This window comes from Pleurodeles waltl, chromosome 3_1, assembly GCF_031143425.1.
Source record: "Pleurodeles waltl isolate 20211129_DDA chromosome 3_1, aPleWal1.hap1.20221129, whole genome shotgun sequence".
In the NCBI taxonomy this organism is placed as follows: domain Eukaryota; kingdom Metazoa; phylum Chordata; class Amphibia; order Caudata; family Salamandridae; genus Pleurodeles; species Pleurodeles waltl.
This window is the reverse complement of record NC_090440.1, coordinates 875,462,291-876,039,006: the sequence shown is the minus strand read 5'-3', so window position 1 is coordinate 876,039,006 and position 576,716 is coordinate 875,462,291. Positions and strand designations below refer to the sequence as shown.

The 576,716-nt window shown below is 46.3% G+C and overlaps 1 protein-coding gene and 1 long non-coding RNA gene across 2 annotated transcripts; one reads left to right on the top strand and one right to left on the bottom strand.

The window, feature by feature from the left end:
• Positions 1 to 120,352: 120,352 nt before the first annotated feature.
• Positions 120,353 to 282,223, bottom strand: LOC138284726 (angiopoietin-2-like). The gene is made up of 9 exons (XM_069223841.1): positions 281,481 to 282,223; positions 229,475 to 229,630; positions 226,435 to 226,556; positions 198,964 to 199,196; positions 198,064 to 198,188; positions 169,838 to 169,939; positions 149,902 to 150,068; positions 144,339 to 144,469; positions 120,353 to 122,229 (listed from the first exon to the last, which is right to left on the bottom strand). Exons 1-9 carry the CDS (start codon positions 281,877 to 281,879, stop codon positions 122,069 to 122,071), a joined length of 1,596 nt encoding a protein of 531 aa, XP_069079942.1. The 5' UTR covers positions 281,880 to 282,223; the 3' UTR covers positions 120,353 to 122,068.
• On the top strand, positions 202,865 to 340,063 carry LOC138284727 (uncharacterized). The gene is made up of 3 exons (XR_011201449.1): positions 202,865 to 202,899; positions 214,379 to 214,794; positions 339,847 to 340,063. It is a non-coding gene; the product is annotated as an uncharacterized lncRNA (long non-coding RNA).
• The last annotated feature ends 236,653 nt before the right edge of the window (positions 340,064 to 576,716 follow it).

Genomic DNA, 576,716 nt, shown 5'->3' with positions numbered 1-576,716 from the left:
GTCTTTTGACCGCGCAGCGGTATTCTGGCGATCCCAGCCAGGCCGGCGGCTTCTGCCGCCGGCCGGGGTCAGAATGACCCCCAAAGTCTTGTGATTTTACATGAGCATTGCATTTCACCACGGCAATTTCAAGAGGTAACTGAATCTCGTGCAACAACTCCTTAATTCTTTCACCATTTTTCACTGGAGAACCAGAAGAGGTCATGAGACCCCTCTGTGACCACAGCTGGCCAAAATCATGGACAATTCCAAATCCGTACCTGCTGTCAGTTTAGATTGTGACTTTCAAATTTTCAACGGCATGGCATGCCCTAGTAAGAGCAATCAGTTCAGCCACTTGAGCAGAGTACACTCTCTTGAGCCAAGATGCTTCTAGGATACCAGTGATTGTACACACAGTGTATCTCAGCACTCCCACTGAGTCTCTCAGACATGAGCCATCAACAAAGATAATGTAATCATTTTCCTCTAATTGAGTATCTTTAATGTCAGGTCTCGGTTTGGTGCATAGTTCTGTTACCTCAAGACAATCATGTTCAACTTCCTAAGCATCATCAACATCTGTATTCCCATTAGGAAGCAAAGTTGCCGGGTTCAACACAGTACATCTTTTCAGTGATACATTAGGTGACCCCAATATAATCGTTTCGTACTTTGTCAAACGGGCATTTGTCATATGCTGCGTCTTTGTTCTGGTGAGTAGTATTTCAACTGAGTGTTGGGCCATTACTGGTAAGGGATGTCCCATCACTATGCCTTCACACTGAGTAAGGCTTTGACCAACTGCTGCAACTGCACGCAGACAACCCGGTAAGGCTGCTGCGACTGGGTCCAAAGTAGCTGAAAAATATGCTACTGGGCGGTTTGCACCTCCATGGACCTGTGTCAAGTCAGACAAAGAACAAGCATCACGTTCATGACAAAACAGGACAAAAGACTTTGGGCCTGATTCTAACTTTGGAGGACGGTGTTAAACCGTCCCAAAAGTGGCGGATATACCACCTACCGTATTACGAGTTCCATAGGATATAATGGACTCGTAATACGGTAGGTGGTATATCCGCCACTTTTGGGACGGTTTAACACCGTCCTCCAAAGTTAGAATCAGGCCCTTTGTGTAGTCAGGCATACCTAAAGCTGGAGCCCTGCACATACACTCTCTCAGCTCCATGAAGGCTCTCATCTCTTTCTCGGACATAGTCAGGGTACCCGGACCATCCAGAATCTCCTTATTGGTCAACCTCACCAATGGCTTAGAGATAATTGAGAAGTTCGGAATCCACTGGCGACAGTAACCCACCATTCCCAAAAACATTCTAACGTCTCTCTTGGATGTCGGGGGATTCATCTGCAATATAGCTGTCACTCTTTCCTTAGATATTTTCCTCGACCCTTTCTCAATTAGATGACCTAAGTACTTCACCTCTTTCTGACAGTACTGCAGCTTTTTCGGGGACACTTTGGGGGTCATTATGACCTCAGCGGTCTTTTTGCAAGACCGCCGAGGGACCGCCGTGCGGAAGAACGCCTGTGCAGGCGGTTTGCCGCTCGGCGTATTATGACTGTTGGCTGCTCTCCGTTGTTATTCCGACGGAGAGCCGCCAACAGCCATACTTGCGGGCGGCGGGGAAGTGGAGGTTGCTCCACCTCCACAGCCATGCCAACAGAACACCGCCCAGCGAATCACGACCTGTGATTCGCCGTGGCGGTGTTCTGTTGGCGGTGTGGTGTCTGCGGAGCTGCCCCCATGGCTCCCGTCCCCTCCCGGAGGATCGACGGACCAGGTAAGTCGATCGTCCGTTAGGGGAGGGGGGTGGAGGGGTGTTGTGTGCGTGCATGGGGGTGTGCGTGTGTGTATGTAGAGGGGGTGTGTGAGTGCGTGTATGCTTGCGGGGTGTTGTGTGCATGGGAATAGTGCGTGTATGGCTGTGGGTATGTCTGTATGGATGTGTGTGTGTATGTTTGAATGTGGGTGTGCGTGTCTGACTGTGTGTGTGGATGTTGGCATGTATGTCGGGGTGTGTGCGTGTTGGTGGTGCCTGCATGCATGTCAGGTGTGTGTGAGTAATGTTATGTTGGGGAGGGGGGCCCTGCCACCTTTGGGGGGTGGCAGGGATGGTGGGGGGTGTAGGGGAAGGAGTCGGGGTGGGGGTGGGCGGTGGGGGAGACCCCTATCAGTGCCAGGGAAGCAATTCCCTGGCACTGATAGTGCTTACCGCCATGGATTTCATGGCGGTTGATACAGCTGGAAATCCACGGCAGTAAGCCGGGTCCAAATACCGCCGGCGGTATACTGACGGCCGCCGGGCTGGAGACCCAGGTCTCCAGTCCGGCGGTCATCTCCGCCCTGGCGGGCAGGACGGAGAACCGGCGGATGACCATGGCGGTAACCGCCATGGCCATAATTCACCAAGGTAAGACCGCCAGCCTGTTGGCGGTCTTACCGCCGGTTCTCCGCCATCCGCCAGGGTTGTAATGACCCCCTTTATGTCCGTTCTTTCCCAAGTGATTCAGTAAGGCAACAGTATCATACCTGCAGTCATCTTTAGTTTTGGACGCAATCAGCAAGTCATCAATGTACTCCACTAGAGTCGAATTAAAAGGCAGTTCCAAGGATTCCAAATCCTTCTTCAATATCTGATTTAAGATGGAAGGCGATTCTGAAAACCCTTGAGGAATTCAACAGCAACTTAAACCTTGTCCAGGAATTTGAAACTGAAGAGAAATTGGCTATCCTCATGAAGAGGCACCGAAAAGAACGCTTGAGACAAGTCCACGACTGTGAACCACTCTGTGTCACAGGGAACCTGAAACATGATCACGGCTGGATTTGGCACTATAGGACAACATTTTACCACTATCTCATTAATTTTTCTCAGATCCTTAACAATTCAAACTTTCCCACAAGGCTTTCTCAGACCCATTATTGGTGAATTACATGGGCTGCTCATCACTTCTTTCAGGACCTCTTGCTTCACGAAATCCGCAATTATCTGTGTCACCTGTATGAGAACATCTTGTGCCATGTGGTACTGTGGTACTTGTGGAAACACTGCATTTGGCTTTACCTCTACCTTGACTGGTTATACTCCTTTTATTAATCCTACTTCTTTTCCTGTCAAGTCCCACACCTTCTCTGTCACTGTTCCCTGTAATTCAGTTGGCAAATCTGTCACTGTGAACATCGGGAAGAAGCTTATCAACGGGTACTCTTCATCTGTGGTCTCCATTTCTGAGATCTGACCATCAGCCCCTTCATCATCACTGTTTGTCTGCACCTCTCTTCCCTCATTGGAACAGGAGATTGAACACGTCGTCTTACACATCAAGGCTCTTCCCAGTAGGGATACGGGACTTGAGTCACAGACTACAAACCTGTGCAATCCCTGAAAGGTACCAATCTCAACCTGAATCGGATCTGTAATCGGATTTGTCAAGAGCTGATTTGCTACTCCTACCACCTTTATAGTGCGTCCTGATAGGGGCAATTTCGGAACCTCTGCACTTCTGACTGTAGAGCGTGTAGCTCCTGTGTCAACCAGGAATGAAACCTTGTGACCCATCACCTTTCCCTGTACGTAGGGTCCCCTCTGATCTACTTCTAGGGACGCTGCAAGCCTGCACTCCTCACTATCTGAACAATCATCCGACCATTCATCGTTTATTCCATTCTCACCACATAATGGGAACTGTTGTACTGGGTCATTTTGAATCATTGTTTGACCTGTGACCTGTTGAGGAAGCATCACCTGTTGCTGTCCCATCGGAGCTAAAGGCAACTGCATTTGCTGTCTAGGTACCAAGGGAATCTGCTGTTGTACTTGCTGCACCTGTGCTTGTTGTACACGTGGCATTTGCATCTGTTGCATGGGCTGGAGACCTTGCATCTGAACCATGTTATTCTGGAAGTTCTGATTTTGACCCCTCATTCTTGGACCCCTCACATTTTGAAATGTACTGACATCATTGCTTTGTTGAACAACACCATCCTGCACCATCATCGGACAGTCCCGCTTCCAGTGTCCCAGGCCCCCACACGCATGGCATGGTAACACCTTCTTCATCCCTTGCACATCGTTTTGAAGCACAACCGTATTTAAGTCTGGACCACGATTCACAAAACCTCCTCGACCTCGGCCTCTTGGTTGTGTCTGAAACATCCCGTTCCCTTGCGGTTGCTGTATCATCTGCTGCACTCCGTTTCCCTGCATCCCTGCCTGAGCTGCCTTAATTTGCATCACCATCACTTTCTCTTTCAACTTTCTTTGCTTCAATTCAATCTCATCACTACAGTATTTTGCATACTGCAACACCTCATCAATCAGCTTCGCTTGCCAACAGATCAAATGATTTTTAATCATCTGGCTAATCTCCGGCCTCAATCCTTCAACAAACCTGAACACAAGGTGATTCATGTCTTTCGGCTCTATGACCTCTGTACCACTGTAATGTTTGAACGCCTTTAACAACCTCTCATAGTAAGCATGTATTGACTCTTTGCCTTCCTGTGCCGTTCGATCAATTTTCTGCCAATCAGTAACCTTCGGCGACACCTTCTGTTTTAGAAACTCAATCACCTTATGGTAATACCTCATTACGTCAGTAGACGGTGCTCCCTTAATCTTGTCCCTTGCCGGTTCCTCTGTCGGCCAATCCAAACCTATCTTGCACTCAAGCCACAAATCAGCTGGAACTATAATCTCAAACAGTGTGTTCAAGTCTTCCAGGAGACACTTCGCAAGCTTCACAAACCTGTCCATCTGCTGGTACCATTCTATCGGCTTCTCCCTCAACCTGGGATAGTCATTTGTGAACGACAAAATATCTCCCCTAGACCACGGTACATGAACTAGGACCCCTCCAGCTGTTTCTCTCATCGGTATCATCTTTATTGTTCCCGTGTCTGGCGCAGCCTTCGCCTGCTGCGGCTCCAGGCAGCACTTTTCCTCTTATCTCTCTTCTTCGCCCATCTGCCTTCCCACTTCTCTAATGCTCCCCAAACTTGAGCCCTCTGCAGTATCACCTTAAGGTGTTCCTTTATTCCAGTAGTTCTCATGTGATAAAAATCTTTAGACTCGAGGTCTAACCTGTTACTCCTTTTCAGATGCTTGGTATTGTCTAAGTCTGTGCCATATTTGTCTGCCAAGTTTGCTAACCTCTGATGCACCTTACTCACTTCTTTGGTTATTTTCGGGCACAGATACCTCAATTCTCCTTCAGTGTATGACTCCAATCTGTTCACCCTCATACTTCCTTCAACTAATTCAGCTGCTTCCACACCCAACCTCACAAAATTCAGCAATTCCTCTCTCTCCGACCGCTCTGCTGTTACAGGAGTAGTTTGCGGAGTGTTAAGCTTGTCTAACCATTCATTCAGTTGTTGCGCTGTTAACCCTTGCAACAAGATATTTCCAGCTTGCGCCATCAATGGTTGCGATGCATTTGCACCCAGTACCTGTGGTATCAATAGACCCAAACCTGCTTGTCTCATGGTCTCTAAAGGAACCCCAATCGGACTGAAGTCTAACAATGATCTAGACCTTTCTGCTGTATGTTCTCCCGGTGTCATTCCCTGGGAGCTTCCCGTGAACCCTCCTCTTATCACCTCCTGGGTCATTACTCCTTGATCGCATACACTAGGCTTCGCCTGCGCATATAGCGGTACTGGCGGACCAACTGTAATCGGCAAAGATATAGCAGCTGGTGTCTGTCCATTTCCCAATCCCGGTGGAGCGTTAGCTCCCACAGCTTGATTCATTATAGGTGCTGTAGCTGACTGCGGTCCTGCAACCGAAGTGTAACTCGGAACCATCTGTTGCTGCGGCTGGGGCAGCAATTGTGGAGTTGGCTCAATCTGCACTAACTTTGATCTCGTGTACACTGGATCAGGTGATACCATCAAATTTGTAGTTGTCTCTAATACTGGGACATCAGGGTAGAGCCTCTGAATTGGTGGTGGCTGTAACTGTATCTGCGTCTCTGGTGCAGTGGATACACTAACACCATTCTGTATCGGAACTGATGTGATAACATTATTCGCCTGTGCTGTACTTGTATTCCCCTGATTCTGTGTCAAATTTACAGGACCTGCACTAGTACTTGGTCTATTGTCACTTATGGCATATGGTGGAGGTCGATCATGCAACAACTGATTAAGGAACTCATCATCATCTGAAGCATCTGCATCTGTCCAAGACCTCTGTGTCTCTTTCTGCTCACTAGAGCCCTTGTCTGTTTTACAAGTGGCCTTTCTTTCCTGTGTCTCGGCTTCTTGAGTTATTGCCAGAAACATCCTAACTCCGTCTATTATTTCCCTTCTCCACATCCTAGTCTCACTATCCCATCTAGCCTCCGCTAGAGTCTTTTCAGCTTTCCTCATTCTCCTCTCAAATTTCTGTTGCTGTTTCTGAATTGCCGCCAGTTCCCAAATCGCTAATGCCTCAAACTGAGCTGGTCTCGGAGGCGGCTTCTGCTCATTTAACACCCTCTGCAAATTCTCTAAAATCCTTATTTTGAATGTTCCGTGTTCCGGAAACGCCAAACATCCTTCCTTCTCTGTCAATTTGCACCATTGCTTTAGCCAAAGGCATGGCGCTACTCCATTCTCCTCCATTACGGCATAAGCCGAAGTATCCTCTGGCAGTGTAGGCTCCCCCACACTCGCTGTAATGTATGTATCTCCCCTCAAAGCACACTTTAACGCCTTGAAAAACGTCATTTTTGTGTCTTTTATTTTGTTTAGAATCTAATCAGGAAGTGACTTTAATTCCCAGAACACTCTTCACCTACCTTCTCAACCAATTGCCTCTCACGGACGGCTGCCAATCCGTGCGCGACCCCTCTCGGCAACTGACCTATCCCAGCTCGGCTCCAATGACGTCACACTCACACACATTGCGGCTGACAAAGTCTTGCGGCTTGTCGTCGTCACACTAGATCCACACAAAACAAATGCAATATAGTGCGAGCACCTTTAACAACTAAAATCCAAATTTGCCGGTTTACTACAGGAAGGGTAACACAATCGCTTCAGAACTTTACAGAGATTTCACTTGAAGCCTCGGCCGCTACTCTCCCCTTCTCAGATCCCGCACTCGCAAGCAGAATTCGACCCGCAAATCCTACTCTCGACTTGTCAATGGCTCGTCCTAGTGCACTTTAGAACTTGCCAAATCTCTATCGAAGGTTTCACTCACACACTTTTGACTCAAACTCGACTCGTCAACCACGCCTGATTGACCTATTAAACCTCTCAAATTACAACATAAACCAAGTGTCTCATACAATTATCAATATACTCCGGAGTCTTAGACCACGCCGGGTCCGTACATCACCAACAACCACGTGGACAATTTTTGGAGCACAAAGCGTCACATTCACATGAAGTTCGCCGACTTCCCTACTCTCATACTGCGGAGTACGCCTACTCCTGCTAAAATATTACCTGGCCTAACTTCTCACAAGCCTCACAATTCACCTGCGATATGCATAAGCTGAGCAAGCGCAACTTCTACGTCACACATACTATCACTAGAACGCCGAGAACATTCCCAACTCACTTAGGCAAGCTCCGAGATTCCGGGAAAGTCATGTGGGACTTAGGGGCACATCATATCTCCAATTTGCATTATCTCAAAAAACAATTCTAAACAATGGTCCCTCGTCGTAGGGCCCCAAAGGCCCTAAACCGTCTACTGCTACCAGAACTGATAACGCGTCCCAATCTAGATAATTTACTCACTCTGGGACTTGTTTTAGGCCGAAGAATCTTTTGACCCTGATTGAAGTCTCCTTAGGACGAGATAGCTACTCAACATGTCTATCAATAGATCAATAACCTCCTCAATAATCACAATAGCAAGTCAAACAAGTTAATCAATGACATCAATAATGTTGCAACACACCATGACTTTTTAGTCATGAATAACCATACAAGATTTTATAAGATTTATGATATTTATTCCCTATTAGTTACAATTCTATCAATAAGTTTATTAGTCTCAATACCAGGAAACACATCAGCAATGTCATAATATGACAACTCAAATAAGACTCCATCAAAGCAAAGATCATAAACATTAGAACATAGCACGACGTCAACATAGATTAACTTTAGCAGAGTATCATTAGCGCATTATTCAACAAAGCATAGATTCAGTCATTTGTCTGTGTGCGTCATTCAGTGAACTCCTTAACTAACCTCGAATTAACATTAGCACGTTGGGCTTCATGCAAAACAATTTAGCAACACAAAGTTAGAAAACATCTTACTATGGAATCTGTCAAAAGATAGCAGTTGGTACCTAGAAGAAAAGGCAAACAGACAATTACATTTTCATCATTATATAGTTACCCTCTGTAATGGGTCAGCATACAGAGTCAGTCTTCGTCCTCAGGACATCAGTTGATTCGCCATCAGCCAGGAAACTCAGCAAAGTTCAGCAAGACGAGCAATAGGGACACTTCCATCATAAGGAGGAAAAGTATAGAACGGGCTGAGCAAAGTGAAGATAACAATGTTTCGAAGAATCAAACCACAAAGGCGGTGATTCCAACCGCGGCGGGCGGCGGTCGCCGCCCGCCATGCGGTTACCGCCGAATGACCGCACCGCGGTCAAAAGACCGCGGCGGCCATACTGGCTTTCCCGCTGGGCTGGCGGGCGATCGCCAAAAGCCCGCCCGCCGGCCCAGCGGGAAAGCCCCAGCAACGATGAAGCCGGCTCCGAATGGAGCCGGCGGAGTTGCTGGAGTGCGACGGGTGCAGTGGCCCCCGTCGCGATTTTCAGTGTCTGCTAGGCAGACACTGAAAATCTTGGTGGGGCCCTGTTACGGGGGCCCCTGCAGTGCCCATGCCATTGGCATGGGCACTGCAGGGCCCCCCAGGGGCCCCACGACACCCCTTACCGCCATCCTGTTCCTGGCGGCCACGACCGCCAGGAACAGGATGGCGGTAATGGGGGTCGGAATCCCCATGGCGGCGCAGCAAGCTGCGCCGCCATGGAGGATTCCCCAGGGCAGCGGGAAACCGGCGGTACACCGCCGGTTTTCCGTTTCTGACCGCGGATGTACCGCCGCGGTCAGAATGCCCATGGGAGCACCGCCAGCCTGTTGGCGGTGCACCCGCGGTCGTTGGCCCTGGCGGATTTTACCGCCAGGGTCAGAATGACCCCCAAAGTCTTTAAGACAGAGTAACAAAGTGTTTAGATAACAGCAACAATGGCTTCTCCTCTCTCCCTAGAATGCCGATTTCTCCTCGTGTCACACAGTTATATCAAATTTGTTGTACAGTCCCCTAATTTCCAATTGGACAAGTTTTGGTGTACCATTATCTCCATCCAATAATCCACTTGTCGCCTCATTAAGTTTGTCACCCCATAACAGTTCTCACGTAGTTTATTGGTTCCTGTGATTGACGTCTCCATCGGGTAGAATGCCAGGTGAAAACTTTTAGTCTCTCAGGCTCAGTCAGTAGTTCCATTGTCTAAACCAGTTTAGGCTACCTTGTACCTGTTGCAAATCTACACTGGTGCATTCGTCAAGAATGTCTCCTTGAGCAAGTCGAGTCTCATGAGAACGGATTTACTACGGTTACACACATCTTCTAGCTTTTGGAAAAGTACGGCTTCCTGTCCTTCAGCAAGTCAGCACATTTCACGTTAGAAAAACACATTTAATATGAAACCGGGCAGCTAGGCCCGGACTCATGCTAAGACCTAGTGATTAATTAGCAAAAACCTTAACATGTAATCCCTAACACTAGTACAAAATCATACATTAGTACATTAATATTTCATTATTAGTCAATTTAATTAATCATCGTATACATTGGTGACCACTCCCCGTGGGCACATTTTAAACATTTTAAACACACGTTTAGTAAAAGCACATTAATACATTTTCTATGCGGCATCATTACACATTAATTTGCAAACATTTCATGTTAATTTTGATTATAAAAGCTACACTCCAACAAACTTAAGCGTACAACCTCTTGTATACTTTTAAGTATGATTCTTCTGTGGGCTTCCAGCTAATTCATATGTTAGTTTAATTGTCATTTAAAAATCCTTGCTTCCTAGTGTGAGTGCGTCTGACCTTATTTGGTCTTTTATAAATTAATTTATAAGGGGAAGCATTAGAGGTTTGATGGACCTTTTTACTACGCTTGGAGTGATTACGTCCTTGCACTGGAGCATGGGGGGAGCGCTAGTGCTCCCCGTGGGCCTACAACCAACCCCCCAGGTCAGGAATGGAGGGGAGTCGCTTCCCCGTCCACCCCCAACCCCCATCTAATGACATCAGCGTGCAATCGCGTGCTGACATCATCAAAGGGTGGCAGTTGCGCTGGAAGCCATTTGCTTCCAGCGCGTCTAAGGAGAAACAGGTAAGTTTTTGCCACCGGCCTGGGGGGGGGTGCGATTGCTGGAATGCCCACAAGACACCAGGGATTTTCTTTTTTTGTTTATTTTACTATGGGGGAGCAGCCCCTTAGGCAAGGATCACTTCCCTTAGGGGGGCATATTATTTATGTCCATTTCTGCCCCCCTTGGGGGCAGATCGGCCTATTATTTTTAGGATGATCTGCCCCCAAAGGGGGCAGAAACTACTGGAATGCCAGGGATTTTTTTTCTCTGTGTTTTTCCTTTGGGGGGGATGGCCCCTTTGGGCAAAGGGGGCATAGCAGAAGCCACTTAGGCACCAAGGATAGTGTGTGTGTGTGTTTTTTGATTAGAGGGAGGCCCCTTGGGCAAGGTTCGCTCCCCATGGGGGCATATTACTAATGGCCCTTGGGGGCAGATCGGCCTATTTTTTAGGGCCATCTGCCCCCATGAAGACACCAGGGATTGTTTTAGTTTTGGTTTTTGTGTGGGGAGGGCCGCCCCTTGGGCAAGGGTTGCTCCTCAAAGAGGGAACATAATTGTTGGCCATTTCTGCCCCCTTTGGGGGTAGATTGGCCTATTATTTTTAGGCCCATCCGCACCCAAGGGGAGCAGAAGCCACTTAGGCACCAGCGTACATTTCTAAATGTTTGGTGGCAGGGTGTTTGTCAACTGTAAGACTGACGCACACCCCATCCCCGGAGCTGATGAGCTCATAGATCGGTTGAGAGCTGCCACCTACCTCAGCACGTTTGATTTAACGTCTGGGTATTGGCAGATTGCCTTGACTGAGGGGGCCAAGGAGAGGTCTGCATTTTCTACCCCAGATGGGCACTTTCAGTTTAAGGTGATGCCATTTGGGATGAAAAATGCCCCTGCCACCTTTCAGAGGTTGGTCAACCAGGCCTTGGCTCGGCTGGATGAGTTCAGTGCCACCTACCTGGATGACACTGCTGTGTCTAGTTCCACATGGGAGGAACATTTGCAACACCTCTGCAGAGTGTTGGAGGCCCTGTAAAAGGCAGGCCTCGCTATTAAGGCAAGCAAGTTCCAAATAGGGCAGGGTTCTGTGGTGTACTTGGGACACCAGGTAGGGAGTGGCCAGGTGGTACCCCTAGAGTCAAACATTGACACCGTTCTGGCTTGGGAGCCTTCCAAAACCCAGACTGAGGTGAGAGCCTTTTTAGGCCTCACTGGCTACTACAGGAGGTTTGTCAAGGGGTATGGTACTATTGTTACCCCCTTGACTGAGTTGACTTCTAAGAAGCAAGGAGTTTGTTGTGCAAACAGACGGCTCACGCATGGTATTGGAGCAGTACTCTCACAGCTTAATGAAGAGGGCCTAGATCAACCTGTACCCTTCATTAGCAGGAGGTTACTTCCCAGGGAACGTAGGTGGAGTGCCATAGAATGTGAAGCTTTTGCTGTGGGCTGGGTGCTGAAGAAGCTAAGGCCCTACTTGTTTGGGACTCACTTCAAGATTCAGACCAACCACAGGCCCCTCAGATGGTTAATGCAGATGAGTAGTGAGAATCCAAAACTGTTGAGGTGGTCCATTTCCCTACAGGGGATGGACTTTACAGTGGAACACCGCCCTGCTACAGAACACGCCAATGCTGATGGTCTGTCCAGATTCTTCCGCCTTAGTGATGAAAACTCCTATGAGGTTGGGTAGTTGCTCCCCACTTTCAGCTGAGGGGGACACGTGTTAGACTTGGCATCCTTGGCGTGGTCTCCTCTAACTTTTTGCCTCTGTTTCCCAGGTTGTTGATGTGTGCTGGACTCTGTTTTTGCTGTTTATGTTACTCTGGGCACTTTATCACAGCTATCCAGTGCTAAAGGGCAAGTGCTCCTATATAAATGTGTATGTAATTGGTGTATCCATGATTGGCATATTTGAGTTACTAGTAAGTCCCTAGTACAGTGCACTAGAGGTGCCCAGGGCCTGTAAATCAGATGCTACTAGCGGGCTTGCGGCACTGGTTGTGCCACCCACAGTAGTAGTTCTGTAAACATGGCTCAGACCTGCGACTGCAGTGTCTGTGTGTGCAGTTTTGAACTGCCAATGCGACTTGGCAAGTGTACCCACATACCAGGCCTAAACCTTCCTTTTTCTTACATGTAAGATACACCTAAGGTAGGCCCTAGGTAGCCCCATGGGCAGGGAACAATGTATGTTTAAGGTAGGACACATACTAATGTGTTTTATATGTCCTAACAGTGAAATACTGCCAAATTTGGTTTATACTGTTGCAAGGTCTATCCCTCTCATAGCTTAACATAGGGCCTGCCTTTAAATATGATTAAAGCATAGATTCCCGTTGGGAACGGATAGACATGTGGAGTTTGGGGTCTCTGAGCTCACAATTAAAAAATACATGTTTTAGCAAAGTTGATTTTAAGATTGTTTGTTTGAAAATGCCACTTTTGAGAAGTGAGCATTTCCTTGCTTAAACCATTCTGTGACTCTGCCTGTTTGTGGATTCCTTGCCTGGGTCAGTTTGACAGTCGGGCTGTGTGCACCTCTCTCTAGACAGTGACACAAAGGGAGCTGGGGTGTAGCCTGCATATCCTGATGAGCCATCTGTTCTAGGAGGGAGGGGAAGAGTGGTCACTTACACCTGCAAGGGCTGTGCCTGCCCTCACACAATGCAGCCTCCAACCCCCTGGTGTGTGTCTGGGGCCTGGTCTGGGCCAGGCAGGATTTCACAAACAAGGGAGACTTTCCTTTGAAGTAAGCATACTTCAAAGGCCAAAAGGGGTATAAGAAGGGCACCCAAAACCACAGACGTTAGATCACTTCTGGACATCAAGAGGAACCTCTGCCTGGAGAAGAGCTGAAGAGCTAAGGAGAATTGCCCCCCTGTCTGTGACTGTGCTTCGAGGAGCTATCCTGCAGTTGCTGATTCTGCCTGAGCAAGAGGACAAAGACTGGACTTTGTTGTGCATTCCTGCTTGTGAAGAAATCTCCAAGGGCTTGTCCTGAGCTTGCCTCCTGTTGTTGAAGTCTCAGGGCCATTAAAGACTCCCCCTGCCAGCCCCTGGACTCTCTGCTGAGACTCCTGCCCTGCCAAGTAGTGCCCTATTTAGTTCCTGGGGCCTTGACAGGTGAAGCTGGCAGACCAAGATTGAAAATCCACGCTCTGACCGTCGTGCGGGGAAACTTCCTACGCAACCTCTGAGGCGCGGCTGAAGAACGCCGCGCCGCCGGCTCTGTGGCTGAAATTGACGCACTGCTTGTAGCGCGGCTGGAAGATCGAGGCTCACGGCTGGAAAAACAATGCACTGCATCGCTAACGGAGGCTGGTAACATCGCAACCCACACAGCCTGGTAAATCTTGCTGGGCGCGGAAAAAGTGTTTTTTGTGCCAAATTTTGAGGTTTGCTAAGTTTTCTGGGTAACAGAACCTGGTGAGAGCCCCACAAGTCACCCCATTCTGAATTCCCCTAGGTGTCTAGTTTCCAGAAATGTCCAGGTTTGCTAGGTTTTCCTGGGTGCCGGCTGAGCTAGGCACTTTGCAAAAAACAGGCCAGTTTTCTTTGGGAAAATGTGATGTGTCCATGTTGTGTTTTGGGGCATTTCCTGTCGCGGGCACTTGGCCTACCCACGCAAGTGAGGTACCATTTTTATAGGGAGACCTGGGGGAACACTGGGTGGAAGGAAGTTTGTGGCTCCCCTCAGATGCTAGAACTTTCCATCACCGAAATTTGAGGAAAAAGTGTTTTTTTAAGTGCAGATTTTGAGGTTTGCAAAGGATTCTGGGTAACAGAACCTGGTGAGAGCCCCACAAGTCACTGCATTCTGAATTCCCTCAGGTGTCTAGTTTTCAGAAATGCCCAGGTTTGCTAGGTTTTCCTAGGTGCCGGCTGAGCTAGAGGCCAAACTCCACAGCTAGGCACGTTGCTAAAAACACCTCTGATTTCAATATAGAAATGTGATGTGTCCATGTTGAGTTTCATGTTGCGGGTATTAGGACTACCCACACAAGTGAGGTATCATTTTTATTGGGGGGACTTGGGGAAAAACAGAATAGAAGAACAATTGTTATTGCCCCTTGTTTTTCTCTATATTTTTTCCTTCCAAATGTAAGACAGTGTGTAAAAAATATGTCGGTTTATGAAATGCCCTGTAATTCACATCCTAGTATGGGGACACCGGAATTCAGAGATGTGCAGGTAAACACTGCTTCTCAAAACCTTATCCTGTGCCCATTGTGGAAAAACAAAGGTTTCCTTGATACCTATTTTTGACTCTCTATATTTTACCAAATAAATTGTTGTATACCCAGTATACAATGAAAACCCATTGCAAGGTGGACCTCATTTATGGGCTCTGGGTACCTAGGGTTTTTGATGAACCTACAAGCCCTATATGTCCCCGCAACTAGGAGATTCCAACAGACATAACGGTATATTGCTGTAAAAAATCTGAGACTGCAGGAAAAAGTTACAGAGTAAAATGTGGCGAGAAATGGCAGTTGTTTTCACCTCAATTTCAATATTCTTTTTATTTCAGCTGTTATTTTCTGTAGGAAAACCTTGTAGGATCTACACAAATGACCCTTTGCTGAAATCAGAATTGTGTCTGCTTTTCAGAAATGTTTAGCTGTCTGGAATCCAGCATTAGTTTCACACCCATTTCTGTCACTAACTGGAAGGAGGCCAAAAGCACAAAAAATAGTAAAAATGGGGTATGTCCCAGTAAAATGTCAAAATTATGTTGAAAATTTTTATTTTCTGATTCAAGTCTGGCTGATACTAATAGCTGTGAAGATGGTGATTTTAGCAATGCAAACCCTTTGTTGATGCCATTTTCAGGGGAAAAAACACAGCCCTTTTTAAAAAAAAATTTAAAACAATTTTTTTGCTGTATTTTGGCTAATCTGTTGGTCTCTTTCAGGGGAACCCACAAACTCTGGGTACCTATAAAATCCCTAGGATGTTGGAAAGAAAGGACTCAAATTTGGCGTGGGTAGCTTATATGGACCAAAAGTTATGAGGGCCTAAGCATGAACTGCCCCAAATAGCCAAAAAAAAGGTTTGGCACAGGAGGGGAAAAAGCCTGGCATCTAAGAGGTTAAACCTCAGTCCCCATTTGGCCACGAATAACCAGATCTTTAAGTAAAATTAGAAAGAAGGCATTTCCAATGACTCCAGGTTCTTCTTCAGGATCTGGTTGAAAATGGACGGTGACTCTGAAAACGCTTAGGGAATTCTACACCCACAATAGACTTGATGCAAAAATTAAAAACAGAAGAGAAATTGGCTATCCTCATGAAGAGGTATAGAGAAGAATGCTTGCGACAGGTCAACTACGGTCAACCATTCAGCATTGCATGGGATCTGAAACAATATCACTGCTGGATTTGGCACCACAGGACAACATTTAATCACAATGTCATTTACTTTCCTCAAATCCTGAACAATTCAAAATTTCTCACATGGCTTTCGCAATCCCATTATTGGTGAGTTACATGGGCTGCTCAATACTTCTTTAAAGACACCTTGGTTTACAAAGTCTGCAATTATAGGTGCAATCCATTCAATTGTATCCTGTGTCATGTTGTATTAGGGGATTTGGGGGAAAATTGCATTGGCTTGACTGGAACCTTAACTGGCTCAACTCCTGACTCGGGGTCTCTGGTGTCATTGTAATTATGTTAGGACCCAATTCCTGTCTTCCCAACTTATTTGGTGGGGTCCTTGGGCAGCTCAAATCAATTAACAGACCTGTTCCATCAAATGTCGGTCTCATGGTAGTCATCATTCTTGCATTCTCAGTAAATCTCTCCCTCTCTATGCTTGGATTCAGGATTTTATGTTCACTGCTCTTATTATTTCCCAGGGCAAATAATGGTATGGCTGAACCTATAGCAACCGGTACTGACACTGTATCTGGACTTGGTCGGACATTTGGATCTCCAGGGTGCATTACTCCTGTGTTCTGACTTGTCAAGGTGGACATCTTTGTCTGTGATCCTGTTATGGGGTGTATCTTGGGATCATCTGTGTCTGTATTGGGGACAACAAATTCAGGGTAGACTGTATCTGGATCAATGTCGACTTCTGATAGACCTGTCTCATGTGGGCAGCTTGTCCCGTCGGCACTACTAAGTTTGCTGTGGCATCTATAATAGGTATATCTGGATACATTCTGGTATATCAATCTACGGCATATGCCTTTGAATCGCAGAAGTAGCTAGAACATTATGACTAACCTGTATCTGGCTCTGTGTAGATTCAATTGGTATCAGAGCTGCATGGTTTACACTAGAACTTTAACCTGACGCATGTGGTGCATATGGTGGGGGACGATTTCTCAGTAACTGCAAAATGAACTCATCATCATCTGAGTCTTAATCGACTTCCTAGACTCTGCAGATTTCTGCTCTCTGTCCTCTGAAGGATAGGAATCCCTCTTCTTAGTACTCTTTTTATCCTCATTCCCGTTCTCTTGTGTAATTGCCAGAAACAACTTAGGGCCACATGAACGTACATTTTGCGACTCGCAAATCGGTCACAGCGCTATTTGTGACCGTGCAAAATGCAAAATGGTATGTACAAATGCAATTTCAGAGTCCCAAATAGCGATGCGACCAATTACCGAATCGCAAACATTTGCGACTGGATTTTGTGACTCGCAAATAAGAAATCGCAAATTGCGTTTAGTCGCAAATAGGCCATTTTGCATACCCAGATTAGCACTTATTCCAAACAGGTGGTAATCAGAACCAAAGTATAAAAGCAGACCCATAAGGCATCTGGGATTTTCAAAATGGCTGCACTCTATGTGATTGCACGGAAGAGGCAAGTCCAGGCTGCCCAGCAGAGGAGGAGGAGGTGGAGACAGGAGAGGATATACAGAACCAGGCAGACCAACAGACTGAGGAGGAAATATATGAGAAATATAGACTGAGCAGCACAGTCATCTTAGAGATCATTGAACTGCTGAAACCTCAGCTAGAAAGCTAAACCCTGTGCAGCTGCTCCATCCCCACACATGTGCAAGTGCTGTGCTAACTCCACCTCTTGGCCTTGGGTAGCTACCAGGGGGTGATTGGTGTTGCTGATGGGGTGTCCCAAAGTGCCCTATCACGATTCTTTAGACGGTTCTTAGATGCCATACTCGCACACTTGTCCAGATACATTTACCTTCCCAGGAATGTGGAGGACATACACAACACCAAATTGGACTTCTACAGAATTGCAAACTTTCCCCATGTAATAGGGTGTGTGGATGGGACACATATACCCATATTTCCTCCTGCAAATCTGGTATGTGTTCAGCAATAGGAATTGTACTCACTCACTCAACATCCAGGTAGTATGTGATGCCCATAATGTCATAACTGATATAGTGGCAAAATTTCCAGGAAGCACACATGATGCGTACATATTCAGGCACAGTGGGATACACCAACGCCTAGAACGTGGGGAGTTTGCTGATGGATATTTATTAGGTACTGTGTAGTACACACCAATGTAATAAATACGTGTCACTGCATAACCATGTGAAGCGATGCTCATATCTGCTGTTTTGTTACACAGGTGACAGTGCATATGCTCTTAGGCCATGGAACTTCACCCCATACCTAACACCTACCAATCAAACTGAGAGGCGCTACAACATTGGACATCGGCGCAACAGAACAGTCATTGAGAGGACCTTTGGCATGATGAAGTCACGTTTTAGATGCCTGCACAAAAAGTGGAGGTGCACTCCAGTATGCCCCAGAGACTGCATGCAAGATTGTGGCTACATGTGCCATCCTACACAACATAGTAACCAGACATAGGGTACATCTCACCCTAGATGACACAAATTCGGAGCAGGAGGAGCAGGAGCCACCACAACGACAGCCTGGGGATGGTAGCATCGCAATGGAGGGAAGACGGCAGGTAAGTGCCAACTGTAACAGCACTCACAAATGTAAGACACACATAGCCAGATTGTGCAAAACAAAAATATCCTTCAACGTCAGGTCAGGAGTGCAGAATGAAAATGGTGGCGTATAGCCAGCAGTAAACAACTCTTATGTAACAAAACCTAACACATTCCACTCATGTGCCATAGGCTAAACCTAGGGAGACAACATCACACCCTCCTATGGCTACGACCACCATGGCCTGTGCCTGGTTGGTCCACAGATGTTTGGTGGGCACCGCTACTACACAGGATGCGGGCATTTGAGGCAGAAACGCTGCTTACACTTGATAGGTCCTCATTGTCCTGAAGGGTGTCACCAGTACCTCTTGCTGCCTGGGAGGTATGAATGAGGTCAACAGCAGCAGTAAAGCGCCCTAGTCCCCTTGCCACATCTCTGGCAAAATGGCTTAGTTCCACCTGGAGCGTGACAGTGCGCCTTGACAGGCAGGTAGTTGTGGTGGCTAGGCGGCCAGTGGACTGACTGAGCTGGTCCAAACATGCAGCTGTGTTGCGCTCTTTGCGCTTTGCATAGGCCTGATCCGCCACCATTTCCCTACATAGGTAATTGATGGCAGTGGTGAGGTTGACCATGTTGGTATTCATGGTGGATAATTGAGTTTCAGCATTCCCAAATCCCTGTGTGAGGGTCTGTTGCATTCGGTGCAGGTTCTGGTTCATCATCCACATGTGTTTATTTTGCAGGCGGTGACTGCTGAGTGGGGGTGTCAGACGACTCCTTCTACGCCCAGACCCTGCTGTTCTCAGTTGCCGACTCTCACCCATCTGTGGCCCGGGTGTCAGGTTTACTGCCTCATTGTCTACATCTGTCTCCTCTGTTGTCTCATGTGCATGGGGCACAATTGGTGTGGTGCTACACTCCCCTGCGGAAAAGCTGACTGCCTCGTCTGCTGTCATGGTGGCATCGTCATCTCCCTCCACACTGGGGACATCAGTGGATACCTGAGGTAGCCCTGTGGGACACAGGGGATACACTGTCAGTGCCTCTCAGATGTGTGGCTTATCAAAATAAATATTCCTCAAATATTGGACTACTGTACTACATTACCCATAATGCACTGAACTTGAGATGGGCATTTAGGCATGGAACTATTTGGATGATGCATGCTTTTGTGAACTGTGGTTGTGTGCATGGTGCCTTGAATAGTGTAAATAATTGAAATTTGCTACTTACTTTTGGAGGTTCCAGGTGCTGAACTGTCCAGGTCCCCAATTCCAGCAACAGCCTCTGGCTCCAGTGTGGTCTCCACCATGCTCTCTATTGCTGTGGGTTGTGGTTATGTGGATGGTCCCCCACCTGTTCCATGCGCCTCCTTCAACCGCTCTGCAACCCTTTCCTTGGTTCTTGACCTGAGGTCATACCATCTTTTGCGCACCTCCTCGATGTAGCGGTGACTGACTCCAATGGCATTTATCTTGCTTTGTATGTCCAGCCATATCTTCTTTTTTTGTGAGTCAGGGACACTCATTGCTGCCTTCCCAAACAGGACCTCATGGTATAGGCAGCACTCCTCAGTGAGGACCTCTAACTGTTTGTCAGAGAATTTCAGCTTTCTCTTCCTCCCTGCAGAGTTTGCCTCCTCAGTTTGGCTTGCCACGGCTGCAGTTGCTCCTTTCAGCTGTCTGTCCAAGCTAGAACCCTCCCACTTCCATGGGAGATACTTCCTGGTTCTGAGGTCATCATCCAGCACCAGGAAGTATAATTTCTCTTTTCTTTTGCACCCGTTCGCTAATTGCGACTCACTCGAAATTTGTGATTCCGGGTCGCCGATTCCGATTCGGTTAAACCCCCATGTGCAATTTAGGAAAATCAGTTTGCATTTTCGCAAATTGCGATGCGACTCGGCACCGAAATCGCAAAATTGATTTGCAATTTTTTCGTATATTCCGTTTTGCAAGTCGGAAATTGCGATTCGCATGGAGTCGCTATTTCTGACTCTCAAATTTTTTGCTTCGTACATGTGGCCCTTAATTTCCTGTAAAGTCTCAGTTCTCCAGAATATTTGCTCACTATCCCATCTAACCTCTGCTAAAGATTTCTCAGCTTTTCGTATTCTTCTCTCAAATTTCAGTTGCTGTTGCTGTCTAGCCACTAGTTACTAAATAGCTAATGCTTCAAACTGTGTGGGTCTCGGAGGAGGTTTCAAATAATACAATACTCTCCTCAAATTCTCTAAAATCCTCAAATTAAATATTCCATGGGCAGGGAATGCTAAGCTCCCATCTCTCTCTGTTTGTTTGCACCACTGCTTCAGCCAAAGACATAGCACAGCACCTTGTTCTTAAAATACAATATAGGGGTGTACCGTTTGACAGTGTAGTTTCTCCTAATCTGGTTGGAATAAACGTATCTCCCCTTAGTGCGCTCTGTAAAGCTTTGAAAAATTTCATTTCTGTAATTTACACTACGTTCATATGAATCAGGAAGCAAATTTAAATCCCCAAATCCTTTTTGCCTACCTTCTTAACCAATTACGCTTCATGGTTGTCCACCAATCAGTTTGCAGCTTTTCACAGTAACCGACCTATCCCAGCGCGGCTCAAATTACTTCACACCAACACGTAAAGTGGCTGACAAAGCCTTTCAGCTTGCCTTCCTAAACTCAGTTCCTCGCAAAACTAAATGCAAATATTGCGAGCACTAAATAGAATTAACACCCAACTTGTCTGTTTACTATAGGTAGGGAACACTCTTGGTTCAGAAACCTTACTGATTTTTCACTGCGGCATTTCGCTCTGACAGATACTGCTTCTATCTCAGTTTCCCTTCAACTGATCATTAGAACCTCCTGGTGCACATATGACTCCCCAAATCTCCACTGAAAAAACGATCACTCACTTTAACACGCACTCTTGAGTTTGTCAAACAATCATTAAACACACCCGATTGACCTACTAAACAAACAAATTACACCATAAACCAAGTGTTTTATACACTTATTCAATACTCCGGAGTCTTCAACCATGCAGGGTCCGTATACCAACAACCACATGGGCAATTTTTGAGCACAAAGCACTACACACATGTGAAGTTCGACGACTTCCCTACTCTCACACTTTGGATTACGCAAACTCCCTAAACAATTTCATCTGGAGTACGCAAACTCCCGAAACAACTTCATCTGGAGTACACAAACTCCCTAAACACTCTCAAACATCACAGTTCACCTGCGATTTGCTTAAGCTGTGCAAGCGCAAAACCTATTTCCTTCACACTGTCACTATAAACGCTGAGACCATCTTCAAACAAGCATTGGCAAATTCCAAGGTTTTGGGGAAGTTATGGTAGGCTCTTAGGGAGGCATAGGCCCTCATTATGACATTGGCGGTCCGCCAACGCCAGCGATGGCGGTAGTACCATCACCAGGCTGGCAGTGAAGTCCGCCAAATTATGACCATGGCGGTGATCCCTCCCATAGACAGCCAATGTAACACCCCAACCGCCAGTGCAGTCTGTCCACTGACCATGGCAGTAGCCCTCTTCAGGCAGGCTGAAGACAACAACCCGCCCACCATAATATGACATAGCAGACCACCAGGATTTCCGGGGTGAGACCACCGCCACCAAAAGCCTGGCAGAAACACATCATATAAAAGGAGACACTCACCTCCAGGGACACAGAGGAGTCCTCGGCCGCCATGAAACCCAAACTGGGTGTCCTGCCGATGCTGTCACATGTGATGGCAGTCCAGGAGCAGCAACGCCGACAAAGAGGACGATGGTGAGTGCAGCCACCTAGCACACAAGGGAGGGAAGGAAGAGTGACACATCCACATGCACAACACACACCGCACACCGAGAGCAATCTGCAGAGAAATCCTACACTAACATAAGCCAGAAGTAAAGAAAGCCAGGACACATACCTTTGGTCTAATCTCTGTATTTTGGTGGACGTGCGCCCACAACAACTGAGGCAACTATATACAATGGGCCATTGGCTAGTCCAATGTTAGCTAAAAGCCACAGGGCAATGTAAAAGGCCCAACTTGACTCCTGATAGCCAAGTCACTCCACTAGGCAGAAGCATCATGTTGTAAATAGGTAGGCACCACAGGGGGAGGTGGGGTAGTGAGGGAGGGGTTTCTTCTTGGGATGGGGGTCCTTGAGCTAGGGTTTGGGAGGCGGCAGATCTTTACTCTCCATTTAGGGGCAGAGGAGTGGGCTTGAGGCAGGGGGCCAGAGTGCCACTCTTATGCCCCTTAGTGACAGGTGAAGTCCTAGGGGGTGGAACAGGAGTCGAATGAGAGGTGGAGGTATTGGGCTGGGGGGAGTGATCTTCCTCTTACGGGCAGGACTGGGGGGAGGGAACAGATCAAGGCGGGAAAGGAAAAGCTCCTTAGGACCAATGGGGTGGGTTGTGGGAGGAGGATAGGGAGTGGAGGTAGAGGGAGTGGTTGTAGGAGGAGTAGGTGTGCTGGACTTGGGTGCAGGTGCATGGACATTGTGCGTATGTGAGGTGGATGGCTGTGGGGTGTCTGAGTGGGAGCGTTTATGTGTAATTGGGGGGGCAGACAGGGTGGGAAAGGACAAACAAGATGTGTGTTTGTATGTTGTGGTGGTGTCTGCAAGTGAGGTGGGTGTGCTGCATGAAGTTGTGATGGTGGTAGTGGTGACTGCGCATGTGGTGTGTGGGGTGCATGTCAGCGTCTCTGCTGTTGTGGTGACTGTGGGCAAGGCTGTACAGATGGCAGGATCTGGGACTGATGAGGGGGAGACAGTGGAGGCAGTGACTGTTGTAGTATGTGCATGTGTGTGTTGCCTGTGTGTGTGCTTGTGGACTGAAGTGTAGTGCCTGTGTTTGTCTGTGCGAGTCCTGTCTATTGACTTGGGTGCATACTTGTCAGATTGTGTGCGTGGGATGAGTTGCGGGAGGAGGCTTTGGGACTGGGAGCAGGTAGTTGGAGGGCAGACGGAAGAACCAGGGACACTGGCTGCCATCAGAGAGGAGGCCAGAGCCTGAAATGATCTCTGTAGGGCAGCCAAGACACCGTGATGCCCTCCAGGTAGGCATTTTATTGCTTCATCTGGGATGCCAGCCCCTGGATGGCATTCACTACGGTTGACTGCCCAACAGAGATGGATCTCAGGAGGTCAATAGCCTTCTCACTGAGACCAGCAGGGCTGACGGGGACAGGGCCTTAGATGCCTGGGGTGAAGGAGATGCCCACCCTCCTGGGTGAGTGGGCATGGGCAACTCAGTGGTGGACTACTGGGAAGGCGGTGCTGGTACGAGGGGTGGCGTAGCTGGGGTGGTCACAGAGGGGTCCTCCACAACCAGGGAGCTTCAATCGGAGGAGGAATCAGAGTCTGTAGTCATGGCTCCTGTCTCCCCTGTGGTGCTCCCCTCGCCCTCCATCCCACTGATCCCCTTGGCGTCTGTGCTCTCCACCTCCTGTGTCCCGTGGGCTGCAGCTCCCCCACTCGCCGGTGCCCCTGTTCCTTCGCCAGATGATGCTAATGCACACAAGGACAGGATGAGAAAAGGAGAGAGGGTGGAGGAGGAAGAAAGGGAGCACAGATTCAATCACAGCAACAACAGCACATATGGCATACACATCACAATCACTCACTGGTACTAACACAGTGCAGTATGGACTAGAATGACAAACCACTACCTGGGAGCAACAGCAGTAAAGGACCCAAACACTACCATCTGCACAAACCTCTGGGACTCATTAAGCCCTGTCTGCCATGGTATGCTATCTACTTACCAAAACCAAATATACATACCACCCTACATAGCTAAGCAGGACAACACTGGAAAAGCTAAAGCGGCATATTGGGGCATGCGCTGAATAGAAACTTGCACCCAAACCCCATGCCAGGCAACAAAAAAGTAATACCACACACTCTGTACTCACCCACTTGTGGCTGCTGTGCTGCCCTCAAGCGCCCATCCAACTCAGGATTGGCCACCGCCAGTATGTGGGCAATCAGGGGGGTCAGGCTCCGACGGGCACCCCTCCCTCGTTGGGAGGCCGTCCCCTGCTGGGCCTCTGCGGTCTTCAGGGCCCAGCATCTCAGGTCCTCCCACCGTTTCCTGCAGTAGGTGCTCCGCCGGCTATGGACTCCCAGGGTCTGCACATTCTTGAAAATGGCATGCCACAATCCTTTCTTTTGATGGGCGCTGACCTGCAGAGGAGACACAGACAGAAGGACACCATGTGCTCAACAATCCATTCTGTAGCACAGATGCATACACTCTGCATATGACCCTCAAAAAGCACACATATTACCCCTACCTCTGCATACACATTGAATGCTACAAACCCCCCAAATGACACACTGCCAGCACACACATACATCTTTATGCAGCCATGTCACATCCAACTTACCCATGATGTACTCACCTGTATGTCTGGAGGCCCATACAACTGCCCATAAAGGGGTAGGACACCATCAACAAGCTTCTCCAGCTCCTCCGATGTGAAGGCTGGGGCTCTTTCCCCTGTAGCAAGGGCCATCGAGGGATCCAGACACAGGTCACAGCAGCACATTCAGTGGAGATGTTGATCTGGAGAGAGTTATGAATCAAGTGAAGTGGTATAGAGAAAATGGCGATCACGTCCTCGGCGGTGAACACCGTCACCGCCGGCGTTGATCATCATTGGTTCCTGTACTCCATAGAGCTCCATGTTAGCTAATGAGGAGTTGCACGGTGGTGCAGACCGCCTTCTGCCATGATGCCAAACGCCGGCGGAGTGAGGTCACTTCCACTTGTCCCTGCATACAGGACAGGCGGTTGCCATTTTCTAATGCTAGTACTCATGTTGGACTAATTTAGGTGTGTCAATGGTATAGATTGTACACAAATATACAATTTGTGTCTTCTACATACATACTTGCTCTGTGTAGTGTGATATTGTGCGTCCATACTTCCTGCAGTGACACACATTTTAATTTTGGCTCACTTAGGTACCAACCACTGTAGAGAATGAGGAGGAGGAGGCAAGCACCCATGTACAGACCCCTTGTGGACTTTGCTACACTTGAGGACCGGCACATCATACTCACCTATTGTCTGGCCAGGGCCACAATCACTGAGCTGTGTGCACAGTTGGAGCCTGATCTAATTCCTGCTACCTGTAGCACTACAGCAATTCCCCCTGTTGTACAGGTACTCTCAGTGCTCAATTTCCTGGCAAGTGGTTCTTTCCAGGTGACTATGGGCTTGGCTGCAGGAATCTCACAGCCAATGTTTTCGATTGTGCTTGGAAGGCTTTTGGCTGCCTTGCTCAAACACATGAGCAGCTACATCTCATTCCCCCAGGTTGAAGATTTGCCCCCTGTGAAGGCTGATTTCTACAAAATGGGACACATACCACATGTGATTGGGGCCATTGACGGAACCCATATTGTTTTGGTCCCTCCCAGGGCAAATGAGCAGGTCTACAGGAATAGGAAGATTAACCACTTGCTAAATGTCCAAATGTCGTGCCTTGCTGATCAATACATCTCCCACATCACTGCCAAGTTTCCTGGATCTGCACATGATGCCTATGTCTTGAGGAATGGCAGCATCCCACAGGTGATGGCATGACTACAGAGGCACAGAGTGTGGTTCGTAGGTGAGCTTGAGTCTCCACATATGTCAGTGTATGCCTACTGGAGTTGTACTCCATGCCATTGTACATGGGTACTGTGTGTCCCTCACTTCTTCCAGGTGACTTCGGCTACCCAAACCAGTCTTGGCTGTTGACCCCTGTTAGGAGTCCAAGAACTGGGGCTGGAAATCGGTACAGTGAGGGACATGGCTGACCCAGGAGGGTTGTAGAATGCACATTTGGTCTACTGAAAGCCAGGTCCAGGTGCCTCCATTTAACAGGTGGATTGTTATGGTACGCCCCTAAGAAGGTCTGCCAGATTGTGGTAGTCTGCTGCATGCTGCACAATTTGGGCCTCAGACGCCATGTGCCATACCTGCAGGAGGAGGGGGGAGACAATGCACCTGTGGCAGCAGTGGGGGAGGAGGAAGAGGGGGAGGATGTGGACAACAGGACACATATCATACAGCCGTACTTCCAATTACTCTCAGGTAAGACTGTTGATCTGTTCATATTTCTAGTTTAGTTAAGTTCTGTGTGCCAGCTTTGTTGCGCCAATCACTACCTTTGCATTACAATTGACTGTCACTTATGCCTTCCCTTTTTGCAGATGTTGGTGTGGTTACAACTGTATATTGATGTGATGACTACAGACTGCTGAAACACAGTTGTTGGATGGATTCACACATTACAGGACATTTGCACAAGATAATACAGTTCAATACATTGCACATTTCTGTCTGATAAAGCACTGTTACTCCAGTTGTGTTCAAGGGTGTTCATTGAAGTGACAATAATGAAGGGATAGTGCAATAGAGTGGGGTGATGGTTGAGGAAAAGTTCAGTGTAGTGGCCCACTTTGTTTGTAGCACAGGTCCAGTGTCCATGGGGCCATAGGAAGAGGAGCAATGGCAATCCAAAGTGAACAAGGTGAGTCAGTGGTACACAAGGGGGACATTCTGGAGAGGCTAATTTCCTGGCGGTGGTCCTGGTCTTGGCAACAGTCTCTGGCGTCTGTCTGGGCTGCAGGGAATGCTTGCAGGGTGGTTCACCTTCTGCAGGGGAAGGGGTGCTGGTGGCCTGTGGGTCTTGTGGTAGGCCCTCCTGTCCACTAGCTGCAGCAGATGTTGATGGCTGGTGAGGGGACTGGCTAGTGGCAGCGGGCTGCTGGTGTGCTCTGGTGTTGGCCATGTCACCCAGCACCCCTACAGTGGAGACCATGTTGGCATTTAAGCCCTGCAACTTCTGCATGACCTCCTGGTGGTGTACCCCCTGCAGCCACTGGTTCTCCTGCATGATGGTGATCACCTGGCCCATCCTGTCCTGGGATTTTTGGTATGCCCCTAGGACATGTGTGAGTGCCTCCTGGGTAGTCGGTTCCCTGGGCTTGGACTCCCCCTGGCACACAGCTGACCTCCCACTGTCCCTGCCCCCCTGTGCCTGTGTCCCCTGAATGGTGTGCCCACTCCCACTCCCACTTACACCAGGACCTTCATCGTCTTGCCTGTGTGGTGTCGACCCGGATCCCTGTACAGTTGAGCACACTATTGATCGACATGTCCTGGGGACAGGGGTCTGGGGACATTGAGTGGCTACTGTGGTGTTGGAGTCACAAGGGGGTGAGCCTATGGTGGACTGGCTGTGGGATGTGGAAGCTGATTGACCAGTGGTCCCAGATGGGCCAGGGATTTCATCCAGCTCAGAACATCCAGATTTGCTGTCATCACCGAAGGCATATTCTGGTGGAGCATTGGGTTGCCATGGCACCTGCTCGCTGCTGACATTGGCTGGGGCACCTGTGGGGATGTAAGTGTTTTGTCAGGGTCATTGTCTGTCACATATTCCACATTTCTACCTTTCCCTATGGGTTTGGTGTTGTCCTCCCACCTTTGGTAGTGTATGCTGATGGATTGTGGGATTGGTAGTTCTACATGCTGTCCGTGCATTGCTGGTGGGTGTGCATGCAGAGCTGGGAGGGATGTGCTTGCAGTGGGTAGGGCATGCAGGGGTACACATTTAGGTGTGGTCATAGGGGTGGTGCACTGTATGGGATGGAGTGGGGTATAGGGAGTCGGGGTGAGGGGGTGACATGCCATGCAGGCATCGTGGAGGTAGGTTAGTAATGGTGTCTTACCAGTGTCCAGCACTCCAGTGACTCCAGTTAGGCCCTCGGAATGCAGGATTGCCAAGACTTGTTCCTCCCATGCTGTCAACTGTGGGGGCGGAGGTGGAAGTCCACCACCAGCCCTCATGATGGCGAGCTGGTGCCTTGATGCAATGGAATGCACCTTCCCCCGTAGGTTATTCCAACTCTTTCGGATGTTGTCCCTTGTGCGTGGATAATGTTCCACAGAGGTCACCTTGTCCACGATCCTCTGCCGTAGCTCCATTTTCCTGGCAATGGAGATCTGCTGAACCTGTGCACCAAACAGCTGTGACTCTACCCTGACGATTTCCTCCACCATCATCCACAGCTCCTCATCAGTGAAACAGAGGTGTTTTTGTGGGGACATGCCTGTTGTGTGTGTTGTGCAGAGGGTGTTCAGTGTTGTGGTGGGGTGTGTGGTGTGTGATGCGTGACGGATGTATAGGTAGATGTGGTGTGTGTGTGTGTGTAACTCTTTATGGGATTGACCTGGCAAGGTGTAGCAGTCTTTTCATGTTTGCAAAGGATTGTGAGTTATGTGGGGGTGTGTGTTATAGTGCTGTTGGTGAGTGTGTAGGGTGTGTGTATATGTGTCAGTTGTGGGTTTTTTGTTCTGGCCAATGTTGGCTTGAAGTGGTGTTGGGTGCCCAATTCCGCCGTGGTGGTGGGCACCGTCAATAGTTGACCGCTGTTGAATGCCCACTGTGGTGATTTGTGGATCATAATTTGGAGGACTGTGGTTTGCTGGTGTAGCAGTGAGGGTGGTGGGTCTGACAGTTTTTCGACTTTGTTGGGTCTGGCAGACTTGTGGTTGGTTTCTGTTGCTTTTGTGTTTCTGTGTCATAATCTGGCAGGCAGATTACCGCCTCCGTGGCAGTCTGTTGGTGGCCGTCACCACAGCAATCTTCGGAAAAAAACACCAATGTCATAATGAGGGCCATAATATTTTGCTTGTACTACCAAATCTGCAAATTATAGCCTTTATATCTGGGGGATCATAGTGGTCTCTTAAGGAGATGCCCCATCCAACTTTTCTACCAAATCTATGAACTACAGTGATCTCTTAAGGAGACTAACCATTCAACTCTAGTGGGACTAACCAACCATCTCTAGTGGCCACACAAGGAGATTTTATAATTTAATTTAAAAAGGGATGCGTTAGAGGTTTGATAGACCTTTTGACGCTTATGTTTTTCCACTAAGAGTTTCACCTTTAAACCTCAATCTTTTCAACATAATCAATAAACAAACATTTCATCTGGAGCCAATAATCTTTACTCACCATGACCCATTTGACCACGAATAACCACAGCTTTAAGCAAAATTAGAAAGTTTATTTCCCTATATTAACAATGTTATTATCACATAAATTAATCTCAAAACCAAGTTATAAGCATACGTGAATAACACTGGCTGACCAAACCTTCTAAAAAATCTCAGTTTAACTAAAGCATTAACAATTAAGCATTTAAGAGTCACAGTACAAATTAATAGCAAGAATAACTGTGCAATAGAAATTGCATACATCTAGAGTCAACAGGTGAATAATATCAATTCTTCGTTAATTACAATTTGTTAACATCTCCAGGGCTCCCTAACTAAACTTCAGATTAGAATAGCATGTTTGGGCTCCTTGCAAAACAATTTAGTTATAGTTAATTTGGAAAACATCTAAACTATGGCTGTATAAAAATCGCAGTTGGTACCTAGAAAACAAAGAACAAATCTACGACAAAGACAATAGCATTTTGCTATACTTCTCCTCATATGACTTAGCAAGCTGCGATTCTCTCTTTGTCAGTTGGACATCTGTTCGGTCAGCTTCAGCAATGGGCAGTGAAAGGGAATGGTCCAGACACGTGGACTCTATACTATCTGAACCATTTGGGGAACAATATCTAAGGGATCAGCATTCAGCATTAAAAACTTAGGCTCTTATTATGACATTGGCGGTCATTTCCCAAGACCGGCAATGCCATGGGTGCCAGAAGATCGCCAGGTTATATCTTTTTTGATCGGGGCATGACGCCGGATCCTGCAAAAGTCCAAGCCTTGACTAATGCTGAATCACCACAGGATGTTTCAATGCTACATTCCTTTCTTGGAACTGCCAGCTATGGCTCACAATACATAAAGGATTTTGCCACTGTCAGTGCTCCGTTAAGAGAGCTAAGAAAGAATTTTTTTTCATTTAAGTGCTAAAGATAATGTGAAAAGAGTTTCAAGAGCATCAAACATATAAAATGCTAAAGAAATGGCGTTCTTCAATCCAAAACTACACACTGAGATTGTGGTTGATGTTAGTCCAGCTGGGTTAGGTGCTATACTTGCACAGCATAGTGGACAGCAAAATGCAAGATAACATATTGTTGCCTATGTTAGTAGAAGTTTGCCTCAAACAGAATATGCTTACTTAGCCTGAAAAGGAAGGTTTGGCTGTATTATGGGCTTGTGAACATTTCCATGTATTCCTTTATGGAAAACCTTTTATGCTGGTGACTGATAATCAAGCTTTTCTGCAATCCAAAAGCCAAGATGCTTCCTTGAATTGAACAATGGGGGCTACGATTGGAAGAATACAATTACATAATTGTTCATCAAACAGGAAAGGATCAAAATTGTGCTGACTACTTTTCAAGAGTGCCTGTTTAAGGTGATGGTACTCCATCCCAAACGACTGAGACCTACATCAATTTAATTGTCAAGTCAAGTACCTCAGCTGCTTATCGTTAGCCCAGGTTGTCACTGCTATGAGTCATGCTGGCGACTTGATAAAGTTAAAAGACATAATTACACATCAGTTGTGTAACAAACATTAATCCCGACCCCTTGACATACCCCCATAAAAAAAGGACTTCATCGTAAACTAGCTGCCATTGAGCAACATATTAACTTTTACGTGCCTTTTCTGTAATCTCTGAATCGTCTGTTCCAGTTTCATATCTGGAGTCACAGCATTGAACCTTCCCTCTCTGTCTTTCACCACAAAATGTTTTTGGATGAATTTTCTGTAGAGGCATGGGTGTTCTACCTCTAGCTCCTTCACTCTTTCCAAATACTAGGACCCATATCTCAGGTAGTTTATACAGTCGAATTCACAAAACACAGTAATCAGTGACTCCACAGTCTTCATGTTCAGCTCCCAATCACCTTCCCGATCAGCATGTACCAAGTTTTTTACTAAAGGTATCATGTGTAGATCATTTCCCAGGTTCTTGCAAAGTTCCGATTTTTCTTCACATTCTTTGACAAACTTTAAAAACTTGGTTTTCAGAGTTTTTTCTGATTTTGAACTGGGTATTTTGAACACTCCCTAGCTTTGCATTATGGCCCTCATTGCGTCATTGGTGGTAAATCCCGCTTACTGCCGTGGTGACGGCCGCCAACACAACGTAATGGTAGTGAACATCAGTTCGCCAGATTATGACACACACACACACAAAACTGACAGAATACTGCCACAAACACATATCCGCCAGACCAAGGGTTAGTATAAACGTGTTGGTGCGAACACCCATACTGTTACTCCAACAAAACAACACCCACCACATTATGACCCACAGATCACCACGGCGGACATTCAATGGCAGTAAACCATTGGCGGTACACACACCGGTGTGATCAAAATGGCCACCCAAATACAAAACAACACAACACTGGCCAAAACTAAAATTACACACCTGACACTGACACACACACCACACCCATCCACTCACAGCACTATAAAACACCCACCCACATTACACACAACCCTATACAAACACGAAAAATAGCCAAGAGATATTCACGCAAATTACAGCAACAACAACACACACCACAAACACCCACCCATCCATCCGTCACGCACCCCACACCCCACCACATTATTCAATACCCACTGCACAACACACACCACAGAACACCCATGTCCCTACAAAGGCACCCCCGTTTCACAGATGAGGAGCTGCAGGTCATGGTGGAGGAAATAGTCAGGGTAGAGCCACAGCTGTTTGGAGCACAGGTACAGCAAATCTCCATTGCCACGAAGATAGAGCTATGGCAGAAAATTGCGGACAGGGTGAATGCCTTGGGACAGCATCCAAGAACAAGAGACAACATCAGGAAGAGGTGGAATGACCTACGGGGGAAGGTACATTCCATGGCAACAAGGCACCAGCTTGCCATCCAGAGGACTGGTGCTGGACCCCTGCCTCCTCCCCCACAGCTGACAGCATGGGAGGAGCAAGTCTTGGCAATACTGCAACCTGAGGGACTCACTGGAGTAGCCAGAGGACTAGACACTGCTGAGGCAATATTTACTACCTATCAACCCCAATACCATCATGCCATCTCACCCCCTCACCCTGACTCCCATCACTCCACTCCATCCCACACAATGCAGCTACACATTTGACTGACCCCAATGCCAAGCCCTGAATAAAATACCAATGCATGTACAGCCCTCCCAGCCCTGCATGTACACCCACCACCAATGCATGCAAGCATGGAGAACTAACAATCCAACAATACATCCCCATACACAAACAAAGGTGGCAGGGCAACAGCAACTATACAGGGGAAGCTAGAGATGTACAATATGTCACAGACTTGAAGCATAATACATCACTTACATCCCCACAGGTGCCCCAGCCAATCCCAGTGGTGAGGAGGTGCAACGACTACCCAGTCCCCCAGCAGAAGATGCCACCAGTGATGACAGTAATTCTGGACTTCTGGATCTGGATGAACTACCTGGCCCATCTGGGACCACTGGTTAATCGGCCACCCCAGCTCAATCCCAGTCCACCACAAAGCCTCCCCCTCAGTATCCAACACCACAGCACCCACCCAATGTCCCCACACCTCTGTCCCCAGGACACGTCAATCAGCAGTGTGCCCACCTCTACAGGGACCCCAGTCCATACCGCACAGCCAAGACAATTGGGGTTCTGCGGTCAGTGGCAGTGGGCACACCGTTCAGGGGACAGAGGCACAGGAGGACAGGGACACTTGGAGGACAGCTGTGCGCCAGAGGGAAGACAGGCCCAGGGAACCGACTGTCCAGGAGGCACTCACTAATGTCCTTGGGGTTTACCAACAATCCCAGGACATGATGGGCCAGATTCTTAACAACATGCAGGAGAACCAGCGGCTGCAGGAGGCACACCATCAGGAGATCAGGAAAGATTTGCAGGCCCTCAACACCACCATGGTCTCCATAGCAGGGGTGCTGGCTGATATGGCCAACATCATGAGGGAATATACAGCACACCAGCGGGCCCCTTCCACTAGCCTGTCAAGTGAACAGCCCACCACATGTGCTGCAGCTAGTGGACAGGAGACCCTGCCACAGGACCCACAGGCCACCAGCACCCCTCCCCCTTAAGAAGGTGAACCACCCCGCAAACGTTCCTTGTGACCAAGACAGATGCCAGAGACACTTGCCAAGACCAAGACCACTGCCAAGAAATGAGACCCTCCTGAATGTCCCCCTAGTGTTCCACTGTCTCACCTTGTCCACTTTGTACTGCCATTGCTCTCCTTCCTATGGGCAGGCTCTTGGACACTGGACCTGTGCTACAAACAGACTGGACCAATACCCTGGACTTACCTCTACAATCACCCCATTCCGTTGCACTATTCCTTCTATAAATTGTACTACAATAAACACCCTTGGACACAACTTGAGTGATAGTGCTTTGTGTGATGAAAATGTGCAATTATGTTAACCGTTACATCTTCAATTGACATGAACTTTGGTATAGTATACAAATAATGAGCTGCAGCTTTCTGCAGTCGTCACATCAGTACACAGTAAGAACACCAACATCTGTAAATTGAGAAGGCATAGGTGACAGGCAGTTGAGATGCAAAGTAAGTGACTGCCATCATGCTACAGCCACACTGAAACATAAATAATTAGAGGAAAGGTCAGTTCCACTGTCTTACCTATGTGTCATTGGAAGTACTGCCGTATTACTGATGTTCTGTTGTCCACAACCTCATCCTCCTCATCCTCACTGTCCTCAGGGTCCACTGCTGCCACAGGGGCATGTCCAATCTCCTCCTCCTGCAGGTAAGGCACATGTCGTCTGAGGGCCAGGTTGTGCAACATGCAGCATACTACAACTATCTGGCATACCTTTTCAGGGGAGTAGCACAGGGATCCACCTCTCAGATGGAGGCATATGAACCTGGCCTTCAGGAGGCCGAAGGTACGTTCTATGATCCGCCTGGTTCGCCCATGTGCATCATTATACAGATTTTCAGCCCCTGTCCTGGCATTCGTCACAGGGGTCAGGAGCCACAACAGGTTTGGGGAGCTAGAGTCACCTGCAAGAATTGAGGGACAAACATAGGCCATACACAATGGTATGGGGGATGACTCCAGAAGGCATACACTGACATATCTTGGTTGGGGACTCAGGCTCACCTATTAGCCACACCCTGTGCCTCTGTAATTGTGCCATCACATTTGGGAAGCTGCTATTCCTCAGGACAAAGGCGTCATGCACCGACCCAGGATACTTGGCAGTGAATTGGGAGATGTACTGGTCCACCAGGCCCACCATTTGCACATTGAGTGAGTGGAAACTCTTCTGATTCCTGAACATCTGTTCATTGTGGCAGAGGGGAGGACAAATGCAATATGTGTTCCATCAATCGCCCCAATAATATTAGGAATACAGGGAGTGCAGAATTATTAGGCAAATGAGTATTTTGACCACATCATCCTCTTTATGCATGTTGTCTTACTCCAAGCTGTATAGGCTCGAAAGCCTACTACCAATTAAGCATATTAGGTGATGTGCATCTCTGTAATGAGAAGGGGTGTGGTCTAATGACATCAACACCCTATATCAGGTGTGCATAATTATTAGGCAACTTCCTTTCCTTTGGCAAAATGGGTCAAAAGAAGGACTTGACAGGCTCAGAAAAGTCAAAAATAGTGAGATATCTTGCAGAGGGATGCAGCCCTCTTAAAATTGCAAAGCTTATGAAGCGTGATCATCGAACAATCAAGCGTTTCATTCAAAATAGTCAACAGGGTCGCAAGAAGCGTGTGGAAAAACCAAGGCGCAAAATAACTGCCCATGAACTGAGAAAAGTCAAGCGTGCAGCTGCCACGATGCCACTTGCCACCAATTTGGCCGTATTTCAGAGCTGCAACATCACTGGAGTGCCCAAAAGCACAAGGTGTGCAATACTCAGAGACATGGCCAAGGTAAGAAAGGCTGAAAGACGACCACCACTGAACAAGACACACAAGCTGAAACGTCAAGACTGGGCCAAGAAATATCTCAAGACTGATTTTTCTAAGGTTTTATGGACTGATGAAATGAGAGTGAGTCTTGATGGGCCAGATGGATGGGCCCGTGGCTGGATTGGTAAAGGGCAGAGAGCTCCAGTCCGACTCAGACGCCAGCAAGGTGGAGGTGGAGTACTGGTTTGGGCTGGTATCATCAAAGATGAGCTTGTGGGGCCTTTTCGGGTTGAGGATGGAGTCAAGCTCAACTCCCAGTCCTACTGCCAGTTCCTGGAAGACACCTTCTTCAAGCAGTGGTACAGGAAGAAGTCTGCATCCTTCAAGAAAAACATGATTTTCATGCAGGACAATGCTCCATCACACGCGTCCAAGTACTCCACAGCGTGGCTGGCAAGAAAGGGTATAAAAGAAGGAAATCTAATGACATGGCCTCCTTGTTCACCTGATCTGAACCCCATTGAGAACCTGTGGTCCATCATCAAATGTGAGATTTACAAGGAGGGAAAACAGTACACCTCTCTGAACAGTGTCTGGGAGGCTGTGGTTGCTGCTGCACGCAATGTTGATGGTGAACAGATCAAAACACTGACAGAATCCATGGATGGCAGGCTTTTGAGTGTCCTTTCAAAGAAAGGTGGCTATATTGGTCACTGATTTGTTTTTGTTTTGTTTTTGAATGTCAGAAATGTATACTTGTGAATGTTGAGATGTTATATTGGTTTCACTGGTAATGATAAATAATTGAAATGGGTATATATTTTTTTTTGTTAAGTTGCCTAATATTTATGCACAGTGATAGTCACCTGCACAAACAGATATCCCCCTAACATAGCTAAAACTAAAAACAAACTAAAAACTACTTCCAAAAATATTCAGTTTTGATATTAATGAGTTTTTTGGGTTCATTGAGAACATGGTTGTTGTTCAATAATAAAATTAATCCTCAAAAATACAACTTGCCTAATAATTCTGCACTCCCTGTATGTCCCATTGCATAGAATCTAGCCATCACAGTAGCCAAATCTTCTACTTGGGGGAAAGCTATGTAGCTGCACATGTGTTTGAGCAAGGCAGACAAAACCCTTGCCAGCACTATTGAGAACATTGGCTGTGACATTCCTGCTGCCAAGCCCACTGTCACTTTGAAAGAACCATTTGCGAGGAACTGGAACATTGATAGAACTTGCACAAGAGAGGGGATCCCAGTGGGATGATGGATAGCTGATATCAGATCAGGCTCCAATTGAGTACACAGTTCTGTGATTGTGGCCCTGTTCAGTTTATAGGTCAGTATTATATGCCTGTCCTCCAGTGTAGCCAAGTCCACAAGGGGTCTGTACTCTGCCTCCTATTCCTCCACAGTGGTAAGTATCTAAGGGACACAAGAGTGAGAAGGGTGTCACAAACTGAACAATGGAACCACCACCCCAGTGCAAATGAGCATGTATGTAATCAGACAATGTGAATGGCAATGTATGTACAATTCACAGCAATGACGCAGTTTCCAATTTCAGATTGTTGTCGACCACCATTAAATGGTGAGCCCCTCTCCTGTAAGTATGGACATGTGGAAGTGATGTAACTCCACTGGTGATGGGAGTCATGGCGGAAGGCGGTCTTGCACTGCTGTGCTCATCCTCAAGGGCTAAAATGGGGCTCTATGGAGTACAGTGTCCAATAGGGTTTACCGGCAGTGGTGACGGTCTACACCGCCATGGACGTGACCGCCATTTTCTATCTATAACCTCACTTGATTCCTGACGTTCCGCAGGACAACACCTACACTGCGTGTGCTGCTGTGACCTGTGTCTGGATCCTGCCATGGCCCGTGTGACAGGGGAAAGTACCTTCACTTCACAGGAGTTAGAGCGCCTGGTGGATGGGGTCCTACCCCTGTATGAACAGCTGCATGGGCCTCCAGACCAACAAGTGAGTACACCATGGGGACGATGCATGCAACAAGGTGTGGGGTATGTCTGGTGGTAGTGTACATGCAGGGCTCCAGGTGATGTGTGTGCCAATGGAGATGGAAATTTAATTTGTGAGCCATATGTGTGACTGGCAGGATTGTATGGTTAATGGTGTCCTCCTGTCTGTATTAGCTCTGCAGGTCAGCGCCCATCAGAAGAAGGGATTGTGGCGTGCCATCACCAAGGTGGTGCGGACCCTGGGGGTCTATAGCAGGCGGAGCACCCACTGCAGGAAAAGGTGGGAGGATCTGAGACGCTGGACCCGGAAGACTGCGGAGGCCCAACTGGGGATGGCCTCCCAACGAGGGCAGGGTGCCCGTCAGAACCTGACCCCCCTAATGGTCCGCATACTGGTGGTTGCCTACCCAGAGCTGGATGAGTACGTGAGGGCAGCACAGCAGCCACAAGGGGTGAGTACAGTGAGTGTGACAACCATTTTTGCTGGCTGACATGGGATTGTGGTGGTGGGTTTCAGTTAGTGGGTGCCCCTTAATGCCAGCTCAGACATTGCTGCTTGGTCCAGCTCAAGGTAAATGGGTGTATAGCAAAATTTTGTAACCTAGCTAGGTGGCATTCCATGTCAGACAGGGCTTAGTGGGTCCCAGGAGGGTTTCAGTTGGCGGTGTTTGGCTCACATCTTGCTGTGGTACCTAGCCAATGGAATGCCACTGCGATGCTTTGTGCTCAATCCTGATCCCTTTGTGTGATGATAATGTGCATGCCATCTGTGGTGTTGGTGCTGTTATTTACCCAGTGCTCCTTTTCTCCCACCCCCATTTTCTTCTGTCATACTGTCCATGTGTGCATTAGCATCATCTGGCAGAGGAGCAGAGGCACCAGCGACTGAGGGAGCTGCATCCCACAGGACCCAGGAGGCAGTGTCCGAGGGCAGTGACCGAGGGCACCAGTGGGATGGAGGGCGAGGGAAGCACCACGGCGGAGACAGAAGGCGACAAGACTGACTCTGATTCCTCCTCCAATGGGAGCTCCCTGGTGGTGGCGGACACCTCTGGATCCACCCCAGCTACAGATACGGGTGCCACCCCAGTACAGCACGGTCCTCCCAGTAGCCCCCCACTGAGTTGCCTGTGCCTGCTCACCCAGGAGGGTGGGCGTCTCCTTTGCCCCAGGCACCTCATGCCCTGCCCCAGTGAGCCCTGCTGCCCTCAGTGAGGAGGCTATTGCTATTGGCCTCCTGAGATCCATCTCTGTAGGGCAGTCAACCATAGTGAATGCCATCCAGGGGCTGGCTTCCGAGAAGCAGCAATGCAATGCATACCTGGAGGGCATCCACGGTGGGTTGGCGGCCGTACAGAGATCGTTTCAGGCTCTGGCCTCCTCTCTGATGGCAGCTAGTGTCCCTGTTCCTACTGTCCCCCCTCCAACTACCACTTCCCAGTCCCAGTCTCTTCAACCCCAACCCATCCCATCCACACATACAGACAAGCATGCACAGAAAACATCACACAGTAGAACAGTCAAACACAGGCAGCACACTTCAAGCCACAAGCACTCACACAAACAACAGACAGTTGCACACACAACAACAACCACTGTCTCTACTGTCTCCCCCACCCCCTCCTCCCTCACAGTCACATCCGCACTCACACCTGCATGCTCTGCATCAACAGCCACCACCACCATCACCACATCAAGCAGCGCACACACCTCACTTGAAGACACCTCCATAACATCCATCCACGCGTCCCCTTTGTCCTCTCCCACCCTTTCTGCCCCCCTAAGAAAAAAAACCACACGCACTCAGACTCCCAACAGCCATCCAACTCACACACGCACACTGCCCATGCACCTGCACCTAAGTACAGCAGACATACACCTCTGACAAACACTCCCTCAACCTCCACTCCCATCCCTCCTCCCACATCCCACCCGAATGTCCCTAAGAAGCTTTTCCATGCACATCTTGACCTCTTCCCTCCCCTCCATCCCACTGTCCTACCCGTAAGTGCAGGGTCCCAATGACCCAGCACAGCACCTCAGCCAAACAGTCTGCCACTGCTCCCATGAAATCATCAGCTGCTGGCACAAAGGGGCCCGTAGTGTGATGGCTGTCACTCCTACTGTGAGCAAACCTCTGCCTCAGAAAGGGAGGAATAGGGTGGTGAAGACCAAGGGACATGAGATGGGGACAGTGGAGGCACCCCTAGTCCTGGAGGCAAGGACACAAGTGACATGTCAAAGGCCAAGGGCACCCGTCACAAGAGGGGACACATGGATCGCCCTCCACCACCAAAGAAAGGGAAGGTTCCCACCACAACACCACAGAAGAAAGGGAAGGTTCCCACTCCACCACCAAAGAAAGAGATGGTTCTGACTCCACCACCAAAGAGAGGCAAGAGGCCCCCTCCACCAGCAGAGGGCAATGAGTCCCCACCTCCAGCAGAGGCAGCCAGGGTTACATCTCCACCAGTAGTAGGAAAGGAGCTCTCACCTCCAGCAGAGGCAAAGCAGCCCTCACCTCTAGCAGAGGCACAGCAGCCTTCACCTCCAGCAGAGGCACAGCAGCCCTCACCTCCAGCAGAGGGCATGCAGGCCACCCTCCAGGGACTATTCTGCAAGGACCCCCATCCAGAACCAGTGACCATGTTCCCCACTTCAGAGACTGTGGCATTAGACTCCCCACCAGAGGCAAATGGGCAAGGAGCCTCCTCCAGAACCACTGGGCATGTTCCCCACTTTAGCGACTATGGCCTAGTCTCCCCACCTGAGACAATTGGGCAAGGAGCCCCCTCCAGAACCAGTGTGCAAGTTCCCCACTTTAGCTGAGGTGCCCCCCCACCCCATTCCCCCTGAGGTGCCTGTACATTTCCAACATGATGTCCCTGCACAGTGGATTCCGGATAGTGTCAGGAGTCAAGTTGGGCCTTGGACTGTGCCCTGTGGCCATGTGGGCCTTTTGTACTTTGGACTGGCCATTGGCCCTTTCTGGATATTGATGCCTGCATTTGGTTACAAATGGACAATATGGTGGCTGTTGGCATCAAATTACAGTGTTCGTTAAATCTCAGTGTTGTCCTTGTTTTAATTAGACGTGGGACCTGTGACATTAGTTTTACTCTGGAGCTGGTTCTGTGTATGTTGTGTGTGTGAATGGTGTGTGTTGTGCATGTGTGTGTCACTCTCCTTTTCCTCCCTCCCTCCCTTGTGTGCTAGGCGACTGTACTCACCGTCGTCATCTTCGTCAGCGTTGGTGTTCCAGGAGGGCCATGGCATTGAAGAGCATCGGGAAGACTTGAAGTTCCGGTTCCATAGCAGCGGCCATCTCCTCTGTGTCCCTGATGATGAGTCTTTCCTCTTGTGTGCAGTGTTTCCGCCAGGCTTTTGATACCGCCCCGGAAACCCTGGCAGTTTGCTATGTCATAATATGGTGGGCAGTACCTTGACTTCCCCCTCGCTGTTGATGGCTACTGCTGTGGTCAGTGGTGTTCACACCCTGGCGGTTGGTGTGGTACATTGCCTGTCTATGAAAGGTATCACCACCATGGTCATAGTTTGGCAGTAATTACTGCCTGGCTGTTGGCGGTAGTAACGCCAGTTTTACAGTCACCGCCAATGTTATAATGAGGGCCTAAGTCTTTTGAATGAAGTGCACCCTGTACCTTGTTCACTTCTGAGATAAGATATGCAAAACCCAATTTGTCATTCTTGTTCCAGAAAGCATTACAACGCAATGTTTCTATAACCTCGGTTACGATGAGCATACCTTGTTGATAGAAAACATAATGAGTACTGCTCAATACTGACTGGACAGTTTTGCTTCCAAAGCTTTCATCCTCAATAAGTGCATTGTCTGTGCCACAGCCACTGAGATAACTTCCTGCACTGCAACTTTTGTGATGTGGAAAACGCCCATCATTGGATAAAGATCATCAAGATCTACTGAATCACTCATAAAAATGTCAGCTATAATATGGAAAACACCTTCATTGCAGAAACTTGTCAGGATAGGCTGGTTTTCAAGCCAAGTATGTACATTTTATAAATTTTTAGAGCTCTGTATACTATTGCATAGTTTGTGACTGGAGGTGGTATTGCTGGTAAAAACCCAACCTTCCTCAGTGGGACGGTAGTCTGGGAGATCAGAGCACGAATTCCAGTCCACACCGAATAAGTGATACGATAAATTCAGTTAAGTCAGCTTTGCGGACTGCAGCATCAGGTAGAAGAAGATCCAAGTCCTCAGTCACTTTGAAACTTTCTGTTAGACTGGGACCTGCTGACAGCTTGTAGTGATGCTGACACACGTTGGCAAGGCAGTTGGGTTATAAGTTTGCAGCTTCGTTTGTTTATGCCTACAGCTGAACCAGCTTGTTTTCCAGTAGCTACTTCATTGGTACAGTCGTGAAAAAGTACAGTCGCAGTATCATGTGTACTGAATGTTCCTGACAAAGTAGAGCTGTCTTCAAAATGAAAACTATCAAGAGCAGCAATTGTAAATCCTGTCCTAGTAAAGTGATTTGGAAGTGATGTGCTGTCAGATTGACAGGGTTTTACAGTATGAGCTACTAATAAGTTCCTGCTCCATACTGTCATTGTAACTTGTTGATACATCAATACTTTTCATTGAAGTGATTAGCTCTCTACTTTTGCACTTGTCATAGATTGCGTGGGCAGTCATCATGTGTAGCAGAGTTTTCCTTTTGCCGTGACGTAATTCATAAAACATGATTTGGAAAAGCCAATACATTTGCACAGCAGTAGCCTGTTGGTTCATGGGATTGTCTTCCACTTCTTTGCTTATATCTTCAAAGCCATCATCAATGTTGTTGGCTTCTGTTCCAAACTCAAGAACTTTAGTTTGTAACAGTTTTGCTTTGCTGATATTAAACAATGATGTAAAACATGTTAAGACAACATCAGGCATTCTTGTTGACTCCCATGATTTGCAGAGCTCTGGGGCATCACAAAATTTGTCATAAAGTCTAAAATCGAAATCTTTCAAGATGTTTATTAAAATGGTTCCTTCTGATTTTACTGCATCTTGTGATCTTATTTTGTCAGCAAGAACTTCAGGAGTCAAAACAGCTAAGAACACCCTAAGCGGCTCAGTCTTTTACTTAGACTGACAAAAATGAATTCTGTCATTGTACATTCTCACTAGAAAAATCTTAATTTCATTATTATGGATCAATACAGTTTGACCATTATTTCTCGGATGTCACTGAGTGTGAACCTGTGGCCAGCACACAAGAGTGGCTTTAAAACTTAATTTGCTTTTTCAAACGGTGCAAACTTAACTGAAGGCAGTTACGTTGCTACTAGGAGCTCATTGTACCTTCATATTTTCAAATGCATGCATACATGCAGTTTGGGTGGACTTACAAATCCGCTGCAAATACATTCACCTCACTTTTTAGATCAGCTACTCGGCTGAAACCTTCATCTTGGAAGAAATTAGTTTGCCCTTTGAGACTCATATACTGTGCACTTTGTTCTTCCGTCAATCTCTTTAGACTTTGTTCTGGCTAAGCAACAGATAACACATTCAAAATACTCTACTTTCTGGTCGGTTTTTGGAAGTGGACGAGGGGTAGCCATTGATATTCTAAGTGGATGGGCTTTGGGTTTGATTGTTATCACTTTCTCAGAATAATTGGATTCTTGGTGTGATTCACTGGTTTCTGCTATTTTTGTACACGTTTCCAGGTATTTTTCCATTGTATATGACTTGTACCACTTGTTTTTACAATGATAAAATATTTTATCCCCTTCACCCATCAGTTTCAATCTTTTGTGAACTTCATCTTGACATATTTCTGCAGCATGTGGAACTCTCTTGTGCGCAGCCACAGCTGATGTTAGCTTTTCTTTTGGATTAGTTTGGCATATGACACATTTACCTTTGTTGAAGGAGTCCTCAGATTTTGTAGTTAGGCACACTCTGTCAGATTGTAAAGATCCTCTGCTATCACCTGCTTCGCTCATGTTTACAAATATGAATCAATGGAAAACCTGAAACAAAAACAATACGAAAATAAATTACCAATATGATTGCTAAAACACATCATTATAGTGCTGCAATTTTGAAAAAAGGCAGAAGGGTTGCTCTGAGGAGTTATTTTCTTATTTTCGGTCTCTACAAGAATACTTGACCCCAAAACCTATGTTTTGACACCAAAATCGGCCTGGATTAGCAATGTCTACCCAAGCTAAATTGCTTCTTTAATGATACAAAAACACAACTCAAAAATGAAAATCTCTGGTCAACATTTTTTGTATCTGTCTCATGATTTTCTAAATATTTGCAATGTTTCATTTAACTGAGGGGAAGGTGTAGTGTCTTGCATTATTCAGAATGGAACCTTTCTGGCTCCCCGAGGGCTCCATATCAGTGTGTAACATAATCGTTAGAATAGAATGTATGAACTCTTGGTTTAGAATGTTGGAGTTCACAGGTGCATACAGAGATATAAAGATGTGTGATTTACAACTCCATGTGTGGCCTAGTTATTGAGCGGGTACCAAGCTGGGGAAGACACTACAGTTCCTTTACTATACTCGAGGCAAGGCGGTGGAATGCAAGGGAAGTTATTGCGTTGTGTGGTGACATAACAACGGGAAGAAGCATGTTTTCCCCCTGTTATGTTATATCAGTTAATAGCTTGATTTAATTCTAGTTATTCAAGGTAGTGACTCTTTACAAATGACATATATAACACTATCGTTCATATCACATGCTTTAAAAAAGCTAAACATTTTAGTCCTTCTAAACCAAAGAAACATCATAATCGAGCAGTAGGCAGTATCAGATTAGAGTACGGGAATGCCCTATACAAGGAGATTATCAAAGATAAGACGTCAGTTCACCAAAATATGTGGGTGTGTATGGCAGCAAGTCTAAAGAGGATACCTATCTGCAAAAAAGAGGTCACCTTCGGCTTTCAATGGAGCCATGAGTAAAATTATAGTTGCCTCTGCAATGTCCAAATGAAAGAAATAGCTATTCCTTTGCTGCCTAACTAATATGACCAAATCACACAAACGCACCAGTACACTGAGACCATAGGGCGGCTGTTATAACCAAATCAAACAGCAGCTAAGCAGCATATGTGCACATACACTGAGAAAGTATATCTCAGGTCTACTGATGGAACAATCCGAGCCTGCATCAGAGAGGAAACATTTGAGACGATAAAGGCAAACAATGTAAGCACGACTCCTTTCAGACCCTTTCTGACAAGTTAATCAAAGACCGGCGCACAAAGGCAGCTGTTTGTGTGACTTACCCAAAATGCCCCGACGATAATAATCATCGTAATCATTATAAGATCAATTCAAGTTTTCCATTTCTTCAAATCATCTCGCGGCTCTATTTTGTTTCCGATATGGTAACTTAAAAGTGAGCACAGAATAAAAGTGGCCTACAATGGTTTTATATAGTAAAATGGCTTCTGAAGCTCTGCTTTCCTAGATCTTCAAAAGTTATTTCAAGAAACCAGAGGCACAAGCGAGCTAAATAAATGTGTTTGCCAGTAAACAAGTTCACACCAAACCCTCGGGAAACTAACTACTCCATTCGGCCACTAGATGGCAGTATTGCACTAGCGTTTGCTCCCCATGAGTAGTTTAGCCTCTAATCTAATTTTGAAATAGGTATGCCGTGTTGTATTGGTATTTATGTTGGTATTTATATAACACTTTCCATACCCCTCGTTTGGCCCAAAGCACCTTGGATAGTGCGCTCCTACAGCTCTTTACTGTGCCATTTGTCCAGAAGCAGAGAAAAGGAAGAGACAGAGAGGGGAGGAGAACGTCTCATGGACAGGGTCACTACAATAATGTCGCATGGGAGGGTCAGATTATGCAACAGGGTTCAGCAAACTATGCGACAAGAAAAGGCACACTATGCGGCATATGCTGCACATTTTGTGACAGTATTACTTAATTATTTAGTTATTTTTAAACTTGTCAACACTGTCTGGGCATTCGTTGTACCTCATTAGGACCAGTTTAACACCCAAATATAGCAATAAGCTACACAAAAGTGGCCAGTCAAACTTTGCAAAGGGCCTTCCACTGGGCTGCAACACGTGCCACTGCATTTTTACTAACTTTTGAACCTTTTGAGCTGGAAACAATTTTTTTTGTTCAAATCTGCAGATTATGCGGCAGGTGATGGATTATGCAGCGAGTGCAGCAATTCGACAGTTACGCGAAAATTGCCACGGCTGCACAGTCACATAATTCCAGTGGCCCTCCTCATAGAGCACATAGCATGTTAGCTATACTGGAAACTGACAATCAAAATATAATTATTTTGGAGGCCATCTATCTGTACAATATTTTCCATATTTTATTCTCATTTCCCTAGTAATGACTTTTAACTTCTTTATACCAAATATCACTTGCACCTTCCTTGATATACTGATGTTTTGTCATGTAGCAGGGATGTAACGCAGGTCCCTGCAGCCCTGCTAGGGTTGGTGGGGGGAAGAGGGGCAACTCTTCAACGGGCTCCTAAACCATTAGGATGGCCCTTTAGCTCAAGACCAATGAATATCTGTGAGATATGGGAGACTCAGGGGCCACTCATTGTATTCTGAATGGAGTGGGGCAACATTTTGAGTTATGTCACTTTCATGTAGAGGTGGCTGGTGGCCTGATGCAGCTCTAGCTCTTTAGCATCAACAAAGAAGACCAATGCAGAAACCTAAACGGGTAACATGAGTGACATCAATACTACGCTCTAAACCACAACAATGACCTTGACCAATACTACCTACTAGACAAATACTGCAACCTAGACCAATACTACACCTGGACCAATACAGCAACTATGACGAATACCATGACCTGCACCAATACCACAACCAACCCAGTATTGTGACCTACAGCAATCAAGTGACCTTCACCAATACAGTAAGTAGAGTGGGGGGGGGGGAGGGGAGTAGGATCTAACCTAAAATTGAGATTTTCCTAGCCTTGGTGTCAGAAAGGTTAGATTTTATTAAAGACACGGAGGTGAGTATTATGCTGTCTTTTATTGCTCTTGATTAACAGCGGCCAAGCAAGAGAAAAAAAACTACCTTTACCAGAAAACCTGGAAAAAGACCTACAACAGTCACATTACAATAACATAACTAATAAGACTTCCAATAACCAAATAATTATCTTGACTGAGAGCAACAAATCTTCTTTTCTTGTAGCGAGTCAATCAAAATGAGGTATATAAATATATAACAATACTGAATATAAAGTAATTAGCATAGTCAAAAAGTCTGCAAGGCAATCCAAAAGAAGGAGAGGAACTCTGATCCAGTGAAGAGGATATGATCCATGGAGTAGGTCAGTAGATTGCATAATAGAAGAGATTCCCACTGAATTACGTTGAGGCACCAGAAGTCGAAGAAGGTGCTTGAACTGTAGCAGGGAAAAGACCAGGGAGGGCTAATGAAACAGTGGCGAGGTAATACTTGCTTTGGTGTCTTAAATAAAATCTAGCCTTTCTGAAATCAAGGCTAGAAAAATCTCTATTTTATTACAAGACAGGAGGCTCATATTATGCTTTTTCAAAGCATTACAATAACAGAATCAGGGAAGATAGTTTTACAATAGAAAGTTCTGAAAGTAGTATCGTTTGACCAACCTGCAGATTTGAGAATGTCATGCAAACTAGCACCTGACCAGAAGGACCTAGAAGCCATATCCCCTCTGGCCGAATGAGCACCAAAAGAATCAATATTAAAATCAGCCAAGGACATGATCCACTTTACCCAGCGCGCTAAAGTGAGAGAAGAAATGGGCTTGTAGCGTTTCTGAAAAGAAATAAGCAGTTGGGAAGATGAGGATCTCAAATCTGCAGTTTGTGAAACATAAGTTTTTAGACAATTTCCTACACATAATTTAGGTTGAGAAGGGAAAAAAGGATATTGAATTGAGAATAGATTAGTTTTAGTATGTTTATGCACCAAGGGGAGAACAGTGGAAAGAAGACACGTCTAAAGCTTCAACATCAGACACACGTTTCAAGGAAATTAAAGCATTGTCAACTTTGCTGATAAGTGTTTTAGAGAAAGGTGTACGTTATCTTGCCATGAATGAAACAAATTGCATACCAAATTAATGTCCCACATTGTATTATATTTGGGAACCAGAGGGTTAACATATCTTACTCCCTTTAATAGGCGACAGACCAGAGGATGTTCTCCAACGGGTCTTCCATCCACTCTGAGATGTTCCGCTGAAATAGCGGATCTGTAAGTATAAATAAATAGAACGATAGGCATTACATATGAGATGCAAGCAATGCTAAGAAATTAATCACCATTGTTACATCTTTTGACATGAGATCTAGATCTCTGTCCATACACCAGCTACACCTGGTCACCCAAGCTCACCTGTAGAGTTTAGAAGTGCCGGGGGCCCATGATTGTTGAATGAGGTGGATAGCCTCCTCTGAAATTACTGGGGTTCTCCAGGAAGACCCAAAATGTTCCAAGGGATTAGGAAAAGAGAGCCTTCTAAAATCATGCTCTCTTGAAGACCCAGAGGATTGAGAAGTAAATCTGTTAAGTGAGAAATCCAAACCAGGAAGTCCAATGCCATTTCTAATAGGGTTGGATACCAAGGTTGAGCTTGCCAAAAGGGAGTGATTAGACCCAATGAAGAAGACTGTCTGCGTGCCTGCACCAGAACTGAGGCAATCGATAGAAAGGGGGGAAAAGTGCAAAGAAAAGTCTGAGGCCAGGCTTGAAGAAATGCACCAGTGGCCAGAGCTAGGGGATCTGGTTTCCAGCTGAAAAAGGAAAGAAGTTGGTAATTCACTTGAGAGGCAAAGAGTTTGATTGACATGTTGCCAAAGGTGGAAGAAAGATGATTGAAAGGATGCAGACGCCAATCGCTTGAGTCTCAAAGATGTCTGGAATACCAGTCTGCTGTGACATTCATATTGCCTGGGAGACAGACTGCCATGACTGAAAGATTCCGCTGAAGTTTGGTGAGATCTGCACGTATTCTTGTACCCCTGAGGTGATTTATATATCTGCCCGCTGTCAGGTTGTTCATCTGTAAAAGAATGGTGCACTTTACTTTGTCTTCTTTAAAGGATTGAATGGCAAGGAATCTTCAAGCATCTATAAACTGTTGATATGCAAGAATGACTCCTATTGAGACCATGTACCTCCAGTCGAGTATTGACCTCATCTTGTGTCCCAACCTGTCCGACTTACATTGCATTCTAAGAGAAGATGTGGGATGGCAGAGAAAATGATTCTCCTGTTCTAGGCATCTAAGTGAGTCGACCACCAAAGAAGTTCTTCCTTAGACTCTTGATCTAGAATAACAGGATATGCATGAGTAAGACCGCTCCATATAGGTCTTGCTTATGCATATCCCATTTTTGCAGCAATTTTTATAATTGTTAAAGGGCCTGATGATGAAGCGGGCCCGGAAATATGTCTTGAATTGGGGAAGCCCCACCTGATGGGCCAAAGATCTGAGAGAAAACTGAGAAAGGGTGAAAGAATGATGAATTTCCTTTTTTATATAAGCGACTTTGTGTTGAGGTAGTTGTAGAATAGCCCGGGATGTATCTATCAGAAATCCTACAAATTCCACTCGCTGAGAAGGAACTAGAGCTCACTTTTGAACATTGATAAGAAAACCTAAAGAAAGAAGAAGATCTTGGCAGACCTGTAAATGAGAAAGAAGAACATTCTTGTCTTGGGCCATAATCAGGAAATAGTCAAGATATACAATTAGTGTGATTCCTTGAGCCCTGAGAAATACTACCATTGACTTGAGGATCTTCGTGAAACACCAGTGAGCTGATGAAAGACCCAATGGAAGAGCTCTGAAGCAGAAAAAAGAAGTCCCCAATTGAAACGTAAGCTATTTTCTGTGAGAGGGATGTACCGGGATTGTAAGGTAAGTATATTGAATATCTAATCTGACTAGCCAGTTGTTTTGAAGCAGAATATCTCTGAGATGGAGTATAGTCTTCATCTTGAAGCGATGATAGACTACAAAATTGTTGAAGACTTTTAGATTGAAAACAAGGCGAAACGTTTTGATCTTTTTGCGTACTAAAAAGATGGTAGTGAGGAAACCCATGGGCTCCAACTGAGTCTGTTCCATAGCCTGTTTGGAAAGGAGGGATTTAATCATGGATGAGAACAGATTGATCTTGGGAAAAAAGAAGAGGGTGGGGAAGTTGAAACTGTATAGCGGTTGACAGAGTTCTATGCAATACCCTTGAACAGTCTGTAGTATCCAGGAATCGTGGTGAGAGAAAGCTATGTACTAATGCAAAGAGCTCATCTCATGCGAGAGAAAGACCAGAACTGAAAACTCTTACCTGAGAACATTTCTCCTTTGTTCCGGTATCCCCTGGACCGGTAACCTCTGGAATGACAGGGATAGAACTGGGGCTTGTAACTGTTGCAGGCATCAACTTCGGACTGCTGATCAAAGGGGCCTCTGTTAAGGTATTGTCTCCTTGAGGGATAATGGCTAGCAAAGTGACTCCTACCTTTGTCAGCCCTAGCAAATACCAGAGAAGAGAAAATTTTCTTCAGTGAGAGTTGGGCCTTGTCCATGGTGATGAATGTTGAAACATCTTTTCCAAGTTCTTTGATAAAGAATCTCCAAATAAAATGCCCCTTAGCAAGAGGACCCTCCTCCTTAGTAACCAGGCTTTTAAGTTTGGGTTCTATTTTCAATAGCAAACTTTTCTGCCTTTCCTGTGAAATATGTGCCTTGGCATTGCCCAGGATACAAATAGCCATTGGGTACAATTAGAAAGGGTATCTGGATCGACTTGTGTGCCTTCAATTCTTACCTTTTCAGCCAAGTCCAGTATTCTGGTGAAAGGACCAACCAAATCTAAAACTGTATCTTGATAGTTGGACAACGCCCTGTCCACTCCTTTCTTTGGGTCTTTCACATATTTTGTAAAAACATTAACATGTTTGGATCAATGACAGGTGTAGCCATAACATTATTGGGAAGAGAAGTGAGGGGACATTTTGACCTCATCTTATTTTTAGATGTTTTATAAACAGAATGGTGAAGGTAAAAATAAACAAATTCAGCCACATGCTCTGAAGGGAACCACTCAGTAGAGTTGGGTTGATGAATAAGGGAGGGATCAAACATGGGTTCCCCGAGATGATCAACTAATCCATGAGAAACACCACCATCAGTAGGAGAATGTTTTTGTACTTTCTCGGGAGGCTCATAATTATAAGGATAAGAAAATCCATCAAAATTGTGTATGTCATCCATGACATCCTCATCATTATCATCATCAGTGTCTTTTAAATGGGTAACCTGAAGAGGAGAAGAGGAAAGCCCCAAATAAGAAACCTCTCGGGTGAGAGGACCAATTTTAGGTGAAACGGATTTAAAAGACCCAGAAGGAGTAGCTGCACATTTCTTACCTTTATTTGAGGGGTCTTCATTAGGAGCAGAAAGCATTTTTGAGAGGGAAGCCTCTACGTTTTTTGACACGTTTGTGTCTTTAAAAACCTGTGTTTCTTCTTCTTTAGACATTTTGGATAAGGGAAATCATATATATTTATATATAAATGTATATACATAGATATATATATATAATTTAAAAATAATGAAATAAGTAAATCTCTCAGAAAAAACACTATTTGTTATAGTAAATAAATGTTCCCTAAGGGGGAAAAGAAAGGGTTAATAAAATCGGGACTAAAAGTTAAAAGAGCCTTTAATGGGCGGTTCTCAGGAAAAGATGGTGTGTAAATAGTGAGGGGTTATTCTACCAGCGAAAGGAATGTGAAGTTGGAAGAATAGGGCAAGGAAAGACGATACCGCTAGCGGCTGGCTTGAAAGTCTGTAAATAGCTGCAACGTGTTGCTGAGGCGACGCCACCTATGGAGCTCAAAGTCAGAGTGGCTCTGGCAGAAAAGCACACAAGTCAAAATCGAGTGAAACAGAGAACGCATATGCGTGCCAAGGCAAGTAAAATGGTATGAAATATACAGTAAAATACGATAAAATGAAGCAATATATGTAAATAGGAGCAATATAAGAATGTCAATTGAAATATAAACTTATCTTGAATGCGAGCAGATAATTACTGGGTTATTCAATGTCTTACTGGTTATCCTATTGTGCTGTCACCATTCTAGCCCCTTTTCCAGGTTTTCTGGGAAATGTAGTTTTTTCTCTTGCTTGGCTGCTGTTACTAAAAAGCAAGAAAGACAGCGTAATATGAGCCTCCAGTCTTGTGATAAAATCCCTATTGCATTTTAGTAAATGCAGTTCATGATAATCTGAGTAACTCATAAGAAAGGAACTGTTCACCATCCGTTGTACAACTAGTACTGGTAAGTCTGTGTAGTCATATACATGTTTCTAGGTGATTGGCCTTCTTCATCGGAAAGTAGCAGGTCTCTTGGGCTGTTCTTGAAATGCTACTTTTTATTTTATCCAGCGGTGGGCAACATAAATTATAAGTGGTGAAGCGGGTGGAGGGTGTGCGGGGGGAGCGTAGGGGGCAGCGCGAGTGGGGAGCACAGGAGGCGAGTTAATAAAAAACAACACTTACCGGGTGCTGCAGGCCATCTCACGCTCCCCTGCTTTCTGGTCCCCGCAGTCCCTGGGACACCATGAAAGACTCCCTCTACAATCCCCGTGTGGCTCTCATGCTATTATCTAGCATGGGAGCAGCGCGGGGATTGGCTTGAGTGGGCTGGTTATCCGCTTGCTTAGGCACAGGGAGTCTGTGCTGTTTCTCCAACCCAGCTGTCACATAAACCTTGATTGGAAGAAACCTAACTGTGCATGTCTGTTTAGCCGGCCTAGAACAGCCGGCCAAACAGATATGCGCAGTTAAGGGCACACTCCACTCCCACCTCCCATAGCCCAGCCCCACCCCTCCCTGCACTCATTGGCTCAGCTAGCAGCAGAAAAATAAAATGATATGAAATATTGTTTTATTTTTCTGCTGCTGGCTGTGAGCCCGCGGGACGATGCTCGTCTGCCATTGCGAAGGAGCCACCACTGATTTTATCACAACTACTTCTGTAAAGCACCCAGGTGCATCCCAAGGCTGGCCAGCCTAATCGCTACAGGAGCCATGTTGATTGTATTGTATTGGTATTTGTATAGAGCTTTCCATATACCTTATGTGGCCTAAGCGCTTCTATAGGTCGCTGGTATAGCGCTTTACAGCACCATTTTTCTGCTCGAAAGCTATTAGGGAAAGCAGAAAAAGGAAGAACCGGAGAGGGAAGGATGAGAGACCATGGAGCACATAGGTATGTTATCCATAACTGAAAACTCTTAATTAGAACATATATATTGGATGCCAATTATTTCCTATTCCTTGCTCTCTTCTCTCCAAAAATGAATTTTAACACCTCTACACAAACTCTTGTCTACAGAACCTTCCTGTCGCCCTGGTATTTCATCACGCAGAGGCGAATTGTGAGTTGATGCAACCCCATCTCTCATGCATCAAAGAAGAAGACGAAAGCAGAAACCTCGAACAATAATTTGAGCAACAATAATTCCACACTCGAGACCACCACAATGATCTTTACTAATACCACGACCTAGATCAACACCACAGTCTGGACCAACACAGAACCAAGACCATAACCTACATTAATACCACAAACTTGATCAGTCCTGTGACCTAGAAAAATACAGTAACCTAGACCAATACACTAACCTAGACCAAAACTGTGACCTTGACCAATACAGCAATCAAGGACTATACTGTCACCTAAACCAATACCATGACCTACACCAACACTCTGATATAGACCAGCCTTCTCCAATAGTATGTAAGTCACGGCCCCTGCCCTCACTCAAGAATGGTAATGAATAGCCTATTACACATTTGCCCGGCATACAAACAGCAGCCCTGGCTTTTGTGACCCTTGTGACACGAGTCCTGATGGCAGCCATACATTTATAGGCCCATATTTATACTTTTTGACGCAAAACTGCGCTAACGCAGTTTTGAGTCAAAAAAATTAGCGCCGGCTAACGCCATTCTGAAGCGCCATGCGGGCGCCGTATTTATTGAATGACGTTAGCCGGCGTTAGCCGCCGGCGCCGTCTGGTGTGCGTTAAAAAAAACGACATACACCAGGCAGCGCCGGCGTAGGGGGATATGGGGCTTGGGCGTCAAGAAATGGGGCAAGTCAGGTTGAGGCAATTTTTGCGCCTCAACCCGATTTGCGCCATTTTTTTTTCACTCCCAACCCCCATAGAAATGACTCCTGTCTTAGCAAAGACAGGAGTCATGCCCCCTTGCCCAATGGCCATGCCCAGGGGACTTCTGTCCCCTGGGCATGGTCATTGGGCATAGTGGCATGTAGGGGGGCACAAATCAGGCCCCCCTATGCCACAAAAAAAATTAAAATAAATACTTACCAGAACTTACTTTAATGTCCCTGGGATGGGTCCCTCCAGCCTTGGGTGTCCTCCTGGGGTGGGCAAGGGTGACAGGGGGGGTCCCTGGGGGCATGGGAGGGCACCTCTGGGCTCCTTCAGAGCCCACAGGTCCCTTAACGCCTGCCTTTTGCAGGCGCTAAAAAACGGCGCAAAAGCGTCCGTGCGTAATTTTTTTTGACCCGCCCACTCCCGGGCGTGATTTTTGCCCGGGAGTATAAATCTGACGCACATGCCTCGGAGTCGATTTTTTAGACGGGAACGCCTACCTTGCATCTCATTAACGCAAAGTAGGTGTCCACGCTAAAAAATGACGCTAACTCCATGGACTTTGGCGCTAGACGCGTCTAACGCCAAAGTATAAATATGGAGTTAGTTTTGCGTCGAAATTGCGTAAAAATAACCGACGCAATTCCGGCGCAAACGGAGTATAAATATGCCCCATAATGTTTTTAATCTGAGCAAAACGTGCTGAATACTGTGATGTCTCAAGTTAAAATGTTGGGATTGTACTAGCTAACTATGTAAATGATTTGTAATGAACCATGAAACATTGACTCACACGTTATTACGGTGACTAAATGACTGCATGCCACAAACGATGGAACACTCCAGTCCTGGACTTTTGTTTAAAAATAGTACAATGTGGTAGCCTGAGTCTGCAGTCTTACGATTGAGTACAATTAGAGTGTACCACTGGATTACAAGTGTTTGTAAAAGGAAAGCTCAGGACTAGACCACTATGTCCTCTGGTCTTATGATGGAAGCAATAATGTGTTTGGCTGAGAGAAGTGACATTTTAGGAAGAACTTGACTCCTTGACGTCAGACACAAAAGCATTACAAAATGTCAATTCCCCATTGTACAAAGCTCCCCAGCAGTTTGAACTATGGGGCTGCGATTACTTGTATGCTGCAGCCCTTGCCTCTCATCACTCAGTATCACTCTACAAACCCATCTTGTCTTCTCTACTTACTCTTTCCTAACTCCTGAATCTCTCCCCTTTCAGATTTTCATACAGTCTCAGCAACTCTTCATTGCCACTATGTCCTTTATCTATCACATTTCGCTACATCCTATTCACTGTCCCTTCTCTCCGCAGCTCCTCATCCCTTCACCACCCTTTTTCTCCACAGCCCCAGCATTGGACTGTCTATATAATTTGTAAACAGCCCCAGACTCCTGTCACTGTCACATTTCTCTATTATCTCTGCATCTCTTCACTCCACTCCACTGTCCCAGCATATATTTACTGCCCCGTCCATCCACAGTTTTACCATCTTAACAGCTCTTCACTGCCCCATCTTTCCACAGACCCTGCATCTCTTCACTATCTAAAGATCACATTTTATCAAATTAGTCTATAACTTTAGTGCCATAATACATTTTGGTGAATAACACATGAGACTAGATACTATCTCCTCATGCCAGATAATTGTAAGAACTGTTATATTTCTTTAAGCACACAGCTTATAGCATGGTTCTAAATACTCCTTGCCTTGCCAATAAGGAAGCAGAGGAATACATTCAAACTTTGATTCACCAAGTTTACATCATTTCCCCAAATGTAGCGTCCCAGGATTGAAAACCATGTCACCAGGTTTGATTGTTCTAACTAACTGAGTAGATCACAACTAGGGTGGCAGGTCTTCCAAGGGGATTGTCCCTTTACTATGGGCTGATGGTACCCCTCCCCCAGACACAGAAAGGGAGACATAATAAGAGTGATGGAGATCAATTCTGTCTCATGGTGGCCTGGTGTCTGTTCTATTCCATCACTAGAAGCCAGTGGCGACTGGCAGTCAAAATATTTGGGAGGGGGCAGCCACTGACCAGCAGTGCCTGGTCAACACCAAAGCTGTTGACCAGCATAGTTTATAATGAACCACGACTGAGAACTCTGGTGTTGAGGCTGAAGGCTATGCAAGTCTAACAGTGCATCCGTCGGTTAAAAAGAATAAGATAAAAATGTACTCACCCACTGCATGCACTGGCACACTTCCGGTGGTCCTGCTTCAGTCCCTCGGTGCTGGTCTGGTCTGAAGGCTTCAGCAGCTCTCCATACCAATCTGAATGCTACTGTCATGCTGCTGATAATGTTAGCAGCATAAGAGCAGCACCAGGATTATCCGGAGTGGGCTGCCCTAATGTTTCTGCAGGCAACGGGGGCCTGTGCCTCCTCTCCACAAAGCAGGGCCATAGCTTGATCAGTCAGATTGGCGGAGGGGGGTGTGAGCTTCAGATTTTCCAACAATCAGGCTGACGCATAGGGGCATATTTATACTCTGTTTGCGCCGGAATTGCGTCGTTTTTTTTAACGCAAATCCGACGCAAAGCTAACTCCATATTTATACTTTGGCGTTAGACCCGTCTAGCGCCAAAGATCTTGGAGTTTGCGTCATTTTTTAGCATGGACACCTACCTTGCATTATTGATATGCAAGGTAGGCTTTCCCGTCTAAAAAATGACTCCAAGGCATGTGCGCCTTATTTAAACTCCCGTGCAAAAATGGCGCACGGGAGTGGGCGGGTCAAAAAAAATGACGTCCAGCCGCTTTTGCGTCATTTCTTAACGCCTGGTCAGGGCAGGCGTTAAGGGACCTGTGGGCTCGGAAGGAGCCCAGAGGTGCCCTCCCATGCCCCCAGGGACACCCCCTGCCACCCTTGCCCACCCCAGGAGGACGCCCAAGTATGGAGGGACCCATCCCAGGGAACTTAAGGTAAGTTCAGGTAAGCATTTTTTAAAAATTTTTATTGTGGCATAGGGGGGCCTGATTTGTGCCCCCCTACATGCCACTATGCCCAATGACCATGCCCAGGGGACAGAAGTCCCCTGGGCATGGCCATTGGGCAAGGGGGCATGACTCCTGCCTTTGCTAAAACAGGAGTCATGTCAGTGGAGGGTGGGAGTAAAAGAAAATGGCGCAAATCGGGTTGAGGCAGATTTATTGCCTCAGACCGACTTGCCCCATTTTTTGACGCCCAAGCTCCATTTTCCCCTACACCGGCGCTGCCTGGTGTGGGTCATTTTTTTTGACGCACACCAGTCAGCTCCGCCGGCTAACGTCATTCCATAAATAAGGCGCCCGCATGGCGCTTTGGAATGGCGTTAGCCGGCGTTAACATTTTTGACGCACAACTGCGTTGGCGCAGTTGTGCGTCAAAAAGTATAAATATGGCCCATAATGTTTAAGTACTTTATATGACATGCAGAATGCATATGAGAGGCCTGTGGGACAGTGGAAAGGGAGAGTATGCTGATTGGTAGGAGCACTAAGAGGTAAAATAAAATATTTTGTGAAATAACTTACATTTTCGAAGACTTTCAAAACAGAGAGGGAGAGTTTGTGTTTGGAATCTTGTCTGTGTGCATGTAACTATTCCTGGAGAAACCTGACAGACATCTCACCATACCCAACTGAGAGCACCTGTACCCAACCATTTATCAGAAAATACATTTATTAGGGAGTGTAACACCCCATACAACCCCCTGATGCTATGCCCCTGGTGATCATGATCTGTGGGTTGCATGTCATAGGTACGTATCGAAACAGTATAGGAGTAGTCACCTGTGGCCTAATGGTCAGAGATGAGCGTTCTACTCCCAGGGTGTCTGTCATTTCTCTCCTTTAATTTAATTTCTTTTCAACTTCAAATGTTTTAGGTTGATACTGACAGCTGATTGCACTTGTTTTATTTGACAAATACATTTTTCTTTTCACTTATATCTCATTCTATGTATATCATTCTTCAAAGCCTAAAAAACCTCTCTCCCTTACTCTCCCTCTCTCTTAAGTTCTCTCTGTCAATCTCTTTCTCTCAATTTCTCTCCATCTCTCTCTTAATCTCTTACTTTCTGTCTCTCTCTCTCTGTCTCTTCCAGTTAGAGAAAAAGAGATTGTTATTGCAATGGTCTCTCCATACAAATACTTCAAAAAGTCAGACCAGCAAGATCGTTGGTTCAAATGTTATAGTTACGTTTTGAGTCACTTCTGCCCTACTTTTTTTTTAGTAATAATCCTTCCTAGTGATGGAACATTCACTTATCTGTGCGATCACAATCTGTGAGTTGCATGTCATAACAGGGGCGCAAAACCCATTGGGCTAAATGGGCTTTAGCCACCTCACCCCCCATCGTGGTCACAGCCCGGGCTACAGCTTGGTCGATGCTTTTCTCTGCCTGGACAGGGCACTGCTTCGGAAGCCTGCGTCTGACTCTGATAAATAATTTTCTGTGTTTTTCAAGAGACACATTTACCTTCTCCTGCGCTGGAAAGTGCCTTTAAAGGATGGGTGGAGGTCACCAGTGATAATAAAATACTAGTTCATAGACACCATGGTGGGGGCTTTCACTGTGAATGGCATGTGCTTTAGCATTCGTCTTTGAAACAATGATTGGCTATTATCACTGTGATTACGAAGGCAGCATTTGCACTTGAAATGTGATCCCTGCCAAGGCGGGACCTGGCCACACCAGACATAGGGCAAATTGGAGACTGGAATGGAGAGGGCCACTTTTGTTCCTGGAGGTGGGGGGGGTGCAGTTTTGTAGCAGGGCAGCAGTTTTAAAAGCACTTTCTAGTTCCTTGTATACCCAGCAGTTGTTAGGCAACAATAAAGGTGGCAAGATAACTGGTGATTAATGTCAGAGAGAGATTGGAGTTTTGTTTCGTGTCAGTTTTCACTCATTTAAGGTGGCACAGAGGGTTAATGTGCCTGCTGCAAAAAACATGCACTATGCAGATTACAGAACAGTATTTTATGTGCAGAAATTAGTGGGATGCTGCTATTGTCATAGAAATCCTTTTGTTACTGTGTAGTTCATAATTTACAATCATAATCTAGCACAGCGAGCTATGAACTGCCATCAAAGAGCTGCATGCAAACTGCGTGTTCCAGGTTAGGAAGCTATGTTTTTTCCCCAGTGTTTGGTTATCCAAATTTTGCTAAATAGGGTTTGTTTGGGTAGAAATACATTTTTAGTAAAGTGAACCCTAACCACTGTGTTACGTTGTGAATCCCGGGTTGATGCTTCCCTGGACCAAGAACTCTTAAAAAATGCCTACCAGTATGTGAATCCTACACCTTGTAGTGCTCCAACACATAAATACATGTGAGAGAGGGGCTACGGAGAGATGAGAAGCACTGTTAGAGGGTGATGGTGAGGGAATCACAGAATAGCCCCAATAAAGATTACTGTATCCTGGTGCTCTGTAAGGTCATCATTTACTACACTTTAAAAACTAAGACAATTGAATGTATGATAAAAAATGCATTGTAGAATGCACTATTTTTTACATTTTTCCCCAAATTGTCTTGGGCATCAGGGAGCAAGCCCAGTTTTAATGGTCAGGCTCACTCACTATGTACCCTATGCAGGCTAGTCTGACAAATTTTGCTTTGGGTTCCCAGTCCGGTCCTGACCCTGTTCCCACCCTGACTGTTAACCGGAATCCTTCCAGGCAAAGAAGGTACAAATGCCAAATGATAATGTATGCAGGGATACTAGAATTACGCGATTGTGCGTCTGCAGGCATTTTTAGCATAACCATAGATTTACTGCATTTGCCACATAATCCACCGTCTGCTGCAGAATCTGTAGATTTTAACAAAAATAACATTTGTTTCTAGCTCAAATGGTTCGTTAAACAATTACTAAATACTCAGCAACATGTGTTATTGGGCAGTGGAAGACTCCTTGCAAACCTTGATTGGCCACCTATCTGTTGGTTTATTTGGTTTTATAGTGATACTAATGAAGTGCAATTAATGCCCAGACAGTGCTAATAAGTGTACAAATGACAAAATAATGAAGTAATAGTGTTTCACATTACGCCATGTGATTTGCCTTTGCTTGCCACATAATTTAATCAATCATGTTGCATAAATTGGTCCTCACCTGTGGCCCTAATAGTATGTAATTTAATGTATATAGTGCTTACTACCCTTGGCAAGGGAGAGCAAGCGCTACATCCATGCAATAAAAAGTAAGAACATGTTTTTCTTTCTTTAATTGGTATTGCAATGATTCAGTGTCCATCAGGCAGTCCAGAATTTTTACCAACTGCTTCTTGCGTTCTGAGGCACTTGTGTTTTTGCATCTAAAAATTCCAAGCACTGGCTAAAAAAGTCAGAACATGCAAAATGATATTGTGATATATGGGTCTGGTCAGTAGTTACTTTGTTTCGGTGGTTGATGGTAGGTGGCACCAGCACTTATTAGTGGGGTGAGGGACTTTTAAAAGATGGCAGTATTGCTGGCAGGGTGATGGTCTGATAATAATGTCGTGTCACACCGTAACATTAATAGTCATGCAGTTACTCTAACTCTCCATACAAAGGCAGCAGAGGAGAGCAGCCCGTTACAGTGCTTCTCTACCTCATGATTGCAGTCTAGCTCAGTTTGGCTATGGCAGAACATGTGCACCACAATAGGGACAAACATGGCTTGCCATAAAGTGCGACTTATCAAGGGCTGCTGGGTGCTGACCTCAAACACTCCATCTCAAACAAAGCTGTGTGTGCCTCTTGCCCTAGGTCTTTCTTAGCTGAACATGTAATAGACTGACAAATGGAGCTACATGGCACTGTGCATGGACAGCACCTGGCTCTGTGCCCACCAAAGTGTTCTGCTGCAGCAGGTGTTGCCCACCCTGCCTTCTTCACCCTGTGCCAACATCAATCTGCCAAATTAGTCCTGTCTGTTAATGCACCTTTTACTGAGACACAGTACAGATACCCCCTATTGTTTGAATATCTGCCTGAAGAGTGTTTTTTTTAAAGTTCGTGCTTGGTTCCAGATACAACGGTTCACATTAGCACACGTGAGGGACTCTCTGATGTTGAGTAGAATGAGTAGAATGAGTAGAATGACATCTTGGTGAATACAGTAAACCAGCCCCATTCCCCATTGAAGCTATGAAGTAGCATGAGGACACAACACATAGGTGGTCATTACGACCCTGGCGGATTACGTCCGCCAGGGCCGCGGGACGCGGTGGCACCGCTGACAGGCCGGCGGTGCGCCGGCTTGGGGATTCCGACTCCCCCTCCCGCCATCCAGTTCCTGGCGGTTCTCCCGCCGGGAACCGGATGGCGGGAGGGGGAGTCGCGGGGCCCCTGGGGGCCCCTGCAGTGCCCATGCCAACGGCATGGGCACTGCAGGGGCCCCCGTAAGAGGGCCCCAAAATGTATTTCACTGTCTGCCTTGCAGACAGTGAAATAAGCGACGGGTGCAACAGCACCCGTCGCACCTTCCCACTCTGCCGGCTCTATTACGAGCCGGCATCCTCGTGGGAAGGGAGTTTTTCCCTGGGCTGGCGGGCGGTCTTTTGGAGACCGCCCGCCAGCCCAGGGGAAAACTCATAATACCCTCCGCGGTCTTCTGACCGCGGAGCGGTATTATGGAGGGCGGAATTCTGGCGGGCGGCCTCCGCCGCCCGCCGGAATCGTAATGAGGGCCATAGTTTGGAGAATTAAACTTTACCAGGCCATATTTATTTTCCTAAAGATGAGTAAATATAATTTCTTGATATTGACTCACTTCAAAATATTCATATCTTGTATATTTAATGTTCGTTTCAATGCAAGGCTAGATATCAAATGTTCTGTCTGAAATTCTCAAAATCATGGTTACCCATCAGGCTGGCACTTCAAGCTCCAGCTAAAAACAATGTGAATTTGTATCCCCAGATTTCCTTTATGACTCCTACTTAGTACTCAACAAGGTAAACTCTTTCACCTTCTAGTACCAGGGAAGCCCCCTGGGGTCAGTCAGTAAGTTGGGCCCTAAACCATTCCAGAGCAGCCCAAAATTGGATACCCCTGGCAATCTTTGAAGAAGTACCTCAGTAACTGGTCATATCTTGGTTCCCTGGGGCTAGACCATCTCTTAAATCACCCCTAGGCATTGTTAAAGAAGCACCTATTGGCAGCCAAAATATTGTTACTGTAGGATCCAAATTGCAGCTGACTGCAGACCGCTGACCCACTACTCCCCTATGGGGTAATAATTGGAGCCAAATCAAGAATTAATCTGACTTTCTAGGGCTCCCATTTTCACAGGCTTCATTGCTCGATCTCTGGCTTCTGCTGAAGTTTGCTGAAATTTTCACATACGATGGCAAGAACTGCCATTGGCTACCGCCTCCCCCTGACCCCTGCTTAAATGCTGGTGGCACATGGAGCCTCCTTTGTTCATATTAGTTCTTTGTCTTTTGCTTTTCTGCCCAGGTCCACTTTTTCCTACCCATTTACTGAAGTGTATTTTTGCTTTTACCACATCATCTATAGGCAGTCAGTTGGGCTTCAGCACTGTTTATACTTTCATACTACTCTCTGTCCCTTTAGTCATACTCTCCATATACCACTTCCTTTTTTCCTGCTCCCAGGATTGCAAAACTGAAGTTGGTTGCACTTCTAGAGATTCACCGGAATACCTGGAAGACATAGGTAAGTTCCTGCACAAATACAATTAGTTCCTGCACATTGCAGAAAGACTAGAGCTGTTGTAATCAGAACCCGTCCTATTGAAGAGTGGAGCACATTCACAGATAGAGTTGACCTCTTTTCCACAGTTTTATTTAACACAAACTCAGCTGGAAGGTAATGGGGCGCTTTACAGGAGCACCAGTGACATTACACAAGGTCACATTCATTTTTTTGGCATTGGCAGATTAAGGGACTTTCCCAGAATCAAGGGATGTTGAGCCTGCACTGAGACTCGATCGTGATTTCTCAATTCCAAAGGTGGCAGCTCTGGCCGTAACAATACAGCTGAGTCTCTGCATACATAGTCCTTAACCCCTGCACAGATACGTCAGAGTTTGTGCAAAGATGGAGCTGAGCTCCTCCAGATATGTTGAGTTTCTTTGCAGACAGTTTATTTCTTGCACTGAACCAGAGCAGAGTCCCGGTATAGAGAGAGCTGAGGCCCTACACACAGAGTTGTGTTGATTCATTCATTGTGTTGTTGAGTTCAGCTCTTTCAACATTCATTTCTGCATCGTAAAAGTTGAAGTTTTGTAGGGATTTAGATACCAGTCACCAGCTCCTAATCTGTGGGAGTCATTATTGCCTGGCATAGCCTGTCTCTGCAAGGGAGGCAAGAGAAGAAGGTAGGAGGGTTGATGAGAGTGAAAAGGAAGGGAGTGAGGAAAGAAATTGTGAAAAAAGAGGTGCAAAGACAAGCTAGAGAATAGTAACAGCGAAGAGAGAGAACATATAGGACAATAAAGATGGATGAAAGAGAGGAAAAATAAATGAGAGGAGAATGTGACTGAGATGGTAAGCAGAGAGAAAACATGCTTTTATTTTTTTGAAACTATGCACTGTGTGAGGGTGAAGCTGCTGCACGTAGAATATACTGTCCGTCCTGCTACTTTTACTCTGTGGTCTTCTGTCAATGAATATAACTTGTGCCACTGTCCTGCTTCTTCAGGATATCATGCACACTGCTGTCATTCATGGTCAGTGCTGCTGCTACCACCTCTCTGGACGTGATTGCAGTAGGCAACTCCCAAATTTAATGGATGGATGAGTGAAGCATAAAACCTGTGAGAGTAGGTCAACTTCAAGAATGGAGGAAAAGGGATTTCCTTCAGCAGCCTCAGGCTCCAATCATGGTTCCCTCTGCAGACAAAAGGTCTTAGCACTCCCCCAGACTGCTAGCTATTCATTTCATCTTCCTGTGAGAGATCATCGGCGTCGGTGCAGGTGGATGAACATGAGGTCCTTACTGGCTGGTAGTGCAGGTGGTGCCAGCTAGCTGGAGCTACAGCATTCCAGTTTGAAGGGGTAGCAGGTTCACGGGCATGCTCACACCTCCCCACATACATATGTCTATGCCCAGGTCTCCGTCTGGTTATCCACATGTCACTCATTCTAAGCCTGCAGCAGTGTGTCTCGTGCTGTTGATGCTGACCATAACAAGATTTAATCTAATTTTTACACAGTTTTGGCTCCTTCATAAACATGGCTGACAACATTATTTACCAAAATGAATTTTTAGTACAGCATATGCACATGTAAAGTTTGGCATCTTCAGCCAACCCTCTTTCATTCGGAGAAAAAGAAAATGTGACTGGGTGGAAATGTGGCCTTGGCAGGTACCTGTATTTTTTTGAAAGATATTTAACCTGCAACTCTCCATCAGAAACTGGCTTTGTAGTTGTAATTTGCAATATTGGTGCTTTCCCGTCAGAGCAGAGCATAGCTATTTCACAAAAGATTGAAATGCCAAAGACTGAAAAAAGATTCATCACCCCTCTGTATACTATTTTAAAAGATAGAAAATACCCCACTAAAAAAGGTACTCAACATCTGGAACATGATCTCTGATCCAGTTTGATTGGTACAAAGGGAATGAATCACTATTAATAAATCATTACATTTTTTAGAACTACGTAAACTTTTTTGTTATATATCACATTATACTTTGGCCTATAGTGCATATACACATTTATAAACCTGAGCCTTAAATAAGACACACGTAATCAAGGTGTAATCCATCTAACATACCAACACACCATAATAATTTCATTCTACTCACTAGACATTACAAGGAGCATAGCATAATGTCCATGGGAAAACATCAAAATAATCTAAGTGTTCACAAGGATTGGTGAAGGTAAACTTTGTGAGCATTTTCAACTCATGACCTTTTTTGAATATTTTATTACATCAACCAAGAAAGAAGATGTGAAGTAGTGACCAAGTCAACAAGGAGAACTAGTTTTGAATACAGCTTGGTAGTTGACCTAAAATTGTGCATTTCTGGGCAAATCACTTACTGTCTGATGATGCCTTAATTAAATGTAACTGTGTGTAATTCAAAGATTTAAGCTCTCACATTATGTATGTAATCTTGCTTCAGCTTCCATCGCTCATAATATACAGCGCTCTGTTGCTCCTCAGCTAAGTCTGTGCTATAACAATATAAACACATATGCTTATACATTGTGAAGTTATACCACTTATTCCGCTCTGTGAATGCGCCTTATTTTTTAACTCTTTGTGACCCCCCCATTTTGTGACATTCAGAGAGCAGTCCCATATAATGTTCTTTATCCTCATACACGTGTTACACTTTTATTAGGGTTCATGTAAGTCTTCTTCTTGATGTCTGTGGAAGCACTTTCTTGTGTTTATTGGGAGATACACATCTTCTTGTTCCATGGATGCTTTTGTTTATTATGTGTCTTTAGTTGTTTCTGGTAATAGAAGATACCTTTCCAACAAGGCTTCAGTGCTTTCTTTTCTAAGTGCTAGACATGCACACATGCATATGACTGAGTACCAACCATCTTGCAGATGTCCGATGCTCACAGGTGTGGTGATTAGTCTTAAAGCTCCAGCTGTGCTTAGTGTCTGAGTGGAAATTATTGGAAAACAATATACCTGGCTGTAATGTGCTGATGCATTAAAATACAGACAAGTAAAAATGTTTTTAGTGTGTGTTAGCACATTAAAGCCAGATTAATTGGCAACGTGTGCTCTCATGCTGATAGCTCCACCACTGCGGCTTTTAGTACTAGCCCCCCTCCCCCGAAGTTCAGGTCTATTTGTACCCCTGTGTCATAAGTACATCTCAACACATTATAGTGCTGATTCACCTCACCTGTGGCCTAATGGTCAAAGTCACAGACCCTCTCCCTCTCTCTCTTCCCCTCTCTCTCTCAAGCTCTTCCTGTCAACCCATTTCTCACAGTTTCGCTCCCTCTCTCTCAATCTCTCTCTCTCTCTCGCTCTCTCTCTCTCTCTCTCTCTCTTCCTCTCTCTATCTCTCTCTCTTCCATCCCACAATGGGATGGAAGAGAGGAAGAGAGAGATTGTTATTGCAATGGTCTCTCCATACAAATACTTCAAACGTCAGACTAACAAGATTTTTGGTTGGAATGTTATAGTTACATTTTGATGCAGGGCACACAGAGCGACTTCTGACCTACTGATAGTGGTGCTGGGCTGTTACTCAGAAGGTGGAAGGATTGAATCCTAGTATGTCATGACAGTGTGTCTCTTTGTTTACTTTTCTTTTGACTGTTAAACCTTTGTAGTGATGGAACATTCAGGACTCAGTGCTATGACGATCTGTGGGGTGCATGTCATAGGTATGACTCCACACAATACAATACGCAGTCTTTTATGGCTTAATGGTCACGATCACAAGCCCTCCCACTGAGAGGTGAGGGTTCTGTTCAGGGTGTGTCTGAAGACATTTACCTTTCTTATTTTCAATTCAACTTCAAATACTTAAGGTTCATACTGAAAGCTGACCTCACTCATTTTAATCCTCGTATTTTTCATCCATAACTCTAAGGCTTTCAGGAACCTTCCTTTTCATTCCTTGCCTCTCCTGGCGTGTCTCAGACTGAGATGGCATCCAAGTGGAGTCTTGATCATCAGAAGGGGGAATTGAAGAAGATGGCGGATATGTGGAAGAGAGAGGATCTTGTGAAAGAGGGGCTTCTTTGGCTTCCTCTGCATAAAGCTCATCATTCTGACGTGCTCCTTATTCAGAGGAGCTGCTATTGCTGGCTGCGGCTTTTGCTGTCCACTGGCCTGGGTTTCCGGCAACGATTGTGTACTACTTTGAAAAAGAGATAAGTCCAATTCAATGTCACTGCTTGTCAGCGTACCTGTGATTAGAGAGACTGCCTCTGTGCCAGACATGGCCTTGGGCCTAGTTTGGAATGGGCCACTTATGTGGGAGTGCTGCTCCCAGCTTTCTCCCCAAAGGCTTGTGCAGCAGGGACACGTTTTTGTCCCAAAAATGGCCTGGAGCGACATACCAGTGGTGGGAAGCTCCTTATCACTGACATATTGCAACTGTGCGCATATGGCAGACGTGGGGCTAGTAGGGAAAATTGGAAAAAATAAAGAAATTAACATTATTTTTTTTTTTAATCTGCAACCACGAAAGAAATTAAGAAAATATTTAAATAATATCACTATTATGCTGTTATTATAAAATTAAATTAAATAAAGTTTGTGAAACAAATTAGAAAAAAGGAATAACATTTATTTAAAATAGATTTCAATTGCTGATGTACTAGGGGAAGGGGACTACCATGAAAAACCGCAGGGATTTGAGAGGCAAGGAGTGGTGGAGGTGAAAAATGTTTTTTTTAAAGTATGTAATAAAATATAAAAAACTGCTCATACAATACATTCAGTAATAAGCATTGACCTACTAGGCCTGGATTACACACAAAATGGCCACCAGCCACATGGTCAAACAACAACCAGCAAGGAGGCATGGCCACCACAACAACAAAAAGCATCTGTAGGCCTTTAGCACACTGGCTACCTACACAAAATGGCCGCCAGCCACATGGTCAAGCAACAACCAGCAAGGAGGCATGTCCACCACAACAAAGAAGAACACACACAGGCCTAAAGCATACTGGCTGCCTACACAAAATGGCCGCCAGCCACATGGTCAGACAACAACCAGCAAGAAGGCATGGCCACCACAACAGAGAAGAACACATGCAGGCCTACAGCACACTGGCTGCCTACACAAAATGTTCGTCAGCCACAAGGTCAAACAACAACCATCAAGGAGGCATGGCCACCACAACAAAGAAGAACACATGCAGAACTACTGGCTGCCTACACAAAATTGCCACCAGCCACATGGTCAATCAACATGCAGGATAAATAGAAAACAAAAAGCACAGGTATAGGACCATAATTTTGATTATACAAAAAGGGCACCTGGCCACATAGCATGGGGAACAAAGACAAATGGTGGCCTATGACAAACACTCTCATGCACTGTTGGTTAGACAAAGATGGCATTGGTACAGGAGAGAAAAAAACATTAAGTCAATAATTCCAGAAACTAAAATGAAAGGGGCTAAACATTTCCCAACAACACACATCATACAAAGACATCAAGTACTATAGCCCCACCATATGCTGTTTGGAGAAAAAAACTTACTTTTTGTTATCTTTAATACAATTCCATCCATAGGGTTTCAGTTCCACACACACCACAAACAGTTGTTTCATCATGTACCCATGACTAGTACTGGGTCTACAGCTATAACACCTATTCCATTATCAGGCTAGGCCACTTAACATTAACATAGTGCATTTAATGAATATTGCAAAATTACAAAACAAAACATGGAGAAAATGTAGTGAACTGTAAAACAGTTTTCCTTTGTAGAACACAAATTACAAGTAACACTATAAATAGGCCCCAAATGCAGGCCACCCACCACAATAAATTTAAAAAAACGAATAAAGGTACAGATAACTCCTGGTGCATGCCCTCTATCGAACAAAAAAGTTCTACACCACCCTTATAAAAGTGTTTTTTAACTCATTTGTGAAACCTCAAATACAACAAAGTCCTTAAATCCAATGATATATCCAGGAGACAAAAAGGTGATCCTTCCAGCTCGAAATCCAAGAGGAAAGTGACCAGGAGATGAACAAAGCAGTGAGTGGAGCCTGCTGGACAGGAACAGGAAGTTTGAGTTTCTAGGGCACTTCCTGTTGGTGGGGGGAAAAAAGTACTCCTTGCACAACAATATCAATGCAAACAGTCAATTAAAGAAGATTTATTACTTGAAGTTGTAGATTTTAGCTGCTTCAGCTTCACCAGGTTGCAGCAGCAGTCGAGCGCACCCACTCGGGCTCGCCTACATCACAAAAGATGTGCCGGAAGCTGCTAGCATGGCGCTAACTCTCACAAGCGGATACAAATTCTTGTTTGTGCTTGTGAGAGACCAGAAGTCTCTTGTCTCACTTCTTGCGTGTGTGAAATGATAGCAAGCATGTGCCACCAGGGGAAAAACAGGAAAAAACTCTGCTACGTTGCTGAGTGCAAAGTCTATTGGCAACTCTGCATTCTCCGTGGAACGCAAAGTTACTGAATTCCGCAAACTCCACCAGCAGAGCAGAGTTTTTCACCCAGGCTTAGTTCCCACTCATGAGCTCATTCAGGACCTGAGTATCTTCGACTTGCAACTTTCTTTGTCTTTGATTTTCGACTTGCACTTATTTCTTCTTCACTCAGATCTGTTCCTTCTGTTGTTTCTGCTTCCTCATTTAGGCTTGAAAACACATCAAAAACCTTTTCAGTTGCATGCAAGGAAGGACATTTATCTTCTTTCACAGTTTTTCTAGACTGTGATGGCACAACTGGACTTATAATTCTTCTTAGTCTAGCAGGAATTTGACAAGCTCTTCTTTGACTTTGACTTGTTTCACCTGCACCATCAGCCACTTCAGGAGTCAAATCTGAATGACTTTGATTCAACTCCACTTTTGGCTAGTTCAGGAAATGAGAATTGCTTTATCTCCTTATCCCAATCGTCTGCTTCTGGAAGAGTCCTCGGTCAGACTTGACTATCCTGCTACCTCCACTTCTGTTTCTGCTGATAGAGGAATATCAGGATTGTCCTCAATTTCAGCTGTCAGAGGAGTACCTGGATTTGGATCTTCACCAGTTTGCACTGTCTTTACTTCTGCAGTCTCTTGTTCTGTCTTTGTCACTTGCTCCTCTTGAGACTGTACAGTTTCTGCTGGTGCTCTCGGGAACAGTGGATCTTCATCATCCAAAGAATATGGCACTTTACAAGTGTGACTTGCATGAATCCAGTTTGAAAATCCAGCACACTTCACAGCAGTCATCGTCACTAGAATGACCTGGCAAGGTCCTTTCCACCTAGGCTTCAAGCAAATCTTCAGCACATGCTTATTGATCATCATCCAATCACCATCCCAAGACAGTGACATCGTTCTTGGGATGGTGGTGCGGCACCAGCTTCCACCTTGTGAAACAAAGAGCGAACCACATCAGCTAGACCCTTGCAGTATCCAGCACCAAGTCATCTATTATGCTTACAATCGCATTTGCAGGAACAGCTGGTAAACTCACGGCTCTGCCCATTAGTATTTCATGAGGCGAGAGACCAGTCTTTCTGTCAGGTCTACTTTGCATGCTAATCAGAACCAAAAGTAAAGCATAAGGCCATTTCGGAGAAGTAGATGCACACATTTGTTCCAATCGAGCTTCCAAAGTGCCATTTATTTGTTCTACTAATTCAGAAGATTCAGGGAGGTAACTACAGTGCAGTTTCTGCCCAATGTTTAAGGCCGAACGTGGCATTTTTATCACCACATTATTGATGTGACTTCCTCTATCTGATTCTAAGGAGGCCTGAAAACTGAATCTTGGGATTAACTCCCTAAGTAACAGCTTTACTACTGTGAGGCTATCATTTCTATGTGTAGGGTAGGCTTCAATCCAATGGCTAAATATACAGACAATCACCAATATGTACCTCAGACCACCACACACGGGCATTTCAATGAAATCCATCTGCATTCTGTTAAATGGTCCACCTGATCTTCCAATGTGACTCAAATTAACAGCAGTTCTCGTTCCCGCGTTCAGTTGCTTGCATGTAATGCATCTGTGACAAATTGCTTTTGCAACCTGTCTTAATTTTGGATTGAGCCAAGATTGTTTAAATGTTCGAATCATTGCTTCTCTGCCAAATGTGAGTTTGACCATGATAGCACCTGGCCATTTGTGTCAGTATACAATTTGGCAAGACTACTTGCCCTTCATTTGAAACCCAAATTTCATCAATTTCTCTTTGATTACAATCCAATTTTTTCCAGCTTCTTTCTTCATCTTCTGGAACCTCATCTTTCAATCTTTTTATCTCTTCCCAAGTGTCAACCACTGTCAACAGAACGCTTTGATTTGTCTCATCAGTATTTATTACATTTTTTCCACACTTCATTGAAGGTGGCCCAATTAAGTGCAGAGTATCTGGTAATTTGATCAGCATGTGTATTACCCATAGAGGTATAATCATTTGCTTTGTGATGTGCAGTACATTTCACAACGGCGATTTTCTCTAGTAATTGTAAGGCTCCTAGCAAAGCAGGAATCCTGTCCCTGTTTCTTATAGGGATGCCAGAAGAGGTCATAAAACCTCTCTGGGACCACAACTGCCCAAAGTCGTGTACTACACCAAATCCATATTGGCTGTCTGTAAAAATCGTAATTTTCAGCTGTGATGAAATACAGCATGCTCTAAAAAGAGCAACCAATTCAGCCACTTGTGCAGAAAATACTCCTTGAAACCATGAAGCTTCGAGTACAACAGAGGTGGTGCACACAACATAATCAGATCTCAATGTTCCCGCATTGTCTCTTAAACAGGAACCATCAACAAAAATGATTTGGCCATTTTTCTCATACACACAGTTCAGTAACATCCAGGCAGTCATGTTCCGCTTCATTTACATTTTCAGATTCAGCAGTGTCTATAGGTGACAAGGTAGCAGGATTAAGTACTCTGCACCTTCTCAGGGTTACATTTAGTGATCCCAAAATCAGTAACTCATAGCGAGTCAACCGAGCATTTGTCAGATATTGAGTCCTGGTCCTGGTCACCAAGATTTCAACTGAGTGAGGGACCAGAACAGTTAAAGGATGTCTCATCACAATACTTTAACTTTGGGCAAGACTAGTACCAACTGCAGCCACCTGTTTCAGGCAGCCTGGAACAACCGGATACAATGTAGCTGAAAAATATGCTACAGGACGATTTATGCCACCACATACCTATGTTAAGACAGAAAGAGCACAACAATCACGTTCATGACAAAACAGTGAAAATGGTTTTGTGTAGTCAGGCATTCCCAGAGCTTATGTTCTACACAGACTCTCTCTCAGCTCAGTAAAAGCTTTCATACAAGTTTTAGCAAAGGGAACTACGTCAGTAATGTCTTTGTGTGTCAATCTTTGCAAAGGCTCAGAAATAACAGAAAACGTGGGAATCCATTGGTGACAGTAACTCAACATTCCCAAAAACATTGTGACATCTCTTTGAGTAACAAGAGGGTTTGTTTGCAATACAGCTGTGACCCTTTCCTTGGAAACGTTTCTTGCACCTTTCTCTGTTTGATGTCCGAAGTACTTCACCTCTTTCTGGCACTACTGTAATTTTGCTGGAAACACCATATGTTCATTTTCACCCAAATGATTCAATAAGTGAATAGTATCTTGCATACATGCATCTTGTGTCGTTGAAGCAACCATTAAGTCATCAACGTAGTGAACCAATGTAGATTGGAAAGGCATTGCCAATGATTCTAAATTCTTTTTCAACACTTGATTAAATATTGATGGGGATTCTGAAAATCCTTGTGGATTTCTACACCAGGAATACACACAAATATAGAATTTAAAACAAAAGAGAACATGGCTATCCTCATGTAGAGGCACTGAGAAAAATGCTTGAGATACGTCTGCTACTATGAACCATTCTGCATCGCACAGAATTTGGAACAAAATCACTGCTGGATTAGGTACCGCTGAACAACATTTGACCACTACGACCCTCATTATGACATTGGCAGTAAATCCCGGATACTGCAGCGGTGATTGCCGCCAACATATCGCTGTGGAGGCAAACATCCGGCCGCCAAATTATGACATACATACACAAAACCGACAGATTCAGTCACAACCACAAATCCGCCAGATCCAACAAACTCAATAAACTGTCGAAACTAGCACCCATGCTGTTACGCCACCAAAACAACGCCCTCCAAATAATGACCCACGAATCACCACAACAGACATTCAACGGAGGTAACTCATTGGCGGTGCACACCGCCATGGCTGAAATGGCCACCCAAAAACAAAACAAGACAACATTGGCCAGAACAAAAACCCACACCTGACACAAATACACACCCCACACACCCACCAACAGTGCTATAAAACACCCCCCTACATTACCCACAATCCTTTGCAAACACGAGAAGACCGCTACACCTTGCCACACCAATCCCAGAGCTAACTGCACACACACACCAAAACCACCCATTCATCCGTCATGCACCACACATCCCACCACATCACTCATGTCCCCACAAAGGCACTCCCGTTTCACTGATGAGGAGTTTGCGGGTCATGGTGGAGGAAATAGTCAGGGTAGAGCCACAGCTGTTTGGAGCACAGGTACAGCAGATCTCAATTGCCAGGAAGATGGAGCTATAGCGGAGGATTTAGGACAGAGTTAACTCCACAGGACAATATCCATGCACAAGGGACGACATTCGGAAGAGGTGGAACGACCTACGGGGGAAGGTGCATTCTACTGCAGCAAGGCACCAGCTTGCCATCAGGTGGACTGGTGGTGAATCCCCACCTCCTCCCCCACAGCTGACAGTATGGGAGGAGCAAGTCTTAGCAATACTGCATCCTGAGATACTCACTGGAGTAGCCGTAGGACACTGGTGAGTCAACATCAACAACCTACCACCACCCCATTCCTGCATGCCAACTCACCCCCTCACCCTGACTCCCTTTACCCCACTCCATCACACACAGTGCATCTCCCCAATTACCACACCTTAATGTCTACCCCTGCATGCCATACCCACTGCAAGCACATCCCTCCCAGCTCTGCATGCACACCCACCACTAATGCATGGGCAGAGAACTACCAATCCCACAATACATCACAATACACCACCAAAAGTGGGAGGACAGCACCAATAATAGTGAGAAAGCTGGAAATGCGGAATATGTCACAGACAATTACCCTAACACATCACTTTCATCCCCACAGGTACCCCAGCCAATGTCAGAGGAGGTGTCATGGCAACACAGTACCCCACCAGAAGATGCCCTCAGTGATGACAGCAACTCTGGAGGTCTTGATCTGGATGAACTCCCTGGCCCATCTGGGACCACTGGTCAGTCGGCTACCACATCTCACAGTCAGTCCACTACAGCCCCCCCTCAGACTCAAACATCACAGCAGCCAGCCAATGCAACCAAACCTCTGTCCCCAGGACACGTCAATCAGTAGTGTGCCCACCTGTGCAGGTACCCGAGTAGACACCACACAGGCAAGACGATGAAGGTCCTGGTGTCAGTGGGAGTCAGCACACCGTTCAGGGGACACAGGCACAGGGGGCCAGGGACATTCGGAGGGCAGCTGTGCACCAGGGGCAGGGCAGGCCCAGGGAACTGACTGCCCAGGAGGCACTCACAACTGTCCTGGGGGCGTACCAACATTCGCAGGACAGGATGGGTCAGGTGCTCAACATCATGCAGGAGAGCTAGGGGCTGCAGGGGGAACACCACCAGGAGGTCATGCAACAATTGCAGGCCTTGAATACCACCATGGCCTCCATTACAGGGGTGCTGAGTGACATGGCAAACATCATGCAGGAGTACACAGCACACCAGCGGGCCCCTACCACTAGCCAGTGGACTGACCAGCCATCCACATCTGCTGCAACTAGTGGACAGGAGGCCCTGCCACAGGACCAGCAGGACCCCAGCATTACTCCCCCTGCAGAAGGTGAGCCACCCCACAAACGTTCTCTCCTGCCCAGACAGACACCAGAGACTGTTGTTAAGACCGCCGCCAGGAAATGAGCCCTTCCAGAATGTTCTCCTTGTGTTCCACAGAGTCATCTTGTTTACTTTGAACTGCCATTGTTCCTCTTCCTTTGGCCCCTTGGATACTGGACCTGTGCTTCAAACAAACTGGGCCGCTACTGTGAACTTTTCCTCAACCATCACCCCACTCTATTAGACCATCCCTTCATTATTGTCACCTCAATAAACAACCTTGAACACAACTGGAGTACTAGTGCTTTATCATTTAGTACTGTGCAATGTATTGAACTGTATGATCCTGTGCAAATGTCCTGTAATGTCTGAATCCATCCAACAAATGTGTCTCAGCAGTCTATAATCATTACATCAATACACTGTTGTGACCATACCAACATCTGCAATAAGGGAAGCTATAGGTGACAGTCAATTGGGATGCAAAGGTAGTGACCGACATAATGCTACAGCCACACAGCACATCACTAAAGTGGAGATATGTATAGCTCAACAGTCTAACCTGAGTGCCATTGGAAGTACTGCTGAATGATTTGTGTCCTGTTGTCCATATCCTCCTTCTCTTCTCCCTCCTCACTGTCCTCAGTGTCCACTGCTGTCACAGGTGCATTGCCAGCCCCCTCCTCCTGCAGATAGGGCACCTGGCGTCTGAGGGCCAAATTGTGTTGCATGCAGCAGATCACCACAATCTGGCATACCCTCTCAGGGGAGTAGCATAGAGATCCACCTGTAAAATGGAGGCACCTGAACCTGGTTTCAGGAGACCGAAGGTTTGTTCCACAATCCTCCTGGTACGCCGATGAGCATCATTGTACCGATTTTCAGACCCTGTTCTTGGATTCTTGACAAGTGTCAACAGCCAGGACAGGTTTGGGTAGTCGGAGTCACCGGGAAGAAGAGAGGGACACACATTAACCATGCACAATGGCATGGGGAATGACTCCAGTAGGCATACACTGACATACATTGGGTGGAGACTCAAGCTCACCTATAAGCCACACTCTGTGCCTCTGTAGTTGTGCCATCCCCTGTGGACGCTGCTATTCTTCAAGACATAGGCATCATGCACAGATCCAGGGTACTTGGCAGTGACGTAGGAGATGTACTGATCAGCAAGGCACACCATATGGACATTGAGAGAGTGGAAACTCTTCTTATTCCTGTACACCTGTTCATTTGCCCTGGGAGGGACTAAGTCAATATGGGTCCCGTCAATGGCCACGATCACATGTGGGACGTGTCCCATTGCGTAGAATCCAGCCTTCACTGTGGGCAAATCATCAACCTGGAGGAATGCGATGTAGCTGCACATGTATTATAACAAGGCTGCCAAAACCCTTCCAAGCACAATCGAGAATATTGGCTGTGACATTCCTGCAGCCAAGCCCACAGTCACCTGAAAGGAACCAGTTGCCAGGAAATGGAGCACTGACAGGACCTGCACAACAAGGGGGGATTGCTGTAGTGCTACGGATAGCAGGAATTAGGTCAGGCTCCAATTGTGCACACAGCTCTGTGATTGTGGCCCTGTCCATACAATAGGTGAGTATGATGTGCCTGTCCTTCAGTGTAGCCAAGTCCACAAGGGGTCTGCACACGGGTGCTTGCCTCCTCCTCCTCCTATTCCTCTGCAGTGGTTGGTATCTAAGTGAGCCAAAAGTAAAATGGGTTTGACAACAGGACCAATGGACACACAACATCAGAGTACACAGAGCATGTATGTGTGTAGGTCATTAGAATTGTCTAGGTGTGTACAGTCGACACCAATGACGCACAGATAAATACCAAAAAAGAGTGCTAGCACTAGGAAATGGCAACTGCCTGTCCTCTATGCAGGGACAGGTGGAAGTCACCTCACTCCGCGGTCGTTAGGCACCATGGAGGAAGGCAGTCTGCACCGCCGTGCAATTCCTCATTGGCGAACATGGGGCTCTATGGAGTACAGAAACCAATGATGATCAACGTCGGCGGTGACGGTGTTGACAGCCGCGGACGTGACCGCCATTTTCTTTCGACCACTTCACTTGGATTCCTGACTTTCCACTGGACAACATCTCCACTGTGTCTGCTGCTGTGACCTGTGTCTGGAACCTGCCATAGCCCGTGCTACCGGGGAAAGGGCCCCAGCCTTCATGTCAGAGGAGTTGGAAAAGCTCGTGGATGGGGTCTTACCCCTGTACGGGCAGTTGTATGGGCCTCCAGACCAACAGTTGAGTACATCATGAGTACGTTGCATGCAACATGGATGCCTGGAGATACATGTGTGTCATAGCAGTGTGTAATTTGGGGGGGTATGGCTGCAGACAATGTGAATGCAGAGGTGTGTGATTGATGAGGGGCAAATGTAATATGTAGGCCATTTGTGTGACAGGCTGGATTGTATGGTTCATGGTGTCCTTCTGTCTGTTTCCTCTGCAAGTCAGCGCCCATCAGAAGAAGGGGTTGTGGAGTGCCATCACCAAGGACGTGCGGACCCTGGGGGGTCTATAGCCGGTGGAGCACCCACTGCAGGAAATGGTGAGAGGATCTGAAACGCTGGGCCCAGAAGACCGCGGAGGCCCAGCTGGGGATGGCCTCCCAATGAAGGAGGGGTGCCAGCAGGAGCTTGACCCCCCTAATGGCCCGCATACTGGCGGTGGCCAACCCTGAGTTGGATGGGCGCTTGAGGACAGCACAGCAGCCACAAGGGGGTGAGTACAGTGTGTGTGGCATTCATTATTTCTTGCCTGCCATGGGGTTTGGGCTCAAGGTTCTAGTTAGTGGATGCCCCAATATGCTGGTTTGGCCATTCCTGCGTGGTCCTGCTTAGCTATGTAGGGTGGTATGCATGTTTTGGTATTGCTAGGTAGCTAGCTTGCCATGGCTGACAGGGTTTAGTTGGTCCCAGTAGGTGTGCAGACGGTAGTGTTTGGGTTCCTTCCTGCTGTAGTACCTAGGTAATGGTTTGTCACTGTGGTCCCTACAGCCCAATCGTAGTCCCAGTGATTGATTGTGATGTGTATGCCATCTGTGCTGTTGGTGCAGTGATTGACCCTGTGCTCCCTTTCTCCCCCCCCTCTCCTTTTGTCATCCTGTCCGTGTGTGCATTGGCATCATCTGGCGAAGGAGCAGGGGCACCGGCGAGTGAGGGAGCTGCAGCCCACGGGACACAGGAGGCAGAGTCCACTGACGCCGAGGGGACCAGTGGGTTGGAGGACGAGGGGAGCACCACAGAGGAGACTGGAGCAACAACTACAGACTCTGATTCCTCCTCCACTGGAAGCTCCCTGGTGGTGGCGGACCCCTCTGGGACCACCCCAGCTACTTTATCTTCTGCCACTCCCGTACCAGCACCGCCTTCCCAGTAGCCCCCCACCCAATTGCCCATACCCGCTCACCAAGGAGGGTGGGCATCTCCTTCACCCTAGGCACCTGAGGCCCTGGCCCAGTCAGCCCTGCTGCCCTCAGTGAGGAGGCTATTGACTTCTTGAGATCCATCTCTGCAGGGCAGTCAACCATAGTGAATGCTATCAAGGGGCTGGCATCCCAGATGCAGCAATGCAATGCCTTCCTGGAGGGCATTCACGGTGGCTTGGTGGTCCTACAGAAAATTTTTTCAGGCTCTGGCCTTCTCTCTGACTGCAGCCAGTGTCCTTGTTTCTTCCGTCCCCCATCCAACTACTTCTTCCCAGTCCCTATCTCCTCTCCCCCAACCCATCCCACGCACACATTCTGACAAGCATGCACCCAAAACAAGACAGGACTCGCACAGACAAACACAGGCACCACACTTTAGTCCAGAAGCACACACACAGCCAACACACAGATGCACACACAACAACAGCCACTGCCTCCACTATCTCCCCCTCCTCCTCCACGCTCACAGTCACATCAGCACTCACACCTGCATTCACTGCATCAACAGTCCCAGATCCTGCCACCTGTACAGCCTTGCCAACAGTCACACAACAGCAGACCCGCAGACATGCAACCCACACACCACATGCGCAGTCACAACCACCACCATCACCTCATGCAGCACACCCACCTCACTTGCAGACACCACCACAACATCCATCCACATGTCATGTTTGTCCTATCTCCACCCTGTCTGCCCCCCTCCAAAATCACATAAACGCTCCCATTCAGACGCCCAACAGCCATCCACCTCACACACCCACACTGTCCATGCACCCAAGTCCAGCACATCTCCTCCTCCAACAACCATTCCCTGTACCTCCACTCCCATACCTCCTACCAAACCCTGCCCCATTGGTCCTAAAAAGCTTTTCCTTTCCTGCCTTGACCTCTTCCCTCCCACATCCCCCCATCCTGCCCATAAAAGAAAGGTCCCACCCCCTCAGCCCAGTACCGCCACCTCCCGTTATACTCCTGTTCCTCCCCCTAAGACTGCAACTGCCACTAAGGAGCACAAGAGGGGCACTATGGCCCCTCCCCAAGCCCACTCCGCCACCCTTAAATGGAAGGGTAAAGACCCGCCCCCTCCCAAACCCAAGCCCAAGCCCAAGCCCAAGGAACCCCCTACCAAACCACCCCGCCCCCTGCCCCCTGAGGTGCCTGCCTGCCATCTCGATGATGCCCCTGCCCAGTGGAGGGCCAATGTTGTCAGGAGTCAAGTTGGGACCTTGGACATATGTGGACTTTGGACTGGCCAATAGGCCTGCTTGTACATATGAACGTTATCATTATTCAAATTTACGCTCGTTATCCAAAATGATTACAGTGGTTGGACCAGAGGTATGTGTCCTAGCTTTCTTTGCTCCTGGGTTCTGTTGCTGTCGATTTGCACTTCAGAGTGTTCCGGGTGTTTGGTGTGTGTTGTGCGTGTGTGTGCCACTCTCTCCTCCCTCCTTTGTGTGCTAGGCTGCTGTACTCACGTCGTCGTCTTTGTTGGCATTGGTGCTCCTGGACTGCCATCGTGTGGTACAGCATCAGGGAGACTTCCAGTTCTGGTTCCTTGGCGGTCACGGACACCTTTGTGTACCTGGAGGTGAGTGTCTTGTTTTATGTGATGTGCTTTCGCCAGGCTTTTGGTGGCATTGCTAACGCCTCGGAAATCCTTGTGGTGTGCTATGTCATAATATGGTGGGTGGATCCTTGTCTTCCACCAGCCTGTAGGTGGCTACCGCCGTGGACAGTATTTGTACTGCACTGGCGGTTGGGGTTGTACATTGGCTGTCTATGGGAGGAATCATCACCATGGTCATTATTTGGCGGTCATTACCGCCAGCCTGGCGAAGATACTACCAACATTGCCGACATGGCGGTCAGCTGACCGCCAATGTAATAATGAGGGCCTATGTCATGAATTTTTCTTAAACCCTGAACTATGTGAAATTTCGCAAACCCATAATAGTTGAATTACAGGGGCTGCTCAGAGCTTCTTTCAAAACTCCTTGCTCAACAAAATCTGTAATTACAGGAGTAATTCTTCAATTACATCTGGTGCCATGTGATATTGGTGAGTTTTCGGGAAATCTGCATTAAGCTTAACTGTGACTTTGACTGGTTCCACTCCTTTAATTAGACCAATATCTTTTCTAGAAAGATCCCAAGCTTTTAGATTAACCGTATCTTTTAAGTCATTTGGCAGGTCCTATAATGTGAATGCAGGAAAAAGAGTAATCAATGGGAATTCTTCATTAATTAGAATACAGCCAACTGATATGCATGATTCCTCATTGCCACTATTTGTTTGATTGTCAATTCCATCATTTGTGTAAGTAATCGAACATTTTAATTTACACTACAAATCTCTTCCCAGTAGACATACTGGACTCGAGTCACAAAGTACACATTTATGCATGCCTTCAAAAGTACCAAGTTTTACAGGAATTGGCTCAGTAATTGGATTTGTCAGATGTTGATTTGCTACTTCTACAACCTGTACTGTTCTCCCAGAAAGCAGCACATTGGGAACTTCTGCAGTTCTGACAGTAGAGCATGTAGCTCCTGTGTCAACCAAGAATGAAACTTCACGACCCATAACTGTTCCATTTGCTTAGGGTCCACTCTGATCCACCTCTAATGAAGCTGCTAATACATATTCTTCTTCATCCGAACTCTCACTCACAATTTCATCACTCAGTTCATCCTCATGGTGTAATGGGTACTCTGTAATCAGTATTTGACTATTTTTGCTTAAGCTTTGACCCATGTTCTGCGGAGGAACCAGTACCCGCTTCTGTGCCATTGGAGTTTGAGGTATTTGCAGCTCCTCTGGCATCATTTGCATCTGCTGTTACATTTGCTTTTGTGGTACCTGAAAACGTGGCACTTGCTGTTGGGGAATGTGCATTTGTTGAATCTGCATTTGATTATTCATATTCTGAACATTTACATTAGGATTCCGATTTCTCGATTCTCTCAAATTTTTGAAACAGAATATGTTCATTCATCTGCACAACACCTTCCTCTACCATCAATGGACATTCCCACTTCCAGTGTCCAAGGCCCCCTACACGCAAGACAAGGTAACATTTTCATCATTGCCTGCATATCACCTGGATGAACATTAGTATTCAAATCAACATGATTTCCATTTCCATCACCACCACATCCTCTTCCTTTTGCCTTTCCATGACTGAATCACTTGCTTGTTTCCCTGTTGCTGTAGAATTCCCTGCACCCCTGATTGCGCTGCTCTAGTTTGCATCACCATTGCCTTCTCTTTCAATCTTTTCTGCTTCATGTTGATTTCGTTACTGCAATATTTAGCAAACTGCAATACTTTATAAACCAATTTTGCTTGCCAGCAAATCAAATGACTCTTAATCATGTTATTAATTTCAGGTTTCAATCCTTCAACAAACCTGAACATGAAAGGAATCATGTCTTTGGGCTCATTTGTCTCTGTTTTACTGTAATGCTTGAATGCCTGCAACAACCTGTCATAAAATGCATGTATTGACTCCTTTGCTTCCAAAGCCGTCCTATCACTTATCTGCCAAACAATATCTTTTGGAGGAATTCTCATTTTCAAAAATTCAATCAACATTGTAATAACTTTTCATTACTTCAGGAGACGGCGCACCTGTAACTGGATCTCGAGGAGGCTCTATTGTTGGCCAATCAACACTCCTTTTGCATTCAATCCATAAATCAGCTGGGAACACTATTTCTACATGAGTCTTAAATCCTCCCACAAACATTTTGCAAGCTTCACAAACCTGTCTGCCTGTTGATACCATTCCACTGGCTTCTCTCTCACTCTCAGGTACTCATTTGTGAATGGTAAAATATCACTCCTGCTCCAAGGGGCATGAACATAATTCCCTCCAGGAATTTCTCTAATTGGTAATATGTTTACTGGATTATCAGTCTGCTGAGTGTCAGTAGAGTTTGAAGTTCCAGACTCTCTATTCTTCTGCTCTCTTTTCTTTACCCATCAGCCTTCCCATTTATCTAATGCTCCCCATGTTTGAGTACTTTGGATTAATTCTCTAATATGAATTTCATTCCGGGTGATTTCATCTTTGCAATGTCTTTTGAATCAAATTCTAATCTGTAACTCCTCTTTAATGGCTTTGATTTCTCAATATCCACTTCACATTTTTCCTCAAATTCTGATAATTTCTGATGTGCCAATCCTGCTCTGTTTGTGACATCTTTACACAAGAAACATATTTCATCTTCATTGTATGAGTCAATTCTATTCAATTCAAGTGTTCCCTCAATCATTTCATTTAATTTGAATTTGAATTTTGCCAAATTCAGTGTTCTTTCCGCTTCAGCAACTGTTTTATTGCTGTGGCTCCGCTCACTTTCTCCAACCATTCTGCCAATTGCTGAGTTGTCAAGCCTTGTAAAAAACAGTATTATTCACATTAGGCACACATTGTGGAGTATTACATGGCCGACCTATCACTCTCTCAAGTGACACCAGAAGTGAATTTGGGGACACTAAAGTTAGTGAGATCACAGGACAAGTTACTTCTATAAGCGGACCTGTTTTGTCAAAAGTTTGGTTTATCTGAGACATAACTCCCACAGTAGCATTGAGATTCTCCATTTCTGCATTTAAATTGAAAGGTGAAAATATTGCAGCTTTAACTAAATTAGAATTCTGCATTTTACTCTCATTATTTCCCTGAGCATACAATGGAACAACTGGACCAACTGTGACAGTAACTGTTAATGCTTCTGGACTTGATGAAGTATTCTGATTACTTGAGTAAATCATTCCAGAATTTTGACCTGTTAATACAGAATAACTTGATTGTGGTGTTGTTACTGTGATATACATTGGCATTGTCTGAGCATGACTAACAACTTGCACAGGAGTTATTGTATTAGGTGTAGACCCCACCTGAACAATTGTTGGTTTCTGAATAATCTGTGGTGCCACCAGTACTGTAATACTCGGTGCAGAACTAACAACAGGAACTTTAGAATATATCACAGGCTGACCTACAGTTTGAATCACAGAAGTCAGAGTTTCTGCAAAAGTACAAAAGTAGGAATATTAGTTGCAACCTGTACTTGACTCTGTGTTACCACAACTGAAGGTGCACTTGGACTGGCAATAGCACCTTGATTTGCCTCTTCTGCTGCATATGGAGGAGGACGATTTCTCAATAATTGTGTTATAAATTCATCATCATCTGAATCACTATCATAATTCAGTGATCGTTTAGCTTCATTTGACCTCGACTCAGAATTCTTTTTCTTCGTCTTTGGTCTGACACTGTCCCCTTTTTCTTGTGAAATTGCAGGAAACATTCCAGTACTGTGCAAGTTTTCTGTTCTCCAAAACTTCTGCTCCTTATCCCATTTGGCTTCTAACAATGTTTTCTCAGCTTTTCACATTTGTCTCTCAAATTTTAATTTTGCGTGTTGTCTGGCTACTAACTCCCAAATAGGCTTTGAATTGTGCTGGTCTCCAAGGGGGCTTTAATTCATAAAGTACTCTTCTCAAATTATCTGAAATTTTCATATTAAAACTTCCATGAGCAGGAAATGCTAAACATCTTTCCTTTTCTGTTATTTTGCACCACTGCTTTAACCAAATACATGCTGATAGACCTCTCTCTTCGATTCCTATGTATACAGGGGTGCCTTCTGGTGGAGCAATTTCTCCTATTCTAACTGGAATGAAAGCATCTCTTTTTATCACACTTTTTTTAATGCTTTGAAAAATGACATTTTTTACCTTTAATAGGGCTTAAACTACAAATTAAATCCAAGACAGGAAGTATTTTAATCCCAAAATCATTTTCTCTTGCTACTCTCAAACAATAGCTGTTCACTGTTGACCACCAATCGGTGCACGATTCCTTTCACCAACCGACCAATCCCAGTGCCGATCCAGCAAGTCACATTTGCTCACACAGCAGCTGACAAAGCCTTGCGGCTCGTCCTTCAGAACTCCGTTCACACAGAAACCTGAAGGCAAAATATTGCAAGCACTAAAAAAATAAACAAAAACCAACTTGTCTGCTTACTACAGGTAGCGCTCAATCACTTTGGAAGCTTTACGGAAATTTCAAATGTGGTCTTTTGCTCAAACAGCTACTCATCCGGCTGTGGCTTTCTCTCATGCGCAAGTAAAATTCGACCTGCAAATTTCATCCCTGACTAATACCAGATCCTCCTTGTGCACTCAGGAATCACCTAGTACCTGGCAAACTAGCACTCACTTAACCTGCATACTAGGAATACAACTATACCAACTGCACACAAGTAAACAACAACAAACGAGTGTCTCATACACTTGTACAATACTTCAGTCCTAGACCTCACAGGGTCCGTCACAACAACAACCACATGGGCAATTTTTGAGCACCACACTCATTTGAAGTTCGAGAACTTCCCTACTCTCACCCTTTGGAGTAAGCAAACTCTCTACTCTATTACTTTGGAGAAAGCAAACCCCTACTTCTCTCATACATCAAAATTCTCCTGCGATTTGTCAAAGCATTGCAAGCGCAAACCCTACTTAAAACTCATACAACACTGGGAACAGTAGGAATATACCAATCTTATTTAAACAAGCATTGGCAAAACCAAGTCTTTAAAAAAATCAGGATGATCTCTGTCCTATTGAGACAAAACCATCAGAAGAAGCATTGGCAAAATCAAATAACCAAAAACCATAGATTATCTATTTTCTATTGAGATGAAACTATCTTGTATTGCCAAATTCTGCTGGCATATGACCTCCTAACATTAGGTTAAAGTGACATGTAATAGGCCAGTGACATCAACTACCCTCAGAGGTCGAGTCGAATCTCTTGACTCAGGCAGGAGAAATAAGATCATCAAATCAAACAATGAGCACTAATAGACATAAACAACAACAATATGCAATGAGGAGTCAGTAATTTAAATGCACCATGATCTATGTGGTCATGCATCACCACACTTATTTAGTAAAGGTTAAATATTTATTGCCCTTATATTAACAGTGCTAAGGTCACGTAAATAATGTGCAAAACCAACTTATAAAAATAGGAGAGGTCAAAACTATTTTCTGGGGACCTGGCGGCACTCCAGCAGTTTTGTTGGCAGAGTTCTGTTTATGTCTTATGAGGAGTAGAGTCAGAATTTGCCTACATTGTGAGTTTTTTGGTGTAATGTAAAGGTTGATGAAATCAAAGAGCTGTGTTACAAGTGTACAGTATGTGTTTTGAGTAGGGTTACCGCTTGCACTGCTTTGGCTAAATTGCGATAAAGTGTGATGTATGAAGGAAGTAGGGAGTTTGCATACTTCAAAGTAATTGAGTAGGGAGTATGTGTACTCCAAAGTAAGAGAGTGGGGAGTTGGCATTATCCAAGTGAATGCTGCCCTTTGTGCTAAACAAATGCTGACATGGTTGTTGTTGGTAGCGGGTCCTGCGAGGCCTAAGAATCCTGAGTATTGTACAAGTGTATGGAGACACTTGGTTAATTTATTGTCTGCAGGTAAGGTATTGGTCGATTGAGAGTTGTCGAAAACACCAGAAGTATTTCCCTTGAGAGTGTGTGTTGTTAGTTGGTATTAGGTGAATTCTGAGTGCACATGGAGCATCCGTTCTAATCGGAGTAGGGTTTGCGGGTCAAATCTTACTTGCGTTTGTAAGAAAAACACAGCTGGAAGTGTAGCTTTTTGAGCCAAAGGCCACATTAAAAAAATGTCCTCACAGCTTCCAAAGTGTTACTACCCGTAGTGAGCAGACAGGTTTTTGTTTTTTGTGCTCTCAATATTTTGAATTTAGTTTTTTCTTTGTTTTAATAACTCTTTTTATTGCAAACAAAGCTCAGCATACAAGTGGAACCCATATCAGTTACATAGTAATAGTAGCTCAGACAAGGCACACAATATTATCCGGCCACCAACCAGAATTACATGACCACTGTACCTAAACCATCTCTTATGCCTTGCCCTGTCACTCCTGCCTCCCCCCCGAGAGTCCAAATGATAAACCGCTCTTTCCAGGTTATTCTACTGTGTCTCTATATGCCATCCATTTTGACCATATGTTTTCATATTTCTGCACACACACCCTGCTTTTGTAGATCACATGTTCCGCTCCTTGGCACCAATCTAAGTCCCTCTCCCAGTCTGCAGTTCGCAGAGGGTCCCTCTCCCCCATCCTCGTGCAATATTACGTTTAGCCAAGGCAGCCACTAATTGTAGCCAAATCTTCGAGTCTGGGCCACCATTTGTCTCCCGTAATGTCCAGTAGCAGCCATTTCGCCTCTAATGTATTGTGCAGCCTGTACTCGTTATCTGTGCCACCCTTTTCCAGTACTCCTGAATCACTGGGCATCCCCCCAGGGTGTGGAAAAAGGATCCCACTGCATCACATCCCCTGGCACACAGGTCGGAGTCAGTATGACCCATCCTATGCAGTAATGTTCTGGAGTAATATGCTCTATGTAGAACCCTCAACTGTATGAGACGGAAGTGGGTCGTTATAGCTACCACCCTGGGGCTCTGAGCCACCTCCACCCAATCCTCATCCTTGTGCGTTCCCAAATCGTTTTCCCGGGTGGCCTGGGGAGTTGTTCATAATTTTCTTATAGATCATGGAGATAGCCTTGCTTGTCAAGGACTCCGTCAGCAATCTATCTTCCAGGGGCGATGACTCTGGTAGTTGCTCTCCCTCTACTATGTGCCTGTGTAGTGCCCTAGCTGCAACAGCCTATAGCGTTCCGACTGTCCCATCTCATATTCCCACTCAAGGCCCTCAAATTTCAATAATGCTCCCCCTCTCCACACATCTCCCAGGCACTCTATCCCAATGAGATCCCATTTCCTAAATCCCTGGGGTTTCCCCACCTCCTGCAACAGTGTACTTGACCATAGTGGAGTTCTATTTGTGAGTTTCCCTTCCCACACTAAAAATCTATTGGCTGCCCTCCAGGCTCTAACCACCATCTGTGTATGAAAAGGCAGTTGACCCAACCGCCCGCCCCAGTAAAGAGCGTATGGAAGCCCTGAGGTCCCATTGCCTCTCTGTCCACCCAAAATGCCAAGTCCTCTCTTTCTGCAAACACCCAGTAATATGTAAGCATGTCCGGGACTGCCAGTCCTCCCTCAAACACTCCCCTCTGGAGTCTAGTCAGGGAGATGCTCGAGCTACTCCTGTCCCACAGGAGCTTCTTCAGTTCACTATTGATATTATGAAACACTCCGGGTGGCGCCCCGTACGGGTATTCTGCAGACAATACAGCAGCCATGGCAGGGCCATTATCTTAAAGAGTACAGCATGTCCCATCAGAGAGACTGGGAGTCCCCTCCAGTGTGAGACAGCTGCCTGGAGGCGTCTCAGCTGCACTAGTGGTTTTTCTTCCAGGAACCTGGGAACGTTTCATGTGACATAAATACCTAGGTCCTTCCTTTTCTTTGGGATTACCACTATAGTGGCTATTCTCTGATCCCAGGGTAGGATCCCTTCTGCACTTGCTGTCCTGAACATTTGCAGCATGTGCTTTGCTGCCTCCTTGACTATACACTTTTACAGCTCGACTGGGATACCATTTGGCCCAGTGGCCTTTCCGGACTGTAACTCTCGGAGGGCTTGTCCAAACTCCTCCTATGACAGTTCCTCCTCCAATCCATCGTGGTCCTCAAGAGTGAGGGTCCGCACAGAAACATCCTCCAAGAGGTCTGCGCATTCCACTCCGGTGTACTCGACCCTGGACTCATACAGCCACTTGTAGTATTCCGCAAAGGCCTCAGTGATGTCCCCACTGGTTCTGCACTCCTGCCCCACCGCATCTCGCAGTGTCACTACCCAAATTCTCCCCCTGTCTCTCCTTTCAAGCCAGACTATTAATTTGTTGGCCTTATCCCCTACATCGTAAAGTCGACGCTGAGTTGCAAGCCCGTGCGCCCTCATCCTGCCATCTGCCGAACCCCTCAACTCTTGCTGGCGAAGCCTAAGTTGATGACATCGTTCAGGACACAGCCGACCGCTCTGCATGGCTGCCATCTCGAGCGCCCTGATTTCTGCTTCCAGACCCTCTACTTTGATCAGTTGCTCCTTTTTTATTCCTCCTATCAGCGCCTGCACCTGGCCTCGGATCACTGCTTTGTAGGCCTCCTATAGGATAACTGGCGATGCCAGGGACCCGTCGTTTTCTTGGAAGTACAAAGTGGTCTGTACTCTTACCCTATCCCTGAGTTCTGGATCGGTGAAGTGTGAAGGGGCTAACCTTGGAGGCAGCCCCGTTCCGCATTCGGACACTGAGTACCACCATCACTGGGGAGTGATCCGAGACTCCCCTCGCAAGATGAGTCGCACCATAGAACAGTCCCGCTGGGGATAGAGCACAAAGATGTAATCTATTCATAAAAAACTGTTGTTTGCTGTCGAGAAGTACGTATATTGGTTCCCCCCCTGGGTTGTGTTCCCTCCAGAGGTCTACCAGACTGAACGCTTCTACGAACATCCTGAGGGGACTCTCACTCCCCCCCTACCCCTTTGGGCCCTGAAACCCTGTCCCTCCTGACATCCATAATATCATTAATATCGCCACCCAGGATCAAGATACCCCTGGGCAGTCCCAGTAGCTCCCACCCAAGCTCTCGGAACATGCCCCCCTGCAATCTGGGAGGCACGTAGAGCAAACAAATGTTTATTGTTTGACCCTCCCAGTTACCTGTCTGCATTACGTATCTTCCCAAGGGGTCTGCGCATGTAACCTCAGGGGTATATGCCACCTTTGTGTTGACCATTATTACAACCCACCTCGAACTAGTTGTATAACCTGCATGTGCAATCAGGGATTAGCCCATTCGATCCAGTGCCTTATACCTGTTCCCTTTCTACTGAGTTTCTTGAAGCAAGATAATGTCTGGTGCGGCTCGCCGGATGTATTGTAAGACTACAGTGCACTTAATTATGTTTCCAAGGCCATTGACATTCTAGGTCATAATCCTGACCTCTGTTTTAGTCTGCTTTGACATGTCATGTTCATGTGTGCCACCCCCTCCTGAGTCGTAGCCGTGGCCCCACCCTGCATGCGTCGTGTTGCTGAGCTGAAGCAAAAGATTTCTAAAGGGACGGGAACTGTCCCTGGACAACCTTCCTCAAGACTCCACTCCACCCCACCCTGCTACCCTGCATTGTGGACCTGATCTTGCTCACCTCGCCAACTTGCAGAGTGCCTGTCGCCATAAAACAATCTAACTAGTGAAGGACTGGCTGGCGTCACCAACCAGCATTTGGAAAGTGGATGTACGAGCCCTATACCCCTTGTCTATCTCTAGTAACCAAACATTGGCTCTGCCTATCTGCCAAATAATCACTGTTTTGTTCATAGTAGGATGACTGCTGCCTGGCGATCCTCCATCGTTGCACACCAACACCCTGAGTCAAACATGTTTCTAAGCCATCTGCCATCCGTCTGTTATATTCACACTTTGGCCCCTGATTGTCGCGACTCAATGTCTGCCGGAACTGTCTCTGCTTCCCGGTGTCCATTTCGACGGTTCCACCAGTGCTCCGTGGAGTTTGTGTCCGATGTGGACGGTACCGATTGTACCTTTGTGACCCTAGATTGCTGGTCCGAGGTCCTTGCTAACTTCTCGCTTCTTGGGGCACGCTTACCCCCTGTGCCCCAGCCCTCGATCCAGCCCCATGCCTCTGCTGGCATAACGAAGAACCAAGATTTTACCACCGCCACAACCCTTAGTCTGGCCGGGAAGAGCATTACATATTTAGGGCCAGATTTATTGAAAAGTGGCATAGCGCGGTGCTGCGCCAAAATTGGCAGCGCTGTGCTGTGTCAATTTAGAAACATAGGGTTGCACCATATTTAACTGAATACGGTGCACCCCTATAATTCCCCCTGCACTGGCGCTAAATTTAGCTGCCAACGCAGGCATCCTTGCACAATCGTGCATAGAAAAAGCAAAAAACAAGGAGGAATAAAAGTATTCCTCCTTGTTGCGCCCTGCTAATGCCACCTCTGAGGGTGGCGTTAGATTTTGGCGCTGCCTCAGGTTTACGAAATTTCATAAATCTGAGGCAGCGTCAAAATGCAATGGGTGTTGCTGTGGCATGTGATGACGCAGAAAAAGAGGGTCCAACATATATTCATACATATCGCATAATCAAAACATATAATGAAGTGTGATTTTAGTAAAGAAAATAATGTACGAGGGAAAATGTGCCCTCGGGGTAGTTCGCCATCATTGTAAACGAGCTTTATTAATCATGAAGTATTGAAAATGTAGTAATCCGTCATAATTGCAAATGTATGCCATGATTTCTTGTTTGAAAACTGTTTTGCTTAGCTTAAATTTAGTACAGGCTTTGGCCTAGTTGCCTGGTTTCAAATTCTAACTGCGTGGTTTTTCCTTGAACTAATGAAACATATTTCTTGCTTGAAGTTGTATTTTTCAGTAGAGCTGACTGATACACTTATCTCCAAGGTTTCGTACTAGGCCGGTTTCATCCCCTTTGATACAAGGTCAGTCTGCAGGTGCGGATAATGAAGGTACAGATAGTAAAATAATTGGCAACCCATGTTACAATTTGTGTTCCAAGGCTCCAAGGACAGTGTATGCATAAATGAGCGCTAGTAAAAGACAATTTTTCATTGGACAATTTGAAGCCAACCTTTGAACCCTCCAATGGAAGACCCTGCAGAATTCGGATTGTTTCTTACTTAAACCCACCGGACAAAGAGAAGTTAGCCATTTTCCTCGATGCCAGTTTGAAGCCTGATGCCAGACTCCATTTTGGACGACACCCTGATGCCCTTTTCTCTATCCGAGAGAAAGAGACTTTAAGAATTCTCACCCTAGAGACTTTAACTTTGATTTGCCCCGTCTTGCCCATGCAGTAACTTTGCCCCATTCTCCTTGCCGCTGCAAGGAAGCTTGCCCTTAACTTTGCCCCTTTTGAAACTTGCCCCATGCTGATCAACCGGTACCTGAAGGACGAAGACTTTTCTTGAATGCTAATTGTATTTGGTAAATATGAAAGGATAAATGTATTATGCATTGTGTTTTTCCTTTTAGGTACCAACTGCTATTTTTACAGGGTCCTAGCTAGAAGTTTTCCAAATTTGTGTTGACTAAATTCGTTTTGCATGAAGCCCCACATGCCAATGCTAATTAGAGGTTAGTCGAGGTATTCATTCAATGAACCACTCTAAATTGAAATCTTGTTATGCTGACCAATGTATGAAATTAGTCAAATACAGTTAGTCATATTAGTGAATTGCATTGCCATAACTGAGAGTATCATCATCCAGATTTTGCGTAGATTGCGTTTCTTCCGCCGTTATGGACAGCCAGTAATTTTCATATACATATATCATTTGGTTTTGAGACTTATATACATCGTGTTAGCTTTGTTAATATAGGGAAATAAATTCACAAACTTTTAATAAACTGGTGTGGATATTCATGACTGAAAGGTCATGGTGCGCCGAAATACCAACTGTTATTGATTTCTGATGTGCTATATTGATCTATTAATTGAGTATTGATTACCAATTGCAATAGTTATTGATTATCGATCTGAGTGACTCGACTATTTTAGGATGAGGAGAGCCCGACTCGGTTAAAAGATTCACCGACCTCCAACGTGTCCAGGTACAGGTAATTTATAAGGGCTGGACGCGTTATCAGTAGATGGTAGCAGAGATTGATGGTTTCGCCCTTTGGGACCCCATCCGAACAATAGACACAGTCAAGTTAGAATTTTCTTTGATAAAACAAGTTGGAGAGATGATGATGCCCTAAGTCCCCAATGACTTTCCCGGAATCTCGGAGCTTGCGAATGGAGGACATGGAGGTGTGAGAATGGTCTCAGCGTTTCTAGTGACGGTATGAGTGAAGTTAGGGTTTTGCGCTTGCACAGCTTATCGCCGCAGATTAATTGAGAAGTTTGTGAGGATTTTAAGGGGGGTCAAAAGATATTAGAGGAGTGTTACTCCAAAAGTGTGAGAGTAGGGAAGTCGTCGAACTTCACGTGTGTGTAGCGCTTTGAGCAGAAAAAAAATTGTCCACGCGGTTGTTGATGTTGAGACGGGCCCTGCGAGGTCAAGAGACTCCGGAGTATGTTGAAAAGTGTATGTGACACTTGTTTGATGTTGTGATCTGGTCAGGTTTAATAGGTTGATCGGGCGTGGTCAACAAGTTGGTATGAACGTTGCGGAGTGAAAGAAAACTTCGACTTTGAGATCTGACGAATTCTAAAGTGCACTAGAATAGTTCATTGATCAGTTGAGAGTAAAGTTTGCGGGTCAAATTTTGCTTGCGAAAGTGGGAAACCGAGAAAGATGGAATAACTGCCGAGGCTAGTGAAAAATCCCTAAGGTTTCTGAAGCGATTGTATTACCTTTCCTGTAGTAAACCGACAGATCTGTTTTATTCTTTTGGTTAAGTGCTCGCGTTATATTGCAGAAATTAGTTTATGAGTGAAGCCGAATGAAAAGAGGGCAAGCCGCGGAACTTTGTCAGCCGCAGTGTGTGAGTGTGACGTCACTAGGAGCCGCGCTGGGATAGGTCGGTTGGTGAGAAGGGTCGCGCACGGATTGGACGCAGTCCGTGAAGCGCAATTGAAAGGGGAAAGGCAAGCGAAGAGTATTCCGGGAATTAAAGTCACTTATTGATTACATATTTTAGAAAAATAAAAGACGAAAAGATGAAATTTTATAAAGCATTTAAGAGTGCCATGAGGGGAGATGTCTATATTAAAGCAAATGTAGGAGAAGAAACACCGCCTGAGGGTACACCAGCTTACATTGTCATTGAAGAAAAGGGTGTAGCGCCATGTCTATGGTTAAAACAATGGTGCAAATTAACAGAGAAACATGGAAGTGTAGCGTTCCCTATCCATGGGTCGTTTAATCTAAGGGTTTTAGAAAATCTGAGATTTGCGCTATACGAAATGAAAGTACCTCCAAGACCAGCACAGTTTGAGGCACTAGCAATTTGGGAGCTAATAGCTAGAAACCAACAACAAAAGAAATTTGAGACAAGAATAAGAAAAGTAGAAAAGACACTAGCGGATGCTAGATGGGACAGCACACAAAAGGTTTGGAGATCAGACGTATTGCAGGAGATTAAATTGTTTCCAGCGATTACTGATGAAGCGGAGACGGAAGGAAGGAAAGCCACCTATAAGACAAACAGGAGTCAGTCCAGAGATAGAGAGAACAATAGAAACTCGAAAAGGGGAGACGAGTCAGATGATGAGGAGTTCATTATACAGTTGCTGAATGATCGCCCACCACCATACTTGGAAAGCGAAAAAGGCTCAAGCATTAGTACTGCCCCTCCAGAACCAATACAGGGTAATGTAACACCAAATTTGAGAATATCTCAGAGGCCGAGCACCTCCGACATGCCTTTCTCACCACAAATACCACAGATTCAGAGAATATACCCAGAAGTGCCTACATTGAAACCTGCTGATAACTATCAGCCACAGGTTCAAAGGCACTGCTGTGATGAGCATAACATGGGAATGACTTCCGATTTAATGGCGCAGGGAGGACGAAAATATCAGAGACCAACATTGATTCAAGCTGAATCAACACAGTTCTCGATGCCCCAAAAGCAGACATAAGAAGTGCGAGTAATAGAAAGCCAGTTAGGTATGCCAGCAATGATGAACCACAATGTGGGGATTAACATGCCACAGAATTCGGGGAACAGACAGAATCCAGACGCAATATCTCTACCTATCACTGTAGGTCCACCGGTACCACTGTACATACAGGCAAATTCAAGCACAAGCGACCAAGGGTTAATGATACAGAATGGGACAGGGAGAAGATGCATAGAAACCACTCCAGAGACAACTCCGATAGCGACACTGCCAAATGGATCTGGGTCCTTGTCGGAATTTAGCCCAATTCCGATTTGTGCTCTGTCAACCGTGGTAAGGTCACATCCACCACTATTAGTACTGTTAACCTCACAGAATGAAACATTACAGAAACCGTCAGTGGCAGTTGATGTAACTGCTACACTGATGGGACTGAACGCGCAACAGTTAACACAATGGTTCAACAGCCTGAACTCCCCACAGAGTGCATCTAGCGGGAAGCGAGAAGAATACCTGAATAAAATAAGGTTGGGAATGGAGGCAGATGAACTGGTAGAGGGAACAATGGGCCTGAACAGATTAGAATCCTACACAGAAGAAGAGCTGAGATACATGTGCCCTAGAATTACAAGAGAAGTAAGCAGCATACACAAGAAGTTACAAGAAATTGCAGACAGAAACGAGATCGATATAAGTAAGACTAAACACCTGAGCAGGAGTTACAGGTTAGACTTTGAGACAAAAGATTTTGAACACATGAGATCCGCAGGGATGAAAACACACCCTAAAGTGATACTGCAGAGTGCACAGGTCTGGAGATGTTTAGACAAGTGGGAAAGCAGATGGGTTAAGAAAAAGGACAAAAAGAAAGTAAATACTCCATAGCAGAATGAGAAAAAACAACAGAATGACGATCTGATAACCATGTTACCAATGAGAGAAACAGCAGGGGGAAAACTTGTACATGTACCGTGGCACAGGTGCGATATTCAATCCTTTACGGATGACTTTCCCAAATTGAGAGAGAAGCCGATTGAATGGTATCAACAAACAGATAGATTTGTGAAACTCGCAAAGTGTCTCTGGGAAGACTTGAATACTTTGTTTGAAATTGTGGTTCCGGCAGATTTGTGGGAAGATTGTGAAAGGGCTGTGGGTTGGCCGACGAGTGAACCAGAAAGAGACAGGGACACAGGTGCGCCATCACCCACGGTAATGAGCTTATACCACAAGGTGATCGAGCACTTGAAAACCAAGGTTGCGTCGAAAAATGTGGATTGGCAAAGGATTGACAGGACCACCCAAGAGGTTAAAGAATCTCTACATGCGTATTATGAGAGGTTGTTGAAAGCCTTTAAGAATTACAGTGGCACAGAAACGATTGAGGCAAAGGACATGCTCCATTTTGTGTTCAGGTTTGTGGAAGGGTTGAGACCCGAAATCAGCCAGATGATTAAAACGCATTTGATTTTTTGGCAGTCGAAGTCGATCGATGAAGTGTTGAATTATGCGAAATATTGCAGTGATGAGATTGAGACCAAACAGAAAAGATTGAAAGAGAAGGTGATGGTGATGCAGCTCAGAGCAGCTCAGACAGGTTTACAAGGTTTGCAAGGTTTTCAACAACAGATGCCGCAGCAGCAGGGAAATGCTATGTTTCAGCCGCAGATGAGAGGCAGAGGCCGAGGAGGTTTTGTGAATAATGGTCCTGATTTGAATACCGTTATGATTCCAAATGGTATACAGGCAATGAAGAAGGTGATGCCATGTCACACGTGCGGAATTGTCGGGAATTGGAAACAGGAGTGCCCAATGATGGTGCAGGATAGTGTAGGTCAGCAAAACAATGATGTCAATGCATTCCAGACTATGAGAGGACCGAAACTGAGAGGTCCAAACCCAAATTTCCAAAACAGTATGAACCAGCTGCAGGGTTTACAACCCATGCAACCGCAACAGGTGCAAATGCCTCGTGTGCAAATGACACAATTGCAGCCAATGCAACAGCAGTTTCCTATTGTACCTAATCAGCAAATGCAAATACCCTTAGCACCAATGAATCAGCAGCAAGCAATGCTTCCTCAACAGGTCACGGGTCAGGGAATGAGTCAAAATGACACAGTACACCAATTCCCACTACACAGCGAGAATGGAATAAATGATGTATGGGAGAATGAAAGTTCAGATGAGGAGGGAAATTGTGTTCTTGCAGCATCTTTGGAAGTTGATCAAAAGGGTCCGTATGTGGAGGGAAGAGTTATGGGTCATCGTGTTTCATTCTTGGTTGACACAGGAGCTACACGTTCCACTGTTAGGAGCATTGAAGTACCAAATTTGCCACTTTCAGGGAGAACAGTTCAAGTAGTGGGAGTAGCAAACAGGTACATGACGAACCCAATCACAGATCCAGTACAAGTCAGAATTGGTAACTATCAAGGGACACATAGGGCCTGATTATGACCCTGGCGGACGGCGGAGGCCGTCCGCCAAGGTACCGCCGCTGAATGACCGCACCGCGGTCAAAAGACCGCGGCGGCCATTTAGACATTTCCTCTGGCCCGGCGGGCGCTCTCCAAAAGAGCGCCCGCCGGCCCAGAGGAAATGCCCCTGCAACGAGGACGCCGGCTCAGAATTGAGCCGGCGGAGTTGCAGGGGTGCGACGGGTGCAGTTGCACCCGTCGCGTATTTCAGTGTCTGCTTAGCAGACACTGAAATACTTTGCGGGGCCCTCTTACGGGGGCCCCGCGGCACCCCCTACCGCCATCCTGTTCCTGGCGGGCGAACCGCCAGGAACAGGATGGCGGTAGGGGGTGTCAGAATCCCCCATGGTGGCGCAGCAAGCTGCGCCGCCATGGGGGATTCTAAGGGCAGCGGTAAACCGGCGGGAGACCGCCGGTTTGCCTCTTCTGACCGCGGCCGAACCGCCGCGGTCAGAATGCCCTGCGGGGCACCGCCGGCCTGTCGGCGGTGCTCCCGCCAACCCTGGCCCCGGCGGTCTTGTACCGCCGGGGTCAGAATCACCCCCATAATTTTGTGGTATGTGACTCAAGCCCAATATCACTGTTAGGGAGAGACTTATTGTGCAAGGTGGGATGTTCGATTATGTGTTCGAACGATGGAATTAGAATTCAGACGAGCAGTGATGGGGAAGAAGAGGACAGTGTAGAAGGGGACGAGATGGAGACTGTCGATGAAGAGTATCCTCTGATTACCCTTTATCCGATGATTACTGAAGCAGATATTCCTGCTGAGTTACAGGAAACAGTCGGAAAAGAAGTGTGGGATATGACAGGGAAAGAGGTGGGATTGGTGAAAGGAGTGGAACCAGTGAAAGTGACCGTAAAACCCAATGTAACCTTTCCCCAGACCCCACAGTACCATATGGCACAAGACACCCTCATGAAAGTCACCCAACTCATTGATGAGTTTGTAAAACAGGGAGTACTGAAAGAGGTGTTAAGCAGTCCATGTAATTCACCAATTATGGGACTAATAAAACCGAGTGGAAAGGTTCGAATTGTTCAGGATTTGAGGAAAATAAATGACATAATAATCAAATGTTGTCCCGTAGTACCAAATCCAGCTGTGATAATGTTTCAAGTCCCTTGTGATGCTGAGTGGTTCTCAGTCATCGACTTGTCACAAGCATTCTTTTCGGTGCCTCTTCATGAGGACAGCCAATTTCTCTTTTGTTTCAAATTCTTAGACAGGGTTTACAGTTGGTGTCGAATTCCTCAAGGGTTTTTGGAGTCACCGTCAATTTTCAACCAGATTCTAAAGAAAGATTTGGAAGCGTTGGAATTGCCATTCGAATCAACCCTAGTACAGTACATCGACGACTTACTGATTGCATCCAAGACAGAAAGTGACTGCACAGCCGACACCATTGTCCTATTGAACCATTTGGGAAGGAATGGACACAAGGTGTCTCCTTCAAAATTACAGTTCTGTCAGAAGAAAGTGAAATATTTGGGTCACCAAATAGAGAAAGGGTCACGAAGAATTTTGAAGGAGAGGATAACAAGTGTACTTCAAATGAGTCCCCCAAAGACGAGGAGGGAGGTGAGGAAGTTTTTGGGAATGGTGAGCTACTGTCGCCAATGGATTCACAACTTCTCAACTCTAGCAAAACCTTTACTGAAACTGACCCAGAAGGATGCATTGGATGAAATCGAGCTGAAAGGAGATGAGATGGATGCTTTTATTGAATTGAAAGAATGCATGTGCAGGGCTCCAGCTTTAGGTATGCCTGACTACACAAAGCCTTTCACATTGTTTTGTCATGAACGAGATGCATGTTCCTTGTCTGTCTTGACCCAAGCCCATGGTGGCGTAAACAGACCAGTAGCATATTTTTCAGCTACTTTGGATCCGGTCGCAGCAGCACTTCCAGGGTGTTTGCGCGCCGTAGCAGCAGTTGGTATCAGCCTCACTCAGAGTGAAGGAATAGTGATGGGACACCCTTTAACAGTCATGGTCCCTCACTCAGTCGAGATACTTTTGACACGTTCCCGAACACAGCACATGACTGGTGCTAGACTCACAAAGTATGAAACAATAATTCTGGGATCACCTAATGTGCAGCTGAAAAGGTGCACTACGTTGAACCCAGCAACCTTGTTTCCCAGTGAAAATGCCGAAATTGAGAACGCTGAAGACATCGAGCACGACTGTCTTCAGGTGACTGAATTTTGCACCAAACCAAGACCTGATATCAAAGATACCCGATTGGAAGAAAATTATCAAATTATTTTTGTTGACGGTTCATGCTTAAGAGATGCACTGAGAATATTGAAAGCAGGATATGCTGTATGTACTGTAACAGGTATTCTGGAAGCATCTTGGCTTCAAGGAGTTTACTCTGCACAGGTAGCAGAATTGGTGGCCCTTACTAGAGCTTGCCAACTCTCTGCATTGATGAAAGTTACCATTTACACTGACAGCCAGTACGGGTTTGGAATAGTGCATGATTTCGGACAATTGTGGTCACAGAGAGGCTTCATGACCTCTTCAGGATCACCAGTGAAAAATGGTGAAAGAATAAGAGAATTGTTACATGCCATCCAACTACCAGGAGAATTAGCAGTGGTAAAATGCAGTGCACACTCGAAGGGACAAGATTATGTTTCTCTGGGAAATGGATATGCGGATCAAGTCGCAAGGTTTTGTGCATTGAACTGTATATTGCTTAGGGATGAATGGAATTTGATAAGTGAACCAGAACTCGAACCAAGCGAAATCTTTGCTCTAAAAGTGGTAGATACGATGGACGAATTGAAATCCCTACAGAATGATGTCAGTGAGGATGAGAAACTCTCGTGGACCAAATCACAATGTGTAAAGAGACTAGGGGCCAGATGTAGCAAAATAACATTTTGCGACTTGCAAATTGCGAGTACTAGCGACTCGCAGTTTGCAACTCGCAAAATGTTATGCAGAAAGGTGTCTCAGACACCTTCTGCGAGTCGGTATGGGGTCGCAAAGACCCACCTCATTAATATTAATGAGGTGGGTCGCAAATTGCGGCCCCATACCGAGTCTAGGCACTCGCAAACATGGAGGCCTGCTGTCGTCAGCAGACCTCCATGTTCGTGACTGCTTTCAACAAAGCAGTTTTTTTTTTTTTAAGTGTAGCCCGTTTTCCTTCAAGGAAAACGAGCTGCACTTAAAAAAAAACCCGAAACCTTTAGTTTAGTTTTTTTTCAGAGTAGGCAGTGGTCCATAGGACCACTGCCTGCTCGGAAAAAATAAGTTTGTGAGCATTCACAAAGGGGAAGGGGTCCCTTGGGGACCCCTTCCCCTTTGCGAATGAGTTACCATCCACTTCAAGTGGATGGTAACTGCGAGTTGATTTGCGACCGCTTTCGCGGTCACAAATCAACTTAAATCGCGGTGCGAGTCGCAAATAGGAAGGGAACACCCCTTCCTATTTGCGAGTCGGAAACACATTTTGCGAGTCGTTCCGACTCGCAAAATGTGTTTCTGCATCGCTTGATGGCTTTTGCACTTCGCAAACGGCGTTTTTCGCCGTTTGCGAGGTGCAAAAGCCTACCTACATCTGGCCCTAGATGAATTGTGGGTTTCAAGTGAAGGGAAATTTGTTCTTCCAAACAGCTTTTTTACACAGATAGCCAGATTTTACCATGGACAAGCTCATCTTGGGAGGGATGCCATGATTAGATTGTTTAAAACTGATTGGTATAACCCCAAATTCCGTCAAGTTGCTGGAGCAGTTTGCCACCGTTGCGTCATTTGCCAACAGATGAACGCAGGGAAGGGAACCGTAGTAAATTTGAGCCACATAGGAAGAGCAGGGGGTCCATTCAGCAGGATGCAAATGGACTTCATTGAGATGCCTGTGCATGGAGGCTTGAAGTATGTGTTGGTGGTTGTGTGCATTTTTAGTCACTGGATTGAAGCATACCCTACACGCAGAAATGACAGTCTCACAGTTGCAAAACTACTCTTGAGAGAGCTAATACCACGTTTTGGATTCCCGATCTCTTTAGAATCAGATAGGGGAAGTCACTTCAATAACGAAGTAATAAAATTGCTTTGTGCAGCACTGAACATTGAGCAAAAGCTGCATTGTAGCTACCGCCCTGAAGCATCAGGTCTAGTGGAGCAAATGAATGGCACATTGAAATCAAGAATGGCGAAAATATGCGCATCAACAAACTTGAAATGGCCTGACGCATTGCCTTTGGTACTAATGTCAATGAGAAACACCCCTGACAGAAAGACTGGACTGTCCCCACACGAGATTCTCATGGGCAGAGCTATGAGACTTCCAGCAGTTCCTGCAAATGCTCTTTTGAATATTACAGATGATATGGTGTTAGACTACTGCAAAGGTCTAGCTGATGTGGTTCGCTCTTTCTCTCACCAGGTGGAGGCAACCACCTTGCCACCGATCCAAGGTCCAGGACACGCCCTGAAAGCAGATGACTGGGTCGTGATAAAGAAGCACGTGAGGAAGTCGTGTTTGGAACCCCGTTGGAAAGGACCTTTTCAAGTGATTCTGACGACTACCACCGCTGTGAAGTGTGCGGGAGTTCCCAACTGGATTCACGCCAGTCACACAAAGAGGGTATTGTGTCCCACAGACGAGGAAGTTGAAGCGCTGAAGTTACCAGTACCTGATAACAAAGTGCCAAGCGCTGAGACAGAGCGAAAAAGAACTAGAAGCGAACAGGCAGAAATAGAGGAGGGAGAAATATTCACTGAGGACGAAGCAACTGATTCACTTGGGGAAGACCAAGGAGGAGCCTCAGAAAGCGACGAAGCAGCTGAAGGTAACAAAGAGCCCGAAGCAGCTGAAAGTGACAAAGAGCCTGAAGAAAGTAACGGTGACAAAGGGCTCGAAACCGGTGAAGAAGCAGGAGAGCCTGATCAGAGGAGGGCTTTCCCAGAAGCAGACGATACAGGAAAAGAAAAGGAAAACCTGATTGACTCCCCAGAAGGAGGGGACAAGGCAGAACAGAACGAAATTGCTCAAACTCCTTCAGAAGAGATTGCAGGTCCATCAAGTGGACCCAGTGCGAAAAGGAGACCAAGAATATCGCCAGTAAAACTAAGAACTAGAGAAACGTTGAACGACAGTGAAGGGCCAAGAGTGAAAGAGAAAAGAAAGGAAGTGTCTGTTGTAGTACCAACGCCAAGTGAAGAAAAGGACTTGGCCAAAGAGGAAAGTACCAGTGAGAAAGAATCAAAGAGAGATGCAAAATTGAAAAGAAAAAGGATACCGAGCAGGAGGTATTCCGGTCCGGAGTGGGCATACTTAGCCAATAACGATTGGTCAGACGAATTCGTATCCCTCAGTCTCGAGAACGAAGAGGCAGAACTTCATTTTGGCACATGAGAAATAAAACTTCATGAACTTTACTGATTAAAGACATTGATCACCTGATTGACTTTTCAACCGGCTAAGACATTGCTAACTTGATTGACTTTGAAACCGATTTTGAGACAACGCTGCTAACCGATAAGAGACCAAAAGCTGCTAAAGAAAACTGTGTGAACATTGAACTCGTTCAGCTTTGTAAATACCTGCAAATACGCTTTGATAAAGTGCCTTCAACTTTCTGATTCTATACAGATCATGACTAGCTTCACTACACAGGGGCGTAAAATGAAGTGTTGTAAATATATGTGTATCGGTCTAATAACCGCATGCGTACTAATCATTGTAGCAATAGTTCTTGGAATGCATGGTAAAAATGAGAGTGAGACGAATGATGCTTCTACTTCTAAACATATTATTGTTACTGAACTAACAGCTCTGAAGAGACTTGAGAAAGACGAGAGACACTTGCATGATAAGAAGGAACTTTCATCTAACATTTTCTATCGCTTGCTGAGTGAGTATGTTGAGACCATGGATGCGAAAGATTGTTATGTGTGTACACAAATACCTACCTCAGTAGTGGAAGGGGTAACGTATCACAGCATGCCTCTTACGTATGGAATTACATGTAGTATAATAGCATCCAGATTTTATGGCCAAAAGGACATTCATTATTTCTACACTAATTATGATGTTACTTTTGCATATGTCCCCCTAATAGGGCACCTAAGTAAAATAGCTAGAGATTATTATGCCAAATTGATGAGGGAATTCTTCGAACCGATGTCACCTTTTCACACAGCTCACGCGCATAGAGAGAACCTTACATGTTTGCTTTCACCAGTAGAAATCAATTTTTTAGACCGCACTGATGATAGGAAGAATGAAATGAAGGAGAAATTAGAGATGAAATTACACAAAGAACATCTGTAAAAATTATGCTTTTGCCGCAATAAAGACACAAGGAAAAATAGCTTTAGATACATTGCTCGTAGGGAGATTTTGTATATATAGAGCTGAATCATATTATGACAGAGTTTTTGTGGGAACGAGTGAATGCAAACATACGTATGCATTTAAACCTAAGTGGACGTTCATGCCTAATGGACAAGACCCAGTTATTCCTGGAGTATATTATATTTGTGGACTCAACGCCTATTATCGTCTTCCTAAAGGATGGTATGGGAGGTGTTATTTGGGAATAGTGTTCCCAAAGATTTACCAACAAGACGACTTAAAGAAATTTCCAAGGCTGTCTGAATCACATCATGTTCAGAAAAGAGAGACAGCTTCTGGTGTGGTAGGAGATATATTTGGAGCATTGATTCCTTCAGTAGGAGTCATATTGAATTCAATCAAAATACGAAAGTTGTCTACTATTGTGGATAACATGCTGACAAAGTTTTCAGGAGCTATAATCCTGATGGATGCTGAACTTGCTGCAGAAAGAGCTATGACTCTTCAAAATCGGCTTGCCTTAGACATTCTTTTAGCAAAGGATTGCGGCGTTTGCAAAATGCTTGGTACACGTCACTGTTGTACATATATACCAGACAGCAGTGGAAAAATTAGAATGATGCTTACAAATTTAACTAAAGAAAGTGTAGATTTAAAGGAATTGAAAGAACCCGGAGTTTGGGAGAAAGTTGGAAAGGGATTTGCTTCTGTGGGAAATTGGCTCAGCAACGTTTGGAACGGATTGTTACTAAAAATAGTAAAGGGAATATTAATAATATTAATTTGTCTATTAGGTTCTTGGGGAACATGGAAAGCTTTCAAAATATTAAAAGCAAGGAACAAAAGAAGAAGAGAAGAGAAAATAGAGAACAAAATGGTGGAAATATATAGGGAAAAATCAAAAGGGACTAAAAGAAAAAGGGAATTGACTGAAGTACCAAATTACTATACAGAATTTTAATGGAATAACATTTGTGGGTAGATTTGATGTGATGACATAATTAGTCATCAGAGGAGGGATTGATGACGCAGAAAAAGAGGGTCCAACATATATTCATACATATCGCATAATCAAAACATATAATGAAGTGTGATTTCAGTAAAGAAAATAATGTACGAGGGAAAATGTGCCCTCGGGGTAGTTCGCCATCATTGTAAACGAGCTTTATTAATCATGAAGTATTGAAAATGTAGTAATCCGTCATAATTGCAAATGTATGCCATGATTTCTTGTTTGAAAACAGTTTTGCTTAGCTTAAATTTAGTACAGGCTTTGGCCTAGTTGCCTGGTTTCAAATTCTAACTGCGTGGTTTTTCCTTGAACTAATGAAACATATATTCTTGCTTGAAGTTGTATTTTTCCAGTAGAGCTGACTGATACACTTATCTCCAAGGTTTCGTACTAGGCCGGTTTCATCCCTTTTGATACAAGGTCAGTCTGCAGGTGCGGACAATGAAGGTACAGATAGTAAAATAATTGGCAACCCATGTTACAACTTGTGTTCCAAGGCTCCAAGGACAGTGTATGCATAAATGAGCGCTAGTAAAAGACAATTTTTCATTGGACAATTTGAAGCCAACCTATGAACCCTCCAATGGAAGACCCTGCAGAATTCGGAATGTTTCTTACTTAAACCCACCGGACAAAGAGAAGTCAGCCATTTTCCTCGATGCCAGTTTGAAGCCTGATGCCAGACTCCATTTTGGACGACACCCTGATGCCCTTTTCTCTATCCGAGAGAAAGAGACTTTAAGAATTCTCACCCTAGAGACTTTAACTTTGATTTGCCCCGTCTTGCCCATGCAGTAACTTTGCCCCATTCTCCTTGCCGCTGCAAGGAAGCTTGCCCTTAACTTTGCCCCTTTTGAAACTTGCCCCATGCTGATCAACCGGTACCTGAAGGACGAAGACTTTTCTTGAATGCTGATTATATTTGGTAAATATGAAAGGATAAATGTATTATGCATTGTGTTTTTCCTTTTAGGTACCAACTGCTATTTTTACAGGGTCCTAGCTAGAAGTTTTCCAAATTTGTGTTGACTAAATTCGTTTTGCATGAAGCCCCACATGCCAATGTTAATTAGAGGTTAGTCGAGGTATTCATTCAATGTACCACTCTAAATTGAAATCTTGTTATGCTGACCAATGTATGAAATTAGTCAAATACAGTTAGTCATATTAGTGATTTGCATTGCCATAACTGAGAGTATCATCATCCAGATTTTGCGTAGATTGCGTTTCTTCCGCCGTTATGGACAGCCAGTAATGTTCATATACATATATCATTTGGTTTTGAGACTTATATACATCGTGTTAGCTTTGTTAATATAGGGAAATAAATTCACTAACTTTTAATAAACTGGTGTGGTTATTCATGACTGAAAGGTCATGGTGCGCCGAAATACCAACTGTTATTGATTTCTGATGTGCTGTAATTGATCTATTAATTGAGTATTGATTACCGATTGCAATAGTTATTGATTATCGATCTGAGTGACTCGACTATTTTAGGATGAGGAGAGCCCGACTTGGTTAAAAGATTCACCGACCTCCAACGTGTCCAGGTACAGGTAATTTATAAGGGCTGGACGCGTTATCACATGCCCACAGCAAAACCCATTTCACGCCCCTTCCAAGCACAGTGCTGCGTGGGAAGAGGCCGTATTCACAAGGTGGCTTTAAGCCACAAAACGTGGCTTAATGCCACCTTGTAAATACGGTGCAGTGCTTAGCGCCACAGGAGCGTCACAAAAAGTGACGCTCCTGTGGTGCTAGGGGCCCATAAATACAGGCCTTAATGTCTTTTGCTCTCAGGGCTTTCTTGATCTCATCAAAACTCCTTCACTGACACTGAACTTGCAGTAAGTCGGGGAAGAACCTCACCATGGTGTTCTCATAAAGGAGGTCTACCTTTGACCGGGCTGCTTGCAGAATGGCATCTCGGTCTCTGTGGTTGAACACCCTAGCTATAATAGTCCTTGGCGGGGCACTGGTGTCCTATGCGTCCACTCGATAGAGAAGAATTTGGAGAGTCTTTTCAGAGGGAGGTGGTTGGTGATCAAGTCCTCCAGGAAGAGATCTACAGCAGCCCCCTTCGCCCCCACTGGAACCCCCACCACCCAGATATTGTTTCTCCTCGCCCTACCTTCTTGGTCTTCTAACCGGGCCGCCATCTGAGCATGTTGTTTCTTTAGGGATTCAACCTGGTCTTCCAGCTTTTTTATTGTAGATTGCAATAGGTGGATGTGTGATTCCACAGATTTAACTTTTTCAGACATCTCGTGAAACTCCGCTCGCTTAAAATTGACATCCAGCATCACTGTGTCTAATTCAGGTTCTAGTGAGCTCTTGACATCTCGAATGGCCTCCATTATGGCTTCCAAAGAGGGCTCCAAATCGCCCGGTGGCTCCCCATCTACCGCACTCGCTGCCGGTAGCTTCGCCATTGTGTACTTGTCCATTTTATTTAACTGTGCATTTGGGTGACTTTTTGGTTTCACCATTTTTCCTTCTTCCCCCACTCATCCTCTGGGGGGGGACTCCCCTCCGCCGCAACCTCTCCCAGGCTGCAGCTTCTTACCGTCACTCACTGTGCCCCACATGCACCTGCTTGCTGCCCCCACGGGCTGGATCAGGCCCCACCTGCCCCTACAATCAATCAATCAATCAGTGTATTTGTAGAGCGCACTACCCACCCGTAAGGGTCTCAAGGCCCCTACTGCTGTCACCTTTCCACCCCGGGGATCGCTGCTCCTCTATTGATCCTCTCCCTCAGTCTTCTGGCCCACCCACGCCCCTCCATTCCTTGCTGCATGTTCACTCTCTTTACTTTGGCAGCCTTCACCCTACGGGCCTGCAAGCCGGCCGAAGCGTGATTCCGGGAAGGCACCACCTGCCTCAGCGAGCCAGACCTCCCTCCTTTCCCAGCCCGCTCGCTCTCCCTTCTGTCTTCCTGGCTCCCGTAGGGTCTCAGCAGCCCGTGCTTAGGGGCTCGGCTAGGCCGGCCAGCCTATCCCGGCCACAGTTCTACACACTCTTCACCTCTTCCCCCCCTCCAACGTACTGCACTGGTGGGAGAAGGTCTGGGGTCCCCTCTTCCAACTCACACTGGGCAGGCCCCACTTCTCCCGCCAGCCGCCGAGCCCTTTTCCAGCTGTGGGGGTGCCCTCACTGGCCTTCATTGATACGACTCGCGGGCCGAGCTATGTCCTCCCAGGCCCCCACTCCTTACTTGCCAGCATGTAATGGGCCGTCGCCGATCAGCTGCCGACCAGTCCCTCTTCTGTGACTCCGTCAGCTCACCAGCACTCCTCTCCCTTGGGCGCCAGCGACCGCCCCTCTCCGGCGCACCACATGGCTTGCTCCTTCGCTGCAGCCGGTTAGCGGAATTCGGCACCCGTGCAGTTTAGCAGGGTGTCATTCCTTCTGCTATGAAGCAGTTTCTCCTGTGCCGATGTCGGATTCTGAACGGATATCGGGGTTAATTATGTGTGGTTATCGGAGCTCCTCTACAGTGCGGCCATCTTGGCTGCTGCAAAGCCCCGTCCCTGTATTTAGGTTTTATGCGAGAAGTGTGTGAGACAGCTCTGAAGTGAGTCGCAGCTGCTAACCAGAGGAAGTGTTACATCATTTGGTCTGCGCTGGGATAGGTCGGTTGGTAAGAAAGCAGCACATGGATTGATGGACAAGACTGTGCTGCTATAGGTCAAGAACAGCAAAGCAAAACACAAACGCTGTGGGATAGCGTAACTGGATGGACGGAATGCGGAACCAATCAAACATTCACCCCCAGTCACAGATCTGGGTTTAATCCATCCATTATTTTGCTCACCATGCCACCCCAGTTTGAACCCAGCCATATGCAAATCAGTCTTGACCCTGTTCCTCATGGGAACAGTCCAGCCCGAACTGCCAGGCCAGGTTCTCCCTGGACCGGAAACAAGCATCCTGGGACCGGTTTCGGGGTTTCACCCCTCATCAGCCAGGCTAGCTTGAATCCAGTGGCACAGTGAGCCCGGGACCCACGTCTGGGCATACCCGGCGCACTTAGGGCGGCAAAAGCAAAGCAAAACACAAACGCTGTGGGATAGCGTAACTGGATGGACGGAATGCGGAACCAATCAAACATTCACCCCCAGTCACAGATCTGGGTTTAATCCATCCATTATTTTGCTCACCATGCCACCCCAGTTTGAACCCAGCCATATGCAAATCAGTCTTGACCCTGTTCCTCATGGGAACAGTCCAGCCCGAACTGCCAGGCCAGGTTCTCCCTGGACCGGAAACAAGCATCCTGGGACCGGTTTCGGGGTTTCACCCCTCATCAGCCAGGCTAGCTTGAATCCAGTGGCACAGTGAGCCCGGGACCCACGTCTGGGCATACCCGGCGCACTTGTGGGATAGCGTAACTGGATGGACGGAATGCGGAACCAATCAAACATTCACCCCCAGTCACAGATCTGGGTTTAATCCATCCATTATTTTGCTCACCATGCCACCCCAGTTTGAACCCAGCCATATGCAAATCAGTCTTGACCCTGTTCCTCATGGGAACAGTCCAGCCCGAACTGCCAGGCCAGGTTCTCCCTGGACCGGAAACAAGCATCCTGGGACCGGTTTCGGGGTTTCACCCCTCATCAGCCAGGCTAGCTTGAATCCAGTGGCACAGTGAGCCCGGGACCCACGTCTGGGCATACCCGGTGCACTTAGGTCGGCAAAAGCAAAGCAAAACACAAACGCTGTGGGATAGCGTAACTGGATGGACGGAATGCGGAACCAATCAAACATTCACCCCCAGTCACAGATCTGGGTTTAATCCATCCATTATTTTGCTCACCATGCCACCCCAGTTTGAACCCAGCCATATGCAAATCAGTCTTGACCCTGTTCCTCATGGGAACAGTCCAGCCCGAACTGCCAGGCCAGGTTCTCCCTGGACCGGAAACAAGCATTCTGGGACCGGTTTCGGGGTTTCACCCCTCATCAGCCAGGCTAGCTTGAATCCAGTGGCACAGTGAGCCCGGGACCCACGTCTGGGCATACCCGGCGCACATGAAAAGGATTGTGGGGTTGAAAATTACTTCCTGGTTTCGTAGATTTTATGTTTGTGAATTAAATTTGTGTAAAAATGAAGTTTTTCAAAACTTCAAGGAGTGCATTAGGATGGGATATCTTTATTCCAGTTAGGGAGGGTGAGCCTACTGCACTTGAGGGTACCCCAGCATTCGAAGTAATGGAAGAGAGAGGAGTTTCAGCATGTCTTTGGGTAAATCACTGGTGCAAATTAACTGAGAAGGAGTGTACCTTAGCTTTTCCTGTATATGGGACCTTTAATTTGGGAATTTTGGAGAATCTGAGGAGGGTGATATATAAATCAAAGCCCCTTCCTAGACCTGCACAATTTGAAGCACTTGCTATTTATCAATTAGTTGCAAGACAAAAAGAGGTTCAGAAATTCGAAAGGAGAATGAGAAAAGCAGAAAAGACGCTAGCAGAAGCCAAGTGGGATGCAGAGCAGTGAATGTGGAGAGCAGATACATTAAATGCAGTGAAGTTATTTCCAGCGATTACACAGGAAAGTGATGGAAGTGTTAAGCTGAAAGCTAATAAGAAATCTGAGAAACATACAAAATTCGGATGAAAGTAAAAGATTAGTAGATGTCGAGACTGATTTGGATGATGAATTTATTACTCAGTTGTTGCATAATCGTCTCCCACCGTATAATGCAGTTGAATCAGTAAATCAGAAACATTGTCCCGAATGTTGTCTGAGCTCCAGTTCCTCAAAGCCAGATTCAGATAATTCCAAATGTGCCTACTGCAAATGGTGCACAGGTATCCGACAGTTCAAATTGTAAACACAGTTCAGAATGTTCCAGCCGAAGTTATGTCGCAGTCAATTCAGAATGCAGGGATGACTCAGTTTGAGTCCACACCTAATGTCCAGACACCTGCACAGTTTGTGAATCAGAGACAGACCATGCCAATGTATTCCCCAGTAATGACAACACAGAATGTTGCCCTGAATCAGTCAAATCAGACTTTTGGTTCAGTATTAACTAGTCAGAGTAAAAGATTAATGTTCCCACGAAATCAGATGGATTTGACAGGACCAGAAGCATTAACAGTTCCCATAACCATAGGTCCAGAAGTCCTATTGTGTGTTCAGAATAATAATGAGGGTGGTCTCCAGATTTCAAATCCAGTATCTGTAATGAATTCACCTTTCGGAACTAATGCAGAAATGGAGAGACCGAGCACTACTGTGCCAGCCATGACCCCTATGAATTTCTTCGATTTGAGCCAGACACATAATGGAGTTGGTCCACCAATTGATGTGACATGTCCCCCATGCTCAATGGGATCATCTGTGATTACCTAAGAGCAGGCTTTGAGAGCCCCAAGTAATATACTGCAGCGTGTGCCTTGAAATAATGGTAACAACATTAGCTTTCAAGGTTTGACAGCCCAACAATTGACAGAATAGCTGGACAATTTGAGCGGAACTTCAGCTTCAGGAAATATGCCAGAGGGAGAAAATACATTAAACATGGCTAGATTAAAACTGGAATTAAATAAAATGAATGAGGGAACACTTTAATTGAATAGATTAGATTATTATAATGAGAACGAATTGTGCTTCATGTACAGTGATGTTACTCTTAGAGCAGGACACGTTTATGAGAAATTAACTAATTTGGCAGAGAAATATTAAATCAAAATGGATAAATCTAAACAATTGATGAAGAGCTACAGATTAGAATTTGATTTGAGTGACATTGCAAACATGAGAACACCTGGGATGAAAATTCACATTAAGGAGTTGATTCAAAGAATTCAAACATGGGGAGCATTATATAAATGGGAAGGCAGATGGGCGAAAAAAAGAGATCAGAAGAAAAAGCTGACTGCACCTTCAAATGATGTACAGCAGGCTGAAGGAGCTGTAAAAATGATCCCAATGAGAGAAATTCCGGGGAGGGAAATATTTTTCATGTCCCTTGGAGTAGAAGTGACATATTGTCATTTACAAATTACAGATTACCCAAAGTTGAGGGAGAAACCAGTGGAATGGTACCAGCAAACAGAGAGGTTTGTCAAGCTTGTGGAGTGTTTGTGGGAAGATCTGAAAACTTTATTTGAGATTGTTGTTTCAGCAGATTTGTGGGTTGAGTTTAAGAGGAGTATTGATTGGGCAGCGTGTGAGCCACCGAAAGATGCAGTCACAGGTGCGCTGTCTGAAGACTTGATGAAAAATTATTACAAAGTGACCGAATTTCTGAAAACTAGAATTTCCCCTAAATACATTGATTTACAAAGACTTTACAGGACATTTTGGGAAGCAAAAGAATCTGTTCATGCTTATTATGAGAGACTGCTGAAAGCATTCAGACAACATAGTGGCACAGAAGTTGTTGAGCCAACAGACATAATTCATTTTGTGTTTAGATTCATTCAAGGATTGAAGCCTGAAGTTAGCAATATGATTAAGAATCATTTGATTTGCTGGCAAAGAAAGCCATTTGATGAAGTGTTGCAGTACACAAAATACTGTAGTGACAAGACTGATTTGAACAAGAAAAGGTTGCAGGAAAAGGTAATGATGATGCAGATTAAGTCTGCTCAAGTAGCAGGAATGCCGGGAGCACAACAGCAAGGCAATATTGTGTCTCAGTTCAGAGGTAGAGATTGTGGAATCCGAGTAGGTCAGAAGATGAATGTGGCTGATATTCAGAACATGAAGAAAATGCTTCCTTGTCATGCGTACGGCAACGTCAGACATTGGAAATTAGAGTGTCCCTTTAATGATGTAAATAATTTGGTGCAAGGTGGTGGTGTTGGACAGATGGTTGACAATAATCAATTTAAAAATGCAAAAGGCCAAAGATCCCGAAATCAAAGTATGAATGTCCCTAATGTAGCAGTCCAACTGCAGGTTCCTCAGCAACAAGAACAATTTCCACAACAGAAAATCCAAGTCCCACGGCAAATGTCGATACCACAAGCTCCGATGGCACAGCAACAAGGTGATGATTCCTCAGCAGAATGTGAACCAAAGAGTAAATGCAATTGCAAAACAGTTAATCACACAATGCCAATTGATTGATTTAATTGATGTTGACATGAGTGAAGAATGCATGAGTGAGAGTTCAGAAGAGGAGGAATGTGTGTTGGCTGTCTCATTGGTTGTCGATCAGCAAGGTCCTTATGTGAATGTAAGTGTTATGGGTCATGTTGTTTCATTCCTGGTTGACACTGGAGCAACCTGTTCCACTGTTGGAACTACAGAAGTCTCAAATGTGCCCCTACGAGGTAGGACAGTTCAGGTTGTAGGAGTAGCAAATCAGCACTTGGCAAACCCCATCACAGAGCCCATTCCAGTTAAAATTGGAACTTTTGAGGGTCTGCACCGATTTGTGGTTTGCGATTTAAGTCCTTTGAGTCTGTTAGGAAGAGACTTGCTATGCCAATTGAAATGTTCCATTACTTGTACACAGGTAGGAATAGAAATTCAAGCCAATAGCGATTATGAGACCTTCAGTAAAAATGATGAGATGTATCCTCTGATTACATTGTTTGCTGCCATGACAGTTAAAGATTTACCTGATGAATTACAAGAGACAGTAATGATGAGAGTTTGGGACCTCTCTGGAAAGGATATTGGACTTATTTGAGGTGTTGAGCCAGTCAAAGTAACTGTTACGCCAAACGCAGTTTTTCACAGAACACCGCAGTATCACATGACTCCAGAAGTGATCGAAGGTACTACCCCAGTAACTGCAGATTTTGTTGAGCAAGGTGCGCTTTAAGAAGTGATGGGCAGCCTATATAATTCACCAATTATGGGTTGCGAAAGCCAAGTGGGAAATATCACATAGTCTGCGGTTTGAGAAAGGTGAACGAAATTGAAGTATACTGTTGTCCCGTAGTGCGAAATCCAGCTGTGATTTTATCTCAGATTCCAAATGAAGTAGAATGGTTTACAGGCATTGATTTGTCACAAGCATTTTTCTCAGTGCCCTTGCACAAGGATAACCAGTTCCTCTTTTGTTTCCGATTCAGCAACCGTGTGTATTCATGGCATCGTACTACAAAGGATTTTTTGAAAATTCTGTCCATTCTTAATCAGATCCTGAAGAAGATCTTAGGGCCAGATGTATCAAAGTATCGCTTATCATTTCCTAAATAGCAAATTTTAAGAATGCACTATTTGAGAAATGCAAACTGGTATGTATGAAAATAGTGATTCCCTAATAGTGATTTCTTAAAATTTGCAATTGATATTAGGGAATCGCTATTAGGGAATGGGACTCCATTCATCCCTATGGGCCTGAAGGCCCACAGGTGTGAATGGTTTTGCATTTCCTAATTTGTGAATACCTTTTAGGAATTCACAACTTTGGTAATGCAAATCCAAGGGTGCTGGGGGCCTAAGGCCCACTTTGATGCACCCCTCCCCCCAAAAAAACTGTGCACATGTAAAACGCACACATGCCCTAGTGGCATGTGTGTGCGACATGGCACTTTAAAAAAATGCATTTTCAATGCATTTTTTAAAATTGCACATGGTTACCACCAACTTAGAGTTGGTGGTAAGTGCTTTTCCTAAATGCCCAGTTTGCATTTAGGAAATGCATGATACATGTGCATAGATAATCACAAATAGGTATTCTCTATTTGCGATTTCCTATTATTGGAATCACAAATTGTGATTCCCTATTTGGAGTCGCAATTTTACGGAATCGCTAAAAAAATTGCGATTCCCTAAAATTGCACTGCGATGCCTTTCATACATCGTGAAAGGTGACTTTGCATTCGCAAACAGTGAAATCTTGCGATTTGCAAATACAAAGGCCCTCATTTCAACCTCAGCGGTGTTTTTGTAAGACCGCTGAGGTTCCGCCAGGCCGAAGACCGCCATATTATGACTGGGGGCGACCCTCTGCCATTTTTTGGACGGAGAGCCGCCAGCAGCCATACTGACGGTCGGTGGTGTAGTGGAGGCTGCTCCTCCGTCACTGCCACATCATCAGAACACCGCCCACCGAATTACGTTCCAGTATTCGGCGTGGCGGTGTTCTGGTGACGGGGTGCTGGTGGCGGAGCAGCCCCCATGGAACCCGTTCCCTCCTGGAGGACCACCGAAGCAGGTAAGGTGATCGTCCTACAGGGGAGGGGGTGGGGAGGTGTTGTGTGGTGTGTGCGTGCATGGGGGTGTGAGTGTATGTATGCGGGAGGTGTGATGTGTGTAGGGGAAATGTCTTGTGTATGTATGTGTACATCTATGTGCGCGTGTATGTGTGTGAGTGGTATGTGCGTGCGTGAGTGGGGGGTGGTGGGTATGTCTGAGGGGGCCCATGGAGGTCGGGGGTGAGGAGGGGAGGGGGCCCTACGAGCTTTGGAGGGTGGTAGGGGGGTTGTGGTTGTTGGGGGGGACTCCTGGGAGGGGGTGGGGGAGGGGGAGACCCCTATCCGTGCCAGGGAATGAATTCCCTGGCACTGATAGTGCCTACCACCATGGATTTAGTGGCGGTTCAAAATCCACGAAATCCATGGCGGTATGCGGGGTCATGATCCCGCAGGCGGACTAGTGACAGCCACAGGGCTGGAGACCCTTGTCTCCAGCTTGGCGGTCGTTACCGCTGTGGCGGACGGTGTGGTACATTGGCGGTTTGACATGTGCCAAAACCGCCAATGTCATAATAGGGCGGTAATTAATGCCGGCCTGTTTGCCGTTATACCGCCATCATTGCACTGTCCGCCAGGGTTGTAATGAGGGCCAAAATGTCTTGATACATCTGGCCCTTAGAATCTTTGAACATGCCATTTCAGTCTGCTTTAGTGCAGTACATTGATGACCTGATGGTTGCGTCCAATACACTTGAAACTTGTGACAAGATACCATAGTGTTATTGAATCATTTAGGTGAAAACGGACACAAGGTTTACCCTGCTAAGTTACAGTATTGGCAGAAAGAAATGAAGTATTTGGGTCACCAAATTGAGAAAGGTGCAAGAAAAGTGTCCGGAGAAAGAGTTGCAGAGATTATGCAAATGAATCCCCCAGTTACACAGAGAGATGTCAGAATGTTTTTAGGCATGATGAGCTATTGCTGCCAATGGATCACAGATTTTTCAGTAATTTCCACGCATTGCAGAAGTTGACACAGAAAGAACTCACAGATCCAGAGTTAAGAGAGAGTTTGTGCACAGCTCCAGCTTTGGGAATGCCTGATTACACGAAAGGATTTGAAACTGTTTTATCATGACCGAACCCCCCGCAGTGCCTTGAGACCCTTACAGATGAGTGGTTGCGCTTTACAAAAGCGAATTAAATTGATTGAATTGGTGAACATGATGATTGTGCTCTTTCTGTTTTGATGCAGCCGCATGGAGGAACTAACAGGCCAGTGGCATATTTTTCTGCCACATTGTATCTTATAGCTGCTGCTTTGCCTGGCTGCTTGAAAACCATGGCTTCTGCTGGTTTGAGAATTAGTCAATGCTAAGGCATTGTGATGGAACATCCTTTAATTGTCTTTGTCCCACACTCGGTCGAGATACTCTTGACGAGATCAAAGACTCAATATTTGAACAGTGCCTGACTTACCCGTTATGAGTTATTAATTCTTGGATCCCATAAAGTTGTGATCAAGAGGTGTTCAAGTTTGAACCCTGCCACACTAAAGCTTGTAAATGTTGATGTTGATCACTCAACTGTGCACCAAACCCAGGCCTGATATTAAGGATACTCCTTTAGAGGAGAATGACCAAGTTGTTTTGTTGATGGCCCCTGTTTAAGAGACAGTGAAGGTACTCTGAGAGCAGGTTATGCAGTTTGCATCCTCTCGGGAGTCATCAAAGCCTCAAGGTTTCAAGGTGTTATTTCTGCTCAAGTAGCCAAATTGGTTGCTCTTACAAGAGCATGCTGCATATCAGAGCACCTCAAAGTGACAATCTTCACAGATAGTCAATACAGAGTTGGTGTTGTCCATGGTTTCGGGCAGTTATGGCACCAGGGGAGTTTCATGTCCTTGCCTGGACCACCCAATTGAAATGGTGAAAGAATTCATGGTTTGTTAAATGCTTTAAAGTTACTTGAGAAGGTTGCTATTATCAAGAGTGTGGCCCACCAGAGGTCAAATGACTATGTAACATTGGGTGATGCCTAGTCTGACCACATTGCCAGATATTGTGTACTTCATTGTGTCACCTTCTATGAAGAGTAGAGTAATGAAAGTGACACCAGTGAGACAAATCAAAATTTCTTGATGGCAGTGGTTGATACTTGGGATGAATTTAAGAGGTTTCAGGAAGAGGCAACAGAGGAAGAACATAGAGGTTGGAGAAAAGCAGGTTGTGCTCAAAGAGAGGGAGATGATGTCTGGATTTCAAAGGAAGGGAAAGTCATGTTGCCAGACTGCTTGCTGAACTCCTTGGCTAGATATTATAATGGTCAGGTTCCTCTCAGCAGAGATTCAATGATTTGTACATTTATGCAGGCATGGCAAAACCCCAGATTTAGATTGGTTGCAGAAGTGGTTTGTCACAGATGTGTTACATGCCAACAAATGAATGTAGAGAAATGCACAGTGGTAAATCTGAGCCACATAGGCAGATTGGGAGGTCCATTTAACACAATGGAACTTGATTTCATTGAGATGCCTGCCTGCAATGGATTGAAGTATGTGTTAGTCATGGTGTGTGTGTGTTTTCTAAGTGGGTGGAGGCTTATCCAACACGTAGGAATGATAATCTTACCGTGGATAAGCTACTGCTCAGGGAACTTATTCCATGCTATGGATTCCCGACTTCTTTGAAAACAGATCGAGGAACTCATTTTAATAATGAGATCATAAAGTAGTTTTGCGCAGCACTGAACTTTGAGCAAACATTGCACTGCAGTTACAGACCAGATGCATCTGGATTGGTGGAGCAAATGAATGGAACACTGAAAGCTCGAATGGCAAAGGTTTGTGCCTCAACAGCATTGAAATGGCCTGATGCATTGTCACTTGCCCTAATGAGTAGCACCCCTGACATGAAGACAGGACTGTCTCCTCATGAAGTCCTGATGGGTCATGCAATGAGACTGCCAGCAGTTCCTGCAAATGTACATGTGAACATAATCGATGACTTAGTGCTGGATTATTGCAAAGGTCTAGCTGATGTGGTTTGCTCTTTGTCTCATTGGGTGGAGGCAGCAACAGTTCCAATGGCCCAGGAACAGTGTCACAGCTTGAAAGCTGGTGACTAGGTCGTAGTGAGAAAGCACATAAGGAAGACTTGCCTGGAGCCAAGGTGGAAAGGTCCTTTTCAAATCATATTGGTGTTGACGACTGCTGTGAAGTGTGCTGGTCTTCCAAACTGGATACACACGAGCCGCAAGAGCAACGTTCTGTGTCCTCTTGAAAACACAGAGTCTGATCCTGCAAGAGCGAATGCAGATGAAGAAGGAATTCGACTTGACCAAGCTGTGAGGACGGAACCAGTGGCTGAGGCAGAAAACTTGCAAAGTGGTGAAGGCACAGGCAGTCTGCATGCAGATAAAGGTGCAGATAAAGGTACAGATAAAGGCTCAGACAAAAGAGCAAACAGCTTGCAAACAGACAAAAGTGCAAGACAGCCAAGTCAGAGTCAACATCAACTGATTCCTGCCAGTGCAGCAAACGTGAAAGCAGTTGCACCGGGAAAGAGAACTGTGAAAGGAGACAAATGGCTTGCAGTCACACATGAACTGGTAGCGGATAAACTCCCATCAGTAACAGAAGCAGTCGAAAAGTCAAATCAGAGCAAAGGTGAAGATGGTGCTGTAAGAAGAACAAAAACAAAAAGAGGGCCAAGTCGCAGATACTCTTCATCTGAATGGATCTATTTTGCCACAAATAAATGGGAGAACAAGTTTATGGCCTTTTGTTTTGATCGTGAGGATTCAGTTGAACATTTTGGACCTTGAAATTGCATTTGAACTGAGCTTTGAAATAACTTTGCCAATTGATCAACAAAGACATTACACGATAGAAATAACAATAGGTGATCAACAAACTGTGTTCTATTGAAATTAACATTTTAATAGATTTTTGATGATTGTTGCTGAGCTCAAGAACTTTTTTTGAAGATCGAGAACTGCTGTAAACAGTGCAAAGAGACTTTAAAAAGAGTTTTTGTATTATTTTTGCTTGCTTTTGCTCTTATATTGTTTTGTTTCTTTTCTTCTCTGAATCTACAGAAGCCATGACACACAGCAGGAGTAAAGATGCGTAAATTGGTTTGATCACAGTGTGCATGATTGCATATATTTTATTGATTGCAGGTATCTGAGCAATATAAGTTTTATAAAGACGAGGTATTGCTTCACTTAGATGACACAAAAGGAGATTTATTTTCAAATGTATGTAATAGCTTGCTCTATGAGTATTTGGACACAGTGAATATGTGTGATTGTTATTGTGTACACAAATTCCTTCATCAGTACAGAAAGGAATCACTAACCACAGTTTACCACTAACTTATGGGTTTAGATGCAGTCTGTTATTAACAAAAAAGCCGCAATTTATGTTTTTCTTAAAAATGTATATCTCTGGAACCCTCCAGTGGATTTTGCTCATCTTGATGTCTAAAAATTCATAAAAATATACTAAATTTTTATAAATTGGTGTTGGATGTAATTTGTGTTCTGTGAGTTTCTTATTTCATTGTTTCGTGTTTCTAAATGCTCTACACTATTTCCTTTGTTTAAGCATTGCTGCTTGATGCCACAGTACTGAAGATTGGCTAAAGATTTTTAAAACAAGCCTGACTGAACCCAAGACAGTTTTGTGATAAGCGTTCAAACATATTCTTTACCTGCTTGATAGCCTCTGAAACAGCTGGATGGACATTATCATCCATGGAAGCACTCATGACCCACTTAAAACTGCAGGTCAGGAGAGAACTATAATCACGGGATTGTCCTTCTAAAGAGACGGAAGGGGGGTCCTTTTCCTCAGGCCTGCTTTCCACCTGCTGTGCCATGCTACATGCTTGGCAGGCAGCAGTACCAGAAAGTGGATTGCGATGCATACAATTAGCTTAAAAAGGCAAAATGAACACAATACCAATGGAAATGGAAATAGAAAGCACCATCAACGAATTAAGATTGCACTGGGGGCCAAGCCGCTTCATCTTACAGACCAAATTTGATGAGGCCTGTTGGCTAGGGATCAGTGTGGCAGTAAACCTATGCCGTTGTAGGGCATTTGAGACTCGGCCTCGAGTGCTCATAGTGGCGGGCTGAGTGACAGCCCGCCACTGGACCTCAGAAACATGGCCCATAGTACTGTGCAACCTGCTGTATGACTATGTGGCTGCTGGCATAGCATGAGAGGCTCCGGTAGTCCACATCCTCTAGCGACTGGCTGGCTGGGTGACACATGGGTATATAAGCAGAGCCTGCTTCTCAGTCTGACTCACAGGAGCCGGATGTGATGCCATGCTCCATCGTCTTTCACACATCATGCCTCCCTGGAGGCTTGTGGTACTTGCCAGTCACAGAGAGGCCTTGCAGTCTAGCAGCAAGCCCTTGCAGTATCAAAAATGAACACCCCTCTTAGGCCCAGTATGACTCAGGTCTGGTTATAAATAGTGTAGGTCGCCTAAATTGATAACAAGGGCACTTGCAATAATGCACTATTCACTGCCTAATTTATAGTTTGACCCACAGTACTGGTCAGAGTCCACCCCCCCGATGGGCTACCTTCCATCAAATTAAGAAATAACTGCAGGTCCAGCAGGCATCTCTGTACATTGAAAGGAAACATTCTCACAGCGGATACCCCCAGTGCTACATAGAGTACGACATACTATTGTCCACTGAGAAAATTGTTTGTATTTATGTGGCTGTTCTAGAGTGTGAGTATATATATATATATATATATATATATATATATATATATATATATATATATATCACATGCTTAGGTGCTTTTATTGAACAGAATGCAGTGGCATGCAAACCTGTACTTTACAGGGAACCATGAAATGTGGAAATATTTCATGGAATCCTATGAACTATGAGTTTCATCATCATAAGGACAGCCCACAAACCAGCCCACAGAGCTTTACCATTGTCAGGGCCACTAGGATTATGTGGCAAGGTTATATAAATTTTGTGGCAGCATTACCTAAATTAGGTGGTAAAAAAGTCAAATTATGCTGCACATTCTCTAGATGTATTATTTTTATTCATTGTATTTGCAACAACCTTTTTGTGAAGTCTGCAAATTAAGTGGTTGCCAGGACTTGTTCGGCCTTAAGCCGTGGGTGCTGGGTTTGACTCCCCCGATGTCCCAGGGTGTGCCCTTCTGTGGCTCTTCAAACTGTCCAAGCACAGCTATTTCAGCACTTGACTCTCAGTGGTAGCGATGGCGAGCAGTCACAGTCTTCTCAAGAAGGTAGTATGGGAGTGCTTCAAGCTCAGGTCTCACCAATCACAAAGCAGGGAAATATCCATCCCAGTGTGTGTCTTTGTTAAAAAGAACGTACTTTAGTACACACAGAAAACATAATACTACACATTCCAACACACAGATATAAACACTTCACTGGCGTCAGCCACTGTACCCCAAGAATCAGTAATTCCTGCATGTCTCTCCTCTTCTCCCTCTTGCCTCTATTCCTGGGTTTGGGGCTGCCTATGGGCAAACATGGGTATCAGGCACAGATGCAGTGCTATACCCCGCCTAGAGTTTGTGTGCTTAATTACTCTTACTAGTCCCAACAATTCACGTATCTCCCCCCTGCAAAGAGTCATCAAAGTGCCGCCCACAACACTGACTCTCAGCAAGTGTCACCTCTCCCTCTTCTTCCGGGAATTGATGCCTCGGCATTGAGTGCTCTGGCACTTGTTTCTGGTTCACCAGAAGCAGTGCTTAATTTGTAAATAAAAAGGTGCAGGTGCCCAAAGCCCTCCTCTTAGATACACGGGTGGGCAATTAAATGGTGCCCAAAGCAGGCAATAAAAGGGGCATGCCATTGTTTTGAATAGGCCCCTATGTACTTTTTCCGGGTTAGCGCCAAAATTGTGGCGTGAGCCCTGAGCAGTACATCAATAGCGTCAGAAAGTTTTATGCTTTTGCACCATGGTGCGCCGTATTTTAAATACGGCGCACTCATGGTAGTGGTAGGGGGGCGCAAGGGACCGCAGGAAAAGCGGGACTACATGTAATGTAGCGCCGCTTTTCTTAAATCTGGCCCTATGTTTTTTGCTCCTGACTTATTCTCAGTTCCCTTTTGTGTGGGTGTCCCCCAGCTTCAACTACAGCATCTATGTATGCTGTGGTTCTAAGCACACACTGCCACCCAGAAAATCCTGCTTAATGTGGCCTTGCTTCAAAAGACTCACCTTTGTTTGCCTGTCATCCTGTCATCAAGAGGTGTGCATGTAAATCTATGTACATGTTATTAATAATTGTAAGTCAAAATGTTCTTCTTAAAAACAATGAGTATCGTCAGATATCCATAAAATAAAGCACAGAGACGAAGAGCAAACACTCTGTTTATTTCCAAATGCACTAATCAACACAATGCAGATTTCAATCGCACCCAGAACTTGATGAACAGCCAAGTAACGTACATGTGCAGCACATACCACAAAGTGTGATAGAAAACATGTCTGGTTGAGGTTTACAAAATTACTCAGCACTTTCCCGTGGTGTTTGAAATACAAGCGTCATATTAACTAAAGACTACACAGATATATGAAAGGGGATCAAAGTCTTTTTTTTCTTTCTTATATAAGTTATGATATCAGGATATGCATCTTGCACAAACACAGATGGGTACTGGAATAAAAAGTGCTAGTCTTTTATTCCACAACAAGACACTCATCTAGGAGGAAGCAAATCACCTGGAAGAGACAGCTTAGGGCATATGTGCAAGGGCGCCTCGATCTCCAGGGACACCGCTGCATCAAGGAGCATGGAAGACGCAGTATGCTAGATGAATGAATAACAGGAGGAAATGGAACCAAGGGATCTAGGAGTGATTCAGGCAGGGAAGGGGCTAAAGTACCTTTTGATTGAAACTTGTTAATCTACACATGTTGTTTGAAAAATACTCTTTACATTGCAAAACACTTTACTTTATTTTTATGAAATAAATCCGTTGAAATATGTATATACTAGACCTCCATACATTTCTATTTGATTCCAGTCGTCGAATATGTGGTGCAGGGTGCTCATCACAGACCCTAGATTTAATATGCTTCACCGGACCATAAGTATGATAAAGAAATGTAATGTTACTAATACTGTGACGGTTTTAATATATTTGTTTAATAAAAAGTGTTTCCTCTAAAAAAATGTTTTCAACTAAATGTTTTCAAACAGTTTGATTTTCTACTAATGGGTTCTATCTAAAAGTTTAATATTGAAAAAGAAGAAGCAACAGTAGTAACATGACAGCGATGTGTACCATTGTTTGGGCGTCCTACTGTCGAGGATGCAATAGTCTGGAGTGCTGCGCTTCGGACCTGGGAACCAGATTCCATTGTAAGAAATGGCCAGTCGACTGAAATAGACCCTCGTGTCCCTGAAACGTCCAAGTGATTTTTGAACCTCATCCCAATCTCCATTCCTGGTCTTGACATCTAACTGAAAGTAGAGTGGTGTTGGCTTGGCAAAGGTGTTTGAGCGGTTCTGGAGTCAGGAAACAGGTATTGCAATACAAGATCTTGGTGAGCAGTCGGCGACACTCTTTAAGAAGATTAGGCAGTCATTCTGGGTAGAAAATCAAGGCATTTAGGACCTCTTCTTTCCAAAATAAGTCAGGGTACGCGGCCAGCTTCCGAAGTGATGGTGTGATGCCTCTTTACATATCTGGTACCCCTGGAGAGTGTTTGTGGGTACAGTAATGTCTCTGGGCAGGAGGGGTTAGGCCTATAGAGTGCGGCTGTTACTCACTGTGCCCTCCATACCAAACATGTCAAAAGTGGCCCTGTTTACAGTACCGTGAACCAGCATGACAGTGCGAGAGACGCAGTATGAGCATGGACAGCCATACACGAGTTCTAGGTTTTCAAGCGCGAGGCTTCCTGACCTGGAATCACCAAAATGAGCAAAGGAGCAGGGCTTCCAGGATGGACCAATTGTTGTTGTGGGGCTTGGCCCTACAGTTCATCCTGCACGGATGAGTCCTCATTGGAAGTTTCTGACCTCCACACTGGGTTAATTGCCCTGCCCTTGTCCTGAGGACTCTTCAGAAGCCAGCCGGCCGGACCATCATGACTGTGCTCTTTAGACCATGGCTAGGACCCTTCCAGTAGTGCCACTTCATGCCATTGTACTTAACTGGGTTCTGGCCGCCGGGATAGTAAACACCATTCAGGTTGGAGGGGCCGCAGGCATCGAACCACCACCCTGTGGCACAAGAGAATATTGTGGTTACTAGAGGTGTCCTTAACCCCTGGGAGCAGGGTCAAGACACGCATACAACATACAGATAAGAGGCACTTGTATAAGAGCACATCTACAGCGAGATACAACATAGCCAAGAGGTATTCACTCCAGACCTCACCCTTAGTATGCCATGGGCGTCAATCCACCTACACATACACACATTACACACAGTATCACTCACATACACTCTCACCCGCAAGCACGCACACAGCATTTATTTAAAAGCATTTTTTACTTACACTAGTTGCCATACAGGGTCAGATTCCAGCTAATTGCACTTCACTTAATATTAAAGAGTGAATAATATGATTCACTATTAGTTTAATGAAAAATTGACACAAAACAAAGAGAGTGGAGCCCCAATTGATGTCCATTAGGACAAGATGCCGCTGTGTGCCAGGCACTGATGTTGCCCCCTCTGAGGCCAGGAGTCACAAAGGCAGTGCCAGGTGTCGCAAGGAGCAAGACAGGAGTGGCAGCTGCAACCCCTAGTGACCCCTGAATGATATCCTTGTAGTACACTAATACATAACTCAGAGAAGAGTCTCCAGACCTCACCTATGGGGGATTACCCCATAACTCAGAAATGCACATAAACTCATCAATTCTCAAATGCAATGTTTCACAAACTTTTTAGAACCATGACCCAATTTTTGGAAAGACAAGCGCTGGCGACCCACCTTGCTTTAATGGACATGAGGCAAGTAATGTAACTAAAGTGTCGTGGAGTAGCGCACTGTGACTAACAGACAGCACATGTTCCATTGAAATGCTCTGTTTGCACTGAATTAGAGTCATTTTTTACGCTAATTCAGCACAAACTTAACACCATATTTATATTTTTGACTCTAGACCTGTCTAGCGTCAAAATATTGGAGTTAACGTAATTTTTTTGGATGCGTGAAATCTCCTTGCGTCAATGAGATGCAAGGTAGGCGTTCCCGTCCCAAAAATGACTCTAAGCCCCTAGCGCCATATTTATCCACCCGGGCAAAACTGACGCAAGAGTGGGAGGTGGAGCCAAAAAAATTACATTAACTCCGATTAGCGTAAAATGTTAACACCTGGGTCAGACCAGGTGTTAAAATGAGGCAAAATCATCATTACCTAAGGAAAACACACAGAAGCAACATTACCAACCAACAGGAGAAGATGGAGGTGATACTGGTCCAGCTTGAGAGACGACGCAGAGGACAGCAACAACTACAGCAATCACCACCACTACAACGTGGCCCACAAAGGCAACGCGTAAGGCAGGAGAGGGTCTTCAGAACCAGGACAACCCTCCTTGGCCTCAGGACAAGGACATCATAAGGACCTATGGACTGAACCAGATGCCATATTACACCTGCTGCACCACATTGAGCCACCAATCACAGCCAGCCTGCAGACCCCACACAACATACCACCTATGACAAAGCTGCTAGCTGTCCTGCACATGCTGGCAAGTGGCTCATTCCAAACAACGGGTGCCCTGGTGTCTCACAACCGTCATTCTCTGTGTTCCTGCCAAAAGTGTTAGGCACTATAATCTCCCTGACTCCCTGCCACATCAGCTTCCCCAACACCCAGCAAAAGCAGCAGGAGACAAAACAGGGGTTCTACCAAATCCATGGCTTCCTGCATGTGCTTGGTGCAATTGACTGCACACATGTCCGGCTCGTCCCACCTGCAGCAACAGAGCACTTATACCGGAACCGCAAGCACACGCATTCCATTAATTTGCAGGGTATAGTGGACCACCGGGGACTATTCATAAACATTTTGGCAAAGTATCCTGGGAGTGTCTATGTTGCCTTCATATTCACAGCAGGATCAATGAACACTTACAGGATGGACAGTATGGAAATGGCCGACTTGTGGGTAAGTCAAGAAACCTAGCCATATACACACAACACACGAACCTTGTAGGACACACAAGACATGCACCACTACATGAACACATGGCCAGGGTAACACAGATGTGCAGGTAACAACACATATGCATCATGCTGCAGTACAGCACAATCAGTGCACACCACAAACACATACACCCACATGTACGTAACACACCCACAACTTGACAGGCACACCATGTGAAGGACAGGTACAGATATATACCTTTTGCTAACAGAAGAACTACAAAGACCACTAAAAGTGCCCACAGGTTTCCCAATACGTACACTTCATACACAGTACACCAAACAAAGAATAGCAAAGCCATGTCAATGGCATACACCATGCTCCTTTTATGTAAGTCTCAGTTGGGCACAGATCCCTCAAATCATGCCATGCAAGTCACTCCCAGAACAAACATCAAATGCCAGACAACTGGTGCCAATACCAACTACATCTCATCAACACATACCTGACTCACCTATATTGTACATAGACATCTGCCTGACGCATTGGGTCACACTCATAGGAATACAAAATCAGTGCCCATCACATACCATGTGCCAGATTTGTGAGAAGTGGCACCACACCTACTGTAGTGCCACCTCACATGCACCACTTACTGACCCACAACACCATCATGCCAGTACCATAAACAATAAATGGTCCACCATGGGGCAGAGTCACTGTTAGACAGAGCAGATCATGGATGCCATAGAGGGACCCTGTAGGGGAACACAGGACATCACTGACCTCACATGCACTGTACCACTGGACATCTTTGCTAAGTAGCTGAGCTTCATCCCATAGCCTGCACTGTGCGTGTGTTGACAGTAGAAATGCTGAATCATATGTTGTAAGATAGAAGAGACACTGGTAGTAATGTTGATCATCCTGAAACAATGACATACACACCCTTGGACACCTGATGGCTGCCACAAACATTAGCTGCCACTCAGGATCACCAAGGGACCTATGTAAAAGCCGCCAGTGCCATTGTCATGGTCTGCACTGTATGCACAACATGGCAGATGACCACTCCTTTGAGACTTGAAGCCACATTGTAAATCAGCCACCCTCCCTTGCAGTATGTAGCATGGAATGGGTGTGCAATGTGTGTTGCTGCAGGTCAGTCACCACAACATACATAGCATGATGATGCTGACTCAGATGTAGGTGTCACCTAAAACCTGAGGCAGTGCCAACATCAAACACCAACCCAGGGGTGTCATTTGTAGGTTGCAATAAGGAAGTAGACTGTGCTTTGAACTCATATGAATGTGCCACCAATGTATGCTGCATACTGCTGCACATACAGAAAGAGGCAGTTGTCCAACAAAACAGCATATGTATAGGGCAGTGTCCCTTCCTGCACAGGTACATCCACCTCCACAAGGCAGCTAGCCAAGCACCCTGGTGCAAGGTTGGTAGTGTAGGAGCAGGGCTGCATATTAGCCACTGGCGCAGGGGACAACAGAGGGTTGCCTAGTAACATGTCACACATGGGGCATTCTTGCATAGTCAAAATGTTGCAGGACAGTGCTGCCAATGTTGGAGATGTGTTGCGCATTGTCACTTACCCATTTCAATGGGCCTAAGTGTCGCACATCATCTGTAATGACACATGTCAAAATGGATGGGATGTCCAGGCTCCGTAGTGCTACCATGTTGCCACTACATCTGACCTCATTGTGTTGTGAGGATGTGTCATGTCCTCTCTAGTGATAGCACACTGATACAAAGGTACACTACACAATGCATGGTACATACATACTGACCATCAGTTAGGATCCCAAATCATATGTCCCAGGTCCATGAGCCAAACTCAAGATTGTCATGTCCAAAAGCACAGTGCTGAGAAACCCTTGCACAAGGCCAGGAACTCACACCATACCACAAACACCTATGAGTCACAACTAACTCAAAATATCAACTGCCATGCTATATCAGAAACCTGTTGCAAGCCTTAACAACCATATACACAGGAAGTATGGGGTATTTGTGTGGGACCCACTGACAACAAATTTTACCTTGGACCCTTGTATCTCAGATATTGAGATTTGTTTTGCGTGCTGCTTAAAGCTATGTGGTGGGGGACATTTCCTTTACCGACTAGGTGGTCTCAGACACTATATAGTGTCTTGCTTCACCATATGTCCACCTAGCCACATCCAAGTAGGACAATGCCACCTGGACGGACTCAACCTCACCGTTTAAAGAACTCGGAGGCAGCAGCATGCAAAACAAATCTCAAAATCTGAGATACAAGGGTCAAGGTAAAATTTGTTGCCAGTGGGTCCCACACAAATACCCCATACTTCCTGTGTATATGGTCTGTTTCTGGGGAGACAATATGGGTTGTTAGTCTTTCTTCTCTCCCCTACTCTCTGTTTGTGTTAAGCAAGCCTTAACAACAACTTACTTCTATTATATTTTGCAGTGGATCAGGATTATGGCATACAGCCATGGATTATGATCCCGTTTGCCAACCCAACCACAGCAGCAGAGCGTGCATATAATGAGGGACATTGGAAGCCATGGAATATCGTGGAGAGGACATTTGACATCCTGAAGTCAAGATTCAGGTGCCTAGACATCACAGGAGGCAGCCTCCTATATGCCCCACACATTGTCTGCAAGATCATAATGACATGTACTATCCTGCACAACATATGTGTTCAGATAAATGTCCCCTTGTGTGACAGGTTGATGACCTGCCTGAGGAGGAGGAGGAGGAGGATGGTGGTGAAGGAATGGAGAGGGAACAGCACAACACAGCTGCTGGGATATGCCACAGACAGCACATAGCTGATAACTTCTTCACTTAAAAATCACTTAACTCACCATGTACATTTTGTAAATAAACACCTCACTCATTCAAACAATCCTGCTTTGGTCTCTTCAATCTCCGCAAAACATACTTTAGGATTGTGAGTCTATCTTCAGGGAGCATGTTACAAATACTAATCAGAAAAGTACTGTTGCAACATCACTTGTGATGCATAAGATTGTACTGCCACCATCACACATATCACTAACAGCCCAATCACTGGTATGTGACAACTGAAGGACACAATCTATGGACCACACCATAAATATTACATCTACTTTTCCAACTTGTTCATCAATAGCTCTTGACACACATGTACAACATGTCCAAATAGGAGGTAAGCAAGGAAGCCACACATGAGGTAGTGGATGTCCAACATTAGAAGACAGTAACGTTGGAACAGAACACTGCCACACGTCAGTGTGAGAGTTGCAATGGCTGCATGGAATATGTGTGACAAGGGGGGCATCATTGGTAACAATGGTCATCATGATTAGCCCAGGTATGACATGCAATAGAAGAACTTGTACCTGTGCAGTACATCCATGGTAATCAGTCCTGCCACTGCCATGGGGCCAAATCCTGACACAGGGTACACATGACCTCACACTTTGCACGGACACATCTGTGAAATGCACATCAGTATTGATGAAAACATATGCAGCTAGGGCTGCAGGTCCATCACAAAAAAAAAAAAACATTGCTAAATATAATGAGTTTAACCAAACATGTGTGGTGCAAAAATATTCTGGGTGGAATGTTGTAGGAGGCTGGACTGGCTTGTAGTGAGTACCAAGGGGTACTTGCACCTTGCACCAGGCCCAGTTATCCCTTATTAGTGTATAGGGTGTCTAGCAGCTTAGGCTGATAGATAATGGTAGCTTAGCAGAGCAGCTTAGGCTGAACTAGGAGACGTGTGAAGCTACTACAGTACCACTTAGTGTCATATGCACAATATCATAAGAAAACACAATACACAGTTATACTAAAAATAAAGGTACTTTATTTTTATGACAATATGCCAAAGTATCTTAGAGTGTACCGTCAGTGAGAGGATAGGAAATATACACAAGATATATATACACAATAGCAAAAATATGCAGTATAGTCTTAGAAAACAGTGCAAACAATGTATAGTTACAATAGGATGCAATGGGGAAACATAGGGATAGGGGCAACACAAACCATATACTCCAAAAGTGGAATGCGAACCACGAATCTACCCCAAACCTATGTGACCTTGTAGAGGGTCGCTGGGACTATTAGAAAATAGTGAGAGTTAGAAAAATAACCCTCCCCAAGACCCTGAAAAGTGAGTGCAAAGTGCACTAAAGTTCCCCTAAGGACAAAGAAGTCGTGTTAGAGGAATAATGCAGGAAAGACACAAACCAACAATGCCACAACTGTGGATTTCCAATCTAGGGTACCTGTGGAACAAGGGGACCAGGTCCAAAAGTCACAAGCAAGTCGGAGATGGGCAAATGCCCAGGAAATGCCAGCTGCGGGTGCAAAGAAGCTTCTACTGGACAGAAGAAGCTGAGGTTTCTGCAAGAACGAAAAGGGCTAGAGACTTCCCCTTTGGTGGACGGATCCCTCTCGCCGTGGAGAGTCGTGCAGAAGTGTTTTCCCGCCGAAAGAATGCCAACAAGCCTTGCTAGCTGCAAATTGTGCGGTTAGCGTTTTTGGACGCTGCTGTGGCCCTGGAGGGACCAGGAGGTCGCAAATTGGACCAGGAGAGAGAGGGGATGTCGAGCAAGACAAGGAGCCCTCTCAGCAGCAGGTAGCACCCGGAGAAGTGCCAAAAACAGGCACTACAAGGATGCGTGAAACGGTGCTCACCTGAAGTCGCACAAAGGAGTCCCACGTCGCCGGAGACCAACTTAGAAAGTCGTGCAATGCAGGTTAGAGTGCCGTGGACCCAGGCTTGGCTGTGCACAAAGGATTTCTGCCGGAAGTGCACAGGGGCCGGAGTAGCTGCAAAAGTCGCGGTTCCCAGCAATGCAGCCCAGCGAGGTGAGGCAAGGACTTACCTCCACCAAACTTGGACTGAAGAGTCACTGGACTGTGGGGGTCACTTGGACAGAGTCGCTGGATTCGAGGGACCTCGCTCGTCGTGCTGAGAGGAGACCCAAGGGACCGGTAATGCAGCTTTTTGGTGCCTGCGGTTGCAGGGGGAAGATTCCATCGACCCACTAGAGATTTCTTCGGAGCTTCTGGTGCAGAGAGGAGGCAGACTACCCCCACAGCATGCACAAGCAGGAAAACAGTCGAGAAGGCGGCAGGATCAGCGTTACAGAGTTGCAGTAGTCGTCTTTGCTACTATGTTGCAGTTTTGCAGGCTTCCAGCGCGGTCAGCAGTCGATTCCTTATCAGAAGGTGAAGAGAGAGATGCAGAGGAACTCGGCTGAGCTCATGCATTCATTATCTAAAGTTTCCCCAGAGACAGAGACCCTAAATAGCCAGAAAAGAGGGTTTGGCTACCTAGGAGAGAGGATAGGCTACTAACACCTGAAGGAGCCTATCAGAAGGAGTCTCTGACGTCACCTGGTGGCACTGGCCACTCAGAGCAGTCCAGTGTGCCAGCAGCACCTCTGTTTCCAAGATGGCAGAGGTCTGGAGCACACTGGAGGAGCTCTGGACACCTCCCAGGGGAGGTGCAGGTCAGGGGAGTGGTCACTCCCCTTTCCTTTGTCCAGTTTCGCGCCAGAGCAGGGCTAAGGGGTCCCCTGAACCGGTGTAGACTGGCTTATGCAGAATTGGGCACCTCTGTGCCCAACAAAGCATTTCCAGAGGCTGGGGGAGGCTACTCCTCCCCTGCCTTCACACCATTTTCCAAAGGGAGAGGGTGTCACACCCTCTCTCAGAGGAAGTTCTTTGTTCTGCCATCCTGGGACAAGCCTGGCTTGACCCCAGGAGGGCAGATGCCTGTCTGAGGGGTTGGCAGCAGCAGCAGCTGCAGTGAAACCCCAGGAAGGGCAGGTTGGCAGTACCAGGGTCTGTGCTACAGACCACTGGGATCATCGAATTGTGCCAACAATGCCAGGATGGCATAGAGGGGGCAATTCCATGATCTTAGACATGTTACATGGCCATATTCGGAGTTACCATTGTGAAGCTACATATAGGTAGTGACCTATATGTAGTGCACACGTGTAATGGTGTCCCCGCACTCACAAAGTTCAGGGAATTGGCTCTGAACAATGTGGGGGCACCTTGGCTAGCGCCAGGGTGCCCTCACACTAAGTAACTTTGCACCTAACCTTTACCAGGTAAAGGTTAGACATATAGGTGACTTATAAGTTACTTAAGTGCAGTGTAAAATGGCTGTGAAATAACGTGGACGTTATTTCACTCAGGCTGCAGTGGCAGGCCTGTGTAAGAATTGTCAGAGCTCCCTATGGGTGGCAAAAGAAATGCTGCAGCCCATAGGGATCTCCTGGAACCCCAATACCCTGGGTACCTCAGTACCATATACTAGGGAATTATAAGGGTGTTCCAGTAAGCCAATGTAAATTGGTAAAAATGGTCACTAGCCTGTTAGTGACAATTTGGAAAGAAATGAGAGAGCATAACAACTGAGGTTCTGATTAGCAGAGCCTCAGTGAGACAGTTAGTCACTACACAGGTAACACATTCAGGCACACTTATGAGCACTGGGGCCCTGGGTTACCAGGGTCCCAGTGACACATACAACTAAAACAACATATATACAGTGAAAAAATGGGGGTAACATGCCAGGCAAGATGGTACTTTCCTACAAATGTAGGCAGAGTGTGTCATACACAATATGTACCAAAGATGTACACATGTCAGACATATGTGTAGGCCACACACAAGTCACCATAAACTCCAAATCTACATATGGAGACAGTTGTCGGGGAACGGGAACATTTCCTAAGTAGCATTGTTCAGCCATCATCAACAATGCCTGAGCTGTGTATGTCATCTTAAATATTATGCTCTGTAAGACTACTTCACACATCACATTCCAAAGCACAATTCACAATAACAAACCAGAACTATTGCATTGTACTGACTGCCATACATATGTGGATACACTGTTGTCACACATGCATACATATGCACAACATGCAACTATTTGCATGCTGTTGACTGTGTAACACACACATCGGTGTAACAGACCAATCACACCATCATCACATTGTTGCATGAACTACCACATGTGGCCATACACAATATGCCACACTGCAGCACAGTCCATGTCATTTGTATGTTGATACAGGGTGCATCTATAGACAATGGAACAAAAATCAAGCAATCAGGAATTGAGTCAAAAAATGGATGCAAATGCGTCTACAATAACCGCTAACGCAAAGTATATGACACATGGGCCCCCAGCGTGAATTCCACCTTCGCACTCTTCTCAATGCTGATTTCAAGTGAATTTGATGCATATAGGTAATGCGTCAATAAAAACGATGCACGTACGTCATGCGTGTAAAATACTCACGCAAATATTACATGCATCAAATAAATACACGCATAACAGAAAACGTGACGCACAGGGACAGGAAGTGATGTAATAGGAAATCCTGTTTACGAGCATGGTACAGTGGGTGTACTTTCACTTTCTCTTTACAGTCTGGGCCTATTTTGACTGTGTGGTTGTGTTGAGTTGGTGGTGTGATTTCCCTGCGTATTCTGTCTTGTGGTGTCTCTCCTGCCGTGTTTGGTTAATTATTGTCTGTACTATGTCCCACTGTTTGTAAATTTGTGTGTTTTTTTGTGTATAATTGTATTTGTACTGTGGGGTGTCTGTCCGGGATAGTTGTTAAGTTGGGATTAGTTAGTGAGCTTAAGTTTCTTTTATATTCATTTCATTTTTTTAAAAAGTAGTTGTGGTCAACCTTCACTGTCATAATATGTCTGGCAGGGGGAGGTTGAACAGGATGGGAGAGGAAGAGTTGTGTGGCGTTGTGTGGCTGGTAGCCAACTACCTGCCGCTGATGTTGGAGATGGGGGGGCTGGTCATACAGGGTTACTGGACCGAGGCGAGGCGGCTGCGGTGGGGCAAGATGCTCTACCACCTGAAGAGGGTATTTTGGAGCACCTGGAATAAGCACCAGCTGAAGCATCGCTGGGCAGATCTGGTGGCCAGGGAGCAAGATCTGCTCCATCATCTTGGTGTGGAGATCGATGGCCTTATTGGTGAGTCTCCCATTAGCATACTATTTCCTGTTCACCGCTCTTGAAGAACAGTAGCAGACATGTTGGAGTGCTGTATGCAATGCTTGTGGACAGGTTGCATGCAACCAGAATGAAGTGTAACTGCACCAGTCTAGACATGGAGTTCACAAATCCTACCATTATAACAATGCAGGTCAGATGTCTGGTGAGTCATGCACAACCATCACATAGGCACACATTTGAGGGGCCATGGTGGCACCGGTGCCCCGGCATAATGTCATTGATGGTACGCCAAGACACCGTCAGCCTACCATATTTACCTGGATTGTGTCAAAAAAGTAGGGCAATGCATGTATAGCACTACTTTGTCATCATTTCACACACATGAACCCTGCCGTTATGTTCGCAAAGGGGGTTTACCCGCCTTAGGGGCAATGTAAATGGGGCATTTGATCCCATCAGACAACGTTGCCACATTAGTCATGGATTGCTTAATGCATGATCATTGCAGACTTATAATTGAGCCGCATGTCCATCTCATATTGCCTCTGGGTGCCTTGCAGGACAAGCTTGAATACCTGGGTCAAATGTCTTATGAAGCACCAGGGTAGTGTCATGTATTTGTTACACAACTCCCCCTTATTCCACGGAGTTCCATCTTCGATAGATTGGCTACATATGGTTGTTGCAGGGTGTTGCGCTACATGAGTCTCAGGCCCAGTGTAAGTGTGCAGATGTGTGGCTCTCACTCACCTGAGTGTCAGTGTGTTTATAGTGGTGTGTCTGTTGCACTGTTTTACACCAGGACAACTAGCTCACTCCTCTAAAATAGTACACACTGTAATTTGTTGCACACTAGTAGTGACAGTGATATGACACTAAGCATGGTTTTCCATTTATATCTTACAGGTGGACCTGCCCCCTACACAATCGGTGAACTGGTGAGATTTGAGGACCCAGATATATCCAGTAAGTGTGATAATGCGTGTCCTGTGAAGTAATCCAGGGTTTGGTGTGAGTTAGTCATGTGTGTTACACACAATGCTAGATGTAATAAGCTGTCAAATGATCAGTTATCAAAGTAGGATGGATGGTGACATGGTGTCCCATTGAAAGGTTCTCCATGCACCACCAGAGCGTCATATCTTGTGAGGCTCGCGGTGCTCACAGGGCAGCATTGTGTAAACAAGGTGATGACAGGCTTCATGTAGGTCCACAAGTGACTAAGAAGTGCAACGCTGTGAAAATAGTGGCACTGGGGCACTCCGTCATTCTCACAACACAGGGATGCACCATTTTGAACCCAATTTGGTGCATCTCTGTATTGTAATGACTATGGAGGACTGGGCTGGCAATTGTCCCCCATAATGGCGCTCTGTATTTTGCCCTACATGTACGTACCACTTATGTGGAATGCAGGTCAAGGCCAAACGTGTGAAGGCATGGATATGGGTGTGTAAGGAATAGTATTGGCAGATCAGGTATTGATGGGTGTGTACACCTGGACACATGAATGTAGATATGATAGACCTCTGGATACCAGCTTCCTAGTTGTCAGCCCTCCTAACATATGGTCCACTCCCTGACTCTATGTATGAGTGGGCATGCTTTGGTGGATTACCAGGACACTTGAGATGATGGATTGCATGGCCATCACCCCTTAGGCACAGGGGGAGAAGAATACCAAATTTGTAGGTAGATGTGATGCTCACAGTGTAGGTGACAGTCATATTGATCAGACTTGCACGTGTACCTATCAGCACTGACCCCTTATGGTTACCAACTGCATCCCATCCTCCCAATAACATATTCAAGTTATTGGTGACATATGGTCAAAAATTACCACACCTGATGAGGAAATTTGGATCGGATCTATGTGAAGTTTACGCTGCCTTTGCATCATTACATTTTGCACAAAAGCAATGCACACCTCATTTGGTTTGGTCCCTAATCCTGTTGTGCGTCGCTATGGTGTTAATGAAATTATGCTAAGGCAGCATTGTCGTTGCATTTCTCAGGTCCATTGTCTTTTCCGGCATGTGAGTCGGAGTGCATGTATAATTAGATGTAGTGTGTAAGCCAATATTCTGGACATACTCTACACAATGCTGACACTGATGGTTGCCTGTCTCAATTTAACAGTTGCCAACATGAGCAATGAGGAACTGCGAGTATTCCAGAAGAGGCCAGTCTGCTACAGACAGATCCTGGCAGTGGAGTCTGGGTTCCAGAGGATGGCTCGTCGCTATAGCGCAGAGAGATCAACCGAGGAGTGGCGGGCATTCAGCCAAGGGGGGCCCACACTGGCAGAGGCCACACAGAGTAGACCAGGCTCCACAGCTGTGCAGGGTGGCACAGGTGCCACCACAACTACAGCCCAGTTGCAACACCTTCCAAATCTGTGCATCAACCCACACCACCTGCTGCCATGGACCAGAAAATGCTGAAAGATCTGCAGAAGGACGTGACACTAGTCTTGAAAAGGTTGGACAGTTTGGAGAAGGAGGTGGCAGGCAATACGAAGAGGTTAAAGTACATACAAAAAAAAAAACTTCAAGAAGGCATAACTGTGATTGGCTCTGGTACTCAGACCCCCAGTTCTGTCCCCCTCCTCCTCATATGTATTAATGTTTTATAGTGGATTTTAGGGGGTTAGTGTTACGTTAGAGTAGGTATGTGTTTTAGTTAGGATAAGTGGGTTTTGGGGTGGGTTTCTACTTTTTACATGTTACTTTGTGAGTAGGTGGGTGGGGGGTAATGTTGGGGTATATATGTGTTTTAGAAAAAAATATATATATAAAAAATTCAAAAAAATAAAACCAAAAAGAGATATATTTGTTTAGTTATAGTTAGTATATGTGTAGGTTACTACATGTTGTCCTGCATGTGTCTCGTAACATAAGGGGGGTGAGGGGCCAATGTTTAGAGTGTGTCGTTAAATGTGTCAGGTAAGTCTAGCATAGGGTAGTTTGGGTTAGTTGTTGGTTAAATATAGTTAGAATAGGTTAGGTTAGGTTAGGATAGGTTCTCTTGATTATTTTAGTTTAGTTTCATTGTTAATAAAAATGTTTGGGTACACCCTTACTTTATGTGTCATATGCTGGTGTCTCTGGGTATTCCCATGAGTGCACAGTGAAAATTGTGTGATGCCCTAGGGATTCCGTCCTGCTGCCAAATCCCTCTCTTGACATGTTTATCACCTGTTTACAACTGAGCTGTCACTTTGGCAGCAACAACACATCTACTTGTCTATGCATCTGCCATCCAGTGTACCCACCATTCAAGGTGACTATGTTTACTTTGTATTGGACAGGTAGGTGTGGTAATTCAGCTGTCAGTGCTAGGGTACTGTGTAGGAATGTTGGGTACTGTGGCACATCTGACAACAACCTACATTTCAAATCTATCCTGCAAAACTGACCAGTGGCAATTACAGATGAGGTTAAGTACCTCTGTTTCACAACAATGTGTTCTGCTGGTACTCCCAGCTGACGATACTGCCTGAGGACTGTTTCACAGCCATTCCTGCCGTATGTAGTGGGTGAAGCATACATGTGTTCTACTTTTTTGACATACTCAGTGAATTGGTTGTTGGGTATGAGTGCAGCATTGTCGTTTATCATGTAGGAACCCTGTGCGTAGATATGTGCCCCAATATTCCTGCACTCTTGTACTGACACTCTGTGACTAAAGACATGGTTACACACATCACAATTCCTAAGCATAGTAGATGTGTTACAATACACAAAAACATGATGGTTGTGTAGGAGGTGTTTATTTACAAGTGTCGTAGTGCAATATATACATTGTGCAGATCAATGACCCCACTGGTGAAATCCATACAGTTGTGACACAACATAAGTCCAGGGTTAGGGGACATGTCATGGGACATGCTTGGGTGAAGTGTTGTTCAGTGCAGAGGACCATGAATTGCCAATTGGAAAGTGAGAGACAATTGAGGTCCATAGTAGAAAGCTCAACAGTGTGTCGGTGAAGAGTACATATCTCCAACTTTGCTAACACTGCCATGATCTCAAGCACAGAACGAAGGAAAACACTGGCCATGTGGCATGGGATCGTGCTACCGGGAACTCTTACGGGTCAAGATGATCTGTTCCACATCTTCATCCTCTGAAGTGTGTGGTGTCTCCTCTGCCCTTGATGGTGGTGGCGGGGAGGTAGAGGGGGCCACACACACTTCAGTGGTTGGAGATGTGGACTCTCAATTCCCGGCAGCTGCCATCTGTGTAACTACATATGGCATCACTGCAGCAAGGAGGAGCTGCTGATTTTTAAGGATAGCAGCAACATCCCTGTGGTAGGCAGCCATTTCTGCCCTGAGAGAGGCCACTTCCCGCTGCATGGGGTCCAGCTTGTCTTCAATCATGCAGCTGCCAGTTTGAGAGGGCAGTTGTTGAGGTATCTCCATCATGGCAGCAGCTATGTCCCTCAGACACTGCTGGACTCCATGCATTGGGGAGTGTGTGCCTTGTTTGGCTGCAGTGTGTTCTTTGGCCGTAACAAGGCACATGCGTGTACCCTCTAGGCTGGCTGCCATAGTTTGCATTCCCACCCGCACCTCCTTAGCCAGCTCCCGCTGGACTCCTACCACTGTCTTCTCAAAGCTAGTCCATGGGTCCTTGGAGTCCTCAGCTGTGTCGGTGCTGGCAGGCCGTACTATTGGGGTGTTGGGTGGGGCCTCATGATGACTGCTACATTAATACTCCTCCTTGCGACTGGAGGTGGTGTTGTGAGGGATACAAAGACTTCTTGGAGGGCCTCTTGACTGATGGTTGTCAGCTGGTCAATCAGGTCATCGGGGTACTCCAGAACAGGCAGATCTGCAGGAGAGTCATCATCCTCTCCAATGAGATTGTGTAAAATAAATCTTTCTGTGTTGTGGCAGTTGATATGTCACGTCACTGACTTGCTATTGGAGGCTCATTGTCATCTTAGTTCCCGGACATTGTTCCTTTACATCATGGTTGCAGTCTATCAGCCCTTTTCCCCATCTGTGTGTCACATGAAGGGAAGCTCAGGTGGTGCAATTGGCTGCGTCATATCTAGAAGGTGTGATGTATATCTTTTTTGTGGCTTGACACCATCTTGTCGTTGTCAACCCTCCCTATGCATCCATTTGCATGGTGAGACCTTTGAATGGGTGTTGCAGTGCTCAAGCCACAGCACCACACAATGGAATTTGCCCCTGTCCCAGTCTTACATGTTTCACTTACACCCATGCGGTGCAGAGACCTTGCACAACCCCAGGGATGGCATTGCCAAGACACTATGCTTTTGTTACCATTGATGGCTCCTCATGTTGATGTATGTGTATGTGTGCTACATTGCACAGAACACTTGGACCTAGCAGAGTTCAATTTCATCTTCTGTCTGTGCAGGTAGGTTCGCCTTCATATACACATATGATATCCCCCTCAATGCAGCCATCCTTGCACTATGATACATGAGGTGCAGCATGGTGGCAGTGCAGCTAATTTGACACAGACCCAGGGATGACCGGCATGGGTATAATATTTCTGCTGCGTACATCATTATCTATGTGACAGTGCCTGATGGTAAATTAGTTTATGGACATAGCCAGTTAACTGGAGTTGAACTTAGATAAGGGTCTCAAGCTAGTTTGATGGTGATTCTGCAGGTAGTCATACTGGCCCCTCATTTCAAGTGCGGCAGTCCTATGACCACCTGACTGCCATTGTCTATATGACCATCCCCAACAGCAGAGGTAGTAGTGGCAACTTTTGTCAATGGGGAATGTCCCATGGGCCAGTGGCCTGGCACTAGCAGGTTTCCAGCAACTTACAGACTGGCAATGCCACCTGTCCTGTGACACCAGACCAGTATTACATTCAACACTACACTCCAGGGATGTTCCCACATTTCCACCAGCCTTTGCATGGGGGTAGATATGGTGTGGTGTGCCCCTGGATGTCTCTGCAAAGCCCATGCACCTGGCATGGGCAGTGCATGGGGTCCCATGCCCTGCCCCTTTGCAGGGTTAAGTGCAGCGTGTCCTGTCACACCTAATGCACCCTAAAACTGGCACTGACTTTATTTGATCCCTCAACAATGTGGTGCTAAGTGCCCCACAATGCTATCTATGAGCAGACAGATTTCCACCTGCCATCCGTATGTGTGACTCATCATGCCAACCGCAAAGGGTAAACTGCACTGGCAGTCTTACCAGGACCAGACTTGCCCATTCACCATCCCCCACCCGTCAATGTGGAATTATACACCATTATGTTCACAGTCATACACCATGTGCTGTATATGTGTGTGTTTATTTCCCCATTCCTGTGTGTCTCACATGGTTGTGTCAGAGTGACTGTTGTGACCTACAGTTGCGGTGTACATATTTTCTGTAGTGGCACATTTCTGTTCTGCATCAAGATGTGTGGTTCAACACTTCACCAGTTTAGTTGGTCTGGGTAGTGGCATGTTACCAATAATACAGGACCAGCCTGCTATCCCCCCAGTGCCTGCTCAGATTATTGTTCCCTGCACCCAGGGGGCATCCTGACTGCATGATGGAGTGGTGGCTGCCTTATGTGGATGTGTTATCAATGTGCGGGGTGGTGGTGCTACTGGTACATGTCTAGGCACTGTTGGGACAGTTGTAATGACTTGTGTGCTGTAAGATGCAGCACAGATGTGTTTGGGCAATGAGGCAAGACTGTTGCAAGGTGTTACTGCAAGGGACACCACCATGACGTAACCCTAGGAATGGTATTGACTGACTACCTAGTCTCTGAAGTCTTGGTCGTGTTGGTAGGGTTGATGTGACTATATGCAAGGGATGTTGTGGTGACACAACCAGAGGCAAAGCCATTATACATGCCATCCATCCTATGTGCTGCATATGTACATGTCGGTATTTAGGCCTGGTGATCACATATGTCCAGGTTGTGTATGTGTTATGGTGCATGGCACTACCAACGCATAAGTACTTGTGTGGCTTACGTCAGCATGGTCAACTTGCTTTATGTGCAATGTGTTCCTATGCGCTCCTTAAAATGCATTGTGTAAGTCCTACGTGCCTCCCCCTTCTGGCACTTGACATTGTAGCATTACTTTCTCCCATGCAACTTACCCTGCATTTGTGGTGTTTTCTGGTAGTCTGCTCTGTCCTGTCCTGTGATTCCTGTGACGAGTTCCTCCGGGATGACCGCTGCAACCATCTCCTCCATCTCATCCAAGTCCTCTTCTGGTGGTGGACTCCCACCTCCAGTTTGCAGGGCTGCCTTCCTGTTTCTTGCCATTTTTCCCTTTGTCCTTCACTTACAATCATGCCAGCGTTTCTTGCACTCAGTCACGGTTCTCCTTACCTCTGCCACACTGTTGATCTTCTTTACTATCTGCTGCCAAATTGCCTTTCTCCAGCAAATTGGCAGTGTTGAGGTAATGAGAGTTGATGTTGATGCTCCGTCACCTCTCTCACCAGTATTTCATGCTCCTCCACACTGAAACGACACTTTCTCTTTTTCTTCTCCCTCCCCTGGATCTTGTCTGTGTCCTCCTGGCTGGTTCCTGGTAGATTGCGGTCACCCTGGAGTCTCTCCTGGCTTTCTGGCTCCATTTTGCCTCTCCTTTGCACTGTCTTCTCCGTTAGCGTCTGTATTTGGCACTAATGCAGGCAAAAATGGTGCATTTCCATTTTGCAAATTGTTTACGTGTCTTAAAACGGGTTAGAGTCATTTTTCATGAGTTAATGTCATTTTTGCCTTATGACAAGGCGCAATGGTTTACGTCAAGAAAAATGACTCTAAACTATTTTAAGCGCCACTCAGTGTTATGGTATAAATATGACACCTGGGTGGCATTAAATAATGTGTGGAAATCAGGTTTCAGTGAATATTTATCATTTGTGCATCACCAAATAATGTGTCTTGATTTGCTTTGATCATATAAAAATCTTTGTTTTCATCAAACTTCACAATTACATAAAAATGTGCTTCTTTTTGTTTCCTAACTGCTAAATGTGTACTGTTCATTTACAGGTATTTACATTTTGTTGTGTGTTACAAAAAATGACGTCCTACAGCCTTTCCTTTCACTCTCCCTGTACCTCAGAAAGATTGTCAAATAACTCAATGTACTTTTATTACTCTGATTGCAAAGTGAGAGGAGTTTGTAAACACCAATCCCCATGCTAAAAAACAAACACCAATTTGTTAGAACACACAGCCTGAAATGTTACCCTTGTCCTTGAAGTACAGCAAATGTGACAAATAAATACAGAATTTAATGGCATCTTTAAAATCAGCCTGTGTTTGACATAGTTTGGGATACACTGCTCTAACTGGACATAACCTAACACACAAGAGACACTCATCTATCTGCACCTACAAATTAGCATATAACTTGGAGGACACACACACCAAACCTCACTGTGAGATCACTGGGTGACACTCCCAAGTAGCAAAACTAAGGTGCCTCAAGCACAGATACTGTCCACCTTCTCAGTAAGCATTTTACCTTTATTTTCCACTTCTCACGAAAATACACGTATTTACTTCAAAGGGGGCTGGCCCCTCACCATGTTAGCTCTTCAGCGTCCAGATCCCAAACCATGCTTGTTCCCTTCCTCTGCCTCACTTCAGTGATGACCAGTGTCCAGAAGGTCATCTGGGGTGCCCCGGAGCCAGGGCCGGACTGAGAACCCAAGCAGCCCTGCCAAATTTTGTCAGACCAGTACCCTTAGGGTGCATAGCGAGCGAGCATGGTCACTACGATTGGGCTTAGGGGGTTCTTCCCCACCCCAAGAATATTGATAAACAATGGCAAAAACAATGCATTCTACAACATATTTTTCATGATATATTCTATTGCATTAGTATTTAAAGCATAGTAAATGATGACCTTACAGTGCACCAGGACACAGCAATCTTTATTGGGATTCTTCAATGATTCCCTCACCACCACCCACTAACTATGCCTCTTATCTCTGCATTAGTCTCTCTCTCACATGTTTTAAAAAAACATTTAATAGCTCCTGGTTTACCAGCCTACAGTGTTGGAGCACTGTACACCACACACACGTGCAGAGACAATGAATCATACATGTGTAAATCAGTGTATAGAAAATGTTGATAAAGGAGACTACAAGGTGCAGGATTCACATGTCATCCATACTGGTAGGCATTTTTTAAGAGTGCTTGGCCTGGGGAAGCAAAAACTCAGGCTTCAGAAAGTAACACAGTGGTTAGGGTTGACTTTACTAATAACAATTTATTTCTACCTGTTAGACCTGACAAACTTAGGGTGGTCATCCCCCAACCTTTTGCCTGCCTTCCTCCACTTTTCTGGCAATGTTTCTGCTGGTTTTAGGACTCAGCGCACTTTACCACTGCTAGCCAGTGCTAAAGCGCATATGCTCTCTCCTTAAACATGGTACCATTGGTTCATCCCCAATTGCCATATTTGATTTACTTATAAGTTCCTAGTAAATTGCACTACATGTGCCCCAGGCCTGTCAATTAAATGCTACTAGTGGGCCTGTAGCACTGATTGTGCCACCCACATAAGTAGCCCGTTAACCATGTCTCAGGCCTGCCATTGCAAGGCCTTTGTGTGCAGTTTCACTGCCACTTTGACTTGGCATTTAAAAGTACTTGCTAAACCTTAAACACCCCTTTTTCTACTTATAAGTCACCCCTAAGGAAGACCCTAGGTTACCCATAGGGCTGGGTGCTATGTAGGTAAAAGGCAGGACATGTACCTATGTATTTTATATGTCCTGGTAGTGAAAACATCCTAAATTCATATCATACTTTTGTGAGGCCTGCTCCTTTCATAGACTAGCATTAGCCCTGCCCTCATATACTTTCTGAATGGCAGATTCTGATCTGAAAAAGTAACCCAGTCATATTTAGTATGGCCAGAATGGCAATAGAAAATCCAGCTTATTGGTGAGGTCGGATTTTATATTACTATTTTAGAAATGCCACTTTTAGAAAGTGAGCATTTCTCTGCACTTAAAACCATCTGTGCCTTTCAGCCTGTCTCCAGTCTGTCTGGTCTGTGTTGGTTGACAGCTTCCTTGTGCATTTCACCCAGACAACCCCAACACAGGACACTCAGTCACATCTGCATACTGAATGGGTCTTCCTGAGCTGGAAGGGTGGAGGGCCTGACATTTACACTTCAAAGGCCAGTGGCCTCATACAAAGAACTGATACCCCCCCCCCCCCATGCCCTTGCAGACAGGACTGGGCTGAACTGGGACAAAAGCATAACTTTCTAACCTGTACCATACAGTTTGCATGCAGCTCTTATATAGCTATATGGCAGTTCATAGCTCACTGTGCTAGATTTTGATTGTAACTTATGATCTGCACAGTAACAAAAGGAGTTCTGTGACAAAAGATGTATCCCACTAAGCCATGCACACAAAATACTGTTCTGTGATCTGCCTCGTACACCTTCCTTGCAGCAGGCATATTAGCCCGCTGCGCTGCCTTAGATGAGGTCAAACCTGCCACTAGACAAAACCCTGATCTCTCTCCAGCAGGTACATTATTCACCAGAGTTATGTTGGCACTTTTACTGTTACCTGAAAACTGCTGGCTATGCAAAGATCTCTGTAGTGCAGCGACCCCCCAGCCTCCTGAGGAAACGCCCGATGCCTGGTATGGCCAGTCCAGCCTTGCCCGGAGCCTGCTGTTTTTGTGTCTTTGTTTATCCCGTCGCCGACATGACACTCCCCTGTATCTCATAACTCAGAGGAGACACTCATTTCAGTCTTCACCTATTGTGGGATCAGAGGGATTCTAAATAAGGAGATACTCACTTAAGTTCAAACCTAGAATGGGGTACCCCACAAGTCAGAGAAGACAGTTCAGTCCTACCACCTAGAGGGATACCACGTAACTTGTGGAGACATTCGCCCCGGTCTTTACCTGAAGGGGGACACCACATAGCTCGAAGGACACGTTCACTCCAGACATCACTTATTGGTGTCAACATAACACTTGAAAGAGACGCTCAGTCTGGGCTTTAACCGTAGAGATACTTTGCACAACAGAAGACAAGCACACCCGTCGTGATCTGTAGAGGAATACCACATCACGCAAAGGGAGCACTCAGTCAAGTTGTCACCTAAAAGGACACACCGCGGAATCCCGAGGAGCCACGCGAGGACTTATTTATAATAAATACCCGATAAGGAGGCAGACACACTCAATCAAATCCTAAAGACGGATGTCACATAATTCGAAGGAGGCACCGACTTCAGCGCTCTCCTGCTGGTGAATACCAAATAGCTGAATGTGGATGACTATGGTGTATTCAACAGCTTGAGTTGCACATGACTCCATGCAGACCCCGCCTCAGTCACCCGTCTCCTGTCAATGATAAACATCTCACTCACTAAAAACTCCTCTTATTAAATACACTGCATAACTTTTCTTCATTTCCTAAGCCTTCTATGGTGTACATAGGCATGGCCCAGGCCCCGTTAACTTCAGTTGATATCACTGCTCATTTGTGTCCAACCCCTCAGACATAAACTCTCACTTCGTTTTCATTTCACGTGTACTTATATGTCTGCCATTAACTGGTGTCATGCAAAATAATGGAGCGCATTTAAGATGTGAGGGCTGCTGAATTCCCCTTACCTAACCACTTCTATTTAACTGTGAGTGTGCCCCCACAAAAAAGGTATCACTCCCTAACTATCTGCCAACAGCTCAGCTCAACATCCTGTGATACTGAGCAAATCACTCTTGGCCTGATTTAGAATTTGGCAGATGGGGTTACTCCGTCACAAACATGACGGATATCCCTTCCTCCATATTACGATCCCATCGTAATACAGTGGACGGGATATCTATCACATTTGTGAAGGGGTAACCCATCCACCAAACTCCAAATCAGACCCTTAGGGCCTAATTTAGATATCGGCAGACAGGCTACTCCATCACAACTGTGACAGATGTTCCGTCCGTTGAAATATAATTCCCATTATTTCCTATGGGATTTATATTTTGGCAGACAGGATATCCTACCCCGTTGTGATAGAGTAACCCGTCCACTGATATCTAAATCAGGCCCTTGATCTCCCTGTGCCTTAAGCAATATTAATGTGACCTTGTGTAACGTAACTGGTGCTAATGTAAAGCGCTCTAATACATTTGGGTCAAACATGTTCTGTATAAAATTGCAGAAAAGAATACACTGTCAGGTCTCCTTTTACCTCCAGATGCCATCAGAGCACACTTGCAGCTGCACCTGTCATGGTCCATGTCCTGGGTGCTGAAATCTGTACCCGTGGGACTAAAGCTGCTGGCCCGCCCGGCCGTGCCACTGTACCCCCGGATGTGAAGCCTGCAGGAAAAGAGAACTAGGTCAGGATTAATTGAAACACACCATCTTCAGCCTAGTACATGCCAAACACACAGCACCTGCGACAATGGCCCTCCTGCCACCTCATGTGTCTAACAGAATCAGGGGACTTGGGTAGGTCGCAACCGGAAGATATCCCACAATGCACTGCAGAGAGCTTTTATACTAAACCCTTCACCGTCGACACAGTAATTAACACTCAATAAACTCAATGTCCGATGGTTCTTCGAAGTGGCATCCACTGAACTTGGTGCATCCTACAGGCCCCAAGAATTCACCAGTTCCAGCTGCGAAGGTGATTTAGATTTAGGGTTTAATTGTGGCTACAAACTGTTATATTTCCTGACGAAGAGTGGTAAAAAGAGAATTCAAATGGTTCCAGAATTAAGGCAGCAAGTTCTAGCTACCCCTGATTCCATATTAGGGGAGTGAAAGTCTAAAATCTCCAGGCCAGTCGGGCGCGAGGCAGGGCACAGATAGGGATGGTGCGGGTATTGGGGAGTTTGGAAAGGTGCAGATGACCAGGGATAAAGCTCAGAAAGCACCCCTGAAGCTTTTTGACATATTGTCTGTTGTCCTTGCTCTTGATTTTGCTCCTACCTGCTGGACCGCAGGAATCCTTTGACTCCTCAACTGTCTTGGTTCTCTATGCACTCTTACCAGACTGCTGGACCCTGTGCCGATCCTGTATGAGTTGAGGGATCAACCTCTCTCCTCGCCACGCAGTACAACACTTCCTGTTATTTTCCGGGCACAACAAATCGGCTCTGCCCCAGCCTGAGGAGGATAGCTTTCAGCAGAGATTCTGCCCCTGGCAATGTGCCCATCACTGATGTTAAGGGTCTCCTTGATGACTCAGCAATGTGCAAATAGTGGGCCAAGGGAAGCAGTGGTTATCAAACTTTCAAGGCCCAGGCTAGAAGCCTCACTCAACCAAACTCTGGTTTATTCCTATTTTAGTGCATTCTCCCATTCAGAGAAAGTGCATCTTATCCCTTTGCCTTTAGTATTTGAGGGCAGATGGGCCAGGCAGTCACTGGGCACACCGGTTGGAAATGGAAATGGGCACCATATGATTGGCTCCAGGGTGAGCCATGAAGATGGACACCTTTTCTAGGTCACAGCAAGCAACATGGGAAAAGGGCAAAGGGTGAGTTCTGATGACTCAGATGCAAAATACTCTGAGCGATGGAAGGGGCGGGGAACACTCCTTCCACCCCACTCAAAGACCTCATGCCAGGGAGAGGGTCCTGAGACGGAATGTGTAGGCTGTCCAGCTCACCATAGCAAACGATTGGATTAACAGGAGAACACTGTCTTAAGCTTGTGTGGCCATGTTGTCCCAAATAGGCTCCTCCGGTCATTCTTATAGTGTAGCAAAGAGACAACATACAAACACTCCCCATACATGAGGACATGCAGGGGACCCCAGTTACAGAGGACTGAGTGGACTTTTATATGGGAAAGCCGGTAGGCAGTTTCCATACTAGAATGCACCTAAAAAGGCCCACACCTCTGCTACAGATTCGCTGGCACCACCACCTGTCATCTCGAAACCTTAGAGGAGGGGACGTAGACACTATTACTCAGACTGCAGGGGACACTATCCTAAGAGCGAAGTCCTGCGTATGAACAACAATTTTAAAGTGCAGACTACCTCTGATCAATTCACAAGTTGTCGGTTTCACAGAGGAAAGAACAGGGCAGAGCAGAAAGTCAAACAGGGCAGGTATGCACAGCTTTCCTAACCCTTAAGTAGGACTTTCGCCACACCAAAAATCTTTAAATGTCATCTACTAGAGATGCTGAGTTTAGAACCCGTCAGCTGGTTCCATACTTGACAATCACTAAAGAAAAATGGCTCACTGATGAGGAAGCTATCTATGCTTACCTGGAAATCTGAAGATTTTTAAATATATTTTACGTGACGCTCCAGTGGCGCTAACCACTGCTCCATATTTACAAAGAGGTGTAACACCACTTTTTGTAGCGTTACACCTCCTTGTAAATATGCCCCCCTCCGACGCAGTATTCTGCATCAGAGGGGCGTGCAATGGGTGTTGCTGTGGGCATGCCACAGCAACACCTATTGCATTTTGATGCTGCCTGAGAGTTACGAGATTTCGTAAACCTGAGGCAGTGTCAAAATCTAACGCCACCCTAAGGGTGGCATTAGCAAGGTGCAACGAGGAGGAATACTTTTATTCCTCCTCGTTTTTTGCTTTTTCTATGCGTGCTGAAAGCGCAAAATGCCAGAAATGATTGTTCATGTGCAGGAAGGTGTCCCTTCCTGCACATAAACAATCATTTCAAGATGACGCTTTGGCACTTCTGTGTGTGCTGCATTTTGCAGCACACACAGAAGTGCCAAAGCGCCATTAGTGATTGTTTATGTGCAGGAAGGGACACCTTCCCGCACATAAACAATCACACCCCTCAACGCAGACATCCTTGCAAGATGGTGCAAGGATGCCTGCGTTGGCGCTGGCAGCTAAATTTAGCATCAGTGCTGGGGACAACACAAGGGTGCGCTGTGTTCACTTAAATACGGCAGATCCTTGTGTTGTGAAAATGACACAGCGCATCACTGCCAATTTTGGCGAAGCATCACGCTCTGTAATTTTCCCATAAATATGGGCCTTAATTATTTGGGCAGCATGACTTTTGTCAAATAACTCCAAATCCCATCAACTGCTTTCATTTGGACGTGGGAGTAGTGTTTCTCCAGAGTTAGTGTTTGCGCTCTTTGGTTGCCATCAACCAGGGCTCTGTGTGGGTCAAAGCGTCGTTTTACTTGGCATTAGAGCTTGCTGGGTGCTGGATGGAGCGGGGGCAGTCCACTGTTCTGCATGTTGGTGCATTGTGGTCGCCGGTGCTGTGTCCATACAGTGGGATGAAAGATAATTTGTTCTTTCAAATACTGAAACAAATAATATTTCAGTAGACAGTGGTGGTGCAATATGGTGTAATGGTGAGATCACACTGGTGGACCTGCGCAGACAGTGTGAATACATAAACTAAACACAGTGAACCCACAAAGCATGAGATATGTGATGGTGTATTCATGAGGCAGGTTCTACAATGGTAGTCAGTGAGGAACAGCAAGTGCTTGGCCAAAAGCCTTCGTTAGGAGGAGTTATACCACTTTGTGAAGGTAGAAATGAACCAGTGAGGAAAGAGGCGCGTGTGGAAGCAGACTCTAGAGAAAAGAAGGATTAAAACATTCTCCCATTGCTTTCAGTGGCAAATAAATACAATCTCTACCACTACTCTAAGAATTCCAACACTGATTATAGGGGCAAGTTAACTTTGCACTGATCTTATAGCACCTTATGAACTCAGCTGGCGGGTAGAGTGCCATGTTAAGTGCCACTGATTATAGGGGCACGGTAACACTCTTCAGCTAATCACAGAAGGACTTTGGAATCTTTTCCACTGATCACAGGGGCAGGATCCACCCTAGGGTAGACATGTAGCATGCATCTTCGTGTCCAGGAAACACCACAGATCCATGCAAGTCGAGTTAGGGACAGCATTCAAAATGCTGGATTATGCTCCTCATTATCACCTCAGTTTTTGGAAGCTGAGGAAGCAGCACCTGCCAATCTGAATGGATGCTGTGCACAAGACTTTGGCACCAATACCTAAAGCTGGCTGCCTCTTTTCTGCTGGCGTTCTGGAAACCTAGGAGTTCAGATGCAGCCTTCAGCTAAATATCCTTTGTGTATTCTAGATCCAAGCCAGATGTGAGAAAAGCTACTCCGTGTAAAGTGTTTCCTTCTGCCATTGCTTATTCAAATGTTCTTCCCTCACTTTCTTTGGGAGGCTGCCTGGGCTGAAATTTTTGTGGATTGTCCCAGACAGTGAAGTGGAAACAAAGAATTCTGGATGGGCACATGTAGATTTACCAAAACAGCTACTCCATGAGCCTATTAATCATCATGACAACCTGGACCACAAAATAAATCCAAAAAAAGAAGAGGAAACTAGTATCCTTCCGTCACACATCCATCATCTTGTTACACAAATAGCTCTGAATGCTCATCCTAAGAAGTAATCACAGACCCGGAGAGTTTGAAGGGATGGTCTGGTACCCCATTACTGGGGGGGAAGGGGGGCGCTCTGGAACATTTACACGAGAGCGTGAGCTAGTCAATGGACCTCATCCCTGGGTACAGCCACGTTGCAACCACAAATTTCAGGATCACTGCCACCAGCCAGTAACATTCAACAAGGAGATGGCACTTTATCGTCAATGGCAAGTGAGCCCTTTTCGAGGTCCCTTATTTTCTCTGCAACATACCGATGCTCTGTAAAGGAGCACAGTTTAGTGCACTGAGGATGCTCTAGATTGAGGACTCCTGGGACACGCCAAAACTAAAATCAAACGAGACCATCAGGGGAAAAAATAAAAACATCACAATGGGACAACTGGAGACCCAAACTGTGGCTTTTGTCCTTTCATGGGTTGTTGACAAATTGTAGTACCACTTAAATCATTGTTCTATGTATCCTCTACAGAGAGGACGTTGTCACAGGAGAACTGTCTCTAGAGAAATCACGCAATGTCCATGGAGGCCGGTATCTCTGAATGTTTGGAGAGGGTGGGGCAGGCTCATTCTCAGATGAGTGTTCTGTCTCCTCACAGTCTGACGTCACATGGTTTCAATGCTGATACACAGCAGGGGCGCTGCGCAGAGTCCTCTAGGGCTGGCCAGACAGGACCCATGCCCACCTCTGGTGTCGTAGGGATGTGTGAAGCGGCTGCAGCACTCTGTGCAGGCACATGGAACCAGATCAACACCGGGGTAAAGCTGGTGACTAAGCAGGCCCCATTGATATTATAAGTGGAGGCAATAGGCAGACTCATTGACGCTTGTGGTTCATCACAGTCATTTTCGTTGTATGTATATTTGAATCAATATCCCATAACCAATAAAAGTCAAAGTTGTGAAATGAGCAGCAAACACCAAAAGACATGAAACTCTAGATGATTAAATATCTAGTAAGTCATTGACTCTCACTCAAGAAGACCCAAGAGTAAGGTTACCAGATGACTCCACTCCCCTGGACACCATACTTCGAGTTGTTCCCCCCTTTCATAAAACAGTGTAACCTGCAACTTGTAATCCAAATGTCATTGAAATCCCAGAATACCTTGGGGGATATTTCAAGAAAGACCAGGGCTGGAATCGTTGGTCCCCTGATGACATGGAGTCTTCTGGTAGCCCACCCCTGATATACCGCAACCACACCTCTCAACTCAACCACTTTTGGAGAGTCACACTTGCCTTGGGATCCTTCCCACTCTCCTAAAAGGTCAAATGTTTCCCAGTGAGTTAAGTTGGATCACTCTCCACACACACAGGACCACCCCACCTTGTGGACTCCAGAGGTAAGCGCAGGCCACTTACCTGTAGTGCTGCTCCTCGCTGCCCAGGGAAAAGTGGTCATACTGGGAAAAGGCTTCGTGCTGGTCCCAGTCCCTCAGCTGGATCCGCAGTGTGTGGGCGCTGTGTGCCGTGAGCTGGTGCACAAACTCATTGCCCAGCCAGTACTCCCCAGGTGGAGATCCGAACCCCTAGGAGAGAGGAACAGAGACTGAGACGTAGAACCGGAGACACAAGGCAACAGGGGAATCGATGCCTCATTTGCCGATACCTTTATCCCACTTTCAAATGTGAAAGATGGGCAGAAGTTTGAGGTAAAATCAGCTTGTTCCATTTCTTTTTCATGGTAGCAGTGCTCCATCAGTTTCTCCCTTTTTTTCTATACATAGTTTGCTCATTAATCTTTGCTATAAACCTTATCACGTGTAAAATGATTTACACGCAACTAGACCTGGTTTGCATTAATTTTGCTCCAGTGCAGTGCAATTTTGCATCCATATTTGCTTTGAAAAAATACATCAACATCAAATGACCAGTGTGAAAACTAATTTTGCATCGATTCAAAGATCGGCATTTTACTAGTGCAAATATATGCAACATAGGGGGTTATTCTAACTTTGGAGGAGGTGTTAATCCGTCCCAAAAGTGACGGAAAAGTGACGGATTTACCACCAGCCGTATTACGAGTCCATTATATCCTATGGAACTCGTAATACGGCTGGTGGTATATCCGTCACTTTACCGTCACGTTTGGGACGGATTAACACTCCTCCAAAGTTAGAATAACCCCCATAGTCCCAGATGTGTCATGTATTGCTATTGCTAAGCAAGCGTTAAGACATCTTTCAACCTTACATAACAATCACAGTGCACAATGGTAGGGGGAGTAACTGGCAAAACAGGGTGTAAATGTGTCACCCCCACGTTCCTCAGGGGTTACAGTGCTTAAAAAATATAAAAAGCATTGATACTAGCGGTTGGGAGCTACACTTTCTATCACTGACAAAGGATCCAATTGAAACAAGCCCGCTCAGCACCCAAAGTCAGGTATCAAGAGAACCCAATTTACCAGTGGAAAAGCGATTTAGACCTGAGGGGTGGGATGGGAGGGAAGATTGGGGAAGGGGGGTTCTATATTTTTCTTGTATGATTCAAAATTAATACAATGCTTTTTTTTAAATAAAAAGAAAGGAACTGTGATTTAGGCCGCCTCTCCTAATACGAAATCATGTATTTCCCCAAAGTCTGCCCCTGCTAAGGGTGCAAAACCTTTCTGCCGTCTCAGAACTTTAGCTTTTGAATAAATCCAGGCACGCAGCGGGGAGTGGTCTCTCCCCCTGCGAAGGAGGCTGCGAATATGACTACTGAGGCCCTGATTGTTAGCAGTGGACTGGGGAACCAAAAGCAGCCCTGGCAGAAATGTTCCCAACAGCCCCAGTCCCTTTGCCTCCTTGCACAAGCTCTCTGTTTCCATCAGCCAGCCTCTCTCTTTTCTCCCTCTATGATCTCCTTATCTCTATTTTACCCCTCTCCTTCACTTTGTCTGGACGCCTCCACCTGTGTGCTGGTATTAACGTCATGGAGCTGCGGAAGGTGACAGAGGTACCAGGAGTAGCCCCGAAGAGCTGCAGCCCACCAGGGGAATGACCGGTGCAATAAAAGGCCTGAGTGTTAACTCCGGACCAGATATTGCTCCGGGCATTACAGGTGGCCTAGTGCCTGGACCCAGTGATTCTGTGTCTCGAGACACGGTGCCCGCTTTCCCTGGGTGCGGATCTGGGACACACTGCTGCACAGGCAGGGGGCGCAGACAGGAGCACAGCTCGACCCCACGTCTATTGCACCCCTTTTTAGAAGTTCTGGCACTGCTCCACTAAAGGTGGAGCCCCCCTGCTAAGAGCAGCTCATCCTGTCCCTGCTGTCATCCTGAGAAGTGTGGGTACTTTCCAAATAAAAGCATAGCAGTCCCGCGAGAGCAGCTCTGATGGAAGGGACAGCCCCTGCCCCACTCGTAGCAACACCGCCTCTAGCAAAAGTGTGGAAGCCCAGGGGTAAAGTGTGGGTGCTGCTCAAAGAAACGCACAGCAGCCCACCAACTGCACAGGGGCCCTGTCTAGAAGTGCTGGCGTCATCCCATTAAATGTAGGACATCAAATGTGATGCTGCTGTGCCATTAAAACTATAGAACCCCGACTTGAAAGTGCTGGCACAGTACCTCAAAATATTTGCAAATGTACTGAGATTTCCCTGAAGTGGTCCAATAGTCGCTCAGCTGAGAAGTGCTGATTCTTTCCTATTTAAATCACAGAGGCCCTTTTGAGAAGCTCTGGTACTGTCCCATTAAATGTATATTATTTAATTACAATCATTGAAGCCATAGTAAGAAGTGGTTGTCCTGTCCCATTGAAAGTATAGCAGCCATGCTGAGAACTGACGCACTGTCCCATTGAAAGTAGGGCAAACTACTGAGACATTTCAGTACCGTCCCTTTAAATATATAGAAGTCTCGATGAGAAGTGTGTTTACTGCCTTTTTAAAATGATAGCAACTCTGCTTCGAAGAGGTGGCACTACTGGCTAAATGTCGAATGACCCTGCTGAGAAGTGCTTGCACTTTCCAGTAAAAAGTATAATAGAAATCCCAGGTAGTCATAGCACTTTCCAATTGCATGTATTGTATTGCAGCTTTGTGAAAAGTGTTGGCACTGCTCCTTTATGGGTACAGCAGTGGTACTAAGAAGTGGCGGTACTGTGCCTTTAATTGTACAAGACCCCTGCTGACAGTGTATGTGTGCCTACATACATGTCAGCCATAATGAGAAGTGACAATACCGCCATATTAAATACATACGGGCCCTGCTGAGACGCCACATTACATATTATCAGCCCTGCTGAGAAGTGACAATATTGCCATAAAACAAATTTAAATATATACGTACATATGTATGTGTGTGTGTGTGTGTATATATATATATATAAGTATATATATATATATATATATATATATATATATATATATATATATATATATGTATGTATGCATATATATATATATGTATGTATGTATACAGGTTTTTTCATTGCAGTGGGAAAAAGTATTTTGGGACCACCCCCCTTTTCCCAGCCCCTGCTTGACGAATCACCCTGAAACTTTCCACACAGCAGCTAAAGTGAATGAAAAACTAGTTTTGATTTTGTGAAAATTCATCAAACGATGCCAAAGTTATTAGTAAAAGAAAAAACGCTTTGGTTCGTCTATGGGAAAAGTTAATCCTAACTATAACTACCTACTGGCTATCACCAGTAAATATATATATATATATATATATATATATATATATATATATATATATATATATATATATATATATATATATAATTAATTATTCATTTCAGCTACAGCTGAAATGCATTGGTGTGGGAGCCTGTAATCCTGTAATTTTTTATTAAATAGGATTTCGGCAGTACCACGGAGTCCGGATCCTTCTTTACGTTAAGGAGTTTGTTTTCATATGGATGTGGTTACCGACCCTACTACAGCCTTTGTACTCCAGGTCATTGTGCTGGATACGTTACCTACTGGCGGTCGCCAGAAGGTAGTTATAGTTAGGACCATGGTTCCATTAAAAAAAACTTATTTTTACTGGCCTATATCTTTGGCAACGTTTGAGAAATCTTCACGAAATTTACCACAAAAAGTGTGCCCGTGATTCTTGTTTCACATGGAAAGTTTTGAGGTGATCCGTCAAGCAGGGACCGATTAAAAGGGGGTAAAAAAAACATGTGTTTCCCATGTTAATTCCCATAGGATTTTTTAGCAGGATTACAGCTCGAACTGCTGGGCGAAATTACACCACATTTGACAGAAAGGTAACTTTCAGTACACAGATTATGCTTTTTGTTATTTGGTGTAAATCAGTAGTTCTTGAGATATCAAAGAGAAAATACATTTGTATATCTAGGGCCATGCATCAGTCGCGATGTTTTTGCAGCGATCACTGTGTATTTGTGAATGCGCTTTTCAACAGGAATGATACGAGTGGCTAGGTGCAACCTGACTAGAAAGTTGCGGCTGCCATTTTAGGGTATAGGTCACAGTCCCTGGGGCTGAAAAATAAAATGAAAAGTGGCATAAGAGGTCATGTACCTTCACCCCTTAGGTAACTGTAACTCAAGCCCTCGCCATGCACTGCTTACTACCCCAGATATTACAAAACTCATGACAACTTTTATAGCATCAATAAAAACATAAATGAAACAGAAGTCAAATTAATGAAGAAAAAACTGTGTATGGCGGGGGCGCGAGCTATAGTTACCTTAGTGCGCGAGTTATAGTTACTTGAAATAACTCTATATCTGCTGAATTTCTATGGTTTTGTGCAAGTAATTCAGAACCTAACTATACTGTCCCCGTAATCTTTGTGTTTTTTTTTGAGTAATCATATATATATTCACTTAAAAAAACAAAGTTTACAGGGACGTTATAGTTAGGCTCACATTTTAAACATACAAAACCACAGAAATTCACCTGTTATAGTTAGAGTTATCTCAATTAACTATAACTCTGGTCCCGCCATGCACATTTAAAAAAAATTTTTTTTACTGCAAATATTACATTGATATTATTAATGTTGTTATCAAAGATGTCATGAGTGCTGTAATTTGTGGGGTAATTAGCAGTGCATGGCAAGGATGCAAGTTATAGTTACCTTAGGGCACAAGTTATAGTTGCCTGAGATAACTCTAACTATAACAGGTGAGTTTCTATGATTTTGTATGCTTAAAGTGTGAGCTTAACTATAAGGTCCCTGTACCCTTTGTATTTTTAAGTGAATTTCTATGTTTTTTCATTCTGTTTCCTAACTATAACATCCCTGTAACCTTTGGGTTTACAGTGAATTTCTATGGGTTTTTTTTAACGTAAAGAAATTTTCATTACTAAACGTTAATCCAACCATTGCTGTGCAAGGCCAAAGGCCCTGCACGGCTGGGGTTGGCTTCCGGGCCTGGCCTGTGGCCAGTCCCTGCGGCCAACCCCTATTACCACCCAATCCCATGCTACGCACAGCCTTCGGGCATGCTCAGCTGTGGTTCACTGCAGGGCCTGGTCTGGAGATCATGCTTTTTGGTGTCTGGTGTAAATCCATTAAGTAGTTTCAGAGTTATTAAAAGAAAAATACATTTGTATATCTAGAGGCACGGATCCTCCTCGGATCCGGAGGAAAAGCAAGGCCCTGATTGGCTGGTCGCAACCTAACAGAAAAGTTGCAGCCACCCTTTTGTTTCCTGCATTGGGTGGGGGGGGGATAAATAGTGTAAATCATATAAGGGGTCAGGATACAGGTATCTTGACCACATAGGACACATGGAGGGGTCCCTTAGGGACCTGTCATAGGCAAAATAAATTGCCCTTTTTTCTGATGATCAATGCATCCTCCAATCCAATGTGTTTACCAATGTGTCCATTTGCAGGTATGCTGACGTCCTCGGTGGGTACTATGGACCAGCTAGAGAAGTTCAGGCAGCTCCTGATTTTGGCAGGAGCAGCTGCAGAAAGTCATTGCAGCAGGTGCAAGGTCACTGCAGAGGACCACTTGGAAAAGCACTGCACAGGTGGACTTAAAGGTAAGTCTGGTAGATCTCCTTGGTGTGTCGAGGTCTCAAGGGGTGGAGGCCTCCTAGGGCACAGCTGGGTCTTTGGTGCAGTGCACAGGGCAGCCGGGTGCTGTGCGCAAAGGTGCCCTGGAAAGCAGGAGGTAGGTCACTTTGAGGGTCGCTTGCAGGTCAGCAGGGGCACTCTAGTGGGGGGTCCTGGTGGTTTCTGAAGTCCCTTGACTGAGGGATCCTCTTGGTCATTTTTCAGTCCAAAGTGGACTGTCCTTCTTGGTGTCCGGTGTGAGGTGACCAGTACCGAGGGCTATTGGACGGTTTGGTCACTGGAGGGTGCAGTGCCACCAAACTTGGCATACTTTCAGGGATTGTTCTCATGGTCCATTGGGTAGAGATTGGTCTGGCTGCCGCATCCAGTTCCTTGGTCAGCAGCTAGTCAGTGAGGTGGTCTTCACTGGGTCTTTGGTCTTGGGTTGCAGGAGAATGATGCCTTCACTCTGAAGGCAGATCTTTGGCAATTTTCATGGAGTGGAGGTCCTCTGGGAGTTTGGAGAGTCTGTCCAACGTCCAAGCAGCCCATCAGCAGCGATTGTCAAGTCCTGGGTTCAGCAGGCAGGGTTTGGCACCTTTTCTTGGTGCAGCAGGACTTCAGCTCTCGAGCTTGGGTCTTCTTTGTTGCTGGCCTTCTTTTGTCCTTGGAATATGAATTCTTGGCCTAGGGATACCCAGTAAATACTGTATTTAGTGGGCTTTTATGGGAATAACTAGTAGTGACCAATGGGTCATCTAACTTAGGAGGGCTACCCCCACTAAGTGACCATCTCCTGTGGGCAGAGGTCAATTCCCTTCACCTGACTGGCTATTTTCCTTCCATGCAAGATGAAGGGAAATGAAATGGAGGGCTCACCTCACATGCAGCACCTTAGGGGTGCTGCAAGCTGGGGATGATCACTCCTCCTGTTTTTTGTGTGATTTTCCCATTGCTGCTCCTGCCAAAAGTGGGGGTTTGCAACGGGGAAGGCCATCTGCTGCTAGCATCAGGCTTGGGGGTCGATTTTCAGGGGCGATAAGCTCCCTAGCAGGGCAATGCAAATTCCTGAGGGAGGGGGTGTTTGTACCTCCATCCTGGAAGGGCTTTGTTCTGGGACCCAGAGAGCAGGATTTCTCACCCTAGGGTTCCAGAATCTTCTCTGGTGGTGGCAGGTTGGTTGGAACTGGCCAGCAACCATACCTGGGTAGTTAGCTTTTGCAGGGGGCACCTCTAAGGTGGCCCCCCCGGGTACATTTTGTATTAAATCCAATACTGGTACCAGTTGGGATTTATCATTCTGAGTTGTTTGATACCAAACAACCCAGGGTTCAGAGTAGCCATCATGTAGCTGTGAAACTCGTACTGACCACTGTCCGGAACATGTGTTAAAATGGCTGCTCTGTTCACTTTCCATGTCCAGGGTTTGCCAAGGACACAGTAGGGCATATTGCTCATGCATCTATGCCCACACATACAATATAGTGCAAATTGCCTTAGAGCTGGAAGGCCTGCCAGAGGGGTGACTTACCTATAGTGCATACAGTGTGTATTGGACAGGGCGCACGGGCTATGTGCCATGTCGAGTTTGTCTTTCATGATTGCATCAGAACACTTAGGTGGTCATTCCGACCTAGGCGGGCGGCGGTTGCCGCCCGCCCGTCGGAAGCCGCCTGAATACCGCCCCGCGGTCAATAGACCGCGAGGGGTATTCTGACTTTCCCGCTGGGCCGGCGGGCGATCTGATTCAGATCGCCCGCCGGCCCAGCGGGAAAGCGCCTTCCACAAGGAAGCCGGCTCGGAATCGAGCCGGCGGAGTGGAAGGCGTGCGACGGGTGCAGCAGCACCCGTCGCGCTTTTCAGTGTCTGCATCGCAGACACTGAAAAGCCTAGTTGGGCCCTGTTAGGGGGCCCCTGCCGTGCCCATGCCATCGGCATGGGCACGGCAGGGGCCCCCAGGGGCCCCGCGACCCCCCCTACCGCCATCCTGTTCATGGCGGCTTTCCCGCCATGAACAGGATGGCGGTAGGGGGGGTCAGAATCCCCTGGGCGGCGCAGCGAGCTGCGCCGCCTTGGAGGATTCTAAGGGTCAGTGGAAAACCGGCGGGAGACCGCCGGTTTTCCCGTTCTGACCGCGGCCAAAGCGCCGCGGTCAGAATGACCAAGGGAGCACCGCCGGCCTGTCGGCGGTGCTCCCGCCCCCGTTGGCCCTGGCGGTAGAGAACCGCCAGGGTCAGAATGAGGGCCTTAGCGTGCAATGGCAGTGCTGGGGCTTCTGGATGCATGACCCAGGAGGGTGGCACAATATGTGCTGCTGTCCTCAGGGGCCTACCCTTAGCACCCCATTCCCTGGGTACCTAAGTACCAATTACTAGGGACTTACAGTGGCAGCTAAAGGTGTTGCCAATCAATACCTTTGCAATATTTAGGGAAAGAACACTGGCACTGGGGACCTGGCTAGCAGGATCCCTGTGCACCCCAGTCAAAGTTGCATCCAGAAACCAGGCAAAAAGTGGAAAGGTACTGTAACAGGGTACCAGTTTCCCACAATTTACCCATACAAAACCATAGAAATTCAGCAGTTATAGTTATACTTATATGAAGAAAATGTAACTTGTGCCGGAAAGTAACTTTGTGCAACAAGCTATAGTTTCTTAACATAAGTATGACTATAACTGCTGAATTTGAACTTCTATGGTTTTGTATGGGTAAAACGTCAACCCACCTGTAACGTCCCTGTAACCTTTAATATACATATATATATATCCAAACGAACAAACATTGTCCTAGTAAAACGCAGAGGAAGATTCTTAAGCCGTCCGGTGCGGGTCCCAGGAACCCAAAAATCTCAATTTAAAGCAGTTTCCTCAATCCAGGAAAAGGAAACCGGACACCATGGCAGTGCAATCTTATTGTGTTTATTTTATTGACGCATTTCGACCGTAGCCTTGTTCACAATATTTCAGACTTCCTGAGAGGCCACATTACATGTATGTCAGCCTTCACATTAGTTATATGTCAGCCCTATAGACAAGTGGCAGTATTGTCAAATTATATAGATGTCAGCCCTGCTGAACAGTGTCAACACCATCACAAATGTCAGCACTGCGGAAAGTAATGCCATCACATTGCATATATGTCAACCCTGCTGAAAGGTGTTAGCACTGTCACATATGTCAGCACTGTGGAAGGCAATGCCCTCACATTGCATACATGTCAGCCCTGCTGAGAAGTGTCAGCACCGTCACATATATCAGCATTGCGGAAGGCTACACCGTCACTTTGCCTATATGTCTGCCATACTCATAAGTGTCAGCACCATCATATGTCTGTCAGCCTTTCTGAAAAGTGGCAGCACCATCACATTACATATATGTCAGCCCAATAGGGAACTGGCAGTATTGTCACATTACAAATATGTAAATCCTGGTCAGAAGGCGCAGCACCATCACATTACATGCATGTCAGCCCAGTTCAGAAATGGCAGTATTGTCACATTACCTATATGTCAGCCTAGCACTGAAGTGACAGTATCATCACATTACATATATGTCAGCCCTGGTCAGAAGTGGAAGTATTGCCACATTACATGTATGCCAGCCAGCCCAAGAAGTAGCTGAATTGTCACATCATACCTATGTCAGCCCCTGTCAGAAATGGCAGTAACATCACATTACATGTATGTCAGACTTGCCAAGAAGTGGTAGTGTTGTCACACTACATATATGCCAACCCAGCTCAGAAGCTGCAGCATCATCACATTATATATATGGCAGACTGGCTCAGAAGTGACTGTTTCGTCACCTTACATATATGTCAGGACAAGTACTGCCCCATTAAAGTATAGCATATGTGGTTGAATGCGAGGCTTTTGTATTTGGCGGGACAACCTGAATTCAGATTACTACATGGGCCGACGTTGGGCCTTCAACATTCAACAGCCTAATGCATTCTGGGAGTTGCAGTCTTGGTTCAATTCTGTTGAACCAGTTGTAAAATGGTGTTAAACCAGGCCCCTAAACTGGAGTGAGGGCATGCGATAACTCTGCAGAAAATGTATCCCTTTAGGCATTACACCCTCTAAAATGTTGAAATATACCAATATCCGTTTATTCAGTGTATTTAGATCGAATCCGCGATCTGCCAATGAAGCTAGCTGAATGTACTCTGGACCAAAGCAAAGTCTGTCATCACTGGTGATAAATTGCCCTTTCAGCACAGGCTCATTCCGCTCTCAGTGCACAGCAGACATCCCTCCAGACATGGCGCCTGCGGAATGCTCTTCAGTGCCATTCCTCAGCACCCATCAGCGGTGCACACATCCACTTTCACAGCGGATAATGGGGCCAGCCGCCCATTACACAAGGGATTTTTCCGAAATCATACAAACAATTTATTTTCTCTGCAGAGCAGCGACATTCCGTTCATTTTCGCGAAATAATTGAAACAGTCCCTTGACCCCGACACTTGGAAAATCCGGTTCAGTCATGTTCCATTAGAAGGACGAGAACCGTCTGTCCAGGGGCCGATTTTCCTAGTCTCTATTAAGCAGGCACTCTATGAAAGCTTAGTGTCGCAGAGGTTACTGAGATGTGTCTAAATGATTATTCAAGATTTATATGAAAAACTAAAGTCAGTGGCAGTCAAGGGGTAGGGCGGGCTGGTGTTAAAAGAGCGCAAAAAAACATAAAAGGTGGCATGTTCATCGATTTAAGCTAATACTTTAAGGCGGCCAGCAAGCAAATTGGTTTGGCAGAATATCGAGTTGTAAATATCTGGCTACCAAAATCCTGTCGCAAAAATGTCAACGATAAAAATACCGGCAAGGTAAGTATGTAAAGGTAATTTGCAGATATTAACAAAATTGCTTGTAACTGAAAAGGAGAACAGTTTGCTAAAACGGTGCCACAAATGTTGCTGTGCAGTACCAGGCCAATTGTAAAGGTTAACTGGTCATCTTTCAGTTGCTGTTTAGTCTATTTAGGTATTAAATTTATACTAATGACGTAACACCTTTGCCCAGACATTATAAGCATGTGTAAAAATCAAAAAATCATAAGGTAATATTGCAGCAAAACATGCTGGGTAACTTGCCTTTTCTTGCCACATAATTTAATTGACGCATAATTCCATGACCCTGCCTATTTTGGCTGTTGATATTTTTGCTATAATATTTTTGTAAAACGATATTTAGCACTCGATAAGCTGGTGATGCCACAATTTATTTTACAACGCAACCAGACATCACATAAAGGGATGATGTGGAACCCTTATTGTTGGTGATTGTTGCCGATGTAAGACTGGGTACAAGCACAAACATTCTCTTTTCACTGGAAACAGTGCTTTAAATGGGCCGTTGCTCACCGGTACCGCGGACCGGCACTTCTGAATTTGCTGCCCTTGAGTACCGGGACTTCTCCGTCATCGAGGAGAGTACCGGCACTCATGAGGCACCAAGGCAAGATCAGTGAAATTGCTACACAGGTGCTACTGAACAGCTGCTGACAAGTCTGTCAGAGGAGCCTCTCACTTGTTTTAATTCAGAGCGACTCACTAGGTGTGTGACACAGGACTTGCTGACTGCCACGTTTGTGGACGTGTGGAAAGCATATATGTTAAAAAGAGAGGGGCTGTTATTAAACAGAATGAGATCATTGTGTTTAACTTTGAAGGTTTCTTTTTTATATAGTCCTCGCAATATCAATTACTTTGCATAATACTAATATGCAAAATGTCTTATGTGCCGCACGCAGAGGTAATCTACACACTTAAGAATATAATATCAAATGTACTCTTCTGTACACGTAAGGACAAAAAGTATTACTCTAGTGATACGAGAAATGTCTTTGTGTCATCAACCACATTTTGACGCCAAGAAAATCTCGATCCCATTAAATGTGCACACAATAGCCCCACCATTTAGTCCTACCCTAGCCCGCCTTAGTCCACCGGTCAATTTATGAGTTCCTGGACTTATTTATTCCCATTTAAAGCACTGACTGGACTCTTTAGGCTTAACTTCCACTATGCACTATTGTAACTGAGCACTTCAGTGAGTCTGTGAGAGATTGTACAATTACCTTTCTAAGGTGATGGCACGAGACCTGAACTAACACTGTAACTGCATCGTTTCTGTGTGTCGCTTGGTACTTCCCGGAATAGTTTGTTATACTCGTTACAGTCTATGTGACATTCGTAGTACTCCCTGCAGGACAGTCTATGATACTACTTTGGGGTCTCATGCCGTGACATTCTTCCTTTTTGACAGTTATGGGTAAATTTTCTTTATTTGAATTGTCAAACAAAAGTAAACCCACATATAGAGCAATGCAGCCTACAATCCAAAGGCCGATTTACAATACTGAATGTTAACGAAAGCTCCATCCCACCTGATCCCGTGAATCACGCTATATAGAGTTTGGAGAGGATGCAAAGTTCACTTAGAGTCTAGCTCCGATGCTGACACAGGTCACTCTGGTGCAAGACGTTCTATGGTGTCCACTGTCATCAGCAGTGGGTCACATTGTCGGCTAGTGGCTGATGCTAGAGGTTTATCACAGAATGAAGTTCTCTCAGTTTAGTGGGGAGAAACATGATTAAGGGAGTTAATACCTTTGACAATGCTTTTTCAGTTTGGGTCAACGACATTGACAGTATTTCCAGGCCCATCATTTGATCAGTGAGACTCTATCCAAACCCAATGTTTGACGTGCCGTGCATAGTGCTAATGCCATCTGCTTGCCTCTCAAAGAATGAAGCAGATATGTCAGTTTGTTGAGGAAGCCCCATATAGTGTGTGCTGGAAAACAGAGAATTTCTAGCCTTGTACTCTCTTGTAGGTCATCAAGTATCTCATGCCAGTATCTTGTCAGTGTGGGACAAGGCCAAAGCAGGTGGGGGGGGGGGTACCTGTGATCCTACAGTTCCTCCAACAAAGGTCCGACTTATTGTGGCCAGCGAGAAGTCTGGCAGGGTTGCAGTAGCAGTATGAGTCTATCGTAGTCATTGTTTTCCTGTTAGCCACAGAATGTGCTGTTGTGTGGACCCTGTGGAAGAAATACTTCCACTCATTGCCAGATAGTACAGTAGTACACGCCCCCAATTACTCTTCCAACCGCTGGGGCTCATGGCTTTAACCTTTGGGGGGAGAAGCAACTTCAGAAGAGAGTATAGTTAGTAAGGCATATGTTTCTAGTCAATAGCCACCTCTCGTACTGTGTTAAAGACCTACTTGCCGCCTTTGATAGCCAGTGTCTAAGTTGGGTGTAGAGTAGTGTTCTCCCTCTGAAAAGGACCCAATCTGTTTTGAGTTGCTTAAATGTACTCACCCTCTCCTTCTCTAACAGATCCTCAAAGTGTTTGCACCCTACCTGTTGCCAAGCTTGGAATTGGTTTCCTGACAGCACCTGCATTAAATTCTGGATTATTTATGATCAGTATGACTTGGGAGAGGAAGGTAGTGAGGCCTTTGTATTTATGGCACCGAATCCCCCACCAGCATAGTGGATCTCGTGACTAGGAAGGGATAAAAGCTCCAAAGTCTATGTCGTCTGTGTAGCCACTGGGGCTTCCACATATCATGGATCCATGCAATCCACCTGTCCATGAAACACCAGTATTTCTCCCATTGGTCTCTGGACCATTCTGCCATGGAGCAAAAGAGTGCTGATCTGTAATACAGTGCAGTAATTAGGATGCAGGCCTCCCCCTATTTGCTGTCGGCGAGATAATGCAAGTAAATGTGAGGGCTTTTATTTCCCCCCATAATCCCCTCACCCTATCCAAAAAAGGTGGTAGATTCCCTATGTACTTTTTGCAGCATATTAGGAGCACGCTGCGGAGGAAGGGGTTGAAACATAAGCAGCTTCCGGGGAAGGGCTGTCTTTTTAAGAGAAGCTATGTGGCCCAGTCATTAAAGAGCCTGTGTTGCCCATGGCAGTAGGTCGCAAGGTACCTACCTGCCTGAAGAGTTCTTGGCAGTTGATCTTTACTATAGCCATTTTGACATCTAAAAGTGGAATTCTGTCCAAATGTAATAATTGTTGATGTAATTAGCTATGGTATGTAATGTAGTTCTGCATGTGTGAGAAAATAAGTAACTTTGTAAAGAGTGTAAGGAATGGCTGGGAGTTAAGGCTAAGAAACAATCTTAACTGATTAATGTGCTGTCTTTTTAGGTCTTGTGTTGTACCGAGTAGTCACATCTCATCAAACTCAGTTTCACCTCACTCACCAAAATTATTTTTTCAGGAAAATTTCATTGGTTATCAATAATCATGCAGAGTGAAGTTTAAGTTTATTTTTTTATGTGGAGCCCCTGTGTTTGCCCAGGTCTGGGGACTCACAGAGGTTCATCCTGCCTGCCCCTACACCACACCTTGTACAAGCCCTGGGAATCCTGGGTTACTCCCATCATGCTCAAGGACCGAGAGATTTGCTGTAGCCTGGGCCCCTCTTGCCTTACCTTAGGGTGTGTGTGTCTGTGTTTATTTTTAACATCCCACCCCAAGCCTTGCCTAAAGGCATGGGGTACTTTGTTCTCCTACCATCACCTTTGCATACAGTGGAGGGTGTATTTTGCCCCCCTGGTTTCCTTTAGGATGGGGTATTTAGTGCTCTTCTCCTACCACCTTGCTCAACAGCAGGGGCTCTTTGTTTACACCAACCTTGCTTAAGGGGGGGGGGGTTACTTTGTTCTCCACACCTTGCCCAGCTGCTGGTTACTAGTTTCTGCCCTTTCCCACCTTGGTCTGAGGTGGAAGTGTCTTTGTTTGTCTCAGCCCTACCCCCACTGTGGCCATGCCCTTAGTGTAATGACCTGTTTCCTTGCCCAAATGCTGTTCCTTCACCCATTCATATTGTTGCCTTGTCAGGACCATTCCCTCCACCACCTGCGCTGTCTCTCCAAGGGATGTTGTATATACTTTGTGGGTTGACAGCACCCCCATTAACTTTTTATTTGCTCGTTCCATTGTCCTTTAAAATGATTTCTTGCTACTGGCGAATCATTCTTCTTTGTCCATCCTTTTTGTGTTTTGATCCTCCCATGGAGCACCACTCAAGTACTATATCTTCACGCTTTGGTTGTTTATGTGCTTGTTTCTGGCACTATTTTTTTCTTTCTCTCCCACACCCTCCCATGTCGCTGCACACCCGCTCCCACTTGCTTTCAGACCTTGTTTTGGAAATGTTTATTTAACCATTGTTGAATTATTTTATTTTGGAGGCCTCGCACCCTTCATTTGATCAGCACGGTGCCAGCTTCATGGCTGCCACGCTTCATGTTTCAGCATGGCGTCCACATGCCTAATTTTACTTTTATCTACACAGTGCATGCTTTCAGACCATGTTTTTGAAATATTTATTTAAACTTATTTTGGAGGCAGTGTTGTCTTTCCCCTACACTCCATTGCTCTTTGCCCTGTCATTTGCTTTCCACACGGGCTGGGTGCAGACAGATCACTGGGGCTGCAAAGTTCATCCTGGCCCTGTGCATTGACTGTGGCAGTCAGATCCACAACCTGATCATCACACGCGTGTCCCCGGACCTGGAGTGGCACGCAGCCTGCCTCAAGTGCACTGAGTGCAACTAGTTTCTGGACGAGACATGCACATGCTTTGTGCGGGATGGGAAGACCTACGGCAAGAGGGACTACATCAGGTGAAGTGCCACTCTCTGCCCACAAGGGTCTGCACCGCATGGGTCTTTCAAAGTAACCCCACAGCCCCTCTGCGCAGAGCCTGCACTGCGCGAGCCCCTCTGCGCACCCCTCTCACTTAGCCGCCTCTTGGCCTCTTTCTACAGTACTATGTTACTGCTCACCCCAAACTCCCAAATATTAGCTTTGAAGCAAAAGTTCACTTCAAATTAGTCACCCAATTGTCTTTGTTGTTAATAACAATATTTACTGATATAGCGCTTCATAATGCACTTTGAATGTTTTTTAGCGCTGTAAACAGCAGGTGTTAGTATTGCTCCCTTATAAAAAAGATATGCACCTATTATAATTTTTCACCATTATTTGTATCACTACTAATATCATTACTATTTTTGAATGTTTCATTTATAATTAAGTCAGTAAATCTTTGCAATTTAAACTTCAATCAGATTCTCTGTATGAATATGTCAGAAGGACAGTATTGTAAGAGGTGACACAATATTTATTTTCACATTTGCAGGCACACAAGTTTGGATTGTGTAAATCTGTTGCATTCTGGTGAGCCGATTACAGGTTGTGTATGTTGTGCCCCTCATCACAAACGCTAACCCCCCTCCTGTCTCCCTGATTAGTTTGCACATCTAACGCATATTTCAAGAAGTGTGGTATTCAATTTAAGCAAAGGCAGATTGGCTATTTTACACCACAGTGATGCGTGATATCTCACAAGAGATCAGTATCTCCATGGTGTATATTTAGAAGTACTGAATGACTCACCCTGATGGTCTGGAGTAGGGGTAGGAGGGAGAGTCAGACACTCACTTTAAAACTAGGGTCGTCGGAGAGCCAACTTGGTCAGCCAAAACAAACTAACATTCACCCAGTTTGAAACTTGTGAGACACCAACATAGGTAGTGTGAACACTGATGCTGAGGTCAGAGGAGCCGATCCTCACTGTGCGGCATTGCACTTTCAATGCCATTAAAATTGCATTTTTCTTATAAAGCATTATTGGATGTTTTTGTTTGCTAATGCACAGATTAAACCTCAGTTGGTTCAATAGATTTTTTTTTTGTAATAATAAAAATGAATGTTGCAGAACAACATTATATTTGTAAACTTAAATGTAAATTGTAGTGGTTTCTGTGCAGTGTGTACTTGTGTGTAGTGTTCAAATTAAGTGTATGTCGTATATGTACATATACGTGTGTTTGTCATTCCTCACCTCTAACACCACATTAAAATACTGCACTAAAGCATACATTTGTTGTGTTTCATAAAATAAAAAATGAGCAACTGTATAGGCTAGCCCATTGAAGGTTGAAATGCAGAGGTTTTGCACTACTGCATTACATATGCTTTGTTTGTATAATGATGAATGTGCTGCACTTGCCACATAATCCATCATCTGCTACACAAACTGTAAATGTTTACCAAAAGAAATGATTTCTAACTCAAATGGATCAAAAGTGTTTCGCTATTATCCTCTTGAGACTGGGTCAGAGTACCTTTCTCCGCTGAAGACTGTGACAGTACTTCAAAGCTCCTCTGCAATGGACATTATATCCCATCGCCTCATTCATTTCATGCGTGTACTATGATCTTTATTGACACACCTGCCGCGAAATTCAGTGGTAAATCGGACTATTTGCAGATGGCTACTGTTTCCTGTTTATAAAAGGTGCAAAGTGTGTAGCAATTGTATAGATCTTCAATCCCTGGCAGCACAGCACCCAGGATATTGTGCTGCATGGCTAGACACTTATAAGGTCCAAAAAGTGAGAACTCTTGGCTATGTCAATGCTTGTTTTTAGATAGCTGTGGCAGGTGGGCAGGGCACAGGAAGGGAAGTGTGCCACTCCTTGCACTGTGATGGGAGTGAAGGGAACTTCTGTGATGTGGCAGCGGCGAACACCTGGGATTGAAAGCCTGTATTTAGCTTATGTCTTTGAGGTCCAGTGCTTCATTTGTGCTTGTTGTTTCCGGTGCAGGGCACCGCCAGCCTATTCTTCTGCCTCAAGCATTTACTGCGAGCAAAAGACACATTTGGGAAAGGCGGAGGAAGAGAAAAACGAAAAAGCGTCACAATGGGAGAAAGCAGAAAGCTGCCAGAGTGAGCTGAAGGGGCCGGGAGTGGCTTTAACTGTATATAAGAGGCCCGACATGGCTTCAGGATTACGCTGCCTCAGTATTCCGTGTCCCCACATTTAATTGCAGCAGCCGCGTGTTCAAGAGGAGGGCTTTGGGCACCGGCACCTTTTTATTTACTAATTAAGCACTGTTGAGGCCCGTCTGTGTTTGAGACATGAAGTGGTTGTCGCTTAAGACGAAGAGCCCTCTTCACTTAACGTTGCCGTTATTGTCGCTCTGGAAGTTTGCACATTATCCGAAAATGTGAACGCTGGGTGATGGTCCTCTCTCAGAGACAGGTACACGCCGTTGTAGTTTCCATTGATTGGTTCCTTTGGTTGTGAGCATTGGCCTAAACCCGGGGTGGGGGTCATCAGTCACCACCCAGTGACCCTCACATTAAATTAAATTCTATATTCATCAAGCGCCTACAAAGCACCATCAAAAACGGAATTATATTTTGGAGCTAAACTCAGAAGTATTATTGTTACCTTTTTAAGTGACACGCCAACTATCCTTAAAATGATGTAATATGGATTCAGCTTTTTGGAGATCCACACCTGCGACCTGCACACAACACAGACATTTATGCAACACTTCCTCAACCTACTGAGATATATTCGTGATGCACCCGCATACATTAACATGTCTTGTCAGGTTTTTTTTTCATAAGAAAAACGCTATGTATTCGTGACACAAAATCATCACACTTACAAATGACAAACTGTCCTGACACGCCTGCTACTTTTGAAGAGAATACATACTCTACAGTATCCTTTAAACAGAAGCTTTGGGCCCAGCAGAGCTGCATTCTTGAAGCCCTGCTGCATTCTGGGAGATTGGAAGATCTGCCCAGCAGTGGCCTGACACGGGCCTGTGTCGAGAAACGCAGTACACAGCACACAACAAAGGCGTTTGTACTTTGATTACACGGCTAAGGGATGGAAAAGGTCTGGCCCTGCTTTGAGTGCCTACCAGAATGCTTTATGGTCTTACAAACCACGGCAGAGCCTGGGAGAAAGGAAGAATAGGAAGGAGAATTTGATATGGTAAATCCACATTGTGGTAACCAAAATGACACTGTCTCGTATTTCATTAACTAAACCCTTAAAAAGCCTCTGAATTAATACATGGTGTTCTCAAGTCATACCCGGTGCGTTCTGGGAACTGGATTCTTACTTTTCTCCAGGAATCCAGACACCTTGATATCACTCACAAATAAAATGCGTAATCTGAATTTCAATCCCACATAACGTACTGGGGAACATAGGAAGGTTGACCACCACAGACTTATTTTCAGGCACTATGAAGCATTATTGCTGTCACCTAACTTGTATTGATTTTTACCAAACTTGTAATAGAGGTATTTTCTGCAGGTGCATTACCCCACTGACCTGTTGTACCAGATTAAGAGCTGCAGGGGCATATTTACAAGAAAGTGACGCATGCTCTGATGCACCACTTTTCTTGCGTCACCATGTGTCCCTCTAATATCACCATGGTAGCACTGTATTTACTATTCAATGCACTATGGCACACGTTAGCATAATAGCGTCATAATTTATGACACTCTTGTGCTGCTTTGCTGGATTAGTGCCACAAATTATGGCGCTAATCCAGCGAGGCCCAGGGAGGCCCATAGGTTCTTATGGGAGCGTCACTTTAACACCTGCCCTGAGCAGGCATTAAAAATGACGGAAAAAATGGTGCAGTGAAACCTTGTAAAACACCTCCCTTGCATACTTTATTCGTGGTGCAGGTACAATATGGTGCAAGGGGTTACAAAGTGGTGCATTGGATGCTTTGCGCCACTTTGTAAATATGGCGCACGTGGGGGTACCCTGAACACCTCCTTAGCGTTAAAAAAAATGACAGATGCTAGGATGGCGCAAGGAGGTGCAAGGGGCTTGTAAATATGCCCCGAAGAGAGGTAGTCATTGGGAAACAAGTGAGACATGGCTATGGTAGTCAGTGTGCCTTTAAACATTCCCATGCCCTATCTGCATTAAAAAGTCACTATATTAAATGGAGCTCTCCCTATGCCCTTGTGTCTTAGTAGGCCTCTGTTCCATATCACCGTAAGCAAACCAAACTCTATTCGGTAATACTATAACCATAAAAGCACATCCAAACCATTAAAAAACATTTCAAACATACAAAACAGTTAAAAACATTTCAAAATAAAGGCCTCAGCTAGAATCCAGTAAAAGACAACCCTCAAATTACAAATGTTAAAAGAACGAGAGACACCAACATAGTTAATCAAGCATGAAATCCCTTACTCTTATTATAGCCTTTAAAAAGCAGTACACTTTTGAAATAATGTGATCCTCCGATCCCCCGAATATAGCTGGGCTGGCTGGCCGAACTTGCATAAAGTTTAGGGCCTTCAACAATGACATAAAAATATTTTTCCTAGGAGCAGTAAAATACTACATCCAAAAAGTCACTTTGCCTGTCCTGCTTATTTTCAGGCTTTGTAGCTGTCAGGAAATGTGTCCTTTCTCTTGAAACCATCTATGTGGCTGACTCACTTGTTTGTAGTCCTTCCACGTGCGGTGGAAGTCCACTGATCCATCCATCCGGTGCTGAATGACGGTCCAGCCACCCCCACTCGTCTCCATGTCACAAAGAGCCTGTAGCGAACAAATACAAATGGAAAACGTAATTTAAGACCTCGTAAGACAGGTGTCAGAGTGAACACAAAACAGAGCTCACCAATGAAATTCAACCACACTTCCTACAGTATCTATATGATTGAAGCTGTGCTAAATAGTGCTCAGCTCTCTTTTCTTTGAGGTTTTTATGCTTGTATTCATCAAAATGAAAGGGTATACAACGTTAAAATTTAGCATATAGGACTTTGTAATATTTACTTTGAGTTTAGAAGTATATTTGTGATGTTAGTTTCACCATTTACACCAGTGTTTTAGTCTCCTGTATAGCTTCAGTAGTACATTAACATGAACTATTCAGCCACAGTAAAAACTATGAAAATATCCACAATCAAAAGCTTGTCATTTATCTTTTTTATCTTTTTGAGTTTACGGTCTGCATATCCTATGTTATTTGTTTATCTGATGAGTTGCTCTTCAATAACATATTCATTGCACATTTTTGCTATCCATTTATGCTTTAGGAAACCAGTTATCAGGGATTTTTACAAGCTGCAGATTGCAAATATAAATTTAATGTCAAACTAACAAGTAGTTGGTGATCATCACAAGGGAATGCTGGTGAATGTTGGTGGACGGCCTCGGCAATAAACACATATTCTAAGGGATAGGTTTATTAACACATTGCAGTGGTGCAAATTCTCAAACATTGACACTAACACACACAAAATGGTGATAAAGTATTTACTTCCTAGTGCAGACATTTTTTACACTGGAAAATAGCCCTAACAAGTAACGCAAATAGTACCGTGTGCTACTTTGCAACAAGAGAGAGTTCTATGGGTGATATATGGGCATTCTCACGGTTGTATGATGGAACCACGCTGCCGGAACAACGCATTGTTTAACAACGCAGTCGGAACCACGACCGCGTTGTTTCCACTCATGCCTTCACCACACATGATGTTACAACGAATTTCGTTGTAAAAGCGTGCCAGGTAAAGGCATGCGTGGAAACAGCATGTGAAACGGTATGTGTGGTTCTTGCATACAACACTCCCACCTGCCCGGAGGCCCAAAACTAACCCCACCCCTAATACTTAAACTACTGGGACCCCACCACCCACCCTAAGCCCTAAAAGAAAACTATCCCAACCCCCCATCCCACCCCTAAAAACTAAAGTACCCCGAACCCCCACCCACCCACCCTTATCCTTAAATCCACCCCAGCTAAAAACTACCCACCAACCCTGCCCCCCTTACCTCATTGCCTCCTCTCCCGATCCTTCCTCCTCTTCTCTCCTCCCAGCCTTCAGTAAACCTTCCCCCCCCTTTAAAAATAAACTACCCCACCCCCACCATAAGCCCTAAATAAAAAAATAGTCAAACCCCCCGACTTCCGGCCCTGAAAAAAAAATAGTCCAATCGCCCTACTCTAAGCCCTAAAAAAATACCCAAACCCCTGCCCCTTTAAAAAAAATACCCCACCCACCCCAATCCGAATTCCAATCCCTTAATCTACCCCCCACCCATGTCCCAACCCCACCTACCTCACATTTCCTCCACGTCCTCTCCCATACAACGCATGGCTTTTTCTGTACCTTAACCATGCACATGCGTGGTTAAGGCACAGAAAAAACCATGCGCTACCACCATGGCTTCGACTCAAAACCCTATTTACTAACAATGGTAGTTTGGGCTTTGCCTCAAAATGTAAGACTTCCTCGAGGCAGATGCTAACAATGGGAAATGTTCTAATTTCCCCTAACTTTTTACAGATTGGATTTGTGCTGCTCTGTATGTCACACATACACTGTCGGAAAGGTCTTGAAGTATGTCTTTGCATTGTATTTTGTACAGCAAGGCTACCCACGCAGTACAAAACCTATGCTAGATATCACACACATTTGTTTCCTCTATGATGCGAAGGTGCATGTGTGGTGCTAGACAGCCTGTTTGTGTGCCTAGGGAAGACAGCAGAAGTGCCATATCTTAGTAGATGGAGCTCTGCCCATCTCTCTCCTCTTAGTGCAACGCAGCAACATAGGTTGTTGTGTTGCATTGTGCAGCAAATGAGTACATCTCCCCCTTTTTTCCAGTCTAAACTGAACCATGTTTCTCATAACATTACTCCTGTTTTGTGAATTATTTGATGTTGTAACATTAATTTTACTGTTTTATTTTGACTTATAATATTACAGTTTTTAATATGTGGGCAGTGTGGATCCTGGATTGAGAAGATGTGCTTTACAGCCTGGGGCAACATTGATACTACTGTGCCACTGTACTGTTTATACAGGATTTGGGCCAGTATGGTTAATAGCCACAGGTTAGTAAGGGACCTGCCCCTATACTAGTGCCAAGAGCTACAGTACTGAGCAACTGTACCTGGCTGCACAGTGAGTGGACCCTACACATAATGAGCAGCCCTGGTCTCTGTAACCACCTTTGACATGGTGGCACATTGAACACAGCACTGACATATATAACGAGCACCCTCAGCAGAGAGGTACACAGAGCGTCCTTTTTTTTAGCAGTACGTTCGAATTTTTAATTCAAACCCAGGGGTGGCTGGTAACCTTAAAAAGTGGTGGGTCGTGTGAAGTGCCCCACCACTTCCCCAAAAAAAAAAAAAAACACACCCTCCTTCAAAAGCCCCCCAAAAAATACCCTCTCCCACCAAAAGACCATAATAAAACAACCCCTCTCCTTAAAACCACGAAATAAAACTACTATTTTAAATAAAACTAAAATAAAAGGTACTTACCCACTGCACCACATCCTCCTCAGTGTTCTGCAAGCTGCAGTCTGCTGTAGAGGTCCGCTAACCAATTCAGACACTGCTCTCATGCTATTAACCAGCATGAGAGAAGTGCCTGGATTGGATGAAGCAGGCTGGCTGGACGCTCCTTCAAACCCTGGAGGTCTTTGCTTTCTCTCCACCCAGCTATCTAAGGCAACCCGGGATGGAGAGCTTTAAAGTGTGCATGTCAGGCTGGCCGTCACAAGACAGCTGTCCAAACTGACATGCGCACTTTGGAGCATCCAGGCAGCCACTGCACTTGTCCTGCTTGCTGTTAATCGGCGGCAGAAGACATGCACCACATGCCTTTTGGCTTTGGGGCACTTGGACGTGCACATCGGGAAAAACCATAAAATGGCAATTAAGTTTTTCACCCGTGGCTTGCAGTGGGCAGAACGGTGACGCTCTCTGCCCTCGTGGAGAAACCACCGCTGTTCAAACCCCTAAAATATAATTGTTACACCCTGTAGTATTTGAGCAACATCTAGTTTTGAATGCACCCCTCTGTTCGTGTCCCTTTTGTGCAACACGTCTGCCACACACCATCCTGCCCATCCCTCCCTGTTCCACCTCACATCCCCATGCCACATTGCCACACTGCAGCACCCTGACCCACTGCACCGCCTGGGCCTCCCCTTCCCTTGAGTGTTCCTGCTCACCGTCACTCCCTGCCCCTTCCCCTGAGTCTCCATCAATATGTCCTCACATGTACCCCAAGCCGCCACTCTACCTTTGGTCCCCACATGCACCCTTTCTGTCTCTTTGCCTGTGTATCATCTATGCAAGTCGAAGCATCAGCCATGCTGGGTCAGGAGGTACCCGCTTCTTTCAACATGAGATAAAACAGTTGTCTACTTAAGCCATTATGAGAGGTCCATTACAATTTCTTTAATTTCCCTTCTTGGAATTACCATTACTGTGGATCCCAGTAATTTTGAAGGGGGTGATATCATGAGGATTATAGGTGTTTTGGGGAGTAACATTCAGGGACTGGATTTACTGGGCTGATTCACGGATTCAGAGATTCACAGCTTTCCCACGTTTTTCCACCCGGAGACTTGCAGCAGGGGAAACCTTCAGGTGGACCACCACCCACCAGCGCCTTTCCCATTCATTTAAAATTTAGATGTGCCCGGTAACTCCATCACTACTAACGGGCCATTCATAAAGAGGGACTTCATAGATTAGCATAAGTGAAGCTCGCTCTGCTGCTTTTCATGCTGACTGGGGAGTAGTACTTCTCTGTGGGGTTGCGTCAAAGCGAGAGGGACACAACTTGCACTGCTGTTATCTACATAGTACCTGTTCCCATTGCCTTACTGAACCGAGAAAACCTTTTCACTATACAAAAAAACAGCACGATTGGCTTTGTCAGTGCTTGGCTCGACTGACGATGTTTGTACTAGTCTGAGGCATGAATCAATGCGCAAAAATGACAAGAATACAGAACTCAATAACAAAAACCATTCTGTTCCTTTGGCAGGAATTCCAGTGTTGGGCAACAAGAGAAGAGTGAGGAAAACATTGGGTTGACTGGGTCCAGCTGGACCAGTAGTAGCTTCTCCACCAAGTTCAGCCTTTCTGTCTGAATTAGAGATCATAAGATAAACATTTCGAAATGCAATGAGGGAGTTGTTGTCATGGTTTGAAGCGCCTAAGATAGCTCAGTGGGTTTATACACACATTATAATATACAGTATAGTATGTAAGTAGCAGGTTGTTTCCCTAAGTTTGGAGCACCAGCAGAAGTTGTCAACATCCCTATCCTACGGAAGACAGTTCTAGCCAGAGTTAAACAACGACTGGTGTGGCACAAGAAATATCTCCACCACTTCACTCTATTTTAAAATGGCCATCAGGCAGGTGGGACTTTTCCCACCCAAGGTGGCTTCAACTTTCATGCGGGAGTGGCCCTGCAGGGAAGAGTCTGTGGCGGCAATGACATCATGCTCACGAGGCATGGTGGAGTTGCCGCCAGCAAATGTGGGTGTTAGAAATGTATCCTCGAAATGGATCCACATTTCCAGTCTCCACATTACAAGTGTCCTTGGTGTGGTAGTAGTTCTACGAGCATTTCAGGGACGTGTGCAGAACTTCCATGGAAAAGCAACACGGTGGTCTTCAACCGCAATGGAGCCACTGAAAATGGTGACAGACCAGCCAGCCTTATATGGGTGGCAAGTCTGGTGCCATTTTGCTTGGTGACACTACCGCCTGATGGTGGTCATAAATGCACAGCCGAAAACAGCCCCATATGGTCTATAAACTAAAACACAGAGAATGGAAGATGGAATTACTGCCATTTGCATTTTTTTGCATTTTTTAAAATATATCTCGAGTGTGGCCTAAGGGCATGTGAACACTTTACATGAGAACCGAACATTTTAAATAAGAGCCAATTTCCATACACTTTTTAACTGCAACATAACAAGGTGGTGGATGTGATGCTTGAATTAATCTCAACCACCACAAATCACTTAGAGCTGCATTCCGGCTCACCTTACTGCTTTTTGCAGTAAAAGCCCCAAGAGCGACCGGTATACCAAGATGCGGGTCCCGTGCTCACTGTGCCCTAAAACATATGTATACCTCACTGATGAGATCTAAGTAGGACAAAAACTGACTGGGATTGCTTATATTTGGTGGTTCGGCCTGAACTGTTCCTTCTAGAGCTTGGCCAAGACTGACGTACATAAGGCAGGCCTCGGTCTAGAATAGCAGAGGGGACAAAAAATGATGGCATGGAATGCGGTCCAAGTGATTGCCAGAGGCTGAGATGAATTCAAGCATTCCTTCCATCACCTTGTTGTTTTTTGCAGTAGATGGCCTAAGTGCTCACTGTGCCATAGGACTCAAGCTATAACTCACTGATGCAACCGAAGTAGGTCAAAACCGGTCTGAGGGCGCTTCTGTTCCCATCTGGAGGGGACCTATCCTGATGGTTTGACCTGGACTGTTCCTGTTGGAGCGGTGCCAAGGCTAATCTTCATAAGACAGGTCTCTGTCTAGAATATCATAATGTGTGAAAACGATGGCTTGGAATACAGCCTGCGTGGGTATGCCCAGACCCAGATGTGGGTCCAATGCTCACTGCACCATCGCACTCAAGTATTCCCTTGTGTTACTTTATATTTTAATCTATCACTTTTATGTCTCTGTCCATATATGCAAATGTTTAATATTTAGACTATTTAAAATCCTCTCTTTCTGTATATTTCTGAGATTTGAGGCACACATGTTTATAATTCCGAAGCAACAGTGTAAGTGTTTTCGGCGATTAAAGGATTTTGGAGAAACAAACATTTAAGAAAATACCCTCTGACCCAGTTTACAGCCGAGGAACCCTACTTAGCTGGTGATTAAGATGCCTGAAAAGCTCCTGTTGCACATAAACATAGATGATGTGAATTTAGCATAATGTATCCTTCCGCATGTAATACGAACGAAAAATGAAGTCCATTTTATAATTTCATGCGAATTGTCTCTTCAGTGAGGCAGTTTTAAGAGATTGCTGAAGCTCTGAGGGGTTAGCTGTCTGAAAAAGAAGGTATTATTTTTGGCTCAGATTTAAGAGGTGCTTTGTGAGATGCAGGGGGGTTTAAAGATAAGTGACGTATTAGTAGGCAATGTGTGTTTTCATCTCATCCTCTTCTCTATCTCTCTTTTCTATATTCTCTCTATTTTAATCTTTCCTTCCCACTTTCCCTCAACAATACTTTAATCAATGCGGTTACCTATACAATGGAGTTATTTGTTTTTCCAATGTTAGCATGAGTTTAATAATTCGTTTTTTATATTCTACTCATTGTTCCCTATATATTGGTTTGCCAGAATACATTTATAACTTCCTTGTTTTTAATTAATATGCTAATCTTTAAAAAAAAGGCAATGAGTGGATGCGGAAGTATATGGCAGGAATGCCCGTGACAGCGGGATCTCTACCCTATATTTTCAGGACCACCAGCGACTATGTCAATTGTTTACATTACAGTTATTATATGTAAATGTATCTAACGCTGATATCTTAAAACTCCAGCCAGTATCCAGCCCTTCTGGACTTACATCGGATGCTGCCAGTGCGTCAGTATCTCCCACGTTTTTGTTACAGAGAGAATTCTGAAGCTAGCAGGGGTGTAACCCAAAACGCCTCCTCCTTGCAAAATATCACTAAGGTCCACTGGAAATGTAACATCTCACACATATCTATAGGCCCTAGGACCATACAGGTAGCTGGGCCCCCTGACCAACAGAGGGCTATGTCCCCTGTAAATGTTTTTTTTCTTCTTTTTTTAACTTTTTGTAGCTGTTAGTCATTTGATCCCATTGAATATAGATTTGCCCATATACATATGGGCCATCTTTCAGAACCACGGCAGGAGAAAGCAAAGGCAGACACAGGTTTCAACATTCTGGATTAAATCCCCTCTGGAGACTCAAAATGCCGCCTACTGGGGACATCGCTGAAGCTACCAACTATCCAGAATGCCACAAATAACTCTAGGCCAGCGCAATTGTCAGAAGTGCAAACCACAGATGAACACACAAGCAAACTACAGACTGAAGGATCAAAGGCTGGAATGTGGGACGAATAAACAAACATGAGTCCACAAACCCAGAGAGACCAGCATCTGCATGCTGGAAGAAGTAGCCACCAAGAGACCTTTTGGCCGGCACGCCCCTCCATAACAAACTGTACACCTTCCTACCTTCAGCGAGGAAAAAGAAGGTATTGTTTGTAGAAAAGAAAGAATGAAATATCTTGGTAATCCCTGCAGAACTACAGGAAAGGGCACAGAGTGCTGCCAAAAATGTCCCCAAAGGTCACGGTTCTTAAAAAGATCACATGGTGGAAAACAGCACCAGAACTGCAATATCCACAATTACAATGTCTGCAGTACTTTGTAAAAGAGGCGAGTTTACATTGGTATTACCTGCCTGACCTGTCACGCCATCATAGAATGTTCTAGCAGTACAATGCCATGTGCAACGCTTCAAGGAACAGCAGCAATACAAACCACAGAGAGTGCACCACGGAGCTCCAGTGCTGAGAGCCCTTTTAAATGGAGAAGCACTTTATGTACTTGGGGAATACGGGCTTTTACTCAATTTAACGTAATCATCATCTTTGGGATAATTGAGGCCCATCTCTGTAATTAGAGGAAAGTAGCCTCGGCAGTAAAATAGGCCAGAGCATGAAAAGGACTCTTGTTGGTGGGAACGGGTTGTCTTCCTTTAGCATAAAATGAGTCACTTTTCATCTACATCAAATGCAAGTCGATTCCCACTACACATATGTGCGTACTCACTATTAAAGCTTTGCATTACTGTGCTACCCAGCCCTACTACTCCCCTTTTACGTCTTCATTGGGGTTGTCAAACAAACAAGACATACCACCCTACTCTGAAATATATGATAACTTCACTGGGAAAGGGTAGGATTTAGACAACTGATTTATTTTGAGTCAGCAAATGCACCTTGTAGGAAGCTGGCTCTATATATACTACATCAAAGTAAGGTATAGTGTGCACAGAGTCCAGTGGATCCCCAGAGGCTTTACAGAGGCTAAAGTAGATAATATAATGTTCTCTGTTGTGGTAATGTGGTCGAGCAGTTAAGCTTATCAGAGGGCAGTGCTAAGCATTTGTTGTACACCCACAGGGTCAAGAAATGAGGCACACTCTCAATGACTAACTCCAGTATCAAAAACATACTTTATTACTTTATTTCTAGAACCAAAAGGATCTTTGTTGAAGGTAAGTACAGTTTCAAGAATGTCTCACTTTCATGTATCAACTGTACTTTGTTTAGAATTTACAGGTAAAACAGTTTACAGGTAAGTAATACTTTTCAATTTCAAAATTAGACAGTGCCATTTCTCATAGGAAGCAATGCAATCCTAGGGTAGGAAAAGTAACAACACAATTTACAGGGAAGTATTCGACTTACGATCCCAGTCTTCAGAGGCTAAGGTGTCCACAGGGCAAAGTTTGGTAAGACACCAAGGATGCACCACCAGCAACAGGGGGCCGGCTGGGTGCAGAGGTCCGGATCCGGAGGCCAATGGAATCCTATGGAGACAGGGGACACATAGAAAGAAACAGCTTGCAGGTAAGTGCCCACTAATTCAGGGCACAGATCTGGGGGGTTTAGATCAGCACTGGAGTAGCCACAGGTCAGAACCAAACACACACCCTCAGCAGCACAGGGGCTGCCGGGTGTGGGGTTCAAACACAGCATCGGGCGCCCAATGGTTTTTAACGGAGGATCCCTGGGGTTCACAAAGATGCTGCAAGCTTGGTCCAGGGAGTCGATGGAGGAAAACCAACTGCTGGACAGGTAAGTAGAGAGCCCACTGGATGTTGATGGACTGTTGGTTGAGTTCCCCAAGGCCAGGGGCCTGCGGGTGCAGTGGTACCTTAAGGCGTCAGGAAATCTTCACTGGAGTCTGTCGCAGTCAGGGGGGGTCCTCTAGATTTAGGCTGCAGGTGTTGTCGTGTTGGCCAGGGGAGTCAACCTAGGGTAGGCTCGAGGTTGGAATCACCTGGGAACCTTCTCTAGACCACTGGGCCACCTGGACATGGGCCTTGGTCATCAGGTGCAGAGTGGTCAGGACTTGCAGATCTAGGGCAGCTCTGGAGTCCTTTTTGGAGGTTTCTTTGTGGACAGGGACGCTGACCTCAGGAGATCTTCGTCCTTGGGAAGGCAAGCAGTCCTCTTGGGGTTTGTAGCGGTCACTGGTCCTGCAGGACACATCATCTTATTGTAGCAGGATTCCTGAAGTTGCAGACAGGCCGGTAACGCTCGGGCCAAGTCAGTTGTCATCTGAGTCTTCTCTGCTGGTGCGGCTCTTCAGCCCTTCTTCTTTTCAGGGTGCCAGAAACCTGAAAAACAAGGTTCAGGGGTACCCCTAAATACTAGATTTAGGGGCGTTACAGGGGTCAGAGGGCAGTAGCCCATGTCTACTGTCCCTAAGGGTGGCTACACCCTTCTTGTGTTCACTCCCTTTGGGAGGGGGGAACATTCCTAACCCTATTGGCTAACACTCTATAAATCAAGATGGAGGATTCTGCCAGGAGGGGCTCACCTCAGCTCTGGGCACCCTAGGGTTGGTCCCAGGTGAGGTGGACACTCGTCCTGGTGCTTACTAATTTTACCGTCTGACCTGCCACCAAAAGTGGGGCCTGGTCCGGGGGCGGGCATCTGCGCTAGCTGGAGTGCCTTGGGGCAATGTAACAGGAGGCAGGAGCCTTTGATGCTCACAGTCATGTGTTGCAGTTACTGCAGGGGAGGTGTGAAGTACGTCCACCTAGAGCAAGCTTTGTTCCTGACCCCAGTGAGCACAAAGGCTCACCCTCCATGGGGTCAGAAACTTGTCTGTTAATGGTAGGCTGGCACAGATTGGTCAGACCTATACTAGAGGTTTGGGTGAAATGCATGGGTTCATCTCTAAGATGCCCTCTGTGTGCATTGTTCAGTAAATCCAACACTGGCATCAGTGTGGGTTTATTGAGCTGAAAAGTTTGATACCAAACTTCCCTGTCTTCAATAAAGCCATCATGGAGCTGTGGAGTCCGTAATGACAGACTCCCAGTTCATGCACTCATTATGGCCACACTGCACTTACAATATCTAAGAATGGACTTAGACTGTAGAGGTATATTGCTCATGCAGCAATGCCCTCACCTGTGGTATAGTGCACCTTGCCTTAGGGCTGTGAGACCTGCTCGAGGGGTGACTTACCTATGCACCAGGTAGTGGTTTGAGGGCATGGCATCCAGAGAGGGATGCCATGTCAACTTTACCTTTTTTCTCCCCACAAAATTGCATGTTTTGGTGAGGGGTCCCTTAGGGTGGCATAGTATATGCTGCAGCCCTTAGGGACCCTTTCTGGAGATTGGGCCCTTGGTACCACTGGTACCTTTTACAAGTGACTTATCTGTGTGCCAGAGGTGTTCCAATTGTGGAAACAATGGTACAGTTTTAGGTGAAGAACACAGGTGCTGGGGCCTGGTTAGCAGTATCCCAGCACACACTCAATCAAGTTAGCATCCAATATCAGGCAAAAAGTGTGCATGTGGGGGTGGGGGGGTACTGCAAAAAGGGGCCAGTTTCCTACACAAGCCCACAGGCCAGGAGACCCAGCCAAAACTGGGACAGTCTTCCTAGTCTGTCAGATGAGGAAGAGTAGGGAAACAGGCTGGTTTGTTGCAAGGCCAGCTCTACCCTACATCCTCATATCCAGGTCATTCTCTCTGGGGAACTGACCTACCTCAACAGTTATAGGACACAATCTGAATTGCCTCCTGTCTGTGTTTTTTATGTCTTCACACATTCTTTTTATCCTGGGGCTGGAAGCATCCACCCCTGCTAATTCTATCTTAGCAAGGGCCACCCTAGCTTACCCAAAGAGGTTTCCCACAGCTTGAGTAACCCCACCATGACCAGCAAGGTCAGGGGACCTATCTTGCTTTTTGGTATGGGGTCAGACCACAATGCCAAGGACCGTGTAGGCATAAAGGTTAACACCCAGCAGAGGACACTGACAGCTGTCAGTGCCCAGACCCATACCTTTAGATCTTCACCAACAAGGGAAGGTGCTAAGTTACAGGCTTCTTTGTGTTCAGGGTGTCCATCTGCTGTGTTAGAGTGGGGTTGTTTTATCTTGTATTAAACACCCTCCTTCCTCTCTCTCTTATGCCAGCTGAGGAGCCACAAACGCATGCCTAACAGTTGCCTGACTGGTCCGGACTTATTGTGGGTCAAGTTGAACTTCACCAGTGCCAACTTTGGAGTTCTCCCCTATTGGGGCAGAATCTCCTTGGCTTACTGGAACCTTGGCTAAAGGCTTCTCACCTTTCCTGCACTTCTGTTTCCCATTTTTCTTCTGGGGGCTACCTGCAGACACTGCAGGGGCAGCACCTTCAGAATCCTTAGAAGAGGGCTGGCAGTGGACCAGCTCCTCTTCTGGGCTCTGACCAACCTATGGGTGGTCATTTCCAATAAGATAATCAAGGGGAAGATCTGTACTGACTATCACCCTTCTCCAGCTAAAGGACCCGGCTATCTCCAGGGGTGCTATGGCTACAGGCCTATCAGTTACCTCCCCTGGGCTAACCCTTACCTTGGCAGTCTCACCTGGGATGTACTGGTTTGAGAGCACCAGCCAGTCATGCACAATTGTGTGACTGACACAGGTATCTCTCAGGGCAATGGCTTGGATTCCATTCATCAGTAGGTGGTGGAAGTGTCTACTTCCCTCTTGAATCTCCATCTCACCTCTGGGAACACTTTCCAGTTAAAGGCTATAAGGAGCTCCTCCTCTGAGGAGTAAATACCCCTGGGGGTTTGCTAGTGTCTTTGTTTTTGGGACAAGTAGTGTCCTTGGTTTGGTGCTCTGTTTGTCTAAAGTTGTGGCACCATGCCTTAGTAGCATCCCAATTTTTACCCTGTTGCCCACCTTTGTTTTGTGAGATGTCTTGGGGCTTACCAACCTAGACAGGTTTCTGGGGGCCTACAGAGGACTCTTTTTCTTTATTTCTAGGAATGTCACCCACTTTCACCTGGGGAGATTTTGTAACCCATTTCTTTTGGTCACACCCAGTGGAACTCTTGGTCACCCTAGTCTTGACCCAGTGGTCTGCCTTCTTTCCCAATGCTTGGGGAGAACTTGGAGCTAAGTCTACCAGATATTGATGCCACTTTTCACTAGTACAATTGCTTAAGATGTGTTCTTTCATAAATAGATTATAAAGTGCATCATAATCATGCACTTCATTTCCAGTTAACCAACTATCTTTTGTTTTCACTGAGTAGTCTATGAAGTCAACCCAGGACTGGCTCAAGGTTTTGTGAGCCCATGAACCTAAATCTATACTCCCCCGTGGTGGATGCAAAGCCCTCAATCAGGGTAGCCTTTGTGAGGTCATAGAATTCAACATCTGCTTCAGTGAGTGTGAGGAGTCTATTCTTACACTTACCAGTGAACAGTTCCCAAAGGAGAGCTCCCCAGTGATACTTCTTCACTTTTCTTATTCCACAGGTGTCTCAAAGGCTGTGAACCACGTGGTGATATCATCACTATCCTCATGCTTGGGGATAATCCCTTTGGGGATTTTAGGGGAATCAGATTGCTCTCTGTCCCTAGATTTTATGTTAGTGCCACTATTAATGGGTTCTAAGCCCATTTCTGCTCTCTCTCCCTCTCTATAGCCAGGAGCTGTCTCTCCAAAGCTAGTCTTTTGTCCATCCTTGCTAAAAGGAGGTCCTCTTCACTGAGGCTGCCCTCAGTGTTCCCAGAGGGCCAGACTCCCCTGTGGGAGATCCAGATCCTGTGAGTACCATCCTTGGAACCAGGGGCACTGGGACCTTTTCTTCCCTAGTTAGGTGAGGAGGGCGGAGGTCATTATCCTCTTCCCTATCTTCTTCCTCATCAGAGGGGAGGTCATCTTACTCAGCAGGGTGTTCCTTTGCATATTCTGCCAAGAGCTCCTGGAGCTGGATCTTGGTAGGGTTAGAACCAGTTTTAATATTTTTGAGACTGCAGCAACTGAGACCTTAACTCTCTAATCTTGAGATGGAGGTAAGGGGTCAGGTCAAGATCTACAGCCATGTCTGTTGAGCTGCTGATTATGTTACTAAGGTTGGAGATTTGTCTTAGGAACTAAAACTACTTCTAGCGACTTACCCCTAACTTTGATAGCTTTTTTAACTTTTTAAGAAATGCTAAAAGGGACTTAACCATGGCCCTAGCAGGACTCTTAAAAATGTGGAAAAATTGTCAATTCAAAAATCAATTTAATTTTTTAACGTAGTCATGTGATCAAATATTGGCTGAGTAGTCCAGCAAATGCAAAGTCGTAGACCCCACCGCTGATCTACCACTGTTGGAAGCTTGCTCTGAATATACAATAAAGTATACTGTGCAAAGTGTCCAGTGGATAGCCAGAGGCTTTGCAAAGGCTAAAGTAGATAATATTAATACTCTCTTTTGGTGGTAGTATGGTCGACCAGTTAGGCTTATCAGAGGGCCGAGCCAAGCATTTGTTGTACACACACAGTCAAGAAAAGAGGCACACTCTCAATGATTAACTCCATGCCAATGTTTTATTTATCAAAAATATACTTTGTTACTTTATTTCAAGAACCAAAAGGATCTTTGTTGCAGGTAGGTACAGTTTCAAGAATGTATCACTTTCATGTAACAAATGCACTTTGCTTAGAATTCACAGGGTCAAAGTTGGTGTTGGATACCCAGTTGAATCCTACGGAGACGGGGGCAGTGAGAAAGAAACAGCTTACAGGTAAGTACCTGCAGCTTCAGGGCACCGACCTGGGGGGTTTAGATCAGCACTGGGGGGACACTGGTCAGCACTAAACACACACCCTTAGCAGCACAGGGGCAGCTGGGTGCGAAGTGAAAACACAGCATTGGGCACCCAATGCTTATCAGTGGGGAAACCCCAGGGGTCACAAAGATGCTGTAGACTTGGTCCAGGTAGTCAAGTGAAGAAAACCAACTGCTGGACAGGTAAGTAGAGAACCCACTGGACATTGCTGGACCATCAGTTGAGTTCCCCAAGGCCAGGGGCTGCAGGAGTAGGGGTACCTTTAGGGGTCGAGTAATCTTCACCAGTGCCGGTCTCGGTCAGGGGTTCCTCTGGATTTAGGCTACTGGCATGATCATGTTGGCCAGTAGGGGTCAACCCAGGGTGGACTCGAGGTTGGAATCTCCTGGGGATCTTCTTTGAACAAGTGGGCCACCGGACACTGGCTGTGGGCATTGGGTGTAGAGTGGGCAGGACTCACAGATCCAGGGTGGCTCTTGAGTCCTTCTTGGAGGTTTCTTTGTGGAAAGGGCCACTGTCCTCAGGAGATCTTAGTCCTGGAGGAGGCAGGCAGTCCTCTGGGGGTTTGTAGAGGTGGCTGGTCCTGCAGGATGAGTCGTCTTTTTGTAGCAGGATTCTTGAAGCTGCAGACTCACCGGTAGGGCTGGGACAAAGTCAGCTGTTGTTTGGAGTCTTCTCTGCTGGGGTGGCTCTTAAGCCCTTCTTCTTTTCAGGAATCTGAAGAGCAAGGTTCAGGAGTGCCCCTAAATACTTGATTTAGGGGCGTTACAGGGGTCAGAGGGTAGTAGCCAATGGATACTGTCCCTGAGGGAGGCTACACCCTTCCTGTGCCTCCTCCCTTTGGGGAGAGGACACATTCCTAACTGTATTGGCTAGCACCCTCCAAAGCAAGATGGAGGCTTCTGCCAGGAGGTGTTCACCTCAACTCTAGACACCCTAGAGGCGGACCCAGCTGGGTTGGACACTCCTCTTGGTGTTTACTAATGTTTCCGCTAGACCTGCTGCCAAACGTGGGGCCTGGTCAGGGGGTGTGGGCATCTCCACTAGCTAGAGTGCCCTGGGGCAGTATCAGAGGAGGCAGGACCCTTTGAGGCTCACCAACAAGTGTTGCAGCTCTTGCAAGGGGGAGGTGTGAAGCGCCACCACCCAGAGCAGGCTTTGTTCCTCACCCCAGGGGGTCAGAAACTTGTCTGTTAGTGGTAGGCTGGCACAGATCGGTTAGCTCTACACTAGAGGATTGGGTGAAATCCAGGGGGCATCTCTAAGATGCCCTCTGTGTACATTTTTCAATAAACCAAACATCTGCAATGGCAGTGTGCATGTGTTTGGTGAGGGGTCCCTTAGGGTGGCATAATATATGCTGCGGCCCTTAGGGACCCCTTGTGCCCACAGGGCCCTTGGTACCACTGGTACCTCTTACAAGGGACTTATCTGTGTTTCAGAGGTGTGCCAATTGTGGGAACAATGGTACAGTTTTAGGGAAAGAACACAGGTGCTGGAGCCTGGTTAGCTGTATCCCAGCACACATTCAGTCAAGGTAGCATCAAATATCAGGCAAAAAGTGGGGGGGTACTGCAACAAGTGGCCAGTTTCCTACACACCTGATAACAGGTAAGACTCCCAAGCTCTTGGAATCCATGACAATTTTATATAGTAAGGATAAGATATAAATAACTGATTTCGTTTGAGTCTTAACAAATGCACCGGATAGTAGTTGAGAATTCCAAGCTCTCAAATGCCTTTACATTTTCATATAGTAAGGTTTAGATATAAAGAACGGAATCTTTTGGGCCTTAACAAATGCACCTGATAATAGATCAGAGTTCCAAGCTCTTTGGCTGTAGAGAGTGTATTTGTTTCCTACCACTCTAGGGGGTCTACCCAAGCCTTTGCCTGAACCATGTGTTTATATTTGGACTGATATATAAGACTGCTGTACTGCTCCAGAGGTTTATTTACTGATGGGCTTGTGAATCTCTGCCTATGTTCTTGCAGTGTTCCAGAGCTCGTGTAGTCCACTCTCTGTGCCCATATCTGGATGGCTTGTAGTAACACAGGAGCAGAGATAAGTGATCCCAGAAGAGGTAAAGAAAACATCCCTGCCAGCACCTTCTTTTATTCTCATTGTCGGATGCTCTGGAAGAAGATTCTGAATCTGTATATGTCTTGAAGTCCAAGAGGGACGATGATTGTGTTGAGGTGAGAACTAATTTCTTCTAGTTGATGAGGAATCCTACATATTCTCGGAGATGTGTTTTGAAGCTAAACTTCTTCACATTATTTCCTTGAGACACATTCACAAAAAGTGTCTAAATAAGGCATCAGACTAATGCTCTATTCCTGGTCCTCGCAATGAATGGTTTCTGCACTTTGGTGAAGCACCATGTGACAGACTGGATGGAAGGTATGAGAGCTATAAAATCAGGGTTTCAAATCAAACACGATAATTGTCTGGTGAAAGCAGAGCAAACAGTAAACATGCTTAAATCCATATTTATTTGCAAGTGTACCCTTCACACGTTTTCTCTGAGAAGGTAAGTCTCCAGTACTCTGCGCAAGAAATACATTAAAATATAGTCTGTGTAAGTACAAAAGTCTGCAGCTTTTCATATCAGATATCCTATTCAGCTGCATTTCACTTTTTCCTCAGAATAGCACCTGTTGTTATGGTGCCTAACTAGGTGCTAAAACCATGAGTCATCCAAGACCATGTCCAGTGCTATCCATCAGCACCTTGTTGCGGGGAGGATCCCACAGCGAGCCTCACTTATGTTTATTATGATCCTCTACGCTCTCTTTCCTGCATGTTTTTTGGGCTATGGCTGTTTACCAGTTTTTTTGGGGGGGCTGTTTCACAGGGTGGAGACCAATTGGCCTGTCAATGTAAAGTCCAGAGACCCTCAACACTAGAAACTACTTACATCGCTCACTTGAAGCTGGTGAGAACACGTAAGGGCACGTGTGTATACGTGTGTGTCTGCACGCGCACATGGCTGTGTCGATCCAAGTCGTGGGATGGCTGTTCATGTTTGGCTGGGATACACAAATGTCCTATGCTGCACGTAGCCATTGTAACTCATGTCTTCACTGCCCATCAGCATCACCTTAACTCTCCACAATGTTCCACAGCCCGTTTAAAACACATATGTTTCCCCAGCATTGGAGAGTCCACAAAGCTGGACTCGACTAATTATCGCCTAACCCTGAGCAGTGCATCTGAATTTCATTGGCACTGGGCTTCTAAGGACAACTGGCACAGTTAACATAAAAACCTAAGACTAAGCCCGGCACTCTGCCAGGCATCACTGCTCTACATGCTTGCTGTCTGGTAACCAGCTTCCCAGACAGGGGACAAGAGGAGCTCAAAAGTAGAAATACTGCTGAGCCAAAGTGATATCAGTCTAAAGTATAGGTGAGCTACACATAGGATCGGTGAATCTGATGGGTAAATTTGCTCCCCTTTACCACTGTTTGCATTGTGATCTCATGTGGACCCCCCCCTGCAGCACTCCCAGTATGCACTAGCCTGTGCCCAACATGAGATGACCACAAGCTCATCACCAGCCTCTGCCCTGCTGCAAACTGGGTGCTAGTAGAAGTGTCCCCTGCACCACACTTGGGGGTGCCCTCATCTTGCATGCTTGTGTGGTGGTCAAGCACCCACCAGCTCCCATGCCCACTCTCTCCAGAGATCGCGGACCATGCACATCCTTTAGGTGCGCCGTTGCTCCTCAGAGCACTGGCCTGCAAACTATCTTTGATGCAGGAGGAATTGTTTCCTCCATTTTCCCAAACTAGAGAAATTCTCCAGAGTCTGACATCTTCTGCTCCCGTACTTTTGTCATAAATGGAACAAAAGCTTCCACTTTCCACTAATGTGATTATTATGCATTGCATTTACCACAATTTACTACAGTGCATTTAAGCGATTGTATGCTGATATGCTAGACAGTGTGCTCCCTCCCCAGTTTTGTGATTGGCTCCTTTGAATTACTGGTCTTACATGCTCATGGCTAATGCTCCTGCGCTCTGAGAGTGGTACAGAAAGCTGAGAAGGCTGTCAGCAGCACTATCAACGCTCCCAAATTTACGTTGTTACTGTCTACTGGAGATGGACAATATACCCTAAAATAGTGTCTAGAGATACCCAGCACTGGCCGAGCCAACAATGGTGAATACTAAAGACTTTCGACTAAAGTGAGTGCTATTATAGCCTGCATGTACTAGAGTGCATCTGGGCTAATTGTGTTCTGGTATGCTGGGCAGTGCGCTTCCTCCCTCCTTTTGTGATTGAAGTTTGTTTTGCAGAGGACCTTTTTTTATTTTTTAGCTGCCACGGCTGGTCATTTGGTTATCCCCCCTTTGTGCACCAGAAACATCATTTTTTGATCAGTCTATTAAGCTACTTCAGTTCTAGTAATCCTGATATCCTGAGGACAACACAAAAACAACCATGACCAACAGAGAAGAACATTGATTTTATGGCTATGAAAAATAAATGTGTTTTGGCTTACGTCTTTAAACAACCCCATAAGAAGAGGGTTTGCATTGAGTTCCCAAGGTGGACTATTTATCTGTCAAAGTATCCCAAAGGCACCTTCTCAGACTTCAGTGGTAAAATATTTCTGTATACTGGACAGCTCCAGAGCTCTCTGTCGTGCTGACATCCCATTGGATAGCATTAGACGTCATACCATTGATGAGCCAGCCCATGAACCTCAGAAAAGGGATCCTGCCCAAAGTTTTAGTTGACTATATCTTGAGCGGTTATTGTTTGGAACATCAGGCTACATCCATTGTTTCTAGTGTTTACTTAAATTGTTTAATTACGTGTTTCTCAAAGAGATATCCCTTTCCCGATAATAACTCTCACTAGTCATTCATCTTTATTTTGATTGCAATACTTACGTCACACAATAGTTAACTCAACCTTCATACACCTCCACAGACTCAGGCCCAGATTTACTAGGATTTCGCACAGAGCAACACAGCAAGAAAACTGGAGAGACTAGGAATGTTCCATATCTACTAAGATTTGGCACATTCCAACTCTCTCTCTCTACACTGGCGCACTTGTGGCTGCCAAGCACCAACGCAGGTACCCTTGTGCCATGGTGCATGGGTTCCTACATTACAAGCAGGATTGTTTTTGTGCAGTAAAACAGTAAAATCAATTCCCAGAGACATTTTCCTCTTTCTAGGTATGTCTCACCTGGGAAGGCATTGCTTTCTGAGGCATTCCCAGGTTTACTAGTCTTACTAAATCTGGGAATGTGCCAAAAATCATGGGTGGATGCATGGGAACACACATGCCCCACCCATGAAACGCCTTTCCACACAGAGTAACCCAAGGCAGTTGCACTACTTTGCATTACTCTGGATTTACTAAGCCACACGGAGCTGCATAGGGTGGCTTAGTAAATCTCACAAAAAGGCTTGTGTTGCAAGAGCAATGCAAACCCTTTGCAAATCTTATCCCCAATCTCTGATCGCTGTACCAAGCTACCTAAGTAAGTCAAGAAGGCTTTGGAGGTGTTGCTCACCACCACAGTCCCAAGATCACCCATCCTGGTAAGCAACAAATATAAGTGGTTTCATTGTTAAAAACATCCCAGTGATCCTCTATCAGAGAAGCGACATATTTCCTTAATGCTGACTGCACACTAGCAACACCAAAGCAACACACTCTGGTACCTAGGACTACAGGTACTCACCTGGCTCTTTCAAAAAGCAGGTTAGACCTCCGGAGCCTGCAGTGGTGTGTGAGTTACTGCTTGCAATGTTAATAATTGTTCCCAATGAATCAATAACAGATGACCTGTTTACCACCAATAACACTTCAGTGCTGGATACTGCCTCACAGTACTTACAGAAACAAAGTGCTGTCTTAAACCACTTACCATCTGTCTGTGACTTGTACAAGTGCATTCCTCTGTCTCTAGGACAACATGGAAGAACCAATACTACCATGGAGCGTTTCATCGGAGTATTGTATGGTTTGCGCCCCTCTCCCCCCTCCAGAGCTTACGGCACTCCTGTCGTAGCTGAATATGAAGGATGTCACTTGAACTGGGGTGGTATTAACTCGTTTGTTTGTAGCTCTGTCAGGCTCACTGCCTTCAGGTGGACTCATCAGATTGACCACAGTTCATTGGTGGATTATACTCGATAAGTTGGGAGGTTGTAATGTAAGTTAACCATTCGTTTGTAGGCCTGGGGACCCAGAAGGTGCCCCAATAGATAAACCAGTAGTTTGTGGGCAGTATCAGGAGCGTAATAGAGCCCCCGTAGCCCATGTGGGGGCCCACAGGCTTAGCAATACTGGAGGGGGCCACCTCTGCCCTGACTAATGTGAATGTCGGGGGGGCTTTAGCATATCTTGCAGTGGGACCCCTCACGTTTTGTTACACCACTGTACAATATATAATGGTTAAGCAACATTAGTCTATTTAATCGTATATAAATAACATAGTAAAGTGGTGCAGTTGCATCTCTCTAGTTAAAGTTGCTACCTCATTACATAGCAATCATTTTATCACAACATTAATAATTCTCACCAACCTTCAGTCCCCTCTTGGTCGAATTTGAGTCAAACTTGGGGAAAAAAGGCTTCCAAATTCAGCATTCCAGCTGCCAAATTTAGTGCATATTGATAAAAAGGGTCAAAAGTGTATAAATAAGTGACTTTTTGCAAATAACATTGAAACCACCATATATTCAAAGAAACCAAAAGACGCTGAACAAAACTTTACCCAATTGGCCAGGCACATGGTGCTTGGTTCCATTTGATGCCTTTCCTTACTATGGTGTATTCATTCAGCTGTTTTCAATTCGTTAAGCAACAAGCATTGACAACGCCAATAGTTCTTGCCTATGTGAGAACTATTGGCTTTGTCAATGTTTTGTTAGACATGTCGCACAGCAGCCCGAGCTTCTGGGCAACATGCAGAAAAAAACAGTGCGATGAAGTGGCCAGTGTGTACCGCAACATAGTGCATTTTCAGCACAATGGATTGCTGTGCAATATATTAGAAGTAGCGGGTGGGATGCAACATGAGGCAGGTGTGAGAGAGGAGGGCGGGAGCAGCAACAACGGGAGAGGTGAAAAGTAATGTGAGGGAGGTGTGAGGGAGCACTAGACGGGGACAGCAGAACTGAGAAAGGTTGAGTGGGAGGGGAAAGAAGAAATAGTATCTCAATCACCATGTGAGCAGCGGACGGGTACTAATTAAGTTGAATCAATCTGTCCTTGGTCCATGCTCCGCAGGAAGGAACAGAAATGATGCTTGGCCTGCACAGGGCAATTAGGCAGTAGAAAATAATAATGACACTGAAGCTAACAAATAGTAACCAATGGGCCCTTTCCTATAAATAATACAGCTCTCAAGCTAAAAACCAAGGCCATTATTAAGGATTGCCTTTTAATTCCGAAGAGACTGGAAAGAGCAAATGTCCTTGGTAATTCCTAATTTCTAAAGGGAACATCAGGGTCCCATTTGTGATTGCCTATTGGTCATTTTTCGGGCCACTGGTAATGAGGGCCCAGGAGTCCATTGCACACACTCTACTGCTGTATAGCTCTGGATAATTGTTTGAACAGTACAGAATTTTAGCAAAGAGTACAAGTGCGCACCACCTGCACACTTCACACTTATAGTATAGAAACAATAAAAGTAACATAGATGGAGAGCTGACGATGTAATATGCATAAGGTCCACACATATATTTAGTTTTTTTCTGTCATATAGGCTGGGAGAGGTAAAATAATATCCAAAGGGCATTCGTACTCACCCACACTGGCCTGGCCAGGACCAGGTACTGTTACAAAGACACAGCCCGTGCCTTTCCCAATGGCAGGAGGATATTATTTTTACACAACAGTGTCATGTGGTTGCCTGGTCTTGCCTAAGGGCTGAAATGGTTGGTATTCCAGGGAGGTATCTGCCACCTTGCTTAAGTGTGGATGGATTCTCGTTGCCTGTTTTTTCTGGGTTGCAAAAGTGAAGGGTTGGTACTTAGTGACCCTTGAGTTCACCAAGGCTGGGATTATTTCTTGCCAATACCAATTTACCCAAGGGAAGATCGGGAATTTGTTGCCACTTCCCTCCCTTGCCCAAGTGTGTCGGAACTCTCTATGCAAGGACAGATATGTATTTTGAGGTTTGCCCCACCCTAGCCCTAGATCGGGGTGCTGCATAATGCCTTGTCCACTTTGTCCCCATGGCTGATTGGTAAGTATTCCCCCTTGCCTGGAGAAAGGGACAAGTGGAGTATGTCATCATGATAAAACAAGCACTGGCAATGCCAATAGGTCTGGATTTAAATATGCCAACACATGTAATGTTTGCAGCAGGAGCAGATTGAGAGGGTCATAGCTGTAAAGTAGTCTGCACCTCATGCAGTTCACTGTAAGCAGTGGCGAGGAGGCAGAAGGATGCACACAGTCAGTAGCCTTAGGGGAGAGATGAATACTTGACTCTGCTATTGTAAGGCATGACTGGCAGTCTTCAGGCAATGGATAAAAGACAATTACTGAATAAAGCCAATGGTCGAAAAAGTGTGGACCCAAAGCTCCCTCTATCTGAATATTTAAAAGCAGATCAGTTTGACAGCTGTGCTGCAAAATCAAGACCTAAAAACGACCATAGTCTCCTTCTCTCTTGCAAAAATGAGTATGAAGGAAGCCTAGGGCAGATGTCAGCTGTCACAGGTGCCAGTCTTTTTTTGCTGTAGGAAAGTATACTTTGCCCTAGGCTTAGCCAAGGGGAAGAAAGCATAACTACCCTCACTTTTGGGCAAGATGGGGGGGTGTTATTGTAGTCCACACCCTGTGGCAAGGAGAGGGAGGCAATAAGAATAGTTGTGCCTTTGGGGACGGGTGGTGGAAATAGTCCTCATCTGGCTGACAAAGAACCCCCGGCCTTATGGCAAGGCGTGGATGGAAAGAAACAACTCCTCATTGGACAAGCTAGGGCACACCAGGCGTGAGGGGGAGGGCAGAAAGTATTACTCTCAACTTCTCCAAGAGTGGATTGGAAAAGTAGAAGGACTCTATCTACTGGAAGGTTTGAGGCAGGGGCAAGAGAGAGTTTTCAGCCCTTGGGCCAACCTGGGGGGTAAACAAAGATCCCCATTCTTGGGCAAGGCAGGGTGACGGAAAATACCTACCTGCACGTGGGCAAGGGTATGGACACACAAAATAGACCTTGCACTTGATCAAACTTGGGGGCCAAACAAAGACCTACCTGCCCTATATGTCTGGGTAAACAGATATATTCCCAATTCTTGGGCGAGGTGAAAGGCAAATAAAGACCCCTTAAACTTGAGCAATGGGGGGAAGGGCACTAAAGAGACTGACTCTTGGGAAAGGTGGGGTACCTAACACATACCAACAATGCACCCATTGATCTAAGCAGGCGGAAGGACACAGTGTTTCCCCCGACATTGGGCTGCAAAGGGGGTGAACAAAGACAACCGCTTTCACTTGGTCAGTGGTCAGAAAATGCTCCCTTCACCCTTGGATAATGCGCATGGTACAGCGTTGAATGTTCGCTTGCTTTGGGCACGATGGTGGTATAAATACACCTCTCGGGACGTGGGAAAGGTATGAGGAACCGCACATACACACCCTAGCAACAGGGCAAGGCAGGGGCTGTAAATAAATCCCTCGCACCCCGGGGCAGATGGGGGAAGGGTTTCACATACCCTTCCCTTGATCAACACAGAGGGGCGGGCGTGGCATGCCACCCACAAACGCAGGTAGGGCTGAGGGGACCAAGTGACATTTTGTTTTTTTAACCGCTCCGAGTGATTGCGAACATCAGGCGCGATGAAAGAGATCAGGTCAGGGGACACCAGTCTGCAGTGGGTCTGTCAACATGGCACAGGGCGGCAGGTTTTTTCTGACCCAGATCTCTTTAACTTGAATTTTTTCAATGATGAATGAAGTTATGAGACAGAAGACAGCTGATCCGGCGCGAAGAGGGCGCGGAAGCGATAGCAGACTGTGAATAAGGCACAGCCCTGAGTCCGTGACGGGGCAGGGCTGGGCCGGGAGGGAAGGTTTCTCCTCACCCCGGGTATATCTGACCCAGCAGGTTCCAATTACAGGCGCTGCAGCCATCTCCACATGACCACCCCATGGACTTTCTGGAACAGCCATTAAAATGCCTTCAGCTCTGCAGTTTATGACCTCCTGTATGCCAATATACCTTCTTACATTTTTCGAAAATTGTTCTAGTCAGAGGGGTGCACACAGGGGGCTGTGGTGATCTCATTATGTGTTTCTTACATGAGAGTATTTCTTGCTGGTTTATTGGGAAGGGGTTCCTTCTTCCCATTGTCAATGTCAGCATGGTGTAGATGCTCATGCGGGGTACGGACATACTGTGACCCCTCAAGTCGCTGGTGAGATTCGCTGCGTCTGCATGGTGTTGTATTTTTAACTATTATTTCTAATGCACAAGTGCCAGAGGTCCAGCTACCAGCGCAGCATACAATAATCAAGGACAGACACAGAAAACAAGCAGAGATTATGATAAATGAACAGTAAAATAAGCTTGGTGATATAAAATAGACATTTATGGCAGACAGTAATAAGAGCAAGGGTCAAGATAAAGGGAAGTGAACAGTCTTGACGTGCGGTGGGTGAAAAGGGGTTGAAATACAGCAGGATGAAGTAGGAGAGAGGGAAAAGAAAATAGAGGTTTATGGAAGAATTACATCATAGTGCATCAAGTTGTTTTTCTTTACCAATTAAGGATGAATTGGTTTACGTTACACTTAAAACTGGAGCGGTAATTGATTTAACTAAAGTCTGGGGACTGTACATATTGTAACTTCTGCCACATTTAATGCTCTGCCCCCAATTTTGGAAAAGCCTTTCAGAGCTATTTAGTTTGCGCTCAGTGTTGGAGGTAGCAATGTGGATAGCTGGTGGGTTTGGAAGAGGCCTGATTAATATTTAGCTATTTTTGTATAGGTTGCTTTATAATATAAAAATACAAAAGTGATGGGTGGAATGCTTGAAATAATCTGAACCAGTGGTAAATACTTGGGGCTGCACCAAAGTCCATCATTTATTTGCTTAACGTGCCACCTCGAAATAGACCCAGCCATATTCAAATCAGCCCTGGCCCTGCTTCAGCAGGAACATTCCGGCTGAACTGCCGAGACAGATTCTCTCCAAAAAGGAGCACATACAACTCAAGACGGGCTCTTGTCTTTGGGCATCTTCAGTGGGGTGCTGCTTGGTTCCAGTGGCTGAGATTAACATAAACATTCCATCCATTTATTTTTTGTAATCCTATGTGTGATGTGTTAACTGTAAGGTAATGGCCCAGACATGTATCCAACGCTCAGTGTCTCACTGGAACCAAGCTAACTGAAGAGGCCCAATTAGGCCTAAACCAGTCTTGGGTTACTAATATTCCGGTTCAGAGTGGGGCCTGGCTTGGCTATTCAGCTTGGAGTGTTGCTATTGGAGCAGAAACAAGACTGTTTTGCATATGGCTGAGTCGAATCTGAGGACTCCTTGTGGGCAAAAGGATGACAGACTGGGATATGGCTCAGGTAATTACCAATGACAATCATTCCAGTCATCACTATTTTGTATTTGTATTTGCAAACTGTCTGACGTATCAACTTCACACACCTCACGACAAATATGTGTTGGTGGACATGAACCATCAACTGCAATGTCTTTCCTCCCAAAACATAATAACAATAATAAATGATTATACACAGTTCTCTTTCTGGTTCGTTGCATCTTTCTGCACACATACACCATGCTATTTCAGACATACTGCATGCACACACACAAATGTTTTGAGTGTGCCATTACAGATTTTACCCTTTTGTAGGACTATGCAGCAGATGCCACCGTTCTTGGACCCTCATCGGGGCCAACCTTACTGTGGTGCAGCACCAAGAAACAAAAGGAAAAGTGGCAGGGGAGTAACTCACAGTGTTACAACGCCTTCATCTCATGTGGTCCCTTTCTTACAGGAGCCGCCAATCAGCAGTCCTGCTTCGGGTCCACAGGCACTGGCAAAATCCACTGCCTTAAAGCTCATTCTGTGGCTGGACGCAAGACAGAACTGCACTGTCGCTGAAACTGACAGTCCAGAAGTCAGGCAGCAGGGCACAATTAAACTGCTACGGAAGCTGATGGATTTTAGAGGGTAGGTGATGTGAGTCTCCTGGGTAGGGTGACCAAACGTCCTGGATTTCCTCGGACGGTCCCGTTTTTTGAGAAGTGTCCCAGTGTCCCGACAATTTCGTCAAAAATAAAGAAATGTCCTGGTTTTTGGAAACTAGCTAGATTTTTATAGAAATGTCCCGGTTTTCCAGTAGTGTTTGAGTTCACTGCTTGAGATGTTGCGGCGTGACGTCACTTAAGGGAAATCCAGAGAGAAAAGAGACATTTTCTCTGTGGATTTCCCTTCTCTTTATAAAAAGCAGCAACAGTGGTGGTGTGCCAGCCATCGGGACAAAAGCTCCTTCGAACCATCTGTGACCAGCATGACCCTGCCCTGCTCACAGGAGTCAGCAGCAAGATCCAGCCACCCACCTTCGTGACCCTGCTCTGCCCTTTTACGCAGCTCAGAATCAAGCAGCTGCTAAAGGCAAAAGGGGCCTGGAGTGAAACCATCCATACTGGTAGGCGGTATAGTTTAAGTGCTTGGTATGGAAAAGCACAAACTCAGAATTTTAAATGTCACACTACATTTGGGGGTTCTCTTTAATAAAAATAATTGATTTTTACCAAAATGAGCCCTTTTTGCAACAATAGGATAAGGAAAAACTGGGAAAAAATCATAGCGCTCTAATCTATACTTTGCAGTTTGCATGCAGCTCTTTTTAGACAGGTAGCAGCTCACTGTTCTAGATTAGCACTCTAACTTAACAAAAGGATCTTTCTGACAAAAGTAGTAAGCCACTGACCTATTTGCATTATATGCATCTAACTTGCATGGCACATGTTCTTTGCAGCAGCCATATTAACCCTCTGCGCTACCTTAAAATGTCCACTAGAGAATCCTATCTCTCACCAGGCAGAAAATTAATCACCAGAGTTATCTTGACATATTTATTGTTGCCTAAAAGCTGCTGGAAGCAAGAGTTAAAACTATAATATACCTGCAAATCCGTTGCCCTACCTGAAGTCAGCACTCGGTGTGACAGCACCAGTCGTACCGCCCTAGAGCCGGCCCTGGGTGTGAGTGACTGCTAACCAGGAGGTAAGGTTGACAGAGGGACTGGATTTGTGTGTGACTGAGGGGAGAAGGTAAATATTACTGCTGTAGAGGTGACAGAATGAATTTAAGGAGTGCCACTGGAGCGGAAACGAAACTGATAGAAACTCCTTAGATGGACTCTTGAGGTGTTGAAGGGCTTGCTTGGTAGTGGAGGGCTGGTCCCTCATCCAAAACATTCTTAAGGAACTTGTTACATCCTGAAGGTTTTGCACCTTCATCATACTTTGGCACTGAGAACAGAAAATATACCATGCAGCTTGGGCTAGTTTTTCCCATCTGGTTTTCAATCATTCTCTATAAACTCGCTTTCCAAGTCTTGAAATGCTTAACCCAAAGCCCCATCTCTTCACCATCAGATACTACATCTCCCATTGACTCACAAGTTTAAATATGTACAAGGCAAGGGTGGTCACAAGCTATAACAAGTGTGGAAGCAAAGACTGTGAAAATGGAACTAAGTTTACAGTCAATATAAGACCTCTGATTTGTTGTCTGCAATTTCTTCATATGTACCTGTGGTAGAGGCTGTCATTGAAGTCCTTTTTCTATGTCTACAAAAGCTGTTAAGTAGTCCTTCTATTATGTTAATGGTTGCTGCAAACTGTAGTCCTACTTCTATGTCTATGACCTGTCCCGTTTTTTTTGTTTTGAGAATCTGGTCACCCTACTCCTGGACCCCCAGACAGAGACTTTGCTGACACAAATTTACATGCACTTTGTAACCTCCTGCAACTTACTTTGACTGTAGCTGAAGAGTTGGGGAAACGGAGGGTGTAGACACCACTTGTAGTCAACCCTGACCTGTAGACATCTGCACAGTCCTTGAAGTCCTTCTGTGCCTCCTTGGGGACCATAGAAATTTCTGAAATAGAGCAAACAAACAACTGCTTACTCCCCGGGCTGTGTGTTTGAGGTCGGAAATGAATAACATCCAGTACCCAACTAAATACCAGGACAACCAGAGCTTCAGAGCTCCAGGGTTCTACATTCCGTGAATATGAGTTTACTGGTGAGTTATGAGGTTTCTTTCGAAACTATGACAATATTGTCTTTTTCTTACATATTTAATAATTCATTGACTGCACTGTGCACGGAAGAAACAGATAGGGTGATTTCTTGTGTTTCTTGTAAGAGGTGTGAGACTGTGTATTAGTGACTCAGACAGTGCCCACATGGCATGAGTACATGAGTCTTAAAGGATTTCTTAAACGCGTGAGCACACACACCCACACACACGCACACACACATACTGCTCTTTTGGCAGCAAGGTGCTCTCACACACACACACACACACACACACAAACATACTGGTCTGTTGGCAGAGACGTGCAGTGTAAAATGTTTCTACTTGATTGTGCGCCTGGCACAATCAATCAGACAACAGTGCACAAAGGGGAATTTTGAAGTTGAAAGACTCAATGAAAGCCTGGTGCCTCTGATAGGCTGGAAAAGTGAAAGGTCAAATTTCAGACAAACCTCTGCTACACTTTCAGAGCAAGGCCCTGTAGTGAAATCTCCCATTTTCTCATGAGTAAGTTGGACGCCATTTTTGTTTAGACAACAATGGTGCGACATGGCCAATCCACCAATGGGAGATTAGAAGCATTTCTAAAGGTACAGAGTTTGTCAATACTCACGGTTGCATTGTGACACCAGGTTAATAAGTTGATTCATGGTCTCCATAAGCGAGGACTGCTGCTTCTGTAACAGGCTGTTGTTGAGTGTGGCAACATTTAGCTGCTGACTGAGCTCCCCAATCACCTCGCTTTGCTTGAAGAGGAGGTCCTGTGTTTGCAACTTTTCAGCTTTGACGATTTGGAGTTCAGCCTCGTGTTTGTCTTCGATCTCCAGAACTTTCTTCTCGAGGAAGCTGAAGGAACAATTTTAGGAATCCATTTGTTAACTCGGAAATGGAAGGCATGATTGTGGTTGAGCAAAGAATCAATTTTTTTCAGTGGGTACAACACTTAGGCGCCCCTCCCTTCCATATATCACACGTGTAACTCCGTGAAATCCTACTTTCTGCAAGAATTATTTCATGTTCTTATTTTTTAACCTTTTATAACAGTGACATCGAGAATAGCAGCCTGAAGTTCTACAAAGTCTACTTCGCACCGCAGAACAATCCCATACTCAAAAGACCAACTCACTCATCAGTCCAAACAATCAAACATCCCATGCTTAAAACGCTTGTCTAGAAAATAACTACAAAACTTCATACCCTCGCTCCCTGACTTCTTAACATTTCCTCCTTCCACTCTGCACATCTCTATGGTTGTAAAGCCGATGGCTCGAATTTTGGCACCAGAGAGTTATCTGATCGCTACAGCAGCAGCACAACCCTTCCCCACTTATCTTTTACTTGATACTTGATCACGTTTGCTAACTCTGTAAGAAGTTTAATTCTTCTTCTGGACTCCATCCCAGTCCAGGCTAGCTCAAGGATGAAATATGGATTCCTTCTACTCAGGGGTGGCTTCTTCGCAATGGCAAAGGAGTGTCGCCCCACTAGCTGAGCCAGAAGCTGAAAAATAAAACGATATTTTAATATCATTGTATTTTTCAGCTGGTGGCTCAACCAACAGGTGCAGGAAGAGGTAGGGCCAGTCCATGGGAGGGGGGATGAGGGGGAGTGGAGTCATCTGCACTAAGTGCGCATGTCAGTTTGGCCCGCCGTCTTCTGCCGGCCAAAACGACATGCACACTTAGGTTTCTCCAACCTGGCTGTGTTGCACAGATCCCAGGGCACCGTCTGAGCAGCAGAAGAAGCAGCTCAGACCAATCCTTATGCTGCTCTCATGCTATGCATAGCATGAGAGCAGTGCCAGGATTGCTAGGGAGCCTGTGCCGGTGTCTCAGGGACTGCTGGGGCACCAGCACAATCACAAGAAGAGGATTGAGGAGGGCAGCAGTGGCAGCACATACTTTTAAAAAAAGTAATATTTTATCTCCCCCACCACTCCACCCCTCCCCTTGAGATTTGCGTCTGCCACCGCTGCTTCTACTTCAACAGCTGAAATGCATGCTCCCTGTTATTACTAAAAAGACATACCATTATGTAGTTGGCTAACTGGTCAACTGCATGCTGGAATATCTCTAGGGGTGTGCAAACTTCACATACTTTCCTTTTGGGTAATTGTGTGAAATTTCAGAAAAACAATGCACATTTACACAAAAGGCAAACCTGACACTTAGCGCTATATTTTAGTGCAAAATGCATCCGTCTATCCACTTTGGTCATGAGGATGCATTTTGCACACAAAAAATAGCACCAAAAAAGACAAGTGCTGTGAACACCAGCCACTCCTCATGTTCTGTTTGTTTACATTGTTCCTGTGCACACGAAATACAATTTTTACCCAAATGGATTTAAAATTATGTGATAGGATATAATAGCACAATTTCAGAAATTTTCTGCAACAAGTGTAACGCAAAATGCTGGAAATGATGTAAGATTATGAAAACCTAACAAACATTTTCACTCGTGCCTATTTTTGTCACCTATCTCTTTGTCAGCATACCATGGGCCGTATTATACATTGTGCCCCGGGGGCACAACAGGGCCCTGGCACAACATGCCTGGTTTGTGCCCCGAGCACAACGGTATTACAGAAGGGCCCCTTCTGTAACACTAATAGGGCAGGCTCACATGTAGTGCCAGTGCTATGATGAGAGGGCATTCCTTCATGGGCCCATGCAAATGAGGGAATCTCTTCCGCTGCACCTTCACCATATTACGGATATGAGTGTGGACGCAAACATGCCTTGAGGAGGTGCACTGAAAGTGTGCTCCAAAAAGGTGGTGCACTTCCAGTGCTCCTCCTCGAGGCAGGAGAAAGGGGGTCCCATGACCCCCCACCAGACATCCTCCTGCAGGTGGGTGTAGTCACTCATTGTACCAACCCGCAAGCGGATCTTTTTCCCTTTTTCAAAGTGGAGGTGAGCAGAGTTGAGGCAGCCCCTCCATATTTCACTTGAATGCCCTGCTCCGAGGGCAGCGGGAGTTCATGACCGCCCTCGGACAGGGCATTCTTAGTAATAGGGTGCACTGTCCCTGTTTGCACCCAGCGCACCTTTTGAAAGGTCGGCCATGGAGCAAACAGGAAGAGTGCACCATATGCATAACACAGACCCGGAAGGTCAATGCAGATGCTTTGGAAATCGCTGGAGGAAACTTCTTAAAGAAGGTGGCTTCTTTGCCCCCTGGAGTCTTCATTATTTCATAGACCCCTGAGCTGTTCCGTAGTTTTTTTAGGACTGGATTCACAGCACAGTTGTATGTCTTACTTATTCTTAATAATTTTTTTAATGTACACAGAAAGGTATTATGCCCTCATGCCATTGACTATTTGGTTTTATTACAATGCCCTGAATGAATGCTTCCTTTGGAATGTATCAGGAACTATTTCATATATGAAATCACGCTTAAACATTGCACTATTTGTCACCACAGCCAACATTTCTGGCTTTAATGTGCAAAACAACATTTTTGCATGGCTGTGTTAGTACGTTAAAGCCGGACGTATTGGTGCTCAGATGCTTGTTAATATTGTCGGTGTCACAAATGTTGTGTCCAAACGCCCACTTCATTCTTCAAGTGCATTCTTGAAACTCCAGAGCTGTCACATTTACTTGCAGCAAGCGCGTTTGGTGGTCTGGGGAATAGATCCAACTCTTGCACAACAGAATTTGGCAGCCTTCTCGTCGCCAGCCATGCACACATGCCTCAGGAATCCCGTTATTAACATGATTAAAAAGGGCTGAATGAGATCATAGATTATAGTTTGGTAAACTTACACCCGTCCTTCCTCCCTATAATTTCCCAAGCTTTTGAGTTGAATTTTTAGAGTAGTCTGACACCCTGGAAAGTTACTGACAAAAGGAATTTATAGAGTCACACTCCTGGATTTACCTTGGAAACTCACTACATTTTCACCTTTGAGAACATCTACGTTCATGATAGTCAAACTCACAGCTAGCAGAGATCCTCCAAGAGATTTAGAAAGGCCTGTTGGCGTGTTCTTGCCAAAGGTGATGCTTGTCATGTAATTTGTGAATGTGTAGTCAGCAGTAGTCGAAGTGCATTAAAAAAGTTTGGGAACTGTGATCCTGAGTACAGTGGGAGTGGGAACAGTGAGCGTGGGGGAAGGGTCAAAGGTGTGGCTAAAAAGACAAAAATATTCTGTACCTATTTTGTTGGCCTTACACCTTATGTTAACTGCATGTAAAAATAAATGCAATTTAAACCAATCAGTGGGAAATGCACTATTTTAAGTTATGAAACCACTATTGGTTAGTGGGATCACTGCAGATGTTTGTGTGTAGCCACACAGCCACAGAACTATATCCTGTTTAGTACATTGCATTACTAAAACTTGCATTACTTCCTCATCCGTCTTCCTCTCACTGTCCTTATGTATAAATTTATCTCCATTCATGCAGAACATAATTACAAAACTTGACTTTTCCATCCCAATCCAAGATGGCCCCCATTCAAAGGAATATATAGACATCACTTCCTGGGAAGACTTCCTGTTTCTTTTTTCGGCAGCCGATTACCATCTTGAGTACAGGTATGTGTGTTTTTCTTTTTTGTTAAAACTGTTTTAGCGTTTTTTCTTTTATTTAGGTGGATCACAAGGGGTGTCTGTGGCTTGCTAGGCAGCCTGTGACAGAATAATTGTTGCTTTGTGATTGATTCGAGCCCGGCTGGAGTTTACGTATCTGTGGTGAAATTGCATTGTCCTTTCTTTATACTGGAGTAACCGACTCGCGTTGGATGTGCTGGACGAAAATGATTAGGCAGTGCTTTTCCAGCAAGTTGATGTTGAAAACAACAATTATTGTGATGTAATCCACTTTGACACATTGTCCTGAGGATGGCCTCATGGATGGTTTGACCCTTGGGAGACCGAAATATTGACCTTACACACTCCATGACGCAATTCATCGCATGAGCTGCTGGAGTCCAGGAGGGTTGGTGTTCTCCTTCTGTCACTTGGATGTAAAGAGATTGGGGAATTGAGGGGTCACCAGTTTGTTTGTATAAAAACAAAAAAATATATCTTTGTTACTTTGCTATTTGATGAATATATTATTAGTGAATATATTAAAATTCTTATTTTTTTTAGAAACAAATTACATGCTGTTTGAATATTTATTCATTTATGAAATTTGATTTATAGCTAATTATGACATTAATAGTGTTTAATATCGCTGAAATATTTGTATACAAATGATTCCTCCATGAAAGTTGTGTTCTTTACAGCATGTAAATGTTAAAGCAACATAATTTTAAATCTATATCGGGCCTATATATTCCATGTCCAGCAACTCCCGGCCCCTTCAGCTCACGGTGCAGAGAAAATTTACTTTCGTCTAGTGGAAGCCTGGACAGGATGTGCCTGCTGCAAAGAACTAGGCAAATCAAATTGTCGAAAATGACGGGCGATTTATGTTTTTTTCTGGTGACAGAATGTACTTTTGTCTAGTGGAAGCTTGAAGTTATCATAAGTTAGTGCAGAGGGATAATGTGCCTGCTGCAAAAAACATGTACTAGGCAAATCACAAAGTGCATGTAATGTAAAAATGTCAAAATATCTCTGGCGATTTATGTTCTTTCTGGAGAGAGAACATACTTTTGTCTAGTGGAAGCTTGGAGTCATCATAAAGTAGCGTACAGGCAAATATATCCCTACTGCAATGAATGTGTACTAAGCAGATCATAGTGCATATAATGTAAAAATGTAAACATAACCCTGGCGATTAATGTTCTTTCTGGGGGAAAGAGAGCGTACTTTTGTCTAGTGGAAGCCTGGAGTCATCATAAGGTAGTGCAGAGGGTCAATGTGCCTGCTGTAAGGAATGTGTGCAAGCCAAATCACCAAGTGCATATAATGTAAAAATGTAAAAATAACTCTGGTGATTTATGTTCTTTCTGGAGAGAGAATGTACTTTTGTCTGGTGGAAGTTTGGAGTCATCATAATGTAGTGCAGAGGGCTAATGTGCCTGCTGCAAAGAACATTTACTAGGCAAATCACAAAGTGCATATAATGTCAAAATGTCAAAAAACTCCGATGATCAATGTTTTTTCTGGAGAGAGAACATACTTTTGTCTAATGGAAGCTTGTAGGTACCATAAGGTAGCACAGAGGGTTAATGTGCCTGCTGCAAAGAACGTCTACAAGGAAGATCACAAAGTGATTATAATATAAAAATGTCACAATAACTCTGGCAATCAATGTTCTTTCTGGAGAGAGAACACACTTTTGTCTAGTGTAAGCTTGGAGTCATTATAAGGTAGCGGATAGGGTTAATATACCTGCTGCAAAGAACATGTACTAAGCGGATCAGAGTGCATATAATGTCAAAATGTCAAAATAACTCTGGACATTAATGTTCTTTCTGGAGAGAGTACAGATTTGTATTTCCACCTTTGGGTCAAATCTCGACTATGAAGTCACGCGAGGTCTCTGCTATGTGTCCTGGTGACCCTTTGTTTTGTCCACGTTCCCTACACCTTGCTTCTGACTCCTCAGAGACCTCATTTCCCACACTGGACACAGTGACACTGACCTACAGCTTTGCTGGGAATGACAGGTGACGGTGCTTTCAACACACCTCAGGACCTGGAAAGAAAATGCTTTTCGATGTGCCTGGAAGCGCTAGTGCCCATAAAAAAACAAACACATAAATATTTACCATGCATTTTCCAAGAAGATTATCCAGTAACCTACAGATCACGCAAATAAAAGCCAAAAGCAAAAATTAAATGACTCTTATTAGGTAACAGTGTAAACACGTTCGTGCTCTGAGCGCTGTAAGCACCAAGGGAGCCACAGATTGTAGACAAAAGAAACAAGTAGTTCGCCCACGCTGAAGTATATCGGTTGTTGTGCAATTACCCCTGTAACAGGGACGGTGTCCAAGGTGGTAGCCAAACCGTCCCAAGGCGGGACAAATGTAAAGCATTTATCAATTACATCAAGTGATGTTTGAAGGGCAAGCCCACAAACAAATGAAAGTGGAAGGCGTGAGGTGGAGTGGTTAAAAGCCCACAAAGCTTCCAATAGGTCAAAGTGCTTGTGCACTCAACCTGAAGAGTAGAGTCTCACTTTTCTAAGGTGCCCGAACAATGGCTCTGTGTGCTTTGTTAACAGAAATAACTTGTTTTTATATATTGCTTCATACCACACTTCTGCCATTTCTAAACACTGAAAATAACAGATACTATTGTTACCCGAGTTAGGGCACTCAATTTACTAACCTTGGAAGGATGGAAGGCTGAGTCTGCTTGTCGGGATTCTAACACATGACCTACAGAACACATTTGTCAGCACTCTAAACAATCAAGCTGCATTAATGTCAAAGAAGCTTGCAATGGCTTGTCTCTATCTCACACTGGTGAAGTACAAGAAGAGAGATGTAGGGAAAAACTTGTGTATGGTGTTTGCTAGTGGGTGCCACCAGCAACACTTTTGTGGACTTATTTTTCCTCATTGGACATTTACAGAGAGCAAAAGAGGCAAGACTCACAAAGGGGAAAGAAGGAGGAAAAGAAAGTTTGAAAACCTGTTGCAAAAGGATAAACGGGAACCAACCAGAGTGAGATAATACAGAGAAGCGTAACTTGTAGAGGATTAAAGAGGCCTAAGGTGAATTCAAGACTAGGCAGCCTTGGTATTCGATGTGCTGACATTTAATAGCACACCGGCCATGGGATTCTGAGCAAAGCTTCGGGCACCAGCACTCATTCTATTACAAATTAAGCACTGATCGGAAAGTGTCATACTATGGATCTCTAGGATTTGTACCTTTGAAGTGGAGAGCGATGCCAATGCTGCGACGCAAAGCTCTTTAAATACCTCCACAGGGATCATCAAATCCAGCATTCATAGAGCCAAAAACACAAGCTATTGGTTCACCTGGCAGATTGAGCATGCAAGTATCTGGATTGGAAGAGCTGAACCAGACTTGGACCACAATTCACAGATGTAGAAAGTGATAGTCTTTTCTTCACAGTTCTTGCACATCGCATTTTGTTGAGTACTCACCCATCCTTTCTTTCCTGTTTTATGTTACCATTCCGTTATTGTAGGATGACACAAGTGTATCAGAGTGAAATGGTATGTGAGCTGAAAGTTTGGTGCTGACAAATGTGTCAGATGCTTGGCTTTAGAAAGCTGCAAGCAAACCTGCCATTTCAGGAAATGTTTAATTAGATTATGTTATCTTGTGTTTTCTCAACTATTTTCTGTTGATCTGGTGTAGATGAGCAGAGTGGCCAAGTCTGAGATTACATAATTCTTTTAAACTTCTCAGGCTAAGTTATATTATGTCATTTCTATTTGTAGAGCATGCATGTCACCCAGGAGGGTAGCCTTTGAGTTTTGTCAAAGCTTGTCTGTCACAGTTTTTGCAAAAAAATATTTTTGGGGAAGCTGTTGTAAACTCATCAATCTAAACGGGACAATGGCAAAAGCAAAATTAGAGCAAAATTATTATTTGGTATCAAAACACATAAGTTACCACCATAGTCCTTGGCACTTAGGACAACTACTTTGTGTGTGGATGTGCTCTTGTGAAAGAGGAGAATGTCATCACTGACACTGCAGTTAGCCAATGGTAAATGTAGGGTGGCCCTATGCTGCATTCTGTAGTGGGCGGAGACAAAATGTGAGTGACACAATAGCAGCCCAATGGAAGAAGATGCAGGCTGAAGGCCTGCATATCCTCTATAAGTAACTATATTATTATAGATATAATTTGAGTAAAATGAAGGGCCCTAGTTAACACCGGTTTATCAAGCTTTGTAGTAGTAAGAAACCTTTCCTGCTGCTGCTACATTCCACAAAAGGCAACATTTGTGAACCACAGCTGACTGGCAGCATTACTGATGCTTCCCCGCCACTCTCAAATTCTCAAAGAGACACAGGTGTCTGCGTCTTCTGAACGACAACTATTTACCTGCCGCTGTTTAGCGCTACGGAGAGCCCTGAGTGTTAGTGTGTAACCCCTTCTTTTTGGGGTTCCGTTACTTGAAGCGATGTGTGAGTGGGACACCTATCAAAATTGTCACCTACATCAAACTGACTAAACCTTGCCTTGGGCGGTCAGGAAATTTCGCTTGCTTTCCTGAGGGGTGAAGTTTTTCAAATTTAGGGCCTACTTAGAGTTGGCCGGGCATGGTATACTGACATAAAAAATGGCAGAGCACCTTGTGAACCAAACTCGCGGCTTCCCGCCCCACGGAGGAAACCTTTGACTGACAGCCCAGTGGTGAGTGGACTTCAGGCTGTCTGCCCAGTTGACTGCTGATGTTCCAACGTCACTGTTTCTGCTCTGGGACCGCAAGGAAAAGCCTTGCATTCCTGTGAAGGAATAATGACATCCCCATCCAAGCGCTGGGAAAACATCCCCACTGGATTAGGGCGATTCCTTCAACAATAAACGTCAGGATTTTATTGCTTTTAAAATAAAAAGGTTGTTTCGTCCGAGAACTGAACATGGCGTTTTCACAGCAAAACGTCAGTGCCTGTAGCAGAACCACTGTAGCGGTGGCTCTTCTGAAGGGACAGGCATCTCCGCCTTCTTGGAGGAGATCTGTAGTTGTCTCGGGGTGGGCGCCATCAGGGCAACAGAGTACATCCCTCCGGTCATATGCCCGAATGACTGAAGAAACCCCTTTGTGCTTCATCTTTGTCTTATCTGTTAATCAACTAACCAGCACTTTTTAAGACAATGTCCAATGTATCCAAATGTTCTACTTCTCCAACATCTCACAGTTCTTTCCATTGACTTCATACTATTCTCGAACATCTCAAAAGTTGGTAAGCTAGCTCAGTGAGTTAATGCACTTGCTGCAGTTATGTTTTTTGTCACCCTGCACATCAAACATCAGTCAAAGGGGTGCCATAGAGGATGGTAATAGCAACAACTCTTATTTACACAAAGTACTGTATGAAAATAAAATTATTATAAGTTGTACAGGTTTTCCAGCAACTCACAAGGTTACAACACGCAGTTGTACAAATGAAAAGCGTTAGGACGGAATGCAAGCCTTGTAAGAGCTCTTGTGGTGAAATTCTCTAGTGTTCAAACTTGTCTGTTGCTGTTCCTCTCAAAGCTCCTTCTATTAACTTTCTTGGCACGGTGGTATCCCCACTAAGGTTTGATTTGGCAGCCTGAAGCCCCCTTGCCTGCTGAAGATTAGGTGGTGTTACCTGAAGGATTTGCTGAAAGCTGAAGGCTTTGTGACTCTGTTTGAGCGGGTTTTTGAAGATACTTGTGCCAAGTCTTTTGAGCTGGGTTCAAGATCCCAGGGTTATGGATTCTCTCCTAACGAGTGGTCTAGCCCTCATGGCGCCAGTTGTTCACTGGCCTACAGATAGAATTCAGTGACTTCCTCAACATGCCAGTGCTATTATCTCTAGGGCTCAATAGTCCAGTCAGAATCGGCAAGTAGGGCACTCTTTATACTGTAAATATCAATCAGGAAAGTCACTGATAAAAGAAACTGCTGTCATCTATAAGAAAAATCCTTCCTAGGCTGGTGTAAGCAGAGGCCTTCTGTGGATTATTGGAACTTTATGGCACCAAGAGGCCAAGAAGGAGATCTTGCAAACATCATCTAATACATCTAGGCCCATATTTATACTTTTTTAGCGCCCCATTTGCGTCATTTTTTTATGCAAAAGCGACGCAAACTTGCAAAATCCAATTGTATTTTGTAAATTTGCGCCGTTTTTGCGTCAATAAGCGGCGCAAATGCGGCGCAAAACAAGTATAAATATGGGCCCAATCCCATGTCTTCACATCACAAATCCGCAACCCCTATATACACCAAACCATCAGTCTAGACAACCTTCTCCACCATCTCATACCAGGCCTCCAAGTGACCCAAAACCTTCATGCCTCCACTTCCCCACACACCATCTTCCCCAAACTTACTTCTGGTCAATGTTCAATGATTGTTGAACAAACATACAAAACATCTTTGAACTAATAATCAGTGCTTAACTTGAGGTGGCTGTTGTCAGTAGTGGGGCACTGACATATAATTTTGGGGACGGCACATATTTTTCCTCTCTCAGATATCTACTGAGTGCAAGAGAGGGAAAAATCCACTGATCCGAAAGACTAGGGAAGGAAAACATGGCAAAGCTATCATAAAAAGAAAGCAAGTGCGAGGAAAAGGGTCAGGGAGTGTCCGGTAGTGGATTAAAAACTACTGGCTTTTACATTCCACACACCAACGTTTAATTGTGCTGGATGTCCCCGTGCAAAGGAAGGCTTTCTCTCACAAATTAAGCACTGCCAAAAACAAACTCAAACCTCGACCTGCTCTTTACCATTGAAACACAGCTCAGAGATGACATTACACCAGTAATTCACAGCACAATTTCACTAGGATATTGAAGCCACATATATAAACAGCCAAGGCAAAACCTGAGGAGGCTTAGCAATAATGTTCAAAGAATTGATTAAATAATGAAAATTTGAAGGGAAAATGCTACCGGCATGTGAATCAATAATAAGATATAGTTCTAGCCCTACTTTTTCCTGCGTTATTCTACTACAGTACACACTAACCCCAAGTAATGGGACGATCACAGACTGACCTTGACGTCATATCTGGTATCTCCACCAAATCCATCCTTTGAAACATGAACCTTTGGTTAGACAAATAAAAAATGCCTTATCCAAAAAGCATCACAACCTGACTGGAAGCCTAGCATGAACTCCTCTTGGAACTGACTCACTCACCAGGATGTACAATGTACATTGTTTGCAGGAACCCGGAATCAATTGGAGGCAAAAAATTGAACCCTTATCCTGGAAGACCATCACCTCATCTCATTCACTCATCTTGTTTCGCCAAATCCAGCTAGCAGTGCTCCTTCACACGCTAGAGCATCTAGACAGTGGTGGGAAGTGAAAACTGACGAATTTGATACTCACCTGTTTGTAATATTAGTCCCGGAAAAAAGTATCTCAGTAAGTGATTTGATTTGAGATTTATAAAGTGCAGACACTACCCTGAAGGGTGCGTAGGTGTGGGAGAGGCACACAAAAGCAACCCTGAAAGAGAGAAATACCCTCAAAAGACTCACAAACAGGCATGATTGCAACAACTACTTAAATGTAAAGTGGTGTGCTTCCTTTTTAGTGTTGATTGAACTTTCTGGGTTTTTGTAAGAGCAATTTTATTTTGAATCTTAGATTTTGTCAAGGAATGCATTTGGTGAATCTGTTCCATTGGTAAGGCCCAGATCCAGAGAATCCACAATGAGCAATACAAAGATATTTGAAGATCACTCATTTTGGGAGAGGAAGCCAGAGCAATTTAGAATGAAGAGGCCTAATTTTGTACCTATTCAGTCCTAGAATCAGTCTGGCTGTCATATTCCATTGGATTCTCGCTAATAGATTTTTTGGTAGACCCAAATTGGATGAATTGTTATAGACCAGCTGAAACATAATTGAGGCCTGCACTTCAATTTTCCTTCAATTGGATGATGAGAGGATTTTTTTCTAAGAGATTCTAGAATCCTAAAACAAGTAACAGTGAGTTTAGTAATTTTGGGAGCTAACATGGGTTTGGTATAAAAAAAAAATCTCAGATTCGTCACTCTTTTTAAATGGAAACAGTGGTAATCCTAGGCTATCTTGCCACCAATTGTTAGCCCAGATATCTGGCTTATTACCCAACAAAAACACACTAACATTGTCTGTGTTAAGTTGGAGGTCATTACGTTTCATCCACGTCTGCTGCCAGTTTTATGCATTTATGAAATTTGCAGTGGGTTTGGTGACCTTTCCTAGACTTACAGTGAGTTGAGTGTCATCTGCTTAGCCATAATGTGTGATGTATAAGAAAGAATCAATGAAGCATGAGGTCTCACATATAAATTAAACAAAGCTGGACTGATTGCACTATTCGATGATGAAAATGTTCAGTGGGATAATTCCCTTCAAGGCTTGTATACATCAGTGGCAGCTCTTCCATGGGGTTGCAAGGGTGGCGACCTACCAAACGATCACTCTTCACCCTGCTTATCTTTGCTTACAGATAGCAGCATTTACGTGGAAGCAAGCAATCTCACTGCTCGGTTGTTTGCTTGTAAATACTGTGAAGGAGGGCTCTGCTGGCTGTAATGTGTATGTGTCAGGCAGGGGATGTTACTAGGGGTGGACGTAACTGGTGTAATTTTATTTTGCTTAATTACTCATAATTACAGCAACATTACTCATAATTGTGTGGAATTGTATGAGCAGCGTAGTCCAGCATTTAGTGTTATTGTTTTAGCACAAAATACACCCTCATGTCGAAAAAACGCCTGAAGATGCATTTTGCACTAAGAAAATAGCACTAAATGCTACAGGACACAAACAGCAGTAGCCTTCAGCCACCCATTCTCTCTTAGTTCATTGTTTCTGTGTTCCTGCGGTAGGGTTTGTACCCCAAATTACTCTTAATTACTCAAACTGGTGTAACTACATAATTTCAGTAATTTCACATTGCAAGGGTAATGCATGAATACTGAAATTACTTTGATTACTCCAGCGTAATTGGAATTTATCCCAGACTTAGCTGCTATGGTCTGTCCTCATATAGATGCATTGCATATCTGGCATGCTGCACTAGCATCAGGCCGTACACCTTGTCAGACAGTGGTGACTGGGGGCCCATTGTCCCAACAGAAGCCCTTATAAAATAAACTTCTGATTGTGCACAAGGTTATGAGCCTCGCTCTGGCACTCCGTTTATTGGATCCGGAAGTTGGTATTCTGGTTGCCGTTTGATGTGCACAGCAAAGTGTGCATCGACTGCCCCAGCTGAGTTTCCACCGGATGTGTATGCGTGAGAGCATTATTACGTTGCTTATGTATCCGTCAGCGAGGGTGTGTTTGTGTGCGGGGAGGGATGTGTTTGAGTGTCTGTGTGAGTGAGGTTGTTTGGAGTATTGTTGCGGGGTGAGTGGCGGACAGTGGAGGAGGGGTGACTATACAAAGGGGGGAGTTGAACTGGAGCGTTAAAAGTAATGACGCATCAACTTGGCCTTACATGGGCGGACAATTATCACGGTTTGTGTAAATATTTCACAGTCTCTGACACTTTTGGTGGTTACCACCTCTGCTGGGTATGCCCACACGAAGCATCACATATTTAGAGTGGGAGCTGCTGCCATCAGAGGGAGTCTACCGGAAGCACCGGAGCCAGCTTCCCGGGACTGCGCCACGGCTCGTGCAGCACTGAGAGGCGTCAGGAGAGACCTGGGCACCCGCTTCCCTCACACATCCTTCCGGTGCTGGGGGCGGGATTTGGGTCGGAGTGCAGGGGGAGGAAGGTAAGAGAGATGCCCACGCTCACTGCGCATGAAGCCAGCCTCAGACGATGCAGCACGTGTTAGCGAGGGTGTGGTAGCTTGTAGTGCCACCGTGGCGTTTCAGGGTTATAGTGGGGGTTATGCCCATCAGGCATTAGAAGGGCACAGGATTCTCCGGGTAGGTGAGGTGGCAACGGGTCGAGCATCTTGACGGGGGTCGTTGCATACACTCATCTTGCAGAGCACGGGAGACAGCATTAAAGGGGTATGAGAATACCGTGCTGCGGCCACTCTGCACGAGAAGAGAGCCATTTGTGGCTAATCTATTGTAAAACTAAATCCGTTTCTTTCAACCAGCACCAATGAGTAAGCTGGGTAATGCGCCTGCAGCGGAGATCTGTGTTAGACGTGGAAGTCAGATCTGTGTTAGACATGGAAGTCGCTGGTTTCAACCTCCCAGAGGCAGCTCGTTGTGTTAAGGTACCAGGGCCCATACTTATACATTTTTAACGCCGCATTTGCGTAATTTTCTGACGCAAAAGTGGCGCAAAGTTACAAAATACAATTGTATTTTGTAAGCTTGCGCCACTTTTGCGTCAAAAAGTGGCGCAAATGCGGCGCTAAAAAAGTATAAATATGGGCCCTGATTCGGCGAGAGAGAAGTGTGTGTAACCTGCAAGCTCCTGGTTTCAATCTCAGCAAGTTATGTCACTGGTATTAATGTGCTTGCCTCGGAGAAGCCCACAGCAGCAACTGTGGCCCATATTTATACTTTTTTAGCACCGCATTTGTGTCGTTTTTTGATTGTAATTGTATTTTGTAAGTTTGAGCTGCTTTTGCGTCAAAAAACGACGCAAATGCGGTGCTAAAAAAGTATAAATATGGGCCTGTGTGCGTAACCCACCGCTCACAGGTCAGTTTGAATCCCAGCCTCACAAAGTTAAGAGCCTTCTGCAGACATTTAGCATAATCTGTAGGTCACAAGCTCAAATCTCTAGGAGATATACTGGCGCAGCTTCATGTGTAAAACTAGCAGCACTTAGGCCCATATTTATACTTTTTATACAAAATACAATTGTATTTTGTAAGTTTGTGTCGTTTTTTTGCATCAAAACCGGCGTAAATGCGGCGTAAAACAACGATAAATATGGGCCATAGTTTCCAATTTCACTTTTTTAAGGTGAATTTATGCGCGTTGCAGACATCGGTGTGTAAGATGAAAGTAACCTCTTCCAGTACCAGGCATGGGCTGACCCACTTCTAAAACCTTCGTAGGTTAATAAAATAAGTATGATTTCCTTTTAAACGCATATTGGTCCCCTTAAAGTTCCGGTGAACAACTGTCCGAAGAATGGTGGTGTCTTGCACCATACGTTAGTGCTTTGTGTTTCATTCTTGGCGCATGGGGTTGGAAGGTTGATGGCAGGCAGAGCCCACAAGGGGGTTTGGTTTGGTTTGTGATGGAAAGTCAAGGAGAACCTCAGAACCACACAGGCATTTGGCTTGGGCCTGCAGTGACTCACTCATCATCCTGATTTTTAGGTCAAAGTGTGGGATGATGGAGGTGTGGAATGCTCCGTTTGGCTTTGTTTTTTTCAAGCTATTTTGTTTGGACAGAGAGCCCTTTAGACACTGTGCCCACCAGTAGAGTTTTGCCTTGTTCTCTTCTCTATCTTGTTCGGTCAAGGTCGATGACTTTGTTTGCGCTCTTCCACTTTCTAGATTCACCAGCCACCACCGCTGTACACCCAATTGGGAAATGAAGAACGCCATGGGTGAATGCTGAAACAAAGAAGATAACACCCCAACTTTCTACTTTGCGGCACCTGACTGAATAGGATTTTGAAATCCACCATCAAACAAAAAAGGAAAGGAGTTCACTATTCAACCAGGTTCTCAGATGTCCAGTGCCCCACAAAAGCACCACAAAGTATTACCAGAATTCGGCAGTTCTGCATGCAGATCTGTAACAACACCCAAGACTTCAGATTTCAGCTATCATATGACAGATCACCTCATTAACAACGCTTAGCCACTAGAACTTGACTTATCAATCAACAGCACTGCAAATCTGAACACAAACCTAGACAAATCACTCGAATAAACTGTCACTTCATGAATTTCTGGACTTGATGAAGGTAATTTTCTACTTGACAATTTCACATGCATTCAATAATGATACCACTGTGTATCAATTGTGTTTACTGCAGGTATACATTCATTTGGAGCTTATTTGTCATCAATACAATGTAAGCTGGACAACTTGGTTTTGCCAATACTTTTTGAGACTTACAATCATCGGACTGCTGTCCACCTTTCAGCTGTCTCCAGTTATATATCCATATATTGAACCCACCTGGTGTGCTAGAGAGAAAGAAAAGTAGCTGCGTGTTGTGATTGCATGAGTGTCAGTGGCTGCAGCAATGCGTGCCAATGTTTAGTAGTGGTATTTTTTGGTAAATGTTTATTGTTTCAGTTGGTTAAAACCATAACAATTTTGCCACAGTACATGTTAAAAATATTCTAAGGAAAAGAAAGAAGATTAGGATTGGGATACAAGATCTGTGATAAAAAAAACATTAAATGAACGTTTAAGGTTTTAAAGTTAAAATTAATAAATCATTAAAAAATAACTCAGTTAAGGTGGGGGATAGAAGATATGCAGACCGGGGGTCCAGAATGTCGTTAGAGATAGGTTTAACTACTGTCCCAGTTTTGAGGACTGTCATTAGTACTTGTAGACCTTCCAAGGTGTGCGAGTGGATTTGAAGATCTAAGCATTGGTTTTTTACTTGGCGCATTTCGGGAGCTTAAAAAGCTTACAGTTTAACTGGGGGGGACAGTTTGCATAACGTGTTTCAAAAACTTGATGAGCTTGCAGTTTAGCTGGGGGGTCATGTGAATTAAAGCAGGCTACAATGGCTCCCCTGCAAGTCCTGATAGCTCTGTCAATGAACAGCCTCTTGAGAAATCTCTTTCGAAGATCTAGCAGGCCCGGACAAATGCAGATTATGTGTATTAGGTCTTCCTTTTTGGAAAGTACAGTGCCGGCACTGCTGTGAGGTAATATTCTTCCAGGACAGGGTATTGTCCAGGGTTGGCAGGTTTCCTAGTAGCATTGTCATGAGATTATGTTTTATGTGTGGTGCAAACGTTGCAAAGAGGTAGGCTGCTGGTTCAAGTTTGGCGTAGTGTTTTATGGTCATCCGTGCGTGTGCCCCGGCACTAAATTTGTCTTTGTCCTCTATGAACGAAAGGATTTTGGTGGCCTTGGTAGCCCCTCTGGAAAAAGAGTTCTATTTTGGAGCAGCCTCCCACAGATCCTTGAGTTGTAACTCGACAATTGAGGATTGGACCTACTTATGGTAGGCTGAGTGCTGGTCATGTTCTAAGGCCTGCCAGAGGGCCTCGTTCAGACTGTCTACAGAGTGACTGATTTTATACCAGGTTTTGACTGCTTCTGCTCTTGCGGCCAGGTCTTGCCGAACAAGTCCGAATTCCAGGTGGAGCTGTGCCGGAGAGGTAATGTTTGGTAGTTTGAGGACTCGCTTGAATACTTTGAGCTGTGCTTTATCTATAAGGGGCTCATCTTGACCGTGCAGAGCCACTCTTGCATAGGTTAGGGTAGGAAGCAGTTTGGATGAAATGACTGTTAGCAGTGGACGAAGTGACGGTCTGTGTAGTTGTTTAGCCAGTAAGGAGAAAGCGTAGATTAGTGCTGGGACTTTTTGCGCAATATATTTCTTCTGTTGACGAAAGCAGCCCATGGCATCTAAAATTACTGCAAGATACTTGTAATATGCCACTAACTCTAATGAAACATTGCTTAAGGCCATCCTAGATTTGAGGGTGAGCTTACAGCCAACACACATTATTTTTGATTTTGAGACGTTGATTTCCTGCTGGTTGGATTGGATATAGTCTGCAAGAATGTTTAGAGATCTTTGTAGCCCAACTTTGGTGCAGCTGAACAATACGAAATCATCCACATAAAGTAGATGTGTCAGTGAGAGACCTCCCGGGTGGGGGGAGGGCGGGGGAATGTTACCGGCATTCAGAGCTGGAGTCAGATCTGCCATGAATATATTGAACAGATGTTGGGCGAGTACGCAGCCTTGTTTCAGGCCAAGGGTTGTGGATATTTTTCTTGAGAGCCTTGTGCCATCCCCGATCTTTATGTGTACTCATGTGTCTGAGTGTAAAGCAATTATTGCGTTGAGGAGGGGGCTGGGAGGCCCCATTGCTTTAGCTTACTCCAGACCAAGTGTCTGTTCACTCGGTCCAAGGGGGCCTTAAAGTTAATGAAAAATGAAACCAAGATGTAGTTTCCTATGCCGCCGTTTGCTCTGCTCTCTCAGGAGAGAAGTAATTAGGATGTTCGTCGTAGTACCCACTCCTTTTCTGAAACCTGTTTGGTTGATTGGGATGATTTTATGTTTTTCAGACCATGTCATTAATTCAGCTAGGAGCAGGGAGGCATAGTTCTTTGCCTCTACATCAATAAGGGCAATTAACCTATAGTCGGCCAGATTGTCTCTGTTACCACCCTTGCAAATTGGGTCGATTATAGAGCCTTGCCAGCTCTCAGGAATTCCTCCTCCTAAGCTTGCTTCCTGGTATAAGGAGGTTAACACTTCTGACCAGAAGATTACTTCCTCCGTAAAGATAGCTTGTGGAAGGCCATTTGGCCCGGGTACTCCTTCCTGTCAGAGGGGTGGTTGATGTGTCTTATCGATTGACTGAGTGAGTTTCATCGTTTCCCCATCGTCCAGCAAGATGTTTTCTGTGATGGGGGTCCATGCTGGCATTTGTGGGGTGTTTCCACGGGGGTTGGGCTTTGCTGTGAATATTGTATTAAGGTGGCTCACCCAGGTATTTTCCGGGATGTTGGAGTTGTCGATTGGATACCCTTGCATGTTTAGATCATTGATAATACCCCAGAATTCCCTGGGATTTTTTCCTTTTGCGACATGTGTTATTTTTAGCCAGAGGGAGCTCGTTTGTTCGGCCTTCTCTTTACGTAGTTGCTCTTGTACTCTTTCTTTGAGTTCTTTATTTGTTCCCAGAGTGGCCAGTAGCCTGGGCTGGCCTTCAGTAGTCTCGCAAGCTTTCTTTAAGATTTTTTCAAGAGTTGGGCTTGTTTTGAGAGGCAGGCCAGGGGAATTAGACGAATTGGCACTGATGGTTTGTGATGAGAGTGTTGGTCTAGTATTTTCATTCGAAAGTCCTCTCAAGCATCCATTATGTATTTGTGGATTTTGAGGCTCTCCAACGTCTGCAGTTTTGCAGCTGAAGGCTCCTATTGTGGCAGATAACCAACATAGGCGGTCATTCTGACCGCGGCTGGCGGCGGTAGGCGCCCGCCATGAGGTCACCTCCATTTGGCCGCTCCGCGGTCAAAAGACCGCAGAGGCCATTCTGGCTTTCCCGCTGGGCCGGCAGGCGCCCGCCAAAGGAGCACCTGCCGGCCCAGCAGGAAAGGCCCTGCAACACAGAGGCCGGCTCCGAATGGAGCCGGCGGTGTTGCAGGGGTGCGACGGGTGCAGTTGCACCCGTCGCGATTTTCACTGTCTGCTATGCAGACAGTGAAAATCATGCTGGGGCCCTGTTAGGGGGCCCCTACACTGCCCATGCCAGTGGCATGGGCAGTGCAGGGGCCCCCAGGGGCCCCACGACACCCGTTCCCGCCATCCTGTTTCTGGCGGTCAAAACCGCCAGAAACAGGATGGCGGGAAGGGGGTCGGAATCCCCATGGCGGCGCTGCTTGCAGCGCCGCCATGGAGGTTCAGCCCTGCCAGGGGTAATCCGGCGGGAAACCGCCGGATCCCCTTTTCTGACCGCAGCTTTACCGCCGCGGTCAGAATGGGCAATGAAGCACCGCCAGCCTGTTGGCGGTGCTTCCGTTGCCCGCGGGTCAAAATGAGGGCCATAGTCTCTTCAAGCTTGTTGACTCTGTTTTCCCTATTTGTACCAGGGCAGGGTCATGGACAGGTAAAGAGAACCTGACGGTCAATATTTGGTACGAGTGATCACTGGAAGTTGTGTATTTTATTTGAAATTGCTGTACCAAATGGATCAGGGGTAATGTGACTAGGGTGTAGTCTAGGATGGACCGTGCAGAGGGGCTGTGAAAGACGTGACTTGGTGGAAAGTCACCAGTGAACCTCCCGTTTAGTACCCGAAGTTTGAGGTATTCTAGTGATGTCGCCAATTGAGCTCTCTGCTGGTCACGACGAGTAAAGGTTGATGACACCTGTGTTGGGACGTTCCGGTAGGAGTTATCAGTGCTTAGTATTTTGTCTGCCTCTTGAGCCTTAAATAAGTTCAAGTTGAAGTCTCCTGTCAGGATTATGTCCTAGTCAGGGTGGGTCTGGCGATAATACCTGATGATGGCAGTTAAGCTGTTTATTGCAGCTCGTTTGCGAGCGGAGGTGGGGTGAACGTAGGTGTTGATCAATAACACCGGAGGTCTACTGTAGGAGTTCCAGTTGCAGAGCTTAAGCACTTGGCAGTCTTTCCATTCATGTTTAGTAGTGATTTTAGAGAACCATTAAGAAGAGAAAGAGTTAGTGGTGAACCTTTCAAGACTCGGTAGCCAAGTAACCTGTCATATTAGGTCTGGAGCAGACTAAGGGACTAGATACCTGGGAGGGAGGCTTTTTGCAAACTGTTATAAAGCTTTTAACATTTTAGTAATTTATCAGAGGGTTGATTGTAGTGCACACGACTTTAAAATGCAAGAATCTCAATGGCTACCACTTGTGCTGGTAGTGGCTGTCATCTGTCCAAAAAACCTGAAACAAAGAATCATTGCACTGTCCTGTCTTAGGCTAGTCCAGGGTTTGCATCCCATTGCACTATCATGCAAACAGTGAGTGTGGAATATCAGATGCTGAGTAAAGCTTGTACCCATGTGAGCTTCATCTCACATGGCAATTGAGCAAATGATTCAGCCTGGCCTCTGGGCTAGTGCCTTTTTTCTTACCGGCGATATCCAGCAGCCGTTTTTTTCTGTCCTAGTTTTCTTGTATTTGCTGCTTCTGTGCCATATTTGCTCAGCCTTACTTATCCCTCCCATCATTCTAGTTTTACCTCCTCAACATTTTGCCTCATAACCAGTGCATAATTTGAGCCAATGGTGTCCTGTGTGGGGCAGAAGCACCTAATTGTTAACACTGATGCTGACTTATCACGGTTCACCACATGGTGGAGCCCTCTGTTTACCTCTGTATAGAGCACATCAGTTTACCAATGAAAAGCACATTAAAAAAAATTATTTTCGAATGTCCAGTCCATTTTTAGGTCTCTGCTCTTCTCAACATGTTGTAATCTATTCTGTGGGCTTTAACCACGCTCATCTCACGCCCATCACTTTAATTGGTTCCTGGGCCTGCCTTTCAAAAATCCCTTGATGTAATTGCTAAATGATTTACGTTTGACCCACCTTGAGGCTGGTTTGTTACCACCTTGGGGACTGACCTTGTTACATGGATTATTTCATGATCAGCCATGCAACTTAGTGTAGCGAGGTCTTTTTTATTTTTTTATTTTGTAAATTTTATAGAGCGCAAACTCAACACAAAGGTATTGGAGTGCTTTATTTTTAATTTGTTTTGCCAGTTTTATGTAGCACAAACTCTACACATAGGTATTGGAGTGCTTTATTCATTTATTTATTTATTTTGCAGTTTTATATGGCGCAAACTCGATACAAAGGTATTACAGCGCTTTACATCAGCATCAGTTACATTACAGAAAAGCACATTTATTTTTGGTAGGAAGGAGAGATTAAGTGATTTGCCCAGACTCACAGGATGTTGAGCCAGCACTGAGACTTGAATTGCGTTCACCAGCTCCAAAGTCAGCAGCCCTGGCCCTTACGCCACATCCTCTCCCCTAGGGTTCTTTGTCTTGTGCAAGTTGGGGCAGTCTGGAATAACTCATTTTTTAATATAGTGCTTGATAATACAGGATTTGCCTTTTCATAGCGCTACAAAGCAGGTGCCATTCTTAACAAAATTGCTATAATTCATTTGCATCTACCTTGCAGAGATGAAGAGGTGAAAAAGCTATGTCAGGATTGTAAACTGTGACATTCTCGTTTTGTCAAGACCTCTGTAGTGGGGTCATTAACCAACTGACTTGAGTAGAGCGTAACACCAGGCAATAGTACGTGCTCTTGCCAAACTCCGGAGGGTCACCAACCAAGCACATAGGTTAGTTATAAGTAAGAAAATGGCGAAAGGTGTTGTCTCCAAAATGGTGTAAAAGGAGTCATGATTCCAGACCCAAGCACTTCACAGCCTCAAGCTTGATAGCAAAAAATATCTAGCCTTTGGATGTAAATATGGCCTCTTCCAATAGAGGTCAGTTATCCCAAATTCAATACCAAGGTATTACAGCGCTTTACAGGAGCACCGGTTACATTACGCAAGAACACATTCATTTTTGGTAGAAAGGGGAGATTTAGCGATTTGCCTGGAATCACAGGATATTGAGCCCGCACCAAGGCTCAAACCGTTTTCCCCAGCTCCAAAGTTGGCAGCAAGGTCCCTTACACCACATTCTCTCCCCTATGATTCTTTGTCTGGTGCATGTTGGGGCAGTCTGTGAATAACTTGTTTTCTTTTTATATAGCGCTTGGTAATACAGCTTTCGTCATTTCATAGCACTGCAAAGCAGTTGACATTCTTAACCGCTTCTGTGCCGCGGACGTAATGGTTACGTCCTGCGGCACAGTGCTCGTGTGCCCAGGACGTAACCATTACGTCCCGGGCACAGAGCTCAGAGGGAGCGCTAGCGCTCCCTCTGTGGTCTTCCCTCCCACCCCCCAAAGGCAGGGATGGAAGGGGAAGCCCTTCCACTTCCACCCCTGAGCCCCCTGCCCCCCTGTGACATCAGCACGCGATCGCGTGCTGACCTCACAGAGGCCCCCTCCCATCGCGATGGAAGCTCAGCTTCCAGCACGATCGGAAGAGAAATGCTTTTGCATTTCTCTTCTGATCATGTGATGGGGGCCCAGAGAGGCTTTCCTTCCCTTTGAAGTCTCTCAGAGCATTTTAGCAGCGGGATCGTGAAGCGATCCGGCTGCTAAAATGCCCACTAGACACCAGGTATTATTTTCATTTAGGAAATTGGCATAAGGGGAGCGACCCCTTGGGCAAGGGTCGCTCCCGAAGGGGGCATTTTTTTTCAAGGACTTTTCTAGGTGCCAGGGATCATTTTTTTTCGTTTCGTTTTTTGTTTTTTAGAGGTGGGGAGCGACCCCTTAGGCAAGGGTCGCTCCCCTAGGGGCAAATTATATTTAGGCCATTTCTGGGGGCAGATTGGCCTATTTTTATGAGGCCAATAAACCACTAGACACCAGGGAGTTTTTTTTAACGCGAATTTCACGCAAGGGGAGCGACCCCTTAGGCAAGGCAAGGGTTGCTCCCCTGGGGTCAAATTATATTTAGGCCATTTTTATGAGGCCAATCTGTCCCCAAGGGGGGCAGAAACCACTAGGCACCAGGGATTTTTTGTTGTTGTTTTACAGAAAGGGAGCGACAACTTAGGCAAGGGTCACTCCCCTGGGGGGGGGGGGGGGGGGGGGGGATTGTATTTAGGCCATTTCTGCCCCCTGGGGGCAGATCGGCTGATTTTTGCTATGCCAATCTGCCCCCAAGAGGGGCAGAAACCACTAGACACCAGAGATCTTTATTTTTTTGCGTCAATTTCATTCAAGGGGAGCGACCCCTTAGGCAAGGGTCGTTCCCCTGGGGGGGGGATTTATTTTAGGCCATTTCTCCTTCCCTTGGGGGCAGAAACCACTTAGGCACCAGGGATTGGTGTGTGTGTATGTGTGTATTTTGTTTGGGGGGGCAGCCCCTTGGGCAAGGGTCGCTCCCCATGGAGGCACATTACTGTTGGCCATATCTGCCCCTTTATTTTTGGAAGGCCCTTCTGCCCCCAAGGGAGGCAGAAAGCCCACCAGAGACCAGGGAAGATTTTTTTTCAAAATAAAAGGGTGGGGGTATGGCCATACCCCCATCCCAAATAAATGGGGACAAAGTTGTTCCGCCCACCAGTGGGCAGATGGGACAATTACCCCGATCCACACCCTTGGGGGGGGCAGAAAGTCTACTAGATGCCAGGGAATAAAAAATACAAAAAATTGTGGGGTGATGGCTACCAACCAGTATGGGCCTGGTTATGCCCCCACCCCATCTGAAGGGGGTAACAGTCTTTCAGCTCTCCCCCGCACACTAAAACATCTTATACCCCGGCAAGCAAGAGGACATTTGATTATTTTGGGTTTTTGTTTTACATTTGGGCCATGAGAGCTTGGCTAACTCTCAAAATCGTCCCACTTGGAATGGTGAGGGCTGCACTTTATGGACTTTGGGACTCTGCCATGTAGAATAATCCACGAGAACTAGACACATCTGTAAACTAAACATCTGGGTGATTCCAGGGTGGTGTGCTTCACAGGCACCCGCACCATTTTCTTACCCACAATGCCCTGCAAACCTCCAACTTTGCTGGAAATCACACATTTTCCCCACATTTGTGTGATGGAACCTTCCAGAATCTGCAGGAATCCACAAAATTCCTACCACCCAGCATTGTCTCATCTATACTGATAAAAATTCTGCTGCACTTGTTAGCCTAAAAATGTTTTTTTTTAAACTGCCCTTTTGGACCCGCTTTGGTTCCCCCTCAATTTCGACATGTTTTTAGCTCTTCCCTGTCACAAGCACTTGGCCCACCTACACAAGTGAGGTACCATTTTTATCGGGAGACTTGGGGGAACGGTGGGTGGAAGGAAATTTGTGGCTCCTCTCAGATTCCAGAACTTTCTGTCACCGAAATGTGAGGAAAAAGTGTTTTTTTGGCCAAATTTTGAGGTTTGCAAAGGATTCTGGGAAACAGAACCTGGGGAGAGCCCCACATGTGACCCCATCTTGGATTCCCCTAGGTGTCTAGTTTTCAAAAATACACAGGTTTGGTAGGTTTTCCTAGGTGCCGGCAGAGATAGAGGCCAAAATCCACAGCTAGGCACTTTGCAAAAACAGGTCTGTTTTCTTTGGGAAAATGTGATGTGTCCACGTTTTGTTTTGGGGCATATCCTGTCACGGGTGCAAGGCCTACCCACACAAGTGAGGTACAATTTTTATCGGGAGACTTGGGGGAACGCTGGGTGGAAGGAAATTTGTGGCTCCTCTCAGATTCCAGAACTTTCTGTCACTGAAATATGAGGAAAAAGCGTTTTTTTGGCCACATTTTGAGGTTTGCAAAGAATTCTGGGTAACAGAACCTGGTGAGAGCCCCACAAGTCACCCTATCTTGGATTCCCGTAGGTGTCTAGTTTTCAAAAATACACAGGTTTGGTAGATTTTCCCAGGTGTCGGCTGAGCTAGAGGCCAAAATCCACAGCTAGGCACTTTGCAAAAAACACATCAGATTTCAGTGTAAAAATGTGGTGTGTCCATGTTGCGTTTCCTGTCGCGAGCATTAGGCCTACCCACGCAAGTGAGGTACCATTTTTATCGGGAGACTTGGGGGAACGCAGAATAGCAAAACTAGTGTTATTGCCCCTTGTCTTTCTCTACATTTTTTCCTTCCAAATGTAAGACAGTGTGTAAAAAAGACGTCTATTTGAGAAATGCCCTGTAATTCACATGCTAGTATGGGCACCCCTGTATCAGAGATGTGCAAATAACCACTGCTTCTCAACACAAGCCTTGGAAATGCAAAGGTTTTCTTGATACCTATTTCTCACTTTTTATATTTCACCAAATGAATTGCTGTGTGCCCGGTATACAATGAAAACCCGTTGCAAGGTGCAACTCCTTTATTGGCTCTGGGTACCTAGAGTTCTTGATGAACCTACAAGCCCTATATATCCCGCAACCAGAAGAGTCCAGCAGACGTAACGGTATATAGCTTTTGAAAATCTGACATCGCAGGAAAAAGTTACAGAGTAAAACGTGGAGAAAAATTGCTGTTTTTTACCTCAATTTCAATATTATTTTATTTCAGCTGTTATTTTCTGTAGGAAACCCTTGTAGGATCTACACAAATGACCCCTTGCTGAATTCAGAATTTTGTCTACTTTTCAGAAATGTTTAGATTTCTGGGATCCAGCATTGGTTTCACACCCATTTCTGTCACTAACTGGAAGGAGGCTGAAAGCAGAATTTTTTTTTAAAAAAGGGATATGTCCCAGTAAAATGCCAAAATTGTGTTGGAAAATGGGGTTTTGTGATTCAAGTCTGCCAGTTCCTGAAAGCTTCGAAGATTGTGATTTTAGCACCGCAAACCCTTTCATGATGCCATTTTCAGGGAAAAACCCACAAGCCTTCTTCTGCAGCCCTTTTTTCCCATTTGTTTGAAAAAAACTAAATTTTCGCTGTATTTTGGCTAATTTCTTGGTCTCCTTCAGGGGAACCCACAAAGTCTGGGTACCTCTAGAATCCCTAGGATGTTGGAAAAAAAGGACGCAAATTTGGCATGGGTAGCTTATGTGGAGAAAAAGTAATGAGGGCCTAAGCACGAACTGCCCCAAATAGCCAAAAAAAGGCTCGGCCCAGGAGGGGAAAAGGCCTGGCAGCAAAGGGGTTAACAAAATCACTATAATTCATTTGCATCAACCTTGCAGAGATGAAGTGGTAAAAAAGCTATGTCAGGATTGTAATCTGCGACATTCAGGTTCTGTCAAGACCACTGCAGTGGGTACATTAACCAACTGACTTGAGTAGAGCTTAACACTAGGCGATAGCATATGCTCTTGTTAATCTCTGGAGGGTCGCCAACCAAGCACATAGGTTAGTTCGAGGCAAGAAGATGGCAAAATTTGCTGCCTCAAAAATGGTGGAAAAGGAGTCGTGACTCCAGAGCCAAGCACTTCGCAATCTCAAGCGTGATAGCAGAAAGAAATCTAGCCTTTGGATGTAAATTGGGCCTCTTCAAATATAGTTCAGTTAGTAGAGGCAGCCATTTTCCTCGCCCTGTGGCGCAAAGAAGCTAATACAAGGGTGTCACAGTGAGAGTAGCCGCGTATCATAGGGCACAAAAGTGGAGCAAACTCCATCACTTCCCCCTCTCAGAATTCACTTGTGTCATGGCTTTGACAGTCCCCTCACAGCTACTGCAACCTTGCAGATGCCACTTCCGGAAGCGCTGTCTAAAACAGCGCTCGAATAGCACTGCTTTCTGTTTAAAGAGACCCCACCTCAAATACCCTCCACATTCGCTATCACAGGTGCAGAGCGCTTCCCCATCACCCTCTGGACTCCTGTGTATAATATCCCAGCCAGTGTGTAGGAACGAGGCAAAAACACTCCCAAGATGGCGGCCTTGTCATGTCCTCTCTCCTTCAGTGACAGGCCTGGGAGAGTTGCTGTTGCACCTGGCATACATCCACTACACTCCAAACCAAATGTAATTGTCATTTACAACTGCAATAGTTTTAACTCTCACAAATGAGAGACCTATTGCATGGCAAATGCTTGTTTCTGTTTTGGGTTACCTGGACCAGCTCAAACTGTCATGTTTACAGGAGGCTTATGTTTAGTAGGGAGCATTTATAGTGACATGTGGAAGCAATGGCAGTTCCAATCAGAGGTGCAACTTGCAGTAGCCTCCTCAGCAATACCTTTGGTCACAGCACTTGTATATTTATCAATTAACCACTGTTCATAACCCACCCTTTCTTTTTGGCTGTTACACCAGTTTCAGTGATTTCTTGTCAATAACCGATCTGGTCGCACTGACAGGTACAGAGGATGGGACGTTACCTGTTCTTGTCCTGCAGTTTGCTGATCTCCTGGGTCTGCATCAGTAGCTGTTTCTCCAGCTTGTTGGTGGAAAGGGAGTTTTCCAGAAGCTGGATCTCCAGTCTGGAGGTCTGGTTCAATACCTGGAGAAAAAAGTAGATGAGACATATCAACATAGTGTCAAGCACTCCCAGAACCTGGAAAATACTGAGTCTACCTTATAAGGTTTGAAACTATGGCCCTCATTATGACATTGGCGGTCTTTTCCCAAGACCGCCGATGCCACGGGCGCCAGATGACCACCAGTGCTGGCAGTCTTCCGCCCGCCATAATATGGACACTGCCAGATTTCCGCCACAATTAGGGTGGAAATCAGGCAGTAGCCATGCTGGTGGGTGAGGCGCCTGGGCGGTGCTACCACCTGCACCGCCCTGCCAGAAGGACACGCCAGCTGTATTATGGCCATTAATATGGCCTGGTGGTGTCCTGCTGGCAGGGAGCTGCCGGCAGCAGCAGCGCCCCTTCCCGTTCCCTGCCAGACGACCTCCTCTCCGGACAAGGTAAGTCGGGCGTCCAACAGGTGCGGGGGTGTTATGTGTGGTGTCTGCCTGTGTGTTTGAATGTGTGTGTGCATGTGTGAATGTGTCTGTGAGTGTTGTGGTGTATGCATGCCTGTATGCATGTGAGTGAATGGGTGTACGGAAGTGGAGTTGAATGGGTACATGCATGCTGCGTGTGTGTATGCATGTATGTGGGAATGGAGAGTGGGGGATGCAGTGACTTTAGGGAGGGTGGTGGGTGCTATGTGTGTGGGAGGATCAAGTGATTGCTGGAGGTGTGGGGGAGCAGTCTATCGGTGACAGGGAAGGAGTTCCCTGTCACAGGTAGCCCTACCGCCATAGTTTTCATGGTGGTGCTACTGATGCGGTAACCATGGCGGTAGGCCTGCTCATAATGCCGCAGGCGATCTCCTGTGGAACGCTGGGTCGGAGATGAACATCTCCGGCTCGGCGGTTCATACCGCCATGGTGATATGAGTGGAGATGTGGGGGGTTGGCAGAGGCCAACCTGCCACACACATACTGTAGTGGTATTCACTGCCAGCCTGTTGGCGGTGATAACGCCACATTTATCCTGGCGGTCAAAAGACCACCAGGGTAATAATGAGGGCCTATGTCTGGCTTTGTAATGGAATTTGGATGAAGTACTGATAGGGAGAAGAATATGATTGACAATAACTGTGTGACTGGTACAGATGTCTAAAAGAACAAAAACATAGATTGGGCGGATCAACTTGGTGTTCTTGAAAAAGGTTACATAACTTCAGGGCCAAACTCATCAGTATGGGTGAACTATAGAATGGATACAGGTTAAATGCTACTGGGTAGGGAAACTTAATTTAACATCAGTCCTCTCGCTTCCCCTATTTTCAGACAAAATGGCAGCAGCTTCTCTAACAAATTCCAAGTAGTTAAACTTGAGAGCATTGGCACCAGTAATATTTGTGGATTTACATAGACAAATGAGATCTGTTCTCTTGTCTCTTTCCTGTATGCCAGAGACAAACTGTCCAGAACCTCTATAAGTACTTGAGTGACATATTCCCCAATCCCACCTCAATGTACAATTATTTTTCTTCCAAGGGCACCCCAGTAAGAATTGCAGCTGACTAGTTACAGATGGCTCCTGCTTCATACATTTGGCATCTCATATGTTTCTTGACAATTACCAAACTACTGTGAAGAAAGTTTTATTTGAGTTGGCTACTGGTTTCTTGTGGGTCTTTTTGGGTTTCATTGGTATACTTTCAAATAGGAGAGTTTCCTTTGATTTTAGGTCTCACCTACCAGGGACCTTTTAGCTGTCTGTAGGTGAAAGCCTCTTTTGAAACGTACCAAAAACCCAGGATAGGCTTAAAGCATTATAGTCACTCCCATTTGCTTGCTTCTTGTTCAGTGTCTTACCTTCCCCTTCTTCTGTTTATCCCTTCTCTGGAGAATAACTACTTTACCATTTTTTTGATTGGCTGATTTGTATGCTTCCACTGCTTGCATTTAGATAACTATTTGTTTTCTTTTTCTTTTAGCACTCCATGAGAGAACATGTGTTTTTTAGCTCTCTTAATGTTTGCTGCTTGCTCCCCACCCCCAAATACCGGCAACAGCGTTCACTCCGTGTTGCTCCCTCATCCCTACGCCCAAGCTCGTCCTTTGCTTTCCATTCCCACCCCTGACTTTGCTATTTTTTGGGCTTTCTCCTCCTAAGAATTAAGCACTTCCTTTGCTCCCTTGCACCTGCCCACCCACTTCTGATTGCTTCCTTCCATCTTCTTCTCCCCGCTACTCCTCCATTTCTCAGACTTCATGCAATCTGCAACATTTTTTTAATAATTTAATTTTTTGGAGGGCCCATCAGTTGGCCTTTGCGTACTTTCACACTAGAAAAATTACCAATCCAAATGGCATCAACCATCTTGGATAGATAAATAAACAATGCGCTCACGTCATTAGCTGAGGACTTCTGTATGTGGAGGTACATGCCTGAGCATATGTCATCTCCCACATGCGAGCAAACATCATCTTGCATGCGGAAGCATATGTCATCTCGCATATGCGTGCATATTTTAAGCCTTTTTTCCTATTTTTGTGCTGATGCTATTCAGCATCAGCAAAATCTATTGGCAAAGCCAATAGGTTACATAAACTTATTGTAGTTACAAATGCTTGAGACATTTTGTACAGCTTAGTGTCTAAAAACACGTGTCCCAGCTGGATTCATTGCAAATGTTCAAACGACATATCGACCACAGTCACTAAATAAAAAGATGACACAGGGCCTGTGGCAGCAAGCTTTAATGGCTCTAGGGAAAGATGGTAGGGTGTTCCAGAAGATACACTTAATGATGCATGGCTCCCATTGAATACCAGGCCAGCATCAGTTGTCTTTCTATGTGGACCTACGGTGGATAATAAGGGAAATAAGACTGGCTGAGGTGAGGTGAATGAATGCTTGGTTGGGTTGACACAGTGGCATGACTGGTAAGGTGAGCATGGTGGCTAACCTGTGTCTCCACATCAGTGAGCTTGCGTGTTTGCTCTGCAGTCTGACTCAAAAGGTTACTGCCGATTTCCAACATGGCTGCTGTCTGATTTTGCACGGCTGTGAGCTGGATTTCCGCCATCTCAGTCTTCACACTGTCCTGGATATAGTTTTCCAGCTAAAACGGCAAGGGAAACATCAAAGATGAAACGTAACACAAGAACCAAAATGTCATTTATTTGTTCCTCAAGCAATTATGTGCACTGTCTACTGAGACATATGTGGCTATTTTGCAACCCATACAATTTGTAAAAAAAATCTGTGATTTCAGGATAAAAATCCAATTGAGATCCTTTATGCAAACTGATTATAGAAACATTTTCTAGAACAGTAAATCCATATCAAATCTGAGTGAATGTAGCATTACCCCAAAATTTCACAAATTTCTCAAGTGCAAAAATGTCCACAATTTTGTCTTGTTGATGAGTCATTCGACCAGAAATCTGTCAAGTTTCTTTTGAAAGGTTTGCAGTACATTTGTCTTTGCAAAGGTACCTACCTTGCCCCAGTCTCAAGCTCTTGAGTTTAAACACCTGACCTCATGGGATTTAACTTTAGAAATGGCATCCCAGCTCCATCTACCGTGCCCAAACCTATGATAATGCCCCACTTTTACTACCTGGTCAACAATTGCCTCTTGGATGCAAACAGGTAAATATGAATGGGAGCTATTAGATGCACACACACAAATACACACATTGTGGGGCCTATTCACAAACTGCATGTTTTAGTATGTTTATTGAACTCCAGTCACGCTACTCACTTACTACAAAACACTTTTCACTACTCTACATGCAGAGGTCTATGGCCCCACCTTTCCTGTCTTTAACACGTGTAAATCTCTGGCCCAACTGTGCACGTCTCTGCAAAAATGTGCTTATGGTTTAGTAGTAAATGTGAGAGGAAGAGGAGAGAGTGGCTAGAAAAAGAGGGATACTTACTACAAATGGAAGGGGTTTAGGGAGGGGTAAGGAGGTGTTAAGGGATGGCTTGAGAGAGGTTTAGATAGAGACGTGTGCTCCCTCACAAAAGACTAAGGCCATTCTGTAGGAAGCTGGCCTGGTGTGTGATGAGCACCTATGGTGTTATCGCCTTATTCCAGGTCCAGGTAACCCCTATTAGTGAGGTTTAGACAGTGTCTAGGAAGCCAGGGCTCTCTAGCGTTAGCTGTGGATGAGCAACCAAGACTTATCTAGGAGACATTCAAAGCTTAGGCATATACCACTGTAGTCACACAGCACTTACATACATGAAAGAGCCACACAGTGTTACAAAAATAAAGGTATTTTATTATAGTAACCCAAATACTATAATAATGAATAGGCAATGCTTCAATAGGAGGTAAGTAAACACACTATTATGTACACATTAGAAGTCAGTGATCAGCATAGAAAGCAATAGCAAATAGTGAAAACAATGGTAAATAGTGAAAGTCCTAGGGGGAGTTCAAACCATATACTAAGTAAATTGATTGTGAAAGGCAGTCCCTCACCCAAGGAAGTGGAGGGGAGCTGGAGGACTGGGAACCCTAAAAAGTAAATACCAAAGAACCCCCCCCAGCGACCAGGAGAAAAGAGGTAAGTACCTGGTATTTCCCCAACCCACAGGAGAACTTTGGAAAAGGATTGTGCAAGACCCAGGTAAGACTGGAAGAAACCAAAAGTGGATCCTGATAGAAGAGGACTTGCAAAAAAAGGGGACCAAGTCCAGTTCAAGTTGGAGTGTCCGGCTGTGGCCGGAGCCACTACCCACCCTTCTGTGGATGCAGGACTGGGTCAACGGTGGATGAAGAAAGTCAACAGTGCAGCACAGGAGCAGAAGAGGAGTTCCAGAAGTGATGCAAGAGATCTCCCACGTCAGCGGTCGTGATGCAATCAATGGTGCTGGAAAACCCACAACAAACCCTGGCAAATGCAAGAGCCGGAGACAAGGGTTTTGCAAGGCTGAAGAGGACCAGCAAGGCCCAAAGGACTCGACCCAAGGAGGGGAGTCCAAGGTGACCCTCAGCAGCTATTAGAGTCACAAGAAGAAGAGGCAGCCCCCCTCAGGCAAACCACAGACGGGTTTCAGTGAGGCCCACTCTGCACACCTGGAGAGGAGTCCCACATTGCAGGAGCAGCAGGCAGGAGACTGTGCTTTGCAGGGAAGAGTGCTGGAGGCGGGGGCTACACGGAGTCTGAAGACCCCTTTGAGGATGAACAAACAAGCCTTGGTAGCTGCAAGAGTCGCAGTGTACAGGGGAACTCTCCTGCAGGGAGAGGCAAGGGCTTACTGTCTCCCAAGTTGGACAGCTGGCAGAGAGGACCAAGAGGACCTCTCCAGACCACTACCTGTGATGCAGGATTCATGCAGTTTTGGAGGAGGTAGGATCCGCACAGCCAGTCGTTGTTGCAGTTGGTGACTGCAGATGCAGGGGAGTGACTCCTTCACTCCAAGGGACATTCCTTCTTACTTTTTGTCCAGGCTGAAGACGCGTCACCCTCAGAGGATGCACAGACAGAGAAATGTTGCAGATGTTGGAAAGAGCCCGAGAAACAATGTTGCAGAGCTGAATTATCGCTGGAGTTGCAGAATGTCGGTTCCTGGAGAGTCCAGTTACAATCCTGGTGCCCAGAAGATGAAGTAAATGATGCAGAGGAGTCCTGCTGGAATCATGCACGTCAAATCTGGGGACCCACCTAAGAGGGAGACCCTAAATAGCCCAGGAAGTGGGATTGGTCACCTAGCAGGGTGACCACCTATCAGTAGGGGGCTGTGACGTCACCTGCCTGACCTTGCCACTCAGATGCTCAAAGGGGCCTCTGCCCACCTTGGATTTAAGATGGCAGAATCAAGTGGCCACCTGGAGGAGCTCTGGGCACCACCCCTGGGGTTGTGTTGGACAGGGGAGTAGTCACTCCCCTTTCAATTGTCAAGTTCCATGCCAAAGCACAGACTGGGGGGTCCCTAGCCTGTTGTAACCCAGTTCATGCAAGGAGGGCACCAAATGTGACTTTCAAAGCATACCGGTGGCTTGGGGAGGGTACCCCTCTCAAGCCATGTAACACCTATTTCCAAAGGGAGAGGGTTGCCTCCCTCTCCCAAAGGAAATCCTTTGTTCCGCCTTCATCTGCTTGAGCTGGTCAAGCAGCAGAAGGGCAGAAATCTGTCTGAGGGGCGGCAGCAGCGCGGGCTACCTGGAAACCCCAGGAGACTGGTAGGAGCAATGCTGGCAGTCATCTAAGGAGCCCCTAGAGTGCATGGAATCATTCAACCAATACTGGCAACAGTATTGGGGTATGATTCTGACATGTTTGATACCAAATATGCCCAGGCTCGGAGTTACGATAATGTAGCTGGACACAGTTAGTGTCCTGTGTCCAGTACACATGTAAAATGGCTTCCCCGCACTTTCGAAGTCTAGTGAAATGGAGCTGGAATTTATAGGAGAACCTCTGCTCATGCAGGGGTGCCCTCACACACGGGTACCTGCACCTTGCCCTCTGGGCTAGGATGGCTCACCATAGGGGTGACTTACAGTGACCTGGTGCAGTGACTTGTAGTGAAATGGTGCTTCCACCTTTTCACGCAGTCTGCAATGGCAAGCATGCAGACACATTTTGCATGGGCTCTCATGGTTGGCATAATACATGCTGCAGCCCATGAGGAACCCCTGGTGCCCCAATGCCCTGAGTACCTAAGTACCATATACTAGGGACTTATATGGGGGCACCAGTATGCCAATTGTGGGGTGTGCTAAGTCCTAGGTAACCAAATTTAGGGGGAGAGCGCACAGTAACTGGGGCCCTGGTTAGCAGGATCCCAATGAACACAGTCAAAACACACTGACAGCAGGCAAAAAGTGGGGTTAACCTTGCCAAAAGATGGTACTTTTCTACACATTCCTATTCACAAACTGCACTTTTAAAGTTACTATAGCCAAAAAAATACTGAGACAGTTGTAAATGTATTTCATCTCAGACCTGGAGAAAGTCCAGCAACACACATAGGCCCTCATTCTGACCTTGGCGGGCGGTGTTAAACCGTCCCAAAAGTGACGGATATACCACCTACCGTATTACGAGTTCCATAGGATATAATGGACTCGTAATACGGTAGGTGGTATATCCGCCACTTTTGGGACGGTTTAACACCGTCCTCCAAAGTTAGAATCAGGCCCATAGTCTACCACTGGTCCTGCAATACCTTCCCCTATAGACAAGGCAGGGAAATAAAATAACACCCCAGAAAATTAACGTAAAAATAATAGAGTTTATACACACACACATTAATTGCAATTAATTAACTTACAGTTTGTAAACCATGCTAAGATGGCGGCAGGATGATAAGGGACTTAGGGCCAGATGTTTGAAGCCTTTTTTCATTCGCAAACGGTGCGACTGGCGGTTTGCAAATGCAAAAAGGCCTTTTAGAATGTATGAAAGGCATTCTGAACGCAATTTAAAGGAATCGCTAAAATAGCGATTCCTTAAAATTGTGACCCCATTTAGAGAATCGCAATTTGCGATTCTCTAAATGTGGCATCACAAATAAGGAATCCTTATTTGCGATTCCTTAAGCATGTGTATGAAGCAATTCCTTAATGCGAATTGGGCATTAAGGAATCGCTATTACCACCAAGTTGACCTTGGTGGTAACCATGTGCAAATTTTAAAAATGCATTAAAATGCATTTTAAAAATTGACATGTAACCCACACATGCCCTTTTGGCATGTGTACACCTTACATGTCTTCCAAAATAGTTTTGGGGTGCAGCAGAGGGGGCCTTAGGCCCTCAGCACCCTGGAGTTTGCATTTCCCAAATGTGCATATTCCAGTTAGGAATTTGCAATTTGGGAAATGCAAAAAATGTGCACGTATGGGCCGACAGGCCCATAGGTGCGAATAGGGACTGTAGCGCAGTTTGCGATTCGGTAATAGCATTTGCGATTTTAAAGAAATCGCTATTACCGAATCGCAAATATGATACATAGCATTTTGCGGCTCAGAAATGGCGATTTCTTAAAAATCGCTATTTCCGTATCGCAAAAGGCTTTTTAAAAGTGCAAGTCTGAGAGAAGACCTTTTCATGTGAATACCGACATTGAGAAAGACAGCTTTTTGCCGAAACGCGTCTGCCTGGGTGTAAATAAATTGAAGTTTTAAACACCGTGAGTGCCAATTGAAGTTCCTGTGGGAGCTTCGTTGTTTTGATATATATATTTATCCATTAAATGAAGATTTGAATAATCCTGTGAGTGCTGCATCGTTGACAGAAGTGTCAAGCTGGTGTGAAGATATATATATATATATATATATATATATATATATATATATATATATATATACATGTTTAAAAAACTTTTTTTACTTTTTCATACCCTTTACCATAGGGAGATCTTCACCCCCAGCATGCGAAAAAGTATTTGTATTCACTTTACTTTTGGCTCCACCCCATACATATTTACACTTTGTATTAAATTTACCTTGCAAATGGTGAACAGATCATATTCAATACAAAGTGTAGGAGTAAATTTACATGTGTAGTTTTGCTCAAGTGTAAATATAGCTTGGTGAATAGACCCTGAAGTAGTTACTACCCAAAAGTACAATAACGTGTAGTTTAGATACAAGTTGGGTATACCTAATACATATTGCTTGTGACGGAAGACATCAACATGCCATCAATGTAATTTCCCTAATTGTTGACTAATGTTTCTTCTTTTTATTGAATTGATTGAGTGTTCAGCAACTTCTTCGCATATTTGTAAAAACCAACACTGTCACTTTTTTCAAGGATGTAACATAACCAAGACATACACAATAAAGTAACTTATGAACATGTTGTATAGTCCAACACATCCAACAGAATACCCATCATCACAATATTAAAACTTTGTAGATGAGAACACAAACAAAAGATTGTGATAAATAAAACAAATCAATGTATATAAAGGTCAGCCATTGTGTTGGCCAATATATATTGGTAGCAATGTTGGGAATAATACAGAGCATGTATTCCTCAAATCACTTTTACACAAGAACATATTATTGATCACACCTAAAACCACTAAGCAACGCCAATGACTAACAGTGAATGTGCTATGATATCTTTACATGGTATTCGATTTAATGTGCAAAGGCCACGATTTCTGACTAATTATTTGGTAGACATGACTTTATCTCTATGATGGTTTCAAATCAAAATACTAGGGTGGATCTCCTTACAAACCCAGGTGTCCTCTCACGTCACAGTTTGGTGTGACCTTAGGCTAGGGTTGTGAAAGAGAAGTTTGAAAGGAAGTGATGGTATGTTGTAAAGATTGTGCTAAGAGAATACCATAGCAAAAATATTGCGAATGTGGGTACATATAGGTAAGCATAGGTTACTATACTTAACTCCACATATATGTACTGTGCAAATATATAACTTCAAGTTACAAAGAAGTAGAGGTAAGAACAGTAAATCTATAGTTACCAACATGTGCTTACTTTCACAATAGTGTGGTTGGTGTTATTTTTGCTGCAATATTGTTGTAGCACAAGATTTCTTTAGTAAATATTCTGTCTGGTTTTTTTTTATTGATTAAAATATTTAAATTCCATGCTCACACCAACCACCTAGATTCTATAGTGAAATCCACCTTTGAATTCCCTTTATCAATTTTAAATTCACCTTTACAGGTGATATCACAGGTTTACAAGTACAGGACTGTAGAACCTTCTCATGTAGTTTATATGTTTGAAAATAATTACCTTACCCTTACCCTCTTCCCATACACTAGCCCTTAATCTTACCCTTACCACGCCCAGACTTTAACTCTTATCCTAACCTCTAACCCAATCCTAACCATAAACCTAACTACAACTCTAAATCTAACCCATACTCTTACCTTTGCCTTCAATCTAACCTTTACCCTTACCCCTGTTCATACACTAGCTCTTACTCTTAGTCGTACATGGCCATGACTTTAACTCTTATCCTAACCCTTATCCCAATCCTAACCAGAACCAGATGCCTAACTCCGACACAAACTCTAACCCGTACTTTGCCTTCACTCCAACCTTTACCCTTATGGTTCTACTGACACTAATCCTAAAGCTACCCTTAACCCTTAGACTGGATAATTGAAATGAATGTAATGGCAACCAAGATGAAGGTATGGGCAGAGTCCTAACAGGTGAGATTATGGTATGAGGTAAACTAAAAGAGAGAAAAACAGGGCAGCACCTGCCCATCCCTATACCTACTGCTCCAAAAGACATGTGGTATGCAACAGAGCCCTCTGAGGGCCTTGTCACACTACAGCACCTCTAAAATGTCTCTATGCTGTTCTCCATGCCAAAGCCCTCAAACCCCTCACTTCACTAACAAACTGAGCACGCCAATGTGTTCCTGCCCCAGATGCTGCAAGGTACTGGGTATCACACAGTGTTTTTCAAAATGTATCAGTTTTGTGTTGAACCACATGTCACCTTTGACAGGTGTTGACTTCTTTTATACATTGTAGGCAACGTACAATCACAGAAATAAAGTATTAACCAGCATTCACAAAACCAACAGGTGTCACATTTTGTGGGGAAAGTGTTTGGTAATAGTTGGGTGACTTCTGTTGAGTGGACCCTGGCTGTCCATGAAAATAAATCTAATAATGAAGCATTTTTACTACTTGCATGCAATGCTTAATTTATAATAGATTGAGTGTGATGCCTGAAGCTCCGCTCAGAAGCCCACGGCCGGTGCAATTAAAAGGTGGCATGCTGAATATCAAGGCAGCTTAGTCTTGAATCCATTGCATGCCTCTGCAAACCACTATCAAACACTCCCTGTCAATTTATCCCATTCTTAGAGGTTCCTGCTTTCTCCCTTTATGATGTTTTTGGGGTTTTCTATATTACTCTTCCACTTTGTTTGATTTTCTCTCTCTTACTCTCTCTAAATGTCTGGTGCATAAAAATAAGTGCCAGTTCCCAAAAATTAGTGCTTGTCCACCCTACAGGCAACACTCGCCTCAAATTAAGCACTGCTTGTATGGCAGCGTCTGCGGAGTCTAAGTCATGAAAGACATGATGGATTACTGGAGCAGGATTCAGCATTCCTGAGAACACCATGTCCAGGTGCCAAATAAGGGCTGGCAAGGCAGGATGGGCTTCACTGAGAAAACAGATTACCTGTCATTTCCTTTCACCAAACAAAACACAGTAGGTCTTGTTTTTAAGTCTTTAATAAGAAGTTTGTATGAGGAAGACTGAGCCCCGTATTTGGTACGTATTGCATGATTGATGATTTATTTCTTTATTTTTTATATATCTTGTATGACTAATCTTTGGGTGACTGAAACATTATGCGAGTCATTTAACCATCCTTTCCCCTGATCCTCTGAATATCCGACTCTTGTCTTTAAACAGGGAGTCTTTTTTTTATTTCACCTCTCAGGAAGATATAGTTTTTTTCCTATTAGAGTTGTAGAATATTAGTCCCATTGGAGTTGTGGGCTATGCATCCATTTTAGGTCAGCAAAGTAAGTCCTTTTAGCAATATGTCATTTTAATTCAGGAGTGTTGGCCTATTGGAGATATGGACTCTTAGAATTTGGAACTTCTGCATCATTGGCCCGTTGAAACCTTGAAATGTTGTCACAGTGGAGCTCTCGAAGGTTGGCCCATTAAAAGCCTGCAGTAATTGAGGATTGGTGAGCCATTAGAGTTCTGGAAAGGTGGCCCATTGGAGCGCAAAAATTGTAATCTACAGTATTGGCGCCCTGGAATGTTGGCCTGTTGGAGTTCTCAAATGGTAGTCCACATGAGATTTCAAATTGTCCCCCTTTTGAAGCGTAGGATGTTGAGCTGCTGAGAACAGGAATGCTAGCTCATCTGAACTCACGAATGTTGACATATTGAAGTTCTAGGTGGTTGTGGAATACTGGAATTGTGATCTACTTGAAATTCTGAAATGCCCGGCTATGCCACCTTCAACCCATTTGTAAACATTAGACCCTTCACTTTAAGTCTTAGTAGACAAAGGAAGGACTGACTCAGCTTGGATGTACACTTGCCAGCGGTGTGAGGGGAGAGGGCTAGATCAGAAGGAAAAGAGCCAAAATATGCACTGTTGTGTTTTCAGGGTCCATCAACTTTCAAAAGCACCAGGTCTGCACACTGAAGTAAACGTTTGCAGTGTGTGCTATACAAAACATTCATTTCCAAGCGTAAATGTTATTTCCCCTGTACATTACTTTGTGTGTCCATTTTTCTATTTGTCTGAAAACAGAAAATGTAACGAGGTGTATTGGTTTAATTTTCTTCTTGTATTGAGAGGTCATTCTACCTGCATCTAGCATCCCTGCTTGAGCCATAACTATCAATGAAGACGTCTGACAGCTCAATGACTGATTTTTGGAATATTATTCAATTGCCAGCACTCTTTAAACCAAATTTCAGTAGAATCTACGTCAATTGTACTCTTTTAGTCAACTGCCTTAGGATAAAATACCCTATTGGGATCAAATCTGTGACTTGTAGATTGCAACTAGATTTCTACAGTGACGGGAGTAACACATGGACTTATTCTACTGATGTAATGGCTGAACCAGATAAACCAGGACAGAGCTATTGCACCTTCGTTCGAAGCCAGTGTGAGGTCAGACCAGCAACAAATTTCACTTATGCTTCTGGATGTCAACCACGAGACTCAAATAGACAAATATTTAGGTGGTGCATGACTGTCATTAGAGGATTTAAGCACCATTTTGCAACATAATATACAAGCTTTGGCAGCTTACATGCAAGAGATGTATCCTTGGATGAGCAAGAACAAGTCAAATGGTGAGTTCAATAAATGTTTAAGTATTAGTACTCTCTTACCCTCCTCCAGCCACCCATTGAATCTCCTACCTTGGCAGTTTTAATGTTCATCCCATCTTTAACAATCAATTCATGACATCAATTATATAAATGGTAGCATCATTATCAAGTCATAGGTTAGCTTATTATTGAGGCGGTCACTGAAGACATAACTGATGATGCCATCTTTGCTGTCCTGCAAGACGTCATCAGTAAAATGTTGTGATGATACTTAACTGTAAGGTTTCCTGGTTTATATAGTCTACAGTTTTTTCCATTCAATATGTATTAATAGTATGGAATCACTTGCTGACGGATATTTCACCGCCTACACTGCTGCACCTAATTAAATAGTGTACAGTTGTAGGTGGTGAAATGTCTGTCAGTAGTTTGGGAAGGGAATCTGGGGTACAGTGCTTATTCCCATGAAAAAAAAAAGAAGCAATCACTGTGGGGCAAACACTGGCGTTGAGAGTGAGGTGGTGTTTGCCACGCAGTGAAATATCCACAGATCCTATTAAATAGTTGAGTTGCCATGGTTACTACATCATCAGACACCAACATTCCAACTCAGCTTGCTCTTGAGTCAAATGGTTGGCACTCACAGAATCTTGTCACCAGAAAAGCCTTTGGCAAGTACAATTATATAATGATTAACTTTTTCTAGAGGTTTATTTTAGGGACAACGGAAGCAAAGAGGATGCACTATGCTACGATGTTCAGGGTTGCAATGTCTATAGTTTCTATGTGAGAGCTTTAGCAATGCCACATTCTCAGGATATCCACATGAGAATCTGGCCCTTTTGTAAATACTTTTAACACCTTTGGTTTTGAGTGTGAACTCTCTTTCTCTCTCTCTCTCACTCACTCTTTGACTTTTTCCATGCTCTCACCCTTTACTATCTCACCTGAGTCAAAAATGCAAATGATGATCACCATGTACGTCAATTCACCGAAATGCCAGGGTTAGCGGAAGTGACATTACATGCCTTTTGACCTCCACATTTCATTCATACACATATACTTACACAAACATATAAATTCACACTTACATACACTCTCTCTCACATAAACACACTCTCACCCACAAGCACTCACACAATATAAACTTGAAGGCAGTTTTAGTTATCTGCCATGGAAGGGAATACTCCAGCTAAATGTACTCCATTTTTATTACACTTATAGTAAATAATATAGTATTATTCACTATTAGCGAAATAAAACTTGACAGAAAACAAAGAGTGTGGAGTCAAAACTGATGTCCATAAGGACGAGCTATCACTGCGACCCCTGGCGACCCATAAATGACATCCATGATGATCACGCTCTACTGCCTAAGATATCAAATAAACATAAGGACCATTATAAAAAGACTTTAAAGAATAAGTTATGAATTACTGACTACAATGTATATAAAGTAAAATCCAAGCTGCTTATTTTTACTGATAATTAATTTATAGAGTTTCTGAAAATAAATATAAACTGTTTAATTTTACTGAAATTTGAATGCATTAAATATATAATTTACAAAGGTAGAATTGCATGTAACTCTTTATCCAAGCCTGCAAGTTTGTTTTGAAAATGCTCCAGAGAAGAGTGAGTGGGATCGCATCTGTATTTCAAAACATGATGAAATAGCGATTATGGCAATCTCTACCATAAATTTGTGAAAATTAGATCTTTCCAGCTATTCCTTTAAAATGATCCGAAATTTCATTCCACTTCAATGAAAACACCATGATAACTTATGATACTCCTGTCTGAAAAATTGGTGCACATTAGAGCGGTTGTTTGTTCTATATCTGGACAGAATTAACAGGCTAAACCTTTTTTCAAAGCCTTGAAGATATTTCCATCAAGTTTGGTATGCAGTAATGATTTGTGTCAATTCACCTTGGCTTGCATTTCTCAAAGGTTGCTTTATATTTGGTAAAGTTACACATAACTCAAAAAGTGGATTAAACACAAACTGTTTTTGTTCAAGGTGAGTATGGGTAGCTCCGCAGAGCAAAATAATTTAAACAACATGCCAAACCTCTAATTTTAGACGGAAGAGAACACGTCATCAGCTCTGGAAACCCCAAATCTAAGTTGCGTCACGCATTCCCTGTTTGCTTATTATCGCCTAAATGGACCAGGAGGGCTTCACCTTGGGACCCCGGGAGGAAGCAGATGGCCGCTAACAGGATTTGACCTCCCCTGGGGTGGTTTCTGCTTGAGGATCCGTTTGATGGATCAATGTTAAGGTTGCATCGTGGCTCTACGCCGCACTGCGCACATTGCAACAATCTGCTCTTGCGAACAAACATGGCTTTTGATTAATGCCTCTTGGAAGCTGTTCTAAAGCCTGATCGCTGGCACCGCAGCAGCGCGAGGGTCCCTCAGAGAGCGGACGGCGCGCGGTGGGGCCTGCGCCGATGGATGAATATTTTACGCGCGCTGTAGATGAGGTGATATTGGCGCAGCTTTCCGGGGGTGTAAGCAGCGATGATGACTTGTGGGTCGAGGTCAGTCATACTGCAGGGAAGTTTACAAGAGAACCAAAGTCTGTTATTATAACTTAATGGCGTACTGACGGATGCTGTGGCTGGAACTCATCTATTATGGTGTTTTAATTATGTTAAGAACTTACAAGGTTCTATTAACTACACTCAGATAATGCAACTATTTTATATGCAAACCACATCACAGAGTAAACTGTACTCTGGCCAAATGGACCTGTAAATTGCTCTCAGACCGCATGACGCAATGAACGAACCTTCAGCCTTGCGTTAAATCTAGGTTCAGTCCTTGGTAACCCCTGTGATTTACTCTTTAACAAGGTCAATATTGCTTATCCTCAGGGCACCTGACACTAAATTAGACAGGAGCAAACAGCGGCATAATTCAATCTCAGATCACGTGATATAATAAATTACACCCTGTATACTACTTTTAGACCATGCGACCTTGTAAATTACACCCTTCAAATTACTTTCAGGCCGTGTGACCTTGAAAATTACGCCCCGTAAATTACTTTCCGACCACGTGTTCTTGTAAATGGTTCTTGCAACATGTAACCCTGTGAATCACTCTCAAGCCACGTGACTCGGTGAATTAAACTTCAGTCATTTCACCCTTAATTTGAGTTGCATCTTTATCACTGTCTATTAGTCTTAAACTAGGCGTCAATTAAGATTATATTCAGACCATGTGACTCTGTAAATTAGGGTCAGAGCATATGAGGTTGTAAATTACTCTCAGACCACGTAACTGTGTAACCTGCAAATTACTTTCACACCATATGACTCTGTAATGTAGACCCGTGCCATGCAACCCGTGGCTAGGACTCAACCCATTAGCCCATAGGCCGTTATGTGATTTAGGGTCTGATTGCCATAGGTGGCCTGTTTAACTGTGATCCCTGAGCAAATACCTGTTTGCTCAGGGATAGCACCCAGTAATTACCAGGTGCACTAATGATCTCACCCTGTAATAAATTCCAGGTGCTCAAAACTGCTGCAAATTAATGAGGGGAAAAGACTCAGGGCCTGATTTAGAGATTGGCAAAGGGGTTACTCGGTCACAACCGTGACGGATATCCCATCAGCCGAAATATAAATCCCATTTTACCCTAATGGATTTATATTTTGGCGGACGAGATATCCGTCATCACTGTGACAGAGTAACCTGTCTGCCGAGACCCTCAGTAGTTACATGGACAGACACATTTTGGTGCAGTAAGCTCCAAAATCCATGTTACTCTTCAAGACTCTCAAGAAGTGGAATTTATTGCATCCGATGTGTTTGAAACACCTAAGTGTATCTAATGCAATAAAAATCAAATCCAACCAGGTCTAATCCTAGCAAGGCCATCATCTCAGACCAAGTGACAGAGTAGAATTTAGCAAAACAAATCATATTTAGTAAATTAAACTCAGACTAATGAATGCTGTAAATCACGCTTCGTCCATGTGACCCTGTAAATTACTTTCAGTCTCCATAACCCGGTAAAGTAGGCTCAGACCAATTGAGTTCTAAATTACACTTAGAGTCCTCTATCATGTGTGTGCAACTTGTAGGCTGTTTTGCTTCAATGTATACGGAACTCTGTGGTCAAAGGCCTCCCCTCTCATACTCACTTGGCGTGTAACTCTTTTTGTTACATTCCTGCCATTCCTCTTTTTTAAAAGGTATTGTGTTAACACCGATGGATGGTGCTATTCATCACCACCTACTCTTGTCATCTGGTTTGATGCTCCTTGATGCTGCCTCATGATGTGACACATAACCCTAGTGTGTCATCGAAAAAATGGTTAAAAGAGCACAATCCTGGGATATGCAGAACTTCAGTAATGTCACACAGCAACAGAACTAGAGGTTGCTATTCTGCTGCATACCTTCCACAGCTAAACTCAAGCACACAATAAATGCTGCAGTTTATCTATTCCTTTACCTTAATGGAATAAAAGGACTGTGCCTTTGGGAAACAAAAGGCAAAGGAGATTTGGACGGAAAACCAGCACCCACTTTTTCGTGGCATGCTTCATCATTGGCTAGTCTACTCCACCATGTTAAGATAATACCAATAAGGTGGTCTCAACCTCTATGAGAGGGAGAACTGAATAAACGCTTTCTGGTCACATGAGGAGTCCAGATAATTTTTATAAAGCAGTCTCTGTGTAAACCCAGGTTCTACTGTTATTCAGTGAGCACACAGGGCAAGATTAAAAGCATAACAGGATGCTAATGTGAGTTTATGTCTCAGCATCTTCTCTGTTTGCAGTCTGCCAACATGTTTCGGCCACACTAAGATCCCTCAGGAAAGGATCGAGGGCCTTTGTCAGGACAATTAAGATACCCCTAAAATCCATCCTACATTCTCATCTGTACATGCAGGTAAGAGTAAGTCTTACCTCTCCCCGCCCAATAGTTTTTCCACCTACAAACAATGAAAATAAATTATAATTATTGTCATGTTTGTCCTATCTTTTTCTTTGATATATTATATCTATTATTTTTTTGTTACCCAAGAATATTTCCAACTCATTCAGGAAATCTCATACTGTAAAACTCAAGGTATACTCGTGGAATCACTGCACACTTATCACTCATAAGAAAACAATAGTGAGCGTGCACAACTGGTGTACGTATTAACGCAAATTTTACATAGTTCAAGCATAGCAATCACAGCGGGGAAGAACTACCTCTGTACTCATATACTTATTCAAAAACAAAGTAAATATTTATTTGACTGTCATAAAGGGATCTTCTTACATATACGTCAGTTGTTCTTAGTTCAGACACTCAAGGAAAAAGTGTCTTTCCATCAGTCTAAATACCAGTCGCAGTGCGTATGAATAAGGTGAGAAAGTATTCCGAATGTATATAACCCTACGAAGGCTGCCCTTTTGGCTAACAAATGATAACATACCACCCAGTGCTGTTGATTACTATGTTTCAGTACTCCTGTCTTCCACTGGTACATATACCCCTAAATGGAGAAACCAAGTTACTGCCTGTTGAGGTGTGCCACTTTTACATATGTGTACCACATACTATGTAATGTACTTGTTGTCACAAATACCTGCACATATGTTTCCACTTGATTCTCAGTTTTTTTTCTTTCCTCTTCCCCATCTCCTGCTTCTTCCTAAAAAAGGCAGCTGTGCTTGAGTTTGCAGAGTAAGAATGGTGGGTTCACAGGCTGTGGATACCCATATGAGCCAAACTAATCCCAATACGGATCCTGAAACACACTGGGGGCCGTACGGTTTTGGTGCTGGTACGTCCCTTCTCTTTGCCTTGTCTTCCTTTTGTCCTGTATAACCCTAACCCAGTGCTTTCTGGATCAGATGACCCACTGCTACTCAATTAAGTCTCCAAAAGGTTCCTCTCTTTCCACTCAAAATACTTTCTTGACTAAGCGTAAATCTTTTCTAGGGAGTACTTTTTAAGATCCTTTTGGAATTTTTGTATGTTAGAGTTGGTTAACAATTCCTTAAAATCTGAGACTGTCTTTTTTGCTTCTTCAAGTTTCTTCTTGAAAGCAGTGATGGTAATCTGTGTCTTTAATGTGTTCTCATTTCTCACTTTTCTCTATTTAAATTAAGAGGTTGTCAGAGAGTTTTTTCACTTTTTTCATTATCAGCACTAGCCAATCATGGATACACTTCCGTGCGATCAGGGACCAATCCTTCTGGAACTCCTTATCCTCAAAAAAGATTATTGGTTCACTTACTATGATTAGAGATCAGGGTGCTACATTAACTCTCAGGTCATAATGGCTCCATATAAGAGTTTTCACCTGCGTCTTCTTCAATTTCACCAGGGAGTCCCAGTCGCAATGCTGTGGTGAGTTCTGATTAAATGACATGTCTCCCAGGAGTGGAACAGCTGTCAAGATTGATGCGACTAATTCATCATCAAAGGGTAGACATTAAGCCATTTTCTTTCCTTGCTGTAGTGGCTTAAAATTATCGAGCCCAATGCTTCTTGTAGCTGATTCCCTGCGCAACACAGTATCTCACACAAGAGAGCTAGAGGTTTCCATCCTGCAGAAATTCATAAATGTCAATCAAACTGGAGAACACTCATAGCACCATTCAGAAGTATAGTCACCTTGAGATTCTAGACCACTGAGAAGTCCAGGGTTCCAGTCCTGAGCTTTCAATGAAAAAGCAAATATATACTTGGATTTGTAGTCTTGACTTCCTTCAATGGAACTAACGTGCCAGATGACAATGGTTCATATAAGGAAGACACTGGACTGTAGACCTGCTTCCCTGGAGCCACCTTGTCAACCTTCCAGAAGTATTCCCAGACCTTTAGTGATTCAGCCAAGTTAGGTCTCACCTAGGCAGTGCATGTGCTGTCTCTTCAAAACATGCTGAATTCACTTTATGGGCTATGGGCACACCCAGCGCTTTCCATTGGTTGTTTCATCTGCCTTTCGAAGTTCCTTTGGTTTCTCTGGTAAATAGTTAATATTTGTCCCTCCTTTTGGCTGTTTTGTTATGCCCTGGAGGCTGCCCCTGCTACATGGATCCTTTTACTATTGGCCATATGTTTAATTTTGGTGCACTACTTTTTTCTTTCCTCTCTCTCCTTGTCTCTTGATTGGCCTTTTGTTCCTGTACGTGTTCACTCGATAGGCGTTCACCTAAAGGGAGTTCAACCATTGCTGTAGTCCGATCGGCATTTGAAAGGCATTTGTAATTTTGTTTGGTTTTGCCATTGTTTAATTGTATTTGTTCAGATCGGCATGTTCTTAGTAGGCAGGGGACAGCTGATAGCGAGACTCGCACCCGGTGTTCCAGTCCCAAAGTCAACAGCTCTATATGTTACACCACAACCTCTCACTTGAAAAGCAAACTAGACAAGATAACCACAAGCTTGTTTTTAAACTGTAAATAAAAATGCTTTCTACAAATGCCTGAAACGTGCTTTCAAACGTATAGTACTCAGATCACAGTGTACATTAGCTGCATGGTCTGTGTAATCCTGTCTTGGCTGAGAGGATCTCGGACGTATACCTCAGCACCATGGTGGAAGGAGAGATCACCATGTACATTAGTTGTCCCTTGGCTCTAAGACAGCATTTTTTGTATTGCAGCCAGACACTATGAGGGTCATTCTGACCCTGGCGGCCGGTGGCCGCCAGGGCCACCGACCACGGGAGCACCGCCAACAGGCTGGCGGTGCTCCAACGAGCATTCTGACCGCGGCGGTTCAGCCGCGGTCAGAAGCGGAAAGTCAGCGGTCTCCCGCCGACTTTCCGCTGCTCGTGTGAATCCTCCATGGCTGCGGAGCGTGCTCCGCAGCCATGAGGATTCCGACCCCCCCTACCGCCATCCTGTTCATGGCGGGAAAGCCGCCATGAACAGGATGGCGGTAGGGGGGGTCGCGGGGCCGCTGGGGGCCCCTGCCGTGCCCATGCCAATGCATGGGCACGGCAGGGGCCCCTGTAAGAGGGCCCCGCAAAGTATTTCAGTGTCTGCCTTGCAGACACTGAAATACGCGATGGGTGCCACTGCACCCGTCGCACCTTCCCACTCTGCCGGCTCGATTACGAGCCGGCATCCTCGTGGGAAGGTCGTTTTCCCCTGGGCTGGCGGGCGGTTTTTCAGCAACCGCTCGCCAGCCCAGGGGAAAACTTGTAATACCCGCCGCGGTCTTTTGACCGCGGCGCGGTATTTCGGATGGGGGAATTCTGGCGGGCGGCCTCCGCCGCCCGCCAACATTGGAATGACCCCCTATATCTAATTCTGCTCTTATGTGCATGCATTATTATATTTTGCATTGCCGCATAATAGCTGGCATTGCACAGAAAATAGACATTTTGAGCCGTAATTCCAACTTGTTTTTAATGCACTTCGACCACTGTGCACATGAAGATAATATTGAAAATAAAAGACTTTAAGGTTACTCACCACCACAGCACTATGTTGTGTGTGTGAGATTACAGGGGCTATCATTATCTGCATACGTGAGTACTGACTCGGATCAACCCTGAGGCACTATTAACAAGCACATGGCAAAGCCAATAGGTCTCGCCTATATGAGATTCACTGGCCTGGTCAATGTTTGTTTCGACATGTTGCACAGGAGCGCGGCCACAGTCGAACATGGCAGAAAGTAAAATAAAAAGCGTTATGATGCGGCCAGTGCAGACCTCGTCATAGCGCCTTTATTTTTTTTACTTCTGACCATGTTGGTCTTCAGCGGCTGTGCAGCTGTGGAACATTGCTAAAACCATTAACAAACCAAATACATCTCCTACAGGTGCGACCTGTTGGCTTTGCCAATGCTTGCTAGGTCAGTCTTGACAGTGCAGGATTCTACATGATCTGCTGTTATTAGTTCCTTTGAAATATAAATAGAATTGACTTTTGCTATACTCAGAGCACCATTACTCTCTCACCTCATGCTACTGGCTGCATGTTGAATCATTCTGTTTCCTATGAATAAAACCCTTGCATTGTTGTGCTCGAAGAATTATTTCACACCTAAAAAGTACACTGAATAATCACATTAAAATATGCGGCTTATTTGCAAGCCCGTCGCGCCACCATTGCATCATTTTTTTAATGCAGTGGTGGCGCAAAGCAGTCCCCCACAGTGCACCACACTTACAATCTGGTGCAATGGGACCATTGCGGCAGTTTGTAAAGCCTTGCGCCATATTATACCTGAGCCAGGTACAGTGTATGCAAGATAGGCGTTCGCCCGTTAAAAGCCATGCAGAACGGGTGCAGTGAAATTTACAAGAGTTCACTGCATCGTTCTGTGCGTTCACTACGTCAAAAATTTAACACCTGCTCAGAGAAGGCGTTAAACTGATGCAAGGTTTTGGTCTATGGGCGCCTCCTCGCATTGCTGGAGTAGCATAATTTTTCACGCTAGAGTTTAGCATCACAGATGCGTCAGAATTTCTGACGCATCTGTGGAAAAGTGTGCCATGGAGCTCTGTATTGTAAATACAGTTAATCCACGGCATCATTAGGGGGACACAGGGCAGCACAAGAAATCTGATGCAGTAAAGCTGATGCGTCAGATTCTTGTAAATGAGGCCCTCTGATTTTCATTTATGCATTGTATACAGAAAGCAATGTTTTTTTGTTTTGTGTTTTTTCACTGCAGCAAGCTTTATTAGTTTAGTAATGACTCAAAAAGTCAAACCTGTTGGCTTTACCAATGCTTGATGTACTTGTATGTGCACAAACCAAACTGTAGAAGGTATTACAAGCACACGAGAAAAGATTGCATCAAAGATATAGGAGTTTTTTCTGCGTCTCCACCCCTTAAGCGTTTTAAAGGGCTAAGCGATCTATGTTATGGGACAATTTTCTAAACTGGTTAAAAAGCCACAAGTTTTACAGACAGTTCTCAATTGAAACTGAAACGATTCAAGAACTGCAATGCCGGACTCAATACACAGATGCATAATTTCCCAGCCTCAGAAAAGTATGTGTGCGTCTGGGGGAAACTATGTGCCACTCCAACAGGCCCGTTTTATCGTCTAATGAACTGTGGATCCTTTAACCAAGCCGGCTCTGAAACCAGCACTAACACACCCAGTCTACAAAGGGTTTCCGAATATGTCGTGAATGAACAATGCACCCCCGGTTGTGATTTTCAATTAATAAAATATTGCATTCTGGGATATGTAGTCTTGCTTCAATTCCAATTACACAAAATAACTTGTTTACACGTGGTTGTGAAATAAACGGCGAGCCCAGTGGCAGTCATCTGCTAACCTCATGCCAGGGGAAGGGGGTCTAGTTATTAGTGCTTAGAAGCAGATTTACCGTTCTCGCTCTCTTTTGTGTAGGGCGCTCCTGGTGTATGCAGACGTGCGTTTCACAGCAGGGCTGTAGGCAGCACCCTTGACTGATGCTCGACAGGAGGGTGCAACGTGCACATTGGTCCCCGCCTTGTTGACTCCAAAGTTCACTAGGGCCAGAGCAAACATGCCCGGGGGTCTCTGCGAGGGCTCTGCCTGGAGGTCACTGGGCGAGCGAGCAGTGGGCGCTATTCAGAGGGGCTGTGGAGCACTCTTGAGTGGGGCTCCTGGGCTACAAGTCACCCTCCCGCCCTGTCCTGCCAGTGACTATTTGACCGTGATAAAGAATACGGGGCACAAGCTGCAAAGAAGCGTTAAACGCAAAAAAACCCCTCATTTTAACACTCACGACACAGTCCATTTGTAGAGCAGCCACAAAGGGGTCTCTGTACTGGTCCAAAACGCATAACTACGAAGGACGGATGCTCGGATATTAGGTCTTTACATATCTTTTGCCCAGTGCTTAATTTGTAAATAAAAACGTGCGGGTGCCCAAAGCCCTCCTAAACATGCGGCTGCCGCAATAAAATGTGGTAACACGGAATACTGAGGCGGCTTAATCCTGAAGCCATCTCGGGCCTCTTCAATCCATATAAAGACACTCCCTGCCCTTCGGCTCACTCTTGCAGCTTTCTACTTTCTCCCTTTGTGACGCTTTTTCGTTTTTCTCTTCCTCCGTCTTTCCCTTATGAGCCTTTTGCTCGCAGCAAATGCTTGAGGCAGAAGAATAAGCCCCGGCCCTCAAAAACAAATGCCGGTGCTCAGCACCGGAAACAACAAGCACAAATTAAGCACTGCTTTTGCCATGGGTAGGCGAGGTTATAACAGATTCCCGGAGCACATTACCTCTTTGTCTGACTCTTTCATTTAATTTATACTTTAAAGCAGGAGGTTCAATGGCCAGCCAGGAGGGTCAGGACCAGGGCAGATTTTCAGAATATCTGTAAAAGGTAAATTTCAAGTGAATTTGGATGCGCTCATTTACAGAGTCAGAGGCTGTTGTGAAAACATTTCTTAGATTCAGCATTCCTGTATCTTCAATGGACACTCAGGGTGGGGCTGGCCTATAGCTATAGGGCAGCGATGGAGTGCCCGAGGAGTTGGTCAGAAAGGTCAGTGTGTGGGCCATTTTATGGATGTTTATGGCCGGCTTGTACTGTAGATTTTCTTGATATTACCACAAACATTGCATGTAGTAAGCACAAATGTATGCAGTCTCTCAGACCTTGCAGAACATCTATACCACGTGTCTTTACAACCTCAAAAACTGCCCTATTTGCAAATGTGGACCACTTTTTTAGCTGTGCGATTCGCTAATGAAGGCCACTTATTTTGGTGCCCGGGCCCATTTTCTGTCCCAGTCTGACTCTGTGGACACTCCGATTCACAAAGGTACTTATGCAGTAAAGTTACATGCAGAGAGTGCGTTGTGTGGAGAATCCGTCCTCACTGTGGAGATTCTGACGCTAGTGCACAGACTCCGCACTCGTAACTTTACTACTCGTAAGTACCTTTGTGAATCGAGCCCTCCGTACCCATCTTTGGAGGGATGGTCTGAGCTTCACGGTTTTTTACACCAAACTGGTACTTAAGGGAGTTTTTGTGTACTCCCATCTAATTGTGATTGCAAATATGTCTTCACGTCTAGGTCGTACATTAGTGTTTTGTCTAAACCTGTCCTTTTTACCACAAGAGCCCTCCTGCATGAGTTTCTTGTCTAATTGCAGCAATTAATTTGTAAAAATAATTAAATTAGTGGTGGGGCCCAAAGCTTCTCTTAAGAGCTGTGCCCAGAGGTGTTTACTGCTGGCTTATCAAATACTATGGCGGCCTAATACCAAGGCTGTCTAGGGTTCATTCCACCATATTACTCTTTCTTCCTCCAGCTTACCCTCCCCGCCTCTTTATCTCACTCTCGGAGGTTCTTTTCATCCCTTCTTTCTCCCTTTGTGACTGCTTTCCTATCTTCTTCTCATTATTCCTCCCTTTTCTGCCTTTCTCTCTATTGGTCTGGGTTAAAATCTGATAACGAAAAACAATAAAAAATAATGTGTTTCGTGTATTGCTGGTGCTTGGTTTACCTGTGCCATGAAACACAGCTTCTAAAAGAAAAAGAAAAAACATCTTCAATGGTATTTAAGAGAAAAAATAACCATACTACAACAGGAGGGAAGGGGAGTGAGGAGGAGGAGCACCGCATGGAAGCAAGTAAGGGTACAAGCAAGGCATCATATTAACCCACCAGCCAGAGGTTACATTCACCACAAATGCAATAAGACATTGCCCACGTATGTGCAGACCGTGGCCCAGCAGGCGAGGAGTGGGCAGGGGGCCATGATGTCTGCAGATTTCGGACATTTCAACATCAGGGGGAGAGGAAAGCAGGTGGAGACAGGGCAGCAGGGACAAGCATGTGCGTTGCTAGGGATGGGGAAGAGGCGGCATCCAGGGGGGACTTACCCGCCTTCTGCTAGTGGGACGAGTCTCTCTGCCTTAAATAGGTTCCCAGATGTTTTTTGGTTGGGAGCGAGGAGGCATAAGCTCCGAAAACGTGGAGAGTTGCTCCTGACAGTAGCTTGCGTCCTGCAGCCAATCCTACACCATGGGAGCAGGAAGTCTCCCCCAATGAATGGCCACCAGGAGTTTGGCCCGGAGAAGGAGTATGGCAGAGAGACTGCGGACCCCAGGTGGGACATCTTTGACATAATCCAAGAGGCCAACCAGAGGAGATTGAGGAGTGTGGTGGCCAGTGACAAGGAGCAGAGCTGAAAAAGCCCTGGACCAGTATGTAGCTACTTGAGGACATTTCCAGGCAAGGTGAAGGAAGGAAGCCTGAGGAGCAGCGCAGCCCAGACAGCAATATGACCACTGGGCATCAGTATTTGGGGGGTTGTTGTCTTCTTCCCAGGTGGTTCGGGTGGTCGGGCTGCCACAGGGGGCGAGTGGCCAAATGGCGGGGCAATGGGTTGGTTAGTATGTGTTCAAGGGCATGCTGTGCAGGAAGAGGAGCTGGGAATGTACCATGAGGAGCACAACATGTGGCTCGAAGCTGTGGTAAAGAAGGATCTCAAGTGCTGTAGGTGGAGTGGATTCGGAGGGCACGAATGGAGGTGAGAAATGGTCATTAGGCTATAGATCCACACAGGTATGGCGGCTGCGACCATGTGCCCTGCCCTCGCCACCTCATCCTGCAGTGGTGGTAGTAGAGGGTTGCAAGCGAGGGGGATGGAGGGCGCGTAGGAATGAGAATCAGGCACGATGGCTCAAACCTTCCCATGCCCATCACACACATTCCACTGTACCAATCCCAGTCCACAGTGGTTTATATGGTTCATAAAATTCCACAGCAAAGGGCACGGATCTGCGTGATCAGCCTCAACAGCCGTACGTAATTGGAATTGCCTTGGGTAGAGCCAGAAGTGAACGTATTGCACCTGTGTAATCATGCACGCCCAGTCCCCCCTGTTGGAAGGGTATGGCAAGTGTCTCCCATGCTATCTTCGGTTGTTTGCCAGCTCAGATCAGGGTAACGAGGTTGGAGCACAGCCACCATAAAAAATGCATAGTGAGTGCGATCTGCATGTTTATAAATAAGTATAGAAACTTAGGTAGGACAACTATTTTCACAATAGCTATCTGACCAGTCACTGATAAGGGCACTCAGGTCCACACCGGGATCCTCTCTTCCAGCCACTCTATGGTGCGGCCATAATTGACTTTCCAGAGTTCATCAAGGTCGGTGCTGAGCCAAATAGCCAGATAGTGCACTGGCTCAGAGACCCATTGCAATGGGTAATCTGAGGGAAACGGAAGTGTGCACTCCCTGAGTGGAAGTGTGGACTTGGCCCAGTTGACTTGGATACAGAAGTAGCCACCAAACTGAATGACTTCACAGATAACTGGACCTAAGTTCTCTTGGGGTTTCCGAATGTATAGTGTCACATTGTTTGCGTAGATGGAGACCACCAGACTCCTGGCCATGAAACAGAGACCTCTGCGGGCATGATGTTGCCGCAATCGGGCTGCAACAGGCTCCATTGCCACAGCAAATAGGATCGGAGACAGTGGGCACCCTTGGCGGGTCCTGCGGGTAATCAGAAATGGCTCTGACAGCATGCCGTTGAGTCAATGTCGGGCTGTAAGGGGGTATACAGAAAAGAAATCGAGTGAATGAGGCATGGGCCAAGACTGAGCTGTGATAGCAAATGGAATAAATATGGCCACTTTAGGGAGTCAAATGCGTTTGTGGCAGCTAGTAGTACGGCAGCAGCAGCAAGCTCAGGATCAGTGGAATGCATGAGGGCAAACATTGTGCACAGGTTATGTGATGTGGATCTACCAGGCACAAACCTGGATTGGTCCAGGTGTATGATGTCTGGCAACAAGGGGAGGAGGCGGTTTGTGAGACATTTTGATAGTATTGTATTATCAACATTTAGCATAGAGAGCAGCCAGTAGGAGTCACAAAGATCCGCTGGCATGCTAGGTAACTATAATTGCCTCACGCAGAGGCACTGGCAGCATCCCGAACGCCAAGGAGTCCTCATACATCAACAAGTAAGCAGCAAGCAAGTCTGCTTACTCCTTATACAAAGAGGTGGTAAAGCCATCTAGTCTCTGCATGGGCATAGTCCAAATGGCTTGAATGACCTCCTCCACTGAGAAATGGGTGTCCAAGTATGAATGATGCACATGGTCCAGTAAGACCAGCTGCATTGAGTCCAGGTATGTGGTTAATTCCTCTGAACCGTTGCCTCGTAAAGCTTGGAGTAAAAGGAGGTCAGGGTTTGGAGAATACCTCTGGGAGCAGACTAGGGTGCCTGCAGCTCATTCAGTGGCTCCATGTCATGGTCCGAGGCACAAGACCTGCGTAGCACACAGGCTAGCGTCTGGCCAGGGCAATCCACCTCGCCGTTTCAGCATGTCGTCGCCTCCCGGCATAGATGTTTGGTTTCACGCAGGGCCTTTTCTTCATAATCGGAGAGTTTTGCATGGATGGCTGCCATGGTAGTAGCTTGTTTAGTGGTGTAATATTCCAGCTCTAGGGCTCTAATGTCTTCTTCCAGTGTTGTGAGCTGCCAACGTATTGCTCTGCGAATGCCAGATTGTTTGGCAATACAGGCGCCCCAAATGACTGCTTTAAATCCTCCCATAAGGTCATGGGGAAGCTACCAAACCAACTTTAGTACTAAAATAATCTATGATTGCGGTGCAGATCTCATCCTGGACCACTCCATACCGGAATGCTCCAGGGGGCAGTCGCCAAGAAAAGGCATGTGGAATCGACTGCAGTGAGGAAAGCCCTAGCAAAACAGGGGCATGGTCCAAGCGGGTGCGAGGTAATTGTGTCACTGAGGTAGACCAACTAAGGGCATCAAGAGAGAGTAGTTAGTAATCAATACATGGCCACGCATTGTCTGAAGTGGTAACACGCGTGCCCTCCACGTGGATTGCATTTGTGGGCTGCCAGACGTTGTTCAGGTAGTTGTCATGCTTAAGTGTGTGGAGCTGTACTGCTGCATTTGTGCTGAGACATCTAGGGGCACCTTAGCGATTAACCGCACTGTCAGGGACCACATTAAAGTCCCACCCCGCAGAGAATGTCTCCCAGGCTGATGATCAGATGCACAACTCAGAAAAAAAATTGGGGCTATCTGTGTTGGGGCGTATATGTATGCCAGTATGACAGGGTGTCTATGCAGTGTGCCAGTCAGAGGGACATATCTCCCCTTGTTGTCACATATGGAGCATTGCAGCTGCCAGAGAAGGCCTTTTCGGGAGCAGTATTGCTACTCCTCTGACAGAATAGAGCGAGGAGTAAGTTTCAGCACACCAGCCCGGGCGAAGTCGGGATGCAGTGGATGGGGTTAAGTGTAGTTCCTGAAGTTGGCAAATATCTATGCAGTGCCTGTTGAGACATGTGTCTACTAATCTGGCCTTTCTGTGGTCATTTAGTCCGTGAATATTCTATGTTAGGCGTCTAGTGGTGGTTATTGTGCTCAGGGAGGCATGGGCAATGATGTGGAAGGTGGGGCCAAGCGCAACATGTGTCTGAAGGAAGTAAGGAGATAATGCATAACCATGCGTGGGATGCCTTTTGACACAACCCACCTCCCACCCACTCCAACCCCCAAACATGGGTGAAATCTTTGAACCCACTCCCCACCCCAGCAGCCACCCCAAACACAATCATTCAACATTAACCACACTTAATTCACACATACTCCACCCATCCTTTCCATAATCCTAAACTCAGGAGAATAGAGGGAAAGGAAAAGAAGGTAGAAGAAAAGGCAAACACACTCCAAAGTTGGGCACAAACCTCATCTTTTATGTGGATGCAGGCCATAACCCCTCAAGCTAGTATGGTCCTCCAACACCTCCATAATACAATAACGCTAGGCCAGCGCTGAGCACCAGGCCTGGAAAAAAATAATAAGGCAGAGTCCGCAGATGGAGACGCAGCAGGGAGACTGTCGCAGACAGACATAAAAGCACGACTTGAGGGAGGTGGATAACTGGTCCTCAGGCGCTAGACAGAGCAGACTCCCCACCAGTGAGGACCCAGGACGTGTGTCTTCTGAGGGGGGCAGCGGCGCGCTAGCCAGGGAGCTGCATACACCTCGTCTTAGTAAGGACTGGAAGGAGGAATTGGATACAAGTTGGCCTATTCGCCTCTAGCCTTACAGAGGGTGCATAGCATGCGTTCCTTCAGTGGTACCGTCCCGTTACTTCTGATCCCATCATTAGACTGAGCACAACAGTAGCTGCAACACGATCGCCGATAGCTCTTTGTCGATCACACTTATTGTACATGCAATAACTTTAGTGGCAGAAAAAAACATAATTATTGCAAGAAAGTCGAAGCTCGAACATTTGGGTAAAGAGTGAGCAAGCCATCATCAAGCATCCAAAAGAGAATAGTTGGGAGACCAATTTACCTTGCATCCTAGCCATGAGACAGTTAGCCTCCTGCCTCCCAGGCAGTCTCTTTCCGAAAGTCAGTGTGCACAGATCTTACAATGAGTTCACCACATCATTCCTTGTGTGGTGCAAACTCACCCAAGCTCAGTCCCTAGGATATCAGCCCCTCACATCTGCCGTGTTGGGGGCCCCAGGCCCTCATGCTACAGACACAGTAGCATGGTTCTAGGAACTGGCTTTGGGCACATGCGCCCGGCCCTTTTTATTGTCAGGGTCACCTGACCGGTGACGCCTGTGTTGGATGGGTGTGGGGTGTGTGTCTAAAGCCAGCACTAAGCCGAGTGGCTGGTGAAACACTAGAACGTGTCCAGCAGGACACTACAACATCCTTCTCTGTTTCAGGCTCAATGTCATCAGACTGCGTCTGGGATGTTTGGACACAAAAAGGGCCATATCTTGACTGCAGTGATGCAGAAACGTAATCTCTTGCAATTTAGCTAGAGCAGAAAAGTCAGATGCACTAATGACATAACTTTCTTCTTCCTCCTGTTTTGGAGCATCTTCATAAGGGGGATAAGTGTGCTTCCACTTGGCGCTGCACTTTCCGGCATACATTATCTCAACAAACACAACTCTCCGAATAGGTCAAGGGCTTCCTGTTTGAGGCTGATTCTATAGCAACCAAATCGCCTCACCCCTATGATCCTGTGAGAAAGAATCCCACCGTGGAAAGTTCATCGGAAGCCTGCAGGCAGTGATCTTGGGACACCAGAGTCTGAATTGAAGCCTTTCACATGTATGCTTTGTGAGGTAAACGACGAGGAGCAGGCAGTCAGCAAGAAAAACAAGCATTTGCAATGCAATTGGTCTCGCATTACTTCGGGTTAGAGCTATTAGCGTTGTAAACTCCTAACTGGACTTTTCTTGCCGTATTAAATGAAAAAAAACCGAATGTGATGGCGTTGTGTAAAACACAGTGTGATCGCGCTGCGAAATAAAGAGAAAAAGTAGTCCAGAAACCATACGGAAAACTTGGAGCCTCGTATTTTTCCAGTAGTTTACCAGTGCTCTCGAGGAGGGCTAAACACCGGAAAAGGCATGACGTATGCATGCCTTTCACAAATGAAAACAAGCAGATTTTAAAAGGCAAGCCCACGAACCAATGAAAGTGACTGATGTAACATGGGCATGGTTAAAATCCCCCTAAAGAGAGATTAAAAGAGGGATGGAGCGCTTTGCGCTCTCCCCTAAAAGGGCATTGATAGGACTCAGGACCACTCTAAGGACCTGCTGACTGCTTTTAGCATAAAGTTCAGTATAGGGAGCCGGCTCAGGCGCGGCCGCTCTGACAAGGCTGAAAGTGAAAACCACTGTAGCAGGCCTAAAATGTAAACACGGATACTATAAATTCATACTTACAGTAAATAAACTCAAGAGTAAGTAGGTGAACCCATCAATGATAGATAAAACAGGACGAGATTTGTGGTGACATCACTTTTAACTCTGGCATAAGGGGCGGAGATAATGGTAAGCATGCTGGGTAGGCTACGATTCTGGCTTGGATTAAAAGCTCACTCAGGTAGGTAAAGTGTTGTCTATGACCAGAGGATGGGCCTTAGTATGCAAGGACTGGGACAAGGAAGCCCGACGAGGAGATACTGGTACAAACAGCTGGGCGTGCTTTCCCCACCCACCCTGAGCTCATAATGGAACAGACTAGTCATGTTAACCGAGCAGCTCATGCCTTTCAGAAAGTTACTGAAAACATACCTGGTCTGGTTGATAAGAGCTGTTCCTGTTCTGGCTTTCTGCTTTAAGCGCTTAATAGCACCTCTGGGACATAAGCTCTACATCGATTCCATGATGATAACGATTCACGCCATGACACCACTTTCCCAATAGCCCAGCTTGCCCTCTGTGCATGTTTATTTCTCTTAAACACAGCTTGCCCACAGTTGGCAACCAAAGCCCAAGCCCTGTGATCTTGGGAGACATTTACTGATGACGTGATGGCTGCAGCTGGGAAACGCATGAGAAATTCTCCCTAAACCCCTGCCCTCGCTGTTTAATAGCTCCAGTTCCTAGCTGAAGTTGACATAGTTCCCCACAGGCTGCCCAGGCCAGCCCTTTCCTAACTAGCAATGTATAGAGAGATGCCAGTGTGGTCACAGCCAGAGGGTCACTGGCACAGCATATCAAAAAGCTGGCCAAGATGAACTCCAAACAAAACTTTGCTCTCCGTGATGAAATGTTGTGTAAAGGGAAGACGGGTTTAGCTGTGTTTTAAGGTTTGTAACCTCAAACGTGATACATTTGATACAAAATAAATCTCCTATAAAGAAAGAACTCACTATTTTGAAGCCTATAATGGATTAAGCTGTAGTGTCCCGGCTTCCATCTGACCTGGGTGTCGCTTTCTGGGCACCCCTGCACTCAGGAAGTAGGTACAGGCCAGAGAAAGCCAGGGCGGGTAAAAAGTGCACCAAAGCGAAAACAGAGAGGATGCTGGGACAAGCAATACCACTGCTCAGCCATGAACGGGCTTTGCATTCTTTGAAAAGGCTTACACAATTGTCGTTTGTGTGTCATAACTATTTAATGCCGGTAGCGATGAATCAAAGGTATATCTCAAGTGAACTTTTCTGTCTAGTATCACTATCAGTGGCGGTTGGTGACATTTGAAAGTGGTGGGGTGTAAACATTGGGTATGACTTCTATTTAGGGAGTAAAGGGAGCAAGCTTAATGGACCATCGTGAGCCGGGGGAGTCCCAAAAAAAACTGAAAAAAGATTGGCAAATGGTGCATTTTAATACAAATGAATTCAGCAAGAAAGCTAGGTTTATAAAGCAGTGGTAATGTATAGTCTTGAAATATTAAACACATTAAAAACTGCCTTATATCTTACTTCATTAATATGCTCAAGCGTAACATTAATGTACAAATTGTACAACTTGACAACTTCAGGTTGTTTAAAGTGTGTGCTTGCCCAGTGTCTTGAACTGTATGTGGCATTGACTTTGGAAAAAAAAATGCTCCAACCAGGCTTCGGGAAGCACCCACAGCTGCTGGCCGCAATCAGTCTTATAGAAATATGTGCAACCAGGTCTTTAAATGGGATGGAAAAAGTGGGGAGCTTTCTAAAACAGAGCATGTAAAATACATTTCTGTGATTCCCATAGTCTACCACCCGACAGGTATTTTGGTTTCTCTCAGATGTTATGCATCCAGATATATAGCACAACTACTGACACATACCTAAAGCCTGCCAGTGTCATTGGCTTCGTCAATGATTGTTTCGATTCTGATATTGTGAGACTGTGAATTAAATACTATTGAGGCCTGTGGAAGGAGTATAGGCCTTCAGTTATGTGCTCTTCATGTTACCTTTGTAGGCCTTTTTTCTCTCCATATGCCATCCACCTGCACATATTCAACCTCATCCCTTTCATTTTCAGGACCCTCTTTTGACTCTCTCGTTAATGCATTTCCTTGCATCTCCCACACTTCACCACCCCCAAACATACACTCAGCTCACTCATATTCAGGTACTTTATTTTCATCAATTTTTGCCTTGTAAATATTTTGACATCTATGTATCCCCTTCTCACACATGTATACGGAATTTCAATTGCCACTAGAATACATGACCCCTGTTCTGTGTGCTCTGCAAAGTCTACCCATTGACAGACACTTTGCTTTGGCTTCAGCCTCAGCGTCAGAGCTTTTCAATCAAAGCCCCTCATAAACACCTGGCATGGCTTAAAGTATGCACTATGCAAGAGAAATAAGATGCACGAAAAAATACTGATCAGAACATGATGAAATAGCTAACAATCTTCGGGGAAGCAAGATTAAGTAATACATATGAAATAAAAGAGGAACTAAATGCATTACCTTAGTGTTTTTAACATTCATTATTCAAAAGTCAAACCATGTTTTCAGCATTAATGGCAAGGGTGTGAAGACAGGGCCACTTTTAACGCCATACAGCATGGAACTCTCTTCACTATGAGTTCATATTTCTCCTTTTGTGCTTGACTTGGATATTTGGAACAATTTCGCAAGGGAACAAAAACCCCACTTCTCTTTTGTATCAGTTTTGCAGGGGAACTTGCTCCAGTTCTAAAGGGGCCTGCAGCCATGGCCTGGGGTGTCACAGTGGAGAAGGTTAGCATGACCAGGTGTCTCAGCACAATATACATAACACATGATTAGCTTTGTAATACTTACCATTACTGAGGACAAGGCTCCAAATCACAAATGCTTGCATCCTGTCCTAACGTGTGACGAATGGGCGGGATCTATGTCTGTGTATGACGGACATCGGACTGCACGCAGGGAGGCAGACTTCAACGCTGACAGTGTCACTATCCTGCAGCGGATGCCACCATAGGCTACAATAGCAATGAAGGGCTTTAGAAAGGTATGCCCTGCATCATGCGTCACATTTCAGAAAGTTGATTTACTGCCTGGCTTCCATCTACTGCTTCAGAATGAGATGGGACAGGAAGCTTGGGACAGATAGCCCAGAATTAAATACACTAATTTGTTTAGCGATACACTCATATCTCTAAATAAATTGATCTAATGAATATTTTTGTAGATAAACGTGTAGGAATTTTAGAGGGGCTGCGTCCCAGAACCCTAATGGAGGACCCTGATCACTACACTACTATTATCACGCATTGATTCCTGCCACTGTGGGCATTTTGCTGCCCCAGTGTAGCTGTTAGTGAGTCTGAAAATTAGTGAAGAGAGCCGAGCCAGAGCAGAGCCAAGGGTTTGAATTGTCTCCAAGAACCTAAGCACGAGCCATGCCTAAAAAAAATGTTTCCTCACTATGTGCCATTTATCGCTAGTAATGGTCTAAGGCTGCTGCCTTTTTGCCTTTTTCTCACGTCAGCACACGATACTTCTATTTCCTTTCTCAAACATACTTTAACTTTTTTGTCCTATACACCTTTTTCTCTCATTTTCTCTTCACAAACCCCACACTCTCCCTTTTTGGTTCGGCCTTACAAGATCTCTTTGTTTCACTTTCTCTTCCTCTCTCTGCTCTCTTTATACTCTGTCCCTTACCAGAGTCATGCGATGTTAGAAAGAAAGAAAAAAACATTCCTGTATGTTGCAAAATGTTAGCACCGCAACCTTTGGAAGGTCTTATCTTGCACAGAAGCAGCAGAGGCTGAGCATGTCTCCTTGACCTGCATCCTCGGGCAAATCCCACGTGAAGTGTGGAGGATGACTCATTTTAAAATTCCAGAGCGCAGTATGGCCTTCTCCTGGAAAGCAGTGATGCAGGTGTCGATGATCACGATTAAAAGAAATTGGCATCGTGATGTAAAGCCTGTGGCAGTACCCTTTGTAAAATCATTAAGTGCATGTACCTTGGTGCTAGGTTTGGTTGCATCCTTTCCAATAGGAAACCAAGAACAAAACTTTTGTGACTATGACCATGTTATCTGCTTCCTTTCTCCAAACTCTTTCTCACCAGACTTCCTTTCATCTTCTCTTTTTCTTTAATATGTTGCGTTGTTTTTGTGTTCTTCTTTACCCTCTCATGTGCTACTTTCACCCTCCAATTTCCTCTTTCTTTTGCTCTTCTCCTTCCATGCCTGGAAAACAGGGCCATTCCAGTTTTACACAAGGTGCACAGTGCTGGAGCGATCCCTCTGGGTGTGCAGCAGAAGAGCTGGTCAGTGCCTTTGACCTTTTGTATATTGATTATCCCCACTATCAACATGCTGAAGGCTCACTGGTGCTACCTACCCCTGGGCGGAGCAGAAGAGCGTCTGATAAGTGCTGCAGGACTTTTTACATTTTTACGTTTTGCCTGCACAGAGCTTGCACTATGCTTGGAAATCTCTTGTAATGAAAAGAAAAAAATCTTAGAAGGGTCTTAGAGCCTGCCAATTACTCACCTTTTCTTACCATTGGTTGCCTCCCACGTCACTCTTGTTTCCTTGCTTACTATTGGTCAAAGGCTCCTACTGGACTCTGGCTTCTTCAAGAGCTTTGGAGTCTTTGTCCATGCCATGAAGCATGGACCAAGTACTGCTTCCTGTGGCCAGAGTGCTTCCACTGACTGAAGATACTCTTTTTTAGTCTTCCACATTGTGCCTGCAGTTCCTCTCCTTCACCCCTCCCTCTGCTGTTGGTTTTAACCCATCCCACTGTTGTTTTTAAGTCACAACACCCTCCTTCTGCTCTCCTTTTCTAATCCACCCTCCTGCATTCCTTGTTTCTAAATACCCCTGCCTTCCTCCCATTTTCTCATTGTTTCAGTCCGAACCCCCTGTTTTACCCACCCTCTCTACCACTCTCCATTGTGTTTCCCACCCTCCTCCCTGATTTTGCTTGAACCCCTTTGCTTTTTTGTTCGTGTGTCCTATAAAACAGCCACAATTGTTATGTTAATTTTTTTCCTTAGAAACAACACCTCACAAAGACAACAAGCACATCTTGTCCACCATCAATACATACAGTATATTCAGCCTTCCAAAAGAACAAATAACATATTCCTTAATTTAGGTTAAAATGCATTTTAATAAATATTTTCAACATCCACCTTACAATCATCTTTGGACTCCGTTTGGGCTCCAGCATTCTGGGCCACCATGTTAGACAGTGGGACATTTGTGGAGTAATGGGAAAAGACCCCAACAATTCCCCGCATCCCCCAACTCGGAGATAAACTGGCCTGTAAGCTTCACTTAGTCTTAGAAGCAGCAAGTATTTACCCAATGTTTTATTTATTTGGGTGCTATGTAAAGCGTTGATAGTTATAACAAAAAAGCACCGACTGACATTTGTAACTTCGAAGCACTACCATATACGAAAAATAAAAATAAAATATACCGTCTAATACCATAAAACTGTAAGAACCTTTATATTCGTATCACGTAACTCAATGGGTTAATTGCCTTACTGTTGAAAACTGCCTTTGACTTGTTAATTGCAAATTCCCTGACTTTTTCATTATAAGGGAAATAAATCTGCTGTGCAACATGTAAAAAAAATGACAAAGCCATTAGATTTTGCATAGGCGAACCCTAATGGATTTGCCAATGCTTGTTATAATGGGTAATCAAAATACAAGTAGAGGAGGAATGACCTCTGCTGCACTGAGGAAACTTGCAGAGTAACATAGTAACCTGCAAGGAAGATGAACCAAAGCCTAGCTCGTTGGTAAAGAGCTCAGACATTGCTCAAGAGCTCTTTTCAGCATATACAGAGACAAGATGTTGAACCTCGGCTGGGATTACGAACCTGGGCCCCCATGGTGCATGATAGGGAGCTGTAACCACTAGGCCAGGTCACCTTCCTGAAGGCTCGGGTCATTTTAGGTTCAAGGTTACAAGAGAACCCAGCGGTGAGACAGAGTCACGCTTCTAGCTCGAGCCTGGCTCGAGCTTTCAGTGTCTCTCATCTCTACTCCAGTGTTTGTTCTCAACAAGTCACCTGTTGCCCGTAGCTGTCCCAACAAATGTTGAGGGCACAGGCAGGAGCCTAACACCGGCCCATATAGCCCCACGGGGTGCAGTGGGACACCAACTCTTTAGGGGACCTTTAGGCCCCACAATTCAGCCCATGTGCGAGTCTAAGGAGACACCCTTCACACGCTGCAGGGGGCACCACCATTATGTTGCCTCTGGGCACGGGCAGGCCACCTGAGTATGCAAAAACCCTGGAGGGGAGGAACCTGGATGGCAGTGATTTTTAACCAATAATTGGTAATCTTATTCAGTGTTTCTATTTTTCCTGGTTTATCTATTTCAGTTCACTGAGGTTGATGGGGGAGTCACAGGACTTTACAGGTTCTTAGAGAAATTTGAAATGTGAAAAATGGGTTAGCGCTGAGTAATTGAAAGGTTATGCTGATTCACCTTGGAAATGTCAGTCCAGCCAGACGGGGTCAGTCGAATGTCAAGCTCAGCTGTTAATAGCTGTTGGAGCAAACACGGCTTGCATCTGAATGGCTGGTAGAGCAGGACATGTCAGTCACATGTCATTCTTCCCTTTACCATCTAAGTCACTAGTGGCTTGATGAGAGGGTGGTATTGAGGGAGGATTGCTGGGAGTTGTGTTTTGGTGACTTTGTGAATAGTTTTGGTTTGACTGTGTTTTGTACTGGAAACGACTTTAATAATAACTTTTGAAAAGCAAAGGGGCGGGAGTGTTAAGCTCAGTCAGTCCCTTATCGGGCTTGCTTAGGGCTAGCAAGTAGAGCTCCAAAGAGTCAGTCACAGTTACCTCTGCATGCTCAGCTTGAAGGAACGCACCCAATCTGCAAGAACAGGCGGTCTGTCCTCTATGCGTGGCTCGCGACCTGGTTCTCTCAAAGTGCCGAGGAGCTGTCAGTTCTGAAATAGAAAGTGAGGAGTCTGTGGGGCTTCAGAGGCCTCGCTATCTGTGACAGCAGGGTTGCGAGTTGTCACCGGCACGCTAGGCTCGTTCAGTTGTGACACTGGCTCCTGTCACCTCAACATCTAAACATTGGAATAGAATCAAGTCTCCAGAGCCAGCGGCCTACCGCAGGACGCCCAATAGAAGGCCACGAACCAACCTGGCCTGGTCTTAGGATGTAACGGGGCAGGTTACTGGTTCGAGCCAAGAGCCGCGAGGGTGCGCTGCCTGAGGGATGTTAGTGCATCTGTACAACACAGAGGCTGCTTCTTGGAGAAACAAACAACATCTGTGCAGTTTAAAGTCGGCAACGTGCTCTGCAATTATACCGGATACTCCATTCTATAAGGCCATGCTGTATTAAGTAGGGCCACTGGAATCCTGCGGCAGGGACCGACCAAATTATGCGGCAGGGTTGACTAAATTATGCTGCAAAAAAGGCAAAAATATGCGGCGCACTGCGCCACATTTTGCGATAGTGTTGCTTCCTTAACTTGTCATTTTTACAGAGGTTAACACTCCCTGGGCAAAATGTTCACTTAATTAGTACCTGCTTAAACCACAAATACTGCAGTAGGTAACAGAAAGGGGACCAGTCAACCTTTGTTAAGGGCGTACAGCTAACCAGCAATACACATTCCAGCGTTTTCAGTAACCTTTGATCTGTTTACGATACAAACAATTATTTTTGTTAAAACCTGCAGATGATGCAACAGATAATAGATTATGTGGCAAATGCGGCATCTACGCGGAAAAATGTCATCACCACAAATTCATAAATATTTGTCCTGCCTTTAAGTACCCAGGGCCCACAGTTTCATAGCACGAAACACAGAAACCCCAGTGCACCCGTACTTAGTATGAACAGATGACTTCATGTCACTAAAATGTCATGTTTTCAATCTCGAAAATCATACATCTAGGATGGGGTATTTTACAGACATCACATATGCTTATTTATTTCCTGGATAAAGCTCCAGCTTGAGAAAGGTTGCAACTTCATAGCACTGCCTAAAAAAGTAAGCAGGAGCATTTGTTGATTCCATATCCCACCTGGCGTGGAATGTCGATCGAAGTTGTAGGTAGCCATGATGTCAGCTACTTTTACTCTGACATTTGGTGGAGTCAAACTCTGTGAGGGGTTTTATCTAGTTCTAATATTTAATAAACCTGCAAAATGCATCAAAAGCCTACGCCTCCCCAGGGGAGGCAAAAGGAAGGAGCAACGAGGAGAAATCCCATTACTTGGCATTATTTCTTCTCGTCCTTTCTTTTTCTATGTGTGCTTTCCATGCAGCACACAAAGAAAGAGAGAATCACCTCTCATGATTGTTTTTGTGCAGAAAACAAGAGGCTTGTTTTTAGACTTTTTAATTTGCCAGTTAGGGTAATTTACAAGAATTAGGCACTGAGGGGCATATTTACAAGTTTTTGGCGAGGGCAAATGATAATGTTCCTCCTAGTCATTGTCCACAAAACCCGGTATAGTGACACAGCGTAAGATAGTTATGCTAATAGTGATTTTTTTATACATTTATATGAATTAAATCAAGATATTTAGGTGTATTTATGTTTATCTTTCATGAATTCTCATTCCCCTTTCAAGGCATAGAGAATTGGTTAGACAGAGATAATTCAAGTGTATATTATTTCACAGGCACAGTTATGTTTAGTGTTCCAATGACAAGCAGTTTAAGGCAGTGGTTCCCAACCTGTGGTCCGGGGACCCCTGGGGGCCCGCGAAGCCTCCTGAGATGGTCTGCGACTGTCTAGAAAATTATATAATATTAACAAATCAGGTGCCCAGCTTTCAATAATGACTCAGTGGGGGTCCCCAGATTCGAATGATGATTCAGTGGAAGTCCCCGGGTTCCAGTAATGATAAAGTGGGGGTCCACAGAAGTCAAAAGGTTGGGAACCACTGGCTTAAGGTGTCCCTATGTAGAGATTCACTATCACCTGCAGCTTTCCTTGACCCCAGAAATGGCAAGCCACAGTGTAGAGCTCAGTGTCTGTTTTGTCTCTTATTCCGTTCCGTTTGCCCAGCTTCTACCACTGGCCTGCACTGGCCTGCATGTTTTCACACACGTAATCAGTGGCGGGGGCAGTGAAAAATGGAAACGAGCATTGATTCCATTGGATCTTGCGCATAGGGTTTTGTTTTAAGCGGCTGCCTATGCGCTCTCGATTGCGCCATCCACCATGCACATGTAAACCCATGTATGTTTTTGATTGGTCTTGTAAAGTCTAATGGATTATGGGGGGGAGGGGTGCTGACAAAGCATCTGGATGAACTAAAGCTTGGCTCTCTTCACATTTTTTTAAAGGAACCATTTGTCAATAACGATCAAATTTATGATGTGAGGTTGGATTTGCTGAGAACTTGCCACAGTTGTTTTCACTAAATCAGAGGCCCCACTAAAATTACTTTAAAACATGCGAAGTAAAAAATGTAGGTCTAACGCTGAAGGCCTAATTTTAAAGTCTGTGATAGTTTGAAGTTTCATACCGGTTTTGGAGTTTTGGCTAGTTTTCTGTTACCAGAATTGACAGGTGATTTTGTTGTTGTACGGATTTCGGTTGAAAAGTCTGGTTCGGTATCACCATAGTGTCTTAACTTCCATGTCTGTTTTCATCTTGTTTTCTAATAAGTCGTCCTTGTAAACTGTTATTAGTATTAATAATGGATGGTCTGTCTTACACTTCTATTTTGAAGTGACATATCCTGTAAGGTTCCTCCGCGTGCAAGGCATAGATAACTGTTTCTCTGCAGAGCATAGGCCCAGTAGTCCCTTCTGTGTACACAATCCACACTGCAGTTCGTGGTGTTGTAAAGGTGTCATAAAACTGCACTTTGACAACATTTTTGCAATGGCGGCCAGTTTCAAGGTTTGCACTATCGCACAAGCAATATCCAAAAAAGCATTTCAATATGTAATCAAAATTCCCTTGGAGACAGAACGTCACCAAGTCCTGGAACACATCAACAGGCAAATTATGACAATAGGCGCCCCTTCCCCCCCGCCCCCCCCAATAGAAGCAAAGTTGTAGATTTACCTTGGGTCAGTGAGACAGTAAAAGCACAAGGCCCGTTCATGCACTTTAAGCATCTGTGTGTAAACACTTAACTGTGAGCAGCATTTAAGTGGGAATTCTTAAGCAGGCGTGTAAAGAGATTTGCATGCAGGCCTTTCTATGCAAGTTTGTATAAGGAGGTTTGATAGCAGGTATGTGTAAGCAGATGTGTGAATACGTTTGAAAGCAGGAGTGGAAACAGGCAGGTCTATAAGCAAGTATCTGTAAGAAGTGTGTAAGCTGGTTGGTAGGCATGTCTGTAAGCAGGTATGTGTAAGCAGGTGTGTATAGGAAGGTCTGATAGCAGGTATACGTAAAGAGGTATGTATACCGCAGGTTTGATAGCAGGTATGTGTAACCATTTGTCTGAGCAGGTCTCCCAGCAGGAGCGAGCAAGTTGGTTTGTAAGAAGGTATGTATAGGCAGGTTTATATGAGTTTCGTTTGGGCACATTTGGAAGCAGGTTTATATGGAGGTGTTTGCAAACAGGTACCTATAGGCAGATTTGATAGCAGGCACATGAAAGCAGTTGTGTAAAGAGGTTTGTGAGCAGGTGTGTGTAAGCAGATGTGTCTAAGCAGCTATGTGTGAGCAGGTTTATATAATCAGGTATGCAGGCTTCTCAGCAGTTATTTGTTTTCATGTCTGAAGAGAACAATACACTGAAAGTGGAGTAAATACCGAATGTGGAGACACATTTTGATAAGCAACTAATGAATAATGTGGGTTGAAGACGCACAAACACTGCAATAACTGCATAAATATGTGGCACATTCCACGCCATTGCAGCTTGAGTAAAAAAATATTTACCCTTCGAGAAAGCCAGCCCAGCTAGAACTATAGGCCTGATTTATACTTTTGTAACGTCACATTTGTGTCATTTTGTGTCATTTTTTGACGCAAAAGCAGCACTAATTTACAAAACTTTGCGCACCCTCTGCGTAAAAAAATTACGCATATGCGGCACTATAAAAGTATAAATCAGGCCCCATATGTGGGCCCTGCGCTGCATTGTCCAGAGTACTACGGCTCAGGACTGAGCTGCATTGGAATTGGGGTGTGATTGCTCTGGTACTGGGTAGTTAGGGCGAAGGGTGGGACAAACTTTGCGTCATGATGTGAAATTGTCATTTATGTAGTTCACTTCTACTACTAGTGTGGTCTCTAAGACCTGTTAACTTGTTCTCTGAAATCATGATAAGTAGTTTTAAAATATAAAAAAGTGGGCACCACTCATTAGTGCCTCTCCCAGGCTATCATATCTCGGTAACTAAGTGCAAGGTTAAACAAACATATGTCAGAGTAGGCGATGTTATTGTCAGACCTCTTTTCAGAGGGCCACAGGGCAAGTAGGAGCTACTGGGCCGAAAGGTGGGTGTTGAGGCCTCTTACTTTTGATGTCCCGGGGCCCAACCTACTATGGATCCTGAGCAACTCAGCCAAGTGCCCCTTCAGCACTTGACTTTCAGTGGTAGCACTTATCAAGCAGCCCAAGAAAACTCGAGAGAAGTTGGGGGGAAGTAGACACAGGGGGGTGAACACAGGCCTGCAACTCAAAATACAATCATCAGCAGTAATAAAGGATTGGCCAGTCAAATGCTTGTTTTTGTGAAAAAAAGGAGTATTTATATATGAACACAGAGTAAAACACAACATTCATAAACAATATACACAGTCCTCTCAGGTCCGGGCTCTAGTGTTTCATAGAAGTGTCCCTGAGTCCCATTCCCTTCTCACTAGCGGTTATTTCCCATTCACTATAGGCGACTTTCAGGTTAAGCCCCACTAGTAGTCTAAGTCTCAGGAGTCCCAATCCAACTGTTTATTAAATTAAAAAATGTTCCAGCGCTGAAATACTATATGGCAGGCAAGTTCCCCCCGGAGGCCGACTGGCCCGTTAATCAGTCTTAACAGCACCAGCAGGACTGGAGAGACCAGAGCCTCTTAGCTCTCCCATTTCATGGACACTGAACCTGCAGTGGCGGTCTCCGGTAAGTTCTGCACACATGGCCCGGGAAGGGCAGTGGTTGGGTGTCCTCGAATTCCTTGCCTGTGGTCCTGCAGAGGCAGTGGCCCAGTAAGGGTGGAGGAGGTTCCTTGATGCTCCTTCAATACTTGTTAAGTCTCTTGGGATTCTCCTCAAAGGAGAAAGGTGGGGAGGTTGTGACTCTCCTGGTATTGGCCCACAGTCTGAGCCTCTTTCTCACAACAATGGTCTTGATGAGACCAGGGTCCTCGCCTTGTCTTGGTTGACCCCTCAGGCATATGGGGTCCCCTATACCACTCTGTACATGGGCTAAAGCCCGATTGACACAGCAGCAATCCACAGGGTGGTCACTCCTGGCATATGGAGTCGTCAACTTGGATGTGCATGGGCTACGGCCCGATCGGCACGGCAGTACTCTTCACTGCAGCCCTACCTGGCCTACGGGGTCTCCGACTTATCTCTTCACATGGGCTATAGACCTATCAGCATGGCAACACTCTTCATAGCGACCGCACCTGGCATATGAGGTCACCCGCTTACAACCTGCACACAGGTGATGGTTCGATCTGTGCAGTAAGAGTCACCACTCTCTTCAGGGTGGACCACCTCTGGTATTTGGGGGTCGCTGACTTTTGATCTGTGCAGCAACTCTCTTCTCACATCTCACTACTGTGACCGAATCATCAGGATGCCCCACTGGACCTTGCTCCCTCCAGTGCTCTCCTCTACCTGACATGGCACACTAGTCTTGGCAAGGAGGCATGCACTGGTGCTCCAGGCTCTCGAGGAAGATGGTCTTGGAGTCCCTGGGTGATATTCTATCACCTAGCTAGAAGATTGGCAGACCTTTGTCCTGGTCACAGGCAGAGGTCTTCAGAGCTTCTCCTCCTCACTCAGCCCAACTTGCTGCTTGACTGTTGGCAGTTTTTGGGGGCTTGAGGTCCCCTTCTTATAGCACACTTTAAGACACCACATGTGATATAGAGTCTGAATCTGTCAAGTTTATGTTGGGGGTCTGCTTCCTTTTGAAATGACTTCTTCTCTTTCCTGCCCTTCCTCCTGAAAGCAATTGGTCAAAGCAGAGCAACTCCAAATCTGATAGCACCACAACAGAGGTTATGGGTGTGACTAAACGTTCACATCTGGACGTCAGCCACAGTAATATGTATATCAAAAGGTTACCCCAGGGCCTCAGCCCTGCTCCCTATGATTCTCTTATCAGCCCCATGTCTTCTTCCTGAGATGTGCTGAGGCCCCTTGCCAGGTACCCCTCTCTGTATCAGAGGACCCTTCGAAGTGTACTGAAGAGCCTGGCTCTCCTTTGCTCCAGTGTGTTCCAAAAAGCTCACAGGAAGCAGCAATCCACAAACTGGGTCCAAACTGGAATGGCATGGTGAGAAAAGCAACTGATGGACTAAACCCAGATCTGTGACTGGGGGTGAATGTTTGATTTGTTCTACATTCTGTCCATCAACTGTTCTTTCTGCATTTGTCGCCCCAAGTGGGAAGGGTATGCCCAGACGTGGGTCCTGTGCTCACTATGCCACCAGATTCAAACTAGCCTGGCTGTAGAGGGGTGATACCCGAAACCAGTCCCAGGATGCTTGTTTCTGGTCCAGGGAGGACTTGGTCCGGTAGTTCGGGCTGGACTGTTCCCATGGGGAACAGGGTCAAGACTGATTTGCATATGGCTGGTTCCAAACAGGAATGGCACGGTGAGCAAAAAAACTGATGGATTAAACCCAGATCTGGGGGTGAATGTTTGATTTGTTCTACATACTGTCCATCAACTTTTCTTTTTGCATTTGACTCCTGGTAATGGCAGTAGCCTTTCACCACTTTGAGGTTAATGCCTTAGGTGCCCCTCCCGGTCTAAATAGAACACATTCCGTGAGACAGGCCTAAGTCACAGCACACACACATGGTCCTTGTTTGCTGGTGACAACAAAAATAAGCATAAATGAGCATCAGGGATCCAGAAATCATTACAGATGGGGTACTCAGTGTACGAGTGCACGTACGTCCCCATGTGAGGCACGTTTCTGTCCCAACAGTAATAAAACATATACTCTCATTGAGAAACAGAAATAGGGTCAGAGTAGCAATTACTTACAGCTCTTAGAAATCACAAAAACTGCAATTTCCCACTCTAGATATAAATGTTACTATGACTAGTATTGAATGGAAGGCATTGCACAGACTACTCATGACCACATAAACGGGGAGCAACATCTATTGCACTGAATAGTGAAACCCCGAATTACTACACTGGTGACTAGTGCACGAATGCTGATTATCAGCTACCAACATATAAAGCATGATCTAATCAGAAGGGCTATTACCAGGCAGTGTTTGTTTACTATTGCTCAAAGGATTTTCGTCTTAGTGTATTCTCACTGTGAAAGTGTCAAGAGCTCTTGGTCAACAATCTCTGTTAGGAGTGCTGCCATGTGCCACTGATGCTGTATTGTGTTCTTGTGCTTCCACTGTTGGTGACAGCACTTGCTTATTGTGTGTAATGTGAGGTTTGAGAGTTGTTCATTGTGCAAGTAAGCTAGCCTACCTCTCCCTAGTAAGGTTTGCATCCTTGAATCAGACCCCCTAATTACTTCACCCCCCACACATACACAACGAGGTATTATAGGGCAATTTCTAAGCTCGATTTGCAAGTTTGTCCAAAAACCAACAAATATTCCAGGAAATTCGGTGCTGGTACTCATAAAATAATTTAAAATATTTCAGACTTTCTACGAAACTCACCGCCCTGAGACTTTGGCAGAGTAACGTCTGCTCATAAAATGTTTCAAAAATGTACGCCACATTGCATACTTTACAGCGCAATTTTCAAATTCATTTTCTAGGAAGCCACAGGTTTCACAGTCAATGCTAAAGTGAAAACATGAAATATTTCAATATTTTTATGATGTGCCAGACCCGTTTTACCACCCCCCGAGTATTTGTGCACTTACTTCGTTAGCCTACCCCAATAAAATATGGCAACAATCGATAATCACAGGAAGCATGTTTCATTCCAGGTTCCCTGAAAAATGTCTAACGACTCTTTGGTTTTACAGGAGGTTCAAATAATCTGAAATGCAATTTGACATGCCCTGTAGCCTTTTTTCAGATTGGGACTGTCACCATGCAGGTATACCGCATCATAGGTATATGATATCCCCATAGCACAAACCTAGTCAAAAGGCAGTGTAGCACTATGCGTGGACAAAGGCGAGCTTAAAGTCAACGAGCAATAGGTGAAGAACCTAAGTAGTGGATGAATAATGCATTGTGATGTAGTGCTCTTTAAAGAGGACAGTCTTCAAGTCTTTCTTGAAATGGAAAATATTGGGGAGGTCCTAGTGTGTATGGGGATGTTATTCCAGATCCTGGGTGCATAGATGGAAAAGGCCATGTTTTTTATTTTGTACTATTCTTAGTCAGCAGTCTGATGGCATCCTGGCTGCAGGAGTGCCGAGAACCACCATAGATGCTGAGCTTGTCTGCAAGATAAGCAGAGACGCTGGTCAGGATGGCTTTGTAAATGATACAGTAGGTGAGGGCCGGTAAGGGGGGCCAATCGATTGGGTGATTTGACCATATTTCTTCAGGCCCTGGATTAGATGTTCTACGGCGTGTAGGGTGCCGATTAGGGGTGCGAGTGTAGAGCCTGGGAGACTATAGAGTAGGGCTATACCACTACTATATGTGAGATTTGAACAACAGTTCTAAAGTTACTTTGAGGAAGAAAACGTTTGACTTTCTTTAGAAGAGAGAGCTGGTACCACGCTGTCCTTTTTTTTGGTTGGCAATATGCTTCTTGAGTGAAAGGTTTGTGTCCAGGGTGAATCCAAATGATTTGGCATTTTGTGAAAGTTGAGGTTCGAAGCAGTCAAGGTCCATCTTATTGAGCTAGGTTTGTACTGTATCTTATTTTTTGACCTTGGCAAATAATTGGAATTCAGTCTTGGTTGGGTTGAGGTTCAACCATACCTGGATGAAGTGCAAGCAGTGTTTGAGGTGTTGGATGTCTGAAACAGTGGAGACTTTCAAATAGAGTTGTGTATTATCAGCATAGTGGGGAATTGTGATGCTGTTATCAGTGAGTAGAGCACCAAGCTGCCCCATGCAAAGGTTGAAGATGACTGGAGATGACAGGATATGACATGGAGCCCTGGGGGACTCCAAACCCGATAGGGCTCTTTTGTGACCTGAAGGTACCCATGTGAACAAACGTGTTGGTTGGACAGGTGGGAGAAGAACCAGTGAATCCCATTTGTGGCTCAATGGTGCCAATGAAGGTGGGCTGGTCAGCTGTGTAATAGGCAGCTGAGAGGACTAGCAGTATAAGGGTGCAGGGGTCATCTTCATCTATGGTCAAGAGATCAGTGTCTAGGATGTATAAGGTTGCAGGCTCTGTGCTGCAGCATGATCTGATGCCAGACTGGTAGTTGTACAGGAGAGACTTACCGTTGATGTAATCTCAGAGCTCAGCATAGACTGCTTTTCAGTGATCTTGCTGATGAATGGTAGGTGAGTGATAGGTTGGTAGTTGACTAAGGTCATCAGGTTCTCATGTAGATTTCTATAGGAAATACAGTATCTGGACAGTCTTGAGAGCTTCTGAGAATATGCCCTGGGTGAGAGAGGAACTGGAATTTATGGAATATTCAGTTGGGATATGAAAATATCCACATAGAGAGCTTTGATGAAGGACAGTGGTAAGACATCATCTTCATAAGAAATGGCTTGGAGGAAGTTGGGTATGTCAGTCAGATGGGGCTTTGAAGGCAGACCATTGCAGGATCCTAGGGGAATGGGTAGGTGTAGGTGTAAGCGATGAAGCAGTCTTTGTCCCGTCAACATGCTGTTGAATCTTCTGTATTTTTTCACTGAATAAAAGGTTGGTGGCATTTCACTTTTCTGTGGAGTGATGAATAACTGGGTCCAGCAGGGAGTTGATACACTGCCTGATGTCTTGAACGGCGTTCTGTGCCTATTAGTGGCTTGATTTATGCTGAGTATTCAGTTCCCTTCATTTCTATCTCCCATCTCATTTAGGGCCAGATGTAGGTAGTGTTTTGCATGGCGCAAACTGCAAAAATCGCAGTTTGTGCCATGCAAAACGCTCATTGCGATGCTCATTCCCATTTTGCGAGTCGGTACCGACTCGCAAAATGGGAATGCGACTCGCAAATAGGAAGGGGTGTCCCCTTCCTATTTGCGACTCGCACTGCGATGCTAAATTGCTTTGTGACCGCGGTCGCAAAGCAATTCGCAGTAACCACCAGTGTCACACTGGTGGTAACCCATTCGCAAAAGGGAAGGGGTCCCTATGGGACCCCTTCCCTTTTGTGAATGTTGCCATAAATGTTTTCTCAGAGCAGGCAGTGGTCCAAAGGACCACTGCCTGCTCTGAGAAAACGATACCAAATGGTTTCATTATTTTTTTGTATTACAACTCGTTTTCCTTTAAGGAAAACGGGCTGCAATACAAAAAAAAAACATGCTTTATTTAAAAAGCAGTCACAGACATGGAGGTCTGCTGTATCCAGAAGGGCTACCATCCCTGTGAGTGCAGGGAATCGCAATGGGGTCGCAAAATGCGACCCACCTCATTAATATTAATGAGGTGGGTCTTTGCGACCCCATTGCGATCCGCAGACGATGTCTCAGACACCGTTCTGCATCTGATTTTGCGATTCGGAAATTGCGAGTCGCACCGACTCGCAATTTGTGATTAGCAAAATTGGAAATTGCTACATCTGGCCCTTAATTTCCAAATCCACCCTTTCCAAAAAGATTTGCAGACATATAGTATCATATGTAGATGGAAGGGTGAAAAATGGAAAGTTATGCCAAAGAAGTGGACAGCAGGACTACTTATTTGGTTAAACAGATAACACAGGCAAATGCAAGAGCTACCACTCGGGCTACAGAAACATTGCAGTTTCAGATACCTGAAATATCTTTAGGGTTGCAGTAATCTTGCAGATGCTAGCCTTACCCAGCAGTTCCTATGATAAGTGGCTTTTGTGAATTGTGAACTAAAGGCCAATGTAGTAGATGCCATCCAGCATGAAGAAAACAGCAGCAGCAATATATACCCAAACTCAACATTATTTATTACATAAAAAATATGTTTTAAATGTATTATGGAAATACAAGAAATTTCAGAAACACCAGCTTGATTTTGTATGGAAAAACAACGTTTTCTTCACAAATGCTATTTTTTTTATGTTGGCAAAATAACTTCAATGCTTCTAAGGTAAAGCCTGTAAGTTAAAAAAAATAACATCTGTACATCTACACATTTGGTCCTCAAATACCAGCTTATCATTTTCACGAACTACTCACATGGTACACAATGAAAGAATCTGCATCAGATGCAAATGTATCACAGTCACATGCCAGAGATGTTTATCTTTTGCTAGTGGTGGATACCAATTAACACAAATGCTTGTATTTTTCCATAATGCCTAACAGAAGTCCTGGATGTTCAAATTTGCCAGAGTTGCCCATCACTGTGCCTGCAATGTTCATAATAATGCAAAGGATTCTAACAGTATGCTAAGGATAGCATTTTTATTCCAGTGCCACCATTATGAGAGGGGAGGCCAATATGATGCCTAAGATGCTCACAATAGGTCAAGGAGGGCTAGCTTAAGGTAAATCTACAAAAATGCCTAGAAAGCACACAACATGCTATAGTGGTCTCATGGATGTCCATGCTTCCAAGCTGGTCTCTCACTCGAATATTAAAATCTCTTTCTCTTATTTCTATCTCAGTTTCTGTCCCATGAAACCCAAACGTCTGTTCCTGCCCACATATACGGCCTCTTCTTGTTTCTCATTGCACTCCTATCTCAGGCTTTCCATTTCCATTTTATTTCTAATATGGTCACCTCCTGTCTTCTTATCACCTGTTTCCTCCCTCTCTCACCAGACCTCTAGCGCCCTCTGTGTTGTGTCAAACCACCCTTTTCAGTCTCTTTACTTCCTTTATGTCTATCTTAATTTGTTTTACTGATCACAGCACTCTTTAGGGTCAAACATGCCTGCGCTCTGGCCCCTGTTGTAATCTCTGTGTGGGCATTTAACCACACCCATGTCATGCCCATCAGTTTCCTTGGCTCGTGGGCTTTCCTTTTAAAAATCGCTTGATTTGATTTGTGATAGGCATGCATAAGTCATGCCTTTTCCGGTGTTTAGCCCTTCTTGAGCACACCAGTAAACTACTGAAAACTTATGTGGCTCCATGTTTTCTGCATGGCTTATGGACTACTTTTTCATTTTATTTCCTACGCAGCGCAATCTCGCTGGGCAGTAGTCGGGCGCTTTGATTGACATCGACCCTGATACATGGATAATTGCACTTTTGCCGGTTATATGGATAATTGCACTTTTGCCGATACGTTTCACTGGGTGCAAACTTCTGTTTCCTTTTGTGTGTTTCGTTCATGCTCATGTCTGCCGTCGGCTCGCTTATGTGAAACTGTATTACTTTTCATTTTCAGTTTATGTGGCAAGAAAATTCCGGTTAGGAGTTTACAATTCTAATAGCCCTAATTAGAGCAAATGCGAGACCCATTGCATTGTAAATGCTTGTTTTTATTATGTTCACATTTCTCCTGTTTTCCATCTTTCGTTCTCTACTTGATTCACACATTTTTTCTTATTTCTCCTGCTTTCCATCATGCTTTCTCTTTCATTCCTCATTTTACTTGTTCCTTAGTTCTTCTTCCCTTTTCTGCTCTTTTTCTGTTTTTCTATAAGTATCTGGGATCAAAACGAGGCACTGCTTGATGGCTTTAATGAAGCCTTGAAGGCTTTGAAGATACAGCTTACTGGTTAACTTGTTATAGATGTCTTTGGGTGCAAATGAGGTTTCTGTATTATTAGCGGGAAGATTTTAGTCTCAGAAGTGGGGCTTATGCTGTTTTTTTCTTTTAAGCTGATAGCTTATTTGGTATGAGTGTGTTCTTGCATGCACTGTGTTGTGGAGAGCTTTGATTTTATACAGTACACCATTAAGAGGTGTGAGTTTCATTATTGGTTTTCAGGATGAGGTTGAATAAGTGCAAAAGGGTGCTGGAATCGGCTTTGGAGTCAGTTCTGACGGCCAAGGTGATGAGTTTTTGCTTGAGGGGCTTTTATATGCTGATCTATGAATATGTAATAATTTGGCTTGGTTGGTTTTAAATCAAAGTGGTGTGTGGTTGGTGTTGGCAGTTGCGACCACGATCTGATCGATCAATTGCAGTTTGGAAGACAGGATGGCACAACACTTGCTCAAACCACTGAAGGTTGGAAGACTGCATGTTTGTGAAGGCCAGATTCAATGTTGACTTGGTCTACGTTGGTTCAATAGGTTGTTTGGTGTAAATGGTTTAGAGTCTGTACAAGGAGAATGTGTTCGTACATATGGCCCTGAGTTCAGGTTGGAAGTCCAAGTGAAAGAAACTAGTGAATTAAATGCAGTTAAGTTCTCTGATTTCCTTTATGGAGATTTCGCTTAGGATCAGGTATGTAGATAGGGCACAAAGTGGTGGTCTAACAGGCTGAGAGGGGGAAGTAGATGGTGAATGGATATATTAAATTGGCAAATGTGGTGACTGAGAAAGTCTATGTATATAATGACATGTGGATTACGACAAAGTCAAGTGGATACATTATCCCTAACACTAAATATGTTTAATTGTTCAAACAAATGGCCCCAAAATGTGTCTTGGCCCCGGGCCCACAAAACTCCTTACGAGGGCTCTGCAGAAACTCAGGCTCCCTGAATTAGCTGTGTCAGAAATGTACAATCTCTGACGCCCTCTTGTCCTTACGGGGCTCCGAAGAACGCTTTGGCACTCATTCTGCTGAACCAGCTCCAGGATCTGTCCCCCAGAGGGACTTCTCACAGAGGGACAGAGAATTCCTGGAGCAACCACTGATCCATCGACGTGCCAGAAGTAACTTGCTTCCCACTTCCCCTACACATGAGATTGTCGTCATTTCCAGGACGCATTGATGAACCTCACCTTGTTGTATGCTTGGCCTTTCCCTTAGCTGCATATGCTATAGACAGCCTGCACTTCCATCACACTAGTTTACAACATATGTGCACCTGGGTACATATGCATTGCCTTTACTGCTTCTGTGAAATTCGCTGAGCTTGGGTTGTACTGTAGAAAACTGCAAATACATAAATAAATGAAACAACCCTAGATCGACAGGTCACACAGCAGGCGCTCAAGAAGCAGCGCTTGGCCTCAAGTCTGCACAGGAGGAGCTACGGTGGATATGTGAGGTAGAAGCAGAGCAGCTGCAGCCAGCACTTCTCCATCACAGTTCACTCAGATTGGTTCCTCTCTGTAGTCTCAGCAGAGAGGCCATGCATGGAATGATCATGGATTGACCTACCCTGCCCCATGTACCCAGTGGAGTTTGATGCACAGCCCAGGGGAGCTTCTGTTCCTGGCACTTCAACTTAACCCCCATGTTCAGTGCCCATTGCCATATACCACTAAAGCAAGCACGTAGGTGCCGATCAGGTGGCAGTGGGCACTACATATGCTCACTCATGTCAATATGCTTGGCAACATATGAATCTTTTAAAATTCCCTTTGTGGGAGATTTTCCCTATCGGGCTCTATATTCACGCCCTTGACCTCACAGGTGAAAACAGTGATCGATTTCTGAACAGTGAATGTGAAAAAATAGTAAGGCAACCCTTGTCAGAGATTTAGTTCCTCTTCATACATCATATTTCCAGGATGCTGTGCCTTGTATTTTATTCTTGTAGTAAATTACTTTTGCTTAATGCATACTTTGAACCGAGTCACCCCAGGTGTTTATAGCAGGCCAAGATTGGGGTCTCTGGAATTGAGGCTGAAGACCAGTGTCTGTCAGTGGGTCAAAAAGGTGTTCAGCATAAAGGGCCATTCAATCCTTGGCCTCTCTGTGGAGCGCACAGAGCGGTGGTCATGTGTTCCAGTTGCTATTCTGCACAAATATGTAGAAAAAGAGGGACAAGCTGTCAAAATATTAACAAGGTGAAAGTGAAAGAAAATGTAGCGCTTACCGGTGAGGGCGTGCATTGCGTGTTTGAAGGAGGGGAGTGAAAGAGTGAAATTAGGATGCTGAAGAGGAAAGAAACGAGGTTAAAAATATGCAGGTGGGGGAGATGTGCAGAGAAAAAAAGACAAACATGTCTCACATGGAGTGACCATAACAGAAGTGATTGAGACACTGAAGACCACTTCCCCTTCCACAGGCCGCAGTAATGTTTAATTCACGGGCTCACAATTTCAGAACTGAAACAATTTCAGTATTATTTTTCAAAATCATTGCTGTTGCTCATTTATATTAAACAGCTAACAACCCTTGCCAAAGCCAATAGTCCTGGATGGTTTTAGGTGCATTTCAGTTATTGTGTTATATATCTGTATTTAGATGCTTGCCAGTCATTGTGTTATATATCTGGATGCAGTAACAGAAAGCTCAGACAGGCACCAAAATACCTGTCGGGTGACACGCTTTGGGAATCACAGAAATGTAATTTACATGGTCAAGCCATACCCTTAAAACAAGCCACACCACTTTTAGAGAACTCCTCTCCCACCCCACACACACACACTTTTTTCAATCTATTTAATAGCCCTTCCTAACATATCGAAGTGTGGAATATTCTAGCACAAACCAGCCTGACACATAGTTTCTTGGCCTAACAAACATCAGTACATCTGAGCATACACCAGCCTAACTTAGGGCCAGATGTAGCAAAGGGTTCTTCCCATTCTGTGTCAATGGGAAAATGTGTTCGTACATTTGGCCCGTAATTCGAACTAACAGAACCTTGCCCTGCACTCTCTAATACCAGACAATGCAATGTAGTATGGCCTGAAGCGGTGATCTTAAAAATGTGACTTTAGCTCCTGTCGTGGGGGTGTCAATCAACACTTGTGTCCATTGCAAACGATAAGATAGACAATATTGAACATTTTCTGTACTAACAGTAAAAACCTACATTTAGTCAGCAGTGGAGCCAAACATTTTTGTTCTTTTTTTGCGGACAGCTCAGCATAAAAAGTTTAAAGACCTTTGACCTACGGTAAATTCACACAGTACAGAGAACTGCTAGTGATGCAACCTGCTCAAACCAATTTAACCCAGTAGAACAGGTGTATTCGTAGCACCAGCTCGCCTTTCGGGGTGTCTTGGCGCTAATGACAGATGATGGGTGTATATTGTTACCGACAGACCCCTTATTGGTGATTTAAAAAAAGTGCAGTATTATCGCATATGCTATTTTGGCGGACAATGGCCACTCGTACTGGAGCCCTACTGGGTCAAACACAGACCCTTTCGGTGTGTTCAATGGTCCGCTAAACCTCCAGACCCAACCCACGCACGGAGTGGAGCGCACAGAAGCCGCCTCTTACCTTCTGCAGCCACTGCGTGTTGTTCTCCATGATGTCCTCCAGCTGCTGCAGCCTCTGGCTGGGCCAGGTGGGCCCTGCGCCCCCTGGTGGCGGCGGGGCGTCCCGCTGCAGAGAGTTAGAGACCTGGAAGTCTGCAGGCGAGGCGCCCCCAGCGGGGGCCCGGCAGTCCTCCATTTCGGGCAGGAGGAAGGTGTAGCTACAGGGCCCGTGCTGTACCCGGTGCCGGTGCTTCTCGGGGGCGCTCGCGGCTTGGAGGTACGCGCCGGAACCCCCTGGAACAAGGCAGGAGCCCAGCCACCCCATCAGCATCACTTCGAGGAGCGGGGCCATACTTCCAAGGCAGAATTCAGAAATGAGTGGTTTGGGCTCTTTGAAATGGCCTAGTCTTTGCCTTAGCATCCACTAGTAACCAAAACACGGCTCACTGAGTGAATGAATGTTTAGTGAAGCTCAGCAAAGTGAATAGCCTCCAGGCGCTTTGTGACTTGAAAGGCAGCAAAAAGTGTGGTGCACGGTGGCATGCGCCACTGAAAGAGTCACAATTCCTTTACGGCTGCCCAGGATCAAACAGCTCGTCTACAGCGCCGACATAGCTTTACAGTGTCGATAAAGCTTGCGTCGTCCTGTCGGTGCTACAGGCACTGCCACCTAAAATCCGAGGAGTTTCGATCTCTCGCCTCACTTATAAGAGATGCACCAGCTCGGACTCCTCCAGCCACATGGGTATGACAGCAGCGGGTGTTGTAGTTGTTCTTTTTAAAGAGGCCCGCCCCCCTCCCTGGGCCTTGGACCTGTTCCAATCCCTATCTGCGGATGCTTTGTTTCGCGGAAATCTTGCGCCCGATCCCGTCCACGATGAGTTGAGAGACCGCAGGAATGCGGGGAGGGCTGAGTGGGGGTCTTCCAGGTTTATCGAAGGTGCTCATTCTTTCCTGTTCCCGCACTTCAAATACTTGAGAATATTAATGCAGGCTCAAGTTTTATTTCAGCAGCTGGGAATGTCACCACTAAACTCAATTTCCCAACCACCTCCCTTTCTCTCTCATCCCTTCTATGCAGTGTCTCTCTCCCTCTTTCTCTCTCTCCTATTCGACCTGTTTCTCACATACCTATAGCTTCTCTCCTCTCAATATTCTCTTTTTTCTCATGTACTATCTTCTCCCCGTTTTATATCTATTCATTTTTCCCCTTCTTCTCCCACTTCTTCTCTTCCATTTGCTCTCTCTTCTCCCTCTACTCTTCTATTTTGCTCTTTTATTTTCTCTCTCGACTACCATTCCTCTTTCTCGCTGCCTCTCTTTTCTCTCGCTTTATCTTTTCCCCGTCTTTATTTCCTTCCAATTATCCCACCCACTGTCTCTCTATCCTCTCTGCCTCTCTTCTTCTTCTTTCTTTTACTCTTTCCTTTCCATTCTTCATTGTCTTTCGCTCTTTCCTTTTTCACTCTTTTCTTTCTTTTTGGCCGCTTTCTCTCTTCTACCTTCTGTTGCTTATCCTCTTTTTTTACCACCATTTCATTTTTACACTTTCCATTCTTTCGTCTATCTGCCTTTTATCTCTCTTCCACCTCCTCTACTCTCGGGCCCCCTTTCTTTCCTCTGTTCTACTCCCTCCACTCTCACTTCTTATGTTCTTGGATATACTTAAATACCTTGTAGTGTTTCACAAAGAATGCTTCTCTGATAGGTGCGCTTGCTGGGCGGTTCTGGAGACAACGCTCGTGGTTCTTGAGTTCCTGCTGTAACACTTGGCACATAGCCTGACTTCTCTTTGTTTGGGGTTCCTTAGCATTGACCCGTTTCGGTCTCCAGTCTGAGGTCATTAAGCCTGCAGCTGGACAGTGTCAGTGTGTGTCCCAGACAGATGTCAGCTATTCTTCTGGCCTGTAGTTTCTGTGCAGGGACCTCTCGTAGTTCAGCTGAGAGTTCAGCTCTAGCCGCCCCCACAGTGGGTACTGCATTCGGTTTCTAGACAGGACTCTGGTTACCAAGATGAACTTCATAGACACCTTGGTACTCCTGCAATAGACCTGCCTGAGGATGCTCTCCTTGCCTGTCAGGTTGTATAGCGCTATAGACTGGATTTGTTCTTTAGGTGATGGAATTAAAATGGACTGTGTGTTTCTGGATACATAACCACTGCTGCTGTCTGAGCTAGCTCTGCAACCTTTGATTGAGGTTTCTTAAATACAAACCATTGGAACATTTATACAGCTCTTATTACCCCTACCTGGGCCGCTCAAGCACTTGCGTCCATGGGTAGCGTGCTACACAACGTAGGCTGTGAGGTTGGAATGGTGTTGTCTTTGTTTTGCTTTAGACGCCTACTCATCATCCTTGCACTTAAGGTACGGAGGCAGACATCAAGACAAATTGTTGATGATAAAAGCTTGCATTGTTTTCAAGATTATTGTTCTAACCCTGTTCCATCTGTCTGTTTCAAATTAACTTTCTTTTTCTCTTGTAAATCACTCTGACATTAACTGATGATTATACACAATTCACAAACAAACTATTTGGATGGTCTGACCCTTATTTGCAGTCAGAACACTGTTAAGGAAAGCTCAAACGGTACCTGTGTTTATGTGTTAGATAACCCTCACTGTCAGTTTGCTGAGCTGGTGTTTGCGCAGGCCCGATTACATTCTCCTCACCATTCAGGCACAGATGTTGCAGAAATGAAGGTGAAGGATTGCTACAGACTTTCTATCAATCAATCAATCAATCAGTAGATTTGTAGAGTACTACTTGTCTCCCGTGAGGGTATCCAGGTGCTGGCAGGGTCCATTTGACTAGCCAATTAGCCAGGTCTTCAGGGACTTTCCAAACTCTATAAGAGATGGGGGGTCCGGAGATATAAGGGATGCTCGTTCCATGTCTTCACTGGTAGGTAGGAGAAGGAGTGACCTCTGCATTTGTTATGTCAGATGTCGAGGAGAAAGCGAAGGGGAGCAGATAGGGTTGGTGGGCTGATGGAAGTTCAGGCAGGTTCAAGAATGCAGGTCTGCAGCTCTGTATGGCCTTGTAGGTGTGGTTCAGGAGCTTGAACTGACATCTTTTCTGTAAAGGGAGCCAGTGGACTTCCCTGAGGCAGGAGGTGATATGAGTTCATCAAGGGAGATCTAGGATGAACCTGACTGTGGCGTTCTGTATGGTCTGTAGTCATCAGAGGAGGTGAGCTGCGATCCTTGCGTAGAGAGTGTTGCCGTGTAGCAGTTGGCTGAGGTGAGGGCCTGAGTGATGGTGCATGTCTACCTTTGGGGTAGACATTTGAATATCTTACAAACCATAAGGAGGATGGAGAAGCAGAAGGAGGAGACAGAGTTGACCTGAGTAATCATGGTCAGCTTCTTGTCCAGAATGATGCCTAGGTTCCTAGTGCGGTCAGTGGGGACAGAAGTTGGTCCAAGTTCTAAGGGCCACTAGGATACGTCCCATGGGGAGCTTTCGTTTCCAGATATCTTCCTTGTAAATGGTGAGCTTCAGTCAGTTGTCCTTCATCCAGTTGGTGACATCTGTCATGCAGTTGTGGAAGTTGGCCTTGGTGTTGTCTTCGGAGAGGGAGAGGATGAGTTGCGTATCATCAGCGTGGGATATGATGTTGAGTCAGTAGGTTTTGACGATGCTAGCCAGAGGTGTCATATAAGTGCTGAAGAGGGTGGGGCTCAGCGAGGATCCTTGGGATACTCCACAGATGATTTCCTTCAGTTCAGAAGTGAAAGGGGTAAGGCAGACTTTTTGCTTTCTCCCAGTGAGGAAAGAGGTTATCTATCTGAGAGCTGCCTCTTGAATGCCTATGTTGTGCAGTTTTGTGATAAGTGTGTGATGGGAGACTGTATCAAAAGCTGCAGAGAGGCATAGGAGGATCAGAGCCACAGTCTTTACTCTGTTGAGTAGGGTTCGGATGTCATCAGCAGCCGCATTGACGGCCTTCTCAGTTCTGTGGAAGCTGTGGAATCCAAATTGAGAGGCGTCGACTAGGAGGTACTGTTCCAGCTGTGATGAGAGTTGTTGGTGGATGGCTTTTTCTAATACTTTTGCCTGGAACAGTTTGTGGGGGTCTGCCGATGGTTTCTTTAGTAGGGCATTGACTTCTACGTGTTTCCAGTCCTCAGGGAAGGTGGCCGGAACAGTTGAGGTATTGAACAAGGACGTGAGTTTTGTCCCAACGTAATGCATTTTGGTTATTGCTGCTTCTCAGAAAATTGAAAGAATTGGCAATACTATATGATAAAATAGTTTTTGTAATAGTTCTTCTGGTCTTTTCTAGATCTAATGTTAGCCAAGACTATTTGATTTTACTAAAATTCCGTATATAATACTTACCTAGAAGAGATTTCAGCCAGCCTTCTTAATCAATCAGTCGTTGCTGTGTCCTTCACATTTTTATTACGCTTTACGCAGCATGGGGCAGCAGGTGACCATGTTCAGCCACTGGCTAAGTTCACTTTGAGTGACAATATTCTTCTTTTTCACATGAAGACCTTTGCACACAATGTAGTTTCTTTCAATGTCAGGTACTACTATGACAGCGTGTGCTTTTAGACCAAAAGATTTTAACTTTTTCCAATTGTTATATTGGTGAAGGCCTGGCATCTTCAATAAGAATTACGTTTTACTGAAACCATGGCAAAAGAGTCAAGGATTGAGAAATCAAAAAACAGCTAGCAGCCAACGCCAGACTTGTTTTCTTTGCCAATGTTTGTTGTATATGGACTTCAAACATTTTACATTATTTTCATGACATTATTCTAAAAATGTGAATGTTTTTACACCAGTTCTTGGTTCATGCTGGAAACCATAATTTTGTACTTTTTCTGGACAGCCTGCAAGGCATGTTTGGGAGGGGCCTTCAGCAGGTCTAGGTTCTCCATCATCTTTGGGATGTAAAATAGGAGAGACTATGGGCCAATTGACATAGCCATGAATGGCTTTAAAACATATCTTTATGGCCGAAAGTGGCTCTGTTTACTCCTGTCAAATGTTCACAAAAGGACAGCTATCAGCTGTAAGTGTAAATAGTTTTGCTACTGTGTAATTAAACACCGCAACTACAAACATTTCTGCAATCACAACTCCAATGCAAATCATGCATCAATGTTTGATTTCGCTTGAGTTTGTGGCCATTGTTGTGTGATATGTATTTTTAAAGCACACCACCACCCACAAGGGTTTACTGATGTTTAGGTGTTCGTGCCTAGCCCTGCCTGTGGCAAGTTGGTTAATTGAAAAGCAAGGTCTTCAGCTTCTTAAATAGATCAAGAAGAGAGGAGACTTTTATGTGTAGTGGGAGGTCGTTCTACACTTTTGGAGCGATGCAAGTGAATGCTCGTCCTCCTGATTGTGTTGTGTAGAGGCGTGGATGTGTGCAACTAGGAGTTCTGTGGAGTGGAGGTGTCTGGGTAGTTGGTGGAAGGAGAGGCGACTGTATAGGTAGGTTGGGCCAGAGCTGTGTATTGCCTTGAATGTGGGAAGAGTTTGAATAGAGCACCTTTGTGTATCGTGAACTAGTGTAGCTCCCTGAGGTGTGGTGTGAGTTCTGTGTGGGAGGTTGAGGATGAGTCAGGCTGGCGAGTTCTGCTTGCTTTTTAGTTTACTAGTGAGTTGTTTGCTGATTTCAGTGTGGAGGGTGTTCCCGTAGTTCAACTTGCTGGTGACTTGGGCATAAGTGACAGTTTTTTTTAGTGTTGCATGGGAGCCATTTGAAGAATTTCCTCAGCACCTTCAGGGTGTGGAAGGAGGATGCTGTGATAACACTGACTTGTGTAGTCATGTCCAGTTTGCAGTTGATGATTTTGAGATTCCCGGCATGGGTTCTGTGTATGGGTACGAGTTCCACCTCCACAAGTTGGAGTCCAGTGGTGTCGGTGTTCTTGCTGAAGATCACAGCATCTGCCTTGGTAGTGTTCAGACTGAGACAGGTGGCTGCCATCCAGTTAGCATCTTCAGTCATGCAGGCAGTGAAATTGTTTCTTGTGTTGCAGGTCTTGTCATTCACAAACTCTTTTCCAATCCTTTCTTTTCCTGGAAATGGTTGGGGATTTACTACAACAAAAGGGTGAAGTAACTCACTTTGAAGGGTTGTAAAGGAAACCGAACATCTCAAAACAATGTGGGGGTGTTTGGAAAGGGGCATCTCCATGTAAAAAGATGGTTTATCTGTCAAAGTAAAAAAGGGAAGTTGCATCTGCAGAACATGCTGCCTTTCCCTGTTGTGGAGATAAACCCTATGTACAACTCCTCTTTTACGAAATAGAGGATGTCACACATGATATTCCCAGAAATAAGACTGGAAAGTAGCATCTAGTGCAGGCGTACTACTAGGAATGTCTGTGAATCCCCAAAAGTCGTACACTTACACCTTGCATTTGAACATATCTTCCAGTTCCAGTACAAATGTACAACTTTTTTTTTAAGTGGCGCGCTTGTCTCTGTGTCAATCAGCGGTAGCTATAAAGCGGAGTAAGTATGTTGGCAAAAAATTAATCACTACGTTAAATGGTGTTTTCCTGAAAACGATCTGGCAAAACCTATGTTCTGAACGTTTTTTATCTAGCTTTATTTCTGGGATTTCAACTACCTTTTAAAATAAACTTCTCCAGTCTTGTCGTGTTGAGTTGGCGTAGTTGACGAAAAAAACTTCATCAAGTTGCCTAAACCCAACTTCACCTGCATTATGCACCCCAGCTTACTCATCACTTTTGTTCAGAGCACCTGTTTGCATGTTTTGCAGCTGGCGGACAAATACATTGATTTCATGATGTCGTATGTTTTCTCCCTATGCTTGTCAGCAGTAGTTGGTGTTTCAGACATAGGTGTCAACAAAGTGGCAAACACTTAAAAAAAAAAAAAACTACACTGCAGGCAAGCATGATGTAGTGCTTAAGCTCATGGTGAAGTGGAACAATCTCTCTGTCTCTGTCTCCAGTCTCTCCCTCTTCTCTCACTAAAGTGGTGCGTTCTTATAAATGTGTGGGTAAGCCTTAACTGCCCGTGGGCGACTTCCACTGGGGTAGCCATACTATGGGACCCAGTCCCGGAACAAATGTGCTTAGACCAAAAGTGCTGGAAATGGCCCTTCTGCAGGGTTATCCCTAGACTTTTTGCCTTCCTCCTTCTCTTTTTCTGACCTCATTTTTGCTGGCTTTCAGACTCTGCGCATTTTACCACTGCTAACCAGTACTAAAGTGCATATGCTCTCTCCCTTTAAGCATGGTAACATTGGGTCATACCCAATTGGACTATTTGATTTACCTATAAGTCCCTAGTAGAGTGCACTATATGTGCCCAGGGCATGTAAATTAAATGCTACTAGTGGGCCTGCAGCACTGGTTGTGCCACCCACTTTAGTAGCCCCTTTACCTTGTCTCAGGCCTGCCATTGCAAGGCCTGTGTGTGCAGTTTCACTGTCACTTCGACTTGGCATTTAAAAGTACTTGCCAAGCCTAAAACTCCCCTTTTTCTACATATAAGTCATCCCTAATGTGTGCCCTAGGTAACCCCTAGAGCAGGGTGCTGTGTGGGTAAAAGGCAGGACATGTACATGTGTAGTTTACATGTCCTGGTAGTGTAAAACTCCTAAATTCGTTTTTACACTACTGTGCGGCCTGCTCCCTTCTTAGGCTAACATTGGGGCTGCCCTCATATATTATTGAAGTGGTAGCTGCTGATCTGAAAGGAGTAGGAAGGTCATAATTAGTATGGCCAGAATGGTAATACAAAATCCTGCTGACTGGTGAAGTTGGATTTAATATTACTATTCTAGAAATGCCACTTTTAGAAAGTGAGCATTTCTTTGCACTTAAATCTTTCTGTGCCTTACAATCCACATCTGGCTAGGTTTAGTTGACAGCTTCTTGTGCATTCACTCAGACACGCCCCAAACACAGGGTACTCAGCCTCACTTGCATACACCTCATTTTGAATGGGTCTTACTGGGCTGGGAGGGTGGAGGGCCTGCTCTCACACAAAGGACTGCCACACCCCCTACTGGGACCCTGGCAGACAGGATTGAACTGAAAGGGGACCTGGTGCACTTCTAGGCCACTCTTTGAAGTCTCCCCCACTTCAAAGGCACATTTTAGTATAAAACAGGGCCTCTGCCCTACCACCTCCGACACTTGCAGGAGAAGAAACCTGAACCAGAACCTGCATCCTGCCAAGAAGAACTGCCTGGCTGCTCAAAGGACTCACCTGACTGCTTTCTACAAAGGACTGCTGCCTTGCTGTTGGCCTGCTGCCTTGCTGAACTCTTGCCTTGCTGCAGGAGTGCTCTCCAAGGGCTTGGATAGAGCTTGCTTCCTGTTCCCTGAAGTCTCAGGACCAAAAAGACTTCTTTCTTTCAACTGGATTCCTTGTGCATCGAAAAATTAGACGCACAGCTTGCTCCGTGGTGAAAAATTCACTGCGCGCCGATCCGGAAAGACGCCGCTCGACACCGCAAGGAAAAGATCGACGCAACGCCTGCGGTGCGACCGGAACTTCGACGCACGCCCCGCCTGGACAACGCCGCCCGGCTTCCAGAGAGGAAATCGACGCAGCGCCTGCCGTGAGGAAGAAAATTCCACGCACAGCCCACCGGAACGACGCGCAGCCGGACAACAAGCCCAGGATTCCACGCACAGATCCCGGGGCATCTGAAAACCCCACCACCCACAAAGGAGACCTGTTCACGCGCCGAAAATCGACGCACGTCTTCCCTGCGTGAAAAATAACGACGCAAGTCCGTGTGTGAAGGGGCAAAACCGACGCACACACCATTTTTCCACACATCTCCTCCTCTGCGGCCCTTTGTGGAGATTTTTCACTCCAAACCAGGTACTTTGTGCTTGAAAGAGACTTTGTTTGCTTAAGACTTAAGACACTTCATATCACTTTTCAGTGATATCTCTACAATTTCTTATTGCATCTTTTATCGTTTTGACCTGCAAATACCCAGATAAATATTATATATTTTTCTAAACACTGTGTGGTGTATTTTTGTGGTGCTATATTGTGTTATTGTATGATTTATTGCACAAATACTTTACACATTGCCTTCTAAGTTAAGCCTGACTGCTCAGTGCCAAGCTACCAGAGGGTGGGCACAGGATAATTTGGATTGTGTGTGACTTACCCTGACTAGAGCGAGGGTCCTTGCTTGCACAGGGGGTAACCTGACTGCCAACCAAAGACCCTATTTCTAACAAAAAGGTCATCATTTTATTTGAGCACCTGTAGATGTGTTGTTGGCAAAGGCAGGAGAGCTGCATTATTCAAGGGCTTGACTGAATGGCTCCATGCCGTCAGTGCATAACATATCCATCCCTGTGATTTCCTTTTACAAATGCCTTTGGTACTCTAGATCATTTGATATCACCCCAGACTACAAGTCCCAGAATTCACTTGATTATTACATGAAATCCTAAGGATGCTGACATGAGGTCTAAACTTGACCTAAAAAGTGAAATGCTAAAATACCCAAATGATGCCATTGTACCACTTTGCTTAATTATACACTTTCGTGGTAAAAATTTACAGAGAACACAAGAGACTAACCAAAAAGGGCAGCTGTTTTTTTCGACACTTTTTTAAATGTGTCCTTCGGCAAAAAATTGATGTGAGGATGCATTTCACGCTAAAATGCAGCCCAAAATGTATTCACATTTTGCATAATTACATATAATTTTACATTATTTCGTATTAATTCAGTATATGAATGCAGAAACAAATTACTGAAATTTCGCACATCCCTTGTCTAAACTTCTTTCTCTTCTGTTGTAGAAAGGCTGTGAAGGGGTAAGCGTAACTTTCAGGTTTTGTAAGCCATCCTTCCTATTCACCGTGTTTATGTGCCACAATGCAGTATGAACCTCAGTGCACACTTTTAAGGGTCTTATTCATCCATTCATCCCCACCACCACTACCTTCCGCCAGCCACCCCCACGCTCTCCAACCTCTCTTGCACCGTCGACTCACCCACCCCTCCACGCATCTATTTACATATACCCAGCCCACATCTCCCTTCCTCTACCCACCCGTGTGTCCGTGTATATTGACATTTCTAAAACAAACAAGGCTGGTGTGGTGGTAGCTTGGAGGATCTGAGCCACCGCTGAGCGCAACGAAAACGTCACCTGATTAACTGATTATTTTTTATTTATTCCGTTTTTTTTATGAAGGGCTGACAAGGTCCAAGAGAATTAGAGCGCTTTACAAACCCAGGAGCTGTAGCGATATATGAAACGTAGATAAATTAGGTAAGATGACTATTACGCACAAGTTCCATAAAAGTGTAATGACTTAACAGCAATTAGCAAAAGTTCATGGGTGAGGAGGGTGATGGGTTCTGGAGCCAGAGTAGTTCGAACAGGTCAGGAATCGAAAGGGACTTGGGCTGTGTATAGAGACAGAGAGAGACTTAACTGGTATCATAATTGGACGGTAAGAGAATGGCAGTACAGACTGAGAGGAGATTATTTTAGTTTCTGTTTTAAGAGGTCAGAGGGGCGGTGTGCAAATAGCGACATAGAGCGAGTTTTGAGGGCCAGGGGCCAGATGTAGCAAACCATTTGCGAGTCGCAAACGGCGAAAATCGCCGTTTGCGAGTCGCAAACGTGGGTTTGCCATGCAGAAATGCATATTGCGAGTCGTTACCGACTCGCTATATGCATTTCCGACTCGCAAATAGGAAGGGGTGTTCCCTTCCTATTTGCGAGTCGCAGTGGGATGCAATACCATTGTGGTAACCCACTCGCAAATTGGAAGGGGTCCCCATGGGACCCCTTCCAGTTTGTGACTGGACCCAAAAATATTTTTTCAGGGCAGGGAGTGGTCCAATGGACCACTCCCTGCCCTGAAAAAATACCGAAACAAAAGGTTTCGTTTTTTTTTTAAGTGCAGCTCGTTTTCCTGTAAGGAAAACGGGCTACACTTAAAAAAAAAAAACTGCTTTATTTAAAAGCAGGTCACGAACATGGAGGTCTGCTGACGTCAGCAGGCCTCCATGTTAGCGAGTGCCTATACTCGCTATGGGGCCGCAATTTGCGACCCACCTCATGAATATTCATGAGGTGGGTCATTGCGACCCCATAGCGAGTCGCAGTTGGTGTCTGAGACACCGTACTGCATAGCAATTTGCGACTTGCAAATTGCGAGTCGCAGGGACTCGCAATTTGCAAGTCGCAAATTGCCGATTTGCTACATCTGGCCCCAGATGTAGCAAAAATCCAATTTGCGAGTTGCAAATTGCGAGTCCTTCCGACTCGCAATTTGCAACTCGCAAATTGGTATGCAGAACGGTGTCTCAGACACCGTCTGCAAGTCGGTATGGGGTCGCAAATTGCGACCCCATAGCGACTATGGGCACTCGCAAACATGGAGGCTTGCTGTAGTCAGCAGACCTCCATGTTCGTGACTGCTTTTAAATAAAGCAGTTTTTTTTTTTTTAAGTGTAGCCCGTTTTCCTTAAAGGAAAACGAGCTGCACTTAAAAAAAAAAACGAAACCTTTAGTTTCGGTATTTTTTCAGGGCAGGGAGTGGTCCCTTGGACCACTCCCTGCCCTGAAAAAATATTTGTGGGTCTATTCACAAAGTGGAAGGGGTCCCATGGGGATCCCTTCCAATTTGCGAGTGGGTTACCATCCACTTCAAGTGGATGGTAACTGCGACTCCATTTGCGACCCCATATGCGGTCGCAAATGGAATTGCATTCCACTCCGAATCGCAAATAGGAAGGGAACACCCCTTCCTATTTGCGATTCTGAAATGCATATTGCGAGTCGGTCCCGACTCGCAATATGCATTTCTGAATATCAAAGAGGCTTTTGCGCCTCGCAAACGGCGATTTTCGCCGTTTGCGAGGCGCAAACCCATTGCTACATCTGGCCCTAAATCTTGGACGCACACCCAGAGAAGGACTGGCTTACAATCCTTTTTTGTTGAACAGTGATATTTCCAATGTTAGAGTCAGAGTCGGGAGCCACCATCTTTAATTTCTTGGCAAGAATGTGAGGGTTTTTCGCATGAAGGAGTTTGTGCAAACAACGGGCTTGTTCTTCAAAGATAAACACATGTTTGCGTAAGTTTACAATTTTTTGGTATTCACACTTGGGGTGGGGAACTCCGCACATGAAAAGATAGACCTGTCCTCATTTCACAACTGAGGAGACTCCACGGTCAGGTCAGAGAACTCCACACATAAAAAGATAGGTCTGTCCTCATTTCACAACTGAGGAGACTCCACAGTCAGGTCGGAGAACTCCACACATAAAAAGATTCGCCTGCCCTATCTTTTTATGTGCGAAATTCTCCGCCCGACTGAGGAGTCTCCGCAGCCATAAAATTACTATTAACTCCTAGATTGTGAATACCAAAAAAACGTAATTTACTCATATGTGTAAGTTTACCTTTGTGAATCAGGTCTTGAATGTTATTATATATGTGCATTTACCTTTCACCGTAAACCAACTCAACAAGCAAAGAGCTGGGTTAATGTGCTTAAAATCTACAACTACTCAGATTAGATGGCTAGTTGCACATAGGGAGGCTTTGTGTTGCACAAGATGTGTTTTGGGAATGCCAGATAAGGCAGCATTTCCGTATACTAGTCTGGATAGTACCAAGGGTTGTTTACTTCTTTTACACCTTATTCCGGTTAGAAAGGTTTAATGCCTTTGATTCATCTAAATTGATAATCTGCATGCTTAGCAATGGTGTTAATGTGGCTGTGTAGACTGAGCCTGTTGTCACAAATGAAACCAAGTGATTTGGCATTTTCGACCATGGTCGGAGAACATCCTACAATATTCATACAATCCAGTAAATATTTGACCCAGATTGAGGAAGTACATGGTGAGATCAGAAGTAACCCAGTTTTATCAGAGTTGAATTTGAAGCAATGGTAGGTCATCTAGATTTGCATTTTGCTTATAGTTGACACCAGTAAAGATATGTCATTTCAAGGAGGAGACTTTCAAGTATAGGTGCATATCATTGGCATATATTAAGTACATAATGCTGGTTCTTTTTCTCATACCACTTAGGCTTTCAGGAAAGAAATTCAAAAGACCCAGGGCTAATGTAGAGCCTTGTAGGATGCCTTGAGAGACATCAAATAGCTGTTAATCTTGATCTGTTGCAATTAGTTTGCAAGATAAGATGTAGACCAATCCAGCGGAGTACTTGCAAAACACATATTGGCCCTCATTCGGACCTTGGCGGGCGGCGGATGCCGCCCGCCAAAGTCCCGCCGTCAAAATACCATACCGCGGTCGCAAGGCCGCCCGCCAGCCCAGGGGAAAACGACCTTCCCACCATGAAGCCGGCTCGTAATCGAGCCGGCGGAGTGGGAAGGTGCGACGGGTGCTACTGCACCCGTCGCGTATTTCACTGTCTGCTATGCAGTCAGTGAAATACTAGCGGGGCCCTCTTACGGGGGCCCCTGCAGTGCCCATGCCATTGGCATGGGCACTGCAGGGGCCCCCAGGGGCCCCGCGACACCCCCTACCGCCATCCTGTTCCTGGCGGGCGAACCGCCAGGAACAGGATGGTGGTAGGGGGTGTCAGAATCCCCCATGGCGGCGCAGCGAGCTGCGCCGCCATGGGGGATTCAAATGGGCAACGGAAAACCGGCGGGAGACCGCCGGTTTTCCATTTCTGACCGCGGCCAAAGCGCCGCGGTCAGAATGCCCAAGGGAGCACCGCCGGCCTGTTGGCGGTGCTCCCGCCCCCGTTGGCCCTGGCGGTGCAACACCGCCAGGGTCATAATGAGGGCCATAATCTTTCAACATGTGGATGAGCGTGCTATGCTTGACTGTATCAAAAGCCGCTGAGAGATCAAGTTGGATCAGCAGACAAGAATCAACAAGGATAAGGTCACATTCAGCATCATCAATGAGTTGCACAATAGTGATTTTTAGTGCTGTAGCCATCCCTGAAATCAGACAGGAAGTTATTAAGAATATTCTAGTCATGTATAAACTGCTTGAGTTGAATGTTTATACAGCTTTGCAGTATTTTTTCCAAAAAAGGCAGACCAGGGTCTGGGCAGAAGTTGGTAAAGTCATCACAGTTGGGCTGTGGGCTTTTTAAGAAAATAATACACTTGTACAACCTTGAGGTAGTCTTGGAAGGCATCTTGAGAAAGAGAGAGGCAAGGATTTTGGTCCATTGCGGAGCTAAGTAGCACTGGGTTTCTCTGGCCAGTTTAGTAGGTAGAGAATCCTCAAAGGGATTTGAGGAATTTAGTTTGCCAAAAATATTGGGCAGCTCAGGCTATGAAATAACTTGATGACAGAGAAGTTACAGGGAATTTTCCTCTTTAAAGTGGGCAAAGTAGCATTTGGTTGAAGAGAGGAGGACTTCAGTAACTTTGACCTTGATGTCAAAGAAACTGGCAAAATTCGCACTTTTCTTTTCTGGGTCCACAATATTTAGTCAAAGTTTGGAGTTTGTGGTGGCACTGACAAAAATGAAAAGCTTCTCAGATATTTTTTTTTTAGCAAGGTTGATTTGAGTTTGTGTGGGATTTCAGGTCAACAAAGTGTTTTCTGTACTCTCTTCTTGCTTTATGGAAGGTTTCTCACACTTCAGTTCAGTGAGGTGTTATTAGGTCGAGCATAGCAGTGCATAAGCACTGCTTTTCCAACTTGTTGGTATCTATTTGGGCTTTTAACCATGCCCACTTCACACCCATCACTATCACGCGTTCATGGGCCTGCCTTTAAAAAATCCTTTGATGACATTGATAAATGCTTTACGTTTGTCCCTCCTTGAGGTGGTTTTGTAACCGCCTTGGGGACCGACCCTGTTGCACGGATAATTGCACTTTTGCCAATACGTTTGACTACGAATGAACTTTTTTCCCCTTTTTTGTCTCTATTTTGTGCTCATGGCGACTGTGGCGCTTTGAATCGGCTTGCTTTTGTCAACTGTTTTACTTTTTATTTTCAATTTATGTGGCGAGAAAAGTCCAGTTAGGAATTTACAATGCGAATAGCTCTAACAAGAGCAAATGCCAGACCCATTGCATTGCAAATGCTTGTTTTTCATCATTAGGATGAATACAGTACAAAGGACAGATCTTTTGGTCTGTATTCTTTCTCTTTCAGTGAGATAAGAATATTCGGATTACTCGTTGGAGAGTTGTTGAAAGTGTTGGTAGCTTGGTTCATGTCTTGATCTTTCATGGGTGAGTTTAGGCAGGAAGTATGGCTTGTGGAGAAATCAAAGTGGTGTATGTTATTTGTGACATTGCTAACAATTTTAGTCCTACTGAGTTTGCCAGTGACTGTTGTTCTGGTCCAAGACAACTGGAATGATCAGAAGGATTAAGTGATTTGAAAACTTTATTCGGCCATGAAAAGACCATAAAAGAACACACATAAATCATGATATACATATTCTACAATATAAAATAGCCATAAATACAAATCACTAGGTGAGTCACATCCTAGCTCTAGGAAATATATTGATATATTTGACACAATTTGAGTCTATCCGTTAGAAATTAAAGTGCATGTAATCCACCTCTTTAACAACAAATAGTACCAAGTTGTTGTTTCTGACTAATTGCACGCTGAGTAATATTAGGCACTGTCAATCAGATATTGATAGAAGACAGGGAGTGTACATAAAGCAAGGCTACATTGTCTTAGACTGGCCTCCCTTAAAAATGGTAGTGATAAACCTTTCCTAAAACCAGTATAATATTTACATAATAGCATTAAGTGCAAAGTAGAGTGCATGGAAAAGCCATTGCACAAGCACTTTACCAAACTTGTAGCATAAGAAACTGGTACTGGAAAAGCAACCATAAAGTGCAATGTGCTTAATCTCAACCTAGTAAGTAAAATCCTTTCATAATTACTAACAACCCAAATAATATACAATATCATGCTTGGGGTGCATTTAAAAAAACTATGCTGTGATGCTGTGCCATCGCAAGACCTCTGCAACTCCCTCGCCACCTTCTTCCACCACAAGATCACAAATATCCATGACAGCTTCTACAGTCAGACCTCCCCTCCACTCACCGACTCCGCTGACTCTCCACCGACCATCAAGCACCACCCCCTGCTCGTCTGGGCCAACGTAAACGACGACGACACAATCAAAACCATGAGCACTATCCACTCTGGATCTCCGTCAGACGCATGCCCGCACCATATCTTTAACAAAGCAAGCGCCACCATCGCATCCCACCTCTGCAAAATCATCAACATCTCCTTCGAGACCGGGACCTACCCCGAGAGCTGGAAGCATGCTGAAATCAAACCCCTACTCAAGAAACCCATGGCGGACCCAAGAGACCTCAAGAATTTCCGTCCCATCTCCCTGCTCCCATTCCCGGCCAATGTCATCGAGAAGATCGTCAACAGACAACTGACCCACTTCCTCGAAGAAAACAACATCCTGGACCCTTCCCAGTCAGGGTTCCGCAGAAACCACAGTACCGAAACCGCCCTCATCGCTGCCACCGACGACATCAGCGTCCTGTTTGACAATGGCAAAACCGCGGCCCTCATCCTCCTGGACCTCTCGTCCGCCTTCGATATCGTCTGCCACCGCATCCTACGCACACGCCTCCACAACGCAGGGATCTGGGACAGAGCTCTGGAGTGGACCACCTCATTCTTCTCCGGCAGAACCCAGAGCGTCCGCCTCCCTCCTTTCTGCTCCGAAGCATCCAAGATCATCTGCAGCGTTCCCCAAGGATCGTCCCTCAGCCCTACACTATTCAACATCTACATCGCTCCTCTCGCCCACGTCGCCCGGCTACACAACCTCAACATCATCTCCTACGCCGACGACACCCAACTGATCCTTTCTCTCACCAAGGACCCCCTCACCACCAAATTCAACCTCCACAAAGGAATGAAGGCCGTCGCAGAATGGATGAGAAACAGCAGACTGAAGTTGAACTCAGACAAGACGGAGGTCCTCATCCTCAGTGCCAACCCCACAGCCTGGGACGACTCCTGGTGGCCGACCTCTCTGGGAGCAGCCCCAACACCCACCAACCACGCACGCAACCTGGGCGTCATCCTCGACTCAACACTCTCCATGTCCAAGCAAGTCAGCGCCGTCTCCTCATCCTGCTTCAACACCCTCTGCATGCTCCGCAAGATCTACAGATGGATCCCCACAGATACAACAAAAACAGTCACCCAAGCCCTCGTCAGCAGCAGACTTGACTACGGAAACGCCCTCTACGCAGGAGCCCCGGCCAAACTCCTCAAACGACTGCAACGCATACAAAACGCCTCCGCACGCCTGATCTTCGATGCCCACCGCCACAGCCACATCACCCCCCTCCTGAGAGACCTACACTGGCCCCCGTCAGCAAAAGGATAACCTTCAAACTCCTCACCCACGCACACAAGGTGCTCCACAACACCGGTCCAGCCTACCTCAACAAACGAATCACCTTCTACACCCCATCCCGCCAACTCCGCTCCTCCGACCTCGCTCTCGCCACCGTCTCCCGTATCCTAAGAGCGACAACCGGAGGCAGATCCTTCTCCCACCTCGCCGCCAAGACCTGTAAACACCCTTCCTCTGCCCCTACATTAGACCGAAGACCTGCTGACCTTCAGGAAGTGGCTCAAAACCTGGCTATTCGAGCAGTAGTAGCACCCCCCTCACCCCCCCCAGCGCCTTGAGACCCTCACAGGCTCTACAAATACTTGATTGATTGATTGATTGATTTAGAACTCTGAATGTGATCCTCATTGTGCTTGCTCCATGCCTAATATTGCTCCTTCAGTGTATGTTTAAATGAAGGTAAAAAGGCTTCTGGTTTAGTGTTTAATTCTGGAATGTCCAAGCTATTGCTGACGTATTTTATAAAAGCAAGCCAAAGAATTGTCATTGCCTTATCCAAATTCATGTAGTCCGGCAATATCCCCAATATCCCACGATTAAAACTCGTTTCAGATTTAGGGCCCTAGGGCCTGAATAAAAGTTTGGTGGTCAGACCACCAGACCGCCATGTTGGTGGTCCTAATAAGACCGTTACACAGGCGGTCCCTAGCCCGCCATATTATGATGGAAACAGGCAGCACCCTGCCTGCCAAATAAAAAGGCAGTCCGCCAGCGGCGCAGCAATCTTGTATCTATGCGGTCCGACCTCCAACCAACGAGCCTATTACAAAACACAGTTGTGGTGGTTGTCTCCTTGTGGCGGTTAGCCAGTGGTGGTCGACCACTGCGGTATGCATCCAGCAAAGTAACAGACAAGTGCACATTGGATTAATTTAAAAACAACACAGCTGACACAGATCGGTATAGTGGACACACCTGCAAATCACACTATAAAACACACCCCTTCGCAGACCAGAATCCTTTCCATTTCCACTGGAAGCCAAAGAACCCCGAACACCGTTTTTTGTACTTTTCATAGAGTAGGCACCAACATGTAGTCCCATTTCTATGTCAATGGCTGTCCCTATTTTTGTTCTCAAAATCTGGTCACCCTGGTGTAAGAGAGTGCTGTATCATGTCGCTCTCGTGAAGGAGGAGAAAAACTAGTAACAGGAATATTTTAAGTTACCCCATTGAAATTAAAATCCCCATCACTGATGTATTTTTTGTGGAGTAGAAAAGGCTGATAGGTGATGTGTTCCATGCACTGGTGAACAAAGATGTTGGGAATAAATAAAACTAGATTAAAAAATTGTTTATTTGGCCCGATAGTTTACACTGGATTGGAAACCATCCTGACTGCTTACAGGCCAGCCGAGCTGGGAATGAATTAGTCATATGTACATCTGACACTGCTCTGGCCCAATCGCCCCCCCCCCTCCCACCGGGAGCAGTCTGGACTGTAACATTCAGATTTCACCATAGACATGCCTGCTAACCTTAACCCGGCCCAGGCCCCATGCTCTCTTCGCCTGAGAGTTAGTGGGCACTCACCCTTTGACTGGAGTCTGAGCGCGCTACAGGCTTCCCACAGCTACCCTCTCTAATGTGTAGCGGCAGACTGGGTTCAGGGACCTCAGACACCACTGGAGGGAAGACACCGAGACCATCATTCGAATAAAGAGATAAAGACCCACTTAGGGACGAGGCAGGGCACGCGGAGCCTCCTGCAGACATGGCGGAAAGTGCTCGTCCTCTGGAGGCGAGACATTTACAGACAGCCGCCAGCACCCGCACACGCACACACTGCCTGCAAGCAGAGGTCTGCATGGCAACCATCGTTCTGAAATCTCTATCTTATGTTTAGTCATTGGTTTGTGCTATGTTATAAGTCAGACTATGTAATGACATCGGTTGTGGTGTGTTACATTGTGTTGTGCTATGTAAAATGTGTTTGCTGTGTTGTTTCAGCCTGGCCTTGGCTTGTGGCTTTTGTATAGTGCAACATTCGCCGATCACGTTTTAGTTGCTTCTTGGCGCTGTTGAGGCGCCGGTTGGTGGTGTGGCTGTAGCCGAAGCTCTTGTTTATGGGCAGGCTGCCAGGTTCAAGGTGTTTACGTGTCCAGACCGGACTGTCCATGGTCTCAGTATTTACAAGCGCGTCGCAACCACAGGTTCGGACTTTGGCATTAGGGAAGGCTGACTGAACGTGCTGTTGTCGCATTTTACTGCAAAAAAACTTCCCAGTCAATGAAGGGTGACAAACGGGGCAACTTTTAAGAGCTATGATAGCTCAGCGAGCTCCGTCTCCGCTGCAGAGATAATATAAATATTCTTTCCTTGCTTTCACCTTCTGACTGCTCCAATATGCCGCTCCCAGGCCTCTGCGAGCCACCTTTCACCGCCAACATTTCCACCTTATTTAAGGCGTTGGGATTGCCAGCTGTCGGTATTGGCACAAATAGCGCCTTCACTCGGTGTTATTTGCAATGCCTATTTTGTTATCATGACTGCTTTTGTGTGTCCCTCATGTGCGCTCCTTTTGGCGCTTTCTAGCTCAGTTATTTACATTTTTTCAGTATATATATATATATATATATATATATATATATATATATATATATATATATATATATATATATATATATATATTTTAAAGCGCCAGAAGGAGCACATGAGTTATAGTTAGAGTTATCTAAACTAACTATAACTCATGCCATAAGGTAACGTTAACTCACCCGCCGTCATGCAGAGTTTTTTCATCAAAAACGTTACTGCAAATATTACATTGAAATTATCAATGATGCTATCAAAGATGTCATGAATGCCATAATTTGTGGGTAATTAGCAATGCATGGCGAAGGAATGAGTTATAGTTACCTTTGGGCACGAGTTATATACAATTGTAAATGTAAATGTACAATTTAGATAACTCTACCTATAACTGGCGAATTTCTAAGGTTTTGTACGTTTAAAATGTGAGCCTAACTATAGCGTCCCTGTACCTTTGTTTTTTCAGTGAACTTCTATGTTTTTGTAAAATTCTATTTCCTAACTATAACGTTCCTATAACATTTGTTTTTTTCAGTGAATTTCTATGTTTTTTAAACGTATAATAATTTTCATTACTATACGTTAATCCAACCACCGCCGTGCACGGCCTCCACAAGTGGGGGGGCCACACGGCCCCCCTCCAACATCGGCCCGGGGAGGTGGTGGTACCTGGGTTGAGGGGGACTGTGGCCCCCGCTCACATGTGCACAATCACCTCAGGGAGGTGGGGTCCCGAGGCTTAATAAAGCCCAAGGAGGGGGGAGCATATTACCCCAAATGCCCTCAGGACCTGGCCCACCCAGAGGCAAATAAAAAAAGCATGGTGCACCATGTTTAAAAAAAAAAAATCTCAGAAAAATCCACTGCTCAATCCGCAGATTTTTCCAATTTAAAAAAAAAAAAAGTAAATCCTTTTTAGCCCTGGCTGGGTCCCTCAGGGACCCCAGCTCCATGGCTAAGGGGTCAGGGTGGCTCTACCCTGGTCCCTTTCCTTTTTTTTGTCTTTTTTTTCTGGCACTCGGCTGAAGCCGAGTCCCAAGATGGCTGCCATCACTTCATTGTTGAAGTGTTGGCAGTGAATCAGATGTCAGCACAGGGACAGTTGGATCCGCGGAGGATCCGCATCCCTATTTATCTATATTTTTTGTCCTTCAATCACTTTGAAACTACTGAACAGATTCGCCTAAACCACAAAAAGCGTGATCTGTGGAACAGAATCTAGCTTCATGCCAAATTTGGTGCAATTCCGTTCAGTGGTTTGGGCTGTAGGCGTGTCTAAAGGACCTAAGGAAAAATGAATGGGGAAAACTCGTTTTCACCCCCCCCCCTTTTTCTTGGCCCCTGTTTGATGGATCGTCCCGAAACTTTCAAGACAGAAGCTGAACTTAGCAAAGTATACGTTTAAAAATTTCGTGAAGATTTGTCAAGCAGCGCCAAAGTTTAGGTCAAACAAAAAACGCTCTTTCTATGAAACTAGGTCCTAACTATAACTACCTAGTGGCAACTGCATGTGACCCAATGTGCGGGGGTCCCCAGGCTCACCTCTACTGGAAAAGGCCCCTCAGCCCCTACTGATGTGAGTGTGGGAGGCCCCTTCAGCATATCTTGCAGGAGGACCCTCTCACATTCAGATTGGCCCAGGTAGCTTTTTTTCCCTCGGGCCATCTCACTCCTACAGGAGTCAGAGACCAGCAGGAGTGAGCACTCTGATTGGTTGCCACCAACATGAGAAAAATGTTGCTGGCAGCCATTACAGGTCTTGGAGTCTTAGGGCCTGATTTAGATATTGGCTGACAAGTCACCAAGGTGATGGATGTCCCGTCCGCCAAAATCGAAATTCATTAGGATATAGTGCCTTTCGCTTTTGACTTTTAGCACCATTTTGGGAGGCTGGGGATAACTTTCAATATTTTATGCATTTTGTATGGTCATTCTGTTGATTGTAGGAGTAATTTAGGTCAATGCATTAATGTTTCAAAACATTTTGGAGTGATTGGTCTCCATTCAAGGTAGAGTTTAGATTGATATTAGAAATAAAAAGGTGTAGATGGGCAACGTAAGATACGCAGACATCTGATTGCCTTTGAAAGAGCCTCAGGGCTGGGATGGAGTTAGCTGCTAGGATCCAAGTTCTTCGCAAGTCTGTAGAGCAGCACCCACCAAAATATGATTCCAAGCTAGAGTGGGGGATGAGGACCAGGTGGGATGCCTTCTGTTTACCAGAGAAGATGGGATATATATTATATCTATATATGTAATAATATATATGTATATATTATATGTATGTGTATACATATACATTGTATATATAGTATATGTATATATTTTATATATACATATATATATATATGTAAATGTACAAACCAAAAACAAAATATACAAAAAAAACAAAAGTTACTGAGACGTTATAATTAGGAAATTCACTAAAAAACGAAGGTTAGAGGGATGCTATAGTTAGATTCCGATTTTACACACACAAAACCATAGAAATTCACCAGTTATACTCCCCTCAACACACTGTAACTTGTGCTCTAAGGTAACTATAACTCACACCCGCAATGCACAGGTTTACCCTCAATAATTTTATTGCAAATGTTGGAGTTATATTATAAATTATGTCATAGAAGATGTCATTAGAGATGTAATATGTGGGGTAAGTAGCAGTTCATGGTGAGGACACAAGTTATATTCACCTTAGAGCTCGAATTATAGTGTATAGTGGCCACAGGGTCCCCATCTCCGATCACCACTGTTTAGTAATACTAATAGGAAGTGCCTTTTTTGTTTTGCTAAGACTTTGGCCTTGTTTGACAAATCTCCACGAAACATTTAAAAAAGGTGCTACTTTTTGTCTAGTTTGTGTATGGAAAGCTTCCGGGCGATCTGTCAAGCGGGGGCAGAGAAAAAAAGGGGGATCCCAAAATATGAAATCCCTATGCATTTTCTTAGACTTCTTTAGGCAGGACAACATCAAAAATTGCTGAAGAAAATTAATCCAAATTTGGCAGGATGCTAGATCTTGGGCTGCAGATTGTTCTTTTTGTGATTTGGTGGAATCCTGTTCAGTAGTTTTTGAGAAATAAAGGTACAAACATGTTTGTAAATCTGGACTGTTGAGTCCAAGGGACTCCCACGCTGGTCTTGCGGGAGTGCCAGGGGCATAACAGCAGAGGCCCCCAGCCCCAATGTGTGGGGGTCCCCAGGGTCACCTATACTGGAGAAGGCACCTCAGCCTCTACTGAGTGTGGGAGGCCCTTTCAGCATATCTTGCAGGAGGACACTCTCACATTCTGAATGGCCCAGGTAGCTTTTTTTCCCTTGGCCCATCTCACTCCTGCAGGAGTCAGAGACCAGCAGGAGGGAGCGCTCTGATTGGTTGCCACCAACCTGAGAAAAATTTTGCTGGCGGCCATTGTAGTGAATCCTAGTTTGTTTTAGCGGGATAACAGGAGTTAGCTTAGCCGTAGGCTTGTAAACTCGTGCTCCCGTCACCCAGTGACTTTTAACCTACTTAGCTTGCTCTGTCATAGTCCATTTAATTATTTATTTCCTTTAAAATGGCGGCCTTGTTTATAGTTAGGCCACTTGTTATGGGTTCTATTATCAGTGTCACTGCGCCAAGATCAAGCACGAAAGACAAACATACAGTAGGCATTCACACCTAGGGATTTTCCCTCTCTATACTTTCGAGGGATTGTTGATATTAATTGCCGTCCCAAGCATGCCTGTTATCTATTGTTATGAATAACACTTATGTCAGGGGACCTTGTAGATCTGTATAAATACAACACACTTTCAGACAGATAATCAGAGGGATTCCGACCAGAGGGCATCGCCACCATCGCTGATACCGATGCTGCAGTCATCTTGACACTGATCCAGTCTTCGTGTCCCTGCGGAGTCTGAGATAGAGACCTCATTCCAAGGTAACGAGGGTTGGGGGCTCCTCTCATGGACACGGTTTTGGCAGATTAGGTTTAACGAACCCAGCACTTCCTTTTTAGGTAGGAGGTTAGACCTACTCTCATTAGGGTATTAGGGCTTATTCCATCTTTTACATATACATATATTTTTATCTTATATTGCATAATGGTGGGGGTCTTTATAACAATGACTCTCCTCTTTACAATACTGTTGCTTGGTATATTCATTATCCTAATCATTGCAGTTCATGCAACTTATCACAAATTGCAGTTATGTTGAATAAAAACTATTATAACTTTACTGCATCTGTGTTATTGCCTTTTGTTTGTATGAGACATTATAAATCTGTGAGAAAAGGGTAATTTCCGTTTAACCACAACAACCCTGAGATATTGTATTTTGAGTCCATGCGTAAGCGACTGCTACAAATCACCTTTTACTATTGTGTTTTCGGTGAGGTACTGCTAGTAAGCCGGTAAGGTTTGGACAACAGTTACAAATAGTTGTAGGAAGAGACTTAGGCCCTCATTCTGACCTTGGCGGGCGGCGGAGGCCGCCCGCCAAAGTCCCGCCGTCAGGTTACCGTTCCGCGGTCGAAAGACCGCGGCGGTAATTCTGACTTTCCCGCTGGGCTGGCGGGCGGTCTCCTTCAGACCGCCAGCCAGCCCAGCGGGAAAGAGGCTTCCACGATGAAGCCGGCTCGGAATCGAGCCGGCGGAGTGGAAGCTGTGCGACGGGTGCAGTTGCACCCGTCGCGTATTTCACTGTCTGCGCAGCAGACAGTGAAATACATGTAGGGGCCCTCTTACGGGGGCCCCTGCAATGCCCATGCCAGTGGCATGGGCACTGCAGGGGCCCCCAGGGGCCCCGCGACCCCCCCTACCGCCATCCGGATCTCGGCGGTCCGACCGCCGGGATCTGGATGGCGGTAGGGGGGGTCAGAATCCCCGCGGCGGTGCAGCAAGCTGCGCCGCCGCGGAGGATTCAATGGGGCCGCGGTACACTGGCGGGACCCCGCCAGTGGTGCCGGTCCGACCGCGGCTTTACCGCCGCGGTCGGAATCCCCATTGAAGCACCGCCGGCTTGTCGGCGGTGCTCCCGCGGTCCTCCGCCCTGGCGGTCAAAGACCGCCAGGGTCAGAATGAGGGCCTTAGTCACCTACGAACGAAAGTACTGTGATCCTGAGACCAGCAGTCTTGCTCAGAGCAAGAGTCCGAACTACGACATGGCGCCACCAACAATGGTGTTTAGGCACTAATTTACGGATACCCTGACTATCACTGTCTCACAGACAACAGGTACCCTCAGTACCATTATACGGAGACGTCCGTGGTCTTTGGGAGAATCCTCCTCAGCCAAACAGGTAACACCTGCTTAGGCTGTAGGTTGTTCGAGCTCGAACTCACAAAAGGAAAAACTTCCCCTATTTTGGTGTTCCGTTTCTCTAAACAACTATGGCTAATACCATAGACATTCCTGCAAATGCTAGACATGCACTTACACAACATTTATTAGCACATGGCCTTACAGAAGAGGGCGGGGAAGTTACTTTGATTATAGAAGCAACAGAAGCCTACCAAACAGAAACATTTTACTGTTGGGTTGCTTTTCCTGAGGCTGACCAACGGACGCACACATTTCACACTTATGACATTGCGGACGTACCCGTAAGGTATGAAGCATACCAGTATTATGAATTATCGCTCACATATCAGGAGCATCAAAACTGGTTTGAATGCGCCCTACCACATATACTGCGGCGGGTGAGGCTAGGTCCTTTAAGTAATGAAGGGCCTACGTGGCCCATGTTTGCCACATATACACCTCACCCAGGCATACAGACTATGCCGCTTGTAGATTTAAGGATATTATATAATGAATTAGTGGCATTATATAGACGATTGGTCCAGTTCGTAATGCGAACATTGAACACTACACCAGCGCGTCCAGCACCGCCAGTGGCTGGTGGATATCAATTGGCTACTGGGATGAATCCACAAACGGTACATACCATTATGGGTAAAGTGCCCTCGGATCGAGAAAAAATACCGTTCTGGATTGCTCAGAAAACAAATCAGCTGGAAGCTGTGTTCCCCCATACAGGGCCACAGGAGAAACATAGATTGCTCACTATGTGCTTGCCATTCGGGATGGTTCCCTCGGTTGATGAATGTGCCACTTGGGGTACAGTCTTCGCTGCCGTTTATACTACCACGCATGGTACCCCTACACTGGCCAATTTGCCGGAAGTATTGAAACAAATACAAAATGAGCATGGGGCTGCACCAGCCCTAGATCTGGGGATGAAATTGATGCGTAATTTCGACGCCGTCTCCTCGATAATATTGAGTAATATTAAAGGGGAAGCAGTAGCACTGGCGATACACCAGCGTCTCCGGGAAACTCCACACCAGGAACAAGAGAGACAGCTACCCAAAATAATCTCTGATACCTATACTAATATAGGACGGGATGGGCTGGGAGCCAAACCTAAAAAATTGGACATACCAAGTACCACCCATAAGGAAGGTACGAAGCAGGCACAAGAGGGCTCTAAGAAGCGCTGGGACAAACAAAAAGATTTCAAGGATAGGAGAAACAAAAGAGCTGATTCTCCTCATCCGGAGTACTCCGAAAGGAGATATAATCTCAGAAATAGGGATAACATTAGAACTCCAGACAGATATACTGATTCACTTCCTTCTCGTTCCTTTCAGGACGCACCGGATAGACGTAGCGAGAGAGGGGGCCGTCAAGATCGACATCCGGAATACGTGAAAGAAAAGAAAGACTCGCCACAGTCTACTGTTAAAAAAGAAGAAAAGACTCCTCAACAAAAGCCACAATTTAAAAAGAAAAAAGTGGCTGCACTGACCATTAAAAATGCCAGTAGTATTGAGAACACTGTTGAGGAACAAGAAGTGGGCAGTGACTCTGTTGGACAGCGCGGCAGAGGTCACGATATGTCGCCAGAATCTGAAAGATCATCTGGATGCGACAGCAACTAGCGATTACATCGCAGTTGAAACGGCGGATGGCCGCGTACTTCCACCCGATCGGGTTTTTGATTTAACAATTCAGATAGAGGGAGACGTGGAACGCATTATTAGTGTAATATTCTGGGATGAACTTACTAGTGATATCCTGTTGGCCGAGAGAGACTGGCCACCTGAACATGTCCGCATGCTCCCACATGGGGAAGATGTCATTTTGCCTTCTTTCTCCGATCTTGTTCCGGAGACAGACAAACGAGCATTAGCTGCTGAATGGGCTTTAGCGCAGGCACCTGCATTATACCGTAATCATGTAGGATGGGACAAGGATTCTCCTTGCCATGTTATTCCCGTTCGGTCTACACCACACCCGCAGCCACAATACCCTGTCAAACATGAAGCAAAAGCTCCAGTGACGGAGATACTGTCACAACTTGAATACCAGGGAGTAATTGAGCCCTGTACATCGGCAATGAATAATCCGCTATTTCCCGTTGCGAAACCTGATCATTCATATAGAATAGTGGTTGATTATAGGCACTTGAATAGTCATGCACGCACTTATGCTATACAAAATTCACACAGCACAGCGCTAATTAATAATATAGTGCATAAAAAATACAAAACTACATTGGATATATCTAATGGTTTTTTCTGCCAGAATTTAGCACATGAAAGTAGAGACCTAAGTGCATTTTCCTATGGTTCTCAGAAACGCTTTTGTCGTTTACCCCAAGGCTATAAAAACAGCCCAGGACTGTTTTCGGCCCGTGTCACATCAATCTTACAGGAGCTTGATTCCGAGGCATTATCATATGTGGATGATATCTATCTCACTGAAGACACCCTGGACATTCATCTTGCCAGGGTCGATCGGATAATTTTGGGATTTGCCACCTTCGGATATAAATTTAATTTTAAGAAAAGCAAGATAGCCTTTCTTAGTGTATTGTTCCTAGGATATGAACTGTCAAACGAGGGGAAGAGCCTGGCCCCACACTTCCTGGAGAAGTGTGCTCAGCTACAGCCTCCGAACACGCTTAAGAAATTACAGTCATTACTGGGTTTCTTTAATTTTGGCAGAACATATATTTCAGATTATGCTGAAAGCGTAAAACCACTATATGACTTAATTCAGCCCAATTATTCTGGCAGGCGATGGACAATTGAACATACACACATCCTAAGGGACATACAACGAGACGTGCTAGAAGCTAGACACTTGTACACATGTTACAATAAAACAAATTTGGTCATCAGAATAATAGCTGGTGCCCTAGGATTTACCTATGTCACCTTTAATGAGGGTGACACTGTGCCAATAGCATACAAATCACATTTGTACTCCAATGCAGAAAAACGTTTTGCTCCTACTGAGAAAATTCTGACGGCAGTACAGATTGCCGTCATAAAGGAGAGACCGCTTGCCCAGGGAAAACGCATTGTTGTTGTCTCCCCGGTTCCGGCCTTAGAGGCTGTCACTAAAGCGAGCGTTCCTAACGCTAAGGCATTGCATCCACGCTGGATTCAATGGGCAACATCTCTGACCGCCACTGATGTTGATTATGTGTTTGACCCAAGACTTCAGACACAAGAATTTCTCCAGTATGAACAGGAGTACCCTGCTCCCTTACACATATTGCCAATAGACAGTTATGATACCATCATTTACACTGACGGATCGGCACAACCGGCTGTGGGTACTAAACATCAATACTCGGCAGCTTGCGCAGCCGTGTGCGGGGTAATGGAAGATGGAGTTTTTCATCCTCATAACACGTACACTCAGACCTTAGGGGACTGCACAGCCCAGTTGGCCGAGCTTAAGGCTCTTCTTCTAGCGCTCGAACATTCAGAGCCAGGAACGCAGACTTTGATCGTCTGTGATTCGTATTACTGCGTCCAGTCATACAATGAATACCTCAATCATTGGATACTGAACGGGTTTAGAGATTCTAAAGGGAACACCATTAAACACAAAATATTGTGGGGAAGGGTGGCTGATCTTAAGGATAAGCTGCCATGTGTCCATGTAGTTCATACATTGGGGCACCAACGTGTAGGAATACATGTTGCCGGTAATACGTTGGCTGACGAAGCAGCCAAAGCATCAGTAGCTACGGCTTCTGTGGCTGCAGTGACTCGTTCTCGGACGAGGTTGGATAATGAAATACTGCTTGCTGTTAAAGCCTCGGCTGCAGGCAAGCCCCTTCCGAAAGGATACCCTACGAACTATACATATCATATCAGTGCACAGAATGTTGCTTTTGCAACAATTCCAGATGTTGGTGATCGAGTGATCCCAAATGAAGATCACAGATTGAAATTGATTACAGATGCACATGAGGGTGTCGCTTCTGCACATGCTGGTATACAGGCCACTATCACCATTCTACAACAATGGTACTGGTGGCCTGGTCTATGCAGACGGACTAAACAGTATGTCCTTTGCTGTGACATTTGTCAGCAGATTAAGGGCTCGACTATCAGACGCCCTCCGCAGACATCTCTCTTAGTGTCAGACAAACCACTCCATTGTGTGTACCTGGACCATTGTGGTCCTTTGCAACCTGATGGTGCATACAAATACATTTTAGTGGCTGTAGATTCCTGTTCTAGATTCCTGAGGGTATGGCCACAGCGGTCGGCTGACGCCCGGACTGTTATAAAAGATTTGCTGATCTTTATCGGTACATATGCGGTTGCAGCATTCAATTCGGACCAGGGCCCTGCATTTGCCTCTAAGGCTTTCAGGGACACCATGAGGACGATGGGTGTTGAACTCCATTACTCCTCACCATACCATCCCGAGGGAAATTTGGTCGTGGAGAGGCGGAATCGTGATCTAAACCAGTCCTTAACAGCTCGAGTATTAGGTTCAGGCCGTAGTTGGTTACATCACCTATATGGGGTCCAGAGAGCACTGAATAATCTGCCAAGACGGTCCTTGAGGGGCAAGTCTCCATATGAGGTTCTCTTTGGGACAACTGTGTATGTTCCCGATCTTGATGCCCCTGGTATGGTGGCAGCAGAAACACCATTTGACATAAAAGAACGTCTCGCTGTTTTACAGGAGCTTCAACAATTCCGTGATGATAAATCATCTGCAAGCGCTGCCACCTTGGGAATAAGGGATTTGGTGAAAACTTCAACTGGCTGGATTCCTAACGTTGGGGATCTGGTTCGTGAGAAGATCGCTGTGAGAAAAGAGTTTGGTCCCGCATACAGAGCACCTGTACCGGTCTTGGGGATAAAAGGCACCAGGACTGTCATCCTTCCGCCATTGTCTGGTTCCAAATCAAACAGATTCATCTCCATTGATGACATCAAATTACACCATGTGGCCGATTCTTCACAGTAGACCAGGAGGTCCCTTGGGTAGTTCCCGATCCCCTCTCACTACCCAACAGGACATCCCTCTACATAGTAGGATGACAATCGCTACTACTGACTATGCAACTATGTCAGCTGCTGTTCCAGACACTTCCTCGACCATGGGGAGGGCGGAAAATGAACTTTTGTTGGTTCCTGTAACAACTTCGGAGAACACACCGCTACAGGATTTGGCTGTATTTTACACAAATACTTCCACGACTGGTAACGTCATCTATCATGAACCTACAAGAACAGTGGATGGGAATTCGATGAGTCCTGTGTTTGCGGAGACTTCCTCTGGCTATTTTGTGGACATTGATGATTTTTCTTCAGATTCATCCTCAACTGAGACTGACAAACTTTCCAGAGGTAGCAAGTTCTATCAATGGCTTAAAAAGAACTATTTGATATATCCATGGAACTATCTCTGGTTCTGTTTGACATTTATTGCATTGTTTTTATGGATTGGTTTTGTGACTGTTTTCTTTTTACTAATTAATGGTCACTATATTGCTGATCGCTCCTCAGTGGAGCCTGTTGATGTAATTTTAACACCGCATCATTCATCACATAAGGTCCGACGTGATTTGTCCCCTGTCAATATTACAGCTATTCCAATTTCTGATGGGATTGTTTGGGACAAAGTGCTGTTCGATATATACGGGCCTACAGAGATAATTCAAATACCATACGTGTTCAAAATTTCTATGTCTGATGTTATTACACCTAATGTTGTCTCTGATGATTGGGATGTCCAAACAGTGGATTCCATGCTAACTGAAATGAGGGACTACTCCGCTTTTGGAAGTGATGATGTATATGATTTTACAATGAATTATGGTGAAATGTTCTGCTATAATAATTGGGGACATCACTACCTGCACCGTGCAACTAGATATAGGCCTCTTTTTAACTACACACAATGGGAACATTGTTCAATACCACGGGTGGGGAGTCCACAGTATTACAGTGACAAATTCACATACTTTTCTGGGCATGATACAACGAAAGCTGAATCATATTATTTTAAATTACCTGAGACACACATTAGAAAACTGTTGCTAACAGATACCAAACTGATTTATTCAGATCCCTTTGTTTCCCGACTTTCAATTGAGGGTTATGAATATTGGAAGAACACTATCGATTTGAAGAGTGTATGGGGGACGCAAGATTGGCAGATACAGGGTAGGGAGGCTTTGTTTCGAGCTTGCTTAATTCCTGTGCAAATGATTTTTTTAAATGACACTGTTGAGCAGACATCATGTCTGGGATTAGCTAAAATAAAGGATCTAAACACGCCCAGTATCCCTACACCGACAACATTTAACGATTGGCAACACTTTCTAAATGTTTCTGAGGTAGGCTAGATGCATTGGTTAAGGGTGGTGACTATAATTCTTCACTTTCCAGTCCTGGGGGATGGTTGGTATGGCCCACCGATACTGATGAGTGTCAAAGGCGTTTTTTGAACTCTTCAGGGGGTTTTTCCATTCATAGACCAGACCCTCGCTTTTTGTCAGGTCAGCATGCTGGTATAATTACAACTTACAGTGTGGGCAAGCTGTGCCAACAATGGGTACAAACGAACACCTTAACAGCGGTGAAACAACACCTGAATACTCTTTCTGACAGTATAGACCTACAAGATTTCCTATTAGGTCCTAGAAAGCAACGCTCGAAACGGTTTTTATATGCCATGTATAATGAAATTTGGAAACTTTCTCAAATTGAGGCTGCTGCACGTTTACGGCAACTTGATAAAGAGAATTTGGAAAATACATTAGCTGTTGTCGACAATGGCATGAAGACGCTTTCCAACAGGATTTATTCCCTGTCGAATATAGTGTCATCTGCTATTGATATCACTCAGACTGATTTGTCTCGGTTATATCATGGGCAAACACAGCTGCGTTCCATCATGCAGCTGAGTTGGGCATTACAGACGCTGAAAAGTGGCCACATTCCATGGAAATACCTTAATGGGAGTGAACTATTCGCTACTTTTAATTTTTCCGGGGAACAAGTGACAATGGCTAAAAGAGAGGCTCGTTTCACCTTGCTTCAAGTAGAAAAATTAGATAAGTTGCCCTTCACGGTAGCAGAGAGTCCTTCAACTATCTGGCTCTTACACAGCATTATTATTTACCGTTTTCAACATTTCGTTTCTCAAGCTGCCTGAAACATCTTGCAGTGGGACGATATGAACGGCTAGGAGATAGCTTTATTAAGGAAGAGTGGGAGTTGCCCTTTGAGTATCGATGTCTGAACGGCGAACAAGAGGTCTTTCTTGGCGGAAGTGAATGTGAGACTAATGTTCGTCATTCCATGATATGCAAACAGGTGTCTCTTCACGGTCTTTGCAATGCGGGGGTCGCAAATTTGGCCTGTTTTCTGAAGGGTACTCCCGTCCCCTTGATTCGTTCAGTGTTTCATGTTCTTTCTAATGGGAGTTATGTTCTTCTGAGCGATGACAGCTGTTGCGGCTTGCGACCTGGAATTGCCTACGCAATCTCAGTCACGAAGGTCGTTACGTGTTGTGGCCATGTTTTGTTTCCCCCCACACGAGAGATACAAGTATCTGAAATGTGGCCCCACATTGATACTATTAATGTGAACTATGACAAGTTGAGTAGACTGAAGGCGCTATTGTTTCAAAAACAGGTCGCCTTGACATCCGCAAAAGAGACGTATGCTCTCCAGGTTGCGAGATCATCAGCCGAGATACAATCCCTTTTAAATACTGATTTCCCCATACACTTTGGAGAGTTGGTATCGAGAATATTCAATGCTTCAAGCACCACTGGGATTGTTCATTTCTTTAAGGCTGTCGGGTCTGGTTTCGTGTCCATCTTCCAGACTGTCTTCGGAGTCATCCCATCAGCCATCCATTCACTCTTTTCCAGTGTGTTTGGTGGCTTTCCAATTATTTTGGCTTTAATTGGTGGACTGCTACTGCTATATTTTCTGATTCGCGGTGGTTGTTTTTTTCCTGCGACGCAGAGCAATGGAGCCGCTCCCGTCAACACCGCTGTGCCGTGAACGCATGGTTCGGATTCGGTACACCTTTGCTGGTGGAACTAGAGTTTGACTGGTCATTGTCATTCCGGCCTCTACTATGGTGTGTACAACCAGTGTTCCGCTGCATATGGTGTCTCTTTGAACATCTGCCTATGGTCTTTCTTGCTGTTGCACCAACATCTCCTGTGGACCACGAACTGCTGATGTCCCCGATGAGGGTTCATACACGGTCATGCCCCTTGAGACTGAGGTTGCTCCACGAGGCCACCTATGAGCCTTCTGTTATACAAACTAACATGGATGAGGACGCTGCAGCGAGTGTCGATACACCGATGAATATGGCTCACTTCTGCTCTGTGGATCCGTTTGTCCGTCCAGCTCTGAATTTCACTTCAGACGATGTTGACTCATTTTTAAGATCCTTAAATGGTGACTTCGATGACATTCTTCAAGATCCTGCATATAGCACATAATTTGGTGAATTAGCTTGCCAGTTCCCGGTTCTAAAGACTAGCAATTTAACTGAAAGTTTGCTATACTTGTCATGGTTGATATTAACATCTCTGATTGTTTTAAAAAAAAAAAAAAGAAAAAAAACATATTTTAACACACAGCATTTATTTTTGTCATTACGTAAATGTTTTGGGCTTGAGTTTTTATTAGCGTTTTTTTGCTTTTTGGTTTAGTAGCAGCTTTTTTAGCGCTTGGATTTCCTTACCTTCATCATACCTGTTACGGCAATGGGGAGGGTGTAGTGAATCCTAATTTGTTTTAGCGGGATAACAGGAGTTAGCTTAGCCGTAGGCTTGTAAACTCGTGCTCCCGTCACCCAGTGACTTTTAACCTACTTAGCTTGCTCTGTCATAGTCCATTTAATTATTTATTTCCTTTAAAATGGCAGCCTTGTTTATAGTTAGGCTACTTGTTATGGGTTCTATTATCAGTGTCACTGCGCCAAGGCATCAAGATCAAGCACGAAAGACAAACATACAGTAGGCATTCACACCTAGGGATTTTCCCTCTATAAACTTTCGAGGGATTGTTGATATTAATTGCCGTCCCAAGCATGCCTGTTATCTATTGTTATGAATAACCCTTATGTCAGGGGACCTTGTAGATCTGTATAAATACAACACACTTTCAGACAGATAATCAGAGGGATTCCGACCAGAGGGCATCGCCACCATCGCTGATACCGATGCTGCAGTCATCTTGACACTGATCCAGTCTTCGTGTCCCTGCGGAGTCTGAGATAGAGACCTCATTCCAAGGTAACGAGGGTTGGGGACTCCTCTCATGGACACGGTTTTGGCAGATTAGGTTTAACGAACCCAGCTCTTCCTTTTTAGGTAGGAGGTTAGACCTACTCTCATTAGGGTATTAGGGCTTATTCCATCTTTTACATATACATATATTTTTATCTTATATAGCATAATGGTGGGGGTCTTTATAACAATGACTCTCCTCTTTACAATACTGTTGCTTGGTATATTCATTATCCTAATCATTGCAGTTCATGCAACTTATCATAAATTGCAGTTATGTTGAATAAAAACTATTATAACTTTACTGCATCTGTGTTATTGCCTTTTGTTTGTATGAGACATTATAAATCTGTGAGAAAAGGGTAATTTCCGTTTAACCACGACAACCCTGAGATATTGTATTTTGAGTCCATGCGTAAGCGACTGCTACAAATCACCTTTTACTATTGTGTTTTCGGTGAGGTACTGCTAGTAAGCCGGTAAGGTTTGGACAACAGTTACAAATAGTTGTAGGAAGAGACTTAGTCACCTACGAACGAAAGTACTGTGATCCTAAGACCAGCAGTCTTGCTCAGAGCAAGAGTCCGAACTACGACACCATTACGGGTCTTGGAGTCTTAGGGCCTTATTTAGATATTGGCTGACGAGTCACCAAAGTGAAGGATGTCCTGTCCGCCGAAATCTAAATTTCATTTCCATAGGATATAATGGGATTTAGATTTTGATGGATGTTATATCCGTCACCGTTGTGACAGAGTAACTCATCCGTCAATTTCTAAATCAGCCCCTTAGTCCTCTGTTCTGAACTTTAAAAAAAATATAAGGCAGCAGGGTAAGGATACCCTTCCCTCCTAGGCCCCAGGGGATGGGCCCATAGAAACCCCACCTAGGCAAAAATAAAAGTGGTACGTATTGGCGTGATTCCATGGGACTCCTGCGAGATCGCTGCAAAAAATAAATAAAAATAGAGGCCATCATTTTTTTAACTATATGGAAGGGGGAGCATGAGTATGGTCCCCCTCCCATTACATGCCCTAGGAGACCCCATCCCTTGAGGCCAGGTTTATTTAACCCCTTCGCTGCCAGGCCTATTCCCACTCCTGTGCCAGGCCTTTTTTTGCCTATTTGGAATAGTTCTCACTTAGGCCCTCATAACTTTTTGTCCCCATAAGCTACCCACGCCACATTTGCGTCCTTATTTTCCAACATCCTAGGGATTCTAGAGGTACCCAGACTTTGTGGGTTCTTCTGAAGGAGGCCAAGAAATTAGCCAAAATACAGTGAAAAATTCGTTTTTTCCAAACAAATGGGAAAAAGGGGCTGCAGAAGAAGGCTTGTGGTTTTTTCCTCTGAAAATGGCATCAACAAAGGGTTTGCGGTGCTGAAATCACCAGCTTCCCAGCTTTCAGGAAAAGGCAGACTTAAATCAGAAAACGCAATTTTTCAAAAACATTTTGGCATTTTACAGGGACATACTCCATTTTTACGATTTTTTGTGCTTTCAGCCTCCTTCCAGTCAGTGACAGAAATGGGCGTGAAACCAATGCTGGATCCCAGAAACCCAAACATTTCTGAAAAGTAGACAAAATTCTCAATTCAGCAAGGGGTCATTTGTGTAGATCATACAAGGGTTTCCTACAGAAAATAACAACTGAAATAAAAAAATATTGAAATTGAGGTGAAAAAAAATGCAATTTTTCTCTACGTTTTACTCTGTAACTTTTTCCTGCAATGTCAGATTTTTGAAAGCAATATACCGTTACGTCTGCTGGACTCTTCTGGTTGCGGGGATATATAGGGCTTGTAGGTTCATCAAGAACCCTAGGTACCCAGAGCCAATAAATGAGCTGCACCCTGCAGTGGGTTTTCATTCTATACCGGGTATACAGCAATTAATTTGCTGAAATATAAAGAGTGAAAAATGGCTATCAAGAAAACCTCTGTATTTCCAAAATGGGCACAAGATAAGGTGTTGAGGAGCAGTGGTTATTTGCACCTCTCTGAATTCCGGGGTGAGGGAGGAGCCAAGATGGCGGCCGGGACGGTCGCTTGATCCGAGCGCTCCGTTCCCGGCTACCTTGAAACATCCTGGAAGGCGCCCCCCCGCGGCCTGGTAGTGGCGGCCGGGACGGCGGCTTGACCGGGGGAGACCGGGGCACCCAACTTGTGTCGCGGGCGCCCCTCGGTACGCGGGCAAGGCAGGGCTGGGACTCGCGAGTCCGCGCCGGGTGTGGCGCGGAGCGGGAGGAGCTGTGGCAGCGGCCCCGGTCGCGCTCTCGCCGGGCGCGGCCACCTCCCGCTTACACGCCTGCTCGTGGCCGGGAGGGCTGAAGAGACGTGTCCAAAAGCGGACCGCACGGTTGATTTCACTGGGCGCCCCGGGACGCGTGAAGCCGGCTCGAGGAACTGGGGCGCCATCTTGAATTTTTGCTGCGGCAGCAGCAGTGTAAGCTGCTGAGGGACAAAGAAGAGGCCCAGCAGCAGCCGCGTGTGTAAGCTGCTGAGGGACAAAGAAGAGGCCCAGCAAAGAAGACGCGCAGCGGCGGCGGGCCAGCAGGCTGCGGCGGTCCCCAGTGCAGAATTTAAAAAACAAAAAAACGAGGTGAGGAGGGCACCTGCGAGGGGGGGAACACCAAAACTAAGCCGAGGGGAAAACCCTTGGAACGACAAGCACCCGCCCCCCCCCCCACCCCACCTCTCCATTTACGCAAAAGGACAAGATGGATGTGGATCGCGTGCTCCTGGGAGCTCGGACTACTCAACCAACGCAGAGTGGACGGCTGGGTTGGACCGCGGGCGGGTGGCCTGCCCTGGACTCCCCTGCAATGGGTCCCTGCCACGACTGTCCTTAGCTGCACAAAGTTAATTTGCGGCGCCCTGTGATCGCCCTGACCCGCGATTTCTCCCGCGTGTCGACGCCTCTCCCGGCTGCCCAGCACTTCTCCCCTCTATCTGAGGGAGCCTCTGGCACCAAGCCTTCCCGCCACACAAGAAAAAACGAGGGTACTCCCCCAGCGTTTACACCCTCCGCATATTCCGGTGGGCCCGGAGGACAGCCCCACAAGAATTCATAGCTGGAACATTGAATCCATTAATGACTGCAGCATTTGTCATTGAATATCCAGGCCATAATAAGTCAGAATAAGACTAAATGTCCCTTTGCTTTGCCGCCTAAATCTCACGCCCTCAACACCGGATGTGCGCTCCATGCCCAGGCAACTCAGTAAAAGTTTATAACATCGAATCAGGAAGATTAAAAGTGCGTAATCTCTGCAGATTGGGAGGTAATCTCAGAACAGCCAAAATGGCCGGCAGAGCCAAGTCAACCAAGAACCCAGACCGGACTACCCAAGCGATAACACCTACTGACCAACAATCTGGCCCATCCCTACAGTCACTGGAAGGCACACTTCTAGCACATTCTGCTCAGTTCGAGAAAGTATTGCAGGCAATATTGGACACTAAGTCATCCTTGGAAGGCAGAATTGATGCAGTCGTGCAAGACTTGAATCTTTTACGAGTGGATCATCGAAGCCTAGCTGAAAAAGTGAAAACAACTGAAGCTGAAATAGCTGATCTAACTCCAATAGCGCAAGGGAACCAAAAACAGATTCAACGCATGGACGAGGAGCTGAAGATACTTTGGAGAAGATCGGAGGAAATGGAGAGTAGGGCGCGCCAAAATAACGTGAGATTCCTGGGATTTCCGGAAAGTATGCGTCAACCGGAATCGGAAATCTCCCTAGAGCAGTGGCTAATCAAGGAGGTGTTAAATGGGGCTCCATCCAAGTTCTTCTCAGTTGAAAGGGCTTACAGAATCCCGGGCAGACCTCCGGCCCCCGGCCAGTCTCCCAGGCCATTGATTGCCAGGTTCTTGAACTATAGAGACCGAGACGCAGTATTGCAACAATTCCGCAATAAGGGCCCGTTCAAGTATGAAGACTCGAATATTAACGCTTACCCAGACTTTACGCAAGAGGTGCAGAACCAACGCAATTCTTTTGTTAAAATCAAGCAACGCTTACGAGAACAGAATATAAAATATGCCCTGCTCTTCCCAGCCAAGCTAAGGGTAGTGATGGAGGACCGTACCCATATATTCACCAACCCCGAGGATGCCTGGACATGGCTCCACGCCAAGGGCCTTGCACACCCCCGGGAGGACGAAGAGGGGGACGAGAAATGGCAAAAACCTGCTGCAAGGAAGAGATCCAAACGGCGCACCAGAGGCCAGCCCAATGTCTGGCAAGCAGCAGAGGAAAGAGCAAAAGTGCTAAAAGAGACGCCGTTACACATGCAAAGCCGCAATACAATTGCCAGTGGTCTTGAGGAGCTGGGATCGGACTCAGACACAGCCAGCTCCGCATCCACGGTAACAGGGGAACTAGGTGGGCCGAAGGTCACCCCAAGAACTGCAGACGATCTATAAATTATTCGTTCAGGCCCAGAGAGACTACCAGGGACGATGCTTGAAACTTGAAAATCTACAGAGACTCTGCGACACTGCCGAGACGTGGGGATAAAGTGCCTTCAATAATATGCATCTTTGATATAAACACTAAGCTAAGTGATTGGGGGCATAAGTAGGTGGTACATGGCGGATGGGCGGGGCCAGAGGGAACGGATTTATGCCAAGGGGGGGCGCCTGTCGATATTGGCATACTAAGTCTGCGGCACGATGTGAGCCCCTTACAAGAGCCACATCTGCACGATATGAGAATCCCACTATGCAAATCCAACCGGATAAGAGTTATTTCACACACTTTAAAGTTTTGTAGTTTCATTGTAGTTGTAAGTAGTATAGGGGGTTTAATTAGGGGGGTGGGGACTAACAGTTTAGCAGCAATGCAAGAATCGGAATTACTCAATGCACAAAACATAGACCTGCACCCGCTATATTTAAATATCAGCAACAGAAAGGCAGAGACCAGGCGGGCCAACACCAAAGCCCAGATCCACAACACAGCAACACATCCCCAGTACCCCATATGATGTCTTCCCGAAATAATACGAAAAATCAGTATATTATATTAACATGGAATATCAGGGGCCTTGGGATGCTGAGCAAACGGGCTAGAGTGCACGCTCGACTTAAAAGACTAGGAGTGCATATCGCTATTCTGCAAGAGACACATATGCTAGAGGGGGACCTACGCGCCATACGCACAAAGTGGGGAGGCCAGTTGATAGGCACAACGTACTCGGCTTTCGCGAGAGGGGTGTTGATCTGGATAGCGGCGGGAGTTCCATTTCTCATGTCAGCACACAAGATAGACCAGGGAGGGAGGTACGTAGTAGTAGAGGGCAGACTAGACGGCAGACAAATGGCTGTGATCGGGGTATACGCCCCCAACAGTGGCATCTCGGGCTTTCTTACCACTCTCACCCCAACGTTGCTGTCCCACCCCATGCCCCTAGCCATCTGGGGCGGTGATTTTAACAGTACCCCATCAGCAGCATTGGACAGAACCAGTGCCCACTCGAGCACACCAACTAGTAGGAAGCCCGTAAGTCCTCTGCAAGAATGGGCAAATGTTATGGGTCTTTATGATGTATGGCGATTAGGCCATCCAGAGCAAAAAGAATATTCATTTTACTCGGTCCCACATAACACCCACACAAGAATAGACATAGTATGGGGCACCCACGAAATAGGGGCGCTGATCACTGAATCTGAATACTTGGCAAAGACAGTCTCGGACCATGCGCCTCTGAGAGTAACACTGAACTGGGGCAGGGCACGTCAGGCAATTCCCACTTGGATATTCCAGGCGGAAGCTCTACAAGATCAAGCATTCGCCGCAACATTGGGGGAATCTATAGGCCAATATTGGGAAACAAACGCTATGTCTGCAACAACCCGGGCGATAGAATGGGATGCCCACAAGGTAGTAGCACGCGGAGTATGCATGTCCACTACGTGGGGAGTGAGACGTTCTTTACAGGTGGAAATTAGTAAACTAGAGAAGGAGCTAAGGATTGCGGAAAAAGCGGTAGCACGGGGGGAAATCGCTAGCACTGTCCTCAAAGAAAAGCGCTCAAAATATAATGAGGCAGATAGCAGGCTCCGATGCCACGACTACAACTATTACTTAACCAGGTTGCAAACGGAAGGAGACAGATCAAGCAGAATGTTAGCATGGCTACTCCGCGAGGATAGACAGCAAGCTCCGATAGGTGCCATCCGGGTGGGCGCGCATGAGATGGCTACTACACAAGTAGAAATAAACGAGACGTTTAGGAACTATTATTCAAACTTATATACTAAACGTACCTCGTGCACAGCTACACAACTTGAGGCTTTCCTGGCGGACTCCTTCCTACCCCAACTACCACAAACAGATAGAGATGGAATTGAAATCCCCATAACAACAGAAGAGATAGAACTAGCCCTTGCACAACTGCCTAGGAACAAAGCCCCGGGTGCAGACGGCCTCCCCTCGGAGTACTATAAAGCCTATTTACCCAGCCTAAAATCCCATCTGCTAGGAGTGTTCCAGGAGGCGTGGACTAAAGAAAGCTTACCTATATCTCAAAGGGAAGCTATGATAGTGGTACTCCCTAAACAGGGTCGAGACCACACAGATGTTAAATCTTATAGACCACTATCGCTGTTAAACACAGACTGCAAAATATTAGGCAAAATATTGGCTAATAGGTTAGCCCCCCTCATGCAATTATTGATTCATGCAGATCAAAATGGCTTCATCCCAAAGCGTAACGCCTTCCTAAATATTCGCAGATTGCTGAGTATAATAGGAGACACCCCCAAGACTGCACAGGAGGAAATGGTGCTCTCACTAGACATAGAAAAGGCCTTTGATACGCTGGAATGGGACTTCCTGATGGCTACGATGGCCCGTATGGGAATAGGCCCTAATTACATTCGTTGGGTCCGTACATTATATTCTAATCCAAGCGCGAGGGTGAAGTCAGGCGGGGTGATTTCTGATAGCTTCCCGATTTCCAGGGGGACATGGCAGGGATGTCCCTTATCCCCGCTACTGTTTGCCATAGCAATGGAGCCGTTAGCGGCAAAAGTACGCCTTATGGAGCACGAATGGGGAATTATTAGGAATGGGTTACATCACACGATTTAATTATATGCAGATGATGCTTTGATATATATCAGGAACGGTTGTGCAGCTATCCCACCTGTAATGTCTTTATTGGTTGAATTTGGAGGCCTGTCTGTCCTTGTGGTAAACTGGGAGAAGTCCTGTGTGTTCCCCCTGGCAAAAAGGGCCCCCAACAACCAAGACCCCTCAGAGGTAGGGCACCTAAAGTGGTGCCCGACAACATTTAAATATCTTGGGATAAACATATATCATGCCACAGAAGACTTAAGAGACGGGAACCTGGGGAAGGCGCTAACTTCCATAAAAGGCTCCCTACAATTTTGGAACAAGCTTCCGCTCTCGCCACCCGGTAAGGTGGCGATTGCTAACATGTTGATTCTACCTAGGCTCCTATATTATTTTGCGGCCCTGCCGATAACCATTCCCAAAAGTTTCTTCAGCAATTTAAACACAGCATTACTGCAGCTCATTTGGGGAGGTGGTAGAGCGCGAGTGGCGCTATCCACATTGCAATGCCCGTTGGATAACGGTGGCCTGGGAACTCCGAATTTTGAAAGATACTATGCTGCCGCACAACTTCAGTGGGTCCAATATTGGATCCACAGACCAGAGCAAGCGGAACCCATGAGCCTAGAGCCTCGGCGGAACGGGACCCCCCTTTTAAATTGGCTGACGTCAAAGCCCCCCAAAGTGGTACTGGTTAACCCTTTGCTTGCAGCCGCGCATGCGTGCTGGGTTAAATATGTGCAAAGAGGAGCGGATAAGCTTCCTTACTCCCCACACATACCGCTAAATTATCTATTGGCGGGGACTGCAGCTGGAATGCGAGCCGTACAGCTGTGGAATGAAGCAGGAATACAGACGGTAGGGGATTGCTTTGAAGACGGCAAATTAATGACGTTCGAGGCTCTCCAGGCCCTCACAGAGATAAATTTGGGTCAGTTCCTGACATATCATGCCGTATGTCATGAAATCAGAAGAATATGGGGAATAGGCACTTCGGAACCAGAGACCTCCCCAGTGCTCCACCAGCTTCTACAACACAGTGATCAAACAAAAATAATATCCAATCTGTATAGAATCCTCAACAAGACTCCTGAAGCACAGGCAGGGAAAGCATGGAGTAGATGGAATGCAGTACTCCCCACTCCGATCCCATTGGGAGACTGGCCCAAGGCCTTGTCTCACATCAGAGGCGTGTCAAGGAATCCCAGATTTAGATATAGCCAATTCAATTACACGCATCAAACATATCTTTCCCCAGCAAGAATAAAGCGCATGTTCCCTGATTCAGTACCAACATGCCCCAGATGCAAAATACCGTCAGCACCCTTCTACCACATGGTATGGGATTGCCCTAATATACAAACGGCCTGGGCGGAGGTGGTAGGGGAGGTATCTGGGCTAACGGGACTTGCACTGTTAGCAGACCCTGGGTCCTGCCTGCTGGGACTGAGGAAGAGACCAAAAAAACAAAGACACCTGCACAAATTTATAGACTTGGCCTTTTTAATGTACAAAAGATTAATAGCAATGCATTGGAAAGCCCCTAAGGCACCCGATCTGAAATCCTGGTACTCTCTAATAATACGCTGGGCTCGCACTGAATACCAGGTACTAAAAAGAATGGTGCGCGAAGGGCGACAACACACAGGATGCTCCACTTGGGAGGATTTGGTAACAAAATTGGAGGCTAAAAACGATGAGAAGCCTCCTTGAATTGGGGCACATACAATCGCGATAATCACGTCATAAATTCTTCTGCATCCCCCATTACGGAAACAAATTCATAGGGCACCCAGGTATCATAGCGCACACACATAATTTCCTCCCATCTCTCTAGTACTAATTGTTCATCAAATTTTCGTCACCACAGTCCCAGAGACACGTGAGGAGCAGAAAACCAGGGTAGCCATCTGCATACACTAATCCAGATGGTGCCCTCCTCAGGCAGCCAGGGAACTCATGCATGCAAAACAAGGCCCACACTGGTCACGAGCGAATGCCTATAGAAAATAAACAATAAAGGATAAACCTATGGAGGGTGCAGCCAGAAATGATACTGTAAAACTTGAAGTGTTCCGTGAAGTGCATATTGGGGGGGTGTGTGATTGTTAAATGACCTAGATATTAGTTATTGTATTGGTTTATCCTGTGGTTGCAAATTGAATAATTTGTATTATATTTTGAAATATAAAATCAATAAAAATATTTAAAAAAATAAATTAAAAAAATCTCTGAATTCCGGGGTGCGCATACTAGCATGTGAATTACAGGGTATTTCTCAAATAGACGTCTTTTTTACACACTCTCTTATATTTGGAAGGAAAAAATGTAGAGAAAGACAAGGGGCAATAACACTTGTTTTGCTATTCTGTGTTCCCCCAAGGCTCCCGATAAAAATGGCACCTCACTTGTATGGGTAGGCCTCGCGCCTGCAACAGGAAATGCCCCAAAACACAACGTGGACACATCACATTTTTCTACAGAAAACAGAGGTATTTTTTGCAAAGTACCTCCCTGTAGATTTTGGCCTCTAGCTCAGCCGGTACCTAGGGAAACCTACAAAACCTGTGCATTTTTGAAAACTAAAGACCTAGGGGAATCCAAGATAGGGTGACTTGTGGGGCTCTCACCAGGTTCTGTTACCCAGAATCCTCAAAATTTGGCTAAAAAAACACTTTTTCCTCACATTTCGGTGACAGAAAGTTCTGGAATCTGAGAGGAGCCACAAATTTCCTTCCACCCAGCATTCCCCCAAGTCTCCTGATAAAAATGATACCTCACTTGTGTGGGTAGGCCTTGCGCCCACGACAGGAAATGCCCCAAAACACAACGTGGACACATCACATTTTTCTACAGAAAACAGAGGTGTTTTTTGCAAAGTGCCCACCTGTAGATTTTGGCCTCTAGCTCAGCCGGCCCTTAGGGAAACCTACCAAACCTGTGCATTTTTGAAAACTAGAGACCTAGGGAAATCAAAGATGGGGTGACTTGTGGGGCTCTCACCAGGTTCTGTTACCCAGAATCTTTGCAAACCTCACAATTTGGCTAAAAAAACACTTTTTCCTCACATTTCGGTGACAGAAAGTTCTGGAAACTGAGAGGAGCCACAAATTTCCTTCCAGCCAGCGTTCCCCAAAGTCTCCCGATAAAAATGATACCTCACTTGTGTGGGTGGGCCAGGTGCCTGCAACAGAAAAAGGCCACAAACTTGTAGAGATTATGGGGGTAGCACAGCGAGTTGATAAGCACGTATTCTTCTTTTATACATCTTTAGGCTGACTCTGCTTTGGGGACCCACAAAAGTGAGGTGTCATTTTACTTGGGAGACTGAGGGGAACTCTGGGGAGTAGGAATTTTGTGCTGGGGTGGTGATCGTACAAAGAAAAGTCAGGAAAATATGCTTTTTTAAGCAAACTTTGAGGTTTGCAGAGGAGTCTGGGTAAGAAAAAGTTGGGGGATCCACGCAAGCCACACCTCACTGGACTCCTTGGGGTGTCTAGTTTTAAAAAATGTCTGGGTTTGGTAGGGTTCCCTAGAGGAAGGCTGCACCCAGGACCAAAAACATAGGTGCCCCCTCCCCCCAAACACAGGTAGTTTTGTAATATATCATTTTGATGTGTCCACATACGTCTGTGATGTGGCAAACACTAAAATTGTGAAACGAAACACACTTAGGTGATGTGAAAAAGACCCCTCACCCACCAACCAAGTTGGTGGCATGCTTCATCATCGGGATCCCAACTGAGACACCTAGTGTGTCACAAGTGTGCTGCGATGCCTGATTACAGCGGAGCAGGTTTTTTAATTTTGACCACACATACTGGTTGGATTTGGCACGAGGGTGAGTGATGGTTTAGTAGATCAAATTTTATTAACAAGAGATTTCACAAAAGTGAAATGCTCTGTTAATAACTTAAAGGCCAAAAAACGGAACCAATGACTCACAGCTCGTGAGCTGTAAAGCCACGGCAAGGCACCAACCGCTTTACAGTCCATTCATACACCTTTCATACATGACATGCACAAGACCATTCACGCCACCAGCCATGGGCCCAGCACATTACAACACTCGCATCGACAGACAGCGGCACTCAAGGGCCCATTATTTTCATACGCCCACATGCCTGATACAGCAATCACACCAGCTGATGAGTGTGTGGACTGGCGTTTGGCTGGCACTGCCAGCCAAGCGCCACCCCACGCACACCGCCAGCCAAGCGCCACCCCACCCATACCACCAGCCAAGCGCCACCCCATGCACACCGCCAGCCAAGCGCCACTCCACGCACACCGCCAGCCAAGCGCCACCCCAAGCACACTGCCAGCCAAGCGCCACCCCATGCACACCGCCAGCCAAGCGCCACCCCACCCATACCGCCAGCCAAGCACCACCCTACGCACACCGCCAGCCAAGCGCCTCCCCATGCACACAGCCAGCCAAGCGCCACCCCACGCACACCACCAGCCAAGCGCCACCCCAAGCACACCGCCAGCCAAGCGCTACTCCACCCATACCGCCAGCCAAGCGCCACCCCACGCACACCGCCAGCCAAGCGCCACCACATGCACACCGCCTGCCAAGCGCCACCCCACGCACACCGCCATCACTTTTTTTTTGTTTATAAACAACAAAGAAACCACTAACTAATTATAAAATAAGTACAAAACTACAAACACAAAAGCTCTAACTAAATACATGACAGTAATGCCAACCGTGAAACTGAACATATGAAAATATAAAATAGCCAGTTTACGCTCACGGTATTTCCCAAAAGTTATTCTTGGTGTGGTAACTTCTAAAACAGCCAGGCACACACAGCCCAGGCTTTGAAGGGCAATCGGGGCAGTACATCCGGCTCTCCCTCCGGATTGCTCTCCAGGCACATACTCTACATTTCTTTGTGGGCAAGTCTTTTTTGGGAGAGGGAGGAATGTGATCTGGAAAGTGCAGATCTTTCAATCTAGCCGCATCCTCCACCACTTCTACGCTAGGAACTCTTGCCTGTTCCACCACAATAAGGCTCTCTATCACTGACTCCTGAAATTTAACAAATGTGATCCTTGACTCAGGTGAACAATCCTTGAACACAATAAAAGCATTAAAAGTTGCCAAATGAAATAAATGTAAGGCCAACTTTTTATACCACACGTAAGACTTACGAAGAGCAGTGTAAGGTTCCAACCTCTGATCTACTCTATCAACACCACCCATGTGCCTATTGTAGTCCAAAATGCACGCAGGTTTGCGCACTTCCGCAACCTGACCCCAAACAGTCACATGGGAAGTACTCTCATCATGGATGGTAGATAGCATGTACACATCCCTCCTGTCTGAAAATTTCAGAGCTAGCAGCTCATTATTCCGCAAGGCACTGCACTGTCCCTTCTCAAGTTTTTTACAGACAAGTTCCCTTGGATAGCCTTTTTGGTTAGAACGGATTGTGCCACAAGCAACAGTGTCCACTCTAAACAACTCTCTGAACAACTGCACTCCAGTGTAGAATGTATCTACGTACAAATGGTGACCTTTGTTAAACAGTCGTCTACCAAGTTCCCACACAATGTTTTCGCTAACTTCAAAAGTGGCCAGACAACCAGGAGGGTCAGTACTGGAATCCCTACCAGTGTAGACCCGGAAATTATGCACATATCCTGTACTGCTTTCTGACAGCATTTACAATTGAATCCCATACAGTGCCCTCTTACTAGGAATGTACTGCTTAAAAACCAAAAGCCCCTTGAAAAGGGCCAAAGACTCGTCCACACTTATCTCTTTGCCTGGAACATAGACCTCTGAAAAACGATTTTAAAAATGATCAAGGACAGGCCTAATCTTAAAAAGTCAGTCACAATCAGGGTGATCTCGTGGCGAGGCTAAAGCATTGTCTACAAAATGCAGCATACGAAGAAGAAGCAAATTAGCGATTACGTGTCATAGTTGCAGGAAATATTGCCGTTGCCATCAAGGGATTAGGAGACCAATAAGAAGCCAGTGACGGCTTCCTGATCAAACCCATCAAAAAAGTCAAACCTAAAAACTTTTTCATCTCTTCCAGATATGTGGGAACCCACTGAGTAGCTCTAGACTGAGGCCTAAGTCTGGCAGCATTGTCCCTCAAATATTGCTCTGCATATAAATTAGTCTGCTCCACAATCTCTTCAAAAAATACATCGTCCATAAACATGTGAAAAAAATGGACTGGCAAAAAGTTTTCCGTATTGACTCTACACCCTGGGAGACCAGTAAATGCAGGTAACTGTGGCTGCTCCATGTTTGGGGCAATCCAGGTGTCAGGTCTTCTAATGGGAAACCCTTCAGCCCCAGGCTGCTGCACTCTTGGCACATCAATGTCCTCCTCTAAAACAGGCCCTTCATCTGCACTGAGAGTAGCTTCCTCATCAGAAGAACCCTCTCGGACAGAAAACTCACTTCCAGAATCTCTCACTTCCTCCTCTGCCTCAGATGCAGAGTCAGTCTCGTAATCATGGTCTGAAGATGACTCAAAGAGCATGCCAACAACCTGCTGAGCTGTCACTCTACGGCTAGCTATGATCCTCACTAACAACAAATGGATTGCCAACAACAACTAGCACTAAAATAAGTAATAAACAAAGTGTAGCTTTATCACAAAGAGTTATGTACTAAAAAACTATACCACTCACTTGCCTGAAAAAGCTACTCACTAGCAACTACTCTGTACAGACACAGCAATCACCAATGATATCCCACTAAAAAGAAAAAAGGAAAAAGAAAATTCGACATATGACAACACAAATATCATTGTGCTCAAATCTAAGGACATTTTCACACACAATAATGCATTTAGTACACCACGTACAAACATGTCATTCATACATGTCAGCAATACTCCTTTGGAGTAAATTGCTTTCACTTCCCTAAAACATGCAACTATGCAAACCGCAGGACAACTACTGCCAAAACTGCAAGGATCCACAGCAAAGGAAGCAAAAGCTTTGAACTAGAACAAAAGAAGAAATAAACTGTTATAATCACAAATACAAATACTTCGCCAGTTGACAAACACCCCGCCACCAACAACTTAGAAATTGTCCCTGGTGCCTACGTGGCTTCTGCCCCACTAGGAGGCAGATGGGCCTACAAAAAAATAGGCCGATCTGCCCCCAAGTGGGGCAGAAATGGCCAACAGCACTGTACCCTGTTTGGGGGGCGGGGGGGCGACCCTTGCCAAAGGGGGTAAATGAGGGTGCCCCCAGCACACAAAAAAACCAAAGGGAACCAAAAAAAGAAAATCTCTGACATCTTGGTGCCTTCTGCCCCCCTTGGGGGCAGATGGGCCTAAAAAAAATAGGCCGATCTGCCTCCAAGGTGGGCAGAAATGGCCATCACTAACGTGCCCCCTTTGGGGTGCGACCCTTGCCAAAGGTGCCTCCCCCCCACACAAAACACACACACACAGGATCCCTGGTGCCTAAGTGAATTCTGCCCTCCTTGGGGGCAGATGGGCGTAAAAATAATTGGCCGATCTGCCCCGAAGGGGGGCAGAAATGGCCAACAGCTCTGTGCCCCCTTTAGGGGCGACCCTTGCCAAAGGGGGCAAAAGGGGGCACCCCCAGCACAAAACAAAAAAAGGGGAACAAAAAACAAATCCCTGGCGTATTGGTGGTTTCTGCCCTCCTTGGGGGCAGATGGGCCTACAAAAATAGGGCCCTCTGCCCCCAAGGGGGACAGAGATGGTCAATACGAAATTTCCCCCCTTTGGGGGGGCGACCCTTGCCCAAGGGGTGCCCCCAAACACACAAAACACACACACCACACAATCCCTGGCGCCTAGTGGGTTTCAACCCCCCCCGGGGGCCAGATCGGCCAAAAACATGGCCGATCTAGCCTCAGGGGGGGGCCGAAACATATAAAAAATTATTCCCCCCTTGCCTAAGGGGTCGCTGCCCAAAAACATAAGGAAATTAAATTCCCTGGTGTCTAGTGGTTTTCGGACCCCCCTGGGGGCAGATCGGACGAAAAATCGGGTGATCTGCCCCCAGGGGGGTCCGAAATAGGATAAAAAATAGCCCCCAATGGGAGCGACCCTTGCCCAAGGGGTCGCTCCCAAAAAACATAACAAAAATGAATTTCCTGGTGTCTAGTGGTTTTTGGACCCCCCTTGGGGGCAGATCAGCTGAAAAATCGGCTGATCTGCCCCTGGGGGGGGGGCGAAATAGGATTAATTATGCCCCCCAAGGGGAGCGACCCTTGCCCAAGGGGTCGCTCCCAAAACTAAGCCTACAAACAAATCCCTGGTGCCTAGTGGGGATTCCTGCTCCCGCGATCGTGGAGCAGGAATCCACTGAAAACAGGATCAGGGGGAAAGGAAAAACCCTTTCCTTTCCCCCTGTGTCTGTTTTCCCCCCCAAATCCCCCAAAAAGGGAAGGACTCACCTCTTTGTGGTCCTCTCCCTCGACGCGCTAGAGTCCTCAGCAACAATTGATGACGTTGGCACGATGTGAGCGCGCTGTCATCAGATAGCTGAGGGGGGGGTCGGGGTGGAAGGGGAAGGGATTCCCCTTCCATCCCCGACCAGGGAGTGTGGGTGGGGGACCCACGGGGGGAGCGCTAGCGCTCCCCCCGTGGGCCGGGTGCAGGACGAGGTGATCTCATCCAAGGCACAGAACGGGTTAAGGAAAGGGGTGCGCTGCCTCCCTCCCTTAGCCATATTTGGCCTCAGGGACCCCATCCCCCAAGACCTATTGTATTTTATGAGGAGGGCTGCGTGGACCCCTTCCGAGCCGATTTCAGCCCCCAATGACCCTATCCCCAGGGGATCAATTTAACTGTTTACGGGAGGGGGCATTTGGGCCCCCTCCCCAAGCATTTAAAAGGCCCTAGGGACCTCATCCTCCAGAACGGTAATTTAACTTTAAAGGGAGTGGGTGGCCATGCGGCCCTCCTCCCTGAGCCCTTAATGACCCTGGGGAAAGTATCCCCCGGTGCCGGCTCACTTGCTGTGTCCCTGGCGACCCACCCTTCGGATACAGCAGCTTCCCTGCCTACAACTGCACAGGCAAGGAAACTTGTGTTTGCTCCCGCTTGGCGGGAGCATTTTTAAATCTCCTGGCAAATGGGATCAAACACAAAGGGGGTTATTCTAACTTTGGAGGAGGTGTTAATCCGTCCCAAAAGTGACGGAAAAGTGACGGATTTACCACCAGCCGTATTACGAGTCCATTATATCCTATGGAACTCGTAATACGGCTGGTGGTATATCCGTCACTTTACCGTCACTTTTGGGACGGATTAACACTCCTCCAAAGTTAGAATAACCCCCAAAGTCTGCTCCCAGCAGGTGGGAGATTTAAAATGGCTGGGAGCAGACTTATATTCGGTTTTCCTGCCTACGCTGATGCAAAGGGAGCAGCATAAATAGCTGTTCCCTGTGGACGGGAGCAATTCTGGCTCCTGCAGCATGGGGGTAGCCAGGTGGGGCCGTAGGGAGTGGCTGGGGATCCCCCGTGACCCCAAACAAGTATTTGTGGGAGCCCTAGGTGGGCACCGGGGCACCTACCTATATTAAAGTGAGCCCCCTGAGGCTGGGGTTCCCAAGTCCATAATAGGCTCCGGGATGGGGGCTGCGCAGCATCCCTGCCCTTTAAAATAAATATGACCCTGGGGGATGGGTCCCCAGGGCCTAATGAGGCTCAGAGAAGGGGACCACGAACCTCCCCCACCTTAAAATAAAAAATGGCCCTGGGGGATGGGGTCCCCAAGCCCAATTCATTTCAGGGAGGGGGCCACATGGCCCCCCTTCTCTTTTATTTAAATTTTGACCCCAGGATGGGGTCCCTGGACTCTAATTAGTCTCTGGGTTGATGGTCTGAGTCCCCCCTCCTTTTATTGATTACTTGGTTCTGGGGGAAAGGTCCCCCAGGCATAATAGGCCCTGAGGGGGGTGTCCCCCTTTCCCTTTAAAAAGTGGACAGCCCTGGGGGATGGGTTAACTGGGGCCAAAAGAGAGTCAGGGAGGGCCCTTCTTCCCTTTTAAAAAATGGACAGCCCCAGGGAATAGGCTTCCTGGGGCCTGAAAAGGTTTCTTGAGGAGGGGCTTGTGGTCTCCTTCCCTTGTAAAAAAAACTGAGTGGCCCTAAGGCATGGGGCCCAAGGGTACAAATTAGGCTTGGGGAGGGGGACCACTTGCCCCTTCCATTTAAAAAACATCAGGCTCTGGGCGATGGGCAGCAAAGTCCTCTCCCCTTTTTGTATTATATTTTGTCCTGGGGAATGGGGTCCCCAGGGCCTAGTAGGGCTTGCGGAGGGGGCCATGTTGCTTCCTCCCGTTTTTTACAGTATCTGGCCTGGTGGATGGAGCTCAAAGAGGGGGGCTACACACCCCCAACCCCTTAGATTTTGGCCCCCGGGGTGGGTGTACAAGCTTGGATGATGTCATCAGGGATTTAATCAGTGATATCATGAATTATGTCATTTGAGCTGTCATCAGTGATGTCATAAATTATGTAACATGTACTGAGTGATGTAATATATGAGGTCATAAGGAGCCCAAGGGGGGTGAACTGAAGAATTTCTGTGTTTTTTTTAGTTCAAAACATTAATATTCACCGAACTATACCCTTAATTTTACCTTTGTTTTTTCAGTAAATTTCTAATGCTTCCACTCCATCCTGTTTTTAAATGAAATTATAATGATAGTACTTAGATGTCAGGAAGATACTCAGCTTGAACTCTCAAAACAGGCCCGATGTCTTCCTTCAAACTCCTTTTCAGGGCATCAACGTTCAGCAGAATTATACCTGCCCGTGGCGTTTATCATACTTCAGATCTGATTGTGCATCCCTCAAGTGCCTAGAAAACATGGAAGGCCCTGCAAGGTGTCAAAGGCCAGGGATATTTGGGCAGTTTGATGAAAGTTACAATATACTCCTCTTTTGTTTCCCATGGACCTAATGTGGAGGAAACTCAAAAGCAAAGATGCCTTCAAGATGAACAGGACACAGGTCCCTCGGGGTATAGAGACGTCATAATTCCCGAGCCTCCACGTTAATTGAGTACACCACGCTCCTGTTACAACATCTTTTTATAGATTTTTAACCAAAGTCAACCCCACATTAATGACGAGGCTGCGAGCATGCCTAATGTTTAGATAGTGCCAGATGCCAGATCTACCTTGTTTTCAAGACATGCTTTCAACTTTGAAACAGGTACTTGCCCTATGAAGGGCCCTGCTTCAGTTTGTTGACCTAGGCCCCACAAACAGTCCTGACATGGTTCGCAGGAGGCACGTTGCTTCCATCTTGGGGGGAGAGTATACATCTAAGGGGACTTTGTGGTGGAAGTGGAGGTAGTGGCAAGTTTTAGATTTGTTCTCTGGGTTACATATGAATACTTGATAATATTGGTGAGAGTATTGTTGCTCTTTTCACTTCAGATGGTCCAGGTCCAAAGGTACCACTCAAAAGTATCACAGCTCCTGTTTTTGTTTTTCACTCACTAGGAATAGCAAGGTCAGGCAGCCAAGGCATACTCCACGTAATGTGGGGTAGGAACTCAAGGCCTTATTTACTAGGAAATGACGCAGAGTGGCGCTGCAAGCCAGCTGCCTGCGCTGCATCATTTCAAAAGGGCGGGGATGCATCGTATTTACAGAAATACGACACATCCCTGTACTTTCCTCTGCGCTGGTGCACAAATTGCTTCCTAGCACCAATGCAGGCACCCTTGCTGCATGGTGCAAGGGTGCATGCATTGCAGGGATGATTATTTATGTGCAGGAAGAGAAAGTGGCTTTGCGTGGCCTTGTAAATATGGATCGGCACACTGCTCCACTGGAGAGTAAAACAAATGACGCCCCAGTGGCGCAATGTGCCGCTAGGGCCTTTTAAATGAAGCCCTCAGAGTCACCCTATCATATAAAATACAGCACATGTGTTTGTCTATCAACTTCTAGCCTTTAGAAAAATTGCATTTTATTTTCAAAGGACATTAATAGAGGAGTAAAATCAAACACACAAACCATAAGTGCCCATCACCTTCGGAGACAAAGTCACGTCCAGAAATGTAATAAAGCTGTTAACCAGCCCTTTATTCGCTTAAGCACCCCTTGTTTCAACAAAAACAATTGTGTTAAGCCAGAGGATACCAGGCACAAAGGCACGTCAGTGATAGCAATGATCGGACAGGTCACCAAAGGACATTTGTACTTTTTGGTCTTTCAAACATAATAACACATATTTACTGGAGGTATGAACTTTCCCAGGTACAGTCAATAAATCAAAGGGCAGACCGAAACCTTGCAACAGTCCTCGTCCCTCCACAGCTTATCCTGACATGACCCTTGATGTTTTATGGGTCACTCGAAGGTGTCCCCAACCTCCATCAAACTTCTTCCCACAGGAAAAAAGACTCTGCAGTCCACAGTTAGGCCCTGGGACAGGTCAGGATGTGGGCCCAAGCCTCTTCACCTGTATGGATGATGTTAAGCATGATGAAGGAGAGGTTCATCACTCCGGAGACCACACACTTGGTGGTGGTTGTGAAATGCCTCTCATGGAAGCCATCTATTTGCCTGCCCTCAACTAGTCGAAGTTCAACTTAATTTTTGTGCGGTGGAACGCCAGCATGCAATGGGGGTGGGATCCGTGAGTGCAGGGCCGGGGACGAAGGTGTGGTTAGAAAACCAAAATATTCTGTACGTTTTTTGGTCTTTCACCCTCAGGTAGCTCCATCTAAAATAGCGCACAGCTTAAATGGGAAATAAATATAAAAGTTAAGTTAATGAGTGTCAACTGCACTATAGTACATACATTATGAAACCTCTATTAGTTAGTGCTCTGCAGAGTTCTGGGTATAACCAGAGAGCCACATACATGAATCTTGGTTGGTGCAGTGGAGAATAATGACAGTCTGTGACAGAAAGCACTGTGAATATGTAAGTCAATATGTTAAACTTGCATTATGCATAATGTAATATAGACTGCCACAAAATAAATAATAAAAAAAGCTTTAGATAAAATGCTGCTTCTAAAATATAGATTTTAGTAACACCCAGACTGTATGCTTTTTTTGTTTAAAAACAAGCACTTAACAGCTGAGATGGTAACTCCCTTGCATTACCACTCAAAGAATGTAAATCTTTGTCATCACAAAGCTTCAAGTGATTCCATCAGTTAAAGCCAGTACCAACTCTCAAGCACCCTTTACATTTGCAGGTTTTCTTTCAAGCAGCAGACATTCTTGGCAGGAAGGCATGTTTATTGTTTAGCTGTTTGCCTGCCTTAAGTTTCACAGCGCAGGAGGCTCCCTGAATGATACTTCAGCTGAAGCATTTAAACTATCGGAATTAATCATCCCCGGATGGGTGTCTCTTCAAAAAAAGTAGGGGAACGTTTTTTCATAAATTAAAAAACTACGGGCATGTCATGCCCTTCTGATCACTCGAACTTTGACCACTAAACTTGACAGTAAAAAAATAATAATAATAAGGCTATATGATGCTACCTTTGCTGACCGTACCACTCCGTTTTTCATTTATTGCTGGAGGAAGGCAACAGAGAGAGAGGAGGTTGGCGTGTGGGGTTCATCACAGACAGTGCAGGACATGGCGGAAAAAGCACTATGATGAGAGCAGCAACACGGACAACGGAGCGTGGGTAGGTGAGGACAACACAGTCCACAGAGGGAGGGCACGTGTGGGGCAACATAGATATCAGTGGGTTGGAGGGAAGTGCTTGGTTCAAGCAAACAGGCAGCAGAGGGTTGGATGAAGGATCACAGAGATGGGGAAAAGTATGCAAGGGAGACAGGTGAAAAACAAACTCTCGTAGTGTGCATATTTATTTATTTATTTATTTATATATAACGTATTTGTAAAGTGCTACCATAATCCCCAAGGCAATAACCCATTGCTGGGATCGAAGATTACCTGTCATCTGCTCAAACCATTATTAGGGGAATGGCCAAGTCTTCAAGCTCTTTCGAAACATGAAGAGGTCAGAGATAAGACAGAGATCAAGAGGCAAAGAATTCCAATGGATTGCTGCTAAATGGCTGGAAGGTCTTCTCCCATTCTCGCTTTTTTAATGTACTTGGCCCTCACCATGACTAGATTAGCGGAGCGAAGTGCCCATGTGGGTTTGTGGAAAGTGACTCGCTACCGTAAAATGATTGCCCTAGTTTCATAGAGTACTCTACAAGCATAACATAGTAACTTGAATTTGGACCTTTTATGTTCAGGGAATCAATACAGTGAGTTCAAACAAGCAGAACTATTTTGTGTACTGTTACAAATAAGTCTAGCTGCTGTGTTCTGCCCTGATTGTAAGGGAATAAATAGGAAACCAGACATTCCTAGGTATAAGGCATTCCTATAATCCTGCCTACTGCTGGGATCCAGTGAAAGAACTTACACAGCAAGCGGTGATGACTGACACATTTATCACAAGTTGCATTAACCTGGTCTTGCTTAGATAGAGTATCATCTATTAAGAAGCCAAGGTTCTTGGCTATTCTCATTGGTCTGAGCCCAGGACCCAGAGGCGATGGCCACCAAAAGTAATTCCAGATTTTGCTTGCCCTACCAAACAGCAGTATTTCTGTGTTTTCTGCATTACGCTTCAAACAGTGATACTCATCCATGTGGCAACTTCAGAGAGACAGCCAATAAGATTGTCCCGTGTTGCTCCATGTTTCTCTCCTATGGAAACAACAAGCTGAGCATCATTACCTTTGGAGAGGATCTCAAAGTACCAAACCTTGACAATACCCTCTAAAGAAGACATATAGATAACAAACAAGAAGGGGCTGAGTGAGGAGCCCTGCGGGATCCCACATTTGGAAATTAGGTGATTGAACCTGAAAAGGAGCAGCTGAACTGATTGGATTCTGTAGCTCAAAAATGATCCAAACCACTGCAAAGCTTTCAAATGTACTTCGAATTTGTGCAGTCTCTGCATCAAAAGGTTATGTGAGACTGTCGAAAGCTGCAGACAAATCTAACAGGATCGGGGCGGCAGCCGTGCCTTCATCAACCTCCAATCTAATACTATCCAATACTGCCAAGGGTAGACTCTGCGCTATTTCTGGATTTTGTGGTTCTAAATCCTGTTTGGGTAGGGTCCAACAAGTTATTACTTTTTAAAAAATGTATTTGCTGGGCATTTACTAGTCTTTGTAGCACTTTGGACATATATGGCAGTAAAGAGATTGGGTGATAATGGGACAAGATGGAAGCATTGAGCCCCGCTTTCTTTCCCAAAAGCAAGATTAGGGCCTGCCTCCACATGGCAGGATATTCAGCCCTATTAAGAGAGAGAGGTCAAAAATCTGAGTAAGTAAATGAATTTAACATAGTGGCCAACCAAGAAAAGATAAAGGGCCATATTTATACTCCGTTTGCGCCGAAATTGCGTCGTTTTTTTTGACGCAATTTCGACGCAAAACTAACGCCAACTAACGCCATATTTATACTATGGCGTTAGAGGCGAATAGCGCCAAAGTTCCCGGAATGTGCGTCATTTTTTAGCGTGAACCCCTTCCTTGCGTTAATGATATGCAAGGGAGGCGTTCCCGTCTAAAAAATGACTCCCAGGACTTTACGTGGTATTTATACTCCCGGGCAAAAGAGACGCCCGGGAGTTGGCGTGGCTAAAAACGGCGCTTTTGCGCCACTTTTTAACGCCTGCTCAGGGCAGGCGTTAAGGGGCCTGTGGGCTCAAAATGAGCCCTCAGGTGCCCTCCCATGCCCCCAGGGACCCCCCCTGCCACCCTTGCCCACCCCAGGAGGACCCCCAAGGATGGAGGGACCCACCCCAGGGACATTCAGGTAAGTTCAGGTAAGTATAATTTTTTATTTTTTATATTTTTTTTTGGTGGCATAGGGGGGCCTTATTTGTGCCCCCCTACATGCCACTATGCCCAATGACCATGCCCAGGGGACAGAAGTCCCCTGGGCATGGCCATTGGGCAAGGGGGCATGACTCCTATCTTTACAATGATAGGAGTCATGTTGATGGGGGATGGGCGTCGTTAAAAAATGGCGCAAGTCGGGTTAAGACGATTTTTTCGACGTAACCTGACTTGCCCCATTTTAAGACGCCCATGCGCCATTTTCCCCCTACGCCGGCGCTGTCTGGTCTACGTGGTTTTTTCCCACGCAAACCAGGCAGCGCCGGTCTGATTGCGCCGTCTAACGCCATTCCATAAATACGGCGCCCGCTTGGCGCTTCAGAATGGCGTTAGACGGCGCAAAACTTTTTGACGCTAAACTGCGTTAGCGCAGTTTAGCGTCGAAAAGTATAAATATGGGCCAAAGTGAGGACATGGGTCCAAAGGTGAACTACATTTCACCTCTAACATGGCCTTTTCTACCACTTCAGATTTGAAAAGTGCTGTGAGAGAAGAAATTCAGTGCTAGTAATAACATTTGCTTTAATCATATAAGATGTATTAACATGAAAATGTCTAATAACCTACAATTGTGATTTTCTGTTTGTCCACCATCGAAAGCAAGGCCTGCACATGATTTTATAAAAATGTACTAACTTTGTAATGAAAAACATGTCAAGACCATGTTCTCTGCTAAATTAAATGCTGAAATAATGTGAGTATTTCTTCTTTTCTGCTGGGCCTCAAGCAGATGAGATTACAGCGACTGTTTATCTAACAAATTTGCCCACGGAAGAAACAGTTAGTTCTGCACATGTCCGTTGTGTAACAAACTTCTTTTGTTTTAGTCACAAGTTTATTCTGTGTCTGTACCAATTAAATGTATTTCTCTCAAGGAAATGAAACTGATATGAAATGTTTCCACATCTTTGTAACTAGTGTCCGGTAGCAGTGTATGCTAGAATGGTTGAACAAAAGGCTCCACTGACACAAGTTGGAAGCAGGTCTAAGAAGCTACAATTAGTATCGTTTGGAATTACGTCAATGGGAGAAGCGACAAATCAACGTCTTGCAAACCAATAATGTGTCTCTTCGAATGTATTTCCTATAGCAGATGATTTTTTGATTGGATCTTCTTTCTTTCCTGATGCTTTTAACCAATGAAAATTACGTATGTGTTTTAATTAAAAGAACATCTCACGGAGAGCTTTAGGTCACTCATTCAGTCATTCTATCATTCTTTGTTCTGGAGCATATTTTGCTCTTGAGCCTTTCATAGTAATCTGTCACTTTGACATTTCATGCTTTACCAATCAGTCTACTGACAACTTGGTATTTTATTATGCCTGTTCTAATGCTGAACTAATACTTTGATGCTTTAGTGATCTTAAAGTCCAAATCCTAAACTGTCCCCCTCACCCTGCCCTATCTTGATGCTGATGCTGCTGTCCCCCTGATGAAGTCGTAACCGCTTTGTTGGCTTTCCTAGGTATTAGGTAATTATGATTGGTCTGCGCATTGTTATTTGTCTTTTGTTGTTCAGGTACCAACTGCTAAAGCTGCTAAGTTGGTCTAATACTGCTGTTTATTTTGATATTGCCATAGTTAGATGTTTTCCAAATTAGTGTTACTAAAACATTTGCATGAAGCCCAGCATGCTAATGCTAATCTGAGGTTACTGAGGGGTTTCATCATGCCAATGAACTGATGTTAATTTTGCTTGCTGAACAAATGTGTTACATATCTTTTTCTCAAATATTGCTGCTATTAATGAGTGTTTTCGCTGTTGAGATTATCGTTCTTGTTGCTTTATTCAAGTTAAGATACTTTAGGGGATATAGACAGCCTGTGATGTTTCTTTATCTTTATCATTTGACGTTGAAACTAATCTTCATGATTTTAGCATTGTTAATATAGGGAAAGAAGCCTTTTAATTGATACCAATTGGTGTGGTTATTTGAGGACAAATTGGTCATGGTGTGTTCTTTACTGACTCTCTATTATTGTTGAACTGCTTATTATTAATGTGCGTTAAAATACCTAACAGTATCAATTTAAACGAGTCAAAAGATTAATCGACCTTAAGCAAGGCCGAATGCTCGCTATTTTTTACACAAAATAAATAGGCCAAAGCCGCGCTAACAGTTTCAAGCTGCGTAAATGGGCCAAAGCTCTCCCGTGAGAGTCAAAATTCTAAAATTCTTAAAAGAGCTCTCCACTAGAGGAGGTTAGTCTTCAAAAGTTGCATAAATCTTCTGTATTTTCTCATTGAAAAATTCAGTCAGCTCTTCACAGCGCTGAGCTGAAGTATCGATTGTGTGATTTAGACCAGTGGTCCACAACCTGTAGTCTGGAGACCCCTCGGGGTCCGCGGAGTCTCCTCAGGGGGTCCGTGACTGCTGAGAAAATTAAATAATATTAGCAGATTAGGTTCCCAGCGTTTAGTAATGACTCAGTTGGGGGGGTCCCTGGATTCCAATAATGATTTAGTGGGGGTCCCTGGGTTCCAGTATTGACCAAATGTAGGGGGCCACAGAAGTCAAAAGGTTGGGAACCACTGAGTTAGACATTCAGCATGAGTCGGTTCCTTCATTGTTTTAAACATCTCCCTCGATGAGCCGCTGTTCCCCTTTTATCCTTTCAGAAAGTACTGTGTTTTTGCATTTCTGACTGCCTTATGATAAGCTTTCAGGGTGGTTTTATATGCCAGCTGATCTTTGAGGTCCTTTGATAGCTGCCACCGGCACTCAAGGCTTTGCAATTCCTCTTTCCTAATCTAAGTTGGTTAGAACACCACTTTTCTGATGAGGATGTTGTAGAGGACTCGCATGACTTCCAAGGAGCGCATGCATCCAATGCCTTAATTATGGCTGTATTAAAATCCCATAAAATATTTTCTAGTGGGCGTCATCTCTGATCCCAGGAGGGCTAAAGGTATTGGGTAAAGGACTCAGGACAGATTTTTCTCCAAGCTCTCTTCTGGGCAGAGGTAGTGCTGGAATTCGCTGATACACCACTACACAACATGAATGAAAAAATAATAAAAAATTGTCAGACCAGAGGATAGGGTCAAGACTATGGGGGTCATTCCAACCCTGGCAGTCGGTGTTAAAGCGGCGGCCAACCCGCCAACAGGCAGGCGGTAAAAAAAATGGAATTCTGACCCTGGCGGAAACCGCCAACAGAGACCGCCACTTTAACACTCCGACCGCCACGGCGGGACAAACAAACAGCGGTCACCGCAAACAGACAGACGGGAGACAATTTACCGCCCACCCTATCACAACCCACCAATCCGCCACCTTTTCCGGGGCGGTAGCCCCGCCAATAAAAACACGGCGGAAACAGCCATTACGAACGGAAAACGCTCACCTCTACACACTCCACGAGGAATCTGGACAGCATGGAACCCGAACTACACATCCTACCAGCTATTCTCTTCCTGCTCCTCTACCAGGAGCACGAACGCCGGCGCAGAAGACAACGGTGAGTACTGCACCTACGACACAGGGGAGGGGGGAGGCAAAAAATTACGGGGACACACATACGCGACACACCCACCCTCACCCTCACCCACAACTACATACACATCAATGCAGAGCAACAACTCAGAGTGACACCCCCAAACCCCCCGGAAGAATGCAAAGACAAAATAAAATGATCATGAAATTAGAAGTATATTGTACGGCTAAGTAAAAAAATATATCAAACATCTATAACTATATATACATATGTAAATTGTCCAGTCCAAATTGGGTATCAGCCATTGTTCGTGGGCCAATGGGCCTAAACACATGGGCAAAGCCCCCACAGGATACCCGACTCCAATGGAGAGAACACTGCAGGGGCATCAGATAGCAAAACTACAGGCACCTCAGGGGGAAGAGAAGGGGGGCACCTCAGCCAGATGAGTCCACGACGCCAGATCCATGAGGGGCCTCCATGGCCACTGTTCAATCCTGGGGAGTGCAAAGCCACAGTCTCACAAGTCTCTACGTTGGGTGGATTGCCCACTGTGCCATCCTGGGGAGTGCAAAGCCACAGTCTCACAAGTCTCTACAGTGGGTGGATTGCCCACTGTGCCATCCTGGGGAGTGCAAAGCCACAGTCTCACAAGTCTCTACAGTGGGTGGATTGCCCACTGTGCCATCCTGGGGAGTGCAAAGCCACAGTCTCACAAGTGGATTACAGACTCCACTGGTTCTGGAGGAGGCATGGTGCCCAGAGTGCTCCGTGCAGCCCTGCCCGACACAGATGCGGGCCTGCCCCTTCTGCCAATGGGCCAGCGGTGCTTGAGACGGCGGTGCCCAGCGGAGCGGTGCAGAGACGGCGGTGCCCAGCCGAGCGGTGCTTGAGTTGAAGGGCCCAGCGGAGCGGTGCTTGAGATGAAGGGCCCAGCGGAGCGGTGCTTGAGATGAAGGGCCCAGCGGTGCAGAGACGGCGGTGCCCAGCGGAGCGGTGCTTGAGTTGAAGGGCCCAGCGGAGCGGTGCTTGAGATGAAGGGCCCTGTTCAGCGGTTCTTGAGACGGCGGTGCCCTGTTCAGCGGTGCTTGACCTGAAGGGCCCTGTTCAGCGGTTCTTGACTTGAAGGGCCCTGTTCAGCGGTGCTTGACTTGAAGGGCCCTGTTCAGCGGTTCTTGACTTGAAGGGCCCTGTTCAGCGGTCCTTGACTTGAAGGGCCCTGTTCAGCGGTTCTTGAGACGGCGGTGCCCTGTTCAGCGGTGCTTGACCTGAAGGGCCCTGTTCAGCGGTTCTTGACTTGAAGGGCCCTGTTCAGCGGTGCTTGACTTGAAGGGCCCTGATCAGCGGTGCTTGACTTGAAGGGCCCTGTTCAGCGGTGCTTGACTTGAAGGGCCCTGTTCAGCGGTCCTTGACTTGAAGGGCCCTGTTCAGCGGTTCTTGAGACGGCGGTGCCCTGTTCAGCGGTGCTTCACTTGAAGGGCCCTGTTCAGCGGTTCTTGAGACGGCGGTGCCCTGTTCAGCGGTGCTTGACCTGAAGGGCCCTGTTCAGCGGTTCTTGACTTGAAGGGCCCTGTTCAGCGGTGCTTGACTTGAAGGGCCCTGTTCAGCGGTGCTTGACTTGAAGGGCCCTGTTCAGCGGTCCTTGACTTGAAGGGCCCTGTTCAGCAGTTCTTGAGACGGCAGTGCCCTGTTCAGTGGTGCTTGACTTGAAGGGCCCTGTTCAGCGGTTCTTGACTTGAAGGGCCCTGTTCAGCGGTGCTTGACTTGAAGGGCCCTGTTCAGAGGTTCTTGAGACGGCGGTGCCCTGTTCAGCAGTGCTTGACTTGAAGGGCCCTGTTCAGCGGTGCTTGACATGTGTGTCCAGGTCACCAGATCCGGCCATTACATGGATTTCACTCGCCACCTGACATGTGGCTGCCGGGCCCTTCGTGCACATCTGTCTTGTCGCTTGCGGGGCCCTCCTGTGCTGCCGTCCCGGGCCCGTGGGTGTCCTCCTGCACACCTGGAATGGGGCTGGTGGGGCCCTCCTGGGCAGCTCGCCTGCTGCCGGACTTGTCGGGCGTGCTGCCCTTGCCGCCCTTCCCTGCTCGTCTGTGGCCCTTTCCTCCCTTTGGCGGTGTGCCAGGTGGCACCCCACTCCCTGACGGTGCCAGGGTAGTGCTTTTGGAGCCTGCTGTCTTTGGCCTGTCGCGCCGGGCACTGGCTTTCTTGGCTTTTTTTTTCAGGGGGTGGGCTGGCCCTTTACTCCTGGCAGAAGTAGCTGGCCTTGAAGGTGGTGGACTCCAAAATCCTTGGACTATTGTCTTTGTAGGTCCAGGTTTTGTGGTGGCTGAGGTGCTGATTGGAGTCTTAAGAGATGGAGGGGGTGGGTCAGTTGTTGGAAAGAGGTCAAGGTTGGAAAGGAAAATCAATTTAGAAAGACAGGGACGGGTAGTTGTAGTGGGTATGGGAGTGGAGGAAGAGGATGTGGTTGTAGGAGAGTGAAGTCTGGTGTCTTTGGGTGCAGGTGCTTGTGCTGGAGGCTGTCGTGAGGTGGATGGCTGTTGGGTGGGTGGCTGACTGCGTTTGTGTGGTTTGGAAGAGGGGGTGACAGACACACTGGGAGAGGACACAGGGGATGTGTAAATGGTAGTGGGGGTGGTGACTGCACGTGTGCGGAGTGTTCTGGTGGGTGTGCTGGTGATGGACGTAGTGGCTGAAGATGTGGTGCATGCAAGTGTGAGTGGAGACGTCACAGGGAGGGAGGAGGGAGACGAGGAGGAGGGGGACACAGAGGAGGCAGTGGCTGTTGGCATGTCTGCATGTGGATGTTGCTTGGGTGAATGCTTGTGGGATGTGTGGTGCTTATGTCTGGATGAACTTCCCTTGGGTGTTGAGGTGTGTGCAGGCAGGTCTGTAGGTGTGTCTGGGATAGGCAGAGGTACAGGGGAGTGGGACTGGGTTGAGGAAGTTGGAGGAGGAAGGCAGGAGACAGGGACAATGGCTGCCATCAGTGCTGAGGCCAGAGCGTTGAACGATCGCTGATGGGCAGCCTGACCCGAATGAATGCCCTCCAGGTATGCATTACTCCGGTGCACCTCCCTTTCTACACCCTGGATGGCATTCAAAAGGGTAGACTGCCCAACAATGAGCGTCCTCAGGAGGTCAATGACCTCCTCACTGAGGGCAGCAGGGGTAACTGGGTCAGGGCCTGAGGTGCCTGGGGCGAAGGAGATGCCCACCTTCCTGGGTGAGCGGGCACGGGGCGAAGGCTGAGGGGCTGCTGGGAGGGCGGAGCTGGTGCGCTGGGTGGCGGCTGTACCTCTTGTTGCGGTGGGCACGGATGTTGCCGCCACCACAAGGGAGCTCCCTTCCGAGGACGTGTCTGTGTCGCTGGTGTCACCACGTGTCCCCGCTGTGGAGCTCCCCTCGCCCTCCGTCTCACTGGTGAATTCTGAGTCAGTTGCATGGCCCTCCATGGCCATGTGAGATGCAGCTCCCTCGTGCTCCGATGCCACTTCTCCTCCGCCTGATGATGCTAATGCACACATGAACAGGAAGACCACCAAAAAGGGGGGGGGGGAGAAACAAAGACATGTTGAGTGCATGCATTGGCGACACCGTTGGCGGAGAGGACAGACACAGAAGCCCCCTGCACTACGCCGCGCACTTGGGGTACACTACTCAATCCGTAGGACATGGCCTACAAGCCTATGGACGACAACTACACACATAGGTGACTCAGGGCCATGAATAGCTGTACTAGGCAACCTACAGAGGTGGGGGGCGGGGGCACAGGGCCATGCCTAACGGAGGGGCCTAGCCTACAGAAATTGCCCTGGCCTAGGGATACCCACAGCCCTCCTCCCCCACCCAGACACCTCCAATGTGCGCAAAATCAGCAGAATGTGCTTGTACTCACCCCCTTGTGTCTGCTGTGATGTCCTCACGCGCCCATCCAAATCGGGGTAGGCCACCGCCAGGATCCGGGATATCAGGGGGGTCAAGGTACGACTGGCACCCCTCCTACGTTGGGAGGCCATCCCCAGCAGAGCCTCAGCAGTCTTCCTGCTCCCGCGGCGGATGTCCTCCCACCTCTTCCGGCAGTGGGTGCCCTGTCTGTTGTGGACCCCCAGGGTCCGGACGTCCTTGGCGATGGCACGCCAAATGTTGATTTTCTGATGGACGCTGACCTATGTGACATGTACAGGGGGAGAAAATAAAAAATCATCACCTTCTGCATGCTCGATGTGAGTGGCCCCCCATCCCCACCCTTGCCATGTGGCACATGCTCTCATCTGTCGTTTGATGCATGCCTCATTCGCACCCCTCCCCACCATCTTTCATTCACCCCACTCAACCCAGGCATTGGCCACAAAGCATGGTCCCAGTGTACTTACCTGTTGGTCTGGAGGACCGGAGAGTAGCGCACACTGGGGGAGGACCCCATCCACGAGTTTCTCCAATTCTTCAGAAGTGAAGGCAGGGGCCCTTTCCCCAGTCGCAGCAGCCATTGTCTCTTCCAGACCGAGGTCACAGCAGCACTTGCAGTATAGGTCCTCTCCTGTGGATGATCAGGTATCGAGTGATTAAGCAGATAGAAAATGGCGGTCACGCCAGCGGCGGTGCGTACCGCGGCGGGGCGTACCGCCGGCGCACATCGTCATTGGCTCCTGAAACCCATAGGGTTCAATGTTAACCAATGCGGCTTTGCGCCGCGGTCTTCGACCGCCTACCGCCACGGTGTGCCACGCCAGCGCATTGACCTCACATCCCACTGTCGCACTTCACAGGTCAGGCAGCCGCCATTTCAAGGGCCCCCATATCTTAATTTCTACTGCGTCACACATGCCTAGGCCTTGCATCAACACTCATACAAGCCATTCAATGCATTGAGAATCGTGTACTGTGCAAGCTGTGGGAACGTACCTGTGGGTCGATTGACTCTGTGCTCCATGTTGTCCTTCCTAGGCACCGTCCGCTGGGACTTGCGAGGAGATGGAGGAATCTTCCCGTGTACAGACCGCTGGTGGACCTGTCGACAATGGAAGAAAGACATGTCATACTGACATACAGGCTTGACAGAGCCACTATACAGGAACTGTGTGCCCAGCTGGAGCCAGACCTGATGTCACCCATCCGCCAACCCACAGGGATCCCCCCTCTAGTGCAGGTGCTGTCAGTACTCCATTTTTTGGCAAGTGGGTCATTTCAAACAACAGTGGCCATTTCATCAGGGATGTCTCAGCCTATGTTTTCCAAGGTGTTGTCTAGAGTGTTGTCTGCCCTGCTGAAATACATGCGGAGCTACATTGTTTTCCCTGAGGTGGGCGATTTGGCTACAGTGAAGGGTGATTTCTATGCGCTTGGACATATTCCCAACATCATTGGTGCAATTGATGGGACACATGTTGCTTTGTTCCCCCCCAGCACGAGTGAACAGGTGTACAGGAACAGAAAAAGTTATCATTCCATGAATGTCCAGGTGGTCTGTTTGGCTGACCAGTACATCTCCCATGTAAATGCCAAGTTCCCTGGGTCAGTGCATGACGCGTACATCATGCGAAATAGCAGCATCCCTTACGTGATGGAACTACTTCAGAGACACCGTGTGTGGCTAATTGGTGACTCTGGTTACCCCAACCTGTCATGGCTACTGACCCCAGTGAGGAATCCCAGGACAAGGGCAGAGGAACGGTACAATGAGGCCCATGGGCGTACTAGGAGGGTGATCGAGCGGACCTTCGGCCTCCTGAAGGCCAGGTTTAGGTGCCTCCATATGACAGGTGGATCCCTAATGTACTCACCAAAGAAGGTGTGCCATATCATCGTGGCCTGCTGTATGCTTCACAACCTGGCTTTGCGACGCCAGGTGCCTTTCCTGCAGGAGGATGGTCCAGATGGTGGTGTTGTGGCAACTGTGGAGCCTGCGGAGAGTGAAGAGGAGGAAGACGAAGAGGACGACACAGACAACAGGGACACAGTAATACTGCAGTATTTTCAATGACATACAGGTAAGAATCAACACCGGCATTTTACATTTTCTTAAAGTCTCCTGCCTCTCTACTGTCTGAGTTCCCCCAGTGTATGTTAACTGAGTTGTGACTTTCCCTTCCAATTTCAGAGATGTGGGCCCCACTCCGTGACCGCTGCTTTGTTTCCCCATGGACTACAGCTGTGTGACAGTGGTATGTTGTCATCACAATGTAACTGGACATTTTGGCACGGTTCTGTGTAATACATTTGTTCAAAAATACAGGCAGACTCCAGATTATTTTTGTGCAACAAGTGTGTTTATTAAAGTGCTCAATTTTGTGAAATGGTTGCAATTCGGTGATGGGTGATGGTGGAGGAATGTCCATGGCAGAGTCCAGATTTTCAGTCTCACAGTTGCATTGTCCATATGTCTGTGGAAGGTGGAGCAGGGGCAGGACCGTCGCCATCGTCTCCTGGGAGTGGTGGTATGCTCCCATGATGGAGGATATGTCCTCGTGGAGAGTGAGTTCCCTGGGCCTGTCCCCCCCATGTCGCACAGCAGCCCTCCCGGTTCCCCTGTTTCCCTGGGCCTCTGTCCCCTGGACCGTGTGCCCACTACCACTGCCCCCAGGTCCCTGTTGTTGTTGGGGTGGTGGGTTAACCTGGGTGCCCTGTAGTGGTGGACACACCGCTGACATGACGTGTCCTGGAGACAGAGGCATGGGCCCGCTGGGTGGGTGCTGTGCTGGTGTTCCCAGAGGGGGGTAGGTCTGCTGTGGCCTGTGGCTGTGTGAGGGGAACCGACTGTCCCGAGGTCCCCGATGGGCCGGGCTGGTCATCTGGGTCCAGGGAGACAGAGCTGCTATCATCACTGTGGGCCTCTTCTGGGGGTGGAATGGACATTTCTGGACCCTCCTGGGCGGTGTCGTGGCGTTCGGGTCCTGCAGGGGTATAAGAGTATGGTTATTGCTTCTGTGTGTGCCATAGCATGCAATGGGTGGGTGCCCGTGTCCCCCAGTGCTGGCATTCCCTTGTGGGGGCTGTTGTGACGGTGGTTTGGGGGGGGTTGGGTATGTGCAGTGGGCATGCTTAGGTGATGGGTGTCCATGGTTTGTGGTCGCATGCAGGGCTTGGTGTTGGGATGGGTGGGTTGTGATGGTGAGACATTAGCAAGGAGGATGTGTGATGGGGGTGGGCGGGGAGGGTGGGGGTATGATTTGGCATGCCCGTGGGTGGGGGGGGATGAAGTAGTTGAGATTAGACTTACCAGAGTCCATTCCTCCGCCTACTCCTGCGAGGCCTCCAGGATGCAGGATCGCCAAGACCTGTTCCTCCCATGTTGTAAATTCTGGGGGTTGAGGTGGGGGTCCGCCGCCAGTCTTCTGCACCGCGATGTTGTGTCTGGATACCATGGAACGCACCTTCCCCCGTAGGTCATTCCACCGCTTCCTGATGTCGTCCCGATTTCGTGGATGCTGACCCACATCGTTGACCCTGTCCACTATTCTTTGCCATAGCTCCATCTTCCTGGCAATGGTGGTGTGCTGCACCTGTGTCCCGAAGAGCTGGGGCTCTACCCGAACTATTTCCTCCACCATGACCCTGAGTTCAGCGTCTGAAAACCTGGGGTGTCTTTGGGGTGCCATTGGGTGGTGTGGATGAGGTGTGGGGTGGTGTTTCTGGTGATGAGTGTGGTGGTGTGTGGTGTTCTGTGCGTGGATGTTGTGTGAGTGATGGTGTAACGTGCCTGTGAATGCTCTGTACTAGCTGGTGGTGTCTCTCTCTGGCCTTAGTCAATAAATGGTGGTCGTAGGGGTTTGTGGGTGATGTGGGTGTGTGTTTTATATTGTGTTGGGTGTGTGGGAGGGGTGTTTGTATGTGTATCAGGTGTGTGTATTTCAAAATGTCCAATGTGGCAGTGTTTTGGAGCTGTGTGTGTATTTTGACTGCGGCGGTGTGTACCGCCAATGGAATACCGCGGTTGAAAGACCGCCGCGTGGATTCGTGGGTCGGAATGGAATGGGCGTATTTCTGTTGGCGTGACGATGGAGGTTTGGTCATCGCCAGTTTTTCGCTGGCCGTTGGTGTGGCGGACTTTTGTGGATGTCGGGTTTTTGGCGGTTTGCCTGTTGCGGGTCAGAATGACCGTGGCGGTTTCCCGCGGCCGTGGCGGTGTTATGGCGGTCTTCTGACCGGCGGTAAGCGCCTTTTACCGCCGAGGTCAGAATGACCCCCTATGGGTCTTAATCATTCCAGTGTTGGAAAATAGCAGGTCCAGAGTGGGTCCTGCCTTATGAGTCGGGCCTTCTATCCATTGTTTAAGATGTAAAATTTGCATCTCATTTTCCAGCGTGCTGTCGATGGAGGCCGTCTTGTTCTCAAAGTGAATATTTAAATTGCCAATTAGCAAGAAGCGGTTATACTTTAGGACCAATGGGGACAGTGGAGCAAATCGGTTAGTTTGCGGCTGTGAGTTATAACTGGGGGGGGGGCTTTAGAGAATGACTTCACCCAGTACAACTGCACTGGAAGAATAATATCTCACAGTCTCCATTTGGAGAATTGCTCACTGCCGTACATTTGCAGGAATCCTTACAAATAACTGCAATAGCGCTACCATGTCTGCCCTCCGATCACGTTTTAAAATGCTGTACCCAGCTAGCACTGCAAGTGTTAAATCGGACAGGAAATGGCTATTGACCCAAGTTTCTTTAATAAATATCAAGTCATGTTTAGCATTATTGATAGTGCCCATATATTTCCATGCAGTGTTCGGGCATGGATCTAGCACTGAAGTACACACATTTGAAATTCAAAGCATGTAAATTGTGCTCAATTCCAAGCCCTGTGGTATTTGGACCGGGGTTGAAAAGTTGCCAGACTCTCTAAACTCTTGTAGTTCCCCCCGATTTTAGATGACTCTTCTACATTCTGATATTCCCATTTGCAACTGGCTCAGGAAAATGGTCCAGGAGTAGTCCCAGACCCCATCCCACATTTAGCCCTATTCTTATTATTATCTATTATCTATTGCTATCTATTAAGGCTTCTTGTCACCTCTGTTGAAACGGGCAGGAGTCATGGCACCTGGCGAAAGTTGTGCACGTACAGGTGCGCTTGCCTTTGGCACGCCCGCTGCATCCACCAATGTTTAAATCAATGTTTCCAGTCTCTCAGATAGACCCTGACTCACCCTCAATCCGTCCCTCCTCCAGAAATGGTGGGTGTCAAAAATACTGCAGCGGAGCTAATGCAGAACCCATGTGGTCTAACACATCACAGGTCTGCTGCCATCATCTGCCGACATCGCTTCAAAAGTATAAAAATACCCCCGTCGTCTCAATAGCAGCAGAAAGTCAAATCAGACTGCCCCAGTTAAAACAGCTAAATGAAGTTAAACAATGTGGAAGTGAAATGCAAAAGGCAATATCCCTTAAAATCTCAATAAAAACTTATTTCACATATATCTCAATGTATGAGTAAAGCAAAAACAACCATCGATCCAACTAGGGACACGTCGTGCCCTCGGGACATAGACGTCGACACCCATTGACTAGTGTAAAGGGCCATTTATTAGGACAGGCTTGCTCATCATAATATAACATCAACATAACTGGAACTTTAAATTAACAACTTTTCATCTTTAACCTTTGGAACTCCCCCGTCTTCCATTCTCACTTCATTCCCCCACTTTTCCTCCATTCACCCAGCCTCCTCTTCCGTTCTCCTACACACACCCCTTTTCCTTTCGTCTCCTGTCTGAATCGGGCATCTCTCACTCTGTCATCCTTCACCTGCTTCTTTTTCCCCACTGGAAGGGTGGCAAGGCCTGCCTCTGACTCTCCACCCTCCTTCATCTACTGCCCGGACTGAGCAACATGCCCTAACACTGGCATACTAATCCCCCCCACAGTACCCCCATACACATACTCCCATACCCAAGCACCCCCCCTTTTTCTAATGTAGGGCGGGTGGCCAACCTCGTTGCAGCACGACAGGCTGGCACAGAAGAGGCTGATCCAACCCCAAGCCCCTCCCTATATACCACACACCCTAGACCCTCCCTTTCTAACCCCCAGCCTATCCTGACCTTGGCCGTCTCCTTCCGGCTCGAATGCTCCCATGGAGAGACAGACTGTGTCCTACTCTTCACGGGGCCCTACATAGGGACATAGACTTCGACACATTGACTAGTGTAAAAGGCCATTTATTAGGATTGCTCATCATATCATAACATCAACATAACTGGAAATTTAAATAAACAACTTTTCATCTTTAACCTTTGGAACTCCCCCATCTTCCATTCTCACTTCATTCCTCCACTTTTCCTCCGTTCACCCAGCCTCCACTTCCATTCTCCCACACACACCCCTTTTCATTTTGTCTCCTGTCTGAATCGGGCATCCCCCACTCTGTCATCCTTCACATTCTTCTTTTTCCCCCTGGAAGGGTGGCCAGGCTCACATCTGGCTCCCACCCAGCACAAACCCTTTGGGCATTTTGCTGCTCCACCAGCGAACCCACTGCAACACCTTGTAACCTTTAAACAGGCTCACTCTGCCATAGTTTCTCCAACATTTCCAACATGAAATGCGCATTCCACATTTCCGACAGATGCACTCCATCATCCTGAAAAGCACCTGTTTGTCCTCCTTAATCCCTTTGTGCGTCAGCGCCTTAATGGCATGCGCCCAACAGAAAACCCACATAGCCCGATTGAGCTTCCTCCGAGCCCTTTCAATAGCCCCATGTTTCAGTGCTCCACTCCATTTTCTCCTGGGCACAAATTCCATCCACACTAAACAGGTCCCATGCATGTTTTGCCTCAGCAATGCCAGATCCTGCTGCATGTGTTGCAGTAGGGTGAGCCCAGATAGGCGGATAAGATTGTTTTCCCCAAGGTGTAATACCAATACAGCAGGACATCCCCATGTCGGCATGATCGTTGTTATAAAAGGAAGCAAATTGCCCCACCTCATTCTGCTCTTTCCCCACCACAACACCTCATGCCTGCTACTTGGAAGTCCCAGTGATCATCCATAAACTTGCTTTTCCACACATTTCGCCGCCCAATTGAATGAAGGAGTTTCCGACCAGCCATGTGACCACTTTTGCTTTCTCTGGGCCACTTACGCAACCTGGAAGGAGAAACAAACGTCAGTGTGCAACAATATCCCGCGCCCCTCTCTCCTTAACCCAACACATGAAAAAGACCCCCCACCCCAATGTGGCACAACCTACTATGTCCCCTGAAAAGACTCCAAATAAAGCCCTCACATATCTCTTGCAACATTTAGACCGCCACCTCCCAATATGCCTGATTTGGTCCCAGCCCCAACCCAACCAGCTCCACAGTTGCCGCACCAATCCTAAAGGAGTGAGTACCAAAATTACCCGCCTGCCTCCCCAGGCATGGAAAGCCGTAAGTTTCTTACTATTCACATGACAAAACACACTCCCCCTGCTCCTTGAAACTGTCTGGACATGCACTGGACATGCTTCCACCACGCCCCCTCTGTCCAACCCATATCCATTTCCCCTGGCCTAGTTGATCCGTTTTTGACCACCTCAACCAGATACCCAAGTGCTAACCCTGCTGTTTCACATCCCCCACCCTCACTCCACAAGCTTTCCCCCACCCAACAATTCTGACACACAAAAAGCCCCCAAAAACATCCATATCATACACAAATGAAAAAAAGAGCCACCTCATGGGCATTCACACAACAAACTGGCAGCACATGCAACATTTCCAAGAGCAACTCAAATGTCATAGCTTTGCGCACTACACTACCTGACCCCGATCTTGCCCTCCTTCAACCTTTCAGCATTTTTCACAAAATGTCGTCCTTCGCCGGATCCCAGCCAAAGTACAACTTCCCATAGAAGGACACTCCTGACAACTTGCCCCCGATTGTGGCTGGCTATAAGCCCCTCTGTATCAGAAATATTACAAAACGCAACACTCGAGCCTCAAGTGCTCCCCGCTCCTGCCTCCAGAACTGCCCTTCAAAAACCTAAAAGTCCTGAAATTCCAACCATGCTAGGCGATAACTCCTCACAGTGGATTCCGCTAGCGACATCTCCACTAGTCTCATGACCATCATGCCCCCCACTCCCAAATGTCTGCCGGGACCGCTGTCTTGTGCTCCTCTGAGCCAGGTGCCAATGTGCGGAAACGCTGCCACTGCAAACAAGACAGGGAATCTACGATAGAATTGTTGATCGCAGGAATATGTGCAGCCTTAAATATGATATTCAAAAACAAGCAACGCAGCATAAACCTCCTCAACAGCTGCATTACCCTGAGATCCCTGGCCCTCTGTCTGTTCACCAAGTCAACCACTGTCAAATTGTCTACATGGAACATTACAGTTCTGTTGGCCAGTTTGTCACCCTACACTGACAAAGCCACCAGCAGTGGAAAGAATTCCAAGAAGGCAATGCTCCTGACCTGATTCAACCATTGTGCATGCCATGCCTCCACGCATCACTGCCCATCCCAGAAAAGGCTAAAACCAGAGGCTCCCACTGCGTCCGAAAAAATCTGCACCTGCCAGACAGTGTCTTCCTCCCGAAAGGACATGGAGACCCCGTTGAACTGTGGCAGGAAAAGTTCCCATGCCTTGATGTCCTCTTTCAAACCCACAGTCAGCTGAATCCTGTGATAAGGGAGGGATGCCCCTGACATCGCCAGCCAAATGCACCTGCATAAAGGCCTACCACCCAGCACCACCCTACATGCAAAGTTGAGGAAATCCAGGAGTTGTTGTGCCACACACAGTTCGATCTTCTGTCTCAACCTGATCTGACGCAGAAATTGTAAAATCTTATCAACTTTCTCAGCAGGCAGGCGCGCCATGAAGGCCACTGTGTCCAATTCAATGCCCAAAAAAGTCAACACGCAACTAGGGCCCTCCGTTTTCTCTGGAGCCAAGGGCACTCCAAAGTCCAGCGCCAATTGCTCAATACACTGCAACGCCCTACCACATGAGTCAGAGAGTGGAGTCCCCACAAAAAGGAAATCCTCCAAGTAGTGTGACACCGTCCGATGTCCACTCACTTCAATAAAAACCCACTGCAAGAAGGTGCTGAATACCTCGAACAATGCACAAGAAATCGCATACCCCATGGGCAGCACTCTATCCACGTAAATTGCCCCTCCCAATTGCATTCCCAGCAAAGAGAAATCCTCGGGGTGAATGGGGAGCAGCTGAAAAGCTGCCTTGATGTCGCACTTAGCTAGCTCAGCACCCCTGCCACCCCCCTGTTTGAGCCGAATGGCATCGTCCACTGAGGCGTACACTACCTATGTATCCTCCAGCACGATGCAATCAGTCACAGATGCCCCTTCTGGCCATGACAAGTAATGTATCAGTTGAAAATCCCCCTCGCTCAGATCATCCATGCGCCACCTGTAAAAGGGGCCCACGATTCTGCCCTCTGCCACTTCCTTACTCAATTTAGTCGCCACCACATCAGGCATGTCTTTAGCTGACTGCAAATTGTCTGCCCATCTCCTTGCACGCAGCCCTTGGTATCCCACCCAGAACCCCTCTATGAAACCCCATTCCAATTTAAGGGCCATGTCCGTTTCTGGGTACAGGTGCAACCAGTACAGTAACCTAGCCAACTTAATTGGAGTAGTCGCCTTTTGGCCCAGGAGCGCCTAGCCCACCTCTGCCTCTGGTAGATCTTGACTGTTCCGCCGGACTGTCAAGGGAAAAACATTGCATAACTGGGTGTCTCCCCTCACATTTGGAACACTCATGTTTAAATTTGCAGGGGTGTCTAAACCCCTTGTTGAAGTTCCAACATGCTCCTGAGCTAGGCACTGAGACCCTTTGCGCCGTACCTGCCCCTCCTTGAACGGGGCGCTGCTGAAAAGGCTTATAGACCACTGGCAGACCACAAGCTGTGTGGGTGGATGTCGCAGAATGTGAATAGGCCATCCACTGCATCCATAACTCCGAGTCCACATCACCCCTTGGCTTTTCAAGATTAACACTCACTCTGGCCCTAAACTCCTCATTGTAGCTCAGCCATGCAAACCCCCAAAATGCATTTGGGCCTAACAAATAATGTCCATGTACTTAAATATGGCAATGGCCCTGCCCGAATGTTTTTCACAGTAGATACTAGCATAAATAAAAAATGCGGAGGTCCAACTGTCCAGAGTTATGAGGACCCTAGGCCTACGCGCCAGTCCCCGCTCCTCCTCCTTAGAGCCTTCCTTCTCCTGAATGTCTCTATGAAGGAGCTTGAAAACGTCAACATACTTGTATCTCCAGATCCTTGCTTTTGCCTTGTCTGCTGCATGAGACCCCAATGACATAGCCAGTACCATATGTGGGAGTCGCTTCTTATGGCCGTCCCTGTCCTTGGCGTGGCCCTCCTTGTCCCCGCTTGCCGCTGTCTCCCCTTCCCCACTCTGTGGCAGCAGCACTTTGTCCCCAACCTGGTCCTTGCTGCCTGCTGGTACTGCACCTGTACTGGGCATGCTGTGTATCGAGTCCTGCCCCACTCCCATAGACTTATATTGAGCCGTGCTGGCCTTACCCTTCCGATCACCCCATGGGGACCACCATTCCCCCTTAACTTGGACACCTTGGACAATGGTACCAGCTTCCAACAGCGACTTACACCCGCAACAATCTTTGCGTGAACCCTCGTGCCCACACATGCCAGATGTCGATGCCTGCAAAACATTAAGAGAAGAGGGGGTTGCGCCGCTCTTGCGCCCCTTGACCTCCTTGCTCCCAGCTCACCTCTTTTTCGCGAATCTCCCCATCTTCCCATTCGTCCAAGTCTTTCTCATAATCCAGCTCAACCACATCCTCTTCGTCTACACCCCACTCCTCATCAGCACCCGCTGAATCCACAATGTCACGCTCTTCTTCCATCGCTTGTCCCCCAGGGGATATGCCAGGCGTGTGCTCAATGCACTCCTGCGGTGTAGAGAAGGCCGCCGAAGACCCCTCTGTGGCTTCTGGCCAACATCCTGGGGCCATGTTGCGCCCCGCTGGCTTCACCACCTGTAAGGAAATGCCTCCTTGGCATGGTTACCCCCTATATTTTTGCCTTTGCTGATAGTAAGTTATGATTTGAAAGTGTGCTGGGACCCTGCTAACCAGGCCCCAGCACCACTGTTCTTTCCCTAAACTGTACCTTTGTCTCCACAATTGGCACAACCCTGGCACTCAGGTAAGTCCCTTGTAACTGGTACCCCTGGTACCAAGGGCCCTGATGCCAGGGAAGGTCTCTAAGGTCTGCAGCATGTCTTATGCCACCCTGGGGACCCCTCACTCAGCACATGCACACTGCTTCACAGCTTGTGTGCTGGTGGGGAGAAAATGACTAAGTCGACATGGCACTTCCCTTAGAGTGCCATGCCAACCTCACACTGCCTGTGGCATAGGTAAGTCACCCCTCTAGCAGGCCTTACAGTCCTAAGGCAGGGTGCACTACACCACAGGTGAAGGCATATGTGCAGGAGCACTAGCCCTAGAGTGCTAAGCTAAACCTTAGACATTGTAAGTGCAGGGTAGCCATAAGAGTATATGATCTGGGAGTTTGTCAAACACAAACTCCACAGTTCCATAATGGCTACACTGAAAACTGGGAAGTTTGGTGTGAGAAAGTAGCCTCTTTCTAGCCTTGTTACCCCCACTTTTGGCCTGTTGGTGAGTGTGTGTCAGGGTGTTTTCACTGTCTCACTGGTATCCTGCTAGCCAGGGCCCAGTGCTCATAGTGAAAACCCTATGTTTTCAGTATGTTTGTTATGTGTCACTGGGACCCTGCTAGTCAGGACCCCAGTGCTCATAAGTTTGTGGCCTATATGTATGTGTTCCCTGTGTGGTGCCTAACTGTCTCACTGAGGCTCTGCTAACCAGAACCTCAGTGGTTATGCTCTCTCATTTCTTTCCAAATTGTCACTAACAGGCTAGTGACCAATTTTACCAATTTACATTGGCTTACTGGAACACCCTTATAATTCCCTAGTATATGGTACTGAGGTACCCAGGGTATTGGGGTTCCAGGAGATCCCTATGGGCTGCAGCATTTCTTTTGCCACCCATAGGGAGCTCTGACAATTCTTACACAGGCCTGCCACTGCAGCCTGAGTGAAATAACGTCCACGTTATTTCACAGCCATTTTACACTGCACTTAAGTAACTTATAAGTCACCTATATGTCTAACCTTTACCTTGTAAAGGTTAGGTGCAAAGTTACTTAGTGTGAGGGCACCCTGGCACTAGCCAAGGTGCCCCCACATTGTTCAGGGCCAATTCCCCGGACTTTGTGAGTGCGGGGACACCATTACACGTGTGCACTACATATAGGTCACTACCTATATGTAGCTTCACAATGGTAACTCCGAATATGGCCATGTAACATGTCTATGATCATGGATTTGCCCCCTCTATGCCATCCTGGCATAGTTGGCACAATCCCATGATCCCAGTGGTCTGTAGCACAGACCCTGGTACTGCCAAACTGCCTTTTCTGGGGTTTCACTGCAGCTGCTGCTGCCAACCCCTCAGACAGGCTTCTGCCCTCCTTGGGTCCAGCCAGGCCTGGCCCAGGATGGCAGAACAAAGGACTTCCTCTGAGAGAGGGTGTTACACCCTCTCCCTTTGGAAAATGGTGTGAAGGCAGGGGAGGAGTAGCCTCCCCCAGCCTCTGGAAATGCTTTCTTGGGCACAGATGTGCCCAATTCTGCATAAGCCAGTCTACACCGGTTCAGGGGACCCCTTAGCCCTGCTCTGGCGCGAAACTGGACAAAGGAAAGGGGAGTGACCACTCCCCTGACCTGCACCTCCCCTGGGAGGTGTCCAGAGCTCCTCCAGTGTGCTCCAGACCTCTGCCATCTTGGAAACAGAGGTGCTGCTGGCACACTGGACTGCTCTGAGAGGCCAGTGCCACCAGGTGACGTCAGAGACTCCTTCTGATAGGCTCCTTCAGGTGTTGCTAGCCTATCCTCTCTCCTAGGTAGCCAAACCCTCTTTTCTGGCTATTTAGGGTCTCTGTCTCTGGGGAAACTTTAGATAACAAATGCAAGAGCTCATCCGAGTTCCTCTGCATCTCTCTCTTCACCTTCTGCCAAGGAATCGACTGCTGACCGCGCTGGAAGCCTGCAAAACTGCAACATAGTAGCTAAGACGACTACTGCAACTCTGTAACGCTGATCCTGCCGCCTTCTCAACTGTTTTCCTGGTGGTGCATGCTGTGGGGGTAGTCTGCCTCCTCTCTGCACTAGAAGCTCCGAAGAAATCTCCCGTGGGTCGACGGAATCTTCCCCCTGCAACCGCAGGCACCAAAAAGCTGCATTACCGGTCCCTTGGGTCCCCTCTCAGCACGACGAGCGAGGTCCCTCGAATCCAGCAACTCTGTCCAAGTGACTCCTACAGTCCAGTGACTCTTCAGTCCAAGTTTGGTGGAGGTAAGTCCTTGCCTTCCCACGCCAGACTGCATTGCTGGGAACCGCGACTTTTGCAGCTTCTCCGGCCCCTGTGCACTTCCGGCGGAAATCCTTTGTGCACAGCCAAGCCTGGGTCCACGGCACTCTAACCTGCATTGCACGACTTTCTAAGTTGGTCTCCGGTGACGTGGGACTCCTTTGTGTAACTTCGGGTGAGCTTCATTTCACGCATCCTCGTAGTGCCTGTTTCTGGCACTTCTCCGGGTGGTACCTGCTGCTAAGAGGGCTCCTTGTCTTGCTCGACGTCCCCTCTACCTCCTGGCACAATTTGCGACATCCTGGTCCTTCCTGGGCCACAGCAGCACCCAAAAACGATAACCGCACGATTTGCAGCTAGCAAGGCTTGTTGGTGTTCTTTGAGCGGGAAAACAATTCTGCACGACTCTCCACGGCGCGAGGGATCCGTCCTCCAAAGGGGAAGTCTCTAGCCCTTGTCGTTCCTGCAGAAACCTCAGCTTCTTCTGTCCAGTAGAAGCTTCTTTGCACCCACAGCTGGCATTTCCTGGGCATCTGCCCATCTCCGACTTGCTTGTGACTTTTGGACTTGGTCCCCTTGTTCCACAGGTACCCTCGACTGGAAATCCATCGTTGTTGCATTGCTGGTTTGTGTCTTTCCTGCAGAATTCCCCTTTCACGACTTCTATGTCCTTTGGGGAACTTTAGTGCACTTTGCACTCACTTTTCAGGGTCTTGGGGTGGGCTATTTTTCTAACCCTCACTATTTTCTAATAGTCCCAGCGACCCTCTACAAGGTCACATAGGTTTGGGGTCCATTTGTGGTTCGCATTCCACTTTTGGAGTATATGGTTTGTGTTGCCCCTATCCCTATGTGTCCCCATTGCATTCTATTGTAACTATACATTGTTTGCACTGTTTTCTAAGACTATACTGCATATTTTTGGTATTGTGTATATATATATTGTGTATATTTCCTATCCTCTCACTGAGGGTACACTCTGAGATACTTTGGCATATTGTCATAAAAATAAAGTACCTTTATTTTTAGTATAACTGTGTATTGTGTTTTCTTATGATATTGTGCATATGACACTAAGTGGTACTGTAGGAGCTTCACTCCTCTCCTAGTTCAGCCTAAGCTGCTCTGTTAAGCTACCATTATCTATCAGACTATGCTGCTAGACACCCTATACACTAATAAGGGATAACTGGGCCTGGTGCAAGGTGCAAGTACCCCTTGGTACTCACTACAAGCCAGTCCAGCCTCCTACATTGGTTGTGCAGCGGTGGGATAAGTGCTTTGAGACTACTTACCACTCTTGTCATTGTACTTTTCATAAGAGAAAAATATACAAAACAAGTTCAGTGTATATACACATAACCAAAAAGTTTTGCATTTCCTCTTTTCACTCTTTTCTAAGTGCTGAAAAGTACTTCTAAACTTTCTAAAAAGTTTTTAAAGTTTTTTTTCTGTCTTTCTAAAAAGTTCTGAAAACTTTTTTTTCTCTTTTTCTATCACTTTAACTCTCTCTAAAAATGTCTGGCACAGGCCAAAATGTTGATTTGTCCAAACTTGCATATGATCACCTTAGCTGGAAAGGAGCAAGGAGTCTCTGCATAGAGAGAGGTTTGAGTGTAGGGAAGAATCCTTCCTTGGAATTGTTACTTAACATGCTTAGAGAACAAGATAAGGCTAAAAGTGCCCCATCTGTTGAAAAAGTAGCTAATGGTTCCCAATCTGATCCAGGGACTCCCCCAGGAAAAGATTCAGGAAAGAAACTTCTGAGCCTGCCCATTACTAGACAGTCTAGCATAGTTGTTACTGAGGTGGAGTCACATCATACAGATGATGTGCTCTCACATTACACTGTCAGCCAAGCTGTTAGGGTGCCCTCTGTAAGGGACAGGTCTCCTTCTGTTCATTTCCATCATACCTCTGTATCTAGAAATGTCCCTCCCACCAACCCTGATGACAGATTGTTAGAAAGGGAACTCAATAAGTTGAGAGTGGAACAAACCAGACTGAAGCTTAAAAAGCAACAGCTGGATTTGGATAGACAGTCTTTAGAATTAGAGAAGGAAAGACAGAAGTTGGGTTTTGAAACCCATGGTGGCAGCAGCAGTATTCCCCATAGTCATCCTGCAAAAGAGCATGATTCCAGGAATCTGCATAAGATAGTTCCCCCTTATAAGGAGGGGGATGACATTAACAAGTGGTTTTCTGCACTTGAGAGGGCCTGTGTTGTACAGGATGTCCCTCAAAGGCAGTGGGCTGCTATCCTATGGCTATCATTTAGTGGAAAAGGTAGGGATAGGCTCCTTACTGTGAAAGAAAGTGATGCCAATAATTTTACAGTTCTTAAGAATACACTCCTGGATGGTTATGGCTTAACCACTGAACAATACAGGATAAAGTTCAGAGAGACCAAAAAGGAGTCTTCACAAGACTGGGTTGATTTCATTGACCATTCAGTGAAGGCCTTGGAGGGGTGGTTACATGGCAGTAAAGTTACTGATTATGACAGCCTGTATAACTTGATCCTGAGAGAGCATATTCTTAATAATTGTGTGTCTGATTTGTTGCACCAGTACTTGGTGGACTCTGATCTGACCTCTCCCCAAGAATTGGGAAAGAAGGCAGACAAATGGGTCAGAACAAGGGTGAACAGAAAAGTTCATACAGGGGGTGACAAAGAGAACAGTAAGAAGAAAGATGGTGAAAAATCTCAAGATAAGCATGGGGATAAGGGTAAAACCAAAGATCCCACTTCAAATCTTAAACACTCTTCAGGAGGTGGGGATAAAACAAATTCTTCCTCTTCTTCTCAACCTACACAATTTAAAAAGCCTTGGTGCTTTGTGTGTAAAAATAGAGGCCATAGGCCAGGGGATAAGTCCTGTCCAGGTAAACCCCCTGAGCCTACCACCACTAATACATCAATCTCTAGTGCCCCTAGCAGCAGTGGTACTAGTGGTGGGACTGCTGGCAACAGTCAAGTTAAGGGTGTAGTTGGGTTCACTTATGGGTCCATAGTAGAAACTGGGGTAGTCAGTCCCAAGACAGTTTCTGTCACACCTAGTGGCATTGGCCTTGCCACACTGGCTGCTTGTCCCCTTACAATGGATAAGTACAGGCAGACAGTTTCAATAAATGGTGTTGAGGCCTTGGCCTACAGGGACACAGGTGCCAGTATCACTTTGGTGACTGAAAACCTAGTGCATCCTGATCAACACATCATTGGACAACAGTATAAGATTATTGATGTCCATAACTCCACTAAGTTTCTTCCCTTAGCTATAATTCAGTTTAGTTGGGGTGGAGTTACTGGCCCTAAGCAGGTGGTGGTATCACCTAGCTTACCTGTAGACTGTCTCTTAGGTAATTACCTAGAGGCCTCAGGTTGGGCTGATGTAGAGTTTTATGCCCATGCAGCCATGCTGGGCATCCCAGAGGAATTGTTCCCTCTCATTTCTACTGAAATGAAAAAGCAAAGGAGAGAAGGCCTGAAAACTCAGGATCCCTCTCCATCAACAGGTAAAAAGGGTATCACAGTATCCCCTAACCACCCTACCATTCAGGATGCCATTCCTGTGGTGGGAGAAACCTCTCCTGGGGTGGCACCTGTTCCAAGGGAATCATCAGTTGGCAAAACTGTACTCCCTGAGGTAAAAGTACCTCTCTGTGGGATAACTAACATTGGTGAGAAAAAGAGCACCATTTTAGTTAACATGGAGCATCCCTCCAACCCTCCCAGAGAAACTTTAGTGCAGAAAACCTGCACTGCCTCACAACACTTAGGACAGCATCCCTGCCCTAGTGTGGAGCTCATAGGACAGCATCCCTGCCCTGCTCCAACCCAAGAGAAACAGCATCCCTGTTCTCTCTTCCAGCCATATGGACAAAGTTTTTGCCCAGCTATGACTTTTCTGAGACAGCATCCCTGTCTGGCATTTCCATCACTACAAATAGGTTCAGTGGACAATTCCCACTGCTCTAAACTAAAACTTACTGATAGAAACTCTGAAAATACATCTTCACATTGTTGCTTAGCTAAAAAACTTCAAATAGGGTGGTTCACATCCCCACAGGGAAGAAACCATATAGTGGATGATAAAGGGAGTAACCAGTCTATTACAGAGCTACTCTCTACTTATCACCACTTACACAATAAAGTCTCAACTGGCCAAGGTTAGCCTTATTGTCCTTCGTTTGGGGGGGGGGGTTGTGTGAGAAAGTAGCCTCTTTCTAGCCTTGTTACCCCCACTTTTGGCCTGTTTGTGAGTGTGTGTCAGGGTGTTTTCACTGTCTCACTGGTATCCTGCTAGCCAGGGCCCAGTGCTCATAGTGAAAACCCTATGTTTTCAGTATGTTTGTTATGTGTCACTGGGACCCTGCTAGTCAGGACCCCAGTGCTCACAAGTTTGTGGCCTATATGTATGTGTTCCCTGTGTGGTGCCTAACTGTCTCACTGAGGCTCTGCTAACCAGAACCTCAGTGGTTATGCTCTCTCATTTCTTTCCAAATTGTCACTAACAGGCTAGTGACCAATTTTACCAATTTACATTGGCTTACTGGAACACCCTTATAATTCCCTAGTATATGGTACTGAGGTACCCAGGGTATTGGGGTTCCAGGAGATCCCTATGGGCTGCAGCATTTCTTTTGCCACCCATAGGGAGCTCTGACAATTCTTACACAGGCCTGCCACTGCAGCCTGAGTGAAATAACGTCCACGTTATTTCACAGCCATTTTACACTGCACTTAAGTAACTTATAAGTCACCTATATGTCTAACCTTTACCTGGTAAAGGTTAGGTGCAAAGTTACTTAGTGTGAGGGCACCCTGGAACTAGCCAAGGTGCCCCCACATTGTTCAGGGCCAATTCCCCGGACTTTGTGAGTGCGGGGACACCATTACACGTGTGCACTACATATAGGTGACTACCTATATGTAGCTTCACAATGGTAACTCCGAATATGGCCATGTAACATGTCTATGATCATGGAATTGCCCCCTCTATGCCATCCTGGCATAGTTGGCACAATCCCATGATCCCAGTGGTCTGTAGCACAGATCCTGGTACTGCCAAACTGCCTTTTCTGGGGTTTCACTGCAGCTGCTGCCAACCCCTCAGACAGGCTTCTGCCCTCCTGGGGTCCAGCCAGGCCTGGCCCAGGATGGCAGAACAAAGGACTTCCTCTGAGAGAGGGTGTTACACCCTCTCCCTTTGGAAAATGGTGTGAAGGCAGGGGAGGAGTAGCCTCCCCCAGCCTCTGGAAATGCTTTCTTGGGCACAGATGTGCCCAATTCTGCATAAGCCAGTCTACACCGGTTCAGGGGACCCCTTAGCCCTGCTCTGGCGCGAAACTGGACAAAGGAAAGGGGAGTGACCACTCCCCTGACCTGCACCTCCCCTGGGAGGTGTCCAGAGCTCCTCCAGTGTGCTCCAGACCTCTGCCATCTTGGAAACAGAGGTGCTGCTGGCACACTGGACTGCTCTGAGTGGCCAGTGCCACCAGGTGACGTCAGAGACTCCTTCTGATAGGCTTCTTCAGGTGTTGTTAGCCTATCCTCTCTCCTAGGTAGCCAAACCCTCTTTTCTGGCTATTTAGGGTCTCTGTCTCTGGGGAAACTTTAGATAACGAATGCAAGAGCTCATCCGAGTTCCTCTGCATCTCTCTCTTCACCTTCTGCCAAGGAATCGACTGCTGACCGCGCTGGAAGCCTGCAAAACTGCAACATAGTAGCTAAGACGACTACTGCAACTCTGTAACGCTGATCCTGCCGCATTCTCGACTGTTTTCCTGGCGGTGCATGCTGTGGGGGTAGTCTGCCTCCTCTCTGCACTAGAAGCTCCGAAAAAATCTCCCGTGGGTCGACGGAATCTTCCCCCTGCAACCGCAGGCACCAAAAAGCTGCATTACCGGTCCCTTGGGTCCCCTCTCAGCACGACGAGCGAGGTCCCTCGAATCCAGCAACTCTGTCCAAGTGACTCCCACAGTCCAGTGACTCTTCAGTCCAAGTTTGGTGGAGATAAGTCCTTGCCTCCCCACGCCAGACTGCATTGCTGGGAACTACGACTTTTGCAGCTACTCCGGCCCCTGTGCACTTCCGGCAGAAATCCTTTGTGCACAGCCAAGCCTGGGTCCACGGCACTCTAACCTGCATTGCACGACTTTCTAAGTTGGTCTCCGGCGACGTGGGACTCCTTTGTGTAACTTATGGTGAGCACCGTTTCATGCATCCTCGTAGTGCCTGTTTCTGGCACTTCTTTGGGTGCTACCTGCTACTAAGAGGGCTGCTTGTCTTGCTCTATGTCCCCTCTACCTCCTGGCGCAATTTGCGACATCCTGATCCTTCCTGAGCCACAGCAGCACCCAAAAACGGTAACCGCACGATTTACAGCTAGCAAGGCTTGTTGGCGTTCTTTCGGCGGGAAAACACTTCTGCACGACTCTCCACGGCGTGAGGGATCCGTACTCCAAAGGGGAAGTCTCTAGCTCTTGTCGTTCCTGCAGAAACCTCAGCTTCTTCTGTCCAGTAGAAGCTTCTTTGCACCCACAGCTGGCATTTCCTGGGCATCTGCCCATCTCCGACTTGCTTGTGACTTTTGGACTTGGTCCCCTTGTTCCACAGGTACCCTCGACTGGAAATCCATCATTGTTGCATTGCTGGTTTGTGTCTTTCCTGCAGAATTCCCCTTTCACGACTTCTATGTCCTTTGGGGAACTTTAGTGCACTTTGCACTCACTTTTCAGGGTCTTGGGGTGGGCTATTTTTCTAACCCTCACTATTTTCTAATAGTCCCAGCGACCCTCTACAAGGTCACATAGGTTTGGGGTCCATTTGTGGTTCGCATTCCACTTTTGGAGTATATGGTTTGTGTTGCCCCTATCCCTATGTGTCCCCATTGCATCCTATTGTAACTACACATTGTTTGCACTGTTTTCTAAGACTATACTGCATATTTTTGGTATTGTGTATATATATATCTTGTGTATATTTCCTATCCTCTCACTGAGGGTACACTCTGAGATACTTTGGCATATTGTCATAAAAATAAAGTACCTTTATTTTTAGTATAACTGTGTATTGTGTTTTCTTATGATATTGTGCATATGACACTAAGTGGTACTGTAGGAGCTTCACTCGTCTCCTAGTTCAGCCTAAGCTGCTCTGCTAAGCTACCATTATCTATCAGCCTATGCTGCTAGACACCCTATACACTAATAAGGGATAACTGGGCCTGGTGCAAGGTGCAAGTACCCCTTGGTACTCACTACAAGCCAGTCCAGCCTCCTACATTTGGTATCAAACTTCTCAGCACAATAAATGCACACTGATGCCAGTGTTCAATTTATTGTAACATACACCCAGAGGGCATCTTAGAGATGCCCTCTGAATACCTACCCAACTTCTAGCGTAGGCTGACCAGTTTCTGCCAGCCTGCCACACAACAGACATGTTGCTGGCCACATGGGGAGAGTGCCTTTGTCACTCTGTGGCCAGGAACAAAGCCTGTACTGGGTGAAGGTGCTTCTCACCTCCCCCTGCAGGAACTGTAACACCTGGCGGTGAGCCTCAAAGGATCACCCCTTTTGTTACAGCGCCCCAGCTAGTGGAGTGGCCGGACTGCCCCCACTTTTGGAGGCAGAGCTGGAGGAGATCATGAGAAAAACAAGGAGGAGTCACCCACCAGTCAGGACAGCCCCTAAGGTGTCCTGAGCTAAGGTGACCCCTGCCTTGAGAAATCCTCCATCTTGAGTTTGGAGGATTCCACCAATAGGATTAGGAATGTGCCCCCCTTCCCACAGGGAGGAGGCACAAAGAGGGTGTAGTCACCCTCAAGGACAGTAGCCATTGGCTACTGCCCTCCCGGACCTAAACACCCCCCTAAATTCAGTATTTAAGGGCTCCCCAGATCCCAGGAAATCAGATTCCTGCAACCTGAAGAAAGTAGAAGGACTGCTGACCTACAAGCCTGCAGAGAAGGAGGAAGACGACAACTGCTTTGGCCCCAGCCCTACCGGTCTGTCTCCAACTTCGAAAACCTGCTCCAGCGATGCATCTGACAGGGACCAGTGACCTCTGAAGCCTCAGAGGACTGCCCTGGACTACAGGACCAAGAAACGCCCATGAACAGCGGCCCTGTTCAAAACCAGCTACTTCTTTGCAACAAAGAAGCAACTTCTAAAGACTTCACGTTTCCCGCCGGAAGCGTGAGACTCTACACTCTGCACCCGATGCCCCCGGCTCGACCTGCAGAAAACCAATACCTCAGGGAAGACTCCCCGGCGACAGCGAACCCATGAGTAACCAGAGATGAACCCCCTGAGCCCCCACAGCAACGCCTGCAGAGAGAATCCAGAGGCTCCCCCTGACCGCGACTGCCTGTAACAAGGGACCCGACGCCTGGAACCAACACTGCACCCGCAGACCCCCGGACCTGAAGGAACCGAACTTCAATGCAGGAGTGACCCCCAGGCAAGCCCCTGCCTAGCCCAGGTGGTGGCTGTCCCGAAAAGCCCCCCCTGTGTCTGCCTGCACCGCTAGAGTGGCCCCTGGTTCCCTCCATTATTTTCTATCTGAAACCCGATGCCTGCTTTGCACACTGCACCCGGCCACCCCTGTGCCGCTGAGGGTGTGTTTTGTGTGCCTCCTTGTTTCCCCTCAGTGCTCTACAAAGCCCCCCTGGTCTGTCCCGCAAGTACTTACCTGCTGCCAAACTGGAACCTGAGCACCCCTGTTCTCCATAGGCGCCTATGTGTTTTGAGCACCTCTTTGACCTCTGCACGTGACCGGTCCTGAGCTGCTGGTGTGGTATCTTTGGGGTTGCCTTGAACCCCCAACGGTGGGCTGCCTATGCCCCAGAACTGAGACTTGTAAGTGTTTTACTTACCTCCTAATCTAACCTTTACTTACCTCCCCCAGGAACTGTTGATTTTTGCACTGTGTCCACTTTGAAAATAGCTTATTGCCATTTTTACAAAGACTGTACATTATATTGTTTTCATTCAAAGTTCCTAAAGTATCTAAGTGAAGTACCTTACATTTAAAGTGTTTGATGTAAATCTTGAACCTGTGGATCTTAAAATAAACTAAGAAAATATATTTTTCAGTATAAAAACCTATTGGCCTAGAGTAAGTCTTTGAGTGTGTGTTCCTCATTTATTGCCTGTGTGTGTACAACAAATGCTTAACACTACCCTCTGATAAGCCTACTGCTCGACCACACTACCACAAAATAGAGCATGAGAATTATCTAATTTTGTCACTATCTTACCTCTAAGGGGAACCCTTGGACTCTGTGCACACTATTTCTTACTTTGAAATAGTATATACAGAGCCAACTTCCTACATTGGTGGATCAGCGGTGGGGTCTAAGACTTTGCAGTTGCTGGACTACTCAGCAAATACCTGATCACTCGACTAAATTAAAAAAATTGTCATTAGAAACTGATTTTTGAAATTTGAGCTATTTTTCTAAATTCTTAAAAGTCCTGCTTGGTGCCTCGAGTAAGTCCCTGTTAGCATTTCTTTTAGAGTTTAAATGTTTTGTAAAAGTTTGGATTAAGTTCTAGAAATAGTTTTAGATTCTTAAAAAGTATCCCAACTTTTAGAAAAATAATGTCTAGCATAGAAGAGATGGTGGTGGAACTCAACCTCACCCCTTACCTGCATCTAAGGATGTCAGAGTTAAGGACTCTCTGTAAGATACAAAATATAAAAACTGGTTCAAACCCTATCAAAGTACAGCTCAAGGAGCTTTTGACAGAGTTTGCAAGAGACCACCTCTCTGAAGATAACCTTACAGTGGGGGAACTAGTGACCTGGAGGATAATTCCCTCCCTCCTGTCCTAGTTAGGGAGGCCAGGGTCTTTCAAGCCCTGACTCCAAAAGTGATAGTCAGAGATGCTGGTTCTCCCACAGGGGAGTCCAGTATCTCTGGAAGCCTTAAGGGAAGCCTCAATGAAGATGACCTCCTGTTAGCCAGGATGGCCAAAAGATTGGCTTTGGAGAGACAGCTCCTAGCCATAGAGAGGGAAAGACAAGAGATGGGGTTAGCTCCTATCAATGGTGGCAGCAACTTAAATAGGGTCAGAGAAAATCCTGACATGCTAAAAATCCCCAAAGGGATTGTAACAAAATATGAAGATGGCGATGACATCACCAAATGGTTCACAGCTTTTGAGAGGGCTTGTGCAACCAGAAAAGTAAAGAGATCTCACTGGGGTGCTATCCTTTGGGAAATGTTCACTGGAAAGTGTAGGGATAGACTCCTCACACTCTCTGGCAAAGATGCAGCATCCTATGACCTCATGAAGGCTACCCTGATTGAGGGCTTTGGATTCTCAACTGAGGAGTACAGGATTAGGTTCAGGGGGTCTCAAAAATCCTCGAGCCAGACCTGGGTGGATTTTGTTGACTTCTCAGTCAAAACACTAGATGGTTGGATTAATGGCAGTGGTGTAAATAATTATGAAGGACTGTATAATTTGTTTATGAAGGAACACCTTTTAAGTCATTGTTTCAATGATAAACTGCATCAGCATCTGGTAGACCTAGGTCCAATTTCTCCCCAAGAATTAGGAAAGAAGGCAGACCACTGGGTCAAGACAAGGGTGACCAAGACTTCCACAGGGGGTGACCAAAAGAAAGGGGTCACAAAGCCTCCCGAGGGGAAGAGTGTTGAGACATCCAAGGGAAAAAGTAAATAGTCTCCTACAGAGCCCCAAAAATCTGCACGGGAGGGTGGGTCCAAAGCCTCTTCACAATCCTCATTTGGGTACAAGGGTAAAAACTTTGATCCCAAAAAGGCCTGGTGTTGCAGCTGTAGTCAGCATGGACACCAAACTGGAGACAAGGCCTGTCCCAAGAAAGGTTCCACTTCAACTACTACTCCAGTTAGCACTGGAATAGCCAGTCTCCAGGTGGGATCAACAGTGTGCCCAGAGCAAATCAGGGTACACACTGAAGCTACATTAGTCTCTGAGGGTGGGGTGGACTTAGCCACACAAGCTGCCTGGCCGCCTAACATGCACAAATACAGGCAGCAGCTCTTTATTAATGGGACTAGAGTAGAGGCCCTGAGGGATACAGGTGCCAGTGTCACCATGGTGACAGACAAACTGGTTTCCCCAGGACAATTACCTGACTGGACAAACTTATCCAGTCACCAATGCTGACAATTAGAATAAAGTATTTCCCATGGGTATGGTAATTTTATGAATGGGGAGGGGTCAGTGGCTTGAAACAGGTGGTAGTTTCTTCTGCTATATCAGTTGAATGTCTGCTTGGAAATTATCTGGGGTCCTCTGCATGGGCTGAGGTAGAACTCAAAACCCATGCAGCCATGCTGGGTATCCCTGAACTGGTGTGTGTCAAGACTAGGGCACAGTGCAGAGCTTAGGGTGAACAAAAGGTGTTGGAGTCTGGACTAATGGCCCAACCCTGCAAGAGGAAAGGAAAGAAGACTGGGGAACCAGCTTCAGCACAGAAAAAGAAACAGAACCTCTCCTCTCTGGAAGAAGTTCTATCCCCCGAGGGAACTGAGCCTATGGAGTTAGAACCTTACCAGGTTGAGCTCTTGGGCCCAGGGGGACCCTCAAGGGAACAGCTGTGCAAGGGGAAAGAAATGTGTCCCTCTCTTGAAGGCCTAAGGCAGCAAGCTGCTGAACAAGAAAAAGGAATTGTCAGTGGAACACACAAGGTCTATTGGGAAGATGGACTCCTTTACACTGAGGCAAGAGCTCCTAAACCTGGTGCCACTGGGAGAGTGGTAGTGCCTCAGGAGTTTAGGGAGTTCATTTTGACCTTAGCCCATGACATTCCCCTTTCTGGGCATTTGGGACAAACCAAGACATGGGAGAGGTTAGTCAACCATTTCTATTGTCCCAATATGTCCCAGAAGGTAAAGGAGTTTTGTGCCTCCTGTGCCACCTGTCAAGCCAGTGGTAAGACAGGTGGCCATCCAAAGGCCCCCCTCATTCCACTTCCAGTGGTGGGGGTCCCCTTTGAAAGAGTGGGAGTGGATATAGTGAGTCCACTTGAACCTCCCACAGCATCAGGGAATCAGTATATCCTAGTAGTAGTGGATCATGCTACTAGGTACCCTGAGGCAATTCCCCTTAGGTCCACTATTGTCCCTGCAGTAGCCAAAGCACTCAGTGGTATTTTTACCAGGGTGGGATTTCCTAAGGAGGTGGTTTCTGACAGAGGTACCAACTTCATGTCAGCTTACCTGAAACATATGTGGAATGAGTGTGTGGTAACTTACAAATTCACCACACCATACCATCCACAAACCAATGGTCTTGTTGAGAGATTTAACAAGACATTGAAGGGCATGAACATGGGGCTCCCTGAAAAACTTAAAAGGAGATGGGATGTCCTCTTGCCATGCCTGCTTTTCGCCTATAGAGAGGTGCCTCAGAAGGGAGTAGGGTTTCCCTCTTTGAACTTCTGTTTGGCCATCCTGTTAGGAGACCACTAGCTCTTGTGAAAGAAGGCTGGGAGAGACCTCTCCATGAGCCTAAGCAGGATATAGTGGACTATGTACTAGACCTACGTTTGTTCAAGGATGGCAGAGTACATGGAAAAGGCAAGTAAAAACCTTGAGGTCAGCCAATAACTCCAGAAGACGTGGTATGACCAAAAGGCTGCTATGGTTGAGTTTCAGTCAGGGCAGAAAGTCTGGGTTCTGGAGCCAGTGGCATCCAGGGCACTTCAGGATAAGTGGAACGGCCCTTACCCAGTGCTAGAGAAAAAGAGTCAGGTCACCTACCTGGTGGACCTAGGCACTAGCAGGACCCCCAAGAGGGTGATCCATGTTAACCGCCTAAAACTCTTCCATGACAGTGCAGATGTAAACATGTTGATGGTTACAGATGAGGACCAGGAAGCAGAGAGTGAACTTCTCCCTGATCTCCTCTCCAATGACCCTAAAGATGGCACAGTAGATGGAGTGATTTACTCAGACACCCTCTCTGGCCAACAGCAAGTTGACTGCAGGCAAATCCTCCAGCAGTTTGCTGAGCTCTTTTCCCTAACCTCTGGTCAGACACACCTGTGTACCCATGATGTGAACACAGGAGACAACATGCCTGTCAAAAACAACATATTCAGACAGTCTGACCAAGTTAAGGAAAGCATCAAAGTGGAAGTCCACAAGATGCTGGAGTTGGGAGTGATTGAGCACTTTGATAGTCCCTGGGCTAACCCAGTGGTCTTGGTCCCCAAACCTCACACAAAAGATGGCAAGAGAGAGATGAGGTTCTGTGTGGGCTACAGAGGGCTTAATTTTGTCACCAAGACAGATGCTCACCCCATTCCAAGGGCAGATGAGCTGATTGATAAATTGGGTGCTGCCAAATACCTGAGTACCTTTGATTTGACAGCAAGGTACTGGCAAATAAGAATGGCACCAGGAGAAAAAGAGAAAACAGCATTCTCTACACCTGATGGGCACTACCAGTTTACTGTGATGCCCTTTGGCTTAAAGATACCCCTGCCACCTTCCAAAGGTTGGTGAATCAAGTCGTTGCTGGCTTGGAGTCCTTTATTGCAGCTTATCTTAATGATATTGCTGTCTTTAGGTCCAGCTGGCAGGATCACCTGGTCCACCTGAAGAAGGTTTTGCAGGCCCTGCAAGCAGCAGGCCTCTCTATCAAGGCATCTAAATGTCAGATAGGGCAGGGTACTGTGGTTTACTTGGGACACCTTGTAGGTGGAGGCCAGGTTCAGCCACTCCAACCCAAGATCCAGACTATTCTGGACTGGGTAGCTCCAAAAAACCAGACTCAAGTCAGGGCATTCCTTAGCTTGACTGGTTACTATAGGAGGTTTACGAAGGATTATGGATAAATAGTGATCCCCCTCACAGAACATACCTCCAAGAAAATGCCCAAGAAAGTTAACTGGACCTTGGACTGTCAAAAGGCCTTTGACATCCTGAAGCAAGGAAAGTGCACAGTACCAGTTTTGAAACTCCAGATTACTCTAAGCAGTTCATTGTGCAGACAGATGCCTCTGAACATGGAATAGGAGCAGTCCTGTCCCAGACAAATGATGATGGCCTTGACCAGCCTGTTGCTTTTATTAGCAGGAGGTTACTCCCCAGGTAGCAGCGTTGGAGTGCCATTGAGATGGAGGCCTTTGCTGTTGTCTGGTCTCTGAAGAAGTTGAGACCATACCTTTTTGGTACTCACTTCATATTTCAAACTGACCACAGACCTCTCAGATGGCTCATGTAAATGAAAGGAGAAAACCCTAAACTGTTGAGGTGGTCCATATCCCTACAGGGAATGGACTTTATAGTGGAACACAGACCTGGGACTGCCCATTCCAATGCAGATTGCCTTTCCAGGTTCTTCCACTTAGAAAATGAAGACTCTCTTGGGAAAGGTTAGTTCATCCTCTTTCGTTGGGGGGGGGGGCTTGTGTAAGGAAATGCCTCCTTGGCATGGTTACCCCCTAACTTTCTGCCTTTGCTGATGCTAAGTTATGATTTGAAAGTGTGCTGGGACCCTGCTAACCAGGCCCCAGCACCAGTGTTCTTTCCCTAAACTGTACCTTTGTCTCCAAAATTGGCACAACCCTGGCACTCAGGTAAGTCCCTTGTAACTGGTAACCCTGGTACCAAGGGTCCTGATGCCAGGGAAGGTCTCTCAGGGCTGCAGCATGTCTTATGCCACTGTGGGGACCCCTCACTCAGCACATGCACACTGCCTCACAGCTTGTGTGTGCTGGTGGGGAGAAAATGACTAAGTCAACATGGCACTCCCCTCAGAGTGCCATGCCAACCTCACACTGCCTGTGGCATAGGTAAGTCACCCCTCTAGGAGGCCTTTCAGCCCTAAGGCAGGGTGCACTATACCACAAGTGAGGGCATATGTGCATGAGCACTATGCCCCTACAGCGTCTAAGCAAAACCTTAGACATTGTAAGTGCAGGGTAGCCATAAGAGTATATGGTCTGAAAGTTTGTCAAACACAAACTCCACAGTTCCATAATGGCTACACTGAAAACTGTGAAGTTTGGTATCAAACTTCTCAGCACAATAAATGCACACTGATGCCAGTGTGCAATTTATTGTAACATACACCCAGAGGGCATCTTAGAGATGCCCCCTTAATACCTACACGACTTCTAGCGCAGGCTGATCGGTTTATGCCAGCCTGCCACACAACAGACATGTTGCTGGCCACATGGGGAGAGTACCTTTGTCACTCTGTGGCCAGGAACAAAGCCTGTACTGGGTGGAGGTGCTTCTCACCTCCCCCTGCAGGAACTGTAACACCTGGCGGTGAGCCTCAAAGGCTCACCCTTTTGTTATAGCGCCCCAGGGCATCCCAGCTAGTGGAGATGCCCGCCCCTCTGGCCACTGCCCCCACTTTTGGCGGCAAGGCTGGAGGAGATAATGAGAAAAACAAGGAGGAGTCACCCACTAGTCAGGACAGCCCCTAAGGTGTCCTGAGCTGAGGTGACCCCTGCCTTGAGAAATCCTCCATCTTGAGTTTGGAGGATTCCCCCAATCGGATTAGGGAAGTGCCCCCCTCACCACAGGGAGGAGGCACAAAGAGGGTGTAGCCACCCTCAAGGACAGTAGCCATTGGCTATTGCTCTCCCAGACCTAACCACACCCCTAAATTCAGTATTTAGGGGCTCCCCAGATCCCAGGAAATCAGATTCCTGCAACCTGAAGAAAGAAGAAGGACTGCTGACCTACAAGCCTGCAGAGAAGGAGGAAGACGACAACTGCTTTGGCCCCAGCCCTACCGGCCTGTCTCCAACTTCGAAAACCTGCTCCAGCGACGCATCCGACAGGGACCAGTGACCTCTGAAGCCTCAGAGGACTGCCCTGGACTACAGGACCAAGAAACTCCAGTGAACAGCGGCCCTATTCAAAACCAGCTACTTCTTTGCAACAAAGAAGCAACTTCTAAAGACTTTACGTTTCCCGCTCGAAGCGTGAGACTCTACACTCTGCACCAACTCCCCCGGCTCGACCTGCAGAAAACCAAATCCTCAGGGAGGACTCCCCAGCGACTGCGAGCCCGTGGGTAACCAGAGACCCCCCCCCCTGAGCCCCCACAGCGACGCCTGCAGAGAGAATCCAGAGGCTCCCCCTGACCGCGACTGCCTGTAACAAGGGACCCGACGCCTGGAACCAACACTGCACCCGCAGCCTCCAGAACCTGAAGGAACCAAACTTCAATGCAGGAGTGACCCCCATGTGACCCCCTGCCTAGCCCAGGTGGTGGCTGTCCCGAGAATCCCTCCTGTGCCTGCCTGCACAGCTAGAGTGACCCCTGGGTCCCTCCATTGTTTTCTATCTGAAACCCGACGCCTGCTTTGCACACTGCACCTGGCCACCCCTGTGCCGCTGAGGGTGTGTTTTGTGTACCTCCTTGTGTCCCCCCCAGTGCTCTACAAAACCCCCCTGGTCTGCCCCCGAGGATGCAAGTACTTACCTGCTGCCAGACTAGAACCGGAGCACCCCTGTTCTCCATAGGCGCCTATGTGTTATGGGCACCTCTTTGACCTCTGCACCTGACTGGCCCTGAGCTGCTTGTGTGGTAACTTTGGGGTTGCCTTGAACCCCCAACGGTGGGCTGCCTATGCCCCAGAACTGAGACTTGTAAGTGTTTTACTTACCTCCTAATCTAACATTTAGTTACCTCCCCCAGGAACTGTTCATTTTTGCACTGTGTCCACTTTGAAAATAGCTTATTGCCATTTTTACAAAGACTGTACATTATATTGTTTTCATTCAAAGTTCCTAAAGTATCTAAGTGAAGTACCTAACATTTAAAGTGTTTGATGTAAATCTTGAACCTGTGGTTCTTAAAATAAACTAAGAAAATATATTTTTCAGTATAAAAACCTATTGGCCTAGAGTAAGTCTTTGAGTGTGTGTTCCTCATTTATTGCCTGTGTGTGTACAACAAATGCTTAACACTACCCTCTGATAAGCCTACTGCTCGACCACACTACCACAAAATAGAGCATTAGAATTATCTAATTTTGCCACTATCTTACCTCTAAGGGGAACCCTTGGACTCTGTGCACACTATTTCTTACTTTGAAATAGTATATACAGAGCCAACTTCCTACATTGGTGGATCAGCGGTGGGGTCTAAGACTTTGCAGTTGCTGGACTACTCAGCAAATACCTGATCACACGACTAAATTAAAAAAATTGTCATTAGAAACTGATTTTTGAAATTTGAGCTATTTTTCTAAATTCTTAAAAGTCCTGCTAGGGCCTCGAGTAAGTCCCTGTTAGCATTTCTTTTAGAGTTTAAATGTTTTGTAAAAGTTTGGATTAAGTTCTAGAAATAGTTTTAGATTCTTAAAAAGTATCCCAACTTTTAGAAAAATAATGTATAGCATAGAAGAGATGGTGGTGGAACTCAACCTCACCCCTTACCTGCATCTAAGGATGTCAGAGTTAAGGACTCTCTGTAAGATACAAAATATAAAAACTGGTTCAAACCCTATCAAAGTACAGCTCAAGGAGCTTTTGGCAGAGTTTGCAAGAGACCACCTCTCTGAAGATAACCTTACAGTGGGGGAAACTAGTGACCTGGAGGAAAATTCCCTCCCTCCTGTCCTAGTTAGGGAGGCCAGGGTACTTCAAGCCCTGACTCCACAAGTGATAGTCAGAGATGCTGGTTCTCCCACAGGGGAGTCCAGTATCTCTGGAAGCATTAAGGGCAGCCTCAATGAAGATGACCTCCTGTTAGCCAGGATGGCCAAAAGATTGGCTTTGGAGAGACAGCTCCTAGCCATAGAGAGGGAAAGACAAGAGATGGGGTTAGCTCCCATCAATGGTGGCAGCAACTTAAATAGGGTCAGAGAAAATCCTGACATGCTAAAAATCCCCAAAGGGATTGTAACAAAATATGAAGATGGCGATGACTTCACCAAATGGTTCACAGCTTTTGAGAGGGCTTGTGCAACCAGAAAAGTAAAGAGATCTCACTGGGGTGCTCTCCTTTGTGAAATGTTCACTGGAAAGTGTAGGGATAGACTCCTCACACTGTCTGGCAAAGATGCAGCATCCTATGACCTCTTGAAGCCTGCCCTGATTGAGGGCTTTGGATTCTCAACTGAGGAGTACAGGATTAGGTTCAGGGGGGGCTCAAAAATCCTCGAGCCAGACCTGGGTGGATTTTGTTGACTTCTCAGTCAAAACACTAGATGGTTGGATTAATGGCAGTGGTGTAAATAATTATGAAGGACTGTATAGTTTGTTTATGAAGGAACACATTTTAAGTAATTGTTTCAATGATAAACTGCATCAGCATCTGGTAGACCTAGGTCCAATTTCTCCCCAAGAATTAGGAAAGAAGGCAGACCACTGGGTCAAGACAAGGGTGACCAAGACTTCCACAGGGGGTGACCAAAAGAACGGGGTCACAAAGCCTCCCCAGGGGAAGAGTGATGAGACATCCAAGGGAAAAAGTAAATAGTCTCCTACAGGGCCCCAAAAACCTACACAGTAGGATGGGTCCAAAGCCTCTTCACAATCCTCATTTGGGTACAAGGGTAAAAACGTTGATCCCAAAAAGGCCTGGTGTTGCAGCTGTAGTCAGCATGGACACCAAACTGGAGACAAGGCCTGTCCCAAGAAAGGTTCTACTTCAACTACTACTCCAGTTAGCACTGGAATAGCCAGTCTCCAGGTGGGATCAACAGTGTGGCCAGAGCAAATCAGGGTCCACACTGAAGCTACATTAGTCTCTGAGGGTGGGGTGGACTTAGCCACACAAGCTGCCTGGCCGCCTAACATGCACAAATACAGGCAGCAGCTCTTTATTAATGGGACTAGAGTAGAGGCCCTGAGGGATACAGGTGCCAGTGTCACCATAGTGACAGACAAACTGGTTTCCCTAGGACAATACCTGACTGGACAAACGTATCCAGTCACCAATGCTGACAATCAGAATAAAGTATATCCCATGGGTATGGTAATTTTATGAATGGGGAGGGGTCACTGGCCTGAAACAGGTGGTAGTCTCTTCTGCTATATCAGTTGAATGTCTGCTTGGAAATTATCTGGAGTCCTCTGCATGGGCTGAGGTAGAACTCAAAACCCATGCAGCCATGCTGGGTATCCCTGAACTGGTGTGTGTCAAGACTAGGGCACAGTGCAGAGCTCAGGGTGAACAAAAGGTATTGGAGTCTGGACTAATGGCCCAACCCTCCAAGAGGAAAGGAAAGAAGACTGGGGAACCAGCTTCAGCACAGAAAAAGAAACAGAACCTCTCTTCTCTGGAAGAAGTTCTATCCCCTGAGGGAACTGAGCCTATGGAGTTAGAACCTTACCAGGTTGAGCTCTTGGGCCCAGGGGGACCCTCAACGGAACAGCTGTGCAAGGGGAAAGAAATGTGTCCCCCTCTTGAAGGCCTAAGGCAGCAAGCTGCTGAACAAGAAAAAGGAATTGTCAGTGGAACACACAGGGTCTATTGGGAAGATGGACTCCTTTACACTGAGGCAAGATATCCTAAACCTGGTGCCACTAGGAGAGTGGTAGTGCCTCAGAAGTTTAGGGAGTTCATTCTGATCTTAGCCCATGACATTCCCCTTTCTGGGCATTTGGGACAAACCAAGACATGGGAGAGGTTAGTCAACCATTTCTATTGGCCCAATATGTCCCAGAAGGTAAAGGAGTTTTGTGCCTCCTGTGCCACCTGTCAAGCCAGTGGTAAGACAGGTGGCCATCCAAAGGCCCCCCTCATTCTACTTCCAGTGGTGGGGGTCCCCTTTGAAAGAGTGGGAGTGGATATAGTGAGTCCACTTGAACCTCCCACAGCATCAGGGAATCAGTATATCCTAGTAGTAGTGGATCATGCTACTAGGTACCCTGAGCCAATTCCCCTTAGGTCCACTACTGTCCCTGCAGTAGCCAAAGCACTCAGTGGGATTTTTACCAGAGTGGGATTTCCTAAGGAGGTGGTTTCTGACAGAGATACCAACTTCATGTCAGCTTACCTGAAACATATGTGGAATGAGTGTGTGGTAACTTACAAATTCACCACACCATACCATCCACAAACCAATGGTCTTGTTGAGAGATTTAACAAGACATTGAAGGGCATGAACATGGGGCTCCCTGAAAAACTTAAAAGGAGATGGGATGTCCTCTTGCCATGCCTGCATTTCGCCTATAGAGAGGTGCCTCAGAAGGCAGTAGGGTTTCCCCTCTTTGAACTTCTGTTTGGCAATCCTGTTAGGAGACCACTAGCTCTTGTGAAAGAAGGCTGGGAGAGACCTCTACATGAGCCTAAGCAGGATATAGTGGACTATGTACTAGACCTACGTTTGTTCAAGGATGGCAGAGTACATGGAAAAGGCAAGTAAAAACCTTGAGGCCAGCCAATAACTCCAGAAGATGTGGTATGACCAAAAGGCTACTGTGGTTGAGTTTCAGTCAGGGAAGAAAAGTCTGGGTTCTGGAGACTGTGGCTTCCAGGGCACTTCAGGATAAGTGGAACGGCCCTTACCCAGTGCTAGAGAAAAAGAGTCAGGTCACCTACCTGGTGGACCTAGGCACTAGCAGGACCCCCAAGAGGGTGATCCATGTTAACCGCCTAAAACTCTTCCATGACAGTGCAGATGTAAACATGTTGATGGTTACAGATGAGGACCAGGAAGCAGAGAGTGAACTTCTCCCTATCTCCTCTCCACTGACCCTAAAGATGGCACAGTAGATGGAGTGATCTACTCAGACACCCTCTCTGGCCAACAGCAAGTTGACTGCAGGCAAATCCTCCAGCAGTTTGCTGAGCTCTTTTCCCTAACCTCTGGTCAGACACACCTGTGTACCCATGATGTGGACACAGGAGACAACATGCCTGTCAAAAACAAAATATTCAGACAGTCTGACCAAGTTAAGGAAAGCATCAAAGTGGAAGTCCACAAGATGCTGGAGTTGGGAGTGATTGAGCACTTTGATAGTCCCTGGGCTAACCCAGTGGTCTTGGTCCCCAAACCTCACACAAAAGATGGCAAGAGAGAGATGAGGTTCTGTGTGGGCTACAGAGGGCTTAATTTTGTCACCAAGACAGATGCTCACCCCATTCCAAGGGCAGATGAGCTGATTGATAAATTGGGTGCTGCCAAATACCTGAGTACCTTTGATTTGACAGCAAGGTACTGGCAAATAAGAATGGCACCAGGAGAAAAAGAGAAAACAGCATTCTCGACACCTGATGGGCACTACCAGTTTACTGTGATGCCCTTTGGCTTCAAGAATGCCCCTGCCACCTTCCAAAGGTTGGTGAATCAAGTCGTTGCTGGCTTGGAGTCCTTCTTTATTGCAGCTTATCTTAATGATATTGCTGTCTTTAGGTCCAGCTGGCAGGATCACCTGGTCCACCTGAAGAAGGTTTTGCAGGCCCTGCAAGCAGCAGGCCTCTCTATCAAGGCATCTAAATGTCAGATAGGGCAGGGTACTGTGGTTTACTTGGGACACCTTGTAGGTGGAGGCCAGGTTCAGCCACTCCAACCCAAGATCCAGACTATTCTGGACTGGGTAGCTCCAAAAAACCAGACTCAAGTCAGGGCATTCCTTAGCTTGACTGGTTACTATAGGAGGTTTACGAAGGATTATGGATCAATAGTGACCCCCCTCACAGAACGTACCTCCAAGAAAATGCCCAAGAAAGTGAACTGGACCTTGGACTGTCAAAAGGCCTTTGACATCCTGAAGCAAGGAAAGTGCACAGCACCAGTTTTGAAACTCCAGATTACTCTAAGCAGTTCATTATGCAAACAGATGCCTCTGAACATGGAATAGGAGCAGTCCTGTCCCAGACATATGATGATGGCCTTGACCGCCTGTTGCTTTTATTAGCAGGATGTTACTCCCCAGGTAGCAGCGTTGGAGTGCCATTGAGAGGGAGGCCTTTGCTGTTGTCTGGTCTCTGAAGAAGTTGAGACCATACCTTTTTGGTACTCACTTCATAGTTCAAACTGACCACAGACCTCTCAGATGGCTCATGTAAATGAAAGGAGAAAACCCTAAACTGTTGAGGTGGTCCATATCCCTACAGGGAATGGACTTTATAGTGGAACACAGACCTGGGACTGCCCATTCCAATGCAGTTTGCCTTTCCAGGTTCTTCCACTTAGCAAATGAAGCCTCTCTTGGGAAAGGTTAGTCTCATCCTCTTTGTTTGGGGGGGGGGGGTGGCTTGTGTAAGGAAATGCCTCCTTGGCATGGTTACCCCCTAACTTTCTGCCTTTGCTGATGCTAAGTTATGATTTGAAAGTGTGCTGGGACCCTGCTAACCAGGCCCATATCACCAGTGTTTTTTCCCTAAATTGTACCTTTGTCTCCACAATTGGCACAACCCTGGCACTCAGGTAAGTCCCTTGTAACTGGTACCCCTGGTACCAAGGGTCCTGATGCCAGGGAAGGTCTCTCAGGGCTGCAGCATGTCTTATGCCACTGTGGGGACCCCTCACTCAGCACATGCACACTGCCTCACAGCTTGTGTGTGCTGGTGGGGAGAAAATGACTAAGTCAACATGGCACTCCCCTCAGAGTGCCATGCCAACCTCACACTGCCTGTGGTATCTAGGAGGCCTTTCAGCCCTAAGGCAGGGTGCACTATACCACAAGTGAGGGCATATGTGCATGAGCACTATGCCCCTACAGCGTCTAAGCAAAACCTTAGACATTGTAAGTGCAGGGTAGCCATAAGAGTATATGGTCTGAGAGTTTGTCAAACACGAACTCCACAGTTCCATAATGGCTACACTGAAAACTGTGAAGTTTGGTATCAAACTTCTCAGCACAATAAATACACACTGATGCCAGTGTGCAATTTATTGTAACATACACCCAGAGGGCATCTTAGAGATGCCCCCTTAATACCTACCCAACTTCTAGCGTAGGCTGATCGGTTTCTGCCAGCCTGCCACACAACAGACATGTTGCTGGCCTCCGGGGAGAGTACCTTTGTCACTCTGTGGCCAGGAACAAAGCCTGTACTGGGTGGAGGTGCTTCTCACCTCCCCCTGCAGGAACTGTAACACCTGGCGGTGAGCCTCAAAGGCTCACCCTTTTGTTATAGCGCCCCAGGGCATCCCAGCTAGTGGAGATGCCCGCCCCTCTGGCCACTGCCCCCACTTTTGGCGGCAAGGCTGGAGGAGATAATGAGAAAAACAAGGAGGAGTCACCCACTAGTCAGGACAGCCCCTAAGGTGTCCTGAGCTGAGGTGACCCCTGCCTTGAGAAATCCTCCATCTTGAGTTTGGAGGATTCCCCCAATCGGATTAGGGATGTGCCCCCCTCACCACAGGGAGTAGGCACAAAGAGGGTGTAGCCACCCTCAAGGACAGTAGCCATTGGCTATTGCCCTCCCAGACCTAACCACACCCCTAAATTCAGTATTTAGGGGCTCCCCAGATCCCAGGAAATCAGATTCCTGCAACCTGAAGAAAGAAGAAGGACTGCTGACCTACAAGCCTGCAGAGAAGGAGGAAGACGACAACTGCTTTGGCCCCAGCCCTACCGGCCTGTCTCCAACTTCGAAAACCTGCTCCAGCGACGCATCCGACAGGGACCAGTGACCTCTGAAGCCTCAGAGGACTGCCCTGGACTACAGGACCAAGAGACTCCAGTGAACAGCGGCCCTGTTCAAAACCAGCTACTTCTTTGCAACAAAGAAGCAACTTCTAAAGACTTTACGTTTCCCGCTCAAAGCGTGAGACTTTACACTCTGCACCAACGCCCCCGGCTCGACCTGCAGAAAACCAACTCCTCAGGGAGGACTCCCCAGCGACTGCGAGCCCGTGGGTAACCAGAGACGCCCCCTGGAGCCCCCACAGCGATGCCTGCAGAGAGAATCCAGAGGCTCCCCCTGACCGTGACTGCCTGTAACAAGGTACCCAACGCCTGGAACCAACACTGCTCCCGGAGCCCCCAGGACCTGAAGGAACCAAACTTCAATGCAGGAGTGACCCCCTGCCTAGCCCAGGTGGTGGCTGTCCCGAGAAGCCCTCCTGTGCCTGCCTGCACCGCTAGAGTGACCCCTGAGTCCCTCCATTGTTTTCTATCTGAAACCCGACGCCTGCTTTGCACAATGCACCCGGCCACCCCTGTGCCGCTGAGGGTGTGTTTTGTGTGCCTCCTTGTGTCCCCCCCAGTGCTCTACAAAACCCCCCTGGTCTGCCCCCCGAGGATGCAAGTACTTACCTGCTGCCAGACTGGAACCGGAGCACCCCTGTTCTCCATAGGCGCCTATGTGTTTTGGGCACCTCTTTGACCTCTGCACCTGACTGGCCTTGAGCTGCTGGTGTGGTAACTTTGGGGTTGCCTTGAACCCCCAACGGTGGGCTGCCTATGCCCCAGAACTGAGACTTGTAAGTGTTTTACTTACCTCCTAATCTAACCTTTACTTACCTCCCCCAGAAACTGTTGATTTTTGCACTGTGTCCACTTTGAAAAGAGCTTATTGCCATTTTTACAAAGACTGTACAGGATATTGTTTTCATTCAAAGTTCCTAAAGTATCTAAGTGAAGTACCTTACATTTAAAGTGTTTGATGTAAATCTTGAACCTATGGTTCTTAAAATAAACTAAGAAAATATATTTTTCAGTACAAAAAACGATTGGCCTGGAGTAAGTCTTTGAGTGTGTGTTCCTCATTTATTGCCTGTGTGTGTACAACAAATGCTTAACACTACCCTCTGATAAGCCTACTGCTCGACCACACTACCACAAAATAGAGCATTAGAATTATCTAATTTTGCCACTATCTTACCTCTAAGGGGAACCCTTGGACTCTGTGCACAGTATTTCTTACTTTGAAATAGTATATACAGAGCCAACTTCCTACACCACCTTTCTGGCAACCTCTAACGCTGACATTGACTCCCCGCGCCACACCTGGCCGTGTGCGCCCTTTGCACCCATCACACTGCCTGGCCTACCAGCTGCACCAGCCTCTGGGCCATTACCCCTCTCCTCATAAGGAACCCACACCTAACTGCCCTTCCCCAACCTACGCCCCTCCTTGTGGCCGTCACTGACCCCCCCTGACTTCCGCTTCGCCATTCGGGACCTCCCTTCCGCCTCCCCCCTCTTTGTGCATAACAGGGCCCACCTTTCCTCTGTCTCTGCCACCGGCCTCCTCTGTTCCTGAATGCTGGCTTCACTATCCACTGCTGACCAGTCAGTGGAGGGTTTCTGCTGGGTCTTCTCCCCAACCTGTCCATGGCCACATGTCTCTAACTGCTCCCCAGCATGACCCAAACCTTCCCCCCCCCCACTGCCAACCTGTGTTCCCCCAGGGCTCCCCTGCTGTTGCAATTGCCTTCTTCCTCTTACCCTTGCTACCAACCTGCCCATGCACCTTGCCTTTCTTGCCAACTGTGGCTGTCTGCCCAGCCACAGAGAGGTCAAGGTGCTGATCCAGCCCCCAGGTCCCCTGGGCTGCTGCCCTGCCTGCTGCTCTGCTTGCCCAGGTTGCAGGCCCTGCACAAAGGGCCCTGCCCTGCTATCAGCCAGTTCCTCCCTATCAGGCCCGCCCCGCACTGTTTCTTTTTGAGTCTCCCCCCACCCATTCTCTTGCGCTCTGTGCGGATGGGGGGGTGGACGTGCTGTGCCCCGCTCCCCTTTTGGCTTCTTCTTTGCCCCCTTAGATGGAGAGCAGCAGGTGGTGACCGCCGCCGTTACCCCATGAGCTGCCACGCGCATTGTGCGCATCATCGCTACCCAGGCCTGGTCAAGCACGCCAGGCTTGAGCAGGTCGCTGCACCCGGCTTCGACTAGGACACAAAGCGCGCCCCTCACCACCTCCACATCGTGGCCCACAGCCATAATGCAACATAAAACTAACCTCACCGTAAAACCTCCCTAACCGGATCGGCAACCTCAGCGCAGCACGACAGGCTGGCGCAGAAGAGGCCGTTCCAACCACAAGCCCCTCCCTATTTACCCTACCCCAAGACCCTCCCTTTCTAACCCCCAGCCTATCCTGACCTTGGCTGTCTTCTTCGGGCCCGAATGCTCCCATGGAGAGACTGGACTGCGTCCTGCTCTCCACAGGGCCCTACATTGTTTAAATCAGGGTTCCTGGTCTCCCAGCTAGACTACTGACTCACCTTTGGTCTGTCCTTATCCAAAAAATGATGGGTGTTGAAAGCACAGCAGTAGATCTAATGCAGAATGCACGTGGTCTAAGACACCACTGGTCTGTTGCCCACGTCTGCTGACACTGCCGCCAAAGGTATAAAATTCCCCCAGTCATCCCCAATAGCAGCAGAAAGTCGAATAAGACTGCCCTAGTTAAATCAGCTAAATGAAGTTAAACAACGAGCAAGTGTGAAATTGAGTAGAATGGAGTGGCTTTGAGTGGAGTGGAGTGGTGTAGAGTGGAGTTGAGTGGCATAGAGTACAGTAGACTGGAGTAGAGTGTCATAGAGTTGAGTGTCAAAGAAGTGGATTAGAGTTGAGTGGAGTAAAGTGTCATAGAATGGAGTGGCGTAGAGTGGAGTGGCATAGAGTGGAGCTGTGTAGAAAGGACTAGTGTTGTAAAGCGGAGTGGCATAGAGTGGAGTGGTGTAGAGTGGAGTAAGGTGGTGTGGAGTGTTGTATATTGGAGTGACACAGAGTGAAGAAGTGTAGCGTGGAGTAGCGTACAGTAGAGTAGAGTGTTGTAAAGTGGAGAGGCACAGAGTGGCATAGGCTGGAGTAGAGTGACATAGAGTGGCGCTGAGTGAATTAGAGAATGGTAGAGTGCAGTGGAGTAGAGTGGAGTATGCATAGTGTGGTAGCGCACTACCATTACAGACAACATGTTTTCAATTGAAATTACCATTACGTTTGCACAGACATACTATTTTAGTGCTAAAACGATATAGTGCAAATCAGCATCACATGGTGTATTTGATTTGTTTTGATCATATTGAAATATTTTTTCCACCACACTTCAGAATTACAAAAAAAGAGTTTCATTTGTGCTTTTCTAATTCTGATATAGTCTGAAAAATGTTGTACAGTTAATTGACTGGCATTTAAATGTTGCTGTGTGCTAGAAAAATAGCCTTTCCTTTTAGCCCCCAGTGCCCAACAAGATTGTCATATATTTCCTCTCACTTTGCAGTCAAAGAAAAAAAGTAAACACCAAGCTCCATGGAAAGACAGAGCCTAACATTTTACCTTTGTCTTGGAATGCGTAGCAAAGGTGACAAGATAAAAACCAAATTTAAAGGCATGTTTATTGCTCATTCACTTTTAAACTCCATCATGGTATTTTATTTCTGCACCCCCTACTCAGCTACTTCCAGTGCCTATGGCATGGGTGGCAGAGATAAGTAGAATCAGTCAAGCAGAAAGATAAGAGGTAGGAAACCTTTTCAAAGAAATATAGCATGCTTACTGTTACTGCTAACATACGAGGGAGACGACTGAAAAACACATGTACTCCCCTGGATTGCCTCATGAAAAAGATCTAAAGAGTTCCTAAAAATCAAGCACTTGTGGAAGAATGCAAAGAACCAGTCAAAGAGGTGGGAAAAAAGACTATGGGCCTGATTACAACTTTGGAGGAGGTGTTAATCCGTCCCAAATGTGACGGATATACCACCAGCCGTATTACGAGTTCCATAGGATATATTGGACTCGTAATACGGCTGGTGGTATATCCGTCTCTTTTGGGACGGATTAACACCTTCCTCCAAAGTTGTAATCAGGCCCTATGTTCCACAGGAGGGACAAAGATATGCTGGACAGCCTAAAACAAATAAAGCCAGCAAATAAAAAGCAAGCAAATGTGGAGTTAAAAAACACAAAGCCAATGATAAGCATTTGGTGGAATGCGTTCCCAGGAAAGCTTTCAGCATATACACACTATGGCCCTCATTATGACCCTGGCGGTTGGCGGTAATTCGGGGAAAGGTACTGCCAACAGGCTGGTGGTACCTTTTCCCAAATTATGACATTGGCGGTTTGGCTCAAGCCAAACCACCAATGTACCACTCCGGCTGCCAGGGTGGTAACGGTCTCCAGTCCGGCAGCCGTCACAATCCCACCCTCAGTATTATGACCCTACCTACCGCCATGGTTTTCGTGGCAAGCATACCACCACGAAAACCATGGCGGTAGGCACTATCAGTGCCAGGGAATTCCTTCCCTGGCACTGATAGGGGTCTCACCCGCCCCCTCCCCAGAGCCTTGCCCCACCTTCTCCCTCCCTCTCCTGCCCCCCCACATTTACACACCCACACACGCACACATACACAATCATACACACACGCATACCCACATCCACCCACGCATGCACTCATACACACCCATTCACAACATAAACCAACATACATTGTCGCATACACGCATTCACAACACACAACATACACGTACACTCACATTCAGTCATTCACGCATGCATTCAACGCGACTCACACCCGCATGCATGCATACAAAAACAGACACCCCACACACACACACCACACATGCACACACCAGCCCCATCCCCCTCTCCTCTCAGAGAACCTGACTTACCTGCTTGCAGGGGGTCCTCCGGCAGGAGACGGGACGCGGCGCTGCTGTCAGCAGCAGCGTCTGCCAGCAAAACACCGCCAGGCAATATCAGCAGCAGCGCCACCTTACCGCCGTCCGCCGCCATGACCATCGACAGTATTCTGCCAGCCTTCTGGCGGAATTCCGTCGAGGGTCATAATGCGGGTGGGAGGCTTTTAGCCATGGCGACGGTATGTTGGTGGCCGTCGCCGTGGGGGTAGGCGGCATTTGCCGCCAATGTCATAATGAGGGCCTATGTCCTTCCAACCAGTTAGCTGTGTGGTCTGGTAGGATTTGACCGAATGAGCAGTAGAAGGACACAAGTAAAGCATACTTACTCCATGAGCAGAACCAACACAAGAAGACCAAGAAAGCCTACGGAAGCTGACCAATAAGAAGTAAGAAAATGAGAGTGACAATGAAGCCAACCAATGGTAAACAGTCAGCAGTCTCTTAGACTATTATTAAAAAAACAAAATATTTGGCAAGAGATAGTGCATGCAATATTTTAGTTGAGACCTAAAAATTATGCAACGTTACTAAACATTGTGCTTCACAGCTTCACACCCATTGCTCATTGTTACAGTCATATTGATTTCACTATTCTGAATGAGATTACCAGTGAAGACAGTAATGTATTTTGGTAGCTCTCCCCCAGGATTTGGTGTACTGTTGCAGGTGTGGCCTCTCAAACGAGACATTACTCATGGTGTGACCTCCGCAAATGGGTGTAATACTCCAGGTGTAGCTCCCATAATCTAGCTCAGTTCTCCAGATGTGGCCTTCAAAAATAGACCCAATATTCAGGAGAATAAAACAGAATGCACCAGATGTAGCCCCCGAACCGGAAACAATGTTCCAAATGTGCCTTATGAAAAGAGAACAGAATACCACAGAATTAGTCTCTAGAATTGGACATTATACATGAGATGAAGCAGAGACCTGAACACAGTATTCTAGACGAGGCCTCCAGATCTGGAAAGAATATGCCAATGTGATCTTTAGAACTGCCCACGATAATTCAGGCGTGGACTCCAAAACTGGACACCATAGTACAGTGAAGGCCTGCGGTACTGGGCACGGTACCGTAGTTGTGATCTTCAGAACTGATCACATTAATTCAGGTGAGGCCTCCAGAACAGGACACAATACTTCAGAAGTGACCCTCCTTTTTTACTCCGATACCTAGTATGAACTAGAGGCAGCGCACCTCTGGATTTCTTGCGAGCACCTATTGCAGTTGAGGCCTCACCGGCGGTTCCCACAGCAGGAACCCCGCTTCCTCTCCTGCTGGTCATACTGCACTCTTCCACTCCAGCTCTGTGGCTTCGTGCCTGGCCTGTTGGCCCTGGAATTACCAGCTAACTTGGCTGAATCGGATACCTCGTTAACAGGACGTGGCTCATTTTCAAGGTCAGCTCCATCTTAAACATGCTTCTGCAGTTGTAGTGGTAACAGCTGAAGTCATCCTGGCAATTAAAGCAGAATATCTGTTTCACGAAGCCAGAAATGATTGAGTGATACTTGGGAAGTGGCAGCACACACAACACAACTTTACGACTTCCTAGGGAATTGGAAATTAAAAGCAGGCATATCTGCGGGCTGTATTTTGAGGAGCTGCCAGGTGCACTGGCCTGTTGTTATTTTTCATTCAATGTGCTTCAGCCTCAACACATGATGAAGTCGGTCTCCTGTGCATAAAGCTGGCCTAACTACCAGCGGGTTGACGTGAGAACGGAGACTGCGTGACAGTGATATTTGTTTCCCTTCAGCTAGAATGCCCCTCCCATCAAGTCTTCTCTGGCTTCTCCTAGTGATTGAAGTACATTGACAAGTGACCTGCCTACGAAAACAAGGGTGTCATTGGGTAGAGGGCATGTACTGACTCCAGAGGCGCCTAATCAAAAGTACTGACCACTTCTGGCTCTGGCTTATGTGATCTTGAAGAGGGCAAACACTTTTTTTTTTGCAGAAATCATGCATATTGTGCTTTCCTATTATGTGTTGCCTTTTAACAGATTTGTCTGTCAAAAATTCAAGGAATGTTTTAGCTTCTCAAGACTAACAAAGAGTGCATCATGAAACCTAGTTCAGAATATGACACAATATACATGTGATAGTTCTCCTATATGGGCAGGTGTTGAATTATGGGTCTAGATAGTCCTTGACTCACCCCTAGAGTTGGCAACTGAGACTCTACTCCTCTCACCCCCTTGCCCCAGCCCCCATACACTCATCCCTTCCCTCCTCCCCCCTCCTCCCCCCTAAAACCTGAATTTAGGCATTTCGTAGCACTTTAACTACCGCTCAGTTTGAAATAATGAACCCCTATGTTTATTTGTTTGTTTTCAAAGTCTCTTTGTAAGGTATCCTAAACATTGCTTACTTGCTGTGTCTTCCATTTTGGAATTTTTTTTTAACACAGGAAATGACATCAGAGGAGGCCATGAGAAGGTGATAGAGCGAACCGTGGTAACAATTTACCTGTATTCGGACGCTCTTTAGGCCGATGAATCTTTTGACTAAGTGGGAACTCTCTGTACTCTTAATCGATCAATCGCATCAGATCAATAATCAATAACGTACATAAGCAATACCTTGATCAACATAACACTTAACAATTAATCCAGAATACATTTTCGGCGAACCCTGACCTTTCAGTCAGGAATAACCACACCAGTTTATTGCAAAGTTAGTGAATTTATTTCCCTATATTAACAAAGCTAGCACAATATAGATGTGTCTCAACACCAAATGATAAACATAAATGAACATTAATAGCTGTCCATATCGTCGAAACAAGTGTAATCTATGTAGCATTTGAATCACAAGGCATTCGATAATAGCAATGCAAAGCACTAATACGATAATCTGTAATGAACTAATTGCGTACATTTAGTCAGCATAACAAGATTTCAAATTGCATCGTGCAACATATGGAATCCTCATCTAACCTTGAATTAGCATCGGCATGTGGGACTTCATGCAAAAACAATTTAGCAACATAAATTTAGAAAACTCTTAGCTAGGGATCTTATCAAAATCAGCAGTTGGTTACCTAAAAGGATCACAATGCAATTTTACAATTTCCTTTCATATTTACCAATTACGATCAGCATACAAGGAAGTCTTCGTCTCACAGGTACCGTTTCTCGATCAGCATAGGACGGGACAAAGGGGGCAGGGGTGAACGGGGCAATCGCCTCACGGTGGCAAGTTAAGACTACTACTTCATGCAAAGGGACAAATCAAAGTTAAAGTCTCTAGGGCAAGAATCGTTAAAGTCTCTTTCTCTCGACTAGAGAAAGCATCAAAGTCTCTCAAAATGGCGTCGCAGCAAAGTGGGCCATAATAGGTACGAAGTCTGCGAAATGGCGGGTATCGAGCTGGTAATGGCTACCTTCTTCTCGTGCACCTGGTTTTTATAGACAACAGTTCGAATCCAGTAGGGTCTCCATTGGAGGGTTCATAGGTTAGCTTCAAATTGTCCAATCAAAAACGACAGTTCTCAAGCTTTTACTTAAGCATACATTATCCTTGGAGATGGGTACGCAAATCGCAACATTGTCTACCAATTAGCTCACTTTCAGAGCCTCCATTGTCCGCACCTGCAAGTCGACCTTGAATTAAAGAGAAAATATGCCATGCTGGCACGAAACTTTAAGATAAGCATGTGAACAGTTTCTGTGGAAAAGTACAGCTTCAAGCAGAAATACACGTTTAATAGCACATTGTAAAAATATGAACATCTAAACCGTGAGACCAGGCCACTAGGCCAAAGCCTCCTCTAAAGTAATGCTAAGCTAACGTAGTTCAAGCAAGCAAATCGTAGCATACGTTTATGATTATGTCGGATTAGTGCAATTTTAATACACCACGTTATATATAAAGCACGCGTATAATGTCGGCAAACTACTCTGAGGGCACGTTTGTCCCCGTACAATCTTTATTAGTTCGGTTAATGTCACACATGATTATTTCACACTACGTTTTATGCGTAAATAAATCAAAACCTTCATTTTCTGCTTCATCAATCCCTCCTCTGATGACTACTTGTCATCACACAAATTTAGCCCACAAATTTTATCCCATTAAAATTCTGTCAGTTCCCTTTTCCTTTTAATTCCCCTAGTTTGCGCTTTGTATTCTTCTGCCATTCTTTTCATAATTTTCTCCTCCTTTCTTCTTTTAATTCTTTCCATAATCATTATTATTCCCCTTTTTATTCCCCAAATTCCAAATACACAAATTATCACTATTAATATTCCTTCTATTATTTTCAATAATATTGCATTCCAAATTCCCCCAATCCAATGTCCCACTGAAGCAAGTCCCTTTCCAACCTTCTCCCACACTCCTGGTTCTTTCAATTCCTTTAAATCTGCACTTTCTTTTGTTAGATTAGCAAGCATAGTTTTAATTTTCACACTATTGTCAGGTATATAGGTACAACAGTGTCTGGCACCAATCATTTTGCAAACGCCTCCATCCTTTGCTAAAAGAATGTCTAAAGCAAGCCTATTTTGAAGAGTCATAGCTCTTTCCGCTGCAAGTTCAGCATCTATCAGGATTATAGCACCTGAAAACTTTGTCAACATGTTATCCACTATAGTAGACAACTTTCTTATTTTGATGGAATTCAGCACAACTCCCAATGAAGGAATCATTGCTCCAAATATATCACCTACCACAGCAGCTGCGGTCCCTCTTTTCTGGATACGATGGGATCCAGATGTCTTTTGAATCATCGATACGTCATCCAGTTGATAAACCTTTGGGAACACTATACCCAAATAACATCTCCCCCACCATCCCTTTGGAAGACGATAATAGGCATTATGCCCACAAATGTAATATACCCCTGGAATAACAGGGTCAAGTCCGTTCATCATGAATGTCCATTTGGCCTTAAAGATAAACGTGTGCTTACACTCACTCGCCCCTACAAAAATGTTGTCATAATAAGATTCACCTCGATATATACAAAACTTCCCTACATGCCAAGCATCTAAAGCAATTTTCCCTTGTGTCTTTATTGCAGCAAAATCATAATTATCTACTGAAGTCCTCTTATGCAGTTCTTTTTCTAATTTCGCCTTCATTTGTGCCCTTCTATCATCTGTGCGATCTAAAAAGCTTATTTCTACAGCAGAGACTGAGCAAGTAAGATTCTCCCTATGAGCATGAGCCGTTTCAAAAGGTAGCATTGGCTCGAAAAATTCCCTCATAATTTTAGCATCCCAATCTTTAGCAGTCTGGCTTAGCTGCGCTATTATAGGAACATAAGCAAAGGTAACATCATAATTTGAGTAAAAATACTGTATGTTAGTTTGACCATAAAACCTAGACATTACTATACTACATGTAATCCCGTATGTAAGAGGCATGTGGTGGTATGTCACCCCTTCCTTTACTGATGTCGGTATCTGTGTACACACATAACAATCCTTCGCATCCATAGTCTTGACATACTCTGTTAGTAAGCGATAGAAAACGTTATACGAAAGCTCTTTCTTATCGTGCAAGAGCCTCTCATCCAATGCTAGTCTTTTCAATGGTGTTAATTCAGTGACAGTAACAGGAGCAATAGTAGAAGCCTCGATATTCTCACTTTCACCCTTTCCATGCATTCCAAACACAATCACCATTATTATTATCACACATGTGATTACCAAGCCTATACACACATATTTACAATATCTTTTTCTATTATTTTGCGTAGCGTACCTAGTCATGATCTATATAGAATCAGAGAGCTAGAAGCACTTATAAATGAAACTATTTAGCTATTCAGTTACAAAGCTGAACGAGCGCAATGTTCACATCGTCTTCTTCAAAAGGCCAGTCACTTATCGGTTAGCAGCATTTGTCTCAATTCGGCAATAACTCAGTCTTTATCAGTTTAGCAAATGTCTCACCCGGTTTAGCAATGTCTCAGCTGGTTGTTTATTTCACGTTAGATTGTAGCAAGCAATGTCATTTATCACCCTTTCAATCAACACTGTCCATAAAACTTTTCTTTTCTATTGGTATCTCTTCTTCTTCTTCGTTCTCGATGCTTAGAGATACAAACTCGTCAGTCCAATCGTCATTGACTGCATATGCCCATTCAGGACCGGAATACCTTCTGTTCGGTATCCTTTTCCTTTTCAATTTTGCTTCTCTTTTCGATTCTGCCTCGCTGGTACTTTCCTCTTTTGTCAAGTCTTTTTCTTCACTCGAGGTTGGTACCACGACAGACACTTCTTTTCTTTTCTCTTTTACTTTTGGCCTTTCTCCGTCGTTCAAACCTTCTCCAGACCTTTGTTTTACTGGTGATATACTTAGTCTCCTCTTTGCACCATGTCCATTTGATGGACCTGCGACCTTTTCTGTAGAAGTTTGAACTTTTTTGTTCTGCTCTGCCTTGTCCCCTCCTTCAGGGGAATCGATCACGTTCGCTTTTTCCTTTTCTGTATCATCTGTTTCTGGGAAAGCCCTCCTCTGATCAGGCTCTCCTGCTTTTTCACCTTTTTCGAGCCCTTCCTCACCGTTACCTTCGTCAGGCTCTGTATCACTTTCGGCTGCTTCAGGTTCTTTGTCACCTTCAGCTGCTTCAGGCTTTTTGCTACCCTCAGCTGCTTCAGGCTCTTTGTCACCTGCAGCTTCTTCGTCGCTGTCTGAACTTTCTCCTTGGTCTTCCCCAAGTGAGTCGGACTCTTCGTTCTCCAATAATATCTCCTTTTCTCCTGCTGCTGCTTGTTCGCTTTCAGTTCGCTTTTGTTCTGTCTCAGCACTCGGCACTGTTTTATCAGGCACTGGCAATTTCAGCGCTTCAACTTCCTCATCTGTGGGACACAGCACCTTCTTTGTGTGACTGGCGTGAATCCAGTTGGGAACCCCCGCACACTTCACAGCGGTAGTTGTCGTCAGGATCACTTGGAAAGGGCCTTTCCAACGGGGTTCCAGGCACGACTTCCTCACGTGCTTCTTCACCACGACCCAGTCACCTGCTTTCAGTGCGTGTCCTGGACCTTGGATCGGTGGCAAGGTGGTCGCTTCCACCTGGTGAGAGAAAGAGCGAACCACGTCAGCCAGTCCTTTGCAGTAGTCTAACACCATATCATCTGTAATATTCAAAAGCATGTTTGCGGGAACTGCAGGAAGTCTCATAGCCCTGCCCATGAGAATTTCGTGCGGAGACAATCCAGTTTTTCTATCAGGAGTGTTTCTCATTGACATTAGCACTAAGGGCAATGCGTCAGGCCATTTCAAATTTGTTGATGCACATATTTTCGCCATTCTTGATTTCAGTGTACCATTCATCTGCTCCACCAGTCCTGATGCTTCAGGGCGATAGCTACAGTGCAGCTTTTGCTCAATGTTCAGCGCTTCGCAAAGTAACTTTATCACCTCGTTGTTGAAGTGACTTCCCCTATCTGATTCTAAAGAGATCGGGAATCCGAAACGTGGTATCAATTCTCTCAACAATAGCTTTGCAACTGTAAGGCTGTAATTTCTACGTGTGGGGTATGCCTCAATCCAGTGACTAAAAATGCACACAATCACCAACACATATTTCAGACCTCCATGCACAGGCATCTCAATGAAGTCCATCTGCATACGACTAAAAGGACCGCTTGCCCTACCAATGTGGCTCGCGTTCACAACCGTTCCCTTTCCTGGGTTCATCTGCTGGCAAGTGACACATCGATGGCAAACTGCTTCTGCAGCTTGACGAAATCTGGGGTTAAACCAATCAGTTTTGAATAATCTTATCATGGCATCTCTCCCTAGGTGAGCTTGCCCATGATAGAACCGCGCAAGCTGTGATAAGAGACTATTTGGCAAAACAAATTTTCCCTCATGTGAAACCCACAACTCGTCTTGTCTCTTTATACATTGTGATTTAATCCAGGAATCTCTTTCATCCTCTCTGACATTATTTTGTAATGCTTTTAGTTCCTCTATTGTATCCACGACCTTCAAGGCAAATGCTTCAGCTGGTTCGAGTTCTGGCTCACTTATTGAGTTCCATTCATCTCTCAGTAATATACAGTTCAAGGCACAAAATCTTGCGACTTGATCTGCATATGCCTTTCCCAGAGAAACATAATCCTGTCCTTTCGTGTGAGCACTGCACTTTACCACTGCAACTTCAGCTGGCACTTGAATGGCATGTAACAATTCCCTTATTCTCTCCCCGTTTTTCACTGGGGATCCTGAAGAAGTCAGGAAACCTCTCTGTGACCATAGTTGTCCAAAGTCATGCACAATCCCAAACCCATATTGGCTATCAGTGTAAATGGTGACTTTCATCAATGCAGACAGTTGACATGCTCTGGTAAGGGCTACAAGTTCTGCTACTTGTGCAGAATAGACTCCTTGAAGCCATCCCGCTTCCAAGACCCCTGTTACAGTGCATACAGCGTATCCTGCTTTCAAAATCCCCATCCCATCTCTTAGACATGAACCATCAACAAAATTAATTTGGTCATTTTCATCAAGCTTAGTATCTTTAATGTCCGGTCGGGGTTTTGTGCAAAATTCAGTCACCTGAAGGCAGTCATGCTCGACGTCTTCAGCGTTCTCTATTTCAGCATTTTCTCCAGGAAGCAAGGTAGCTGGATTCAACGTAGTGCACCTTTTCAGCTGCACATTCGGTGAGCCCAGAATTATCGTTTCAAACCTTGTGAGTCTTGCTCCAGTCATGTGTTGCGTTCGGGAGCGGGTCAAAAGTATCTCAACTGAGTGAGGGACCATGACTGTTACTGGGTGTCCCATCACTATTCCTTCACTCTGAGTGAGGCTGATACCAACTGCTGCTACGGCGCGCAAACACCCTGGGAGTGCTGCTGCAACCGGATCCAAAGTAGCTGAAAAATACGCTACTGGTCTGTTTACGCCACCATGGGCTTGAGTCAAGACAGACAAAGAACATGCATCACGTTCATGACAAAACAATGTGAAAGGCTTTGTGTAATCAGGCATACCTAAAGCTGGAGCCCTACACATGCATTCTTTCAATTCAACAAAAGCATCCATCTCATCTCCTTTCAGCTCAATTTGATCCAAAGCATCCTTCTGGGTCAGTTTCAGTAAAGGCTTCGCTAGAGTCGAGAAGTTGGGAATCCACTGGCGACAGTAGCCCACCATTCCCAAGAATTTCCTCACCTCCTTTCTCGTCCTGGGCGGACTCATCTGAAGTACACTTGTAATTCTTTCCTTCATTATTCTCCGTGACCCTTTCTCTATTTGGTGACCCAAGTATTTCACTTTCTTCTGACAGAACTGTAATTTGGAAGGAGACACCTTGTGTCCGTTTCTTCCCAAATGGTTCAACAGGGCAATGGTATCGGCTGTGCAGCCACTTTCTGTCTTTGATGCAACCAGTAAGTCGTCAATGTACTGTACTAGGGTTGACTCGAATAGCAACTCTAACTCTTCCAAGTCTTTCTTTAGAACCTGATTGAATATCGACGGTGACTCAGAAAACCCTTGAGGAATTCGACACCAACTGTACACTCTGTCTAGGAATTTGAAACAAAAGAGAAATTGGCTGTCCTCATGAAGAGGCACAGAAAAGAATGCTTGCGACAAATCGATGACTGAGAACCATTCGGCATCGCAAGGAATTTGAAACATTATCACAGCTGGATTCGGTACAACAGGGCAGCATTTGACTATAATGTCATTTATTTTCCTCAAGTCCTGCACGAGTCGGACCTTTCCACTTGGCTTTATTAGTCCCATTATCGGTGAGTTACAGGGACTGCTTAACACTTCTTTCATTCCCCCCTGTTTCACAAATTCGTCAATGAGTTGGGCAACTTTCATGAGGGTATCTTGTGGCATGTGGTATTGTGGGGTCTGGGGAAAGATTGCATTGGGCTTTACAGTCACTTTCACTGGTTCCACTCCTTTCATCAATCCCACCTCTTTCCCTGTCATGTCCCACACTTCTTTTCCGACTGTTTCCCGTAATTCGGCTGGAATATCTTCTTCAGTTATCATTGGAAAAAGGCAAATCAGAGGATACTCTTCGTCTACCGTTTCCATTTCATTCCCCTCTACACTGTCCTCTTCTTCCCCATCACTGTTTGTCTGGATTGTTATTCCTTCGTTCGAACACATGATCGAACATCCCAGCTTGCACAATAGGTCTCTCCCTAACAGTGCTATTGGGCTTGAATCACATATCACAAACTGATGCACCCCTTGATAGTTACCGATGCTGACTGGTACCGGATCCGTTATTGGGTTCGTCAGGTGCCTGTTTGCTACTCCCACCACTTGAACTGTCCTCCCTGAGAGTGGCAAATTTGGTACTTCACTACTCTTAACAGTTGAACGTGTGGCCCCCGTGTCCACCAAGAATGAAACACGATGACCCATTACTCTTCCCTCCACGTACGGACCCTTTTGATCAACTTCTAAGGATGCTGCAAGCACCCAATCTCCTTCCTCTTCTGAGCTCTCACTCTCCCATACATTGTTTATTCCACTCTCACTGTGTAATGGGAACTGTTGTACGGTGCCATTTGTACTCATTACCTGACCCGAGACCTGTGGAGGAACCATCACTTGCTGCTGACTCATTGGTGCCAAAGGTATTTGCATTTGCTGATTAGGTACCATGGGTAACTGCTGTTGCATCGGCTGCATTTGCGTCATCTGCATACGAGGCATCTGCATCTGCTGCGGCTGCATAGGTTGTAATCCCTGCAATTGATTTACGGTCTGAAAATTTGGGCTTGGACCTCTCATTTTCGGTCCCCTCATTGTCTGAAATGCATTGACATCATTGTTTTGCTGACCAACACCTGCACCTGCACCTGCACCTTCCTGCACCACCATCGGGCACTCGCGTTTCCAATGACCTACAATTCCGCACGCGTGACACGGCATCACTTTCTTCATTGCCTGCACACCCGTCACAACAGTGTTCAAATCCGGACCATTATTCACAAAACCTCCTCTGCCTCTCGCCTGTGGCTGAAACGCCATGTTTCCCTGCAACTGCGGCTGCGGTTGCGGTACCTGCTGTTGGAACCCTTGCATCCCTTGCAAACCTTGCAGACCTGTCTGAGCTGCTTTAAGTTGCATCATCATCACCTTCTCTTTCAGCCTTTTCTGTTTCACTTCAATCTCGTCGCTACAATATTTCGCATAAGTCAAGACCTCATCAATCGGTTTCGACTGCCAGCAAATCAAATGCGACTTTATCATCTGACTTATCTCTGGTCTCAACCCTTCCACAAATCTAAACACAAAATGAAGCATATCCTTTGCCTCAATTGTTTCCGTGCCACTGTAATTCTTGAACGCCTTCAACAACCTCTCATAGTAACTATGAATCGATTCTTTAGCCTCTTGGGCAGTTCGATCAATCTTCTGCCAATCCACATTTTTCGCGGCAACCTTCGTCTTCAAATGCTCAATCACCTTATAGTACAAACTCATCACCATAGGTGATGGTGCACCCGTCTCCCTGTCTCTCTCTGGTTCGCTTGTCGGCCAACCTACAGCTCTTTTGCAATCCTCCCACAAGTCTGCCGGAACCACAATCTCAAATAGAGTATTCAGGTCTTCCCAGAGACATTTTGCAAGCTTGACAAACCTATCAGTCTGTTGATACCATTCAATCGGCTTCTCTCTCAGCTTGGGAAAATCATCCGTAAATGACTGAATGTCGCTTCTGTGCTACGGTACCTGTATTAACTTTCCCCCTGCTGTCTCCCTCATTGGTAACATGGTTACTGTCTCGCTGCTCTGCGGTCTTTTCTCGTTGTGCTCTGTAGCACTGTCCCTCCTCTTATCCTTCCTTTTTACCCACCTGCTTTCCCACTTGTCTAAGCACCTCCACACTTGGGCACTCTGCAACAATTCTCTAAGGTGTGCCTTCATGCCTGCTGACCTCATGTGTTCAAAATCTGTGGTCCCAAAATCCAACCTATAGCTCCTGCTCAAGTGTTTCGTCTTGCCTATGTCAATCCTGTTTCTGTCCGCCACTTCCTGCAAACTTTTATGTACCTTGTTCACTTCTTTCGTGATCTTTGGACATAGATACCTCAGCTCCTCTTCCGTGTAGGACTCTAACCTGTTCACACCCATATTCCCTTCCACCAATTCTTGTGCTTCCATGTTCAGCCTCATCCTATTCAGGTACTCTTCTCCTTTCCCGCTGTCTGAACTTTGTGTGGAATTCAAGCTGTTGAACCACTGTGTCAGCTGTTGCGCATTCACCCCCATCAGCGTGGCATTCACGTCGACTGCCATTGATGGTTGAGGCAGCTTTTCAGTATTCGATGTTAGGGGTATTATCAGTGGGGGGCTTGACCTCACCAGCGTAGACTGAGCACATATGGGACTAAACTCCATCAAGGATCCAGATCCACTTGGCTGAGCCGCTATCGGAGTTATCCCTGGAGTGTTCTCTATGCACCTTCTCTCTGTCCCAATCTGCAGTATTGATCCCTGACCGCTCATACCTAAGTTAGGCTGACTGTACAGAGGTACCGGTGGACCTACAGTAATGGGTAGTGATATCGCGTCTGGGTTCTGTCCATTTCCCATGTTCTGAGGCATGTTCATCCCCATACTATGGGTCATTATTGCCGGCATGCCCATCTGACTCCCCGTCATCTGAGCATGAGCGTTTCCTCCCTGCATCTGCTTTTGAGGCATCATAAACTGAGTTGATTCAGCCTGTGTCATTGTTGGATTGTGACCATTCTGTACTCCCCTTACTGTTTGTTCTAGAACCATTCCTCCACTATTGTCACCGCTGTAGTACCCTGGCATCTGCGGTTGATAATTTTCTGCTGGTTTCATTATGGGCACATCTGGATATATTCTCCTAACCTGCGGTATTTGCGGGGTGAACAGTAAACTCGGGTCCTTAGATCCCGATGGCGCTCCTGAACTCCGGGTTTCACTGTTCTGTACCGATGCCGGAGGGGCAGAACTGGTACTTGGACCTTGTCCATTCTCCGCATAAGGTGGTGGACGGTCGTTCAGCAATTGCATTATTAACTCCTCATCCTCTAACTCCTCTTCTCTTCTCAATTTTTCCTCGTCCTCTCTATCCTTGGAACACTTCCTGTCTGTCTTACAGGTAGCTTTCTTACCTGTCTCCTCTTCCTCCTTAGTAATTGCTGGAAACAATTTTATTCCCTGCAATACATCTGACCTCCACACCTTCTGCGCATTATCCCACCTAGCATCCGCTAATGTCTTTTCTACCTTCCTCATCCTTGTTTCAAACTTGTTCTTCTGTTGCTGTCTAGCCATTAATTCCCAGATTGCTAGAGCCTCAAACTGGGCTGGCCTTGGAGGCACCTTCATGTCATACATCGTGAATCTCAGATTCTCTAGGATCCTTATATTGAATGTCCCATGTATCGGGAATGCTACGCTCCCATGTTTCTCTGTCAGTTTGTGCCATTGCTTTAGCCAAAGACACGGAGCTACCCCTTTTTCCTCCATTACAATGTAAGCTGGTGTGCCCTCGGGCGGCGTCTCCTCTCCTACGCTCGCTTTGATGTAAGACTCCCCTTTCATCGCGCTCCTAAATGCTTTAAGGAATTTCATTTTCTCGTCTTTTAATTCACAAAGTTTATAATCAATAGATCACTTTTATTCCACAAATTTTTAATCAATGGGTGACTTTAATTCCCGGAATACTCTTCGCTTGCCTTTCCCCTTCCAATCGAGTCCCACGGACTGCGTCCAGTCCGTGCGCGACCCTTCTTTGCAACCAACCTATCCCAGCGCGGCTCCTAGTGACGTCACACTCACACACACTGCGGCTGACAAAGCCTCGCGGCTAGTCTTCCTTCACTCAGCTCCTCTCGTAACAACTTCTTGCATGTATCGCGAGCTACCAAAAACTAAAACAGATCTGTCGGTTTACTACAGGAAGGGTAACACAATCGCTTCAGGACCTTAGGGACCTTTCACTAGCCTCGGGACCTTTCACTAGCCTCTGGCCGCTATTCCGTCTTTCTCAGTCCCCACGTTCGCAAGCAAATCTGACCCGCAGACCTACTCTCAACTTGTCAATGATCTGTTCTAGTGCACTTAGAATCTTGTCAAAGCCCGAAGTCGAAGTTTCTTTCACTCCCTAACACACATACCGACTCGTTGACCACGCCCGATCAACCTACTAAACCGCCCAGACCACAACATGGATCAACATACTCCGGAGTCTCTTGACCTCGCAGGGCCCGTCTCAACAACAACAACCACGTGGACCTTTTTATGCACAAAGCGCCACACGCACATGAAGTTCGACGACTTCCCTACTCTCACACTCGGAGCCGCACCTCCGCTATCTCTATGAAGTTCGACGACTTCTCTACTTCTACACTCGGAGTCGCACCTCCGCTATCCTCAAAAAAAAAAAAAAAATAAATCCTCGCAACCTTTTCACACACCCCGCGGCAATAAGCTGTGCAAGCGCAAAACCCTAACATCACTCATACCATCACTAGTACCGCCAACGCTGTTTCCACACCTCCGTTCTCTCCATTCGCAAGCTCCGAGATCCCGGGAAAGTCGCGGTGGACCTAGCCCATCATCATTCTGTCAATCTGTTTTATCCAAGAAAAATCTAATTAAACTTCTCGAGTGGGGTCTCAAAATGCGTAACCGGTAATTCAACACCATGTATTTTAATAGTACAGGGTCCCAAAAGACGCAACCATCCTCTGCTACCATCTACTGATAGAGCGAACCGTGGTAACAATTTACCTGTATTTGGACGCTCTTTAGGCCGATGAATCTTTTGACTAAGTGGGAACTCTCTGTACTCTTAATCGATCAATCGCATCAGATCAATAATCAATAACGTACATAAGCAATACCTTGATCAACATAACACTTAACAATTAATCCAGAATACATTTTCGGCGAACCCTGACCTTTCAGTCAGGAATAACCACACCAGTTTATTGCAAAGTTAGTGAATTTATTTCCCTATATTAACAAAGCTAGCACAATATAGATGTGTCTCAACACCAAATGATAAACATAAATGAACATTAATAGCTGTCCATATCGTCGAAACAAGTGTAATCTATGTAGCATTTGAATCACAAGGCATTCGATAATAGCAATGCAAAGCACTAATACGATAATCTGTAATGAACTAATTGCGTACATTTAGTCAGCATAACAAGATTTCAAATTGCATCGTGCAACATATGGAATCCTCATCTAACCTTGAATTAGCATCGGCATGTGGGACTTCATGCAAAAACAATTTAGCAACATAAATTTAGAAAACTCTTAGCTAGGGATCTTATCAAAATCAGCAGTTGGTTACCTAAAAGGATCACAATGCAATTTTACAATTTCCTTTCATATTTACCAATTACGATCAGCATACAAGGAAGTCTTCGTCTCGCAGGTACCGTTTCTCGATCAGCATAGGACGGGACAAAGGGGGCAGGGGTGAACGTGGCAATCGCCTCACGGCGGCAAGTTAAGAATACTACTTCATGCAAAGGGACAAATCAAAGTTAAAGTCTCTAGGGCAAGAATCGTTGAAGTCTCTTTCTCTCGACTAGAGAAAGCATCAAAGTCTCTCAAAATGGCGTCGCAGCAAAGTGGGCCATAATAGCTACGAAGTCTGCGAAATGGCGGGTATCGAGCTGGTAATGGCTACCTTCTTCTCGTGCACCTGGTTTTTATAGACAACAGTTCGAATCCAGTAGGGTCTCCATTGGAGGGTTCATAGGTTAGCTTCAAATTGTCCAATCAAAAACGACAGTTCTCAAGCTTTTACTTAAGCATACATTATCCTTGGAGATGGGTACGCAAATCGCAACATTGTCTACCAATTAGCTCACTTTCAGAGCCTCCATTGTCCGCACCTGCAAGTCGACCTTGAATTAAAGAGAAAATATGCCATGCTGGCACGAAACTTTAAGATAAGCATGTGAACAGTTTCTGTGGAAAAGTACAGCTTCAAGCAGAAATACACGTTTAATAGCACATTGGAAAAATACGAACATCTAAACCGTGAGACCAGGCCACCAGGCCAAAGCCTCCTCTAAAGTAATGCTAAGCTAACGTAGTTCAAGCAAGCAAATCGTAGCATACGTTTATGATTATGTCGGATTAGTGCAATTTTAATACACCACGTTATATATAAAGCACGCGTATAATGTCGGCAAACTACTCTGAGGGCACGTTTGTCCCCGTACAATCTTTGTTAGTTCGGTTAATGTCACACATGATTATTTCACACTACGTTTTATGCGTAAATAAATCAAAACCTTCATTTTCTGCTTCATCAAAGGCGAAACGTTTCTCTTTTGCTCCCCACCAGCAAGCAAATGCAACCTCTTACTCTGAAAGTGTGTTGCCTCTACTCATTTGCAGCCTATATTATTTCCATTTTCAGGAGTTGCAATTAATTCATAAAATGGAGGAAAATCTAAGAAAAAAACATACTTACCAAAATAAACTAAAAAGCAGGAAAGGATGAAAGGCTAAATTCACCTTGAGTGGGATTAAAAACTGCAGCTGGCCAGGACTGTCCACGTTTTCAATATGGGTGAACACAAGCCATCCCAGTAGGCCCCGACAACTGGTATCCTAAATATTCCAGGTCTCGGTGTAACAGAAGAGGACTACGCCTTAGAGACAGTTAATCATCTCTAGCATCAGAGACAGTGACAAGTAGAGAAAGGTTAGGATTATCTCAAACAGTGCTTAATTTGTGCTTGTTGTTTCCGGTGCTGAGCACCGGCACTTATTTTTGAGGGCCGAGGCTTATTCTTATGCCTCAAGCATTTGCTGGAGCAAAAGACACATATAGGAAAGACGGATGAAGGGGAAAACGAAAAAGCGTCACAAAGGGAGAACGTAAACAGTTGCAAGAGTGAGCTGAAGTGGCAGCGAGTGGCTTTAAATGGATTAAAGAGGCCCGATATGGCTTCGGGATTACGCCCCCTCAGTATTCCATGTTCACACATTTGATTACAGCAGCCGCGAGTTCAAGAGGAGGGCTTTGGGCACCTGCACCTTTGTATTTACAAATTAAGCATTGATCTCAAATCCAAAACCATCGCCATGGCACAGTGACCTTTACCCATCACACCAACATTCAGATCACGGGGAACCAGTGCCACACTAATTGAATGGATCAGTCTGTCTCTCGAGCACCACGAAAGGCTCCTCGACACACCCGCAGAACTAGTCAGAGCAATAGACACGGCCTAGTCAGCAGCCCCCGGCGATCTCGGCCCCTGGGGTGAAGCCATGTGCATGTTTACTGTTGGGAAACGAGCCTCCTACTCTGTGGTTGTGTTTCACTGAACAAGTATGTGAGCTGTCAGGAAGCACTGACAAAATACAGCAGGCTCCTAAAAGTAATGCACAAGCACATTCCCCCCAAAAATGTGAAACTCCTTCCAAGAAACAAAGGGATGGATGAATGTTCACTGTGGCTGTGGTATTAATCGAGCCTCAAGGACTGCACAACTCAAAGTGAACTGCATGCCAAAATGGGGCGCATGTCCCAGGAGGGGGTGTCTACATCAAGCAATGGAGGAGTCAAAGGTCAACAGGTAGCTCTGATGCAAAGATATTTTTGTGTGGGCACTCCGTTTCCTCATCACTGCCAGGCCATATTTGACAGCATTTGCTGCAGTCAAGTGCCATGTTGTGGTACATTGTGGTGGTCCCGTAAGGCACCTATCTACAATGGCCTCCAGGAGCTCAAACCCTACCATTAAAGGACGCCTCTCAAGTAGATGCTTCCTGTATGCACCAGGTGTTTGCTTACAGCAACAGGAGGTGCATAACTTGATGGGCGTACATGGCTCAACGGCTACAGCACGGCGAAACTGGTGATTGGGTGGCTGCATAGGTAAAAGCATACTTCAATAGAGACTGTATATCTCATTGAGGCAATGAGTGCAGGGATGGTGCAGGGATTTCCAGTGCTCCAGGTAAAATAATAATGTGGAGTTATAAAACACAAAGCCAATGGTAAGCATTTGGTGGAATGCGTTCCCAGGAAAGCTTTCAGCATATACACACTATGGCCCTCATTTCAACCCTGGCGGTTGGCAGTAATTCAGAGAAAGGTACTGCCAACAGGCTGGCGGTACCTTTTCCCAAATTATGACATTGGCGGTTTGGCGCAAGCCAACCTGCAAATGTGCCACTCCGGTCACCAGGGTGGTAAAGGCTGCTGTGCTGGAGACTTCGGTCTCCAGCCTGGCAGCCATCACAATCCCACCCTCGGGCTTATGACTTCGTCTACGAAATCCATGGCGGTGGGCACTATCAGTGCCAGCGAATTCTTTCTCTGGCACTGATAGGGGTCTCAGACATCCCACTCCCCCTCCCCAGAGTCCTTCCCCACCCACCCCTTCCCTCTCCTGCCCCCCCACATTTACACACACACACGTGCACACATACACAATCATACACACACACATACCCACATCCACCCAGGCATGCACTCATACACACCCACTCACCGCAACACACACCAACATACATTGTCGCACACACGCATTCACAACACAAAACATACACGTATACTCACATTCAGTCATTCATGCACGCATTCAATGCGACTCACACCCACATGCACGCATATAAAAACAGACACACACATTGTAGGTTCACCAAGAACCCAAGGTACCCAGAGCCAATAATTGAGATGCACCTTGTAATGGTTTTTCATTGTGTACTGGGTATACAGCAAATCATTTGGTAAAAAGTGAAAAATAGGTATCAAGAAAACCTATTTATTTAAAAAATGGGCACAAGATATGGAGTTTAGAAGCAGTGATTATTTGCACATCTCTGAATTTGTGGGTACCCAAATAAGCATATGAATTAGAGGAAATTTCTCAAAATGACTCCCTTCTTACTCACTGCCTTACATTTGGAAGGTGCAAATGCAAAGTAAGACAATTGGTATTAACACTTGTTCTGCTATTCTGTATTACCCTAAGTCTCCTAATATAAATGGTACCTCGCTTTTGTGGGTAGGCCTACTGCCCGCGACAGGAAATGGCCCAAAACACAATGTGGACATTTCACTTTTTTCTACTAAAAACTGACCCTCTTTTTGCAATGTGCCTAGCTGTGGATTCTTGGGCCCTAGCTCATCCGGCACCTAGGGAAACCTAGCAAACATGTACATCTTTCAAAACTAGACACCTAGGGAAATCCAGGATGGGGTGACTTGTGTGGCTGGCACCAGGTTTTGGTACCCAGAATCCCTAGCAAACTTAAAAATTTGTCTAAAAATACATTTACTTCATATTTCTGTGATGGAAAGTTCTAGAATCTGATGGAAGCCACAAACTTCGTTCCACACAGCATTCCCCTAAGTCTTATGATATAAATGGTACCTCGCTTTTGTGGGTAGGCCTACTGCCCGCGACAGGAAATGGCCCAAAACACAATGTGGACATTTCACTTTTTTCCACTAAAAACTGACCCTCTTTTTGCAATGTGCCTAGCTGTGGATTATTGGGCCCTAGCTCATCCGGCACCTAGGGAAACCTAGCAAACATGTACATCTTTCAAAACTAGACACCTAGGGAAATCCAGGATGGGGTGACTTGTGTGGCTGGCACCAGGTTTTGGTACCCAGAATCCCTAGCAAACTTAAAAATTTGTCTAAAAATACATTTACTTCATATTTCTGTGATGGAAAGTTCTAGAATCTGATGGAAGCCACAAACTTCGTTCCACACAGCATTCCCCTAAGTCTTATGATAAAAATGGTACCTCACTTGTGTGGGTAGGCCTAGCGCCCGCAACAGGAATTGGTCCAAAACGCAACGTGGGCACATCACATTTTTCCACTGAAAACTGACCCTTTTTTTGTAATGTGTCCAGCTGTGGATTTTGGACCCTAGCTCAGCTGGCACCTAAGGAAACTTAGCAAACCTGAACATTTTTTTAAATGAGACACTCAGGAAAATACAGGATGGATTGACTTCTGTGGCTCTCACCAGGTTTTGTTAGCCAGAATCCCTTGCAAACCTCAAAATTTGCCTAAAAAAGTTCTCATATTTCTGTGATGGAAAGTTCTGGAATCTGAGGGGAGCCACAAATTTCCTACCACCCAGCATTCTCCCGGATCTCCCGAGAAAGATTCCACCTCACTTGTGTGGGTGGGCCAAGTGCCAGTGACAGGGACAGGCCCCAAACGTATTGTGGACACATCAAAATGATCTTTCACAAAGTAACCTGTTTTTGCAAGGGGAGCACCTGCGTTTTTGGTCCGGCCTCTGCAGCCATCTAGGCAAAGCTACCAAATCCAGACATTTCTGAAAACTGGACACCCTGGAGAGTCAACGAGGTGTGGCTCGCATGGATCCCTCAATACTTTCTTACCCAGTATCCCCTGCAAACTTTAAATGTAGCTAAAAAAAAAAAAAATTCTCACATTTTTGTGTGGGATCACTGTAGCACAACAAATTAATGCCCTACTATGGACAGCCTTTACCTATTTCAAACCCCTCACATTTGTCAAAACGTTTTTGAGAAATGAACATGATATGAGTGATAAAGTGGGTAGTATAAGCAGCGTTCACTCTATGGAGAGAATTTACTCTGTACCAGGCTGTTTGCAGACAGTGAAACTCTCTTGAAAAATGCACAACAAAGTATTTTAAAAAGTATCTTCTAAGACCAGAACCAGAACTAAAAACGCATGTGGAACATACTGGACTCAAGTTATCAACTGTAATTTCCACACAGACTTACTCTTCAATACTAAGGGGGTCATTACAACCCTGGCGGACGGTGTTAAAGGTGCGGTAATACCGCAAACAGGCCGGCGGACAAAAAAAGGGAATCATGACCCTGGTGGAAACCGCCAACAAAGACAGCCACTTTAACACACCGCCCGCCACGGCGGTACAGACAAGCAGCGCGGCGGTCACCGCCAACAGACAGGCGGAAGACAATGTACCGCCCACAGTATCACAACCCGCCAATCCGCCACCTTTTCCGGGGGGGATTCACCGTGGATAAAAACACGGCGGAAACAGCCATTTCAATGGGAAAACGCTCACCTGAACACATCCCACAAGGAAGGAGGACTCCATGGAGCAGGAACTCCAAATACTCCCTGCGCTTGTCTTTCTGCTCCTCTACGATCACCATCTACGTAGGCGCCGAAGACAATGTGAGTACTGCACCTTTGACATAGGGGAGGGGGGAGGCAAAAGTCAGGGGGACACACACGCAACACCCCCACCCCCACCCCCACCCTCGCATATTACAACACACACACCAATGCATTCACAAAAATCACAGTAACAACCCACACCCCCCCCGGAAGAATGCAAAGACAAAACAAAATCAGTCCAAACATTGTAATGTATCAATATACATGTCTCAAAAATATACACATATATTAGAAAATCATACAAAAGTATATACATTCCGAGAAGTAGTGCAGATATGCACATATCAATGTCCGTGCACCACTAGTCCAAAAATGCATGGGCGAGGCCCACAAAAGATACCTGTCCACACACGGAGAGAACACTGGCGGGGCATCAGATCAAAACACTACAGGCACCTCAGGGGGAAGGGAAGGAGGGGCACCTCAGCCGGAGGAGTGCAAAGCCAGATCCACAACGGGTCTCCATGCCCATTGATGTATCCTGGGGAGTGCAAAGCCACAGTCTCTCAAGTCTCTACAGTGGGTGGGTTGCCCACTGTTCCATCCTGGGGAGGGCAAAGCCACAGTCTCTCAAGTCTCACAAGTGGGTGGTTTGTCCACTGTACCATCCTGGGGAGTGCAAAACCACAGTCTCTCAAGTCTCTACAGTGGGTGGATTGCCCACTGTACCATCCTGGGGAGTGCTAAGCCACAGTGTCTCAAGTCTCTACAGTGGGTGGGTTGCCCACTGTACCATCCTGGGGAGTGCTAAGCCACAGTCTCTCAAGTCTCTACAGTGGGTTGGTTGCCCACTGTACCATCCTGGGGAGTGCAAAGCCACAGTTTTGCAGGTAGATAACAGCCTCCACTGGTTCTGGTGGGGGACTGGTGCCAAGACTGGATTGGTCTCCCCGTGGAAGTTCCTGTCCCGTCACTGTCCCACCTGCACATGGGATAACGATGCTTGAAGTGACGGCCTTTTCATTCTTCCTCGGTGCATGCCCTGTTCAGTGGTGCTTTGCCATGGCAGTTCTGGACTGTTCAGCGGTGCTTTGCCATGGCGGTGTCTGGACTGTTCAGTGGTGCTTTGCCATGGCGGTGTCTGGACTGTTCAGCGGTGCTTTGCCATGGCGGTTCTGGACTGTTCAGCAGTACTTTGCCATGGCGGTGTCTGGACTGTTCAGCAGTGCTTTGCCATGGCGGTCTGGACTGTTCAGCGGTGCTTTGCCCTGGCGGTTCTGGACTGTTCAGCGGTGCTTTGCCATGGCGGTGTCTGGACTGTTCAGCGGTGCTTTGCCATGGCGGTGTCTGGACTGTTCAGCGGTGCTTTGCCATGGCGGTGTCTGGACTGTTCAGCAGTGCTTTGCCATGGCGGTTCTGGACTGTTCAGCGTTGCTTTGCCATGGCGGTGTCTGGACTGTTCAGCGGTGCTTTGCCATGGCGGTTCTGGACTGTTCAGCGGTGCTTTGCCATGGCGGTGTCTGGACTGTTCAGCGGTGCTTTGCCATGGCGGTTCTGGACTGTTCAGCGGTGCTTTACCATGGCGGTGTCTGGACTGGGCATTGGTGTGTGGCATGACGTTCTCTGGACTGGGCATTGGTGTGTGGCATGACGTTCTCTGGACTGGGCATTGGTGTGTGGCATGACGTTCCCTTATTGCCCAGCGGGGCTGTGGCAGCCAGAGCCCTCCTGGGCACTGACTCCGGCGGTGGTCTCCTGACGAGTGACGATACTTGGGCCCTCCTGGGCACTGACTCTGGCGGTGGTCTCATGACCAGTGACGATACTTGGGCCCCCCTGGGCACTGACTCTGGCGGTGGTATCCTGACCAGTGACGATACCTGGGCCCTCCTGGGCACTGACTCCGGCGGTGGCGGTGGTCTCCTGACCAGTGACGATACTTGGGCCCTCCTGGGCACTGACTCTGGCGGTGGTCTCCTGACCAGTGACTATACCTGGGCCCTCCTGGGCACTGACTCCGGCAGAGGCGGTGGTCTCCTGACCAGTGACAATACTTGGGCCCTCCTGGGCACTGACTCCGGCGGTGGCGGTGGTCTCCTGACCAGTGACAATACTTGGGCCCTCCTGGGCACTGACTCCGGCGGTGGTCTCCTGACCAGTGACGATACTTGGGCCCTCCTGGGCACTGACTCCGGCGGTGGTCTCCTGACTAGTGACGATACTTGGGCCCTCCTGGGCACTGACTCCGGCGGTGGTCTCCTGACCAGTGACGATACTTGGGCCCTCCTGGGCACTGACTCTGGCGGTGGTATCCTGACCAGTGACGATACCTGGGCCCTCCTGGGCACTGACTCCGGCGGTGGCGGTGGTCTCCTGACCAGTGACGATACTTGGGCCCCCCTGGGCACTGACTCTGGCGGTGGTCTCCTGACCAGTGACTATACCTGGGCCCTCCTGGGCACTGACTCCGGTGGAGGCGGTGGTCTCCTGACCAGTGACAATACTTGGGCCCTCCTGGGCACTGACTCCGGCGGTGGCGGTGGTCTCCTGACCAGTGACAATACTTGGGCCCTCCTGGGCACTGACTCTGGCGGTGGTCTCCTGACCAGTGACGATACTTGGGCCCTCCTGGGCACTGACTCCGGCGGTGGTCTCCTGACCAGTGACGATACTTGGGCCCTCCTTGGCACTGACTCCGGCGGTGGTCTCCTGACCAGTGACGATACTTGGGCCCTCCTGGGCACTGACTCCGGCGGTGGCGGTGGTCTCCTGACCAGTGACGATACTTGGGCCCTCCTGGGCACTGACTCCGGCGGTGGCGGTGGTCTCCTGACCAGTGAGGACGGTGCTGGCGGTGGCGTTCCGAATGTCGGGAAGGATGCCGCCCTTCTCCGCGGTGCTGCTCACACTAGGCTGTGCAGAATTCCTCTGGCCCTTCCCCACCTTTGGAGGAGTCACAGCTGACTCTACAATCCCCCTGGAACCCCTATGAGTTGTTTTGCCTCCAGGAGTCTTCACAGGGTCCCGTCACCCACTTTCCAATTTCAGAGCCTTTACTGGGGGTGGGCTGCCAATGCCTTGGCTCCGGGTCACACTGCCTGCCCTGTTGGCTGGTGCACTCCATACACCTTGAAAAGGCACCACTGATTTTGGAGGCTTTTTCACTGATGCGCTACGACGCGACTGATGAATTGGAGGGGGAAGGGCAAAAAGGTCAACTTTACACAGGGACAGTTTCTGACGAACACTGGGGTGGGTAGTTGGAGGGGGTCTGGGAGTGGAGGAAGAGGAGGTGGTTGTAGGAGGGGTCACTTTAGGTGTTTTGGGTGCAGGTGCAGGTACTGGAGGCTGTCGTGAGGTGGATGGATGTTGGGTGTGTGGGTGGCCGCGTTTGTGTACTTTGGGAGGGGGCGTCACAGACACACTGGGAGAGGACACAGGGGACGTGTAAATGGGAGTGGAGGTGGTGAGTGCAGGTGAGCGGGGTGTGGTGCTGGGTGTACTGCTGCGAGTCCTAGTGCCTGTAGATGTAGTGCATGCTGGTGAGAGTGTAGACGACACTGGGAGGAAGGAGGGAGATGACGAGGAGGGGGACACAGTGGAGGCAGTGGATGTTGCTGTGTCTGCACGTGGGTGATACTTGTGTGTGTGCCTGTGGGTTGTGTGGTGCCTATGTTTGCCTGAGCTACTTTTGTGTGTTGAGGTGTGTGCATGCTTGTCTGATGGTGTGCTTGGGATAGGCTGGGGTACAGGGGACTGGGTCTGGGTGGAGGAGGTTGGAGGGGGGAGGCTAGACACAGGGACAATGGCTGCCATCAGTGCTGAGGCCAGAGATTGCAGGGTTCACTGAAGGACAGCCTGACCAGAATGAATGCCCTCCAGGAATGCATTACCATGTTGCAACTCCCTTTCTGCACCCTGGATGGCATTCACAATGGTAGACTGCCCAACAGTGAGTGACCTGAGGAGGTCAATGGCCTCCTCACTGAGGGCAGCAGGGGTGACTGGGGCAGGGCCTGAGGTGCCTGGGGCGAAGGTGATTCCCACCCTCCTGGGTGAGCGGGCACGGGGCGAACGCTGAGGGGCTGCTGGGAGGGCGGTGCTGGTAGGGGAGGTGGCGGCTGTACCTGTAGAAGTGGGGCGCACAGATGGTGCCGCCACCACAAGGGAGCTCCCATCGGCGGACGAGTCCGTGTTGCTGGTTGGTGATCCGGTAGCCGACGTGAAGCTCCCCTCACCCTCCGTGTCGCTGGTGCATTCTGAGTCCGTGGTGTGACCCTCCATGGCCATGTGGGATGCAGCTCCCTCGTGCTCCGGTACCACTGTACCTCCGCCTGATGATGCTGATGCACAAAAGAACAGGGAGAGCACAAAAAGGGGGCAGGGGAGACAGAAGAAAGACAGGTTGAGTGCATGGCATACCGCGACCGTTGGCGGACAATACAGACACAGCAGCCCCCTGCACTACGCCGTGCTCCTGGCCTCTACAGATGCAATTCCTGGGATCTGGCCTACATGGCTATGGTGGACATCTGCACACATGGATGCCACAGGGGCATCTATACCTGTATATGGCACTCTACTGCGGTGGGGTGGAGTGGCACATGGCCTGCATTACGGAGGGGCCTAGCCTACGGAACTCGCCCTGGCCTAGGGAAACCCACAGCCCTCCTACCCCACCCAGACCCCTCCACTGCGCGCAAAGTCCGCAGAATGATGTTGTACTCACCCCCTTGTGTCTGCTGTGATGCCCTCAAGGGCCCATCCAAATCAACGCGGGTGGCCTACCGCGTTGATTTGGATGGGCCCTTGAGGGCCTGAACATCAGGGTCCTGAACATCAGGGGGGTCATGGGGCGACGGGCACCCCTCCCACGTTGGGAGGGCATCCCCAGCTGAGCCTCCGCCGTCTTCTTGCTCCAGCGGCGAATGTCCTCCCATCTTTTCCGGCAGTGGGTGCTCCGTCTGTGTTGGACCCCCAGGGTCCGGACGTCCTTGGCGATGGCACGCCAAATATCCTTGCTCTGGTGGGCGCTGACCTACATGACATGCACAGGGGAAGAAGAGAAGTCATTAACAACCGCACTGTCAATTTGCGTGGCCCCCCTCCCTACCCTAGCCATGTGGCACATTCATTCACATGCATTAATGTTCCTTGAACTCTGCCCCCTTCCCTCTTACAACCAGCCCTCTCCACCCAGGCCTAGCCCATACAACGTGCTACCTGTGTACTAACCTGTTGGTCTGGAGGACTGTAGAGTAGCGTGTACTGGGGGAAGACCCCGTCTACCAGTCTCTCCAGCTCCTGAGCAGTGAAGGCAGGGGCCTTTTCCCCAGACGCAGCAGCCATTGTCTCTTCCAGACCGAGGTCACAGCAGCACTTGCAGTGTAGGTCCTCTCCTGTCGAAGATCAGGTATCTAGTGATTGAACAGATAGAAAATGGCGGGCACGTCCGCGGCGGTGACGTCCGCGGCGGTGCGTATCATCACCGCCGGCGCACTTCCCCATTGGCTCGTGGGACCCATAGGGTCCAATGTTAACCAATGCAGCATTGTGCCGCGGTCTACGACCGGCTACCGCGACGGTGTGCAACAGCAACGCAGTTACCCCACAATCCCATTGTCCCAGATTAGAGGGCAGGCAGCCGCCATTTCAGGGGCCCACATGGCTTCATTTACTTCTGCGTCACACATAGCTAGGCCTACACTCAACACACATACAGGAAGGGTTTTGTGTTTGGTGTCGTCTTCTGTGTAACTGTGGGTACATACCTGGAAAAAGTTGACCTGATCTTCGCTGTTGTCCTTCCTAGGCGCGGTCAGCTTGGACATGTGAGGAGATGGCGGAATCCTCTGGTGTACCGACCATTGGTGGACCTGTTGACAATGGAGGAGCGACATTTAATCGTGACCTACAGGTTTGATCATGCCACAATCAATGAACTATGTACCCAGTTGGAGACAGACCTGATGTCACCAATCCGCCATCCCACTGGAATCCCCCCTGACGTGCAGGTGCTGTCAGTGCTCCATTTCCTAGCAAGTGGGTCTTTTCAGACAACAGTGGCCATGGCATCAGTGATGTCCCAGCCTATGTTTTCCAACGTGCTGTCCAGAGTGTTGTCTGCCCTTCTGAAACACGTAAGGAGATACATCATTTTCCCTGAGGTGGAAGATTTGGCTACAGTGAAAGGTGACTTGTATGCCCTTGGACATATCCCCAACGTCATAGGTTCTATTGATGGGACCCATGTAGCTCTGGTCCCCCCCCACAGGAGTGAACAGGTGTACAGGAACCGTAAGAGTTATCATTCCATGAATGTACAGATGGTATGTTTGGCAGACCAGTACATCTCCCAGGTAAATGCTATGTTCCCTGGCTCAGTGCATGATGCCTACATCCTGCGGAATAGCAGCATCCCTGATATGATGGGTCAACTCCAGAGGCACCGTGTGTGGCTATTAGGGGACTCTGGTTACCCCAACCTTTCCTGGCTATTGACCCCAGTGAGGAATCCCAGGACCAGGGCAGAGGAACGCTACAATGAGGCCCATGGGCGGACTAGGAGGGTGATCGAGCGGACCTTCGGCCTCCTGAAGGCCATGTTCAGGTGCCTCCATATGACAGGTGGTTCCCTATTCTACTCACCGAAGAAGGTGTGCCAGATCATCATCGCCTGCTCGATGCTTCACAATCTTGCTTTGTGACGCCAGGTGCCTTTTCTGCAGGAGGATGGTCCAGATGACGGTGTTGTGGCAGCTGTGGAGCCTGTGGAGCCTGTGGACAGTGATGAGGAGGAAGCTGAGGAAGAAGACAACAGGGAGTCAGTCATACAGCAATATTTCCAGTGACACACAGGTGAGAACATTTTCATTTTTAACATTACATTCACTGTCACAAGTCTTACTCTATCCTGTGTGTAATTTACTGGGATTATTTGGTAACTGAGTTGTTCCTTTCCATTACGGTTTCACAGGTGTGGTTACCAACGTGTGTCATCTGCATGCATCCTTCAAGGACTTGTGATGTGTGACATTGGTATGTTGCCTTAACCCCTTAGCTGCTGGGCCTTTCCCCCCCCAGTGCTGAGCCCTTTTTTGGCTATTTGGGGTAGTTCGCGCTTAGGGCTTCATAACTTTTTGTCCACATAAGCTAACCACGCCAAATTTGCGTCCTTTTTTTCCAACATCCTAGGGATTCTAATGGTACCCAGAGTTGGTGGTTTCCCCTGGAGGAGACCAAGGAGATAGCCAAAATACAGTGAAAATTTAGTTTTTTCCAAAAAAATGGGAAAAAAGGGCTGCCGAAGAAGGCTTGTGGTTTTTTCCCTGAAAATGCCATCAACAAAGGGTTTCTGGTGCTGAAATCACTATCTTCCCACCTTTCAGGAACGGGCAGACTTGAATCAGAAAACCAAATTTTTCAACACAAATTTGGCATTTTACTGGGACATACCCCATTTCTACTATATTTGGTGCTTTCAGCCTCCTTCCAGTTAGTGACAGGAATGGGTGTGAAACCAATACTGGATCCCGGAATGCTAAACATTTCTGAAAACTAGACAAAATTCTGAATTCAGCAAGGGGTCATTTCTGTAGATCCTACAAGGTTTTCCTACAGAAAATAACAGCTGAAATAAAAAAATATTGAAATTGAGCTGAAAACAACAGCCATTTTTCTTTATGTTTTACTCTGTAACTTTTTCCTGCGATGTCAGATTTCTGAAAGCAATATACCGTTTTGTCTGCTGGACTCTTCTGGTTGCGGGGATATAAAGGGCTTGTAGGTTCATCAAGAACCCTAGGTACCCAGAGCCAATAAATGAGCTGCACCCTGCAGTTGGTTTTCATTCTATACTGGGTATACAGCAATTCATTTGCTGAAATATGAAGAGTGAAAAAGAGGTATCAAGAAAACCTTTGCATTTCCAAAATGGGATCAAGATAAGGTTTTGAGGAGCAGTGGTTATTTGCACATCGCTGAATTCCGAGGTGCCCATACTAGCATGTGAATTGCAGGGCATTTCTCAAATAGACGTCTTTTTTACACACTCTCTTATATTTGGAAGGAAAAAATGTAGAGAAAGATAAGGGGCAATAACACTTGTTTTGCTATTCTGTGTTCCCCCAAGTCTCCCGATAAAAATGATACCTCACTTGTGTGGGTAGGCCTAGTGCCCGCGACAGGAAATGCCCCAAAACACAACATGGACACATCCTATTTTTTTTATAGAAAACACAGCTGTTTTTTCCAAAGTGCCTACCTGTAGATTTTAGCCTCTAGCTCAGCCGGCACATAGGGAAACCTACCAAACCTGTGCATTTCTGAAAACTAGAGACCTAGGGAAATCCAAGGAGGGGTGACTTGCGGGGCTCGGACCAGGTTCTGTTACCAAGAATCCTTTGCAAACCTCAAAAAGTGGCTAAAAAAACAAGTTTTCCTCACATTTCGGTGACAGAAAGTTCTGGAATCTGAGAGGAGCCACAAATTTCCTTCCACCTGGCGTTCCCCCAAGTCTCCCGATAAAAATGATACCTCACTTGTGTGGGTAGGCCTAGCGCCCGCGACAGGAAATGCCCCAAAGCGCAACGTGGACACATCCAAATTTTTGGAAGAAAACAGAGGTGTTTTTTGAGAAGTGCCTACCTGTAGATTTTGGCCTCTAGCTCAGCCGGCACCTAGGGAAACCTACCAAACCTGTGCATTTCTGAAAACTAGAGACCTAGGGCAATCCAAGGAGGGGTGACTCGCGGGGCTCGGACCAGGTTCTGTGACCCAGAATCCTTTGCAAACCTCAAAAAGTGGCTAAAAAAACAAGTTTTCCTCACATTTCGGTGACAGAAAGTTCTGGAATCTGAGAGGAGCCACAAATTTCCTTCCACCCGGCGTTCCCCCAAGTCTCCCGATAAAAATGATACCTCACTTGTGTGGGTAGGCCTAGCGCCCGCAACAGGAAACGCCCCAAAGCGCAAAGTGGACACATCAAAATTTTTGGAAGAAAACAGAGGTGTTTTTTGAGAAGTGCCTACCTGTAGATTTTGGCCTCTAGCTCAGCCGGCACCTAGGGAAACCTACCAAACCTGTGCATTTCTGAAAACTAGAGACCTAGGGGAATCCAAGGAGGGGTGACTTGCGGGGCTCGGACCAGGTTCTGTTACCCAGAATCCTTTGCAAACCTCAAAATTTGGCTAAAAAAACACATGTCCCTCACATTTCTGTGGCAGAAAGTTCTGGAATCTGAGAGGAGCTACAAATTTCCTTCCACCCAGCGTTCCCCCAAGTCTCCCGATAAAAATGATACCTCACTTGCGTGGGTAGGCCTAGCGCCGGCGACAGGAAACACCCCAAAGCTCAACGTGGACACATCCTAAATTTTGGAAAAAAACAGAGGTGTTTTTTGCAAAGTGCCTACCTGTAGATTTTGGCCTCTAGCTCAGCCGGCACATAGGGAAACCTACCAAACCTGTGCATTTCTGAAAACTAGAGACCTAGGGGAATCCAAGGAGGGGTGACTTGCGGGGCTCGGACCAGGTTCTGTTACCCAGAATCCTTTGCAAACCTCAAAAAGTGGCTAAAAAAACAAGTTTTCCTCACATTTCGGTGACAGAAAGTTCTGGAATCTGAGAGGAGCCACAAATTTCCTTCCACCCGGCGTTCCCCCAAGTCTCCCGATAAAAATGATACCTCACTTGTGTGGGTAGGCCTAGCGCCCGCGACAGGAAACGCCCCAAAGCGCAACGTGGACACATCAACATTTTTGGAAGAAAACAGAGGTGTTTTTTGAGAAGTGCCTACCTGTAGATTTTGGCCTCTAGCTCAGCCGGCACCTAGGGAAACCTACCAAACCTGTGCATTTCTGAAAACTAGAGACCTAGGGCAATCCAAGGAGGGGTGACTCGTGGGGCTCGGACCAGGTTCTGTTACCCAGAATCCTTTGCAAACCTCAAAAAGTGGCTAAAAAAACAAGTTTTCCTCACATTTCGGTGACAGAAAGTTCTGGAATCTGAGAGGAGCCACAAATTTCCTTCCACCCGGCGTTCCCCCAAGTCTCCCGATAAAAATGATACCTCACTTGTGTGGGTAGGCCTAGCGCCCGCGACAGGAAACGCCCCAAAGCGCAACGTGGACACATCAAAATTTTTGGAAGAAAACAGAGGTGTTTTTTGAGAAGTGCCTACCTGTAGATTTTGGCCTCTAGCTCAGCCGGCACATAGGGAAACCTACCAAACCTGTGCATTTCTGAAAACTAGAGACCTAGGGGAATCCAAGGAGGGGTGACTTGCGGGGCTCGGACCAGGTTCTGTTACCCAGAATCCTTTGCAAACCTCAAAAAGTGGCTAAAAAAACAAGTTTTCCTCACATTTCGGTGACAGAAAGTTCTGGAATCTGAGAGGAGCCACAAATTTCCTTCCACCTGGCGTTCCCCCAAGTCTCCCGATAAAAATGATACCTCACTTGTGTGGGTAGGCCTAGCGCCCGCGACAGGAAACGCCCCAAAGCGCAACGTGGACACATCCAAATTTTTGGAAGAAAACAGAGGTGTTTTTTGAGAAGTGCCTACCTGTAGATTTTGGCCTCTAGCTCAGCCGGCACCTAGGGAAACCTACCAAACCTGTGCATTTCTGAAAACTAGAGACCTAGGGCAATCCAAGGAGGGGTGACTCGCGGGGCTCGGACCAGGTTCTGTGACCCAGAATCCTTTGCAAACCTCAAAAAGTGGCTAAAAAAACAAGTTTTCCTCACATTTCGGTGACAGAAAGTTCTGGAATCTGAGAGGAGCCACAAATTTCCTTCCACCCGGCGTTCCCCCAAGTCTCCCGATAAAAATGATACCTCACTTGTGTGGGTAGGCCTAGCGCCCGCGACAGGAAACGCCCCAAAGCGCAACGTGGACACATCAAAATTTTTGGAAGAAAACAGAGGTGTTTTTTGAGAAATGCCTACCTGTAGATTTTGGCCTCTAGCTCAGCCGGCACCTAGGGAAACCTACCAAACCTGTGCATTTCTGAAAACTAGAGACCTAGGGGAATCCAAGGAGGGGTGACTCGCGGGGCTCGGACCAGGTTCTGTTACCCAGAATCCTTTGCAAACCTCAAAAAGTGGCTAAAAAAACAAGTTTTCCTCACATTTCGGTGACAGAAAGTTCTGGAATCTGAGAGGAGCCACAAATTTCCTTCCACCCGGCGTTCCCCCAAGTCTCCCGATAAAAATGATACCTCACTTGTGTGGGTAGGCCTAGCGCCCGCGACAGGAAACGCCCCAAAGCGCAACGTGGACACATCAAAATGTTTGGAAGAAAACAGAGGTGTTTTTTGAGAAGTGCCTTCCTGTAGATTTTGGCCTCTAGCTCAGCCGGCACCTAGGGAAACCTACCAAACCTGTGCATTTCTGAAAACTAGAGACCTAGGGGAATCCAAGGAGGGGTGACTTGCGGGGCTCGGACCAGGTTCTGTTACCCAGAATCCTTTGCAAACCTCAAAATTTGGCTAAAAAAACACATGTCCCTCACATTTCTGTGGCAGAAAGTTCTGGAATCTGAGAGGAGCTACAAATTTCCTTCCATCCAGCGTTCCCCCAAGTCTCCCGATAAAAATGATACCTCACTTGCGTGGGTAGGCCTAGCGCCGGCGACAGGAAACACCCCAAAGCTCAACGTGGACACATCCTAAATTTTGGAAAAAAACAGAGGTGTTTTTTGCGAAGTGCCTACCTGTAGATTTTGGCCTCTAGCTCAGCCGGCACATAGGGAAACCTACCAAACCTGTGCATTTCTGAAAACTAGAGACCTAGGGGAATCCAAGGAGGGGTGACTTGCGGGGCTCGGACCAGGTTCTGTTACCCAGAATCCTTTGCAAACCTCAAAAAGTGGCTAAAAAAACAAGTTTTCCTCACATTTCGGTGACAGAAAGTTCTGGAATCTGAGAGGAGCCACAAATTTCCTTCCACCTGGCGTTCCCCCAAGTCTCCCGATAAAAATGATACCTCACTTGCGTGGGTAGGCCTAGCGCCGGCGACAGGAAACACCCCAAAGCTCAACGTGGACACATCCTAAATTTTGGAAAAAAACAGAGGTGTTTTTTGCGAAGTGCCTACCTGTAGATTTTGGCCTCTAGCTCAGCCAGCACCTAGGGAAACCTACCAAACCTGTGCATTTCTGAAAACTAGAGACCTAGGGGAATCCAAGGAGGGGTGACTCGCGGGGCTCGGACCAGGTTCTGTGACCCAGAATCCTTTGCAAACCTCAAAAAGTGGCTAAAAAAACAAGTTTTCCTCACATTTCGGTGACAGAAAGTTCTGGAATCTGAGAGGAGCCACAAATTTCCTTCCACCCGGCGTTCCCCCAAGTCTCCCGATAAAAATGATACCTCACTTGTGTGGGTAGGCCTAGCGCCCGCGACAGGAAACGCCCCAAAGCGCAACGTGGACACATCAACATTTTTGGAAGAAAACAGAGGTGTTTTTGGAGAAGTGCCTACCTGTAGATTTTGGCCTCTAGCTCAGCCGGCACCTAGGGAAACCTACCAAACCTGTGCATTTCTGAAAACTAGAGACCTAGGGCAATCCAAGGAGGGGTGACTCGTGGGGCTCGGACCAGGTTCTGTTACCCAGAATCCTTTGCAAACCTCAAAAAGTGGCTAAAAAAACAAGTTTTCCTCACATTTCGGTGACAGAAAGTTCTGGAATCTGAGAGGAGCCACAAATTTCCTTCCACCCGGCGTTCCCCCAAGTCTCCCGATAAAAATGATACCTCACTTGTGTGGGTAGGCCTAGCGCCCGCGACAGGAAACGCCCCAAAGCGCAACGTGGACACATCAAAATTTTTGGAAGAAAACAGAGGTGTTTTTTGAGAAGTGCCTACCTGTAGATTTTGGCCTCTAGCTCAGCCGGCACCTAGGGAAACCTACCAAACCTGTGCATTTCTGAAAACTAGAGACCTAGGGGAATCCAAGGAGGGGTGACTTGCGGGGCTCGGACCAGGTTCTGTTACCCAGAATCCTTTGCAAACCTCAAAAAGTGGCTAAAAAAACAAGTTTTCCTCACATTTCGGTGACAGAAAGTTCTGGAATCTGAGAGGAGCCACAAATTTCCTTCCACCTGGCGTTCCCCCAAGTCTCCCGATAAAAATGATACCTCACTTGTGTGGGTAGGCCTAGCGCCCGCGACAGGAAACGCCCCAAAGCGCAACGTGGACACATCCAAATTTTTGGAAGAAAACAGAGGTGTTTTTTGAGAAGTGCCTACCTGTAGATTTTGGCCTCTAGCTCAGCCGGCACCTAGGGAAACCTACCAAACCTGTGCATTTCTGAAAACTAGAGACCTAGGGCAATCCAAGGAGGGGTGACTCGCGGGGCTCGGACTAGGTTCTGTGACCCAGAATCCTTTGCAAACCTCAAAAAGTGGCTAAAAAAACAAGTTTTCCTCACATTTCGGTGACAGAAAGTTCTGGAATCTGAGAGGAGCCACAAATTTCCTTCCACCCGGCGTTTCCCCAAGTCTCCCGATAAAAATGATACCTCACTTGTGTGGGTAGGCCTAGCGCCCGCGACAGGAAACGCCCCAAAGCGCAACGTGGACACATCAAAATTTTTGGAAGAAAACAGAGGTGTTTTTTGAGAAATGCCTACCTGTAGATTTTGGCCTCTAGCTCAGCCGGCACCTAGGGAAACCTACCAAACCTGTGCATTTCTGAAAACTAGAGACCTAGGGGAATCCAAGGAGGGGTGACTCGCGGGGCTCGGACCAGGTTCTGTTACCCAGAATCCTTTGCAAACCTCAAAAAGTGGCTAAAAAAACAAGTTTTCCTCACATTTCGGTGACAGAAAGTTCTGGAATCTGAGAGGAGCCACAAATTTCCTTCCACCCGGCGTTCCCCCAAGTCTCCCGATAAAAATGATACCTCACTTGTGTGGGTAGGCCTAGCGCCCGCGACAGGAAACGCCCCAAAGCGCAACGTGGACACATCAAAATTTTTGGAAGAAAACAGAGGTGTTTTTTGAGAAGTGCCTACCTGTAGATTTTGGCCTCTAGCTCAGCCGGCACCTAGGGAAACCTACCAAACCTGTGCATTTCTGAAAACTAGAGACCTAGGGGAATCCAAGGAGGGGTGACTTGCGGGGCTCGGACCAGGTTCTGTTACCCAGAATCCTTTGCAAACCTCAAAAAGTGGCTAAAAAAACAAGTTTTCCTCACATTTCGGTGACAGAAAGTTCTGGAATCTGAGAGGAGCCACAAATTTCCTTCACCTGGCGTTCCCCCAAGTCTCCCGATAAAAATGATACCTCACTTGTGTGGGTAGGCCTAGCGCCCGCGACAGGAAACGCCCCAAAGCGCAACGTGGACACATCCAAATTTTTGGAAGAAAACAGAGGTGTTTTTTGAGAAGTGCCTACCTGTAGATTTTGGCCTCTAGCTCAGCCGGCACCTAGGGAAACCTACCAAACCTGTGCATTTCTGAAAACTAGAGACCTAGGGGAATCCAAGGAGGGGTGACTCGCGGGGCTCGGACCAGGTTCTGTGACCCAGAATCCTTTGCAAACCTCAAAAAGTGGCTAAAAAAACAAGTTTTCCTCACATTTCGGTGACAGAAAGTTCTGGAATCTGAGAGGAGCCACAAATTTCCTTCCACCCGGCGTTCCCCCAAGTCTCCCGATAAAAATGATACCTCACTTGTGTGGGTAGGCCTAGCGCCCGCGACAGGAAACGCCCCAAAGCGCAACGTGGACACATCAAAATGTTTGGAAGAAAACAGAGGTGTTTTTTGAGAAGTGCCTACCTGTAGATTTTGGCCTCTAGCTCAGCCGGCACCTAGGGAAACCTACCAAACCTGTGCATTTCTGAAAACTAGAGACCTAGGGGAATCCAAGGAGGGGTGACTTGCGGGGCTCGGACCAGGTTCTGTTACCCAGAATCCTTTGCAAACCTCAAAATTTGGCTAAAAAAACACATGTCCCTCACATTTCTGTGGCAGAAAGTTCTGGAATCTGAGAGGAGCTACAAATTTCCTTCCACCCAGCGTTCCCCCAAGTCTCCCGATAAAAATGATACCTCACTTGCGTGGGTAGGCCTAGCGCCGGCGACAGGAAACACCCCAAAGCTCAACGTGGACACATCCTAAATTTTGGAAAAAAACAGAGGTGTTTTTTGCGAAGTGCCTACCTGTAGATTTTGGCCTCTAGCTCAGCCGGCACATAGGGAAACCTACCAAACCTGTGCATTTCTGAAAACTAGAGACCTAGGGGAATCCAAGGAGGGGTGACTTGCGGGGCTCGGACCAGGTTCTGTTACCCAGAATCCTTTGCAAACCTCAAAAAGTGGCTAAAAAAACAAGTTTTCCTCACATTTCGGTGACAGAAAGTTCTGGAATCTGAGAGGAGCCACAAATTTCCTTCCACCTGGCGTTCCCCCAAGTCTCCCGATAAAAATGATACCTCACTTGCGTGGGTAGGCCTAGCGCCGGCGACAGGAAACACCCCAAAGCTCAACGTGGACACATCCTAAATTTTGGAAAAAAACAGAGGTGTTTTTTGCGAAGTGCCTACCTGTAGATTTTGGCCTCTAGCTCAGCCAGCACCTAGGGAAACCTACCAAACCTGTGCATTTCTGAAAACTAGAGACCTAGGGGAATCCAAGGAGGGGTGACTCGCGGGGCTCGGACCAGGTTCTGTGACCCAGAATCCTTTGCAAACCTCAAAAAGTGGCTAAAAAAACAAGTTTTCCTCACATTTCGGTGACAGAAAGTTCTGGAATCTGAGAGGAGCCACAAATTTCCTTCCACCCGGCGTTCCCTCAAGTCTCCCGATAAAAATGATACCTCACTTGTGTGGGTAGGCCTAGCGCCCGCGACAGGAAACGCCCCAAAGCGCAACGTGGACACATCAAAATGTTTGGAAGAAAACAGAGGTGTTTTTTGAGAAGTGCCTACCTGTAGATTTTGGCCTCTAGCTCAGCCGGCACCTAGGGAAACCTACCAAACCTGTGCATTTCTGAAAACTAGAGACCTAGGGCAATCCAAGGAGGGGTGACTCGCGGGGCTCGGACCAGGTTCTGTTACCCAGAATCCTTTGCAAACCTCAAAAAGTGGCTAAAAAAACAAGTTTTCCTCACATTTCGGTGACAGAAAGTTCTGGAATCTGAGAGGAGCCACAAATTTCCTTCCACCCGGCGTTCCCCCAAGTCTCCCGATAAAAATGATACCTCACTTGTGTGGGTAGGCCTAGCGCCCGCGACAGGAAAGGCCCCAAAACAGAACGTGGACACATCACATTTTTTCATAGAAAACAGTGCCTACCTTTGGTTTTTGGCCTCTAGCTCAGCCGGCACCTGGGGAAACCTAGCAAACCAGCACATTTTTGAAAACTAGAAACCCAGGGGAATCCAAGATGAGGTGACTTGTGGGGCTCGGACCAGGTTCTGTTACCCAGAATCCTTTGCAAACCTCAAAATGTGGCTAAAATACCACGTTTTCCACACATTTCGGTGACAGAAAGTTCTGGAATCTGAGGGGAGCCACAAATTTCCTTCCACCCAGCGTTCCCCCAAGTCTCCCGATAAATATGATACCTCACTTGTGTGGTTAGGCCTGGTGCCTGCGACAGGAATAGATCACACAATGGTCAATGTTGGTCCTTACGTGAGGCAGCTGTTGACCCTGGGGTGATCCATTCCTGACACAGGCACTAGGTGTAGGCACTCAAGTGGGGTAGTGTTTTTATCAGGACAGGTGAGGAGTCACTGGGTGGTAGGAATGTTGTGGATCCCAGCATATTCCTGTAGTTTGTGTGACAGAAATGCGAGAAAAATAGAGTTTTTTTTCAACATTTCAGCTTTGCAGGGTATTCTGGGTAAGAAAACTTTGGGGAATCCACACAAGTCACACCTCTGTGGACTCCCCCGAATGTCTAGTTTCCAGAAATGTTTGGGTTTAGTGTGTTTCTCTATATGGCCGCCGAATCCAGGACCAAAAACACAGGTGCCTGCCTTACAAAACCAGTTTGTTTTGCCATAGACAATTTTGATGTCTCCACAATATGATTTGGGTGGTGGAATTTGGGGCTGAACTAAATTGGTGAGCTCCCAAGAGAGCACTCTCTCTCTGCTTGCTGCCGCATTCACCTGCTCTCTGGGTTGGCCTAACCCACTATTACCCAGTTGCACGAACAGCTTGCGAAGGGACAGCAGGACTGTCCTCATCACCTCCCTCATAATGTACTGGAAGAGGAGTTTTCGAATGGGACTCCTCTGACTGAAAAATCACTCCCAGAGTCTGCGCCATTGTCCTATCCCTCAGATGCTGTCTCAGTATCTGATGTCTCAGTCTCTGATCCTATGTCAGAGCGGCCCTCTATAACCCGAGTGCAGGCAGCAGTCATCCATCAAGATGCCATCTCTGCTATTGGCTAAACTGTTGCTCTAAAACACTAGCCTACGTAGACAGTCACAAAATCGATGGTGTGTGTGAGATACGTGCAACAGTAGAGGCCACCTTACCTGCGCTTCTTCCCTCAATCAGCACGTACTTTCAAGACACTCAAAAAACACCTTGTCACATACCATTCGTCACAGTCTTTAGCACCTCCTGCTCCCAGTCCAACAATCATTATTGGTGCTCCCACTCCCTCCTCCTCGGATTCCCTCATTACCACCCAGCAAAAGTGCCCTTCATCTCTCCATAGACTTTACTAATGTACTCAGCTATTTACATAAAATACAGATGTGCTCTTTGCAGTAGGCATATAAACCTTCTGCGCTTCTTTATGGCACTAAAACTGCCACTAGACAAGTCGGACCCTTTTCCCCCCAGGGAAACCACACACATATTGACAAAAGTGATGTATATATGACAGCCAACCACCTGAAACTCAACTCAAGCAAAACCGAAATAATCCTCTTTGGCCCTCACCAAAAAAACCTGGGACCCCCCATGGTGGCCCACCACGCTAGGCCCTGCACCCACCCCCGCCAACTACGCACGCAACCTCAGCATCATCCTAGACTCCTCCCTCTCTATGACCCAACAAATCAACGCTCTTACCTCCTCATGCTTCAACAAACTCCGTATACTGAAAAACATTCAAATGGATCCCCACAGAGACCAGAAAAACTGTCACTCACGCACTCATCAGCAGCAGGCTTGATTACAGAAACGCCCTCTACGCCGGCACCACTCTAAAACTCAAGTGCAAACTACACGCATCCAGAACTCAGCAGCACGACTCATCCTTGACCTCCACCGACACGAACACATCCCTCCACACCTCAAATCCCTCCACTGGCTCCCCATTGACAAAAGGATCACCTTCAAGATCCTCATCCTCACACACAAATCACTCCACAACACAGGCCCTGCCTACCTCAACGAGAGTCACCTTCCACACCCCCACACGAAACGTCAGTTCAGCTGACCTCTCTCTCGCCTCTGACCCCCGCATCAAACACACCACCACCGGGGGCAGATCCTTCTCCTACATTGCACCCAAAACATGGAACGCACTCACAACCCACATTCGCAAGACCCAAAACCTACTTCTTTTCAGGAAGGGCCTCAAAACCTGGCTTTTTGAACAGTGAACCTCCTAGCCCCTTTCCCTCCCCCCCGTCCCCCCCCAGCGCCTTGAGACCCTCACAGGTGAGTAGCGCGCTTTATAAATCTCTTTGATACAGATCTACCTATATATATATATATATATATAAATATATATCTACATAGATATATCTATAGATATATCCATGTACCTAGATATATCTATCTACATAGATATATATATATAGATATATACATATATATTTTTTTTGTTGTTGTATGGTTTCCTTGGGGGCCAAAATGGCCCCCAGGGAAACCCTACAACATCTAAAAAAAAATTGCCCCCACAGGGGGTCACCCTGCCCACGGGCGACCCCCTGTCATTTCATTATTTAAAAAAAAAAATTTTTTTGGGAAAAAAAAAAAAAAAAAACCTGGGGGGGGGGGGCGCGATCGCGCCCCCCCGCACCCCCCAGGGGGCACCTACCTTTTTTTTTTTTAAAGAAAATTATGCCGGGGGGAGCGGCCCTTTTTCCGGGGGGGGCCGCCCCCCAAAAGTGAAATCCCTGGTGTCAAGTGGGGTTTCCTGGCCCCCGATCGCAGCTGTGCTGCGATCGGGGGCCAGGAAACCGTTTCAGAAGGCCTTATAAGAAAGGGGAGACTCTCCCCTTTCTTACGAGGCCTTCTGAAACTGTTTCTGGCCCCCGATCGCAGCACAGCTGCGATCGGGGGCCAGAAACAGTTTCAGAAGGCCTCGTAAGAAAGGGGAGAGTCTCCCCTTTCTTACGAGGCCTTTTCAAAATGTTTCCTGACCCCCCCGATCGCAGCTGTGCTGCGATCGGGGGAGCCAGGAAACCTGAAAGTGTTTCCTGGCCCCCGATCGCAGCACAGCTGCGACCGGGGGCCAGGAAACACTTTCAGGAAGGCCTCGTAAGAAAGGGGAGTGTCTCCCCTTTCTTACGAGGCCTTCCCGAACGTGTAAAAGGCCGTTTTCCCCATGAAAGCAGGAAGCGGCCGCAAGGCTGCTTCCTGCTTTCATGGGGAAAACACCTTTGCAACGTCAGCGCGCCTTGTGGCGCGCTGACGTCACAAAGGGGCGGGTGGGGGGCGGGGGGAGACACGGTAGCTTCCGTGTCTCCCGGGGGGGGAAAAATAAAAATAAAAAATCCTCGGGTGCGACGCACCAGAGGATTTATTAATGCCCTTCCTGGTGTCGGCCACTGGTCGTGACCCGCACCAGGGAGGGTGTGTGGGCGTCGGCCAGTGGCCGACGCCCGCACTTAAGAGGTTAACAACTATAAAAGCATTTTGACAATGTCATTGATAATACATTTTACAATATCATAGACTGACTCCAGAATGTTTTGTGGTTCAAGGGTGTTTATTTAAGTGCTCAAAAATGGAGGGGGGCTGTAAAATGGTGATGGGTGATGGTGGAGGAATGTCCATGGCAGAGTCCAGTCTATTAGTCTCACAGGTGCACTGCCCATCTGGGCATAGGAAGTGGAGCTGGGGCAGTTTAAGTATGGACAGGGTAACAAAGTGAGACAGTGGGGGGACAATCAGGGTGGTCTCATTTCCTGGTGGGGGTCTTGCCATCTTGCTCTGTCCTGTTCCTGGATCTCAGGGACCGCTTGCGTGGTGGTTGTCCGTCTGCAGGGGGTGGGGTGCTGGTGTGGTGGTCCTGTGGCGGGGCGTCCTGTCCACTAGCGCCGGTGGAGGTGGTGGGCAATTCATCGTCCATGCTAGTGTCAGGGGCCCCATGGAGTGCCACGGTGTCCCTCAAGGTCTGCTGTATGTCCTTCAGCACCCCTACGATGGTGCCCAAGGCGGAGCTGATGGTCCTGAGCTCCTCCCTGAACCCCAAATACAGTTCGTCCTGCATGCGCTGGGTCTCCTGAAACTTGTCCAGGACCGTCGCCATCATCTCCTGGGAGTGGTGGTATGCTCCCATGATGGAGGAGAGGGCCAGGTGGAGAGTGAGTTCCCTTGGCCTGTCCGCCCCCTGTCGCACAGCAGCCCTCCCAGTTCCCCTGGGTTCCTGTGCCTCCGTCCCCTGGACCGTGTGCCCACTACCACTGTCCCCAGGTCCCTGTTGTTGTTGGGGTGGTGGGTTATCCTGGGTTCCCTGTAGTGGTGGACACACAGCTGATTGACCTGTCCTGGGTACGGAGGTTTGGGCCCGCTGGGTGGGTGCTGTGCTGGTGTTACCAGAGGGTGGAAGGTCAGTGTTGGGCTGTGCCTGTGCGAAGGGAACCGACTGTCCCGAGGCCCACGATGGTCCGGGCTGGTCATCAGGCTCCAGTAGGGCAGAGCTGCTATCGTCACTGTGGGCCTCTTCTGTGGGTGGAGTGGAGATGCCTGGACCCTCCGGTGTGGTGACGGTCCTTCGTGATCCTGCAGGGGCATAAGAGCATGATTATTGCATGTGTGTGTGTGATGGTGTGCAATAGGTGGGTGTTTGTGTACCCCAGTGCTAGCATTCCTGTGTGGGGGCTTGTGTTATGATGGTTAGGGGGTTGTTCTGGGTATGTGCAGTGAGCATGCTTTGGTGAGGGGTGACCATGCTTAGTTGTGTCATGCAGGGCTTGGTGTTGGGATGAGTGGTTTGTGTTCTTAGTACATTATTGAGGATTTGGGGTGATAGGGGAGGGTGTGAGGGTGGGGGTGTGTGATAGCATGCAGGTAGGGTGGGGGATATGATAGTTAAGATTTGTCTTACCAGTGTCCATTCCTCCACCGACTCCTCCGAGGCCCTCTGGATGCATGATGGTCAAGACTTGCTCCTCCCATGTTGTTAGTTGTGGGGGAGGAGGTGGGGGTCCGCCGCCAGTCTGCTGTACCGCAATGTTGTGCCTGGAGACCGCTGAACGTACCTTCCCCCGTAGGTCGTTCCACCTCTTCCTAATGTCCTCCCGATTTCTTGGGTGCTGTTCCACAGCGTTGACCCTGTCGACTATTCTGCGCCATAGCTCCATCTTCCTGGCTATGGATGTGTGCTGCACCTGTGAGCCAAATAGCTGTGGCTCTACCCGGACAATTTCCTCCACCATGACCCTGAGCTCCTCCTCGGAAAAGCGGGGTTGTCTTTGGGGTGGTGTGTGTGAGGTGGTGTATGTGGTGATGAGTGTAGTGATGTGTAGTGGTGTGTGGTGTTTTGTGCGTGGATGGTGTGTGGGTGATGGTGTTGTGTGCCTCTGTGTGGTGGGATTGTCTAATCAGTGCTGTCTCTCTGGCCTTCATCTCTAATTTTTGGTCGTAGGGGTTTGTGGGTGATGTGGGTGTGTGTTTTATATTGAATTGGGTGTGTGGGGGTGGTGTGTGTATGTGTATCAGGTGTGTGTATTTAGAATTGTCCAATGTGGCAGTGTTTTGGAGATGTGTGTGTATTTTGAGCGCAGCAGTGTGGTTTAGGTTTAGGGGAATACCGCGGTTGAAAGACCGCCGCTTGGATTCGTGGGTCATAATAGCATGGGCGTGTTTCTGTTGGCGTGGAGGTGGAGGTTTTGTTTTCGCCAGTTTAACACTGACCTTTGGTGTGGCGGACTTGTGTGGGTGACTGAATTTCGGCGGATTCCGAGATGTGTGTCATAATAGCTGTGGCGGAATTCCGTGGCCGCGGCGGTGTATTGGCGGTCTTCTGCACGACGGTAAGCGCCTTTTTACCGCCAATGTTGTAATGACCCCCTAAGATTTATAACATGTTCAATATCGCTATACACCTGTGATGCATCTGAAGCACATGTGTTTTGTAAACAGTTACATCCATTGGCTGGACACAGGCTGTACAAAATATGGTAGTTAACTGCCACTAAGTAAACTAAAAAACAAACTAGCACAATTAATGGATGATGTTATTTTGGATATCATCAGTAATGTCATCAATGATGGCATTTGATATCATTTGAAATGTCATAAGTGATGTCATGAGTGATGTCATAGAACATGCTTGAGTGATGTAATATCTGAGGTCATAAGCAATGCATGACAGGGCACAAGTTATAGGTAGCTCTGCTGTTTTTATTTTGTTCAAAACATTAATATTGTTACTGACATATTCAACTAACTATAATGTTGATTTAACCTTGGATGTTTCAGTGAATTTCTAAGGTTTTATTTTTATGTCAAGTAATATTTTATTACAATACATAAAGTCAGGCCCTGAGACAAACCCGTAACAGGCAGCCAACCCCACGCTGCGCTTGGCCTTCAGCCGTGCACAGCAGAGGGTTAGCTACAGGACCTCCGGAGTCATGGCAATAAAAAAGGGGATTGGGGGACCTCAGCCCCCCTCCCCAAGCCTCATTGGTCCCTGGTGACTAAATGCCCCAGAGCCTTATTTATTTTAAAGCGGAGGGTACCACATGGCCCTCCTTCCCGAGCCTCGTTAGGCCCTGAGAACCCCATCCCCAAGGGACTTTTTTTGCACAGGGGGCTGTGTGGCCCCCCCCTCCCCAAGCCTCATTAGGCCCTGAGGACCCCATCCACCAAGGCCTTATGCTTTTTAAAGGGGAGGTGGGTCACTTGACCCCCCCCGCAACTCTCAATATGCCCTGGGGACCCATACCAAGGGCCTTATATATTTTTTTTTATAGGAGTGGTGCCAAGTGCCCTCCTTTCCTGGGCCTTATTAGGCCTTATTGGCTACAGGACCTCTGGAGTCAAGGCAATAAAAAAGGGGATGGGGGGCCCTCAGAACCCCCCCCCAAGCCTCATTGGTACCTGGTGACTAAATGCCCCAGAGTCTTATGTATTTTAAAGCGGAGGGTACCACATGGCCCTCCTTCCTGAGGCTCTTTAGGCCCTGAGAACCCCATCCCCTAGGGCCTTTTTTTTGCACAGGGGGCTGTGTGGCCCCCTCCCCAAGCCTCATATGCCCTGAGGATCCAATCCCCCAAGGCCTTATGCTTTTTAAAGGGGAGGTGGGTCACTTGCTCCCCCGCAACTCTCAATATGCCCTGGGGACCCATACCAAGGGCCTTATATTTTTTTTTTAATTGGAGGGGTGCCAAGTGCCCTCCTTTCCCGGGCCTTATTAGGCCCTGGGGACATTATTCCCTAGGGCCATTTACTTTCAGCAGGAGGGGGGCCTTCTGGCCCCCTCCCCAAGCCTATTATGGCCTCAGCGACCCCATCCCTTGGGGGTCAGTGTTTAACACAGGTGTGTGCCCATTTAGGGCACCCAGAATACACAAGGTGAGGGTTGGGGGAGGGGGCAGGGCCCTCGCAGTCCCAACCAGCGCCCTACATGCTCTGGAAGCCAACATTACTCCTGCCAAGTGGGAGCAGCTGTTTCACTGCCCGCATCAGTATAGGCAGAGAAACAGATCTCAAGCCAGCACCCAGCTAGCGGTAGCTTTTTTAAATTTCCCGCCCACTGAGAGCAGACTTTGGGGGTCATTCCAACTTCGGCGACCGCCAAAAGGCAACGAATGGAGCCGGCGGAGTTGCTGGGGTGCGACGGGTGCAGTGGCACCCATCGCGATTTTCAGTGTCTGCTAAGCAGACACTGAAAATCATTATGGGGCCCTGTGAGGGGGCCCCTGCACTGCCCATGCCAGTGGCATGGGCAGTGCAGGGGCCCCCAGGGGCCCCACAACACCCGTTCCCGCCATCCTGTTCCTGGCGGTAAGAACCGCCAGGAACAGGATGGCGGGAAGGGGGTCGGAATCCCCATGGTGGCGCTGCTTGCAGCGCCGCCATGTAGGATTCCTATGGCCAGGGGAAAACTGGCGGGAAACCGCCGGTTTCCCTTTTCTGACCGTGGCTTTACCGCCGCGGTCAGAATTGGCCAGGAAGCACCGCCAGCCTGTTGGCGGTGCTTCCGCGGTCGTTGGCCCTGGCGGTCCATGACCGCCAGGGTCAGAATGACCCCCTTTGTGTTCCAGGCAGGAATTTCTAGTTCAGGCAGAGAAACTGCTGTGTCCCCATGGGTGTGCTCACCAGGACACAGCAAGTGAGCCAGCCCCAGGGGATGGGGTCCTGGGTGTTATACAAGTCTCGGGGATGGGGGGTGCGGTCCCTCTCTCTTTTAAAAAGTTATTCAGCCTGGGTGTGGGCTCCCTGGAGCCTATAATAGTTTGGGAAAGGGAGCCACGTGCTCCACACCCCTAATTAAACAATGTGGCCCTGGTCCACCATTTATTTTTTAATCCCACCGGAGTCCCTCCATCAAAATTGCACATTTATTTTGGCCCTAGGGGGTCTTTCTGGGTCCCTCCCATGGGGGCTTAGAGGGCCAGGGTATACCTTCCCTGGCCCTTATATCACTTTTTTTAACTTCAGGACAGAGGACTAAGTTCCTGAGTCCTGAAATGGCTGCCAGCCACATTTTCCTGGCAGCCAACCAGAGCAGTCGCTCCCGCTGGAGTCTGACTCCTGGACGAGTGATTTCGACCAAGGGAAATAAAGCTCCCTGGGTCAATGGGAATGCTCTAGTTTTGAACTTGCGATCCCGCACGAGTCTCTCGAGCCGCTCCTGGATTCAACCATTCAGATATACAAATATTTTTGAACCTTCATTTCTAAAAAAAAACTACGACCTGGATCTACACCAAATCACAAAAACCACAATCTGTGGACCAAGATCTAAATTTCTGCCTAATTTGGTGTAATTTCATCTGGAGGGCAGAGCCGTCTTGTGGCTGGTTAAATGGCTGCACTTTGTAGTGAAAACTGTTAAAAAAAAGAGTCAAAGACATGCTGATTTTGTTTAAAAATAAAACTTCATTAACCTTTTCTACAATTTTTTTACAATCACTTTTATTAAACATTACACTGTGTGAATTAATAAAATATACATTTGATTATAATTATTGGTGATTTTTTGACAGACAAGAGGCGTGATTTATATATGTTGATACATTGACCCTCTTCATTTTTTTTTTCAAATGTCTTTATTGGCATCTATTACGTATCACTACAAATTGTATAGGATACAATAATCAACATGTTCATAAGGTGAGTAAAAAGACACCCCCCATCATTTTAACATTAACAGTATATTGGTAGCAGGTCATAAAGTAACATGGGAGGGGGAGCAAACGATAATGAGAGAAAGAAGCATAGGCTGTCAACCTAAAGTGACATGTTGCGCCCTGTCATGCTGAGAATTAGCCAGTGTGTATATCACAAAGTAAAACAAAGCAAAAACAGTAACTTTTGAAACCCTCTCGCTGGCGTTGCCATTTGCAATGCGATTGTGACAGCGCGGGCAACCGGAGGATACTGCAAACATATAGAGTACATGTTTAGTGGGGATCCCAAGAGGGGGAAGGGGGCTGGGTATACCCCTTTGTGGTCAGCCCCGGAGAGCGCAGGTTCTCTCGCTGATGTCTCATGAGCATGTTTTTGGAGTCAAATGGGTCGCATAGTGGCCCTATTCTGTCAGCCGCCCGGTTCATCATGGGAGACATTATAGCCTAGATGGGGGGGTGTATTCAATCTGTTGAACAATTTATGAACATACATGTCCCACATTGTAGATGCTGTGCCTCCCCCTTGCAACCTACGGTCATACATCTTGGTGTCTATTTCTGACTGAGCCCATTTATGAGTCACCGGATACCAGCACTAAATCGTGGGTGGATGAGGGGCTTTCCAAGCCATGGCAATAAATCATTTGAAGAGGACCAATGTCAGGTCAACTAGCTTCAAGTAATGCTTGGTATGCTTAGTTCGTTTCGTGATCCCCAAAAGACAGAGAAGCGGGTCAAGTGGCAGTTGGACATTAATCACTGTCAACACATGTTCCAACACCTGGGTCCAGGTGTGCATCAACGTCAGGCATGCCCAAACCATGTGAATAAATGTAGCATCCATGTGACCACATCTTGGGCACGCCGGGGACACCCCAGGAAACATTTTGTGTAGGCAGTGTGGTGTTGGGTTGGTTTGATGTATTTAATTGAATTGTGTGAATTTTAAAGGGGCACTGCCAAGACTTGGTTCACTCATTCTAAGGCCATGATCCACTGCCTGGTGGTCAGTTCTGTGCTTAAGCAGTCATCCCATTTGGGCTTGCTCTGGGTCAGAAATACACTGCATCCCCACTGTAATGCTGCGTATAATACCAAAACTGCCTGACGATCTAACCCGTGTGTTAAAATGCATTGCAAACTCAAGTGCAGTGGTGGCTCAGGCGTTCCTGGTGCCCATACTTCCTCAAATACCACCCTGATTGTAGTGTGTGCTAGAAAGAGACCTGCTAGTATCTCATAAAGTTCCTGCAGTCCCTGCAAGGATAACAGAGCACTGTCACTGTATTGAGTGACTAAGATCAACAAGGGGGGGAGGGACCGGGAGGTTAAATGGTCCAGTGTACAGTCTCCCAATAATAGTGAATAAATGAAAATACACTGTTCCAATAAAGGTTGTCAAACTAGGAGACCTATAGTCTCAGGAGCAAGAGTCCTCAAGCATCACATTGGATGACTAGCATCATCATCGGGAATTGCTCCTCACCAGGCCGGCACTGCAATGCCTGGTGGGCACCCCGATGTGGGGGCTCTGAACCGAACTCTTCTGATAGTGACTGGTAGGTTCAACTATCCAGACTACGATGCTTAGAATTCAGCACCAGTACACAAAAGAGGAAAAAGAGGTTAAAATTGGTTATTCATCCACCAAACACCATCATTTATTCAATCTGATTAAATGAGGATGAAGACCAAGATTAGAATCAAAAATTGAAAGTATCAGATTGAGAAATAATGCTCAATACCTTTAAAAAATAAAGTTACTACAGAAAGCCCTAGATATTAAAGGACCTCTGTGCTAAGGTCGACATGTTTCGCGTCTAGTGGTCCAGCCGGATCCATTGACGCTTCATCAGGACCTACAAAAAAAGTTTTTAACACCTCTTTAACAAAGAATCTCAAATTAGGATACTTCACATCCGGTCACTTACATTTAAGTAGACTGGTTAACACAGGTCACCCAACCCCAAATAGAGACCAGGTTCCTTGGGAGGCACGTTTCAAGGACTCAAAGTGACGGTATTAGTCACCGGTCCAAGGTAATGGATCTACCCTCTGAAACGGACGACCCGGTGTGAAGTATCCTAATTTTTCCTCTTTTGTGTACTGGTGCTGAATTCTAAGCATTGTAGTCTGGATAGTTGAACCTACCAGTCACTATCAGAAGAGTTTGGTTCAGAGCCCCCACATCGGGGTGCCCACCAGGCATTGCAGTGCCGGCCTGGTGAGGAGCAATTCCCGATGATGATGCTACTCATCCAATGTGATGCTTGAGGGCTCTTGCTCCTGAGACTATAGGTCTCCTAGTTTGACAACCTTTATTGGAACAGAATCATGAACCCTTAACAGATTTTCATGGCTGGCACACTCCATAGTGGCAGCTGTGGCGCATGGGGGTCGGTGCACGTCTGGGCTGGATATAGCAAGTCCAGATGAACTTGGCCACTCGCGTAAGCTTGCCCACTCCTCTGGTCAGCCTCCTGGTGAGAACAGTCACTCCAGTATGTCCATGTCCCTCAGATAAGCCTAGACATGGCCACCCTCCACTGTTCTATCCCTGGCCAACCAACACATTGGCCACTGCAATTGGGCTGCTGCAAAAAACAGCTCCAAGTCCAGGACCCCAAACCCCCCTCAAGCATGGTGAGCTGAAGAATGGAGATTGTAACCCCTTCCGAGCAGGTCCCCAGATGAGTTCAGACTCCCCAAAGTCCTAAAAAAGGATCTAGTGGGTATCACTGGCAAAGCTGCACAGAAATATAGGTGCATCGGATGAACCAGTATTCTTAAAACCAATGCTCTTCCCATAGGTGAAAGGGGTGGTTGTGTCCAAAAGTGCATGGATTGGCGAATCGAGGTCAAGGCCTTACCATGATTACCATTGAGCAAATCCCATTCTGTATGATAAACATTTACACCAAGATAGCGAAAGGTCTCAAAGGTCCAGCGGAGGCGCCCCATCTCTGGCACTGTTCGGCACTCCGGTTCAATCCAGCATAAAGGGAAAATACAGGATTTACCCCAATTCACCTTGAGACCAGCCATCTGCCCGAAGCAATCGAACAGGTCATGAAGGGACGTAGCGTGAATGAATGTTCCCGTAGAGATACGAACATATCATCCACATATAAGGACACAGTGTGTCAGTCCGGTCCCACCCTGATGCCCCAGTTAGGGCCCCTGTGGCTTCATAGCTAATGTGAAAATTACTGGAGATATGAGCATCCTTGACGGGTCCCTCTACTGATCGGGAAAGAGCACGAGATCTGATAGCCAGTGCAGACCCGTGCTTATGGGGCGGTATACAAAAGCTTGACCCAACCTGGGAAATTAGGACCCATCTTAAACACCTCTAGCACCTGTAGTAAGTAGGACCAACTCAGCGTATCAAACGCTTTCTCAAAATCCAGGGAGACCGCCACAGGGATGTCGCCCCTCCCCCAGACATCGCATCCATTATGTGATACAGGCACCGAATGTTGGAGCGCGTCTCCCTTTGAGGCACAAATCCACATTAGTCCAAATGAACAAGGGAGCCAAGCATCGGAAGTAACCTATTTGCAAGGACCTTACTCAAGATTTTGTAGTCAATGTTAAACATTGACAACAGTCGATAAGAGCTCACCTCAAGGGGGTCTCTACCTGGGGTTGGGAGCACACTATGAGGGCCTTGTGCAGAGGACTCAGTAAAACACCCCGGTCGTGCGTTTCCCTGTAGACCTCTAGCAGGCAAGGAGCAAGAGAACCCGTTTGTACCTGGGGTCTTGCCATGCACCATCTGACGTATTGCTAGGTCAATCTCCTCTATCTGCTATCTTGCTCCAAGTCTAACAAATGCAGCAGGGTCAGGCGAGTAAGTGCCACTACTCGCAGGTAATCCCGCAGTTGCATCAAGGAGGGTTCCGGGGGAGAAGAGTACAACTGCTCTTAATATTGAGCGAATACTTAATCGATGTCTACTTGAGTATTTCTCATGCGACCTATGCTATCGGGTATGGTGCGCACCAGAGTCATGGGGGTCTACAATCGCAGTAACCACACCAAAGAACACCCTGGTTTATCACCATCTGCTTGCTGGTGGGCTAGGAAGGACTTATAGTCCAGAACACAGAACCGCTTCACCTTCTCCCACTATTGGTGAGACAAGTTTGCCAGACAACGACATGCATCATGTATAGATACCACCTCAAGCTCTGTGGTCTTTAGACATGTCTCTAGTGTCAGCACACTATGAGTGAGAGACAACTTAACTCCCCATGTTTTGGTGATGCACTGGCCCCTCATGACTACATTCATGGTGCCTCACTCTAACCCACAGGACCCCACCGACCCCATGTTCTCCTCAAAATATTTGGTAATGTGTGTGGCTAATGTGTCTTTATGAACTGTGTCATACAAGGCTTCTGTGCAAAGCTACCACATCAGGATGGGGCCCCCACTGGAACGTGACCCGGAGCGGGTTGTGATCCAACAGGGTCATGCCCAGGTACTCAGAACCATGTATAAGAGGCCAGCAGTCTGTAGTACAAAAGAAGTAATCTAACCAAATGTAAACATAAAGTCACGGTTTATAATAAGAATACTCCATCTTCCCTGGGTGCCCTAAGTGCCAGATATCATGTAATTTGGGCAACCTGGTCCACTGCTGGAAGTGCTTCATTGCTTGTATACCTGGAGTACCAGGAAGTGAGGGTACCGATCGATCCAAGTCAGTGTCGTGTATGTAGTTAAAATTACCTCCTCACAACCTGAGGCCTGAGGGTCCAGCAACATGGTTGGGGAAAGAGTATCCAAAAACGTGCCTTGAACGGTACTGGGCACTTAAAGGGATACTATGGAGAAGGGGTGTCCATCTAGGGTTCCTTCCAAGACCGCATACCTGCTTTCATTATCGATTAGGGCTCTAGATTGTACAAATGGTAACTCTAGAGTGACCCAAATAAAGACCCCTCGGGCATAAGCGGAATACCTGGTACCATACCTGTCCACTCCATTGCCTATTTACTTTGTCAAGCTCCCCTGGGGGGAGGTGAGTCTCCTGGAGACAAGCGAAGAGTATATGTCTGTGTCGCAGATAAGTATATGGTCTATGTCTCCTGGAGGGGGTTGCCATACCAAGGATATTCCAAGTTAAAGCATGAAAGGTAGTGGCCATGAGTGCAGAATGTATATCGGAGCGCTCCTCTTGCCTCTTGCCCGTTGCCCCCATGGGTCTCCCATCACTCCAATCACCCAGTCAGATCAAAAAGAACAGTCAAACAATTATAAGAAACAACTCCCATATCCCTGGGCTGAGCAGCTTCTGGCTCCATGCCACAACCCCTCAAACAATTCAACTGGCATGCAACAGATCCCTGCAACATAGTTGTGTCCATAAGGAACAGTCTGTTGGGAACAGCCAAAATAATCGTGCAAAGGGTGAAAGCGTCAATATTCAATGCAGACATGGTGTGGACCCATGTTGGATGACATGCCATCCAGACCCCCTCGTTAATGTGGTGTAGGAGGCTGGTCTGGCTTATAGTGGGTACCTTGTGGTACTTACACCCTGTGCCAGGTTCAGTTATCCCTTATTAGTAGAATAGAGGTGTTTCTAGCAGCTTAGGCTGATAGAAGGTAGCTATGGCAAAGCAGCTTATGCTGAACTAGGAGACATGCAAAGCTCCTACTATACCACTTATATCATATAGCACAATATCATAAGAAAACACAATACACAGAGTTACTAAAAATAAAGGTACTTTATTTTTATGACAATATGCCAACAGTATCTCAGTGAGTACCCTCAGTAAGAAGGTACGTAATACACACAAGTTATATGTACACAAACCCAAAACAGGCAAGTAAGAGTCAGAAGAAAAGTAATGCAAGCAGTGTAGGATTACAATAGGATGCAATGGGTGAACATAGGTCTAGGGGCAACACAAACCATATACTCCAAAAGTGGAATGCAAATCACGAATGGACCCCAGACCTATGGGAGCTTGTAGAGGGTCGCTGGGACTGTAAGAAAACAGTCAGGGTGTCCAAGATACCCCACCCCAAGACCGTGAAAAATAGGAGTAAAGTACACCTACTACCCAAAAAGGACACAATAGTCATGATAGGGGGATTCTGCAAGAACAACAAACACCAGAAAAGCACTGAAGGTGGATTCCTGGACCCGAGGACCTGCAAGGCGAGGGGACCAAGTCGATGCAAGGAAGCTGCCTCCGAATGGAAGAAGCTTAGGATTCTGCAACAACGAAGAGGACTAGGAACTTCTCCTTTGGAGGGAAGATGTCCCACGTCGTGCTGAAGGTTGCAGAAGTGTTCCCACGCAGAAATACCCCACACAAGCCTTGCTAGCTGCAAGGGTTGTAGTAGAGGATTTTGGGTGCTGCTGGGAAGGAAGGACCAGGATGCCGCCCTTTGGAGGAGGAGACAGAGGGGGCACTCAGCAACTCAGAGAGCCCCCACAGAAGCAGGCAGCACCCGCAGAAGTACCAGAGTAGGCACTTAGAAGATTTGTGAACCGGAGCTGGCTCAGAGTAACAAAAGAGGGTCCCACGACGTCGGAGGCCAACTCAGCGGGTTGAGCACTGCAGGACGGAGTGCTGGGGACCCAGACTAGGCTGTGCACAAAGGAAATCCTGGAAGAGTGCACAGTGCCGGAGCAGCTGCAAATCACGCAGTACACAGGTTTGCAGTCTAGCGTGGGGAGACAAGGACTTACCTCCACCAAACTTGGACTGAAGGATCACTGGACTGTGGGAGTCACTTGGAGAAAGTTCCTGTGTTCCAGGGACCATGCTCGTCGGGATGAGAGGGGACCCAGAGGACCGGTGATGCAATCTTTTGGTGCCTGCGTTAGCAGGGGGAAGATTCCGTCAACCCACAGGAGATTTCTTCTTGGCTTCCAGTGCAGGGTGAAGGCAGATGACCCCCAGAGCATGCACCACCAGGAAACAGTCGAGAAAGCCGGCAGGATGAGGTGCTACAATGTTGCTGGTAGTGGTCTTGCCACTTTGTTGTGGTTTTGCAGGCGTCCTGGAGCAGTCAGCGGTCGATTCTTGGTAGAAGTCGAAGAGGGAGATGCAGAGGAACTCTGGTGAGCTCTTGCATTCGTTATCTGAAGAATTCCCCAGAGGAGAGACCCTAACTAGCCAGAAAAGGAGGTTTGGCTACCAAGAAAGGAGAATTGGCTACCAAAAAAGGTAAGAGCCTATCAGAGGAGGGTCTCTGACATCACCTGCTGGCACTGGCCACTCAGAGCAGTCCAGTGTGCCCCCAATACCTCTGTTTCCAAGATGGCAGAGGTCTGGGACACACTGGAGGAGCTCTGGGCACCTCCCCTGGGTGGTATTGGTCAGGGGAGTGGTCACTCCCCTTTCCTTTGTCCAGTTTCACGCCAGAGCAGGGTTGGGGGATCCCTGAACCGGTGTAGACTGGCGTATGCAGAGATGGGCACCATCTGTGCCCATCAAAGCATTTCCAGAGGCTGGGGAGGCTACTTCTCCCCAGCCCTTCACACCTATTTCCAAAGGGAGAGGGTGTAACACCCTCTCTCAGAGGAAATCCTTTGTTCTGCCCTCCTGGGCCAGGGCTGCCTGGACCCCAGGAGGGCAGAATCCTGTCTGAGGGGTTGGCAGCAGCTGCAGTGGAAACCCGGGAAAGGCAGTTTGGCAGCACCCGGGATCTGTGCTAGAGACCCGGGGGATTATGGAATTGTCCCCCCAATACCAGAATGGTATTGGGGGGACAATTCCATGATCTTAGACATGTTACATGGCCATGTTCGGAGTTACCATTTTGACGCTATACATAGGTAGTGACCTATGTATGGTGCACACGTGTAATGGTGTTCCCGCAGTCACAAAGTCTGGGGAATTTGCCCTGAATGATGTGGGGGCACCTTGGCTAGTGCCAAGGTGCCCACACACTAAGTAACTTGGCATTCAACCTTCATTAAGTGAAGGTTAGACATATAGGTGACTTATAAGTTACTTATGTACAGTGAAAAATGGCTGTGAAATAACGTGGACGTTATTTCACTCAGGCTGCAGTGGCAGGCCTGTGTAAGAATTGTCTGAGCTCCCTATGTGTGGCAAAAGAAATGCTGCAGCCCATAGGGATCTCCTGGAACCCCAATACCCTGGGTACCTCAGTACCATATACAGGGGAATTATATGGGTGTATCAGTGTGCCAATGAGAATTGGTAAATTTAGTCACTAGCCTGCAGTGACAAATTTAGAAAGCAGAGAGAGCATAACCACTGAGGTTCTGGTTAGCAGAGCCTCAGTGATACAGTTAGGCACCACACAGGGAACACATACAGGCCACAAACATATGAGCACTGGGGCCCTGGCTAGCAGGGTCCCAGAGACACATAACAAACACACTGACAACATAGGGTTTTCACTATGAGCACTGGGCCCTGGCTAGCAGGATCCCAGTGAGACAGTAAAAACACCCTGACATATACTCACAAACAGGCCAAAAGTGGGGTTAACAAGGCTAGAAAGAGGCTACCTTCCTACAGGAGTGTCATGCCCCAATGGAATCCAATCCTGCAGGATCTCCTAGCCTGCCATCAGAAGTCATCCGCCGATCACGGGGTGATCTTCGGACCCAGATGTGCCCTGGCAGTTGAGGAAAGCGAGCCACCAGAGTCCAATCCTGACTCAGCTGAGTGTTTGGAGCACAGAGGGGCAAAGGAGTTTATGCTGTGGAAGGAGGCCTCCAATACTCCTCGAATTTGCTCAGTTCCCACTTGGTTGGTTTCGCCTTGAGGGTTCTTCGTTTGCGCTGTCGCGATTTGGGGATCAGCCAGTCGTCAGCCCTCAAGTCCTCAGTTGGAGCACCTGCCACCTGCCAGGTTCACATCAATCACTCTGAGCCTCACTGGAAACAATAGAGCATATTTAAGTTCCAACTCCGCTTAACTCTGGAGAAGGAGTTCTGTTGGCACTGTACCTCCATTGTAAAATCAGGATACTCCGTGATTGTTACGTTGCATTATTGCTCAGGGCGCCTCGGTGCAAAACTGCTTTAGCAGCAGGTCACGGTCTTGATAATTGAAGAAACAGGCTATGATGGGATGCGGTGGGGTGCCCGGAAGGGGAGGCTGGCCCGGCGTCTGGTGCGCTCGCTCAGTTGAGAAGAATTTTGGCACTTTGTCATCCAGAACCGTCTTTATCAGACATTCTTCGAGAAACAACTCCACGCTAGGACCCTTTGGGCTTTCAGGAAAGTCCAGGAGGTGAATATTGTTGCGTCTAGAATGCCCCTCTGCATCTTCCACTCTGTGATGCTGGATGGCAACCTCCTCTTCCATGTGTTTCAGCATTCCTGCACTGTCGGCATTACTGAGGCTAGGGCTGGCTCCATTTCCTCCACTCTGCTAGCTTGCAGTGATCAGTACTGAACAAATTCACATCTGGTAAGGCAGTGTAAATGTGAGCTTCCATTGTGGGTTTAGTGTCCACGATGGCCTGAAGCACCTTGTCAAATTGAGTAGAGTGAACTTTAAAACTCAGTTCAAGGTGTTGGAGGCAGTCAAGGGACCTGTCAGCGGGCATGGAGAGTGTCATGGCATCTCCAGTGCCAGTGGTCAATGATTTTGTGGTCTTCGTCTTCCCACCATTATAGAGAAGTTCGGGCGAGCTCGTGAAGCTAGTTGAGGAGCAATAAACACAGCAGACATCCAACAGGCACGCCAAGAACACCCGGCCTCAAGTCCGCTAGGTAGGGCATGCACTGGCGCACCTCAGCGCAAATCAGGCGCATCCTTGTAAAGGAAAATGAGGAAAAACTCGGTCAGTGTATCTTCTCAGGGAGGGCTGTTGCAGTGTCAGGTAGGTAACGCAGAGTGCAAAAACAAGGAACGGGCCGTCCAATGTGAGGGTAAATCCAGTTGTACCCAAACCTCATCTGGTGCAGCAGGGATAGAGCAAAGGTGTAGGCCTGAATGTCGTGGCCACCAGCTAGAAGTGGTGAGCGCCCTTCAGACTAGGTAAACTGCTGGCACAAAGGTCAAAGCCACTGGGTAGAGCGCAAAATTTGTGTGAGGTCATGCAGGGAGGGTTCCCACGCCACGCAGTCGAGTGGCGCCGCCGATTCTTCACACCACCACAGTCACTAGTCATCAGCCTCAGGCCTCCTGCTGTATCTTCAGTGCTACTGCCCTGCATTAGTGTTAAGGCAGGACACCTCAGGCAAGAAGGGAATGTTGGCAGGTTCGATGCCACTAGTAAAGGCAAGATTCAAGTCAGACCCAGCACGGAGCTCAGTTAGAGAGCGTCCGATGCAGGTTCTATCTTGGCCAAAGCTCCCTACTGACCCCCTTCATCATAAAGACAATAGGACAACTTTTTATATGTTGGTGTTTTGACCCTTTGACAAAGTCAGTAGGTCTGCCTTACTTAAAATGACACCCTTTAGACTGTAACATTGCATAGTCAACCACACACCATGCACAGCCAAAAGCTGTGCGCAGTGGTGGGGGTTAAATGCAGGGCCTGGCTGCAGGCCAGGTCTTGCGGCCAACCTCATGCCACACATGACCAAAGCATTATGTAGTGTAATAAAATATCACTTAGGGGTGTGGCTAGCTGTCCAAGATAGTATACGCATAGCGGTGTGGCTCCTGGACCCGGACCCCCTAATCTCCACTACATGCCCAGGGGATGCCATTGACTGCATGGGGGCTGTAAAACCCACCCACCACTGCTGGGGTCCCCAGTGGATACCGCAATGCTGGCTGCTGCCATTTAGATCGGCTCCGGATGATGGCACTGCCCAGAGCCGCATGACCGCTGGGCTGTGATGAAATGCTGCTGCTTCTAGCGCACCATGACTTAGGACTGCTGGGGTGGCAGGTTGGGCCTCGGCGGGCAATGGTGATCGCAAGAAGGTAAACCTGGCGATGCTGATGAGGGGTAGGGCTGGCTCGCGCCCATGTGTGGCTCGCTCCCATGAGGTGAGTGGGAGTGGCCAGGCCCTTTTGCTGTGTGAGGGCCTGCCAGCCCTCTCCTCGCCTCCCCCAATGTGACATCCAGGTGCTGCCCTGCTTCCTTTCTCCAGCTGCAGGGAGGGCAAAGCCAGCTCGGGCCTGGGTGAGGGTGGCACCCGTGGGATGGGAGGTGAATGGGAGCTGGTGGGCCCTGTTAGAACTAGGAGGCCAGGCAGCCCGCTCCTCACCTCTCCAGCAATACCTGCAGCAGCTCGCCTCCTCTCTGTCTCCTGGTGTAGCGGGGGCTGGGTGGGCTTAGGCCCACGTGCAGTCAGCGCCCACAACACTGTTGGCGAGTGGGAGCAGGTGGCCCTTCAGGATCAGGGAGCCAGGCAGCTCACTACTCGCCTCCCTGTGACACCTACAGTAGCCATCCTCCTCATGTGAAGCTGGCACACCAATGAGGCCTTGCAGGGTGGGCCTCTATTAAAGCTTTGCAGACACAGGGGATCGAACACCCCACTTTGTCCTGAAGTAACCCCTCTTCCAACTATATGCCAACGTGGACCAACCTTGAATACAAATACCAACTATACCAACATGGCCTTTGGGAGTCTGGACAGTCCCATAATCCATCAACCTACAGTTGGAGTGACAGCACGAGTTGCATAACTACACACATGACAGGGCCTCGCGCGTGACACAGGCACTAGTCCTCTCACCCTGGACTCTGTCTAGACTCTCCTCTAGATGGGTCCATTTTCAGCACGTAGAATCTCAGATACAACAGATGGTAATACCATCTGCGTGGGTGCCACTTCCACGGCAGGGCCTCTGTAAAGGGCTTCTAGCATTTCCAGCTCTGCATGATTGAACCCCAAATGCTGTGAATCCACTGGAGAATTGCACTGAGGTATTGCAGGCAAAGCTGAGCAGACACAGCCTCAATATCTTGTTGGGACTACATAGTACAGAGCCGCATCATATAAACATATTGTTTTGCGACGCCCCTTAGCGGGCGCTCAATCCCGGCACCACAGTGGGGCGACAGCACAAGCAGCAGCTGAAATGGGGAGAGCCAAAACTAAAAATGGCGGGTTCGGTTCCCACAGTCACCCCTGCTCATCTGGTTTGGAGTGTTGTTCTTCCCGCATCCCTCCCGCTAGGCCCAAGTGGAACACCCTCCCCGCAACAAGCCTTGGCAGACCAACCTGAAGCAATCAGGTCAGCATCCAGCCTTCGAACCAAAGTAGTGCTTGACAGCTCCAGCTCATCACATGATAGTGAGTCTGACTCTGATTCAATCGACAGCATGGCACACTTCCCAACCATCATTCCACAGATGGCTAATGATTTATGACAGTAACAGTCAAGTTGGCATAAGTGGTGGTTCTCTCCAGATACAAATAACTCTGGGCAAAGTTATACATGGCTTGTCTTATCCGAATAACCCCAGTTGAGAAGCTCTTCAGGGACTGTGGGGGTCATTCTGACCTCAGCAGTAAAAGGCACTTACCGCCGGTCAGAAGACCGCCATAACACCGCCGCGGCCGCGGTAAACCGCCACGGTCATTCTGACCCGCAACTGGCAAACCGCCAAAAACCCGACATCCACAAAAGTCCGCCACACCAAAGGGCAGCGGAAAAATGGCGAAGACCAAACCTCCACCGTCACGCCAACAGAAATACGCCCATACCATTCCGACCCACAAATCCACGCAGCGGTCTTTCAAACGCGGTATTCCATTGGCGGTACACACCGCCGCGGTCAAAATACACACACACATAGAAAACTCAGCCACATTGGTCAGTATGAAATACACACACCTGATACACATACTAACACCACTCCCACACACCCAACACAATATAAAACACACACCCACATCACCCACATGCCCCTACGACCCGGAATCATTGACGAAGGCTAGAGAGAGAGCACAGAATAGACAATCCCACAACACAGAGGCACACAGCACCATCACCCACACAGAATCCACGCACCAAACACCACACACCACCACACGCACCACACTCATCACCACAAACGCCACCCCACACCTCAACCACACCACCCCATGGCACCCCAAAGACACCCCAGGTTCAGTGACGCAGAACTCAGGGTCATGGTGGAGGAAATAGTCCGTGTAGAGCCCCAGCTATTCGGGGCACAGGTGCAGCACACCACAATTGCCAGGAAGATGGAGCTATGGCAAAGGATAGTGGACAGGGTCAACGCGGTGGGACAGCATCCACGCAATCGGGACGACATCAGGAAGAGATGGAACGACCTACGGGGGAAGGTGCGTTCCATGGTATCAAGGCACAACATTGCGGTGCAGAAGACTGGCGGGGGACCCCCACCTACTCCCCCAGAATTTACCGCGTGGGAGGAGGAAGTCTTGCACATCCTGCATCCTGAGGGCCTCGCAGGAGTATCTGGAGGAATGGACTCTGGTAAGGCAAATCTTCACTACTGCTTCCCACCCCCCACCCCACCTGCATGCCAAATCATACCCTCACCCCCTCCCCCATCACAACAACCCCTAGCAAAAGGCACACCATCACAACCCACCCATCCCAACACCAAGCCCTGCATGCGACCACAAAGCATGGACACCCATCACCAAAGCATGCCCACTGCACACACACATCACCCCCACAAGCCACCCTCACAAAAGCCCCCACAAGGGAATGCCTGCACTTGGGTACACGGACACCCACCCATCACACGAAATGCCACACACAGAAGCCATAACCATACCTTCATACCCCTGCAGGACCCGAACGCCACCACACCGCCACGGAGGGCCCAGAGATGTCCATCCCACCCCCAGAAGAGGCCCCCAGCGATGACAGCAGCTCTGTCTCCCTGGACCCAGATGACCAGCCCTGCCCATTGGGGACCTCTGGACAGTCGGTTCCCCACAGACAGCCACAGGCTACACCAGACCCAACCCCCTCTGGGAACACCAGCACAGCTCCCACACAGCGGGCCCATGCCTCTGTCTCCAGGACACGCCAATCAGCGGTGTGTCCACCACTACAGGGCACCCAGGTTGACCCACCACCCCAACAACAACAGGGACCTGGGGGCAGTGGTAGTGGGCACACCGTCCAGGGGACAGAGGCCCAGGAACACAGGGGAACTGGGAGGGCTGCTGTGCGACAAGGGGGGGACAGGCCCAGGGAACCCACTCTCCAAGAGGCCCTCTCCTCCATCATGGGAGCATACCACCGCTCCCAGGAGACGATGGCGACGGTACTGGCCCGGTTCCAGGAGATCCAGGAACTGCAGGAGGAACGGTACATGGGGTTCAGGGAGGAACTGAGGAACATCGGTTCCGCAATGGGGACCATCGTCGTGGCCCTTACCCAGATCGTCACCACATTGCGGGACCATGTGGCACCCCAAAGGGCCCCTGTCACTAGCCCAGGCCAGGAACAGCCTACCACCTCCGCCGGCGCTAGTGGACAGGAGGCCCCCACACAACGACAGGCCACCAGAACCCCACCTCCTGCAGAAGAAGAACCATCCCGCAAGCGGAACCTGAGATCTCACAAGAAGACAGAGTAGGATTGCAAGACCCCCGCCAGCCTAAGATACCCCCTGATGTCATTCCACTGTCCCACATTGTCACCCTGTCCAACTTTGGACTGCCCCTGCTCCACCCTTCCCCAGGCATATGGACAATGCACCTGTGCGACTGAGAACTGGACTCTGCCATGGACATTACTCCACCCCCACCCATCACCGTTTCCCAATCATGTACCTATATGTAGCACTCAAAATAAATCACTTATTCCACTTAAAAAAACAGGAGTCTGCTTGTATGTTCAACAAATGTATTACACATAACGGTGCAATAATGTCCAGTTACTTTGTGATGACAACATACCAATCTCAATAAGCTTTAGTCCATGGGCAAACAAAGCTGATGTCAGGCAGTGGGTCATACAGCTCTGAAAAGGGAAGGGAAAGTCACAAATCAGTTAACAGGAACTGGGGGGAAACACAGACAGTGGAGACGCATGAGGCCTTAAGTAAATGTAAAATGGGGTGGCTGATTCTTACCTGTGTGCTACTGAAAGTATTGTTGTATGACTGTCTCCCTGTTGTCCGTGTCGTCCCCGTCGTCTTCCTCCTCTTCACTCTCCACAGGCTCCACAGCTGCTACAACACCACCATCTGGACCATCCTCCTGCAGAAAAGGCACCTGGCGTCGCAATGCAAGATTGTGAAGCATACAGCAGGCCACGATGATCTGGCACACCTTCTTTGGTGAGTACATGAGGGATCCCCCTGTCATATGCAGGCACCTAAACCTGGCCTTCAGGACCCCGAAGGTCCTTTCTATGATCCTCCTAGTTCGCCCATGGGCCTCATTGTACCGTTCCTCTGCCCTGGTCCGGGGATTCCTCACTGGGGTCAGTAGCCACGACAGGTTGGGGTAACCAGAGTCACCTATTAGCCACACACGGTGTCTCTGTAGCTGTTCCATCACATAAGGTATGCTGCTATTTCGCATGACATACGCGTCATGCACTGACCCAGGGAACTTGGCATTTACATGGGAGATGTACTGGTCAGCCAAACAGACCACCTGGACATTCATCGAATGATAACTTTTTCGGTTCCTGTACACCTGCTCACTTTCACTGGGGGGAACCAAAGCCACATGGGTCCCATCAATGGCACCAATGATGTTGGGGATATGTCCAAGGGCATAGAAATCACCCTTCACTGTAGCCAATTCGCCCACCTCAGGGAAAATAATGTAGCTCCGCATGTATTTCATCAGGGCAGACAACACTCTGGTCAAAACCTTAGAAAACATAGGCTGAGACATCCCAGATGATATGGCCACTGTTGTCTGAAAAGACCCACTTGCCAAAAAATGGAGTACTGACAGAACCTGCACCAGAGGGGGAATCCCTGTGGGTTGGCGGATGGGGGACATCAGGTCTGGCTCCAGCTGGGCACATAGTTCATATATAGTTGCTCTGTCAAGCCGGTATGTAAGTATGATATGTCGTTCTTCCATTGTCGACAGGTCCACCAGCGGCCAGTACACGGGAGGATTCATCCTTCTCCTTGCAAGTCCCAGCAGACGGTGCCTAGGAAGGACAACATGGAGCACAGAGTCAAGCAACCCACAGGTTCGTTCACACAGCTTGCACAGTACAGGAATCGCTATGCATTGAATGGCTTGTATGAGTGGCAATGCAAGGCCTAGGCCTGTGTGACGCAGTAGAAATCATGCCATGTGGGCCCTTGAAATGGCGGCTGCCTGACCTGTGAAGTGTGACAGTGGGATGTGAGGTCACTGCGCTGGCGTGGCACACCGTGGCGGTAGGCGGTCGAAGACCGCAGCGCAAAGCAGCATTGGTTAACATTGAACCCTATGGCTCTCAGGAGCCAATGACGATGTGCGCCGGCGGTCGCGGTACGCACCGCCGCGGTACGCACCGCCGCGGGTGTGACCGCCATTTTCTATCTGATTAATCACTCGAGACCTGATCATCCACAGGAGAGGACCTATACTGCAAGTGCTGCTGTGACCACGGTCTGGGAGATACAATGGCTGCTGCGACTGGGGAAAGGGCCCCTGCCTTCTCTTCCGAAGAATTGGAGAAACTTGTTGATGGGGTCCTCCCCCAGTATGCGGTACTCTACGGTCCTCCAGACCAACAGGTTAGTACACAGGGTGCACGTTGAATGGGCTATGCCTGTGTTGAGTGGGGTGTATGTAAGATGGTGGGGAGGGGAGCGAATGAGGAGTGCAACGCACGAAAGATGAGAGCATGTGCCACATGGCAAGGTTGGGGAGGGGGGGGCCACTCACATTGACCAGGCAGAAAACTGATGCGATTTCCTTTACCACCCTGTACATGTCACATAGGTCAGCGCCCATCAGAAGATCGAAATTTGGCGTGCCATCGCCAAGGACGTCCGGGCCCTGGGGGTCCACAACAGACGGGGCACCCACTGCGGAAAGAGGTGGGAGGACATCCGCCGCGGGACCAGAAAGACTGCTGAGTCTCTGCTGGGGATGGCCTCCCAATGTAGGAGGGGTGCCAGCCGCCAATTGACCCCCCTGATGTCCCGGATCCTGGCGGTGGCCTACCCCGATTTGGATGGGCGCGTGAGGACATCACAGCAGACACAAGGGGGTGAGTATCAGCACATTCTGCTATCTTTGCGCGCAGTGAAGGTGTCTGGGTGGGGGAGGAGGGCTGTGGCTATCTCCAGGCCAGGGCGCATTCTGTAGGCTAGGCCCCTCCATTAGACACGGCCCTGTGCCCCCGCCCCCCACCTCTGTAGGGTGCCAAGTACAGCTATCCATGGTCCGGCCTCACCCATGTGTGCATTTGTCGTCCATAGACCTGTAGGCCTAGTCACAATAACTGAGTAGTGTACCCCCATTGCGCGGCCTAGTTCAGGGGGCTTCTGTGTCTGTCCTCTCCGACAACGGTGTTGCCAATGCATGCACTCAACCTGTCTTCATTTCTCCCCCCCCCCATCTTCTTTGTCTTCCTGTTCATGTGTGCATTAGCATCATCAGGCGGAGGAGAAGTGGCATTGGCGCACGAGGGAGCTGCATCTCACATGGCCCCGGAGGGCCATACAACATACTCCGAGTACACCAGTGAGACGGAGGGCGAGGGGAGCTCCACAACGGGGACCCGTGGAGACGTCAGCGACACCGACACGTCCTAGGAAGGGAGCTCCCTAGCGGTGGCAGCAACATCCGTGCCCACCGCCACCCAGCGCCACCCAGCGCCCCAGCGCCGCCCTCCCAGCAGCCCCTCAGCCTTCGCTCCGTGCCCGCTCGCCCAGGAAGGCGGGCATCTCCTTCGCCCCAGGCACCTCAGGCCCTGCCCCAGTTACCCCTGCTGCCCTCAGTGAGGAGGTCATTGACCTCCTCAGGACACTCATTGTTGGGCAGTTTACCCTTTTGAATGCCATCCAGGGTGTAGAAAGGGAGGTGCATCGGAGCAATGCATACCTGGAGGGCATTCATTCGGGTCAGTCTGCCCATCAGCGATCGTTCAACGCTCTGGCCTCAGCACTGACGGCAGCCATTGTCCCTGTCTCCAGCCTCCCTCTTCTGACTCCCTCCACCCAGTCCCAGTCTCCTGTTCCTCTGCCTATCCCATCCACACCATCAGACCAGCTTGCACACACCTCTACACCCAAGGGCACCCAAGGGCAGCTCATCCAGACATAAGCACCACAGATCCCACAAGCATTCACCCAAGCAACATCCAGATGCAGACATGCCAACAGTCACTACCACCTCTGTGTCCCCCACCTCCTCACCTCCCTCCTCCCTCCCTGTGACGTCTCCACTCACACCTGCATGCACACCACCATCAGCCAGTACTTCCATCACCAGCACACCCTCCATTACAGTCCGCACACGTGCAGTCACCACCCCCACTGCCATTTACACGTCCCCTGTGTCCTCTCCCAGTGTGTCTGTCACCCCCTCTTCCAAAGCACATAAACGCAGGCAGCCACACACCCAACAGCCATCCACCTCACGACAGCAAAATCACAAGCACCTGCACCCAAAGACAGCACACTTGACTCTCCTACAACCACATCCTCTTCCTCCACTCCCATACCCACTACACCTACCCGTCCCTGTCCTTCCCAAGTCCTTTTCCTTTCCAACCTTGAGCTCGTTCCAATCACTGACCCACCCCCTCCATCTGGTAAGAGTAAAAAAAGCACCTCAGCCACCACCAGCCCTGCATCTACTGTGACCAAAGTGCAGGGCTATTGGAGTCCACCAGATCCTAGGGAAGGGACATCGGCCAGCAGCAAGGGGACAGCCAGCCCACCCCCTGGGAAGAGGACAAAAAAGAAAAAGGCCCGGCGCGACAAGACTGAGACTGCTGCCACCAAGGACAGTAGGCTTGCCCCGTCACCTGCCACATCATCCAAGGGAGGCAAGGGCCACAGAGCATCAGCGAAGGAGGGCAAGGGCAGCAGGGCGGAGAAGTCAGGCATCAGGCGAGCTGCCCAGGAGGGCCCCACCAGCCCCATTACTGGTGTGACGGACGACACCCACGGGCCCAGGACTCCATCACAGGAGGGCGCCGCGACCGCAAGTTCGGATGGTGAATGAGCGGGAAGTCTTGCCCAGGTCTGGCTCCTTAGACACACAGGACAAGCACCGCTGAACAGGGCCCCGCCGGGAGGAGCACTGCTGAACAGGGCCCCGCCAAGACAAGCACCGCTGAACAGGGCCCCGCCAAGACAAGCACCGCTGAACAGGGGCCGCCGTGAGAAGCACCGCTGAACAGGGCCCCGCCGGGAGGAGCACCGCTGAACAGGGCCCCGCCAAGACAAGCACTGCTGAACAGGGGACGCCGTGAGAAGCACCGCTGAACAGGGCCCCGCCAAGACAAGCACCGCTGAACAGGGCCCCGCCAAGACAAGCACCGCTGAACAGGGGCCGCCGTGAGAAGCACCGCTGAACAGGGCCCCGCCAAGACAAGCACCGCTGAACAGGGCGCTTCATCTCAAGCACCGCTCCGCTGGGCCCCGCCGTCTCAAGCACCGCTCCGCTGGGCCCCGCCGTCTCAAGCACTGCTCCGCTGGGCCCCGCCGTCTCAAGCACCGCTCCGCTGGGCCCTTCCTGTCAAGCACCGCTCCGCTGGGCCCCGCCGTCTCAAGCACCGCTCCGCTGGGCCCCGCCGTCTCAAGCACCGCTCCGCTGGGCCCCGCCGTCTCAAGCACCGCTCCGCTGGGCCCTTCCTGTCAAGCACCGCTCCGCTGGGCCCTTCCTGTCAAGCACCGCTCCGCTGGGCCCTTCCTGTCAAGCACCGCTCCGCTGGGCCCCGCCGTCTCAAGCACCGCTCCCCTGGGCCCCGCCGTCTCAAGCACCGCTCCGCTGGGCCCCGCCGTCTCAAGCACCGCTCCGCTGGCCCCTTCCTGTCAAGCACCGCTCCGCTGGGCCCTTCCTGTCAAGCACCACTCCGCTGGGCCCCGCCGTCTCAAGCACCGCTCTGCGGGGCCCTTCCTGTCAAGCACCGCTCCGCTGGGCCCCGCCGTCTCAAGCACCGCTTCGCTGGGCCCCGCCGTCTCAAGCACCGCTCTGCTGGGCCCTTCCTGTCAAGCACCGCTCCGCTGGGCCCTTCCTGTCAAGCACCGCTCCACTGGGCCCCGCCGTCTCAAGCACCGCTCCGCTGGGCCCCGCCGTCTCAAGCACCGCTCCGCTGGGCCCCGCCGTCTCAAGCACCGCTCTGCGGGGCCCTTCCTGTCAAGCACCGCTCCGCTGGGCCCCGCCGTCTCAAGCACCGCTCCGCTGGGCCCTTCCTGTCAAGCCCCGCTGGCCCATTGACAGTGCCGGTTCTGTGTCGAGCAGGGCTTCAGGAAGCACTCTGGGCACCATGCCTCCTCCATTAACAGTGGAGTCGGTAATCCATCTGATGGACTGTGTCTTTGCACTCCCCAGGATGGTACAGTGGGCAAGCCACCCACTGTAGGGACTTGTGAGACTGTGGCTTTGCACTCCCAGGATGGTACAGTGGGCAAGCCACCCACTGTAGGGACTTGTGAGACTGTGGCTTTGCACTCCCCAGGATGGTACAGTGGGCATGGAGGCCCCTCATGGATCTGGCGTTGTGGACTCATGTGGCTGAGGTGCCCCCCCTTCCCTTCCCCCTGAGGTGCCTGTAGTTTTATCATCTGATGCCCCTGCAGTGTTCTCTCCAATGGTATCTGGTCTCCTGTGTGGGCTTTGCCCATGTGTTGGTGCACATTGGCCCACGGACTATGGAACTTTGACGGAATGTGCACGACTTTTTGCCTGTGTATATATTGTTGAATCTGTTCATTCCTTATTTTTGTATCTTTTATATGGCATATTTCCCATACCTTCGATGGCGCTATTTATACATATATATTATATTTCATTTTAATTGTGTCTTTGCTTTATTCCGGGGGGTTTGTGTGGTGTCACTCTGACTAGTTGCTCGGCATTGGGGTGTAGGTATTTGTGGTGGGGGGGGTGGGTGTATGGCGCATCTGTGTGCCCGTAAGCTTTCCTCCTCCCCCCCTCGCCTGTGTCGTAGGTGCAGTACTCACCGTTGTCGTCTGCGCCGGCGTTCGTACTCCTGGTAGATGAGTAGGTAGACAATAGCTGGTAGGATGTGTAATTCGGGTTCCATGCTGTCCTCCTTCCTCGTGTAGTGTGTATAGGTGAGCGTTTTCCCGTTCGTAGTCTGTTTCCGCCGTGTTTTTATCGGCGGGGCTCCCGCCCCGGAAAAGGTGGCGGATTGGTGGGTTGTGATAGGGTGGGCGGTACATTGTCTGCCGCCTGCCTGTTGGCGGTGACCGCCACGCTGTTTGTCTGTCCCGCCGTGGCGGTCGGAGTGTTAAAGTGGCGGGCTGTGTTGGCGGTTCCCGCCAGGGTCAGAATTCCATTTTTTTGACCGCCTGCCTGTTGGCGGGTTGGCCACCGCTTTATCACCCACCGCCAGGGTTGGAATGACCCCCTGTATCTATCTCGGAGTACCTGTTGCCCCTCATGAGTACTCTCATTATTCCTACACCCACTATGACTTTAGTGCACTCATTGACTGGGGATCCCAGGTTCGAGCTGCCCCCTCTTTTCCACACTAAAGTGTTGAAATGTTCTTTGTACAGATTACTCCACGGCCATCCCCTCTAAGAAGGCAATCGTTTTTGTTAACCATAACGTTAAAGTTTGATGTACAGTTTGGTCGAACAAGAATGCAGCGCTGGACCAAGTATTGGGAAGTTAAGTTTAATTGGTAGCCGCAGTCATCCACACTGTTCGTCACAAGTGCTGGGCTAGGTACTAGGGAAGCCATGCCTCACATCTTCTACTCCAAGTGCTATGGCTACAGTGTCAAACTCATATAACCTTCTCACTTGGAATGTGCGGGGTCTAGGTACGATTCATAAACGTCACAAAATACTGGCTCAATTACACAGGAGATGCACACAGATTGTTTATTTACAAGAAACACAGAGACTCTGTAAGAAATGGACAGGGCAACTCTTTTACTCATCCCGGTCAGCCTTTCCATGCGGTGCAATGATCTTTCTCCGGGCAGGGGTCCCCTTTAAAGCCCAAGGCACTCGTATTGATACTCAGGGACTGTATGTATCAGTGAAAGGTACACTAGATGACACACCCATAGTATTTGGCTTTATATATGCACCTAACATCGATCAGGATAAATATTGGTCCCACCTAACAACTGTTCTAGTGGACTGGACACACTGCTCCTGGGTCCTGGTAGGAGACATTAACATAGTATTAGATATCTCCCTAGCCTGCTCACACCCCCTCTGCTTGATGCTACTTCTATAAGGCAAGCCAAATCTCTCCAACAGTGGGTGGCAGGTTGGTCCCTTGTGGATCCTTGGCAGATTTGTAATGTGGGCCAACAAGAATACTCATATTATTCATACTTGGATACACTACACTCCCGCCTGGACAGATTTCTCTGCTCCCCAAATCTCCAGCCTAGTATTACACTTGCAACATATCTGGCTAAGACATTTTCAGATCATGACCCCTTGGAAATTACACTGCTCTGGGGCTGGGTACCTGCGCCTATACCCACCTGAAGGATGCAGCCATCACTCTTGGAGAATGCAGTCTTACATGATTCCCTTGCCAACACCATAGATAACTACTTTGCTGAGAACTCTGGAACGGCCTCTGCATCACTCCTGGAGTGGGAGGCGTTTATAGTTGTGATAAGGGGTGCCCCAATTAATACACTAGTAGGAGCGTGCCAGGAAACCCTAAAAACACTAGAGCAAGTTGAACAAAAGATGACCTGGTTAGAGCAAGCAGAGACGAGAAGTGAAGTAGACTCAACGCAACTACAAGTGGAAAGAATAGCGCATGCAGAACACATGGAGTGCCTCAGAATAAAAGATTACAGAACATACCTGCAAACAACTCACACAGAAGCCGATAAGTCCGGAACCTTGTTGGCTCAGCTCATCCAACCCACCCAGTCCCCTACCCCTGTCCTATCAATTAGCTTCCCAACACAAAAATGAAATGGCCCCCAATAAAACACTTGGCTCAGACAGTCTTCCTAATGTGTTTTACTCCACATACACAAATAAACTGGTCCTACACCTAGAAACACTGTACACAGTGTCCATATGATAAAGTAGCCTTCTTCCCCCCCACTACTCAGCAGGCCATAGTTACATCTCTGCTGAAACCAGATAAACCACCCTTGGAGTTGTCCTCTTATAGACCCTTGTCTTTAATAAATACAGAATATAAAATTTTGAGTAAAACCTTGGTGCACCAACTGCTCCCTCTGCTTCTGCACTTCCTCCTCAAAGACCAATGCAGCTAGAGAGCATTATCCCTCTGCTGGATGCCTATCATTAGATACTCGTCATGCATTTGACACGCTAAGCTGGGATTTTATGCTCATGGTGCTGGCCCACTATGGTATACAAGTAACTTCCATCAAGTGGGTAAAACTTCTATACTCGGAGCCAACGGCGAGAGCAAAACCAGGATCACAGATTTCAGCACCTTATAACACCTCTTGGGGAATCCGAAAGGGCTGTCCCCTATCACCGCTACTGTTTGTGCTGGTAATTGAGCCCATTGAGCTACATCATGAGACGAAGGACTGCGTAATTCCTATCAATTATACATTACATGCTGTCTCTCTCTATGCAGACAACATGATTCTATACTTCAAAGACCTGCATGTGAATCTCACAGGCACAGCCTGAGCACTCTCTGAATTTGGTCATCTATCAGGCCTGCAGACCAACACTGTCAAATCCTGTGCCTTCTCTTTTGCAGACGTCCTAGTAAAATCACCACTTGTATTCAGACCCACTTCAATCCACATAGCGCCCCACACTTTGAGATACTTGGGGATCCATGTATATAAGGAGATGCAGGATCTGTTAACGGAAAATCTAATTCGCAAGATTAACTCACTCAAACCCCAAATCCGTTTCTGGACTACCGTACCTCTTTCTATAGCCGGTCAATTAGCATTAGCAAAAATGGTCCTTATCCCAAGGTTATTATGTCACTTAGTAAATTAGCCTATAGTAATTCCGGCCTCTGTATTCCAAGTGATGATAAATACACTGCTGATCGAGTTGGTATGGGGAGGAGGCCGTGCAAGGTGAGTCTGGCGAAACTCCATTTACCAACAGTGGGGGGGGAGTATGGGTACCCCAGACGTTAAAGCCTACTGCATTGTGGGACAGGTGCAATGGCTAGCATACTGGCTCACTGGCCACAATCTGAAAGAAATAGGTTTCACAACCGCTCAGATCCACAATGGTAATTTACATAGATTACTATGTTCGGGAACAACAGCTCCCCGAGCTACTCCATTACTACAATGAGTGGTGTTGACATACTAGCTGTTGGCTCTTCCCTCTACGCACACACCCACCCCACACGCACTGAACGTACTGTTGTGTGGTCTGCCAACTGCCCAGGGGACGCTGACGGCATGGCAATTAAGTGAGTGGGAACAGGAGGCGATACTGACAATTTCTGCACTGTTCTCGACCGGAATATTAATGATGCACGCTGACTTCATACATATACATGGATTGCTTGACACCTTATTCTTAATACACCCTAGAATCCTCCATTATATCGGGCAACACTGGCCATCAGATGGGACATTTGAATTCCTGCAGGCACTAGACATGATGGGACACAGCAGGCATTTGGTACGCTGGTTGTTTCGAGGGCTATGAGCACACTTGGGGATCCCTCCAGAGACCTTACAAACTAAACGGTTGACAGATTTATCCCGCAACTTCACAGACAAGGAATGGGGCTTCCTGTTGGAATCCAACTCTAGATTCAAGTTTATCCAATTCTCTATACTACACAGAGCGTGTCCTCACAAAATGTTTCCAGGTGCCGCAGAGGAATGTCCCTGGTGTCACAAGGCAGACGCAGATTTACTGCATATGCTATGGAGTTGTCCAGCACTGTCCACGTTCTGAGCACAAATCACACAGTCACTCACTGACCTCACTGGCCATTCCTATTTGCAAATGGCAGACACCTGCATTCTGGGCCTATACCCCTGACCCCAGAAAACCAAAGTAAAAGCACACTTCATAGACCTGGCCCTCCTACTGGCCAAGCAATTGATAACGAGGCACTGGAAGTCCCCGATATCACCGCTGGTGGCACACTGGCATAGGAGGTAGCTAAATGGGGGTTAGCAGAGAATGCATCTTTGTGCAGGGAAGAATTTATAGGCCACCTATCTCCTTGGAGCGGGGTATATTGTTAGAGTGGTTTAAAGGGCAAACAGATAAAAACGAAGTGGTACAAAATGTGTAAATCCTCACTCCAGGCGTGTTGCCCTAATATATGTGGTAATAGGTGCTTTCACCCCATCCCGCTCCTTAGGGGTGCTACTCCACGCATAACTGCTCAGTTGTTTAGCTGTACTAGCCCAGACCCACACTGTCTTCTGCATCTGAAATGATATTATGTGTAAACTTTGTTAACTGTAGCCGTCACGTGTATGGTTTTACACAGCTCCATTGGCCTAGCCTCACTGAAATTCACTCACTCGGAATAGTTGTAGGGACTTTGGAGGCTTGAGGGAGGGAACAGTGGATAGTGCTAGTTGTTGCAGTATGTTGTATAATATCAATGACTCCTACTTTATGCAAATGTAGCTGCACCTGTGCATCAGGAATACACTGTAAACCAACGCTTTCCTACTTCGCCATAAAGTTGTATGATGATTGCTATCTTCTAAAACGCAATAAAGTTTGAGTTAAAAAATGTAATAAAAATTACTTTATGTTCAAAGACCCTAGAAATTCACTGAAAAATAAAGGATAAAGCGATGTTGTATTTAGCTTTGATAATAATATCTTAATTTGCATTTTAAAAAACCTTAGAAATTCACTGAAAAAATAAAGGTTAAAGGGAAATTATAGTTAGGTGAAAATGTAAGTTAAAACATGCCTTTTTAAATGAAAAACCACTGAAATTGACAAGTTATAATTATCTCAAGTAATTATAGCTTGTGCTCTGAAGTACCTATATCTCCTGCCCTTGCCATGCACTCCTTACGACCTCACAAAATACATCACTCCAGACACATTCTATGATGTCATTGATAACATGACTGCAACCTATGTAATTACATCATTGAAGCCATTATTGTGCAAGGCGGGTGCGAGTTATAGTTACTATAGGGCATCAGCTTGGCAATTCGTACAATTTTAATGGTGGGCATCATCTTGTAACAGTCAAATCATGTACATATGATTGTGTATGTATTATATTTCCCACGCATTTATTTTATCTGAATTGTAGTATAATATCCACCGAGTGACTCAGAGTCTAATTTCTTCAGATGTTGTATTCATAAATGAAATAGAATTTTGTACGATCGATATACTTTAATGTATATGCTAATTTACAGGCATTATAGAAAAAGGCACCTTTCATATGGTCAATCTTAGCTTCTTTCACATCGATATTATGTACAATTCTTTATGGATTATTGACTTTAGACAATATTATTTTTATAACTCATTAAAGTATGGCTCATTATACTTGCAATCTAGCAATAACACTCTGCATAACGTATATTAACCTATTTATGAATTTTCCTTTTCAGAAACAAATCTTGTGTTCTTTAATTACAATAATGCCTGTATTCATGGACCTTTGAAAAACATTGCAAGTCCTGCTCAACTGGGCAATTTTAATGATCCTACTTCAATTATTTTTGTCTTACCCATGTAACTAATACTTGCTGATGATAAATCGTTACGTGATAATATCTTAAATAAGTATGGAATTCAACCTCTATGAACCAAACTGAGGGGGAACCAAATGTGATTTTTGTTTCAGAGAACCACTTAGCTTTTTAATGTCGGTTGTTCCAGGATCTGTGAAAGACAGAAATAAACGTCCCCAGAAGAAACTGCTATGCTAAAACTAACAATAATTAGTGCTGGCTGTGGTAAAAATGAAAAGGTTAAAACCACTTCATCATCTGATATTTATCCTGTTTTACTCAAACTCGAAGTGAATTTAATATTGTATTGACAATTCTTCTGTGGTATTGAGAGCAAATCATATGCATGAATCATGGCTTATAATATACTCTGACTCTAGACTGCATCAACTTGCAGTCAATTGCCACCCCAGACATTTGTTTCTACTCTATTAACTGCAAAAAATATCAATAATTCTAAGTTGCCATCATGGGTATCTCACAAATGATGAGAAGCAGCCAGGGTGGGCTTTAGTGCTGGTGGCGCCCGGTGTGGTAATGTTTGTTGATGCCCCCGATGATCACCTGTGCCACAGATTGCCTCACTACCCCCCTTTAACAGTGCCACTCTCGTATCCATAACCACTCTCTCTCAGATGCATTTAATTATTTTTATAGTGCCACTCATAGCAGTGTAGGATGTCAGAGCACTTTCCATCACACACACATTACACAGAGAAAATCATCATACAAGTGTAAATCAGTGTATAGAAAATGTTACAAAAGAGAGAAGAGTACAAGGTGTAGGAGTCACATATCACCCATACTGGTAGGCAGTATACTTAACGAGTGCTTGGTCTGGAGAAACACAAACTCAATATTTAACACATAACTCCATGGTTGGGGGTTCTCTTTAATAATACAAATTTATTTCTACTCAAATGAACCGTTTTGCAGCATTAGGTTAATAAAAGACTGTGGAAAAGAATCATAACGCTCTAATCTATACATTGCTGTTTGCCTGCAGCTCTTTGATGACAGTTAATTTCTTGCTGTTCTATATCGGGATTTTAACTTATAAACTGCAAGAAATAAAAGTATCTCTCTGACAACAGGAATAACACACTGATCTATTCACATTACATGACTTTGTGATCTGCATGGTAGATGTTCTCTGCAGCAGGCACATTAACCCTCTGCACTAGTGCTACCTTATAATGAGTCAAAACTTCCACTAGACAAAACTCCAATCTCTCTCCAGGAAGAACAATAATCATGGAGTTATCTTGACTTTTTTTTATTGTTGCCTGAAAACTGGCAGCAGGTGCTTTTGAAACCATAATAAACTTGCAAACACGTCTCTATTTTCAATTGCCCTTACATGTTTTTGTATGCCATTTCTTACTTAATATGTGCTTCCAATATACTGTTTGGGCAAGGACGTTCAATTCTGTAGACTACGATGTCTGAAGAACAGGATAGGCTCTTTTGAATATGTCTGGATTCCCTCGAATGTAGGCTGGAATATGCAGTAACATCTTTGTATTTTTTACAGCCCCCACACTTGGAGTTTTTTTTTAAACCCATCAGGGATAAAAGCCAACATTTAATGTTTCTCTTGTAGGTAACTTCATACTAATTTATAATAAATCTTAAGGGGATTAGCTTGAATCATGTTTCCTATGACACTATCACATTTCAATATATCCCAATGCTTTTATTTAGAACGTTTGTGAATTTCCTTGTGCTAAATGCAGAGGTATATCTTATGCTTTGGGTTTAAGTAGATTGATTCATAGAAGTCGTTTAAAATATGAATTCATGCAAGGGGTTAAATGTGTGCAGTATGGTAAAATAACATTGAAAGTCCTTATGTACAGTAATTGTTTCAAGCAATCCGCGAGGCAGTTAAAAGTGGTTATCTCTGTCAGTTTTGCTGTACAATGGTAATAAACTCAAAGTGAGCTTTGCACTGTAGTAATTAATGTGTGCATATGCATTTTTTAATACAGGATCTGGCATTTGTCAGTGACGCTCTCCTCATGCTATACATCTATTTATTGTTAATGTCTCTGACAGCAAAGCTAGCCCTCTGCTTACAATATACTACAGCCTCAGGCCTCTGACAGCCAGCCAACCCGTCAGGCCACACTAGTAAAAAAAAAACATGGCTGTCACAGAAGACCTATCCGTCAAATTACATAAATCTTAACGGCATCACAGATCTGAAAGCAAAACAATCCCCCTGGTTACATATAAATTGCAAGCAGAGCTATCCCTAGGTTTACAAATCTCTTCCAGGTGAGGCAATACAAATACTGCACACTCAGATCTCTGTCAGCAAAACTGGCCCCAGTTCACACAGACCTCACAGGCTCATGCCTCTGGCAGAGGTGCTATTATTCACGTTACACAGCTCATACAGGCGTAGTCCTCTGACAGCAGAGCTATCCCTCACATTGCTAGGATCCCACGGGGCTCAGGCAGCTAACGAAAAAACTATCCATCGGTTTAAACAAAATCTACACGTTCCGACCACCCAGTCAACATTATCATTTATAAAGCACTAAAAACATATGGACATCTTAGAGCTCCAGGCCAAAACAAGTGAGTGCAAGTGAGTCTTCAGCATTTATCAGAACGGTAAAAGTTGACCATTAGATAGTGAGTGACGGTGGGGCAAGTAGTTGTTTGCATGATAATTTTAATGCTAGGATGGGCTTGTGTAGGATAATTATTATAACATCTCTTTTGCCTTGTTAAGGCTGAGCCAAGTTTTGTGTATTGAACTTGGAAATCTCAAAATACTTCAGCCACTCTTGGCAGGCCCTTAGAAAGAACCCAAGAAAGTTCAAACACAAGTTTGGTTTTATCTCAGCAGGTTTAAAAACATGAATTCCATTTCAAGAAAAATGTGATGAAGTGATAGCAGGAAGGAGTGTACGAAATTTCCGTAATTAGCTGTAGTTCAATTAAGTTTTAAATAATGACTTCAGAGACACATTTAAAGTAAAAAAAATAGCACGAAATGGTAAGCCGCGTTGCACAAGCACACAGCCATCTTGTTTACTCCTTTCTTACTGCACCTCTGCATTTATTTCTCAATATTTGTCCCTTGTTTCTTCATGTCTGCCTATAGTCCCTCTTCCTTTAGTAATCCTCACATCTCTAGCTATGGCAGAAGCAGGCAATGCTGGCATGCCCTCTTGTGCCACATTTTTCGCGAGGAAGAGGTGGCAGTGCTAATTCTTGTGGGTGGCACCATCTCCCTCACATGCTGGCAACAAGTGGCAGGGCTGGTGGAGAGAAAGCTGCGGTAGGGGAGAGTCAAGAGCAGCATGCTTCACCACACCGCGGTCTCCCGCTGTCAGCGGCAAGTGATGCACCACTGCTGACATATTAAATGGGAAGAGGACTTGCTCAGCCTGCTTGGCGTCAAGGTTGTAGGACTAGGTAAATGATGTTTAATTTTTTTTATTATTTTGTATTTATTACTTTTCCCAAGGCATTATTCACATGACAGGAAAGCGTAAGCCATATCTATCTATCTATCTATCTATCTATCTATCTATCTATCTATCTATCTATCTATCTATCTATCTATCTATCTATCTATCTATCTATCTATATCATCTACTGGTGACAGCTAGTAGGTAGTTATAGTTAGGACCAACTTTTTCCATAGGCAGTGCATTTTTTGTTTTGCAAATCTTCACAAAATTTTCAAAACGAATACAACAGTCAGTTCAGCTGCTGTGTTGAAAATTTTGAGATGATCCATTAAGCGGGAACTGAGAAAAAGGGGGGCCCAAAAAAGCTTTTCCCCATTATGTGTCTATGGTGATTTTACATTCTTTAGACACAGCTACAGGCCAAACCGCTGATCGGAATTTCACACAATTTGGCAGGAAGGTAGATCCTGGTCCATGGATTGTGCTTTTTGTGATTCGGTGTAAATCTGTTCAGTATCTTCTGAGTTATTTAAGGGTAAAACATATAGATATATAGGGACGTGGAGGATCCGCAGATCCCAGGGAAAAGCAAGGGCCTAATTGGCTGGCCTCAACCTGACAAAAAAGTTGCAGTCACCATTTTGTTTCTCGCATCGGCTGGAGGGGGTGGGAAAATAAGTGTGGAAAACACACAAGGGGTCAGGCTAGAGGTACCTTGATCTCGTAGGACACATTTAGGGGTCTCCAAGGGACCCCTCACTGGCAAAAAAAGTGCCAAATTTTTGTTTGTCCGATCCGCAAATCTACTGCGGGACTCAGTGCGGCCCATTGTGCAAGCTTGCGAAGGATTCGCAGATCCAGAGAAAAACAGAAAAAAAATACACCCACTGCATCCAACCGTGCATGGAGGTGGTTATTTTAACATGCGTGTTAAAAAAACATAGCAATTCACTGAAAAAAACAAAGGTTACAGGGACGTTATAGCTAGGTTACCCATTGAAATCGAGCAGTTATAGTTATACTTATAGTTATATTTATCTGAGGAAACTATACCTTGTGCCAGAAAGTAATTTTAGGCAACGAGTTATAGTTTCTTAACATAAGGATAACTATAATTATAACTATAACTGCTGAAATCCTATGGTTTTGTACTATAACGTCCATGTAGCTTTGTTATATATATATATAATTAATTTTCTTCAATAAAAAAAACAAATGTTACAGTTGGGCTCACATTTTAAACATACCAAACCATAGGAATTCACCTGTTATGGTTAGAGTTATCTCAAGTAACTATAACTTGTGCCCTAAGGTAACTATAACTCGAGTCACTGCCATGCACAGTTTTCTGCTAAATAATTTTACTGCAAATGGTACATTGATATTATCAATGATGTTATCAAAGATGTCATGAGTGATGTTTTATGTGGGTTAATTAGCAGTCCATGGAATGGGTATGAGTTTTGGTTACCTTAGGGCACAAGTTATAGTTACGTGATGTAACTATAACAGGTGAAATTCTATGGTTTTGTATGTTTAAAATGTGAGCCTAACTATAACGTCCCTGTAACTTTTGTTTTTTTAATTCAATTTCTATGTTTTTTAATTCTGTTTCCTAACTATAACATCCCTGTAACCTTTGTTTTTTACAGTGAATTTTTTTTAAAAATTGAAAGTGATTTTCATTATATACGTTAATTCAACCACCACCACACATGGCCTTCGCCCGCCTGCGGCCAACCCCTATAACCACACAATCCCGCTCTGCGCATGACCTTTGGCCTTGCAGCCAACCCCTATAATATCCCAACTCTGCATTGTCCAAAGACTTCGGCCATGTGCAATGGGGGTTTGCTGCAGTGCCTGGCCTGCAGCCAACTCTTATAACCAGCCAACTTGTATAACCATCCAACCCCACGCTGTGCTGCCATGCGGCCCCCTTCCCCAGGCAAATCTCTGCCCTGGGGACCCCATCCCTCTGGGCCCAGCCTAAATATATAATTGTTTTTTTTGGGAGGGGGGTCGCAAGGCCTTCCTCCCCAGGCTGATCTCTGCCTCGGGGACCCCATCCCCCGGGGCCTGGCCTAATTTTTTTTTTTTTGGGGGGGCGGACTGCCTGGCCCCCCTCCCCAAGGCAGATCTCAACCCCAAGGACCCCATCTCCCGGGACCCGGCAATGTTTGGGACAGCAGGGGGTGCCTGAAGGCTCCTGTGGTCACAGCCGGCTTCACACATCCTGTGGGAGCTGGCATTGCTATCAGACAGAGGGAGCTGCTAAATCAGCTCCCTCTCTATGAGAGCAATGTTGCCTCTTTTTCCCCGCACACGGGGATGCAGGCAAGGAAACAGAGGAAACCTCCGCCCGCAGTGGGGGAGAGCTGTTTGACAGCTTTCCCTCACTGTGAATGGAGTGTTTGCTCTGACTTGGTGGGAGTTGTCAGCTCCCACCAAGTCACACCGAACAGCTATGTCCCGGGATGAAAACCCCGGAACACAGCAACGGCCAACCCTGGGGGGTGGCAGTCCCCAGGGCCATTAATGGCTCCTCGAGAGGGGCCTGGGAGTGTGCAGCCCCCCTCCAATATAGAAATAGCCCCAGGGGGGTCATGGTTCCCAGGGCTGGGGGTCCACAATTGACCCCTTCATTGTTTTATTTAATACCCCAGGGAGGTGGCGGTCCCCGGGGCTGTGAGGGGGTTGGGTGCCCCCTGGCAGTACATTTACTTCAAGCCCTGGGGATGTGGCGGTCCCTGGGGCTACAGGGGGGCCAGGAAGCCCCTCCACATTGTATTTTATACCCCACCACCAGATCTAAGTAGTCAGGGTGTCCCTGCACTGGCCCTTTTTGTCTTTTGTCATCCTTTTTTTCAGGGTCCCGGCTGCAGCTGAGTCCCCACATGGCTGCCAACACTTCCTTGCTAAAATGTTGGCAGCCAGTCAGATCTCAGCACAAGATCTGGAGGGTTTGTGGAACTTTCGCGTCCCTATATATATATATGTACATTTGGATTTTCTTTATTTCTAAAAAACTACTGAACGTATTTACATCAAATAACAAAAAGGGCTTTTTCTGGACCAGAAGCTACCTTTCCTGTTTTATTACGTCCAGTGGTTTAGGCTGTAGACCTGTTCAAAATCCTTAAGGGAATAAACATTGGAAATGCACCTTTGTTGACGACCCTTTTTCTGGGCCCGCTTGACGTATCACCCTGAAACATTCCAGACAGCCGTTGAGGTGACTGTCAGTTGTTTTTGGAAAAGTTCTGGAAGATTCGTTAAGCAGCGCCAAAGATATAGGAAAGTCAAAAAACACTTTTTCTGTAGAAACTAGGTCCTAACTATAACTACCAAGTGGCAACCGTCACTAGGTAATATATATATATGTATATAAATATATATATACATATATATCTATATATAGATCTCCAAGACTCCTCCCCCAGTATACAACCTTCACCTCCATGCAAATCCAGAAAAACGGCACAATCCGGTACACAAACTTGCTACTAAAAGGGTTTTCTTTATTCCATAATTATAAAGTGCAAAGTGCAAGGTGCCACATAAAGAGACCTGGCCTACGTGTTTCGGCAAAAGCCTTCAACTGGGCCATCCCATGGTGCAGTGCAACACAGCAATTTAAAGGAGCATACTCCATTTTTTTCAAATGTTTACCTTTTCTAGTATACCCACACCATTAAATAAAAGTGCACGCACACAGAACGTATAACAGCAAATATTAACATCTTTGCTTTATACATTTTTTCTCACTTGGTCAATCTCTTCCATGTACAGGAGAAAAAGACGTATCTAGTCCCTCCTATTCACATTCCCATAGTAAAATGCACTTGATCATGTAATAATGATGTAATTCATGCGAGAGAAGATGTGCAGAAAGTCTTTAAATGATAATAGCCAATATGTCTCTTTCCACAGTTATCATTCCAATCAGATCAACTGTCCTCCCCATTGAGTCAGGCTATCATCACATAATATTAATATTAATAAAGTATAATCAATAATACAATGACAATTCGACCCAACCAGGACCTGGATCCCAAAAGTAATTAACCAACAACCTATCTTAGTGGAAATAAAAATAATTCTGCTATATCCATGATTTTAGTCCGGTAAAGTACCAATTTAACCAAGTCTCCATTCCCCATGCCCTTCACTCAATGAGCATTTAGTCTCATAACAATATACAAATTCATGACCAGATGCAACCTTTATGAAGCGTATAAAGTAGAGATTGCAGGGACCCAGATGTTCCAAACAGTATCAACATGACTATGGTCAATCCCTGAGATTATAGGAGCACAGATGTTCCAAATAATATCAATATAACAATGGTCAGTCACTGAGCAATAATCTCTAGATCAAATAGAAGATTCCTTCTCCAGTTCTATTTTAGGTTCACACATGCACATACAGTTCGGCATCTGTGTTTAAACCCCAAGGTGTTTCTGTTCCAATTGTCATAATCAACCTCGACTCCGCCCTCCGGAGGGTCAATTCACGATTGCCTCCTCTTACATTCACCCTTAGATGACGGATCCCATAGTATCGGAGATCCTTATGTTCGCCATTGTGCTACATATATATATATATATATATATATATATATATATATATATATATATATATACAGATATCCCAGGAAAAGCATTTTTGTGTTGTTAATAACTTTGGTCTTTTTTTATGAAAATCCACAAAACATTCCAAAAAGGTGCTACTTTTTTATTAGTTTCTGCATCGAAAGTTTCGGGGTGATCTGTCAAGCGGGGACAGAAAAACTGAGGTTCTCAAAATACAAAATCCCCATGCATTTTCCAACAGAATTACAAAAAAATTGTCAAGAAGCTAAAACTTTGAAGATTGTGCTTTTTGTGATTTGGTGTAAATCTATTCAGTATTTTTTTTAGAAATAAAGCATCAAAAATATTTGTATATCTGGATGATTGGGTCCAGGAGAGGTTCGAGAGCCTCTTGCAGGAGCACCAATTTAAAAATAGAGCATTCTGATTGGCCCAGGGACCTCTTTTCCTTTGGGCTAATTCGCTCCCACGGCAGTAGCGCTCAGATTGGCCACTGGCAACATGAGACAAATGTTGCTGGCAGCCATTACAGTTCTTGGGTACATGTACATGTAAAAAAAATATGTAAGGGGGCAGGGTAGGGCCCTATGACACCATAGGCCCTATAGGGGGTGACTCAGAGGGGACCCCACTGGGGCTAAAAAACGAAAAAAGCAAAATTGGCAAAAAGGACGCAATCCTGAGGGACTTATATTATTATTATTTTTTCAAATTTTTATTTGTATTTTTTTGGTGCCAACACAGGACACCCACATCTTTATTCTTTTAATGTGTGCTGCAGGGAGAGCCTTAGGGTCTCTGTCGGCCCGCTGGCTCCCTGTAGGTGGCCCCACAGGCCTCATAGGAGTGTTTTTTTTCTCCCTCTGGGGTACCCTGGTGCCCTCCTGGAGAACCCCAGAGCATTATTTTTGTTAAGGGCTGTGGGGGAAGCCCCAATGCCCACACAGCCCTACAGCTCCCCTGCCTTCAGCCATCCTGAGTGAGGTGGAAGCCAACATTACTCCCACACAGCAGGAGCAGCTTTTCATTTGCTGTCGCCAAGTGGGAGCAATTCTGTGTTTCTCTGCCCAATAGCACAAGATAACACCCCTGCTCATGCTTTCAGGCAAGGAAAAGCCTGACTGGTTTTGTGCCAAGCTACCAGAGAGTTAAGCACAGGTTAATTTGGTGTCTGCTTGTGTTTCACTTTGACAAGAATTATGGTTGCCGCTTAAGTGGGGTTTCACCTCCCTCAACCAGTAATGCAATTTCCTACATAGGTGTTTGTGCAGTACCATAAGTTGTTTTTGTGTAACATTCAAATTCTATCCAAATAGTTTTATACAAATTTAAGTTTTGTAAAGTCTCTTTGATTAGTTCTTTTGCTCTTTCCAAACTCACTCTCATCCCATCTGATTGTCTGTGACCATACCTGCAGAAATGGAATTCACGCTCATCAACCTTGTTGTGGTTGAGCTCAATGTATTCTGTAAAGAAAGGGGACTTCCAACCAATAAAGGAGTTTCAAAAATATTTGAGGGCCTGGGCAGAGGCTCTGGATAATGTGAAGGAGCAGCAGGAGTAGGGCCTGGGTGCAGGTCCTGAGATGCAGCATACAGGAGAGGGGATGACTTGTTTCCTGAATTGGAAATCCCTCCCAGAGCAGAAAGCAGTGTGGCCTCCCAAGGCCTGTTTTCAGAGGACCTAGAGGGTAGGAAGGCTGAAAGGGAGTTTAGGCTGAAGATGACCAAACTAAGGACTGAGTAAAAGAGAGCTGAGTCAGGGAGAACCTTGGATGAAAGGAAATTGCATCTGACTCATAAAGTGAATGAAAGAGTTGGAACTTAAGGTAAAGCACACAGATTTCAGTAGTAATGGTGGCAGCACACCTGCAGTGTCTGAGAGGGATAGGAAGGTTCTCATATCTAAAGATCTGGTGCCCAGTTATGTGGTAGAAGGTGAAATTGACAAGTGGGTTTCTGCAGAAGAGGTACCCCTTGAGATGAACAGGTTCCCAGAAGAGTTTTGGGGGGCATCACTCTGGAAACACATGCATACAGTGGGGGGAGACACCTTACTTACACTGGAGGTGGGTGGGCAGATAATGTATATCCTCATGAAAGCCATTCATCACACTAAATTTGAACTCACTCTAGAGAAGTGCCACATTAGATTCATTGATGGTCAAATGATACAAAACTAGTCTTTGTTAGATTTTCTTGATTACCTCAGAAAGGCATTAAATGGCAGGGTACAGATGTTGATTTTACTGGGTTGCTTAATCTGATATTAAGAGAGCACAAGCTCAGTGAATGTTTTGTGGAGCTGTGCTAGCACCTGACTGACAGCAAGCTCACTGACCCCAGACAGCCTGCAAAACAAGGGGACCTCTGGATCAGGACCAGAGTGTCTAGGAAGGTACCTGGGAGTGACCTCATGTAATGTGGTTCAGGTTCCCCCTTAGCAGAGTGAGGAGGGGGAGATGACCCAGCCAAGTCCTAGAAAAAGATGGGAAAAGGGCTCCCAAGTCCCTTCTGAGAAACAGGGCGTAGGTTCTGGAGGGTGGTGTCCCAGGGTGCCCCAATTCCAACCATGATGCTTTGAGTGTTTCTAGCTAGGACACAAGCAGGGAGACTCTCTCCTAATAAACCAACCATTGCTGGAACTCTACAGAGGTGACCAATGTGGCCTTAAGGCTAAGTTGTCCCCTGGGGGTAGGTGATAGACAATGCCCTAGTTTCCTTTAGTTGGGAGGTAAATTCAGAAGATGAACTGGTGATCCATGCGAGTGGGAGTAATCCCTTCCACCAGGTTGAAATGAATGGGATCCCTGGTACTGCTTTAGAACAGTACACTGGACAAGTGAGTAGGGTAACTCAGGCCCAAGGGCAAGACTTTTTCCACCCCATGTCCCTGGTGTCCCTGGAATGGGGTAGGGAGGTGAGCCAGAGGAGGGTCATAGTTAGTCCTCCAGATGCACATAGACTGCATTCAGGAAAATGAGTAGCCTCCAATATCAGGAGAGCTGGCCACCCAGGCCATCCAGAATGCTCAAATGTCTGGGGTACCACTCCCAGGTTGAGGGTATAGGAGCCCATATGAGGGGTGAGGGTGAGGGTGAATTCACCGCTGTCCCCTGTTCAGCCTCATGATATAGACCCTGGCCTGAAAAGTCAGTCTCATCATACCACCCCTGGACTGGCAGGCAATAGAATGGGGTGCCTAACAGCTGAGATTGTTGCCCCCCAATCTGAGAAACCTCAGAGGTCAAAGAACCCTTGGAAGCCCATAGGGGACTCCTTTTCATCCCCAAGGCTGGAATGGAGACCTGTCCAATGTCTCCGCTTGCTGGCTGGGCAGGGGCCTGGCTTTTGACATTGACAGCTGTCAGTGCCTCTGTTGGTTACTGTCCTTATGGGCAGAGTTTTCCTTGGGTTGGGGACAAAAGTCTTATCCAAGGGGTGAATTGGCCACATCATTTTGCCGGCCATGGTGATACTGCCTGTCTAGATGGAGGGATCCAACTGTGTTCAGAAGAGCGTAGAGCTGACAAGTGCACTGCATGACAGGGCTGTGTTCTATTGCATAAACAGGGAAGCCCTTCAATGTATTGATTGGCCTACCTTGGCTTTTGGCTGAAGGGGGTTCATGTTGGGCTTGGTCATCTCTGCAGGGTCATCCTCAAACCATTTGCTAAAAGTGCTTGTGTTCTCTCCATGAAACACGGTGAAATTGGATTACACTCAATTGGCACATTATATTTACTTGTAAGTCCTTAGTAAAGTGGCACTACATGTACCCAGGGCCTGTAAATTAAATGGTACTAGTGATCGTGTGGCACTAATTTTCTCTCCCACCTAAGTAGCCTTTTCAAACATGTCCCAGGCATTCCATTGCACCCTGTGTGTGCAGTTTTGAACTACCACATTGACCTGGCAAAATAACCCTTGTGCCAGGCATAAAATTTGCGGGCCTTATTTACAAGCCCCTTGCGCCACCACAGTGTCATTTGTTTTTTAATGCAGCTGCGGCACTAGCAGTGCACTGCACTACTCCATATTTACAGACTGACGCATTGGGACCAGTACTCTAGTTTGTAAAGCCCTGTGTCAGATTATACCTGCATAATGTATAATGTATGCAGGGTAGGCGTTCCCAAGGAAAAAGCCATGTAGAAGTGATGCAGTGAAATTTACAGTTTTTCACTGCATCATTATACAACTTTATTGCATCAAAATTTTACTGCCTGTTCAGACCAGGTGTAAAATTGACACATATTGCTGGAGTTGCATCAGTTTAACGACCTGAAGATCCACCTGACCCTAAATGAGGAAGAAGGACCTTCAGTTTGGTGGAGAGAGTAGTCTGCTGCAGTTGGAATGGAGTACCCATTCTAAATTAGACTCTTAGGCCCTCATTACAACCCTGGCAGTCGGTGTTAGAGCGGCGGTTACACCGCCAACAGGCCGGCGGTAAAAAAAATGGGATTACGACCATGGCGGAAACCGCCAATACAGACAGCCACTTTAACACTCCGACCACCAGGGCGGTAGCAACAAACACCACAGCGGTTACCGCCAACAGACAGGCGGAAGACAATGTACCGCCCACCCTATTATGAGAGGCCAATCCGCCAGCTCTTCCGGGGCGGTACCAACGACATCAAAAGCACGGCGGAAACACTACACTGAAGGGGAACCACTCACCTTCGGACACTCCACGAAGAACCGGGACGCCATGGAGCCTGAATTGCAGGTCCTCCTCATGTTGGTGTATCTAATAATACACCAGGGAATAGAAAGAAGGCCACGGCGACGATGACGGTGGGTACTGCACCTAGCACACAGGGAGGGGTAAAAGAGAGTTACACACACGTGGCACAGAACACCCCCACCCTCACCCACAACACCATACACACCAACACATCTAACAACATGACAGATACTCCCAGTCACCCCCTGGAAGAACGCATGGACAAAAGGAAATGAGTTTAACCAGTGATATTTTGGAACATTCAGATATAGCAATTGATTAAAAATTGTTCAGTATATACAAATATTTACATTATGTACAGAAGGCCCTACACTGTCCCTTGTAAATGTCCGTGGACCAGTGGTCCCAAAAATCATGGGTGAAGCCCACACATGACACCTGCCTCAAAACGGAGAGAACATTGCAGGGGCATCTGGTTGCAAAAACACAGGCACCTCAGGGGGAATGGGAAGGGGGGGCACCGCAGCCGGAAGATGGTACTACGCCACTACTCCTGGAGGGAGCACCATGCCCACAGCTTGGTCCTGGGGAGTGCAAAGCCACAGTCTCTCAAGTGGGTGGTTTGCCCACTGCCTGGTCCTGGGGAGTGCAAAGCCACAGTCTCTCAAGTCTCTTTAGTGGGTGCTTTGCCCACTGCTTGGACCTGGGGAGTGCAAAGCCACAGTCTCTCAAGTCTCTCTAGTGGGTGCTTTGCCCACTGCTTGGTCCTGGGGAATGCAAAGCCATAGTCTCTCTAGTGGGTGGTTTGCCCACTGATTGGTCCTGGGGAGTGCAAAGCCACAGTCTCTCAAGTCTCTCTAGTGGGTGCTTTGCCCACTGCTTGGTCCTGGGGAGTGCAAAGCCACCGTCTCTCTAGTGGATGCATCTCTCCACTGGTTCTGGAGTGGGCCTTGTGCCCAGTCTGCTTCATCCTGCCAAGGAAGGTGTGAGTGGATGCCTTCTTCCACTGGTTCTGGAGGGGGCCTTGTGCCCAGTCTGCTTCATCCTGTCAAGGAGGGGGTGAGTGGATGCATCTCTCCACTGGTTCTGAAGGGGGCCTTGTGCCCAGTGTGCTTCATCCTGCCAAGGAAGGGGTGAGTAGATGCATCTCTCCACTGGTTCTGGAGGGGACTTGTGCCCAGTGTGCTTCATCCTACCAAGGAAGGGGTGAGTGGATACATCTCTCCACTTGTTCTGAAGGGGGCCTTGTGCCCAGTGATGCTGCACCTGGGGTGTGGCAGTTCCCATACCCTCACCTGGGTGTCTGAGCTTCGAGATGTGCAGGCAACAGGTAGCATGGTACTCCATGGAGGCAGAGCCACACTCCATCCTGCAGCGACTTAGGCAGCAAACTGCTGGTAGTGCCAGTGCTGGTGCCTCATGTGATGTGTGCAGGGTCCAGGACGTCTCCTTCAGCCTCGGACGGCTGCCCACTGGGGCTGCCCAATAGGGATGATGCTGATGTCCGATGTAGTGGCACCGGCTGGGTATGTGGCGGTGGATGCGGCGCTAGCTGCGACGGTGGCTGCGGTGGTGGTTGTGGCGGAGATGCTGCTGGTGCTGCCCGTGGTGCAGGTGTCTGTCGTAGTGGAGGGAGACTTCAGACTGTCTCCGGCAGCCTCGGATGGCTGATCACTGTGGAGGATGCTAGTGAGTGACGTTGTGGCAGCGGCGGTGCAGGGGGTTGTGCAGTTGGTGGTGCAGGTGTCGGTCGGTGCGGCGGTGCTGACCGTGGTACAGGTTGCTGGCCTGTCTTTGGAAATGGTGGTCACCAGCCCATCACCAGGAGGCTTCGTGCCCTGAGGTGACTTGTCCTTGCTTTTGTGGCCCTTCCCCACCTTGTTAGTCGCTGCTGGGACCTTGGCACTGTCCTCTTTGTGTTTGGATGAGGCCTTGCTGGGTGGGTGGTGTGACTTTTCCCTGCTGCCTGCCGGCCCCTTCTTAACCTTGGCAGGTAGCAGAATCGGGTGGTCCTTACCATCTGTAGATGGCACACTGACAGGTGCCCCCTTCGATCCTCCTGGACTTGCAGGGACCACAGCGGATGCCGATTTGGTGGCTGAGGTGCTGGCCTGGGATCTAGACATCCTGGCCCTAGGGGAAGGATGGGGGGAGGTGTAGGGAAGAGGTCAACGTTAGCTAGGAAACGTTTTTTTGACACACTGGGACGGGAAGATGGAGGGGGTGTGGGAGTGGAGGAAGAGATAGTGGTTGTAGGAGGTGTACGTCTGCTGAGTTTGGGTGAAGGTGCATGGGCTGGAGGCTTTGTGAGGTGGGTGGCTGTTGAGTGGGTGTGTGCCTGCGTTTGTGTACTTTGGGAGGAGGTCTCACAGACACACTAGGAGAGGACACAGGGGACGTGTGAATGGTTGGGGTGGTGATTGCTCGTAAAGGGTGTGTTGTGATGTGTGTGCTGGTGATGGAGGCAGTGGATGAAGATGTGCATGCAGGTGTGAGTGGAGACGATACTGGGAAGGAGTTGGAGGAAGTGGACGGGGGCACAGTGGAGGCAGTGGATGTTGGTTTGTGTGCATGGGCATGGTGCTTGTGTTAGTGCCTGTGTGATGATGTGTGGTGCTTATGTTTTCCTGAGCCACTTTTGTGTGTTGATGTGTGTGCATGCTGGTCTGAAGGTGTGCCTGGGATAGGCTGAGGTAGAGGGGATTGGGTCTGGGTAGTTTAAGTTGGAGGGGGAGGCTGGACACAGGGATAATGGCTGCCATCAGTGCTGAGGCCAGAGCCTGAAATGCTCTCTGTTGGGCCGCCACGCCAGAATGAATGCCCTCCAGGTATGCATTTATTTGTTGCAAATGCCTCTCGACACCCTGGATGGCATTCAGAATGGTTGACTGCCCAACAGTGAAGGATCTCAGGAGGTCAATAGCTTCCTCACTGAGGGCAGCAGGGCTGACTGGGGCAGGGCCTGCGGTGCCTGAGGCGAAGATGATGCTCACCCTCCTGGGTGAGCGGGCACGGGAAACACGCTGAGGGGCTGCTGGGAGGGTGGTGCTTGTTGGGGGGGTGGCGGCTGTACCTGTTGTTGGGGTGGGCACAGACATTTCCACCACCGCCAGGGAGCTTCCATCAGAGGAGGAGTCGCTGTCACTGGTCTCCCCTCCTGTCCCTGTCGTAGAGCTCCCCTCACCCTCCGTCCCACTGGTGGCTTCACCATCTGTGGATTCACCCTCCTGGGCCATGTGGGATGCAGCTCCCTCTGTCGCCGGTGCCTCTGCTCCTCCGCCAGATGATGCTAATGCACACAAGGACAGGGTGACAAAACAAGAAGAGGGGGGTAGACAGAGGACACACATGGTCAATGCCAGCAACACCACTACCATTGGCATACATAACACACACTGAGCTGCCCTGTTCACTAGGCCATGCCCAACCACTCACTAAGGTAGTCATCAGCCCAGGCGGTACAATGCCTAACGCCAGCACCTGCACACCTGACACCCACAGGACCCTACACACTAGCAGTTGGCCACTTGTACCATTGGGGTAGGGATGCTTCAGAGCATACAAAGAAGGGACCTACCCTGGCATGATCGCCCTGGCCTAGGGGCACCCACAGCCCACATCCCCCACCTATCTAGTTCCTAAAGCACGCAAAGTCAACTGTCTGAAACGGTACTCACCCCCTTGTGGCTGCTGTGATGCCCTCAAGCACCCATCCAACTCCGGATAGGCCACCACCAGGATGCAGAACATCAGAGGGGTCGTGGCGTGACGGGCACCCCTTCCACGTTGGCGGTTCCCAGCTGGGCGTCCGCTGTCTTCTTGCTCCAGCGGCACAGGTCCTCCCATCTTTTTCAGCAGTGGGTGCTCTGCCTGTGATAGACCCCCAGGGTCCGCACCTCCTTGGCGATGGCACGCCAAATACCCTTCTTCTGGTGGGTACTGACCTAGAGGGTAAAGACAGCAGAAAATGTATTTACTCACCCGTCCGGAGCGTCATACTCATTGCCCACCAGTTCCCACCCATGCCCTGACGCACATACAGTGACCACCTCTCAAGCAGCAGTCAGGCCAGGACGCCTTAGCACCCCCAACATGTGGCTTCCATGCACACCACTCCAAACAGGCATTGCCCACGCATCATGCTCATAGTGTACTCACCTGTTTGTCTGTAGAACCGTAGAGTAGTGTGTACTCGGTAGGACCCCATTCACCAGTTTCTCCAACTCCTCCCCAATGAAAGCAGGGGCTCTTTCCCCAGACACACGAGCCATTGTCGCTTCCAGACTCAGGTCACAGCAGCACTTGCAGTGTAGGTCCTCTCCTGTTGATGGTCAGGTATCAAGTGAGTGAATGGGTAGAAAATGGTGGTGATATCCGTGGCGGTGCGTACCGTCACCGCCGGTGTACATCGCCATTGGCTCCTGGAACCCATAGGGCCCAATGATAACCAATGCAGAGTTGCGTGGGGGTCTTCGACCGCCTACCGCGACGCTGCACAATGCCAGCGCAGTTACCTCATTTCCCCTTGTCCCTCCTCACAGGTCAGACAGCCGCCATTTCAGGGGGGCACATGCCATGGCACCTAACTGCGTCACAACACATATTGGCACATATGCTGACTCTCGATTGCACACCCTGCTTCTGTATCATTGATTTAGACACTGTTGTGCTATCTATGTGGTGAATTACCTTCTGCCCACCGTTCTCCTCCATAGGCTACAACCGCTGAGGCAGATGATGAGATGGCGGCATCCTCTGGTGTACAGACCCCTGGTGGACCTGTCGACAATGGAGGACAGACACATTATAATCACATACAGACTTGATCGTGCCAGTGCTCCATTTCCTGGCAAGTGGCTCCTTCCAAACTACAGTGGCCATGGCATCAGAGATGTCTCAGCCAATGTTCTCAAATGTGTTGAGCAGGGTGTTGTCTGCCCTACTGAAACATATGCGCAGCTACATCGTGTTTCCCCAGGTGGAGGATTTGGCCACAGTGAAAGCTGACTTCTATGCCCTGGGACATATCCCCAACATCATTGGTGCCATTGATGGTACACATGTGGCATTTGTCCACCACCGTAGAAATAAACAGGTGTACAGGAATAGAAAAAGCTATCATTCGATGAATGTGCAAATGGTGTGTTTGGCAGACCAGTACATCTCCCATGTGAATGCCAAATATCCTGGCTCTGTGCATGACGCCTATATCTTGCAAAATAGCAGCATCTCTTATGTGATGGGCCAACTCCAGAGGCACCGGGTGTGGCTAATAGGTGGGCCCAAGGTCCCCACACAGTATGAGTAGGTGTCCCTAAGGGTTGGTGTGTGTCTCACAATTGCCCCTCGATTTTTGCAGGTGACTCTGGTTACCCCAACCTCTCATGGCTACTGACCCCAGTGAGGAATCCCAGGACAAGGGCAGAGGAACGTTACAATGAGGCACATGGGCGAACTAAGAGGATTTTTGAGGGGACATTCGGCCTCCTGAAAGCCAGATTCTGGTGCCTCCATCTAACAGGTGGCTCCCTGTACTGCTCACCCAAGAAGGTGTGCCAGATCATCGTGGCATGCTGTATGTTGCACAACCTGGCATTGAGAAGCCAGGTGCCTTTTCTGCTGGAGGATGAGCCTGGTGATGGTCTTGTGGCAGCGGTGGAGCCTGTGGACAGTGAGGAAGAAGAGGCAGAGGAAGAAGATGTTGACAACAGAACAAACATTATCCTGCAGTACTTCCAGTGACACACAGGTAAGAGACTGTAACTCCTCTTCACATTTCAGTATACCTTATGACATTGTACATGGCATCCTCTTACACTCTGTCTGTGGACACTGACTGTTCCCTTTGGGTTTCCTTTTTTCAGATCTGTGTACCCCATTCTGGCTTATGCTAAGTGTACTGCTGCCCAACAACTGTCATACATTGGTATGTGTAAATGAACATAAACCTTGCAATGCTTTGCTGATGTTGTAGTAATACCTTTGTGAATCATCAGACTGACTCCAGATTGGTCTTTGTTTCAAGGGTGTTTATTGAATGTGCTAATAAGTATAGGGGTATGTGCAAGGGGCTGGGGTGAGGGTGGAGGAAGGTCCATGGTAGAGTCCAGTCTCATGGCATCACAGGTTCATTGTCCAAGGGGGTATAGGAAGGGGAGCAATGGCAGTTCAAGGTGGACAGGGTAACAGAGTGGGACAGAAGGGTGACAATCAGGAGGGTCCTATTTCCTGGCGGGGGTCTTGGCAATGTTCTCTGTCTTCTGCCTGGATCGCAGGGACCGTTTGTGGGGTGGTTCTTCTTCTGAAGGCGGTGGGGTGCTGGTGGCCTGTTGGTCCTGTGGCGGGGCCTCGTGTCCACTAGCGCCGGCGGAGGTGGAAGGCTGTTCATCGATTTGGCTAGTGTCAGGCGCCCTTTGTTGTGCCACTGCCTCCCTCATGGTCTAGCCCATATCAGCCAGCACCCCTGCTATAGTGATCAGGATGCTGTAGATTTTTGTGAGGTCATCCCTGATCCCCATGTACTGTCCCTCCTGCAGCCGCTGGGTCTCCTGAAACTTGGCCAATACCGTGCCCATGGTCTCCTGGGAATGGTGGTATGCTCCCATGATGTTTGAGAGCACCTCGTGGAGGGTCGGTTCCCTGGGCCTGTCCTCCCCCTGTTGCACAGCCGTCCTCCCAGCTTCCATGTTGTCCTGTGCCTCTGTCCCCTGAACCGTGTGCCCACTGACCCCAGGTCCCTGATCGTCCTGGGTTAGTGGGGTTGCCTGGGGCCCCTGTAGTGGTGGAAACACTGCTGATTGACGTGTCCTGGGGGCAGTGGCATGGGCCCGCTGGGTGGGTGCTGTGGTGGTGTTTCCTGAGGGGGGAGGCTCTGTGGTGGTTTGGGACTGTGGCAGGGTACCCGACTGTCCAGAGGTCCCAGATGGGCCAGGTTGGTCATCGTGATCCAGGCGTGCAGAGCTGCTGTCATCACTGTGGGCCTCTTCTGTGGGGGGACTGGATGTAGCTGGCACCTCCTGTCCAGTGACGTTGGGTAGGGGTCCTGTTGGGATGTAAATACATTGTTATTGTATCTATGTGTGCCATCTTGTGCAATGGGTGTGTTTCCCTTCTAGATTTGTGCTTTCCCTGTCGCCTTGGCCTTGTGTGATTGCTGATTGTGTGGGCTTGGTAAGTTTCTCAACAGTGCATGCTGTGGTGATGGGTGTCCATGCAGGTCTGTGATGGGTGTCGGTGTATTGTTGTTGCATGCAGGGCTTGGGATTGGGATGTGTGGGTTGTGTTGATGGGGTGGATGTGAGCTGATGGAGTTATGGGAGTGAGGGTACGGGTGGGGGTATGTGATAGCATGCAGGTAGGGTGTGGGGGATAAAGTAGTAAAAATGAGCCTTATCAGAGTCCAGTCCCCCTGCTACTCCTGCGAGGCCCTCAGGATGCATAATCGCCAAGACTTGCTCCTCCCATGTTGTTAGTTGTGGGGAGGAGGTGGGGGTCCACCACCAGTCTTCTGTACTGCTATCTGGTGTCTTGATACCACGGAACGCACCTTCCCCCGTAGGTCGTTCCACCTCTTCCTGATGTCATCCCTTGTTCTTAGATGCTGTCCCACGGCGTTGACCCTGTCCACGACTCTCTGCCATAGCTCCATCTTCCTTGCAATGGAAACCTGCTGCACCTGTGACCTGAATAGCTGTGGCTCTACCCGGATGATTTCCTCCACCATGACCCTTAGCTCCTCCTCAGAAAACCTGGGGTGTCTTTGAGGTGTCTTTGAGGTGCCATGATGTGGTGTGAGTGATATGTGTGTGGTGATGTGTGGGGTGATGTGTTGGGATGTATTATGTGATGTGGGTGGATGGTGTATGGGTGATGGTGTTCTGTGCCTGTGAGTGAGTGTGTGCTCTTTGCTTTTCTCTCTGAGCTTGGTCTCTTTTTTTTGGTTGTAAGGGGTTGTGTGTGTGTGTTTTATAGTGGTGTGGGTGTGGTGTGTGTATGTGTATCAGGTGTGTGTATTGTGAACTGTCCAATGTGGTTGTGTTTTGTAAGTGTGTGTGTATTTTGAGCGCTTTGATTCGTGGGTCATGATACTGTGGACGTATTCCTGTTGGCGTGACGGCGTGGGTTTTGCTATCGTCAGTCTATCACTGACCTTTGGTGTGGCGGACTTGTGTGGGTGTCTGTATTGTGGCGGTATTCTCAGTGTGGGTCATAATACCTGCGGCGGATTGCCGCCGCGGTCACGGTATGTTGGCGGCTGTCAGCATGGCGGTAGACATCATTTACCACCAGGGTTGTAATGAGGGCCTTAGTCCTTTAAGCCCCAATCCATCACAGGAGTACACTTTTAAACCTCCCCAAGAACCTAAGGGGGGCACTAAGAAGTTTTGAGGGTGTCAGGGTGTCACAGGTTGTCAGACACAGGCCAACAGCAGTGTCCAGTATACATCCAGTTTCCACTGATCAGGTGGCAGTAAGGGCCTCTTATAGCTTGTTGTGTCCCTATAGCTTGAAAAGGAGACTATGGCGGTCATTACAACATTGGTGGTAAATGCCGCTTACCGCCGTGCAGAAGACCGCCAACACACCACCGTGTCCGCGGAAATCTGCCACAGCTATTATGACCCACAGCCCCGAATCCGCCAAATTTCAGACACCCACACAAGTCCGCCACACCAAAGGTCAGTGAGAAACTGGCAAAAACAAAACCTCCACCGTCATGCCAACAGTAATACGCCCACACTATCACGACACACAAATCCATGTGATTGTCTTTCAACCATGGTATTCCATTGGCAGTACACACTGCCGCGCTCAAAATACACACACGTTTACAAAACACAGCCACATTGGACAATTCAAAATACACACACCTGATACACATACACACACCACTCCCACACACCCAATACAATATAAAACACACACCCACATCACCCACAAACCCCTACGACCACAATTAGCGAGAGAAGGCCAGAGAGAGACACTACAAACAACGACCAATCATCCACAGGCACACAATACCATCACCCATATAACTTCCACGCACCTCACACAACACACCACTAAACACCACCCCACTTATCACTACACACACCACCTCACACATCACCCACACCACCCCATGGCACGGCAAAGACACCCCAGGTTCTCTGAGGAGGAGCTCAGGGTCATGGTGAAGGAAATCATCCGGGTAGAGCCACAGCTATTCGGATCACAGGTGCAGCACACCTCCATAGCTAGGAAGATGGAGCTATGGCGCAGAATAGTGGACAGGGTTAACGCAGTGGGACAGCACCCAAGAAATAGGGATGACATCAGGAAGAGGTGGAACGACCTACGGGTGAAGGTGCGTTCCGTGGTCTCAAGACACCACCTTGCGGTTCAGCGGACTGGCGGCGGACCACCACCTCCTCCCCCACAACTAACAACATGGGAGGAGCAGGTCTTGGTGATTCTGCATCCTGAGGGCCTCGCAGGAGTAGATGGAGGAATGGACTCTGGTAAGTCAAATCTTAACTATTACATCCCCCACCCTACCTGCATGCCATCACATATCCCCACCCCCACCCTCACCCCCATCACTCCAACTCCTCACAAATGTCCCAACATCACAAACCACACATCCTAACACCAAGCCCTGCATGCATCAACAAACCATGGACACCCATCACCAAAGCATGGCCACTGCACATACCCATACACCCCCCTAAACCACCATCACACAAGGTCCCACACAGGAATGCAAGCACTGGGGTACACGGTCACCCACCTATTGCACACCATGGCACACACAGATGTAATAACCATCCTTTTATACCCCTGCAGGACCCCTACCCAACGTCACCGGACAGTAGGGTCCACACATGTCCACACCATCAACAGAAGAGGCCCACAGTGATGACAGCAGCTCTGTCCAACTGGATCTAGATGACCAGCCGGGCCCATCTGGGACCTCGGGACAGTCGGTTCCCCTGACACAGTCAAAAGCCACTACAGAGCTTCCCCCCTCTGGAAACACCAGCATAGCACCCACCCAGTGGGCCCATACCTCTGTCCCCAGGACACAACAATCAGCAGTGTGTCCACCACTACAGGGAACCCAGGCTAACCCACCATCCCAGCAACAAGATTGACCTGGGGCAGTGGTAGTGGGCACACGGTCCAGGGAACGGAGGCCCAGGAACACAGGGGAACTTGGAGGGCTGCTGTGCGACAGAGGGAGGACAGGCCCAGGGAACCCACTCTCCACGAGGCCCTCTCCAACATCATGGGAGTCTACCACCACTCACAGGAGACGATGGCAGCGGTACTGGCCAAGTTTCAGGGGACCCAGTGCCTGCAGGAGGAACAGTATTTGGGCTTCAGGGAGGAACTCAGATCCATCAATTCCACCCTGGGCACCATCGTAGGGGTGCTGAAGGAAGTACTCAACACCAGGAGGGACACTGTGGCACAAAAAGGGGCCCCTGACACTAGCCTGGACGATGAACTGCCCACCACCTCCTCCGGCGCTAGTGGACAGGAGGCACCGCCACAGGACCACCACACCAGCACCCCACCCACTGCAGAGGGAGAACCACCCCGCAAACGGTCCCTGAGATCCAGGACAAAGACAGAGAATGATGCCAAGACCCCCGCCAAGAAATGAGACCACCCTGAATGTCATCCTTCTGTCCCACTTTGTCACCCTGTCCATCCTCATACTGCCCCAGCTCCACTTCCTATGCCCAATTGGGCAATGCACCTGTGAGACTAATAGACTGGACTCTGCCTAGGACATTCCTCCACCATCACCCCTCACCATTTTACAACCCCCTCCAATATTGAGCACTTAAATAAACACCCTTGAAGCACAAAACAATCTGGAGTCAGTATGTGATTTAGAATAGTGAATTAGCAGTTGCAGTGACAAAATGCTCTTTCAAAATCAATGTCAACATACCTATGTCACACAGCTCTAGTCCATGAGGAAACAAAGCAGATGTCACACTGTGGGACCCACATTTGTGAAATCGTAAGGGAAAGTGACAACTCAGTGACCATACACTGGGTGAAAATGACAGACAGTAGAGAGGTAGTAGTGTTAAAGTACATGTAGTAGGCAGGTTTGTATTCTTACCTGTGTCTCACTGGAAATATTGCAGGATCACTGAGTTCCTGTTGTCGATGTCCTCTTCTTCTGCTTCCTCATCTTCACTGTCCACAGGCTCCACAGGCTCCACAGCTGCAACAACGCCGCCATCTGGACCATCCTCCTGCAGAAAAGGCACCTGTCGTCTCAAAGCTAAGTTGTGAAGCATACAGCAGGCCACGATGATCTGGCACACCTTCTTTGGTGAGTAGAATAGGGAACCACCTGTCATATGGAGGCACCTGAACCTGGCCTTCAGGAGGCCGAAGGTCCGCTCTATTATCCGCCGAGTTCGCCCATGGGCCTCATTGTAGCGTTCCTCTGCCCTTGTCCTGGGATTACTCACTGGGGTCAGTAGCCATGACAGGTTGGGGTAACCAGAGTCACCTGCAAATGGCCAGGGACAACTGTTAGACACACACTAACCTGTAGGGATATCCCCAGACCCAGACAACCATTCCCACTGACTTGCTTCCAGGTGCTCACCTAATAGCCACACACGGTGCCTCTGGAGTTGACCCATCACATAAGGGATGCTGCTATTCCACAGGATGTGAGCGTCATGCACTGAGTCAGGGAATTTTGCATTCACATGGGGGATGTACTGGTCTGCTAAACACACAATCTGCACATTCATGGAATGATAACTCTTCTGGTTTCTGTACACCTGCTCACTCCTTCGGGGGGTATCAAAGCCACATGTGTCCCATCATTGGCACCTATGATGTTGGGGATATGTCCCAGGGCATAGAAGTCACCTTTCACTGTAGGCAAATCCTCCACCTGAGGGAAAACTAGCTCCGCATGTGGTGTTTCAGCAGGGCAGACAACACTCTGGACAACACGTTGGAAAGCATAGGCTGGGACATCCCTGAAGCTATGGCCACTGTAGTTTGAAAAGACCCACTTGCAAGGAAATGGTGTACTGACAGCACCTGCACTTGAGGGGGGATTCCTGTGGGATGGCGGATAGCTGATATCAGGTCTGGCTCCAGCTGGGCACACAGTTCCAGGATTGTGGCACGATCAAGCCTGTAGGTTATGATCACATGTCTTTCCTCCATTGTCGACAGGTCCACCAGCGGTCTGTACACCGGAGGATGCTGCCATCTCTTCACATGTCCCAGCGGACGGTGCCTATGAAGGACAACAGCGAGCACAGAGTCAACCAACTCAGAGGTACGTATCCACAGCTTACACAGAACATGAATCATAATCTGAAATTTGGCCTGTATGAATGTTGAGGCAAGGCTTAGGTATGTCTGACAGCGCCCACCAGAAAAAAGATATTTGGTGTGCCATCGCCAAGGACGTCCGGACCCTGGAGTTCTACCACAGATGGAGCACCCACTGCCGTTAGAGATGGGAGGACATTCGCCGCTGGAGTAAGAAGACGGCGGAGGCCCAGCTGGGGATGGCCTCCCAATGTGGGAGGGGTGCCCGTCGCACCATGAACCCCCTGATGTTCAGGATCCTTACGGTGGCGTACCCGGAGTTGGATGGGTGCTTGAGGGCATCACAGCAGCCACAAGGGGGTGAGTACACTCTCATTCTGCTGTATTTGCACGCAGTGGAGGTGTCTGGGTGGGGGAGGTGGGCTGTGGGTTTCCCTAGGCCAGGGCGAGTGTGCTAGTTAGGTCCCCTTGTTCTGGCAGACCCTGTGGCACCCCACCCCACCTGTATACAGTGCCAAGTACACCTAGTCAGGCTCCTGTGTCATCCATGTGCGCAGCTGTCGGCCATAGCCTTGTAGGCCATGTCCCCGGGATTGAACAGTGGAGCCCAAGTGCGCGGCGTAGTGCAGGGGGCTTCTGTGTCTGTCGTGTCCGCCAACGGTAGCGGTAATGCATGCACTAAACATGTCTTTCTTCTGTCGTCCCCTCCTTTTTGTGGTCTCCCTGTTCTTGTGTGCATTAGCATCACCAGGCGGAGGAGCAGTGGCACCGGAGCAGGAGGGAGCTACATCCCACATGGCCCTGGAGGGCGACACTACGGACTCGGAGTTCACCAGTGGGACAGAGGGTGAGGGGAGCTCCACGGCGGGGACAGGAGCTGACACCAGTGACACGGAATCGTCCTCTGATGGGAGCTCCCTTGTGGTGGCGGCAACATCTGTGCCCCCCGCATCTACAGGTACAGCTGCCACCCCCATACCAGCACCACCCTCCTAGCAGCCCCTCAGCCTTTGCCCTGTGCCCGCTCACCCAGGAGGGTGGGCATCACCTTCGCCCCAGGCACCCCAGCCCCTGCCCCAGTCACCCCTGCTGCCCTCAGTGAGGTGGCCATTGACCTCGTCAGGTCCCTCACTGTTGGGCAGTTTACCATTTTGAATGCCATCCAGGGTGTCGAAAGGCAGTTGCAACAAACAAATGCATTCCCGGAGGGCATTCATTCTGGTCAGGCGGCCCTTCAGCAAGCTTTTCAGACTCTGGCCTCAGCACTGATGGCAGCCATTGTCCCTGTCTCTAGCCTCCCCCCTCCAACTTCCTCCACCCAGACCCAATCCCCTCTACCTCAGCCTATCCCAAGCACACCTTCAGAACAGCATGCACACATGTCAACACACAAGGGAAGCTCTGGGAAACAAAAGCACCACATATCCCACAGGCACTCACGCAAGCATCAGACACATGCAGACACACAAACATCCACTGCCTCCACTGTGTCCCCCTCCTGCTCGTCTCCCTCCTCCCTCCCAGTCTCGTCTTCACTCACACCTGCATGCACTACATCTACAGCCACTACTTCCATCACCAGAACACCCACCACCACACCCCGATCACGTGCAGTCACCACCCTCACTGCCATTCACACGTCCCCTGTGTCCTTTCCCAGTGTGTCTGTGACGCCACCTCCCAAGATACACAAACGCAGGCACACACCCACCCAACAGCCATCCCCCTCACGACAGCCTCCAGCGCATGCACCTTCACCCAAAGTCACAAAACGAACACCTCCTACAACCACAACCTCTTCCTCCACTCCCAAACCCCCTCCAGCTACCTGTCCCAGTGTTCCCAAGAAACTTTTCCTGTCCAACCTTGAGCTCTTTCCCTCATGGCCCCCACCCCGTCCGTCTCCTAGGGCCCGACTCTCCAGGTCCCAACCTAGCACCTACAGTGGTGCCTGTAGTCACCGGAATCTGGAGTGCACCGGCCACCAGGGCAGCCAGTGTGGCACAGAGCCACAGCACGGACAGTCCCCCACCTGTGAAGCATCAAAAGTTAGTCAGTGCCCGGCGGGAGAGGGGGAAGACTCCAGCCACCAAAGCCGCTCCCAGGGGTACAGGTGGGAGTGTGGAGTCAGCTGCGACACCTTCCAAGGTGGGGAAGGGCCACAAGAAAGTCAGCAAGTCTGGGAAGAGCAGCACGGCGGAGAAGACTGCCATCATCCCTGCTGCCCAGGAGGCCACCGCCAGCACCAGCCCAGCTGCCCAGGAGGCAACCGCCATCATCCCCGCTGCCCAGGAAGCCACCGCCACCAGCCCTGCTGCCCAGGAGGCCACAGCCACCAGCCCTGCTGCCCAGGAGGCCAACGCCACCAGCCCCGCTGCCCAGGAGGCCACCGCCAGCACCAGCACAGCTACCCAGGAGGCGAGCGCCATCATCCCCGCTGCCCAGGAGGCCACCGCCAGCACCAGCCCCACTGGGCCAGACAGGACCGCCAGCACCAGCCCCGCTCGGCCAGACAGGACCTCCAGCACCAGCCCCGCTCGGCCAGACAGGACCACCAGCACCAGCCCCGCTGGGCCATGGAAGACAGCCAGCACCAGCCCCGCTGGGCCATGAAGGACCGCCAGCACCCGCCCCGCTGGGCAAGACAGGACCGCCAGCAGCTGAGTCACTGCAAAGGACCCCGCTGAACAGGGCACCGCCGCCACAAGCACCGCTGAACAGGGTACACCGCAACAAGCACCGCTGGCCCATGAGCGCCAAGGGCACTGACGCTACTGAGTCCGTCACAAGCAGGATGAAGCACTCTGGGCACTAAGCCTCCTCCAGAACCATTTGAGTATCACATCCACTACCTCTGTCCCTGGCAGGATGAAGCACTCTGGGCACAAAGCCCCCCCCAGAACCAGTGGAGTATCACATCCACTACCTCTGTCCTTGGCAGGATGAAGCACTCTGGGCACCAAGCCCCCTCCAGAACCAGTGGAGTATCACATCCACTACCTCTGTCCTTGGCAGGATGAAGCACTCTGGGCACCAAGCCCCCTCCAGAACCAGTGGAGAAAGGCATCCACTACCTCTGTCCTTTGCAGGATGAAGCACTCTGGGCACAAAGCCCCCCCCAGAACCAGTGGAGTATCACATCCACTACCTCTGTCCCTGGCAGGATGAAGCACTCTGGGCACAAAGCCCCCCCCAGAACCAGTGGAGTATCACATCCACTACCTCTGTCCTTGGCAGGATGAAGCACTCTGGGCACCAAGCCCCCTCCAGAACCAGTGGAGTATCACATCCACTACCTCTGTCCTTGGCAGGATGAAGCACTCTGGGCACCAAGCCCCCTCCAGAACCAGTGGAGAAAGGCATCCACTACCTCTGTCCTTTGCAGGATGAAGCACTCTGGGCACAAAGCCCCCTCCAGAACCAGTGGAGAAAGGCATCCACTTGAGTGACTGTGGCTTTGCACTCCACAGGATTGAACAGTGGGCAAACCACCCACTGTAGAGACTTGAGAGACTGTGGCTTTACACTCCCCAGGATTGAACAGTGGGCAAACCACCCACTGTAGAGACTTGAGAGACTGTGGCTTTGCACTCCCCAGGATGGAACAGTGGGCAAACCACCCACTGTAGAGACTTGAGAGACTGTGGCTTTGCACTCCCCAGGATTGAACAGTGGGCAAACCACCCACTGTAGAGACTTGAGAGACTGTGGCTTTGCCCTCTCAGGATGGAACAGTGGGCATGTGGCCCCGGTGTGGATTTGGCGTCATGCACTCAACCGGCTGAGGTGCCCCCCCTTTCCCTTCCCTCTGAGGTGCCAGTTTTATTGCTATCTGATGCCCCTGCAGTGTTCTCTCCGTCATGTTCGGGGATTGAGTGTGGGCCTCACCCATACCGTGTGGGCCAGAGTTCCACGGACTTCAATGGAGCACAACCTGGACTACTATTCTTGGTGTACATTTTGTTTATAGTGTATATATATATATTTTTGCGTCCTGTATTTTAATATATTACAATGGTTACACTCATTTTCTTTGGTCTTTGCATTCTTCCGGAGGGGTTGCGGGGTGTAAGTGTAATGTATCATGCTGTATTAGTGTGTGTGTTGTCGTGGGTGAGGGTTGGGGTGGGGGAGTTGCGTATTGCGTGTGTGTGTGTCTGTTTTTCCCTCCCCCCTCCCCTGTGTCGTAGGTGCAGTACTCACCGCTGTCTTCGCCGCCGGCGTTCGTGCTCCTGGTAGAGGAGCAAGAAGATAAGGGCTGGCAGGATCTGGAGCTCAGTTCCATGGCATCCTGGTTCCTTGTGGGGTGTGTAGAGGTGAGCGTTTTCCCTTCGAAGTCCTGTTTCTGCCGTGTTCTTGTCCGCGGTGAATCCGCCCCGGAAAAGGTGGCGGATTGGTAGGTTGTGATACTGTGGGCGGTACATTGTCCTCTGCCTCTCTGTTGGCGGTGACCGCCAAGCTGTTTGTTTGTACCGCCGTGGCGGTCTGAGTGTTAAAGTGGCTGTCTTTGTTGGCGGTTTCCGCCACGGTCGTGATTCCATTTTTTTCCCGCCGGCCTGTTGGCGGTCTTACCGCCGCTTTTACACCGTCCGCCAGGGTTGTAATGACCACCTATGACTCTTGGAGTTCACTTCTTTGTACTGGGTACACGAGGGACGAGGTCCAGTCTTTCAGGGGTCCTCTCAGGTCACAGACAGACAGTCCAGTTTTCTTCTGTTCTTCCTTGCATCCAGGTGTGTTCTGAAGTAGGTGCCTGGAGATGCCACATTTTTGCCTTGCATGAGCTGGTTGGTGGAAGTGACTTGTGAACATGCCCTAATCAAAGGGGTAAAAGTTCCTGAGGCTAACCCTACCCACTATGGGTATTTCAAGATAACAAATATGGGCCCTCATTACGACCCTGGCAGTTGGTGGTAAAGCGGTGGTAGGACCGCAAACAGGCCGGTGGAAAAAAAAATGGAATCTGCCACTTCACCATTCCGACCGCCATGGCAGTGATGACCGCTGGGCTGGAGATTTCGGTCTGGGCTGGAGGTTGGCGGGCGTCACTAGACCGCCAAGGGTATCAGGACCCTGCACACCGCCATGGATTTCGGGTGATTGGGAATCGCCATGAGATCCATGGCGGTAGGCACTATCAGTGCCAGGGAATTCCTTTCCTGGCACTGATAGGGGTCTCCCCCACCCCCGCTACGCCCCACGAGTCCTCCACCCACACCCCCTGGTCCCCTGCCACCACCCAAAGGTGGCACAACCCCCCTCCCCACCCTCACCCCAACATGCACATATACACATATACACACCCCTACACGCACACACCCCCAACATGCACATACATGCACCCCTACACGCACACATACATCACGACAACACATACCCACACACATACAAACAGACATGCACACCGACTGACCCGCACACATTTCCCATACACACAGCACCCCCGCACACATACACGCACTCACACCCCCGCTACACACTCACACGAATACCCCCATGCACGCACACAACACACATCACCCCCTCACCCCCCTCCCCTAACGGACGATCAACTTACCTTGTCTGTTTGCCCTCCGGGAGGGGACGGGATCCATGGAGGCAGCTCCGCCACCAGCACACCGTCACCAGAACACCGCCACACCGAATCATGGGACGTGATTCTGTGGGCGGTGTTCTGTTGACGTGGCGGTGGAGGTTGAGCAGCCTCCACTTTCCCACCGACCGCCAGTATGGCTGCTGGCGGCTTTCCATACGGAAAAGGACGGAGGGCTGCCAGCGGTCATAATACGCGGCGCGGAAGACCACCACCACTGGCGGTCTTCAGCACGGCGGTACCTCGGCGGTCTTGCGAAAAGACCGCCGAGGTTGTAATGAGGGCCATGGTCTCCCATTCTAAACATTGACTCTGGCGGTGTGTATCGAGAGTGTAATATGATAATACTAGTGATCTCCCACATATGATGCTAAAATCCAGTTTGCTGGAGTCACTATACCCATATAAACCCAGAGATAGGAGTCTTGTACAAAAATAAGTTTTTCCACCAACTAGTGGATAGACAAGAATGGTTTTGGCATCCTGTTTTCCTTCCTTCCTTGCAGGTGTGTCCACAGTGTTGTCTGTAAAAGCCAAAACAGAAGTCTAGTTGACAGAGCAGGCCCTTTAGAATTATCTTGGCATCCTGTTCTCTTCCTTTCAAGTGCACCCCTAAGTGTTATGTGTAAAACCAGAAGATATGTCAAGGAGGCCTCGACACTCAAGTAGGATTTGACACTATATTGTCAAAAAGGATACTCACAGCCCTCACTCTGCAGATTCTGGGAGGTTGAGATGAGTCATCTCTGCCCACTCAGATCAACCAATGGTTTTCAGCTAGGAAGCACCTCCAGTCACAATAAAGGTAATTTTCTAAACATTACTTTTCCTTAATATCTAATAAAAATCCAAATTCATCAATTAATTGCATTTTAATAACTATTACAATATAGTGGTTTATTCATTTGTCTAGCTAGTTCCATTAATGAGATACAGTTAGTTTTTTAATTAGCACTCTGGTTTTCTACATAGGACTGCTAGGCCTGCCACAGCGAAAAATAGCATTTGGGTGCTAGTCACTCTAAGCACATGTTAACATTACATTTGTGTATGTCCTACTTTTGAATGCCATGCACCCTGCCTTGTGGACTACAAGTGCTACGTACCGGTGACTCATTAATATTTAAAAGGGAGGATTTTACCTGTCGAAAGTGTTTATTTTGACAAATTGAATTGCAGTTTTTACACTGCTACAGTCAGCTACATCCTGAAGGCTTGAAGCCACTGCAGTTGATGGCAAAACAGGTGCTGTCGTCCACTATTAGCATTTAGCTTCCAGGCCCTGAGTACATCTTGTAACATATGGTAGGGACTTATAGATACATTAAATATTCCACTTCACCATGTTTAAAAGGGAAACAATGTACTTTACTACTGGTTACCAGGGATATACTGCACAGAAAAATATAGGGTTCAAGAAGAGATGAAAAATATGGGTTGTCCTCACAGAAAATGCAGATTTTTCACACCTAACACCCACCTGCCCTTTCTGTCCAACCTAACACAGTCCTATCATGGCATGTGCCATATTTTTCCCACAGTTTCTGCCTAAGCGTCTTCTCATGACTTCCAAAACACTGTTCGTTCTTCTACCTTCCATTAACCAAGCAACTAACGCTAATAAATATGATACAACCCAAACTGTCCTAGCTAAATCTAAACCTTGCCCAAGCCCTAGCATTTTATGAGATTTGACCTTGCCCAATGCTACTTACTTGCTTCATAGCCCAGGAATAAAATATTTGTTGTTCATTTATCCAATTTAGGGTGGCAAATGTAGTGTGGAACTCAGTTTAGGGACTTAGGTTGGGACTCTGGAGGGTGTAAGGTAAGAACAAGACTATTGTAATTGTTACCATCTACAATTAGTTGTCCAAAAAATAAAAAAACATGCTGCCCCACCAGGTTGGCTCAATTAATGTTGTTCACTATGCATCATAGTCAAATAAATTGTGCAGCATACATTTAATGTGCCATATTTGTCTATGACAACAACTATGCATATTTTGCAGCCCAGTCATTTTTTAAAAACACAATAAGTGTGTGGTGAAAGTGTTACCCATCAATTTGTTTAAACCTTTCATTAAGGGTGGGCAGTGAGCTCCACTCCACTGGCAGAGCAAATGGAGCTTGGAGGTTGGCAAAAAAGTCTGCTAGCCCTGGAGCTCACCGCACTAGTTGTTATGGGCCACGAAGCACAAGCGCAGATTGTCTGTGCTTGCGCTGTGTGGCCCATAACTAGTTTTAAGTCCAGTTATGGGCCACACAGCGCAACCGCAGACAATCTGCACTTGGGCCAGGTGGCCCATATCTGTGTTCCTTGACTTATTCTGTCGGTTGGCCTGCAGCTGCTGCTGAGGGGCTACACTGTGCCAGATCCAGGCCTCTCTCCTTTCACTGTCCTCAGCAGCCCCAGGGCAGAGGGAGGCAGACAGCCAGGCAGCTGGCAACCGGGACCCTGAATGGTGGACCCAGCAGGTAAGACCCTAATTCACTTTCTCGTCTGTGTGCACACGGGGGCTTGCACTGGGGATGGATAGTAGAATTTGCATATGAGGGGGGGTCTGTGCTTGGAAAAAAGGAAACGTGCCATCAGAGCTCCACTTGAAAACAACCAGTCTCCCCAGAGTCCCTGGGAAAGGAAGTGGTGTTATGGGGTATGGTGTTGAGGCTAGCAGTGAGAGCTAGAGACCAGGGGAGCATCAGCTGCTGAGTGGTAGTCTAGCAAGCAAGGCTAGGCACTTTGGAACAATACCAGGCTGCTGGTGGTGAGCTGGTTTGCTGCTGACTAGTGGTGGGCTCTGAAGAAAGGGCAGTCTGAGGCTGTGTTTAAAAGTGCATAGTAAGTGATTGCAAGGCTGATGCAAGACTGGGATTGTGGTTGGCCCTCCGTATCAAGTTTATGAAGGAGGGCAGTTGGTGAAATGAAGTGCACGGGAGACTTGAGACTGATCTCAGAAGCGCTAATCAGGGTTTAGCGCTTCTGAGATTGGGCATATAAGCCAGGGTCGTAGCCACTACCAGGCGGCACTCCGCTGCACGCGGAACTCTGCCAAATTCCATGGAGTTTTTAACCAACTCTGTGGAATTCTGCATAGAAGAACTCTGTGAGCTCCACCTGGGCCTACTTTTCATCCAATTTAGCAAAAAATATATTTTTAGTTATGATGGTGTTGTGGATTCATTTATACCAAATGCTACATTATGTGAAGTCTGAATGCAAAAAAGGCCCTGTTACAAACATTCACATAAACCAAATTCCAGTGGCCCTGGGGACCGGCAATGTGGTGTTACTGTTTAACAATCTAAACAAGTGTTTGTGGTGATCTACAATTCATGTCAATTTTTCTTGTTTTCATTTTTCCTTGGATCATTCAGGTGCCCCTGCCTGAGACCAGTCCACCAGAAGATGAAGGCCATTGAGTTAGAGTATCGCTGGCTGGTGGTCCTGGGGGAGGAGAAGGAGAAAGCTGCCACAACCTTGGCTTCCTCTGGTCACCAGTTGGAGGCACCCCAGACACTCAATTGCTGCCACAGAGGCAGCAATGGTCAGACTTCACAGCAGCGACTCCCCCAGCACCGCAGAGACAATCCTGCAGCAAGTCCTCTAAAGCCTCTAGGCGTTGTCGGAGGCCCAATGGGCCTTACAAAGCACCCAGGCAGACATTCTAAGGAGACTGGATGTTATAGATGAACAGTTTTTTAAGCCTATTACAAAAAGTGAGGGTAGGAAAAATAGTTGGGGACGGAGACTGTAGTTTAGTTTGTCAGTTAGTTTAGTGGGTTTTTGAGGGTTTAGGGTGGGGGTGGATCTGCTGTAGGAGGTGAGCGTGGGAGAACTCATTGGGGCGGGGTAGGTTGTTTAGTTTGTAGTTTAGTGTAGTGTATTTGTTAGGGTTTAGGGAGAGGGCAGGCAGGCCTTTTGCAGGAGGTGAGGGTGGGATAATAGATTTTATTTTTTATATAAATAAATGAGTTTATTTTTTTATTGAAATGGTTGACTAGTCTAACACAGGGATACTCAAAGTACGGCCCGCGGGCCTCATGCGGCCCCTCTGACCTTTACCTTCGGCCCCTGGGGCAACAGGAACCCTGGGCAGCTGTTTGCTCGACTCCGCACTAACAAAAATATAAAATACACACACAATCTTTTATTTCAAACTTAATTGGTGCTAAAGAAAGGAAGAAGGGACTCCTGCACTTAACTTTAGAAACACCTTTATTTTTAAAGACACCTTGCAGCATAAGTGTAAAACTAAGACAGTCTTTTCAAAATTAAGTGTATTTGGTTAACATGCAGAACCTTTTCGCCTTAGTACAATTTATTTTATCAGTGCATTGAGATGTATTCCTTTTAAAGTGATAGTTTTCAAACATAATATTTGGAAACATTAAGGGGCATATTTATACTCCGTTTGCGCCGGAATTGCGTTGTTTTTTTTTACGCAATTTCGACGCAAAACTAACTCCATATTTATACTTTGGCGTTAGACGCGTCTAGCGCCAAAGTCCATGGAGTTAGCGTCATTTTTTTGCGTGGACACCTACTTTGCGTTAATTATATACAAGGTAGGCGTTCCCGTCTAAAAAATCGACTCCGAGGCATGTGTGTCGGATTTATACTCCCGGGCAAAATTCAGGGCCGGGAGTGGGCGGGTCAAAAAAAATGACGTACGGCCGCTTTTGCGCCGTTTTTTAGCGCCTGCAAAAGGCAGGCGTTAAGGGACCTGTGGGCTCTGAAGGAGCCCAGAGGTGCCCTCCCATGCCCCCAGGGACACCCCCTGTCACCCTTGCCCACCCCAGGAGGACACCCAAGGCTGGAGGGACCCATCCCAGGGACATTAAGGTAAGTTCAGGTAAGTTTTTATTTTTTATTTTTTTGTGGCATAGGGGGGCCTGATTTGTGCCCCCCTACATGCCACTATGCCCAATGACCATGCCCAGGGGACAGAAGTCCCCTGGGCATGGCCATTGGGCAAGGGGGCATGACTCCTGTCTTTGCTAAGACAGGAGTCATTTCTATGGGGGTTGGGAGTCGTAAAAAATGGCGCAAATCGGGTTGAGGCGAAAAAATTGCCTCAACCTGACTTGCCCTATTTCTTGACGCCCAAGCCCCATATCCCCCTACGCCGACGCTGCCTGGTGTACGTCGTTTTTTTTAACGCACACCAGACGGCGCCGGCGGCTAACGCCGGCTAACGTCATTCAATAAATACGGCGCCCGCATGGCGCTTCAGAATGGCGTTAGCCGGCGCTAATTTTTTTTACTCAAAACTGCGTTGGCGCAGTTTTGCGTCAAAAAGTATAAATATGGGCCTAATTATTTCCCTTACTCTGAGAACACCACCAATAGTAAATTAAAGAGGCAAGTCACTTGGTATGTGCACTTTATGGGTGGCCTGGGTTCCTATCATACATTAACAACATTATAGTTTATTAAATCAAACATAGAAGCAGGTTATGTGCAGCGCACACCATGAATCATGTATTTTGAGGACATCTTAAATGTGATAATGCAGAAAAAGGAGGGAAAGTGACACTAAACAATTGCCTAGGATCACACAATTTGGAAAAGTGGGTAAGCTGGGATTAATTCCAGGTTTTCTGGTTTCCCATTATTTATTTCAGCCACTAGATGTATATCCTTTGTTTCCCCTACACCTACCTTGCCACCAATTCCCCTAGTCACCCCACCTGACCGTCACCGCCCTGGCATCAGTGCGGCCCCCAGGGACATCACAGACCAAACTTTTTGGCCCCTGGGAAAATATTTGCGAGTACCCATGGTTTAACACCCCCTTTACCAAAACAGGATCTTTACCAATGTATTAGTGACAGTGGTGGGGCCCCGCTCCTGGCCCATACAAAAGCAATTTTCCGACTGTGTCAGTTGTCCTCTCTTTAGTCTCTCTATACCTATACTCATTCCCTTTCCAGATTAGGTAGATTACTTAATTGTATCTCCTCCAGCCCCCCACCACCCACAATAGGTGTTGGAAAACTGACCACGACCATCCCCAGTCACTCCCCCTTCAATGGCTTTAGCAGACTGAGCAGTACCCAGCCTATAATAGTTGTATACCAGCTGCCCTCACCCTACCCTGTGTAACTATTGGCCACTAATAGTGTCTGTCAACACACAGCCAAAACAACATTCCCTCATTCCAATTTTAAAAACTTATTTTCTCATCTGAGTAAAGAAAAGTGAGGTCTGCTACCTCTGCCTACTGGCTTATTACCTTAAGGCAGGGCTTCTTCTAAAGGTTCTTAATGCTGATGGTGGTAACATTATAGTGTGCAGTTATTTATTAAGTAAACATAATGATGCTCTCACATCTCAGGACTCAGGAGAAGGTTGCTTCAGCAGACTACAACAGGCCTAGATTCTGGAAAGACGTTTCTTGGCTGAGTAGGAGGGATGATGTCTATAAATTTGCAAATGTTGATAACATTCTCCTGTAACTATTGGTGTAGCCTTTGTACCATATCTGACCTTCCACGTGCGAGGTCTGTTTATGTTTGAAATTAACAGCACAATAGACCGTGCAACTTCGGTGAAGAGGGTTGGAAGTTTCATGAATGGATGGGTAAGGTGAACCAGGAAAAAGAGAGAGATAGACAAACATAACATTCCTGAAGGTTATGATCATGTTAGATCTGGCTTGGAACGAAGGTGGCAGTTCAGTTACCAAATTCAAGCAGTCTTTCTCTTTAGCAGCTCTCAGACTCCCAGGTTAGATAATCGTCACCTAGACAGGGAAAAATGCAAAATAGAAAGGATCCACAAAGTTAACAAAATATATATAATTAAAGAACAATGGTCCCTTATACAAATGGATGGTGCATCTGCATTCTTCTAGCATTGTCTTTTATCAGTGCAGGCCTGAATGAGAGAGCTGGAGTGCCATGGAATTTCCCAGGGGAACAGAAAGGCTGTGGAATGCAAAACTATAATGACAATATTGGGAAGCCAAAGTAAGCATGGTACTTGATGAGCCAGAGGGCAAATCATAGTAAGGGGCAGTGGCATACCATTAACTAAGAGCTAATCTTATACCCAGACACTCAGACAACTAGCTACACGTACCCTCCCAAACAATACATAAATGCAGCTATGCCCATCATGTGACATGTCCAGGCCATATCCACTTAGAAATTGCCACTTGAGCCACTAGTCTGCATTATCCTATTCAATGTACCTCTTACAAGCCCACCAGGGTAGTCCTCTTTCAGCCCTCTTGCTTCCCACAGAAATAGGCTTCGATCCTTTCTATCTCTGTTGCCAACTGTACTTGAAGATTTTACTTCACCAAGCCTTTTGAGTAAGAAAATGAAAAGAAATTGAGTCTTTGTCTATTCTGAGTAAACCGAGTGCTCTCAGAAGAACACAGAGATGATGGGCCAAACTAAAATTCAACAAAAAGACAATCAAGTAAAGAACCAATTCCAGTTACACATGGAAGGCAAGCATTGATCCAGAATAGTCACCCAAATATTACATATCTAGTTTAGTTTACCTGTAAAGACCCTTCCCCCAACCATTGCATGAATCTTCAACATTTGGTATTGATGGGTGCAAATTAGCTGTTCCAAGTGTTGTGCCCCTTTACCTATGTGTCCTTGTTTCCCATGGAAGCAATATTTAATAACTATCAGTAGTGCAGACGTTTCAATCATCGCTGTCAGCCCAGATTAGGAATGAAACAAAGAACAGGGATGGAAAGGTCCTTCTTGTTCTTTTTATGAAATGTAGACTCCATTGCAGAATTTTATACCACATCTTTTTCACAGTTTCCTGAAGAACTGAAGGTCAAATTGGTCTTTATCACCTCTCACTGTTCAGTCAGCCCGGGTAAAAAATGGTTATGTCCTTCTTGATTGATTATCTGCCCACGAACAAAGGTAATTTATAATAGCCACCATAAGCAGCACTACTGCATACCGAAAATATACATCATTTTCTTTAAAGCAAGTATATCTGTTGTTTTTTTTATTGTTTCTATTTCATCAGAAAATTAGTTTGTCTTCAAACACGAGGGTAGGGGTTGTCTAGAGGATGATTACTCACCATACTTGTGATATCAAACTGAGGGCCAGATGTAGGTAAGTGACAAATTGCGACTTGCAATTTGCGAGTCATAGCGACTCGCAAATTGCAACTCGCAATTTGTGATGCAGAAAGGTGTCTCAGACACCTTCTGCGACTCGCTATGGGGTCGCAAAGACCCACCTCATGAATATTTATGAGGTGTGTCACAGTTTGCGACCCCATAGCGAGTCTAGGCACTCACGGGGATGGTGGCCTGCTGGAGACAGCAGACCACCATGTCCGTGACTGCTTTTCAATAAAGCAGTTTTTTTTTTCTCTTTGCAGCCCGTTTTCCTTAAAGGAAAACGAGCTGCAAAAAGAAAAATTACCGAAACCTTTTAGTTTCGGTTTTTTTCAGAGTAGGCAGTGGTCCATAGGACCACTGTCTGCTCTGAAAAAATATATTTTTTTGCATTCACAAAGGGAAAGGGGTCCCATAGGGACCCTTTCCCGTTTGCGAATGAGTTACCATCCACTTCAAGTGGATGGTAACTGCGAGTTGATTTGCTACCGCTTTCGCGGTCACAAATCAACTCTACATCGCGATGCGGTCGCAAATAGGAAGGGCACACCCCTTCCTATTTGCGAGTCGGAAACACATTTTGCGAGTCGGTACCGACTCGCAAAATGTGTTTCTGCATCGCGTAAGGGCTTTTGGGCCTCGCAAACAGCGTTTTTCGCCGTTTGCGAGGCGCAAAAGCCTTCCTACATCTGGCCCTAAGTCCCTCATCCACTAAGATGTCTTCTAGAGCCTGATCATTTTTGGAGATGATTTGTTTATTCATTTTAATCATTGCCAGTCTATCACGTTTCGTTTTGAGAGACGATCCTTCTGACCATTACAACTGCTCCAGCTGCACTCAACACACACTCCAAGACCCATTGGCTAGATGCTCAATTGCCAGCATGCTGAGTTCTGGCCACTTTACCTTCTTTCCATTCCTATACGTCAATGGGTCTTGATCCACATACATCTCTGTTGGGTCATAGTACTGGACCAATATATAAGTTGTCATTAATGCTACTGCTTGCTGTGCTTATGTTGCCTGCACCTGTACAATTGATTTGAGTCCTGCCATATAAAGCAACTAATTGCAGATATTGGATGTGAAGCTGTTGCTATAGGTGTAGTAGTAGCTGACAATGGTGTTGGGTAATGCTGCTGTGGTTATGACAGCATGCTTCTGGAGGACTTAGAGCCAATATCACTGCCCTCTTTGGGGGTGAAGTCTGCATTTAATTTCTGTTATGGACTCACATTTACAATTGTTCTTCTAAATTACCTACTTTCCTGATGATCCAGATCTTGTAAATTGAAACATTCAGCATTGAAAAAGTAGTGTTAGTAGTAGGTCCTTTTCTTGTACCATGGATCCATTCTTGTGGCACAGATATACTCTTGGGAGGACACAATATATGTGTGCAGCCTCTGATTAGTGTTCAAGTGAATGATTAAGTTGTTTAATCAAAATAGCTGTGTATTCAATGAAATTGCTGAATGTTTGTTATACCTTTTGCAAATGTTCCTGCAGCAGGTGCACTAAAAGGATTAGTTTGCTCATGGTACTCCCCTCCTTGCTGCCTTTCCATGTTGTAATCTCAAGCACTCAACTATCCCCCAATTGTTCACTTGCATTGTCAGGGAAACATCCTTTTTTACGACTTTGTTTTTTTTCCGAAAGTCATGGTTAACGAAAGCGCAACAACGCTTTTTTTAACCACGACTCCGTTTTTTTGTGCCTTAACTACGTATGTTCTGAACAACGAACATGCCTGGTTAAGGTACAAAGAAGGGAGTTGGCGAAGGTAAGTGGTGGGTTTAGGTTTTGGGGAGGGGGTGGGGGTCAGGGGGTTTTAGGTTTTGGGGTGGGGTTGGGGCGTTTTTGGTTTTGGGGAGTGGGTGGGGGGTCAGGGGGTTTTAGGTTTTGGGGTGGGGTTGGGGGGGTGGGGTGTTTTTGGATTTGGGGAGAGGGTCAGGGGGTTTTAGGTTTTGGGGTGGGGCTTTTTTGGTTTTGGGGAGTGGGTGGGGGGTCAGGGGGTTTTAGGTTTTGGGTGGGTTTGGGGGGGTGGGGAGTTTTTGGTTTTGGGGAGTGGGTGGGGGGTCAGGGGGTTTTAGGTTTTGGGGTGGGGTTGGGGCGTTTTTGGGGAGTGGGTGGGGGTCAGGGGGTTTTAGGTTTTAGGGTGGGATTGGGGGGGTGGGGCATTTTTGGTTTTGGGGAGTGGGTGGGGGGTCAGGGGGTTTTAGGTTTTGGGGTGGGGTTGCGGGGTGGGGTGAGGGATGTAGGGTGAATGGTGCCTATTGCTAATGCTTTTATCAGGAATGCCTTTACAACGAAATATCGTTGTTAAGGCATTCGTGGTAAAATCATTAGTAGTAGCAACGAGGTCTGTGTTCCGACCTCGTTGTTAAGGCAGTAGTTGTTTTTGAAGTCGTTTTTTCGTCGTACAATCGCATTGTCATGGTTTAGGCAGATGCATCTTGTCTCCTTTCAAGTAAAAAATAATACAGATTCATTGATAGGCCTGTATTACTCAAACAGGCGTAGCAGCATGTTAGAGATGGAGTCCCAACGTGTTGGCACCTTTTGTATTGAGGTTTTACAGGTGCTCTATTAGCATGCTAAACGATCCTCAAATGCTTCTCGGCATCGAACGAATGACTAAAATGAGGGCACGTTCTGCAACAGGTGACTAGTATGCTGGCTACTTCTTCTCTGAGGAAGTCATGCACAATTAGGTTTCTGCAGTGTGCTAAAAACAGGGCTTTGAAGTGTCCTTCATCAGCCATGGCCTTGATAATATTCCTTCAATTGTCAGTGGCAACTAATCCAGTGAAAAGACCTCTGAGTTGAATTCATTCATAGAATTCTTTATTAAATTAGTTGAAGAAGTTGTCAGCTGTAAGCAATTTCTCCCTGGCAAACACTGCAATTGTTTCATGTGCTGAATACTCCAAAAAGCATCATCAGGAGTGAGACCAGAGGTTACTCATTGCTTCACTCCCTTAAATGAGATCCAGTGTACAGTGATGCACATTTAGGGGCTGATTTAAGAAAGGTGGTGCTGCACCCAGTGCAGTGCCACTTTCCTTGCCCCCTAACTACCCCTCTACCGCCACCATATGTGTGGGGTATTTAAAATACAGCGCACCATGGAGTAAAGTAGGGCCCAATAGCATCAGAATTCCTGACCCTATTGATGTACTCTGCAGGAGTACATAATGGCCCATTGTATTCTATGGCATGCGCCCTTTTAATGCCTGCTATGAGCAGGCGTTAACAGTGCCAAAAAAATGGTGCAAGGGAATCTCTTAGATTTCCTTGCACCATTTTTTCGGCCCCCTAACAGGGAAACGCCCCGTTGCATATATTATGCCTGGCGCAGGCATAATGTGGTGCAATGGTTTACAAAAAGCGCAATGCATGCATTGCGCCTCTTTGTAAAATGGCACATGTAAAAAGCCACTTTAGCGCAGCCTTAGCATAACAAAATGATGCTAAGGTGGCGCTAGGGCCTCTTAAATCAGCCCCTTAGTCCGTTGCTTGACAACTGGCCCATATGTCTATCGTAAGGTAGATGGACTGGACAGCACTCTCCTTCTGAGCCTCGGCAACCAATTGGAGCATTTGATGGTGCAGCACTGGCACAATTACTATGGAAAAATAGACTCAGCTTCGAACCTTCAGTTTTGGGCAGAGGTTCTCCACAAATTCAAGAAACCTTTCTCCACCATGAAAGAAAAAGGGAGGAGGTCAAGCGCTAACATTTTGGCCAGCTTCCCATTGTATATATAGACTTGATCATCTTGATAGTTGGTTGTTGTGACTGTTTTTTTTCTGATAATTCTACTAGTGACCTAAGGGAATAAAATGCTGCTTGGGTGCTTTGGGGGTGACAATATCTGTCTGCCCTTTGTACCATTCTGAGGTGGTTGCAGGTGATGACTGCTTCCTGACAACAACAGTCACAGGGCTGATTTGCATGCCGCTGCCACCCTCTTCTTCTTCCTCACCACCACCTACTATCAGTTCAGCTTCTTCTCTCTCATCAGCAGCTATCTTTTTGAGTTGCAATTCCCACATGATAGTGAGTTGATTTTTTAGATTGACTTGTTGGCCATTGGTACCGTAATGTCCATCTGGCTTACCATGATAAACCTTTTTGCAGCAAGTTGAGCATCATGCGATGTGCTCCTCATGCAGCCTGAGTGGAAAGAAGTCCCAAACTGGGGAGGAGAGCTTTCTTATTGTGCAAAAGCCTGGAGAACTTGCTGAGATGGAATTAGGCAGTTTTCTTTGCCTTTCACTGGGACGGACTGTGACTCTGGTAAGGGTGGTGGTTGCAGCGGGTTTTGGGGGTCTTGAAATGATGGAAGCAGGCGGTGTTGGTGGAACAACATCATCAAGAGTAGGTTGACTAGAGGTGAACTGTACTTTTGCTGTGCCACTTTCCATACTAACAACTGCTGACTCATCATCATCATCTCCGTCACTTGGAGGCTTTCAGGAACCTTCCTTTTCCTCGTCTCTCATGGTGGGTCTTAGTCAAGTTTCAATCCATGTCAAGATCAATATAGAAAATGGGGGAGTGCTCTTTCTTTTCCTTGCTAGCGATCGAGAAGCAGATGTGTGCCATAGAAAAGCTGTCACAACACCCCGTTCTGCAGCAAGTTCAACTTCTTTCTCTGCTCCTACTTCTGAAAGATCCGGTGTTGCAGGCTGTGGTTCCTGTTGTTGACTTCTTTGTGAAGATTTGGTTTGTTGCTGGGACAAACTGATATCAGACTCACTACTCTCCATGGCTGCAGTCACTGCAGTGCTGAGATACCTGGGATTTGATATAGGTGGTGGGGCCATTGATCCAGGGAAGTTCATCCCCCAGCCTCTACCTACCTAGAGGAGGGTGCAGCAGGTACTCCACATTTCTGTAATAATGAGGGCTTGATGCCAGTGATGGCACTGGCAACAGGCTTCTTCTTCTCCTTCCTGGCCAATTTCCTGGGAAGAACCTACTTTTTGGGGGCAACATTATTTACTTTTTAAATGGTTTAACACTTAGCACTAGTAGGCACACTTAGCAGAGGACACTGGTGTCAGTGTCAACTAAATTGCAAATGTCTCTCTGTCTCAGTATCGTGCATGGTCTTATGCAGGCACTAAAAATTAAACAGGATGTCAGTGATACTTGGGTAATCTAGCTGATGTAATAGAAGTCATCATAAATCATCACAAATGCTTAACAATAATGCGCACATGCAGAAACCAACTTGATTTTTTTGGTAGACGCCTATGGGTTGGCAGGCAAAACCAAATAACTTATAGGTGGTGTCACTCCAGGCTTCATGGGTCCCTGTGGGGGACAGGGGAAGAAAACAAACATTGATTAAATTAAATATTTGCTGGTGTCCCTATAGGAATCATGGGGACCCTACCAGAGGCAGGCATAAATCTAGTAAATTAATTAAATAATTGCTGGTGTCCCTCTAGGGCCCATGTGACTCCTTTGAGAGGAAAGGGACGGTAGGTAAACGTTGAATTAATTAATTAAATGTATTGTCCGTGGGGACCTTGTGGGGGGCAGGGAGATGCAGGCAAAATCAAATAAATAGTTAAAAATAATACCCAGTATCGTATCTTTCCAGGGCAAGTGGAAGGGAGGCAAAAATCATTGAAATTTAATTAAAAACAACAGTTATGTTCAGTCACAGTCACAAATAAGTATAATCAGGAAAAACAGAAAATGTGCAAAAATTGCATGAGCTTCAATCAATGTTACTAGAAAATTGACAAAAGCTATTGAAAAAAATGAATGAAACACACACTGGCTGCAAAAAAAGTGGTCATAGTCGCAGTATGGCCAACAAAAAATATGGCTTGGAAAACAAAGAACTAATGACCAAGACACACACACGCTCACTGTCGCTACACAATGATGTTCACTGCATGGCAAACACAAAAGGAGGTATGGAAAACAAAGAACATGGTTGCTTTATCCTGCCTATAGGACCTTCCTCCACCCCCGAAAAACATCATATAGCATTGCAGTAAAAGGAGTGAACAATTATATATACCCAAAATGTGTTGCTGTCCGCCCATAGGACTGCCCTGGAACTTACCCATCACCAGTAAATCAGTTAGGTTAGATAAGAAAATACACTGGAAAAATATCCCAACCACAAATAGCTCATGACAACATCAATTACCCCTTCAAAATAACTTTAAAAGTTTCATAAAGGAAACACCATAATTAATCATTTCACACATACACAAACTCGCAAAAAATGGTGGGCAAGCAGGTGGGGAAGAAGGAAGCTGAGAACAAAGGGAAGTCAATGTCTGGCTACGTGGGCCTAGACACCAGGCGCCACCCCGATCCTAGCCACCAACAGGCAGACGAAGGCAAAAAACAAACTACATTTTACATTAATAGAAGGCCATCCTCTATTCCCTAGAATGATTTCACAAACCTATAGCACAATAGCAGCGAGAATGTGATAACACACCCTATGGTTACTGCAGGACAGGCCAGGCCCCAAACAGTTAAACGACAGCATATTGAAATGATTAACAAATCTGTACAAAATAAAACAAGGAAATGGTGAAAATATATGTTATAACCCAGGCCTTCACCACCCAAAAAATGTGCAAACATAATAATGTGAAAAAAACGAATCCTCCAAAGACTCCTACTCCAAACGTGCATCAACCCAACAACAAACAAAAACAAAATAGATGTGCGTTCCCTCCCTCAAACATGTTTTGCAAAGTACTACATTGAACTTACTTGATTGTTCCCAAAATGTAAAGATCCAAGTGTGTGTATAGAGCACAGATTTTAGACAAAACAATAGAGTGATCCTTTACTTCCAAAATCCAAATCCAAAATGAGCAAATGCTGAGCAAAGCAGAGGGAGGAGCCTTCAGGACAGGAACAGGAAGTTGCTATTGTATGTACATTGGCATCCCAGTCTCGCTGGCACTTTTCTCCTTTAAAGACAGGATCTGCAGTTTGCATTCTACAAGAAGGATTACTCTTCACATTACAAAGTGCTTTTTGGCAAAGATCCTAGACAGAAAATCTGTCCTTCATTCTTACAGCCTCAAGTATCTGACAGCAAAATGATGCCCCTTGGCACACAGTTCTTACAGACCTAAGCATAGGAGCAAATCTGTCTCTATTTGCTTTTGTAAAAGATGTCGCTGCTCACAAGGCCTTAAAACTAGAGGTCAAGATTAAAAGATATTTTGAATCCACAAATGCTCTGCGTATGCAGGGTAAATGAGGAGGCTTGTATGGTCTTGTGTTCATGTGATCGGCGGTGCTGCACCCAATTGGTTCATTATATGGTGGTTAGAAGGATGACTTTTCTTTGTTTGTGCAGTTTATTTACCTCAAATGTCCCTTTTCCTTGACTGTGGGCTTTCAGTTGCTGGTAATCAAATGGTGGTGTTCCCTTTACCACAATGGTTAAGCACCAGCCAATAGTGCACCAGTCAGCTTGCCCAGCATCTAGAAGACAGAGGGCCAGATTTACCAATATTTTGCACTGTGTTTGCATCACAAAAGTGACGCAAACTAGCACAATTTTTTTTTTTGTTATTTACTTTCCAGCGCAAAACATGTTTTGGTCGGTAAACTGCCTAAAAGTAATGTAAAGTCATGCGAAGTGTTGCTTTACGTTACTTAGCGTCAAGTGGGCGTTACATGGGCATTCCTATGCAACCACCCATGCTTTTTCACACAAAACCCTAACTACCAAAAATCTGAGACATGGTTTTGCTTCAAACATTAACGCCATTTGAAAGCAGGAGTTAAAGGGAGAAGTGTTTTAATTTCTCCTTTCTTTTCTGTCTTTAGGTGTGTGCTGCGCTGTACAGCACACATACAAATTAGGACAAATTTTAACTTGTCTAGTCATACTATCTTGTACTGGAAGGGAATCCTTTCAGTACAAAACTTATTCTACACTCACACACACACACCCTTACATTATGGTGCAAAGGTTTGTGCGTAACACATGGCAGCAAACGTCTGCTCCGGTGCTAGGGAGAGGCGAGGAGAGTGCCATATCTCTGTAGATATGCCACTCTCCTGTCCTTTCCCTGCCATGCAACACAACATTTTTTCTGCTGCGGTGGGTGATACTTTGATAAATATCACCCAGAGTGTCTCGATTTTTGCATATGGGTCCCGAGAGCTCCTTTCTTGGGTTTCTATTTCAGGGCCCTTCCTCCAAGGCTCCGCAGGATACCACTGTCCACTGGAGTTGCTCTACAGGTATTGGTGTCCTTCCTCCAAGATCTCTACCTTGCAGACACTGTGACCTGACACAACCAGGGGGGCGCTTAGTATCCAAACCATCAGCATTCCCTACTGTCCCTATGGAAACCAAACGTTGTTTTACAGTATCAGATTGTAGACTCTTCAGCAGTGACTGCTCTTACATACCATAGCAGCTCAGCACCAAGGGGGTACACGATGGCACCATAGAACACATTCTGGTTTCTTGATTAGTGGGGATTTCAGGTCTTTAAGAGACCAGTGCTACTCAGGGTGTCCATCCCCTTTTAACTAGTAAACAGATTTGTTCAGGCATAATCCTCTGCAAGGTTCTTGATTTAATTACTTGATCCCATAAGATTAATTTAGAGCAGCACACAACAGAATTTAAACACATCAAGCTACGCATGCCTTTTTAAAGGAACATTCTCGGTAGTTCCAATCGAATATCAGTATAAGAACTGTAGCAAATGAACCGAATCCCAACTGTGGCAGAAATCTCCAAAGGTGCAGATCTGGTGTGAGGAATCCAAGCAAGATGAAAATAATCTGTAGGAAACTTGATGTAGATAAAACAGCAAAAAAATAATATTTTTAAGATTCACGACAAGACTCTCAATCAAACAATCATGTCAATTTAGTGCTAAACCGAGCTTCTAGGCAGTCATTAAAGGCTGGGTAGCATTTTGATATCCAGTCACACATTTAACCCAGTTATTCATAGAAAAACACATATGTTATGTTATAGTAACGTTTTTTTCTAAGGTGCGACTTTCACCCCTCAAAGCAGTTTCTTCGCGCTGAGAGCTAGATTAGCAATCAAAAACCACGATTAAAATAGAGACTAACAGAGTGTGAGTGTCGAAACAATTGAGTTTTCAAAGGTCGTTTGAAGGTTGAAATACTCTCTTGTCTCTTTTAAAATTGGTTGGAAACTGTTTCAAAGACTTGTGGCGCAGATGGCAAAAACACGCTCAGCCCTTTCTAAATCGCCCGACTTCTTGGGCTCAGAAAATGGCTTTGGCTTCCATTTGAATCCACATGACAGTGTTTTTTTTTTTTTTTTTTAAAACGATTTATTAAGAAAGCAAAGAATGTAGAACCATTACATTTGGTGTCCAGCAGATTTATCTTCGCACATTCTAATTAAACTAATAAGTCATAAAAGGTTTACAAGAGGTGGATTCATATCACTTGAAACGACAAGCCTCATCGTGTGCCCATTTGGTCATTAAAATAAAGGAAAATAACGCAGACCTTTAAAGATTATCTGAGTCTGCAAATAAGGCATGGGCATATCGAGTTCTGAAAAGCAGACACAAACTGCAGAGGTAGCTGACTTCAAACCATGCACTTGTAGTCTAATAAAAATCTAAGTGCAATACTTGAAAAAGAACCTGCAAAACACAAAGGCACTCACAAAACAACTCAAAGCAGACGTTGAAGGAGCATTGCAGCGAGCTGTGATGACTTCAAGTGTTTCCTATAGCAGCTCACCGGCAAAGCCCTGAACAAATGTATTCATATGTATAATAATGCTGCACAACTAAAACCCCTCAATTCTGGCCAGGGTAGACTCATAAAGGAGCTGTGTATCCAGGAAAGTGGTAAGCATGGCAAAGGTTGCCAGTCGAACTAGGCAGAAACTACTTGTGCTACGTGGGGGTAGCACGGACATGTGGAGGACAGAAGGAAGTGTGGCAAATGTAGGGGGCAGTGGTACTCTTGTAAGCACAGAGGCCCATATTTGGGCCCATATTTATACTTTTTGACGCAAACCAGCGCCGGCTGCCATTCCTACGTGCCAGGTGGGCGCCTTATTTAAGGATTGACGTTAGCCGGTGCTGCGGGCTGGTCAGAGTAAAAAAAAAAGACTCAAACCAGGCAGCGCCGGCGTAGGGAAAAATGGGGGTTGTGCGTCAAAAAATGGTGCAAGGTAAGGTTAGAGTAAAAAATCATGGCTCTAACCGGACTTGCTCCAATTTTTGACGCACAACCCCCATTGAAATGACTCCTGTCTTAGCAAAGACAGGAGTCATGCCCCCTTGCCCAATGGCCAGGGGACACCTGAGCCCTGGGTATGGCGATTGGGCACAGTGGCATGTAGGGGGGCCCAAGTTCGGACCCCCTTTGCCGCTTTAAAAAAATTAAAAAATTATACGTACCTCAACTTACCTGTTCATACCTGGGATGGGTCTCCCCATCCATGGGTGTCCTCCATGGGTGGGTGAAGGTGGCAGGGGGCGTCCCTGGAGGCAGGAAAGGGCACCTCTGGACTGCTTCCATGGTCAGAGAATATGGAAGTGAGCCCACAGGTCCCTTAACGCCTACTCTCACCCAGGTGTTAAAAAACGGCACACATCAGCCTTAAGGCCCGCACCCTCCTGTGCATCAAAATGACGAGGGAATATAAATAAGGCGCACAGGCCTTAAAGTAATTTTTTGGACGGGAACTCCTACCTTGCATGTCATTAACCCAAGGCGGTTTCCCGCATCCAGAAAATGACCCACACGGAGGGATTTTGACGTTCTCGGGGTCGGGCGTCATAGTATAAATATGGTGTTAGGTTTGCGCCGAATGTGCATCAAAATCTTTGACCCACATTTGCCGCAAACAGAGTATAAAAATGCCCCTTATACTTTTTTAGCGCTGCATTTGCGTCATTTTGTGACGCAAAAACAGCACAAATTGTAAGTTTTGTAAGTTTGCGCCGATTTTGCGTAAAAAAAATGACGCAAATGCGGCGCTAAAAAAGTATAAATATGGGTCAGAATGTTAGTCAAACCTTTTAGGGTTTAGAGTTGGCAATACGATCCATGGAGTTTTTATGGAATGTAGTAAGCAATGGTTTTGTTTCAGCACATCAGGTCAAGAACATTGGTCAGAACTTTGTAGGATTTAAAGAGAACTTCACTGAGGGAAGTTATGAGTCTCCCACAAGGATCTTTTTCAGAATTGTATTTGTGAGCGTTGCATTTGTGAGAATATTAGGCTACTCAAAATCTAATATGATTTGGAGTGTGGGGCAACTACGTGCAGGCTGTGCCGCAGTTTGCAAAGTGTTTCCACTCAAACCTCTAGATGTGTCCTGATTGATCGAGAGGTCCCTTATTTAGGCTTTTTGAGTGATCGGGAGAAGCAATTCGCAACTGCATGAGGAGCAAGCAGCAACCAAATTGTGTTTTTGGCTCCTTTTTCTGAACAGTTTTCTCTTCCAGGTGCCCTTAGTTCCCACAGTTTACCTTTGTGTGACCTTTGATGCTGAGCTTCTCAAAATTCTATATTTCGCAACTTTATTCTAAGTATGGATTGTGCAATTCGCTACTAAATATACTTTTAAAAACATGTTGTACCGAGTTTGGAATTCCTGTTGTTTACCAGTCCAGATATAATTTGTCTCTTTCCAGGAAAGTAATAAAAACAAGAGCCTAGTCATTAATTATCTCTTAGTGTATGTATTCAGATCATAACCTGCAGGTGTATTTGATGTGTGGTAAATGTACAAGTAAAACGTCTTTAAGGCTTGAAAGATTAATTTCGAGACTGCAGGAATACAGCTTTGAAGGTAAGTAAATTCCTGGAGGAACAATATGACAACTGTCTCTCCTGCATGCCTTTCGAAGGCAAAGTTAATAATATTGGGTGTGAATGTGTAGTGGGGATTGTTGATGCTGTACATGTGTGAAGGACATATCTCTAAAGAAAACTGGCATCTGGCATAGGAGGAGGACACTGTATTAAAGAAAGTTTGTGAGCATATTACTGATTAGAAATATGGATAAGACCAGTGGTTCCCAACCTTTGGTCTTATCCAGTGGACCCCCACTGAATCATTATTGGAAGCTGAGGACCCCCAAGCAATTTGTATAATTTAAATTTTAAACATTAAAACAGTAATTCACAAAAAATACACAAACAAGTGAACACCAAACAAATACTCAAATTACTAAAAACATAATTATTTTATATTGAAAAAATATGCAAAAAGCAAACATATTTAATGGCACTCCATCTCAGCGGCTAACATTTCAATGTTTGGATTTATGTAGGAAAGCTGAATCCTCAGGTCAGAGTCTACATTTTCCAAGTGATTTCTGTTTTTATTTTTTAGGTATGTAAGATCTGATAAGACTTTTTCACATAAATATGTGAGCGGGAAAGGAAGTAAAACCATGAGGCCCTCTCATCCTCCATAGCCTCTCTGTCAAATGTAATTCATTTGTTTTATAGCACCTCTCATACCAATATAGGGTGTTGGAGTACTTTACAGAGGACTTCAAGGCGTAGGATTCACATGTCATCCACATTGGTAGGCATTTTCTAAGAGTGCTTGGTTTGGAGAAGCATAAACTCAACTCAGGAGTCAGAACATAACACAGTGGTTGGTGTTGACTTTAATAAGAATGTATTTCCACATTCTGCAAACCTTTTTTAGCAGCATAAGGAAAATGAAAGACTGGGATAAACATAACTTTCTAATTTGTGCCATGCAGCTTGCATGCAGCTCTTTGATGGCAGTTCATAGCTCACTGTGCGATTACGATTGTAACTTATGAACTGCACAGTAACAAAAGAATCTCTGTAACAAATATCATTAACTCACTGTGAAATGCACATAAAATACTGTTCTTTGCATGACACAAGTTCTTTTCAGCAGGCATATTAACCATCTGCGCTACCTTAGATGAGTCAAAACTTCACCTAGACAAAACTCCCATAGCTCTCCAGCAGGTACATTAATCACCAGAGTTATCTTGACGCTTTTATTTTTGCCCAAAAGATTCTGGATGTACAAGGAACTTTGCAGTGCTTTTAAAACTGCTGCACAAGGGAAGTACTAAATATAGAAACACACACGTGTTTCTGTCAGAGGTTCCAGCTGGAGAAGTGCCTTCCTGCTGGCCCAGGCCTTTGGACCCTCTGGGAATATGTCATGGACCCCTGTGGGGCCGCGGACCACAGTTTGGGAACTGCTGGATAAGACTGTGTTATTATTTCAACAAAGTCTGAGTTGTCATTAGAAAATTATATCATAACCATACACAATTTGATTTACCACCAAACAGTTTATGCACTCCCCAGTTATGTCTCCAGAGGGACACATGCTCAACAACATCAATGAGTTACAATTTTTTTAGTCTGCCCAAGTGAAACACATTAAAATCTTACCTCCAAAGGGAATCAAGGAATCAAACCTACTTCAGTCAAATAGTTCAAAAAGGAGACAGCATTAGGAGCCCTGTAAAAAAAGGATCTCCTTTTGACTTGAGGTATAACTGCCACCATGCAATCGGAGGAGGCTTGCCCTGCAGTATTGCTGATAACACCACTCTGCAAACCTCAAGCCCTATGATTAGGTGATCACCAGTATTTTCCATTCTAAAGAATTCTATCCGGAAACCAGTAAAACAGCCCAATAGGGTAACATTGTTTATAAAGAGGTAGAACATCTTTCCAGCAATGAGCAAAACTGGAGCAGACTCCTGGCTGCCCTTGTGGGCTATTAAGGGAAAAGAAGTAAGGCCCCCGAAAGAGTCACCTCAGGCGTGGCCATTAACTCCAAAGTCCTACAGGTTTGTCCTTGCCACGTGAACGGACTGAAGGCAAAAGCCCAGGGCGAACAAATCATAAATTAATGGAAGCAGTTAAAAATCATTCATCTGCAAGAAACTAGGGGCCAGATGTAGCAAAATAACATTTTGCGACTTGCAAATAGCGAGTCATTGCGACTCGCTGTTTGCAAGTCGCAAAATGTTATGCAGAACGGTGTCTCAGACACCGTCTGCAAGTCGGTATGGGGTCGCAATGACCCACCTCATGAATATTCATGAGGTGGGTCGCAAATTGCGGCCCCATACCGACTATGGGCACTCGCAAACATGGAGGCCTGCTGTAGTCAGCAGACCTCCGTGTTCGTGACTGCTTTAAATAAAGCAGTTTTTTTTTTTTTAAGTGTAGCCCGTTTTCCTTAAAGGAAAACGAGCTGCACTTAAAAAAAAAAACGAAACCTTTAGTTTCAGTATTTTTTCAGGGCAGGGAGTGGTCCCTTGGACCACTCCCTGCCCTGAAAAAATGTTTCTGGGTCCAGTCACAAACTGGAAGGGGTCCCATGGGGACCCCTTCCAATTTGCGAGTGGGTTACCATCCACTTGAAGTGGATGGTAACTGCAACACCATTTGCGACCGCATATGCGGTCGCAAATGGTGTTGCATACCACTAGGAATCGCAAATAGGAAGGGAACACCCCTTCCTATTTGCGATTCTGAAATGCATTTTGCGAGTCGGTCCGACTCGCAGAATGCATTTCTGCATAGGAAAATGTGATTTGCAACTCGCAAACGGCAGTTTTTGCCGTTTGCGAGTTGCAATTCCTTTCCTACATCTGGCCCCTGGTTGTTAGAACCTGTCACATTAATAGCCTTCTGCGAGTTCAACAACTTTGCCAGTAAACCCAAGGCTAAAGGTCATCCAAAGGGTGGCCTATCCACATTTGTAGCATTTGATTTTAAAACTAAGGCATCGATTCTAAAGTTGAATTTTCCTTGAATATTGGTGGTCTTGGTGGAAAATTGGTCAGTCACATTTAGAAAACCACTTATCATTTGGAATATCTACATAAGCCTGACACTGAGTGACTAGAAGAAGTTGCTAGACAACTAAAACACTTCCTGATCGACCTCAAGGCCACTTATAATACAGCCAAATACATTATTTCAGGTGACTTCCACACTAATCTTCTCTCATCCACCGATGTCGATCAAATTGTCTCTCAAGACCTGGCACGGCAGACTGTATTTAGGCAATCTGTGAAGGAGGCACAACCCAACAAAATTGGAGGAGAGATTCTGACAGCATGTACATCTATCGGGTTGCAGCTGTTAAACTGCAGCTTTCCTTCACACTATCTACCTGTACTTACTTGCATTACAGTCAAGGCAGTCTCAACAATCAAAATCACCTTGGCATCACACGGGTTATCCTCCTTATTTGACTCCTTCAAAAGAAAGTGACCATTGTGGTCAAGTAATCATATGACACACTAAAAAAGAATCTACACAAGTACACTCTCTGCTATCCTCCACAGCCTCATAAAATACAAAAATAATTAAAATGGAATGGTCATCTTTCACAGGAGATAAGATAGCAATGTGTAATTCTGCTAGAACACACTGGAAATTACTCACCTACCCCCTGCTGGCATGGGATCACTTTGTCAAAAACCTGCTCAATCATTATCCGAACACCACTTTCAAAAAGCTGGACGCCTTAGATGATCCTAGCCATCTCAGTTGTACTCCTTGAAATCAGACAGAACTGTCATCAACAAGCTCTTAAGTAAAATCAGGGGAACCACCAACTGATAGAAAAATTCAGACCAACAAGACAGGAGTATCAAAAGCGTATTTGGACCACAAACCGGGATTCCTATAATAACCATATGGAAAAACAAAAATGTTCTGGAAGACTGTAAACACCCTTGAAAGGGGAGATTAAAGTGCTTTCCATGCTAGCAATACTGAGCAAGCTTGGATTCGTCGTCTTGAAAGTATATTAAAGGGCCTGTGGTTCAAACGATTACTGAATCATAATCAGTCATCTCCGTCTCTCCAAGGGCAGTGCAAGCAGACTGTGAAATACTCTGGTTGTCTGATCAGAAGTAGTAAAGTAAAACAGAAGGTGTATTTGGCTCAAATGGGCTGCTACAAGCACTCTAAAGACAGATCTAGCATTTGGGCAATTGCCCTTAGCCCAGTGTTGACACAATGCACCTTTTCCAAATTGTGTAAAGGGGTGATTCTCCACCCAATTTTCAAAGGCAGATGTAAATCGGAGCCATCCATTATGGGCTCATTGTCCTACTAGACAATGAAGAAAAATATTACACTGATCTTTTATTAAAAAGAACTGTCCACTTGGGCAGACAGGCACACAATAATACTGTTCAACCAGACAAGCTTCTGCCCTGGTATGGGTACTCTAACAAATGTAACTGCCTTAAATATTTTGGCCAACACAGGGTATAAAACAAAAACATCCCTGCATGCAGGCTTCATTGACGTCAAAACATCCTTTGACTGGGTGGATAGGCCATTGCTTTGAAAGAAACTTGCCAACTGTGAGATCCCTCTTGAAAGCAACTGTTTTACACCGATACCTGGATCCGAATAAAACCAGGTAATGGCAAAAGAGTATCAAAGAAGGTATCAACAGGCATTGGTCTGAAGCAGAGCTGTGTGATGCCCACTACTCTCTTTAACATATTCATCTCTGACTTTCCTTCCGACCTGGACATGGGCAATACCCAGGAGCTGAAACTGGGTCGTGTTGCCATTACCCAGCATCCTCTATGCTGATGACATAGTCTGGCTGAGTTTGACCAAAGTAGGCCTGTAAAGATAATTACATTCTCAGGGTGAATATATAACTAAATTGCACCTCAAAATAAATCTCAAAAAGACTGTGGCAGTGAAATTCTCCAGAACTAAGTCAAAAACAGGCCCATGGAACCTAAACAGCTCAAAGCTCACACAGGCCCAAGGGTATGAGTACTTTGGGGTAATTGTAAACTCCATATGCTCTATTTCCACTCAAAAATCCTTAGTGAAATCAAAGACATCCTCAATGCTGTCAGTTGTTTTCACTCTGCAGAAAGGACTTTGGGGTCAGTCAATGCTACCGCTGTTATGAGTGCTAAATGCTAAACATTTGCCAGCACTTACATTTAGGTGCGAGCCACTGTGCGGTGGACACATAAAGGCCCTCATTACAACTTCGGCGGTCTTTGCCAAAGACCGCCGAAGCTGCGGATGCCAGTAAACCGCCAGTGCTGGCGGTATATCTGGCTCCCTATTTTGACTTTTCCACTGGGCTAGCGGATGGTAACAGTGTTACCATCCGCTGGCCCAGCGGAAAAGTCACATCAACATTGCAGCCGGCTCGTGATAGAGCCGGCGGCAATGTTGATGTGCAGCGAGTGCAGTAGCACCTGTCGCACATTTCACTGCCCGAAATTTGGGCCCTGAAATGCGCGCTGGGGCTGTGCCTGGGGGCCCCAAGTCCCCCTTACCGCCAGCCTTTCCATGGTGGTGTTTACCACCTTGGACAGGCTGGTGGGTGGGGATTATGACCACCAGGCAGAAGCCTGGCGGTATATTGGAGGGGCTGGCGTTATGCCTGTGGCAATTGCGCCACGGTCATATTAGCTGGCGGAAAACCGCCAGCCTGTTGGCGGTGTTACCACCAGCTTACCGCCGGCCGCCAGGGTTGTAATGAGGCCCAAAGTGTTTAGAGTCATTACATCTCATCGTCTATACACAGCTTTTTCAATTGCCTCATAACCGTTCACCCACCTAAATAAGACTTGAGTTCGGCCTAGTAAACCAATATCAGGTGAGGCAAGGAGCCTTTCTGGATTGTATTTTTAATTTAAGAAACGCCTATCAGACAACCATGGATTACCTGCTACGTCACAATTATCAGACTCTAACGGGAAATCTACTTTTAAAGAGTACTTCCACACAGCTTGCGGTCTCAACATGCTGTGGAGCTACAGGAGATGTCTGATCCTTTTGCAGTTATTTAATCATGATACATAACTACTCCCAGCATGGCAGGCAATCTCAATGGCCAGCTGTTACTCCAAATATTTCAAAATGCAGTTATGAATCACCACCTGGGAGGCCTGCCCACTTTGGATCATTAACCTGGATGGCTGAACAGGTCTTAAGATAATCCATGCAGATGGTGCCCTCAAGATCAAGAGTCAATACGCCATGTAATTTGCATCTGCCCTGTACTACTTGCAAAGCGAAGGTCCTTGCTGCACCCCTTTTTTAATCAACTGGAGGTGCGAGGTTATAGGCAAGCGAGTGGTATAACGCGCTCAACATTCGTCTTAATATCCAGGTCATTACATTTTTGGCCACGGCATTGGATAGACTAGCAAGGCGTATATAGGTTCCTTTTGTGCCCTTTAGGTCAGGACACAACAGAATGGTGCATCCCAAAGACTGCCAAGCCTTCATTTATTTTTCATCATTCTCATTAAGCCAGGACACAACAGAACGGTGCATCTCAAAGAATTATTTTCACCGGCATTCTGGCACTTAGGCATTTTATTTGAAAGATCGATGTTTTACTGAAACAACCACTGTTTCAACTGTATTCTGTTGGAAAGTTTTTAAACACCGACAACTCTAACATTCTGCCCATTGTGTTGAAATGACTGGAAAGCCCTACAAAGGAGTATATTGTGCCATTTTAACTAGGACAAACTGAAAGGTGCGCCCCAATGATTTTTTCAGTTGGTACCCTGACACTTTGGCACTTTATATGAAATACAGTGGTTTTACTGAAAAGACCACTCAATCAGTTGTATGTTGTTGGTATTTTTTAAATAAATATTTTAAGCTTATGTATACTGTCTTGCAAAGATTTTAATTAAATATGCAAGAAAATCCACATGAAATTTTGACATCTTTGGCCAGACATTAATTCAGGAGGCAAGCAACATGGGGTCCACTGTCAGTGGCCCTAGACTGCCTAGGCATCTACTGTGGGGCTATGCTTCAAAGAAGAAAAAGGTATCTATTCCCTCGCCCAGTTCTCCACATGGATGCAGGAAGGTTTCCCATAGACATTGAATTGGTCATTCCTCTTCTACGTGATGCATTCAAACGCTATGATTTTTTTCCAATTCTGAAAGCCAATCTTCTCCACTGGGAACCGTTGGTTTTCTCCAGTGACGGAGGACGTAGAGCTTGTCAGTAGACAGTCCCAACGCCAACCACTATTTGCTGTGTTTACAGGTATCGCGCTGCCAGACATGTCATGTAGTAGAGCCAATCTGGCTGAGGGGGTTATCTGGCCCTCCCTTGGTGTACTAAGAGTGGACCACACCTCTGACTAGTAGCTGGTAAGTGTAGGTTAAATCTATACACTATGTAATTGGTCACACCCACCCATTTCACATCTCCAACAGTTGTGATGTGGCAACACTATGCATTTTTACAGGAGAAACGTATCAATTGTGTAATAATATAAAATATGCAAACTTCCTGGTCTCCTGGAGGAGGGGGTCATGGGAATCAAGGAACAGGTTTTATGAGAGTATGTGTGACCCTGACTCCCTGGCAACAAATAAGTGACGCTTCCAGGGTGGACTGTGAGAAGGTGGCATCTATCAACAGGCTGTACAATCCTGACATTAATCACTTTACAGAACTCCAGTTGTTGAAGCAGAAGAGAATCATGAAGGCTGTGAGTGATATTGTTTACTTCACTTCCCAAGAGCTCTTGGAGGCTTTGGAAGAGTTGAAGATATTGCCATCGAGATGAAGATGAGAGACCGAACTCTGAGGAGAGATCAGCAAATGACTTTAATGAAGGCCTGATATCAACTCGTCAATTGAATGTATACCACACTCCTTCCAACAGGGACAGGACCAGTTACTCATATGACCCCCTATTCAAACCTTCGCATTATTCCAGAACCGGCCACCTTGTCAATCCATGGTTCCACTTTGAGGGATGTGTGTGCCTATTTCCAGATGTGAATTGTCTAATGGGATTAGTTAGTGCCCATGACTCAGGCTTTGCAGTATAATGGCCTTCAGTGGTGGCTCCACAGTGTAATGCAGCACTCTCAATCCGGCAACAAATAGGTGAGATTGCTATCACCCCTGACCAGTTCGCCATTTTTGATAGGTGATTGACTAGATAGTATGTACCCATATGTGGAAGGCGAAGCCCTGCCGCCTCTGTGTGGGCATAGAGGGTGAGCATTCAGATCTGTGGTCTGCTTGCTCCCCACACCAAGCCCTTGATTTCCGAGTCTATAGGGTGCAGAAAAGAGCGTGGCATGACAATCAGCAGCATCCCCATTACATGATTAAACTGCAGAGCTGTCACCATCTTCACTGTTGGGGGATGCCTCCACATTGATAAGTGGAGTTAAAACCATTTCACAAAGTCCAGGTGCGCAGATGCTAGTAAAGGCAATAGGTTATCTTGTGCCATGTGCAGCACCCCCCTGTTTAGGAGGACACCTAAATGTTTCTAGCCTTTCGGGATCCAATTCATCCCTACTCTCTGGATACAGGTCCTGGTCGTGACTATTGACATCAGTATTGACTAACACTCCCTCCAGTTCATTCAGTAGCCAGAGAATTCTGATAATGTGTTTAGCAAGGCCTTCAGGGCCATGATGGACATTCAAGGGTATGAAATAGTCATCAGAATATAATCTGCATAAAGGAATAACTTTATGGGTCCTGTAGATGTGGAATGCCCTGTATAAGAGGAGATGTTCTAATTGCAGTTGCAAGTGGCTTGAGGGAAAGGATGAAAAGTAATGGGGATAAGAGTGGATAGCCCGATTCATCTGGATCCTATGGGATAAGTGTACTCTGTAGTTGACCAGTGCTGTCAGCCCTTCAGAGAGCCAGTAAAGTCTCAAACAAGTTTGAAGCATTCCATGACCCGGAATAGATATGATCCATTCAACTCAGTTAAACACTTTCTCTGCATTCAAAGATAGGGCAACTAGTTCCAGTTCATCATCTGCTTTCAGAGAGTCCCAAAGAAGGTGAGCCAGGGTACGCATATGATTCCGAGAGGAGAGATGTTATGTTTTAATTGGAATGTATTGTTGGAACACACACAACATTCCACAGGCACGTTCAAGTCACGGAAGGTGTTGCTGGGCTTAGCGACGTGTTGGTGTGAAGGTTGTGTGCTGTCCTGTATTTTTTTAAGGAAATAAACTTCTCTACATAACTTCAAGAGTCATTGTGCTTGGATGTGACACCTGTTTTTGGCAATGAGGAGAAATTCCACACAGGCAGGACAGCACCAGTACAATATTGATTTGGGTGAGTGGCGGTCACGTTTTAAATTGTATTGGCAATTATACAGCATGCAGAATGCTAACTTCCCTTTACCATTTTTACCAGAACCAGGCATCAGAAAATCTAAATGGTTACACTGGTTCAAAAATTTTGATAGTTATTTGACAGCCTTTGATGGTGATAAATTTGCTGCAAAAAGGAAATTTGCATTGCTTTACAATTGTTTGGGTGCAGAAGCCCAAAGTATTTTTGATCATTTGCCTACTATTCTACAAATTCCAAATACAGAATGGGATATCTACATGGAAGCAGTTACTAGATTGGAAAATCATTTCAAAGATGAAACGAGCATCTTTATGGAAAGACACCGATTTTTTACCAGGAAACAATTGCCACATGAGCCCCTAGATACATTTCTGCAGAATTAGGAGTGTTGGCAGCTACTTGCAGATTTGATGGCGACTTAAATAATTATTTTAGAGACAAGATTGTTGTCAATTGTTGCGATAGAAGTATTTAGGAGAAATTGTTGTGTTGTGGGGATCCAGACTTACAAGAGACACTGGAAATTGCAAGAGGAATTGCAAGATCAATTCAAGCATCAAAGGAACTACATGCAGAGAAGGATTTAATCACCACTGAACACATTAGTGCACCTACACATAGAAACAAACCTTTTGTTTCAACTGAAATGGGGACAAAGAAAGGAGGGAAAATGAGTTCTTATGGCGTTTGTTTCCGATGTGGTTTGCACAACCACAAAGCATATGCAAAACATTGTCCTGCTCTTAAAAAACCTTGCCTCAAATGCAAAAGAGTAGGACACTTTGCAAAAGTTTGTAGGAGTACTCAAAGACTAAGGGCCAGATGTACGAAAAAACCAAATTGCGATTTGCAATTTGCGAGTCTCTGCGACTCGCAAATTGCAAGTCGCAATTTGGGATGCAGAAAGGTGTCTCAGACACCTTCTGCAAGTCGCTATGGGGTCGCAAAGACCCACCTCATTAATATTAATGAGGTGGGTCGCAAATTGCGGCCCCATATCGACTATGGGCACTCGCTAACATGGAGGCCTGCTGACGTCAGCAGGCCTCCATGTTAGCGACCTGCTGCTCAGTAAAGCAGGTTTTTTTTTTTTTAAATGTAGCCCGTTTTCCCTAAGGGAAAACGAGCTGCATTTTAAAAAAATCCGAAACTTTTTGTTTCGGTTTTTTCAGGGCAGGGAGTGGTCCCTTGGACCACTCCCTGCCCTGAAAAACTATTTTTGGGTGCAATCACAAACTGGAAGGGGTCCCATGGGGACCCCTTCCAATTTGCGATTGTGTTACCATCCACTTGAAGTGGATGGTAACTGCGATGCCATTTGCGACCGCATATGCGGTCGCAAATGGTATTGCATACCATTGCGAGTCGCAAATAGGAAGGGAACACCCCTTCCTATTTGCGAGTCGCACATGCATATTGCGAGTCGGTAACGACTCGCAATATGCATTTGTGCATTGCAAACCCACGTTTGCGAGTCGCAAACGGCGATTTTCGCCGTTTGCGACTCGCAAAAGGGTTGCTACATCTGGCCCTTAATTCTGTAAAAGAGGAAAGTACGATTAACACCCTTGAATTAAACAATGACTTTGACAGTCATGTGATGTTATCAGTTAACATGTTGAATACAGATAAAAATCATATTAGTGATCCTATATGTGACATTTGCATTGACAATTTCAAGTTTGCAGCTAAAGTTGATTCTGGGTCACCTATTTCTATTGTGACAGAAACTTTGTATGAATCTGAATGGGCTTCAAATCCGTTATTGCCGCCAGACATCCGCACTGTTGCTTTTGGAGGTCACAATATTGAATTAGTAGGATTAAAAAAAAAATCTATTCAGTTTCAGGAGAGATCAATTGTTACAAAGATTTATGTGGCAAGGAAAGGCTATAACATTTTAGGGTGGAGAGATCAAGGTGCTCTCTGAATGATTTTGAAACCTGGTTCTGAGCATCCAATTTCCTTGGTGGAATCATGTACAATTCTTAGCACATTGAATGGAGTATTGGAGAAGCATAAAAAAAGTTTAAAAATCATTTGGGTTTAGTGAAAGGGTTTAAGCATGAGATTATTTAAAATAAAATGCTATTCCTGTAGTGCATAAAGTGACGAATATTCCTTTGAGTGTGAAAGAACTGTTAAAAAAACATTTAGACAAATTATGTTCAGAGAGTGTCATAGAACCTGTTATTTATGCGGAATGGGTCTCCCCTATAGTTGTGGCCAAGAAAAAAGATGGTGATCTAAGACTTTGTGTGGACTTGAGGTCGCTCTATAAGAACATTTTAGTGGATTGCTTTCTCTTCCTAAGATTCAGGAAATGTTAGCACAGTTAGGAAATGCAAAGTTTTTTTTCCCATTTTAGATTTACGTGCAGCTTACCATCAAATTGAATTGTGCACTGATTCAAAGAAGTTAACCACATTTAATACACTGCCTGGTGCATTTGAATTTTTACGGTAACCTTTTGGCTTAGCCTAGGCTGCATCTGTGTTCCAGAGGCTCATGTTTCATCTTTTTGGTGGGAATAAGCATGTTCTGACTTATCAGGATGATGTACTTATTTTTACAGGAGGTGAGCAAGGTCATATAAAAGTGTTAGATTATATTTTAAATGTTTTGGAGAGTCATGGGTTGATGATCAAGAGGGAAAATTGTTGTTTTATGAGACCTGAAGTAGAATATTAAGCCATGTTGTGTCTGAAACTGGTATCAGACCGAAGTCACAATGGGTTGATGCAATCAATTTAAGCCCTGAACCGCAAGACAAAGATCAACTTAGGTCTTTTCTTGGTATGTGTCAATATTATTCAAGCTTTATCCAGAATTTTGCTTTACAAGCTGAACCACTCAGGAAACTATTGAGGAAGGGTGCGGAGTACGCCTGGGGGGAGGGGGGCCTGAAGAGAATGAGGTGTTTGTTAGCCTTAAACACCTTGTTATTGAGACACCCGGTTTACACCCCTTTATGGATAATGTAAACCCTATTGTCACTGTGGATGCTAGTGAGATCGGCTTGGGGGCTATGTTATCCCAGATGGGTGATGGAATAGAATGTACCATAGGTTTCGCATCTAGGTATTTATCTGAATCAGAATGTAATTATAGCACAATTGAGCATGAAGCTTTAGCTTGTGTGTAGGCAACAAGACATTTGTCGACTTATTTATGGCGACGTAAGTGATCTCTCAAAAAACAGATCATAAACCTTTGGTATCCTTACTTACTGACAAAGATTTAGGAAAAGCTAGCCCAAGGTTAGTCAGATTACTAGCCAGAATGTATGACTACAATTTTGAGGTGAAACATATTTCAGGAGCAAAGAACACCAGGGCAGATTTCTTATCCAGATCTCCTCTAAAGAACCAGGAGGGTGCTGTGATGGAGGAGGTTGAATGTGTTGTTGGGTTGGTTGATGGCATTGTAGTGGTTAACAAAACAATTTATTTGCAAGAATGGCAAAAGTGTGTGGGCATGGATGCTCTTTTATACAAGTTAAAGACATTTATTGTCAAAGGATAGCCACATGAAAGGTGTGTTGAGGAAAATATGGAGTCATTTTACACGATTAAAGACGAATTGTCTTTAGAAGATGATTTAGTGCTACATGGTTGCATGTTAGTTCCCCCGAGCAGCCTCAGAAACCAGTTAATCAGCATAGCTCACTGAGGTCATGCTGGCATGATAAGCACGAGGAAAAGGATTCGTCAGTTTTATTGGTGGCCAGGGATGGATGATGAAATTAATATGTGGGTTGGTGGATGTCCTGATTGTAACAAGGCTGACAAATCTCTTAAAGTTTATAACACTCCTTTATGTACTGTTGAGTTTCCAAAGGGCCCGTGGGAAAAACTGGGTATGGACTTTGTGGGGCCCATGTTTGATTTACCAATAACAATGAGATAATGCTCTTATTGTGGTTGACTATTATTCTAAATGAGTGGAGTGTACATTTTTGAGAGAGCCCAATACAGAGGTTGTTATTAATTTGCACTCATTTTTATTTAATAGCGAAGGATAGCTCCAAACAATCATCACAGACAACAGTGTACAGTTCAAATCAGGGGTCATGCAGCATTTTCTTAATACACATGGAATCAAACATCTTACAGTGGCTTTGTATAGTTCACAAGGCAATGGCATGGTTGAAAGGGTGAATGGAATGCTAAAAGAGACCATTCAGGTTGTGATTGCTGCTAGGAAAGAGATTTTGAAAGTGGTAAGTGATAAGTTCTGGTGTTATCATAATACTCCACATTCTACCACGGGCGTGTCTCTGTTTATTTTGTTGAGGGATAGACATTCATCTTGTGATCTTTCTCCCAAGTGGGTATTAGATAAAACAGGAGCTGCTAAAAGGTTAGCTGTTGCAAAAATAATAAAGAACACAGTATTGCAGCATCAAGTTAAAAGTAAGATCAGTTATGATGCGCAGTATAAAACTAGGGGTATATTATTTAGTGTTGGTGACTTAGTACGAATAAAAAGGCCTAAAGGTTTGAAGAAAGTTATTTCTACATTTGTTCCTACCACTAGAGTTGTTAAAATCTACCGACATGCCATTATGGTAGAGAATGGTAAATGGTGGAGCAAAAGGAATGCAGCACTAGTTAATACTCCAGATATTGTCGAGAATAGCAGAGATTCTGCATCCACTCAATTTCTGGAAGGTCATGTGTTAAATTGGTGGTTGGGGGAAGATGGTTTTAGTGGCAAAGTGTCGCCTGTGGGAAGGAATGACTCCAGTTTTGTTTCAGGAGAACTAGATATAGCTGGTGGCAATAATGACAATGATAAGTTTGAAGAGTCAAGCCGTAGGAATTCTGGAAAGGTTGGCACTGAGCAAGTGCAACATGCTAATGATGACAAAATATCACTTGCTGATGATAAGAAAATATATGGTAGAAGAAATACCAGGTTGCCAAAATGATTAGAAGACTACATGTTGAAATAAGTGTATTTTGTAAAGTTATGTGGGTTTTCAACTTCAGTTAGTTTTAATTGTTCTAATTTTTTCCATTCACTTTTATTTTATTTTATGTTATTATGTTTTTGATTTATCTATTTGTTTTTGCTCTTTAGGTTGTTGGGAGGAAATTATGTTATGTTTTAATTGTTATGTACTGTTGAAACACACATGACATTCCACAGGCGCGTTCGGGTCACAGCAGTTATTGCTGGGCTTAGTGACTTGTTGGTGTGAAGGCTGTGTGCTGTCCTGTATTTTTTTAAGGAAATAAACCTATCTACATAACTTCAAGTGTCATCGTGCTTGGATGCAGCAAGCATCCTGGCAGGAATCCCACTTGGGAGGCAATAATCAAGAAGGGTAATACCTTTTGGAGCCTTTTAGTGAGAACCTTGGCCAGAACCTTTATATCAAACTTCAGGAGGGAGATGGGTCTATATTACTCACGTTCCAGTGGGTCCTTCCTTTCCTTCTAGAGGAGAGTTATCATGGCTTTACTAGAAAGAGGACATAGGTTCACAGATTGTGTCACTTTCTGGAAGATTCAGTATAGCATGTGTGATCGCTGGGGATTTTGGTTTCATAAAATTCCTTATAAAATTTCCTAGGAAGCCATCCTCAGTGGGAAATTTACATGTGGGTAAACTGGCTATGGCATTCCAAATTTCCTCTAACGAAATGTTCCCTTTCAGGGGGTCTTTCCGTTCCTCTGTGAGGACTGGAAGGTGAATGGAGGTCATTAACTGCTCTTCCACTTGAGTAGGGTTATCACTGTCAGAATCACATAGCCGTTCAATGAACGAGGCAAATGTCTCTGTTATGTCAGGTAGATGGGTGACTATTCAGCTTAATGCACAGTGTATGGCTGCTATGGAGAGCTGTGCCTCCCACTGGTGTAGTTGAACAGATAAGAAACATTCTGCCTTTTCAGCATGCTTGTAGTGTCTCCATTTAAGTTTGTTAGTGCTTTCTTCACAGCCAAAGTGTAGAGAGCATTATGCTTCATCTTTGCAGACTCCAACTGGTTGACATATGTAGGTGTAGTGTTGTAGGCCATTGTGAGAAAAGCTAAAGATGCCTCCAAGAGTTTCCTCTTAGCGACGTTCTGTATTCTGTCAATTGCACTGTCTTTCATTAGAAGATCTCTCCATGTGGCCTTCCAGGCTACCCAGACCTCCTACGGGCAGACAATCAAGTGATCGTTCTCTATACAGTAGACTCGGACACTGGCATGCAGCACCTTCTTGTCAGCTCAGAGACAGTATTTGGAAGCTTGCATACGCCATAGGCCCATCGTGGGAGTCCTATGCCCTATGGTCATGTCCAGCAGTAAAATATTGGTGCTACTTCTGCAGAGTACATAGGGCCCCATTCTAAAGAATGGAAGGCCCCTTTTAATGCCTGCTCTTGAGCAGGCGTTAAAAGTGCCATATACAATGGTGTAAGGAAATCTCGAAATCCCGTTAGGGGAGCCATTTTAACGTCTCTCCTAACGGGGTAATGCCCCCTTTGCATACATTATGCCTGGTGCATTATTGAGAACACACCTGCTTGTACTTTCCAGTGAGCAAGACAATACATGCCAAACAAAACGTGTTTGGATTTATATTTGCTGGTCTGAGGTTGATTCAAACATAAGGATATCACTGTGGATTGGTGCCTCTGCTGTTTTCTTGTGTGGATATATATATATATATATGGGTGTGCAGAAAACTCCGCCAGGCAGCCAAAAAAGATGGGCACTCCAGGGTATGTGTAACATAAAGGTTGTTAACTTGATTCAAACCGTTCTGATGCGTTTCTGCTCCATGAGCCTTTCTCAAGGTGAACAAGTCCTGTCACCAATAGAAATAAATGCAAACACATAAACACTGAAGAAATCCTACATGACTCAGACAGTGAATATTTCACAATGCACCGTGTACATGTAAAAAACATTTAAAATTTCAATCTATGTGTCTCAAAGTATATAATCACATGATTGTTGGGAAATGAAATTTAAAAAAACGCAGAAATCAAAATTTCATAACCAAGAAAATCATCATTTCTCCATAGACATAGAAGAGTTACTCTTAAGTTCCAATCGGCCTAAGACTATGTCATGAAACATGAATAAAGACTAGAGGCCCCTTAGTCTTTCAAAGCAACCACACCTGTCAGAGAATTCCCCACATGCCCGGGTCATCCACACATAGAGTTCAAATAGGAAATACCAAATCACAGTTGTGCGTACCCCATGTCAGCATATGCGATAAAAAATAGGTGTGTTGCCCAAGTGGGCTACAAATTAGCCGTATAACATAATATGATATGTCTTATGTTATGTGCTCAGAACAGGACAATTAAAAACACCACTTGTCACTATACTCCTCCACAAGCTCACACAAAACATATTTCACAAATATATATCCAATAGAAATTCATCTTGAGTAAAATACACAAGGGAAAATATATTTTCATTACAATACATATCTCATGCACAGACATCACGACCCCCTTGGTTTAATATAGTTTCCAGATATATTTTCACTAATGCAGGAGGTGTTTAACCCTCATGAACTTCCAATTGTTGTCCTCATTCAAACCTGTAGGATATTTGGTATGCAAGTCCAAAATATACCTAGACTCAAGTTGTCTAAGTTGTCTTATTCTATTACCCCCTCCCACATTTCTGTTGATCCTGCCAATGGCAAAGAACCTATGTTTGGACACATTGAGCTTATGTTCTACCGAAAAATGTCTGGCCACAGGATAGGTTAAATCCACATTCCTAATAGCACACTGATGTTCCAGGATATGTTTGCTCAATTGGAAGATCTTACTTACAACATACATAAGGTTACAGGGACATTGCAAGATGTCTATGCAGAAATCTGATCTGCAACTTAAAATTTTTCCATTTTCCTTCATGGACACTTCAAGTACTCTAAGATGTTAGACACATGTCTGCAGGCCTTGCATCGTCCACACTTCAAAATCCGATAAATTTGGACAACCATGTTTCACGCGTGTGGATCTTCGTTTAGTAACTGTGTGTCTAACTATCCCCCAAAGAGGTCCCTCTTCCGTATGTAATAGAGTGCCTCATGAGTAATTCTGGGTCAATGAATGTATCATTTCTCAAGACAGACCAATGTTTATACATCAGACTTCTTATCTTTTGTGACAAAAACATTATAAGTCCTGATCAGCTGAATTCAATTGTCCTTGCAGGATAAGTAAGATAAAGGAGTTTGTTCCCTAGACAGATGTTCACTTTCTTTTCAGCTGTACTGAACATTTTAGCGTTATAGCCCCTCTCTCTAAATATTTGTTTCATTCGAGTTTTTTGTTTAAGGAATTTAATTTCAGTATTACATACTTCTTTAATCTTTAACATCTCCCCATATGGGATACTGTTAATGAGATTTCTGGGATGGTAACTTCTAAAATGCAATATGCTATTGCCTGCTGTTTCCTTACGGTGCATGGTGGTGTGAACCTTCCGATCCTCAACCCACAACTTCACATTGAGAATGTAAATTTCCATTTTACTCATTCTAGTTGTGAACCTTGAATTAAAGGGATTATCATTCAGCTTCTGCAAAAACACTCTGTGCCTTTTCCTGAGGGCCATTCCATAGTATGAATAAATCATCTATGTATCTAGTCCAAATTAGGACATGCTCGGTGTGTTCCTAATTAGCCTCCACCCAGGCCACCTGCTCCTACCACCAGCCTATTATGAGATTCATGAAGCCAATGGTGAAGTAAGTGCCCATCATGGTACCCATCTTTTGGTGATAACAGACCCCATCATGGAGGAAGATATTTTCCCTAAGGCAATACTGAATCATGCTGATTAGCATCCTGTTATGTTCATATGTATTTATTTGGAAAACAACATTGATGTAGGGAAAGTCCCTAGAGTTTTAGATATTTTTGTAGTACCAACATAAAAGAACGCACATCCTGGACTATTGGAGGAGTGGCAAAACTGATGCTGGGACCATACAAATCAATGCTAACACTTTTATTGTCCATTGTTGCACTCCTAGGAGTGTGTAGGAGAATTGTTTTCTCTGTGTTAACCCATGGGGCTAGACTTTGTGGATACAACACAGCTAGTGGCCTGCAGGCTGAGGAGAACAGAGCCTGGACACAGTTTTTAGACCTGTCTCTGGGCTCCTCTACTTTTGCTATTACTCAGCAGCTTGGATTAGATGATGCGAATAACCAGATTACCTTGGCCCCCTATTACTATGGTGATCAATTTGGTTTAATCCCCATGCAACCCTTAACAGGGAGGTGATTGAGAACTGCTTGTCCTGCAATTTGGGTCACAGCGTCCTGTGGATGGACCACATAAAGCGGGCGAGTGTATCTCTGGGAAGATTAACTGTCTTTATTAAGCCACTTTAATTAACCAGAATGGATGGAACCTGGGTCAAGAGATCCTGTGTGCACTACAGGAACTAGGAAATATTTCAGAAGCAGATCCATGATGTTATGTGATCATACTACTATACTGATGAATATGATCAATTATTTTCTGTATAGCAATATGTTTGTGTTTGAGGACAGGTATTATAAATTAACATCAGAAACATCTATGGGCTCCTGCTTTTTCCTCGGCTATGCAAGTATGTTCATGGGCTAGTGGGAGGAGAAGGTGATATGAACTAATGCAAATTAGCCCATGACATGCATTGTACAAATATGGCTGAGATATGTAGATGATCTAGTCATAGTATGGAGTGGCATTAAGAAGGAGTTTGAAGCTTTTGTCTCAGGACTTCAGAAAAATGATTATTTAACTCTGACATTTACTAATCAAACATGAGGCAGATTTCCTCAACATTCATGTCCAGATTCAGACTAAGAAATCAATTACAAATGTATTTCATAAAGAGACAGCTGAGAATAGCTTTGACGTGGAGAGAGCCATTTTCCTCCCTAATTCAAATGGATTAGACCCTTTGGTGAATTTCTAAGAGCTAAGAGAATCTGTAGTAAACAGAAACTGTATATTGAAGCAAAAGAAAGAATGACATCATATTTCCAGCAAAGGGGTTGTCCTAGAGGAATTCTAACCCACGCAAGCACTAAACCAGTATATAGAACAAGACAGATGTTGCTCTATAAAAATAAATACCTCAGACAGGCAGACCAGTTGACACATTTTATCACAACTTACAACGCAAGATATCAAGAATTTCAAATAATTTTGATGGAAAATTGGGACATCTCAAGAGCAGACAATATGATTGGGAGGAATACTGGCCAACCTGTCCCCATCACCTATCAGAAATCAGGATCCAAGATGGATATATTTGCACCCATAAAAATGGACTGGTACCTGGCTAGAACCTCTGAATAATTGTACTAGATGTGGAAACTATAAGGCATGCAAAAAGCAGCACCAATAGAAAGGATTTTAAAGCACCTACAGGGAAAATGAGAGTTACAGGTAAATACACAACCTGTGTTTTGGAATGTCACTGTGGTCTGAGGTTCGTAAGTGGCACCATCTTCCCCATATGTAAAAAAGTGCATGTCATCAAACATAATGACTTGTCTTACCTTGTCCAATAACAAGACATTTTTCAGACGCTCATAATTAAAATGCTGATTTGTTAACTTTTTTGGGAATTGACAGCGTGGCACTATTCTCCAGGCTGGAGCCAGAAACCCTAATAAGGAAGAAATCAAAATACATCCTTGAATTAAACATGTACACCTGATAGGCCCAATTAAACGTGAGGAACTCTCTGTTCACATTGACTAGAGATTAAAATCACTTTGCACATAGTAAAACATGTGTTTTACTAACCTTGGGCCAGATGTAGGAAAATTGCAAATTGTGACTTGCAATTTGCGAGTCCTTCCGACTCGCAAATTGCAAGTCGCAATTTGCAATGCAGAACGGTGTCTCAGACACCGTCTGCGAGTCGGTATGGGGTCGCAGAGACCCACCTCATTAATATTAATGAGGTGGGTCGCAAATTGCGGCCCCATACCGACTATAGGCACTCGCAAACATGGAGGCCTGCTGTAGTCAGCAGACCTCCATGTTCGTGACTGCTTTTAAATAAAGCAGTTTTTTTTTTTTTAAGTGTAGCCCGTTTTCCTTAAAGGAAAACGAGCTGCACTTAAAAAAAAATCCGAAACATTTAGTTTCGGTATTTTTTCAGGGCAGGTAGTGGTCCCTTGGACCACTACCTGCCCTGAAAAAATAAATTGGGGTCCATTCACAAAGAGGAAGGGGTCCCATGGGGACCCCTTCCAATTTGCGAGTGGGTTACCATCCGCTTGAAGTGGATGGTAACTGCGACACCATTTGCGCCCGCATATGCGGTCGCAAATGGTATTGCATACCACTAGGAATCGCAAATAGGAAGGGAACACCCCTTCCTATTTGCGATTCTGAAATGCATTTTGCGAGTCGGTCCCGACTCGCAGAATGCATTTCTGCATTGGAAACACGCATTTGCAAGTCGCAAATGGCAGATTTTGCCGTTTGCGACTCGCAAAGTGTTTCCTGCATCTGGCCCCTTGTCACTTCATTAATATAGAATTTTGTTTCCTTGAGATTTGAATGAGGAGTTATCTAATTACTGGGCCATTATCTAGTACAGGGGCATGCCATACTATCTCACTGAGGTTTAATTGTTGCATGTTATATATTTTTAGCATTAATAAATTGTTTACACTATGCATAAATATGAACTATAGGTTATTCACATTACTATGGATCAGGACGGTTTAATGCCCATGGTTACTGCGTCTCCAGCTGTTCTGGAAATCAAGGATTATGCTTCTGACTTAGAGTTTAGAGGGCATGCACTCTGTCACAAACATGATGAATATTCTGTTTGCCTTATTACGAGTGCACTTGTAGTAAGGTGGCCTGGATATCTGCCATGTTTGTGACAAAAAAGGCAGGCAAGCAACCCGACACCATGCAAGGCCTTCGGCCAAGTATGATGTGACGTTTCGTGTGGGTCCTAGCCTGTAGACAGGCCCTGCATCCACCACATGCATGCACCCTATCCCCTACTGTGCGCAGCCTTCAGCCATGTGCAGTTTAGGGTTGGGCACAAAGCCTGGTCTGTGGCGAAGCCCTATACCCAACCCTCTACAAGCGCATTACCTCCGGCAGCACATTGCATTCTGGCATGCCTAGTGGGTGGTCTAATGGACCCGGGGTGCACAAAAGGAGACTTACTGACTTTGTCAAAGACTCACAACATCACAATTTTTAAAAGTGGGCCTGTTGGCTTTATAAACGGGTGAACATATCAATATATATAAAAGAGATCTACTATCTGTCTCTGAAAATCACCAATATTTTTAATAAAATGTATATGTCAATAATTCGCACAATGCAATTTTTTATAATAGAGATTAACATAAAACTATTTATTAATGATTTATTTACAAAAACACATTTGTGAGCCTTTCTTTTAACTTAGTTATTATTATTATTATTATTGCATTATGTGAGCTGGAAAATGTCAGAGTCATATTGCTTTAAAAAAAAAAAAAAAAAAAACATGTCTCCAAGTCTCTCTTTTAACATTTTTCAGTCTACAAAATGCAAAGGAGTGACATGGAGTGTTGTAAAGTGGAGTGGTGTAGAATGGAGTAGAGTGGAGTGGTGTAGAGTGGTGTACGGTGGTGTAGAATTGAGTAGAGAGTAGTAGAATGGAGTGGTTTAGAGTGGAGTGGAGTAGTGTAGAATGGAGTAGTGTAGAGTGGCATAGAGTGGTGGGGAATAGTGTGGAGGGGTATAGAGCAGAGTAGAGTGTCATAGAGTGGAGTGGCATAGAGTGTTGTAGAGTGGGGTGGCATAGAGTGATGAGCGAAGTGGTGTAGAGTAGAGTAGTGTGTCAAGTAGAGGGTCGTACAGTGGAGGGGCAGAGTGGAGTGTTGTAGAGTAGAGGTGATAGAGTTGAGGGTCGTAGAGTGGAGGGGGATAGAGTGGAAGGGTATAAAGTGGAGTAAAGTGTTGTAGAGTGGAGTGTCAGCATGAAGTGGGGTAAAGTGTTATTCAGTTTCGTAGAATTGAGTGGATTAAAGTGACATAGAGTTGAGTGACGTAGCGTGGCATAGTGATGTAAAATACAGTGTCATGGAGTGGAGTGTTGTAGGTGAGAGTGTCACATAGTGAACTGTCATAGAGTGGGGTGGCATAGAGTTGAGTGGCAAAGAATAGAGTGGCATAGAGTGGAGTAGAGTAGCCTTGAGTTGAATGGCATAGAGTAGCGTTGAGTGATGTAGAGTGTCGTGGAGTGGTGTAGAGTAGCATAGAGTGGAGTACAGTGGAGTACAGTGTCAAAGAAGTGAGTAGTGTAGAGTGGAGGGGCATAGAGTGGAGTATCATGTCATGTTTTTTCCTATAGGCACAAGCAACTTTTCTGCTGCTCCTGTGGGGGAGCAATTATCAGGTCCCTGACCACACAATGCAGGCACGGACAAAAATCTCTGATCCTGCCTGGCAGGAGCTTTTATGCTCCAGCCAGTGGGATCTCTGCAGTGTCCCAGCCAGCAGGGAGAGTGCAAAAAATTTCCTATGTATTGGTGTCCCCAGGGCCCTGCTTCACAAGAGCCCTGCAGGATGGGGTCCATGGGGCCAAATGCTGCCCGGACGGGGGCCCTTGACCCTCTCCCCTTCAAGAATTGTAGTGGACCCTGAGAAATGGGCTCCCCAGGGCTGTGAGCAGGTCCAGGGGGAACGCCCAAAACCTCCTCCCCCCCTTCAGTATGTACACTGGGTCCATGGATGGGGGGGGTGGCCCTTGCATGTCCCCTCCTCATTTTACTTGATTAAACAATTCTGATTGTCATTCTGATTGTCACCCGGGCCCTGGCCCACCCCTGAGCTCAATTCAAAAAAAGAAAAATGCAGATGGCCATTTTGTGTATTGACCACTGTCCAGCGGGAGTACCATAGGATCGTGGTAAAAGCTTTGTTTTCAATATTGGCCCCATGGAGTGTTCCTCTGTACCACCACAAGGACTAGTGGGGCAGGTTATTGTTACTGTCCCCTGTATATCTTTACAAACTAAGGAAATGGGATTAAGTATCATGGTTGCCTGCAACATTTATTCTCATGTTGCAGGCAGCCTATCAGAGCGCTCGCTCCCACAGTAGCCTTACTCTCCTAAGGTAGCAATAGCAAGCAAAGAATGCTTACTTCAAGATGCGGGTGGGGTGAAGGGATAGCAATTCAGATACAGCATAACAAAGTATTAACCAATCCATGGCCATGATTTAAATTCTGACAGGGGGGTTATTCCGTCACAAACATAATGGATCTTGCATCCGCCGTATTACAATCCCATAATATCCTATGGAGATTGTAATACCGTGGATGGAATATCTGTCACGTTTGTGGCGGAGTAATCCCTCCACCAGGAACTAAACCAGGCCCTTTGACTCATTTTAGGAACTATGGGCCAGATGTAGCAAGCCTTTTGCGCCTCGCAAACGGCGAAAAACACAGTTTTTTTTTCACCCTCTAAATTTAGCACTTAGGGCCAGATGTAGGTAGGTATCCGAATGCGACTTGCAATTTGCGAGTCATACCGACTCGCAAAATGTGATTCCAACTCGCAAATAGGAAGGGGTGTTCCCTTCCTATTTGTGACCGCATCGCGATGCTGAGTTGCTTTGTGACCGCGAAAGCGGTCGCAAACCAACTTGCAGTTACCATCCACTTCAAGTGGATGGTAACTCATTCGCAAAAGGGAAGGGGTCCCCATGCTGTCTCCAGCAGGCCACCATCCCCGTGAGTGCCTAGACTCGCTATGGGGTCACAAACTGCGACCCACCTCATGAATATTCATGAGGTGGGTCTTTGCGACCCCATAGCGAGTCGCAGAAGGTGTCTGAGACACCTTCTGCATCTCGGATTGCGAGTTGCAATTTGCAAGTCGCAATCGGATACCTACCTACATCTGGCCCTAAGTGCTAAATTTAGAGGGTGAACCATGTACATACTTCCCCTTTCCCTATGCCCCCATTACCTTCCCCCTCTCCAATGCCTCACTCCAATTCTGTTGGCACCAATGCAACCCTCAGGCAAACTTTCGGACCATGATTTTTAGCCCCTAGGAAAATGTGATTACACATGTTCTACAATAATTTCAATGTTTCCTTAGTTGGTTAAGTGGCATTCGAAATAAGTTGGGAGTAGTGAAATTTAATCATTTAATCATATTTGTAAGTATTGCCTTGCACAGTCAGTATTCTCACTGAATCTGTTTATTTTATGGCCATGCATTTCCTGCACAGTTGTTCTAATGGTCTGATTTTCCTTTATGTATTCTCATGTTTGAATGGAGACACTACATTCTGCGGTGGTTGGCTGTGTCATGAGGCATCTTTTTCAAAGACATCAGTTAGAAGGTAGTACAACTGATTGATGGACATCAATGGGTTCAGGCCTTGCATCGCTGATTTTTGTCTTCAGTGTGTCGGTGCTGAAGCGCGTCTGTGAAGGGCCATGATATAAGGTCAGGTTGGTATCTGTGGGTAGTTAGGGTGAGGGGTTTGAAATTGTAGTGATGAATGTGGGGTGTACATCAGTACCTTTCCTCTGTTACTTTGACTGAGAGGAGATCTTTCAAGATGAATATGTGTAAAGGGTATGGCCCATATTATGCTTGGTGAGCTGGTGTTAAGTTTGGGAGTTTGTTGAATGGGCTGCTGAGGTCACCCAGAGCACATAGATTTACGGTCCTCGATTGTGGTATCCAACATGGAGTGCAGGAGGGCGTCTATAAGGGGAAACATGGCATTAAAATTACAATAATTGTGACATGTAAGTGTGGAGTTCTTTCTGTATTAAGAGTAAAGCTCCCGGTTTTATGGTATTTAGGGCCAGATGTACGAAAGGATTTTACCCATTCTGTGTCTATGGGAAAAAGCTTTCATACATATGGCCCTAATGTCCTTAACATTTATACTTCGCCATATTTATTTTTGGCCATCTGTTAGTATTTATCCATAATTATTTTGTTGTTTGCAAATAAGTGGAGTAAAAAATTGTACAATTACACATTTATTTAACCGATAAACAGGCACTCATACTTTGATGCCTATTGTTATGAAGGGCCCCTTTTGTGATGGTCACCCCCCCACTTTTTGCTGTAGGATGCTGTTGTTTTTGACCTGTCAGTGTACTGAGGCCTGCTAACCAGACCCCTGCTTTTTCCCTTAAATGATATGTTGAATTGCATCTGCCAATTAACAATGACCTTACCACCACTGTGAGTCCCCAGTAGATGGTACCCAGGTCAAGGGTGATAAAGGGGGTTGACCAGGGCTGCAGCACCGATTGTGTCACCCTGAGTAATCCGAGTAAAAGAGAGACTGCAGAGAGGCCAGGTCAGCATACATGAGCAGCCTGCTACTCGAATGAGACTCTGCCCACACCCGGTGCGGGCAGAGTCCCTGTTACTGCCCATGGACAGGTCAGTTACCCTAAGGAAGGCCCCCTCTAGCCCATGAGGCAGAGTGCACTGTCCCATGAGTGAGGACATAGGTGCTGGCATTTAAAACGCGATGCTAGCCCGAGTAACCGGCGGTCAATTGAATAACATAGCTGGCATCTGACCACTGCTCAGATGTCCAGCTCTGCAATGGCCCAGCCGAATCCCATCATGTTTGGTATCACACACTGTGCTTTTTAACCTTGAACATGATGTCCATGTTTAAGATTAAAAAGCAGATGTCCAGGTGGCACCCTTAAAGGGTGCCCACCAAGTTATCGAGTCCTGTACTGTTTTGGCAGACTCTACTGAGCCTCTGCCACCTTAGACAAGAGTCTGACCTCCTGCTGGTGGTGCTAGCACCTTGGCAGGATGAAAGACAAAGGGCCTGAGCAGGGAGGAGGTCACACCACCTCCCTCCCAGGCTGGCTAGTGAGAAAAGCATCAGGGCATTGAGCCTCAAAGGCCTCATCTACCTTTAATGTGTAAGTAGCTGTCTCCTCAGTGGAGGACAAAGCCCTACCTGCCCTGCCTGGCGAGGTACGGGGTAAATTAGCTATACAGGAGGCGTGCACATTCAAAAGACAAGCCACACTTTTAAGGTGGGTCTGCACAGCCGAGGGAGTGTTCTGCCATCTTGGCAGACCCTAAGAATAGTGGGTTCTGGGTAGAAATGTGATGTACTCCCACAGGAAGTCATAACTTCAGGGGTGGATAAGTTGCAGGGAATAGTAGCCCATTGGCCACTGCCCCTCACACCCTAAACACCCCAGTAAGGGGCTCTCCTGACACCAGAACTCAGATCTTACTTGGAAAAGAAGAAAGAAACAAAAAGATGTATGCCCCAACAACAGGACCTGGACTCAAGCCCAGTGCAAATAAAGGACGCAGAGTGACCTAAGGAGACCAGTACTGGAACTGAGTGCCGGGTGTGTGCCAATGTGAAGATTTGCTGGTCCCAGCAAGAGGGACCCTAGTGGACATTGAGACTCCAAGGAAGAGTCCCCTGACTAGTGGTACCAGTCTCCTGTAACTTGCAGGAGTGAAGGCAGCATGAGATGGAAGAGCTGATACCCGAGAGACTCTGCATGACTGAGCCTAAAAAACTCAGTGCCCAGCATCTAAAGAGTGGGTTTAAGGCGCGTGCCAAGTTTCAAGCCCCTACTCCCCGTCAAGCAACCTCCAGCTGCCAGAAAGACTGTGGTCTATCCTTGCAGCTACCAAGGCTTGCCTGTCGCCAGCCCGGAAACCGACAGCTACACGACCTTCACCGACTTCAGTGCAGCCCCCAGCATAGAGACTGACATTGCCAGCAACCCCTCTTCTGTTGGTTTGCAGCCTGAAGGAAGTGACTTTGACTGGAGCAGCAAAGCATCTTTGGCACAACCAGCCCCATGATTGACTGCCCCGTGAAAGAAGCCACCCTTTACACCTTTAGCCATTGAACTAGGTGGTGAAGATACAACTCTCGATTCCTGGTCCTGGCCCCGCAAAGACCCCGACATCCAAAGGGTAGAGTGTGCATCCACCCCAAGTCCAGTTTTGCAACGGAGTGCAAAACGCACAAGCCACTGCGGACCGTTCAGCACCAAGGACAGCCAAGTCACCTCTGAAACCGGACTCCCTGGGCAAGGTAACCAAAGTCTGACTATTGAATCTTGATCTTGGTCTTGGTCCCCACAGAAATTTCAGTTCCTATGGGTTCATCGGAACTCATCCTACAAGTGCCTAAGTGCACACTGCTAGTTTTCCCATTGACTTACATGGAAGCCCTTTAAACCTACAAAGTGATGTATTTTCTATAGACAAAAATTCACAACTCCGGTTGTACAAAAGTTTCAAAGTTTGTTTTGGTGTCTAAGTTAAGGTTAAAATCAAATCTATTTTTCTAAATTAAGTGTCAAATTTCTATTGAGTGTTGTCATTCACTTATCGTACATGCTGGTAATGTGAAATGCTTTACACATGTGCCTCTAAGTAGCCTGACTGCTCTTTGCCACACTACAAGGACTGAGGTAGGGTTTGCTGAGAGTGAATCTGAGGTCCACTACTGGGTATTTATTGTGTTGGTATTCTATGGTAAGACCATCTAGTCATACCATATACCCTCACCTTGCTACACCTATAGTGTTTTAGCCAATTCTACAGTCAAATATAACAAAATACTACACCCACAGGTACGTATCAGCAATTTACTACAAATATAGTTTAACATATGCATGTATTTAAATATATCGTAACCTGTTTTTCAACTCCCCTTGCTGTCTATCTGCGCCTTTGTTGTTTTGGAATTCACAACAGACAGTATGGAAAGTTACTCATTGGAAGCACAATTTTCAGTATTTTTTCGCTTTTAAAAATAGATACATAAAGGACACACGTTGTTTTCTGTCTGTATTTAACTGTATGTGGGGTGTATATCACACATTTAGATTGAGGGCATTTGTGAACAGCACGTTTACAATACATTCAACATTCACTATTAGCAGTTAGTGGGTTTGGTTGCAGATGTCTAAATGTCCAGGTTAGGGCACGGCTACAATTTAAGGGAAAATCGAACAGCTTGCGTATACCTCTGACATGAGACGGACTCCACCCCGGCCCTTCTGGCTTTTCGGTCTGTCACAAAGTCTCATCGTTTCACTGTTGGCAGTTCCACCTCTGAAAGGAATCTCTAAGGGAGACGTTCTCTTGTCCTGCGATAAACCACGGGATAAAACAGCTGTCTTTACACAGTTGCTGTTGGCATTTCCTTTTTTTGTTCAGCAAAAACAGTTTTCTTTCCAATCTAAATTTGTCGGCATGCTTAGCTTGTGCAAAGCAGCTGTTGGGGTCAGTGCCTGCGTTAGGCAAGGCGCCCTAATAAGGCCTGCCTTCCATCGTGTTGATTATAACAAGCAAGAGACACTTAATCCACTTTAGATTCAGATTATTCCAAAATACCTGTATAAACTGAGAAAGCAAACCCGAGGCAGGCTGTTCTGAGTCAAAAACAGCAAGGTATGGGCCAGGACGGTCAGGCCTGGGTTACAGTTTTCCAGACAGACTGCCCTGAGTCAGAGGTAGGAAGGCTTGGGTCAGAGACCGGAAGCCTTGGGTCCTATTCTGTTCGGGTTCGAAGATAAAGTGGCCATGAGTCAAAGACAAGCAGTTTATGGTCAGAGACCTGCTACCCTCGGTTTAATACAAGCCGCAACTGCACAGAGAAACCACCGTGCGCTAAAGAAAGGCCTTTATCGGTATGGAAAAGGCAGCAGACACGTATACCTGTTCCCCTGGGACAGAGAGAGGGAGTTATAAGTAAGAGACAGACCATCAGAGCCATAAACGGGCAGTCCTGGGTCAGAGGACAGTTTACTCCAGGAGTCAGAGACTGTGTGTCAGAGACAGGTCACCATGGTTCAAGGCAGAAGGCTATGGGTCAGAGACTGACTGGGCTGTCCGAGAGGGGCAGACCTGGGCCAGAGACGAGCCTGTCTAAGCTAGAGACAGGCGGTGGTGGGTCACAGTGAGAGACATGCTACCCTATTCAGAGACAAGACCCTGCGGGTTAGAGACAAGCTGCCCTATGTCAAAGACAGCTAGTCACTGGAAGGTCCGAGATAAGCTGCAGCGTGTAAGAGACAGGTACTCTTGGGTCAGAAAGATACAGGCATGAGTAATAAGCTGTAGGAGACAGACAGCGATGGGTTGAGGACAAGCTGCCCTGGGTGAAAGACAGGCTGCCCTGGGCCGGAGACAGGCAGCCCTGGGTGACCGTCCAGTAACCGCGGGTCAGAGGCAGGCAGCTTGGTCGGAGTCAGGCTGTCCCGAGTCGACGTCGTGCTAACCCTGTAACAGCAATTGGCCAGAACAGCTTCCCCTAGGATAAAATATGCAGTCCTGGGTTACAGACAGGTTACCCTGTGTTAAAGACAACCATTTTTGGGTCAAATGCTTGCTAACCTGGTCAGAGACAAGCACCCATGGACCAGAAACAAGCTGCTCTGCGTTGTGACAGAAGCTGGTTTGAAGGAAAGGGGTGCGCTTTCCAAGCAGGATAGGCTTGACTACTTTTTTTAAAATTTCAAACCATTTTTATTTCAAAGAATAGATATGGAGTAAATGAAACAAGATCTACGCACACAGTAGGTAAAGTTATGTATAATGTACAGACTTGTATGAATACAATGGAATAACATACTGGCACATCATGTAGATAGGATGGAACATTATGGGGGTCATTACGGCCCTGGCGGTCATAGACCGCCAGGGCCGGGGACCGCGGATGCACCGCCAACAGGCTGGCGGTGCATCCAGGCCTATTCTGACCGCTGCGGTAAAGCCGCGGTCAGAAAAGGGAAACCGGCGGTTTCCCGCCGGTTTTCCCCTGGCCTGAGGAATCCTCCATGGCGGCGCTGCAGGCAGCGCCGCCATGGGGATTCCGACCCCCTTACCGCCAGCCTGGTTCTGGCGGTTTTGACCGCCAGAACCTGGTTGGCGGTAACTGGTGTCGTGGGGCCCCTGGGGGCCCCACCAAGATTTTCAGTGTCTGCATAGCAGACACTGAAAATCACGACTGGTGCAACTGCACCCATCGCACCCTTTCCACTCCGCCGGCTCCATTCGGAGCCGGCATCCTCGTGGAAGGGGGTTTCCCGCTGGGCTGGCGGGCGGCCTTCTGGCGGTCGCCCGCCAGCCCAGCGGGAAACTCAGAATTACTGCGGCGGTCTTTTGACCGCGCAGCGGTATTCTGACGGCGGTACTTTGGCGGGCGGCCTCCGCCGCCCGCCAAAGTCAGAATGAGGCCCTATGTGGGTGAGTGACCTGGGATGCCATTGATAAAGTAGTGCGAGGGCAAGTGATGATGGGCCTTGTGCGATTACGGTTAATCGGGGAGGATGAGATGAGGTAATGTAGATGATGTTGTAGTAAGTGCGAAAATGGAACCCTGGTGTGCAGTAGCACGGTTGGAGAGAAATGAGGAAGAGGATAAAGAAAAAGAAAAGAGCAGGGGGAAAGAAAAGGGGGTGCGGAGCGAGAGGAGGTTAAGGAAGGTAGAGGGAGAGTTAAGGTCTCCTATAAAGGGGGATATAAACGTGCCAAGTGAGGTTGGAAATGAACCTACAGGGTGTAAATGAGGGGATGAGACACCCTTCTTGGAGTTTTATGATCTATGGGGGATCCACTTTTGGGAGGTAGAGATCAGGTGAATTATATACATCGTGTGAACGAGTACTGTTGTTAAGTAATGTTTTGTACATGATGTTGTCAGCGCTCCTGGTAGAGCACTGGATATTCCACCACTTTTTGAAGGAGGATTCTGTGGCAGATTTCTATTTTGATAAGATTATTTTTGTGCTTAGTGCTAGCATTAGGTCCAGTAGGAGTAAGTCATTTGTGAGCAGAGTGATGTTGGGGTAGCATGCTGCGAGCCCAAGTGTCGAGGTTAGTATGGACGGGGTAAAGTGAATTTTGAAGACGTTCTGATTGAGGTGCCGTATCTTAGGCCATAGTGATTGACAAGCTTGCTTGAAAAGAACGTGTTCAGTTGATGCAGGAGAACCCTCGCATTGCCAGCGTATGTCAGATTGCAGTATCCCCATTTTATGGAGTTTAGCTGGAGTCAAGTATGAGTTGGTCATTGACCAGAGCCTTGATTGTGCGATTGTCAGGGTGTTAGGGTGATTTTAGTTTGGACCGGGGAATGCCATATTCAGTAACGGCAAAGTGCAGAAGGAGGTTGTCAGGGATATGTGGAGTCTTTAGTTCTTTAGTTTTTTAAGAGGATGTGGTCTTTGGGGTTTTAAAAGTTTGTAGATGGGTGATTCAATATGTCCGATTGTTTTAAGTTTCTTTGGGAGCTCTGGGTCATGAGGTCTTGGAAGCCCCCTGGTGGCTTTTTTCAATGTAAATAAATTCTTAAATTCGATCTGAGGAGGACTATGGTGTAGGCTTGGTACCGAAAAGGGGATGGGTTTTGCGACTGTTCCTAAGTCACCAATAGAGTTGACACCTTTTTCTGACCACTGTTCTCAGTAAAGGGCTCTACCTTCTAGCTTAACTTTATTGTTGTGCCATAGGAAGCTGGGGTTGAGTAGGGTTTGTGGTTGGTTAGAGTATTATCAAACAAAGGAGGGCTGATACTGTGTTCGATATAATGGGGTAGGAATGGGCCAAATTAACTTTTTGGAGATTACAAATAGTCAGCGTGGATGATAATGGGATGGGCGAGAGTAGTTTTGCTTCGATTTGGAGCCATGTGGGGGGATGGAGGAGTGTGTGTTCGTATTTAGCCACCATCTACCCTGGGAGGCCAGAAAAGCTTGTTGGTATCGGAAGAAGTCTGGTAGGTTTAGACCGCCCCTAGTGTCGTTCAGTTTTAGTGTGGGACCGTCAATCCTGGCTCTCTTACCGTTCCATAAGAAGGACGAGATGGCCTTGTCTACTTCTTTGAAGAAGAAGGCTAATAGGTATGTGGGGGGCATACTCGAGAGAAAGTGGATTAATGGTGTTATCATCTTCTTAGCAGTGTTTTCTGCCCCACCAAATGAGAGGCTTAGGAGATCAAGATGATAAAAGATATCTGATTTTGGAGAGCGTCTTATTTTCATTGATTAGGATAGATGTATGGAGGTCTCTGCTGAACCATATACCTAAATATTTGAGTGTGTCAGGTTGCCACTTTAGTCCAGAGTCACCTAAGATCGCAGAGGTGCAGTGTACGTTCATGGGGAAGATTTCCATTTTTGAATAGTTAAAGGAGTACCCTGAGACCTTTGAGTAGTCACTCATTTCCGAGATAATGTGTGGGATAGCTTTGTCAGACTCCTCAGTGGACATTAGTATATCATCAGCATATGCTGCCACAAGTTGTCTGCTGCATTTGAATTGAATGCCTTTGATCTTTTTGTTTGACTTTAGGGAGTATATGAGGGGCTCAATAACTAATAGTAATAGGAGAGGGGATATAGGGGATCTCTGTCTATTGCCTTGGGCAAGTGGGAACGGGTTGGAGAGGCAGCAGTTTATACTGACTTTGGCCACTGGCGATGAGTAGAGGGCCTCACCATTTGTCTGAACTTATCTCCTAGCTGGAATTTGCGGAGTGTCTCATGTAGGAAGGCCCAAGATACCTTATCAAGTGCTTTTTCTGCATCAAGAGCCATTGCCATAGTGGATGACGACTATGTGTGGGCCTTCTCAAGAGCATGGCAGAAGACTCAGATGTTGTCGGCAGCTAGTCTACCTTTTAGGAATACGGTTTGGGTTGGGGCAATCAGTTTTAAAATCACCTTCCCTAGTCTTGTTGCCAGAATCTTTGCACTTATTTTACAATCAACATTGATCAGCGATATGGGCCTACAGTTCTTAGTCTCCAATGTGTCTTTACCTTCTTTCAGTAAATTGACTATTGTGGCCTTTGAAGCCGATCCCGAAATTTGGCCTGTGGAGGCAAATGATTGAAATAGTGCCAGCAAAGGGTCTGAGAGGTTGGAGGAAAAAGATTTGTAACATGCTACAGTGAAGCCGTCAGGCCAGGGGCTTTACCTGAGGTGAGGGATTTGATGGGTGAAAGAATTTCGTGGAGGTTGATTGGGGCATTAAGTTGGTCTTTATCTACTGTTGAGGTTGAAGGAAGTGAGCAGGGATTCAAATATGAAATACAATCATTTGGGTCAATTTTAGTGCATGGGGTGTAGAGTTTAGAGTAGTAAGAATGAAAAAACAAGAATCTCTTGGGGGGAGGTGACTTGGTCCCCAGATTATTTTTTAGTAGGGGTGTTTTTGATTTTGGTGTGTTGTAAGTAGTTGGCCAGGGTTTTCCCCTCAACATTTCTGGAAGTCACCTTCTTTGCATTAGCAATGTCAACCCATTTCTGTGCTCTGGTGCTCAGTATTTAATTGTATTCATATTTTAGTTCATGCAGTTTAGGAATATCATGCGAGCCTGCATTTTATCTGATGGACTCTGATAGTATTTTAATCTGGGCTTTGATAGATTCGAGGCGTTTGTTCAGCGTTTTATTTCATGTGGCAGTCAAGTTCATTAGGGTGCCTCTGAGGGAGGCATTCAAGGCATCCCACCTAATTATGTTTGAGGTATCACCAATTTTGTTTTCATTCAAGAAGTATATTAATCCTCCTCTAATTTTGGGCTTGGTGAGGTCATTATCCAAAAGTGTGTCATTGAGACGCCAAACCTTTGGAGGTGGGTTGGTATCTGCAGTGGAGAGATCAAGTGATATACATGCATGGTCGCTAACTAGTAAATGTTCAACCCTAGGATTTTTTGCCGCTGGCACTAGAGACTTGCCTGTTAGTACATAATCGGTTTGCGTGAGGCTATGGTGTGCGGGGGAGTAGAATTTGCAATCACTACTCCTGGGGTTTTAATAGCCTCTAGGTTACTTTTACAGCAAAGATTGATCTGTTTGTGGGATCTGTGGGAAGAAATCCTATTGAGGACCCCGTCCATTGGGAGAGTAAAGTCTTCCCCTAGCCTAGGATGATGCCAATGTTATTGGGAATTTCTGTGGGAGACTTGTCCAGCTCTTTCCAGAAGGCAACTGAACTGGCATTGGGGACATAGATATTCATTATGGCAAGTTCTTTGTTATCCTTAAGAATTCTAGTTATGAGCCATCGCCCCTGGTGGTCATGTGGATGTGAAAGAACTGAGATCCAGGCTTTTCTTGTGAGTAAAATGACAACTCCTTTTTTTGTTTATGGCAGGGGAGATTAGGGTATCTGTGATCCAAGGATTGTAGAATCTTGTGTCTTTGAAGGACTCAATGTGGGTTCCTTGTAATAGAATTATGCCTTCTTTTAGTTTGTTACAATATTCAGCAATTTTCTTTCTGTTTACAGGATGCGAGAGGCCCTTAGTGTTTAATGAGAGGATTCTAATATCAGCCATCAGGTGATTGAAGAGTCGACTGGGAGGTGGAGGGTAGAGTTTGATATACTAAGGAATGAATGTAATGGACCACTGTGAAGTGAATGTGGATTTTGGTGTAGGCTGGCTAAGAGAAAGAATGAATACATTATTGTAGCTGGTCTTGGTGGTGATATTACCTACAAGTGTGCCAGTCACTAATGCAAGTATTTTGTATCGCCAACGGGATGTGAGGAGTGGATTGATGCTTGGATGAGGGTTGAGCATGGGAGTGGATCTTGCAATGGATATTTGCAGACCCTGAACCAAGTAAAATGTGCAGGGTGGGAGGCGATCGGGACAGAGTGGGGAGGGGGAGGGAAGAGGAAAAGAGAAAGAGCAGATAGAAAAAAAGAAGAACACAAAAAGAATATTACCCAATACCCATACCTACTCACCACCCATCCTCTGAAAGGCGGAAGCGCCGCCTTTCCCACCCATACTAGATATGGGGAGAAGTGAGCCACGAATGCCGAGCCCAAACACTGTTGGGAGTGCTCCATCCTAACAATTATATTTTCAGAATATTGGGAAGTACGGCTCTTAATGTATTCCCTATGTAGTGTGTCTTGGAGGGGTCATGTTACACAGATGAAATGGTGCAGAGGTATATAATTAAGGCGGTGTTGCCACTGAACAAAACATTATGGCACATGTGGGAAATGAGCAGAACATTAGTATGTTTTAGTATGAGTGTGCCTGGGTGTGAGTTAGGGAAACTAAAGGACTCACTTACAAGCCCCTTGTGCTGCCATAGTAAAAAGATTTTCATGCTACACTGGCGTGAAACAGTCCTGTGCCGTATTTACAAACTGTGCCAGTTTGTAAACCCTTGCGCCACATTATACCTATGCCAGGTATAATGTATGCAAGGGAGACGTTCCCCCGCAGGGAAGCCCAACAAATAGGGCAGTGAATTCTACAAGATTTTATTGCGCCATTTTAGCATGATTTTTTAATGCCTTCCCAGGCATGCGTTAAACTGATGCTAGGCTCTTTTCAATGGGCCTCGTCAAGCGTTGCTGGACTACCTTCAAAATTCTTTTTTTTCTAGCATACAACCAAAAAAATGAATGTACTGATGTTTCTGAATATATCAAAATTAGTACAAATTAAGCCCATTTATTTGTGTAATTCTGAAATGTAGTGGAAACAAGTATTTGAATTCGATCAAAGCACATCAATACACCAGGTAATGACGTTTGCATATATTATTGTTTGTGTGCAGTAAAACCTTATTTTGGTGCAAATGTATGGTCATTTCAATTGAAATGTGTTTCTGTAATGGCAGTGTGCTATCACAAGATTCATTCTGCACACTGCGCCCCTCCTCTCTGCTCTATGCCCTTCCACTCTATGCCATGCCACTCCATTCTACGACACTCCACTCTGCTCTATGACATGCCACTCCACTCTACGCCCCTCCACTCAAAGACACTGCAACACGGAATGCCACTTGACTCCAATGTACCCCACTCCAATCCAGTCTATCCCACTCTACTGCAATGTACCTCCACATACCCCACTCAACTTCACTACAATCTTCCCCTATTTACTCCACTCCATTCTACACTACACCAATCCATCCAATCTACCCCACTCCACTCCAGTCTACCCCACTCCAATCTACCCCACTCTAACCTAAACTACCTCACTCTAACTCAATGTACCTCACTCCAACCCAATCTGCCCCAGTCTACTCCATTATGATCCAATCTGCCCCACTCCACTACAATCTATCTCACTCCTATCTACCCATTCCACTACAGTCTACCCCACTCAACGCTAAACTATTCCACTCCAGTCCAATCTATCCCACTCATTTTAATCTAACTCAATTTATGCCACCCCTCTCTTCTCCACTCCACTCCAATCTATTCCAGACTACCCCAGTCCACCCTACCGCAATCGAACCAGCACTACTCCAGTCTACCTGAATCCACTCCAATCTACTCCACTCCTAACTACCCCAGTCCATTTTATGCCACTCCACTCTATTCCAATTTACCCCACCCCACTTCAAACTCCACTCCAAGCTACCACACTCCACCACACTCTACCCCAATCCAGTCTACCACAATCTACCCCACTTGACTCCAAACTACCACACTTCACTCCAATCTACCCAACTCCAATCTACTCCTCTCTACTGCAATCTATTCACTCCACTCCAATCTACCCTGCTCCACTCTACCCCACTCTAATCTACCACACTCCAATCTACCACAACCCACTGCACTCCACTCTTTCCAATCTACCACACTCCACTCCAATCAACCCCATTCCATTCCAATCTACCCCACTCCATCCCAATCTACTCCACTCCACCCAAATCTACCCCAGTTCAATCTACCACCCCCCACTCTAATGTACCCCACTCCAATGTACTCCATTCCACCCAATCTTCCCCACTCTATCCCTACCCACTCTAATCTACCTTACACCATCCCAATCTACCCTACACCACTCCAATGTACCCCACTCCCAATCTGTCCCACTCTACTCTACCACACTCCACTCTATCCAAATCTACCCTACTCCACTTCACTCCAATCTACCCTACTCTAATCTACCACACTGAACTCAAATCTAAACAATGCCACCCCAGTCCGCCACACTCCCCCCTACTCTGCACCGCCCCACTCCATCCCAATCTATCCCACTCCAATCTACCCCACTGCAATCTACTCCACTCCAATAAGCCCCACTTCACCCCCACCCCACTCCACCCCACTGCAATCTACCCCACCACACTCTACCTCACTTCAATGTATCCAACTCCAATTGACCCCACTCCAATCTACTCCACTACACTCTAATACACCCAACTCGACTCCAATCTACCCCACTTCAAACTACCCTACTCCAATAACCCCTCTTCAATCTACCACACTCCAATCTACCTCACCCCATTTCAATCTACCCTACTCTAATCTGCCCAGTGTACCCCACTACACTACACTCTTCCCACTCTATCTCACGCCAATCTAATTTTGATTCCACTCCAATCTATCCAACTCCACTCCATCCCACTCTACTCCAATCTACCCCACTCCATTCTACCCCAATCTACCCCACTCCATTCCACTATCCACAATTAACCACACTCCACTTCATTCCATACTATCACATGCCACTCAAATCTACCCCACTCTAGTCCAATCTAACCCACTTCCCCCAAATCCACCTCACTCTATCCCACTCCAATCTATCTGGCCCTACTTAACCCCAAACTAATTTATGCAAATGTATCCTATCCAATCTCCCCACTTAAATCTACCCCAATCTACCTCACCCCATTCCAATCTACCCTACTCTAATCTGTCCAGTGTACCCCACTACACTACACTCTTCCCCACTCTATCTCACACCACTGTAATTTCGATTCCACTCCAATCTATCCAACTCCACTCCATCCCACTCTACTCCAATCTACCCCACTCCATTCTACCCCAATCCACCCCACTTCATTCTACTCTACACAATTAACCCCACTCCACTTCATTCCATACTATCACATGCCACTCAAATCTACTCCACTCCAGTCCAACCTAACCCACTTCCCCCAAATCCACCTCACTCTATCCCACTCCAATCTATCTGAACCCACTTAACACCAAACTAATTTATGCATATTTACCCTATCCAATCTCCCCACTTCAATCTACCCCAATCTACTCCACTCCTCTCCAATCTACCCCACCCTATTTCAATCTACCTGCCCCACCCCAATCTCCCCCAGACCACTCTATCCAACACCACTCCAACCTACTCCAGTCTATCCCACCCAACTCCATCCCACTCCAATCTACCCCACCACACTCTACCCCACTTCAATCTATCCAACTCCAATTGACCCTACTCCAATCTATCCCACTACACTCTAATATACCCCACTCAACCCCAATCTACCCCACTTCAAACTACCCCACACCAATAATCGCTCTTCAGTCTACCACACTCCAGTCTGCCTCACCCCATTCCAATCTACCCTACTCTAATCTGCCCAATGTACTCCACTACACTACACTCTTTCCCACTCTATCTCACGCCACTCTAAATTAGACTCCACTCCAATCTATCCAACTCCACTCCTTCCCACTCCACTTCAACCTACCCCACTCCACTCTAGCCCAATCTACCCCACTCCATTCTACTCTACACAATAAATCCCTGTCCACTTCACTCCATACTACCACATGCCACTCAAATCTATCCCACTCCAGTCCAATCTAACCCACTTCCACAAAATCCACCTCGCTCTATCCCACTCCAATCTACCTTACCCCACTTAACCCCAAACTAACTTATGCCATATACCCTATCCAATCGTTCACTTCGATCTACCCCAATCTACTCCACTCCACTCCAATCTACCCCACCCAATTCCACCCTATTCCAATCTACCCCACTCCAATCTACCCACCCCATCCCAATCTACGCCATACCACTGTATCCAACACCACTCTAACCCACTCCACTTTAGTCTAACCCACTCCACTCCAATCTGCTGCAATCTATCCCATTCCTACCTAGCTCACTCCAATCTTCCCTACCGTAATCTACCACACTGCACTCTAGTCTACCCCACTCCACTCAAGTCTACTCAACTCCACCCCAATCTACCCCACTCTAATCTACTTCACTCCAATCTACCCCACTCCAATCTACCCCAATCCAATCTAAACAAATCCATTGTGCTCTGCTCTTCCCCAATCTACCTACTCCACTAAAGTCTACCCCAATATATCCCACTCCAATCTACCCCACCACACTCCAGTCTACCCCACCCCACTCCAATCTACCCCACTCTATTCCACCCCAATCTACGCCATGCCAATCTACTTCACTCCACCCCAGTCTACCCGCCTCTACCCCAATGTACCCCAATTCAATCCTATCCACTCCAATCTACCATGCTAATCTATCCTATTCCCCCACTCCAATCTACCCCAATCCACCCCACTCCATTCTACCCCACTCTACCCCCAATCCACTCTACGCCAATCTACCCCACTCCACTCTACCCCAAATTATCCTATTCCACTCTATCCCAGTCTACCCAACTCCAATCTAACCTACCCCAACCCACCTCACTCCATGCCACTAACTTTTAGCCATGGTGAACAGCAGCCACACTGATGTACAACATGGCTCAAGCACAATTACCTGGCGAGAACTATTGGCTTTGCCAATGATTGTCTAATGAGCCAATGTACTGAAGGCATGTATCAATAGGGCAGGCATATTTGTAATCCATTTTCAGTCTTTTACCTCTAAATCTGGTGTATGGATAAGGCCTGGCTTTGAGGAACTGTATAGATTTTATTCCGGTTGTCAGTAAACCTCACACCCCATGGTTAGGAAAAAGGATGCATCCCTAAATATAACAGATTGCCGCCAATCAGCCATTCAACCAAAATGGAGGTGAGGAAGGTTACCCCTGGAGGCAAAATGAGGTGTTCACTTGTGGAGTCCCTAATCCAGGGGAAAGACAGATTTCTGCTGGAGAACATTTGGAGTTGGCACCATGTTAGTCTTGGTTTTCAGAGGCTTGGCTGTCTTCTTACAGATGCAGACTTTCATCTTTACAGGGTTGAAAGGCAGCCTAGAAGGCTCTGTTTGCTGAGGAGTTGATGGACTATAGCAAGGTATAGTTTCAAGTGCAGACGTGCAAGCTTCTTATGGTCCCATAACACGTTCTCATGGGCTCTATGGAGCCATTTAAAGCCTGCTCCAACTTGTATTTTATGTCTACCTGTAAGGGAACCTATAACAGCACCAGCAGCAACAGGTACACCAGTGATGTAACATAAAATGATGCCTCTCATCTGCAGAATGTGAACAGGGGCCCTCAAATCTCCCATATCTCACAAATATTCATTGGCCTTGGGCAGAATGTCACCTCTGAAGGCTTTCGGGGCTCCTGAAGGGTTAGGCGACAGAGGCGACAGGGGCTACAGGGACCTGTGCTATGCCCCTGGGGCACACATGCCTTTCTGCTCTCTTTGTCAAGTATTAGAGCCCTTGGACCCTAGTAAAAAATGTAAACGTCTGTTTGTTAGTGCGAGGCATGAGTTCCCAGTCAGCTTAGGGACACCAACTGACTCCTGAAATATTGGCATTTTAAAGTTTTTGTGCATTTTATGTTTTGTACACTATTTACAACGTGCAGAATGTGGATTCACTCTCGAAATTACATATACTTACTCACATGGTGACTATGCATTTGAAACAAATTAGCTATGTCTTGGTAAAGTGTGTTTTTCTGGCTCATGTTAACTAGGCCTCAATTTAGGCCTCAACGACATCTTGTTCAAAAAGGATGTCTCCTCCTCCACTATTCATTTTTTCTGCAGCATGCAGTCAAGCAGAGTCATGTTTGTTTATTTCCATTAAGATTGTTCTGGGTGTTTTCAAAGAAAACCTTCCACAAGATCGAAAACATTGTTCTGTTTTCCGAAGCCCTTTCGCTAGCTAACTATACTGTATTCATTAACACTAGTTTCCTGCTGTTCATGTAAATAGTTTGTCCTGCCATCTCCAGGTGGCATTATCATAGAGTGGGCAGGATCAACATTTATGTAGTGGGATAGTGCTTAGATTCCAAATCAATATGATGAGTCATAAAACAGTGCTTTGATTTGCTGAGAATATTACTCTTTTGCCCGCACCATGATGATTCTGCAGAACTAATGATTTACAATGCAAGAAAACTGTACAAAAACCCTGCTCAATTGGAACTTAGATTTCTTCCAATTTGTACAATATTCTGAATCACCTTATTTCCTGAGAGCCTTCATGGCAATAATTTCACGTAACTGTGTTAGAAATTGGGTTTCTGGTTGGCTAGGGTATGCACCTAAGCCAGGCAGAACCTACCCACTATAGTCAGGACAAGGGAGTTACACGTCCAAGATAACCCCTGCTCAGCCCCTTGGTAGCTTGGCACGAGCAGTCACACTTAACCCGGAGGCAATATGTAAAGCGTTTGCACAACACGCACAACACACGTGACGCAAAATGTACACCACAAAGTAAACACAACACTGAGCTATGTAAAAATAAACTGTATTGCACAAAACATAATTAGACCAACATTACACGTAAGCAATACCCTGCTACCTTAGCAGTTGTCAGAATGTTACTCAAGTTACTAATACTCTGCAAGAATACACAGTTGTCCCATTAGAACACGTAAGTACTCAGGATTCTGCAACATAAGCAGTAGTCAGGAATTACAGAAAGAATTCTATGCATTTGCTATGAATAATTCCTAAATACCCATAGAAGGAACATTAGAAAACATCTCACAAGTGACATAAATCCATATCAGCAAATCATGCCCATAAAAGGTACATCAGCACATATATATAAGGGCAGGAAAGCAGGTAGGAAATCTATAAACCCCCCCAAGGTTCATACTTGGCTCTCTGAGCCAATACTTTCTTGAAAGTACCTGTTTTCCTGGAGATGAGGCATTCCTCGTGCCTAAAAGATCATGAGGGGGGGGCCCAGCACTCCTGCGTGCACAGTGGGGGTCTCACGATGCTCCCGGAGGAGAGGAGCGGTCGGCACCCTCTCCTTGCAGAAAATGGGCCCCTCTGGGGGCCTGCGATTGGGATGGGGGCCTACCTCGGCCTCTGCACACCCTATCCTCGGGGTGGGGGCCAGGCGAGGCACAACAAACAAGTATTGGGGCGCATGGGAAGGGACCTCTGTCAAGGTCTCCCTTCCCGGTTTTCTCCAAGGAGAGAAGTGCCCATTTGAAAAAGAGGAAATGGAACGTCCTGCTCCTAGTGCAGAGACCGGGGAAGGGGGGCGCTCCCCGTGCCTTTCCCAGGTCCTGCGATGCGGCTTCTTTGGAGCTCGGACCCCTCTGGGGGGCCGAAAAGGCACTCGCCCGCACCCGATGTGGTGCGTGAGTGTCCCATACTGTTCCTGGGCCCCTGTGGTGATTCTTAGGGAATTGGAGGCGGCTGGTGCCCCGGGGGCGCTCCCAAGATCGGACCGTGCCCCGGGGGCGCAGACAGGAGCACACTTGCTCCACTTGGCTTCTTCTGGTGCCCCGGGGGCACCAGAGAGAGCGCGATCCTCGCACTGGCTGTAACTGAGACACCCGGGTCGCGGCAGTGATTTGGGGGCAATGAAGAAAGCGCTTTCCAAAGCACCACGGGTAAATCTGCACCCGGGGCTGCGGCGGTGATTTTCTTCTGGCAGTAAAGCGCATTTTTAGAAAAGCACTTTTAAGGGTACCAGAGAGCGCTCCCAAGGTGCTACACAGCCGAGGCAGCGCTCCTCGTGCTGAAGGGCGTTTTCAGAAGTCGGGCCACAGCACCCTGCCTCTGGAGACAACAGTTGAAGAAGGAGGGTGCAGGGCTGGAGAACCCAGCAGCAGGTCAGCACAACAACGGGGTGCAAGCACAGCAGCAGCAGTCCAAGGTGCTCCTGGTGAGTCCTTTCAACAGCGTCCTGCGTCCAGCTCCAGGTAAGGTTCCTGGAGTCCAAAGTGATGTCCAATGATGTCTAAATTGTGGGGGAAATTCCCCTATACTTATACTAAGTTTTCAGTGTGTTTTACAATGGGCAGGAGAGGGAGCTTCAACCACCTACAACTGGCTCTGGGGGTGCCCTTTCTCTCCTCCAGCACAGGCTCCAAACATCAGTGGGGGTTAAACGACCCTATTGTGTGAGGCCAGGGCACAGCCTTAACAAATACAGGTGTGCCCCGCGTCTCCCTTCTCTCAGCCCAGGAAGGCTTTATAATATGTAGATGCACCTCTGTGACACCTCCACCCTCCCTGTGTACAGGCTGTCTGAAAAGTATGCACAAAGCTCCAACTGTCACTCTGCCCAGATGTGGATTGGAGGCAAGCAGCAAAACACCAAAGTCATAAGCACAGATAAATGTGCACTTTCTAGAAGTGGCATTTCTGTGATAGTAATAAAAAATACACCTACACCAGTAAGCAGCATTTCTCACCACTATCCCAACCATACCAAACATGCGTACGCTACCGCTCATAAATCAGACAATACCCCTTACACAAAAGGCAGGACATTTCCAATGCAATCCTATGAGAAGGCAGAACTCTCAGCAGTGAGACACCAAGTTAGGCTGTTTGTCACTACCAGGACAGGCCATGCAACATGGCACATGTCCTGCCTTCTACATACATGGCACCGTGACCAAAGGGCTAGCTAGGGGTGATTTACATGTAGTAAAAGGGGAGTTCAGGGTCTGGCAAGTAAATTTAGATGCCAGGTCCCTGTGGCAGAAAACTGCGCACACAGGCCCTGCGCTAGCAGGCCTGAGATAGGTTTGACAGGCTACTTCAGTAGGTGGCGCAAGCAGCTCTGCAGGCCCACTAGTAGCATTTAATTTACAGGCCCTGGGTATAGGGATACCACTTTACAAGGGACTTATAGGTAAATTAAATATGCCAATTAGGTATACGCCAATCATACCAATTTTGTAAGGGAGAGCACATGCACTTTAGCACTGGTTAGCAGTAAAAAAGTGCTCAGAGTCAAAATGTCAGCCAACAAAGGTCAGAAAAATAAGGAGGCAAAAAGCAAAAAGTCTGGGGAATGACCCTGTAAAAGGGCCAGGTCCAACAATCTGCATTTATGATTTCTGTACCGCACCTTGGGAATTTGTGTAGTAAATCTTTAAAATTTCAGTTCCCGATCTAGAGCTCAGTCATTGAGTCTGTTCTTACTTAACTGACTGTATTTTTATTTGCTGTAAGGTGCCTTATCTCAGGGACACATTGCCTCATGAAACTGAGGCATAACGCCATCCACCTGTGGAAGTACTGTTGAGGTAATATATTGGGGGTCCATGTGCCCACAAAAACATGGCATGTCAGGAATGCTCGCCTTGGGTCGTGCTGGAGGCCAGGGTGAATATAGTTCAATCTTAAGATTTGTAGAAGGTCAATGTCTCTGAAATGCTGAGAAGGTTAGGTTAGAGTGAGTTGCTTTTCAGGTTGACTGGCTGCTCAGAGGATTGATCCAATCAGCCCCCTTTGTAGATTCCCCTCCTGAACATACCTTCTTGTGGCTTGTTTGTGGTCTGCGTCTTACTCGGCCTGTCTAATTTTAGTGTTCCTGTGCTGACTAGATGCTACGTTTTATATGATAGGCCCAATAGGCTGACTCAAGTAAACTCTCAGAGGGAACTCATCCACGGCACGTATGTCTCCTGCCCAGGATGGGGGAAACACAGAGTATGGAGGGTGTGTTAGGGTAGGTGTTGGGGGACCGTTGGCCTGTGAGCTGCTGGCTTTCTGCTTCCCTTAAACTGTGACCCCTTAACCCCCTATGAGTTAACTACGGGCATATGAGTGGGCTCATGGCTCATGACTGACTGACTCTCTGCTGTCCCTGGACAGTGCCCTCCCTCAAACCTCCATGAGGGATCAGTGGGCCGGTGAGCTGCTGGCTTGCTGTTGACTCACTGCTGACCACGAACAGAGCCTCAAACCTACACCAGGTGACCATGGGCTTGAGAACTGCTGACTCACTACTGGTACTCTGTACACACTGGACCGCACCAACCACAGCCCTGCTTGAGGGCATCGTGGGCATCTGAGCTACTAGCTTGCTACTGGCACTGGACAATGCCCTCTCTCAAACCTCCATGAGGGAACCGTGTGCCACTTCCTTTATCAACTATACTACTTTAGAAATGTGTTGATCAAACCTTTTCTCCTTATGTCCAACTATAAGCTAATCCTGGTTGCTCTAATTTAAGTAACTTGTTTGGACATTGGTGACCCATCCCTTCCATCAATACATCAGCGCTTATCCAGAAATCTACAGATTCCCTAAATAATAGGTAAACAGTTTCCTTCCTATGGCAGCTCCAATTAAATTACTGTCTCTATTTCATTTACCTATTTTGGATCTCTGCTTCACTTTCAGTTATCCACTACTGATTAATAGTATCCTTCCCATGAAATACTTACAATCTATCCATTACTGTGTTTTCTCTTGAAAACATTTTAAGGTACCCGTTTCTAGGTATTCGGTCTCCTCACAAGTTTAAATTAACCCACAATTAGATTTTATTACAAGAACGGAGGCTCCTATTATGCTTCCTTTTCTTGCTTTATTTTAAATAGCAGCCAAGATAGAAAGCAAAACTACATATCCCAAGAGGCATAGCAAATGCAATAAACGATGAGGTCATAAAGAATAACCAATGAAAACCATTCAACCACAATAATTATCTTAACTGCGAACAACAAGCCCTCTTTTCTTGCTGCTCGCAGTCAAGATAAGTTCTTTCCTCATTTCGTTTTCTTACTTGTGTATTGTTGTGTGTTTTTTACATGTGCTATGGAAATGTCATGAAAGTATGTTATTTTATACACTAGAGATTTTCTGATTTGTTTTCTTGACTCGTTCTGTCGTTTTTTCCTCAGAAGCGCTTGCCTCGCGCTTCACAGGCAGAGCCGAGCGTTCTTTCGAACGTTCGGCTCTCCCGCCGCTCTCTTCTGAGGAGCGCGTCTCGCTTCAACGCGTTTCCTCAGAGGAGCTCGGCCGGCACAGACGCGTCGCTACGGAAACCTCTCCCTGCTTCGAGAGGCTCCGTTTTTCACCTCAGCTGTTTACGGAGAGGCTTGGCTTGTTCGCGGAAGGTGCGACACGCCCCTCTTCAGTATTTCTTTTTATATCCTTGGATTTGGGTCACTCTTTTGTTTACGCCCATATAAAAGATTTTAACCCTTAGGTTACTGTTTAATTTTAAACAGTTTCCTTTTCAATTTGGGGTTTTTCCTGCCTGGCATCCTTGTTCTTTATTACTATTATTACTATCATTATTATTATTTTTCTTATTGTGATTACGTTATTATGTCAAAACAAGTTGCTGATCATTCCAATGATATTGATATGGACAATTTACGGGCTGATCTGAATTCTTTTATTCAGGACACTGTACAACAGGCGGTTTCTTCGTCTATGCTTCAAATGTCAAAAAAGCTGGAGTTGTCTTTTAAGAAAATGTCCTCTCAGGGTTCCAATATGGCGGAACCAGGTAGAGGAAAAAAGCGCACTTTTTCTAAAGCCCAAGTACTTTCGAATACTGATGAATCTCCCCAAATGGCTGGTCCTTCCCCCCGTAAGGAACCCAAAACGGTGGAAAAGGATCCCTCTCCTTTGAATATTATTCAGTTGAGGGATACTGATGATGACATTGATTATGATGATGGGGACGATGATGATTCACAGGGTCCTGACGACCTCTGGAAAGGGCCTTTAGAGAAGAGGCTAACATTTTCTCTGTCTGATACAAATCCTTTACAGAATAATGATTCCACAGTACTGGATGCTTTGGGGGAACCAATGTTTGATCCGACGTTAATACACCACCCAAATTCTACGGAATGGTTCTCGTCTGATCACGTGGCGGAATATGTTTCGTGTCATTTAAGACACGCGTTAGATAAAGCCACGAGAAGTAAACTACGATCTGAATGTCCTCGTCCCTCCCTTCCTTATAATATTACCTCGACACCGGTAATTGATCCTAACATGGTGTTATTTTTCTCTAAGTATGGTAAGGATCCTAAGAAAGGGGTCGACCGTGCGTGGTCGGTTTGCCAGGACCGATTATTAGACTTGGTTGGTCCTTTAACTAGAATCCTGGATTTAGCTGAGGATGCCAGGTTGGAAGGCTCACAAATTGACCCTGAAGCTCTATCCAATTTGGCCCAGCGGGCAATTTGTCTGCTGGGAAATGCTAACACCGCAATTTCTCAAGAGAGACGTAAAAGTCTTCTACTCAAGATAGAGCCTAAATTGGGCAGTTCCGCCGCCAGAGAAGAAGGTCAACAGGCGGACGGTCTTCTTTTTGGGGACTCGTTTATTAAAGAACTGGGTAGATATGTTTCTACCTTTGCAACTTTGGATAAGGCGCAATTTTCAATGAAGAAAATTTTCAACTCTAGAGTTTTTGCCAGGGCCGGTAAAGGAAGGAGCCGCTTTACCGGCCGTTTCGCCACCCGCGGCGGCAGTTTCCGAGGCTCTTCCATCTACTCCACGGACTTCAGACCTCAGTTCTACCCCCAAAGAGGGAGAGGCTTCAGGAGCAGAAGCTTCTGTCAAAGGGGAGGACAGGTCTCAGGTAAGAAATTTGTGTTCTGGCCCTCTTCCTGTAGGTGGTCGTTTAGCCCATTTTCTTACAAACTGGTGCCGAATTACCGCGGACCCTTGGGTCCTTCAAACCATTCAGGGGTATTGCATAGATCTCTATCAAGTTCCCAGCCACATTTCTCCACCTCTTCCTCTAAAGTTCTCTCAAGAACAATCGCGTTTGATGAATCTGGAGATTTTATCCTTAATCTCAAAAAATGTAATAGAAAAGACTTGTTTCCATCCCTCGGGGTTTCTCAGCACCATATTTTTGGTACAGAAGAAAAACAAGAAATTTCGTCCAGTGATAAACTTAAAACTATTCAACAACTACGTTGTTTACAATCACTTCAAAATGGAAACGATCCTACATCTCAGGGACATTCTGTTGGAGGGCGATTGGTTTGTTCGTCTGGATCTTCAGGACGCTTATTTTGCGATTCCTATCCATTCTTTTTACAGGAAGTTCCTGCAGTTTCAATGGAAAGACTCGATTTTTCAGTTCAAAGCCCTCCCTTTCGGTCTAGCTTCGGCTCCTTGGTGCTTCACAAAAGTAATGAAACCAGTGGTAGCTTCTTTAAGAGCTCAGGGAATAAGATTGATCGTCTATCTGGACGATTTTCTCATAATGGCTCAGAACAGGGATACCCTGTTACAACACTTGCACATCTCCCTTCGTCTACTTCAGTCTCTGGGTTTTCTAGTAAACATGGAAAAATCTTCTCTGGTTCCCTCTACTCAAGTGGAGTTTCTAGGTTTCTTCATCGATTCCAAAACCACATCTCTATCTCTTCCCCATCAGAAGGTATGTCGTATAAAACACGAATTACAGCAGGTCCTCAGTCTCTCTCGTCTATCCCTACGTTCCTTAGCAAGGATTGTGGGCCTTTTGGCCTCATCCATTCAGGCCATATTCCCAGGGCCATTACATTACAGAGCACTTCAAAGACTAAAGATTCGTCATCTCCGCAAAGGCCTTCAGTACTCGGACATTGTTTGCTAAGATCAGGATTCTCGCGCAGAGATTCAATGGTGGCTCGATCATTTGGAAGCCTGGAACGGAAGAGCTATTTTCTCCTCGGCCCCAGATCTAGTATTAGAATCCGATGCAAGTCGGACAGGTTGGGGCGCAAGGTGTGGCAACGTCTCGACTGGGGGCGTATGGTCAGAGAAGGAGTCTGCCTTGCACATCAACTGTTTAGAGATGCTTGCAGGCTCCTTTGCTCTGAAGACCTTCGCAAAGGACAAGGTGAGCTGTTCTATTCTCCTAAAAATGGACAACATTTCCGCCGTAAGATATATCAACCATCTAGGGGGAACAAAATCCAAACCCCTTGCAGATCTAGCCAAAAGTTTTTGGGAGTTTTGCCTTCTCCGAAAATTGTCGGTCACGGCACAATACCTTCCTGGGAAAATGAATACCATAGCAGATTGGTGCTCACGCTACCTAAAAGACTCCAGCGATTGGCGTCTTCATCCTTTAGTATTCAACAAACTTTCTTCGAAATTCGGCCTCATGTCAGTAGACTTGTTTGCTTCTCGGCTGAATTCTCACCTCCCAAGGTTTTACAGTTGGAGACCGGATCCCCAGGCTCTCGATACAGACGCTTTTCTCCAAGACTGGTCTCCCCATTTCAATTACGCTTTTCCTCCCTTTTTGATGATTGCCAGAGTCATGGCCCAGGTTCGCCGTCAACGAGCCTCCCTAGTGTTGGTTACACCCTTTTGGCAAACCCAGCCTTGGTTCCCCTCGGTTCTAGAATTGTCAGTAGACTTTCCTGTCCTAATTCCTTCCTTCCCGGAGCTCCTGCTCGATCCAGAAGGGCGCCCCCACGACATGATTCTCGACCATTCCTTAACTCTCGTAGCATGGAAGATTTCGGGTCAGCCTGGAGAACCCCAGGAATTTCGGAAAAAGCTGCTCAATATATCCGCCACTCTTGGGCCCCAGGAACATCCAAGGCCTACAAGTCGGCCTGGTTACTCTGGAGTGGCTGGTGTTTGGACAGGAATTCAGATCCCTTTTCAGCCGATGTGACTCTAATCGTTAACTTTTTAGCATCTCTTGCTTCCCAAGGAAGGGCATATAGAACGGTGAATACTTACAGATCCGCCATTTCTGCTGAACATGTTCGTATCGATGGTAGACCGGTTGGAGAACACCCTCTGGTGTGTCGTCTTTTGAAGGGAGTAAGATTTTCTAATCCCCCTACACCTAGATACACGCATTTATGGGATGTGAATTTGGTTTTAAATTTGTTCAATTCTTGGTTCGATAATGATGTACTTTCTTTAAAATGTCTTTCTGCGAAGTTAACTATGTTACTATGCTTAGTTTCATTGAAGCGTGTTTCTGATGTGAGAGCTTTGGATATTTCTTCCGTTCAATTTTCTCCTTCTGATGTATCTTTTAGAGTTCATAGGAGAACCAAGACTAACATTTCTATTGTCCATTATCCGTATTTTCCTTTGCATCCCAAACTATGTGTCGGTAAATGTTTAAAGGTTTATATTGCCAGAACTGCAGATTTAAGAACGTCCTCCTCTCACCAGTTGCTGATTTCTTTTTCTAAGCCTCATAAACCCGTATCGTCTCCTACTCTGGCTCGTTGGGTAAAATGGGTTATGAAACTTGCGGGTATCGACACTACCTCTTTTGGAGCGCATTCCACTAGAGGTGCTATGGCTTCTAAAGCTCTTTGGGCTGGAGCTCGTTTGGAGGACATTCTTAGATCTGCGGATTGGTCTAATGTTACTACTTTTAGAACCTTTTATTGTAAACCTATTTCTTCAATGGCTGATTCTGTTGTTAATATGCTTTAAACAAGCATAATAGGAGCCTCCGTTCTTGTAATAAAATTCAGATTTTCCTAGCTTTAGTAAAGGAAAGTCTAGATTTTATTAAAGAAGCGGAGGCGAGTATTATCCCACCTCTTTTATTAACCCACCCTTTTCTTTTTCAGTGCCGGTTTCTCCTGCACCAACCGCTTCGACTTGAACATGCTGGTTTTGTGTCAGAGACCCTTTCTTTGAAAGAGCGTTCTTCTGCTTGTTCCCACGATCTGCGGATAGTGCCTTCCGGATGTGGTGATATCCACCTGAAGTCGTCTTCTCCTTCTTCCTTGGACTTTGCCAAAGACTTTTTCACGTTACTTATGGCTTTCTCTATTATTTTGGTTATTATTCCATTGTTCCGTCCACTTTGATCTGCTCCTGCAAGAAAAGAGGGCTTGTTGTTCGCAGTTAAGATAATTATTGTGGTTGAATGGTTTTCATTGGTTATTCTTTATGACCTCATCGTTTATTGCATTTGCTATGCCTCTTGGGATATGTAGTTTTGCTTTCTATCTTGGCTGCTATTTAAAATAAAGCAAGAAAAGGAAGCATAATACTCGCCTCCGCTTCTTTAATAAAATCTAGACTTTCCTTTACTAAAGCTAGGAAAATCTGAATTATCCTTGGGGCCCACATCATATTGCTTAGGGTATTTGATCTCACCTTCTCATAACTTACTTTGCAATAGCTTTTCCCACACCATGCATCTCTTGTTACTCAAATATTCCTCTTAATACATTGTTATTTCTCTCAGTATGATACATGGGATGTATTTTTCGACTATTTAGGAGACTTTCATGAAGATCTCAGTTACACTTTTCTCTTTTCTGCAGGTTCACCAAGTCATTTGATTCTGGGTGTCTCTATACCTTTACAATTTCCTCCACACATACAGAAATATTCTGACCTGTAAGACTATTTTCTTACAGCCTTGAAAAAGTTCTGCAAGCGAACGGAACACGTTTTGGGTATCGATAAGAGCGGTTTGGTTGTTGGGTCGGAGAACAACTTCCATTTCACTTTAAAGGACAATCTATAACACCAGATGATGATGCCATCACATTTACCTGCAACTTCTATTTATGGTCTATGGTAAAGGATGGTTTGAAAAGTGGACCCAGAAAAGCTTTTTCAAAATGTTTTGTTATCATATTATGCAGTGTTTTGTCCAAATATATTCTCGTTTATAAACTTTACATAGTGGTGTGGACTTAAAGTAAATTACTGCTAGGAATGCTACTACATATATTTCTCGTTTGTTTTTAATAGCCTGCCTACTGCCTTTTGAAGTTCCTCGCGCATGATGCATTTATTACTCGTCCCCGGTGATGGGATAAAGAGAAAGGCCAGATAAAGGCTCATAATTAACACGAAACGGTGGGAAGGGGAGTGGGTGAAAGCATGGACTGAGTGATGGATGTGTGAGTGAAATGTTGGATGGGTGAGTGACGGGGTGGATGGATAGATGCCTGGATCAGTGAGCGAAAGGATGGCTGTAAGGATGGATAAGTGAAAGGGATGAAGGATGAATGGGTGGATGAGTGGATGTATGTAAAAGAGGGTAGATGGATGAATGAGTGAAAGGATGAATGATGAGTGAAAGGGTAAGTGGATGATGGCTGAGTGGATGGATGGAATGAAAGGCTGTATAAATGGCTGGGTTGAAAGGGTGCATGTATGGATGTATGGATGAGTACACAAATGAATGTGAGGAAAGATGAGTGAAAGAAGGGATCAATGAGCAAAAGGAAGGATAGATAGATGGATGGATTAAATGGTGGATGGAAGGATAAGTGGAAGGGTAAATGGATTGATTAATGGATGGATGGATGTGTGAGTGAAACGGTGGCTATATGGGTAAGTGAAACGGTGGATGGAAAGATGCATGGATGAATGAGTGAAAAGAATAGATGCAAGGATGGGTGACTGAAAGGGAGGAAGAACTAAGAGGGAGGAAAGATGGGTGGATGGATGGATGAGTGAAAGAGTGAATGGATAAATAGAAGAGTGAAGAGTGGAAGGATAGATGGATGACAGGAGAAAGGATGGATGGATAAGTGGGTGAGAGTATGGCTCAATAAGAGAAAGGGTAAATGGATGAATTGATGAATAGATGGGTGGACTGAGTGAAATAAATAATGAGAAAAAGGATGGATGCAAAGGTGGATGAGTGAAAGGATGGATGGATGAGTGAAAGGGGGGTAGTTGGATAGCTGGATGCAAGGGTGGGCAGAGGGATGGGTGAAAGGGAGAATGGATGAATAAGTGAATTGGCAGCTGGATGTTGAGTCAGTGAAAGGATGGATGAGTGAAAGGTTAAATGAATGAATGGGTTAAAGGGTGGGTAGATGAGTGAAAGGATGCATGGCTGTGTGAAAGGGTAGATGGATGAAAGGAAGGATAGGTGTATATATGGAGTGAAAGGAAGGATGGATGGGTGAAAGGATGGATGGAAGGGTGACTGGAGGATGGACGGATGAATGGATGAAAGATGGATGGAGAAAGTGAAAGGGTGGATGATTGAGCAAAAGGATGAACATGTTTGATGGATAGGTTTAAAGATAGATGGATAGGGTTGGATATGGGTGCGCGGATGGATGAACGGAATGTTGGATGAAAGTTTGAATGGCTCACAGAATGTAAAGGTGAAATTGTGATTATCAGTGACTGGATAGAAGGATGAAAAGATAATGGATAGATGCTTGGATGGAAGAGACAAATAAGTTCTTCTGGGGAGAGTCGTGACGACTTGCTTCGCTTGCTTATTGCCACAAGAGCGTTGCTTTAAAGTGGAGGTATTTTACATTTCTGGCTACTCCCTTGGGTTCTAGCACCTCCCAAATTACTATTACCACACAGAGGCCCTTAGGATAAGTGCAGGCGCTGCAGTGATCGCGCCGCCGTCGCAGCTGCGTTATAATTAGTCACTGCCTGTGACTTGCGTTTCTCAGCAGGGCTCCTGGCCCTCTTCGGGCCTGGACTGAGGCCACCGCGCAGCGGCAGCGCAGTTCCCACGCACTAAAGCTGGCTCGGAGGGTGCTGCTGACAGCCCCTCTGCACTTTGCCACATCTTCATCTGGTTTGATTTTTAGAGAATTACTCGGTAAAATAACGCGTGGTGAGTGGGACTGGGCTCTGGGACTAAAGTTCTATGGTTGTAGGTCATGTTATGGAGTTCAAATTCATGAATCTAAAAAATTACATTTAAAAAAAAATAAAATCATAGTTTATTCAATAGTTTTTGTGCGTTTGTGTGGGGGCTAGGCCAGTCAGCATGCTGCACCTTTTTAGCAAGGGAAACTCTCATGCTTGCATTACGGTTCTGCTACTGAAAACGGGCTTCTGAGTCTGGAGGTGAGGCGTGATGGGATCCAGCAACAGGGCACAGCTCCCTTTCTTTTCTTTTTCCAGCTGTAAGTCTGTTTTCCAGACAAACGCATGCTTGAAGCTCCCTGAGACAGACCGAAAACCGAAGAAAAAAGATGAAATCCGGCTGATCTGATTCAGCAGTGGAGGTGTGGCCACTCTTTCCTAAAACTAGAGAAGGGACATCTCCACTTGGAAGGGTCCCCTGCAAAGCGAGTTCAGATAATCCGGTAGCCTGTGGTTTAATTTCATAAGCATTAAGCTGGACACGGAAGTGACATCATACACTCGTTGACAGCCGATGGCATCAAAGGAAGTACTCTGCCTGGCCTTTAAACCACTATGAAGAACATTTCGCTTTTTGTCAGACAGTTTTTCTTGAAAAGTTGAGGCAACAGAGAGTTAATAATCAGTGTCTAATAATGAGCATGAATAGTACTATTAAAACTGTAACAATCCTGTGTGGGCTGCATGTGGGATCCCACTGCTACGCTGAGAGCAGCTCTTGCAACATGTGATGTGCTGCCAGGTTTCAATAGCTGTATTTATTTATTTTCACTTGAAGCTTCATTTTGCTTCTCTAAAAATGTTGCAAAACCCCAATCGTTTGACAATGGCAGCAAGTTTGGCATAGAAAAGCAACACAAGACGCTCCAAAAACTGATGAGAAATGCAAAAATTACATAAGATTTGATGGAATTCCCTATTTTCAAAACGCAGCCTTTGACAGTTACTTTTGGCAGGCTATCTCTTGTTTGTCTTAGTTCACAGATGCGAAGCTGGCACGTTCGCAGTTCTGGCATCAGTGTTTTGACTAATCAACGACCTCACAAGAAACGTTAGTTGAGGCATTCTGCCTTAACAGGCCAAAGCCTCTAAAAAGGCTGCTAAGATTGGGACAGAAACCAAGGCATTCAGGTCCTCTAACTCAAATCTAAATCTATCATTTTACTACAACCCTCTTAAGTTTTATCTGCTAGTCTCAGCGCTTATCAAATGAAAACATATTCTCTATCTTTCTTTCAGTTCACTCGGCCTCCCCAATGAGCTGTCGGAAGGAAGCGGTAAAGGGTGCATTATGCATGAAGCCCCATGCTTCTGTAGGGCCCCTTGCTCCTTCTGATCAGTGGCGTAACAAAAGCCCCTGCAGGCCCCGCGGTGGGGGGCGGGGGACGAGCTCCTGCGTGCCTCTGTAGCACAGTACACTGTGCACGGGTGGCAAGCCTCCTAATTGGGTCCAGGAGGAAGCCCCCCCCAAAGTACTTTGGAGGGGGCCCCCTCAAGTTTCACCACTGCTTCTGAAACATCTATGAATAGATTTATAAAGCAAGCATGCCGTTTTCTTTTATCAGTGATTGGGCAGCTAACATGGAAATACTGCTAGATGGCGACAGATGCTGTGTCTGCCATGTTTTCTATTTTCAAGGAGGATAGTTTACTTAGAATCAGGTACTCGAGCCACATGGTGGGGTTCTCGTGTAGTAGTCAGTGCTTAATTTGTGCTGATTGTTTCCGGTGCTGAGCACTGGCACTTATTCTTCTGCCTCAAGCATTTGCTGTGAACAAAAGACACATATGGGAAAGACGGAGGAAGAGAAACATGAAAAAGCGTCACAAAAGGAGGAAGCAGAAAGCTGCAAAAGTGAGCTGAAGGGGCAGGGAGTAGCTTTAAATAGATTGAAGAGACCCTAGAAGGCTTCAGGATTACGCTGCCTCAGTATTCGTGTTCCCACATTTAATTGCAGCAGCCACCGTGTTTAAGAGGAGGGCTTTGGGCACGGGCCCCTTTTTATTTGCAAATTAAGTATTTATTTGCAAATTAAGCACTGGTAGTAGTAGACCTTCAAAAACACATCTGGCAGGCCTGTTTGCCAACAAGTGTTAAGGCCGGTTTCCTGGGGTCAGGGGATCTAGGCAATCTTTGTGAGAAGTAAATAAAGCATAATTTTACTGAAGAGTAGTGGCGGCCAGCAGTTTTAGGAGGGGGCGGGCGGGAAGCACACTCACACTCATTCTTTCACACACACGCACATCCATTAACAACACTCATCAACATTCAACCATACACGCATGCACCAAACATTCATTTTAAAATATCACACACACACACACACACTTACCTTCAGCCTCAGAGGTCCCAGGAGGGTTGAGACTTGCGCCTTCCCTCGCAGCAGTCCCAACTTCGTCACAGAGTAGGATGGGGTCAGTGAGACTGCTGATCCCACCCCACTCTGTGATGAGGTGTCACTGACTGACACTCGCCCTGGGCGATTCAGGGCTTAAACCTGAAGCGCCCAGGTCAAAGTCAATGGGTGACGCTTTAATGGGCTGTTCGTTTGTATGAGTATATATGCTATATACTCTCTCTCTATCTCTATCAATTCCCAAAACGTTATAGTTAGGATGGTATTTCTATTGGAAATGGCTTTTTTGGGTTTCTATTAACTTTGACACATTTTGATTAATCTTCCAAAGCTTGAAAAAGTGTTCTTTTTTGCTCACCTCCTTCGTGGAGAGTTTTGTGGTGATCTGAGTGGGGGCTGAGATAAAGTGGGGAATCCAAAACGCTAAATCCTGATGCAATTTACTTAGGTTTTTTTTGGCTGCTCTATAGCCAAAACACCAATAGAATTACACCAAATTTAACAAGAAGTTAGATCTTGGTTCAGAAAGTGTTCTTTTTGTGATTTGATGTAAATCCATTGAGTGGCTTTAAAAAAATTAAGGTTGAAAAATATTTGTATATTTTGACAGTTGTATCAGACAAACACAAGTTTAAAAAATAGAGCGTTCTGATTGGCCTAGCAGGCTTTTTTTACTTGGGCCACTTCACTCCCGCATGAGTGAGGGTCTCGCAGGGGTAAGTGCTCTGATTTGCTGGCTGTAACATGGAAACAAATGTGACTCCCCCACTGACCCAAAGGGTGTGTTCTGTGGATGCCCCGGGTGGGTACACAGAGGCACTCAATTAAAGCCCTGTGCAATAGGGTAACTGGGGCCAGAACTGACTCTGAGAGGGCGGACGTATGCCCCCTTTCTCTTAAAAGTCAAAATGGCCCCAGGGATTGGGGTCCCCGGAACCTGTAAAGGCCCTGGGAAGGGGATTGCATTGTCCCCTTCCCTTTTAATGAATGCTGGCCCCAGGGGATATTGGTCCCCAGAGTCCTTTGAAGTTCTAGGAGGGGTGCCACATGCCCCTTCCCCATAAAAAAATAATTTGCCCAAGGGGTTGGGGTATTCAGGGGCTATCAATGGTTTGGGGAGGGAGTACCACACACCTCCCTCCCCAATATTTAAAAAAATGAATTATAACGAGTGGCAATAGATGCTCATTTATAATTAACTGCTCCTAGCAACGGGGGCAACAATATATTTTCATGCTTGTGGTGCTCATGGAAGAGACAGGGGCACCATCAAACATTTTTGTAATATTGTGGGGGGCTTCAGGGAGTGCAGCAGACCCCAGCAACTTAAACAAGCATTTACAATGCAAAGGGTCTCACATTTGCCCATGTTAGAGCTGATCGCGTTGTAAACTCCTAACCCGACTTTTCACCTATCGGGCAAAAGTGCATTTATGTACATAACCCGAAAAAAGTGAAATTAACTATGTAAAGCGCTCGACTTCTGCCAAGCGAGATCGCGCTCGTAAATTAGAGAAAAAGAATTCCACGAGCCCGATGGAAAACAGCGAGCCTCGCATGTTTTCTGTTCTTGGTCGCTGCGCTTGAGGAGGGCTAGCCACCGGAAAAGGCATGACGTATGCATGCCTTCGACTAATGAAAGCAAGCAGATTTTATTAGGCAAGCCCACGAACCAATAAAAAACACTGACGTGAAGTTGACAGGGCTCCGAGCCCTTTTCTAAATACTAAAGCGTCTCGCTGCGATACACATGCGCGAGCGCATGCAATGCAGGCTCGACCCTAAAAAAGTAAGTCTCCTGAGTCGTTAAATCTGTGACCCCAGTAGAGGTTATCACATTTTTTCAAAGCACTTCTAGCTGGAGCACTATGCTCTGCAGCTAAAGTGCAGAGCCTTCTTGTGGATGGTTCTGAAGCTGCACTTTGTACCTTGAAAATTGCTTACAAAAAGATTGCAAAACATGATGATTTAAAAAAAAGAACATTATAACTATTTTTAAATGACAACCACTTTTAGTAAATATTGTAGTTTGTAAATTCATGAAATTACATTTGATTATAACTATTGGACAAAGATGGTAAGTGTGCTTTAAATATGTTGATATGTTGGCCTGTTCAGAAAGCCAATAGGCCCACTTCACCCATTGACAAAGTCAGTAGATCTGTGTTACTTAAAATTACACCCTTTATATTGTTATATCACATAGTCAACAGTGCACACCCACAGGGGCTTAAGCAGGTTTGGGAACAAGGCCCTGCCATAAACTCCCCACCAGCCAACCCCTGGCTGTGCACAGTGTGATTTGGCTACCCATGAGGCGTTGGATGGCCAACCCCATGCCGCTCACTAGTGAAGGCCTTGCACAGCCTTACATATGGTAATAAAATATCATTTTGTGTTAATATACCATAGAAATTCACTGAAAAAAATCAAAACAAAAGTAAAGTGGCATTATAGTTAGGAATTGTAATAATATCTTATTTTCATTAAAAAAAATAGAACTTCACCAAAGGTTAAATGGATATTATAGTTAAATGAAAATATCAGTTAAAACATACCGTTGCAAACTAACAAAACTGCTGACATTTACAAGTTGTAGGTATATCCAGTAACTATAACTCATGAACTATGGTAACTATAACGTGCGCCTCTGTCAAGCACTGTCTTGTCATCAATAATGTAATTTCAGATGCTGCAGTCATGTTATCAATGATGTCCTAGATCATGTCATGATTGATGTGATATGTGTGATAACTCGCAGTGCCTGGCAGTCAGACTCAGCCCAAGTGGGCTGCATCGTATCCATTAGTAAAAATATCACCCAGTCTTGATAAAAATACAAATCAATGAGTCATTTTCAACAGTCTCCCCTATATTCAACCATATGTCAATACCATACAGGTATCACATTATGGGCAGTAATAATTCCAGCATCAGTAACCTTGCTTTATTGCTGCAACTCCAATAGTGAACTCCATTATCATAAATAACAGAAGTGATTAAGGTAGCCCACAGACTGTGTACTGCGCCTATAAATGTGCCCTCAAGCCAAAGGAGGCTTCTACTTCATTGTGTTAGGTAGCATATAAAGTACAAAATAAAGCTCAAGTGGCCATTCTATCTGCTTTATGCACACTGTTGTCATCAATGATGTAATTTCAGTTGTCATCAGCAATGTTATCAATGATTTCACAGAACATGTCATGAGCATTGAAATATGTGAGGTCAAAAGCAGTGCATGACAAGGGCAAGAGTTATTGACACTTCACTTAACTAAAACTGGTGAATTCCAGGTGTTCTTTTTAGTTTAAAATGTTATGATTTAATTTACATTTTCCCCTAACTATAATGCCACTTTAACCTTTGTTTTTTTCAGTTAATTTCAAAGTTAAAAAAAAAAAGAATGCTAAGATGTTATTACCATACCCAACTATAACATCACTTTAATATTTGTGTTTTTTCAGTATATTGCTGAGGTTTTTTTGAACATAAAGTAACAATCTAAAGGCAATAATTCAAAGCAAGGCAGACCTATGGGCTTTGTCAAATGGTCAAAAGGCCAATATCTAAAAGTTGAAGCTATTATCAAGGTCTTGGCACATCAAAATATATATACCAGACCAATTGCAAATCACAATCATTTATCAACAGTTAAAATCCTATAGATTCCCATGTACATACACAGCAAAGATGAATAATAATTATCGGTACAAAAATAATCTAAGTACATAATTTTAACTAAAAAAAACATACAAACAACCAAACTACAAGCTCAGGCATACAAAGTGCTGTTTGCTAAAAAGCCTAGACTGGATTAAGCTGTCACAGAGCCAGTTGGCAACATTCAATTGGGTCTTAACCAGCACGTTGGGCAGTTAGAAACCAGGTGTAGTCTGATCTCACTTTACTTTTACCAACCATAGTGGTTATGGGCTTTGGAGGTGACTTGGCACAAAAGACCCAAAAAGGAGCAGTAGATGGGCAGCTGGTTTGGTCACCAAATAGTGCCACCAATGTTAAGGTAGTTGGCCAGCCTCCTACCATGGTCTTGGGTGGGCCACAGGAGCTGGAAATGTGATTATCAAAGTACCTAGGCATCCCTGTCAGGGCCTCTAGGAAGCTGCTTTACTGAGAATGCCCATAGGTTGGGGTTTAAGCTGCATTTATATAGCGCTTAATCCCCCTGACGAGGTGTGAGCAGTAACCCCAGATATTGTAGTCTGTGAAACTTTCCTCCCACACCAAGCAGTAGGTCAGAGTTTCACACCTTTCGTATGTAGGCGGCATTTAAGCTTTGAAATACCCAAGACACTTCCATCCAGGACCAGGGAGCCACAGACATAGGGCCTGACTGGAGTTCGGCACAAACGTGATGGATAGCCCTTCTGCAGTATCACAAGTGCATTACATACAATGGTGCTTGTAATATGGCAGGAGGTATATCCGTCACATTTGTGACAGAGTAACCCATCCGATGAACTCTAAATCAGACCCATATTATTTTGCTTAGCCAATTGTAATTTTGCATATCTTTTTAACTGTATGATTATGTGCCTGATGGTTGCACTGAAAACAGCAGGCCTGAGATGGTTACGGTGGAAACAATAGGTATAATTGGTGCACTAGGAAACATGTCAGATGCTATTAGCAGTCGCGGCTGGCGACCAGAAAAAGTGGTGGGGCAAGGGGAATAAAACAACAAACAAAAAAAATTGAAAAAAAAACGTACCTGAACCGCGACACACTTCAGGCTCCCAACCGCCCTGCGGCCAATCATGACGCTGCTCAAAGCAGCGTTATGATTGACTGGAGCGACCTGGCTGTTTTTTCATTCTATTCCGGGTATACAGCAATTCATTTGCTGAAATATAAAAAGTGAAACATAGGTATCAAGAAAACCTTTGTATTTCCAAAATGGCCACAAGATAAGGTGTTGAGAATCAGTGGTTATTTGCACATCTCTGAATTCTGGGGTGCCCATACTAGCATGTGAATTACAGGGCATTTCTCAAATAGATGTCTTTTTTACAAACTGTCTTACATTTGAAAGGAAACAACGTAGAGAAAGACAAGGGGCAATAACACTTGTTTTGCGATTCTGTGTTCCCCCAAGCCTCCCGATAAAAATGGTACCTCACTTACGTGTGGTTGGCCTAATCATTGCGACAGGAAACACAACATGGACACAGCACATTTTTACATTGAAATCTGACATGTTTTTTCAAAGTGTCTAGCTGTACATTTTGGCCTCTAGCTCAGCTAGGGGAAACCTACCAAACCTGCGCATTTTTAAAAACAAGACACCTAGGGGAACCCAAGATGGGGTGACTTGTGGGGCTCTCACCAGGTTCTATTACCCAGAATCCTTTGCACACTTCAAAATTTGGCTTAAAAAACACGTTTTCCTCACTTTTCGGTGACAGAAAGTTCTGGAATCTGAGAGGAGCCACAAATTTCCTTCCAACCAGCGTCCACCCAAGTCTTCCAATAAAAATGGTACCTCACTTGTGTGGGTAAGCCTAGCGCCCGCGACAGAAAATGCCCCAAAACAAAACGTGGACACTTCACATTTTCCCAAAGAAAACAGAGCTGTTTTTTGCAAAGTGCCTAGCTGTGGATTTTGGCCTCTAGCTCAGCCGGCACCTGGGGAAACCTAGCAAACCTGTGCTTTTTTTTAAAACTAGAAACCTAGGGGAATCGAAGATGGGGTGACTTGTGGGGCTCTGACCAGGTTCTGTTTCCCAGAATCCTCTGCAAACCTCAAAATTTGGCAAAAAAACACTTTTTCCTCTCATTTCAGTGACAGAAAGTTCTGGAATCTGAGAGGAGCCACAAATTTCCTTCCACCCAGCGTTCCCTCAAGTCTCCTAATAGAAATGGTACCTCACTTGTGTGGGTAGACCTAGCGCCTGCAACAGGAAATGCCCCAAAACACAACGTGGACACATCACATTTTCCCAAAGAAAACGGAGCTGTTTTTTGCAAAGTGCCTAGCTGTGGATTTTGGCCTCTAGCTCAGCTGGCACCTAGGGAAGCCTAGCAAACCTGTGCATTTTTGAAAAGTAGACACCTACGGGAATCCAAGATGGGGTGACTTGTGGGGCTCTGACCAGAGTCTGTTACCCAGAATCCTTTGCAAACCTCAAAATTTGGCCAAAAAAAACACTTTTTCTTCTCATTTCAGTGACAGAAAGTTTTGGAATTTGAGAGGAGTCACAAATTTCCTTCCACCCAGCGTTTCCCCAAGTCTCCCAATAAAAATGGTACCTCACTTGTGTGGGTGGCCCAGGTGCCTGAAAAAGAAAAATGCCAAAAACATGTAGAGATTGAGGGGATAGCACAGCGATTTGATAAGCACATATTTTTATTTTATACTTCTTTTAGGCTCACTCTGCTTTGGGGACCCACACAATTGAGGTATCATTTTACTTGGGAGACTGAGGGGAACACTGGGTGGTAGGAAATTTGTGCCACAGGGGTGATCCTACAAAGAAAATTGAGAAAAATATGCTTTTTAAAGTAAATTTCGAGGTTTGCAAAGGAGTCTGGGTAATAAAATGTTGGGGGATCCAGGCAAGCCACACCTCCTTGGACTCCTTGGGGTGTCTATTTTTAAAACATGCCTGGGTTTAGTAGGTTTCCCTAGATGAAGGTCGCACCCGAGGCCAAAAACATAGGTGCCCCTCCCCCACAAAACACAGGTAGTTTTGCAATCAATCATTTTGATGTGTCCACGTACATATGTGATGTTCCAAACACTAAAATTGGGAAAAGAAACGCACTTAGGTTATGTTAAAAATACCTCTCACCCACCAACCAGGTTGGTGGCATGCTTCATCATTGGGGTCCCACCCGAGACACCTAGCGTGTCACAGGTGTGCTGCGACGCCTGATTACAGCAGAGTTGGTTTTGTCATTTTTCCCACACATACTGGTTGGATTGGGCACGAGGGTGAGTGATAGTTCAGTAGATCAAATTTTATTAACAAGAGATTTCACACAAATGAAATGCACTGTTAATAACTGAAAGGCCAAAAAACTGAACTAATGACTCACAGCTCGTGTGCTGTAAAGCCACGACAAGGCACCAACCGCTTTGCAGTCAATTCACAAACCTTTCATACATGACATGCACAAGACCATTCACGCCGCCAGCCACGGGCCCAGCACATTACAACACTTGCATCGACAGACAGCCCCACTCAAGAGCCCGTCACTTACATACGCCCACATGCCTGGTAGAGCAATCACACCAGCTGATGGGATTGTGTGGACTGGCGTTTGGCTGGCAGTGTGTTGCAGTAGCCAACAGCAAGTCAATATTTACACCGTCAGCCCAGCGCCACTCCACACACAATGGCATCACTTATTTAAAAAAAACAAAGAAGCCACTAACTAAATAGAAATGATTACAAAACTACAAACACAAAAGGCCTAACTAAGTACGTGACAGAAATGCCAACCATGAAACTGAACACATGAAAATATGAAACAGGCAGTTTACACTCATGGTAATTACCAGTAATTCTTCTGGGCGTGTTAATTCCTGAAACAGCCACCCACACACAGCCCATGCTTTGAAGGACAATTTGGGCAGTACATTCGAGTCTCCTTCCAGATACCTCTTCGAACACAGACTCTACATTTCTTAGCTGGAAAGTATTTTTTGGGAGGGAAGAATGTGCTCAGCAAAGTGGCGATCTTTCAATCTAGTCACATCCTCCACCACTCCTTCTCTAGGAACACTTGCCTGTTCCACCACAATAAGGCTCCCTATCGCTGACTCGTGAAATTTCACAAATGTCATCTTTGACTCTGGAGACCTATCCTTGAACACAATAAAAGCATTAAAAGTTGCCTAGTGGAACATGTGAATTGCTAACTTCTCATACCAAGCGTAAGACTTACGAATAGCAGTATAAGGTTCCAACCTCTGATCAACTCGATCTACACCTCCCATGTGCTTATTATAATATAAAATGCACAGGTTTTTGCACTTCAGCAACCTGGCCCCAAATAGTCATGGGGGAAGTACTCTCATCATGGATGGTACTTAGCATGTAGACATCCATCCTGTCTGAAAATTTCAAAGCTAGCAGCTCATCATTCCGCAAGGCACAGCACTGTCCCCTCTCAAGTGTTTTACAGATAAGCTCCCTTGGATAGCCTTTCTTGCTACAACGAATTGTGCCTCATGCAACAGTGTCCACTCTAAACAATTCCTTGAACAACTGCACTCCAGTGTAGAAGTTATCTACATACAAATGGTGACCTTTGTTAAACAGTTATCTACCAAGTTCCCACACAATTTTCTCAGTAACTCCAAAACTGGGAGGACAACCAAGGAGGTCAATACTGGAATCCCT

Coding starts and splice junctions, on each gene's coding strand:
- LOC138284726 (XM_069223841.1), bottom strand. CDS start 281,879: ATGCTAAGGCAAAGACTAGGCCATTTCAAAGAGCCCAAACCACTCATT. Junction 229,631..281,480: donor ACACGCAGTGGCTGCAGAAG/GTAAGAGGCGGC, acceptor TTGCCGTTTTAG/CTGGAAAACTATATCCAGGA. Junction 169,940..198,063: donor ACTCTTCAGCTACAGTCAAA/GTAAGTTGCAGG, acceptor TGTTCGCTACAG/GCTCTTTGTGACATGGAGAC.